This window comes from Nylanderia fulva, unplaced genomic scaffold (assembly GCF_048542155.1).
Source record: "Nylanderia fulva isolate GAGA-0341 unplaced genomic scaffold, ASM4854215v1 Scaffold20, whole genome shotgun sequence".
Classification (NCBI taxonomy): Eukaryota; Metazoa; Arthropoda; class Insecta; order Hymenoptera; family Formicidae; genus Nylanderia; species Nylanderia fulva.
The window spans coordinates 3,696,260-4,178,675 of record NW_028190264.1 but is presented as its reverse complement, the minus strand read 5'-3'; the positions used below and the strand labels follow the sequence as shown (position 1 = coordinate 4,178,675).

General features: G+C 33.7%; 17 protein-coding genes and 1 long non-coding RNA gene across 34 annotated transcripts; 9 read left to right on the top strand and 9 right to left on the bottom strand.

The window, feature by feature from the left end:
- Positions 1 to 3,973: 3,973 nt before the first annotated feature.
- Positions 3,974 to 12,902, bottom strand: LOC114928627 (sperm flagella and cilia-associated protein 2-like). Its single transcript, XM_085482411.1, has 10 exons — positions 12,422 to 12,902; positions 10,997 to 11,866; positions 9,616 to 10,558; positions 9,069 to 9,357; positions 8,036 to 8,810; positions 6,962 to 7,749; positions 5,987 to 6,706; positions 5,374 to 5,647; positions 4,603 to 4,923; positions 3,974 to 4,237 (listed from the first exon to the last, which is right to left on the bottom strand). The coding sequence occupies exons 1-10, from the start codon at positions 12,818 to 12,820 to the stop codon at positions 3,974 to 3,976; spliced, it is 5,643 nt and encodes a 1,880-aa protein (XP_085338537.1). The 5' UTR covers positions 12,821 to 12,902.
- A 6,066-nt stretch (positions 12,903 to 18,968) lies between these two features.
- Positions 18,969 to 167,922, bottom strand: bsk (mitogen-activated protein kinase dJNK). Of its 7 annotated transcripts, XM_085482295.1 has the most exons (13): positions 167,513 to 167,922; positions 167,234 to 167,423; positions 151,221 to 151,266; positions 94,221 to 94,258; positions 42,308 to 42,386; positions 35,077 to 35,457; positions 29,265 to 29,394; positions 28,552 to 28,749; positions 27,999 to 28,133; positions 27,780 to 27,909; positions 27,036 to 27,194; positions 26,766 to 26,890; positions 18,969 to 26,401 (listed from the first exon to the last, which is right to left on the bottom strand). In XM_085482295.1, the coding sequence occupies exons 6-13, from the start codon at positions 35,214 to 35,216 to the stop codon at positions 26,249 to 26,251; spliced, it is 1,170 nt and encodes a 389-aa protein (XP_085338421.1). In that variant the 5' UTR covers positions 35,217 to 35,457; positions 42,308 to 42,386; positions 94,221 to 94,258; positions 151,221 to 151,266; positions 167,234 to 167,423; positions 167,513 to 167,922; the 3' UTR covers positions 18,969 to 26,248. The 7 variants fall into 7 exon arrangements, with proteins under 7 accessions (XP_085338421.1, XP_085338420.1, XP_085338423.1 ...); XM_085482294.1 differs by having other exon boundaries at positions 167,234 to 167,922; XM_085482297.1 differs by lacking the exon at positions 42,308 to 42,386 and having other exon boundaries at positions 167,234 to 167,922.
- On the top strand, positions 111,438 to 113,073 carry LOC114928618 (uncharacterized). The gene is made up of 2 exons (XM_029299872.2): positions 111,438 to 111,467; positions 111,980 to 113,073. Exons 1-2 carry the CDS (start codon positions 111,453 to 111,455, stop codon positions 112,262 to 112,264), a joined length of 300 nt encoding a protein of 99 aa, XP_029155705.1. The 5' UTR covers positions 111,438 to 111,452; the 3' UTR covers positions 112,265 to 113,073.
- On the top strand, positions 167,272 to 201,367 carry Pex2 (peroxisomal biogenesis factor 2). Of its 2 annotated transcripts, XM_085482299.1 has the most exons (4): positions 167,272 to 168,286; positions 168,695 to 168,767; positions 168,861 to 169,795; positions 201,302 to 201,367. In XM_085482299.1, the coding sequence occupies exon 3, from the start codon at positions 168,880 to 168,882 to the stop codon at positions 169,786 to 169,788; it is 909 nt and encodes a 302-aa protein (XP_085338425.1). In that variant the 5' UTR covers positions 167,272 to 168,286; positions 168,695 to 168,767; positions 168,861 to 168,879; the 3' UTR covers positions 169,789 to 169,795; positions 201,302 to 201,367. The 2 variants fall into 2 exon arrangements, with proteins under 2 accessions (XP_085338425.1, XP_029155704.1); XM_029299871.2 differs by lacking the exon at positions 201,302 to 201,367 and having other exon boundaries at positions 168,861 to 170,359.
- BicC (protein bicaudal C) lies at positions 170,255 to 208,274 on the bottom strand. Of its 7 annotated transcripts, none has more exons than XM_085482293.1 (16): positions 208,199 to 208,274; positions 203,095 to 203,261; positions 201,283 to 201,554; positions 198,686 to 198,720; positions 189,231 to 189,300; positions 183,847 to 183,926; positions 180,429 to 180,644; positions 179,400 to 179,639; positions 178,881 to 179,099; positions 178,236 to 178,545; positions 177,569 to 177,940; positions 177,296 to 177,397; positions 176,961 to 177,211; positions 176,502 to 176,730; positions 176,257 to 176,376; positions 170,255 to 176,065 (listed from the first exon to the last, which is right to left on the bottom strand). In XM_085482293.1, exons 3-16 carry the CDS (start codon positions 201,509 to 201,511, stop codon positions 175,956 to 175,958), a joined length of 2,583 nt encoding a protein of 860 aa, XP_085338419.1. In that variant the 5' UTR covers positions 201,512 to 201,554; positions 203,095 to 203,261; positions 208,199 to 208,274; the 3' UTR covers positions 170,255 to 175,955. The 7 variants fall into 7 exon arrangements, with proteins under 7 accessions (XP_085338419.1, XP_029155695.1, XP_029155696.1 ...); XM_029299862.2 differs by having other exon boundaries at positions 203,095 to 203,250; XM_029299863.2 differs by lacking the exon at positions 203,095 to 203,261.
- Positions 208,275 to 210,727: 2,453 nt separating this feature from the next.
- On the top strand, positions 210,728 to 212,613 carry Mettl14 (methyltransferase like 14). Its single transcript, XM_029299868.2, has 5 exons — positions 210,728 to 210,794; positions 210,907 to 211,083; positions 211,166 to 211,483; positions 211,736 to 212,118; positions 212,295 to 212,613. Exons 1-5 carry the CDS (start codon positions 210,735 to 210,737, stop codon positions 212,530 to 212,532), a joined length of 1,176 nt encoding a protein of 391 aa, XP_029155701.1. The 5' UTR covers positions 210,728 to 210,734; the 3' UTR covers positions 212,533 to 212,613.
- Positions 212,614 to 213,083: 470 nt separating this feature from the next.
- On the bottom strand, positions 213,084 to 233,199 carry Pten (phosphatase and tensin-like protein). 3 transcript variants are annotated; one of them, XM_029299885.2, is made up of 10 exons: positions 231,369 to 233,198; positions 230,653 to 231,276; positions 230,343 to 230,550; positions 230,039 to 230,168; positions 229,674 to 229,958; positions 229,446 to 229,591; positions 229,069 to 229,229; positions 228,708 to 228,989; positions 227,857 to 228,034; positions 213,084 to 221,758 (listed from the first exon to the last, which is right to left on the bottom strand). In XM_029299885.2, the coding sequence occupies exons 2-10, from the start codon at positions 230,827 to 230,829 to the stop codon at positions 221,691 to 221,693; spliced, it is 1,635 nt and encodes a 544-aa protein (XP_029155718.1). In that variant the 5' UTR covers positions 230,830 to 231,276; positions 231,369 to 233,198; the 3' UTR covers positions 213,084 to 221,690. The 3 variants fall into 3 exon arrangements, with proteins under 3 accessions (XP_029155718.1, XP_029155719.1, XP_029155717.1); XM_029299886.2 differs by having other exon boundaries at positions 213,084 to 216,172; XM_029299884.2 differs by lacking the exon at positions 213,084 to 221,758 and having other exon boundaries at positions 223,337 to 228,034; positions 231,369 to 233,199.
- A 518-nt stretch (positions 233,200 to 233,717) lies between these two features.
- On the bottom strand, positions 233,718 to 237,436 carry LOC114928620 (outer mitochondrial transmembrane helix translocase). 2 transcript variants are annotated; one of them, XM_029299875.2, is made up of 7 exons: positions 237,278 to 237,436; positions 236,818 to 236,994; positions 236,493 to 236,735; positions 236,223 to 236,424; positions 235,770 to 235,966; positions 235,458 to 235,630; positions 233,718 to 235,263 (listed from the first exon to the last, which is right to left on the bottom strand). In XM_029299875.2, exons 2-7 carry the CDS (start codon positions 236,971 to 236,973, stop codon positions 235,098 to 235,100), a joined length of 1,137 nt encoding a protein of 378 aa, XP_029155708.2. In that variant the 5' UTR covers positions 236,974 to 236,994; positions 237,278 to 237,436; the 3' UTR covers positions 233,718 to 235,097. The 2 variants fall into 2 exon arrangements, with proteins under 2 accessions (XP_029155708.2, XP_029155709.2); XM_029299876.2 differs by lacking the exon at positions 237,278 to 237,436 and adding an exon at positions 237,159 to 237,271.
- Positions 237,437 to 241,147: 3,711 nt separating this feature from the next.
- On the top strand, positions 241,148 to 244,589 carry LOC114928619 (uncharacterized). The gene is made up of 4 exons (XM_029299874.2): positions 241,148 to 241,434; positions 241,531 to 241,644; positions 241,977 to 242,297; positions 243,173 to 244,589. Exons 2-4 carry the CDS (start codon positions 241,633 to 241,635, stop codon positions 244,481 to 244,483), a joined length of 1,644 nt encoding a protein of 547 aa, XP_029155707.2. The 5' UTR covers positions 241,148 to 241,434; positions 241,531 to 241,632; the 3' UTR covers positions 244,484 to 244,589.
- Positions 244,590 to 245,842: 1,253 nt separating this feature from the next.
- On the top strand, positions 245,843 to 249,162 carry LOC114928623 (uncharacterized). The gene is made up of 4 exons (XM_085482374.1): positions 245,843 to 246,076; positions 246,173 to 246,286; positions 246,619 to 246,939; positions 247,827 to 249,162. Exons 2-4 carry the CDS (start codon positions 246,275 to 246,277, stop codon positions 249,135 to 249,137), a joined length of 1,644 nt encoding a protein of 547 aa, XP_085338500.1. The 5' UTR covers positions 245,843 to 246,076; positions 246,173 to 246,274; the 3' UTR covers positions 249,138 to 249,162.
- A 2,190-nt stretch (positions 249,163 to 251,352) lies between these two features.
- Positions 251,353 to 254,555, bottom strand: LOC114928622 (UPAR/Ly6 domain-containing protein crok). The gene is made up of 3 exons (XM_029299879.2): positions 254,394 to 254,555; positions 253,594 to 253,779; positions 251,353 to 252,838 (listed from the first exon to the last, which is right to left on the bottom strand). Exons 1-3 carry the CDS (start codon positions 254,542 to 254,544, stop codon positions 252,621 to 252,623), a joined length of 555 nt encoding a protein of 184 aa, XP_029155712.1. The 5' UTR covers positions 254,545 to 254,555; the 3' UTR covers positions 251,353 to 252,620.
- Positions 254,556 to 261,694: 7,139 nt separating this feature from the next.
- LOC114928629 (uncharacterized) lies at positions 261,695 to 270,941 on the top strand. The gene is made up of 10 exons (XM_029299882.2): positions 261,695 to 261,819; positions 263,363 to 263,420; positions 263,527 to 263,562; positions 268,328 to 268,459; positions 268,607 to 268,814; positions 268,944 to 269,449; positions 269,569 to 269,755; positions 269,830 to 270,186; positions 270,305 to 270,543; positions 270,612 to 270,941. The coding sequence occupies exons 1-10, from the start codon at positions 261,695 to 261,697 to the stop codon at positions 270,753 to 270,755; spliced, it is 1,992 nt and encodes a 663-aa protein (XP_029155715.2). The 3' UTR covers positions 270,756 to 270,941.
- Positions 270,942 to 295,735: 24,794 nt separating this feature from the next.
- On the bottom strand, positions 295,736 to 379,310 carry LOC114928626 (uncharacterized). Its single transcript, XR_003819095.2, has 3 exons — positions 379,273 to 379,310; positions 347,462 to 347,578; positions 295,736 to 295,791 (listed from the first exon to the last, which is right to left on the bottom strand). It is a non-coding gene; the product is annotated as an uncharacterized LOC114928626 (long non-coding RNA).
- On the top strand, positions 315,612 to 356,922 carry LOC114928624 (uncharacterized). Its single transcript, XM_085482366.1, has 5 exons — positions 315,612 to 316,213; positions 322,170 to 322,720; positions 347,473 to 347,591; positions 352,238 to 352,331; positions 354,861 to 356,922. The coding sequence occupies exons 2-5, from the start codon at positions 322,502 to 322,504 to the stop codon at positions 355,026 to 355,028; spliced, it is 600 nt and encodes a 199-aa protein (XP_085338492.1). The 5' UTR covers positions 315,612 to 316,213; positions 322,170 to 322,501; the 3' UTR covers positions 355,029 to 356,922.
- Positions 379,311 to 393,611: 14,301 nt separating the features above from the next.
- Positions 393,612 to 401,735, top strand: LOC114928628 (uncharacterized). The gene is made up of 12 exons (XM_029299881.2): positions 393,612 to 393,932; positions 394,668 to 394,718; positions 394,827 to 394,988; positions 395,298 to 395,460; positions 395,826 to 395,947; positions 396,586 to 396,824; positions 398,003 to 398,169; positions 398,265 to 398,442; positions 399,090 to 399,207; positions 400,120 to 400,279; positions 400,595 to 400,722; positions 401,128 to 401,735. Exons 1-12 carry the CDS (start codon positions 393,887 to 393,889, stop codon positions 401,211 to 401,213), a joined length of 1,620 nt encoding a protein of 539 aa, XP_029155714.1. The 5' UTR covers positions 393,612 to 393,886; the 3' UTR covers positions 401,214 to 401,735.
- Positions 401,736 to 413,322: 11,587 nt separating this feature from the next.
- Ret (protein kinase receptor Ret oncogene) lies at positions 413,323 to 466,771 on the top strand. Its single transcript, XM_029319765.2, has 20 exons — positions 413,323 to 413,535; positions 414,170 to 414,381; positions 443,589 to 443,810; positions 443,919 to 444,034; positions 444,374 to 444,509; positions 445,717 to 445,967; positions 447,269 to 447,449; positions 447,566 to 447,663; positions 450,830 to 451,107; positions 452,721 to 452,909; positions 454,456 to 454,640; positions 455,087 to 455,290; positions 455,569 to 455,671; positions 457,340 to 457,508; positions 461,354 to 461,661; positions 462,537 to 462,735; positions 462,961 to 463,090; positions 463,540 to 463,741; positions 464,442 to 464,620; positions 464,848 to 466,771. The coding sequence occupies exons 2-20, from the start codon at positions 414,309 to 414,311 to the stop codon at positions 465,249 to 465,251; spliced, it is 3,627 nt and encodes a 1,208-aa protein (XP_029175598.1). The 5' UTR covers positions 413,323 to 413,535; positions 414,170 to 414,308; the 3' UTR covers positions 465,252 to 466,771.
- A 167-nt stretch (positions 466,772 to 466,938) lies between these two features.
- Positions 466,939 to 471,747, bottom strand: LOC114944172 (uncharacterized). Its single transcript, XM_029319960.2, has 9 exons — positions 471,289 to 471,747; positions 470,103 to 470,169; positions 469,872 to 470,027; positions 469,533 to 469,766; positions 469,147 to 469,458; positions 468,945 to 469,049; positions 468,688 to 468,845; positions 468,120 to 468,510; positions 466,939 to 467,731 (listed from the first exon to the last, which is right to left on the bottom strand). The coding sequence occupies exons 1-9, from the start codon at positions 471,403 to 471,405 to the stop codon at positions 467,493 to 467,495; spliced, it is 1,779 nt and encodes a 592-aa protein (XP_029175793.1). The 5' UTR covers positions 471,406 to 471,747; the 3' UTR covers positions 466,939 to 467,492.
- Positions 471,748 to 472,200: 453 nt separating this feature from the next.
- On the bottom strand, positions 472,201 to 479,211 carry hgo (homogentisate 1,2-dioxygenase). The gene is made up of 8 exons (XM_029319950.2): positions 479,111 to 479,211; positions 478,650 to 478,785; positions 478,016 to 478,161; positions 477,616 to 477,802; positions 477,344 to 477,523; positions 476,482 to 476,705; positions 476,039 to 476,165; positions 472,201 to 473,491 (listed from the first exon to the last, which is right to left on the bottom strand). The coding sequence occupies exons 1-8, from the start codon at positions 479,126 to 479,128 to the stop codon at positions 473,178 to 473,180; spliced, it is 1,332 nt and encodes a 443-aa protein (XP_029175783.1). The 5' UTR covers positions 479,129 to 479,211; the 3' UTR covers positions 472,201 to 473,177.
- Between the last annotated feature and the right edge of the window lie 3,205 nt (positions 479,212 to 482,416).

The window sequence follows — 482,416 nt, the reverse complement described above, 5'->3', positions numbered from 1 at the left end:
ACAGCAAACGATTTTAAATAATACTGAGCATATCAATTTGAAATATGTTAAAGTCTGTCACTTTTTAAATTTTGCTTTTCAAATTCGACGTCGATCTATCTTCGTTTAAAAAATTATGTGTAGAATTGCAAATGTCGTGTTTTTAGAATATTAATGTAAATGTGGTACCTGACTTTAAAGGATTAATTTTCATATACGGAAGACGATAGTATTTGGATCGTGCGCGTTGTCAATATGAAAATCAATAGTTTAAAATTATGACGAGCATCTAACTTTAAAATAACGCAAATCTAAGTAAGCAGTTTTATATAGAATTGTTTACAGTTGTTTAAAGTGATTTTCGTTTTGTTTTTATTTGCACAGTTTAGAAATTACAGTAGTTTAAGATAGTTGTCCAAACTGATATTCGTCAAATTTGAAGATTTTTTTAAAATCTGCTTTTTTGAATATAAATTTCGATTGCGATTGTTTCAAACAACTACAAACAAGTCGAAATCACATGGAAAAGGAAGATTTGAAAAATCTTCATTATTGACAAATTTGACTATTGACCATCTTTTTAAACATTTGCAAATTTTAATTTGTACAGCTGCAAACAAAATGAAAATTACTACTAACACAACTACAAACTCATTGTTCTGAGAAGTAAAACTTTTAGGAATTTTTTACATAATTATTTTGCCCGAAAAATATGCTTATATTTTAAATGAATGGCATTCAATTTTTAAGTTCTTATTTTAAAGCAATTATTTAGATCTCTGCAAATTGGCTTCCTGAAAAGTTTTGATAACTAAAAAAATTGAAAGATATTTTGCATAATTATTTTTTCCGAAAATGTTCCGTGATGGAATTAAGATATTGAACGTATTTCGATAATGCTATCGATTCGAAATTTTAATTTATTGTGTCACGGTTTTAGAAAAAATATAACTTTGGAAAGGTTAAAAACTATATGAAAATTGTTTTGAAAAAAATAGAACTTTTGAAAATCGACTGGTAGCACATCTTTAAATTCGGAAGAGTTAATTTTTCGAGCAAATTAATTGTTTAAAAAATTTTGTTCAAAAAGCATTGTTAAAAAAATAACTGTCTATAAATATCACATTATAATATAACAATCAAATTTTCATCTCGCTCCGATACTTTAAACTTTTACCTAACTTAATTTAAGTATTTTAAGTATGTATATAAATCACGCGATTTATTTAGATAAATGATTTCTCAGATACACTTACGATATGTTAACAATGAAAGTTAAATAATCACAAAAGCGAATTCGATTATTGGTGTTATCTCTGGTCTCTATCTTGAACACAGAGAACAATGACACGACGACACACGCAAGTGGAACAGCTTACAATTAGTTTAACAGTAAAAATAGTAATAATAAAAAATAAATTATTTACCATGTAGTACCTTTGCTGTTACCCGATGCCACTCCGGGCCTCCTCCTCCTCTCAGAAGAAACTTCGAAACACTTGCACTCGCGTTACTTGTTTTTTTCGATCGCGACGAGCGGCGACGTCCGGGTTTTTATTATCACATTTTCGGGAAAAGAGAATCGCGAGAGCTTATTCGCGCACGATGCTCCATTTTCGCGTCGCCACTTACTTCAAGAGCCACCTATCGGGGGGTCTCATCAAACAACGACAGCTAATTCCCTCGCGACGCACTAGGGGTCACTAGTAGTCCAAAATTGGCCACTGCACTTTATTATATATTTTATATCTCACTTATTCCAGATTTGGGCACTTCACTAAATTTTCGCTGATATTCCAAAATTGGCCACTGCACTTTATTATATCTCACTTATTCCAGATTTGGGCACTTCACTAAATTTTCGCTGATATTCCAAAATTGGCCACTGCACTTTATTATATCTCACTTATTCCAGATTTGGGCACTTCACTAAATTTTCGCTGATATTCCAAAATTGGCCGCTGCACTTTATTATATATTTTATATCTCACTTATTCCAGATTTGGGCACTTCACTAAATTTTTCCACTCACTATTTGACGACGAAGAAATCGCGGAAATCGCGCAGGAGCTTCCACGCGCGATAACTCCGAACAACGGAGCGTCGAAATGTCGCCGAAATTCGATAGATAAGAATCGAAATGACTACCGGCGAATGTCGGAAATCGTCCGAGCACCTTGCACACGACACCATTTCGCGAATGCATACGGCACCATTTCGCGATTGCACCATTTCAGCTCCTCGAGCGAGAATCCGGCGAAAGGAGCATTTCTCGAGCACTATATACACTCGCGGTCGTCGCGTATTTCGATAATGAACAATGAATATATGTATTTCTCGCTCTTTGCCGAGTATTTCCGACTCGACGGTTCACGGCAGAGGCCCAACGTACGATGCCGAGCAATATGGCGGCGCGTCGCTTCGTACTTGATTACGAGCTTTTCATGGCGCCCAACGACCTTCGACACGACGGCACGGAAATACGACCAGAGACGCGCGATCGGACTTATGCGACGATTAACCATATAAAGATACTCGACACTGTTAACATTCGCACTCGTATACTGTCGCGAACCGGACCGGCAAAAAAGCACGCAAGCATCAGTCCCAAACCGAAGCTTTGTTGCAGGAAGAAGCACTGTCGGGAAGAAGCAAGTCGGAGTGGTGGGGATGCGTGCGCATGCGCGGTGGCGCGGCGAACCAATGGTTAGCAACCTAGATTGTATCCGCAACTCTATTCTTGACTAGGATGAAGCTCGCCCGGCCAATCAGAATAGAGATCCTCGGGCTCCGATTGGTCGAAGCCCAATTGACTCTGGGTGAACATATTTTCGAGCGCGCTACACAGTCTAGAGTAAATAAAGTCAGAATTTTTAATTATTTATGAATTTTCACAAAATAAAATGCTAGTTTTAAACACACCGAAAAAAACTGAATATGAAAAAATTATTTTATAGTTATAAATATTTTTCGTAATGTTTCATAATATTCGTTTCGTACATTATTCCTTGAAATCTAATAACTTTTTAAGAATATAGTTAATTTATTCTATGATTCAAAATTTGTATAAAAAATATCAAAAAGTATAAAACGAATACAGTATTGTGTATGTGAATTAATTTGATGTATCTATTTGAACAATTTAAACCCGTTCTAACGTAATTTATACGATTAAATTAATTATTTTTTAGGCCAGTGGACTTACCTTTATTGGCCACAATCATTCTGGTTACATCTAGTCAGTGTAACTTTAATCTCTATCAGAGATATCAATGAAGGAGAGAGATTCCTTCCGTTTCCGGCTATAATTATCATTACCGCCAATACATGAGTGTAATTTTACACTCGGATATGATCGTAAGAAATCACGATTTGTCATACATCGTTAAATTTATATATATATATTGTTAGAAAAATATATAGAAAACCAATTTTGATCAATGACTCGACGTTATGTTAAAAAAAATTAGAACAATCAACGTTTGTTAAAAGAATAAATTATTTTTATATATAATACAGTTGTTATATAAATATGTACAATAAATAAAATCACAAGCGGTTTTTAAATAAAACAAATAAGTGAAATCTGAATTGAATTTTTTATATCGTTCTTTATATTGATAAAACTTTGGGAATTAAAATTATATACATAATAGAAATTCAGGTATTAAAATTATGTACATAATAGGAATTCGGCGAATTAAAATTATAAATCTATAATAGAAATTGAAGAATACAAATTATGTACATAATAGAAATTTGGTAAATCAAAATTTAAAACACAATGAAAATTCAATAATTAAAATTATGTATACAATGAAAATTCAGGAATAAAAAATAATCTGTAATTTGCGCGACAAAAATTTACGAAGTAAAATTTTACGAAGGAAAATGTTAGATTTATGATGAAGAGATAATGAAGAGAAGAACTATTCAACATTTTCACATACATTTAGCTTTCATTCGTACTTTATTTTTTAAATATAAACTTTTGTTATATTGTTATATGTTTTTCTTTTAGAATGTTTCGAACTAGATCTGTCATATTTTTTGAAACAAACTTGTCGGAAACACTTAATAATTCACGAATAAAACTATGATTTAATAAACGATGAACTAAAACAAGATTTTCATCATCATTTAATTCCTCATCTTTCAATTCATTGTATACGTGTGCTATTGCTTCGCAAAGACTCATAGAGGTTTGAAAAATATTCGCCTGTGATGCAATCCACGGTAAACATGTAGATAAAACAGTCTAAAAAAAATAATTCGAATAAAAATTACTTTTAAGCAAAATTATCACTCTGACTTACATTCGTTAAAAAAAAAAAATAAAAAATTATATTGTAAAAATGTATTTACATAACTTATATATGTATATATTTTTTTCAATACGACATTACATTTACATTTCTAATTGAAATTAAATTAGATTTCTAATTAAAAATTGCTTTTCTAAATAAATAAAATGTTGCTTCAAACTTCAAACTAAAATTTACTATAAATTTCGTTTTTTAAGTTTAAAATTCATTTTTCTGATTATAAAATGCAGTTTTTTTTGTTAGAGAATAAAAAGATTATTTAAAATTATTCACGAGAGTGATAAATGAATAAATTTACCAAGCAAACATCCCGTGGCAGCCAAAAGATCATTCTATTATCTCGCCGAATCATTTCGTAATCTTCAGGCTCTCCATCAGCTGATGGAATTGATGGCAAATACGTCTTTTGTTCGTCACTCGATACAGATAAATCTACAACTAAGTGCTCCGCCGTTACTTCCGGTGGCAAAAGTTGAGCTGGATCTATTTCGCCCAATCCATTTAACTGCTGTATCATTATTCGATGTTTCGGAAGTAGATCATGATCGTGAATTTTTTCAAATATAATGATAGTCTTTGTTACTCTATTCATTATGTGATTAATAATTTCTCGCACTATCTGAAACCGAATATATTTTTATTTAACAATTGCATTTTCTTCCTAGATTCCTAAGGATACTTATTTTTATATTTACGATATAATTACTGATGTATTATATATTTTTATCAATTTATTTCCAAAGATATATATCTGATTTAACATTCATATTAAATCAGATATGTATATAAGTTAACAACTTTATTTTTTTATGGAACAAATAATATTCTCAATCATTCATCTTGTTGTCTTATTAATTTTTGATTCAACAATATCTGTGATATTTAAATTATAATCTATGACAAAATCATATAAAGATTTTCGCATATGCAAATACATAATCATTATTTTCTATTTCTCTCTTATTTTCGTATTTATATTATTTCACATACTTTATATTATTTTTAATCGCAAAAGTAACAAAGTCAGCTTTAAATAATCGCATAAATTAACATAAATTTGATAAATTACCTCATTAGCTTTCTCACGAAGATAATCCTTACTTAATTCCAATTTCTTTGCACGGCGCTTCTCTTCAAGAAGCTCGTCAACATATCTTTCACCTTCTGCTGTATCAGTACAAATCCTGGTACCCATGGCAAGAGTGAATGCTTTTCCGAGACCTTCGCGAGGATCTTCGTCCTTGCAGAAGGCCAACAACATTGCGGTGTAATGGATTGCGTTTCGATTTACCAAGTACATCCGACAGAGAAGTTCCTTTGCCAGCATCAGCCTCAGTATTGCGCTGCCAGAATAATCAACCAATTTTTTGTGAATAATTATTCGCCAGGAAATGAGAGACGTGAGAATTTTATGAATTTATAAAAAAAATTAATTGGAAAATTGATCGAAAATATTTGGTATCGCATAAAATATCGATCAAAAGCAATTAAGTGAAAGAGCAATTAGTGAAAGTAATTAAGTAAAAAACCGCTTGAACGAAAAATCAAAACCAAACTTGAAATTAAATAAAAAACTAATGAAGTATGTTTCATTTAACACATTTTGTTTTTAAATTGCACGCGTAACAATTTTAATTTTTATTATTTTGTAAAGGACTTTTATTTCGTCATTTCGAACGCACCTAGAATTATCCTTATCCGTTTCTAAAAAATTGCTCTCTAAATTCGAAATACATTCGCTCAGTCGAGCTTCCTTGCGTAACATCATATCCATCTCGTTGTAATTGTTACGCTCGAGTTCTTCATCAAGGAATTTCTCGTGACGGGTGGAAATCTCGAGAAACCACAACGGCGTTAAATGAAACTGGTCTTGGGTGACCGTCTCTCTCAGATCATGATCCTGCATCCTAAAAGCCATTCGCGTCTTCAGGATATCTTCATGGGATGGTGCAGGAAGGTCCATCGCGTACACTACGAATTCTCGCCAGTCAATATACTCTGTAGTTCCAAACAGTCCTTCGATCAGTTTCTCGATATCCGGAGGTCGCAGTTGTTGCCAGGCGCATGGCACGAAGGACGGATAACAGTCCTCCTCGCCGCAGGACACCAGGTCCTGGAGAACGTAAATCAGAGCACGCTCGCTTATTGTTCCACGTGGAGCGATTCGTTCGAAAATGTCGATCAGTCGGCCGAGTTGAACCATTCGGAATCGCAGAGGCGAGTGAGCTTCTTCGGTCGGGATAGCGAACCGCTTGGGATCTTCAGGAAACATCGAAACGTTCGATTTCACGACAAACTGATCGCCGTCTAATAATAATTCCTGCTGAATCGGCCTTTCCTCTTCGATGGCAAAACAAAAGACGTTCGTCATTTCATTGATACTTTCGATCTCGCGTTTGTATCTTGAGGAAAAATGTGTCGCATATGTTAATTTCATTTCTAAATTGTGATTTATGTATATTGATAATCATTTTCTATTTTAAAATGTACGAAAAAAATTGATTAAATTACTCTGCAATTTTGTAATGGATACAAAGTACATAAAACTGTTATATTTTGTATGAACTGTTATACATATATATTTGTTTTGCAACTTTATAAAATCTCGTTCAAAATAAGAAATTCAACATGATAAATGATTTATGACTGGCACCAACCTTTCTATGATGTGATGGTAAACACTATGGAAAGTCTCTTTCATGGTGTCTAACAAGAAAATCATATCGAATCGAGCGGCCGCATTCAACACATTCAATCTCTGATTAATACGATCAATTTCGAACAAAACGGCATAACGCCATTCCTCAATCAAATCGCGGTTTCTTCTCGTTACTTTGGCAGCAACCGTCGAATCGGGCGACGCGTTGCCGATATTTTTGCTTTTAATATTTTTATTGGTCTTTGAAACCGTGGTTTTCTCCTCCTTCTTCAGCCTCTCTAAAGTCATGGATGCGATGGAATCCACGACATTCCGCACTTGTCGAATATTATCCTTGATAATGTTATAAATAATACTCTGATCAGGCTCGAAGCTCTTTAATACATCGATCAGCAAAGTTTCGATCTCAGTCTTGAAGTGGTCCATATTTATGTTTCTACGAGCGGAAACATTGATCGAATCAATCTTCGTCTTTGACAGCATTCGCTCTTTATCTTCGAGCAATGAAGCTTCTAAAACATCCAACAAAACGTGATCAAGGACGATTTTGGAGAATTGCGGTTCCCGCAGAGGTTTCTGCGACATGGAAGTGTAGTAATCTTGCAGAAGCTGCATGGTATCGACGAATCTGTCAATTTCCGCTTGCAAAATTCCAATGTACACGTTGACGAGGATTGCAGCTTCCATCGGAATCCACTCATTCCGTAGGATGCGTTTTCTTTCTTCTTCAGCTTCGTGTCTTCGCGCGTCACACAAGTTCCATAATTCCATCCGAAAGTCGTCGACCTATTATACAAGAACTTTTAGATTCGCAACGAAAAGATTAAGCATTGTTTTTAGTTTCTATCAACGCACTAACAATTTTATTATTGTGGCAAACATTTTTTATAAATGCTAAAATTAAATTGAGATAAAAATTGATTAAACAATTGAATTGAAAATGAACAATCATTTTTATTTAATAATGTTTAATTATATTCACCGCATCAAAATAAAAAAAAATTACTATCATTTATACGTACATAATTTTTATTGTATATACTATACTTTGATTTAAAATGTTTGTACTGACTCGGCAGTGCAATTCGCATTTCATGTCGGAGTCATCCCTGAGATCCTCATCGATTTCATTAAAGGCTCGATGAAAATCTTGCAGTAAGACTTGCCGCTTGTCGGGACGTTCGATGAACTTCATCAAATTCCGTAGGACGAGATTCTTATAGGGCATAATAGCTGACGTGTGCATTCTCTTCAAGGAGAGAATCTCCTTTAGATTCTCAATATAGGCCTCTTCAATATTCTCCCAGAATGTAGCCAATATTTCGAGTAAAGCTGGTGGTTGGAAAAAATTTATCCATTGCCAATTGTCTTCCCCAGGTCTGACATGACTGTTTGCTAGCTGTGTGTGAACTTCCGGTTGTAAATCGCTACTTTCAATTTCGATCTTTTCCTTCTTTTCGTACTTCAAGTTCTCCCACTTAGATTTCGGTATCAGGCGTTTAATAACGACTGCTTTTGGATCAACAGGAAATCTCTGCTTATCATGATATGTCTGTGAAATATTCTCAAAAAATTCCAATTGTTTTTCGGGAATCTGACCCGCGATAAATTCGGCCAATTGCTTCAAGGCTGAAAAATCAAGAACGTTGTAGAAAAATCCATATGCGATATTTTGATTAGCATAATATTCGTCCATCGACGTAGCATCGTCGGGTAAAGGTATATACGGCTGATCTTGATTGTCTATCGTCTTCGACTTTAACATTACCTTGATATAGATTGTCATAAATGTCGTCGAAGACCTATCTTCTGCTCTGGAAATTGGATTCGGCAGCAATCTAGATTGCCTATATTAACATTTATATTTTATTAATTATATGTATTTATTAATTCTTTAAAAACTCTCCGATACCAATTATTGAATTATTATTAATTATTAATAGATATTAATGTAATTTTAAAATAACAAATAAAACGAATTTAAAAATTAATAAGTAAATCTAAATATTAACAATAATATTTTGTTGCACAATTACATAATATTTTAATAAAACATAATATAAAACATCAAAATTTTTATTCTGATATTAAATGATTAAACGCGCCTGCATGTCATAAATGCGTCCTCATCACCCTCGAATATAATTCTAGCTGATAAAGGATCAATGTCCTCGATTTTGACATCCGCAAAATTAATAATTTTGCGATCGGGAAACAGCTCGCATCCGGTTAATGCTTTCTCCAACATTGCCATCTGTTCATATGTGTTGGGATAATTTATTAACGCCCAACCTTCGACATCTCCAATTCCTTTTAGGTATTCAATTAATATTTTTATATTTAATTCGTCGGAAATCGGTTCACCCAACGTGAGAAACTCATAAGTCCATTTACCTAAATATCGCAAATAGCAATCAGATCAGTCATTTTGCAATCAAATATAAATATTTTTTCAAATAATATTTCTTTATAAAGTCTAATGTTCAGATATTAATTATGTTTTATTTCTCATAAGTTTGTATGTATTAAATATATTTTATCTATAAAAAATGATATTGTATCGTAAATTACGATTTTAAAATTGATCTAATAATAAAATTATTTAATCTTTAATTAATTTTGTACCTTATTTTTATTTAAAAATGTGTCTACCTATATATGCGGTATCGCTCAGAATCGGGTCCATATCATCATAAGGAATTTGCCTAGGCGTCTGCGTTTGTTTCTCCTCAGCTGCGTTCTGCTGGGATGTTGCTATCCTCGTTGTCTTTTCAGTCTTTCTCAGGTGACGATCCTGCAAAATGTCCATCTTGGTCTCTAATTTTTTAATATCTCTTGTCGTCGCCGAAACGATGTTCAAATCAATGTACTTCACATCAGCCATTTCCCGTTTGTACCTCTCTAAACAATGATTAATTGCATCTTCCATTCTCAACAAATATATTCCATTCTTCTTCAGTAATTCCCGCAGCTGTTCGTGTAAAGTTGGATTTATTATCCCCAAGATAATCGCTGCAACCTTTACTCTTGGTACCGGACAATTCGCTGTTTCACTCGGATAAGGATACAAGATCTCCAACAAGCGATGAACGATATAACCAAGTACGATACGACCCAGTTTAACAACTTCTTCATCTTTTTCTTCTGCCTTCGACACAAATTGATCCCAGGGTGAGTCTAGATTATGATAATTCTCAAAGTCTGCATCAGCCAGAGATCGTTGACGTTTTAGCTGGACTAGCTCCCGTTTTTCTTCAGCTTTCAATTTTTTCTCGATCTTTATCTCTTTTTTGTTTCTTCTTTTCTCTTCATTTCTCGTATTTACTTTGTTCTTTATTATTCCTTTATTATTCCTCGTTTCTTCATTGTTTTTTATTTCTTCTACGTCTTCTATTTCTTCGAAGTTATCGAGCTGGTCTACGAGTTTGAATATCGGTTGGTTTCTCAGAAACGACGTTTTCCATTCGCTCCAAATGGAATAAGGAATATGATTATTATTCGCTTGACGATAATCGGCGATCTTTATCGCGATATCCGTGAGATCTTCTATGATTTTCAAACAGATGCCTCGATGCTTCTCCTTTATTCTGTGCATCTTAAAATCGATTAGATCCTTTGCATATTTTTTGTAGTAGATAGTATCATCATTTTTTAAATACATTCTCATTATTACAATTAAAAATTAAAATAGAAGAGTAAGTAAAAGATTTCTATGTTGATGACAATTCTAATTAATAAAACATGTATCTTTAAAAAATATACTATTATCCGCAAGTGTAAAACATTTAATCGATTTATAATATTATTAATTATAATGTCCTGTTTTTTCTATTAAAATGCTCCTCTTTTTTCTATTTTCGTTATACATACTATATTGTGTTATTTTTTATTCTACTTCATCTCGTTTAATTTGTATTCCTTGTCATCATTTTATAATTATTTCATGTGATTACTTGTATATATCTTTTTCATTCTTTTATAAAAAAAAATTATATTATGCAGCATAATAAAACTCACATACATGATCACTTACTTTCTCCTCACGAATTTTCCAACGAAGCTCACACATTCTGCGTTCCTCCATTTCTACATCCTTTATCTCCTCTTTCAGTGCCTCTCGATGACGATCCTCCTTCATTCGCAGCTCGTTCTCTCTAGCTGTCAGCAACATCATGTCAACGATCCTGCGATTCTCCACGATTCTATTCCTCAGATCTCGCACCTCGCACAGCTTCCTCATCATCTGTTTCTCGTAACGTGACTGATCTAGAACTCGCCTCCCGAGAGCTTCGTCGAAAGACCTGTCCTGTTTCCTCAGCAGTTGCTCCCAAGCCTCTGTCATCATTGTGGTTTGTATCTTCAGCTTGGACGCATGAGATTTGGCAGCCTTTTCACTGCGCTTCTTCAGCAAGTCGATATATCTCGCAGCGGCTACGGGATCCTCGATGCTAGGCATGGCTAACAATTTTTTTCGGGGACAACATTCGACCACGTGATATTTCTTCGTCTTTTGAGGTGGATGCTTGCGAGCAAACTCGTCCAGGGTCTTGCTCGCAATCTCCTTCTCGTCCGGTAACTCTTCCGGAACGATATCTTCAACAGACTCGACTACAGGATATTTCATGAGAGCTTCGAATCGTTGACGTTCTCGTCTGCAGGCTTGAGTAATCATCCAAAATTTACTTCTGTGCCAGAGAATGGTATCAGCCGATTCGATCAACGGTTGCGAAAGAGGATGCTCGGGTGGTTGATAAGAAGGCGGATCCTCTGATACTTTGGAGATGTCGAATCTACTCGGCATATATTTACGCTCTTTCTGAAGAGCGATGAAATGCAGCCGATCCTTACCTTCGAGACTCAGATGAACCTTGTAGTAAAGTTGAAGAGCTGCTGCACCTTTACCCTATCGTTTATATAAAATAAGTTCAGCTTACCTTTGAAATAGATAAATTAACAGAAATTTAGAGATATTTATTTCTCCAACTATTAGGAATAATATTTGAATTAATAAAAAAAGAATGATATAATGATTGATAATAGAAATAATTTAAAATCGATTACAGAATTAATCGAGAATATTTTGTATCTTTTCTTATATAGTAATTTTAATTTTTAACAAATTGATTTCTCTTCTACTCTTTATTTCTTTTCTATACAAATGATACACTGTTAAATTTAAACCAATTTCTTGAGTTAAATTTGTTTAATTACCATATGTATCAAATTTATTATTTTAACAGAAAATATATAGTTAAAACATTTTTTATTAAGTCAAAGAGTTGCATTAACTTATACATCTAGTAAATAATAAACTAAATTTTAGTCAAATTTAATACATTTTTTAAAATTAAGATAACTCCATTTTTTTAGTTAAATTAACAACATATTGAGTAGGAGCAGTGGCGACCTATAGGGATGGTTAAAAATAACTCAAATTGGGTGAAATTTAACAGTGTACTTTAGAGATCTCGTCGATACATTCGTCGCTCAGGGTAACGTTGATGAGCTTCAGCCAGATTCGTAGGATCTTCAGGTTCACCCTGGACAATGCCGGATCCTGCGTGCGCATGATGGTGCTTAGTTGACTGCTGCTGATGATGTCGTAGCTGTGCAGAATCTGGGCCAGCAAGGTGCCGTCTCTGGAGTAACGACCAAACATCTCAGGTGTGAGATCTACGATTACACCCAGCCTTGTATGCAGCCATGCTTTCAGCGTATCGGCCATAAGGAATTTCACTAGCTTCGTGAAATTTCGATATTTTTCAGGACCAGAAATCGCGAAACGCGCGCCCAAGAACGTTTGCGACGTGATCGAGACATTACGGCTTGACAATTGCGAACGATGCGAAATTAGCATCGTGTATACATTACGTTTGATCGATTATGATCGATTTAATTATTTTTAAAACTATTATTTCCGAAAGAATCTAAAAACTCAAATCACATGGAATGTAATAATACTTGCATATCTATATATCTTTAATTTATACTTTGAAATAATCTTTTCACATATTTAAACTTATTTGATTTTTTCAGTTTCTTATATAAAAGATTATTTAAAATTTTTATTAATAAATTAACGCTTTATTAAACTGATTCAAGCGTCAATTTGCTAATTAAATTTTGAAGTGATAATATATTAAAAATATTAAGATTGGAATATGTTTTAAATATTATGTTATTATTATATACATACCTTTAACACAATGATCAGAAAAATCACTAATATTCACGATGCTAATAAAATATGTATATAATATGATAATAAAGTATGTAAGAAAAAAATATATATAAGCTAATTATTAAAATATAAACAATGTGAATTTTAATTATCATTATTTTACAATTACATTTTTAAATTAATTATCTATAAATTAATGGCTGCTAAAGATATTGCAAAGATAAAACAAAAAACATTTACTACACTTAACTGATTATACTACTTAATTGATTAAAATTATTACAGATGTAATTAACACGATTAAAAAATATAATATACTCAACGTTTTTATTTTCAAATATCCTTATATAATCAAAAATGATTTGAAAACGGTTTAATAGCCAGCAGATAAATGGAAAATATGTATTATCATAAAAGAGATAACAAAAAGAGATAGATATATATTCTGTGAAGGTGGGGAAACAACTGCAGAAAAAATGAAAAACCCAGGTTTGATATTTAGAAACATCAATTTAAATAATCAATGATTTTCATTCACATACAACATGTGGTATATATATCTCCTTTAATATTAAAAATTAAAACTTATAAATCATGCATATAAAAAGTGTATATCTTTGTTACTTTGTTGTTGCTTCTTCTTTTTTTTATTATTCCCTTATACTCCGCTGCATATACATGTTACAGGCCTATAGGTACAGACGGGTAGAAGAAAATCGTGATTCATCAGCTTTCCTTTATTATCGATTTCAGACCAACAGCAGCGTCGCATTGAGCATTGGTTCGGCTCGCCAAGAAATAATATTTGGATCGATTCCTCTTGCGAATCGAGAAACGTGGAATCTCGAAATCGAGATTCATCGAGAGACAAGCATCTCGTCGTATCTCGCCTTTTGCAGGACGTAAAAGGACACGCACAGCTTCACCGTATTTTCTTCTTTGCGAAAAACAGGCGAATCGAAAGAAAGTCATCTCTATGACAGCTGTAAGTGATTTACGTTGAGTAAATTATTTCTAAAAGATTATTGAAAAACATTTGTATCATTTTCTAGAATATTGGCACAATTTGATTAATAAGATCGAATAGGATATTCCTTCTTCTTGATTACATGGGACAATATGATGTGTTTGCAATGCGATTAAATATTTATGTATACTTATACAGCTGTGATTTTTTAATCATTTTTCTGATAAATATGTGTAAAAGAGAACATCTTTCTGCCATTCTAGAAAATTTACTATAATCTTTTCTGTCTCTTCATCCCTCTTTTTAGGAAAGAGAATATGTTTATTTCTTAATTTCTTTTTTACTTAAATAAATTGATAAAAAAATTGTCGATTCTTTCCGATCAGCCCGCTTTTTGCAAAATCACTTTGTCATATGAATTTTGTGTGTATGTGTGTATAGAAAAAAGAAATAAAGAAACAAAGGGATGCTGTTCGATGTGACGCGACTTGATACATATTATTTGCAAATGATTAACGACGATGATTTTTGCGCTAACGAAAAAAATTGCGGTCCGATATATTATCAAAAACGCTTTAGATAATTTATATTGCAATTACACAACCGATAATCACAAAGTAAATATATCGAAAAATTTTTTGAAATACTATTTTTTTGTATCAGTCGTGTCGCGATCGAAAAATTAACACTAATGTTGAATAAATATTTTTATTATTTACCATTAAAAAAACGTCATAATTTTGCACATTTATGATCGTTCGCGAATTTTATTCATACGCTTGCAAAAATTTTTGTGCCGAATCGAAGTTTAATTATCTTCGAAAGTATAAGATTAAAAAAAGAAACAGAATGAAAAAGGATAAGGAAATTTTCCGAGGAAACTGCGCGATATTTTAACATGCGTTAAAAAAAAAGCACAATAAGCATTTTTGATAAGATTCGACAGTATACTCTGATTCATAATTAAATAATACAACTAAGTACAAATGACACGACGCGTATTGGATTTATATATCTTCATTATCGTTTACTCGACAATGTTGTACTTGCTCATGTTTTAATTGGACTCATTTCATTTTTATATCAGTGTATGTATATATATATGTATATATATACATACACTTCAGCACAATATATAATACAATCATAATGATCGTAATAATGATGATGATAATTAATAATTAATAATAATAATAATAATAATAATAGCAACAAAATAAAAATCATCATTGTCTCGACCATCGTCGTCATCATTATTATATAATGTATTTATAATATTTATATCGTGTGGTGTGTATGTATGCGTGGATCCCATACAATTACATCATCGTATCGCCGCGAGTATAAGTATATATAATTACAATTACAATCGTAGTTATTAATATTCACAACTTAATAATAATCGCGTTCGCTACCGCGTTTCGCCTTTTCTCTTTTTTTTTTTTTGCTAAAAACAATGCGCAATTATTGTGTGTTTGCCCCGTTCTGCCGTTCGTCCATCGTTCACGATCGTCAATTACTCATTATTATTGTTGTTGCTTAATTGTATGTACAGAAGAGGTATATATTCAATAATATTAATTAATTGTTAATATTTATAATAATTTAAGTTTACGTTCTCTCTCTTTCTCTCTCTTCTCACACACGCATGACTACTGTATATGTGTATAGGTGTGATTATCTACAAAAAAAGAAAAGATTCACGTCTGCCATTTTTTTTTCTTTCTTTCTCATTATTCTTTAGTATAAAATTCAAGTGTATTTTTAAGATATTTAATCCGAGCCGCTATCTTGAACAGAAAAAATTCGCCGATCAGCTGATGGGAGAGAGTTATTTTGTCATAAATAAGTCTGCAGAAAATTACATCGAGAAATGAATAATCTCGAACAGACTCTCAGTAGTATTTATTTTCGGCTTTCAAGTTTGCAGGGGAGTTTTAAAGAAATTGTGTCGAAAATCCAAATAAAACTATCACACTCGAATAAAACTCTCAAGAATACACTTAAGGCCCGATGAAAGTCTTCGTCGCCGTAAAAAGAGTTTGTATCTGCCGGATCGTTGGTGTTCCAATAAAAGATCGTCAGCGAAGAAGCGGATGAAATCCCAGCATCAGGATTTCTCGATCTACTTTCATATAGGCAATCCGTCAACGCTGGAACTTCGACGAGAATAAGACCGAAATTGAGAGAGGTTCCAAAACAGGATTATTATTATTAAATTGGAAGAATGTAAGATACATTATTGCTCTGGCGACTGGTACTTGCTCCAGAGAGGAGAAAATCACTGAGAACTTGTCGATAGTATTGATTGGCAGGCGTCTCCTGCGTAAATAGTTTAGGAATCAACGATGGATTAATTCTTATTTTGGAGTTCAATTTCCGATCGATGCTGGTAAAACGAAAATCGAGGTCCACGTCGATCGATTTCGATCTCTGCATTCCACACTTTCATTCGCATAAAATAAAAAAAAATAAAAAAAAAAAACATTTTTCAGAGAGAACGTTTCTTCTTTGTACATCACTTATGTCAATGATAGCTTAGAGATCTTGTGATTCGTGTCTGGTAGACACTACATATAGTTTATATGTATTTTTTGTGTATAGATGTATGTGTATTCGTGTTATTTCTTTCTCTCTCGTTCTCTCACTCTTGCTTGTGTACTATAAGGACTAATTGTAAGTGTCTTTAAACTAAGACGTCGCCTATACGCGATATCTATCTCACCCCTAAGATTAGCAACATGGACATTATTATTTTGTTTCTCTCTTCATTAGAATCTCTTTCTCTCCCCTTTTCCTCCCTCCCGTCTTATCATTCCAAGTCCCACTCGAATCGTTCAAAATATTCCATTTTTGTTACTCTTATCGCGCTAAAAAAAATTATCCTTTCTGTCACTCTCTTGCTCTCGTTTTTTTTAGCGATTATTTAATTAATTCTTATCATCATCCTTACAGTATTTTAGCCATTGTGTTTCTTTCAACCCGGATTATTTCTCTTTTATACCTAAGAGTTTTATGTATATGTATAACATAGGGTCGATTTTCCCTGGTTTCGGAAGCGATTGGCGGCTGCCAGGACGTCGCCGGGATCACTGTGAGCCGAGGACTCGATCCTGCTCGTGAACGCGCAATATGGTATTTCCGAATAAGAGTGAACGAACAAGGCCGAAATGCGAGAATCAATAAGAATCTAAATTCATACAAAGAATTAAAAAAAAAATAAATAAGAATCTTTTATAAGAGAGAATGAAGAGAAAGAGAAAATTCGAAGAATTATGAAGGATAAAACTAGAAAATTCTTACTGCTGTTATAGAGATTATATATATATATATATATATATATATATATATATATATATATATACATTTAATACATTAATTACATTTAATAACTATTAAGAACGGAGAGCTAACTCTTAACATTTTAATCAAAAAAATATTAATTGGTAATATCTTAATATTTGGTTCCTCGTTCTCGCATCGATAAATCATTTATTGCTATCGGATCGATTAATATTGAATTTTTGAAGATGATTTCAATTTAAAGCGATATCGGTAAAAGCTTCGCTTTTCGTTCGTTTCATCTTTAAATAAAGTAGGAAAAAAATAACATCCTCATCCATTCTTCATCTATCTTTATGTCTTTATTATTCCTTGTCAGTTTTCGATTTTCGAGTCATCTAATCAATGTGGCTTCTCCTTCAAAGGTGTCAAAGGCACATGACTGAAAGGTACCCCGCTAATTTCTACAGTCGTTTCTCCTTTGCCCGACTCTGACTCTGGTTTTTTTTTCCCTCATCATCACCGATATTGCGCGTTCCGAGCACGTTCGTTGGATTGTAACAATCGTCGTATACAATCATGTTCTACGTATTGAAGAGAGTGGGTATTTAAGACAAGTTTCGCCGATTTTGCGGTCGATCGAGATTACCTAAAAAGATGCGCCGGAGAGAATCGTCGCGTTACAAGATATATCATTAATATTATACCGGGCGCGGATTTCCTACCCCTTTTCCTCCATCTAACACGAATTCAGTGAAAAAATGGTTTCTTTATTTTTTTTTTTTTAAATTTTTCTTTTTTTTTATGTTAGTTTTTCGTTACTTCTCATTATATCGTTATCATACCTTATTTCCTTGCACTACTTTGTGCTTTAACTATGGAAACGAGAAGAATATACGGCGCCAAAACTACGGTATTGTTAGTTGTACTTTGTTGGTGTGTGTGCGTGTTTTTAATTTTATTGTTGGCGTTTTACGTGGTACACAACCACAAGGCTCATCGAGGGCGATGTCCCCTTTGGTGGTCCCGGGGTCCTCCCTTTCCTCGGTAAAGTATTCCCAAACCGGGCAAATTTTTAATTTTCAAAACGTTCTTTTTCTCTCTCTCTCATACGCTTGCAAAAATTTTTGTGCCGAATCGAAGTTTAATTATCTTCGAAAGTATAAGATTAAAAAAAGAAACAGAATGAAAAAGGATAAGGAAATTTTCCGAGGAAACTGCGCGATATTTTAACATGCGTTAAAAAAAAAGCACAATAAGCATTTTTGATAAGATTCGACAGTATACTCTGATTCATAATTAAATAATACAACTAAGTACAAATGACACGACGCGTATTGGATTTATATATCTTCATTATCGTTTACTCGACAATGTTGTACTTGCTCATGTTTTAATTGGACTCATTTCATTTTTATATCAGTGTATGTATATATATATGTATATATACATACACTTCAGCACAATATATAATACAATCATAATGATCGTAATAATGATGATGATAATTAATAACTAATAATAATAATAATAATAATAGCAACAAAATAAAAATCATCATTGTCTCGACCATCGTCGTCATCATTATTATATAATGTATTTATAATATTTATATCGTGTGGTGTGTATGTATGCGTGGATCCCATACAATTACATCATCGTATCGCCGCGAGTATAAGTATATATAATTACAATTACAATCGTAGTTATTAATATTCACAACTTAATAATAATCGCGTTCGCTACCGCGTTTCGCCTTTTCTCTTTTTTTTTTTTTGCTAAAAACAATGCGCAATTATTGTGTGTTTGCCCCGTTCTGCCGTTCGTCCATCGTTCACGATCGTCAATTACTCATTATTATTGTTGTTGCTTAATTGTATGTACAGAAGAGGTATATATTCAATAATATTAATTAATTGTTAATATTTATAATAATTTAAGTTTACGTTCTCTCTCTTTCTCTCTCTTCTCACACACGCATGACTACTGTATATGTGTATAGGTGTGATTATCTACAAAAAAAGAAAAGATTCACGTCTGCCATTTTTTTTTCTTTCTTTCTCATTATTCTTTAGTATAAAATTCAAGTGTATTTTTAAGATATTTAATCCGAGCCGCTATCTTGAACAGAAAAAATTCGCCGATCAGCTGATGGGAGAGAGTTATTTTGTCATAAATAAGTCTGCAGAAAATTACATCGAGAAATGAATAATCTCGAACAGACTCTCAGTAGTATTTATTTTCGGCTTTCAAGTTTGCAGGGGAGTTTTAAAGAAATTGTGTCGAAAATCCAAATAAAACTATCACACTCGAATAAAACTCTCAAGAATACACTTAAGGCCCGATGAAAGTCTTCGTCGCCGTAAAAAGAGTTTGTATCTGCCGGATCGTTGGTGTTCCAATAAAAGATCGTCAGCGAAGAAGCGGATGAAATCCCAGCATCAGGATTTCTCGATCTACTTTCATATAGGCAATCCGTCAACGCTGGAACTTCGACGAGAATAAGACCGAAATTGAGAGAGGTTCCAAAACAGGATTATTATTATTAAATTGGAAGAATGTAAGATACATTATTGCTCTGGCGACTGGTACTTGCTCCAGAGAGGAGAAAATCACTGAGAACTTGTCGATAGTATTGATTGGCAGGCGTCTCCTGCGTAAATAGTTTAGGAATCAACGATGGATTAATTCTTATTTTCGAGTTCAATTTCCGATCGATGCTGGTAAAACGAAAATCGAGGTCCACGTCGATCGATTTCGATCTCTGCATTCCACACTTTCATTCGCATAAAATAAAAAAAAATAAAAAAAAAAACATTTTTCAGAGAGAACGTTTCTTCTTTGTACATCACTTATGTCAATGATAGCTTAGAGATCTTGTGATTCGTGTCTGGTAGACACTACATATAGTTTATATGTATTTTTTGTGTATAGATGTATGTGTATTCGTGTTCTTTCTTTCTCTCTCGTTCTCTCACTCTTGCTTGTGTACTATAAGGACTAATTGTAAGTGTCTTTAAACTAAGACGTCGCCTATACGCGATATCTATCTCACCCCTAAGATTAGCAACATGGACATTATTATTTTGTTTCTCTCTTCATTAAAATCTCTTTCTCTCCCCTTTTCCTCCCTCCCGTCTTATCATTCCAAGTCCCACTCGAATCGTTCAAAATATTCCATTTTTGTTACTCTTATCGCGCTAAAAAAAAATTATCCTTTCTGTCACTCTCTTGCTCTCGTTTTTTTTAGCGATTATTTAATTAATTCTTATCATCATCCTTACAGTATTTTAGCCATTGTGTTTCTTTCAACCCGGATTATTTCTCTTTTATACCTAAGAGTTTTATGTATATGTATAACATAGGGTCGATTTTCCCTGGTTTCGGAAGCGATTGGCGGCTGCCAGGACGTCGCCGGGATCACTGTGAGCCGAGGACTCGATCCTGCTCGTGAACGCGCAATATGGTATTTCCGAATAAGAGTGAACGAACAAGGCCGAAATGCGAGAATCAATAAGAATCTAAATTCATACAAAGAATTAAAAAAAAAATAAATAAGAATCTTTTATAAGAGAGAATGAAGAGAAAGAGAAAATTCGAAGAATTATGAAGGATAAAACTAGAAAATTCTTACTGCTGTTATAGAGATTATATATATATATATATATATATATATATATATATATATATATATACATTTAATACATTAATTACATTTAATAACTATTAAGAACGGAGAGCTAACTCTTAACATTTTAATCAAAAAAATATTAATTGGTAATATCTTAATATTTGGTTCCTCGTTCTCGCATCGATAAATCGTTTATTGCTATCGGATCGATTAATATTGAATTTTTGAAGATGATTTCAATTTAAAGCGATATCGGTAAAAGCTTCGCTTTTCGTTCGTTTCATCTTTAAATAAAGTAGGAAAAAAATAACATCCTCATCCATTCTTCATCTATCTTTATGTCTTTATTATTCCTTGTCAGTTTTCGATTTTCGAGTCATCTAATCAATGTGGCTTCTCCTTCAAAGGTGTCAAAGGCACATGACTGAAAGGTACCCCGCTAATTTCTACAGTCGTTTCTCCTTTGCCCGACTCTGACTCTGGTTTTTTTTTCCCTCATCATCACCGATATTGCGCGTTCCGAGCACGTTCGTTGGATTGTAACAATCGTCGTATACAATCATGTTCTACGTATTGAAGAGAGTGGGTATTTAAGACAAGTTTCGCCGATTTTGCGGTCGATCGAGATTACCTAAAAAGATGCGCCGGAGAGAATCGTCGCGTTTACAAGATATATCATTAATATTATACCGGGCGCGGATTTCCTACCCTTTTCCTCCACTCTAACACGAATTCAGTGAATAATATCGCGTTTACTTCTTTATTATTTTTTTTTTTTAATTATTATCCTTTACTATTTATTATGTTATCGTTATCGTTACTTTACTCATTATATCGTTACTCACTACCGTTTATTATCCTTGCTACTACGTTTGCTGCTTTAACTATGGAAACGAGAAGAACGTAGTACGAGCTGCCACAAACTACGGTATTGTACGTACGTATGTATCTTTGTGTGTGTGTGTGTGCGTGTATGTGTATATTTTATATGTTGGCTGTTCTACGTGTGTACACACACACACAATGTGCTCATCGAGGACGATGTCCTTCGGTGTGATCCGGGCCTTCCTCCCTGTTCGCTTCGAGTAAAGTATTTCCGAAACCGGGCAAATTATATAATTGTCAATTCGTTCTCTCTTTCTCTCTCTCTCGCTCGTTCACTTTCACTCACTCACTCTCTCTCTCTCTCTCTCTCTTTCTTTCTTACGGCGTATATCCAAAAATCTTTAGAAATTCTGATTGTGATAAGAATAGGTACAAATATTGTGGGAAGATTATCGTAGCGAATATTACAAAATTTTCTCGGTTCTTTTTTTCTCTCTTATTTCTTTTTCTTGTTCTCCCATACTCTCTTGCAGACGGGAAAGAAATGTCGCAAGCGATTCAGCGATTCTCGAAAGTGATTTAAAAGATTGCTGGCTCACAGAAGGAGCTGGACGAAATTTCATCAGGAATCACGGTTTACCGAGTTTTCCTTCAAATGTGCGAAGAAAAAGGCTTTTTGGAGCTCGCAAATGGAAAAATAGTTGTATTTCTTGCTTCCTTTCTTTCTTTCTATTTCTCTCATCTCTCATTCTCACCTTCAACCGCGTTCATCCGCACTCTTCAAATAGTTACAACTTTTTTCTGGGGTTCTTTTTTTCTCTTGATTTTCGCTTAAGTTCAACGAGAGTTACCCTGTGAATGCACGCACGAAGGGTCGCAGAAATCACCCCTATGTGCAGGTGCAACACCCGAGAGATAGTATCTGGGTACGCTTTTAACTGCTAAGTATCGTCCGCTGATTTAAATATAATTGACATTACTTAATGTGTAGTGATGATGATTGCGAATATTGTAAATATAATTTAAAAGTGGAATTATGAAAAGAATTTAGTGGTCAATTATGCATTGAAATGAAATGACATTCTAAAAAATTATATTGGTAAATTAAAAAAGGCCAAATCTAATAAAGTAAATTATGTTTGAAATCTTGAAAAATAATTTTTAAAAATACCTCGCATGAAAGATTCGAGGCAAGTAATCTCCTTTTTTGGAATCTAAAAATTAAATTTGCTATTTAATTTTTGCGTCTAATATACAATTTTAAAAATTAGAGATAATTTCAGAATAATTCTTTCAATTAATTTATTATTAACAAATTTTTCTTAGAACGTTAAGAGGATGTCGCGTTCGCTTAATCTTAGTCATGTTTATTACTTTCGATAAAATGTTATTGCAAAATATACAATCTGTAAATATGTGACGAATTATGCGCGGAAGTTAAAAAATAGTGTGGCAAAAGGGTGCCAAAAACGTTTTAGTTTCATTTCTCTTTTTAATTTCATAATGCAAAAGGCTTGTTCATGATATGCGTATGGGACATGCGTACACAGTATAAATATGCGAAAGAAATGCATTTGGATGAAAGGGACGTTCGTCGCGAATCTACAGAGCGACGGTAACTAGGTGAATTTGTAAAGATTTTTGGGCGCACTAATCTTCGCTTCCGTACACGCGCAAAAACGAGACTGCTTATTTGTAGCTCATACTTTATAATTTTTATCGTGTGTGTGCGATACAATTACGTGTAATTAGCAATATCATTATTAGACTTTTTATTATAATTAGTGTTACAAAAGCTTGATTATATTTGGATCGGACTGTAGCAATATATTCACATAACTATCGTCGTGGAAAATAAAAATTTAACGTTTACATTATACAATTATTCTTCATCACCATTTCATCGATTCGGTATTTATTTGTAGATTCTCCTCAAGTCGCGTAATAAATACAGTTATTTCATATAGTAATCATCATAATCATCAGCATTATCGGCTCTCCCGACCCGGTTTCCCCTCATCCATTATTATACGACAGTCGTTTCGCGATACTCTTTTGCCAAATATTTCTCCCCTTTATACATACATACATATATATATATATATATATATATATATATATATATATATATTATTTTCCCTATAAAGTATGAACCACACCCACGATCTAATAAAAAGAATAAAAATTCAATAAACACTTTTTTTGCAAAGATTTACATCTTTGCAAAACAAACTAAGCGAAAATCATTTTTTTTCGCCGTTTCCAATGCGTGATCAATTCTATTTTTATTTTATTTAATTATTGCATTGATTTAACAATCAATTTCCCTCAATTCTTTTGTCGATTGCAAAGTAGTAAGCACCGTGGGTTCATCGCGCGACAATATTGTACGCGAGATTGCACGACAAGAGAGTAGTATTATTTAGTATCGCTACTACTCATCTAAAAAGTATAATCGGTAACTGCAGAATCGCAGAGTCCCTGATGCTATTACGAAAATCGATCGTTGTGAGACATTGCACACTATCTCTTGCAATTCTCTCTCCCTCTCTCTCTCCCTTTTTCCTTTTTTCTATCAACTCGATAAAATTAATCAGTGTTCTCAATCCCTTATGACTACAAAATTACAAATATGAAATATCATAAATCGCGTATCTACTGGCACTGATAACGACTGAGACGAAAGCACACAGAGCGGAGATGCGAAGTATCCGAACGAAAAGTACACGCTTACGAAAAATCAGTATCGCGCAAGATCGTGCGGACATTCTCGTTCAGCACTCTAATTCACAATAATTATTATTATGTACAAAATCCTACTGCTTTCTCTCTCTCTCTCTTTCTCTTTCTCTCTCTCACACACACCCACACACACACACATCGATCGCATCTTTTTCTTTAACGATCGGTTCGAAACTTTTTTCTAATGCATCGTTTCTTTTATTCCATTTGCGTTTCATACGCTTCATTGCATTGCGCTGCATGCATATTGTACGAAGAATAAATTCCGTACAAATAAAATTAACAAATATATCTAAACTTATATTTTTATCGCGACTATTCCGCAACTTAATAAAACAAAATCTCAGGGATTAGTTTCGTTCTGATGATCACCCGCTTATCCTGTGACAGAATGATCGAGCGACTATAAGCTCTGTATAAATTTTTCCTTATCTCCTTATGTGATATCCTCTCTGCGTTCCGTACATCGAAAGAGTATAGGATAGTTAAAGTTACAGTGATACATGATTCAGAATTGTGTGTTCCCATATGTACTTAACAATGGTAGGAAAAATATATATATAGTATATAGTTGTTCACGCGCAAATAATAAACGCGCTCGATCGATTCTTTTGGGAGTTGTAACGGGCAATCGATCAATCATTCGATCTTCCCTTTGTTTTTCTTTCGAAAGTTAAAAGAATGATTCAGCCTCCGACAATTATAAAACCTTACAAACTGTATCACACAGGAACGATATTTATACATCATTTTTTTTCTTCCGCGTCGATTTTATTGCTATGAAATGCACGATGAATGTCCAGGATTGCGGGACGACTATCAAAGTTCGAAACATCGGCGTCCGCTTGCGGAGCGGAGGAAAACTCTCTTGTACTAAAAGGAAAGTCAAGCGGACGCGGCATCGAACGGAGATAGAAATATCGTACCCTGGAACAAGGATTTTTCAGAATTTCTTGAGGAAGTGCTCGGAGAATTTGCGTCGATCGAAGAGACAAATGAACCGAGGAGAAGAAAGAAGAGGCTCATCTAACAAACCCAGGCTGGCAGTAGTTGAGAAGACGACAATGCGCAGACGCGGTAACTTCTTCGCCTAGGCAGTTTGATCGTTCCTTTTCTTGTCCTCTTCTCCACGAACCTTGTCTTCTGATCTTGACGCGTGTCCCACGATCCTTCCCGATTTTCATAGCTCTTGTAAAGTGCAACAGATGTGACGAGGATGGTTCGGATATTCGGCGCGTGTCTTTCGAAGATAGCGATCGCGAACCTCGCATTCTGGTTAGGGATACATATTCAGATCATTCCAGAGGAGAAAAGATCGAGCGGGGGAATCGTTAATGGATCATCTTCGAAACTGGCTTTATTACTTGATCACGAAGATTCCAATTTGCCGTTCTGCGTCGACTCGACAGAATAAGCAGCTTCTCCCTTTTCCACGTTTTACCCGTTCGCATTTCTTGTCTTCCTGAAGGAGAGGGAGATCGATTCGTGGACATCAATTCTTCTCTTTTTTTCTCTATTTCTTTCTTTCTCTCCAATTTTCTTTTTTTTTCTATCGCTAAGTCGCCCCGTCATCCACGCGATAAGTCAGACTATTTGGATGCTTTCTTGAAGGGTTCCGCGAAAACGGACCCGCGCATAAGTTGCTGTTCCGCGGTATCTACCGACTTCCGGCGCTCTCTGACGATTGGGCGACCGCCGCTGGATTGTGACTTGTTTCGTATTCCATCACTTCCTGATAGATCAGCTCCTTCCACTGGTCCACCGTATGTTCCCTTTCGTCCACGCTATGGTCATATGGACCTGGTGCGGGCTGTAACACGAAGAGTTTTCTCATAAATAATTGAAAGTTCGGTTCTTTGATAAGAATTTTCTCGAAAAATAAAAAGATGGCAAATGTCTTCTTAAAAAGGATCATCTTCAACGTGAAAAATCCGTTTCATAGTCATTTTTTTTTATTGTTACATAAAAAATAGAACTATTTTATTTTGTAGGAAACATATACATATTTTAATGCATTTACTTGTTTCGAAGGAAAGATTTCAATGTGCTTTCTTGAATTAAATGATGAATCGAATGATTTCTTATCCGATTTCTCGAATGATCCTTCTCGTGGAAGATGGTCCGATTAAAAGAGGCCAACTTATTTACGTGATCAATCGATAAAGTCTACTTACGGCATTGACTTCCCCCTCATCGTACCAGACGTTTATGTAATTGTGCAGCAACGCCTCGTCCACGGAAATGCGTCGTTCCGGATCGATCACGAGCATGCGCGACAATAGATCCCTGGCTTGGCTCGCTAGAAGAGGAAGTAAACATTGTAAAGGGAAGAACGAGGAAAGACAAGGCAGCGATAGCGAGAATCTTCCCGTCCGAGTGTCGAAAGTTCCGCGAGTTCCGCGATCGATTCCGCGATGCGGACGTCGACTTGCTGACCCACTCACCTTTTAATCTATTGTGCTCCGAGGAGTCCGAGGGAAACAGTACGTCCGGGAATAGCCTCTCGAAAGGATAGCCTGGATACCGCGGCCTGTTCTCCACGTAATTCCTGACAGTCGGCTGCAGCCGTTGCATGAACTCCTGCGCCGGAGTGCCAAGTTGCTCTGGAAATAAATCAGAAATAATTTATGGAAAAATAAAATGTATAATAATAATTTTTTTTATGGAAACATGAGACAAAAAATAGTTTATTAATAATAATTCATAATTCTACAAGATGCAATAATTATCTTCTTTTGAATAAAAAAATATTAGTCTGTAAAGCAACATCACTATTATCCTTATATAGCAAAAAAAATATTAGAAGGAATAATGTAATCATTTTTATGATAAAAATATAGAATAAATTTAAACAGATGCAGTTTTAATTTTTTTTGCCTACATTATTCATAAAATTATTCACTATTTTAATCTTTTATTTAATTCCAAAAGCACGCATATTTATACAATAAATTAATATTTCAAATATGGAATTATATTTTATTTTAAATTTCATTTTATTTCACATAATATCTTTAAAATTTTAAATTTATTATATTTCATAAATTTTAAGTTACTAGAAATTTATCGTTCAGTAATACGATTAATATTGTCAGATTAGTAATACAATTACATTATATATATATATATATATAAAATTTTAGATTAACAATATAATAACCGTTTCAACTAAAAAGTATAAATCTTACCGATTATTTTGTTCCACTGATCGATGTGATCCGTGCCCGGGAAGAGAACACCACCGCGAATCATTTCGCCCATGATACATCCCACCGACCAGATATCCACGTTCTCCTTGTAGCCCATTCCCAGAATCACCTGGGGAAAAGGACAGACATTCCGAGTGAGCGGAAGGATCCAACTGCTGTCGCGAAAAAATTACATCTCGTGAGAGAGATTCGGCTCACCTCTGGCGCCCGATAATACCGCGTTACGACATAGGGTGTCATCATGAATGTGGTGCCGGCGGTCCTCGCCAAGCCGAAGTCGAGGATCTTTAGCGTGCAGTCGGACTTCACGACGATGTTGCTTGGCTTTAGATCCTAAGGGTCGAAAGGCAAAATCTTAGAGATTTGTTTGTAATCAAAAAATTAATTAAAAAAAAAAAAAGATAATTAAATTTGTGAAATGAATATTAAACGCACAGACGAATAAAACCATCGCAAAATATTAGACGGCAAGTTAATCGCGTTATACGTGTAAATTTTAATTTTTACCGCGCAATTATACGCGCGCTAATTTCGCTTCATTTTTAATGAGGCGCGCGGCGCCGATTTTAGTTATTCTATTATACGAGCAGGAGTAGCGGAAAATTAATCAGAGCAACAACAGTTCATTCTTTCGCCGCGAAACAACAAGAGAGAACAACATGTAATATGCAGAAATGGCTGTCGCTAATGAATCTCGTTACGGTAAATTAAATGACTGTTATGCAATTTTCATCCCGAGGTGCAAACGTACCCTATGAATGATGCCGGCCGAATGCAAGTGCTTGATGCCGCACAGCATCTGGTAGAGAAGGTACGACATGCGTTCGTGATCCAGATCCATCTGGATCACCTGGCACAGATTCGCGTCCATGAGCTCCATCACCAGGTACACGTCTTGAAACTCGTCCAGCGATCGTTGAGGCGTGAACGCGTTCAGGAGACCGATTATCTGCGAGGTGACAAGTAAATTGAGAAGTCGGATGCAATAATAACGTGCGAGCCAATTTCGAAATCGTCGGATACTACACAGCGAATGTTGAATGACCAGCGAACAAAATTTATCCTCTCGTCCTCTCGTTAGTATATACTTCGATTTTTTTCATTATTATTTATCGCAATTTAACTCTTCTCGATTATATTCTGAGATCGAATTCAGAGAGACGATCGAAACTGGATCGACGCGAACAGTTGATTCGATTAGAAAATTTGATTAATGCCTGAATTTACTTTAAATTTCCAATTTCCGCAAATCTCGAGTTGTGTAATTTAATTAGCACACATCCCGCTCCCAGAAACTCAAGTGGATCGAAATTATGATCGCGAGTACGAGGAGAAAAGTAATATTGACTCTGAATATACTCGGCTAAAAATGTGTTAGATTGACGGTAAAGCTTGAAAAATATTGAACGTATAAATTTTATCGCGAACTCTTTATTGCACAAATGCAGCAACGATAAAACTTACATTTTTGTGATTGACCAGCTTCATGAGCTTGAACTCTCTGTAGGCCCTCTTCGCGTGTGTCACGTTTTGAAAGGGTCTAGACAGCTTCTTAATCGCCACATTTTGCGCAGTGACGGTGTCGTACGCCGCGCTGCAACAGAAAAATGCAAAAGATCAATTATGCGCTTAATCGATCTATCAATCTTTCGTCTCTCCCCAGGAAAAAATGTCAATTTTAATATAAATAATTTCTGAGCGCGATGAAAACTTGTTGGCATTTATCAATTATTTTATTTTCGATTTATTTAAATTATACCGCCTATCTACGTCCTGTTTGTCTCGCAAGATATTTTTATTTAAATAGAATGTAATATTAATCGCAGTATTAACAGAACGCCATATATTTTACAAAAAGTGCCATATGTTGAATGTGCAGAATATATTAATGAACACAAGAATAATCATGTTCGCACGTCTTTGCAAGATATCTGACAGATCTATATAGCATTTATTAATAAATAAAAAAAAATTGGCTACTATAAAATTTTAGCTCTATATTATAGCGAATATTTTTCAACTATAGAATTCCCTGTTAAACTGTAGCAAAAAAATGATTAATTATCATAGCTAAAATTTAAAAAAACTATGGTAGCTAATTTTTTCTCGCGTCTCGACAAAAATCTAATCAAGAAAACATAAGACGAGATGTCCGCGAAAAGTTTTACGTTAAAATTTTAGCTCTATATTATAGCTAATATTTTTCAACTATAGAATTCCCTGTTAAACTATAGCAAAAAAAAAAATGATTAATTATCATAGCTAAAATTTAGACAACTATAATATGGTAGCTAATTTTTTCTCGCGTTTCGACAAAAATCTAATCGAGAAAACATAAGACGAGATGTCCGCATCATATTTTCAGCAATGACAAACTTAATATCCATGCATGGATACGTGAAACGTATACTGTTTAATATGCAAACGAAAGTGACTGTCAAAGTGTCAACGAGAGACAGAAAAATGGGCACACCGACAGCGTCGTATGGACCATGGGAATTTTTTGTATTACTCACCAGACGATACCCTGGGCGCCAACGCCACGCGGTACGACGTCAACGTACCTCTCGGGTATGCAAAGCTCCGTGTCGCCAAAAACGTGACGACGATAGTTTTGAACGTTGCTCGATTCCGTCGCGTTCGTCGCCATCGCGTTACCTCATTAAAAACGACTCTCTTTCTCAGCTTCGTTAGATCTTTCTTTCTTTTTCTCGGACACTCTCTGCTTCTCTCCGGTTCTCGTGTCTTAACTAGGTAGTGTATATCGTCGCTCTCTAGCTACCAAACCAACGACACAAATACTACAAGGAACGAAAAACCATCAAGTGGCGACGGAGAAAATTTATCGTTGCCGGAGTTCTCGACGACGACGTTTGCGACCGGAAGACTTTCAGCGATTATATGACGTTAAACGCGATTACCAGCACGTAATGAAATCCATTTATCTTTTCGTTAATATCGCACGATTTATCTAAGGAGAGAAAGAAAAATGAATCTATCAGTTATTGACGCTGTTATTAACTCGAACGATTGCTCCGCTAAAAACTCGCGTGTATCTATTTTTCCTTTTCGTCGCGTCAATAATTCATTTTTCGAACCGATAAAAATATATCCCTTTATCTTTTTATAAGTTTATTTTGTCATAAATCAAACTTTGCGTAAATCAACGAGATTAAAATATATCTTCGGCGCTACTTCACGAATTTTATGATTTATTACGAGAATGCAAGCTTGTCAAGGAATAGTAAATTGCAGTCTGCGCCTCGCGCTGTAAAACGGGTCGCGTTTCGCGGAACGTAATTTTTCTCCGTCGATCGTCGCAACAATGTCACCGACAGTGGTCTCAAAGGACAAACGAGCGTGATGTGTAACTCTTGGAACGAACTCGAGTTTTAGTCTCGTCGTTCCACCTGGCAATCCTTCAAAGATCCTCTCGTTCTACCACGCGAAAGCTTTCCCTTTGAGAACCGTGTCGCACGAAATCATGCTTGATTGTTGGAACCATCCGTACAAAGGTTTAATGTGATTTTTTTTTTTTTTTTTTTTTTGAGAGCGAGAGCGATCCATTTTTGCGAATATTTTCCGCGAACCAATTTATTGTGCGAGAGAAAATTGGCGGATGGATCCAAGAACCATGCAAAAATAAATAAATAGCCGAAACTAAAAAATAAAAAATAAAATCATATAGCAAATGTGTAACTGCAATATAACTAAAATATTTGTGCAATAAATATTTATTCTACTCAAAATAAATATACCTTTTAAAAGAAAAAAATGGTGCGTATAAGAGGCATTAAGCGAATCGAAATACATAAATGTTTATCGAGCCACGAGTACATTTTTCTTATATCTTTCGTATGAGAAGTTGAAAAGATCCATTTTATGGTTCAAAAAAATATGGTTTTTGCAGTCGCAGCTTGTTAAACGAATTTGATTGAATGTGAACGGAATTGCAATCGTCAGTTAAACCGAAAAAATAATGAGCGGCGCAGAAAGTGCACTGCAGAAAAAGCAAAGCATGCAGTTCTTACGTCAGATGTGTAATCGTAAGCACAAATGACAGAACATTTCCCTTCACCCTACCTTTCATACTGTCGTCTTCGCTAACGAGATAGTTTCCTCGAGAGAGAAATCGTATTCGACGATCGATTATCGCAAACGAGCTAAGAGTTTCCTCCCGCTTTTCTTCAAACGTTTCTGTGTGTTTAGCTAAGATCCATCGGATATATATCCAAGGAGATTTAAAGAAATCATTAATCTTTCTCTCTCCACTAAATTCTATGAATTTATAACGTAATATATATACATCTGTGTCTTTTAAAATAAATTCAATACCACAAACTGTAAATACAGTAAAAACTGTAACGCTATAAATAAATAAATAAATTGGTACAATTTATTTTTAAAAGCATAATATAGAAAAAGTTTAGTTAAAATAAAAAGGAAAAGTCTAGTATAATAGTATTTTGACCTACTTTCGGTCTTAAGAAAATTAAAAAAAATAATCTCAATAGAAAGGTAAAATTTCAATTAATTTTCTCAAAAGTTCTTGAACACAAGTTGCCCCGAAATTTTCTTCAAGTATAAAAATTTATTATTAAAGCTATTAAAAATTTATAGAAAAAATCTTTGTGTATGTGAGATGTATCTATAAATATTTAAAAAATATACATATACTTTTTAACAGATTACAGGAAAACATACAAAAGTTTGCAAAACTTTCTTTTGAGTTCTCTATATAAAGTAACTTTAAAATGTGTTCTCACACAGCAGTAAAATCTTTTAAACTAAAGTGAATGAACCGAAAAATAGTACCAATTCAAAACACACTTCAGTGACACTTTACACAGTTTACCATTTCAAACCCTAGCAAAGAGAGAGTATCAAAAAAGACCTAGAGATCTTTTATACGACTGCAAAATTCAATATATACGATGTACCTCACAAGATATTTATAAGTATAAAATTCTTAACCACTGACATTTCGCGAACAAAAAATTTCTCTTTATACAATAGGTATATTCACGACAAGATAATGAAATTTTTAATATCAAGCAAGAAAATTTCTCCCTCGCGGAGCATCTTGATAACGTCAGTATAATGCATAGATTAATTCCGCCGTGGATAATATTCGTCGATTTCCTTGCGCATTCCGACCTATCTTCCGTATATGGACACCGGCTCTCTCGACCGGCCTTTCTCGAAAAGCCAGCTGCTTTTCGAGAGACTAGGCGAGGCGAAACGCCTCGCATGTTGCTCGTAATGGACCACGCCACGGTAGAGAATTTTATCGAAAACCAATATCCGCATTCCCTCCGACCATTCGTTCGTCCGTTCGTTCGACTTACCTGCACGGCCACAGTGCTATTGTTCGAGATTGCGCTTTCTCGGATAATGCAGTATTTCAGTTTCTACCGAGGGCGTCGAAAGGGGAGACACGTGCGAGAGGAGGAGAAGACCCAGGGAACCGATCATGTGGACCTTCTCGCTTACGATCGATACCGTTCGCCGTGAATTTCAACAATTTCCCCATTTTTCAGCCGACCGATCACGTCGCTAATTGCGACGAGTTAAAGCGAAGGATGGAAATAATTGGATCTATCTTCGATCGGCAAATTAAGGACTATTGTATCACAATAGTTTAGCATATTTTTGTAAAGATATTCGAGGGAAGCCATCGATCGACAAGCTAAACTGTCAAAAAATTTTCTCGAGTTCTTAGGGAAGAATAAATCGTGAAAGCTAACAATTATTGTATATTAATCAAAAATTAAGTACAGAATTTCTCTACTTTAAAGCTTTATCGTGAAAAAAAAACGGAGAAATGACAATTGCGTTCGATGTTATAGCAGTAACATCACGAAAAATAAATCACTCATATATTTAATATTTCAGGAAGGGAGAACTAAAATGATAATAAAAAAAGCCAGGAAAGAGACATCGTAATTATATATCCATCTAGTCACGAGTTAAAGCAAAGGATGGAAATAATTGGATCTATCTTCGATCGGCAAATTAAGGACTATTGTATCACAATAGTTTAGCATATTTTTGTAAAGATATTCGAGGGAAGCCATCGAAATCGACAAGCTAGACTGTCAAAAAATTCTCTCGAGTTCTTAGGGAAGAATAAATCGTGAAAGCTAACAATTATTGTATATTAATCAAAAATTAAGTACAGAATTTCTCTACTTTAAAGCTTTATCGTGAAAAAAAAACGGAGAAGAAATGACAATTGAGTTCGATGTTATAGCAGTAACATCACGAAAAATAAATCACTCATATATTTGATATTTCAGGAATAGAACTAAAATGATAATAAAAAAAGCAGGAAAGAGACATCGTAATTATATATCCATCTAGTCACGAGAAACAAGTATCATGGCTTTAACAATTCACTTCGAGATCGAGTTTCAATGGTAGACACAACAAGACGACGAATGACGAGGGATGTCGTCGAAGACGATTTTTCCAACATCGCGTCGCGAGCTTACAAGAAAAGGGCGTTCTGCCTCTCGTCATCATCGTGTGCGCACTTTTGCGAAATCCCGACATTCCCCTTCGTTCTAAATCGAATTGTCCGATTTACCTCGATTCCCTCGTTCATCTGTACGACGAATGATACCTTCTACGAGAGAAGAGCGGATGAGAAATCGCCAGTTAACCCTCTATTCTCGAGATATATATATCACCCGACTATAAGTTCGCCCGAATATTCACCTCGAAACTTGCGTCTGATGGATGCCGCTATTATTGTATCGGTTGTATAGCAACGTGAATAGAAGTGGATGAAGCTCGACGTTATTTTATCCGCAAAATGGATAACCCAAGATATATCGAAATAAAATGCAATGAGCGCTGCATATATCTCAATAATATAAATATTCAATATCGACGCACATTATGTAATATAAACGATAGTGAAACTCTGTCTTCGATTTCCTTCAACTATCAATTTTTTAATTATAAAAAATCAAATTATAAATTAATGTAAAATTATTATTATTATTATTACTATTTAAATTATAAATTAATGTAATCGTCTGTTAAATATTTTATCACACAATCGCTAATAAATTTTTAATTTTTATCATTATATATAAGAATCTTAATTCCATTCGAAACACGTCGTTAGAATCCCGAGGGAAAGAGAATGAATTTATCGCTTGATGCCTCGAATCTGCACGTGTCTCTCCTTAAGCTCTACATATATATATAAACGGACTGATGCAGAAAGACTGACGTCTGATGAAATGACAATTGATGAAACACCTACCAAACTATTCCCTGCGCGCCCGATCCGATAGGCTTGAGGTTCTGGTAGCGCTTCAGGATGGTGAACTTGGTGTCCCCGACCTCGACCGTGTAGAACATGGCGGATAGCCGGGTTGTCATGTCAGGCCCCAGATAAGGCATGCGCCTCGGTGTTCGTCTCTCCTGCTGCTGCTGCTGCTGATGCTGCTGCACCTGCTGCACTCCGTCCAGCCCGCTGGAGCACTCTTGGTGCGCTCGACGGGGACTTACGCTCTTAGCCACTTTGAACGCGGGATTATCAAGTGCACCCACGGAATAAATCAGAACGGCGAGAGTAATAACGCAGGGATACAGGATATCGCGCCTGCAAGTGTCGACGAGTCCTCACGCGACCCAGAATTGTCTGCAACAAAAAGCATCGAAGCGAGAGCTCGCATATAAATTCGAATTATGGACAGCTTATAGTTATTTTTAACCCTCAATTTCAGTGCCATCTCCTCCATTATTTATCGTAACTGCGTGTTATACGCGGAGATCATTTTCTCTTCTTTGAATTTATGCCCTGAAAATCATGGTAACGTTAATATTAATATTTACTATAATAAGGAATATTAATGTGTACCTAGAATATTTTACTATCTACGCAGTAAAATTATAATCGAACATATTTTATATCTTATTGTGATATTAATATTTTTTACTGTGGTAAATATTAATCAAAGCAATTCTTGTGAAATTCTCCCAATACCATATTGCCCCGTGATTACCATCACTTTTAGAGTAAATTCTAAAGAGAATATAATAATAAGAGAATTATTAATCGATATCGAGATGCAAGTTCATGCCAAGTGAGCTATCAAGACAGACAAAAATAACGCAGTTATCGTCTATTTTAATTTGGTTAAAATCTATTTTCATAATTTGTTGACATATCTCCATATAATAATGAAGCACTTTGAGAATCATATAATATAATATAAAAATGTGAAAGAAAGAAAGAGAAAGAAAATGCTCAGGATATGTGACATGTGACATTTCATGTGCAACAATCTAATAATAATTTCGCTCAAGGACTGCGGCTGCGAAATGCACGCGATATTTGTAGCGCGGATAATCGAAACCATATCATTTGCACGCGCTCATTCGACGTCACTTACGCGGACCCGCACGTGGCTGACTTATGCGTATACATATAAACAAGCATTCATCAATGTCAAAGAAAACACGCCGCGGGTGTCGCGAAAGTCAAATAATAGACGTTAAGCGGGTTCGTTATACTTCTTATCGCCGACCGGGAGAGAATTATCGAAAGAAGAAAAGAAATCGATTTAAATGGGATCGGTATTAGAATCTAAATTAGAATAGAGAGTACTTGTAAATGCATTCGACTCCAAATTGCATGTCCCGCCAGAGATTAGCGCCGAGATTCGAAAATGTAATTCGTAGCGGCGCACTCGTGCACCTGAATATTTAAGTAACCGTGGTTGGAACCATTTTAACGTCCATGTCTAAAGCTAGCTCGAATCCAGTTTGAGCTCCGTCTACATCGAGCACCAAATTGAACATACTCGTAAATTCACAATTAGCATTCTTTTAAATATTCAAATAAATTTAAAGAAGCAAATTTTTCATTTGTTATCATAATCTTATTATTTTCGTTTTTCCTATTTTATAATTTTATTTTAGAAAACTAGAAAAATCTCTGCACAAAAAAAAAAAAAAAAACGTATGCTTTTGTTCTAATCACGGAGAGAATTTTCTCTTAGAATTTACTCTGAAAATCATGAAAACTAGAAAAATCTCTGCACAAAAAAAAAAACGTATGCTTTTGTTCTAATCACGAAGAGAATTTTCTCTTAGAATTTACTCCGAAAATCATGGGAATCGTGGGACAATATGGTATTAGAAGAATCTTATAAAAATTTCTCTGATTAATATTTACAATGAAAAATATTAATATAAACATATTTTATATCTTATTGTGGTAGATATTAATATTTTTTATTGTGGTAATTATTAATTGGAGAAACTCTTATAAAATTGTCCCAATATCACATTGTTCCACAATTATTATTTTCAATTATATTTTTAATTATATTTTCAGAGTAAATTCTAAGAGAAAATTCTCTCTGTAACAACAACATCTTGTACAAATATATACACAACCGTTATAAATGGAGTTATTAATAATCAGCATATAATAGATTATTAATCATAATAATAAGTAATTTATTTGACCAGATCGGTTTAAACTCGTTCGACTCAAATAATGTGTTCACCGACGAGGATTAATGTTACACCTCCGCAAAGAGCTCGGCGTTGTTTGCGAATATTTTTCGCTCGAACTTGAATCTCGTTTATCACACGTTAGCGATACAACGGAGAGTGGAAACAAAAGCATCTGTTATCTCTCAAATTGGAAAGTCATCCAGTCGTCTATTATTTCTCGTTCTTGGTCGAGCGCGTACGCGATAGTTACAATCAGAGTGCGTGTTTGTTAGCAGAGAAATTGCACTATGAAAGATAAAACACAATGCAATTGCACAAATGGAATCGTTTCTTGTGTCGGCCTCCTATACCCTTTCGGACAGATAAAAAGAAAGGGATGAGAAGCAAAAGCCACTAAGGTGGCCGGTTTAATCAATTTCTTAGGATTACATTTTTTGTTTCCAAATTAAGTAACAGAGAATGAGAAATAGATAAATTAATAGATAAAATAATAAAAGATTGTCAATCAAATCAAGAAGACATAATTGCTCCGACTGCGCGTAGTTTTCGCATTATAATTTAACACTAATTTCTTTTGCTTCAAAAATATAGATATAATATGGTTCAGATTCGTTTAAAAAAATTCAAATTTAAACTTGATAGGACGCGATTTTATTTTATGATATATAATTATTTTCGTTCTAAATTATTATAATCATTTTCTTTCATAATTTTACTATAAAAATTCTAATTTTTATTACTTTTTTTATTACATTTACTGTAATTAATAATAAATTTATTAACCAATTTTTGCAAGAGTATTTAATCGAATTAATTTGAACAATTACTCCTATTAATTCTAATTTTTTATACCAATTTCTTGAATTAAAATTTTATACTTAACATATTAAATATTTAAAAATAAAATTGGAACGAAGTCATTAAATCATAAATTATGATTATCAAAGGATATTTAAAGATCTCTTCAAATATCTTCAAATTTTTTAAACACTGAATTTTATTTATAACTTCCAATCAATTAAATTTTAATAAAATTTTGATTATTAGATACAAATAATAATGTATTTTACTTTTTAATTATCATATTGGAATTTTAACTACTTCAAAAGATATAATTTATTCACACACACAAACTATATCATCCTTAGGTATTAAAATAGATTCAACTCCTGGGCTAAATTAAACTTTATTATTTATATATCGCCCAGGATTATATTTTGGGCAATGATCTGAGATTCGTTTTAAATTTTTCTTCCCAACTAAAAAAAAATTGTTTGAAAAAATTACATCATCGGACAAGAAATTAAAAAAGAGAAGGGATTAATAAAAAATATATAATTTATTTTGCAAATGTATGCAGAGAGAACGCCGATTAATTTAGCACTATAATGACATATTATTGTTACTTTCACATTCTTAACTTATATATTAATAACCAATAAATTAAACAATAAAAATAAATGGATTATTATAATATATAAAAATGTGTAAATTTGTATTTGTGGGATAAAACCAATCAATCCATTAGAATAAACCTAATCTTCAACAACTGTGAAAATAATTCCTAGATAAAATGCAGCAGATATAAGTAAACAAAGATTGAATAACTAGAATAACCAATAAATTAAACAATAAAAATAAATGGATTATTATAATATATAAAAATGTGTAAATTTGTATTTGTGGGATAAAACCAATCAATCCATTAGAATAAACCTAATCTTCAACAACTGTGAAAATAATTCCTAGATAAAATGCAGCAGATATAAGTAAACAAAGATTGAATAACTAGAACGCGAAAATAAACCAGAAGGATATACTACCGAATATAAAAACCAAACAAGAACTGGACTGAGACACTGAATAAAGATGAAGTATCAAAGAGAGAAAATTCCAAACTAAAGGAGAGCGGAACAAGCAAGGCCAGTTTTGCCGGATTGTAGAAGCTATTGTTTCATCAACGAAAACCACCGTGAAAAAGAGATGACGAGAGACGCGTGCGATCACTCGAGGAAATTCATCAACGAACACAGCGGCTGTAAATCGTTAAAGATAACAGTGTCTGTCGCTGAAACACGCGATAGGGAAAGTAGATTGACATAAGGGTGGACTATCTTTCTCAGCCGTCACTCGGAACGATCTGGGTCGTCTTGTCACTTCTTTATACATCGTCCTCAAAGAATACAAGTGGAAGAACCAGCGAGTCTATGCTATTCGTTATCGAACGAATATAAGCGGTCGAACTTTGTGCACGGCTAACCTAATTGCACTTCGATTCAGTGGTTGAATAATAAGGACTCGACATCGGGCCCTGTCAACTGTTGTGAGATATCGATCGGTATATATAGAGAGAGTTGCTGCGATATCGTACAATGGAAATCAATTAAGTCCACACCTTCAGAAAAATTAAATTAATTCAATTAAATAAAATTTATTAATTAATTTAATTTAATTAATTGTCCAACTGTGATATATAAAATTCATAAAATACGAATCTATCAAATTGTAATTTAGCCGATACAACATTATCATGACACAGTTTGTTCGTGATGTGATGTTGGTCGAAACACAAATCGCAGCGGCAAATACTTTTGCGAACGTACTCTCGCCGATATCTTCTGGCACCTCGGGATTTCCCCGATTATTTATAGCGACCGTTGCAGACGCCGACGACATTCAACGCAGTCGTGCTCTTCGCGGTTGTCTGCGTGAGCCAACCACCTTCCGTCGTTCGCCACCTGCTACTAATTACGTAAACCAAGCGGATGTTCGGAAGTGGCGGAGACGCTTCACGAAAACTTGATAACTATCATGATGTTCGATTGTGATTTGGAATTTGCAGAAACATTTAAACGAGAGATTAAGAAGTAGAGATCGAGATTCGAAAGTTGTTAGATTTTCCAGGATACTCAAGCAGAACGAGATTACGAAATAAAAACACTTGAGAATCTGAAAATATTCGACTGAAAATGGTCGAGATAACACCGATGCTATTTGATTAAGAGATGAAAGTAATGAATTGCAAAGTTTTTAATATTTTAGGTTTTATCGATGTCGGATTTCTCTGAATTGTAATGTCGTTTGAATCGTTAAAAGTTTCTTCCCCTCTTTTTTTTTGTACAAGTCAATGTTGAGGCAGAATCAATTTTGAAATGCAACATTTCATAAATATGAACATATTTCTCGATGTGAAAAATAAAACCATTATTTTTTTTATTTTCTTGTAATTAATTTGTCGTTCACTTTTTTCTCTCGTAGATAAACTTATCGTGTTGTGTGTATTTTTCTCTCAAAACAATAAAACTTAAAATATCGAGTCGAAACACAAGGTGAGTGAAAACACAACACAATTGAAAAAAATACAATTTTATTTGTGGATGTTCTGGTTCCAAAAATCACTTGAAGCGTTTTATGCAAATAGTCATGAACTCGCAAAAAAGAACAAAGGCCACAGAGAATTTTTGTACTTTTTTTCAGTTAGATTTCATTGAAATAAAACTTTGAAAAATGCATAAAAATATTGAATATATAAATTGTTGCATTTCTATCGGCTCAATAATTCAAAATAAGTTTTATATAATGATTTCGATGTCAATATTTTTTCTCAATAAAGATATTAAAAAAATTTTAAATAGCTGTAACTTCGTTTCGAAAAAATGATAATTTAAATTTAACAAAAGGATTTAAAGCTTAAAATGTGTGTGTGTGTCTATACTTTTGATAGGTCATAACTTTTTTCATTTTCTTCAACTCTAATATTTTTTACATACAGAAAACGGCGAACATAACGAATTGAAATTTTTCTTCTCACTTTTTAGATATGTCGCATACACAAGATTTGAAAAAAAATTTAACATATTCACGTTAAAGCCTGAAGCGTTAAAGCATGAATTTTCCCTGCAAAATCGTTTTTTAAAATTTAAATTATCATTTTTCGAAACAAAAGTTACAGTTATTTAAAATTTGCCTATTTTTCGAACAATTTTTTGATGCTTTAATTATATTTTGAGGAGTGTATTTTCTAACTTTTCGATTTTTAACATTAATTTTAACTTTATATAATTATAAGTTTTTTTGTATTAAAACCTTGTTAAAATAAAAAAAAAACATTAAAATAAAAAAATTAGGTTCCATTGTTTATTACCGTGTTTAAAGATTTATTTTTAAAAAATAAATTTTCGTAGCTCTTTGATATACCTAATGTTGTATCTAAAATAATCGTATTCGATAAAGAGTGTTCTTAACTGACCCGATAGAAGACACCCTGTATATCTGGTGATCTACGCTTAATTTTTTGACTCGATGGCTTTAGGTTCACAGTCGTCAAGTTAGATACGTTCCAGAGAGATTCATGCGACAACCATTGTCGGGCGACCATAATTCATCGGATAAGACGAATTTAAGAGAGTTAAGCTTCACGACGTTTCTTGTCGCCGGAGATGATTTACCACAGAAACCGGATAGCATCGCGACACTATTTTTCGTCTATCGCGTTTAGAATGTACAGGGTGTGCACAAAGCTGTCATCTCTCCAGTCGTGTAAAATTTGTATTTTGATTTCAAGAGATCTTTTCGAGATATTGATATCATGTTGACATCATTGTTTGTGTTTGACTAATATGAGAGATAAAATAAAACTCAATAAATAACTCTCAATTCAAAAAATAAATGTAAAGAACGTAAATGTTTAATCTCTATATACCACAAAAATGTTTCATATTTCAAATTTAGAATATACATATAATATTATATACAATTTATAAAAAATATAAAAATACATCGTTTTAAAGCATATTTTTCATCAATTTTGATGACTACTTTTTTTTACATCTAAATTACAAATAGAGTTATAAAAAGCCGCTTGTAAAGATGAAATTTCGGCAAACTTGCGTCGCGACCAGCGTAACGCAATTTCAATTTTAATTGTTCATTTTAAGGTTGAATATCTCGAGAATATGCGAGAATTGATCGTCCGTTAAGTCCGTAATGCAAATTAATACCATCATCATAACGAACACACTCACCATAAACAGGCGACCATTGTGGATGTGCGGCGAATACGGCTGGTTACGCTGGTAGGACGGGTACTGCGGAAGCAGGGATCTGCAAACAGACAGAACAGAGACGTTCCTCAGAGAGCGTGTCGGCAGGAATTTGCATGCATCCGTGGATGCGTTAATATTGCACACACCGCGAATCGGTGCATCGTACGTGATGCGCCGGATCATCGATTCGCGCTGCTCTACTACAAACGTCACAAACTCACTCACTCTCTCTCTCTCTCTCTCTCTCTTTCTCGTTCAATATCGTTTTGGCTCTCTCGTTGCACTGCTATGCAAGTCGATGGCGTACGCGACACGAGTCTCCGATAAAAACGTGTTAAGCGAGGATCAAACGATTAGTATCGCGAACCGATTTTGTTTCATTCCGCGGAAAGACACATAAGCGTTCAGAGAATGCTGACCATGACTGTTTTACCGACTTTCAAGAGCTTTTCTTTTTATTGCCCATACAGATTGAAAAATCCTTCTCTAGAATTAAAGTACTGGTAATAATGAACGGAGAGCGCTTAATTTCGTATAAAAAAACAATAAAAGTTGAAAAATTATAGTTTTTTTATTAGCCTCTTGCATCAGGTCATAATAATACTTATTTAATACAAAAGTTCTGCAGTTTATTTGTGCACAAAATATGGCGCTCCCAATAGAGATGACATGAAAGAATAATACAGAAGTAATAAAAGTGAGATTAAAAGCCGGTATCAAAGGATTCGTACTTGAATTAATTTATTATTATCAGTACTTTCATTGTGGAGGATTTTTCAATCTGTATATTCAATAAAAGGTGAACCAAACCTAACTTAAAGTTAGTAAAACAGAATAACAGCATTTCCTTAACGATCCCATAAAGCGCTTGAGAAAGAGTGAAATTGCAATCTTCAGAAAAAAAATAAAACTGCTTCTTTATCGATATAAATTAAGAATTGATTTTTTTTTATCGAGAATGTTTCGTCTAAGTTTTGCAAATATAGCGTACAGTAGAATTTTTGTACATTTTATGAAGATGAATTCTAAAATTTTATTTTTCTACATTTTTCCTTATATGTAATTTTAAGATATAATTTTTAAATTAATTATAGGGAGATCATATTAGATGAATAATTTCAAATTAAAGGACAGTATAAAAACGCTACAGTAACGTTCACTCAATCTGCACGATTCCCTTGTTCGTAGACTTAATTACTACGCGAATAATGGGGATTAATTGCCATTCTCTTGTAACTCTCCCATGCTCGTTTTCTGTTTTACGGAATATTTAATAAAATCCTTCGAGGACGATGCAAAAGCGCAAATTTTTCCGCTGCATAATTTAATCAAAATCGATCGCTTGAAAAATGCAACTTGGCTGCAACCGTGAAAACAAAATTGTCAATGTTAATCGATAATTCGCGTGATAATTATATTCCTTTCTTCAATTTTTCAATCTTTTACGTAGAGATATCCTACGCAAAACAATACAAAAATTAAATAAAAAAATAATATATGAATAATACATTGTATGCGAATATATTTGAATATATGTACATATATATTTTTTAAAAAATCGTGACAATTGCATTTCTCTTTGACAGGAAAGCCTTATTATTCGCGACTGCTAACATTCATCTCGCGAATTTCGGCGTCGAAAGCTCGAATCACTCGTTTCACGCAGGAATGCTGAAAAAGCAGCACGAAACGGGTGCGAACCAGCAAACGCGTACGTTATAATTCAAATATATACACGTCTAAAATTAATATAAATTAGCGGCGCCGTCGGCTTGTCGGAATGCGAACGTCGCGTTCCTGTAAATTGAGACAAGTTGCCACCACCGCGCAAGATGGTCCAACTATTCCCGAACTAAGGTGTCTTATAATAATGCATCACATTATAATTCGACAGATGTCACATGCAATATTGTTCACAAAAAATCAAAGTTTAAATTAATTATTTTTTAATGGTGTATATAATAAATATCTCATGTATAATTATTAAAAAAAAAAAAAAAAAAAAAAAAAAAAAAAAATTATTGATAGAATTGTGATACAAATATATTTTTATTGTAATGGAAAATTTATAATAATTACGTTAGAATAATTATTTGTACAAGATAAAATTACGTATTATTATTCTAGTCATCTGCGTGTGTGCTAGAAGTTTATGTGAGAACTTTGAGCGAACATGAATTCCGTGCTAACAACGTTATTCGCTCAAAAAAACATAATCCGCGAGCCGCAATTGCATTTCATGCCACGATCCACGTTTGTTCGCGTTACACAGAACAACGCTAATCCAGATTGTTTTTCCACCAAATTTTAACGCAAAGAATTGCTCTCTAGCTTCAACACACGAATCGATATACACGTTTGGTTTCGTCGCAAAAAAAGTCAGAGGAATAAAAGCATGATGATATGGGCAACGAGAATAACATGATTTTTGCAACCGGAATCGCTTTGTCGAGGAAGAGCAAAAGGTCGTGTGTTCGCTGAGTTACGGCAATTCGAGCAACAAAGTTCACAACGAATCGTTTCCGATTGCTTTTAATCTGCAACGAACGAGTCAGGAAACGGAGGCGACTCGTGGAAAAGCGCCCCTAAAGTGTCGTCGAGGGCTAACACGAGGAGAATCCGTTCTAAGAGCTCCCAAAAGGTTATTTCGGATCGACAGGGACACCTGCCGCCTCCGGCTCCTGGAAGAAGGATAAATAACAGCGGGAAGCTAGACGCTAGTCCTCTCAATTAATGACGATCGACGTGAATGGGGCACAAAGTGCTCTTCCCGATCGAGACACGATAAATATTTTCTCGGCGAAATTGCCGCGGGAGAAGATAGAATAGAGGATCCGCCATGCTTCTTTAATGTAAAATTGTAACGTTGATAATTAGCGAATTTTATGCGAAGCTGAAAATTATCTAAAGGGAGAAAGTCAGAGAGAGATTATTTTCAAAAACATATAAATTATGTGAAATATTATATAATTTAAAAGCTCATATTTTTCCGGGAAAAGTAATAACGGCAAAAGTATGGAGAGACATCATTTCTAATATTGCATATAACTAGATTAAGTGTCGAAAGTTATTTACAAACCGAGACACAATGCTACTTCCTATTTTCTTTATATCGACATTAAACTCGAAACTTTTAGAACACTGGCAAATTCAAGATGACACGTCAAAGTTCTATCTTGTCTCACAATCAGCAGTTTCCGAAAAGAAATATTATATTTCTGTAAAACTATTGTATCAAATCTATTCGAATCTACAAGGAACAGAAGTTTCTAGTTGTACGAAAAAGTATTTTGCATATATTTCTCTCATTTTATAGCATTATTTAGTTTGAATAGATTTATGTAAGATTGAAACTCTTAGTAAACATCTTAAAAAACCAAATCGTACGTTTTCTCTATTTTAATTTTAAATAATCAAATTATTTTATTCAACGAATGAATTCTGACTTTCAATTATTCACCGTACGTCATAAATCAAACGTTGTATCTTACGCAATTGTGTGAAATATTTTCGTTCTCCTACATTGCACCAATTTTGACACAGTGAAACGATATATAGCTTATTGATATCTCGGGAACGAACTGATAATACATAACGGTGCCAGCTGGTCAGTCGAATCAACGCGAACTGGCAGCTATAAGAAGGGGAGCATGTAAATGTCAATTCACATATTAAATTTCCTCGTGCTCGACGCTCTCCGTAGTATGCGGGATTCATCCCTATTTCCCACAGGACCCCGTCAATTTCCGTCAGGATGGCACATGCGTCTGTTCACCCCGTCCGCTTTTACCCGACCGCGTTACAGGATCCGTAATGGTCGACCTGTCTTCAGGATAGCGATGAGTCCAACTCCGACTACATCGTCGAAATAAAATGCTGCGTTTTCACTCCGATCGGAAAATCGATTCTTTGCACGTTCAAAAATATTTGCGTTAAAAATACTCAGTTAATACTATGTTAAATCATTTTTCAAAATGTATCGATTGAGTTTAATGGCTAATTAAGTTATCAATTATCGATTACTGAGATTCCAGTGAGATTAATTGTACTAAAAAAATTATATATGTATACTTAGTGTTTCCATAATTTAATTAATAATTTTAATATAAAAATTCTATAATGATTTTAATAAATTAGTATTATTTTCGTAATCCAATAAAAAATAATATTAAAAAATATGTGAGAAAGAATAGAGATAAAATCAGAATTTACGAAATGGCAATCGATTTTCATCCAGAAAAATTAGTTCACGAAACTTTCCTTTACGGTAGATCGGCCTGGTTAATTTTCCTGCCTGCTAACATTATCCGAGACGACTCCGCATTTCGAAATCTCGAGAAAATTAAATCTACTTCTTTAATAAAGCCCAGAAAAATAGAAGGATTCCAATATTCAACTTTAAAGCGTTCTTTCGAAGCATGCACTAATGTGGCTTTTCTTTTTCCCTCTTGATTCATTGGACACGCATCCCTCTGTTCTAAAAGAACTATATTTCCCACTCATTGAGACAGTCAAGAATGACCTTAGTAAAGGTTGAAAGACTCGCTATTTATATTGCTATTGACCCGTGAATAGTCACTGTGTTGTCATACACGCGTTCTGTGTGTATGAGTATCGCTATTAATAAAAAAATTATCAAAGTTGATGATATTTAATATTGTAAATAATTTCTTTACAAAAGAAAATTATACCGGAAAAATGAATTTAAAAGAATTCTTGCAATATAGAAGGCCAAAATAATTTAAATACGCCTTATAAATTAAAAATTTTTAATTATGTTAGTTTTAAAATAATAAATAATAAATAAAAAATATATATAATAGATTTATGTAATATTTATATATAATAAAATGTCTCCGAAAAAATTAAAAGAATAAAATAAAACGGAAGATTGAAGAAAATAAATTAAAGAAGGTACATCAAGTAACGTCGATAATTCCGCACGACGATGGTTTCGAAGAGAACAAACCCTCAGTCAAACTCCACCCCCGAGATTTGTCAAACAAAAAGTTGTCCGCAATAAATTTCACGTTTCTCCCCATTGCGTCTATTACTTTACCGCTTCTCCTTTTTTCTTTATCGCCTACGATTCGCTCCAAACCATTTCTCGTAACTCTTTAACTTCGTTCGACGCTGCGGAAGATAGTAGAAGATAAAAATAAAAGAATTAATGAAAAGTTGCGCTCCAAAGTTCTATATAATCCTTAACGCGAGGGATTAGTTTAAATCCCAGAGAATATTTGCATCCTTTTCTTGCTTCTAATACGTTTCTTTATAACATAAAAAATTGGATTAAGATATTTTAATTCGAGTTATTACGTTCAAATCATTAATATTTATTTCATAAAAGTAATAAAGAAAAAACCATCTATATTTTATTTACAGCTATATATGTTCACTCGTGAGAAACGAACGTAAAATACTTTCAAGCAAGAAAAAAAACAACGGAAACAATTATTATTAAACCAAGCCCCATCTTCGACAGATTAGAATGGATATTGTGATTAGATTTATAGAGATTCGATTTTACAGATCGAATTTCCATAAATTCCTTTTAGTCTCTCGCCCCGGGGAACTTTTAAAGGGCGTGCTGCCAGGTATACACGACGACATTCGGAAACGTCTTCTTGAAATACAAGTAAAAGGGACGACGCACTGTGACACTTTGCGTCCGATTTAACGGAGCAGCAAATCTACGCTGCACCCTTGTCTCGAATACAGTTACCGAGTTCCCAAGTGAATTCAGCCTTTGGTGAGTTTGATCTAACGCTCGCGCACTTGGAGCGCACAACTTTCAAACTCATTTATAAAGTTGACATTAACCCTTTATACAGAGTCTAATAATATCTTCTGAAAAAGACGAGCTATTTTATATGTCGTACGCGGAAAATTTCAAGATGCTGAAACTATTATACGGACTACAATGATAAGGATAAAAGCTTACGATGTTATAAAGAGTTGTCACATCATTTTTCTCAAGAGAGAATTCTCTCTAGAGCCCACTTTACGCGATCTAGAATTCGCGACAGAATTTTATTTATAATTTTATGTATCAAATTATGAATATAATTATTCATGAGAAAACATTTTTGTATTACACAAACCAGAATTTGATTTAAAATTATGTATAAAATATTCGATTGTAATTGATAGATTTTACTATATACTTATACGCATATTTCATGCGTCTTTTCTATTCATAAAAATAAAAATAGAGTATTCTAGTTACGTATTTTCTGTATTACACGATGCATAAAATTTATAAATAAAATTCTGTCGCGAATGATAGATCGTATGTAAGTTAATTGCTTTAAAACGCAAAAATGACGAAAGATACCGGATAGTAAGGTACGATCAAAGCGACCAGTTTCGATTGTGGACAGTTTCGAGGTCCGTTTACATGTTTGCCGTTAACAAAGGGAATAGCGGAGATTCAGGGGCTAATTGATGCGGTCCAATGAGATTGGCGGAGCGAGCCGTTCGCGAGCAAACCGCCTTCGCAAGCACGAATGACAAAAGCCGCTCAGTGATTTAATGGCATCGTATCGCCTCTTGGCGCAGTGTCTCCCCAGTAATTCGAAACCACTGTTTTGACGCCAGCGATCGGCCGACTTGTGTGTGATCGTAATAATGGCGCTAACGAGCTGACGCCATCGCGCTTTGCGGACCACGACGACGACAATGACGGCATCGAGGACCAGCGGTCATAAACTCCGCCATTTCGCCGGCGAGAGAAACCTCGCGAGTCAATTAACGTTAGAAAGAGAGCTCGAGTGAGACGATCCATTTAACCCCGTGTTAATGCGATTTAAATGCGTCAACTGCTCGTAAACGAGTCCATGTGCTTGCAAGCAATGGATGATCTTCTCGAAGTGCAACCAAGAATTACAGAATCAATTTGTAAACACAGTCTGGATATAAGACGTTTATGTACATATGCTCGAAACGTCAAATTTATGTAATTTTATTTTGAGAAAATAATTCACAATGGAGTTGCCGTAAGAAATAATCTTGATGCGATAGTATTGAGATTTGGATCAAACGAGAGGATAACGTTTTTTATTTAATTAGTTTTCTAAAGTTTGCATTTTTTCGTAAAATTAATTAAAATGTATATTATGCTATACATACATGTATGTATAATATATAAACTGTTTTAAAGAAAAATATGTTTTCCTCGTATCTCAATTTTTGAATATATTTAAATTAAAGTTTTATTTAATTATTTTTTACATACGTACACACAAATACACACTACGTAAGTTTGATTGTCATACTATCACAATAAAGTATTTTAAAGAGAAGCTTTCAGATAATCTAAAGCACGGTTAAAAAAAATTTCCTGCATAGATTTCAAAATTGAAATTTTTCTATCTATTTTTACGGTTATTCTAACGGTAGAGTGGTGTTAGGAAAAAATATTAGAGAAAAATGATCACCGAGAAAAGAGTTTAATAAAATTTATAAGCTGAGACTTGCAGCTTTATAATGCTTTTAGGAACATCGTTCTATCATCGTTTTTCACAAAGTTTATATACATTTGAATTTCAGAATTTTTTGACCGAAGTAACGTTTTAAAAAATTTTATTTGCAAAAGATACATACATATTTATATAGATAGAAATGGCACATGTACAGAGTGTCCCATGGGAAATTGCTGAAACTAATCAGAATTTTGTACAAATTCAAATGGTGCGCACTGTTTTTTGAAAATATTTATAATTAGTTTACATATGTGATTATCAGCACGTTTTTCATTACTTTTTTTCAATAAAATAAACTGGTGTACAAACATTTTATTTATATCCATTAAAAACTTTCCTCTGTTCAACACAATTTTCGTGTTCCCCGTAATTGCATGCATTAAAAAACAACAGCTGATTAATTTCATCAATTTCCCATGGGACAGCCTGTATTCTAAAAAAAAAAAACCACATTAAAAGATGTATCTTTCTTTCCCTCTCGTGTTTGTATTTCAGCTATACCACACACTAGATCGAGGTAATGCGCACGAGCGCTTCGTTATTGAATGTTAAATTCGTCGGCGCTCTCTCTACCGTCACGGTAATTACTCCCAATCAGTATTCCGCAGACGGCTGCCAGAGAGAAACGTCCCAGCTCTCGCCAGCCTCGTCTCTCCCGTAGGGTAATTACCCGACGATTCGCCGGTGCGAGAAGACGTATACGCAGGGATCAGTCGCGGGGTCGTCGACCGAATTTTTTTTTTTTTTAAGTGAAAAGAACCAGGCGAGAAAAGGCCGGCGGAGCGGAAGCGGCTGGGAAACCGAACCGCAAATAATTGCGGTCCCGGGATGGACAGGCTTAGGAGGTTCCTTGAATAAATCGCGACGATAATTGGCGGAGAACACACGAGGAGAAGCGAGACGTCGCCGCGGCTCGCCACGGTGGTTCGCCCGCGAGATATCCGGTTGAACCGGGAGAGGCCACCCAGGCGACGCGACGTCCAGAACGTCGCGCTGATCGACGTCGCGAAACGCCGCCGTGCCGCCTAATCGCTTAGCGGCTCCTTCGGCCTGAACGGACCGGGTGGTGTCAGGTATGTTGGCGTCGATCACTTACCTCGCTAACTCGGAACAGTGGACCGTTAGACAGTGGTCGAGAAAAGAGACACGCGTTTATACTATTTTGAGAGTATTATATTCTCAGCGAGAACTAACATTCATATTTTTATTTGTATCGGTTTTGTGATTGTTAATCAAATTCATTGAATATCCTTGATGTCCAAAAGCTCTGTTCAAATCAATTCAAATATATCTATTGTGTTTTTGTATACTTATATACAGAGAGAATTTTCTCTTGGAATTTACCCTGAAAATCATAGTAATCGGGAGACAATATATGGTATTGGAAGAATTTTATGAGCTTCTTTAATTAATATTTACTATAATAAAAAATAAAAAATAAATTCTAAGAGAAAATTCTCTCCGTGTAATTTTCGAAAAAGAGGTACAGACTAGAGTAGCAAAATTTATATCTTTTTGCGATATCAGTGATGATAATTTTTATTAGCAACGACGATGATCACTATATTCTTTAGTTTCTTTAATTAATATTTACTATAATAAAAAATAAAGAATAAATATAAAAAATAAATTCTAAGAAAAAATTCTCTCCGTGTAATTTTCGAAAAAGAGATACAGACTAGAGTAGCAAAATTTATATCTTTTTGCGATATCAGTGATGATAATTTTTATTAGCAACGACGATGATCACTATTAGGGGAGTAAACGTCTGCTATAGTCAATCGAGTAAAAGCAAGAATATATATAATGCTCGTAAAAGCCGCCTCTACAAGATCGTAAGCCTTCATTCAGCCATTACTCGCGTGCAAATAATTGTCGTCTCGGAAGAAAGACAGAGAGAGATAAAATTACTTAATTTCTGTAGCTTAAACGAGCGCGAAAGATAGCGAAAGAAGAAAGACGAGAAAAAAAGCTCGTTAGCAAATCGTTAGCCACACATTCACGCCAACCCACCGTTATCTGTCGGGAAAAGTCGAGAATATCTCGATCAGGGGGAATGTCAGGCATCAGGCGACGTGGAGACGACAGCTATTGCCCGTCTGGGACGTGCTTGGATAACTCACGAACTGATAAAAAATTTCCTAAGCAGGCACTCAAGCACTAAGCTGGATAGAATTTTGATCTTTTATATCTCCATATTATTATAATTTCTTCGATTATCTTCTCAGGATAACTCTGTAATAATGAATTTGATATTTGGACTCGTGCAGATTTTGAAAGAAATCATAATGAAATAAGATCAATTAATCATGAAAAATTATTGCAATAATAGACAAACTTTTGAAAAAAAAAATTCCAATTTCTTTACTTGATATATTTAACATATTTTTTATTGTATATATCAATTATTTTCTAGAGAGAGAATTTTCTCTTTGAATTTATCATGAAGAATAAGTTCTCTGATTAATAATCACCACAATAAAAAATATTAATATCTATATCATAATAAGATATAAAATATGTTCGATTAATATGTACATAATAAAATTAACTATTTACATAGTAAAATTAATCGAACATATTTTATATATTAATATTCTTTATTGTGGTAATTATTAATCAGAGAGCCTATTCTTCATGATTTTCAGGGTAAATTCTAAGAGAAAATTATATCTGTATATATTGCGAGTTTTCACAATTTCCCTGTGTCGAATTTTCATTGAAAGTTTGCGAAAGGGTAACAGAAAAAAGACACACGATGATGAGAAGAAGAAGACGGGTAAGAGCCAGACGAGGTAGCATTTCGTGAATTTCAAAAATGCCATCAATGTCAGCACGGCAGACAGTGTTGCACGCAGGGATCTATTTATAATGCGGTCGCCCACAGAAATTAGGCGAACGTCGCGAAAGAGAAGCCGACTACGAAGCGCGAGTTCGATCAAATCGAGCCGTTAAGAAAAAAAAAATGCCAAACTCTTTCGTAGAATTAATCTTCGACGCACCTGCATCGAGCTGATTTATCGAACTATGCCGTGTACAAATCACCGTCGAGAATTTGGCGCGAATTTTGCCGGGGAAGAAGAAGCGACAGAGAAGACGTATGTCTGCGAAATGATAATGAAATACCACTGGCGCGAGAGAATTGCGGCGCGGATCCAATCTCGCACCTTTACATAAGAACGAGTCCCGTTGCAAAGGGGGAAACATTAAAAAAAGATCTACAGGACTCTTGAAATTCGTATACAAATTCGCGCAGATCAGAATATACGACAGAAACCTTCGATTAATTATACTTATATTTTATATTTCATATATAAACGGATACTTTTTTTAAGATTTAATAATTTGTTGAGCTCTGAAAAATACTAATTGATTGCGCTAATTATTGTCTATATTATATGTTTATGTAGTATGCTTGAGAAGAATCAAAAATGGTCGAAACGTTGTTTGACGATTAATTAAATAAATCATTGTCAGTGTGATCGAATATAGAAAAAAACCTTTCTTTGATTTTTGTCTACTGGAGACTTCTAATTAAATTCAAATATTATTTAAATTTCATATTTTATTTATATTAAATGCGAATTTTTTTGGAGGCAAATTTTTTTATCCAAAAGTGGCTAAAAGTGCGGATTACGCGTGTTTCCACGCCGAGAAACCCAAACGGGACGAGAGTGGATGAGGAATAGGAAAGCAATCTCGTTACGCGAATGCGAATCCCCGTTCCGTCGCTTCTCCCCGGGACTTCGGATATAAATTAAAGACTATATATTTTACGACGGCGAACAGCCAACCAGTCGGCGGTAGGAATCCGTCTGGGCCCGTCCGCGCTTCCGTCCGATTCCGAAGTAGTAACCCAGTTCACCGGGAATACGAAACGAGATATACGAGCGACGCGGCGCTCAATTAAGATTACTGCTTTTTGTATGACTAAAACGACGCATTTTTTTATTCACTTTTATCCGATCAATGTTTATTTTTGACAGATAAAAATCCTTAAGGTTCGCCAGTAATAATTAATAAAAATCTTTCCTCAATGGTAAAAGTCGACCAAACTGGCAATCATTTATTGTAGATAATTAGTTAAAATACAACGTTTCGGCTGTCATTGCAGCCCTTTTCACAAGTAAATCTATAAAAAGTTACATAAAAATAATTATAATTTTAATACATTTATCGCAACAATTAATTATAAATTCATAAACAAAAAAATGTTACATACCAAAAGTAAATGCAAAATAAATTAATACAGTAAATCAAATTCACTGCATACCTCCGACAACATTTTTATGTAACTTTTTATAGATTTACTTGAAAAGGGCTGCAATGACAGCCAAAACGTTGTATTTTAACTAATTATCTACAATAAATGATTGCCAGTTTGGTCGACTTTTACCATTGAGAAAAGATTTTTATTTTTGACGATCAACAAGAAAATGATGAATTCAATCGGAAATGTGTTAAATAAAGTGTCTTGTAATTACTCAAATTAATCGAACGCTTCCAAATTTTCATGATCTTTTAATAAGAAAAGAAGGGAGAATCAATTTTCTTAGAGAAATATAAATATAGTTTTTTAAAAAATAATATATATGGATATAAATAATTTTCGGAATAATGTTAATTTTTAACAATCAAGAAGAAAATGATGAATTAAATCGGAAATGTGTTAAATAAGTGTCTTGTAATTACTCAAATTAATCGAACGCTTTCAAATTTTCATAATCTGTTAATAAGAAAAGAATAAGGGAAAATCAATTTTCTTAGAGAGAGATATATATATAAATATAGCTTTTTAAAATAATATACATACGTATAAATAATTTTTGGAACTTTCGAAACAGTCATTTTTGAGAATTGACTTGAACTCTGATATATCAAAATATGATGGGCTCATGTTAATCGCTCTGTAAATAAATCAAAAAAATAAATATATTAAAATATACAGAATTTTTAAGAAAAAATGCAAATATATTCTGTCAATGTATCTCGAACTATTTAAATATTCTTCGCACAAAGTTATCAATGCAACTATTAAAACATTCGCATTTTCTATTTTATTTCTGCTATCATTAACTGTTGAAGTAATCATTATCATTATTATAGCTGCGGAAATTATGCGTCTCATCTGTAAGAGTATATATTTCTCGTACAGAAAAAGTTAAACGTCAAATGTTCACGTTACCCAAGATAGCGTTCAAGTTTAAATCGAGGTCGCCCAAGATCAATTCGATTATCGCATTCTTCCAATGTTCTCGGTCATCGGTCAAAGACGTGGCGCAGAGAAGCCGCGATAAAAACGCGAGAAACTTTTCTGCGACGTCACGCGCAGCACGTCGTTTGAGAGAAGACGTGCAAAAGACAGACGTCGAGCCGAAGGGTGTCGCGTGCCGACATGTCTTCACTCGAGTCTTCCTCCCTTTTTTCCACTCCGTCTCTTCTTTATACTTCCAACTTTTTCTTTGGTCTCCTTTCTTTCCGCTCTTCTCATTCCCCGCCGGGTTATGCAACTCCGCGGGCAAACGATGGGGATATTTGCGTCGTGGAATGCCGCTAATTGGCCGAAAATAAATACCCACGTCGAAGAATGTTACCCTTTCTCTCTCTCTTATCCTTCTACCTCGCTTTGAATCGCTCTATTATCGTCGCTTTCTCGCACCGTCGGTTGTGATTGATCGATATTCAGCCAGGGAGACGTTTTCATTTAATGCATCTTCATATAAAAGTACACAGTATCCTTGAGAGAATGCAAATATGCCTTGATTCAAGTATATTTTATCCTTATAATAGCGCCAAATATAAATAATTTTGGATAAAGGATAATTTATCTTTAAAACAAAGTGCAAAATAATTCTTGGTTGAAGCTGAAATTTACTTATAAATATTGCAAGGACAAGTGACAAGTGTGCATCGGATATAAGCGGTACTTTCAAATATATATAATAATTCTTAGTTCAAATGTGACTAAGTTTGTTTTTACCATATATGCGATTTTTAAAACAAGAATATATCTTAAGGATAAAATATACTTTACACAAACTTATTTATTATTAAGGCAAATGAAAATTTGTGATTACAAAGAGCATTCTATGCTTAAATCAATCAAATAGCGTTCAAGAATAAAAATATATATGAATCAAGGATTCCTTTTTTTCTGTGTAATGTTTGAACCGAAACTATCTCTTGAAATGAATAACCCGCGAGAAATTTCTCATCTTTAACTACTATAAGAATGAATATATTTATATGTTGAAATATTCATGGAACATCATTTTTTCAGAGATGAATAACGCTCGTCTATTCTAATTTGAGAAACAAAATAACGCAAACAAAGGAGAGAGAGAGTGAAGTATTACTGCTTAACTGCTTAATGGATAACTGTTACCGTTCTGTTGAGAAAATTATGCGCGACGCAATGGGTCATTTAGAATCTGCAAAGTGCATCGGTGGATTAAGAGCGACTTCGTCGTTAATTCCGCCGAAATTATATCACCTCGTTCTTCCTCGTCCTTTTAAGCCGCGGATTATCCCGCTAAAATGTCCCGCGGAAGATCTACGGGCGAGAGACGCCTGCGAAAGACGCGGAGAGTTTCTATTTGTAACGCGTGGCCGGAAACCTGTCCGAAACAAGACGAATCTCAAGGGATGACACGCCCAGGCGATCTCGGAAAGTCGTTCGTAAATTTTCATCCGCGAAATGTCCTCTCCTATCTTACGCACCTAACACACACACATACACACACACGTGCAACGTTCGCTTTTCCACGCCGGAAAAATGTGCTGCTCCTTGTCGTGACAAGAATTACGAGATCGCCGCCCCGACTTGCGAAAAGTTGCGGAAGCTTTCGATCGTGACGGCGATCAATAAATCACGCGCCGGCGGTTTCGCCACCACCGTTTCTATAGATATCTTAAGTGCAAGTCTCAAAACTCCGGACGTTTCTCCCAACTCTAAATCGAAGAGAATTCTCGATATTTATACGGAAAAAAAAATTAGTCATCATAGCTGGATTTTAGCTATGATACAACCTGAAATTTAGGCATGATAATTCATGTGTAATAATATAGGAGCAGCTAAGATTGAGCTGATTTTTTTCTGTGTGAAAAATTTGACAGATTTCTTTTTCGAACGTTTTTAATTGCATATATAGACTGTCCCAGATTTAACGTGCCACCCGTTAATAGGAGATTCCTAAGGTTATTTAGAGATGATTTTCTTCAGAGAAAATGTCGAGGAAGGTCAATATTTTTTTAATGTTCTCAATTTTTGAAATTATGTATCTTTGTAACTAAGCCTTAAATTAAAATTTTATTAAAGTAAACTTTACATAAAATTAATAAAAGAATGTGATTTTGTTAATATTTTATTTCCACAAGGCTTAGTTTGCGAAAAACCCCTTATTTTCAATCGCTTGTAACTTGAAAATTATTGGTGCCTGGACATTTTCGCCGGGGATTAAAATTTTATTAAAGTAAACTTTACATAAAATTAATAAAAGAATGTGATTTTGTTAATATTTTATTTCCACAAGGCTTAGTTTGCGAAAAACCCCTTATTTTCAATCGCTTGTAACTTGAAATTTATTGATGCCTGAACATTTTCGCCGAGGAAAAATCGCGTCAAGAATCTCTTATTAACGAGTGGCACGTTAAGTCTGGGACACCCTGTATAAATATCAATAGGACTTTATTTACTCTTAAAAAATTATATTTCTGTTGTAAAAAAAAAAATGCTTAAATTACGATCAAATTGAACAGTTTACTGAGAAATACTAGCGCGAAGGCAACCTCTTACGAGGTAAGAATCGGACGAACGTTAACACGAAACGTGCGCCGACAGTGTAATCGTCTGAGCGCACTTTGTCTCCTCGCGTAATCCGCTCCGCGCTTATCCTTATCACTCTCGATCCTGCAGTCGGTTCTAAACCAAGACAAACGTCCGGTTCCTGATCCGCGAAATAAGGTGGAAATTCGACGGATCAAGGAAGAGAGGAAGGATTCAGTCGACGGAAACGGGAGGAATACACCTCGGTGTAACTGACATTTCCGTTTCCGAAAGGATCGCGCGAAAAAAAAAAGGAAAAGAGAGAGGATGGAAGGAAAAAGAGGATCTGCCGATGAGAGGACGAAAGACGTGCGAAGGGTTCCCGTGTCCTCGTGTCTGGGCAATCAGGAAAAAGGAGCGCATGACACGGCCGCACAAATTGACGTCCCGCCTGATTCACCTGAATTCTCCGGAGAATCGTTGACGTGATATCCTCGCGTACGCGCCCCCGATTGCAAGATATGCGAGGTAATGGTCCCTACGCGGCTACCCCATCCTGCCGTTCCTGCGGCATCTCGGGCGAAATCGAATCGTAAAGTTAAGAGCTTTCGCTCGTTCATCTCTTCCGCGATCCTTTAAGCACTTTAAACTTTGACTTTTCAGGCTCTTGACATTATTTCCAAGAATTATAATAGATACGTATTTTGCAACTTCTTTATACCTTGTCTATTAATATAGACTATTAGACTATTATATAGAATATTATATAAAAGTTAAACTTCTCTCCCAAAGGAAATGTCAACTTCTTCATCAAGTTCTAGAAAAAAAATAGAGATTTAATTATTTTATTCGTATTAATGTTGATACCTTTTAATAACATTAATATAGAAGAGTAATTTTATTTGCATAATTTTATTATATATATATTTTTCAGCGCTCAAGATTTCCTTCTATTTTAATAATAGATCTATAATTATATAGACTATTATTATTGTTATCATCGTCAATTATTTCTATTATTAAAATAGAAGGAAATCTTGAGCGCTGAAAAATATATATATAATAAAATTATGCAAATAAAATTACTCTTCTATATTAATGTTATTAAAAGGTATTAACATTAACACGAATAAAATAATTAAATCTCTATTTTTTTTTCTAGAACTTGATGAAGAAGTTGACATTTCCTTTGGGAGAGAAGTTTAACACGCGTCTAAAATACGAAGCTCTAATTGAAATTCCTAGACGACGACGACGTGCTCCTTCGCCGCGAACAATAACGTGCGTAACAGTTGCCGCGAATCTCCGAATGGCTTTCGCCAGATTCGCACGGAGCGCACACTTGTTACCGTGCGCTGAGAAACTGCGAACTGTACAAACGGCGGTACAACGAGCGAGTTTCGGCGCCGCGTTGTCGCTTTTCCGCCACCATTCGTCTTGCTCGCAAGTATATACGAGGAACGAACCACGTGCTCACGTCCCTCCTGTAATTGGTGAAGGAGAAACTGTCTACTTAATTTCGCCAAAATCGCGATAAGCTCTAGCATACGCCTGGAAAATCCTACAAGACTAGAAGTAGATTTTTCTTACAAAAATGGTCTACATTATATGTATCAAAACAATATTTATTATTGCGTAAAACCCACTTTACACGTTACATTTTCTATAATTCGCGACAGAATTTTATTTATAAATTTTATGCACGGTGTAATACAGAAAAGACGCATAAAATATGCGTAGGGGACCTACAAATATTCGTGATTGGTGAATTGTAAATGACATAAACTAAAACTTAACCTTTCGTATTTGATTAATAATTTAAAGCAGAAAAAGAAGAAAAATATACGTGACAATGTCTTGGGAGCAAGTTACATGTTTATTAAGTGAATAGAAGAATTATCCTTGCTTATATGACGTATTAAAATCTATCAATTACAATCGAATATTTTATACATAATTTTAAATCAAATTGTGGTTCGTGTAATACACAATTTTTTTCTCATGAATAATTATATTCATAATTTGATACATAAAATTATAAATAGAATTCTGTCCTGAATTTAATTATAAAAATGTGTGAAAAAAATGTAATTCTAATCGTGTGAACATATGTAGCGATTGGCGAATAAAAATAAAATGCCCATCTCTCCCGGAACCAGATTTCGTTTGATCGACGATAGAATCTGATCGTCGCGCAACAATCGCGAATGTCGAAGAAAATAGAAAATGTAGTTCGGAAAAGCGTATCGGAGGAGATAAATAAAGGGTGCAATCGTATTCGTATAACGATAATGTTCGCGAGAAAACGGCTCGTTAAAGGCACCTCGACTGAAATGGCACGAATGAGGCGAGAATGGTGAATGATCGGACAGGCAGCCTGTTATTTTACGTATTCACACACCTGCATAGCTTTATATTGCTCTTATTACATGTTCATTTATGAAGTCTAGCCTAGAAATGTCCCCGATTACTGGCCGTAAAATCTGTCAGAGCTGCCATGAATAACTTTCGTCGTGCGCGATGACATTCTTGGATCTAAATTATCTGGTTTATTCTACGTAGCATCAAAATAAATGCAGCATGTGAAGTTGTATATATGTATTCTATACCTGAGGGAAATTATTGAAACGTAGAGAAGCAGAATTATATTTGAGTTTCAATTTGAATTTCAATTTCAGAAAGATGCAATCGCTTAAAAATCATGCAAGAATAACTAGACGTTTACGAGCAGGGGTGCACTTATCATAAAATATCGATTTAAATTTTTTAAATTCTCGTATAACAAATTTATACGATACACTTTACTAAATGTCGATTAATCACGATTTCGGTATTTTTTTTCAAATCACGCGAACAGTGGTAAGAAAATTCCGCGCCAAGTAAAGGACGAGGGTTTCATCGCCTTTGGCACGTGGGTTGAAAATTGAGAAGAGAGAGCGAAAGAGAGACGGGATTATCGGAATCTAGTCGCGGACCGATAAAATATCTAATACAGATAATCGGCCGAGTGGAGCCAAAGTTGTAAAGAATGGCGGCGAGACAAAGTCCTCTCCGCGCAGTCTGATTTATTTCCGGGATTTATCCCTCAGTCGGCCGTTCTTTCCCCATCCGACCGATCCCGAAGCGGTGTTTCGTTCTTATTTTATTGTGTCGCTTTGCGGAACACATAAGCCGCGTTACGGACGACTCTCCGCCGCCGTAAAAATGGAGGACTCGCCATCGAACGAAAACGACCACCCAGTCTGTTTTCTCCTCGCTTCGGAGACTCTCTCGATTTTTCCTTTGTCTCTTTGATCCTTAAGCTTTCAAATTCCTTCGCATACTTCCTCGGAAAATTAACATTGCTCACCTTCGAAAGATGCAAGATGAAAGATAAAAATTTTTAAATGATCGTCTTGTATATACGAGAAGAAATATTGTACGATACAAGAATCTCAATTAAATCATGATGAATAACTATAAAATAAATAAAAGATTTACTATATTTTGATTTTATATAATATAAAAATATAAATATAAAATTGACCAAATCTTGTTGCAAAAATAAAATCATATTTCGAGATAAATGATCGATCTATAAAAGGTTAATAATATTTGCCTATTATAGAATTAATCTAATAATAATTTCTCTTCATTTTTATTTCTTAAACTACCTTCATTCCGAGTCTCTCATCCGTATCAAATTATCTAATAATAACTTTGGAAAATCCAATTTACGTGAATATCCACCAGCTTCAACCCCTCAGCTATAATCGCAACTAATGGTTTATTATATCCCGGAACGCATAGATTGGTCCTTCCAACGGTTCTCGCTCTTTGGTTTTCGATGGGGAAAACGTCGGGCGAGATAATGTTGCCCGGCGAAATGTAAATACCGCCGACGCAAATGCCCCGAGGAGGAGCTATCCAGGGTGGATTCAGAGAACAGCTTGTTTGTCGGATCGAACAAAGCATCCCTTTTGCCCGCGGGCTCCCCGCGGACTGTCACCCTTGTCCGCTTATTTGTACGCCATTGGTGGATCGCCTTTCCACCCCTCGTATTCGGCCATTGCATATAAGATGTTATGAAGTTAACTTTCTAACGTCATCGGGGACATGATATACCGTTATAAGTGTCGGTTTATCGATCGATTTCAATGATAGAGATACGTATTCGTACTTTATTTCTAGAGAATTTTAAGAAGAATCGATTGATCACATTTTAAATCGATGGTGAATCCTGATTTTGCAGATGAAAAATTATAATATATATATATACAAATTATAAAAATTATAATATATATATATATATATATATATATATATATATATATATATAATATTCCTTTATTTTAATGGTATATCTACTTTGATAATTTACATGGATTTAATTAAAAAAAATTCTCAATTTCTTTAATGCACAAGATAGATAGATCATAATTGCGCACCCCTATATTATTGTTTCGCGCTGCAGGGGATCAAAGTGCAATTGGCATTTGCTGCAGCATGTCGTAATCGTATCGCGAGACGTATAGTAACACATTTCAGTGTCTTCGACAATAAAATCATGCAGAGACGATACCACCGGTTGCACCGTCGATTAAGCTCAACGACCGACCGGTTCTCTCTCTCTCTCTCTCTCGCGCGAGCCATTTCGAGCTCAGCAGATCACTTCTGTATCAGAGGACCGCAGGATTTCCGGGCGAATTCGTGCAGACGCTCTCGGCAACGGAGAATCATCTCGGTATTGCTAGTGAATATTAATCCCCGTCCCAACGATCGGCATTAACTATTACGAGCGCAGCATATCCTCGTGGAACGGCGAATGGAGTCTGTCGTTAACACGTGGACATCGATTAATTGACGCAAATGAGATGAGACAGACGGTCGCTCGCGATGCTGCGCTGTAGTTCCGGTACAGTATCATCAAGAAGTCGCAAACATTTCCCGAGAGTCAAGAGAAAATATACTGGAGTTCGCGGAAGATGCTCAGGGTGTCCAGCAGACTCAATGAAAAAAATTCCCTGACTCTTTCGGATTTTCCGAGACCAGAAATTCATTTTTTCCCTGACTTTTCAGTATTTTTTTCCAAATATATAATTTGTATATATCTATATGATAAATCAATTAAATGCTGAATCATGAAATCCTTGTTGAGATATTTTTGTCAACAATGAAAAGGTTCGGAAATTTAAAAATCCAAAATTTTAATTGATTATGCAATCTGCATTATGTAGGATAATCGAAACAAACATGTTACTATAAACTATTTAAATTAATCACATATTAAACGTATTAAAATAAAATAACACGATGAAAATAGAAATTAACGAACGCGCTGTAGATGAATCGATTTTTAACAACACAGAAAATTAGCGTGCTGGGAGTTAAGGAAAAGTTTATACTCATTTAATAACAAATTTCAAATTATCGAGACAAATGTATAGAATAATGTGAAAAAATCCAGATAGATAGTAAAATTTCCCGACTTTTCCCTGACACCGCTAGACACCCTAATACCGAAGCAGAGAAAGAAAGAGTTTTGCTGGTCCTAGAAATTTTATCTCCGCGTACAAATCTTGAATTAGTACTTAAAGTTTAATTAAAGTCCGCGCAACATTGTTCCGAGTTATCATCAGGTTACCCACCGAAAATATCTCACGACCCTCCTGAGAGAAAACGGCTCGATTCCCTCGGTATATTTCTCGAATAATTACAAACGCATAAGCATGTCGTTGGTTTAACGCGTAGGAGCGACTGATGTTGAGAGTGCGAGCACTCCGACGTTATTTCAAGGAGTACTCTACGGGAGAAGAAAGGAAGAAACCGGGCACAAAACACACACACAAATGTCGCAGCCGGCAGAATATTCATTTTTATGCCCCGCCTTATGAAAACGTCGCGAGGGAGCATAGGGTGTCGACGGAGGGTGAGAGATAACAAAACGAGCACTTCGTGTCTCCGCGGCTGTTTTATATCCGACAGGGGAGTTCGAGAGAGAGAAGAGAGGGCTCTGCACCTACATTATGTTATCGGGCACGCTTCGTGATATGGTTTCGCGTCTTCCTTTACACGCCGTGGCGATAAATCAATGCGCCTCGCGTACGGAGTTGCGAGACGCAACCGATAGATAACTATAGTTACGAAGGGTATTAGATAGGACGAGTGAGTATAAGGGTAGGGACTGACTCTAGTCGAGCCTGAGGTTTCTTGGAAAGCGTCGAGACGTAAGCAACATATGCGAAGAAAAGAAAAGGGTAAAATAGAAGCGCACGCAAATGTAGCAAAGCGGCACAAGTGTGTATAAAAGAATGCATATATATAAAATATGTAGCAACTCTCTAGAAGAGAAATAAAAATGTTGGCATATACTACACAATCATGCATTTACATATAATCGATTATCGCTTGACGAATCAATCGCGATTATTTGCTAAACAAACTGTCACCGGTTGACATCTCTTGACTGATATCGTCATAAATTAAAATAATTAACGTAATTTGTATCTCTGGAGTCGTCATCTTATTATTTTTCGTAGATTTAAGACCGACAATGTTAGACACATGATGCAGAGAGGGTAATACGTCAGAAACGTCTCGTTAATAGGAACGTCCCGAATCGTACCTACTCGCTCTCCGCCACTTCGCGAGCGAGCGGCGAGCCAAGAATCTCCGGAGCCGACACGAATCATCGGACGCGATTCGATGCGTGGAAACGAGCTGCGGGCAGCGTCGCGATGATGCACGTAATCGTTACGTGCTGATTATACGACTACGGCTAAGAATACGACCGCTTTGACTAGCCTGCGAGATCGAGAACTTAAACTTGCGAACAGAAACCGTATATCACATTCGTCTATTTTAAACAGAGTTTAACAGTTCGCTAATTAAACATATTCAAATATGCATACATTAAAATAAAATACATTTTTTAAATTTTTATTTTTTAAATAAAATACTTAATATAATATATTTAAAATTATATATATATATATATATATATATATATATATATATATACAGGGTGTCCCAGACCGTATTACACATTAATGGGAGATTCTTGTTGAGGCGATTTGGAAACGATTTTTCCTCAGCGAAAATGTCCAGGCACCAATAATTTTCGAGTTATAAATAATTGAAAATAAAAGCTTTTAAACTCAGCCTTGTAAAAATAAATTATTAACAAAACTACATTTTTTAATTAATTTCGTGTAAAGTAAAGTTTACTTTAATAGAATTTTAATTTAAGGCTTAGTTACAAAGATATATGATATGATTTCAAAAATTGGGAACATTAAGAAAATGATGCCTTTCTCAACATTTTCGTTGAGGAAAAATCGTCTCCAGATCGCCTCAGGAATCTCTCATTAACGTGCGATACGGTAGATCTGGGACACCCTGTATATATTATTTATAAAAAGACACTTTGAATTAATAATCCAATAAGTTATAAAAATATATTAATTAACTGTTGCAAAGAAATCAAAGACGCGTATTTTTATTCAATGTTTGATTCTTGTTTTCTAGAACAATCGCCATTTTTTCCCAATCATACACATTCGTGCGTGCGCAAGGATTCATTCAGCGGATATATCAAGTGATCCACGGTTGCATTACGCATCCTCGCGATCCGATGCAGCTCCGTCGACAGGGTGCAACGACCATAATTCCGACGCATTCGTGCGTGCGGTGCATCAAGCCGGGAAGAGAGAGGATGGAATCGCGACCCGTTGCATAAATATCACCGGGCTCACCTACGAGAGCCGTCTCTCCCTTCGTGGACGAGGACGAACGCATTGATTTATCACAGCGACGTATAAAATACGCGGCCGCCGCCCTGCGGCAAAACGTTACTACGCGCGAAAAGCGAAGAGTATTTTTTTTGCAACGTTCTATTGGAATTTTTGCAGGTGCATTGATGACGCACAAGATTTTTCAGAATGCAATATTTATACATATATTCAAATAAAGTGCACGATCTCTGTGTTCGTGGAAAATAATTTTAGAAACTTGCGTCATTGGAATCACTTTGGGCTAGACGACAGAATTTTTTTTTATCTGCATTTAATGTAAATTAAGCTTGTAAATTTAATAATACAATTTGTTAATAATAAATTTTCTAATATTAATTAAAATATAAAAATCAAATTAATATATTATATAAAAAGTAATATGTGATATGAAAATTTTAGATTAATCTAAAAAATTTATAGAGACTTCGTGGCTTGATCAAATTATAATCATTAAAGTTTCACCTATAATTACAATTTGAGATAATTTTCTTGGTAGAAGGAAAGACCGATTTCAGACTCATCAAGAAGTCTATCATTCAAATCTAAACTAAGAAATCCTCTCCAGTCAGAGGACAACGACCGCATAATAAAGTTCACACGTATATAACGAGGTAATATTTCATCAGAGCTTTCCGATCGATTTCCGCCGGTTAGACGTTAAGTAAGATTTCGAAAATGAATCTTTGCGACTCTCGTGAAAATATTGTGAAATGAATTTCCCTTCATTAATTCAACGATTCATCGATTCTACGTAAAGCTGTCTGTCACCCAAGGCTGTTGAGAAATGAGAGAAACGAGAAATTTCCGATTTTATCAGCGCGCACGCACAGCTTTCAGTTATTCCATTAAGAAAATCTCGGTCTCTCTTTCAACGTTGCAGAGTGATCCATTCACGATATTTTTAAATGCGACAAGTTTTAATCTCGTGACATAAAATCCATTATCGAAAAAGTCATACTTTAACAATCGTAAAATCATATTATTTCTCGATATTACATAATTTTATCCGTTCATGTACATCGTTAGAAAAAAAATATAAAAAATTCATTCGTTCTGGAAAATTAAAACTGTAATGAAGGATAAAATCGAAGAGTGTGCTAAGACGTTAACGTAAAACTGATTGCACCGGAAAGGCAAAACCAGAAGCCGCTAAGTTTTGCATTGTGCGAAACTTTCTCGGGGCTAATTGGATCAAGGCAACGAGGAGTATTGTGTAACGCAAACAGGGGCTTGGCAATGTTTCGCTGTTCGTTGACAGGTTAATAAGTGTAGACGGCAAAATCGCGCGTGCAGTCACACGGGGTGGAAATTCTCTAATCCCGCGGAATTTCTCGCAACGAAAATGCAATTTATCTAAATAGCATTATTTAACACGGATAAATGTAATAATAGAGACGTGTTCTCCGATTGTCTTCATTCTATATAAGATCGTAACAACATGACTCTCTCAAACTAGTACGAAAAACTTATATAAACTTTTGCCGCTTTACTTTTAATTAATTAAGTTTTCAATACAGAACATGGTCTCGTTTACATTTATGTTGTTTATATGATAATAATTTCGTTTGTAATCAAAGCCATAACTATAGTTGGCAGCAGTCCGGAGCAAAGATATAACAGTTTGAAAAAAATAATTGTGCATTGTTTAAACTTTTTCTAATTATTTCGAAACTTATATACAATTATTAAAGATTTTGAAAAATATAATGTTAAAGAATTTATATTGCATAAATAATAACAAATTTAAAAATCCTTACTATTTCAATCCTTCAATCACTTTGTATTTCCTTTCAGTCACATACATATGTTTATATGTAATATAGATTATTATATTTATAAATTTATATTTTGAAAAACTTATTTTAAAATATCGTAATTCTCGACATTTTCTCATAATAATAAACTTTAATTAAAAATTCTTTACGATTCCATTCAATTGACATATCTGTGTTTACTACGTGCTTTTTATCCTTAACTGACGCAATATTACATTTTTTTATCTTTAATCTTGCAACAATCGTTCTTATTTCATTTAGATTTTTAATCTCACTCTTCGAAAAGACAAACACCCTGTACATATGCGTGCGTCAAAAATGGTCAGCAGACACGCGACGTTTATCCATCGATTTTCCACCAGACGACTTTCAAAGAAGTCCGACAAACACGCCCGCTTTTCTTTCGCACGCAAGACACTCTCCGCTTCCATAAACGTTCACAGCGTCAGCTGATCCGCAAGTTTTCACAAAAATCGATCGCTATATATACATACGTGACCCAATCTCCTTAAAGTTTGCGATTGACCATTTCCACATTTCTCGCGGCAGAAAGAAATTCTTTGTTGAATTTGTACGATTCTGAATGAGCAGCTAAAAATTGGAATCCAAATTCTAAACTTTTAAAAGAGATATTAAAATGTATAAGTAAACAAAGAGATAGATCGAACTTCAATTTCAACAAATTTCGTAACACGAATCCTGATTATTTGTGATAAGATTTTAAATATGTGAAATATATAGATGCAAGAATATATATGGTGGATAAAACAAAATAGATAAAATTGCTGTATACATTTTTTTCTCGATAAGTAAATAAAAGTTTGAAATTTTAAGAAAATGATAATATTAAGAATATTTAAAAAATTAAAGAAAATATTTCCCTTCGAATTTTAATTATAAATATCTACATTTCTGTTCTATTCTCTGTGCGCTTCTGTGTACTGTGCAAAAGATCAAGCCTTGCGATACTCGTGTGCGATCGATAGATCGTCGAGGCAAGATTTCACAAGCGCGATTCGAAAAGTCAGTAGAGACTCCGGAAAGGATAACGGATAGCTCGCTATTATCTCAGAAAACGTAAATTATGCTTGTAATTCATTAAACGCGAGCAAATGTGGGCTCTATTCAGATCACCGGATAGGAAATATCGTAAGATAAAAATAATAGAATGGAAAAAAGATTATGAGAAGATTTGCAGAGACGAGCAGCCGCATGTCGATAATTTCTCATTCTGTTATTTCGATCCTTCATCGAGCTTATAAAAATAAAGTAAGACGTTAAACGTTTATATTGTACGCGTCAGACATCGGAATGATTAAAATATGTATTTGAAAAGAAAATACCTGTCCATAAATACAAAATGTACTAAAGGCAAGTCTCCTAATGAAAATATAATTATTTTTCTCATTATTGCCCAGAAATTGTAATCTTTTATACCTTAAGATCAAATTATAATTTATTATTTTACTGCCCATATTTTTCCTGCCTCTAATATTTTTTTATTTTTGCTTTTATATTAAGATAATATTTTATCGTAAATATGACCTGCTAAAAATAGAAAGAAAAGAGCAGAACAGAGTTTATAAAAAGATCGAAACTCGCGCCGAGTTCTTATATTAATCATGACACACATATTCTACGGTGCTGTGAAACCGAAGAGAAAAACTTCCTAGAATTCCTTCATAAAAGAAAGAGAAAAATCTCTCTCGTGGCGATGATAGTATGTCGGTGGTTGAAGAGAGATAAGGTCGATGAAACGATCTCTCGCGGAAGCAAGCAGAATAAAACCGGTAAAATGATTTTAAGTAGTCTACTATACGAGCGCAGGTAGTTTTATCGCCAATCCTGATAAATGCATCTCTTTCTCACGTCCCCTTTAATTTCAAATGCAAATTTCTTTGCGAGAGCGCGCGACAGAAATACCGCTGCAAGATTCTCCGGGGCTGTTCTCGTTCGGGATTATTTTGCAAATAGCTTGCAACATCAATCGACAACCTTTTCCAACATCCTTCCAGCTTATCGAAACCTGATACCCTGGTTTTACTCGAATTAGAACGTACTATACAATTGCAAATTTTGATCAATCGTGTTATTTCTTATAATGTTCCATAATATTTTATTAATATATTTTTTAATCACAAATTAATTTCCAGCGCAAAAATAAATGCATCCATTCTTAAAATTTCTTTAGACTTGAGATATTTGCAAATTTATTGATTTAGTAAGCATTATAATTTAATCGTGCGAAAGACGAGCAAAAATCGCGCAACTCAATCTCTCGTTTTGCCATTTAGATTTGCATATCGAGAGTATTCCTGATCACGCGCGACAAATCCGCGATTAGGATGGGAAACGAAGAATTATTCGAAAAGGGAAATCGAACAGCCGATAAGCTCGCGAGATTCATGCGATAACGGCTTACCGAGAGGAATCTTGTTAGTAGAAAAAGCCGCAATATGGTCAGCCGCATCACGCGAGAGAGAAAGTTGCGTTTAATTGCGTGTGCACAAAAATATTCAACAATATAACTTATTATTAATTAGATCAAATGCAATAATTACAATTATTTTAGATATTTACTTCTACAATATATTTATATATAATATATATATTTTTAAATATATGTTTAAAAAAAATTTCGTTTGATAAAACGTAGATCACAAGTTTAGTGGAAATTATTCAAATAATAATCCATATGTCGATTAGCCTCTAATTATTATTATAATAGTTTGTATACTAAAGCACATATTCCCTTTTTGTATAATAATTACATAATTATAATTAAACGCTGGTCAAAGGTTGCAAAGGTTCGCGCTTATCGTTAAATTATATGATTCGAAATTTGCGAACCGGCGAGCGAAGGCGTTAAATGGCTGAAATTGAACACGATAGCAGAAGCTTTCGCGCTATATGGGCTGTACTTCCTGCGAGAGATCCGAGCACATTAGTACGCGACCGCGGGCCAACATATGCGGCAGAATTTCGCGTCTCTTGCCAGCCGCATACTCCGGAGGAGCCAAACTTCTGCCGCGCCGGTGAGTTAAAAGTCAACCCGATTAAACAGCTTCCTCTCTCTAATTCGCCACCTGGCGAACTCTCAATAGTTCGCCGGGAATTGCGATGAACCGTGTTCAAATTCCATCTTTTAACCACGCTAAATTTAATCGTATATATTTTCCTCGTGTAAAAAATATTAAATTATTCATCATTTTCTTTATGTATTCTACTCCTATCTTTGCTTTAATTATATTACCTGTCTATAAATAAGGAAAAATATTAATTATTTTTTATAATATTATCCGTGCATGAATAATTTCTATTAATTATGTAAACATATATTTTTAAATTATTACCTATTGCTAATTATGTATGCAAATTATATTTATGCTTTCTTTGTATAAATCTATTTTAGACAACTGTGTGCCGTGTAAACTTTTACTATTTAATTTATAATATTAAATAAGAAAGAAGAAGTTACTGCAAAAACGTGAACAGAAATAAGTGAGAATCCCATTCTCTCTCTTTTTTATTATTAATTAATCTGCAAGTAAAAAAATTTCGATACTGCGATTATTTTAATAAAAATACGAAGGAAAAATTTCATCGCAAAATGATATTTCTATGACATCTATGAGTGTAATTAAGCACAAGCCGTGGCGTAAAAGCGCCGTTGCTTCCGACAAGCCGCGATTATTGTTTCCATCGGGATTTAGTGCGTCTCGAATAAACGAAGCGCGATATATCGCACTTGAACGTTGCGACAACGACAAATTGACTAACCACCGGCCGGACTGCAATCGGCCGTTCTCGATTGATTTGCGCTGCGTTTCAGACAAACAGAAAAAGAAATGTGTCACACGCGGATCGCGCGACAAATATTTCACTCGGGCTGGAACGAGATCGATCCCGCTCGGCTCCTGACGCGTTTCCCCAGGAATGCGTATGAAATGCTCCGTGTCCAAGGCAACCGAATGACCTTAACGAACTGCTGTGAGTTAATGGTGCTTAATAATATAGATTGCATCGAGGAATCTCGAGCATTCGCCAGTAAGTTTACGATCAGAGTGCGTAGACTGCATTCTCGATATATTTCCTGCTCAACCACAAATAACTTTACACCTATTTAAAAATAGGCTGCTAACATTCAATTATATATATATATATAATCGAATTTTGTTTAGAATTTAATATTCGATTTAACGCTTTTCTCTTTCCTGATTAAATTAATTTTAAGGAAATATAAGAGTATTATTTATTATTTCATTTGATATAACACAATATAAAAATAAATATTTTTATATTATGTTATATCAAAAAAAAAATTATTAACATTTATAAAACTATTTATTTAAAAAATAGATTAAGGTTCAAAAGACATATTAATTTCCAAATTTAAGTTTAAAAGTAAATCTGAGTAAATCTGGATTTGCAAAAAGATGTGAATATTCTTGTGTATTGTATCTTCGAGATCTAGAAAGAGTCGTGCAAATTTCAACAACTCACACCACACAATAGGGGACGAGAACCACCGTGGTTCAATATATCAGTACTTTGTGCTAGCTAGCTTGCCGATTCGTGAAAAGGACGGACTACAATCGCTCCCAAGAGAGCCGTGACAGGATCTCTCCCATAATCATCTGACGTCTCCGGATCCTTCGTGGCGCACAATCACATATACACAGTATACATCTTAAAATTGACGTATTGTTCTCGGCGGATAATATCTCCTAATGTCTTGGACTGCATATTGCATTTCGAGGAAGCATAGTACTTGGATTTGTAATACAATAATACAATGAAGGCGAAATTTCTATCCAACGATAAAGGAATTGCAAAGCTCCTTATGTCGAGATTATGGCCTAACGAACTTTAAAATAAAATTGAATTTCTTGAATTTTTAACCTTGACTGCTAAATTCAAATTTTCTTAGATACAAAAGAAAATTAAATAAAAAATAATGTAAAAATTAACCTACAAATGATCATTCAAACGACTTTAGTACTTTTGTAAAAATTTGATAAACCATTAAAAATCGATTTTACGTTATGCGAATAAACAAGAATTTTATTTAGACGGAATTGAAATTGTTTATCCAAAGTTTTTTATTTGCGTAGAGCGTTTGCTGTATTGATCGATTTCAACGAATCCGTATATATTGTACGAGAATGGCGGTCAAAATGCAAACACCGCACAAGCCTTACGGTCGGCAAAGTTTTACGGCTGGACCACCCTCGAAGTAATTGGGGCTCTCATTAACTGTTCGGTCCAAACAGGCTCGGTGAGTATCCCCAACTTCTATCTAATATCGAGTTACGAGTTGCGTCCTAAAACCGGCCGCGCCAGCAAACGGCCGGCATAAAATGGAAGGCTGTTTCGCACGGAACGACAGTTGCGAAAGGAAACTATCTATGCGAGAAGAGAAGATGTTGGTACTCACATTAGTACTTAACGTTACTCAAACAAGAAGATATACACCAAAAAACAATTGTTCGAATTGAATATTTTTTCTTATAATTTTGTACAAAACTTTATTAGTTTTATATATATATATACTGTCTCTTTTTTAAAAATTTCTCTTTAAATATCATAATCAGCTTATGATCTTAAAGCACATTTAATATTTATCTGCGTAAAATGAATTAAAATTCTATGTGAATATTTTACTTTTATAACTATCGAATTTAAACAAAATTTTGTCGGATTAATTATAAATGTTTACTTAGAGAAATTAAATTTTTGATATATAAAATGAATTCGTAATTAAAAAAGGGAATATATTTCCTATCAGGAATCAATGTAAAAATCATAAAGCATACGCTCCTGAGATTTCCTCGCATGATTTATGAAAGCGTCTCGTACATCCAAGCACTACACTATATCGCAAAAGTTTGCATAACTACTTTATTTCCGAGATATATCGCACGCCTTCGGCGCTTTTTGCCTGGCACATCCCGCGGCTATATCTTTTTCGAATTTCCACCATCCGATTCTTCCGACGTTACCGTAGTCGTATGCGCGAAGTAAAGCGATAAATCTACTTGAAAGTCTAAAATTTCAACGAAAAGCGTCGATGTAAAATAATATAAGTCATCGTAAAAATATTTAAAAATTATAGACTCATAAAATATCTGACGGACTAAAGAATAATTTTATTTCTACTGCTGTCATTCTTCGCAATTTTATCAATCATTTGCATGTTTCTTATTCTCGCAAACTTGAATATTACAACGATCGCAAGAGAAGTCTGTGCGAGCATATAATTTTAATATTTAATTTATTTAAATTTAATTTATTCAATTTATTTAAATTAATGTTTGGATCTATATTTTTCTTTCGCATTTAATTCTTTAGGGGATCTGTGGAATAAAAATCTCAAGTAAAAGATTATTCCACATATATAAGTCTTAGTAGTAGACCAAGTAAAATACGTGCCTTGTGTACAATTATTTAATTCCACCGAAAAATTAATTTTCGTTGGAATGCACGCATTAACATCCGCGTTCGGCTCTTAAGACCTTTCTCACTTGTATTTATATTTAATATGTTTAATTAAAAAAGAAAATAATAAAATTGACGTTCTCCATGCTTTATTAATTTTATAATTTATCATTATAAAAATAAGAAATAAAATTTCTTCATCTCTTCGCAGACATAAGTAAAAAAAAAAAAAAAATTTCTCATGTTCTATCGCGCCAAAATGAACCGAATAACGATAAACTATTGTTTGAATTGCAATAAATTTGGCTTCGAGCGCGAAAAGACAATTTCCCGAGGTGAGGAAAGGACTGGGACTAATTTTGGTCGGCGCAGGAAGCGAGAATTATCCGTTGCAACCGTGATGCGCCGAGCTGCACAAGTCGCGGATTCGCCACATAAATCGCGCGTCACGCCAGCCAGTCGGTCAGCCGAGTGCAGCCGCGTGAGAAACACTTTCGAATTATATACGCGTCGGTACTACGACAACGCGAATGTGATACGCAAATGTGAGGCGACCGTAATCCACCGTTATAGTTCTCCCCACGTCCAAACGAACAAACGAAGTCGCGGCTTAAGCGCGATATCCGAGCTGGACGCGGATGCAACTATGTGCGAGATTTGCGAGACGGCCGTGGCATCCTAATTAAGATATTCGAGTCCGCAAACTTCGCTTTTAATGTATCTCGTGTGTAATTTGTCTTCCGTGGAAGCAGCCGTTAAGCTCGCGCCATGCTTATACGAGCGATATTTTTTTACAATATTCGAAGTCTCGAGAGCTCGGTTCATTATTGCAACAGAGCTCCCTTTTCTCGATATTAATTAAATCCGCGATATATATTACGCATATGTGAAAATAATCAATTAAGTACTGTATAAAAACGTGTTTCGTACAATTAATTAATTTATTAAAGACAATTCTACTTTCGAGGGAAAATTCGAGCACAGAAGATCGCAAAATAAAAAAAAATATAAAAGTTCATCGATGAATATAATTATCGCATATATTTTAAATTTAAATGCTTGCATACGATTAAAATGATCAATGTAGAAATAAATTCTCGAAAAATTGATAAAAGATTTTAGCGTGTCTACTTCCGCGCGATGCGCGGTAACTCTGCACGGAATATCTATGGATTTGTCAGAGCGCTTCCCGCACAAATCTCGCACGCGTTGCTCACGCGACACCGGTAATCAACGATATTTGTACGAATTACGCCTCTCTCTGTCTGCCTATCTCTCCGTTCGACAACGGATTACTGCTCGCGAGTAAGCGCGCGCGCGTGCACGATGATTTATCGGCGACGCCTGTGACGATAAATCAACATGTACGCAACGTGCGCTCGCCGCTCCCACGCAAAAAGGGAGAGAAGGAAAGAGAGAATGCACTCGCGAGGATCAGGATTTCGACTTCGAGCGAGAGCTGCCACTCGCCCGCGCGATTCGCGCAATTTAACCCCGGAATGCGTAACGCCGCTCGATTTGACCTGGCAACGTGTTTAAACGCGTATTCCAGATTGACTGCATTCCGTATGTGAAAATAGCTAGGAAAAGCGCGGCCAAAAATATAGAGATTCTTTATAGAAATCACGTCAGGTTCGACGAGTTTGATAACAAGAAATTCTGTTATTATTATTATCTATTTTATTCCTAGATATGGTCGTAATATCGATATGTCAATTTTTGTGATAAAAAGTGCAATACGTCTACTAAAAATACGAAAAACGATAAATCCAAATCGAATTAAGTAACTATTATCAGTATATTGCAATATTTCCTGATAGTTTTGTCTACGCTAAATTGACAGTAAAATCCAATATACATCTATTGTTATAAGAAAAAATGAAATTGATTACCGCAAATTTTAGATCTAAAGCGAATTGTTATGGTACGTAAATTTGATCAAAGCTCAATGTTCCTATACTATTCTATATTAGTTTGTTGTTCCAATGCTCTCTAAATTTATCTTGCATATTCGATAATATGACAAGTGCAACAGATTAAAGGTACAAAAAATGATCGACTAAACTTGTAAAAAATTATATATTTGAATAATGTAATCATAAATTGACGTACGGCGGATTCTCGCGATGGCACTCGACGATCGCGCGACACACCTGTCAAAAGTATCGGACCACTGTGCAACTCGGAGACGCGTGCCACCGTCGCGCGTGGGCGCGTGGCAACGCGGAAAGAGAGACGGATGAAGGAGAAAACGCGGACATTCTCGCGAGCGAATCTATGCGGAACGCAAGAGACGGAAACGCCGGCGAACGCCCTGTCGTCGTAAGCGTAAAGATTTTGCGCCGCTCGAGACTTCAAAGGGACGATAGAGCGCCGGCTCGCGTTTCTCGGAACCTACGTATATACGTCTGAGCGTGGTAAACCGGATTTAGAATGAATTATCGAGGTATTAACGTTGCATGCGACGGGATATCGCAGATATGTCCGTTGACACTGAGATTCGCGGCCGCCGAAGGCTTCTGTTCAACGAAGAATTATCGATCGTCTTCTTCCAAAAATACAATTTAATTATCGATTTAAAGGGAGGCGCTAGAAAAAAATGATTAATGTTTAGAAGAATATTATAAAAATTTTTATTTCGATAAAAAAATAATTCTGTCTGAAATAATGAAAAATCATCATTTTAAGTAGATAGTATAATACAGCAATTTTATTACTTTGTGACGAAAATTGGAATGTGTTAATTTTGATATAAAACATATTGATAACTTAATTAAAAGTTAAATATCTTTAACTTTGCGCCTTATAAATAATCCGCCGACTAGAACAAGTTGAAGTTAAATGCAGACGCGCGAAGTTAACGAGACTTATGGCAGCGATGAAATTATCATGAGATCGAGGCACATGTAATTTTCGTAATTTAAGAGTCTCTAGGAAGTGCAGGGATTCGTCTCTCAACAATACGATAATTATGGAGACGCGACAGGGCTCGTTATTCTATTTTAATCCGCGACTGCTACCTCTTAATCGGTCGACACACGCGATTATTTTTTTTCAGAGTCTTCACCGACATACAGAATATTTTTTATCACAAAACGAATAAAGAAAAAAATAATTCGCAATAAAAATAAGCTCATGGCACTTAAATTTCTCATTCAATTTCATTGCGAAGATGTAATTAATGCATCGTATTATCGTATCAAAACTCGATTTGCGCCAATTACAAAAGAGAACAATCATCCGAGCGAACAATTTACAGAAATAGACAGACGAGACAAATTGGCGAATCGAAGCCTCGGGCGCTATGGTTCTGCGAACATCATCCGAATCGTTCGACAAAGTATATACGACTCGGAGAAGATACGTGCGTATAAGAACACGGTGCACCTCAGGCTATAAATCGATTACTGCCACCTCGCTCTGTTATACGGAGGCATTAAAGCTTCGGCATTGAACCTAACCCGAGATACCCGCAGCGGAAGAAGTAATATTCCCCAGTCGTTCCTCCTTCAAGCTTTCGTTTCGATATAACGTCCGTATCGATAAGGACTTTCGAGAACATAAAAAATCACGACGACGATCACCCACACCCGAGATACATAACGAGTTTCGAGAAAACTTTGTAAAGCCGCGCACTTGTGAAGCATTACATTTTACGAGAAGAGACTCCTCCGCATGTTTCTTCTTTTTCTTCCACTCTCAGTCGACGCAGACTTTTTTATCGAGACACTCTAATTTTTTTCTACATGCACAGAGATGAGAAATATTCCAGAACTCGCTCCTCTCCACCCAGAAGAATCTGGCAATCCCGACTATCATCGGCCCTGCGGTCTCTCGGATCACACGGATTTCGAATTTTCCGGACGACTGAGTTCGAGTGCGGACGACATTGGTGGTCGAGTTGTCCCTTCGCGGTTATACTCTGTGCCTGCATAAAATTATTACAGCACCCCAACCACATCCCCCGACTGTCCGAAGTTTCCCTGGCGCCTGCCGGACTCCGTGCCGTTATTTATGCAACTCAATCAAACATAGTAGCCGCGCGGACCCTCCTCGGGCATGTACCCGGCCGGATTTGCTACGATAACACAGCCAACTCTACCTAATGCTTTACGAACCGTACGAAATCCATTAATCATACCTACGTGTTCTTTGCTGCCGCGAATAATCATTTGATTCTTACATTCCATTAGGCGCGTTGATATTTTAATATTCTGGCAGAGCAACAAATGTGATACGTTTTTTATTATTTTTTCCGACCAAACTGATCATCAATTTGAGAGAGATTAATTGAATAATTTGTAATATTATATGAAAATAATTTTGTGTGTTCTTTGCTGCCTGCGAATAATCATTTGATTCTTACATTCCATTAGGCGCGTTGATATTTTAATATTCTGGCAGAGCAACAAATATGATACGTTTTTTATTATTTTTTCGACCAAACTGATCATCAATTTGAGAGAGATTACAAGCTCCACAACATTAATTGAATATTTTGTAATATTATATGAAAATAATTTTGTGTGTTCTTTGCTGCCGCGAATAATCATTTGATTCTTACATTCCATTAGGCGCGTTGATATTTTAATATTCTGGCAGAGCAACAAATATGATACGTTTTTTATTATTTTTTCGACCAAACTGATCATCAATTTGAGAGAGATTACAAGCTCCACAACATTAATTGAATAATTTGTAATATTATATGAAAATAATTTTGTGTGTTCTTTGCTGCCGCGAATAATCATTTGATTCTTACATTCCATTAGGCGCGTTGATATTTTAATATTCTGGCAGAGCAACAAATGTGATACGTTTTTTATTATTTTTTCCGACCAAACTGATCATCAATTTGATTACAAGCTGCACAACATTAATTGAATAATTTGTAATATTATATGAAAATAATTTTGTATTTCAATTATAGCACTTGATAGAAACCAGAACTGATGGTCGAAACGTTGTGCAACTTGTAATCAAATTGATGGTCAGTTTGGTCGGAAAAATAATAAAACGTTTATTAATTTTACACTGACGACTTACTTCGACTTCATAAAAAAATATAAGTTAAAATAAATTTTTCTCTCGTAATCGTTTAAAATAATATATATTTATACTTTGAATGATAAATGTAGATTTGTATTAAATTACAAAATTAATATTTACGTATAGATTTATTTATAAGAAAGATTTTATTTTTTTAAATATTGTTTTTTAATTTCAAAATAAAATTGAATTATTTTATATTTATTATTATTAATCGAAGATAAAACATAGTCTAAATTGAACGTTGAAATTTAAATTTTATTGATAAAGATTTCCATCTCTAAGAAATTTTTGGGTTTTTAATTTCGTTAAAACATATACAAACCATCATTTTATGAATTGAAAAATTTATATAAAATTACATAAATAAGCTAATATATTTAATTTGTAATACAATGAGTTCTTTGAGAGTAAGCTGTCATCCGCGAAGTTAATTCTGACGTACAATTAGCATAAATCCAGATTTACAATTAAGCAGGAGACTGGTAAAGGGACAGTTAAACCCGTTTCGAAAATTCTGAGGAACGATCCGCGTTTGTGTTACATAACGTCGAGGGTTGCCTTAAGCGGATTGTAACATGTGTATAATATATAGTCGCAACGTAACATCGTTATAACGTAATCTGTCCGCGTAAAAACCGTGTATTTATGTAACAAAATATGATGTCGTTGTTAAACAATCCGTAGAGAATATCCTCTTACATTATATACATTTATCTCTAATTTAATCCGATTTTATATTTGTTATACTTAACGTTTTGATGAGTTAATGTCTTTAATTTTCCGGTAATTTCCACTTGAAGTAAATATATATATATATATTCCTTGGTAATATTACAAAATATAAAATAGCATAAAGAATAAAAAAATTTAGAGCATAAAGAATAAAAATCTTGAAATAACTTGAGCTCACTTTACACGATCTATAATTCGCGACAGAATTCTATTTATAATTTTATAATTTTATATATCAAATTATGAATATAATAATTCGTGAGAAAAAAATTTTTGTATTACACGAACCACAATTTGATTTAAAATTATGTATAAAATATTCGATTGTAATTGATAGATTTCACTACATCATATAAGCAAGGGTATTTCTTATATTCACTTAATAAACATGTAACTTGCTCCCGTGACCAAGACATGCACGTATATTTTTCTCTTTTTTCTGCTTTAAATTATTAATCAAATACGAAAGGTTAAGTTGTAATTTATATCATTCACAATTCACCAATCACGAATATTTGTACGCTACGCATATTTCATGTGTCTTTTTTATTAAAAATAAAAATAGAGCATTCTATTTATAATTCTAGTGATAATTTACCTGTCACGTGTTTTCTGTATTACACGATGCATAAAATTTATAAATAAAATTCTGTCTCGAATTACAGATCGTGTAAAGTGGGCTTTACAATTAATTTCTACGATTATCCTGAGCTCCATTTATGTGCTTCTCCAATAAATTCTAGGCAAGGAGGACGATATCCTTAGTGTCTAACGTATGCACGGGCATTTTACGTGCGAGTGAGACTAGACGGTGTCGTCGCGACGTAAATTGAATGGGAATCTTGTCTTGGTCTTTCTGCTCCCAGATGAGAGAACCGCCATCGTCGCCAAAACAACGCGAGTTGCAGCCGACCGCGTCGAGAGGCGGAAATTGTACTTTACGAGACAAAGTAAATGGCCGAGCCGGTAATCAACGATATACGAATATGTGCAACGGGGGTCGAATTAATTTATCCGCGCGTCACCGAATTAAGTCTCGGCCACTTCGTCACTCGCGCGCGAAAAACTGTCCTCTCGCGGTTCTAATTCCAGCGATTTGTAATGGAGTGAAATATGGATCTCTATTTCAGACGGAAACGCACGGGCATACAGATAATTCGCGGAAGAGCAGCAGAGCAATCCCGAAGAGATTAAACGGGCTAAAGAGATTTAAGTCGCAGAGAGCGGTAAAATAAGACAAGCCATACATCCCGTCAGTGACTAGTCGCTAACTGTCCTGTCAAATGCTATGGAAATATCAATATTTTCGCTTCCCTAAATTCGTAGCTTAAAATCATACGCTCGCGATTCAAATTTAAATAATTAAATGAAGAAAAATAATAAGAACACAGTGATTCGAAAATACATGATAATTATATTTATGGAAAGAACTGGTAATCCTGATATATGAATATATACTTTGAATTATACGAGTAATTCGAGAAGATGTACTATCGTGGCGAGAAAATATGTCAATTAAACCCCAAAATATTTCGTAAGATAAATTTTTGGTCAATAAGAGATAGGTATCAGAAAAAATTACGCACAAACATATAAAAATACTACAAAATATCGGAAAAAAAAGAATTAACTACCGTAGCTAAATTTTAGCTGTCGATATATTACAACCTGAAATGTAGGCATTAATAATAACTAAATTTCATGTGTAATATATTGACAGCTAAAAAGCTACGGTAGCTAATTTTTTCCGTAGCCAGTACCATGTAGTATTATACATCCGAGTATATTTACACTGTCAATACCACTTTGCTGGCAAAAAATGTAAACGCTATCGGCACCCTAAATTCCAGGTTGAGATCCCGCATCTGTTCCTGAAACATTTTAGTCCGCCTCCATTTCCGGCCGTCGCTACATTCCCGCGAAGATATCGTCGCGGAAAATACGCGCGCAACATCGTTATGTATCTAACCCAACCACACTCAAAAAACATATACAGATACACACGAATACCAATCCCGCGGCGAGCGCGCTCTTTAATGAGAACGGCACCGACGTACGCGAGTTTCCCGAGGGAAGAAGAGTTCGAGGGTGAAACCGACTGCCCCGCCTTAATAGGGGAGAACTGAGGGTATCGCAATATTAACCCGTGGCGGCAAGTGGGCCAATCGCGGTCGACGGTGCAATTTTTTTTTTTTTTGCAGAAGAAGAGAGAGAAAGAGAGCAGATCGGCTTGATGAAATTAACTCTTCTCCCTTTAAATTTCCTATTTTATTTTATTCCAACGAAAAAGCCCTGGCAAATCGTGAGCTAAAACGATCTCGCATGACTTTCTCGGCGGGCAATCGGCTGAAAAGCAAATTTTCCCTTTCCATATTTCTGATGAAAATTTAGAACAATGTGATTAGGACAATGGGCGTTTGGTGAAATAATAAAAAGAGACATTTGCAGAAATTGAAATCAGTTTCTGCAGAAAATGAATATATACTTGAAAATTTCGTTCTATTTTTCGGATTAAATTCAGTTATGATATATTACTCGATTTCAAGAAAAAAAGATACATATTAATAACTTTTTATTACACATATTTTTTCTCTCTTGTTAAAAATTAATTTCTTGATATAATGTAATGTGTCTAAATAGTTGCTCCAATTTTGTGAATTTTATTTTATCATGGACTATGTTACTCTGTCGCAGTATCGCCATACAATTTTTAGTACATAATTCATTAGGATTATTCGAACTTTACACGTACATTTTAATCGCCATGGATATCGGATCACCCACATTGCAGCAAATTAAATTTAATTTTCCGAAGCCCGTATAACAAGTGAGCGTATAACAGTATCAATGAACGTATGACGGCTTTTTCACATCAATCCTATTAACATTTGAAATAATGTTTGCGCGATTATTAATTACGTTTCATTGGATATGAACAATAAACAAGAATTTCGATCAAATAAGCTTATATAGGTATTAATCCCGAAATACAAATTGATTAGCAATTTACGGCTGCTCTTGCTCAGAAAGGAGAAATGCGCAAATCTGCCTTCCATCGATCGACCGTCTCCCCGTTCCTCGATTAGCCTGAGTGACAAAAACATAAGACACATGTGGCCTTATGAATGAGATGTTTCAGGCTGTCGGATGGGATGGCTAAAAACTTCCAGTCGCGACACGTGTTTCGCATGTACCTACAGCGTTTTTTACTCGCGCGAGGTTTGATTTGAGCAGCTAGAAGAAAGATGCAGTCTCATTTAAGATGACAACTGCTGTTATTTGTCATTAAGAATCATGCAGATTTTCAGTGTCTTAAAATTAGACCTCAGAGTCGCGCGAGAATATAAGTTTCGTTTAATCGTGTATCTTTTTTTTAATCTTAACTTTCTCGATAAAAGTGTAAATAAAAGCTTGATTTTCGAACTACAGATTCTCTGAAATAATTCTGAAAATTACAAGATAATGGAGATACAATTAAAAAGATAAATGACATTGTAACAATGCAATTATTCAATAATCAAAATTAAATATCAATTTAAATATTCGACAAATGTTATTTGTCATTAAGAATCATGCAAATTTTCAGTGTCTTAAAATTAGACCTCAGAGTTGCGCGAGAATATAAGTTTCGTTTAATCGTGTATCTTTCTTTTAATCTTAACTTTCTCGATAAAAGTGTAAATAAAAGCTTGATTTTCGAACTACTAGATTCTCTGAAATAATTCTGAAAATTACAAGATAATGGAGGATACAATTAAAAAGATAAATGACATTGTAACAATGCAATTATTCAATAATCAAAATTAAATATCAATTTAAATATTCGACAAATGTTATTTGTCATTAAGAATCATGCAAATTTTCAGTGTCTTAAAATTAGACCTCAGAGTTGCGCGAGAATATAAGTTTCGTTTAACCGTGTATCTTTTTTTTAATCTTAACTTTCTCGATAAAAGTGTAAATAAAAGCTTGATTTTCGAACTACAGATTCTCTGAAATAATTCTGAAAATTACAAAATAATGGAGGTACAATTAAAAAGATAAATGACATTGTAACAATGCAATTATTCAATAATCAAAATTAAATATCAATTTAAATATTCGACAAATATAATTAAAAAATTCAAAGAAATACAAATTTTCGTAGCAAATTATTTCTACATAGAGGGAAAAATTTGAAAAATTTTATACGTACCGAGATATATGTGAAAGGCTGTTTAGAATGTACTGTTATACATATTACGATCAACGCGCGCGGTAATCTCGGATAAAATTCATGATGCATGGGATAGGCGGAAAGCCTCACGTATACTTTGGACATTAAATTATTTCTCGCGCTTAACCGCATGTATATTTGCTGCGAGTGTGCAAATGCGGTTCGCGCAGGCAGGATTTGTATTTTACCTCGCGAGAGCATTACTGACGGGATCGATAAGGCCACAGCGTTTTTAGTTTGCATAAGTCGCATCAAACTCGATTTTCATCGACCGGTTCGTTCAAACAAAATCACTGGAGCAGTCAAAACGCGGTGATTTCGATCATTAACCGTGTTTATTGCCAAGAGATATACAGGGTGTCCCAGAATTACCGTATCACACGTTAATAGGAGATTTCTGAGGCGATTTGGAGACAATTTTTCCTCAACGAAAATGTCCAGGCACCAATAATTTTCGAGTTATAAATGATTGAAAATAAAAGCTATTTTGTAAACTAAGTCTTGTACAAATAAATGATTAACAAAACTGCATTTTTTAGTTAATTTCAGGTAAAGTTTACTTTAATAGAATTTTAATTTAAGGCTTAGTTACAAAGATACATGATTTCAAAAATTGGGAACATTAAAAAAATGGTGACCTTTCTCGACATTTTCGCTGAGGAAAAATCGTCTCCAAATCGCCTCAAGAATCTCCCATTAACGTGTGATACGGTAATTCTGGGACATCCTGTATATATAAATGAATACGTAAAACATCAATATTAATTGAAATAAAGAGAAACAAAAATATAAAAATTCGTGCTTGCTCGGAGAAGCAAAGAAAGACAAAAAACTCTTTTTGAATTTGACGAAAGCAAGATATGACTGTTTTCTCGGACATAAAACGTTAAATTTCTGAATATAAAATGAAATGATTATTTTTGTAAAATTCCATTTGTATTAACTCTGTCGCACGTAGTTGACAAGACGCATGATAGAAATGTTTCTTGCGAATAAAGCAATTTATTAAAAAGAAAGTCATTTAAGAAACGTCTTATCAACCACTAAGATAAATGACTGAATAAAGAGGACATATAAAATTGTTTCCACGAAAAAAAACGCATTAAAAGCGAATCAGCAGAGTAAAGGATTGCATAAAAGTTTCGCCGTATCTTTCGCCAAGTAGTTTCACCGTATCTTTATACCGACTAATAATGCCAGTCGGCACGACAGGCGTTTGATTATAAGAGATTATTACGGGTCTTTCATAAATCATAGTGCCTCTCTTCAAATCCCCGAGCATAAGCGATACAAATGAGAATGTAAATAAGTGTATTATTATGCGTATCCTCTCTTCACCCATAAGAGCTTAAAAGGAGGCCGCGATCCTTATAATACAGTCTTATATATAGTACGGCACTTTCGCACACACACACAAAGTTCTGCTCCTTTTCTACGTTCGTCGTTTTCCAATATTTTCCACGCACGTGCTGCGCGCGATCGACAAAACTTTTTCTTTCCCGCCGAGGGTACATATTAATTTAATGGAAGTTCCATACACTTATCACTTGTGGGTTTACTATATTCTTTTATGTAGAAATTTTTTTAAAATTTTATTTATTCTAGTTACACAAGTACTCGTTCTCTCGCGAGAGACTAAAAGTAGATTTACTCGAGAATTGTATTCTAAATTAGTTCTTAATTAAACCGAGAAACAAGCGTCGCAATCATTGTTATTGCGCGATTAAAAGAGAAAAATGGAGTTTTTAATTACTTCCCTAGCTCACACGCGTCGCAGCATCCCTTTTTTCATCCTCTCTTCCTTCCGATTGCACTTTCCGCAACTTTCCACCTTACCGTTCGATCGACACAAAACTTTTTCTCCCTTTCTCCGAATATCATGTTGAAGTTTCAAGTCTTCTTCTCAAGGGTTTCTGGATTTTCCTAACTAAAAATCGTACTTTGAATCGGTTCCTGCACGGGCACTGCGCATTAATATTTCTTTTCTGAAATGCTTTGCATTGTGAATCATTATAAATTGAAGTTATTAATACACATCCACAAGAAGCGCGGTCGAATAATTTAAGGGATCCTAGACGTCCTTGAGAAATCTGTTTTTTCCTGTTTTATTAAATTCTAAGCGTTTACAATTCTGTAATCAAGATATACGAAGCGCTCTAATTTCAGGTAAAAACGATCCGTATAAATATCGATAAATTTGGTCGATAAATCCGGAAAAAACAGACTTAATTTCCGCTATGCTATTTTCGAGTGTCTCATTAGCGATTGCGCGGCGTAATCTTTTTATCCGGGAAAAAAGTTGAGAAAATAACGAACGCGGATTTTCGTCCAGCTGATTTAATGCTTAATTAATTATCGCGCCTGAGGCTTTCTTTCTTCGGCGCGCATTGTCTAGGACGTTAAAAAGCCTTCCGATCCTTTGGAAAAGCCGGCATCAAAGACCGTCAAAGACGAGCCTCGCTTTCGAAAGGCGGCCAGTTCTCGTTATCGGGAACAAACGAGGGAGAAAAAATCCGACAATGTCGTCGCCCCATACAACACCGTAACTCGCACCTGCGTTCACACGGAAACAGCTAATTAGGCTTATATTATCGTTCGCAGTTGAGCCAAGCGAGGACGATACTGTCGATCGGTATTACTCATCGATCGCGCTCTTCTATTTCTGAACTACTGATAAACCGCGATAGATTATCGGAAGGCGCGTTAACTTCGTAAACTTATTGAAATGCGGGATACTTCGACGACGAGTCTGAGAGGAAAGTTTCAGCGCTCACATTACTCATTTTTATATCAAGAGCGCTTTGATATTTTATAGAAAGTTTTATTGGGAAAAGAAAATTATAAAATTCAAATAGAAGAGATGAAGAAGACGAGAGAATCTCTTTAGAGATATAACATAAAAAGAAAATGCAAAACGTAAACATGAAGCAAAGTTTCTACATTTTTACGAAGCATGAATATAAGAAGCGTCGATAAATTCTTATCAGTTTTGATTTTTCTAATTCTCTTTATAATTTTTATTAAAGTTATAATGCAAAATAAAAACAAAAAAAAAAGATATAATAGCAATCGCATTAATTTAATGTTAATTCTTGGTATCCCACTATCAAAATTTTCTAAGATCTTCAATGAAATATAATAAATTATTAAATCGTATCTCTCAATCGTAACATTTTTACGAGGCATGAATGTAAGAAGCATCGATAAATTCTTATCAGTTTTGATTTTTCTCATTTTCTTTATAATTTTTATTAAAGTTATAATGCAAAATAAAAACAAAAAAATAGCAATCGCATTAATTTAATATTAATTCTTGGTATCTCACTATCAAAATTTTCTAAGATCTTCAATAAAATATAATAAATTATTAAATCGTATCTCTCAATCGTGGATTTCATAGAATTTGTCTGGATCTTCGATATCGGATTATTTTACAACGAAAGGTATTTCAAAAACGTAAAAGACGAATTACAGACTGATACGAGCAAGTTAAGCCGTTCGTATGAGAAGTAAAGATGCGAAATGACGATGGTGAAAGACCGGAAGCGCGACATTTACGGCAACCTAGACTATTTATGCGAATCTGACCGTCGTAAAGCTGTCTTATACACTTTCATCGAGAACGTAAAGACGGATTAAGAAACGAGTGTCTGTTTCTGTCTCTTTCTCTCTCTCTCCCTCTCTTCTCGGAATTGTTTTCATAGCGGTCACGTATTTGTTTCGAATGGCCTGGTAAAACTGCGAGCATCGAGACAGATCGATTTTAAGACGTCTCGAGAGCACAACGAATGACAGAAAAGTGAAAAGTGGAGGCATAAAACGGAACATGACATTTTGCGATATTGTCACCTTCATCTAACGCCAAGTATCGTCTAATTTAAGTTTTATGCGACTATCTGAGAGTATTTTGGATTAAATTATCTAAAAATCATAGACACACACAGATTTCAATTAAATTTAAAAATAGAAGAGGATGTGATAAAGAAGAAAATTGAATTAAAATAATTTTATCATAATTTAAAAAATAATTTATATTTATATGTATATATAATCTCTTTTACTTTTTCAATTCAACTTGAATATTGAAGTTTGGCTCGTCTTTTTTTCAAATGAAAATTTTATTTTCATAAATTTTAATCCAACTTCTAATTGAATTTGATTTAGGAGATATAAAGAGAAAATTAAATTTATCCACTCATAATTGTACGATTAATACAATTCTATGCAATTAAGTTATCGAGAAATAATCCGAAGCGGCGAATCGGATGACTCTGTCGAGCATTACACCGTAGATTTCGCGATTTGCATCTCGCGTCGTGATTTATAATTATTCGATTGCCTCCGTAGTTTCGGTTGAGAAAATAGCAGCTCGAACGTGGAGAGAGAAACAATGCGGTGGATATTCTCCGTGGGAAGGATACAGAATGAGTAGGAGAATATATGAACGTACGAACGACCCATCGAAATTACCTACGGGCCCTTTTGTCTTTCCCTCTTGTATTTAGTTCTCTTTTTCCCTTTATCTACTCGACAAGGGTAGAACTCCAAGTGGGATACTATGTCATTCCAGTCGCAAATTCTTTTGCCTCGTAAAGTGGAATAATCGAAAGTCATTAATAATGATTGTTATGAGGAGGAAATAAACTATAAAAAGAAGAGATACAGCAGGATCTTTAGAGAGTTAGTTTTCTTTGGAGAAAATTTGACAGAAACTCATCCGTACGTGAGACATAAATTATTTACTTTTAATAAACAATTGTCTCATTGATTTAATATAGTTAATTTTTTCTGATAAAAAAATTGCCATTATTGAAAAAAAAATGCAATAATTTTTTATCTAATGTACAATGAATATTTCATGTTTAAATATAATTGAGTTTGAGAATTTCGATGTTTTGCCTTAAATCTCATACACTTTTTGCTTCTTCCATATCTCTTAAATAACGTCTTAAGTATGTAAGTACCCATTTTGGTTATCACCGTTTCTGTTGGCTCCGTTTTCTCGAGAAATCGTCGTCGTGGAAAGCTGCTCGCAATGAAACCCGGAAATGAAACCATCGCGAGTCTCCTTTCCTCTCTTTAACCTTCTCGAAAAAGCACGTTCCACGGTCGTTTTGCCGTTTTTTTTTTCTTCTCTTTACATGTTTTATTTCGTCCAATATTTACTTCGCGTCCTCCCAGTACACCCACAATTTTATCGACAAGTCAGGCGCGAAGTCGTTCCAATAAAACCGGCGTGAAATATCGATTATACAATGGCATTATTATTACTCGACTGAAGGCTCGGCTAGATGAAGTGTATCGAGAAGAGCGAGGGTGAGAGAACATATAAATTCCATGTCACGAAATTAAAGAAGAGGCAATTTAAAGAAAAAAACCAATATATCAATATTTTAAGATAATCCATTGAGAGAATTTTGTAAATAATTTTGCAGAGAAAGTATAAAAAAGTATTTTTCTCTATATTATCAAAATTAAAAAGTCTCATTAAAAATATATGAAGTATATTGTAAGAAGAAATTATATATTACTTCTATATTTATACAGATTGAGAGAAACATATGTATGTGTGATTAATTTTATATATGTACAGAGTTCGATATATTTTGTGAATTTCTCATTAAAATGCTGACGTGTGGTTGTTACGTGGTAAAATCGTGTACGTGGATCGTGCACGCATATTGGACATATGTCTATTATACAATGCATAACAAGCCGAGAGAAGAGAGGGAAGAGGCCGGCAAAAGCAGGACGGGAAACAGTGGATGGATATTGATTTGCCGCGGCTTCCAGAGGAGCAAAGAGAGTGATCAGTCGTGAAAAGTCGATGAACCGTGCGAGCCGCGTGCGGGCGATGCCTAACAGCTTTTTATGGTCAGAACTTTCATAATTTATATTATGTTTGAAAAATATTTGAAGACTGTTACGAAGTTAAACGGATCATTCGGAAGAGAGTTTTCAATTTTCCGTCACCTCGAGCCAGAGGTTCTATCCGTAATTTTCTTATTGTAAATTTAGGTCAAATTCAGGCCTCAGAATTTGACATCTTACTATATTTCGACAGCTTTTTAATAAAATATAAATTCATATCGAATTTCATTTATTTCGATCAAATTGAAGATATGGACGTATATCTCGATGTTCTCTGTCACAATATATATTTTTACAGAAAACTTGGTGTATCTCATATAAATATAAATTTAAAGTGTCAAACAGGTAATAAGAACAGGTTCTATCCGTAATTTTCTTATTGTAAATTTAAGTCAAATTCAGGCCTCAGAATTTTACATCTTATTTTATATTTCGACAGCTTTTTAATAAAATATAAATTCATATCGAAAGAAAATTATATCCATTAATATTTCCTAAATTTCGAATTTCATTTATTTCGGTCAAATTGAAGATATGGACGTATATCTCGATGTTCTCTGTAGCAATATATATTTTTACAGAAAACTTGGTGTATCTCATATAAATATAAATTTAAAGTGTCAAACAGGCAATAAGAACAGGTTCTATCCGTAATTTTCTTATTGTAAATTTAGGTCAAATTCAGGCCTCAGAATTTTACATCTTACTTTATATTTCGACAGCTTTTTAATAAAATATAAATTCATATCGAAAGAAAATTATATCCATTAATATTTCCTAAATTTCGAATTTCATTTATTTCGGTCAAATTGAAGATATGGACGTATATCTCGATGTTCTCTGTCACAATATATATTTTTACAGAAAACTTGGTGTATCTCATATAAATATAAATTTAAAGTGTCAAACAGGCAATAAGAACAGGTTCTATCCGTAATTTTTTTATTGTAAATTTAGATCAAATTCAGGCCTCAGAATTTTACATCTTACTTTATATTTCGACAGCTTTTTAATCAAATATAAATTCATATCGAAAGAAAATTATATCCATTAATATTTCCTAAATTTCAAATTTCATTTATTTAGATCAAATTGAAGATATGGACGTATATCTCGATGTTCTCTGTCACAATATATATTTTTACAGAAAACTTGGTGTACCTCAATCGCGCACGTCATCCCATTTTTATACAAGCCACTATTCTTTTGCATGTTTTCCTTTTATGCGAAAAGATCACCATCATTTCCCGAGATGGAATCGATATAATAAGCGCGATACCCATCGTCTCTCGCAATATCGACAGTTTCATTGTGCATCGACAAATCGCGCCGCAGGATCAAAGCGCGAGAAGTTTCGAAAGAGAGAGGAAAAGCGAAGCGGGAATTTCTCAAGAAAATTGCGGCGAACGTCCGACAATGGTGGCAGAGAGAAGAGAAAGACGACATTCGGAGAAAAGGTCAGCGATTTACGGGCATCCATCGATGTCGAGGGTTACGATAGAGAGAGAAAGAGGGTTCCCACTGTACACGGCTCGAAGGGTCGCTTCTGTACGTATCGGCCAGCAACGCAGGATGCTGGTCCCTCGTGACCCTTTCCATGCCTCCTATTTTACCTCTTCTTCTTCTTCCGGATTCTGGCTCCCATTTTGACAACGACGGTGAAATTCATCGCGGTCGTTCGCCACCAAGTATCAGAAAGCTCTTTCTCTTCTCTTTCTTTTTGCTTTCTCTTTCTCATCCCCTTTCTTGCTCCGTGTTCTCCCAGTCCTTAATCTCGTTCCTGCAAAATGCGTCTCCATTTCCGCGGGATGAATGGAGATTCTTGGGACGAGGAAGGCAGACGATAAAACAATTCCCGGCGGCCCGCGGCTCGATTTATCGAACTGTTACGGCGAACGAGGAAAATCCGTCGACGATAAAATGATCGCCCGACTAGAGTATTTTATAGGTGAGAAAGGAATATCGCGTAAGGTCTCGCAAATGTATCTCGATTATTAATTCGACACGTCGCCAAGTCGATTGAATCGATCGACATTATTTTACTCTTCGAATAAAGCAACCTTCCACGAATTTTTATATTTCAATTAAAGAGACAGATGTAAAATATACTTACGCATATTTCTCTTTATCTTCTTCTTAAAATCTCGTACAGATGGCATCTTAATGAAAGTTTGCAGAAACTTAAATAGCGGGAAAAAATAATTTGCAGAAATTTAAAAATTGGTATACATAACTTTAAAGGAGAAACTTGAGAATTACATAGAGCAGGAAAAGAAATTTCGTTAAAAAAAACTAATTACCCCGAAGTTGCAGAGATTAAAATCAACGTATCTTTAATAATAGCAAAAAGCAACATTCCTTTAAAGCTTTGCGAGACTGTTAATCCTCGAGAGGGCTATTGCTTATAATTACGCCTCGCCGAGAGGCATTATCCTCTTGCGCAACGCTCGCTCTTTCTACCCTTTCCGGAGGAGCTGCTGCTGCTGCGCCTTAACGAAGGATAATGTCAGCCGGCGCTGGCCAACCAGCTCCTAAACATTAGTAATTACCCGGTCTACGCAAACCCATCATTTACCTGCGCGCCATATTAACCCTTTCAGAACGATCATTTTCACGGCTTAAACCTCACGGCCAGTCATTTGTCTCGCTCTCTTTGTCATCGATAGGTGTGTCATTAATTACAATAAATTTTCACTAAGTCATATTAATTTGACTTAATTTGCGCATATAGGGATATTACAAATGCCACTGCACATTGTGCGTATAAACCGCATAAATATGTGAATATTGCGTAATTAATTTAATGACCAACTGCAATCAACTAACCGGAAATTGATTAGAAAATTTAATTAATTGGGAATTACAATATTAATTCATTAAATTGTTACACAACGCAGTGTAAAATTGTTATTAAATATTTTTCAGACGTTTCCTTGCAATCTTTGAGAACTTAATGTCACACTTTGATTAATATCATATTATAGAATGATTGGATAGAATAATGAATAGCTATAAATCATAAATGCATATATGACATAAGCGCGCTCGATTGATCATGTCGATGGCCTACTTTAATAATCGCTCCGTTGCTTATGAGACATGCAAAGTTGCAATTCAAATCCCAACGCACTTCGTACTTCGTACAACCATGAACTAACTCGTATCTAAGTCATCAATTTTTTCTCAAAGAATTCTCTTTCGTCATATATTCGTTCAAAAGTCACACTGTTTATAATTAATTTATGACAAAGAAATAAATATTTTGCATTGTCGTAAAAATATCCAGTTTTGATGTTTTATATAAATTAATTTTCTTCATATTTATTTTTAATCTAAATTTTAATTATCTTTTTCAAATTAAAATCGGTAAAGAATAATTGTAAAAATGCAAATGCAATAAGTGATATGTATATATGTATACTGTATGTGTACATCTGCTTATTGGTATTCCGCCAATATTCTCCCTGATATTCAAAAGTGCCCGATCATTTTAGAAAGATTAAGAAATCGGGATAAAAACCAAAATGTAATGTAATGCGTCTAAAAATTTTGGCAACAACGTCGTACATTTCCTGCGCTTGGCAATTAATCAAATCGTAAGGCAAACAGCCTAATGAACTGTATGTGCGTGATTAAACTGTCAGATTGCCGAGGGTCAGAAAAAAATACTTTAGCGTTTGCTATCTAATGCATTGCAAAAAAACTACCCCAACTAATGACGTTCTTGTAATCTATCAAGTGAGAAGACAAAATCATATTTCTCTTTCTCTTTCGTTATTATCACGTTTATCCACTTGAACTAAACTGTGAAAATATTTTTGGCATCCTAAAATGCTTTTCTATCCTTTTTGTATTAGAAAATTGCATTAAGAAAAATGTAGAGATGTATTAGAATATTTTCAAATATACACGTAAATTATATTTTTTTTTATTTCCTCGTCAAATTAGTATATTTTTTTATTTAACGATTCTAATATACTTCCGGAAATTTTTTTCTTAAAATATTATTGAAATAAATATTTTCTGTAAATATACTTAATGTTAACACTATGTATGTTTAATCTTACTGTTACTTCCGAACATCGATCGATGCCTTAAAAATGCGGGTGAATGAATTGTCGCCGCAATGTGGAATCGCGAAATCCTGCGGCCGATCGATCTGTCACTTGAGGCTGATGCGAGCAAACCGGTCGGTTCTTTCATCGCTCGTCCTGCGAGAGAAGCCGTCAAGGAGCATCTCGACCAACCCGCAATACGCGATCGATAAGTGATTGCGTATGCACCCACGCACGCACGCCTCGTTCATCACGTTCTGACAGATATAGATTCGTGCTTATTAATTTTAGTTATTGCCGCTTGCGAACGTGCAGCTCATCACAAATCGGAGCGCGTACGCGCACGCGGAAAAGAACACAACATATAAAAACTACGATGAAATCTGCGAGAGAATTTTCCCACGGGATACGTGAAATTAGGCTTTTATTTCATACATTGATTAAAATTATATTCAATAAAAAAAAATTAAAATCCGTTAGTAATAAATAAAATTATATGTTAAATGGTTTCTCTACGAAATACTTGATATTTTTTTGTTTAAATGTTAGAAAAAAATCGTATCTCTCGAAATATTTCTTAGAGCGCAGTCTTTGTACGCTTGTATATATTGCAAGCCTGTAATTTTATAAAAAGAGGCCGGAGGCATTTCTGAGATCAGCCTGGTCTACAAAAAGGCGAAGTAATTCGGAACGAGAATTGACTCTCGGGAATAAAAATGTTTGGGGACTTACCCGATGAAGAAGAAAGCCTCGCCGTAGGTCACAGATCCCTGCAACAAAAGAAAACGAAATTAGAGAAGTTTGTAGGACGCGCAGCGTTACTAATCGCGTAATATTACGGTATTCCCGTTCAGACTGTTCTTAATTCTTAAATGCGCAAGTTTCTTTACTAGTGATTTAAACTGCTTCAAAGTTACGCAGTAAACTTCTACAAGAAAAGTGGCAGAAAAAAAATGCCGTGCTGGGAGTAAGAAATAATTTAGCTTCGGACATTTTGAAAAAGATAAAGGCTTATTTCCTCGAAACGTCTTAAAGCCATGTTTTATGAAAAATAATTGTATTTCTTTCCTCCCTTTTTTATATCTATAAATTACTCCTTTTTAAATACAATTAGAAAAAAATTCGAAAAATATAAAATCACACTTCAGTTCTTTAAATTAAAACTATCTTTGTGAATTTGAAAGGATGTATTTTCCAAAATAATATAAATAAAAATTTCAAAAGCGAATATTAAGAAATTAAATAAGAAATAAATTGTATTATCTATATTTGTAGTTATATATGTTCTGCAATTGAAATCATATTACGGGAAAGTCAAATCAGAATTAATAAAGAAGATTCATATGGTTAACTAGTTCGAAACACTCCGCGTTAATATCTAAATGTTTCACGGACGATTCGCTAGCGATGTCATACTAACGCGTCTTTCACTCGGTATATTCCGAATGCTTTCCTTTGACGACACTCGTATTATAATTAAGTTCACTCAGTGTTGCAACTGATGAAACTACGATGGTAAGCGACAGAAAGGCCGCGCCAGTTTAGCGACGTATCCTAACTGCGGAAATGTTTCGTCGACTTCGTGGGACGCGCAAATTTCCTGTGAACTTTCCCCGACTTTGATGTACAACCATTCACATTATAGCCCGTCATAATGAATCCCTAACGAAGCCGGTCAATTAGGAACGCAGATTCGTCTCACGAAGATATTTTATTTCTTTCGAGAATATTAATTAAATTTTCCAATTTTATACGTGTTATCCAAACTTATTAGCATTGTTGAAAGTTTTACTCGTACTAATCGAATTTATTCGCAAGATGCTTGAATTTATTCCTATTACAAAAGCGATTTCTGAAATGTTTGCACATAGGTTTTACAACGTCACGTTGTCGTAAAATCTGAAAACCGACGATATTCCGCGGAAACTTTGAAAACAGTTCACGCATTTTCCCCAAGCACTTTTAAACGGCTATCAAAAGTCCAAGAGCCATTTTCCAATGAAACTTCTAAAGGAGATTTTTCTTCAACATCCGAAAAATCTCATTTAAGTCAAGTATCTATTTTTAAAAATTCACATAGTTTGGAAAAAGGTCACGAGAGATTTCACAATCTTCTAGTACAACTAAAATTTAAATAGGTTTTTTTAATTAAATATTCAATAGAGTCTTCAGAGTCTTCAACTTTGTGTTTTAATATGAAAGATTTATAATAAAAAGTGTACACACATTTTTCCCTTAAATTAAATATAACTATTAAAAATATAATATAAATTCGCGGTTAAATTAGTATTCGATGCAATAAAAAAATATAATTAAAAATTATAAAATTTAATTTATATTTAAAAATAACTATAAATAAAAATTCCATGAATATCGAGTTTCACTTAAAAAAAAAAAGAAATAATAAATAAAATTAATTAATTTCCATAAAATTAATAGTTAGGATAATAAGACAATTTTGTCGACAAAAGAGAGCTTTTCCTCGTAAATCCAAACAATTTGCAAAACACTGCTTTACATTCCTCCGAAAATTTCGCCACCTTCACTTCGAGAAATGCATATAAACGTCAGTTGCTACTTATATAAGTCATCTCGCGCGCATTAGGAAATCGAGATATCGGTGGCGGTGTGATGTTAACGGCGCCATTCGACGATGCAATCCCGGTCATTAGCGTATGCATTGCGCGATGCATCATCGCGAACGGCGCGATAAAGCAGCGGACAGACGCGGGTGCAGTAAAAGCCGGTGCATTAAGGCCGGCAAAAAGCGCGAGCTCGTCAACACGCCCGGTTACTCTGCACGCGTCGCGTCGTAACATAAATATCCCCGACCGGCCACGTGGTCGTTGGGTGGTCGAGTTCTCCGCGGACACGAGTGAACTACCCTGCGCCGTCGAGTTCTCCGTCCCGTCTTTTTGCGGCGATAACGATTAGAGATTAATGGCTACGAGAACGTAGGCGTCGTAAAATCCGCAAATAGGCCGGTCTATATGATTCCTATTTTCGGAACGTCGTTAAGCTCTGATTGCTTCTACGTATAAGTTATATCGTAGAATATTCATCGTTCCGCCAACGCTTTTCTTTTGACAACTTATTGACAATGTCATTTTCCCACGTTTTATTATTTTTAAATATTTTATTTAAAAACAATCAAGCTAAGTTATTTCGCCACCTAAATCTGAAATTTCTTCTTAAAATAATAAAATTTCGAATTGCGATTAATATTTGCGCGCATTCATCGCGCAATCAGAGTAAAAATATTGTGGATTTGCATTTTTGAAATTTTAATAAATTGTCAGGCACATATGCAAATTTATAAAAATATATATGTAAAGGTAAAAATTTATTTATTCAGATCAATTTTAAAAAATTAATCTTTAAAAGTAATGAGAAATTCTAGTAAAAATGCAAACATTATACTACTTACGGTTTTAATAAATAAATTTTTCTAATTAATAAGAAAACTTTTACTAATGGAGAGTACATTTTAAAAAGTGCTTCGAAAGTACACGCATAGTAACGAGATAATCGTCGTCCTGGCAATTTCGACACAGTCGTTAAACTAACGTATACTCATTATTGTTTGATCGCTCTTTAAACGTTCCTTTCAAAATTAAAAAGAAAATGAGTTAAGTACGTGAAAATGTTTTCCTTAAATACTGTGTAAAATGTAAAGTGTTATTAAAAATATCACAATAAAAATGTAACATTCTATTATTTTACATAGAAATCGATGTGCGACTTTATATACACATAAATGAGAGATTCATCTCATCATTATTTATTTAAAATATCGATAATAGAATAGGATTCTCTCGTAGACTTTTTTTTTTACTGATACTGATAGAGTACAAAATTTTATAAATTTTTTTATCTCCTGATCCTATCCATCTTGAGAGATATATGTACATTTACATATACACATTTTCCGTTGACAAATTTCATATCCCTCAAATGCTGACACAGCAAAATTTCCAATTGTATATATGTGCAACAACACACAGACACACTATTGTATGGATCTTTCTTTTTCATATTTCTGAAGAAATCTCGTAAAGAGTCGAGTTAAATCCTCCAAGCTTTCGCGTTTGAATTAAACTTCTCTTTCTGAAATCTTTCCAAATCTTTGCACACAAAATAATCGCTTATAAACTTTTTTGTAATTTGGAACCCATTTTCTCTTAACACAAATGAATCATTTTTATTGTAAATTTTAAGAATGCAAAATAATAATACTCTTCTTCTTTAATTTAAAATTCCAGAATCATTAAAATATTAAATATTAAAAATTATAGTGACAAAGAAAGATGAAATTTAATTCAAGTTTTGTGTCAAATTGTTTAGATAAAAAATCAACAGATAAAATTTTGTTCAAAAACATCGCTTTGTATATGTCATTCATAGTAAAAGAATTTGAAATTTTATAAGATTCTTCAAACTCCTTCAGTAGACTTCATCGCGTATATTCGTACGAGAACGTTTTCCATTGACGAATCTCATATTTCCCAACCGCCGACATAGCAATATTCCGTCTACATGTACGGAAATGCGCCCTGACTTTTTCCATCGAAGAAACCTTACATCCTACCAGCATCCTACCAGATATCGTGCAACGGAGAAATTCCCTCGAACTCTTTAACGCGTTTCTCTTTCCGAGCACTTTTCGCACTTCGATAATCGTGTAAAAGTCGCGTCGCATCGGACGAGAAAGCAGAACGAGATATCTAGTCGATTTTCCTTTGCTCGAGCCGAACTTCTCGCATTATTGACACACGGCGTCGCCGTCTTCGTTGCTGGGAGTTTACTTCAGTTTCGTCGCAATTTCGTTTTTCCGAAGAAGTTACATTCTGCAAGATATAAAGAACAAAAACTTCCCTGTCCTAAAATCCTAATCTAAATTTGGCACTTGCCAATTTAACTTTATTCGACCAACATGAGACTGCGACAGAACAGAAACGACTTTCGGACTCTATAACCAGTGTATGCTATTTTCCTAAAAGCTCTTCTTCCGGTGACAGGTACTGTTTTTATTTTCCTCGCATACGTCTATCCTTAATCGAAAGGCATTAAATATCTATATGATATGGTGGGAGTGTGATTAGTAGACTACGTTAATGCTAAAAATTAATTACTGCCTCTAATGATTAAAAATTGTATGTTAAATTTTTTATGTAATATAATATGATAAGATAATAAATTTGGGAAAAGAGATTTTGTAAAGTTTTGTAACCAACCATTATTTGGTTCGTTAATATTTATCATTGATATCGTACTTATCATTGATACTTGACTTCCTTTCACTGATATCTCAACGAAATGTAACAGATTTTTTCGGCTTTAATCGCGCAGATGTTTCCTTAATTTCTCGGATAAGCAATATCTCACTTATTCCAAGAATGTTAAATCAATCATAAATAACATCAAGATACTGCCTGCAAATATACGTGTCTGATTACGAAATTCCAAGTCGACTGTGAGATAAGATAAAGTGACGGAGTCAGTGCGTTATTAATACAATTATTTATTATATCATTAAGATGATGAGTATCTCTTGTAGCGTTATATTTTTTTCTCTTTTTATCGCGAATGTTTGTTATTTTATTGTCGGATCTCTCTCGATTCGGGAAAAATGAGAGATCTCTCGTCCAATTATCGAGACGTCGTCGACTTTGACTTCGCCGCACTACCGCGATTTTCCCATTGGCTGATAATACGGTTAATGCATAGAATGATACGCATTTACCGCGTTATCGAGTAGCCTCGAGGTGTCTCGGAAGTCACGCAGTTTTGTAAAGCTAGAGATAACGGAACTGAGAAAGATTACGAATACATTTCGACGCGAAGATAATTCAATAGTATTTGCATAGTAATTACTATAATATTTCAATGTTCAAGTATTATAATAATTTAAGCATCAATAATTATAATATTTAATTAAAAATTTAGAGGTTTATTGGGAAAAACAAAATATTAATTTAACGTTTATAATTATCGGTTGAAAAAGTAAGAAGTTGAATAAATGGCACAAAATGAAACTTTTGTTAAAAAAGTAGATATCAGTTTTGCTGAGGAATTTGTAGCCGATATAGTAAAACTTTCGTGATTCGTATACAAATTCTAGATTCGAGAAATACTTTTAGGGATGTACCCTCCGCTGCTCATTTTATATATCGTATCGTTATCTATCGTTTTGTACAGAGCTCAGCTTTATCTGTCATGAAAATCGGATGCGTCTCGCTCTCGTAGGTACAACTCCGACGACAACAGTAATCGATCTATCAATGTCTCTCGTCTCGCCAGAGAGTCTCGACGAATTGAGTCGCTCTCTGAGTCTTGTCTAAACGAACTTCAGTATCGCTCCACTCAACTCTGTCTCAAACGTACAAATTTCAGGTCTGAGAAAAATTGCACCTTTCTCTTAATCCCGCGCTTTTTGCATTTCATTATTATTATTATTATCCTTTATTAAAGGACCAACGCGAAGGTTACTGATATACCAATTAGTGCGAACTTTCTTAAAACTGATTTATTGATCCTTGAAAAAATCAACCTGGTTAGCAAAATTGTTGATGCGATTTATCGAGCCAGATTTCCCATAATCGGTACAATATAATCCTTTATAAAAGATTTTAGTTCCATATCAAATTCCGTCTGGACTCGAATACGGTTAATGACGTCTGCGAATCTTAAGAGACGAGAAAGAAGAAGCGTAAACGCGAAAGGGGGAAAATTTAGGCTGGTGCGTAAGGAGTCAAGAGGGCGAGGGATCAAAAGAGGAAGAGAAATCGGGACGACGAGTCGGCGGCGCCAGAGGTATTTATACCGTGGCGACCTTAGACGGCCGCGCCGACATCGACGTCGACGTTGACGACGACGACGACGACGACGGCGGCGGCGAAGACGACGCTCAATGAAGAACCGTCTATCGAGTCAAACGTGGGCAAAGAGCGGGAACGCGTTCTCGACGCCGCGACGCCACTCTAAATGTCATCCGAACGTCGGCGTCGCCGCGATCAGCCGATGATAGAACTAAGCTGTTGGATCTTGTCGAGGATATCAGTGTTTAAGATACGCTTAAAGAATTCTTGCGAAAATTCTTGAGCAAAAATATATATATATTTTTTTTTTATCACGACATTACTCGAATATTATACCTCTCTAAGATAATTTGATTTTTTTTATATTTAATAAGAGATATTAAATATAAAAAAAATCAAATTATCTTAATAGGTATAATATTCGAGTAATGTCGTGATAAAAAAAATATATATATATTTTTGCTCAAGAATTTTAAGATAATAAGAACTTATTGTAAGATAGCTGAAAGTTTCTACTTTCTTATTAATATATTATAATTAATCCCTTAGCTTTTGGCTTCCATTAAAAAAACTAACAACGTCATTCTCGGCGCCGGAAATGTGCCCGCTATGAAACTTTCATAACCAGCTTTCGTCCGCTTTATATAGCATCGTAATATTCGACTTAGCTCATTATGTCTTTATCTCGACGAAAACTCGTCTAGGTGAGAAATTGTTTACAGTTCGTCGAGAATATTAGTAATTATCGTCTTTAACTTGTCGCCACTTTTGGAGCAGTTACTCCAATATTTCAAATTAAATACAAAAAGCATATTTCCAGTTATTCAAAGTCTTAATAATTAGAAATGTAACTGTTATAAATTTTGCAAAACTATGTAACTAATTGCGATATTACAAATAATACCATAATGATGATACTTGATAATGTGATATGATAATTATATACTATCGTTTTATTATATTAAATATTATATATTTTGATGTTATTAATTAATTTTAGATTTTATACGATCTTCATAATTTACACAAATAATAAGATTATTATTTGTGAAAATTTTATCACTGGCGATCAACAATTAATTGTGAAGATTCTTCATAATTTACTTCATATTTTCAAGCAACCAATCCAACTCAATAATTATTCAATAATAAAATTGTTTCGTAAAGACATGATGTCTAGCACTTGTAATAAATTGCTGTCTGACAATCTTTCGACAGCGTTAAATTAATTTCGATCGTTGTCAATCATCCCGATGTCGACGAAATCCCCTTTTGTGTCAATCTTAATTAGCAACTTCTCCGTAAAGCTTGCGACATTTTGACTCATCCTCCTCTTTCTCTAAATCTCACAGATAAGCAGCTGGCTTGATTCCGTATAGAAACGACGAATGAGGGAAGAACGGTTGAGTATGGCATAAGGGAGAGCGAGATTGCGTGCTTCGCCGGCGAAAGCTTCGATGCTTAATTGAAAGTGCCGAGTAAGCAGAGTTCATATAGCTTTCTGTTTTCGATACCGTAACCCTGCCTAACCGCGATTTCCGGCGATAACTATACTCTCGAGACGCGAACAAGAATGTCCCCATGGGATTTTTCTTCACGTCAAATAGATACGGAAAAAATCGACTTATTTTTATAAATAATTACATTTTTCGTCATAGAAACAGTGATACCTCTTTGACATATACATCATTTGTGTTTCCCTCTCTTTCAACCAATTCTTAAATAACTTTATAATATTTATAGAAATTTTTAATTCAAAAATTCCAATCGCAAAAATATATTTTAAATATTTCATCAAAAACAAATTAATCAAAGAGATGGTCGAAAACAGTAACCCTATTTTTGAAACATCCTACATAATATATTATTGACTGCTTCATGCTGAGTAATACAAAAATACTCGATTCCCTTTGCGATTGATTTCTAACTTACGAAATCCCCTAAGCTCCGCCGTGACGAAAGCAAATGGTGTTGGAGCGAAACTGCAAAAGTTATTGACGCTTTACGAAAACATCGACTGTATCGTGCGCGGAGAGAAGTTTACGATGACTAGCGTTTCCAACACGATGTAGCAGGTGCTTCGGACGATGATGCTAACGAGCGTCTGCATCTGTTTTGTCAATGCGCGCTTAACTTGTATCTGCCAACTTCGAGTCGATCGAATAAATAAAATATTTAACCAGAACGCAGTTTATATATATGTATAATCTTTTATCGCATTATTGATCTATAATTTGCTAAAATGTGTCTCGAAATAACGGTAAAAAAGATAAAGCTTCAAATTAAAAAATAAAACAGCAAAATGCTCTTAATATATGGCAAAAGCTAATCTAATATTTTATATTTTCATTCGTTATTAAGTTATTTTTTTTGTTATTAAATTTCTCCTTTAAATATTTTAGCTTTTTAATATTTAATATTTCAAAATATATATAATTTACATTTATTTTTATTTTACGTTTATTATTGAACAAATTTACAATTAATTACTTTATAATGAATTTATATTCAAAATGTTTCGATATTCTCCTATTTTGATTTAATATTTTTTATCAATTTTAAATATTTGACAATATATATTTAGTGATTTTTGTACAATATTATTATTGCCTTTTTCTATTTTAATTTCTTCTATTTTAATTTTAATCAAAACTTAATGCGATGCGAAAAAGACACAAGATAATGAAACTTCAATCACGTGGAACAGATTAAATTCCAAATTGTTTAGACATTTTTCTTCAAACTTAGGTAGAGAATAATTATTGGAAAAAGCTATTTTCGATATATACCGATAATACTATCGACAGTCTCTGCTGCCAATCTTGTACATTTCAACCGTGCTGCATAACGGAGCTCATAAATTTTCAAACATTTCCCAGTTCGCGACTGCTGCTGGACAAATGATATTATATTCTGCCAGCCAAAAGTGCTGTGTCTATTTGTAGAACGAATCTGGCGGAAATGATGATGATCGATCGTCCGTATTATATACACATATAAATCATACAATTAAAAAATACCGAAATTCTCTGTAGAGGATCTATTCTGTTAAACCTGATATATAGCTAATTTTATTATTGCACGTTCGCGTAAATTATTTAAATTAGAATTAATAAATATAGATACAAATTTTCAAATAATCCAAAATAATTAATGACCTAAAATTTAAAGATTCTCGCTTTTAAAAAAGCTATTAATTCTCATTTATTTTTTAATTGTTTTTTCTACTAATTTTTCTGCTTTTTAAAAATAAGTCAGAATATTCTGAGAGCAACAATTTTGAAACTAGAATAATATAATGATATTTTGAGGATAATAATCATTTTTAAGTTTTTGATCTATAGAATGTATCTAGATATATCTAAATTTCAAGAATTTCAAGCTACTCGTGATTAATTTTGCTACATTAGCTTTTTCTGTTATTCCGTTTCGTTCCTTCGGTCATAACGTTAGTGAAATCGCGAGGAATTTCTCGAATGATACGTTTTTCTACCGTGCAAACACGAATGGAAGCTTCACAGTGGTCCAGGGGGAGAACCCTCTGTAAGAAGGCCCTATCATCCCCAGGGACGTTGCCGCTCTCGGATTTCAAAAGAGCTTTCTTCGAAGCTCTCAGCGCGCGAGAAGCCGAAGGAAAGGCGTTTTATAAGAAATAACCATTCTCTCTCTTTGTCTCACTATGTCGCCTCTTCTCTCTCTCTCTCTCTCTTTTACACGATTGGTAACGCGATGTCGAGTATGACGTGTATACATCCGAAGAGTCGCACTTCCGGCGAATCGCGGATCTCCGACCTCTCAAAGTATTTTTGAACACGTTGAATCAATATATTTCGCGGGCCATTAAAAATCCCGATGCTGCCTCCGAAGAAGATGAAACATGTCCGATACGTCACGTCAGTACGTAATAATACATCTTTTTCATTTTTTATACTTCCAATACGATTCCATCAGAGGATTTTCCTGAGTTCGCTAATGCGAATCTATTATTCACAATTAGTTGAAATTATAGCATGTCTATATAAGCACTTCTTTCCATTTTTATCATAAAAATATGAGTCATGATATATGTATAGAACCGAAAAAAATGTACTTTATTCAATTTTTTATTCTCTAGCTTAACAATCCCTTTAATGTCATTCGCATACGAAAATTCTCAGCTATTATACATATATGTAATATAAAATTTAAAAATGCTAATATTAATATTGTTAAAAATTTTTAATAAATCTATATAGGTATGAATCTCTCAAAGAAATATTCTACCATTTAAAAAATAAAATTTGATTCATTAAAGCTTCAAGCGAATAACACAAACAAACTCATGAAATAATAATTATTCTTGATCTAAAATTTCGACACAAGTAACAGAACTCTCTACAGTAATCAGAGCTTAATAGCAGCTGCAACGAATCACGGATCACAACGAGTTTGCGTGGTACAACAAGCCGTGCTTTTAATACGGCTTATCAAGCCGTATGTTGACCGGATGATTTATCTGCCGTAACAGAATCTCTCTCACCGAGCGCTTATCTCATTTCATGTCGCGTTCGCCATCTCCCTCGGGATAACATTCGGGACGGCAAGGACACGAGCAACGGTAGGAAACCGTCGGTTAGAAGAGAAAGGGTGGGATTAGATGCGGTGCATTGTTCCCTTACTGGAATCCGGAGGTGCGCGCAATTATTCTCGAGCGACGAACGGAAATTCACTCCGTCGTATGGTGAAACAAAGTCCTCTCTCTCTCTCTCTCTCTTTCGAAGAGAGAACGAAGGGAGGACACACGTGAGAGAGGACCCTCTCGAAAGCACGCAGTTTCTAGTGTTATCGATCTCGTCCACCGCTTTCTCGACCTCTGTTCTGTGCACGCACGCAGACGGGCATCCTCTCATCCCTTCGAGAAAGGAAGAGATAGGGTTTCGCTTCTCTGTGGCGAAACCTTAAGCCACCGTTATTACGACTTTCACTTAACGCCGCGCAATTTTCGACCCCCGTCTTTTACCATTGCGGAAACCGGATATATTCTCCTTTATCTCTTTCGTGATCGGAGCTACTCCACTTTCTGCTCTAAAAAGCGACACTTTTGATTTGTCTCTCTTTCACTGTAAACTACCCGTAAGATATTGCCAGATAACTCGCTATTTCGCAATAATAATTATTTCGGCAATTTTATTTTAACGGAATAAAATATTCACTATTTATCTCTTGATTCCTTGATTAGATGTAACAAAAATTAAGAATCTCTGTCGAGATAAAATATAACTCGAAACAAATTAAAAATAAAAACTTGTCCTTTCCTATAATTGAAGATTTTATTTTTTTAAAGTGTCTAAAAATTACATACTTATTTCGACTTATGTATATAATTTATTTTTCAAATCATTCTAATCTGCAATTAAATTGAAATAATTAATAAAGTACTTTCTGTTATTTAATTTTCGCCAAACAAGAATCAACTCCGAATTGACCAAGGAAAGTCTTTGGATAATGGTGACATCTCGTATAGTCAATTGTCTTTTATCCTACCGTTTACTCGAGACAATGAAATATCGATGTTCTCATTCCGAGACATTCGTTCGGCGCTTATCTATAATGAATTTAACGTTAGCTCCCTAGTTCACGGCGAAAATCGATTCGGCTCGTGGCGATCTGGTTTGCGATTCCGATTTCAGAGCCTGATATCGATAGCGGTATTCGACTAATCAAGGAATCGACGCCAATCGACTTTCCCGTTTGATCGGGAATCCGGATTCCGGCAGCGCAAATATGCACGGAAATCAAATATCGGCCGCCACCGCTGTCGTCGCTCACAATAAAAAAAGAGTCGACTCTTGACATTTATTTAAAAAAAAAACTCTAAACCCGGTTTATATACAGAGACACCGAATCGATCCCGTGAATCGATTCGTTCCAAACAACTATGTAGATTATTCACATCATCACTTTTCATCCAGAATAATTCCCGAACATCGCAAACTTTCAAATTCGATCATCCAGTAAAGAGAGAGATAGAGAGAGAAAAGTCAATTTATACATTTTTCCAATAAAACTGCAAATTTGTAAAGAGAAATATCAATTGTTGTCAACATTTATCAAACAAGAGAGAAGTATCAATATAATACAATATTATCCACATTTATCTCAATTCTCATTAATTGCTTCCTTTTGACAGCGAATTAGTTCATATTGTATATTCGATATTTTTACAATTTATTAATGTTATAGTAATCACACATATTAGAATATATTAATATTATATTGACAGATATACTATTTTTATATAAAGTATAAAAATATTCTTTTCCTGAAATAATTACACTGCGCTTTAAAACATTTATTCTAGAATGAAAAATCTATTTTCACTTAAGACCTCTATTTATCAAATAGATATTTTTTATATAAGCCGTCCGTATATCACTCGGTTTCCAGGAAAAAAGCTATCACAATTTCTTTTCTTACATATAAAAAGGAATGCACGCGTGAGGAAATTGAGATATAAGGTAACAAGTATCAAAATGTGTTCCCTTTCAGGCTCTTACATTTTCTGCTCGGCCGCTCGTCTGAAAGTACAACACGAAGCGCAACTACGACTTTATAAAAACGATGGCGACAAAGAAAAACAGCCATTCGTGAAGAATCGGTATATGTCGACTGTTGTTAGTTGAAAGAGAAAACAGAATAAAAGAGAAAGAAAGAGAAGATACAGCAACAGAAAAAAGACGAACATGCGATGGAAAAAGAGAGAAGTAATACAGCGTAATTTGCGACAATGATGCCGAGAGAATCTCGAAACAAAGTACGAAACAATGCCGCTATTTTGCCCGTTTATTTTGTATAGCATAATTTTAAATTCCCATTAATGATGATATACCACGCAGTTTGTGTCAAATATTATATCAATTTTCTCTTTCGTTTTTTGACGTTTCATACACTGAGAAACGTCAAAAAACGAAAAAGAAAATTAATAAAATTCCAATATTATCATAATTTGTTATTTTATCATATTTTATTATTAAAAACTTTATACATACGTAAAAAATTAAAATATATTTTTATAATATTGTATCATTATATATTTTAATTTTTCATAAATCTTTAATTTTAATAAATTTAAATATTTATGAAAATACTTTAATAAAATTATTTTCTACGTCTTTTAAGATTTAAAAATATTGTAATAATAAATCAGCATGATTCCACGTCTGCAACATTATATGTACATTCGACCGCGAAATGCATATGTGTGCTTGCATCGAGAACTTAACACGGGTCAGTCATGTAACGAGTATGACATCGCAAACAGCGCGTGCAGCAGCGACATTACGTGTGCGGATTACATCAGGGACACCGAGCTGCTTATGAGATTGTGAGTCGCTACTAGAATTTAAAATGAAAAAGAGCTACTGCAGAACGGAGTAGCGATGTAGTCGTCACACGTCAATTACTAGAATTCACAAGAAAAAAAGGGGCAAATTTAATCCCTATTCATATAAATGTCTTTTTGTGTTTTTATGAAAATGAAAAATCAGAGAAAAGAATAAATGCTAAGAAAAATGCATACATGCATTTAATCTTACTAATCTCTGTTGTTTCTTTTAGAAAGATTATTTCAAAATCCTTAATTTGCGAAAAACATAAAAAAGCTTTTCGCTGCATTTTTAAAAAACTTGATAACTTTTTCTTTCCTTAAATTCACTGATTCGATTGTGTGACAAAACAATTATGTATAGCATCATTCGTTATTGAAAGAAATTTAAATCAACACTTCAGATGTGCACAGAAGTCTTTTAGTCGCGTCAAGAAAAATAAACAACAAGAGAGTTTGCTCTCGTACGAAATGGCGTAGCTTTACGCCTGCTTTAGAGTTCTTTTTATCTTCAGTTTACGGCACGAGTTCGTCAAATAGCCAATCATGAGGGTCTCTCTCTCTCTCTCGGGACGCAGAAAACTAGATGGAAGCGAAAAAATCAGCAAATGAGTGACAACCTTTCTAATAAATATCATTCTCGCAGCTGCGTAAATAACTATGTCATTTTTATCATATATATTTTTGTATGTGTGTGTATAATATATATTGTCATTAATAATATTAATATATGCATATATATCAAATCTAATTTCATATATTATATATATATATATTATTCATCATTTTTTTATCATTTCAATTTCGTGAATAAAGAGTTCACAAAGATTACAGAAATCTGCAAGCTTTAACTTTATTTGCAAGTTATAAATAAGCGCTTCTTTTTTTTATTTCTTACAATTTTCTTGGACACGTAATAAATAAATAAATAAATATATATATATATATATATATATATATGAAGCGCTTATTTATAACTTGCAAATAAAGTTAAAACTTGCAGATTTCTGTAATCTTCGTGAACTCTTTATTCACGAAATTAAAATGATAAAAAAATGATGAATCCACAACGTTTTAGGAAGACATTTGCATTCGTATCTCGTTCTATTAGGATTAGTTCACCTAGCAAATATTTTCTCCGTCCGCTATTCTTTTCCCATTTCATAAAAGAAGCGTAAGCCGGAAGCATAAACTCCGTGCGGCAGCAAATATAAATGAAATCGCGATAATCTCGTCGTCGCCGCGGCGGCGAGCGTTCCAGCGAGAATTATATTCCTCGCAGCATCCGCGGAGCAACGAAGTGACTCGGTATGCTAATAGCGACGCGAGGCGGGTAAAAATGCGGCTCGCAATCAGCGTTTATATGAAAAACACTCCGGCGTCTCTACCTCCGACGCACAAACCGTCCCGACCTACGTTGTCAACGCTCGAGCGGCGTCGCGATATTACTCAAGTCTTGCCTTCGCGAGCGAAATCGAGCCTTTCCCTCTCTGCTTTCGTCCTCCTTTAGCTTTCGTCTCGACGACTCGGGAGCGGAAAATAGCTCGTATTTCGGACGGATAATGCACGACGCACCCTCCGCCACCCTCTCCTGTCACGTCCCCGTTTATGCGACTTTTCCGCGGATTCTCGTCGCAAATCTTCTTCGCTCGTTCGCTCGCCCGAGGGCGGCAGCTTTTTCAAATTTAGCAACGTAACAGAAGTAATAATCTCTATTAAAATATACTACCATATATGTATAATATTTCATCTCGTATTCTCTCTCATTCGTTAAACTGCTGACTTTTTTTGTCAGAAATTACATAAAATCGTATTTTATGAAGCTTTCGTCGTTAAAAATATATCTTCATTCCTCCGTTAAATATTAATATTAAATATTATTAATGCTTGATGTATATTATACTGTAATATTATGTAATGTGCATACTGTCCTCAAATAATTAAAATTGAATACATCTCATTATTTCCTTCGAAATTATAATCTATGATTTTTTTAGCGCGAGAAACGGTCAGTGATAATTTTTCAAATAAAAATAGTTCCAGAACTTGACAAAACATAATGTTAAATATATGATTGCACAATTTTTAGGATGCATTATCGATGTCTTTATACCATGACAGAATATTCTTACAGAGTTTTAAAAAAGCAATTATCGACAATGATGTGCAATTTCGATGATGCCACGGTTTTTATCTTTTGAAGACAAACTGTGTCCGCGTCTGCAACGACAGGCGCTCGTGAAAAATTGACCATCGTCACTGAAAAGAGTGTAATGTTGTGTTTTCAACGCGACGAGTGAAAACTTGAATAAAATATGATTAACGACCCGGATCGTTACTCCTGTGCCAAGTTACCGTAACTACTGTGTCGAGAAGCACATCGCATGTGTGCCTTTCGTCTCCCGCTTTAACATTGTCGCCATACAAAACAATTTCTGACGGTAAATCATGCCAAGAATTCTACAGAATTCCTGCATCCGCAATCACACCGAGATGTATTCTCATGACAAATTCTTTGAGGCGCTCGAATTTTGTACTCCTACAAATTTTAATAAGCAACTTATTACAATAATTACTCTTTTTACATTAGACGCATTTTTATATTTAGCATTAAACACCCTAGCGATCGAATTGTAAATGCTGAAATTAATTGATAAGCATGACTTTGTTATCTACACATACATTTATAATAAAGTATAAATATTAATATTTAAACACGTTATTTTTTAGCTATGACTTTTGCTATAAAACTCTTAAATTTTCGGCAGAAAGAAATCTTATTTAGCTCATACTGTTCCATGAAAAAATCTTTCTAATCGTGTACGGATAATCCATAGAGAATTTCTCTTTCGACAAACGAGGTAGGTTAAAGACGATTAATTCGCAGTGAGGACGGATCCGTAAAAGCCGACCTGGCAAATTGAATTCGGGATTTTCAGGCACCATTAGCGGCTCTGCGGGAATCTGAATTCGGTCTGAATCCAATTCATACGACAAACGAAGAGGGAACATTTGGGCTCTGTGACCGCGAACCGCGGGGTCCGATCGGATACAAGGCCAGAATAGTTAAATCGTAGTCGTGTCATGAAAATTGCTGCATGCGAGCGCGACAATCGCGCGGAATATCAATGAGAATCGGGGAATGTCATTTTTAACCGCGCATAAACAGAGTATCGATATCTGACGTTCTAAAATTAAATCATTGTTATTATTATTACATAAATCTCTGTTTCTAAACATATATTATTTGTATCACTCATTGCATACTCCATACTTGTGTTATAATATGATAAAATATCGACTTTAATTGTGTGAAACTTCGCTATGCATATTTTTCATTTAAGGAAAGACAAGAAAAATGTCAGACGAGTCATATTTATACATCTTTAGATACGTCAATTCTATTTTATTCTTGCGTTAACACGTCGAGACTACAAAAACTACAGATTCGATACTAAATGCGACAATCGACCGGCGACGCAACGAAAGGTTCTTGCGCTTCTCTGTTTTGGACGGTGGCCAAGGACGGGTTGCTCAACTCCGACTACTTGCGTTTATATTCCCGATGATGTCTCCCTCTCTCCCTATACATTCGATGGACAATGCCACGAGGACAATAATTGCTATGCACGATTACGTGGATCGAAAACGATAATCGCCAATCAATGCACGTACGATTGAACGCGTATAAAAGTGCGCCACCCCGAGAGCATAAGCATCAATCGATCTTCGATCTTCGAGCTATCCAAAGCTTCCAATTTCCTTTCAACTCAGCTAGCAGACATGAAGTGCTTCGCCGTGAGTAAAAACCACTATAATCTTTCTTCGTGATATTAGTGCTAATATAGTTTAGCAAATAATAAGATTTAACGAAATTATAAAAGTTCAACATTTTCTTTCTCTCTTATTGTTAGTTAAAAAAATTAAAAGAGTGTTTTATTTTTCTCTATTTTCTTAACACCCCTCACAAGTAAGAAAACTGAAAATTTAATATAAAATTCGATTTTTTGCTTCTCTTAAGAGGACTTTAAGTTAAGTTCGGTTCACTTTTTATTGAATATACAGATTGAAAAATCCTCCGCTTTGCTGTTTTATACCTCGACATGCAGAACTTTGGTATTAAATAAGTATTGTTATAAACTCATGCAAAAGAGGCTGATAAAAAAACTGTCATTTTTTAACTTTTATTCTTTGTTTTATACGAAATTACTGTATAGCCAAAAAAAAATTCAAAGTCGATAAAACAGACATGCGTCCCCCTAACTTACTTCTAATAAACCTGTACTTATACGTTTCTCTGCCACTCTCAGGTTATCGCTCTCCTCGCCCTGGTGGCCGCTGCGGCTCTCGTGGAGGCGAAACCCACCGAAGTAGAGTCCATCGAACCGGCACAGGCCGAGCCCACCTCGCCGGAAGCGGCTAGGGACAAGCGAGGGTTGCTACTGAGCGCGGCTTACACGGCCCCGATCGCATACAGTGCATACACTGCTCCGGCTCTCGCTTACTCCGCATACAGATACCCCTACGCGTACGCGGCCTATTCCAGCTACCCCTATTACGCCGCGGCCTACAGCGCGCCCTATTACTTGGCCTAGATTCGCCGAGCAACCGCACAGACCCGAGGGAACACGCGAAACTATTCGACCGACCAGTCAGCCTCTGATTTCACGAGCCGGATACACGACTACATCAGTCGCAACGCGTTATCACGTAAGATCATTCAGTTGAAGGACCATGTCGAGTGAAATTCTCTGCATTTCTTTTCAAAGCGTTTATTATTAATATCACTGTCCTCAACAAAACCGCGAAATGAATTAACTGTTATTTATCTCATTACCGAAAAATAAGAGAGATTGTTATTTTATGACGCACGGTTGGCTCTTGAGTATGATCTGTCAAAATCTTGGAAATATTATCGACCACCTTTTTGTAAAATTGTTCAAGAGTTACGTAGTGTGTTTAAGCGTGCGCGGAAAAAAATATCGTGATGATTCGATTAGACATTTATATGCATGATAGAACTTTTGAATGGATCGCGCACGAATGAACAGGAAGCGAACCATATTAAGATAACTGCATCTTAATATGGTTAACTCCGAATAGAGTATCTCACTTCGTAAAAAAGGTTGTTAGTAATATTTCTTGCAACTGTGTATCTATATTTTCTCAATCTAGAAAAAACTTTAAATTTATATATACCATATATCTGAAATACACTTATTACATTATTACACGCACACATATATGCAACATCTCTTTTTATAAATAGTCGACAATTTACGTGAAAACGAAACGGACCATCCACCATCTGGACTTGTATGAGCCGAACATTCGCAACGTGATATTATTATATAATACTCTATTCTCTAAAATGTTAAAAAAAAAAAGACATTGACGAAGCGTTGTCGAGAATGTTTCTTTGTATATATTGCATTTATGAATCATAATCTCACTAAAAATACCTCAATTACATTATCATATACAATACATTCTACTATTTCGTCTAAATGTCTGTGTAAATCTGAATTTTTACGAAGAGAATATATTTGCAGCGTTATGTTAACAAAAATTGATGTAACGTTACTAATTTTTCTTCATATATCTTAAGTAAGATATTATTCGATGTATTTATGAACTTCATATGTAATCTACTCTAGAAAAAATATAATCCAATGCAATGATATTCAAAATATTTTTCTTTCTTTCCTCTCTTTCCATCATCTTGCAAGATTCAATTGTAAAACTGATATTTTTCAATTTTTCTCCCTCATGAAGATAAATAAATAAAATTAACATTTTATATTATAAAGAATATTAATGTTGCGACGAAACTTTGTTTTCTAGTTAATTCCAAGCGAACTATACAAGCAAAATTTAATCAAGATGTACTTATCGTCGGAATATTTAATGTTAAATAGTTATTAAACTTAGGTAAAAGACTTCGAAGTTGTACAAGCTGTGGAAGTTTGATGTAAGCTTCGCAAAAATATCTCGCTTAGCCTACAACATGTCGCGGCATGTTACTCTCGTAGATAGAATTGTACCCTTGACGACGACGTCAAATGCATTTTTAAGCACACACCTTTAGTAAAAGTTTAGAGGCACTCGCGGGAAAATACTGACGCAATGTATTGCGCGGAGAATTGCAAAGAAAGTTCTCGCGAGAGATCTCGCGTCTCCGAAGTAGTACTTAATGCCACTTTAAAAATAGAAAAATATCGAGTTTAGCTATTACTTTCATTATGTGTAGATACAAAAGCTCTGTCTTTTTTTTACTTTCTATAGCTTTATTATTTCGTCTATTTTCTTCGCAATTCTTGAAATCAATTTCTTTACATTAAAAAATGTTGTATGATATTCCACAGATTTTATTACATTTTACTATATTCGAATTTTATTGGGTTTCTCTATATGTGGGATAAGTAATTTAATAATTCTATATATAATATCGAATGGAGGAGAAAGAGAAAAGAAAGATAATTAACCGTTTTTGTCATTAAAATTTTATTAAAAAAGGATTCTAAAAATTACATTTTTAATAAAATAATAATATTTTAAAATACAGATTTTTCTATCGATTAAATAATGCACGCTTAATCTTAAAATTTATTCATCTAAAAAAGACTGACGTTTTCCTAAAGCTATAATTTATTCAACGATGCGAGTATATCGATTGTTTCAACACGGCAAATCAATGATAATAATAAGAATCAAAAAGCTAAAGGATTGCGACAAAATCGGCGTTACATATCAAATAAAGTATCCGGCGAAAAGTGCATCTCGTCAAGTGTCGGAAAAACATAGGGAAGAGTTTTACGGTCGCAGTCTGGCTCTAACTTTGGTATGGAAAAACTTTTAATTGCTTCGTTTAATTGCCGTCGTTAACCGTGATAATTAAGCTGAATCGCGCGACACATCCATCATAATCTCGGCACGGTAAATTATGTCGAGATTATTTCGGGCTATGAAAAATGAAAGATTTCGTGATTTCTTCATTTAATCGAAAAGAAATAAACATAAGATACTACTTTCCATTTCAAAAGATTGAATTTTCATTTTATTTGAATCTGTTTTCAAGTTAAATTAATACAATGAAAAGTAGCAATAAAAGGAAATATAATATTAAAATGAATTCTACATATATTGTAAAATAAAGAATAAAAAGAAAAGAAATTATTTGTTACATTATATAATATTTATTTCTTCCCTCCAAAATCTAACAAAAATTTTTAAAAATTCAGAAATAAAAAATTGTCATTATTTATTCAATCTTTTAATCTCGTGATACTACCTATATTTATTAAATCATTAACTTAATCAGCCGCATTCGCACCTGGGAATTTGAAGTCTGAGAAATAAAACAAATAACCACTGGAATAATTTTATCGGCGAATCTCGTTAAAATCCCAGTAACTGCATTCGTAAATACACTCACTGTATTCAAAGCGAAATGCATTTTACATGCAACGCGTCGCACATGTCAATGAAAATGCCAAAAAGTTTGCGTGTGTTTCGGATGAGCGAGTTTTGCGACGACTGCCCGTTGACCCTTTTTTGACTACGCTAATCCTATACATACAGAGTGTTACGAAGTATTCGCTAACAAACATTTGGCGAATAACGTGATATTTGATGAAAAATAAATAAATAAATAAATGAAAACTATTTTTTGATTAAAATTTATTTGATAGTTATATGTCTTTCTGCAATTTTTAAAATTTTAATAAAGTAGTTCTCTCAGTGGAAATGCACGATATCTCTCAGTATTTATTTTTTTTCATATTTGAATTTTTTGACACAGTATAGTCCAATTAGCTAGCTTTTTTGTGCAACGGTTATGCGCACTACACGAGTGCATAACATTTTTGGAGTTTTGTGTGAAACATGGAGACCCAAAAGAAACTCTTGATGCAATCAAATCGCATCAAAATTGAATCGTTTCGAATAGTTTTTTAAAAATAAAATCTAATACAAATAAATCTAGATTCAGTTAGAGTGAAATTTATCTGAAATTAATTGCGGAAATGCTATTATCTTGCATTTTTAAAATACGATTTATCAAACCTTTATCTTTTTAATCGATCAAAGTTAAAATGTTATTTCTGCCTTAATATTCTTGTTAAAGGAAAATTATTTCAGGATTCGCCAGGGAATACTGCCACGTGTAGCGAGCGCGGCTATTTTATCGAACGCCTCGTATAGGTCAACGCAGGCAGCAAACGCGAGCGCGTAATCCCAGGATTTGAAGCCTCGAACCAGCGCGGTTACCGAACCGAAACAACTGGCGCATACTAATGGTCCCTTTCCCGAAACGCCAGGCACACGTTTTACGTTGTCTGGTACGACCGTAGTTTCTGATAGCGGTATTAACTCTAGCAACATCGAGAATGCAAAAATTAGTCGGGAGTTTTTAATAGCCGATGCAACGCGCTGCATTTTCTAGTAGCTTTGTCTCGCGAAAACAGTTGAGTCTTTTTTTATTTAGCGTTACATAATTATTATATATAACTATGAACGTAACATAAAATGTGAAGAAATAATTTATACTATATATAATAATATATATATATATATAATAATTTATATTAATAATAGCAATATATGTATATATATATATCTGATATATTATAAAAAATCCAAACGTTTCGAATATTGCGCATTTTGAATTTAAAAAAGTTTGCAGCTAAAATATATTTTTTATGCATTTCAAGAATTTATGTAAATTCTGAAAGAGCAATAAAAATCTAAAATTGTCCGCAGTAAAAATGTGTGGAATTTTTTGATATTAATTTTCTTTTGACGTTTTTGACATATAACCCAATCAACTAGCTTCGTGTGCAATTGCTACGCACAATATACAAGTGCGTCGCATTTTTTTGAATTGTGAAAGCGTTTGTGGAATGTGTGAAATATGAACACCTAAAAAAATCTCTTGATATATCGAAGCATTTTGAATATATAACCGTTGTATTTTTTTCGGATGCGTAAATCTTCCTTTTGTAACATACTAAATTTTCTCTCGAAACGCGTTAATCTCGTTATTTATTTCCCAGCTCTTTATCCTTCTTATTTTTCTGTTCTGCTTTACCATATTTTCGTGTAAAATATACATAAATGCAAACGATTAAAGGCGACGCAGTTTTTCGGTATCTCTGCGAGAGACGAGATTCATGCAGGGAACATACGCAATATTTCGTAGCCCGTATAAGCACCGCAGTGACAACATAAATATACAGGGTGTCCTTGATCGCACTTTCTTTCGAAAAGATGTCATATTGATTATAACATTATGGCAGCAAATTCTCCAATTAAGAACAAGCAAATACGAAGTATCAGGGTCATTTTCACCGACACCGGTTAACTGCAATTTCCGAATAAACTATAGCTTTCTCTTTTTAAGAACGTATCTGAAAAGAGACAAAGATATTGTTTAATTAGAAATTGAAGTTAACCGAGAGACGTTGGTGAAACTGACCCTCAGCAAATTAAATTCAAGCATATGTGCGAGCAAATAAAAATTCTGCTTTTCTTTCATTTTTCATAAAGTGACAATAAAATGTTAGTTCAAATTAAAAATAGAAAAAATAGAAAGTAAAGAGAAAAATGTGAAATTTTTACTTAGTAAAAACACGAAAGATATTTTCGAATAATTTTTAATTGTAAGAAAATGTGCGATATCTGAGCCACCCTATATGTAGAGGCAATATTACTAGCTTGGTCACTCTAGCGAAGGCCACACAGGCGACATACCAATGTCCGCACACACATTTCCCGAATTAATTTTCCAGAAAATACATGCAGAATGCCATTCTGGTCCATAGGCCATTAATTAAACGTATAACGTAAAATGGTGCACTCTTAATGTCTATTCAACACCCGGCGTTCCAAAAATGGAGCTTATTATCTTTTATGAATTTACTTTTTGACAAATTCAAATTATTCATAATTCATGCACAGTACCATATATTATTTATTTTATAAATTGAAAATAGTTTTGTTTAACGAGAATTGATAAAACCGTTATATATTGTCCACATTTTATTATTTAATGAATAATTATATGCCAAGCTTTTTGACTTATTTCTTTTAAATCAATAAATGCTCTCTATTTAACTCAAGTATTTACATAGTTTGCCGCGATATTAATAGTTTCCCAAAATGATTCTCATAATAGATATACATTTGTATCGATCGGTTTGCACAGGAGAAGATAGTTCTAGAATAACTAATTAAATAACTAATTTTATGCAAGGATAGTCAGCCAATAACAAAGCTTGGTACCTAATTATAGAATAATAACAATGTGTTAAATATCCCAGTAAGACTTTAATGTAAATTTGAAATCGTTCTTACAAAATACTGGTGGACTCGCGGGACGCGAGCTTTTCTTAATTAAATACGAGTTCGCGTCGACGAACAATTTCCTTCGACTATACCGGCTTTGCATTGCAAATCGCGGCCTCCGACAAATCTCGAGATTTGCATAAGTATAAAAATAACGAGCGGCAATGGCGCCCAGACTCAGACCGGTGAATCCCGGACAAGCTGCGAAAAAGGGTCGACGATACTCATTCCAAAATACTATATATTCCGCGAGATAAACTCTATGTTTCCGACCCTCTTCAGGCCTTCGGCGTTAATTAAACCCCAATAGAAATAGAGTGCTGTTGATATTTAGAACGGTTTCATTTACTATTTGCGATGATTAATGTTCTGCGAAGTAATGTCCCTTTACAATTTTACGATTATTCTCATATCGTGCGAAATGTATTCAAAAGAGAGAAAGATATAACACATAAAAGATAACAATACTCTATTCATGTCAAATATTTCAATGATGAGAATTGAATTTTCAAATATTCCACAAAATATTTCGGTTTAATAATTTTGTGTAAAATTTAGAAATCATATATATTTTAAATATATATTTAAATATATTTTAAATATATTTTAAAATATATATTAAAATATATATATTCTATAAAATATATTTTCTCTTTTCTACGCGATGTCCCTTTTCGGTTATCATCTCAATTCTACGTTGATGCACCCATACAGCATCCGATATTTACGGAGAAGGTTATCGACATGGTCTAAACAGTTGTAAAGGGATAATTCGCGTTGGGGAAATGAAGCTCGCGGATATAACGAAACGCGAACGCAATTATTTCTCGGTCATGGAGAGAGCTATGGTTACAAACGGCGCGCTGCATATTGCCGGAGGGGTAGAAAAGAGTGAGCAAGTCGGCGAAAATACGTTCCAAAAGGGGAGACAAACGGTGATCGCATCTCACCCGGCATTCGGTCGGAAACCCGTTTAATTCCCACGTAATAGAAGGCAATTAATTTTCTTCCTCGAAATAAAAATCTACCGCGCGTTGCATGCAAATTCTACGCGCAATACTGAAAAACACATTAATGAAATATCGATATTTTCACCTACTTGTTACATTATAAAATAAATGCAAATCAAATTGTCAATTAAATTAAGTATGTATGTGTGTGTGTGTATAAAAATATTAAAAATTATAAATAATGTCTACATACACTCATTTATGTATGGGCATTATAAAGTTTTTTATTTATCTCATCCAACATTTCTTCAGCAATATCGATTCTACGACCAAACTTTTCTTTCAAAGTATCATTCGACCCTTATCGAGGGACTCTTCGATCACGTATAAATCACGCAAATTTACCCTCAAGTTAAAACTCTCGAAGTTATACATCACCGAATTTTCCGTTTACGGAGGGAGTCTCGACACGATATAAAAAATGCATGAAATTTTGATGTACTTATTATAAGTCGATTATCAAGATAGAACGCTGCGCGTTTAACGTTAAATTGACAGCTGTCAATGTAGTTGCGCGATAATAGAATGTTTGTCTCATTCTCTCTCTTTTTCGTCGTGATTTTTGTTCGATCTCTTGGAACGACACGTGTCCTACGATTCTCGTTGCGATGAAAAAAAATTCGCGCGAGGCAACCAGCTGATCGATTTTGCGACCGAAATAAACGACGGCACTGCATGGCTCGATACCGACGACGATTTAGCACGAATTTATTCTTGTACGGGGACACAACACACACCAGTCGAATCAATAAGGAAACTCAATGCGCCTCGAGAGAGCTCCTCGACCTATTCCAAATCAACGTGAACCAATTCCTATGGGAAGCGCGAACGCGAACAGAAGTAGAAAAATAAAGAAAACTGTTTAGTCGATTTGTATCGCAAAACTCGATGGAAAGAGATAATTTTTTCAAAGGAGAACTTAATGGAAAGAAATAATTTATCATACTTAAAATTATTCCTTAATATATTAATTAATAGTATACCAAAGATGCCACACCTATACAAAATATGTACGTTTAATTTTAGTGGGTGTGTAATCAATCAAAGAGTCAATTTTATCTCCAATAAAAATTAAAAATATAATTATGTTATTTATTGGCATATTGAAGCTTTTTCAAAAATCTTTTTCATTGAAGTTTATAAATTACAAGACTTTGATAGTTTAATTTTTTGTTAAAAAAAAAATATTGCAGAAATGACATGAAAAATAAGGCCAATCAATGGAGGGCTTATATATAGTATATGGATTATTTGAACACAGAGTGTATCATAATCAATTAAAAAGCGCGTATTATTATTTATCTCATTTATGCAAAAGTTAAAGGAACTGAATGTGATATCTTTATCCAAAATATTTTTAAAACATCTCTATCATAAAAATATCCATCTAAATAAAGTGTAATAATCTTATAATTATAATTCTTATAACTCTTAATTCCATAAATAGTTTGTAGAATCGCGTTTTTGAAATATAATGACACAGATACAGGAAACAGAAGAAAAACTCTTTTTAATTATAAGAGGTTTAAAATAACATTTTCACGCTAATCAAGAACGTGATAATTTCAAAGTAATCATGGATAATTCACACTATACTGATCAAGCACATTAATTATACAGCATGCGAATTATTTAAAGGGATTATTAGAAGGCAGATATACTGTACCTCGCACAACAAAATTTCACAATAATATTTTATTAAAAAATTATATTAGCACATCTGATATAATCTCTAAATTAACTCGTATCATTAATTTATATTTGACCAATGTAAATATAGCGCTATAAATAAAAAAATATTAATTGCTAATAATAAAAGGTCAAGAAAAAATAATATTGCATTTAAAATTTTTCATTTTGTAAAATATATCTCAGTTATCTCATTATTTTTCTCCAATAATGAAACACACTTGGGAAAATTAAAACACTTCTCAAATGAGTACTAAATTACTTTAAAAAAAAAAATTAATGATACCTCCTATAAAATTAAAAAAAATATTTTCTGTCGCGCAACTTAGACTATTTTAAAACATGTTTAATTTCCCCTTCCCAATGCTTACAATTAATACTTAATGTTTCATCACTATCATTAGTACATTCGATAAAATAATTCTCAAATCTGAAAGGCACGGTCAAAGAAAGAAGATCGACTGTCGATCAAAACGCGAATCCGCCTACGATTTCTCACTCCGGGAAGATGGACCGAAGAGTTGAGGTTGTTGGGAAAAAAAGAGGAAGAGGAAAACGAAACGCAAAAAGGGGTCGAGAAAAGGGCGAGCAGCAGCTTTACGAAATTCGGCAGAGGAGAGCGGCGACGAGGAACTTCCGTCATAAATCAAACGACCCTCCTGCGAATTTCACGGGGTTGGCCGTTTTCTCTCGAAAGCGAGACAAGGAGGGAACGAGAAAAAGAGAGAGAGAGCAGAGAAGGAGAAAGAGGAGAACGTTTCCCGCTTTTTCCCAGGCGCCCAAATCGGAGCATTACGAGCTTGCAAGAACGGATCGATAAAGGCCCACGCTAGACATTGCTCGAATTCCGCAAATATCGCGTTTTCAGGCGCGAAATTCAGAGTCAATTAAATGGAACACCCAGTACGTAACTCAACCGTGTCGAGCGACGCAAGGATGAATGTTCAGCCACATAAAAGAATTTCATCATAAATTTTTGCACGATCGAAGTTTGCGCGCAAACGCGATATATGTGATGGCGAAAATATTTCATAATTAAAAGTTATAGCTCGAGAATTGTGCGTTAATAAAAAAGAAATTAGCTTCACCCTGTGTTTTTAACAACTCGCAAAATTCTAAAATCAATCAACTCGTATGAGCGCATCAGCATATAAATTACGGTCGTAATGTGAAGCGAATGTTTATCCGCGAAATTACGTGAATGCAAAATGAAATTTCGCGAGCGTAGGTGGAAATGTCATGATTATGAAACTTTACGTATCCCGCGTGAAAGAAATATTCATGAAGCGTGTTGTGCGAGCTCTTGCTAAAACCATAGTTTAATCAAGACGTAAGGCAAACCAAAAGCGATAAAGAAAATATGTTGATCCTAGTGGTAACAACAGCGTAAAGCCATAAAGCTCGATTCTGTCTGCGATCCGGCACGCATCTAGCTGTGTCCGTACTAATGGCCATACAACACACACACACACCCACGTACACGTAAACAAACACACGTTTCGAGCGCCATAACGGTACGCTCAACTATGAAGATATCTTAATACCAATCTACCGAGTGTTTGTGGAGAATGAGGAAAATTAATGTAATAATATGGGGCAACGGTGCGAGAGATCGACCCCCGGGTCGTTTATGTCCCTATTGCACGTAATCCTGCGCTGAGAATCGGGCTATTCAGCCACGTCTTTATGACTTCAGGGTGCCTTGACCATCCAAATTGTATTCGGGGCTCTGCTGTATTAACTAATTTCAAGATTTATGATATTTGAAGATATATTATGTTTGCGTTTACGTGCGCACGTGTAAAGAATATATAAAAAAAATATATAATATACTATAAAGGTACCATTTCATGTGCAACATACTGTCGCAGCAGTCTATTGCTATTGGTGAAGTTCAATTGAACGAACTGCAAAGGCAGCGAAGCAGAAGAACACGCAACTAGCTGATTCTAATTATTATTATGTTAGTGATTTTAAGAATAAAAGAGATTGATATGAGAATATAAAAACAAAAATCGTATAACTTTAACTCTGAAATAATAAGAGAACAAAAAAATATACTCTAATAAATTTTGATCACGTGACTGCGATTTACTGTTGCAGCGTGCTGCGCATAAGGCACCTTTATGATAACGAATAATTACATTAAATGTTACAAATATTACGGATAAAAACCAAACTTATCATACAATTCGATGACAAATTTTTTGAATTATTAAAAAATCGCTCATTATTTATCGACTATTTGTGATCAATAAAGAGAAAAAAATATTATAATATTGTAGCCATGAAATTTCGAATTACACTACACAAATCCCGTTATGTAATCTAATTTTTTTATCGTAAATAACTCATTATTTATCGTCTTCTCACATTATTCCGACAAATGAAAATAAAGATTTCTACAATGTTTGTAAATTTAAGATATTTATCCCATATTTTATCGGAGTCTCGTCAGTGAATAAAGCATCCACTTATCTCGCGATTTTCGCACAACAGCCACCGTTAGGACTCATTAAATTATCTCGTTAACCTCTGTCACTATGAAAACGCTCTCTGTATAAAGCGCGTTGCGATCTCAAGAATTAATCTCAAATTAAACGCAACCTCGCCCGCGCCTGCCCGACAAGAGATACCGTTTCGCTCGGACGTTGGCCATCGGCGAGAGAGAGAGAGAGAGAGCTCTTGTAATCCGCTTGCATTGTGAAACTAATGTCGCGCAAGGGTAGTTTCCACACTGATATTATTAACTCCCTTGCGCGCGCGATGGATAAGTCGAAACGATCCTCCCTTCGCGCGTGGCGTATAATTTTCTCGTCACACGTACCGACTTTAGAGATGTTGACTGGATGTTGGAGAGGCTCAGATTACTGTGGCTTTGTCAAATTACATTACACGAGAGACGTACGATTTAGTTATCTCTCTGTGAGTTATACAGTACATTGTAAACAATAGATACGTGAAACGTAATTTAAAATTAATCTAGATTAGAGTTCGTATTTATCAGAGATTTACACGGCAGCTTATTTTTATTCAGATTAGGTACGTTATTTGTATAATTTTTTTCATGAAATATCAAAATGGAATAACCTATTAATAATTTAATTTTAGTATGATATGATGATAAATTGATACATTTTTTCAATAATTTAATTAAAAAGTTATTAAATTAAAATTGCTTAATTAAGAAAAAAATTGTGTAACTATCTCAATGTTTCCATTAAAAAAAATTGATTGCAGCTTCGTTAAAGAAGAGAATTTTCCATAATAGATACGTCTATATTTAGAGAAAGAGCGAGAGAGAATATATTATAAAAATTATTTTTATCCTCTATATATTGCTATATATACATTTATATTTTATGTAATATAATTTCACAAGAAATTATACGTAATATAGAAGAGATTAGAGAGATATAAATCTCAGCATGCAAAAAACATTCGCTTATATTGCCGAGAACTGACAAAGATGTTCGCGTTGGAAAACACGAAGACGCGAGAGATAAAATGCTCGACGTAGCCAAAACAATTTTATTTTTGCGCTCGACGGTTGTCATTTAATTAAGCAAATGGGCCGAGACTTTTCTGCGACGGTGTGATACTCGAGGCGTTATCTTGAGTGCGCAAATTAATTAACTGTCCGTTTCTCTGTGTTCTAATCACCGTAACGCGAACAGAGAGATACGCGACGTTGTTCCGGCCGAGAGAACGAATTCTCTCTATGAAAAGAAGAAGCCATGCGGAGAATCGGTGTTTTAATCGGCTATGCTGGCAGAAGACAAAAATTTTCATCTCGCGGCTTTCAAAACGAAATTAATAATAATCGATCGATACGTCTGGACGAGTGCATTTATAATAACGACCGCAAAATTTCAACCGCTAATGCAACTCTATCTCTCATCGATATATAGTTGTCATGTGCGCAGCTATTATTATATTATATAAATATACTATTACTTGTGCTACTTTATTCATCACCTATTTTAAAAATTACTAACATCTGATATTGATTGGTATTTCTTATTTAAATATATTTTCTCTCTCTTTAAATTATCTATATTTTGTGGAAGATTCGAAACTATCAGTTCGAAATAATCAATTATAGTATTATCATAATTTATTATTGAAATACAATTTCAATATCTGTAAAATATTTCAATTCTTTATAATATTAATTTTTCTGGCAATTTTCATTTTTCTTGAAGAAAATCAGAATTTTTTATGATATCTATATATTGTAAGATAAATTATGGTAATCTTTTTTTATATCTTCATGCTTATTCATTGATTATAATTTATATTTAAAAATTTATATTATGTATATCTGAAAAATGTCCATGTGAAGAGAAGTTAATCGTTAAAGATTAATCGATTAGCATTAATCAATGTCGGAACGTAACCATGTTTCGAAATCCTCTCCGTGAAACTGAAAGTGACGCGGAATAATATACTCGAAAGTAAATGCGTCGACTGGATGTGCGGGCATAATTTTCGATCGTGTTACACAGCCGGTACGTAACTGCGCGTGTCCACGCTCGTAGAGGCGAAAATCACGCGCAATTAGGCGCGAGCTATTGCAGGAGCGATACGCAGGACGCGACGTGCGCGATTTAACATTTCTGTACAAACAGTTTGCTGCACCGTCGGTATTAATCAACATCAGATACGGCGACCGATTGCGACACGCCCTCGATATGAATCGCAAATACCCTCCTCTGTCTCTCCTCCGTGGCGAATCTGTGCACTGTTTCTATGTTGCACGCGTTGCTTAATATCGATGGACTTTTTGGAATATCTATCCTGGATCGCGGCCAACCATTCTTTTCCGGAGTTTTGTACGCGATGTCATACGCGATGCTTTATTAATTAAATTTATTTTCCGGCGTGAAAAGATTCTACGATTGCCCTAAGATAAATATCCTATATGATTGTCGCGAATTTTGTGACTATTTATATTCTCTGTGTGATATGATACGATACGTTTAATTAAAAAAAAAAAATAAAAATTCTGGAATGCTATACAGAGATTATTCGCGAATGAGTGCAGCATTTTTTAACGAGATGTGATCGTGCCTTCGTTAAATATATATCCCTGCGTACTCTGTGTATATTCTTTTTATCCCTTTTTCCGACGCATTTAATTAATTATATTTCCGCGTGAAAAATTTCAATATGACAAATAATGGCTTCGCGTGCATTTACATCATTTAAATCAGAATAGAGAGCATATATAGACAGTATATCCTTTTAAAAAGGATTCGCGTATAATCCCTCTTAAGCTTCTCCGAAATTTTGCTGTCGTCTAGTCGTCGTCGCTCGAGATATGAGGGTAGATTTTCAATCGCTCACCGTGAAATATTCTCGCTTGTATACTCGGAATATCGCGCGGCCTGCCTAACCGATTACCAGAACGCGAACTAGGAAGTGGTTAGGCTCGGTCAGCGTGCGGATTATTAAATTTAATACGGCCAATTACTCGAGGAGAGCGACGAGAGCTAATAGCCGTGGACGATGGAGTCGCGGTCCTTAAGGTTTCCGCCGAAGAAATCCGCGGCTCGGCGACATAGAGGGTAGGCGCGGCCCCTAATGACGCCGTTAAATCAAACGGTCGTGCCATTATTAACTGCGGACAGATCTAACGGCGGACGAGCGCGAGAAATGCCAGGTCTCGACTCTCTGCTGGCCGAGAATAAGCGCTCTCTCGCGCGACGCTTAGACTGGCAGTTGCGAAATTATTCGGACGCCGCACGAAGAAGGTGGCCGCTTTTGCCTGGTACACACACTGTGCGAGTTATGCGAAATTTCGCGAAGGCATTCGTAATTGCCAGAGACGATGGACATAGTGACTGAAACGTAGCGTATATGCGCGAGAAAGTGGCGATTCCTTCCGTATGTCAGTATGCGATATATGTTTGTACGTGAAATCAGTAACGAATAGTCGTAATATAATGTCAGCTGAGAAACAAATTGCTCTTATACAGAATATATTACTCGCACAGCCGTGCTTGCGCGCAATTTTTTTCTTCTTCACTCAGATTAATGTATTTTATAAATGCAAATTTGGAACTAGGTTATTTCAAGAGAGTAATTATTGCAGAGAATATATTTTAATATTAACATAATCATTTCTAACTTTTTATTTTCGACTACTTCACTCTCTTACTATGTAATATGGTATTCCATTGTGTAGTCAGAATCTTTCTTTCTCTCTCTCTCTTTCTCTCTCACTCAAAACAATTAAAGAGTAATTAATTCTTTTATGCTTTTAATATGTATTTAATGTGTTTTTCGAAAACGTATTAGAGTGTAATGGCAAATAAACATCACAATTTCGATTATAATTTTCCATCGATAAAAACAAAAAAGTCGTAAATAAAGCAGAAAGTTAACAATTAATTAGTACTCAATAATGTTATAATCAAAACCTGCTTTCTAATATCAAAAATGTTAAATTTACAAAATATCAAGCCGGTAACATACTATATCGAGATTATAATTCGTGCTCATCCCTTTCGACCGCGAAACTCTAGATAAGCGAGACCCGTTCCTAGACACCCCTTTTCCCCGCCAATCACCCTCAATGGCGCCAAGAGCGCCGCTGACATTTCGGTCACGTGACATTTCGTCGGGAGGCAGGGTTGGAACGTTGACAAACTTTTGGGATGTACATAGTCGTGGGGAAAAGTTACTATGTAAGCGAGGGAGGGAAAATGTCAAGGGTGCATTAGTTTTAGATATTATAGAATGAATTAAAGAATCTTGATGTAATATATAAAAATTAACATATAACAATTCTGTTTACAATAGCATTTGTTTCATAATTATTCAGTGTTGATGATACAATAGATTTTCTTGGGGTGAAACATTTCTCGTTATTATTTTTTAAACAATGTTTCAAAGTTTCTGAATAAACTTTAATTATTTGATATAAAAATATCCAGTTATATAAAAAAAAGTTTGAAGGGTGTTGGATTGAAAACCGCTGATTTAGAAGTAATTTTCATTTCCATGCATTTTAGCTCGCAAACGAATAGATGGCTATAATGGCCTATAATGTTATGCAAAGAAAGAGAAAAACAGAAAGTGAGCGAGAAAGAAAGAAAATACGAGTTTCTACCTGCTTTCAAAGTAAACACATTAACGATTGTTTTTTTCGCGCACGCGTTGTTTGTCCCGAAAGTCGCACATTTTCTTTCAAAACGAGTCTAATTAAAAAGAATAACGATTACTTTCACGTAAAAACATCAAAACGGTCCGAAGTTAGAGTCATATTTATAGCCAGTTTTCTTAGAAAACAAGGATTCCTTATTTGAAATCTTTTGTACACAATGGAGATAAGAAATTCTCTCACTTTTCGAAGAACGACTATAAATACGATCTTCATTTGAAGTGCATAAGACTTGTCTGCGAGAAATTTGAGAAAAGGAAAATATGGTGGATTTTAAGATTTCAAGAGAAACGTCGGCAAGAGCTAAATCTCGACGGATCGAGACGGATCAGTCGACGTTTCTCGCACGACAAGACGTATGTATACGTTATATTACCGTGCGTGCACACGTTGCATACTGACGTTGGAATGCCGGGAATGCAACTAACGACCCAAGCTGGTGCACTCCCTGGTCAAGTAATTACCTGCATTACGCCCCATGAAATGGTAGAGACTATGCTCGTTACTGATCCGAGAATCGCTAATAACTCGACTCGATTAGATTCCAAATGCGTCTGGGAAAAGGTGCGGGAGATATATTAAGTAATTCTCAATATACTTGAGATTAAAGCTTATCTCTCTTCGATAATTAACCGAACCGTTTCGAATTAACAGATATTGCTTAAGCCCCGCGCATGGATTAATTAACGGATTAATTAATTCAAAGATAATTTTTTAATCAACAATTTTCTTTTTAATTTCCAAGTTATCGATTTAAAAAATTCTTACCAAGATATGCGTGTAAATAGAAATATATTTCGCAAGTATTATTACTATATAAAATTATTATTCATTTCAAAGGTTTGTGTCACAATAATTTAATCTGTTTCTCTTCTTCCTAAAAAGTAATATTCTCTTTCGAGTCTATCTACGAATCTAAGTATGATTTCCTCAACTTGAAAAATTAATTTTTTCCACTTCTTAAAAAGGCAAATTTGAAATCGTTATTGACTGAATTATCACATCAACTTAATGGTGCAATATAATATTATTAACGATTATTAATGCTCCAGTCTTAAGTAGTCTTAAGTGTGTATATCCGTACAGTATTAATCCCGAATTTCCCCTTTCATCAATAAAACGAGTAATTTAATCTCTTGATACGCGCAGCTTCCATTACCGAGAGAAATTGGATTCGCGGGCGGATTCATTGGCTCGGCACGCGGATATCTTGTTCGCAGTCGGCGGTTTCTGGTCAGATTCTAGAATTGTTTATGCGTCTTTACGATCAAATACGTAAACCCCACGTAAACCGCTGCCAAAAGAGCATGGTTACTAGATGCGCGTGCGTGCGTTCTTTCGCATCGATACGCTTTTGCATTAGTAAGTATATTTATCGCACGAACGTATTCCCGAGAGAACCGACTTCGCTCGCGAGAGAACACGATGAAATTACGTAACATTCTTTATTTACGTATCTGCATTTTCAGGCAGTGCCACCTCTTTGTAATCAAACGAGTTCTTCGCACGTGCCACTGTTCGAAGCGACGTGGATCGCGAAGATTTAAAACTTAAAATAGAAAATAGACGATAAAATTATTATAAGAAATATATAAAGAACAAAGATATATATATATATATATATATATATAAAATAAGAATAGTGTTTAATACCTATATATTTTAGTAAAGATAATCTTTAATTGATAATATTAACGCTTTTCATATTTAAAATACATTTTGCGGTTGTATATCTGTCAATTATTAAATCTGATTTCGTGTATACAATTATTTCATTTGATTTTGTATATTGATTAATTATTTGAATTAATTTCAAATATCTGTTAATTATTTACATTCGCGTATTATTCATTTCTACTGAATTCATCATTACATTATTTATTATGAAATTTGAAAAGCAGACGGTTGTTGCATATATAATTTTGAAATAAATACAGAACAATAAGGCAATAAATTTTTGAATTATAAATAGATAAAATATTTTCATCTTTTAGTGTCGTTTAATATATTATTGGTCGAAAATATCTTTCTTGAATATATATACTGATAATCAAAAAAGTTTTCGTAGGACTAAAAGTGGAATAAACAAATAAATTTCAGTCGCCACAATCAGTTCTTATGAATATCTATTATTAGAAAAAAATAAGCGAAAGATTATTCGAATTTCGAAGCGCTTGTTTATGCGATAGACCTATCCTCGCTGCATATTTAAGTCTTCACATATGTATACGTATACAGAGAAATAGAATTAAATTAAATGGTAAACAATCACTCTTTTTCTTCGTCGTTATAAGGGAAAAAATGTACCTACTAGTATAAAAGATTCAAAAAGAAATCAAACAAATATGTGATCTAAAAACACACCTGAAAAGTTATCAAAAAATGCTTGAACACACTTCACGCCTAATATTTTATTTATAATACAGCATATTTTTTCTGAATAAATAAAAATCTTCACAACAATTTTTATATTCAAATTCAGCGTAAAACATGCGATTCGACTCATATCGTTTACCTAAAAATTCCAATTTACGCGAAATGCACTACATCGACACGGTCAAATAATTGCAATTTAATGCGAAAGCAATTAAATTACCGCCGATGAAAAAACTCCCTGTAGAATACCGTTTTAAAAATCCTGACCACGAAAAATATGAACTGGAAATCTCACGATGACAGCGACCGAAAATCGCATATAGCAGAGAGCAAGAGAGAGAGAGAGAGAGAGACGACGAGCCATCTTACCTCGTAAATATCGATCCCGCGTCGGCCTCTCGCGGGGGAGGGAGAGGAGGCGAATGGGACGGGGTGGCGGCACGAGTTGGCAGGGGTTGCAGGACGGTCGAGCACGGACGGGCAACGCAGGTATGATGAAGCCGAACGGCGAACGTGGTCCACAGCGCAGTAGTAGAGGGCTTGCACTCGTCGGGCCTCGCGCGCGAAGTAGAAACAGACGGGGCCGCGGACGTTTGACAGCTGACGCGAGAAAGGGATGGAGAGTGCGCGCGATAGGGAAACCGCGAAATTTTTTTTCTCGTGCGAATGTTCTCTTCCCGAATATTGAATTCGTATGATTTCACTGATTCGATCACACCCACATACACGTATACACACATGCACTAATGCAATCTAATAACGTTACGCGAGTCTTGTATCGTATATCGGGCATCAATCACTGCCACTTTAATTTATACACTGTGCACATTCCGTACTTTAACTCGATTATTCGGCGGATATCAAAGAATCGAGACGCGACGTGAATTAATTCGAGTTTGACGCGCAGCGAACTCGACTCGAGATAATCTCGAAAGTGTCATGGAATTTATGTGTATATCTCCTTGCTAACCCAGTGACCTTGTCGCGTAAGATATATATATATATATATTCCGCGAGGAGACTAAGGATTCTCTCCAAGGATTCTAAAGATTGTCAAACACCGTGCGCGCGAATTCTCGCGTAAATAATGCACCGCGCGCACTTCCCTCTCGTGGAAAACTGAAGTTCGCGCCGACTTATACTTGGCGAGGAAGTTGGTCGCGTTGAGGAAGCGCGCGAAAAACTCGGTCGTTCCGGCGAGATGCATACCACGTGGTCCGACAGGTTCACCGCTCACTTCACTGCCTGTTTTATGTTTCACGCTCCCGTCGTTTTTCCGGAAAACCCCGGGGATTTCAGGACGGACACGTGTATCCGGCGTTCGCGAGAGACGGTATATACGAAAGGACGAGCGTGTGAACTGGCGCGAGATGAAACCCGACTCTCTTGCGCGTCGGAGGGAGGACGACGCGACGTCGGCGAACGGTGGTGCGAGACTGAACGGATCGGGAAAATCGGAGCGCTAGAGGTAAAAGGTTGACGCGTGCGCGAACGCGGCCGGCTTCTTTCTCTCCCTGCCACTCCTACGTGGGCGACGGCTCCGACGCAACTCCGATCACACCCCACTACTATCACTACCACCACCGCTGCCTGCTATCACTACCCCAGCAGCAGCATCCGTCCGACTCTCCTTGTCTCTTCTCGCCACGAGAAAACTAACCTCGGAAACAAGCCGCGATAATTCCGTTTTCCGCGATTTCCACTTCCGCCCTGACTTTTAGACCCGAATTTCATTATTTGGCTTACGTTTGCTCTCGACAATTGCTATAAGCTATTTTATAACATCAGTATCAGGGCGTCCAGCAGATTCAACGACAAAAATTCTTTTCTGGCTTTTTTAGATTTTCCAAGACCAGAAATTCATTTTTTCCCTGACTTATTTTTTCCAAATATTTAATTTGCATATATCTAGATGATAAATCAATTAAATGTTAAATCATGAAATCCTTGAAAAACTTCGGAAGTTAAAGAAACAAAAATTTATTGTCATTATAAACTCTATTTAAATAATTTAAATATTAGAAAATACTATTTTTATTCGGATCAGCTGATATACTAGTATATCATACCAGATAACACATTCCGTTATTATCCAAAATTATCGCAAAAATGTTCTATTTATGTCTGCATTTATCAACCTTTTTCGTTTTATGTAACAAGTAAATTTCTTCGTTGTGAGTTGTCGCCCCTTTGTGTATCTTTATTTTTTATAACAAACAACGTACATATTATCCTAGGTACTGTGTATACATTTTCGATAACGAATGAGTACTCGATATTCCTGTTGTTCGTCGTCGTAGTCGATGGAGCACGAATGGAAAATGACAATAGAATGCGGCCGCGTCAGATCACTAAAAATAAACATGCGTTGCGTTATCACATCGCATCGTCGTCCGATACGCAATTCCAGATTTTCGACGGTCGCATTCCTGCCGAATTACAGCTTGATATAAAAATATCACAAGGGACACCGCGACACAACGCAATACACATCGGCACTATTTATTTATCTCGTTGACGTACGTTCTACACAGATCTCGCGATCGAGACTCTAAATATTTTAGATAAATATTTACGCATGCCTCTGCAAAGAATAAAAATCAACTTTCGAATCTTTCGACACGGCCTTATCGAATTTATCGGAAAAGTTTGCGGGGAAATTGCGCGCACAGCTTCTCCTCGCATCGCGGGGCACGTGTTTTGCGTCGTAATATAAGGTGGTTCTGAAGTACCGATATATTTTTATGATAGGTTCCTCGGCAAACCAATTTTTCGAGAAATATTTCATTATATTGTATTAATAATTCCGGAATTTTGACACTTAATTTATGACACTGATTCAATTAGAAATTGACTCGCTTTAAACCGGTCTTGGATAGTTCTGGATGGTTCTCGAGAAACATGTGAGAGAGAAGTTTAACTGTCAAATTATATATATGCTAACAGACAAGAAAAGAACCTAATATATGCCAGAAAGAATTTTTTATCAAATATTTATGTAAAGCGATGTCTCTATATTACGCAAACATTCCATATGTGGTTCTGAAATACCGATATATTTTTATGATAGGTTCCTCGGCGAACCAATTTTTCGAGAAATATTTCATTATATTGTATTAATAATTCCGGAATTTTGACACTTAATTTATGACACTGATTCAATTAGAAATTGACTCGCTTTAAACCGGTCTTGGATAGTTGATGTTCTCGAGAAACATGTGAGAGAGAAGTTTAACTGTCAAATTATATATATGCTAACAGACAAGAAAAGAACCTAATATATGCCAGAAAGAATTTTTTATCAAATATTTATGTAAAGCGATGTCTCTATATTACGCAAACATTCCATATGTGGTTCTGAAATACCGATATATTTTTATGATAGGTTCCTCGGCGAACCAATTTTTCGAGAAATATTTCATTATATTGTATTAATAATTCCGGAATTTTGACACTTAATTTATGACACTGATTCAATTAGAAATTGACTCGCTTTAAACCGGTCTTGGATATGTTCTCGAGAAACATGTGAGAGAGAAGTTTAACTGTCAAATTATATATATGCTAACAGACAAGAAAAGAACCTAATATATGCCAGAAAGAATTTTTTATCAAATATTTATGTAAAGCGATGTCTCTATATTACGCAAACATTCCATATATACACGTATATATAAGAAAAAGAGAAACGTTTTATTTTTTTCCAGCACTTTTTAATAAATTTGTAAAACAAAACATCAAATATGAATCGTAATCTCCTTTCAAAAACCATATTCGAAAATATATATTTTCAAAATGATAAAATACTAAAATAAGATCAGATACATTAAAAATAACGCTTTCTCTAAATTTTTCTGAATTTTTGAAAAGTATGAAAAGAGAAGGCTTCATTTCTTTCTCTCATGCTTACATTATTCTATTTCCAATGCTTCAACTTAACGAATATTAGATATACGTATAAATATCATGTATATAATCTTTTTCTTCAATATCTAAAATATAAATAAAAACCAGCTAAGAGATTCAACTTTTTGAAAAATTAGTCGAGTAAAATTTGATTCTAAAATCTCAAAATAGAAATATTTTCCGACACCATGTACAGAGTATGTAGCAGGTTCCCGTGTATTACAAAGTTTTCGCACGATCACACATAGATATGACATACGCAAGACTTCAGATTCTCCGATTGCAACAAGATAAAAATAACGATTTGAATACGTTTCCCTTTCTCTCGGTTTTTTTCGTCAGATCGTTCCCTTTTCGTCGGCGTGTTGCAAGTCTGGCATTTGATTTTTCCACCCCTTTCACGCTCGGCAGTTCTCGCACGTGCAAATAAAACAGATGTATAATATTTGCAGCATACCGCGCCGCGCCGAGCCATGTGTTTGATTTACATCCGACAAACGTTTTTTTGTAGTAATTTTTATTTTGGTTTTATTAAAAAAAAATGTAATAAGTTTGTACATCAATATTATACATACATTTAATAATTATGCAGCACTTCGTTTCTCAAAAACTCTAGAAAACTCATCTCGTGAAAACATAATTAAAATGAGAGATGAAATAAGAGAATTGTGACGCAGTTTTGTTTGTCTCAATTGAGATATCTTTATAAAAAATATTTAATGAGAAAAATGTAAACAATCATGTCTTTTATTTCGACAATCCATAAGTTGCCGCAAGGCCACGAGACTTACACGTGCAATTCTCGCGTAAATTGGAGCATGTTCTACATCTGCACAATCGATTGCCGCAACTCGTTGCACGTGCGATTTGCACTTTACATCAAGCATGCCTGGCGGCAATATCCCTTGCGGCTTAAATGCACTGAGAGAATGCTCCTCCATTTAGACGAAATTTTCATTCCAGAATGTCAAAATTCAACTCCGAACTCTTTTGCGCGAACATACATTCGTAATACCAATCTTTTCTATAGTTATTTTTTAAATATACATATATATATATATATATATATATATATATATATTTCAGGCTTAAATTTGCATATAGAATATTTACAAATCATTGGACTGTAATTAAATATTTTGAGATCTTAAAAAAATGTGTGTGTATTTTGGGAGGGAGTCCAAATATATAATTGAATTTAAAGTTAAATATTCTTAATTATTATTTTTAGACAATGAGAAAAGAACTTCGCGTCATAGTTTTGGATCACGGCGAGATTAAAACGCTCACTCAATCTATCGATTTTCCGCTATCGCTTGTTAGTAATTTCTGCGCGACCGTATTTTCAGAAGGGGATTTTCAACGAAGCGGCAAATGAAGAAGAGATCGACGCGAACGACGAGCTTGTAAGACGACCGGTTTAGTCGAGAGGAAAAGGTACCAGTCGACCCAGAAAATCGACCCGCGGCTTTAACGGTGTATCCTCGCAATCAGTTTATTGAAATCTGTCGAAGTGATATGATACGTAGTCTTATTATACACACACACATGTTTGCGCGAACGCATATGATACGTGAAATCACGAACGACGATCGAGTCATTTGACTAACTACGCTTTAATTAGATCGAATCTGTGATTAAAAATATAAAATATTTTCAAAGATTATTTTAAGCTTCTTTTAAACGATATAATAAAAAAATATAAGAAAAGAATGTGCAGAAACCAAGACTCAATAAAAATTTAAAGTCACGTTTCTATCTTAGCAAAAAAGTGGCTTTATAAAAATATTTAAATATTTGAAAAATCCTTATCCTTTTAATCGCAATTTTTATTAATATATTTAAATTGCAGGAATTTTCTGGCAATATCGATAAAATCAATATTGATATACAGCAATTAAATTTTATAATATATTTCACTGATATTATATCAATATTTTTATAATCTGTTTAAACACGTTTTCGGAAAACTAGTTCCTGAAGCATAAATTTTACCTAACATATACACGTATAGGATAGCCGAGTTGCCGGTATGTTAATTTTGCTACTCTTAATCTTGGCGAGACACGAAATCCCCGGGCGGCGTAAATTAATTGAAGTTAATTAAGCATAGCAGAGAAACGTGATGCGTTTCGCAGAGATCATCTCAGAAAAGCCGTCGTTGTCGCCTTTGAACTTGCCGAGAGCACGCGCTTTTCCAGAAAAAATGTCAATTTACCGCGACAGATGAAGGCGGGGGAGAAAGAGAGAAGGATGAAATTAATCTCCAAGACATTTCGTCCCTCCTCTGCCTGTGTAGTTAATCTGTGCGTGTGCTGGCAGGCGAAACTTCCAGCAACGACGCGTTTGGAGATATCCCCGACGAATCAGAAACGCAATTTCGGTTATCGTTCTTCACGGAAATTCCTTCGCGTGCACGAACGGATGCGAACTTTATGAAATTTCCTCGGTGGAAAAGCGATGATGCTTACACAGAATTATAGCTGTCGGCTTGCTCGAGCAAGTATAAGAGTAAATAGGCGATCGATACCTCTTTACTCGAAAATATTGAAATTCGATGGAAAGAACATGTTATATATTATATATTGCACGTTATCTCGTTACAAGTAAAGATTTAAGAAATATCTTCTCATTAATATCTACTTTCTACTTTCGTTATTCAATTCTCCTAAATTTCTTGCAGAGAGAGAGAGAGAGAAGAGTTAAAGAACCCCATTAGAAACACATCTTTTCTAAAAATGTAACTCTTTTCTAGCTGAAATGTCAATTTGTGTTATTCTATGAGATTATTTAATCAGATATCGCCGACATAAATCGAATTTAAAATAATAACAAAATTTACTAAATATTGAGAATATATGGCAAAAGTTTATAATTTAGATTACTATTAACTTTTAACATTTTTTTTACTCAGTCTCTATGCTTTCTCTTTTTCCTTTTTTTTTTAATATATTTTTATTTTATTAAATATTCCCACTACTCTTAAATTATATCTTTAAGTTTTAATTTTCACATATTCTATATATTATATATTTTTACATGCTGTTCTATTTTTTATCTACTCTTTCTTTCTATCCATCTATCAATTTCAATACCTATATCAATCATATTAATAATTTATAATAAAAAATAAAAGTTGTAAAAAATGGAGAAATGTCAGTAACAAGAATTTTCAATGGTTGTCAAAGAATAGAAAAGGTAAATAGATTTGCGAAACTGGCGCAAAAAATGCAGCATATTTATGTGAGAGTATAAAATATAAAATCAATGATTCACAACGCTCGATTGTACTTGCCAACGCTTTTGACCTGCATTTTCTTCAATACTCGCACATGTATACCTATATTCACTGTCTCTGAGCTATGTCACAGATAAAGTTTATGAGGACTCGTTTATGAAACCATAGCGAATCTCCAGACATGAAGCTTTATCACTGTCCTCGCTTGTGTGAGCACTAAGAATTCTTACGCAAGCTTCGTTCAATATATGTATGAACATGAAACAATATGATTCGCTTACGCGTTTCTCGCTCGTTTTTTCGATCTGTTTCTTTTCTTTTCAGATTTTACGATTCGCGAAAATATATTTCCGAAAAATTCAGCGCAACATCCGACTCTTCAGCATTTCATCGCTATATATTATTCATCTTTACGGTGTAGCAAAAAAACTAAATTATTCCCACAGAAATACAATTTGAATAATTAATTTTTGTATTACATTTTGGAAAGAAAAATTTGTTATGTGATCTCATTAGAACAGTTCATTACATTTTTCTAAATCTTTTACTAAAATCTAATTTATTTATCACGCAAATTGCGTTTTAGATCTCCGCGAAGCCAATTGTCAAATTTTAAATTACAATTCGATAAAGTAAAATATCGTTTTACGTTTATCGTACTAGTGACATCCGTAAATATAGCGGCGGAAATGTCAACGCGAGAAATGAAAACGGGTCGTCAAGAGAGAGGACATTCCATCGGACGGCCACCTTCCTGCTCCTAAAATAACTCCTTTGAGCCTCGCTTTCACCCTTTCCAGCCCAAGTAGCTGTACCGCGTTACCGAGGGGATGGTAATAGTGATGCCCCAGTGATAGTGGCGATGGAGCGACCCGTGCACAATTACACGTAATTGAGTTAAATATTATGAATGCCCTCGAATGAGGTCGTGCCAGCAGAACAAAGCGATCGCTGAGTAAATTTCGAAAAAAAAGAAAAAAACTGTTATCTCGCTCTCTGATTATTTTAAGCAATCTGCAGAAAAAAAAGAGCAATTTTCTGGAGATAAGAAAGAAAGATAATCATGTTACAATCTCTTTATCGTAAGATGAAATTTTTCAAGTTAGACGATACTATAAAAAACAATGGCTACTATTACGTCATTTACGATGCGAGAAAGATACAGTTAGGTGCACATTATTTTCTTTTAAATATAAATAAAAATGATGGGAGAAATTTATCTCTCGAGATTTTTATTTTTACCACTTGAAATCTTTCCTTTTTTTATATCAAATCTTAGGGAATATTTTTGCAGAATCATCGCATCTCATAATACGACCGCAATATGCCGAATATTTATCATCATCCTAACACTCGGATCGAGATGCTACCACGGCATGTTTTCCCGGTGTATTCCGCGGTCATCGTCCGTCCGTGAAACAGGCCACTCGCTCGCTGGGAATCCCAGCTGCGCGAGGAACCAATTACACGTTGTACGGATAGGGCTCGTAGAATTTACGGGATTAACGTCGATTGGAAACTCTACCGCGCGATACATCACCTACGACTGTTTCGCATGCTTTGCCATAATGCTTCACGAATTTTTAATATACCTTTGATTCAGAAGCGATGTCAATAGCGGAATAAAGCATCTAAGTTAAAAGGAAGATAGTATTATCGTTAAATGTATAAATAATTTTCAGTATTATACTTTTCATTTATATCCTTGCACGCAACGCATGTTATTTTTACTTTATAATCAATAATTAATTGATGAAATTTATTTCATTCATTGGAAGTGAGTTTAATAATTTGTTATTTAAATTTATATTTATAAAAAAAATATTAAAATTTTATGCAAAAAAGTTTGATGAAATTTCACTGAGTTATATAATATTTTTTTACATAATAAAAGTAATTTAAATGTAATTCATAAAATATTAATAATGTATACTAACATTTATAAAATTCATGCTAATATGACAAATGAGATACCTATTGTAAAATAATTTCCTACAGGCTTGTCGACGTGAAGAAAATTTTTTGGAGGCGATAGCGACGTTCCGCGCTATTAACAGATTACATCTAATCGGAGGTTCCGTATCATTAGACAAGTGAATTAACGAGACACGCTCGGGCCTACGAGAAACGCCTACAAACCGTTCTCACGACTATGTTGGACCGCACGAGATTTCCTACTTTAACGAAAGGAAACGATCCTCTACTCCACCCACCTTGTTATTCCATGCTCGACCGATGTGTCTCACGGGTAAATATGGAATGAGATATAACGAGAGATTAGAATTCTGATTCTTAAAATTCTGCACCGAGAAAAGGAGATATCAACTTTAGAAAACTGCTCCAAGAGACGAAAGGTTCTTTTTCTTAGAAAAATTCGAATTTTTTCTGAAACTATCTATTGGATTTCTGTTAATAATAGGTACTAATATAAATAACCATGTTAAATAATAATAAATAATGTCCTTTAATTTAAAAAAAAAAAGATAAAATAACCATTACTCTACTCTTCAATAAAAAATATAAATTTCATATTTTTTATATAAAAACAATTATTAATTGTAATTTATGTATCAGTTTTACATTCTATAAATAAAAAAGCGATTAAAATTACAGAGAGAATAAATTTTCTTCATTTTATTCTTTTTTTCTGTGTTGTTTCTGTTTTTTATTTTGTCCGAATGTGTCAAATCGTAAAAACCACGACAGCTAGGAATATCTTCATCGATTGCCTATCGCATACAACATCTGCTTTAATTCTTTAAACGTAGCGCCGGCAACTCTTCGCGCTTCGCTGAGCGTGCGTCAGGGATGTGTGACGTCAAGTCGCGCACGTGTATGTGTATGTGTGCGTTTGTGTGTATGTGTGCGTTTGTGTGTATTTGTATGTGTTCGATGTAAAGTGAGTCGAGAGAGAGAAAAAGAGAGAGAGAGAGAGAGAAAGAGAGAATCGAAGCTGACCAGCGAGAAATGCCGTGGGCAGAACGGCGACACGGTTCGCACAACTGACGAGTGTGAGCATACAAACGAGATTACGAGGAATACAATAGACTCTTCGAGCGGCTAGAGAAATTCTTCTCGAGTGCATGGTTGTTTTTATGGAGGTTCCTTTGCAATAGAAGTGGCCATTTCGAAACCCTTCCAGAGTACCATTGAACTCTCTACCTCCGAAATCCGAAAATATAGCACAATACAAAAATTCCTTTATGTGAAATCCATACGTATGGAAAACTTACTGATATACATTTTTATTTTCTTGTCATATAACAATACCATTTTTTTGTTAGAAAAATGTTTTAACGAGATTTGATTACAGTGTTATTTAATAATAAAAAAGGTTTGATCGATCGCTAAGAATAGGATTTGTGTATAAGAATTTCAACTTTGATATTTAATGTAAGTATATCGAACTTCCTTTAAACCAACGTCTTTAGCAAATTGTCCCTCATCTGCCAAATTAGCAGATTAAACATACGTCACGGTGAAAATTATACTTGACAGTTATGACGTATATGTTACCTTCCTAAGTTTGCGACTGGAGTGAATGAAATATTTGAATATCTCGTAATTAGATTTTGAAATCCGTAGTAACAATCTGTGCCACGATATTAGAAATAAAATTAGTGTCATAAAGTCGGAGTCACAAAGTATAATTGTATTTAAAAAATTGTGTTGACATAAAATTGGTAAGAAATTTTGCAGTAATTTTTACGTAAAAAGTGCAGCAGATCAACTTATTTTCAGAGTGACAAAAAAATTGCGAATAACTTTTAACCAGTATAAATAAATTAAAATTAGCGGTTCGTTAAAAATTCTTCACTTTATAATATATTCACAACGTGATTAATAGCATCATTACTATAATTAATTTTAGTTCACATTTAATTTTAATTTAGTGATACGTTTAAAGCATTATTTCTCATTAACTTTTCATTTTTTAATAAACACACTTTTCTAATAGCATTCTTCTCAAAAATAATAACAGGATATTTAGCGTTAAAGACAAATTTGTCAAGAGTATCCTCTGTGGCATTTGTTACAACGAACAGGTAGTTTCGCAAGTAATCCGATCAACAGCGAAGCTGCGGCCGGATGAACGTGAGGTGTCCCAAATTAGCTCGATTTCGATTATACGAGAAGCGACTATTACGTTAATCGGTTTCTACCCGTTTTCCCAATCAAATACTCTCTGTGGGAAACATTAGGATTCACAGATCAAAGAATCAGGCCCTCATAGATTATCACATACACGTGCAGGAAGACTTATTAAAATTCTATGTACCTCTTTTCCTAAATACTGCAAATAGTATATAAATCATTTATAAATTCTATTTCTCCAACTTGACGACTACATTAAATTATAAATAAGATCTGTGTTATATATTATTTTTATCGGCTCTATTTTTTAAAGATTAAATTAAATTGACCTAAATTTTCCTGTCCATTATTATTAAATTCGATAAGGAATAGTTATTTAATTAAACGACGCTTCTATATAAGGTTGGAATAAAAACAGCAATCAATATCGAGTCATTCCTGAAAATTGCCTTGAAACCGCAGAAGATTAATACACATCCAATTTCTCTCGAATATGAAATTTCATTATCACGCTGTTATTACCAATTTCTGCGAGTCTCAGTTATTTCTCGATCATGGAGAGCGAATGTCGCGATTACACGGACTACCTGTCACTTATTATATGGCAATCAGTGATGGGTAAGATACATTTAAAATATATCGCGATACAGATATAGATACGTGTAAAAAATATATCTAAATTAAAAATATAGATATAGGTATTCAGATACTTTAAAAGTATCTCAGATATATATCAGATACTTTTAAATTATATTTTATCATAATTACTAATAATGATAAGATGCACAAAATGTACTGAATAATTCTTTTACTTTTATTAATATTTTTGTTTATATTACGACTTTATTCGTTAGTCTTAACACGTGAAAAATGCCTCAAAGATATCGTCACTCAAACTATTTCGCCATAGTACTAAAATTTGACCAATGCTTAATGATTACTCAACCGGTGTTGATGACGATATGTTGATACCTTGCAGCCTTGATCTTTTAAAAATTTAAAGAATTGGATTATTAAAAAAAATATGTGAAAATGTATCTGCAAATGTATCTGAAACATTTATTACATATTTATATATATACATTTTCACATATTTTTTTTTTGAATAGCCCAATTCTTTAAATTTTTAAATACAGACTCAGATACACAAAATGTATCTAGGATACATTAAAAATTCTTTAAAAATTTAAAGAATTGGACTATGTATCTAGATACATTTTGTGTATCTGAGATATATTCGAATTGCAGTATCTATATCTGTATCTAGATACAAAACATGGTATCTAGATACTACCCAACACTGATGGCAACTGACGTTCGGACACTGACAGACTGCTGTTTATTATCTGTCTGACATACTGCGGCTAACGATCTCCCTATCGCGTCGACACGCGTTTGACCGTGAGATGTAGCGGATGCCACCGCAGATTCCTTAACGCAGGGCTCTCTTCCTCCTTCCTTCCTGCTTACCCTGTCTGTTAGACTACCTTGGCATTCTCCCTCTTGATAGTCCTTGGGGAACTACAATTTGATCGGTCTACATCACGGTAAGCGAGTTCTCACTCGACAGAGAGGCCCGAAATTTAACGGAGCTACGCCCGGCGAAAACGATCGTGTCGGACATCGCTATTATAGATGATCCTTGGCATTAAACCCTTCAAGTTCCGTGATATCAATCGAGGAGATTGGATATCGCAGAGTCTCTCTATACGAAAGTGTTATTTTCGGAGAAATATAATGCGACAAAATTTCGTCGTTAATGTTATTAATTATGAGCCCACATTTATAATTTTATTATTATTGTTATTTTAATATAATAAATTAATATGGAATAGTTTGCTGCAATGTACGGCATGTAAATTGATTAATTTAGCAGAAACATACAACTTTTCGAGCTTATTACTTTTGTGCAACAAAATCCAATGAAGCGATTCAGAATCAAAGCTAAAAAGTAAATTCAAAATAATAATAATAATACAATAAAAGATAAAACTTTTTATTAAATTTGAAATATTGCAATCCATTTAGCGAGATACCATTTTGAAATGCAAAATATTTTTATATAATAAAAGAGCTCTTTTCATTTCTCTAATAGCGCATATATATTCAACATTTGGTTCTCAATGTTAATCAAATACCGAACAACTGAAAACTACTTTCAAATAGAAAATATCAATATTATGAGAGCATCTCTATGCCCGGACGTCTTGAATGAGGTGCAGAACCCAGACCAAAACAGACTAGAACCAAACTCAAGCGTAGGATCGAACGTTGAACGTTGACAATAAGAAGCTTATAGAGTTACACGGACAAAGCTCGGTCCTCTCGGTCGAGCTTTCCATTACATTTATCGAGTATAAACTGTGTTCATGTGTTTTTTCCCGATTTTTCCGAATAACTATTTCCTCGAAACCATACCGATACGTTTGGCTCATCTTTTTTTGATAAAAAAAAATAAAACTCGCATAGAATTATCACTTAAAAAAAATTAATCCTATGTAACATATACAAATTTGTATATTGCGAGAAAGCTAAAAAATGTAATAATAATTATAAACGTATATATTGTATTATTCGAATTATGTATAAAATAATTTAATTCAATTACGCTATTTTCTCTATAGCTGATTTCTCTGCCGAATGAGATAATACGTGAGACTAATAATGTATTATATTTGATACTCTCTTTATATATGGAGTAGATTTACCAATTAGGTATTGTTCATCGCTCACTATTACAGAACCTAGGATTCGCCCTAGGCAATTTGTATCGAGCTTCGGGCTCGTAAATGCTCACGTAATTACGCGTCCGTTCCCAACGTATGCTAGTCGTTATCGCATTAATAATAGTAACTAGTCATCGTTATTATGTTGGTCCGCGATCACGCGAGCGGCCCTCAAGGGTTCTGCCACCTCCTAAAATCATTTTCATCCATTTCCACCCCTAAAGGAAATTCATCCATTTTGACGGAAAACATTTATCACCTTGTAATTATTATCGCCACATATGCGTAAATCATATAAAACGTTGTTATAATAATATTTAATTGTATTAAGAATATCAATAAAAAAATAAAGTTGAATATAGAATAATTAAATATTTCATTTACTAATTTAAAATTCTATATCGCATTATAATCTCGTCCGTATACTTTTGAAAGAGACTATCTTTCCGCAGTTACGAGTTTCGCGCGAATTTGCCTGATTAGCGGCTTGTTCCGGTTGCGTTTTCTCAACAAGAATTATGTGACCCATCGCGAGACTTTATTATTAATTCACGTTCGTCTTGCGGTGCACCGCGATGACAATTAATTACAAACGAGTGCACACGAGAGGGTATCGTCAACCGAGTAGCTCTTCCGGGCTGCGTTTTGCGCTGACGAGGGGATGTTTATTAATTAATGAAGCGCGCGCGATGTGCATGACTTGAATCGCGAACGGCATCCTTCCGCTGGAAAGACGCGCGCCAAGGGGTTCGAACGTTGTTCGCGTTTTATGAAAGCTAGATGGAATACTAATGAAGAAAGAACTAAGTGAAATAATCTGAAATTAAATATAAGAATTAAGAAAAAGTTTTTTTTTAATATGTTAACAATTTTTAACGAACTGAATTTGAAGAACGTAAGTAATAAAATTTAAAAATTAAACATACACACACACTTCCAAAATTTTAACATAAACTTTAACTTTTGATACTACAAAACAGATATTTAATATTGAAATCTAAAAAGTTGCTTTTCTTCAGTGTAAAAAATAAATATGTTTCCCGGATAATATGTTCATTGTTAGACAGACATTGTAATACGTTGAATTTTTCCGGACGAGAATTTGATAAAAATATGATGCAGCTAAAGATGTTAATGATGCTCATACATACGCATTAGCGAGGACAAAAATCCGGCGGAACAAAAGCGGAAGAGAAGCATGCGCGGGGTCGAACGAGCATATATAGAGAAGGAAAAGCAGAAAAGAAAGAGGATTGCGCGACGAGAAGGTTGGGAAGGAGAGTGAACGAACAACGAGGGTGGTTGAAGAGGACGAGGACGAAGGGTAGGCAACAAGATCGATAAAGCAAGATGGCGACGCGCATTGCCGCAGAGTACCGCAGCCTGGTTTTCAACCGCCGGATCATCCTCGGCGTGTAGCTTTCACGTACAGACGCACACAAGTATCATTAAACGGATACAGCATCGTCGTAATCGCGATACCAGAACACTTCCTATCGTTGTGTATTCGCAATATCGCGTGAACCTTTGCTCGGCAAGTCCTCGGTTTCTGTCATGTGATCTACTAAATCATGAAACTCGTTTGACAGTGAAAAAAGACCATTATATGAGCCGACTTGACATATCAGTGATCGAAACATATTTATGGCCGGACATTGAATTTTTCGTTTCTCGTTTTACTTGATTCTTATCAGATACATATATAAATTGTTATACACAATTTTTGCTTTTATAAAAAAATATATTGTATAAGGAAATTTTGTGAATAATTCAAGAATTAATTTTTAATAAAATTGCAGCGTTTCATTATTTTTGGTCTGTTCCAATTAATTTTTGTTTTTTGCTTTTTGCCTTATTCTGATTATAAAAATTATAAATATTTTATCTATTTATTTCAAATTACATTTAAAATATTTAGTAAAAATTTCTCAAGTATTTTAGTGTTTAAATAAATATATTTTTTATCGTCTCTTTTCCAATATAATATAAAAATAAGCAATATATATATATGTGTATATATATATATATATATTGCTTATTTTTATATTATATTTGAAGAGAGACGATAAAAAATTTATTTATTTAAACACTCAAACTGTATATATATATAAACATATAACATTGTTTAATTGGATTATTTAACAGAACTATCAGCTATCATTTGTTTAATATATTAAATGACTATTATGATCCGCATAGAATATTTTAATAAACAGTCGATTCAATAAATTAATTAAAAAATTTCAATTTCAATAAACATTGAAATGTGCGCGTTGGTAGTAAAGCTTACGTTTTAATGTTGATAAAAAAATATTTTAATATCGCACCTTCTATAAAATAATAATTTTTTTGTATAAACATAAACTAACGTTCCACGCATCTGTACCTTAACAAATCAAATATTTCCAAATTAGATTTCTTAGCTGAATTCGATCTACTTCAGATTGGATAGCGAAGACTGATTGCAACAATTCCTACGAAATGCACTCTTGCATACTTTACAACAGTTCCCTTCAGGCTAAGCCCGATGAATCGCGATTGTACGCGATCGAGGCGAGACGAGACTCGCTAAGGGCGAAACATGGGGTGAAAGCCGCGCGCATACACGGGATATGTATGTTGCCACTCGCGGAAAATTGAAACGCTGATACGAGTCGCGCGAGATAATTCCGCTTCTCTTCTCCCATCTCGCTCTGTACCAGCCATCAACCACCGAATACATTCGCGAATGTATTCGCAGACACCTTCGATCCACACGCTCGACTGCTTCCGTGCTCGTGAGAAAAATTTCCGACATCTCGCCAGATGCGACTTCATGTTTTTGCTCCAAGCGAGAGAAAGAGAGAAAATAGAAATGATAGATAGTGAGATGAAATGCGGGGTTGTTGGATATTTAACTCTGTAGCAGTTATATATACTTCCGCGAAATACGAATGCATTACATATATTGTTGAGTGTTTTTGATCGATTGTGAAAATGATTAGAGACGCCATATCTAACAATGTAAAAATCGAACGTGTAACGAAATATGTATTTCCAATCAACAATGAGATTCAAAATATTTATTACTTTGATATTTTTACGGTAGTATTTAATTATTAACCGGTGTGTTTGGAAGAAAAAAAAGATAATCTGTGTAATTAACAAAACATGATTTTCTGACGTCCGTGAAACGCGATTGATTTATGTCCTATTTTGCAACGATAAATCGTGATAACGACTCGATTTAAAGATTGATTAGAATAACACCACATCGTTACAAGTGTCGATTCTCAATAAACGAATATCATCCAACGGGCATTTTTTTCACGCCATCCTCTCATCCTTAGTAATTTTTTTATTAATCACTTCTCCGCATTCATATTCACCCTCTTTGTATTACATTTTCAACAAATAATCCCGAAAGAAGACAACGACGAAATTCGTCTCTCTCGTTATCGATATCACCTTTGATTTCGACATATCGCAAACCAAGCGAGTTCCCTTCAGAAACATCCTTGAGAGATAGAGAGAGGAAGCCGATTCTCATCGATGTCGTGCGAGCAAAGTCATTACAAGACTCCGAAGTTCATGAGACTCCGAGTGAAGCAGCCCCAGAGGGTATTTACGGGTGATAGCTGTTCCAGAAGTGCTCGGTCCGTTTATAAAGTCCTATCAAATTCTCCGGAGAGAAAACCACTCGACCACATGTCAATCATACCGGAATCGCAAGAACGTATCTACAGTATTAGCACTGTACAACTTCCGCGACGAAATGCAAAGTATATATTGGATATTCATAATGCACTATATTGCTTTCTCGGGAAAACCAATATCGATTTTTTTTCCGCGAAAATTTAATTAAAACGTAAATTTCTCCCGCAATACTTTGGAAATTTCAACTTTAAATCTTTTGATATCTTAAAATGGAGTTTCTGATTTTTATTATATTCTTTCAGATTCCTTACGAGTCATCATTTATTTTGAGTAACAAGATTCATTTAACAAAAATCAGAGCTCATTTGATTAAAATAAAATTAAACGTTGAAATTAAAGTTCGAAAATAAAGCACTTTTTATATCTCTTTGCTATAAATATATAAAATATTCATTAACGATAGATCTTTGAATATTAATATGCGCGTCTCTTTAAATAAAAATGTTAACACATTGAAAAGCCAAAACTTTTTACTCATTTATATTTTTGTAATGAATAAAAAAATAACCGCAAAGTTATGAGAACTTACTAAAAGGATAATAAACGAAAAACAAGCTTCCCCCTACGCTTCTTGAAACTTTCCGAAACAACCGTGTTAGGGGTTGTGTCAGATTTACCCCTAGTAGTTACTTAATATAATACTCCCCAACTTTTCTCCACTGCAATTTCGTCATTTGTCTACGTTATCGTACTAGACTTCGTCTTTCTGCGAAATGGCTACGAGTCATCAATAATACGATACTGTGAGCAAATAAAATGTTCAGTATAAAAGGGAATAACATGTTGCAATGAAAGCAGATCAAACATTGGATCGCAAAGGAAAGCAAAGGGCGACCAAGCGAGGCGTGTTAGGATGGTGTAAACCGCAAGTAAACACGTTTCCTGGCATCATTCGGGCTGTTCAAAATATTCGATATATGTATATATATATACATATATACACTTACACATTTGCGCACCCATGTATTAATATATTTATAATATAATAATAAACTCATTATTATTTCAATAAATTTTCAGCTTAAAAATATACAATATTTTAATTATAATTAAACTGCTTGATTTCTGAAATTTAGTTATTGAGAAGCTTTTCCTTTTCAACCGCTTTATAACTAGAAACCTATCGATCCTTTTATAGACTTGAAATTTGATCCTAAGATGTAATTAAACATTCATGACAAAATGATACAAGATTTATTATTACGAAAACAGTTATTATTGCGGTGCATAAAATTGGTCCGATCAATGGTGAAATAGATCCGAGAATAGCCCGTACGATTGGCTGAACCGGCGAGCGAAAGAGACCGCTCATCCGAGCGGAAGCACCGGGGGTTTTTCGCGAGGTGGTGTGCTCCGGCGTTTCGAGCAACGCCAGTGACAATATGCAGAGCGCGAGGAGAAGCGTGTGGGTCGACACGCGAAGGTCGCGGAGCCCGAAAATCCATAACCATTCCCATTACGGGCACGGGTTTGCGCTTGCGCGAGAACTCTTCTTCTCGGCCCTGAAGAAACGCAGGCTAATGGCCCATCCGTGTCGCGCGCTGAATTTTTCAATAATTAGAAAAAGGCATGCCTCGACACGATTTTTAAGAAAGCGCAAAATTCGCTTTATTTAATAAATAAAGATCTTTTTTATGCTACTAATTGAAAATCAATGAAATAATTGGGGGATCTAAATTGAATATGAAATAATATTTCTCATCATTTAAAGAATTGGCACCAGAGCAATTTTCAGATAAAAATGTAAAACCAATAAAGATAATTATTGTATTATATATTATATTTTTTTAATTACCAGTCTTCAATAATAAATATACGATTATTGAAATTTTGGCAAAAAGCAAACGTTCTAATTATTATTAAAAAATGTATCACATTACAAATTAAATGTTGAAAATTCTGGTATCAATAAAATGCAATTATAAAAGTAAAATAAACATAATAGTTGTAATATACAATTATAATTATCTTTAATGATTCAAATAATTTCTCATTTCAAAATATTTCTCCACAGTTCTTAATACTTAATTAAAGAAAGATATTATTTAAATACTTACGTGATTTAGAATTAATTGAAATAATCCTGACATCACAATACTATGCATATATTTTTTTTTAATTATAATTTTTCACCTAATAATCAAATAATTATTAAATTAATAATCATTAATCATTTCTAATTATCCCGATTAATTCTGATATTTAATAACCAATGCACTTTTCAGTAATACAACAGTACAAAACACAAAGTTATAATAGAACTTCTTTTCGATATAAAGTAAGAGCGACAGAAAAATAAACGTCACTGTCGCTGATTCGATCAATGCGATTGTGCTAGCTAATTAGGAATGGTAGCATGTGATAAAGGCCAAGCTCCACTTTAAAAAAGAAACGAAAAGTGGGATATAAAAGAGGAATAATCCAATTTAAAGGTAGACGCGCGAATACGTTGTTTTATGAAACTCTGGAGCTTTTTCGCAAGCGTTTGATTAGTTCTATTAATTAAGAGACGAATCGAGAGATGCCTCGATCTTATGGAACGGTTTCGTTAATTAATTAATCCAATGTACGAAACTAATTCATTATACGAATTTTACAATCGTAAATTATTGAGCGTCGAAAAAATGCTTCAATCGAGATAATACAATATATAAAATTATTTTATAAAAAATTAAGAATTAATTAACTTTTATTCTTACTTTCTTATTATATTCGTGAATTTACTTGCATATATCATCGGCTCAGAAAATATTGTAAAATTAGAGACCAAGGTAAAAATTAAAAAAGAATTGAGCAAAGTGCAAGCTTACACATTATGCCGTACGTATTTTTTTTTTATAATATCGACAAAATTAGTAATTGTACAATAAAAAATTAAAAAAAATAAATCTAAGAAAATTATAAAATTCAAGAAAAATTATATAATAAATAAAAAATATGAGGCGAAAAGTCGATTCTGGTGTTTCAAAAGCTCTTTCTTTGAAAAGCATGTGCTCGCGCGATAACGATCAACGACGTCAAGATGCATGTCCCGTTGTTCATTACGGGGATGCAAGCCCGGACTTTAATTACAAGCTCGATGAGCACGTCCAAAGTGTCGCCGTGAGATCTTTCACGCGTCGCTTCTATAATAATCCCTGCCAGTCGACAATTAATTACTCGCAAAATGATAACGTTATTCCGCATTACGTCACGTTCGGAGTATCGGTCAGTAATGATTTACTGATGTGTTCGAGAGCAGGTTTTTATATAAAGAGATTATTCTCTTTATAACTCATAAAATACGACAAAAAGAGGACTCACCAATTCAGGATGTCACGAAGAATTCCATATTTCTCTTGCTTGATTCCTGCAACAGAGATTCGGATATCAGTCATAGAAATTAACGAGAAATATACTCTAAAATCAAATAATTACAACAGCTCTGAAAAGAGAAAACAAGGGCTTGTTCCTTTGTATTCTGGATTGAGAGGATTGTGATCAAACGAGAAGACGAAAGAGGAAAAGGTCTAACGAGGATCATTCGCGAATCTAAAGGGCATGCCCTTTTCGAGGACAACTCGACCCTTTTAAAGGGCCGAACCTATATATTTACAATTTGAAATAGCCTTTTATTTCAAAAGTTATATAATATATAAAAATATATAAATATATGTATATCTTCTTTTATATAATAATCTTTATTAATAATATTAAAATTCTTACGATATTAAGAAATTTAAAATTACATTTTTGCAAAGTAAAATTCAATGCAAATGATTATAGAATAAAATATTTAATAATTTCACGACGTGATAATTCCTCGTGATTTTTACTTCACAATAGAAAAGTGCGAAAAAGATTTGCAAACTTAGAATTATACCACTCATATTCATTTGGTAATTTAATTAATGCTAAGATGTTGAATTCTACTTTTGTCGCATAAAAATCACGTGCGCGTTTTCGAGTTGAAAATAAAAAAATCAGATATTCGACTAAAGAGACTTGCGGAATCCGACCCTGCTGCCCTATATGGCTTTTCGTAAATCCGAGGGCACGCGGTTGTTTTCGCGGAACGCGGTTTCCCCGACGTTTCCGATTCCACGAGCGAACGAACGAGTCCATCGGGAGAAGAGGAGTGGTCCCGAAGAGCCCTTCTCGTCCTACAGCCGTGGCCCTCGACCGTTCGCGATGCATCGTCTAATTGAAAGCGACGTCCAGGGAAAGCGCGGGAACGAGGACGAAGGCGCGGACGCGCGAGGAATGCCGAGGTCCTGCTGAAAGGACGAGAGGCTCCGAATAAAAAAGGGCGTATCTCGTTCAACGAAACACGAGCATATATCAAACAAATTGAGTTCGACGCTACTCGTATTCTTTTTTTCACCCTCATCGTATCGCCGCTTCCCTTGTTTGATATTTGATCAATTATGAAAATCGAACGAACACACCTGTTAGTTTTCAGCAATTTGAGAAAAGTTAGCTTCGTTAATAAAATAAGAGACGGCGACTTTCTCGCCAGCTGATTAATATAATAATAATTATCATGCAATAACAACGCTTTCGTTCAAATGGGTTTTGTTTGTGCGAAACATCTGTCATTACAAAAATAATCTAAAGACAATTACTTTCGTAGTGTTATAATTATGAAAAATTACAAGGAGAATGCTTCTCAATTTCAAACATAAGTTATTCAAATTTTTATAATTATATATGTTAATATCAGCATAATAGAAAAATAAAGAAACAAATTATATATTTAAAACCGTTTAAATATATTAACTTCAAATTCATATTTCTCTCTAAAGTGTAAAATGCGGCCATCGACTCTGGCAGGTAGTACGTATAAATTAACTTCGCAAGACATTTTGATAAGACGACGGAGCAGAGGTAATTAATCGCAAGCTGCGGCGAGAACGTGATTCGCACGCTTGCTAATTGCCATTTAGGATCTTATATGTGATAGAGATAACAGTCACCAATCGATAGTTTCCCGAATTCCAACCCATTCGCTAACTATTATCAAATACATAGAAAATACGTGCTGCATTCACTTCTTAATCAAAAAGTAACAAGTACAAAATTCTAAGGTTCATCACATAAATTGTGTTTTCAATTTTCCTAACACACATATATATATATATATATATATATATATATACTTAAATATTTCTCGCATACTACAAATAAAATACTATCAATATTAAAAACTTGTTTGTTAAAAGCAAAATAAATTCACATAGTTCACGTTAAGTTAGATTATCTCCCTCTCTCTGGACAATTATAACCCTGGAATTGTGTAATTATGCGTATTCGTATTTATCGTTGTCGACATGCGAACGGCGACGCATGTCAGTGACGGATCGGCGCAATTTGCTGCCACAGCAAAACAGCTATTGTCCAACTTAACCGCGAACAAGAACGGATTTCGGAAGAATAAGACTCCTTTCATATGCATAAGTAGATATGTATATGTAGGGCAACAATTATCCGCGTAAAATGCTTTCTCGTTATACATCCCCGAAGACAATTTGTAAGAAGTGCAATTTAGTTTAAATAATAATATTATATTTATACATAATAAATCATAAAACTATATAATGTATCAAATATAGTGTTGCAGGATTTTATTAAAATTAATTTTTTTCTTTAAAATTATAATCAAATCTTTCTTTAAAAAAATTTGTAAATAAAGAAGAGCTCATTGTAAATTTTGAATTTTTGAGATCAAAAAGAGAATTAAACTTTTGAGAAATAGAGGTTTCATTGGCTGTAAACATTAATTTAAGTTTCAGTTAATTTATGCTCTACAAGTTGATAAAATATTTAATGACAAAACTTTCAAGTGATCGTTGCTTATTGCTTGCTCCCATTCTTACTCTCGTTATTGTGTATGCGTTATAATGAAAAACGACTGGTAAATTAACAAACTTTAGTTAACAACTGCGATAACCGACGCATGGTACGATGTGTTTTTCACATAAAAGTTCACCACTAATTAACTCGATTGGATCAAATTAACGAATTTTTAGAAAGTAAAGCTCAAAACAATTATATTTTTTTAAATTAAAATATGAAATTCTTTTAATTTCGGCATTACAAGAGCGCTCAAAATAAAGAAAAAATATCGAATTATTTTATTATCAAAATAATCTGCAACTAAAAAATAAAAGATAAATGAAATTAGACGTTACACGTTAATAAAAAAATTTACATTACTTTGTACATGCACGTGTAAATAAGGCTGAAAAAACGATAACAATGATAATAAAAAAAACAGCAGAGAAGTGAAAGAGAAGCTGAATTGACGGTTCTGGTAAAAATATTAGAAGCGATCATGTGCAAGAGATGATGTTGACAGAACGCTCGATCGGATGCTACCTCAAGAAGGTGAAAGACTATCTCGATAATCTCGACCAAAAAAAAATTCATTTGCTATTCATTGAAGACCAAATAAAACATTCACAAGAATTGATACATAATCATGATATAAATAATGGATTTTATATTAAATTAAATAAAAATAATAATGTAACTAATATTTTAATATATTACATTTAATTATTATATTAAATATTAGTTATTTATTATTGTGATATTATTTCTACTAAAAAATTATTTGGTTCTTTTTTAAATATTTATTTTAATATAAAAAATATCTATATATAATGTTATAAATAATGATAGATCTCAAGTTTGGAAAGATTATGGAATTAGACTATATATCGACGTATATTATTGATGTTTCGAGAATTTTAAGAATTTGAGAAAAATATCGGATTTATTATTATAACTTCTCCGAATCCTCCTGATCAATAATCATAATATAAAGTTTCGTATCAATAGCTTATCGTATCTAGATAGAATATAGAATAACCACTGCATGTGAAATGGAACAGGATGCGACAGATCCTATAAAATCCCAGAATTGCGATTATTCGCTGGAAAAGCTCAGCGAAATGATACGAGTGAAGGGGCGAAAGATATTTAAATATGGATAAAGTGAGTCTGTGAGTTCAACCCTTTCGTGGTCGGGGGAGGCAGATCCGTAAATAGAGTGTAGACCCGTGAAAGATATTCGTCATATGGCTTTAAAAATATGCTTTGGGAAATTGGAAAAAAACATGAGATAAAAAATTATTCTCATTGATCAGATATTTATGATAAAATTTCTCTCTAAAAAAAATAATATATAAAGAATTAAATAATTTTCGTACCAATCAATAACGTAATATAAAATCCTTGAACAAAGTAAACGATAATGATCCGAGAAAAATATTATTTTTCAATTAATGTATAAGCCTCGATTTAAAAAATTTAATTGAAACATTAATACTTCGAATTAAAAAAAGTTAATTAAAAGATCAAAATACTTTTACTCGTATCTTAAGATATTTTAGTATTTAAAATTGAAAGATTGTGAAAAAATGACAGATATGTCATCGTAGTTTTTTCTTAAAAAGAAACAACATTTTCGCGAAATATCTTGAAGATTGAGGTTAGTACATATATTCGAAATATTCCAGTAATATTTTTGAATGCAATTCTAAATGCACGGAAAAATCAGCAAAAATACATTTTTTCGAAATATTAAGCATTTCCCATCGGAATCTCTCTGAGAGAAATAAATCTTTATATCACATAATGCAATAATTCTCAACTTTATTTCTTTCGTAATATCAAGTAGAAATTTGTTGATTTAATTATTAAAAATTAATATTAATAATTTGGATTAAAACAATATATTTTTATTTATTTTTCTACAAAATATTTATACAAATTAAAAATTTGATATTAACTTTTAATAATTAACGGCGCGTAAAGATATTAATGTAGAGAGACATAGAATGTGAAAAAAATCAAGAAAGAAATATTGATCTAAGGATTTTTAATTTATCACATTCATTGAATTAAATGCATGACACGACTCATTCATTTCTGGCTTGTTTTACGACTGTTTCGAGAGATTTCAAGAAGATGATTTACTCGCGTCTGACGTCTCAGGATTTTAATAAAATGGCACGAGAATCTTGTCTCCCTTGTTTTGAAACAGAGTCGCCATTATTTTAATCCATTTCGTGAAGAGGAAGACGTTAAATAAAAGCGTAATAAATAACAAGACAGCGAGTTTTTTTCAGGAATACAATATACTTTAACTTTAAAAAGAAATCAGAGAATGCAGCTGACATATTAAAGATAACAAAAATAATATATATATAAAAGAAGAGAAAGAAACAAAAGAATATGACTAAAATATTTAAAATTATATATATGCGTGTTCAGATTTTGTTAATCAGTTAATTTTCACAATTCTTAGTGTTTTTGAGACATTTAAAATATAAATATACTAAATATAAATGCTTTATCCTTTCATTAGAAATATTTATGTACGTAAGATATGTGCAGATAAATAATGTTTCATATTTTTTAGCATAATTATAATATTTAAATATGCATAAACAATATTTTTAATATAATTCTTATGCATAAGACATTCTATAAAACAACATCAAATGTTGAACAACGCGCCTTATAGAAAGATCTCGAGAAAGTTTCAACGAAATGGCGTAGAAGATCTTGCAGGAGAGACGGCAGAGAAGTTCCATCGAGTTATTTTACCACGAAACTCAAAAGCACGTGCAAAGTTCGGCACGATGTAACATCTCACCGCTTTTGCATAGTTCGAGCCTTATTCGCCAGCTCGCCTAGCGAACAAATCGCGAGCTTATATTCGCTAACAGAAAAGTTAATCAATAAAGTTAGAAGATTTCATTATTTTGAATAGCCCTTAGCACACTCAAAAATATTCGAGATGAAATATAAGACACTACAACTTTCACGAGTTATTTTGCAAAGATGTTTAAAAGATAGACTCCTATAAGTTTTATTTTAATTTATTAGAAGGCAAACAATTTAATAAAAATATAAAATTATATTTTATACAATTGTTATCGAAATTTTAAATTGATTATTGTTCGGTGGAATAAATAATAGGGGTATATAATTGAAAAAAAAAATAAATAAAACATTATTCTCAAACTCTCAATTAAGACCATTAAATCTAAAAAATCATCAATTTTAAAAATGTATAATTAAATTCTATATATATTATTTTTTATTCATTAATAATCTTCAAAGCTCAAATAACCTTTAAAGAATTATTTTCCATTTTTTCGATACACACTTTCCAATTTCAAAGAAGTTGTCAGTCGAATTATCAGCAACGTAAAACCGACATCTGCGATCGATCTGTTCCAAATCCATGACAGTTGTCTACGCTGTTGTCGACAGATCCGCAACGATCGACAAGAGTTTCTCTCTCTCTCTCACACACACACACTTTCTCTCTCTTTGCAACGTCTATACCAATCTAAAATTGAACTGCCAACTGCCAGTAATGCAATGCGCCTATCGCTGCCATCTTCCGCCTTTTTTCTACGCTCGCCGACTTATCTGCGGTCACGTGCCTACCCCTGTTTATCCAATCTTTGATGCATCATACCCCCGGGAACTACCAACGTCCGGACTATCCGTTGTTTTATGTCCCGCTTTGTCTCTCGCAACGACATACCCATTATATGTACATCTGCCTCTATTCGTACAATCTTGAACAAAATCGAAATGCTCTCTTGCGCATTGCAAAACAAAAATATGCACTTTGACTCTAAAAAATTTTTATTTTATATATAATAGTTCTTGAATTTCTCAATATTATACATGAAATTAATTAAAATTAAAATCGATTCGGAATCTCTCATAAACATCTAACGTTTTATTCAAGAGCGTCACGGCAGCTTAGAAAGCAATAAAGGACTTTGCTTTCAACTGTTCTTAGAACACAATCACAAGTCTTTAGATTGATGTCATTTCGACTTGACATCGTTCGAATACTACAAATTTGTTTCCCTATAAAGGCTTTGACTTAAAGCAGCAGGAGTATAGATCAACGTAAAGAGCGACCAACTGAAGGAATGCAACTAAACAACCACTTAATCGATGCGGTTAAGCTGACAACTGCTTAGATATTATTTAGGTATTTTAAAGGATTCTATTATTCGATATTCCGAAAGCTTATGTTAATATTTTTTTGAGTTAAGAATATTATATTCTTAATACTTTACAAATATAATAATATTGTTTAATAATCTGAAAATATGCAGATATTCTAAAAATTTCTAAGTGTCAAAAAATTTCTTTTCGAATTTCTGGCTTTTTGATTGGAACTCTAGATAGCATCTCGAGTTTTAAAAATATAATTATTTATCCTAGAAATACTATAAAATCAATATTTTATAAGAGAAATCTTGAAATTTAACAAAAAATGATAAAAAAATCTTACAAAACAAAGTGAGATGCTGCGTGAATTTGATCTCATTGTCAATTTTTCCTGAAATATTTTTTTTTTATATATTTAAACTCTTAAGAACTATAATATTAAAAAAAAACACAAATTTAGTTAATCATTTATAAGTTTCTACACAATTATATATCAGCTTCATACATACAATAGAGCTTTAAGAACAAATATTTATTTACAAGCTTACCTAATCTATCGGATGTTTGAACGTAATTAACCGCATCGATCGCAACGTCAAATATGAAAAGCATATATTCAAATGCAGAGGATGCAATTACTCGATCCCACACGCGGAATCAGAATTTCTCCAAGTATAAGACGACGTATATATCTTCTTCGAAAGATTCTTCGCATTGCGCGATCTAGTCAAATAAAGACTTTTTATCGGAAGAATGAAAAAAAAATGAAAACAAGAGAAGGAGGAGATGGAGACTGTGAAGATAAAAAAAGCCGCGAAATCTCTCGGAGGCAGCGAGCGTGAAATTCTTATGGGAGCTTCCGCTTCGTTCGTGGGAGGAATCTTTAAGTAGCAATGCGCGAAGATGTCCGCGGAGCGCAAATTTAATAGGCGAAACCTGACAGAAGGTGTCCTGGTCCGCGAGGATAAAACCAGACGAAAGCAAAGAACTGAATAGGGGAGGATGAGAGAGTGCACCCCTGGGAGAAATTTATAAACCAAGGAGGCATAAGCTATGGAGCGAGGCACGACAAAAAGCGGCGTCACGTCTCCGCGTTCGCTCAGCTCTCGTCTTCTTCGCCCTTCGTTATCCGTCGCGAAATTTACAGAAATAGATTCGCCGCCGGTGGCGGTCACGACCGCGACATTGGATTATCGCGACACGCGGTATATGCGCGTCCGAAAAGTTTCGAGGATGGAATAAAAAAGCCGTAGCGCGCGCCGCAGTAATATCAATAATAAAACGACGCATACTCAATTTAATACCAGCAATATGAGAACGCCCCATGAAGAATATTCAATTTCTCCCTTAATATTTCTTTTATTTCACATATACAATAATTTTTCGACTTTTATATTTGACGATACTGATTAACATAACTTCATCAGATGTTAATACATGCATATAAAATTATGTAAAAAATTATATGTATGTTAAATAAATATTGATGTGCATTATTTATTATGTATTATAATAAACACATATAATAAATTCTTAATATTATATACAATAATAAAGTATTAATATATCAGAGATATACACTGAAAAAAAACTTATTGAATTCGAATAAGTATATTTATTTCAATACTGCCCAATAAATTATTTATTTGAAATTAATAATATGGATTTGATATGAAAAATATTTATTTAATATAAGAAAATCTTTTTCCAAACAAATAAAATAATTATTTATTTCAAATAAATGATTCATTTGGGAGTATTAAAATAAATAATTTTTAATTTAGCCATTTTTTCAGTGTATATATAGCATATTTGATAAATTATTTATTATAATACATACTGCAAAAGCAAGACTGCAAGAATGTAATAAAGTGGGCAATTAATTAGTAGTATTATTAATGATTTCAGATTTGTCACCATTGTCCTGCTTAGTCTTTATCTCATATAATACTCCTACTGAATTACAATTCTTGAGCGAAACAAAGATGCCGTGAGTCGCGTGATGAAAATCTCCGAGTTTCTCAGAGAAACTCGGAGCTTTTCGTCGCGTGACCTTTCTATCTTGAGATGTGATTAGGAGCACGGTATCAAGGCGAAGATTAATACGATTGCATGTCATATAAGAATCTTGGAGAAGAATCGCAACAACTTTTATGCAGCGTAACTTCGTTGCGAATATGTGAGTAATTAGACAATTTTATCTATCGACAATATGTAAAAATTTATAATTTATAAGAATAAATAAAATTTGATCAAATTATATATACGTAGATATATTAATAAATTGCAAATTATATACTTATATCTTCTTAATTATTTTTATGCTTGTCTAGTTCGCGCAACACGATAATAATTGTGATAATTCTTTATGAGATGTACGCGGAAATAATGTTTGTATATATCGTACGTAAGCAAAAACAACAGGATCTTAATAATAAATATAGCTACATCGCGTAGCTATTATTGATCCATAGTTCCAATTAAGTATTTGAACGTTTTTGGGACCGATAGCTTTTGGCGTCGAGCCGGTTAGAGTTAATCTCAAAATGACGTTTCTCCTTATTCATGAAACAAGATTTTGGTTGTTGGCTAATTTTGATATAATATCATTACAAGCCACTTTGTAACTAATTTAACGATAGCTCCTTGGCAAATGTTTACATACTTCGTCGCTCATATGTTTACGTTATATAATTATATTGCACATTACGTTATAATTATATTGCACATTACGTAAGGAGTTTTAGTAGCATGAAAAATATTTATTCTATTCTCGTTATCATTAGAAAAAGTCATTATGAAATTAATTAATCTTTAAATAGATTCATATTTTTTTATTTATATTTAAATGATATAACGCACAATAATGAATTTAGTATCTGCTTTTAAACTAACAAATTTTCAATATAGAAAATAACAGTATTTCGTTTAAAATAATTTGTAATAATTTCCTTTATAGTCAAGACTATTAAAAAATGTAACATTTTAAAAAAGATAGCTATATATCATCGCGCGTTTCGCAACTCGAGTTTTTAAGAATTGTTTTTAGTTGTTTATAATTTTTCTTTTATCTTTTTTTGTAATTACGTTATTTAAAAAAAATTAAAAACATAAATGTAGTGACTTTTAAACAGCTACAAACAATTTTGAAAAACATAGTGCAATTTTAGATATTTTAATACTAATTGGAGTTAGCATTATTCAATTTCAAGATTTTTTTTAAGTAAGAAAACAAAGATAATAGAATAAAAACCAATCATAACATTTTATAGAAAAATATTGTTTCATTTCCTATTGTATACAATTTTATTCTTCATAAATAGAAAATATATATTTTCTTTTTAAATTGTTATTTATAAATACTCAAATAAATCTTAAGATTCCAATTTACTCCAAAAATACAAATAACAAAAATCTAGATATTAATAAAAAATATAATGCTACAAAGAAAAATATTTGAAGTAAATCATCTTCTGCGGAGATGCTTGCGATCAATATTACACATCCATCACAAAAATTTTTCAAGTCTTTACAATCGAGCACAAACAACTCGTTTGCAACGCGAGATTGCTCTTTCAATAAATAAAAATTGTCGAAAGGGTTAAAGTACCGACGTGCGTGATCATCCAGCCGGTAACGTTCGTTTCGTCATTCCGACATCGAATGCCGTCGACGGTGAAGATGAAGAAAATGTATAGATACGAGAAGGGGAAAAAGACAGAGATAGAAAGGATTTGGTGGGGGATGGCGGCGTCGAGGGACGAGCAGGTGGGGTAGTCGGGGGTGGCGAGGGGTTTAAACGGCGGATGACGTCGGTCGGTCGGTCGGGGGTTGCAAAGAGGAACCAGGGGGAAATCGCGCCACGCTCGTGGTGGCGATCAATACTTCGCCACCACGCCTCGACTTCGCCATCACCTATCTCTCGCGCTGCGTTGCGAGAGAGCAAAACTTGACTCTTTCTCTCTCTCTCCCTACGTCACGAGCCAGAAGGTGGAATCATCAACCCGGAGAATACCGATCACCTTGGACTTGGACGGATCCAAGCTTTAACCCCTTACCCTTGTAAAAATAAATATATATGATATGTATCATCAAAAATGCGTTATCGATGCTCTTGTCGGTGTTTCATTTTATTATGTTAATAAAAACGAATATAATTTAGTAATTAGAAAGAGAGAGAGAGAGAGAAAGTAGAATTTTAAAAAAATTTTATTTAAGATAGAACATCTTTTAATAATGTCTATGACTATATTTAGGTGATTTTTACATCAAGGTTTTCTCTTTCAATTATTTTGAATAATTTTATTTATGCAGGAATTATTCTGCGTCAACAAAAAAAAATATAGATTATTTTAATTTATATTTGTGTAAAAAATATAAAAAATATATCATTTTATTAAAATTTTATTAGTATGAATGATATACGAAAACAATGCAAAAATTAATTAACTCAGTAAGATAATTGATCTCAAGTATCTAGCCGTGTAAGTTTATTAATTTTTCTCACTTCTATATGCATAAATTATTTGCATAATATTTTATTTAACATACACATAAATTATAAATGAAATTTGATTTCTATTTTATTATTAGCCTATTTCTTCATTATTTAACAACTATTTATAAAACTAAAGCAAACATTAAATACAGAAAAATTAATCTCAAAAAATTGTAGAAAAATTGAATATGGAAAAAATAACGATTGTTGTTTTTAAAAAATCAAGGCTGTTAGAACCCGGGATGGTTAGAGATTTTTTTCATAAATAAAGTTATGACAACTTAACTTAAGAGAGTTTTCTAATAGAAGAGGATGAAACCTCTCGACTTGTACAATGCAAAAGAAGAACTCATTTGTGAAGTATTTCTTTGACGAGCGAATGCCCGAACACGCGTGGCCCCGTTCGATGGGGTCACGATATGGGGTGGAAAATGCGGAAAACACGAGATGGCAGCACATTGTAACCGGACAAAATTTTTGGCACATTGCTTCAAATCGTGTTTTCATCCCCCCCAAAAATGCAAGATACAAAAATACATATAATATGCATTGTAAAATAATTAAAAATATGTGTCACATGTTAAATATACATATACTTATAAATTGTTAATATAAATTTAATTGCAAGTATATCATTAATTTATTTCAGCATTATTTTATAAAAAAAATAACATTCCACTAATTCTTTATCTATAATTTATTTGATTATTTTTCAATAAATAATATAAGCATAAGAAATTCGATTGTATATAGTACCTATATATCAACGACCAAACCTTATAATTTTATTATTTAATACAATACCGGTCATTAAATAAAAGAAGACAGCCTTAAAGCAAATAAAGCATGATGCGATCTATGAGTGAATGGTGGCGAATAATCGATGAGCGGTAAAACGTGCGAGGTAAAACACACATTATCGTGGCGGTAAACACGGGGAGTAAACTACTAACTAGTCCGACTAATGCAATGGTCGTTCAACCATTGGTAGACATCCCTTGTTTCGCAGAAATGAGCGCGCGTTTATAATCGCCAAACATAATTTTAATAAAATGACGATATCTCTTGTGCGCGGATTTCCTACGCTGATATGCTAATATACCACGATAATGAGAATTTCACATGTTCATTCACAACTTTAACTACGATCTGATAACAATTAGTCGATTTTTTTACTGTTAATTATTAAGACTCGAATCCTCATATATGAATAAATTTTATCAAACGAGCTTAAAATATTTATAAGTAATTTAATTTCTCAAAAAAATCTAGTAAAAAAATAATCATTAATTGAAACAATTTCCAATTTACTTATTGTTAGCTTGACTTATAGCTAAACATGACATCGCGTATATATTCCAACTTTTCCATTTATCTTATTTTTAATTCAAATATCAGATGTTCTTGTAAAACTTTTGACTTTATATTAAGAACCTTTAAATTAAATAAAGTTTCAATCGTATTGATTTAGGTGAGATCGCTCGGATGTATCGAAAATTGAGTTGGGACGTTTTCTCACTCCGTAATTAATTTTGTTTTCATTGGACAAATCGGTTATTAATGCATGTTTCAATCGTATTGAAATATTGGAATGATTGAAATAAAAATGTACATTTGTATATTTTATTATTTTTTTTTGTATTATCGTTTTCTCATGCAAGTATGATAATCGTGAGTAGTAGATCGATATCACGATTCGCTCGGATATACGCGACCGAATAAATTATTCCTTCGTCAAATAAAGCAAAGTTGTGCTGTTCATAAAATTATTATTCTACCGCGCATAATATCTATGCGATATTTATGAACTTTAGCTCATGTAAACTATATGTATATGCAAAAAACAAATGTACGCAATCGAATAAATTATTTCTTCATCAAATAAAGCAAAACTGCATACTGTATATAAATATATTTATATGTATATGTATACTTAATGTCTTATCGTTACATATTCAATAGAATGTATATAATTAACCTTAATAAATATTCCTTAATAAAATATTTCTTTATCTTCAATCAAATATTTATATGTAAGAAATCAAACGTTATAATTAACATCACTTATATGTGATCACAAAAATTGTGATCTGTCCTATTTATATTTCAAAAATTCAGCACACATTTCCATTTTTAAGATTAAAAAATATCTGAAATTAAAAATTATTAAGTACTAAATATCGGTATATTTACCCATCATTAAGTATATCTTTCAAAATATATAAAATATAAAATAAGATTTAGAAATATCGATTCTTCACATAAAGGAATCTTATAGAACAGATACATTAATAAAAGAACATTGATTGAGTTATGGCCAGGCCGTATATATTCTCTATATTTTCCCAAATATATCGTTTTCACGAAAATAGAAGCCCCAAATATAAAACATCGCGGCCGATCTGATTTATCAATGATATCGACGAACCGTCGCGCTATAGCTGCAACAGTAACGATAATATCGAATATGTGCACGATAGATCGACGTGTACACGCGACGGTACACGTCGACGTACATCCGTCGTTTCGACACGACGGATTTAGGTGCGTCGATAAATAACGCCGACAGGTGTGCGAGCACATCGAAAAGCTCGCTCGCTCGCTCCTTTTGATGCGAATGAGCCTTCCACGTCGGAGGCTACGGACCGTAAATTAAGGTCAGAGCCAAGAGCGATGTAAGCGACAAACCGCGAAAAAGAGAGAGAGAAGAAGAACGAGGAAGAGAAACGCGAACAGATATGCAAATCACGCTCGGCTGTTTACGTTTGTCGATCTGCTGTCAAAGTAGCATGCCGACGAAATAACATAGATAGCCCATTCGGTAGAATATGAGTGAGAATAGATAAACCTATCTTGCGAGTAAACTGCAGTTTAATGAAATTTTAATCTCTTAATATAACACGTCGCCTCCCAAAGAGGGACACTTAATTTTTTTGTTCTTTAAAATAAATTGATCTGACCTAATAACATATGGCGTTAAAAAGTGGCCAGATGTTGGGAACTATAATTTTGTACAGTTTCAAAAATCATTAACAGATGGTGTCGATTGACAGATAATTTCGTGCGTATAGTAGGACGAATTAGCATTCCGTATTAAATTTAAAAAATAATTAAATAGAAGTTATATGTATATTGAAAATTGTAAATGAAGTGTACAAAATTATAAAAGCAAAGAGAAAATAAGGACATTCTCTATACATATATGTTAAAATATGAAAAACAAGTTTGTTTGCCAATTTACTAAATCAACGATGACATATCTCTTATTATTCAATAATTAAATATTAATTTAATTACTTCATTTTGGTATACTGGTATCTCATTAATGGCAACGTACACATGCACGGACAGAATTTTCTCTTAGAATTTATCTCTGAAAATCATAGTAATCGTGAAACAATATGGTATTGAAAAAATTTTAAAAAGTTTCTCTGATTAAATATTTACCACAATAAAAAATATTATATAATATATATACATAATCAATTTTACTATGCACATAGTAAAATTAATCAATCATATTTTACATTTTATTGTGTAATAGATATTAATATTTTTTATTGTGGTAAATATTTAATCAGAGAAACTCTAATAAAATTTTTTCAATAGTGTCCCATAATTATCATAATTTTCAGGATACATTCTAAGAGACAATTCTTTCTGTGTACTTTCATAATTTGTTAATTATTTCCTTAATTATGATTTTTTGTCTTTTTATCATGTAAGAATAAAATTTGATGTACAAGAAAAATAATGTGCAAAGCATTTCCCCAGCAACGATATAAAAAAATTGTACACAATAATATAAACAATAAGTGTGATTTTACATATTTTTTTATAGTGTATATTCTGCATCAATGTGCAGCGCGCTTTAAATATGATTACATTGCAGTTTCCCTTTAACATTTCAAATCTGCTTTGTGTATATAGAAGGTTAATCCACTTCTGACTTTTTTTTGCATTTTCTGATTAAAAAGTATTTATTCCGGCATATTTCCAGACATTCCTCTCATTGCAATATAATGAAAAAATCGAAAAATGAGGACAAAATATTTCCTTTTTTAACGAACAGGAATAAAATAATAATAGCTATACTCTCTCTCTCATTTTTCTTTGTCTTGTAATTAAAAATATAATTGTGATAATAATGAAAAGTGCTCTGAAGTTACATAATAACATTACGACACAGTATCATATTTTTATATTGTAATAATAATGGCAACAATAATTAACAATTGATGATAATTGTAATATAATAATACTATATGAGAATATTATAAAAATTAGTATGTCAAAGATTCACGATCTAAATTCTCCCGGCGAACAGCTCGTATTTCCAAGTATCGATCTCGATATTTCGAAAAATTCGAGAATATTTCGAGATAAATCGAGAAACTGAGTGAAGGTAGCTACGAACAAGTGGTCGAGCCGGCTAACGTGTAACCACGCCATATGTTTCAAAAGGACATGATCATATAATACACATATTTTTAGACATATCCATTTACTTTAACTTATTCTTCCCTTTAATCCATGCATTGCTGGGATCAAAAATCTATTCTGAACCACTCCTTCGAGAGAAAAAGAGCATTTGGGGGATAAAAAATGCGATAGAATTTCGGGTGAAAAGTGGAGTACGACGTGTAAAATGTTGCGGACAAAAGCGACAACGAACCGGCGACGAGAGAAACGACTCTCCCTCGCGGTGACCGAGTTGGAGGTTAACCTGTCACTCGATGGCAGATCGATTTTACGGCGCGCAAGAAGGGAGAAGGAGGAGTCGCAGACCGCCCGTTCGTCGCACGATTACGAGGAAGCACGGTATTATATAATTTCTGGCACTCACCTTGCTCGCCAGCCGTCCGGTGCGACGTGCGCGGAACTCGTTGCGATGTGCAGTGTCCGCGATGCAGGTGTCCCGGGTTGTTCGTCCGCACGATCGGGAACAAGAGAGGATGAGCCCAGTGATTTTTTACGGAGAGGAACGTGTCCGCAGAAACGACGAGGTCACACACTGATTCGGCGGCGGTTGCACACTTCACGATAAGAAAATATATAAGGATGCGAGAGAAAAAAAGAGAGAGAAAGAGAGAGAGAGAGAGAGAGAGAAAGAGAAATGTCAAACTTTATCACGAGTACAGCATGATGCGTGACGGATCGCGTACGAGAGACAAGAGAGAAAGAGAGAGAGAGAAACAATAACAAGAACAACGACTACACTCGCGCGACACCACCGACACCGACACTACTCGATGACGTCATACCACCGGCGGCAACATGGAGCCCGCCGCCGACGACGTACGCGCGACGACGACGCGACACGACACCGAAAACACCACGATTTAACTTACGACGAATAGCACGCGCCGCGTTTCTACCGTTCTCTATTCGGCTACGGCCGTCTGGTTTAACCTCAAAACGTTTTAGCGTTCGTTTATCAGCCGGAGGATGCGCGTTAAACGTGAGAAACGGCAGCGGACGCGCCCGTGCGCAACAGCGACGAGACACGGACCCGAACTGAGACGAGATGTCAGCCGAGCGGCGCCGAACCCAGCCGAACGCGTCGCCGCTCGCCGCCGTGCGCCGCGCGCTCCCATTGGTCGAGCGCTCGCCCCCACCTCCTCGGCTCGTGTACGCTCGGCTGCTCTCGTCCCTCGTCGTGACCGAGGAAAACGGTAGTCATTCCAATGAACGGCGCGGCGTAAAACGTAAAATCGCGATTTGACGTCCGGAGAATGACATTGTGTTATAACCTCTTCACTCGCCCGCGAATCGTATATCAATTTATCTCCTTCAATCGCGCGTGAAGCAACGACTGTCGTTGCAGGATCGTAAGCTCCAGGACTCTACTTTCGACGGACATAGTTTTGCGTGATCGCTCAATTGCGCCCAACTTCAGGTAAGTCAAATCGAAAGTGCATAAAGGTTACGTGTATTCATGGTGTCTGGTGTCGCTCGTCGCTCACATATAATTAAATGTATACTTTATATATTTTATTTTAATTATATATTATATTATTATTCGTATTTAATCTAAATAAGTATATAAGAAATCTGTATATATATATGCTTTTATTTATTTATTTATTTATTGTACTTACATCTTGCAATTCCATGTTTACGCACTTATTTACACAATTTATTGTGACAGCGATGTCGCTAAAAATTGGGTTCAATTCAACTTTTTAACAATAAAATCAATCACGTGACCATCCATCGCTTCGACAAGCGACACCGCATGAAGTTGTACCTTAACTTCCGCAGTGTCTTCGGAGTTTTTAACAATTTTCGTGTCTCTTCTCGATAGCTCGATTCGTCTAATCCTTCTTGTCGACGCGAGGAAGAATCGAGGAAGATCGAAGAGCAGCCTCATCAACTAGGTATGTGATACAGGAAATGATAAGCGATAATTTAAATGGCGTGAATCGTTTGGCGGAGCGAGAGTGACAATAAGATAACCCCTTTACTTTCAGAATCCGTGGAGAAAAAAAGATGACACCGTCTCCGTACGTCTCTCGAATAAATCAGATCGACGCCGCACAGTTGGACACGGAGATCTACAAAGTGCTGAAGACTCAGACCAGAGAGATCGCGAGATACAGCGCGCCCGGGAAGATCGACAAGTGGCAGGCGGAAGTGGACGTCCTCTTGAAACTTCTCATCTGGAAATTCTCGCTGCAACGAGGCTCCTCCACATTCGGCCAGCGACTCCTCAATCTGCACTACGCCAATATTAATCAGAGGAAAGCCGTCCTCTACTTAATCCTCAGCGTTCTGCCTCAATATCTGAAAGACAAGCTGGCTAATAGGAATCTATCAGATCGCGGCATGCTCGTCCAAGGTCTAAAGTCGCTCGTCGATTGGACATCGAACGCCGTCAGCACCCTGGAGCTGATCAATCTGCTGTATTTTCTTCACCGGGGCGTGCAACCGCGTGCGATAGAGTTTCTGCTGAATCTGTCGAGTCAGTCGATCACGACGCATCGACCAAGAACGATCGGATACTCGTACATGACGAGGGAGCTGCTCTGGCACGGCTTGATGGAGCTCTTCACTATTGGCATACCCATGATCAATTTCCATTATCTGAAGCACGCGATAACGCGACTCTGGCGTCGAGCGGAACCGGCGACGATGACGCGATCGTTTCCGGTGATGGACGCCGAGACCAAGTGCGCCTACTGCGACGAGAATCCGATCCTGCCGTCACACGCCGGCTGCACACACGTCTTCTGTTACTACTGTCTGCAGGCGCATTTCACCGCGATGAGTGTGTTTCACTGTCCCGGCTGCGGCACCGAGCTCCACGTCGAAGACATGAAGAGTTACACGGTTGCGAGTGCGTCATCGAGCGACGACGAAGAGTCGGACGATAGTTTTGAGAGAGTGGACACTGGATAACGTGAACGTATGTATCTATATTTTTTAATTCTATTAATAACAGTGAATCGATGATCGCGGAGTGACGTGATGGTGATGGTTACACATATAAATTGTTGGTGCCTTTATTCTTCTAGTCTATAAACTCGGTGACTGCCACTATCTTAAAATAAATTGAAAAATTAAAATTAAAATTAAAATTAATTTTAAACATTTTTTATTCTGTGGGAAGAGGGAGAAAGGAGAGTTGTGGAATTAAACTAGTTTTGTGGAAAAAGATTCTTCGCAAAATATATAGTGATTAGAATAAGTACAAATAATTTTATTATTATAATATCAAAGATAACTATAAATTTTGAAAAAAATAAAATATAAAAGAAAAACGAAAAAAAATTCACCTCTCTCTCTAATCATCGATTTATCGTGAAACACGGCAAAGGGCTGTGTATATATGATATCAACATTTTTTTTATTAAAAATAGCAATATACAAAATCTTTATTTTTTATTTTAATACAACGAATCCTGATTTTTTTCCAACGTTTTTCTTCCTTTTTTTCGAAACAAATAATAATAGATCGGTATGTATATTCTCTTGCTTATCAAAAATTACATTTTATTATATAAAAAAATATGCTGCGCTGTATATTATAAAACGCTTCATCTGCCGCCGCGCAGGTCGATGGATCGATCATTTACATGCGATAATGATACGATTCATCGATTAATTTAACACATTCAACTGTTGCACCTGCGCTCGATGGGCGGGTACGTCCCCGGATTTATTACATGAGAAACATATACTTTAAGCACTGGAGAAAGAAAGAAAACGCGAAACACATACACATAAATTAACATTTTTCATTCGCCTCTCCTATACGACTATTACAAATATTTGACTCGAGTTTAAACTCTTATCATCTTCTTTTGGAATGTGTGATTTATAATACAATTGTGTATATATATATATATATATATAAATATATATATATATATAACGCGGATTTTTCTTCGTTTTTTGCGGGAAATTTTTTCTCGCAATGGAAATCTAATTTGTATTTGTGTTTGTTGAAAATATCCGCAGCTACATTAGCGCGAGTCTACCCTAATCTAATACTAATCTTATACATCGCGACAGAGTTTGCCCGAAAAAATAATAAGGCACTTGGGAAATATACCACACATTTTAATTGCGAGATTTTATTTTCTTTTTTTTTACTTTTTATATGGCGTTCCTTTTTTTAATAGCGTAATTTGTAATAATAAAAAAATTTCAGCCACTAAATCTACTTTTTCTTCAAGATTTGCCATTATTTTGTTATTTTTGTATACTCTTTTTTCGGGCAAATTCCTTAATTATTCTCCGCATTCCCTTATCAACATTTTGATAACAATACTAAAATATTTTATGTGTCCTTTTTATATATCGAGGAGTTTGCGATTTTATAATCTTGCTAGGCAAAAAAAAACAAAATTCTCGATGTTTAAGCATGAAAGAGAGAACATAATGGTGCGAGGCATTCAGTTTATCGATATGTAGGAATGATTGGCGCATTATAGCTGCTGAATTAAGGCAACATTAAGTCTAAAGGGCGAGATCGTTTGATATTAATATCGAAGTGCTTGAGTTTCATAATTTCCCAAACTTATTCTTTAGATTTATTAATAAGTTCATGTGATGCACTCTGAATTGAATAAAGGATTTGATGCAATAATCTCTTAACTTTTTAAAGATTCGGAAAAATTTATCTTAAAATTGTTAAAATTTAATTAAAATAAAAGTTACAATTAATTGGAATAAAAAAAATTTAATTCCAATAAATTGATGTAATTTCAGCAAATTTAATTTTATTTTAGCAATTTTGAAATTAATTTTCATACATTTTTAAAAAGTATATCAAAACCATTAAATTTTGTAATCAGAAAATACTTTTGAACTATATAAACATTCGCAAATCTATCGTTTAGAAATTATGAAGATAAGTCGTTACTCAACGATACGACTGTGTGGACTTGAAATCCTTCCAAAATTCTCAGGGAAAGTTTTTTTTTAAATCCGTACATACGTATCATTTTTCATAGAAGTTTAGTAATCAAGAAAATAGAAGTCATTGAAGATATTAAAAGCTAGAATGGATTACGTCTATAATTCGTAAGGTTTACTTCAATTACCAAGTCGTATTTAAAAGATGAATCCCACAAATTATAAGCTCAATTCATTTCTAGCTTCGAACGATTCGTAAGCTGATTAAATTGTACGTATAAAGTTCTATATAAAGTTCTATAAGTTAGGTAGGAAAGAATGAGTCCACAGTTTTGCTATGATGAAACAATATTAATAATTCGTAATATTATCTCTACCCCGTTCTCGACGCAAAAACATAAAAAAATATACTCACAAAAAAATATACTCACGATATATATGTTACACACACAGTAGATACACAATTTGAGAAAGATTTACGGCGCATTCTCATAAACGCAACGGAATTCAGGTCGCGTAATTTCGCGAGCGAGGATTTTGATCGCAATTAATTATATGCGTTAACATTCTAATTTCGCTTGTTTTCGAGAGAGAAAGAGAAGTCTGTCATGTTATTTGCTGGGGATGCAAAATGTGTCAGGTGAGTAGGGACTAGAAGAAATTGTTGTTATATTTTTGGAAGCCTTTAGGCAGTTTTTTTGGGATGTATGTGTGTCTGTCTTCTCTCTTCCCAACTTAATTGATTCTCATTATTAATTGAAACGCTTAAGTGCTAGTTCATAATCGTCGTTTCTCCTCGCACGCGGGTTTCCTTCATTTCTTTTAATGCTAATTTTCGCGACTATATATCTATATATATTACCCGTACATCCTAAATCTTGCACATAATTAGTACACATTTACATAGGAACATTGACGGCTTTCTTCTCAGGACTAAGGAAAGAAATTGATTGCTGGTCGGCAAAGGGATCTCGTTATATTTTATGTACAGATTTATGAATTGTATACTTTCGCGAAAACAGTAAATATATGTTGGGAAAAGGCTAGAATTTAGAAAAAATATTTTCGATATTCGTCTTCCGCTCCGAAATTTCTGTCTCTGCTATATATTAAAAAAAAAAAAGAAAAAAAAAAGAAAAAGAAATCTGATTTAATTTTAATCGCGTTTTTTATCACACTTTAGGGAGATTATTTTTCTTTCAAATTCTTATAACTCGAAAGTGACGGAGTGCGAACGACTTTCGAAGTACTTTTTAAGCTTGCGCTGCTTCGTTGATTCACGATTATGCGTACGCGTACATTTTATCCACAGCGACAGTGAATATATCACATGATTATCATCGTTCGATCGTGCACTTTATACTTACAAAATGTTTTATCTTCCATTATCATTTTTACGAGATACCCTTCACCGAACACAAAATTTTTTAGAACAACGATCGATATCGCAATTTGTTCCTGCCGCAAAAATATTATGTCTTGTCTCCCAGGACGAAAACGATTAGAGCATATAGAGCGGCATAATTGCAAATGCAATTGGATGAAGGTGATATGCAGCATTTAGATAGCTAAAAATAAAAATTCAAAAAAATTATCAAAAAGATAATTCGGGAAACATTCCAAACTTTTCAAATGCTCTTCAGAGATGTTCTAAACGTCTTTTAAATTTGTATATTCTTATTATTTATATTCAATTAAGATTGAATTAATGGTCGTTAGTGATGAAATAATTAAATCCATTAAAAGTTATGTTGTCACTAATATAATATAAATATATAGTATATCCTGAAGTTATATCAGTAATCAGAGTAATCTTTGCATCTCAAAAGAATTTAAAATAAAGATTTCAAATTTTTTCTATATTAAAGATAAGATTTATAAGTTAATTTTTCTAGACACACCATAAGAATTATTATTTTGCATTATTTTATTCATACTAAATAATTCAATTTATATTAGAATGCAATATATCAGCTTCATCCACGTGTTCTTGCAATTATTATTACCTCGTAACGATCGAATTATATGATCGTTTTCGAACGAAACTTTCTATCTTAGACCATCATCGTTATCATTATTGCCATTGAACAAAAAAAACGAGAAACAATAGAATCGGACAGTCTAATATTATATCACACATATTGCGCGATTAATTCTTATTAACTTATTCTTCTTAATGTTCCGATCTAACTCGCGAGCGCACAAATAATTTACGCTTAAAAAGATTTCGCAAAAGACTTAGTCAAGAACTCTTCGCAGTAAAATCGTTCGTTAGGCATGTTCAATCGGATCGATCGTGTGATCCTGCCTTTCTATTCCGACTTTTCGATTCAAAGATTTCACGAGAGAACCGGGCGATTTTCCCTTCCTCTGCAAAAAACAAGTAATAAACATACTTTTTTCGTTCGATTTGGAATATCAGCTCGATGTAGATAACGCGTTATATTGAATAATGCGCTTATAATTGAAGAACTTATTTACCTAACGCTTTCATTCCTTTGTTCAAAAAAAATTAACAAAAATGACGCTTAAAAATTCTAATAAATTATACCGAGAACAAGATATATCTTATGTCTATAAAACGATCATTTTGCGAAATCGACTGCAATCAACAGTTTTCTGCGTGCGAGGATAATCGGAAAAAATCTAAACTTGGCAATCATTTTTAAATTCTCTATGAATCGTAATACGTACATATTTTGTCTAAATATTATTATTGTTATTAAATTTTATGTCATAAATATCATAGAAAAAAATTATAGAGAATATTTTACATTTCTTGATATCATCATATTTTCAATATATTTTTATATATTATATATAGTTTTTATGTATTATATATATATAATTTGTTTACATTTTTTATTATCATATAATGTACCATTATGCCAAGTTTAGAGCTAGTTTTACAACGATTCCCTAATTAATATTTGTCGTCGCCAATTGACTTAGCTATCGATATTTTTTTCAATTTAGATCCTCGAAAAGTATCATTTGTGGCACGCGGAGAGTAACTCGCGGAATATTTTTCGCTATATAGAATGTATTTTATATTATTCTATTTTCAATATTCTATTTCACACGCGCTTTACACGAAAAGTTCTTGCGATCTCTTGTTTGACGTGCGTCCAGCGTCTTTCGCGAAATAATTAATAAATATTTTGTAACTTATATATATATATATACTTGCTTCGTGTAAAACTCGAAATTGCAACCGCGTGCGGAATTTGTATTCTAAATCGCATTTAATTATTGTCGGATTTAATTACTGTCGGATCGTTATTTAGTTATTGGTCGTTTAATTTCGACGTTTACAAATGAAAGCATTTTGGCCAACTCGCAGTCGCACATTCGAGCTTAGTCTGAATTAAAGATATGTGAATTTTTGCTAGGACGAAAGGCCACTGAACACACGGGACATCCCTCGCCCATCGCATTTCATTCTAAATTCCTGACAATTGTGAAAATCTTTTCTAATTTTTGTAGATATCATTCGAAACATTTGTGTCCATTCTTACACACTTATATACACGCATTCACTCGCAGTTACGGATCATCCTAATTATCAAGCGAACTATTACACGATATAACGAATGGGACACGCGCTTCGTTTCGCGAACGTTATAAGCGTAATTTATCTGATGCATTCTTCGCCAATAATTGGCGAACGCTTGTTTAGAAGCGTTCATTGAAATCGCGAAATCGATATAAGATTCGAAAAATTTATCAGCAAGATGAAACAAAAACGACGCGTCCATCGTTTTTTTGGACAATTGTGTAACAAACGAAGACAGCGAAAATAATAACGACTATCCTAGATCCTAAGGCACCTTTTTTGGGCGCGCGCCGAGAACGGCGAAAAAAAATGAGGAAAAAAAAAGAATACAGCCAGTTCCCGGCCACAAAAATAACTTTCTCCTTCTTAATTCTTTTCCCGATTAAGCAATCAAATCAATCAAGCATGCAAACTATTTTGGCTATCCATTTCGCGTCACTCTGCAGATATAGATAGTTCCAAATAGTTATTTTTCCATCAATCTCGTGAATTCGCGTTCGTTCCGCCCGAACATCCGCAAATTACGGATGCGCGATCGGGATTATTAAGTACTTATTACTTTGCGTAATTTGGGCGGTATCGCCGATCGAATTCGAAAGCGTTGATACGCCGTCACGTTTGGAACGAATAGCGAGCGATCAGTTTTCTTTTACCATTTGGTGTCCAGGCATTTGTCTGTCGAAGCCGACAACGAGGAGGCCTTCCGTTCGGCACCGGGCGCGGCGCTTCCGGAAAACGGGCTCGTTCGTTTGTTCATATCTGGGAAACGAGAACAAAATTATTATTAACAAAAGAGAGAGACTCTGTAATCTTAATTACGCGGCTACGAAAATACCTTCACATTTGTTAATTATTTTTTTTATAAATAATTTTAAAAATAAAATTAAATAAAATAAAAAGAAAGAGAGAAAGAGAGCAAATTGCCCAGAACGTGTCCACAATTAACATACCAGATATTAATAACAATATTTTGCGCCTCGCACCCCAAGCGGTAATCCCGATTTCGCAGAGGTCCTTCTCTGTCAGGGAATGAAATGTAGACATGTCTACTTCATGAGACGTGAACAGGCCTGGCGAATGAGAAAAAAAAGCTGTTTCGATTTTTTCATAAAAAAGCAGAAAGCAGTGCAAGCGAAGCAATAGCAGTGCTCGATAAGCAATTTTACGATGATTATGTGACTTGCGTAATACTCACGTATATATTTCTCCAAGCCGATGCTGGCTAGCATACTAGCCAAGTCACTGAAACGATGCGAGGACGTGATTTTATTTAAATGGGAGGTCGGTGTGTGGTCTATATAATTCGAGGCCATCCCTATTTGTCCAACGCGATCCTTGCTCGGAATAATATTACCGAAATCCATCTCGGTACTGAACATCGGCGTGGTCGGTTCCTTCCACAAATCTGAAGGATGTGTCAGTTCCTGTAAGAAATATTTCGTAATTATCAAAATAAATATTTCAATACTTCTCGTCACTAAATGATTACAAGCTTTATTAATTATTTTCAAAAAGGTAGAACTTTCTAAATAAATTTTTAATATTTAATATCGATAAAATTTATCGACATAAATGTTAATAAATTTACATTCTCATAAATCCTTATTAATATTGTTCTAATTACTTGGAGCACATCAAGGGAATTTATAATCACCTTGCTTAAGTCACTCGTAGATATATGCGGAATACTCTGGCTGAGGCCGTAACCAGACCACGCGGACGTCGGCACGCGGAAATCGCTGTTACTCGGCTTGTTTTGCACTGCTTTCGTGGCTAGTAACTTCTTCTGTTCGTAATCGAAGGGCGTGAGATGTTGCTGCGCAGCTAACTCCAGGGTCTTTTTCTCGCAGCCAGGCGCACGTCGATCGGTGACCGGTAATTCGGATAGCATGCTAGATAAATCCGCTGGAAAACAAATTGAGACTTATTATCCCCGTAAGTGAGATTGTTATGAGCACTAGAGATTGGTTTCTCGAATATTTGACTTACATAAATTAGCACTTGTATCTGTAGGATTGACTGGCGAAACGTTGCGAGGACTGATAGCAGGACTAGATAGAGAGCTAGAGACGCTGCTTAGCGAAGAATAAGCTGAAAATAAAAAATAAAATTTTAATATTTAATTATATAAACCATGTTGTAAAGAATTTTCATAAAAATACTTTCCAGAAAAAAATATTTAGAAAAATTGGAGTTTACTGAATATTCGAAAAAAAAATTGAAATTCGTAAATGTAGAATAAATCGGAGGCTGATTACTTACCACTGCTACCCTCTTTGTTATCTGTTAGGTTGGCGTTGAGACCATGAATATTAGAAAAATTGGTCGATACACCATTAGAGTGGTAAGCTCTCACAGCGGGAGATATCATATGATTTGTTAATCCATGGGCGCCGTGGGAAGTCCCCATTATGTTGTTGTGTAACATGTGCTGTGCCGTCAGCAGATGATTCAAATGAGGATAGGGATACGGACACATAGGCATATAATGGGAAGCAATGTTCCAATGCGATAATCCTGCCATGGAATTTGGCGAGTGCGGAATCGGTGACATACAATACGACGGATTCTGCGCGTTTACATTCAACATACTCGAAAAGTTATCGGTCACGTCAGCCATCAGATTGTTAGAGCCTAATTGCAAGAAAAAAAATTAAGATAATAACATTGATAACTTTTCTAATTTTTTCTAATTTTTTTCAATTATCAATTAATTCGAGATACGAGCAAAATTACATTTTCTTCAAACTACGGAAATTGTATGGAATTATAAAAGCAAGATAATTTCACTGAAATACTGAAATAAATTATTGAGATTTTGATTGCATTGAACTGAAACCTCTCACATTTTAAAGTCTGTGTCAGGTAGACGAAAGATCGTCATTATCTGTTGTCACTATTTTGATTCCGATTGACAGAGAACACTTACCGATATCATTATTATTATTGGCATTGCCATGGAAAACATTGTCGGCATGCGGAACATGATATGTAGCCGGTATCTCAGCAAGAACTCTGGGTTCGTCCAATCCCAACAGCAGTTTCCGTGCTTCGTAAATATTAGTGGCGTTCCTCTCGATTCCCTTGATAATCACGGAAAGCGTGCTTTGTTTCGGCTTATGCCGAACGTTGATAAACACATCCAAGGTTTGCATGAGTTGAGAGATCTTTTCAGTGTCCACGGTAGCGGACATAGAATCCTCCGGTAGATCGAACATGAGCACTAACGGTAGTGAGCCCTATAAAAATACGTCGTCATATTATTTATTTAAATTATTCGCAGAGAGACTCGAATCGTGAAAATTACATATATAAACAATTATTTTGCGTCAAGTATATTTATTTGGAATTTTAAATCAATAATTCTATGAAATCTAAAAAAGAATAATTTGAAATTGTAATATAAAATTTAAAACTATGAAAATTATATAAATTGGAAGAGTGGAGAAAAACAATAAGTCTAAAAAAATCTTAGAAAAAATAAACTCGCTAATAAATGTTTTTAATATTGAGGAAAAAATATAAAAGTTGGTATAAATTATAGAGTCTTTAATAAATTTATAGATTTGCTTACCACTAACTGTTGTCGAGCCAAGTAAACATTATGCATAGCGCCAGTAATCGTGACGTTGCTTTTTTTGAGATTTGGTATATTCGGATCGCCAGCATCGGGAAACATAATTTGCGTGGCGGTACGCTGCATTATTGCCTTCAGATTGCTGCTCTGTTTTCCTAGCACAATGCTATGATGTTGAGGTGAGATCTCCATTGACATTTGTACTTGGATTTGACTCTACGAAAAAAATGAGATTTTTCGAAAATTTAACAAGAGAAAATATTTCCAATTTTTTTCATAACGATTTATCGACGTAAAAAGAAAAAGAAACATTTTGGAAGGAATAACAAATTGACGTAAATAAATTATAAGAAAATATTTAAAGAGAGCTAAATATGCAAAACAATGATGATTCAAAATGCTTCTATCTTTTTATAGAAAGTTGAAAAAATAATTTAATTTTTTCAAATTTTTTAAGATTGATTTTCAAGTTCTCAAGAAAAAATGAAATCTTTTGATTTTATTCTTGCTACTCACAGCTAGATTTTTACACAAATAACGGATTAGCTGAACCGTCGCCTCCTTGACTTGTGAAACCTCCCATTCACATCCTTTGACGATCACTAGGGTGGCGTGTAGCTTCGGTCTCGTGCGATACATCACTTGTACATTGTACTTCTCTTGTATCTTTACGATGGGGGGTGAGTTCTGGTCTGGCACGGGTTGCGACGCGCTCATTATAGGCATTTCGAATGTAAACATCAAAGGTGTTAGAGTCTAAAATACGAAAGTGGAAATAATAAGTCGATGTTTTATTATTACGTATATTCTTTTTTAAGGTGGGTGTACATTGGAAGCACGAACGAACAGCGAATGAATTTTTGTTGTCAAAATTCAGGAATATTTCATGTCTGCCAAACAAGAACGTATTATTCATTAAGCCCGCTATAAATTCAATTTATAATTCGCTGCAAAATTCGAGATAGAATTTTGTTTATAATTTTATTCGTCCTCTGATGCAGAAAACATGTAAAATACAACGAAACGTACAAAATATCAGAATACATACATATATTAAATATATGACACGTAAAATTATAAATAAAATTCTATCTTGCATTTTGTTGCAAATTATAAGTAATTTAAAGTGAATTTTACAGAGTATTCGCTCGTTCGTTCGTTCTTAACCCACCTTTATACAAGAGTTCTTCCAAAACTCGTCTATTCTTTTATCCTCAGAGATTTATTTTTTATTACACAACACATATAATATTTAATGTAACATTAAATGTCTGATATTAATACACAAACACACGCCTGAAATGAAAGTTTTCAATTAATGTAACGTACAATTAACTGAGAAAAAAATCAGATTCTTTTGGATTTTAAATATTATCAAGACATTTATACGTCAAAAGATTTTCCACTTTCAATCGCGCAGAATATAAATGTTATTGTCAAAAAAAATCATTTCTAATCTCATCAGAATTTGCAATCGGCGTTCACATAAAGTACACTTTCTGAGACATCCCAGACATATGTATACGTCGTAGTAAGAAAACTCACCCTAACACGTGCGCGGGCGCGTTCGACGCTCTCCATCTCACCAGCTATAGATACTTGATTACTCTTCTCCTGGTGATTGCTGCGGTTACTGTCTGGGAAATGGATGTGACAGCCAGTTTCCTCCATCACTCGCTTAATTGTCAAACCGCCCTTGCCGATGATATGCGAATGGTCGGTGTAGCTAACGTCCAGCTTCATGGTCACTCTGTTACTTTGCTGAAATTGCAATAGTAATCGTCTATCTTTAAACTATATATTATACATATTTATAATTCTATATCTCTAGCATTAATTATAGTCTGTGATTTCAATTTGCTAGTTTGATTGATTATTAAATTCTTGGGATTTTGGGACATTATAAACAGATATTGTTTTAATAAGTTGAAATTTCGGATTCTTTAATATTAATTAATGAAAAAATTAAATTCAAATTATTATGTTCCTAATTTAATATATTTTAACAAAATGCAAAAATTATTATAGCGCTGTGAAGAAATGTGATTTAAAATTTAATATTATATTAATTAATATTGAAAATTAAAGGTTCCATCGTCAATGATCTCTGCCGAAATTTTCATCTCCGCTGAAAGCAATATCGATAAAATTTTCAATGATAAATTTACAATGAAAATTAATATAATTTTATGTGTGTGATGAAGTTGAAATAAAATTCGCCGGGAAAAAAATGAATTTTCCACAGAGTAAAATATCGAAAGAAAGTGCGCATTTCCCGGTAGCCTCCTTCCACGCTGTATTTATTTATGCGGTTGTATTTACTTAGCCATTTATATTCGCATTACGCTTCATATTTTCGCCAATTTCGAGATCGTTGACTTTACATGCGTGAGAGTCTCGAAGCGTATCGTACATCGGAGATTTGTGTGCGCGTACGATTTTAAATATCACGTGGCCGAGCATTACATAAAGTCACGCGATTACGTTGCGCGTTCCGCCGTCGTGCAATTTCAGAAACTTCTTCCTGATCGTATAATGCTTCTTCTGCGAAATACTTAGAATGTCTCAAAATACCCAATGTTTGCAATGATAAAATTATAAGAATTCTATATTCCAGAAAATATTATATTAAAATTTATTATTATTTTTTTTACAATTATATCAACAACCAATTAACTTTCTCTTTGCGAAAAAATAATAAGATAATGTTAACACCATCTGATAAAAATTTGCAACTTTCACGTTTGACAAAATTCTGCTGATTAAAATTTAAATATAATTTAATAATACAAGACTCATGAAATTGTTCTCAAAAATTGTACATGTGTATATGCAAACAGCGGGATATATTAATTAATAAAATATTATTTAAACGGCTTTGATATAGCAATGTTAAAATATAGTAGTAAAAATCCACACAATGTTCCGCCTATATGCTCTCTTATTCTACGTATGACATTTCATATACTCAGCATGATTTTTGACGACGTAATTGGATGATGCGATTGCAGAATTCAGGACATCGGCATCCTGCATCAAGTCAAAAGACATTGGATGTGCATGCACGTGTCCGAGCTCTATAAATAACAGAGTGCTATTTACGCGCCATTCGCGATCCGTAATTAGCTCTATGTATACAGTGTCACTGTCTCACCGTTTCTGCACGCTTGACGCAAAGCTTGGCGTCTATTTTAAAATAGAACCGCGTGCGTGCGATGCACGAGAAAAGCGAATCAAACGAATCGCGAAGAAGAAAGAGGAGGATCCTCGTGCTCCGAAAATCGAGCGTGCGGAATTTTTATCTTCATTTCTCAGCAGAGAGTTATACGCATTCCTTTCCTCGCGTCGTTTCGGTGTCTCTGTATATTCGCGTCCCGGGAACGCGCGCATGTCGGAATGCACGTTAAATGCGCTTGCAGGAATGCAAAGTAACAGGAATTGATCGGTAGGCCAACGAAAAACGACAAGTTCGTCGATTTAACGGTAACAGAACGACGTCTCATCGCATTGCTTCATAGTTTCTTTAACTGGGTTAGAGAGGGGGAATACGTGGATGTGACGATGACAAATGACACAGAAAAAGCAGTGATGCAAATCAAACTTTAGAAAATCAATTTTAAAATTGTAAAATTTAATTTTAATAATTAAATTTTGCTGAAAATTGATTTAATCTAAATATATAATATTAATGTGAATCACACATTTTTTTCCACCCAATTTAATCTAAATTTGAATACCATTTTTTCGCTTTAAGGTTTTCCTCGAGTTCTTAAGAAAGCAGACATTAAATATCTGATCAAGATGTTTACTCTCTCGTATCATTTTGCAATGGTCTTTAATCTCTCTCGCTCTCTTTCTCTGACATTTGCTTAAACGATTCGCTTTCTCGCCTGAAAATTAGTGACCGCGAACAACGACGTATAAATATAGAAAACTTTTTTGTGTGCCTGCATGGTCTCTTTCCTTTTCGCGACACGCGTTTAATAATTAAGCAAAAACGTGTATGAAAAAACGCGGAGAAAAAAATTGAAAAAAGCAATCGAGAGCGAAAGAAGCCGGTCTGAAAGTCTAATGACCAGACACGACGAGAACCTATCGAGTTAAACATTGACAGCTACCGATTCTACTCGTAATCAGATGAATAGAGTTGAAGACTGATTAATTATTATCATTATTTACGTGCGTCAAACACGTATATATTCTATAAAAAAAATGTTGCCTGTTTTTTGTCGTCTTGACCTACATTTCTTTTGATAGATATAAATGTATATTTATATTCATAAAACTTTACAGAAATTACACAATACTTAGGTAACTTCTCTGATTTGCTATCATAAATATTTCCTGTTTTATGAATAATTATGATTAAACTACATTAATTATAACTATATATTTTTTAATTTTCCTAATTTTTCGCAATATTTAAATCATATTCTGATTCTTTTCAAAGCGTATCATATTGATAGAGTTTAATTGAAAAAATTTATATTTTTGTTGTTCTCGTGGATGACATACGTGGAAATAATTGAAAAGAAAAAGATATGGCCCTTCTTCTATGTCATGTGCAATCGAATTCGATCGTGCACATTTGCTGCATTCTTTAGTCACTGACTTATGATATTAATGATATTAGTCATTTTGCATGCGATCGTATAAATAGTAAGTTTCGCGTGCGAAATGTCATTTCCTGTATTGCAAGGAGATTACATCAACTAAAGCAATGTTGCGTTAGAAGTAATTCTAGAATATCGTGTCTGATATTCACAATTGTATTCGAAGAATTTCCGTTGACCAAATTTTTTTAATAGTAGGGATTCTGTCAACAAGAGGAAATCCGTTCGGCCACGTTATGCATTTTGCTTAGCGATTGCATTATCATGCATAACATTATGCATAGATAATATAATCTAATAAATGAATATTAAATCTTATCGATATATACACGAAAGAAGATAAGACTTACCCGTGTGTCCAAAACTTCCATTATCTTCTCTTTCGCTGTCCGTACGTCATCTAGTCGTCCTGCGACTTTTATGTGCGGATCTGCGAAGAAGAGACAGAAAATTTAATTGCAGTAATGTTCGCGTGGGAGTAAGAAGTGACAGATCGCGCCTCTATTACACTGAGCAATCAATTATAATTCTCTTCGTTAATTATACGCTAAATTCTATTTCGTCACTAGAAAAATAACTGATAACCGAAAAATAATTCACTCTTTTACATAGCAAATCTCCGACTCTTAGAATACAAAGTAAATTCTTCAAAAAATTATTTTATAATCCATTCATTTTTATATAATTTCGCGTAATTTTTTACTTATAATATATTTTTTCGATTAACTAAATTTTATAAGCAAAGGAAACCTCGAATAATTTTAAATTTTGAAAAATTGAAATTTTCGGTAAGATTTTATTGACACTGTTTCAACTACTTATACCAAGTTTAATCAACAACCATCGAAAATGTTAGTTTGTTACGAGTTGAACAATTTTTCTTAGAACGTGTAGAATCATTCCCTCGTAAAGACGACGAACTCATTACTTGCCTGATTAGATGTGCAGCGATGACGTCATTGACATATACGAAAATAACGCTAATAATACTAATATTGATTCAATAAAAATATGGTCGGTGTCGACACATTGTTGTTGACATACAAAAAACGGTGAATATTTATGTTGATGAATATGTCAATGCGGAAAAATACGCATTGTCGGTCAAACTTGATGACGGTGAAATTATGTCGTCACGAGACCTTTTTCTCGTTGATTAAATTGCGAAACTTCCGAAAAATGATAATGCGTAGAACCGTGAAAATAATAAGACGTCGCTAAAGAGACAGAAGAGGTTTCGAAGTCAATTTTAGTATTCGCGAAGCGCAGGCGCGCTTCTTCCTGAATGCAAGGCCTTCGACTGTACAACGTGTTCCAAAGTCGAGTGCGATGATGCGTCATGGACGCTGCATAATAATCGTGCTCGTTCATACACGTCTTACTCGCTCTTTGTTTCTTATCTCTCATGTATATGATTTAATAATTAATCTATTTACGATGATTGAAAGATATTAATCATTAAACGCGAATAAACTATATGTGCACACAAGTGTAAATAATTCCCTACGTATGCTTACGAGTGCATGACTGTGCACTAATTATATTGTGAAATCGATTTTTGTTTGACGAATTTTCGACTGATCATTTTGCAGTTATTTAATAATAAACATTAGATTAGTTTCACAAAATAATAAAATGTAAATTGTTGAACGTTTAATTATTAATTAATTAAGCTATCATATTATTTTTATGAAATCTAAAATTAGCAACTATTTTGAATTAGAAATTATTTCGATCGGAATCTATTCGTCAACAGAAAAAATCTCCCTCGTGAAGAAACAAAAATACATTCTAGAGACTTTGCAATCAAAACAACGATATCATATCGTCTCATTAATATTCTCATGTCACAAAATTTGCTTTTAATCGTTCGTTTTTTATCTCTCTCTCGCTCTTTCTCTTTTTCTTGAATAATAATTATGTAACAAGCATCGCGCGGAAAACAACACGTATTATCATCATGGAAACATCTCGCATTGCTCTCTCGAAAATTAAAATGTGATTGAATTCTCTTTTCGATTAAAAGTGCTTAGGTGGCTCTCGAAAACGCTGCGTAAATGCAATCATCTATCACTTCTCTCTCGCGGCAATTTGAATTATTTTTAGAATCGACGCGACGGTAGCGAATTCTTCGACGCAAGACTTTAAGGCCTGACCTGACCTCTTTAGCTGCGTCGCGCATAGAAAGTCGACAAGTCGTCCTGTTTGAACAAAGCGATAAGGAGTTACCGTTGCAATAATAAGAGCGAAACAGGTGTAGGAGACTCATCTGATATGATACAGAGTGCATCTTAAATAGAACGCACATCGTTAAATTTTGATAAATTTACGGAAGAGAAAACTCTATGGAATACATATGAGAAAAAATAATGATAATATTGTGAAACAAAGCAAAGAAAAATTGTAATGACAAATATAAGGGTGAACTAACAATTATTTAAAAATACAACACATTTGTATCTGAGAGTCACGAAAATCATGTTGTCTATAAAACAAGAATGCAAAAATTATATATATAAATTACAAAAATGAATATTAATTGAGACATTTAATATTGATATTTTTTTAGAAAAAGATCGCGTATTTAAAAAAAATTAATTTTTATCAAAAAATGTCTTCTTTATCAATTTGTTTTATTGGCTATTCTATATGCAGATTTTCAAGAAGAATCCATTGCTAAAGTCAAAGTGAATTTGATTAAGTGGAATCGAGTATTTCCCTTCACGACACTTCCCCTTACTGATAATTCCATTTTATACGATCTCGGTCGAGAATGAAATTAATCGGACAATGTGATGAAACGGTAATACTACGAAGTCACGCGATATCTAGTTTTCAAGTTCTTTTGTGCACTTTGTAAATAAGAGAAACAAGCATTTCTCGAGATATCTATGGACTAACAATAAGTACAACTGCGACGTTCGAATAGAAAACTTATTCATTTATTTTAAAATCAGCTTCGATTTAAACGTAAGCTTCTTATCTTTCCAGCTTGTTTCTTGGTTTTAGACTTTCTAAATGTAAATTATGAAGATAAAACATACCAAATAGTTTATTTAAATTATTTTTTTTTAATTAAAAGTCTATTTAAAGTAGTTTTAATTTTCATTTCTTTTTTCTTTTGATAGCACAATGAATCATATCTGTCTAGTCTTCGAATTAAAATAATAAATATTATAAGTCCTAAGACTATAGTTTTATCACCTAAAAACAGCATGGCTTACGTGACTCGAGGCACATCTGCAGAAAAAAATTAGAGCGATGATACTGATTGACTTAATTCAATTGCAAGCAATTATTTGGCTGATTTGTGACTCGACTGGAATCTTGATCTTGCTGCGTAAAATTTGTGTTGACGGTTTCGAGAGCGGGTCAAATCTCGAGGAGATATCCTATCGCGGTATAGGGGAGATAACTCGATATATATCTATTAACCTTGAAAGCACATGTTGTGAATCAATTTGACCTAGTCGCTGCTTGAAATACAAAATCTATTTCGATTATATCTGTTGATCAAATTACAACATCGTTTATACTAAATTAATACGTGAAATTTTCAGTATTGTTCAACATTTCTTAAATTAAAAATCATTATATTTATGATAAATAATTCATAATTCATTGATTAAACTGCAATCAAATCTTTCAAAACTGTTTGATTTTTTCTTTCTTTTAGAATGTATTTTCTTGATTATATATCTTATTAATAATATCATTTCTTAAAATTGTATTTGAGAAAACATTGTACATTTTAATGATTTAATTAATCAACTTAATTCAGTACTGGTATACTAAGAACATTTAATCCAATTTCGCTAAATATTTTATATAATTGAGCGAAGTTTAAACCTGAGTAGTATTCTAATCAATTCTGCTTGCGAAGTTTATCGACACGCAAATTGCTGCCAGTCATTGATTGTTTTGCAATTACATTTGAGAAATTATTAAAACGATCATAATGAAACTTATGAATGGCTTATTAATAATCAGTATCATGTATCTACAATATATCGTATGCATATTTGTAGAATAACTCTGACGATAATCTGGAATCATGAGCAACAAGATATGCGAGTTTATTTATATTAGATTACATAAATTGCTACGTGTACATTTAAAAAAAAGAAAAAGCAAGCGAGAAATAACGAGAGAGAGAGAGAGGAAGGAGAGAAATGCAACAGCTGTTCGCGAAGGAGGGATAAATCACCGAAAAATTTCCACGAAGTCCGATCGAACGTTCCTTTGAGCAAGCGAGTGAACGGTGGATCGATTCATGCGTCGTGTAATTTATTTGTCGAGAGATAAGTGACGAAATAATATCTCACAATTGACCTGAAGAACGCTCGGACGATCGACTAATCAATCGTGCCACAAGATCTGTTTGGAATTCTTGAATATTTATCGCGTCCTTTCGAAATTAAATACGGAAATTGTCGTTTTTCTTATCCGAAAACTTTTTATTTTGGTGACGTAATTAGTTTTAACGAATCGTCACAAGTCAGCAGGTTGTAAAATGATTCATGACTAAAATTATATTATGTAACATGAAATTCACGGCTCTCTCTCTTTTATTAAATTATCTTTTTTTTTCTACTGAGAATCTATACGTATCACAGAATTTCACAATTGAATACTTTAGTAAAATTTTGGGAAAAAAATTAATCTCTCTTCTAACTTTAATTAAATAAAAAATTTAATTTCTATCAAAGAAAGTTTTTGTTTTGGTTTTGATTAGATGGAATTAATTTAAAAATTATCTGTAGTGTACAGATTTTTTTACGACAATATACGATTACACAGCATCGACGATAAAACTTTAAATGGCGATTGTAAACGTGCGCAACTTGTCAGCTGACGAAGAGGCGCGACCCATTCGATTGACGTAATCCACGAACAATGACGCGTACTCGACTCCGAATGTGACGAATTTGACAAGGTAAAAGATGATTTTTGTGTTTTTTTGCGGCAATCTTTTAAGGATGAGTGATGCACCGAATCTTAATATCGTTTTATCATTGTTAATCAAATCGTTTTCGAATTCCCAATTTGTTAGCATCACATTTCTCGATTTGTTATGTAGAAGATTATTATTTTTTTACAATTTGTTAGTAATTTTAGGAATAATCCGATTATTAAATTAAAAATTATAGAACTTAAAATTTCTAGTAATTTTTTAAATTAAGTAAAAAATAATATTGTGTATCTGATTATATATATTTTTGCACGCGTTTGCATTCGTCGATGGATTTTGTCTATGACGATGAGGATAATATTGTGCTAAATGAAGTAGAAACGAATCAGTCATTTTAGAAAGGACATTGCGCCCAAGTTCTTATTTATCAGAGAAAACATGAAAAAAACATTCATTGATATTAAGACAACAAATGACATCTTATTACCATATGATCGTATAATGACTGTAATTAGTAGACTAATGGCTAAGACAGTATATATAATATCTTCTTTACACACAAAGTAAGTGAAGATCTTACTTTTCGGCTATTAATGTAATTACAGTAATTATATGGATATACGAGAGAGAAAGTTACGCTATAAACTGCCGTCTCTAGAAGTTTGAATATTTTTGAAACGCTACATAAAACAACAACATGATGCGGTAAAAATCTAAACTTTTTTTTCAATGAAATTTTTCCTCGCAATGTGTAATCGATAGATAACACATCAATTATTATTGAATTACATCAGACGATCACATGTTTGATAACTTTCATACCTTTCTTCGACTTTGCTCCAATCTTCAATCGCGATGGCCACGTAACAATAGTATTTGTTCTTTCCATAACCTGTAACAATGTGAAATTAATTATAGGATTAATAACTATCCATCAGATGGTCTATTTTCACATGAAAATTGTTTTTTCCCACGGTAAAGAAAGGTATGCGCATCTAATCTTTAAGATAAGATTAGATATCATAAAAAGCTTCGGAAAGATTCGAAGCATTTTCTATTCTTCTTTCCTTTGTAGATAAATTTGAACATTATTTTTTATTTTAATTTTTTATTTTGATAGACTAATGATGGATTACATATTTCATTATTCTTTTTAATATTTTTGAAAGTTTTTTATATAATACTTAAATAATGAAAATGACAATAATTCATCACTTAATAAGATCTTATCAATCTTTTGAATTATCTCATTTTTTCTGCATAACTTTCACGAGTATTTAATCTTTTCAACACGTAGCTTTTAATTATCAAGAAAAACACACTGAATGTTCGGTTTTGTATACGAGAGAGAACAATTACTTTTATACTTTCGAGATTTTAAAAAATTTTCTAGTTATTTCATTTTTTATATAACTTTTTATATATAGCCTCCAATTCTAGATGAACAAATTTATTTTTAACTGCAAATTATTCCGTCATGGAATATTATTGAACAGTTTCCATACGTGTTACTAAAATATAAAATATAATATATTCTTTAATTAATCGATTGACGCGATGAAAATTATTTAAAAGGTCTACAGAGATTTAAATGAAAAAAATTTAGATAATTGAAACTCGGAATATGAAATAAAAAATAATTTTTCTCATCTATTAATTTCAATCTTCATCTTTATTTCGATCTAATTTTACGCGAAACTTAATTACCATAATATTTAATATTTTCGATTTTCAAAGATTATAAAATAACGATAGGCGATTAAATTTGTATTTAAGAAAAATGTACTTTGAAATCTTCAAAGATTTTATTGTGTAGCTAAGAATATCGTTCTACATGTAGTTTCTATCTTTAGACAAGTCTTCACCTCTTTAAATTATTAAGCTCCGACATCTTCTTCTAACTTTAGACAAAAGATAACTATATTTTTAGACCTGAATACGTGTGTATATGTGTGTGTTTGTGCACGCACATGTACGTACACATGCGCGTTTACTCGTAATTTCAAAGAAAATTCGAATCAGCAATTATATTAACTATGAATCACTAGACACACAAAAGCATAGAATTTATAATCATGAATTATCTTGAGTTTATTTAAAATTAATACTCGGAGAGAATAATATTATTACATATTATTTCTATAAATCTTCGGAAAACTTTCTAAAATTATTTCTAAAACTTTCCAAATAAATATATTTATATACCATACTGAGTTTTAAATGCAAGTGCTTAATTTACAATACAAAATAACGATATGCACTATTTTTCACGTGAAAGGAATAAAGCTCAAATTCGAACTAGTACGTAGCTAAACGCAAACTAGAATTCTCAACTGCCGACTGTAGACTGACCATGAACTTATTTTGTTTTCTACAACTACAATAATTTTTACCACTGTCATTTTCGTCGCAGCAAGTCGATGGTAGATGACTTTTTCATTCAGGCCTTTTCGAAGAATCGTTGTGAAAGTAGAAAAAATGAAGGCATTGTTAAACTGATAAAAGAAGAGGACAAGCAGGTCATCGATTATTCTTAAGCCCTAAAGAGAAAACGGCATTCTCGAATTCTAAAAAGAAACGTCACTTTTATGATACGAATACGATAACTTGGACCTTCGGCTAGTTTTTAACAAACACTAAGACGATTAATCACGAATCTAGATAAAAATTTACTTTCACTGTATAGTCACTGTTAATCGCGATAAAGTAAAAGATCCCGGAAGGTCACGTATGCGGTCGTTAATTTGACTAATTAATTTCTATTCGAGGTTCCACTTTGCGACGAAGATAATTTTATCTATGAGTTTGTCGACCTCACAATCGGTCTTTAACGACGAACGAGAAAAGAGAATAATTTCCAGTCATAATTTTTGTACCGGATCGCTGCGGCATTCTGCGTCGAAGGTCATCGATTGATTCTCAATCTTGATCGTGATTTTCATTTGTGCAACTTTCTGCTTATCACTGTACTTCTTAGCTATCACTCGATGCACTTAGATATCACTTTGTGAACGTCGCGATAAATAAACCTGTTGTGCGAAGTGATTCTTTCACCTGTCCCGATTTTTCCAATTTGTCTGCAATTGGATTCGGGATCGCACGTGAGTAATCAAGGTTTTGAGTGCAATTTTCCAAAGTTAAACTTTTGGAGATTTACCAGGAGATCACCGACGCGAAGGAAAACAGACTGACTAACTGACTAAACGCGGAGATATAATATAATGGTCGGTCTGGTCGATTCCCTCTCCAACTACTTGGCGTTTCTCCCGCCACCAGTCACGACTCCACACTATGTTGCTTGCTCGTCTGGTCATCGTAATCCTGCCCTTCCTCCTCTTCCTTCCATCACATTTTTCCTTCTTCCTCTTCAACTTCCTCTATCTTTCCGAGCCCACGCGTTGTGGCAAAGAAATATGCCACTTGATGACCTTAAAGGACGTGTGCGCATCCGTATCACTTTAATCTGACAAGCATAATTTTAAAGTTTCTCATCGTTTCGAGATATTGCGAATTTTCGAATTTTTGTCTGCCCGCTTTCAAGATTTACATAAATTAATTTAATTATTTAAAATTTCTCGTTAATATTTATTAGTAACTATATGCTATTAAATAGTATAGACTAATAAATATTTATTAGTAATTATATACTATTACTAATAAATATTATGTAGACCAAAATGTTGCAATATTTTTTGTATAATAAATTTTTTATTGCTTAGAAATTGTAAGAACTGTAAGAAAAATAGTAGTCTTTTTTTGAAATTCAAAAATTTCAAAAAGATAACTGCAATATTTTCCCCTACGCAACTATATAAATTATATAAGCACATTAGCATAGTAAACATGTCGACCACTAAATACTCATAAATTCTGTGGAATAACAGTGAATCATACCGATCGTGTCGTTAGTTGACACTCGCAATGCTATTCGTGTGTTTATATCAATTGGTACGCGATAACTTTTAGAATTTATTGCGACGAGAATATGAAATCATTAAAATATTTTGCATTTTTATTTTTCTGTTTTTTTGCTTTAAACATTTAGATTTAAATGTTTAAATTTAAAAATATTAAATTAATAAAATAAAAATTGACCTTTTTACAGAAAAATCTTAATAAAGAAACAAAAATGTCCGTGCAATAATATAGTATTTACAATATTGCAAATAAATGGAATAGCAAAAGATTAATGTACATATGCTTTGTATAAACACAAAATCGGAAAATAACGATTAGACATTATGATTAATTATATTTTTATTGTGAGTCAGTATGAATAGAAAATGAAAATTGAACGAGCATTTTTAAGGCCATAACCATTAGACGAAAAGTATTCATTCAGACAAAGCATTGTTTAAGGAAATATCAATACATCATTCACACAATTCTCTACAAAAAAAAGACAATGTTAAGTTTTTGATTTTCAAAAGAAATATTTTTCCTTTCTAATTCTTTCTAAAACTTTCTATTTTCCAGGTAAAAATTTTACATTAGGAACTTAAGAAAATATTTTCTTAGGTATGTACATCAATAGTTCTGCACAAAGATAAATTTATCTTTTTCTATAAATAGTACAATGTCTAAATATATACTGTCATAAATTCACGATTTGCACGTACTATCGTTTTAAATCGAAAATTTTCTTTTGAATCACATATTTTTGTGTTAAATAATACCTAAGATACTTTTGTTCGAATTCTTTTTGCCTCACAAATTATCCCAAGTTGTCAATTATATTTCTTTTTTATGAAATCCACAACCAATTTCATCCTACAATGGAAACTAAAATTCTATATATTTCCATGATTTTTGTAAGTTATAAAATTAAATATATCAAATAAATAAAAATAGAAATTAAATATGAATATATAAGAAGATCTCATATGTTGAACATTTTAAAAATATAATCTCTATTTACGTTTAAATTAGTAATAATAATTATATTATGTTGAAACTCGTCTAATCTCCAATGCCATTTAAGGCAGAATATCAATGTAATTATCAATCTTAATTGATTTATAATGTTTTTAGTTTTTGAAGTTTTAATTTTTATATTTCTTTTTTACTTTTATTTGTGATTTGATTTATCTCTGTAAATGATTTGCAAAATTTTTTTGCGAACGAACACCGGAAAGAATTTTGATGTTGAAAAAGTAATGTTATGTTAAAAATATGTAGATGTTATTTGTTAGCTGTCATCCGTCATCTACATTGCTATAGTTTCGCGAACGAGCGTCTTATTCTCGAAACAAAGTAACAAAGATTGAAATTACGCGAGTATAAGAGTGTTTCTTGCAATAAAACTGCGGAGACTGTGCATCGTTGCGATAAACGAAATTATCGTGAAGACATGCGGTACTTTATCTTCAGCTTGCACGAGTCACTGATTAGAGAATAAATATGCATGAGAGGCGAGTCGATATAAAAATACCATTTAATCATATGTGTATCGATTGCACAACAAAGTTAACGAATGAAAGAAAATTGACGAAGACATTTAAACTGATTGATTCACTCTTTATATAACTTATATTCTATTTCATTAATCATGCATTAGTGATACTTGATGATAGTCTTAATTAGAAATTTATATATGTATAGTATTTAACTGAATGATTCTGAAAAATTAAGCTGTAGACTCACAGAATTTTTTTTTCTTAAATTATCAAACTGGCTTTATAACTTTTAGAACGCTATTGATCGATGTAATCTACCCTAACTTGTAAGTATATTTAAAATCTATTTGATATAAGTTTGTAACAAACAGTTTAAAGAAAGGTTGCTGATCTTATAATACTTAACTAATAAAGATTGAATCTATCAGCGCGATACGCGGTCAGAGTATGTTATTGCTGCACAAAGTATTGACTTAGTTTACACCACATTTCAAAAACTTACACACGTATAAAAGGCTCCATATATCACAAACTTTCACCGATTTAATCGTTCAAAAAAATACCAGATTAGATTAAAGTGTACATACATACATTTATTTGCGCAATAAGATATCTTGTTTTAAAACGAGATATTTATTGCATCTGTAATTACACATAAACTAATTAAGAAAAACTGTATTGAGAGAAGACTAAAATTATCGAAACTGTTTTTTTCTTTCCTCTGTTAAATATGAAATGTAATTTGCAGAGATGATCTCTCAATTTATTGATTGAATCGAAATGTCGATTCTCTTGATGCAATTTAATATTAATAAATTAATCTCCGGGTTGAAATATTTCGAGCCGCTTTCACGTGTTATCATTGCATATATTATTATCGCCATTTTCGGCGCGTATGTCGCGACACATTGCGCATATGATTTCAAATTGTAAATCTGATTCGAGCGAATCAACATCGAATGTGTATCGAGGACTGTTCGAATGAAGATTACGAATTGCGTAATTATATTTTCCATACGAGCGTGTGTTCGTGCACGTGTATACTAGATTAAACTTTGCGAAAACATAGATAAAGCGCACGCTTAAATTGTTATTCAATCGATAGAACGAGTGAACGGATATCAAATTGATAAACAAATCGCGAGCTACGATTGTGCATTGATCAAAAATATTCCGCGAATTTTGCATATGGAAAAATATGCAGAATGCTTGAGTTTTCTTATACGTTTATTTTTATCCGTAGTAATTCTCGATGTTTTCAATTGTCTCTTATCTGAAACAGATACCAGTTGAAAATTGACACCTTAATTGATTATGACGAAAATCTCTAGTAGTACTATTGCACTATATCCGTGAATATTTAAAAGTTTCGAGCATCTATATCTACAAAGCGTATCACAAAATCAATATTGCCTATCTGGAGAAGTCACATATATGCAACAGATATTAATTGGCGAAACTGTGACTAGCAGTATGCGCGATATCTCGGTTATTGTTATCGAGAGCCAACAGCGGTCAAAGATTATACGGCGCTATAATTAAAATGACAGTTTCGTCATCGAAAAAGAGAGACGGTAAAACGAGCAACGTAATCGTCGAATTTAAAATGCGTCATTCTATATAACGCGTGTTCGAAAAGATTGTCGCATTACACATCGACGACAATATCGGTATATATATATATATATATATGTCGCCGATATATGTAATTGCTTAAAAGCGGTGGAACGACGGTGCCGTTAATATTAAAGCCGTTCTATAAATAATCAACCGGTGTATTTCCAGCCCCTCCCCCCTTACGCAACTTGCACTGCCGATAACGATAAGCGTGAACATTGCCTTCGAACTCCGCTCGGTGAATGCTATAAAGCACTGCGGGCCGCGAGCGGAACGCTCGCGGCTTTTTCCTAACGCGCGCGATCTTCTCTCTTATTTCATTTTCATTCATTTCTTTGTTTAATCTCTCCAACAATACACCGGAATTCCTCATCTGATGAATAATTTCGTAAATATATATTTCTGTTTTTTTTTTATAATTAGTAGCAGAAAAAAAAAGATTATTCATAATTAAATTAAGCAAACGCAAAAAAAATATATTGTGTAAAATTTGAAATATAAGAAATGTGTAAATATAATATAATATTAATATTATATAATAAATATAATATTAATATTACAAATTTTTCTTTTCGTAACACGCGCGATCTTCTATTTAAGTTTCATTCATTTCTTGGTTTAATCTCTCCAACAATACACCGGAATACCTCATCTGATGAATTTTCATAAATATATATATGTATATCTTTTTTCTTATAATTAGTAGCAAAAAAAAAAGATAGATCAACAGGATTACTCATGAATAAATTAAGGAAATTCAAAAAAATATATTATGTAAAATTTGAAATATAAGAAATGTAAATATAATATCAATATTACATAATATTAAATAATGCATAAAAAATTATGCATCGTTGGTGTATATATTTCACAATTTTATCCAAATTATTCCATCTAGCAACTTCGAACGCATACATGTATTATATTCTTCTTTGTCGTATTTAATTCGAATTTAATTAGATAAAAATGTATTATTCAGTCGGCACTTCCTGCCGTTATCGCGATTATGTAATTCCTCAATCATACCCTCATTCGTGCGGGAATGAAGCGCGATCGGTTTTCTCTATTGAGTTATCGGATGAACGAGGAGAGTAGAAGGAGAAAGTTTATATAGTGTTACGTCCAAGATCCGTAAGCTTCCTGCTGCAGGCTCATTTCGCTATACGATTGTAATTTCGCGTTATGTTATCACATATGACGAGGAGGAAAACGAACGAGTTTTTGTTGCTCGTTCGAATTTCTCCTTTCGTCGTAATCCAAATTTTTCATGCGTCTTGTCATCGCGGAAAATCGATTGCTCTACCGGTTCTTCCGCAAAAAGGGATCTCTAATTTCTATTTCTATGGTCACTTTGTTTTAACTCCTACTAAATGATTGAGCATTTTAGTCGATTTAATATAGGAACTTGATTTGTAATTTTCTAAATATTTGTCAAAAATATATACATAGGATATTTTTTTATATATTTGAAATTTCTTATATTTCTATTAAATTTATAAAACTTTTTTCCCGTCTGCAATTTATCGTCATAATAATAATAATTGTCTTCTATTCTATCATAGAAACTTGATTTGTAATTTTCTAAATATTTGTCAAAAATATATACATAGGATATTTTTTTTATATATTTGAAATTTCTTATATTTCTATTGAATTTATAAAACTTTTTTCCCCTCTGCAATTTATCGTCATAATAATAATTGTCTTCTATTCTATCATAAACAGAAATGAGATAAATCCTAAAGCAGTAAATGGAAAACAAATCAAATGATTAATTGGCAAGCAATATATTTTATCTCGAGACAACCTTGTGCAAAAATTGCATTCGATGATTCGATTTTCGAAGTATCGAAAATTAAAAGGGAAGCTTATTACTGCTATCAGCGAAGGAATCGTAGCTCGCGCAACGTAACGCGAGTTATCGCGAGTTGCGACGCAAGGCGAAGATACGTAAAAATAGCCTCTTTCACTTTCGCATAATCGCAAGGTCAGTGCGACGCTGCTTCGATAAGAAGACGCTTCGCTTACGTTGACATAACTCTAAGCACGATTAGCGAAATCGCGCAAATTAATTATGATATTTTCATTAACCCTTTCGTGCCACAAAACACCCAAAGTATCCATCCTTGACAGAAATTGTAGAATTCTCTTTCTCTCTCACACACACACACACACACACAGACGCGAAAAGGGAGAAACTTAATTTTGTTGTCTGTTAACCAGCACGAAACCCGACTTCGTGTCGGAAGTAATTCCTACGTGGCAATTAAATGAAGAATCACTTATCATAATCGTGCATTTCTACATTTGCTTCCTACAGAGTGAAAGTTACAGAAATTATATGTATTATTTGTAATTCCTTTGGTGCCCATATAATTCAAATATGATAATGAAAAACAATGTTTCCTTCCTTCAAGTCGCGTAATGCACCAGTGATTTACTACAGTGATGTACAATGAGTAAAAAAGATAACATATAATACATAAAAATATAGATAATTGTGTGAAAGAAATTGTTCTAAATAAATATCCCCTCGACATGGAGTATAAAAATCAGGTTTTTTATACATTTATTTTATAATTAATTTATTATCCAGACAATATATTTCGTTTCTTTTTAATTAACCTTTATCTGCTTTAAAAAATAAGCTTATTAGCTTATCAATATGCCACATCTTGGTGAAATATTTTAAAATTTATACAATTAAATCAGCATGAAAGACAAGGAACTTATACCGAACTTACATCAAGAAAGATCTTTTATAGACGAGAGAAAGGAGTTGCATCATCTACTATCACGATTTATCTTACGTGTCGCTTGTCAGCAGTAGTTGGATAGAAAGTTCTCACTAATCGATCAATGAAATCTTCGCGATGAGACTTCTTCGTGTCGAGGGTTAAGCAAGCAAATACAAAATCAACGAAATGTCAGCAATCGCATCTCTGATACTTCTCTTAATGCATGGTTATTATTGAACATACAATGATAATAAATATTATTATATTTTCATCTTATATCTTTTTTTATAATCAAGTATTATATAAATTACGCTAATTATAGAACTTGCAGAAGAATCAGCAATTTTAAACGATTAAGTCTAATTGTAAGAAATATACATATATATGTATATATAGAAAGAGAGGTGGAGGAAAAGAGAGAGAGAGAGAGAGAATTCTATGAGATATATTAATTTGAAAAATTGATTTAACTACTTTTGAACAGAAACATTTGGCACAGCTAAAAAATGAAAATAAAAAAACTTACACCATGGAAGAAAGTATCCGCCGGTTTGACATCACCTGAAAATGCAAAGATAAAATTAAAATAATTTTCAAGCTCGGAGATTATTTTTTTTATTTATGTATATCTTTATTTATTTCCATTTTATTATATTGTCATATAAAAAATTCTAGCCTCAAGAATTCTGGATAATTTAAATAATCGCATATTTTCGTCCTGTGTTTGTATATAAAATCATTCACCTGAAATTTGCTCTAAATATGTGTATTCGATAAGTAAAATAGATTTATACGCCATCACGATCGATCGAGCGATATTATAAGACACAAAACAAGAGGCTTGACAGCTGCTATGTAATCCCGTTTACAAACAAGCTGTCTATTTAAATCGTGATTCCAAATATATTTTGCATATGCAAATAAGAGCAATAAAACGAACGATCAGCAAAAATCGCCCCTTCCTCGATCTGAATAATCTAAGTTGATCAGGATTAATATTTCAATAAAAATCAACTATTACGTTAAAAATAAGAACTCGTTGCGATTAAAAATACAAATTTCCCAAGCTTGATATAAGAGTCGATGTATAAGAAAAACATCGTAAGAAAAAATGTTTTACTTTTCTAAATTTCTTTTAGACCTTCGTATTGTGATTAGACAATAATATTATATAAAAACAATTATCCCACAAATATTTAAATTTTATTTTTCATTATTTTCATTGCTCTTAATATTTAATATTTCGAATCAAATAGACGCTAAAACCGTTGACAACGAATTTTTTAGCCTTTCTCAATAATTTTGAGATCGCGGGTGATTTTTGTTATACTTGGTTGGTCGGAAAATTTGTCGCTTTCGCCGGCGCGAAAAGGTGACGAAAAGGAATCGAGTTCGACGGGAAAGCGAAAGTAGATATCGCGATACTCGTTCCGCTTCTCGAGTGTTATGGACACTCCAGAGGCAATAAAGCGATAAAGGACACTGGAGTGTCGAATGTATATCGAGAACGAGGAAAGGTTAAGCGCGAAATACATAACGACCAAGTTATTGTCAGGACCGTGGCCCGTATAAGACGCATGATTTAACGCTGAATGACGGTAGCGATCGTGCAAGGCCGAGATTAAATCGTAGAAAACTGAAGAATCGTAATAAAAATAAGTGCCAAATTGGAGCACGTATACGAATTTATCAATCTAAAATTTGCTCGAAAAAAAAGTAATACATAATATCTAACTCGTCGAGATTTTCAACTGGTTGTAGTTGAAAAGGCAAGTCGTTCTAGTTGACTACTTAATTGTGTCTATCTTCATAATATCTCTACTTTCTTTAATAACCCTCTCGCCCCTCCTTTCGTCCTCTCCACGACTTGTCTCGTAATCTGATATTAATACTCAGGAGAAAGCGCGATAGTCTTGGGACACTTTATATACTCCACGTCACGATAAATAGATTGGATTGATATCCTTAATATTTTCTGTAGCGTATTTAAGTCAGTCAAATTCTCTTTATGTGATCATCTCTTCAATCTGTTCGCCATCAATGTCATTTGCTATTTCGTATATAATCGTATTATGATACAATCGTGTTTTATGTTTTCTCAGCAAACACAATTTATATATACTTCAAGATTTATTTGTAATTTATAAGATGGAATATTTCTTCTTCTCACGACTAATTCAACTCTGATATTAAATTCGCCGCTAAAGACCGGTTTATTTCTATATATTTTTTCGCTATTTTTATATATATATTTAGATACATTTTTCCGATTATTTTTATATAATTTTTTGGTACACCATAAAATCCTATAAAATTCGTTGCTAAGACTGGTTTATTTTTATATATTTTTCCGATTATTTTTATATAATTTTTTTGTACACTATAAAATCCTATAAAATTCGCTGCTAAGATTGGTTTATTTTTATATATTTTTCCGATTATTTTTATATAATTTTTTTGTACACCATAAAATACTATAAAATTCGCTGCTAAGACTGATTTATTTTTATATATTTTTCCGATTATTTTTATATAATTTTTTTGTACACCATAAAATCCTATAAAATTCGCTGCTAAGACTAGTTTACTTTTATATATTTTTCCGATTATTTTTATATAATTTTTTTGTACACCATAAAATCCTATAAAATTTGCTGCTAAGACTGGTTTATTTTTATATATTTTTCCGATTATTTTTATATAATTTTTTTGTACACCATAAAATCCTATAAAATTCGCTGCTAAGACTGGTTTATTTTTATATATTTTTCCGATTATTTTTATATAATTTTTTTGTACACCATAAAATCCTATAAAATTCGCTGCTAAGACTGATTTATTTTTATATATTTTTCCGATTATTTTTATATAATTTTTTTGTACACCATAAAATCCTATAAAATTCGCTGCTAAGACTGGTTTATTTTTATATATTTTTCCGATTATTTTTATATAATTTTTTTGTACACCATCAAATACTATAAAATTCGCTGCTAAGACTGATTTATTTTTATATATTTTTCCGATTATTTATATATATATATTTTTTTTCGTACGCCACAAAATCCTCTAAAATCTCGATACTGTCGACGATTTTCGCGAAATAATGCTTTCGATACTCACCGAGAAGCATCTGTTCCAGCTTACGACGATCCACCCGGAAGCGCTCCTGGTGCAGGTCCTCAGGGTCGCCGATGCCCAGCAGGACCGCGAGATCGCGAAGCTCCTCGCGGCTCTCGAGGCCGGACTTCCCGGACACGCTGGTGGTCGCGGTGCCCTCCGACGTCTCCGACATCGTCTCCGCCGCCCTGCGTTGCTCGCCGTTATTCACCACCATCTCGTCGGGCCTCATCCTGCCGACGAGAGACGAGTCCGCCGCGACCTACGTCGGGACGCTGCCGAAACACAGCAAAGGTAATCGAAATCAAATTTCCTTCATTTTCGATCAAAGGGATCAATTTTTCGCGCATTTTGTTCGATATATTTGCCGCGTTATTCGTCTGAAAAGAAATAAAATCCGACCGGCAAGAGTGGTCTGGCTAAATCGGATATGGTATTCTGGAGGAATGTTTTGGGGTGGAGTGTCTCATATACACATCCTGACATGTAATATATTTCATATCGCTATTAAATAATATCTCTAAATGATATCGCGATCTGATGGATCGCGTGCGGAAGATTTCGAAATTTCGTTCTCGCGCGTCCTCGAGATTGCTTCTTCCACGTGTGCGTCATTGTTGAGGTGGAAAGGCGATTTTCGTCACGTTTCACGAAAAGATGCGATCACGTTGTTGTCCGTGCTCCACGTGCATCCCACGGAGGATTTAATCAGAATCACGCGGATCACGTGAACTGTCCTTTCGGCGCATAATTTACGCAGCAGCATTTCTCATGGTGCCTATGATGCTCGTCCTAAATAAATCTGCCTGAGTAAAAGTGCCGTTTCGGAGAAAACGAGCTCTGAATTGCGCTATTATTTATTAATTTTTCCCTCGTTTTTGTATATATAAAATTGAACGTTTCCTTCCGCATGCAGCAAATTCGCCGAAATTCCTTCATAATTCCGAGCAAAGGACGATTTGTTTGCTCCTGCATGGTTCATAGGGTATGCGGAAAAAAGGTAAACATCACGTAGGCAATACCAATCACGACGAGTCACGTAGACGTAATTTTATATTCTATTCGAAGAGACGCAAATTAAATCTGGCGAGTTCGATTATTAACTATGATTAATTATGAGAAATAGATAATTATTGAATAATAATTTAATAAATAATGTCGCACGTGTTATTATTTTATTTTTCGAATTTGGAAGTTCGGGAAAAAAGGGAGAAAAATATCGGCAAAGTTATTCGAATAATCGAAAAATCATTACTTCGTCTTCGGGAATCTTAAGTTTCGAAAAATAATTAGGAAGAGAAAAATATTGTTTCTTTTTTACCTACTAGAAAAAAAATATCATGGTCTCGATTAAAAATGCACCTTCAAAGATGATGTGGAAGATATATTTTATTTTTAGATACTTGTATTCTTTATTTTCGTATATAATTTCAAAATATACGTATAGACATCGGTAACATCGTATATTATTAAGTACGAACTAACGGCATCAGGTCAAACGTACAAACTGTGGGAAGCGTTGCGTTTAGAAAGAATAACATCACGTCACACGCGAAACTGTCGATTTCAAATAGAGAAATTAACAACCTTAATAAACAATACAAAAACACCTAGAGAGGGAAACCTAGAGAGGACACAGGATTTGCTCCAAAAAAAAAAAAAAAAAAAAAAAAAAAAAGTAGCGGAGACGTTCGCGCTCTCTCGTTACAGGAAACAATCGGACACAGAGGACCAGAGCTAGGTACGGAACGAGGGTGTACTTGGTGGAGAAACACTTGACACATCTCACTGCCGCCCAGGAATCCGCGAACTGACCTGCACGACGACGATGACGCACTGTTGTCGAATCTATCAGGACGGGCCAGTCGCGGGGCCTGCGGTTCTGGTCCCGCCGGTGGGTCTCTGTCTCTTCGTCCCGGGTCTGGTCCTCGTCCTCGCCGCTGCTGCCGTCCAACTCGATCGGCGGCAGCGCTGTAACCCGCCTGTGTAATCGGCGCGAGCGAGCGAGCGAGCGAACGAACGAACGAGCGACAGCGGCGCGGTGTGAGGTGTAAACAAAGTAATGGCAGTGGTAAAAGGGGAGTTACCTGGGTTAGCGGGGTGCAAGGGGTCCGACAATCGGTTTCTCGGAATTCGGCCCGAATTTCGGGGTAAGCGCCCGGCCGCGGAGCCGGCGACCAATCGCGACGCGAATACCGAGAACGATTCACCCGGTTTTTGTCATCCCTTTGCTCAGGAGGGCTCCTCGCATCGGCGCCTCGCTACCGGACCTCGTATCGGTGTTGTAATACACGTATATATGTGTGTGTGTGTGAATATCTGTGTGTATACATGTATACGTATACGTGTACACATATTCGTATAGTCGAGACCTTCGTCGGAGAACGCCGGCAAAAAATTGTTTTCCTGGCCACGTGTCGGCGAACGGCGTGTATTACACGTCCGACGTGCCGAATTCATTTTCGAACGATTTCGCGCTTATGACGACGAAGAATCAGGAGCGGAATCGCGCAGGAAGTCCGGGGTCCTTCATTTTCCAGGGACAGTATCTATCGATTTATTTGCGCGCAGAAAGAATTTTCTCTTAGGATTTATCTTGAAAGTTATGGTAATCATGGGACAATATTGTAGGAAGAATTTTATGAAAGTTTCTCTGATTGATATTTACCACGATACAAAATACTAACATGTACATGGTGAATTTTAGTAGTAAAATTAACCAAACACTTATTGTGATATTTTAAATCGATTTATTTGCGCGCAGAAAGAATTTTCTCTTAGGATTTACCTTGAAAATCATGGTAATCATGGGACAATATTGTAGGAAGAATTTTATGAAAGTTTCTCTGATTGATATTTACCACGATACAAAATACTAACATGTACATGGTGAATTTTAGTAGTAAAATTAACCAAACACTTATTGTGATATTTTAAATCGATTTATTTGCGCGCAGAAAGAATTTTCTCTTAGGATTTACCTTGAAAATCATGGTAATCATGGGACAATATTGTAGGAAGAATTTTATGAAAGTTTCTCTGATTGATATTTACCACGATAAAAAATACTAACATGTACATGGTGAATTTTAGTAGTAAAATTAACCAAACACTTATTGTGATATTTTAAATCGATTTATTTGCGCGCAGAAAGAATTTTCTCTTAGGATTTACCTTGAAAATCATGGTAATCATGGGACAATATTGTAGGAAGAATTTTATGAAAGTTTCTCTGATTGATATTTACCACGATACAAAATACTAACATGTACATGGTGAATTTTAGTAGTAAAATTAACCAAACACTTATTGTGATATTTTAAATCGATTTATTTGCGCGCAGAAAGAATTTTCTCTTAGGATTTACCTTGAAAATCATGGTAATCATGGGACAATATTGTAGGAAGAATTTTATGAAAGTTTCTCTGATTGATATTTACCACGATAAAAAATACTAACATGTACATGGTGAATTTTAGTAGTAAAATTAACCAAACACTTATTGTGATATTTTAAATCGATTTATTTGCGCGCAGAAAGAATTTTCTCTTAGGATTTACCTTGAAAATCATGGTAATCATGGGACAATATTGTAGGAAGAATTTTATGAAAGTTTCTCTGATTGATATTTACCACGATACAAAATACTAACATGTACATGGTGAATTTTAGTAGTAAAATCAACCAAACACTTATTGTGATATTTTTAATCGATTTATTTGCGCGCAGAAAGAATTTTCTCTTAGGATTTACCTTGAAAATCATGGTAATCATGGGACAATATTGTAGGAAGAATTTTATGAAAGTTTCTCTGATTGATATTTACCACGATACAAAATACTAACATGTACATGGTGAATTTTAGTAGTAAAATCAACCAAACACTTATTGTGATATTTTAAATCGATTTATTTGCGCGCAGAAAGAATTTTCTCTTAGGATTTACCTTGAAAATCATGGTAATCATGGGACAATATTGTAGGAAGAATTTTATGAAAGTTTCTCTGATTGATATTTACCACGATACAAAATACTAACATGTACATGGTGAATTTTAGTAGTAAAATTAACCAAACACTTATTGTGATATTTTAAATCGATTTATTTGCGCGCAGAAAGAATTTTCTCTTAGGATTTACCTTGAAAATCATGGTAATCATGGGACAATATTGTAGGAAGAATTTTATGAAAGTTTCTCTGATTGATATTTACCACGATAAAAAATACTAACATGTACATGGTGAATTTTAGTAGTAAAATTAACCAAACACTTATTGTGATATTTTAAATCGATTTATTTGCGCGCAGAAAGAATTTTCTCTTAGGATTTACCTTGAAAATCATGGTAATCATGGGACAATATTGTAGGAAGAATTTTATGAAAGTTTCTCTGATTGATATTTACCACGATACAAAATACTAACATGTACATGGTGAATTTTAGTAGTAAAATTAACCAAACACTTATTGTGATATTTTAAATCGATTTATTTGCGCGCAGAAAGAATTTTCTCTTAGGATTTACCTTGAAAATCATGGTAATCATGGGACAATATTGTAGGAAGAATTTTATGAAAGTTTCTCTGATTGATATTTACCACGATACAAAATACTAACATGTACATGGTGAATTTTAGTAGTAAAATCAACCAAACACTTATTGTGATATTTTAAATCGATTTATTTGCGCACAGAAAGAATTTTCTCTTAGGATTTACCTTGAAAATCATGGTAATCATGGGACAATATTGTAGGAAGAATTTTATGAAAGTTTCTCTGATTGATATTTACCACGATAAAAAATACTAATATGTACATGGTGAATTTTAGTAGTAAAATTAACCAAACACTTATTGTGATATTTTAAATATTTAATCAGAGAAACTCTTATAAAATTCTTCCAATAAGGAAAATTCTAAGAGAAAATTCTTTTCGTGTAGAACACAAGATTGACGACAAAAATTTTTCATCGATATATGAAAGATAATTTTTAATAATGAGACAGTGTAAGCGGTATTGCAAAATATATTCAGAAGTATGTAAATTTTTGTTCGAAGGAAAATAATTAATTTTTCTTTCACAGAAATATTCTAACATGCGTGAAATATTCTAACATGCGTGAAATATTCTTCTTTCCTTCTAATCTTAAATTTAGTATAGAGTTTTATTCGCGACAATCTTATACGTTGTTTGATTATAATTTTAATAGAAGGGAGCAATTTAAAATTATCTGGTAACTGTTCGACAATCCACTTTATTTTACAAATGCTTATTTAATTGATTAATCAACATACGGGAAAAAATGAGCTATTATAGCTAAATTTTAGCTGTTCATATATTAAACATGAAATTTAGTTATCATGTCTAAAAGCTATGATAACTAATATATTTAGGCATGATAAATAAAATTTAGATTGTAATATTTAATAGGGACAACTAAAAGCTATGGCAGCTACGTTTTTATGGAAAAGAAAGTTGCAAATTTGAAAAGAGAGGTGTCGATTTTTCTTAACTAATCAGTTAAATTTTCAAAACTTCGTAATTAAGCTAATTGTAAGTGTAATGCATCTTACAATTATTCATACATTAATATAATCATTTTTTGTGTTAAGGTTTAAAATAATTAAATCTTTTTTTTTCGAAATATATAACGTAGAAGTTTAAATTTATTTAGACTTCAAAAATAAAATTTGTAATTTCAGCAGAATTAACCCTCTATCAGCAATCATTTTTTTTACTAACGTCGCATCAGCAAATTAAATCTTTTAGTTCACCTTATATTATTTTCATATTTTAGACTTTCAAAAAATAGAAAAAATTTTGGATTGTTTGATAATATCCAATAGACTTTAATGCCAAATATTAAACCTAATTGTTTATACAAAAAGCGAAATGTGAACAGCAATTTGAAAAATAGAAAATATTCCGCATGTTATGTAAAAATGGAATATTCCGCTAATGTTATGTAAAAATGGATTTCGATTAAATCAGCTGGTTTCTCATATTATAGCTTATTTGCTAAACAAAAGATCAGTAATGATCTATCATTTAGTTTTGAATCTATTACATTTTTGTTCAGTAGATAAAAAACTACAACATATGAAAAAACCAGCAGATTTTACTAAGATATACAATTTTATATAGGATTAATGCGGAATTTTTTAAATATGACATGCCAGAGAAATTAAATCTCGGTAAAATTAGCTGATTTTCTCATATATTGTAGCTTATGATCTACTAAACAAAAAATTAAAAATGTAATAGGCTAAATAACAGACAGTTATACTGATTTATAACCAGATGAGTCAAATGTGAAAAACTCAGATTTTACGAATTGTTTAACCGGCTGTAACTCAGTAATTGTCCATTATTTATCTTTGCAGCTATTACATCTTTTATTCAGCAGGTCATAAACTACAATATATGAAAAAACCCAACTACATTTTCACATGAGATTAGTGCGGGATCTTGCTTAGTCTTGCTGGGTCTTAAAAGGCCCAGATTGATGAAGGGTTAAATTACAGGGAGGAAATGTGTTCGAACCTGTATGTATGGTATCAGAAATGCGTGTTTTGTACTATGTAAACTACAACATACGAAAAAACCAGCTACATTTTACATGAGATTATAGTGCGAGGTACTTTGCTTTGTTAAAAGGCCCGGATTGATGGAGGGTTAAATTACAGAAGGAAATGTGTTCGAACCTGTATGTATGATATCAGAAATGCGTGTTTTGTACTATGTAAACTACAACATACGAAAAAACCAGCTACATTTTTACATGAGATTATAGTACGAGGTACTTTGCTTTGTGTGTTAAAAGGCCCGGATTGATGGAGGGTTAAATTACAGGGAGGAAATGTGTTTGAACCTGTATATATATGGTATCGGAAATGCGAAATGCGTGTTTTGCACTTACCACTCTGGCGTAATCCATGCGCGCCGATCAACGCCGATGGAAGAGCCGCGTGTACCGATCACATGCCAATTTGAAAGCCGACTGACGCATGCACGCGAGAACGGAAAGTCAGCTGCAATCGCGACGACCGCGTCACCGGACCCTCCTTCGTTTTTCTAGCGAACGTCAACTCGTCGTCGCTGGTTCCTTCGCCCGATTACATCTCGCTCTTTCACCAGGCGCTGATGATTCTCGAACACGCGTTTCCTTTTTTGATACACGTCGCTGGTTCTTCGACTTTCTTTCTCCTTCTTTTCCTCGACAGATATTATCAGTCATTAGTCTTCATTGGGAGATTTGCTCTGGTATCGCTCTTTTATCTTTCTACACAAACGATAGGAAATTCTCTTTTCAAATTCTTTATCTAGTTGTATGGATACTTTCTTCCCAATTACACGTCCGCAGTTCCTTTTTGTGGATTCCTTTGCTTGAGTACACATTTTCCGCACAATTGACGTTCCTATGTCTGATTTTGCCTTTTTGATGCCTGATTCTCCTTTTTTATTGAGTGATTGTTTCAGCATTTCTTTCTATTTTGTTTGAAAATGAGCTTTTCTCTATATTATTTTTGATTAAATGCGATGTAGCAAAGAATTAAGAAGAAGTGTTTTGCTCCACAAGTATTTTTCAAGCTACATGTCGTACAACGCGATATCTAGCATACATGATAATGTTGCAAGTTGCAATTTTATTATGTAATGATGTAATAAAAGTTTCCTAGAAATTAAATTAAACGACTAAAAAAAAGATAATATACATATTTAATGATCAAATTGATTGATGAAGTTGCTAGAATTTTTTAAATTACGAATTGAATAATGGATAGAATGAATAAATTTCTAATAATAAGATAATATATAAATAGAACGATTCTCTCTTACATAACAGCTTTTTCCAAATCGTAATTTACAGATAACAAATAGATCTAGAAAGAGAATTTTCTATATACACAGAGGGAATTTTCTTTTAGAATTTATCCTTAAAAAATCATGGTAATCGTGGGACAAGGTATTGGATGAATTTTATAAGAGTTTCTCTAATTAATATTTACCACAATAAAAAATATTAGTATGCACATAGTAAAATTAATCAAACATTTTATATCTTATTGTAGTATTAATATTTTTTATTGTAGTAAATATTAATTGGGGAAACTTTTATAAAATTCTTCTAATATCATATTGTCACACGATTATGCCATGATTTTCAGGGTAAATTCTAAGAAAACATTCTCTCTGTGTATAATATTTATATGTAATAGTTATGTTTCATCTTTCTCTTTCGTCACATTATTGTATATAATAAGAGATATAAATAGAACACAAAATAAAATACATAATTCGAAGAAAATTTAAACCGACACTTGTTTTCTTTTCTTTTTATTTTATTTTTATTTTTATTTTTTATTTTTATCTTTTGTTTATCTGTTTGTATGTATACATAATATGTCAAATTTTTTATATACACAGATCTTTCCATTAATTTTAAATTAATTCTTTTACAACGCAAGAGGATAATAAAAAAAACAGATTTACCATCTTTCATAAATATTTATATATTTATTTTTAATATTAATGATTAATTTTTAATGTTAAAAATTAATTAATATTAAAACTGTCAGAACTTTATATCATTATTGATATTTAGCATCGTATTGAATAAAATGTAAATTGTAAATAGTAAATAATTCTTTGACAGACCATGCAATATATATATATATATATAACAACTGTTTATTATACCTATATATAGTATTTAGTATTATATAATAAAATGCCTATATATAGAGATTATCTAGAATTCTGCAGACTATAAGATAAAAAATATTGAATGATTTCTTTATATTTATACGGGAATGCAAAAATACATAATAATTTTATATTTATGCATTCGTATAAATCACTTGATATTTTTTATTCTAATCTGCATAATCCTAGATAATCAATATATCTATATAGATAATTTTATTCACGTCTCGCAAACGACATATACATATATGTAGCACATTAATGCGGCGTGGTAAATGCAGCGATCGTCATTATCGATGCGACTAATCGATGTAACTCGATTGTTCCAGCTGGCGTTTTGGCGACTTTACTGTAATCAGCTGATTAATCCGATGAGAAGTTAAACGATGCGTTCCAAACGTCGACGATTTCTCAAAGTGAAGTGAAAACTGAAATGGAAAATTGAATAAAAGGAAGAGGAGAAGAAAGCGTGCTATTGTGTCTCAAAAAGGACGAACAAAATAAAAGGAATATGTCGGAGAGGAAGCTTCTCTCTGGTCGGACTTGACTGTACACTCTGCGTGTATAAATAATAATCCGAATTCACAATCGAAAATAATCTCTTCGTAAGAAGAATTACGTTTCGAGCATTTATTAAGTATTCAGCTTTATTTCTGTCACATGAGAGTGATGTGATTCTCTGCAGAACGAGTCGAAGTGAGGACCTGCCGGATATGTTTACATTTACAATATTGCAAATAAGGCTGTAAATGATGCTGCAAGCTCGCTGGGAACGTTCTCAGAAACGTAAGAAACTTTTAGCCCAAACGGTGAGTGTCAAAATTTGCTTGGGAAAAGTAACAAGTAATTGGTTGCATTTTTAGGTTAAATATGCATGTGTAGAGCAGATGATATATCCTGATGATTTATATCTTTTTGCAGCTGGGAGTTTCCAGTGTGGACGAATTACGTCAAATTTTGGGAACAGATGTCGAGGATACTCAAAAAAAGAGGAACAGACTGTCCAGTGACAAATCTGATAACGCAGTCAAGGATTTGAAAGACGATGCTGCGCCAGCAGATGAGATTGTATATAAGGATTCTTCGACATTCTTAAAGGTATTTGTTTTCCATATTATCAAGTTGCGAGTATGTATTATTATAGTAATGTGCATTTCACATCTCATATGTATATTTGAAGGGAACGCAATCATCAAATCCACACAATGATTACTGTCAACACTTCATTGACACTGGCCAACGGCCACAGAACTTTATCAGGGACGTGGGTCTGGCGGATAGATTCGAGGAATATCCAAAGTTGCGTGAGCTGATCAAACTGAAGGACGATTTAATAGCGGAAACCGCGACCCCACCAATGTACCTAAAAACAGACCTGCTGTCGTATAACTTGAAAGAGCTCAATTGTAAATTTGATGTCATTCTTATAGAGCCACCTCTGGAAGAATATCAGAGAACATGCGGCGCGACCAATGTACAGCTTTGGAATTGGGACCAAGTTAGTCTCGCAATATTACATTCTCTTAATCGCATGCATTTTATTTTCTTGCAATATAATAAAAAATATAATACCACTCGATTTTTTCGGCATTCACAACAGAAAGTAAATAATTTCATAATAACAAACAAATCATAATATGCTAAAAATATTTTAATTTCCATTTTAAATCATCTGTTATTTCAGTTATCGAGTCACATTGGAAAATTAATAATTTTATCATTATCGATTTATTCCCGTTTGTACATGCAGATAATGGAGCTAGATATTGGTGAAGTGGCCGCCAATCGTAGCTTCGTGTTTTTATGGTGCGGTAGCAGCGATGGCTTAGACATGGGACGGTTTTGCCTGCGCAAGTGGGGTTTCCGACGTTGCGAGGATATCTGCTGGATCCGTACAAACATCAATAATCCAGGACACAGCAAAAATCTGGACAGCAAGGCGGTGCTGCAAAGGACGAAGGAACACTGCCTGATGGGTATCAAAGGTACAGTGCGACGTTCCACTGACGGTGACTTTATCCACGCAAACGTCGACATCGATCTCATCATATCGGAGGAGCCTGACTACGGATCCATCGAGAAACCTGTGGAGATCTTTCACATCATCGAACACTTTTGTCTCGGCCGAAGAAGGTATGCAGATGCATGTGAAATTTAGAGAGTAAATTTTGAATCTCAGAACTTATCTCTATAATATTGGAAATTAGAAAATTGAACATTTAAATCCAGAAAAAAATTTTTGAATCCTTTTTTTTTCTTTTATATATTTCTGATTTTCATGAAAATATTACATCCATCGTTCTGTTCAGGTTACACCTCTTCGGTCGCGACAGCACCATCAGGCCTGGTTGGCTCACCGTCGGCCCAGAACTGACAAATACGAACTTCAATGCGGATCTTTATCAGAGTTACTTTACCAATGGTCAGATCACCACGGGTTGCACCGAGAGGATAGAGGCGCTTAGGCCAAAATCGCCACCACCCAAGGGAAAGGTATCTGGTCGAGGTAGAGGAGGCTTTAATCGTGGCAGAGGTAGAGGGAGATAAATTAATAATTTCAGAATTCTACATTATGTCTTTCGACCATTATTGTAATAGACGAAAAAAAATACAAAATTCTTATGAAGACACGTGTGAGATGTCTCTCGTTCGTTCCGTAAAATATTCTCCGAATACCTTATCTAAATTTAATACATTTTTAAAATCAACCTCTGTTCACGAAGAAGTTGACGAAATAATTATCTGTTTAATTATTGATATTATCTCGTTAATTTCTCGCATCTAAAATGAAATTTTCATAAAATCTATTTCACATTTTTCTCATTTGTTGTGTATATTTAAATTTGACTCGTTTAATTTGAAAAATTTAATTTCTTAATTTCCAAGATTAATTTTTTGGAGATTTTACATAAAATTTATTTTAAAATTTAAATTAAAAAAAAATTAAGTCCATATTTTTCCAAGAATCAATTGTTTTAATTAAAATAGTCCAAAGTTGGAAACGCTATTATAAATACTAGCAGAATATTTTATCGGAATAAGGTGCAAAAGAATGTTGCTAGAGGAGCAGGATGAAAAAGAAATAAAGGTAAGTCATATTTTAATATCAAACTTATTGTTATTGCAAGGTACATTGTAAAGAACGCAATTTGTCATTTGAACGCATTATTACATGTAACTTAACTATCTGCAGATAGTATATAGTATTGCCTCTCTATCTTTAAATCATTAACAATATAAATTAAATTGTCAGAATCGCAGTTTAAAGGGGAATCGAAATCAAACGATAAAAGGATCGCGGAAAATCCAAATGTGACGAATTTTCAAGTAAACAACATCTAACTGCGCATTAGAGAAACAAACGAATATACAAATAAAAAAATAAAACAGATATATTTCGTTGTTGCATCGTCGAAACAAAAAATCGTAAAGAACCTTACGAGTAGGATAGTTTAATTAATTAAATAGCGATGCATCGTCCTCGAGAGAATAAAGAAACGCGTCAGTCATTCGAAATATATATCACCGAATTATAAAAGTAGAAAAAGAAATCGAATGTTATTATACATTCGTAATTATTATACTTTTGAATTCTTCTTTTTTCATATATTTGAATTATTTTGTTTAATTATAAATGCGGATAATATAAATGCTTTCAAATAGTTGAGAATTAATTCGATGAGAAACTAAACATGATTATAAATATATCGATTTGCTAGAAATAATTTTACACTTTTTTCACGTGTATCACGTAATAAATCTGTCCTTTCGTAACATGATTCCTTAAACAAATAACTCAATGACATTGTTCAAAAGATTACGCCGCGCTCTTTCGGAGACACAAAAGTAATTAATTTTCTATTTAAATCTGAGATCAAGTCACGTATTTTGTACTCTATAGGCTGAGTCGTTAATTCATAATATATATCATAAATATAAAGTTCTTAAGATTAAGATCGTCAGCAAAGAAAAAAAAATACGCAGACTTACAAGATAGTTTTATTGGTCCCAGTAAAGCTTCCGGTGCGAGTGAAATGAATCTATTTGAGAAGGCAAAGTTCCTCGTTCTCTATTCCTTTCCAATGCATTTTTTGCGTAAACGCACATATATATAGTAACAATTATATATATATAATATATATATTTTGTTTCTACTTTATAAAAAGCAAAGACTGTATTGATGAGGTCACAAAAACGTATCTAGACGTTTCGGGGATAGGATGTATTCTCGTTAACAACAAACTTAAATTTCTACTGCGAAAAATATATGCGACATATCGGTTTATTCTACTACAGCAGAAGATATTCTTTTTTCCTCCTTTCGATTAGATACTAAACGTATAGAAATAAATCAAACGACATTTATTTATTTATTGCTACCATCTTATCAATCTAACGTAAAAATTGTCTATTGTAATTTCAACTCTATGATGGATCTTACGTATCTATTCTCTCGCAATGCGCTTTTGAACGCATACAACGCAATATTTCTATCTTTCTCGTTGTTAATCATCTTAAATAATGGCATAATAATACAAAAAAAAAACAAAGATTGGGCTAGAGTATTAAAAACCCTGATACAACATAGTCATAAATAAAAAATACATAAACGATCCAATTAATAATAATAATAATAGATAACAAAATTCTTTTTCGCAGAAACAATTGTATTTCGATGCTAAACACCAATTGCGTAAATCAACAATCAGTCATCGTACTTTCTTTTTTCATTTTCTTATCACTTTAATATGATTAAATTGAAAACAGATGATCTATAGACAATTATATTGTACAAATTAATCGTAGTATGTGTACTTTTATCAAACAATTATTATTGAGGGTGAGCATCCTGCATAACAAAAAACGGAAATATTGTACAAATTTGACGACGACTTTCGTTGATAACAAAGAAATAGACAAACTTAAAATAATAATAATATCAGCGCGTGAATACATAATGCATGTGTGATAAATGTCTACGTCGTTGAAATGAATCGTTCATCATGTCGAAGAGACTCCAAAAAAAAACGCGTACGTATATATTATACGAATAAAACACATTGGAGGAAAAGTAAATAAATAAATAATTTGCGCAAAACGCGAATATTATTATTGTTCCCTCTAGAGGAATAAATAAATAGAAAAAAAAAACGAAAAAGATAAACTCGATTTATATCTCATTTATGCGGATTATTTCGCTACGCGAAATCGATAGCGCGTCAATTTTATTCTTTTCAACAAAATTAGTGAAAATTCACTGATTAACAGTAATGATTTCTGCTTGTAATACTATTTATCAGTGCAATACACTATAATTTTATTTAAAAAGAATAGGTTCTAGAATAAACTTTATGCTCCGAGACTCGCTCGACAATAAGACGCATTTATTGCGCGAAATTGAACAAAAAATATTGCCAAATATTCATTATTATAAAAAGATTTCTAACTAGTATTAATCGTGATAGCCTTTGCACAGAAGAAATCAAGCGCCTTTTCTCGTGTAAAAAAAAAAAATATGAAATAAGTTTTCAAAGTTTTCTCTTTAAAACTTTTCATACAATATAAAAAATTTGTTAAAATAATTGCTATAATTTCTATAATTTGGATAAATTATACATCGACATAATTAATATAGTAATAAATCTATTTCTTCAAAGAATGACTCTACTTATTGCAACGATTGCAGTTTCAATAATATTAATTTACAAATATGTTTGTCTTCGTATATACAAAAATTTATTTATTTATAATCGCTACTAATAGACATTTTTTCATCTATAAATCTTTCCAGGAAGAAGAACAGGAAATTAATTAAAACCGGCGCTTCATTTCTTTTATACAAAAGCCATACTGATCGCGCACAATGCGATACACATGACATAATGTTGTTAAATTAATTAATCCTAATGATAACGGAATTCTTTCTCGTGAAGCATATCAGCGTGTGTGTACCAAGAAGAATTTTGCGAGGATAGGCGGGCAGGGTGTATTATATGCATGCGTGGTGTGGCAGGCACGAGGATGGCGATGGTGGTTGTCTCATCTATTCGCACACGACAATCGACTCGGTAATCAAGCGGTGCGAGGTTTCAGAGGTTGATCGTCACAGTGAAGAAGTGTTTAGCCCCGCGATCGGCCCCATCATCATCTCAGTCAAGTCTCAACAGTCACAAATATGTCGATTCCCCTGCAAGCAGACCTATCGTCAGTCGTGAAAAAAAAGGCGCGAAGTCGAGAAGAGAACACAATTTTTTTTTTTTGGCCAATCAACAGAAGCTTGGACGAGGGTTTGGACAACATGGTATAACATATAGAAACTAATGCCGTTTATGAAGAAGCGGGGACAAGCTTAAAAGAAAATATAAGAATTGTTTTTAAACGCACACTTAGTATGACAGGGATGAAGAAAATCAAGCTCGCACACACACACACACACACATTGTGCATCTCTCCAAATTCTCTTCAGATTTCAACGCAACTTCTCGTTTAAATTGCAATACATTTATCATTAAATAAAAATATTCATATTGGTCAAAAAAATTTATATATTTTTTTTTAATATATAAAAACTGCCAAGAATTATATAATTAATAGGACAATTCTATCTTTGACCAGGGTGGTATTTAGAGAGAGAGAGAGAGAAAAAGTGCGTTGAATTCTAGAAAAATCACAAAATAAGTAAATAAATTTCATTATGTTATATATTTGATTTGCACGAAACATAAAGTTTCTGTGGAAATTTCTTTATTCTTGAACTTACCCTGATATGAAATGCAACGAACCTGATTGTGAGAAGAAAATATAGCAAAATCAGACATACGTATATATTGCTGAAGCTTAAATATAAAAGTTCGAAAAATTACTCTCTGAAACTGATTATACACAATTATTTTATTCGCAATAATAATAAGAGGTTTAATCATATGTCTTTATTACATTCATTGCAGTGTTCGATCCGACAACTAATAGATATTAGTGTCAAAGCTTGCGATAGCAACGGGGTTGTTAAGGCAGCGATATTACAGATATTATATCGAACATGTTTTGTCGGATAAAGGACAGGCTTATATAAACGCAGACAAATATCCGTAAATATGATAAAATATAGCTCTAAGTTGCTCGCTTTAATCTCTTCATAAATTCTGGAAATGATCAACGGTAAATTTGCAGCTTTTGTTAATACAGTTATTCTTTCATAATGTACAATCTACTTATAACGGAGAAAATAAATCGGAGGAGAGATGCGGCTCGTTCGGAAGAACACCAGGGATATTCTTACACAAACTGCATCGTGTAACATTTATTTGTCAGTAATTAACGTGTATCTGTGAATAAATATATATATATATATATATATATATATATATATTTATTGTATATATATATGTATTCATAATTTGATGACAAAATCTTACTCTCGTCGACACCGACAGGTACGATATAAAAAATCGGCGAAGTAAATGTATTTTATTATCGGATCGCCCCGCGCGTCTAAATCGATTTCTAATCGATATCGTTTTGTTCTAAATGAGAAATGGCGGATAATTCGCGCGTAAGCGTTAATTAATACTCGTGTATAATATATAATATGAGATATATGTATATATGTATATATATTTATATATATATATGTATACATATATGCATCAAGAGATACGGCATACATACGACATACTTGTATTCAATTTAACAATAAGGAGAAAGTACAAAAATACATTTATCGTGTAAATGTAAAACGGCCGTTGTAAAACGGAGTAGACGCGTTCGTGTAACGAAATATACAAGAAGGGTTTTGTCCGTTGCGTTCGTGAAGTCTTATACGAGATGGTCCAGAAAGTTGGGGATAAAAAAAAAAAAAAAAAGAAAATTAATTCTCTGAAAGAGACTATTCTTTTATTTGAATGTAAAACAAACGAGAAGTTATGCTTTACAAAAATCAAGTAATATGAGGAAGAAACGTAAATAATATTAAACATATTTAAAATATATCATTTTTTATGTATATGTATAATATTTTTATACGTTACTGAAGATTAGATAGTTTGATCAATTGAAAATTTAGATTAAATTTTCTCCTTGATAAATTTTAATTAAATATGTGTTTATGTAATATAAATTACGATAAAAACATGTTCTCGAAACAAATTTATTTTTCAGCAAGAAACAACTTCAAACCTTCTCAAAAATACATCTCTATCATATCGTTCTTTTTCTGGATCATCTGACATAAGCGTCTTAATGTAAGTCGAGAACTAACAATGGTATTATAAAGTTTTACGCGCGAGAGTAAATAGGAATAATATAGAAATCAATCGTTATCAACGATTGCGTATAAAATTCATATGCATACCGTTCAAAATCGGCTTTTAAATCGTCCACTACTAAAAAATAAGCTTCTCATGCAACTTTTATCTCACAACTGACACGTAGATCAATATGCATATAGATTATCAAGGAAAAATTCGGCATTTCCCTCGCTTTTCGCGAATATCGCGAGTTCGCTTCTTATTAGACTCACTTAAATAATAATCGCTGATTATACAGGCATATAGCAAATTAATCGAAACATCCGTCTTCCTTGACATCTTTCTCGAAATCTCGTCGCGTAATGATATTTATTTATATATTTTATTAATCGAAAAAGTCTACCATTTCGTCGAGCAAAACGTAAACCGCGAAGCGGAACAGATGTTTCATTGCCAGAAAAAATTTATTAAAGTCAACATTTGCAAAGATAGTAATTTTTTTTCTGCACAAAGAGAATGTTCTTAGAATTTACCCTGAAAATCATGATAATCGTGGAATAATATGATATTAAAAGAACTTTATAAGAATTTCTCTAATTAATATTTACCACAAAAAACATTAATATGTACATAGTAAATTTTACTGTGTACGTAGTAAAATTAATCGAACATATTTTATATCTTATTGCGGTAGATATTAATTAAAGAAACTCTTATAAAATTTTTCTAATTGTTCCACGATTACCACGATTTTCAGGGTAAAATTCTAAAAGAAAATTCTCTTTCCGTGCAAAATAGTTTTTATAGAATGTATATGTATTCCAAATGATATATTTTCGAGTACTCTATTAATGCAACACAAGACAACGCAACGGATAAAGATAATAGATCGCACCGGAAAGAAAAGTTTGGATTGTGTCGAGTCGGCGTAAACGTATAAACTTTTTATTCGCAAAAGGATGGAGATCCTTGTGCGCGCGATGTATCTACATATTTATTAAGCATTTCGTATGCTGAAATAGTGCTAAATATTAAGTGGAAAGAGTAAATATTTTTTGTACACTTTCACACACGGTTCGTGTTGTAAATTTATGTCATAAAGATATCGCAATGAGAGATGAAGAATTTAAGACTTGATCGCTTTTAAAATCTGTATAATAATCAAAAAGTATCGAACAAAAGAATTTTTTTGCGTACGGAATAATATCTTCAATCATTTTGAAATACTAAATATATTAGGATGTCTCTCGAAAATATCGCAATTTCTTTTAGTTGCAAACTCCTTGACAAACTTAGAAAAAAATTCAAATAAAATATTATAATTACTAATATACCAAAAATATACAGAATCATTAAAAATGTTTGAATGAATTAATTAAAAAAATTCTGACTTGATAATTTGACTTTTTACTTAATAATTTAATTTACTAAATTTGACATTTCACTCAATTTTACATTTATAATATTCATGACATCTTTGCTGACAAAAGTTCGAAAGTTTGCAATATCTAAAAGGAAGTGCGAGGAATTTGAAATATCCTGTAATTTAATGAGAAGAAAAATCTCGATTTCTTAAACCCGTATCGCCAGTCAATATTGAGCTCTATCAGCATAACAAATCCTCTGCAAATCTTGTTCAAATTGTTACCAATGTACGAACCGTGAGAGAGACTCGCAAGGATACGGTGAGAATCGATTCTTTCAGCGAAGAAATTGATGGCGGTTGTTCCAATACAATATTCTCTCTAGAACGTTATTATTATTGACTTATGATATTTATTCTTATGAAAATATTCATTTTTTTACAGCATTATTTTCTTTTCTTTTTCATTTCACGGCCTATATATAGTTCATATAAATATGCACTTCCGCTACGCCATATATATTTATATGGACCGTTCATTTGTTTTTCGATTATTTCTTCTACCTAACAGACACAATGTTTCTATATTTGTCGTCGTTTTGAAGTTTGGCTGTATACTTGTTTTTTTTTTTTTAATTAAAAAAATTACTATAAATCACAGGTTTGCAAGCGGAAAAAATAAAGTGTCATAATTTCATAATCATATATTATATTATTATTTTATGAAATATTCAGTTTGGAAATTTTCTATCTCGCATTTTGCTTCATTAGATAATTAGTATACAATATATAGGATAGCTTCACGAAATATTCTTTCAATGCTCGAAAAAACTCAAGTAACCCTTTCTCATTGCATTCAGATAATAACATTATAAATATGCGTCCGTCATGAGAACTCAAAATTATTATAGAATTTATAAGCTCACTCGCGACATAAGATGTATGTTCAGCGTTAAAATTCTACTTATAGAAATTTTGACAATATCTCAAGCACCTGCGTATACACATAGACAATTTTCGGTATATCAATATTAGGGAATATCATTGGATTAAATCATACGAATCAGCCATATAAATCTATCTGCTGCATAATTTATTAATTGAAAGTTATATTTAGATTATTTAGATTTAAAAAAATAAATTATCATGAAAAATAAATTAATAAAATTCATTAAAAATATATGTATGTATTAGGAAGTTATTATGATACGTTTTTTTCACACAGCGAAACTAAAATATAGCAAATATATAAAATATCTCGCTATATATTTTTTCATATGCAAAACGTTTAATAATTTTCGAATAAGAATAATTTGTCTTTCTGAGTAATTTTTTTATTTAAGAATATCTAATATAAATCGAAAGGTTTGTGATACTTGATCGGATGTAACAAAAATTGTCTACGTGTTAAATTGCCATGTGAGTGAAAAAAATGTGCCATGCAAAATGGAGTGAGCTCAATGTTGTTCACATAGACGTTATCGTTTATAAAGGAAAACGAAAGAGAGTTGAAGTAAAGAGTGCTTAATATAAATAGTGTTAGTAAACCTGTGAGTATATTAATTTTGATTAGATTCTTACGGATAATGAATACTTTCATCTCAATCATTCGTCTCTCAAACTCCCTTTCTCTCTTACTTCTTCCTCTTTCTTTCTCTAATCGTCTCCCCATAGCATTCATTTACAATCACTCGCAAACTTAATCTCTACGTTTCTCTGCTCGCGTGTGTAAATTATGTAAATTATGTAAAATCATCAACGTGTATCATCACGATGGATCGTAACGGCAAGAAAGCGATTAGTCTCTATATCTTTTTTTTATTTTTTTTCTGTTTATATAGAAAAAAATCACATTGGCTTCTTCTCTCTCGTAGCGTAAATAAGATATTAACTCAAGTACAAAAGCTTAAACGTAAACCTGAACGCGTAGAACATAGTTCTTTCGACGCAATGATAAATGTTTCATGCAGCGCGCTGCACAAATGTCTTTATATATGTATATATATGCATGTGTTTGTGTATATGTGTGTGTATGTCTAGAAACTTATTAAATGTCAATGAAGTCGAAGGATGATTAGGAGTGATTGGCGATGGGCTCACAAAAGATCTATCATCCCTCCATCTGATAGAAGACGGTACCGGCCGACACGCTGGTCCAAGTCCACTAAGGGTGAACAGATACAGAGAGACACAATCGGTCAGTCAGTGTGATGAGACTTATTTCGACAATTTTTTAATTTTTATTTTTTTAATACGTAAAGAACGACGGGTCGAGGGCAAAGTGCTTCTTCCATGCATATTCTCATCTTCTGATTTTCTCTCGCTCGGATTGAAAGTCTCGCGAGATTCATATTAAATTTTATTTTCATATGATTGACAATTGTACGATATTTATGTGCTTCGCAAGAGTATCACACTGAAAAAAAAATTTATTGAATTCGAATTATTGAATACTTATTTCAATACTGCCTAATGAATTATTTATTTGAAGCTAATAATATTGATTTGATATGAAAAATATTTATTTATTTCAAATAAATGATTCATTTAGGAGTATTCAAATAAATATTGATTAATTTAGTCATTTTTTTCAGTGCAGAAACCTGAATTTATTTCTTGAACTTTTTACGTGCGGAAACCCACGTTTGTCAAGTTAATTCGTCACTCCTACCCTCACCCTCACTTTGAGAAACATTATCATCCTACGAAAGTCGAGAACGAACGACACGATACTGATAATACGTGACAAAAATTAATGATAGTGACTTGCGAAAATATACATTCTGACGGCATGCAGTGAACATATAATAACAGTGAGATAACGATGCACCAAACCGACAAGAGTGCAATGTTGAGCTGGAAATTATTTCCTGTTTTACGAAATGATATTGTTTGTAACGTGATTATGATCGTGTTCTATAATAACTAATGTAGCATGTAAATGTAATGTGAAAATAATGTAATATGAAAGTAATGAGTATACTAAGAGAAAGAGCAACTGAAGAAAGACTGCTCCAGTTTTTATATTATAGTTAAATTATTTATTTTAAAGAAAATTTTTATTTGCGAATACATTATTTTAATATTATATATTTGCCATATTAAATTTTGCAATCCAGTTTTTTTTTCAATTAGAGATATTGATACAAATATTATTATATATCAGAAATTTAAAAAATATAAAATCTCTTGAAACTATAATACTCTTTAAGAAATAAAAATTGTGTATACAAGCATAAAAGAAATTAAAGAGTAATCTTCGACAGTCTTTTTTCAGCACTGCGATCTAAATCGGCATATGTAATATTTCTACGTGAAAAAGCAGGTGTTATGACACTCATTGCAATAGATAAAATGCAAGCTTTTAGCGGAATTAATCTATTCAACGTATTCAACTTCGAACGTGAATTACTTCGATCTTTCCAACAGGCACCAGGAATTGTCAAGCATTGAATGTATTTGCTATTATGGACGTTTATAAATGCTATATAATATCTTCGGAAAAAGAGAAAGAGAGAAGAGAGTGGGTGAGAATATAAAGAAAAGACATTGTTCGAAGATAGGATTGAAAAAAGTAACATGTATGTTTTCTCTACAGAAATAGACGCTGCAAATAGAAAATGTTACAAAATGTATAGTACCATGTACTCGTAATGTATGTGTATATATATATATATATATATATATATATATATATATATATGCATATATATGTATATATACACATACATATACATATATATGTATAATCTTATTCTTAAAAATATCGAATTACAGAAAAATACATTCGTAACATATATAGATATATTACATTGAAAAATCGTTAACATGTCAATTAGACTAAGTAATAAGTAATAAGTCGTAAAGAACGTTCTCGCGAAATATGGTGATTGGAAAATAGCGATAGTGTGTAACAGTAATAGCGTTCTGATATATTAAATGACACATTGATAGTACTAATAATAATAATAATAATAATAATAATAATGATAATAATAATAATAATAATAATAATAATAATAATAATAATAATATTAATAATAATAATAATAATAATAATATAACAATGATAATGATAATAAGTATATACGAATAGTATCACAAAACAATTATTATACATTTAAAACAGACGTTTCTTTTTGCTTATACAGATCTTACACATGTTTCAAACATTGTCCTCAAATAAATCGCGATTACATAAATTATTTACATGCAACATAAGAAATAAGGAAAAATAGCATTAAAATAAAAAAAAAGAAAAAAAAGAAAAAAAAAAGAGAGAGTGGTGGGAAAAACGTAACAGGATTCGACATCCGTTTATTCGTTCTAAGCATCGTCGAAAAAAATGAAAGAATGAAACTGAATTACTTCTTCATTAAAAAAATACATTCGACATCCATGCTTTCCAAAAAATCCAGTACAACCTCTCAATGCTACGACAAAAGTACTGAGACAATTCAAAGAAGGACTATGTTACGGATGTTCCGAGTTTCTATAAATCCCATAATTCATGTTCCAGATCTAGTGTGAAACTACTTTTTCTACAAATTTTTCGACTTAGGATCAATTTTTCCTTAATCAAAATTACGAGAAAAATCTCATTATTTGTCCAATTTTTAATATTATTATAAATATCTTTGCAACTGGTCCCTAAATTACAAATTCGCGTTAAAGTAAAATCTACTTAAAAATAAATAACAAATAAGGCATTTTATTATTTGTATTTTTGAAGTTTGGTTCCCGAAAGGATCTCCATTTTTGTTAAAGAAAAATTGATGCCGCGTTGCTCGAAGAATCTACAGATAAAAACCATGAACCATCAAGTCTGGTACATCATTATACATCTTATACACTCTATAGAATTAATCTGTCGAAATTACTTCTTACGAGAATAGAATACATGGACAAAATTAATCGCTATATATATTTACAAATCGTGCGATAAACACTTAATTCTAGCTTCGGGTGATTCAGTTTAACGAGAGTTTTAATCGAAATTACTACGCGAATTCCGTCGTTCGTTTGACAAATTAATTCGAGCATTTATTACGATTGAAAACATTCTTTTTTTCTGTGCCCACAAAACCTGACGTGTATATCGTTTTTATTTAAATTAAAACGATTTTACACATACAATATTTTATACAATAAGTGTGATTATTATATACGTTCAGAAAAATGTAGTTTTTTAAAGTTGTCAATAAGAATCGCTTTATTACTAATAAAATAACGACAAAAAATGTTTCAGAATCTTCTCGCTCTTTTTTCGTTCTTATTTTTCATCTTTGACTTATGTGATAAAAATCAGATTCATCGTTGCGAGAAGGAAAAATTTACTTTGTCACGAGTCTAGTCTTGTATAAAAAAAATTGTTCCATAATTTGCTATATTTCGTATTAAATCGAATAACAATTATCGATATTTAATAATTTCATGTGATCGATTTAACGCGAGTAAAAAATCGTAGATCTCGATAGTCAATTAGATAATAACTATACGTTCGACCCCGAAGCCAGTATATGTGTGCGCGTATGTGTTTATTACTCAATATATATATATATATATATATATATATATATATATATATAACTTGTGTGTGTTTCCTTATATTACATATATATTCGCTACGTAACGAGTCACGTACGTCTCTAAATCTAAGGTATCGCGTAATTCTCTCTGTGTATACATTAAAAAGCAAGTTATAGAAAGACAATCGGTTTTAAATCTATACTCAGATATATTTTCCTCATCTTTTTTCTTTTCTTATACGCTGTGCTTGGCAAGTCTGAGTTCCATTTTATATCCAAGTTATTATTACGATCTGATTACACACAAAAATCGTTATCTATAATATAATCAGCAACACCCGCGACTTATTAATCCCAACGTACAAGGTATATAAAAGCTGATTTCTATACGTATTTGTACTTCCTCGTCGTCGAATGAACGATAAACAAAAAGTTTTTCTTGCGCGCGTATGCCTGAATCTATTTAAAAAATCCAGGATCACATTCCAGTAAAATAGCAGTTTTAACACCGCTTCTTAAAACTGTATTTTACCATCGATCTCTGTTTTTTTTTGCAGTCCCTTAATGATGAATAAAATTGTTCATGAGTGATACTATGATTTTTTTTACTTTGATGGAGCAAGTATCTTTCAGAATGTATAAAACCGTGCGATTTTACATCAATCGAATGTAATACGTTTGTAAATTCTTTTATACACTCAGCATCTCTCGAACGTCTATATGTACGCTATATGTATACATGTGTATCACGTAGTTATAATCACAAGACATCTGGTCAACGAGCAACGTTATTCTTATGAAATAGAGTGCTACGACGCGAATGAGATGTACACGAGAACGCGAGCTCGGAATTATCGTGTTTAAAAAAAAAAAATTTTTTTTAGATATTGGACAGCCTAATAATCGCGTATATTCTATGTCCTTTTGTTTGTCTTCTATATATATCGACGCGATTCGCAAATTTCCAAAAAGTTTTAGCACAAATCACCTATTGTTCTCTATTCGTCTTTACACAGTAATTTTGAGTCTTTTTTTTCTACATGATTATTTACGAAAAAAATATGAATAAAATCTAGTTTTATTTAAACTGATATAGAAACACCGTCGCGAATTAAATCCCCTAAATATTACGCCGATACTTCCGCTCTTATTAAAAAAAAGGCAAACGTAAATAAATTGTAAGAAAAAGATAAAAAGAAAACGAATTTTCGCGCAATCTCGATGATTATAATCAATGTAAAATATCGTACTGCTTTGTGTAATATTTCATGTGTTAAAATTATTATTTTCAAAAGAACACGTTATGTAGATTTTAATACTGTGCTTTCTGCGATATCACTAGTTTATTCAAAAATGATATCGAAACATGAAAATCAATTATATTAAAAAAAATTGATTATTTGAAATGGATTTTAAAAAAATTTTTGTTTGAATGGCATAAATTTTACAGTTAATTGTACAATTAAATTTTATCGAAATTTAATGTATAACTTTATATTATTTTTTTCCAGTTTTCAAAATAATACTAATCTTAGAGTAATTTATTCTTTATTTTTTAAAAATGCAGAAAAAATATGGAAAAAAAATTTGCTAATGAACTTCCGGTACAAAAATTTTTTTTATTGTATTAAATTACTCTTGTTGGTATTTGAATTACAAATTATTGATACTGATTTACTTTGTGTGCACTTATAGTAATTGCGTCCTATGTAATTTTAAAAGTATGCTTCAAAAGTCTATTCATTGTGGTAAATGCCCATGCTATTTGCAGTCGTTTGCAAAGCGCGTGAAAAACATGATCTGAATCATAATTGAAGCAAAAAATATGCATCCTCCTGTGTGTAAGGTGCGTTAGAATTTTTCATCAGAAATAACGAAAGTCGGAGAGACTGCTATTACATACAAATTACTAAATTTGAAAAAAGGGAGTATCTCCTACCACTTGTTAAAAATCACATTACAATTAACGCTGCTACTTATCGATCTTTACATCAAATTCTACCATGGCAAACTAATCATCAATTTACTAACTAATTTACTTTTGATGCATACACATTATCGATAATTAACTACTATCGAGCATTACGCGAAGAATCGATTAACAATTAATAATATGCTAGTCGGTAAGACACAAATCGTCAATGCGAAAAATGAAGTTTATGGTCCCACGACGTAATAACGAAAAAATGAAAAAGAAAAAAAGAAATAAAGAATAGGAGGAAAAGAGAGAAAGAGAAAGAAAGAAAGGAGAGAGAACGAAAAAACGAAAATAACCGTATAAAGAAAGAGCGGCGTAACGAGCGGCAATTACCGCAAAATCCGTCGTGTGTACGATGGATCTCTCCGGTTTCTAATCATCACTTTACGCGCTAACACGATTTCGCAAAGAGGAAATGAGAAAAATGAAGAAAAAAAAAAAAAAACGTCACAACTCCGCGAAAATGCGAAGAACAGGAGACCGCGGTTTTATTTTATTATTATTTTTTTTTTTTAAGTACCGAGAGCGTTCGTTTTTTAAACTACTACGTGTCGAGAAGCGGAGCGGAGGAACGTTTCGCGCTCGCACCGGCGACGCTCTGCCTGTTACTGTTCCTACTCTTGTCGCCACGTGATAGAAAACCCTTGGCGGTCTCCTTCATACGCGAATGGAGACCGCTAACGTGTGTACGGCTATCGCTGTGTGTAATAGAATGATGTTGGTGGTGGTTCACCACCAAGGATGCAGAGGACTCACCGGATTCCCAACCGTCCTCGTCGCCGGTGGTGTCGCACTCGCTGCTGTCCGCCTCGCTCGACTCGCTCGGCGTCTCCTGCCCACCCATCCCCAGCTGCACACCGTCCCCGCTCCTGTTCGTCGTCGCTGGCACAGCCGGCGATGCACTTCCGCCCACGCAATGCATAAATAGACTCACCTGCAATTAAAAAGAAATGATTAGAAAATCATTTGAGTCCTATATACACCTCGAGTCTCTGTAACGCTTGCAACTGAGGATTCTTCTGGATTCTCGACGTCATCACATTAGATTGTGACGTCAGAGCCGAGAAAGCACACGCTGAACATTCTTAGATGTCACTAGTATATTTTTAAAATACTTTGAAAACTATTCTTTTCCTTTGACAGTCAATCAACAACCGTGAAATGATCATGATATCAGACTTTGTCATGCGGAATGACTGCGCTTGTGCAAAGACCAGATGGACTGGGCCCTTATATTACAGTCATTTTACAGCTGTTGAATGATTATAAAGGGAAAACAATAGTTTTTAAAATATTTTAAAAGTGTGCTAAAACTATCTGAAGTGCTGTTTCACTGAAATATATTTTCATTTCAAAATGGCATCTAAGAATTTTTAGCGTGTATTCTCGCCTCTAACGTCACAATTCCAACATAATCGGCGAGAAACCAGTAACCTGAATAAAATTCTATCAAATCTGATTCTACTATGTGTTGAAGTGGATTGTAATTATGTGTATAATTGACAAAATGTGAAAAATGCTGATTATTTGAGGCTAAGATTATTATAACTGTATAAGACGACCGACATCTATATACATACTATCATCATCACGTGAATGCAACTTACTTTAAAATCTTCACTGTACAACTTGTTATTTGTATCCTTGTGTGCTTTGTCTAAGTCGGACTTGCCTATCCGTAAAACGAGAGTAGGCGGCATAGAACCGAGACTCGCCAACGAGCCCGTTCTAGATTTCACGTGCGACGCGACCATCGGACACTCCATGGCTGTACCGTCGCAACTCAATGCTCTCGTTGCTCTTTCAACAAGTAACTCGCCATTGTCATACTCGGAAGTTACTTTTTCACGCACAAAGAAGGTGTTGAACCAAAAATGAAACATTTTCTCCTGGAAAACATAATAAAAAAAAAAAAGTTTTATTAATCTTTCATACTAAAAAAAAAAATACTAAAGCACAAGTACATACCTTTGGTTTCATTTTCGGTCTGTTGAAGAACTCCACTCGTATATCACCCGTCAAAGCTACACTGTGTTGTAACGAAATGGATATAGAAGGCATACCTTTCCGAACCTCGTAAATACCCGAAAATATTCTTTTGTTTGATTCCGAGATTATATAACGCAAACCTAAAGACACAAAATGTATTTTGTAAATTATATAATAAGAGCAATCACTAAACTATTATACTAGTCTATTGAGTCATAAAGGAAAATATTATGTAGTTAAAGAGAAAGAAAGATAAAAGTTTTTACTTTTTGCATAAATATAAACTAATAATTAAAAGAAAGATATCAATTGTCAACAATAATGTAAATTGTAAAACTTTTATATAAATTATTTACAGCCTTGACCGCCATTGAAAATGGGAGCTGGGTCCAGTTGTATTTTGCGCAATATTAATGTCACTGGTTGATAATTGAGACCCTCTCTGACAATGGTGGCATAATAATCCACGTATCTTATTTGCGACGGTATAGTTACGCCTTTCCTGTATTAAAATAAAATTCAATAAGTAAAAAATTCGTCCATCGAGATATGCCGTTCGAAAGTTCAATGAACGCCATACTTACTTGTCGTGGGTGCGTATATTTCCATAATAATTAAGAGCATCGGTGGCGTTGAGAAACTGTTTGCTGTGCAGTAGGTAGCAGGATACCATTACGCCTGTTCGACCTTTGCCTGCCTTACAATGAACTACGGCCACATTCTCCTTGTGTTTAGATAACCATTCGTGCACGTCCTCGCAGAAGGGTTTGATCTGCTCCAGCTTTGGTGGGTTGTGATCATCAAATGCATAAATGCCAGTGGCTACTCTTTGTTTGAACTTACTGCAATCGTATGATCTTTCGGAACACCTGAAACATTTTTACATTATGCTAAGACCCTTTTGTTACGAGAGAAATGACATTACTTATTTTTCGAACAAAAAACTTACAAATTATAAATCTTGTAGTGATCTTTGTGTCTGGATTCTAGTAGTTTAACAACATCATCAATATGATTTCTGTACACTCCTTCTAGTTTCTCGGCTGGGAAACCCATTGCTATTAAATTTTCTTTTATATCTAAATCAAAATTTTTATTAAGGAATCTATTCAATAGTATTTATCAACTATGTTTATTTATATTTATTCAAAGCATATTTAGTTTACCCATAAATGTCTAGTGTTTCATTATTTCTATTATTTAGCTATACTAGAGAGAGAAACAATAAAAAGATAATTTTAATAAAAGGATACATGTGAGATCAAGATTAAAACCACCCTCTGTGTAACGTTTACGGTGTTTGCTGACAAGCCCCTTTATGGGGTTGGTCATCTTCATGTTGCTGATAGTGTTGGCCATACTCTGTCTTAACTCTCCTGTCTCAATCTCGATCGAACTACCCTCTGCCACCTCCTCGGGAATTTCTTCTTCTGCTTTTTGATTCTTAAAGGTCCTTTTAACCTATTACAAAAGGTATAAACAAAAGAAAGTTACATAAATTCGATTGCAATTGATTGCAATAATTAATTGTAACATCTCTTCATGTTTATCGATTAAACTCACCTGAGGCCTGTGAGCTTGCGAGGCGTCACATGAGCCCAGTTCTGGTCCTCTTTGTTCTTCCAGACAAACATGGAGAGGGGTTACTGATGCTGAGATGTGTTCAGAGATTTTACTGTTCAACCTGCCACTGGTTGGTCTCCTGCAGGAAAAGCATATACCCATCAATTCCCAGAACATGTGTTCTTCTACATAGGCATTATTTCTTCATCGAGTATGTCCTATTTCTCCATTGTGAAGCTCGGTGTTGGCTCTTGACCGCACACAAGTCACTTTACGATGACATGTCATCACCGTCACTAGTCTGATGCAATTGGACAGAGCACACAACAGTGAAACAGTAGTGCAGCTCTAAAGAAGAGACTGTTCTCTCACAGCTGTAGCGGCAGGCAGAACATCAAATACTAAGAGAACACACCGTACACCATCACACGCATGTTCCGTAACTGTACAACTCCCACGAAAGACACTAACTCCTCCAGAGACGCTGTATTGTCCACCACAAGCTTCCTTATCCCTACAGAGTTCCGTTCAATCAACAAACCAGTTCCAGAAAATCACAGAGATCACAGTCGTTGTCGTCGGTTGGCCAGGTCATCAATAGCGACAACGTTAAGAAGAGAGAGTCTATAGCAGAAAGAGGAAGAGTTCCATTTTAGAGAGATTGAAACCGAGGGAGAGGTGCTCTTCGACGAGAAACAGTAGAGAGAGAAACTCACCCAAGTGACACCGTATGCAACCGTATTCGGGTACCCGGAGGTGAGAGCACCAGTTCCTACCACCCGCTGTTCGCGAACAAAACCCGAACGGGAAAGCACTCCGGGTGGAGATGGCAGTTTAGCATCGCCTGGGTAGTCGAGAGTCTCTCCGTCTCGGTCTGTCGCGTTCGGCGATCGAGCTTGAACGCGGCGTCGAAGGAGGATCGAAAAGTCTCCGCGATCGATCTCGGACGCTCTCGCGTCCCTGTCCCTGCTTAGCCACGCTTGTCCCTTATCGAGGATACGCGGCGCACCGGGACAACGGGATCCCCGTACGCGGAGAGACGAGACGGGTGACGGAACGACACCGATAACGACCAGACGTACCGAGAGAGGAGGATTTTAGGTTAAGCGTGCTCGCACTCTCTATGAAGGAGCGAAAGAGGCGAGGAGAGAAGCGGCCGTCTCGCTCCCTCCTGCGCGCGCTCGCGAGCGACACAACGGCGGCGCCGACGAAGACGAAGCCGCGTTCGTTTCTCGCGATCGACGTCGACGGAGGATGATGCTGCATAGCATGTCCCCGTCTCCGATCTAGCGCGAATCTTCGAAGGCCGATGATGATGATGATGATGATGATGATGATGATTATAATGATGATGATGATTATGATGATGATGACGATGACGATGATGATGATGATGATGATGATGATGATGATGATGATGGATGATGATGATGATGATGATGATGATGTTGAGAGCGCAGGGTCGGACCACGACGAGATTCGGAGCAGAGCGACTGACAATGCTGCTCCTCACACACTCTCGCACGTGCACACATACATATGTATATATATATATATATATATATATGTATATAATATATATATATATATATATATATATTTCTTCTTTTTTTCTTCCTTTCTCTCCGGACGGACGGACGACGACGACGTCGCCGTCGCTTTTCCTATCTGTCACCCGGCTCTCCGACTGGCTCTATGTATTACCGGCACTTCGCTTCGCGACAGCGACAGCACGTAGTACGCTCGACACGCGTCGTTAACGTTAACGCCATGACGGTGTGTGTGTGTGTGTGTGTGTGTGCGTGTGCGTACAGATGCCTCGGTGTGTCTTTTTCCGCTTTCTCGCCTCTCGCCCCCGCGGACAACCACGGGTACGTATGCACGCTCTCTCTCTCCGTTCCGGGACGCACGCACGCACGAGTCGGCGCGTTTCTCCCGTTCAGCGCGCGTGCTCCGAGCCTCCAATCGTGAAAGAACCGCGGTGTCTTCGGGAGTGGAGGTGGACGCAGGAGAAGAGAAGCCCGAACGCGTCGCTCGTGCGTCCTCGGTTCTCTTGGTTCTCCTGCTGCTGCGCGAGCATTCGGGTCCATTCTCTTTATCCGTGTAATATTGGAATATTATTTTTGACATTTGAATCTTGACGTTTCTCGATAAAATGCAAACTTGATTTTTTTACATCCTTATTTCTATGAATTGTTAGTTAGTAGAGAGAGAGATCTTCCGTATTCTAGATTCCCAGAGAGATATTTGATATCGGGATAATCAGAAAGCGAGAGATATCGTTTGCGATAATTATAGAGCGGGAGATTGTGTGATATACGCTATAACGCGATTCCATATACTTGAAGAGATAATTGGGAACCATATAATGCAGCTTCCTCTCAATTTGCCGCAATCTTTTCTACGTTTTCTAAATAAGACACTAACAGCAGATGTATTAACACAGTTATTCGCACTTGTCTTTAAGTAAAATTTCCACAGCGAATGTTCTCTCTCTAAACAATAATCCGGGTAATTGGCCTCTTTCGGAATACAATATCCTTTCTTTTGCTGTTTTTTTTTTTTTTTTTTTTTTTTTTTTTATCCGAATCTATAAGGGTCTTTATCGTGTAATATTTTTTTCGAGATAGAATAAATCGTACTCCGCTTCCTGTCCTTTTTTTTCTCGAGCCGCGCCCGTGTTCTCTCAGATTTTTTTACGACACGCGCAATTAAGCAAATGGAAATCGACGCTCTTCATTACGATCAGATAGTAGATGGACGGTTTCTCGCTGGACCGCTACCGTTTTTTCTCTCTTTCTATTTTTTTCTCGCCTCGATATACTATAGAGATCATCACGCAATTCTTCGCGAAAAAACAGGTTTCAGGTGCTCTCCTCTATCCTTTCCTCATTATATTCTCTTGATCTGGCTTCGACAAAATTTTTTGAAAATTTTCTATTAAGTTAAGACTGGAGGAATGGAAGTCCTGGAAAAAAGTGATATATATGTGAGGTGAAAAGGATTTAGATTTTTAGATCATGACGAGGGAGTTTAACAAAATTCCGAAACAAAAATACTAAAAGTTTAATAGTTTCATATGGTTTTTTTTAATCAAATTTAATTCTTAATATAATATTCTTTTCCCCTATTTACAATAGTTTCGAAAGATTTTCGCTGAAATGTTTTTGTTTCGAATTTATGTTGCAGAAACAATATATAAATAGAGAAAATTATAAAGCAAATGTTTCTATTTGCTTTATAATATTTAGTTGCTATTTTGTTTTCAATGTTGGTTTATAAAATCTTCTTTCTAAAACGGACAATTTGCATTTTATATTGAAGTAATAACACTAACGATGAGATTATCGAGCTAAGATCGAGAAGATATTCGTCTTATTATAAGTAACATTTATAGTACATAAATATGTGTATCGTATTCTTTCTTTGGAAAACTGTGGTAATTAATTTGAATTTAGTATCAATATTTTTTCAGAAAAAAATCATGATATTTTTTACATAGTATTTTCTATAGTGTCTTTTTAAAAAACAGCGTGACTTAAAAATAAATATCTTTCTTATATATAATAAAGTGCACAGAAATGCATATATTTTGTGCTAGTTTGAGCTCATATGTACATAATGAAATGTAAAAAGGCGTATTATAGGTAAAAATATTTTATAACAGAAAGATATATTAATGCATTATGGGTTTTCGCGAAATTCTCAAATTTAGGAAAGCAATAATAAGATACACATTTACGTCGCTCTTAACAATTAACGATCGCAATTTTTATCGCGTATCTCACTCTATTCTTATACAACTTAGTACTATTATACATTTCATCACATATGCAACTGATTTTGAACATGTATGTTTACTAAAGCTGTAGGTGTGTGCATATATATAATCACATTTATATTAAACATTTTTTGATTATATGATAAAAAGAAAAATTATATTTACCTTGTACTTTTGAATTATTAATATATTAGATTATTATAAAATTCTTTTATTATTAGGTACGTTTTAACATGTTAAACCATATTTAATATATATCACAATGAAGAGAATTTTTTATCATAAAGATATTAACTAAAATAAGTTAAAATTTTGAAATAAGTAAATTAAGTGAAATGTTTTTTTATCATATACCGTCGCGATGCACGCTTCAACACTATGATATTGAGAGAAATTTCAATTCATCTCGTTATAAAATTTCTTTCTACAATATCTTTCTTTTACTATGGAATTATAAACACTTTTCAATGATTCTATTTTAACCTCCATAAAAATTTTTCAATGTTTACGACAAGAAAATCATTCTTCTGATAATATTGAAGAATACAGTTTCATGATGAAAGAAGATTTCAGTTTCATCGTTGTCGTAATATTTATGCAACAAATGAACGACTGTTGAGACAACAGTCACATAGATAAACTAATAAAAAATTAATTTCTTACTTTAATCTAATTCTAGCTGCCGTGTACTGAGCGTACCCGTATGCAGTTTCGATGTTCTCATCTTTCTGAAAGACTTGAGCAAGTCTTCCATCGTAATGGGTCGCACAGTGTCATGAAACTCTTCGTCATATTCCTCGTATTCACTGTTCTCGTACTTGACAGAATCCCTATGAATTAAATGACAGAAATTATTACCATGCAGTTTTTAAAATTGTTAATTTCAATTTTAAATTACATAAGATTCTTTATAAATCCACGTAGACTACATAATATAGAATTGAGAATTGATATAAGATTTATTGATTAAATAATTTTAATTAGTAAATGAAGTTTGCTTTCTATAAAGAATTTTGATACGTACTGCGAATATAAATAATCTCTAATACGATAGATGGACGCGTTTCGACAGAGTTCTTGCAAATCCGATCCGGAAAAACCTTCTGTATGTTTCGCTATCGTCGCAATTTCAACATTGTCCGCAGTTGGCTCGTTTTTCAGAATCAATTGCAAGACTTTTAACCGTTGTTCTTCATTCTGAAGCAGATAATCATATGAGCAATTTGTCATATATAACCAATATAGCACATAAGTGATAGATAAGTATTTGTTATAGACTAATATCTTACTACTGAAAATAATATACAGAAATTTAATATTGTATAAATATATTTACCGGCAAACCAACATGGAAAGTGGCCGGCATACGTCGTAGAATAGCCTTATCTAAATCCTGTGGTCTATTGGTGGCACCCATTATAATTACAGTACAATCAGGATCGGTTATCAAGCCATCCCATAGTGACATAAATTGGGCCTTCATCATCGCGGTAGCCTCATGATCTTGTGAATTGCGTGCTCTCAAAAATGAATCTATTACAATCAAATTATATTAAAACAAGAATTTTTACCCATTTACTAAATAATTATATTTAACATATGTATATTAATAGTGAGTAGTTGTGCAATATGACAAACTATATTAACTGAATTACAAACATTCTTTTCAATAAAAAAAAGATAGAGAACACGAGGATGATAAGATTCATTCTATTGAAATAATTAAATGAATAATAATTAAATTAATTCTATTTTTTGATTTTATAAGATCCTATTCTTGCCAACGTACCTATTTCATCAATAAAGATTATGCAAGGCTGTAGTTTTACAGCTAACGAAAATACAGCAGCAGCCAGCTTCTGACTTTCTCCATACCATTTATCAGTTAGGATGCTCACATCAAGATTTATAAAGCGCGTTTTTGCCTCCCGAGCGGTGGCCTTGGCAATCATGGTCTTGCCACAACCTGGCGGACCATACAACAATACTCCCTGAAAGTGACAAGCACGAGACACATCTAAACTATCGATTCTTCTTGGATAATAAACACGATTAGTACCTTGGGCGCTTGTGTCAGCTGCGAGTCCTCAAACAATTCCTTCCTCTGTATAGGTAGTATGACAGTCTCCTTGAGCTCTTGAATAACGTTGTCCAGACCAGCAATATTGTTCCACGATATCTTAATGTCATTTGGATCCACCAGATGATTAGCTATTATCATCTCGTAATCTGTCAGCTGATCCATGTCAAAAGTTCGCGCGTATCTGTCACTTTCTGCTAGCTTACGTAACTGCTCTCGAGCCTGCAATTAGATACGAAATACAATGCAAGCAATTGATCAAAATGAATTGATCTTTCTTCGAGAAAACGTGACAATCACGAACCTTCTTTTTCGCCCTCTGTTTAGTGCTCCTGGTGGGATCGAGCTGACTGATGAGCCACCTCACACTGAAGAAACCGATGGCCGCGACGCATGTCAACCTTGCCACGAGCATCAGCATATCCTGTCGAGTGAGACCTGCACTCGCAGCCATGTTCATCGTTCACCTGGAGTATCCAGTCTGTAAAATTGAACGAAACGTTACTTTAAATAAAATATTCAGCATCCAGTACATGAAGAAAACAATCAATGTTTAACTAGTTATCAAACCGAGTTATAATTGTGCGATAACTGAGAAATTTACGCAATAAATGGCAAAAATTTAACTTATAAAAGCCGTGTAACTTGAAAAGATGATGAAATTGTAGGTCATTTGTAAGATCCTGGTTTTGCCATTGTAAGGAGAAGTTAAATAAATAATTTGACTTGGAATTTAATTATGTGAGAAGAATAGGCCTATTTACAAGTTGACGTTAATTGACAATGCGCGAAATACTGCTTCGCCCGTGTAAATCTGTCGTCGACAAATTTAATCTCTCCGTTATTCCCGATTTCGCTGAACGACGATGAGGATGAGAATGAAGGTGGACTTTTGTAGGTTAGAAGAGATCATGAAGAGAGAGGGAAATCATGCGCGGCGCGAGCGAGAAGTTAATTTCAACTATAGTATACTCTAAGTGAAATTTGCTTTTATGTCAAACAATTAAAAAACGCGGTACAAAAGCAGAATAAAAATAACCCGATAATGTATACCTAATGCAATAATATATTTAATAAAAGTGATAAATCACGCTGCACAAGCGAGAGCGTTTCCCTACGATGCATTATTGGAGTCATTTTTAAAAAATTGAAAAATGAAAATTTTTTTAAATAAAAAAAATTAATATGAAAATTTTGCAGATGATTTAATAGGAGGCAACAGACTCGAGATCATCAAAATCAGTCATTTACCTATTAATTTTTTTGATTCGAGCAATAATAAAAAAAGTTTTTTAATTTAAAAAACAAAAAAATTAAAAAAATTTAATATAAAAATTTTGCAGATGATTTACCGAGAATATGAATGGGAGCAACAGATCATCAAAATCAATTATTTAATTTTTTAGATTCGAGTAATGACAAAAGTATATAATCGTATACATATAGCAAATCAATTTCGAATTTACAGCGCATGTCACGATAATATTTTATTTATTATGACCGATAATACTAATAAATAATATCGAATCCTATATATATTAGTCAGATAAAATATCATTATTAAGATCAGACACGTTGATGTTTAAACGTTGTCCTTTTCTCGATTTTCGTGTCATTGACCTGTTGATTCGAGTGGTCATTTGAGTGATCAGATCGCTCATTTTATAATTTGGTAAATATAAAATGCAATCGAATTTATTAAATTTGACTCTCCAATTATATAATTGGATATAATAAAGACTTGTATATTAGCGACAACAATATCATAGATATCTTATTTGTTAATTATTAAAAATTATCTTATTATCAAAAATATATAAAAAACACCATTTATCGTTATAAATACTTCAATTTCATAGTTTTTTAACTTTTTTCATATATATCATTAAAAACCTTATTAGAAAACATATTTCAATCTTAACTATTATAATTTAATATATTTTATTATCTAATAAAAAGAGCTTGTAACATGACATATACTCTTTTAATTATCGTTTATAGTCGTTTAATTATCAAGTAATGCACAATGCATTTAATGAAATTTTTTAAAAGAGAAAATATATTTTCTAAACAATTTGAAAATTGCATAATTATGAAATAATTTATTGGGTATTTTGCGAATATAAATCAGATATACATATTATAAATTTTTATATCTCTCTATTTATCGTCTATTTTATATTGTTTTTTGATATTTTTTTGCGTTCGTATTATGCAACATTATTAAAAAAAAAAATATATATATATATATAATGATTAGTTTCATGAGATACAGAAAGAGATGAGAGATATGATAAATAATAATAATATAATAATATAATAATTTATAAAAAGTTTTATAACTGATATATAAAATATAATTAAATAAAATTTGTAATATAATAATTAAAATGGTTATTTACAGGTTATTGGTTACAGAATACGATTGAATATAATTGGAAAATTATTGATTTTAGAAGCTTTATAAATTAGTTTTTGTTTCTGTGCCGTTTCCAGAAAATACAGAATATAAAATTCGATTGATATGAGAATTGTTTCCTCGTCGGAAGTATATTCGGAAAATGTAATAAGATTTTATATATTAACTAATATAGGATTTGCAAGTTGTTATAATATTTTTCAAATTGGTCCAAAGGGAAATGAGATAATTCAAATGAATAGTACTTTTCTAAACGATATGATGTTATTATACGAAACTCAATTGAACACATTAATAGATAACTCGTATATAGATCTTAAAATAAATTTCAAATTTAATATTTTTCCTGGTCCTTTAAATACAACAATATATACAAATTCGCCATCATTTTCTGCAGTAAAAGATTTAAAGTCTGAAAAATCAATCTTTGATAATGATTCAAAGTTTGATAATAAAGACTTGATTATATTTAATATAAATGACAAAGATTTCAGTATATCTAAAAATTTATTATGCGCTATTAACAGTAATTATTTTAAGTTCTTATGTACTACAAAAGATGAGGCAAGACATTTTTAAAGAAATGTAGTTTATTTGATATATTTTATAAATTTTTATCTGTTTAGCAATGTAATATGTTTCCTATGTATTTAAACTTGGTTTGAAATATAATTTAATTTAGCATTTTAAAGCATTTAATTCAATTTTTATTTATTAAAAATATACACATGAATAATCCTTGTCGTCTATAAATGAAAAGAAATGTCTCGCAACAATAGCGAAATCAGCTATAAAAATATAATATTAAGTCCAGTCTTTGCGAATAAATAATTATAACTGGAGTCATTTTATTGTGGAAACTAACTCTTCTTCCCGAAATCTTAATGTGACAGAGTTCATTTCTAATACAATATTAATGAGTAAAAATGCATAAATGAATCTAGTCCTTTCTTATGTTTCATTTAATATAAACTTGATAACTCGAGTTCGTTGTATTGAAAAAAATACATTGCGCCGATTTTAAATCAATTATAAAAATAGAAGCGACATTTTTATAATTGTTATTTCAATTTCGGTATATGTTATTTAAAAATAAAAGTTTTCGATTACATTCATTAATTATATTTTTTAAATTAAATCTAAAATAAAATTTCATATATTGATGCTTTAAAGAAAAATAACAGTTCTACAATTCGAAAATAGAAAATAAAGCAATGCATGAAAAACAATAAAGACGTAATTAAAAAAAAACATTACCCCCTTTATCCCCAAAACAATAACACTGTATACTGTACACTATTTAATTAAATTCCAGAGATTCTTATATTTTGTTATATTTTCTTTTATTCGTATAAAATAGCAAAATAGCAGATGAGTTATGCGCAGAAAATTAAGAGACAACCAAGATTGTGCATTTTCTGCCCTTCCGGTGGCTAATTAAGCACGCTGTAATGATAATAACGATTAAAATATAAAGCCACCGAGTTACTCTGATGTGAAAAATAAAGCATTCGACTAGAAAAATCTAATATAATATGATATAACATATTCTTAAAATTTCAAGTAATATAATATTTATTTAAATTTCTAATGATATTAATGTGCAGAAATATAAAATGTAATCGTTTTATATGATGAAATACGATATATTTCTCATAATTTTCATAAGAGCTTTGTCGCATTAAATGTTATTAAATGTTCTGATAAATTGCATCTTATAGTAATAATTATTAATTGTGTAGTTTAAACGTATTTCACATTGTATGATAAAAAATTGCAAATTAAAGATTTTTGTTTGACACACAATAGGCACTCAGTGAGTGAAAAGACGAATTATTGTTATAGCAATATTATCTTTGGATAATATTGATCCAGAACGATCTATACATCTAATTATTTTAAGTAGATACACAAAAAATATGTAATTTGTGATTATATCGGTTAAACTATTTGTATCTATAGCCACGACTTTTCTTCGATAAGTAAAAATCTAATTTTTATTCAAATTTAATAGTAAAGATTTTTATTTAATATTAATCATATATTATATAATTTTAAATATTACGATTAATTCGAGAATTACGTCAATTTAATTAAAAAAATTAATAGATTGTATATTTTTATAATACATTTAAATTGTAGCATTTTCAAAATGTTGACATAAATTTAAAATTCCCATTTGGTTATATTCTCATTTATTCAACACAAAGTAACACTTTATACCAATGGTTCAAGCTAGGTCAAAAAATGAAACAAAACATAGAAGGTGAAAGCTATAGTCCAACAAATAGATTGCTAAAATAATAACATTATTTTAGCATCGTCGACATTGGAAATTTGGGAGATCTCTGGAACGATACAATTGAGGCAAATCGATTAAAAAGATGAAATTAGATTATATAAGTAAGTGTCATCAGTTGAGAACAGGAAAAAGATTTTCGTCTTAAAAGAGAATACAAGGCGTAACAAATAAAAATTCCGGATTATTTTTCGGACAAACAGGTAAGAGATTTCTATATGCTTTATAATATAAGGAGAAATATATCAATCACGCAATATAATCATATTTATATTTATACATATGTATTATTTTAATAGCACCAAAGTCGACATTAAAACATATAACAGAAATACAGTTTAAGCTAACGATAAGCCTTGAAACTTGCACTCAAGCGTTTGACAGGAGAATAACAAAGCACAATGGAAAAAAATGTAAGTTCTCAACACTTCCTTCTTGTGTTCGCTTCTTTTTTAGCACGTAATTAAGTTAAGACATCAATATTTTAAATAAGTCAATTTATTTGTAATATTTAAAAAAAGTGAGAATTTAATTTATTTTATTATATACTTAATAGAAAGCCTATAAATATATGTATACCACTCATGAAATCGGTACGCCTTTTACCACGATGCATGAGATTTTTTATTTAAGTTACACAATTAATTAAGTTATCAGAAAATGTTATTTTGCTAAAATAAAATCTACTACAAATGCTAATCGTTTTTGTTCAGACTTAGTAAATATGTAACTTGATCATTTCCAGATTTCTTCCAAAATAAAACCAGAGGATGTCTACACCGGAAAAGCAGACGCATATTATGGAAAACTTAGCGCGCAAATGACGAGAGTTGCTGAAAGGATATCCCGTTATCAAATAGAAGAAGATATCCCCAGCAAATCTTGTTTCGAAAAAGAAGACATCTCCAACAAATCTTATTCCAAAATAGAAACAGAATGTACTTCTAATATCTTAAATAAATCAGATATATCAGAATCAGGGAGTGATGTCTTTAACACAGCATCGAAAGTTCAGCTGAATCCACCTTCATATAATAAGTCATATTGCCGCACAATGGAAAAAAATGTAAGTTCTCAACACTTCCTTCTTGTGTTCGCTTCTTTTTTAGTACGTAATTAAAATGTTAAGACAGCAATATTTTAAACAAATGCAATTTATTTGTAATATTTAAAAGAAGTGTAAATTTAATTTATTTTATTATATACTTAATAGAAAGCTTATAACATATATGTATATCACTCATGAAATTGGTATGCCTTTTACCACGATGCATGAGATTTTTTATTTAAGCTACACAATTAATTAAAAGTGTAAGACAGGCAATAAGAGCCAATCGCGGAAGACAGTGCGTTATCCCAACAAAGCTAAATTTTTTCGTTGGAATTAAATATCTGTGCACAAGGCACCAAATTTTACTTGGTCACGGCCAAGATTTTAAAATATGAAATAATCTTATATTTGAGATTTAATTTCAATAATCGTTTAACCCTTACGGCAAGCGAAAGGTCTCGGATTCGATTCCCGATTCAGCGACTTTCGGATCTATATTTTTCTCTTGCATTTATTTATTTATTTCCGTAGGGGGTTAAAGGATTATTGAATTTAAATCTCAAATATATGAGATTATTTCATATTTTAAAATCTTGGCCGTGACCAAGTAAAAATTTGGTGCCTTGTGTACAGATATTTAATTCCAACGAAAAAATTTAGCTTCGTTGAGATAACGCACTGTCTTCCGCAATTGGCTCTTATTGCCTGTCTTACACTTTAAATTTATATTTATATTACAGAGCCTTGTAATATAAACTCTTAACTATTAATTAAGTTAAGAAAACGTTATTTTCTAAATCAGAAAATGTTATTTTGTTAAAATAAAATCTACTACAAATGCTAATCGTTTTTGTTCAGACTTAGTAAATATGTAACTTGATCATTTCCAGATTTCTTCCAAAATAAAACCAGAGGATGTCTACACCGGAAAAGCAGACGCATATTATGAAAAACTTCGCGTGGAAATAGCGAGAGATGCTGAAAGGATATCCCGTTACCAAATAGAAGAAGATATCCCCAGCAAATCTTGTTTCGAAAAAGAAGACATCTCCAACAAATCTTATTCCAAAATAAAAACAGAAAGTACTTCTAATATCTTAAATCAATCAGATATATCAGAATCAGGGAGTGATGTCTTTAATACAGCATCGGAAGTTCAGCTGAATCCACCTTCATATAATAAGTCATATTGCCGCTCATACTTTAACTCGAGCACAGTTGAATATACCTGGGACATAGATCGTGTCATTACTCATCTTCAAATTGCAAAACAATTATTTTCTGAAGAGTTCCCGGAAACAGCTCTATATAGAATTAAACTAAGTATTGATATTGATACACATGATAAGTTAAACAACAAAGTAAAATTTTATTTACTTACTAAAGAAAAATTTATGGGTATATGCCAGATTTCCCTTATCTCTAATTATGCGGTAAATTCTAACAAGGTATATCATTGTTATTCGTATAAAGGTTCAATGACAGATATGACATTATTATGTGAACTTCCAATTAAATTGCTTGACACAGAAATACTCTCTGAAGAAAAGATCGTAATCAATTTCAAGTTCGAAATTCTTCATCAATTTCAAAATCAAAGTATACACATGAATTTAACGACAATAGATACAATAGTTCGCAAAAATTTTAATTTTAATGATAAAGAATCGATTACTTTTATAGTAAATAAATCACGCTATACTTTATCCAAGAATCGATTACGTTGTATCAGTAGTACGTATTTTAACGAACTATGCGATCAGCTTGAAAAAAATAAAACTAACGAATTTGAGATAAAAATAAACGATAAAAAGTTGTCATTGGCTTATGAAGAAATGTTATTATTCATTTTAACTGGTTCATTACCGACGTCGCTTGATTACCATAAGCTCAAATATATACTAATAACAGCTGATAAATATAAAGTAAACAATCTTAAATTAACATGTGAACGCTACTTGTTACGTATAATTAATATTCAAAATTCTGTCAAACTTATAATGCTTGCGTTTTCATGTAATGCAAAACTCTTAGAAAAAAAGGCAGCAACTTTTATTAAATTATATTTAAAGGAAATGACGCGTTATAACAACTTTTCTCATTTATCACAAAAAGATAGAAACAAAATATTTGAATCAATTAATAAAATTAATATACCTTGTAGATCTCAACTTGTCAAGTTTGATCATCTTGAACTGTAATCTAATATGCAATTTCTTAACAATTTCCTGCTCATTATTATTATATAAATTATATATACACATATAATTATATAAATTATATATTTATATAATTATATAAATATTTATACACATATGTATCTAAGTATATATATATATATATATATATATATATATATATATTTATGTATGTATATATATATATTTGCATATATAAACTTGGTGTATAACATAATTTTAATAATATATATAATTTTATATTTATTATACAAGTTTATTTATTATTATATAAATTTATTATTTATATATCAGTTAGTTATAAATTAGCTATTAGTATTTATATGTTATGATTATATTATACAAAAATTTGTATACAATTGACGTAAGTAAAATATAACTTAGGATTTCTTACTTAAATCGAACTATAGAGATTTTGTTTGATAGCTTATAACAAAATCAATACCTTGATAAATATTAAGAAAAAATATATTTTATAATTGTCACATAATTTAATTATTTTCAACATATAAGAAAAAATTCAATTATGATATGAAAAAGTATCAAGAAATGTTTGGTTTACTATAAATTTGATATTTTTAATAATAAATATTTTAATAATGAAATTTGTGTGTATAAAAATGTATTTTAATTAGAAATCACTAATAAATCAATTCAAATACAATAAAGCATTGCTTAAAAAACGCTATTTCTAAAGTATCGCAAAAATATCATGATTGTCAAGTGATTTTTTCCTTCGGTTTCTCATAATTTTCGTAAGAACTTTGTCGCATTAAATGTTATTAAATGTTCTGATAAATTGCATCTTATAATAATGATTATTAATTGTGTAGTTCAAACATTATTTCACATTGTATGATAAAAAATTGCAAATTAAAGATTTTTGTTTGACACACAATAAGCACTCAGTGAGTGAAAAGACGAATGATTGTTATAGCAATATTATCTTTGGATAATATTGATCTAGAACGATCTATACATCTAATTATTTTAAGTAGATACACAAAAAATATGTAATTTGTGATTATATCGGTTAAACTATTTGTATCTATATAGCCACGACATTTCTTCGATAAGTAAAAATCTAATTTTTATTCAAATTTAATAGTAAAGATTTTTATTTAATATTAATCATATATTATATAATTTTAAATATTACGATTAATTCGAGAATTACGTCAATTTAATTAAGAAAATTAATAGATTGTATACTTTTATAATACATTTAAATTGTAGCATTTTCAAAATGTTGACATAAACTTAAAATTTCCATTTGATTATATTCTCATTTATTCAACACAAAGTAACACTTTATACCAATGATTCAAGCTAGGTCAAAAAATGAAACAAAACATAGAAGATGAAAGCTATAGTTCAACAAATAGATTGCTAAAATAATAACATTATTTTAGCATCGTCGACATTAGAAATTTGGGAGATCTCTGGAACGATACAATTGAGGCGAATAGATTAAAAAGATGAAATTAGATTATATAAGTAAGTGTCATCAGTTGAGAACAGGAAAAAGATTTTCGTCTTAAAAGAGAATACGAGGCGTAACAAATAAAAATTCCGGATTAATTTTCGGACAAACAGGTAAGAGATTTCTATATGCTTTATAATAAAAGGAGAAAGATATCAATCACGCAATATAATCATATTTATATTTATATATATGTATTATTTTAATAGCACCAAAGTCGATATTAAAACATATAACAGAAATACAGTTTAAGCTAACGATAAGCCTTGAAACTTGCACTCAAGCGTTTGACAGGAGAATAACAAAGCATAATGGAAAAAAATGTAAGTTCTCAACACTTCCTTCTTGTGTTCGCTTCTTTTTTAGCACGTAATTAAGTTAAGACATCAATATTTTAAATAAGTCAATTTATTTGTAATATTTAAAAAAAGTGTAAATTTAATTTATTTTATTATATACTTAATAGAAAGCCTATAAATATATGTATACCACTCATGAAATCGGTACGCCTTTTACCACGATGCATGAGATTTTTTATTTAAGTTACACAATTAATTAAGTTATCAGAAAATGTTATTTTGCTAAAATAAAATCTACTACAAATGCTAATCGTTTTTGTTCAGACTTAGTAAATATGTAACTTGATCATTTCCAGATTTCTTCCAAAATAAAACCAGAGGATGTCTACACCGGAAAAGCAGACGCATATTATGAAAAACTTCGCGTGGAAATAGCGAGAGATGCTGAAAGGATATCCCGTTACCAAATAGAAGAAGATATCCCCAGCAAATCTTGTTTCGAAAAAGAAGACATCTCCAACAAATCTTATTCCAAAATAAAAACAGAAAGTACTTCTAATATCTTAAATAAATCAGATATATCAGAATCAGGGAGTGATGTCTTTAATACAGCATCGGAAGTTCAGCTGAATCCACCTTCATATAATAAGTCATATTGCCGCACAATGGAAAAAAATGTAAGTTCTCAACACTTCCTTCTTGTGTTCGCTTCTTTTTTAGCACGTAATTAAAATGTTAAAACAGCAATATTTTAAACAAATGCAATTTATTTGTAATATTTAAAAAAAGTGTAATTTTAATTTATTTTATTATATACTTAATAGAAAGCTTATAACATATATGTATATCACTCATGAAATCGGTATGCCTTTTACCACGATGCATGAGATTTTTTATTTAAGCTACACAATTAATTAAAAGTGTAAGACAGGCAATAAGAGCCAATCGCGGAAGATTGGCTCTTATTGCCTGTCGTTATCCCAACAAAGCTTAATTTTTTCGTTGGAATTAAATATCTGTGCACAATACACCAAATTTTACTTGGTCACGGCCAAGATTTTAAAATATGAAATAATCTTATATTTGAGATTTAATTTCAATAATCCTTTAACCCCTACGGCAAGCGAAAGGTCTCGGATTCGATTCCCGATTCAGCGACTGTCGGATCTATATTTTTCTCTTGCATTTATTTATTTATTTCCGTAGGGGGTTAAATGATTATTGAATTTAAATCTCAAATATATGAGATTATTTCATATTTTAAAATCTTGGCCGTGACCAAGTAAAATTTGGTGCCTTGTGTACAGATATTTAATTCCAACGAAAAAATTTAGCTTCGTTGAGATAACGCACTGTCTTCCGCAATTGGCTCTTATTGCCTGTCTTACACTTTAAATTTATATTTATATTACAGAGCCTTGTAATATAAACTCTTAACTATTAATTAAGTTAAGAAAACGTTATTTTCTAAATCAGAAAATGTTATTTTGTTAAAATAAAATCTACTACAAATGCTAATCGTTTTTGTTCAGACTTAGTAAATATGTAACTTGATCATTTCCAGATTTCTTCCAAAATAAAACCAGAGGATGTCTACACCGGAAAAGCAGACGCATATTATGAAAAACTTCGCGTGGAAATAGCGAGAGATGCTGAAAGGATATCCCGTTACCAAATAGAAGAAGATATCCCCAGCAAATCTTGTTTCGAAAAAGAAGACATCTCCAACAAATCTTATTCCAAAATAAAAACAGAAAGTACTTCTAATATCTTAAATAAATCAGATATATCAGAATCAGGGAGTGATGTCTTTAATACAGCATCGGAAGTTCAGCTGAATCCACCTTCATATAATAAGTCATATTGCCGCTCATACTTTAACTCGAGCACAGTTGAATATACCTGGGACATGGATCGTGTCATTACTCATCTTCAAATTGCAAAACAATTATTTTCTGAAGAGTTTCCGGAAACAGCTCTATATAGAATTAAACTAAGTATTGATATTGATACACATGATAAGTTAAACAACAAAGTAAAATTTTATTTACTTACTAAAGAAAAATTTATGGGTATATGCCAGATTTCCCTTATCTCTAATTATGCGGTAAATTCTAACAAGGTATATCATTGTTATTCGTATAAAGGTTCAATGACAGATATGACATTATTATGTGAACTTCCAATTAAATTGCTTGACACAGAAATACTCTCTGAAGAAAAGATCGTAATCAATTTCAAGTTCGAAATTCTTCATCAATTTCAAAATCAAAGTATACACATGAATTTAACGACAATAGATACAATAGTTCGCAAAAATTTTAATTTTAATGATAAAGAATCGATTACTTTTATAGTAAATAAATCACGCTATACTTTATCCAAGAATCGATTACGTTGTATCAGTAGTACGTATTTTAACGAACTATGCGATAAGCTTGAAAAAAATAAAACTAACGAATTTGAGATAAAAATAAACGACAAAAAGTTTTCATTGGCTTATGAAGGAATGTTATTATTCATTTTAACTGATTCATTACCGACGTCGCTTGATTACGATAAGCTCAAATATATACTAATAACAGCTGATAAATATAAAGTAAACCAACTTAAATTAACATGTGAACGCTACTTGTTACGTATAATTAATATTCAAAATTCTGTCAAACTTATAATGCTTGCGTTTTCATGTAATGCAAAACTCTTAGAAGAAAAGGTAGCAACTTTTATTAAGTTATATTTAAAGGAAGTAGCGCTTTATAACAACTTTTCTCATTTATCACAAAAAGATAGAAACAAAATATTTGAATCAATTAATAAAATTAATATACCTTGTAGATCTCAACTTGTCAAGTTTGATCATCTTGAACTGTAAACTAATATGCAATTTCTTAACAATTTCCAGCTCGTTATAATTATATAAATTATATATACATATAATTATATAAATTATATATTTATATAATTATATAAATATTTATACACATATGTATCTAAGTATATATATATTTATATATATATATTGATGTATGTATATATATATATTTACATATATAAACTTGATATATAACATAATTTTAATAATATATATAATTTTATATTTATTATACAAGTTTATTTATTATTATGTAAGTTTATTATTCATATATCAGTTAGTTATAAATTAGTTATTAGTACTTATATGTTATGATTATATTATACAAAAATTTGTATACAATTGACGTAAGTAAAATATAACTTAAGATTTCTTAAATCGAACTAAAGAGATTTTGTTTGATAGCTTATAACAAAATCAATACCTTGATATATATTAAGAAAAAATATATTTTATAATTGTCACATAATTGATTTATTTTCAATATATAAGAAAAAATTCAATTATGATATAAAAAAGTATCAAGGAATGTTTGATTTACTATAAATTTGATATTTTTAATAATAAATATTTTAATAATGAAATTTGTGTGTATAAAAAATGTATTTTAATTAGAATTCACTTATTATAAAGCATTGCTTAAAAAACGCTATTTCTAAAGTATCGCAAAAATATCATGATTGTCGAGTGATTTTTTCCTTTGGTTTCTTAACATTTTTTTTTCAATTTTCGTCTTATTTGTCATAATAAATCAAGAAGTCCGATATTCTAATGTTTGCCCATTATAATTAGGAGACACGCCTAATATAATTTTAGCCCATCTTGAAAGGCATTTATCATTCTCCGGTTTACCTGCGGAAACCTTTCGATGTTATATTGCGGGGAGGATTGTGGGACATGATAAGACCTTTCCGAAGTATTATCAGCCGCCGCTGTTGCTGCCGCTGGAACGCTCGGGCCACGACGATCTTAATTATCGCACGGCGCCCCAAGTAACGAGGGTTGGCACGTGGTGACGTAATGTACGAGAAGGGCCTAAATAGCCGAGACCATTGTTGTACGTACAACGCGCACGTCGGATCTGTTAAGGCATTAATAGTCTCGCGTGACGTAATTAACTCACGGCCGACGAATTTCCGGCATTACGGCGTGACGTACGCTCAGGAGGGTGTCCTCGGCTTTGGGCTTGATACCGGAAGCGAGTTCGCGACAGCAACCCCTGAGAGTCTGAGGGTGCGCAAAAGTCCGGATCGCGAGAATCGTCATTTAGGAATTTCGCACAATGCGCGTTTAGCACGCGTATGCCACTGACGTGTGATAAATGAGACGCGCAATGCATAGGATGACCTCGATGTGTTTCGTTCCGTAGAAGGAAGCTAATTTAAGTACTGCGACTGCATGCTTCACCGAATGATGATTTTATCGCTTACAGCTATATTAAGTGTCCCCGACAAACGAAACTTTCGTTTAAGAAATCATAGATACAATAGTTCAAGAGAGACCATAATTAATAAATATTCCAAGTTTTAATTTTTAATACTTATCAATTTATTAATTTAGCTTTACCATTGTAGAATGGAAAAATTATCTCTACATTTTGTAAATAATTGTCTGGTTTCTGTATATAAATTTTCTTAAATAGTCTCTAGATTTTTAAAGAGAAATACGCTTACAAAGTCATTAATTTGGCGACCATAAATCGTGTAAAATAAAAGCGTATAAAAATATAAGCATGAGATTAGCAGGTATCATAAATTTAGATAAGAAAGGATGGTGTAATCTAGTCGCGACGTTAAACGCGGCTGAAATAACGTAAGTTGCACTTAAGCAGGCGTAAACAGCCAGCAAATGAGAATTTCGCGCAGATGCGATCAGCAGCGCCACGGAAAACATTAATCTCCCGGCTTGCGAGGTGCGTTTTCTCTCGCGGAGCCACCGCAAAAAGTCAGTCAAGTCGAGAGACAAAAGTAGCTTTCATTTTCGCCGCGTTTTTCCACTCCGTTAATGCTACCGTGGGACGTGCGCGAACGCGTCTAATGGCTTCTCAAAGATTCACGACCAATAAAAAAAACTGTGAAAAAAACTAAAAAAAAAAAAAAAAAAAAAACGAAATAAATCGTTAAGCTTATAAAGCCACATATTCAACCGTGAAATATTCAATGGAAAAAATAATTTTTATTTTACGAGAGTTTTATTTGAATAAATAATATGCATGTTATGTGTTATATTTACGTACATTTTTTTATTAATATATAATAATAAAGAGATAAAAAATTTAATTATACAATAATTTGCTTCTTTTACTTAGACACTATACCTACGTGTGTTTATAGAAAAGTATAAAACTTCAAAATTTCAAGAATTGTAGTATAACAAATATATGTTGATATGATTCAATTCAAATTCAGATACAATTCGGAATAACTTGCTGAATAGTATAAAAAATTATATGAGATTCTTAATTTGCGATGCGTGGTTATCTATTAAGTTTAATAAATTAATTAAACTACAGTAAAAAATACGATAACCTGTTTTTATATTGTAATCAATAAAATCGTATACCATTTAAAAATTTTAAATTTAACAAAGATAGTTTGCTTTAATGATCATATATGTATTTTATAATATATACGATTTAATTCGTCATTACTCTAAAGCCAACATTTTAATCGACGTATTACGCTAAACAGCTTAAAAGCAATTGAACACTACTTTTGCGTAAAAAAGGCACTTTTAAGTTAATTTTCTTCGATAATAGATATATATTATTGCACTAAACGACAGAAAATCAACAAGTTTATCTTATGCTGATTATTGTTCTTTTACTCTTTTGTACTAATTTCGCGTGAAATTTTCTCTCAAGATGCAATAATAAATATATCTATTTTATTCTCTGAATTAACCCTTTCTTAGTTATCTGTAGTAAAATTTAATTAATTAGTCATCTTAACTTAATTATATTATAAGCAGTGAATAACATCTCGTGGCATTTCTCAACAATGCCAAATATGGACGGATGGATATAAATCACTTAAATTATTTACATAAACGAGAATTCGAGAGATCTATTAACATATCGCATATGGACGGATATATTATTTAAAGTATCTACAAACTGACTCTCTCTTATAATCAAACTGAGACCAGAAACAATATGCTTTTTGGTAATCAGAGTCGATTTTTATCTGACGATAAAATTTGACATTCATTTGTATAAAAAATTGCGCATTAAAAATTCAAGAAATTAAAAAGTGTTCAAAGAAGAAAAATTGAAAGAGGAAAGAGAAATATAATAATGAAAATGGTTTCTAATCAAAATTCGGTTGGCAAACCAAATTCGTCGAGAATACATCTCCGTTAAGATTTTACGACTCATCTTATTAGAATTATATAAAACTTAACTTCTCACTTATTGCAACAAAGGCTTAGATTTTGTTACTGCCTGTATTCTTGAAAAATGTGAGAAAAGCCTAAAAACTTGTTTTACTTAAAATAAGTAAGCGTAAGAACGGCGCTGCACGCCACGAGGAGCAACGTGACGAAGGACACCGGACCGGATGCTGCGTTGCACGCGTCCTCGGAGCAGTAACACTCCTGCCAGTAAACACCATTCTCGCGAACACCCCAGTTACAGACCCCTGTAACTCCTGTACTGGCGACGGAGGCGCATCGTCGGATCACCTGTCGCCACCTACCATCCCCTTCAAAATTGTCGATTAATTAATTAATTGGCTGATTAACGTACCTGATTATCGAACATATATTTATCGTGCATTGTTCGCTACTGCGGATACTGAAAATCATCTTATAAGATCATAATAAATGCAAAGTATGTCTCTCTATTTATATAAATATAAATCACGCTATTTATTCATAATCAAGTCTTAGTCAATTTGTGAAGATCTTCCTTTAATTACATATTTTATTGTATTTAATTTGAAACCGAAAACAATTTTCACATCAAACATAATTTCCATATCTATAAATAAAATTTAAAAGAAAGATTTTAATTGATTTAAATCATTTTGAATCTTTGATGACATACATGATAAAGAGAATGAAAAGAGTTCTCTTCTTCATAATTGCTAAATTATTAACAAATATAAATATAAAAATAGACATAATATAATTACACCAAAAAATGCTTTAAACTTTCTATAATTTTAGCACAGAAAATTAAATCGGAAGCTGCGCCAAGGTTTTTCTGGGTCTGGAATTTTTATGAAAGAGTAATTACATTCGATTTCTGGATGCATCAACGAAAGAATGATGCATCCAAACTTATCTTCGCATTGCGTCCCTAAGTTGCAGTTGCATTTTGTTATTTAATTCTGTACACCCTGAAGAACGTTCTTCAAACGTGTTACAGTTTCTGTCTATGTTGTCTACTTTGTTTTAGTTTACATTTGATTTTGTATTGCTTATAAATACCTCATTTTTGCAAAAATATACTTACAGATGAAGCCACGTGGGCTCTGTTCAGTGTACTTGACGCAAAATGTACCAGGCATATGCGATTCCTCGCTATTGCATTCTATAGGTACGTTCCTCTCTTTATCGAAATATGAGTAAGCCCCACAAAGGTCCTCGCCCTTTGAGTCCATATCGGAGCTGCATTGATAACAGCGTATCGCTTCAATACCTATTTCGAAATGACATAATAACGTTAATCTTTGCGTCAATCAGCAGCGCTAAAGCATATTTTGAAACTCCTGAGCTAGAAAGTACTAATTCGCAGTGAATTAATCGCATCTTCAAATGAAAGTATCTAATTGGTACAGTTGAAGTAATTGATGAGAACCTCAATTCCTAACCTACAAAAATTATCAACGAAATATTTTCATATTCCCTTTCCCATTTTTAAGCACTCCCCTATTTTTATTAAAAAATGTTAGACTTTTCGTTAGTCATTTCGTTTCTGCTCTTAATAATAATTGAAATAAATGCGTTCCTGCATATTCAAGTAGCAGTATATATATATATATACTTATTACTCATTTAATTTTCCCAAGTATTATTCATTATATTGTACATTTTGCTAAAAACACTTAACATTTATTCTTATTTTCAGGCATATCGGATCAAATGGGAGCAAAATAATTGAAAAATGATCAAACATCGAACTATCACGCCCATCCGTAAACAATCAAGGCTGAACCATAAGGTTCGTTTTCAAAATGGCCGTGAATGTGCCTGCATGTACTGAAGTGCCTATCTTTTGATTTGTTTTGGAGATTCTTGAGCGGAAAATCTCACCTGTCGTGGCGAAAAACAGCAACACGCAACACAACACAACCGCGATGTTGTTCCGCATCATCGTTACGTCGCTCTCCAGGATTTTCCTTTCGGAGCGAGCTACACGCGTGCTCTCCCGCACAACATAGAACGCGCACCTGACGTCATTCATTGGGTGTAACTGTTACGTAGCGAGCCGATCCCATTCCCATCGTTTCCCGCTCTTGCCAGCGGCGGATCGAGACGCACAAAGAACCCCGGGTACATCATTTTCGCGGAGTTCTCTATATAATTCCTCTTCCCGAAGTTTCAAGCCTGATTCACCTGATTAGCTTTTAAAGGGATGTTTAACTTTTAAGGAGATGTTTAACTTTAATTAATTAATGTAAAATTTGATATCGAGTTAGCGTTTTAACAGCAAACAAAGATTAACAAACCTGTTTAATGGAAGATTATATTTATGAGAAAGATTGAAAAGAAAATATATTCGCAAAAATCACATGACATAAATAATAGAAGTTTTTTTTTGTATAATTATATTTTGACTATATAATAATTTAGCAATTATGAAGAAGAACATCTCTTTATCACATATGTCATCGAAGATTTAAAATTATTTAAATCGATTATTAAAATCTGCTTTTTAAATTTTATCCATAGATGTGGAAATTACGTTTGATATGAACATTGTTTTCGGTTTCAAATTAATTGCAATAAAATATGTAATTAAAGGAAGACCTTCACAAATTGACAAAGGCTTTATTATGAATAAATAGTGTGATTTATATTTCTATTTATATAAATAGAGAGACACTTTATACAAGATTACAACTAACAAAGTCGACGAGTTGGTGAATCAGCTTGATGTCGCTATTTGCCGAGTCAAAGTTTTCGAATTAAGATAAGAGTGCAGAGAGCTTTACGATGTCGCATCCTTCAAATAGAAACGAGCACTTGTATACTATATTTTCCGACGCGAAAACGCATCTCGGAAGCTTACTTACGTCACGAAGTGTCACGCAACAGTACTTTGATGCGAATCGAGAAGCGATCTATCTCTATTAAAACGAACTAGATATACGATGGATAAAAAAAATATCTAAACATTTATTTTTCTCAAGAGGATTTTACTCGCAAGAAAAAAATGTATGTAGTTATAAAATACTTTGTTCAGTATAAAATATATTCTGTGACAGAAGCACTTTACACAGTAATATTTTTCCTTTTTGTGTAAATTTATTCTGAATAAGATAGAGTATGCAAATGTATTTTTTAAATTGAATATAGACACTGTTTTCTCTATTTTTTGTTATTTGATATTACACTTTTGAAGTTGAATAGAATATATGGGAAATATGTACAGAGTGCCATTAATAAATTACGATCTACGTATTATAATCACAAATTCAATATATATATATATATATATATATATATATGATATTAAATGAATGTGCCAAATATTATAAATATTTAAATTCAATTAGTAATCAAAATATTCGCCAAAATTTTGGCATTCATTAAAAATTAAAAGTTTAATTTCAGAGATTTCATTATTTCCCATTGTCAGATACCTTATACTCGCGATTTTTATACCTTCACAAGCTTATACAATTTTTTAAACAGATTTTTAATTTTTCGGGGGATAATGCTACAATAAATTCTACTCCAAAAGTAAATTGATTTTTTTCGCCTTCAAGCTGGATTACACATCTTCTCTCAAGTCCCGATGTATCTTTAATCAGAGAGCCCTAGATCTCTTCTCAATCCCGCAACCAATCTGCACCAACCCCTATTGCAAAAAGATGCGTTCGGAGCCGCTGATCGGAACTTCCCCGTGATTGGGAGTAAACTCGATATCCCATCGCAACCTTGACACCCTCTTTGGCTCCCCGTGTGAAACAGATAGCCCCGGTAAATTATTCAAAATGTACCCTCTATGATCTATAGAGGCGTCCCTAAGCCTGGCACCAGCAATCCATCCTCTCTCCTCATCTAACCTACTGGTCTGTCCGTTCCTACCGCAAAATTCACCTCCTCGCCTTAATCTACCGTCTCTCTTTCACTTTCTCCTTCTGGCTCCTGCCTGGTTCGCCTCATCACCCTGTTTCCTCGGTTTCCTCTACATCTGCCCGCTCCAACCCCGACTTGTTCTTCTCTCATCCGGCGCAGCCGGATTCCCGAGGGAATTCCGACTTTTCTGACAGCCACGCCACCGCATTTATCCCATCCAACATCTACGGCGAGCTTACAAAGGAGACTCGGAATCCAATAAGTCCGATAACGCGCGCGACTTCGCGAGTGTACACAAGCCACCGATAATCGCCTACCTATTGATTTCGCCGGACAAACACATTTCGTCGCTGCCGATTGATCGACAGTTATGCGATGCCTTCGATTTCCAATAAACAGGGTATCCCAAACTTACTGTACCATCGCTCGTTAATGGGGGATTCTTGTGGCAATTTAAAGACGATTTTTCCTCAGTGAAAATGGCTAGGTACCAATCATTTTCGAGTTACAATGAATTGAAAATAAAAGCTTTTTTTGAAAACTAAGCCTTGTCAAAATAAATGATTAACAAAACTATATTTTTCAGTTAATTTCAGGTAAAGTTTATTTTAATAAAATTTTAATTTAAGGCTCAGTTACAAAGATACATGATTTTCAAAATTCGCTGGAGAAAAATCGTCTCCAAATTTTAGGATTCTCCCATAAACGAATGAATGTGATGAAGAAAATAGTGAAGTATTTAAAATTAAAGCAAGAATTCAGAAATTGATATTCTGATATTATTTCGATAATAAAATATTATTAGTATAATAATATACAATGTTATATAGTGTTTCACGAAAATTGCATATATTAAATACGTATATTTATTTATTTTTTTTAAATTTTATCTAACAGGACTTTCGAATTATATTTTCTTTTGTTTCGAGATACTCCTGAACAATCGCTATCACCGAATAAACCAGCGTGACTTGTTTACCTTCCCAGCTAAAAATTGTCCATAAATCTTCCTGGCGATTCATCGGGAGTGAAAGCGAGATGACAACAGTAACAGGAGCAAGTGAGAGAGAAGACGAGAGAACAATTGTCGGCATCGAAACTAGAGAGCTGCCAGATGTCGGCCAGGTAAAACTCGAAACTCGTTCGCCCGAGAAATGTTGCGGATATCCTACATGTAACTATCCTACATATATAAAATAAAACGAAATATCTCTCATAAAACGAGAAAATATTATACGTTATCAAATATGAAACAATGTTACAATAATAATAGAGCCGGGCAAAAGAGAGTATCTCTGTATCACATATTACGATAATAAAAAGAGCACTAATATAATTATCAGATATTGTTTCATTCGCAGGAGATTGACAGAGGTCTGACGGCGTTCTTTCATCAGCTTGAGAAAACTTGCGAGATGCTTTTACGGAAATGTCTATATTGGGGAAAATTGGCGAGGAAAGGACGGAGAGTTCGATAATATCGTGTCGTGTGTATTCGCATCACGGATGATTCCGGAGCATCTCCCTCGTGCTTTCTCTCGTAGATTGGAAAGCATTTCCGTGTGTTAACCCCTTTTCCGCGGCAAACTGTCGCGTCGCACGTTCGAGCGTTTACGCGGATAATATTCTGTCGTGCGGAGCACATCGCGATATACCTACATGAGAGTCAGATGGTGAAAAGTATCGAGGAATCTCTGGCTTTTCCTCGCATGTGTGTCTCTGGCTTCCCCGATTTGCTCGAGTGTATATTCGAGTGTTGTGCTCCTGCGCGGAATGCAAAAGCAGACGCAAGAATATATATATATATGTTAGTACATTTCCGCAAGAGTATCTCTTATATTTTAATTGCCAATTACAGATAGCAGGAAATTAGATAATAAACGATATCCAACAGTTTTCAGATAATTTTCTAAAATACGGAGATTATTTCGAGGAAGAGCTCGGAACATAAATTCAAAGTGTCATTTCCCACATATATTCTTAAGAGATGAAGAGTTATATAATACAAAAAAATTGGCTTGAATAATAATAATAATAATAATAATATATATATATATAATCGAAATAATTGAACAAAGGCCTTTTTTCGAGCAAATTTTTTGACAATTAATTTATTGAAATATCATACACGCTGCGGAACGTTTCGAACACTTACTTATGTCATCTTCAGCCGCTAATCCTTACGAAATACTACTTTTTTTTGCAAAGTAATGTATCGTCGAAATTATAACAATAATTGTTCATAATTAAATTTGTAGTATTTCGTAAGGATTAGCAGCTGAAGATGACATAAGTAAATGTTCGAAACGTTCCGCAGCGTATGATATTTCAATAATAGATTAATTGTCAAAAAATTTGCTCGAAAAAAAGGCCTTTGTTCAATTATTTCGATTATATATAAAATCTATTTTAGGATTTATACAGGGTGTCCCAGAATTATCGTATCACACGCTAATGGGAGATTTTTGAGGCGATTTGGAGACAATTTTTCCTCAACGAAAAAGTCCAGGCACCAATAATTTTCGAGTTATAAATGATTGAAAATAAAAGTTATTTTGTAAACTAAGCCTTGTAAAAATAAATTATTAATAAAACTGCATTTTTTTAGTTAATTTCAGGTAAAGTTTACTTTAATAGAATTTTAATTTAAGGCTTAGTTACAAAGATACATGATTTCAAAAATTGGGAACATTAAAAAAATGGTGACCTTTCTCGACATTTTCGCTGAGGAAAAATCGTCTCCAAATCGCCTCAAAAATCTCCCATTAACATATATGTATTTAACGTCAAAAATTGTATAAAGCATAATCTTTGTCAGGACGAATTTCCAGACAAAGTAAATCTAAAATCCGCGATTTGAAATATTTTATCTTGCCGATTTGATCTCGCTTACGACGTCGGTCCGTCTGCGCAGCATCCACTTATCCCGCGAATATGACGGAACGCGACATTGCGTTTACGCGAGGGACGCATCGATCCGCGTTGTCGCCAAATACGATTCCATCGGAAAACGATAAAGAGGTGCCCCCTACCTCTTTTGCCTCCGTCCCCGCCCGGAAAGCTGCAAATCGATGGGGTGCGTATTTTATTTAAATTCCCGGGAAAGAGAGCGAGAAAGAGAGACGGGACGCGCGACGCAAATTTGCAATTTCAAAATATTCCAGCGAGTCTACGAGCGCAAAAGGGAATCCCGGGGAAAAGGGGGGGGGAGGAGGAAAAGCTGGAGGGGATTTAAAACCCCTCGCGTACTCTCGTCCCGACGCAATTGTTATTTTAATTCGACTTTTTGTCATTAGCCGGCCGCTAATTCGGCCGAACTCGCCGCGCTTCCATAATGCTTCCTTATTATTGCTGTCTTCTTTTTCCGACTGGCTTCCTCTCTTTCTCTTCCTCTTTAGTCGCAGCCTCATTAAAAACGATGTCCGATCGACGACCGAGTGCTCAGACGTCTGAAGTACATACAGCTTCCACCGGTTCGAGAGCGAAAAAACTACTTCGTGCCTCACTAGACCAAGGAGATTTTTCTCTTATTTCTCGCTCGCTTTACCGGAAAATGTGCATTTCTCCGATTTGGCAAATTAATTCGCGGCGCAAGGAAACTCTTCAGCATCACCATTGAAAGTCTTGTGCGAAGAAAAATTGTTTCGAAAGCATGCAATTTATTTCAACGTGTTGCTGGTGTCACTCTTAATTATAGAAAGCAGAAAGTATATTTATAAGAGATAAGGTGAAGCGAGGGAGAAGCGTGATTTGTAACAAATTTCTATATAATTATAGAATAATTAAAAAGTGAAGAGTAAGTGGTGACGTTCATAACTTGCAATTATAGAATGTATTCCAATCGATAATATACCATCTCTAATATAAAATATTTTTCATGCTTTAATTAATATATATTGAATAATTATAGAACCGTATCAATGTTTATGCCCGAATTCGTTAATTTAATTAAAATTATTATTTCTCTCCTGTGTAATTATTTATTTTGCTTCTAGAATTTTTCCTAAATTCTTAACAGATCTCCATAAAATTATATTTAATTAAATGTCACATTTTAATAAAAAGACATAAATAAAGAAAGCGATTTGTGATATTTTGGACCTTCCATTTATTCAACTCCAAGGGTTCTTTTTTCAATAAGTTTCAGAACGCGGAAAAAATTCTTTCGTGCGTTCCTTGTGCGTTCCCAAACTCATCGCAGGTGTCCGACACGTTTTCATCAACTTGACACTTTTGTGCGTATAATACGCCTGTTCGGATGCAAATTCGAGTGAAGATTAACAAGCAAGTACGAATCGAAGATCGTGGTGCTTACACACATTATATATACTTTCTGCTTTCTATAATTATTTCTCTCCTGTGTAATTATTTATTTTGCTTCTAGAATTTTTCCTAAATTCTTAATAGATCTCCATAAATTTATATTTAATTAAATGTCACATTTTAATAAAAAGACATAAATAAAGAAAGCGATTTGTGATATTTTGGACCTTCCATTTATCCAACTCCAAGGTTCCTTTTTCAATAAGTTTCAGAACGCGGAAAAAATCCTTTTGTGCGTTCCTTATGCGTTCCCAAACTCATCGTGGGTGTTATGACACGTTTTCATCAACTTGACACTTTTGTGCTTATAGTACGCCTGATCGGATGCAAATTCGAGTGAAGATTAACAAGCAAGTGCGAATCGAAGATCGTGGTGCTTACACACATTATATATACTTTCTGCTTTCTATAATTATTTCTCTCCTGTGTAATTATTTATTTTGCTTCTAGAATTTTTCCTAAATTCTTAATAGATCTCCATAAATTTATATTTAATTAAATGTCACATTTTAATAAAAAGACATAAATAAAGAAAGCGATTTGTGATATTTTGGACCTTCCATTTATCCAACTCCAAGGTTCCTTTTTCAATAAGTTTCAGAACGCGGAAAAAATCCTTTTGTGCGTTCCTTATGCGTTCCCAAACTCATCGTGGGTGTTATGACACGTTTTCATCAACTTGACACTTTTGTGCGTATAGTACGCCTGATCGATTGCAAATTCGAGTGAAAATTAACAAGCAAGTGCGAATCGAAGATCGTGGTGCTTACACACATAAATAGTGTCTCGACGTATCGTAAATACACGCGGGAGAGAGCCGGCTTGATCGCCCGGAGGAATGAAGGAAGATAATGCAGCCAGTCGACGGACACCGACGTGTCGTCGCGACGAATGGGATGGCGATGTTGGCGGCGGTGGTTACGTTCCTACAAAAGCAATGACGGCGTGCCCCGCGGGCGTGTTGAATATTTCATGGAGTAGCCTCCATGAGAATCGCGGTATTCGACCCGTTTCCCTATAAGCACTCGCCGTTACCTTTCACCCTTAAGCCTGTGGCGCACGGTAAAAAAGATAGCTTCCATAATGATGAGTCCCCGAAGGAGTTGTCTTCGTCAGATAACTAAATACGTATAGTATAATTATGTGCCCGAGAAATTTTGATAAGGCTTTTTCATGGGAACGAGATAAATTTATTGCACTTTTTAAGCAGATGTTGACCATGACTGTTTCACTGACTTTGAGTTCAAGGGCTTTTCTTTTTATTGGCTATACAGATTGAAAAATCCTCCTCCGCAATTAAAATACTGATAATAATGAACAAGGAGCGCTGTAATTTCATATAAAAAAAACAAGAAGAAACATTTAAAAATTAAAGTTTTTTTATCGATCTCTTGCATCAGCTCATAACAATATTTATTTCATATAAAAATTCTGCGGTTTATTTGTGCACAAAATATGGCGCTCCCAATAGAGATGACATGAAAGAATAATACGGAGGTAATAAAAATGAGATTAAAAGACTGTATCAAAAGATTCGTACTTGAATTAATAATTATGTATGTATATTTGCGTGCGCGGAATCGATGTTGAGGCATAAAACAGCAAAAATTAATTGCCGGACAGCGCTCGCCATTTATTATTGTCAGTATTTTTATTGTAGAGGATTTTTCAAACTGTATATTCAATAAAAAGTTAATCTAGCCTGACTTAAAATCAGTAAAACAGGACAACGGCAGCATTCCCTTAAGTGTAAGATGTGAAGGAATGAATCGTATAATAAAATGATATTTTGTATAATAATGGGCAGTGTTACGCGCACTTTTTTGTTGCTCGATAAAGAATTAATATTGTCGAATTATTTATAGTGATAAAAATTATTTATGTGTTTTTTAATGCACATATTAATGCATATAAGTTTTGTGTGATCATTAGTAGGTAAATAATGATTTTTGTCACGTTTCCATAATACGAGTAGAGCTAGGGCGCCGTAGTCTGCGATAGATCGATATTTATTCGAATCGATATCGAGCAGCGCGAACGATTTGTTATAAATACTTTTTATAAAGACTATAGTGTGCACAAGTCCTCGACTAAATAATTTAGTCGATTTAGTTAACAAATAGTCGATCTTCATAATATCTCTAAGCTCTTCAATGTTTGATGAAACTATCGATTGACAAAAATCTATATTTATTCGAATCGATATCGAGCGCGAATGATTTGTTATAAATACTTTTTATAAAAACTGTAGTGTGCACAAGTCCTCGACTAAATAATTTAGTTGACAAATAGTCGATCATCATAATATCTCTAAGCTCTTCAATGTTTAACGAAACTATCGATTGACAAAAATCGATATTTATTCGAATCGATATCGAGCAGCGCGAACGATTTGTTATAAATACTTTTTATAAAGACTATAGTGTGCACAAGTCCTCGACTAAATAATTTAGTCGATTTAGTCAACAAATAGTCGATCTTCATAATATTTTTAAGCTCTTCAATGTTCGACGAAACTATTGATCGACAAAAATTGATATGCACTTGAATGCATAGTTCCTAATTTGAGGTACAGGTGCAAATTGTTACGCCAATCGCCATATAACGCCAGTAGAACACGAAAGAACATGATTCTCGAACTATTTTAACCGTAGAACAGTAGAACGTGTTCACGTTGTTCATCTTCCACGTGCACGAAACAGTGTTCTTTTTGTAAGTGTTTATAATAATTTTAAACTTTTCGATAATTTTAAATACTAAACACATTCAATGAATTATTTAGATAATGTTAAATAATATTATAATTATTTAATTTTAGGCATCTGTTACAAAGAAACGTTGGATAAAAAATCTAGTGAGTATACGTAATCTTGGATTATTGGAAAAGTGTGCATGTGCATCTTTTCGTAGATACGTGACTAATCAAATAGATCCTTATGATAAATTGTTCATAGTAATGAAATATTTTTTATCTGTTCTTTTTTTCCAAAAATATATTAATCTAGATTTACTAGGTTAGGCTACTAGATTTTCTTGTAAAAAAAAAAAAAATAAATCTAAATCGTAAGAAGGTTGGTTTGATCGCAACATCCGCGTTTTTAGCTCTTCACGCCTTCTTACGATTTAGATCTATATATTTATATTACAAAGCCTGTTATTGAAACTTAGTTAAAAAAAGAAATTCTCAAATTTGCGATATATTATATACCATAATAAAGCATTTCATTTAAATATATTTTCAAATTTCCTTGTAAGAAATATCTAAAAAAATTTTTAAAACGTGATTGCTATTATTTCTTTGCATATAATTGCAATTTTGCAAAAAGGGTGTTGTTATTTTAGTAAAACATTCGAGGTATTGCATAATAATTTGAAATCCTTGTTCTCACGCATTTTTATGCAAATTGTTCGAACATATTTTGTCTTTATAAAAAATTATTATTAATAATAAAAAATTCACAATAAAAATAATATAATCAGAAAGAAATATTTTTATCGGCTCTCAATATTAAGAATATAAATATGATATTTTTTAAATCGGCCAACAGAGCCAAAGCACGAAAAATTAATTATTCGGATACTAACATCTACTAAAAGGCAAATGAAAAATATAGGATCGAAAGGGTCTGAATGGATTAATAAGAGCAGTCGCCCGGAAAGTGAAAGACGTGGGTTCGATTGCCGCCACTTTTTGGACCTTTTATATTTCGCGCCTATTTCTCCACATGTAAATTTCAAGATGCCGGATGATGTTTTTACCGACCGAATGCGAGAATATTTAGTTTTTTTATATAACTTTTTATTGACTAAACTAATCAATAAATCCTTTTCCACGATTAAAGTACTTATAAAAACGGACCGCGCTAGCTATGTTTGCATATATAAATCATATAAAAATCAAAAATTATAGTTTTGTTATCGGCTTCTTTGTGTCAGTTCGTAATAATACTTATTTAGTAAAAAGGTTCTGCAGTTTGTCTGTGCATGAAGTATACGCGGTAAGGATAATATGAAGAATTATTAGTAAACGATTAAAAGTGAGATTGCAAGTCTAAAAAAATTATATATTAAAAACATTTTTACGCTTATATGTTGTATACGTGCATATGTTTAGATATGTGTGGTGCTAACTTATCGGAGTTCGGCCATCGCTCCGGCATCCCCTTAATTTATATATGGAACTTAGTGATCTCAAACCAAGAGATACAGTTCCGAATAATTAATTTTTCGTGCTTTGGCTCTGTTGGCCGATTTAAAAAAACATCATATTTATAAAAATAATATAAATAATTTATAACTTAAATTTTTCACACACAACAAGCAAACTAAATTTATGTAAAAAATTACTTGTACCATGTGGGCTTTATTTTGCTTCTCACCCTCGAGCCATGTGTATATGTACATACACCAATATGCACATACGAGGGTAACGCATACAGAACGTATACGAACGGAAACGCCCGCTCGTAACGGTACCGAAGTAGTTGGAGAATTTGCAATTCCCATCGGATATTCGGCCGTTCTCGAATTTTGGAAAATTCCATCGCTAAATCCCCGGCGGGCTGGTTAAATCGCGCCACTTACAACGATCGATCACGTAACGAAGTAGATAACTTTCAGCGTTTAAGATGCTATTGCAATTTAAATTTAAACAATCCGGAACGAAATTAATTCATATATTAGTACATAATGTAAGATAAAAGAATGAAGAAATCAAAAGATAGTCTTGCAAATAGATAAAGAGTGTAACAAAAATATGGACTCATAATTCAACTGAATATTCTACTCAAAATGAACAAAAAAATTCATATAAACATGTGTCCAAAAATGCATCCAAAATGCGTTTTAATGTTAATCATGTTTGGGTTGAAATTTAAAATAATTACGAAGCGTATTATTTTATTTCCAACAGTACAAAACAATAAAAGATAAAAGAGAAAAAAAAAATTTCAAAATTCTTTTAATTTCACTAAATAAACACTAGTTAAACAATATGTATATTTACACCAAATTAACTTTAAGCTACTGATAATTTAATTGTTTGTTTGTTTATCGAAAAGACACTTGATAATTTTTTAATTTCTTTAAATTATAACTAACAATAAGTACAGTCATGGACTTAGAATTTTTATTACTGTTTTGTATTATGTTGAAAATAAAATATAATATATTTTTTTAATTATTTTAAGTTTCAATTCATGACTGTAACGTAAAAACAATTTTGGATATATAAAATTATCTCGAGATATAATATAATTCGAATAAGATATAAAAATTAAATCAAACAAATATGTTTTAGTTTTGTAGTATCATTAGACAAATATTGCTTGGCAAATATTTTTCTATTTTTAAATATTTCTTCATTTTATTCTTATTCTTCTCTGTCTAGTTATTTGTTATATTATTTAGCCGTATTTTGCTGAGACGACAGATTTGATCAATCTTGAAATACAATTTTATCTAGAATTGTAACACTTTGGATTTTACCCCCCCGTGTGCGTCCTTCGAAAGCACAATATAATTCCCGTGACGCACATAAAATGAATTTCTTTGAGAAAATGAGAAAGAGTAAGAGAAGAAAATTTCTACAGACAATGTTTTTGTTCGCCGGGACAAAAGCAGTGGCAATAGTTGGTTTAGAAGTTGTATCATATTTCAAGAAACGATTCGCACAATGCTAGCGTTGCATTCTCCCTTTCTTCCAACAGAATATTTTAAGCTCCATTATCCCTCTCTCGCATAATGTCGATATTTTTTTCTCTTATATTTTAATTTTCTTCGCGCGACACGTCAACGCTAATAAAGCGATGAATAGCAAAAAACGGGATAATTGATGTATGATTTGTGCAAGTACCTATTCGTATTTCTAACATCAGGTCAACTCGCGATCATCAGTACGATAGTCTTTAGACTTTCTCTCACGGTTTCTTCGATGAAGATGAAAAGATTAACAAAAAAAAAATAATAAAAAATTGATATAGCGTAACGATATTTCATATATGTATATCATAAATAAATGCAAAAAATATTATCAAAATAATTTAAAAAAATTTTCATTTCTTTCACAGAAAAAAAGGAATCCTTGATTCAAGTATATTTTTATTCTTGAACGCTATATAAAAAATGTAACAGTCGGAAAATTAATTTTATTTAAAAATCTATATCAATCTTATTAATCTACAATCACACTTTAATAATGTCTAATCACATAGATAAAAATACATCAACACATATTTAAATATACAATTATATCATTTATATTCAATTAAAATAACAAAATATTCATAAGCGTTTTTCTTTAACGATATATATGTATATATCACTTCGGCGTATCGCAATCAAAAATCCATTTTTCGAACACAATGCATTAATTCCATAAACGTGTTCAAAGCTTAAGACGTATCGACATTTCGGACATATCGCTGGTGGAAAAACGAGAGAAAGGTCGATCATCGCGAGCTGTGTTCCTGGTTATGGAATATCAGATGCACACGGAAGCGTATAGCATAATTCATCCTGCATTTCGACGCATGATTTGTTATCCGTACCTACATGGTACACAATTCGCGCGGATATATACGCGAAACGAATCATCGCTACCGAAATAAATTTTCCTCAATCAAACGTCAATCGGTTTTGTTACGTTAAGGAGGTGCAATCAATCCAGATTGCTATGTATATCGATATAATATGTATATTGATATCGAAAGCAAGATACAATTTTTCTTCCGATATATATATATATATATATATATATAAAATTTAATATAAGAATTTTATATTTATGTTGAATATTTTTTCTTGCATTCAATTTGACGCTCGTCCAAATTGCACCTGCTTTTTACTATATATAATATATATATATATATATATATATATATATATATAAATATTATATATAGTAATAATCGAAATATTCAACATAAATATAAAAATATAAAATTTGTTACACGTTTTGAAGCCTGCACGTTCAGTCGCCTGAGCAAAATATTTTCAATTTGTGACCCCTTTTAAAGTCAATACACATCATAATTACAAACAATCATCTATTGTGGAACTAACAATAATCGTCTTCACATTAATCGTAACATTCTCATCTCATCTACACAGATAACACAATCCCTGATCGCTAGTTTTTAACGTTCATCTGACTGAAGAAATGCCTCGATACCAGCAAACTAACAAGCAAAAACTGGTAAAAAATATACAGGGTGTTTAAATTTAAGCGGATTCTCTGGTTAATTTGGAGACGATTTGTCCTTAGCAAAAATGTTGAGAAATCAACAATTTTTGAGTTATAAGCGATTGAAAAAAATGGATTTCTTGAAAACTAAACGTTGTGAAGTTAAAAATGTAACATAATTACATTCTTCAGTTAATTTCAGGTGGAGTTTACTTTAATAAAATTTTAATTTGAGGCTGAATTACAAAGATACATAATGACAAATATGGGAAAGTTGTAAAAAATGATTACCTCTCTTGATATTTTTGCTAAGAAAAAATCGTCTCCAAACACCCTGTATATTAAAATTAAAATCCATAAAATTTCATAAGATTATAAATAAGGTAAATAGATGTATTATTAATGAAGAAATATTACTAATAAAGTTTATTTTTAGAAATACATCAACGAAGTTCTATTCAAAAAGAAGAACAATATCTTATTTGGCCCATACGAGTCATTTGATTATGTACCTCTCGGAAATTCGATTTTGAGTTCATTTATTGACACGCCGAATTTTATTGGCCAGGTAACACATTTTAATATAAAGATTTATTAAACAATAACATATGATAGCGAATCAACAGGAGTAGAGAGGAGACATTCGTTATTATTAAGAAAATAAAATCATGATGTTCTACCATTTAATGAAAATGCAATTAACATATTTTTGCAGATAAACGCAGAAACTGGAGAAAAAGTCACATTCAAGGAGATGAAAGACAAAAGCGTGAGATTGGCATTAGGTCTACAGAAATTAGACGTTACAAAAGACAGCGTATTAACGATATGCACCCGTAATCACATGTTAGCCTACGTGCCGCTTTTGGCGGGCATATTTCTTGACATTCTTGTGAATATGTGGGATTTCAAATATTTAGGGGGTAAATATATATATATATATATATATCCGATCTATCTTCGTGAAAAAAAAATTGAGAAATAATTTATTTTTTATCACATATTTCTATATATGCGTCTCTTCCATTTACTTAATAACAAATACTTTTTAGATTCGATAAGAATTATTTATTTTCTACTGGAAACTAATCCGGACATTATCTTTGTCGACGAGGAAAACTTTCTAAAAATCCAAAACTCTATTATGACCGTAAAGTTTTTTAGAAGAGAATTTTCACCGAAAGTAATAATACTCGATAAGCAACATGAAGAATACCCAACTCTATACTCAATTTCGGACAACGAATCTGATGACTCCACTATCAATAAGTTTAAGTGCACCGGTAATAAAGGAATAGAGGCTGCGATACTAATGTATTCTTCCAATGCGTCAGGTTTTCCTGGCCACGTGCGGATTCCTTATCAAGCTTTTCAGTCTCCTTCGAACAATGGAACACCGGTTATGAGATATGGCGACGTAGGTCTTTGGTACGGATCTATAAATTGGTCTCACAATCTACTGTTAACTATTCGTGCTATACTTTCGAATGTGACAGTGGTCAAATCATCGAGAGACTACAGCGAGGAAAATTTATGCCAAATAGTACAGAAGTATAAGGTAACTTGAAAAAATTTGCGACTCAAAAAAAAATATAATATCTCCTCCTTTCTTTTTTTATTTAATAAATTTACTTAAGAAAAAATAGCATTAACAGTTGACTTGATCGTTATTTTCAGGTAAAGTGGGTGTTTCTTGAAAGCAACATGTATAATAAATTATCTAAGATTCATCATTTTAAAGTTTTTAAGAAATATGATGTCTCTTCCTTGAGAACAATGCTATTCGGCGATGCAGAAATTAGAAAAAATATTCATGAAAATCTCATCCAATTTTTGCCAAATGTGTCCATCATTAAAGTATACGGTGTGTATGCTTATTAGAATTGTTGTAATCAATATTTAACGATATATCTAAAATCAACAATCTTTGGGTTTCAGCTCTTTCGGAAACAGGAGTCATCGCTTATGAGCGAAACTTTAGTACTACTAGCAATATTAGCAATATTAACAAAATTATCATCAATATAAAGGACATTGAAAGGATTGCACCTACTGTTTGCAGTACTAGTAGCAACTCTAATAGCAGTATTAGCAGTACTAGCAGCAATACTAGCAACAAATCTAGTGGTTACGTCAGTAAAAATGTTCAATTGATGATTGTTAATTTAGAAACGAGAAAACAGGTGGGAGAAAACAGTGTTGGCGAGATTTGGTGCAAAACTCCGTGCATAATACAAACCTCAAATTCAGCAAAACATTTAGCAAGTAAAGACGATGAGAAACGTATAAACGAAGGTCCGTTTGAGTTCTCTTTAATTTATCTTATAATCATTATTTCTAAAATGGTTTACAAAATTCTGAAATTGTACAGATGATTAATGGAGATAAAAATGATATAATGTATATTTCTTAGGATGGTATTATACCGAAGATATAGGCTACTTTAATGAATATGGCAAAGTTCATGTCATTGGTAATTCGAGAGATGTTATTGAATATAAACAAAATATTTTTCTTTCACTGACAAAAATCGAGGAAACATTAGTACTTCATCCGTATGTGTCCGAAGCCGCCGCAGCAGGTATGAGTACTGACGAGAGACCAGTCAAAAATTACCCGATAGCATTTGTTGTACTAAAACCAGGCACAAAGGTTGTTTTTTGTTCTCATAAAATCGAGCGAATCTGTTTACCGAAAATTTACATTATAGTATCTTATAGATAAAGAGGAAAAAGCTGAGGAGATTTGTGAAACGTAATCTTATGGACTATAATTATAAGATTAAAGTAATAGAGTTCGTTAAAAAAATACCATACCTTCCCAATGGAAAAGTCGATCGAGTGAGAGTTGTAAATATGCCGTGATAATCAGGAAGTGTTATATTTCACGATTATCAAAATTATGTCATATTAATAAACAGACTGAGATATATAGACAAGATGTTTCAAAGAGCCATCAATGATCCTTTTAATTATAATTTTTTTAATCGATTTGAAATGTCTTTTTCATGACAAAAATGTCAAGCAAAATAATTATAAATATACACACATATACATATACATACATATATATATATATATATATATAGTATATTATATTATATATATATATATATATATATATATATATATATATATATATATAATATATATATATATATACATATATAATATATATTATATATGTATATAATTATTAATACATATATATTTATAAGTATTATTTTCTTTGATATTAAAATATTGTATAAATATACAAAAATTTATGTCATTACGTTACCAAATATCTAAATTTCGAATTAACACTAAATTTTTAACATTTTATTAAATTCTATTCAATTAACTTCAATAAAATTAACCAAGAAACGTATTGGTATTTGTATTCTCCAATTAATAAAAAAACAATCTTTTTTTTTTTCAAATTGTAAATCGAAATTTATTGATATTGTGATATTTTCGTTCACTGAAAATCAGAAATAGGCTAATTTTATTGTTTAAAAGAATATACATATATATGTACACGTATTTTAAAATGTATGATACTAGCCTATGTATAATAATGAATAATACTCTAACCTAATACTAACTTCCAAATTTATAATACTAACCTTGCATAATATTAGAATACATAATATTGACAATAAAAATTATTTGCATTTTAATACATAATTTTATACGTAAATAAAAAGACTATATAAAAAATTAAAAAGATACATTTGTCGTTAAGTTTTATTTTATTGGCACATAATATTTTATATTATAAATATATTTAGTAATAAATATTTTTAAGGCTTTGTAAAGAAGACTTGAATAACGCAGAATATTATATGTAATTTACGTTAACATAAAACTCATTCTGTTAATTAATTCATAAAATGTGGTAATAAAGTTCGTATATTATTAACTTAAGAATTATTTTACAATTTTAACAAATAGGAACGTTGAAGTTTAATTAGTTAATATAATGTTGCTAAATTAATTAAATGAAAGAATAAGTAATAATCTTAAAGTTTTACGAATTAAGCGGTTAATAAAAAACAAATACAGAAAATAAATAATATAGAATAAAAAGAAAATTATCAAAATAGATGATAGGTTGGTCAAAACCATAACAATTGATATATAACTAAAACATAATTAAAATATAATTTCCATTACTTTTAATTCTAAAGTTTCTAAATATTTCATGTCATAAATATAAATAATATTCTAAAAAAGTAATGGCTATTATGATATAAGTAGTTATAATTTATAAATTTTGTATAGAAAGGAATTCAATATTATTAAATGCATAAAAAACATAATAAAAAATATCGGATAACCAGCGAAGTGTGCTGACAATCATGATGACATATGAAATTAAAACTGAAGATAAGAGTGGCAAGAAGATAATGTATATACCTATATTTGAAAGCATTTCAATCTAAATCAGACTTTGTTAGTCAGGTAATATCTTCTAATAATGAAAATTATTTTATACATGATTATGTAAATCGCGAATACGCGCATGATCACGTTAGTTCGAATAATTATGAACAAAATCTTTGTCAGCGGAAAAATCAAAAGTTCAAGTTTTTCCCAAAATTTAAAATAACGCAAATCCAAATCAGCAGTCTTATTAAGAATCGTTTACAGATGTGTGAAGTGAATTTCGTTTCGCTTTAAGTTACACACTTTAAAAAATACAGCAGTTTAAACAAAACTGTCAAAAATGAATTTTTTCAAATTTCAAGATTTTTAAATTCTGCTTTCTACATCGATGTAACATTCGAAGGCGAATGTCCCGAACCACAAGAAACAATTCTAAACACGACTGAGCATGTATATTTGACATATCTTAAAGCTTCGATTCTGCCCTATTAGCTCATAAGATGGTACATCAAAGAGAGTTCGTGTTCAGTATATATAAATGCGAAAATAAAGGAGCAGCTGAGGAACACCAATGCAAATGTTTTAAAATGTTCGTTCGCTTAATCCATCCCTCATAATAAGTCCATGCCATGTCTGCTCGTTCGGCGAACTTTTCCTATAATACGACTTGTAAAATGCAGAGATGGTGCCATTTAAAGTTTAACGCTGTCGCAAGTTTTCCGCGAGCGGATCTAGCGAGCAGACTCACTATTATCCGCCAAGTTTCGGCTCGGTCGGATGTCTTCCTGCGGATTTACATCCCACGTGCAATTCGTTCGCGTGCATCCAAAAACAACAGTCGACTTTGCATAGGTTTCAGGGTGGATCGCAGAGGGATGGAAGGAGGAGATGATAGCGATGGTCACAAAGCCGGACGAGAGCTTTGGTGTAAACGCGCGAGTTTCGCACGAAACGAAGGCAACTTTCGCGACCGGCCGGCCGTTCGGGGCCGGACCAGTCATAAATATTCTCGGACAAGATTAAGGCGATAAATTCGCAAACTTTCTCGATCGCTAGCGTTTTAACGGCCGCGACGAGTCTTGAACGGTGTCGGGTCGCCGCGAATTGCATGCGGCGACTTTTGATCGAAGGCTGCGGCAAAAGTATAGCGATTCTATGGAAAGCGCATTCGCACACGCTGCTCAATTCTGCACCTTTAATCTTTACAATAAATTGCCTGGTATATTTAATTCAGAGACTTTCGATTAAGACAAATTTCCAACACAATTGTTAATTATCGTCATTTTTTTATACTTTTTAAATTTTATCAATATTATGATAACTAAATTTCATAGAAAAAAATTAATTAGATTTTTTAGCGGTCGCTTTTTACTCTTAATCTTGATTTAGAAATGATTATCATTTCGATACTTCAAATAAGATTTTATTTTTTATTTTATCTTTTATTATTTTTAAAATTTATAAATCATAACTCAGAAATTATTACTCATTTTAATAAAAAAAAAACAATCTATTTTAAATTCGTCAAACTTATTAGAATTAAGAGCAGCTACTGTTAGATCTCGCACGTGCACTTGTGCTTAATTATTATAGTTAATATTATATATGTATATTACCTGTCACTGTGAACTACTAAAGTATGCTATATATATGTATATATCCAAGAATTACATCCTCGGGGTGTGAATACGTAGAACACGTACACTAGATATAATTGTATTTAGATAGCACCCTCTTTCTCTCCCTTTTGCCCTCAAGCGCAAACCATCGTTACTACTAAAAGAAGAATCCGTCCTGAGAATATCCTTCGTGGATAACAGATCTTGACAATGTTAAAACACGAAAAGGCTTTTCCGGGAACAAGCGAATAAGATTTTCGACATGTGGCGAGAAGTAGTTGGATCGTCGATTCGAGAAGGGGATCTCGACTAAATCGTCGAGAAAGCGCGCGATTTCCGCGCTTATCGATTGCGAGGCGCAATTTCGGCGCAATTCCGATACTCCAATCGCGAACACTTTGATATGGAGTATTGCGAATCGATAGGTCACGAGCCGCTGATAGTCGATGTTGCTCACAAGGGATTCAACTATCAGGAGTCTTCTTCCGGTCGACAGCTTGTGCTCTCGCGTCGTCTTTACGAAAGGATAAATTGAACGACTTTTATAGACGAAAACAGACAAAAACCAGAGTTTCTCTTCGAGTTAAAAGTGCTTCGAGAATTCTGAGATGTCTTGAAAATACTTGTAGAATAACGGACAAAGTGCTATATTTTGTATCGATCAGTTATTTTATTTGTATAATTTTTAAAAATATGATTAATAATAAAATGAAAAATATAAAATTGGAAAATAAATATGTGAAACAAAAAAATACATAAAAATTAAAATTAAAATTTTAAAAACAATTAAGAGTATGATGGAATCTATAATTAAATTAATTTTCTCAATCTCTTTAATATGCAAGAAGCTCTTTATTTTCAATCATTAATAATAATTTAGAAATTTTTGATATTGTAATCGAGAAAAATCTACTTCTAAAGTTTTATTTCTGATAATTTCAAAATATCTCATATGTAAAATTTAGCAGAAATTAATTAGTAGTTCACAGTGATAGGTAAGCGAAAAAGCATCAGGGAATATCGAGCGTTTGTGATATCAATTTCAATTAATAAGTATGTTAATAATAAATAGCGTAAAAGCCGGAGCGGAAGGAATTTCAACCCTGTGCTATAGCGACAAGAACATGAGAATGTATAGTCGGTGGTATAACGTGGCACAAGCGAGATAGTTTCGACTGACCGGCTGATAGTCCTCGGAAATGCCGATCCAATTAAGCAGTGCATCGCGTTCATTCATCGTCAATTTCCGCGAGTTAAACTACAAGCCCCTACACAATAGCTCGCGTTTCGCGATCATTCTAACACAACTCTCTCTTGAACTCTGATGCCATAAATCAACACTTCTCCTAAAGAGAACGCATGTAATATTTAAAAGAATTCGTTTTGCAAAAATAAAGCAAGGGACAATAAAAATTTTTAAATTTATTACATTTTGTGTACATGTATATTAAAAACAAGCTGAAAAATAAAACAAAATAAAAGATTGCTAAATTAAAATAGAAATTGAAATAAATGTAATATAGGACACTCCTGCAAATAAAATTGTCCAAAAATTATGTAAATAAAACATAACAAAAAATAATTAAAATATTAAAATTTATTTTATTCAATATGACAACCTTTGCGCGTTAGTATATTATCATTAATAGAATTTTAAATTAATTCTATTATGAAGATATTTAACATCGACAATAAAAAATTCTATCAGATAATGTTTTTCCATTAAATATTCGTGAATGGGAAATTTGTTTCACAATTCTTCGCAAACTACAAGATTTTTGGTCAGATAAACAGTCGCAGCTTGCAGATACCTAGTATAAACACAACGCTGCTGCACTTCGCGAGCGCATTCTCAGCATTAATAATTCTTATCTTTTTATCCGATACCGGCCAAGAGAGAAACTCTCTCGAGTTGCAAGGACGACGATGTTCAAGAATATTTCGCAGTTCTTCCCGTCAAGAATTACACCCTCTTTCGAGCTCTCCTTTCTCGGAATACATTCCAGAGTGCAGCGTGACTTCTGGCGCGTGCAAACAAAAGTTACGGAGAAAACAGAGTGGAATATTTAAGACGGTGAAATTTCTCAAGGTTGAAGCGCGAGGGTGAGAAAAGGGAAGAAAACGCGAGAGAGTTGCATTGGGAGGGAAGAAAGTCATCGGTAGATCGAAAGAAAAGACTCCGATATAGTCGACAGACAAAGAAAAGGGCTCTTCCTTTCTGCTCTCTCCCGCACAAGATGGCCCCATTTTTTGCCGGCGAAACAAGACCCACACCTCGTTAGAGAATCATCACGTTTACATTGCCACTTCCGACCGATAAAACTCGCCATTTTCTTTGCGGCTATTTCTTCATTTCCCGTCATTCCCGTTACGATTGACATAAACTCTCAGATCTTTACTTTTATACAGAATAAAATTGTTATAATAAAAGTAAATGACTTTAACATCGCGTTCTCAACAACTCTATTAAAAATAAAGAAAATATCAATATTATTATCCAAAAATTGATCTTTAAGTAAAAACGTATATTTATCACACTTTTTCTAGAAAATACGAACGATTTTTATAAATAATAAAATGATAGATCTTGACAGTTGCACATTCCTTAAGCAAAGAACTTTCTTATATGTTCGATTAATTTTATTATGTACATTTTATTATTTCTGCTCTCCAAGATTTTCCATTTTTTCTCCTGTTTCTCCGACGAACAGCTTCTTTCAAAATTTTCTCATGTTCCTATCATATTTTGGTGCGCAATGCGACCTAGACAAATGTATTACCTACGTGGTTCTATTCGCTGATTTGTCCGTTTAATCGCTACGACACAATATATGACGGTGATACGTTTGCAAGCGCGAGTCTCGCCTAATTACGGTCTAGGCAAATTTCTCGTTGTATTCAGGTCTCTCTCTCTCTCTCTCTATCTTGATATCTCACGTAACTCGCTCGTGACGATGGCGAAGAGATATGTACACGACGCATCACGTAATTCCAATTGCGAAAGCAGCCGACAAGCTTATTGCTCCAAAACGCTAAGCTTGAACGCAAAGCTTGATCACTGCGAAGTGAAGCATATTCAGACCAACTTTGACTTTCGATCATGATTATACACATACATCCGCAGCCTTAAATTTATCAGTATGTATAGGAAGATTTAAATAATTACGTGCCTCTTTCTCAATCATTATTATTTATACTCAATAATTATTTCTCAATCAAAGTTTAGAAAACATGCAAATCCATCTGTCAAAGGGTGAAAAACACTCGGACTTAAATAAAAAAAAATATATAAATATTAAATTCATCCGTAAGTTTTTAATAAGAAATTTCTCTTTAAAAAACTTCCAAAAGTAGATAATAAAAAAAAAATATATATATATATTGAAGATAAAAAAACATTTTGATCGTGTTAACGAGACATTAAACTGATCTTCGCAACTTCAAATGCCGGTTAGAAAACCTCGACAAACGTTCCTTTTCATCTCGCACGCCGGGATTTGTGTTTCGAGCTCTCGTTATCGGACGTCTCTCGCGGATTTAACGGCACCGGCTCTTGTTCGGTGTAGTGCTCAGTGTCTCGTAAAGTATTTTCTCGGATCTCCTTTACCCGGGCGAGAGAAACTTAGCGCAGGGAGGATAGTAAGTGAGTAAGTCTTATCAGCTGCGCCGGACAGCGTCACAATGACGGTGTTGAATCGCCTTTCTCGGTTCACCGTCGAAAGATTTACCCGAGTATCAGCAGCCCTGGCGCATTGTGACGGAATCTTCCCGTCCTCACTTTCTCGGGGACCGAGAATTACTCGGTTCCTTTCATCTCTACTTCTCGGTGGTTTTACTTCTACACGTTGGTTAGTTGCTCGTCTGGATTCTCAGCTCCTGTTCTTGCAAGAGAACTCTTTCGCAAGATGCGAAGTAACTTAACGATCATCTCGATAGAGATAGACAATTTTTATCGTTCTTGCAGTTGTCATGGTCGAATCAAAAATTGTCGATAGTTTAAGAAAAAGAATTTTTTACGCGGCGATTATATTTTATATATATATATATATATATATATTTTTTTTTTTTCAAGAGAAATTATTATATATTCTATTTATCTATTTATCTTTACGTCAAATTCGTTGTAATATATAAATTATAAATGCATAATTAAATGTAGAAATATATGCAAATGTCAACCATTTAATTTATTTTAATGTGCAGCATTTTTTCTTCGCAAATATTGTACCAAGCGACAACTATTATTTTAGGATAACATTACTAATGCGATTCGTCTCACGTTGGAACGCGTCCGATACGCGAGCTAGTTTGCGGAACTTGGCGAAGTAGATACGCGACGACAGGGAAAGAGAACAAGACAGAAGACAAATAGAGAGAGAGAGAGAGAGAGAAAAGAGAAATCCTCCGACGGAACTTGCTAATAAAACTTTATACGTCGCTGCCACGTAAGTAGCGCCATTTCGGACGTTGACGCTCGCATGAAATATTCCAACGAATTTACTCTTCTTCCTTTTCGCTCTTTCTCTTGTCATCTGTTGTGCACCGACAAAATTCGAGCGACATACAATACTTTGCAATTATTCTAACTTCCCAAGATATTCTTCGAATAAAAACTTAATTTTAATACATACCACCATCAAAAAGTAATTATTAAAGAATTTCCTGGTATTCGTCAGTTCGTTCGAAGACCATAAAAGTCAGAATTTAATCCTAGATATACAGTCAAGACAGTTAAACATGGTGGAGGAAACATTGCCTTTATTTTTTCAAGATGCTATCATTTTGCACACAACTGTATTTCAAATTACACACACCTGAAATTCCTTCAACACTAGCGTATCCACTTCGATAAAGACGCGTAAGCTCTTCGCAAATAGATTCTGATTTCCGGTCGCCGCAATCGTATGAGCGATTATTTCGCCGCAGTTAGGCGAAATATCGATCGCTGGAAGTCATTTACAAGCGAGCGACTGCCGAGTCGCGTGAGGTAAGGAGCGAGAGCAAATAGAATTTACGGAGCTGCCGGCATTAGGGCGAAACGAGCGAGCGCGACTTCGACTTCGCATAATGCGATGCGCGCCTTCCTCTCTCGCGAGGAACTTCGAGAGAGGATCGAGCGAAATTTGAATAAAAATACCGTCTCGCGACCGGCCGTCCGAGGGATCCCCTGGGAGGCAAAATAAAACTTGACGTTAGGAAGGAGCCCGTGGTGGAAAGAGGAACAGACTATACCGAGAACGACGGGAATACGCGTCGAGCAATAGCTAGATTTTCCGATACACGATACTAGATTCCGGATCACGTATTTTCTACCTACTTGACTATTCCCTCTCCGAACATCTCGGCCCGATACTCTTCGACCCTCCTCGAGCGAGAGACTCCCGTGCGAATTTCTCGCCGTTGCCCCGTCGCGTGTTTAGATCGCTAAATTGCGACTGGCGGGATCTTACTGCGCGAGGCGAGGTCGTAAATTCCGCGGCAGCGGAAACCTCAAATGCAAATGTGAAACGCATAATTGGATAACATTAGCTTTTATGGAATTTTATGGCCGCGATGCGCTCTCTGCTTTTAGAATTATTTTACAGATTTGGAGAACAGGAAAGTTTATATTAATTCCAGCACAGTAAATTTTAATTCAGTTTTTTATAATGAGAGTGACAAAAAAAAAACATCTTATAAACATGATGCTTAAAAAAATTATGAAATGTAAAAATCTACGTTGACAGATGTCTTTGTTCTTATTTACTCGATTTTTTTTTCTAAAGAGAAAAAATTCAAATCATATCAAATTGTAAAAAACTTTACGAGATTTGACGTTCAATATTTTCTTATTAAATTCTGTCAAATTTAAATTACTATTGTCGCAAAATACAAATTATAGCAGATATCCAAAACGATATCCTGAATGAATTGCATTTACTTCTCGTCAGGGTTGACGTGATATCAGTAAAATTGAACAGTACGATACAGAAGTTTAAAACAAATTAAGTAAAACCATATCAAATTATAAAAAACCACGAGATTTGACGTTCAATATTTCCTTATTAAATTCTGTCAAATTTAAATTACTATTGTCGCAAAATACAAATTATAGCAGATATCCAAAACGATATCCTGAATGAATTGCATTTACTTCTCGTCAGGGTTGACGTGATATCAGTGGAACTTAACAATATCATACAAAAGTTTAGGAGAAATTAAATAAAATCATATAAAATTATAAAAACTACGATATTCGACATTCAATATTTCCTTATTAAATTCTGTCAAATTAAAATTACTATTGTCGCAAAATTATAGCAGATATCCAAAACGATATCCTGAATGAATTGCATTTACTTCTCGTCAGGGTTGACGTGATATCAGTGGAACTGAACAGTACGATACAGAAGTTTCGGAGGAATTCTGGAATACCCAGCCGGCCGACATTGTCTGCGACTAGCGACAGTAGTATCTCGTCGATAATGGTCGGCGGCTGCGAGTATCGAGAGCTTTATTAGACGTCGAGACTTCGCGCGCGAATGTCCAATTTCGGATGTCATCGCGATGTCGCTCCATTTTAGCCCGGCGCCGTATTACAGCCTTAACAATACGGCGTTCCGTTTGCGGCGCCGCGTTTCTCGCATCCCGATGTTACGTCTCGTAAATAACGGGGAGAGAGAGAGAGAGAGAGAGAGAGAGAGAGAATGTATCTTTATACTAAATTACAGCTATTTAGTCGCAGCATTCGCCCATTCTGTAACTTGCTTCGCAGCAAGATTAAGATATGTAATTAAAAAGAATTAATTTTTGCGTTTCTTTGTGTTTAAAGTTCAATTTTGCATAAAGTCTAATTCGACAAATTTCGATGAAAATAATAAATGAGTAAAAAACAAAACTCTGCTTAAATAAAAATTTCATATTAAAAAAGTATGAAAATAATAAAATAATAAGTCTAAACGGTGCAAAATAATTTTATTAAAAGATTTAACTTATAATAAATTTGAAGTAGACTGTGATCTTTAATAAAGATTTAATCTCTCTGAATTATAATTATTATAGAGATTTAATAAAATCCATAAATCAATTTTCACTTAAGTTGTGCATTTCTCTTCCAACAATAAAATTCAAACTTTATAAAACTTTCTCTACACCCGAATGTTATAAAATAAAAAAAGAACAAAGTTAAAAAATTGTGCAACTGTCAAATTCTCTTATCGAGAAAAATCCAGCTTGAGATTAAAACAAATCCACGTACTAATCCCCACGTTTTCGCTTATTCTATCTAAAAAGAAACTCATTCCAGTTAATATTCGAAACATCTTTCTCGCATGTTGCTCCAACTCCGAACGAGATTGCTAGGGGCTGATGCGATAGCTTAAGGATACCCTCTCGAGCTCGGCATCGTTGTCGGTAATCGTTGTCTTTCGGTTCGGAATTTCCCGGCCGTTCACAGGAGGACGCGAACAACGTTTTATCGCGCGCCGGAGTTTATATCCCGATCGCGTCGGGGGCGAGAGATCCACGTAGCGTACATATAACGATATTACGAGGGGTCCGAGAGAGAGAAGTAACACACACCTGCGGGAGAGAAAAGCCTCCTCTTTCTCTCTCTCTCTTATACCGCATGCCGCGCGAGAAAACGAAACGACCCGGCTAGAGGAGAAACGGCCGTTCGCGCAGCCTTATCACGTGCGAAATCCCTCTACTGGACTCATCTCACGTGTCTGATCGTACAGCTGCCTGCTCTACTTGCGCCGTCCCCTTGGCGCGCAGCGCCGATGGTTTATCTCCGGACTGACGTAAATCCGAATTTCGCGAATGTTCGTGTAACGCGATAATGTGAGACCCATCCTGGGAAAAGGGACTGTCCTAAATAAAGCACTCATCGAAATTCGTTAACCTTAGTTTGAGAGAAAAACATTTACGTTGGAATTATTACAGTTTAATGATACCAATAAGATAATATTCGATTATCAAAATTATTATGAAAAAATTATTAAAGATTACTATTATTATTAATAAAATATATATATATATATATATATATATATAATAAAATATATAAAAAATATATATATTATTATGTTAATATGTTAATTTGCTTTTAGAGCTTGGTGAGAAATGAAAATCGATGCAGACAAGTTATTATAAAAAATAATGAAAGATTATTATTATTATTAAAATAAAATATATATTATTATTTTAATAGTTAATTTGTTTTTACAGCTGTTGGCACTTATCGAATATCACATCTAGATTGCGTGAGAAATGAAAATTGCACGGGACACTTTACATCTCGTTGCGACAATTAGCGCGATTGCGACGAATTTGCGCTAATTACGGGGCTGCGATATCAGTTTAGCGACAAGATATCGAATGGGCTGTTTGATACATGTGTATTATCGACACGCACGAAAGAGAGATGTACGAGCGTGGGCGGTAAAATTGCGCGGGTAAACAACGACGCGTTTTTACGCGACCTAATTCCGCGACTAAATTTCGCCGACGTAGTCGCTGCAAACGCAATCGCAACGCGATTCGCGTGTCGATAAACAAAATTAATGACGCAATAAATCGGACCCCTTTATCGGTCGACTTATATCTCTCTTTCTCCAGCTTCTCTCCCACTCTCGACACAACCAATTTGGTGATAATAAAAAAAAATCACTGATCGCTCGTGTAAAAAATGGCACGACAACGTTTACGTTTCTTCTCTCCTACATCGACAAGTCGTAGACGTCGAGAAACATAAATATTGAAACAAATAATAAGATGCAATTTAATTCGACCAAAAACTGGCTATTCATTTATTGAAAATAAGTACACACTTTTACGTTTCGACCCACATTGTGGTCCTTTTCAAGTGCTAGAATACAAAAATACATAATTTGGCAAGCGAAATTAACATTATATGACAGAATATGACAAACTTTCATGTTACTATTTTTAATTAATGTAATTGCTGAATAAGAACAAGTATGTATTACAGATCAAATTTAGTGTTAATGTATTCTAGCACTTGAAAAGGACCACAATGTGGGTCGAAACGTAGTGTGTACTTATTTTCAATAAACGAATAGCCAGTTTTTGGTCGAATTAAATTGCATCTTATTATTTGTGAAAATTTATCACTGGCGATCAACAATTAATCGTGAAGATAACAAATATTGAAACAAATAAATAAATTCTCTGAGAGTAGATACACATTCAGATATTTTCAAGACGATGACACTTCCGAAGGAAACGTTAATTTGTCTCACAATTTACATATTTATAACAAAATTCTCCGGAATGTAAAAAGATATAATTAAAATGTATAAAAAAAATATATAAATCTGAAATTAACATTAAATGAAATTTCGACGTGAAAAATCTCCCTTTTATTACTTCCGCGCTTTAAAACGCGAGCCTACATTATGATGAAAATCCATCCCCGAGACGGAACCAGATTTAGTGCTCGCAATCTCTTATCGGGAGCCAGGCGATCGATTAATATGCCGCGATTGCGATCGTCCCTATCGTGTTCCGCTCGAGCTGACTTCGCGAAGCGTTTCTTTTGTCCGCTTTCTCGTGTAAAAAGGAAGAAAAGAAAAATTTTCAGCTATTACGCGAGAGACACACAGCGATATTCATGAGGAGGGAAAACGCGGGCCGGATGAGAAAGGGATGATGACGAAGGGGAAATTGGTTTTGCATTACAAAGCCGGTGGTCCGTGACAATGAGAGGCGCTCCGTAAGCGCTCATTTGCTCTATGAATTATCCAATTACATTATTATCCAGCCCTCGATCGACGACGCAACGGGCGGCTCGTTAAATTCGATAACCCGCCGATTTTCGCGCGAAACGAAATTTCCTTCGCGCCAACGCGATCCCTTTCCGCGAAGCGTGCCGCGATAAAATCCGCGAGAACAATGGGTGTGTGTATTTGAAAATATGATCTTACAAAAGGGCGATATCGCGCTTCTCTCGTTTTCTCTCCTGTAAGCAAATATGCATATATGAGCGCGTAAAATAAAAGCTCGCGCTACGGGAATATGGAACATCCGACAATGAAGAATTGGATTATTCAGCTGGCAATTTGCGGATGCATGATTAAGGAGACGATAATAATTCTGTGTGCGATTGAGAATTACTCACGTAGATAATGTTTTATGCGAGTAGGAGCTTCTCTACTTGTTTTAATTGCATTATCATATATTACGAGAGTACATGTTTCTCTTATTTCTATTACTAGCTTTCGTGTGTGTTATTATTATGAATTTTTGGCACACAAAGAGAATTTTCTCTTAGAATTGTATCCTGAAAAAAATCACTTTTCTCTCTCTGATTAATGTTTACTTTAATAAAATGTAAAATTTATTCGATTAATTTTACTATGTACATATTTTAATTTTTTTATTGCAATAAATATTTAGAGACTCTTATAAAATTCGTCCAATATCATATTGTCCCGTGACTTTTATAATTAAAAGATAACGCATTTTATTTCCAAAAAATGGCAAAAATGATAAGATCTTAATTCAAGAATTTCTTGAGGGCACACTGCCTTATTTTTCAGTGAATGCATATGCGATTTACGAACGCTATTCCTCGCACATATATCTCGATATTTTCTTGCAAATTCGAGCCATCACACAAAAGAGTCTTCGCCGCGAGCTACGAGATTTCCCTTTGCTCGCATAATCCATTTCGTTTCTCCCTCCGCACGATCGGAAAACGCAACACGCTACGCGGCCCTAGATTTCGATATGTCCTATAAAACGCGGATCGCCCCGAGAAGATCCTGAGAAGGTGAAACGAACAGCGGAAGCGTACAGCGCAGACGGGAAGTGAAAAGAAGCGATCCAGACTTTTCAATATCGGGCCAAGACGCGTGCTTGCCGGACCGTGACAAGCATCGGCGACATAATAAAGTCTGGATAAACGAGCAGACCATCTCGTCGCGACGATAGAGTTTCCAAAGTTTTGCCTCGTGCCCGAGCTTCTTCGCCTATATCTGCGCCGGTAAGTATTTTCAAATATAGATTGAGGCGACTCGATACCGAAGACATTATTGAGATGTAGGAATAGTTGAAGGTAGCAGCGAGATCACGCAGTCTATACGAATTATTTTTTTGTAAATGGATTTTATTCTGATAGAAAATCTCGATTTAAAATAATAGTATATATATATCATTTCTAAAATAATAAAATGCAATTTAATTCGACCAAAAACTGGCAAAAAAAAAAATACTTGAAAAGGACCACAATGTGGGTCGAAACGTAGTGTGTACGTATTTTCAATAAATGAATAGCCAGTTTTTGGTCAAATTAAATTGCATCTTATTATTTGTGAAAATTTTATCACTGGCGATCAACAATTAATTGTGAAGATTTCTAAAATATATATTATTTGAATCTGTTGAAATGTATCATATAAATAAAATATTCTTAAATTCAGAGCATATAATAGAGAAATTTAAAGAGAAAAAAGGATAAGAGAGACGCGCGATCAATTCCATTGGCCGTCTTTTGAAAAATCATAGTCTATATACATATATATGTATATATGCATATACCGTCGTCCTTTCCGCGGAATATTTGCCGCTTCGTTGGTTCCGTTTGATGAACGGATTCTCCGGTGGATGTCGGCGGAGGATATATGGAGAGGAAAAATAATAAAAATAGAGCGGCCTCGGGCTTTCGAGGTGAACTCGTCTGGAATCTCGTCCAAACTGCCGATATTCTCCATGTCGACGCTCGAACGCGGAAACGACGAACGAATGAGCTGCTCGAATATGCGTGGTATCGTTATCGTATGCCTGTCATTACGTGACGTCACGTGATATATGAAAAATATTCGCAGGATATTGTTAAGACTCCAAAATATGAAGAAAAATCGTTGTAATAGTATAATGGCTTTTTCTAAACATTAAAAATAAAATTGACTGCAATGTGCAATTAATTAATATGAAAATAATATAATATTATTATTATAATTGTATTATAATTTAGCTACTTATTTTATAAATAACTGATTGAATGTAAAATACGACTGTAATATTAATCCATGAATTCATGTCCTTTGGTTATGACTATTTCAATTAGTTTCCGAATAATGTGAATCCGTATATCTCTCGTGATCCTCTCTCGCGCATCATATGACACTCTGTGTACATCTGCTGTCCCGACGTTTGTTATACAACGGCTCTTTACGATGTAACGTTATTCCGGTGGTGGCAGCCGGTTATGCATAAGGCAGGTCGGAACGATACTACTAACGTGCGATTCGAAGCGCGGTGTGCAACATGCATCAAAATGCATGTTGCACACGAGTCGCGCATCGATTTTGATTCATATTTGATACGTGTTGCGTCTCAAATCGCGCCACGGATTTCCGCGCTTACTTTGACGTTTGCGAATCTCATCTGCGCGTTGCATAAACTGCATTTCAATTATCGGACGATGTATCGTTTCGATAAGCGATATTCGAATCTTTCACCAAAAAGTGCCATCGTTTTTTTTCTCGTCGCGAATTATTAATTGGAAAATGATTGCGCTGACAAAATCGAATTTTTATCTCACGATTAGTTCAAGTTTCAAGAGAGAAGTCATAGTTTTAATATTTTTTTTCTCGTCGCGAATTATTAATTGGAAAATGATTGCGCTAACAGAATCGAATTTTTATCTCACGATTAGTTCAAGTTTCAAGAGAGAAGTCATAGTTTTTAATAATTACCTAATTCATAATTTCGAATAATTCGGATAATTATTTATAACCGCGCGAGGAAGAGATTTCTCTTTTTATTCTATCAAGATGCTGAATTACGGATTCACAATTGAATCATCCCTATTAAGGACGATAACACGTTTATGATGCTCGCTTTCAACGGTAACAATTTTTGGTCGGTTGTTAAACGCGATATTCGAATCTTTCATCAAAAAGTGCCATTGTTTTTTTCTCGTCGCAAATAATTAATTAAAAAATGATTGCGCTGACAGAATCGAATTTTTATCTCACGATTAGTTCAAGTTTCAAGAGAGAAGTCATAGTTTTTAATAATTACCTAATTCATAATTTCGAATAATTCGGATAATTATTTATAACCGCGCGAGAAGAGATTTCTCTTTTTATTCTATCAAGATGCGGGATTATGGATTCACAATTGAATCATCCCTATTAAGGACGATAACATGTTTATGATGCTCGCTTTCAACGGTAACAATTTTTAGTCGGTTGTTAAACGCGATATTCGAATCTTTCATCAAAAAGTGCCATTGTTTTTTTCTCGTCGCAAATAATTAATTAAAAAATGATTGCGCTGACAGAATCGAATTTTTATCTCACGATTAGTTCAAGTTTCAAGAGAGAAGTCATAGTTTTTAATAATTACCTAATTTCGAATAATTCGGATAATTATTTATAACCGCGCGAGGAGAGATTTCTCTTTTTATTCTATCAAGATGCTGAATTACGGATTCACAATTGAATCATCCCTATTAAGGACGATAACACGTTTATGATGCTCGTTTTCAACGGTAACGATTTTTGGTCGGTCGTTAAACGCGAATAGCTATATTTACGAGGTGTGGGAACCAAGTGCGTGCAACCGAGGCAAACACGTATTATTCCACGATAGCGTACGACAAGTCGGACGATCCCCCGGAGTAACCACTTGAGTGTCGGGCCATGTTCTCACGACAAGATCTGTCCTAACACCGCCGCCAACGGTCTTAGCATAAATATCGCTATCTCATCCTGAGAGCTTTCGATCGAGAGAGCGATTCGAACACGATATTTCGCTTTTTTTTTCATTCCATTTGGATATTTATCTTCCAGTATTGGTAAAGCTATTATTTTAAGTCCATTTTATTTTTGAAAGTAAAGCTGAAAAGAATTTACTTAACGGAATAAATAAATATAACAGAGAATTATTTCTCTCATTTTTCTTCTCTCAAAGTTTTTCAGAGATTTAAAGCTTTTCTTGCTACAAAGCTTTTCTTAAAAATTAAACAAGATATATATATAATTTTTATTATACATATATACAGTGTAGATTGCGTTGTGTAAATTTTTTTCCGAAGAAAATTGATTTCCTTAAAAATATAAATTGACTTAATGTCGCTTAATCCCAATATATTAATTTATTTCGAAAGGCGCGTATACGAAGAATGCGCTATTGTTTTCGCGCAATCGCAATTACTCGTCGGAGGTATGTACGACAGTGTTATTACCACGCTATGTCTAAATTAGGAAAGTGTTAAGAAAACGGCATATTTGCCGTTTGCGAATGCCGCGCGCGGAACGTAAGTCAAGGAGGAAAGAATCGTCGCTCCGCGAATACGCGGCGATAAATAAATTAGCGCGACGCTAATTGACAAATTGCTAATCCTCCGGGCCATTACGGACGCGCCCGCAATGGTAACAAATGCGAGCAATAACGTCGGCCGACCGACATTGTGCACGAAATACGGAGATCCCGCGCCGCATTATTATACCCTACGAAAATTCAGCGGGAAAATCGAATCGACTAATTAAAGTAATAATTTAATCAAGGGTGCAAAGATGATAGAAGAGCTTGTCATTTTACGATTCGATTTAGTTATTAAATAATTTTATACTTTGTCGATTTTTTTTCTACAAGCTTTATGGTTTTTTAGTTTACGTACCTATATAATAAAAAAAATTATTTATTATGTTTTTAAATTTTTCCTTTTAATCTGCACGCTAATAAATAAGGCATACAGTTGCAACGTAGTTATCCATTCGATTGCAAATGCACATCGCGATGAAAAAGTCTAATAAAGTAAAGCAAATTATTCTTTTCCGTGAACTTTGTTATACAGAATAAGCAGAATACTCGCGAAACTTTGCCGGCAATGTTCCCTTTCCCTTCTCTCTTATCGCGAACGAAATTGTTCAATAAGTCGACTGTTTTCTTACTCGGAACTTCGTTTTTCCGACTGCAAGCCAGCAGTTTATTGGCCTTTCCTCGAGGAAAAGCTAATGTAGCACCGCTGACAAATCAGCCTGCCAAGGACCCTAAGCAAGAACAATACTCTCTTTCTCTCTCTGTCTCTTTTTTCCCATCCATCGAAAGTATGTTTATAGACACCCCTCTGTGATGGCGCCATTCCTTCCGCCAAAAGAGACGGAACTTACGTCGATTTCCAAAATCAGTAAAAAATGATGTATGCGCAACGCGAATAAATAACAGCTATTTTTATAATTTATTGTTGAGCTTATTAGAATTAATTTTTTAATCGAAAATTAATATGACAAATAATTATATAAAAAATATTCTGCAAATTCAGGATGTCCAGCAGATTAAATGAAAAAAAATTGACTTTTTCAGATTTTCCAAGACCAATTCCAAGAGAAATTCATTTTTTCTCTGACTTATTATTTTTTCCAAATATATAATTTGCATATCTATATGATAAATCAATTAAATGTTAAATCATGAAATACTTGAGATATTTTTTCAACAATAAAAAGGTTCGGAAGTTAAAAAAAACAAAAATTTAAATCAATTATACAATCTGCATTATGCACGATAATCGAAACAAACATGTCACTATAAACTATTTAAATAATCACCTTTTTTATTTATATTTTATCAAATTTTTTAGTTTTGTCTTTATCGAACACATAAATAAAATAACACGATGAAAATATAAATTAACGAACACGCTGTAGAGAAATCGATTTTTAACAACACAAAAAATTAGCGTCGAGGAAAAGTTTATATTCGTGAAAAAATCCAGATAAATAGTAAAAATTTCCTGATTTTTCTCTGACAATTCCAGATTTATAAAATTCCCTGGCAATGTCCGGTTTTCCAGATTTCCCTGAACGCTAGACACCCTGAAATTCCGTTGAGTTTTTTTTTCAGTTCACAAAAAATTGCAATATCTATATTTAATTAAAAAATGTGAATCGAGTTAATCCTAGATTGTTATATTACTTATTTTCAATAAATGAATAGCCAGTTTTTGGTCGAATTTTTAAATTGCATCTTATTATTTGTTTCAATATTTATGTTCCTCGACGTCTACGACTTGTCGATGTAGGAGAGAAGAAACGTAAACGTTGTCGTGCCATTTTTTACACGATGCGTGATTTTGGTATACACTTCGTGTCATGCATCTTACCACGTTTTGCTTGTTTCTACTTTCTGCATTGCATATGACTGCGCTATTTTCGCCCGTATTTCACTGACTCGCCACGATCCCAAGTGTATATCGCAGAAATGCGCGGCGCAGGCAGTTCATCGACACGATCTTGCGAGGAAAGCAGAAAGGAATCGCGATTCGCGCGGAGAATCGTAAAACGCGCATCTTGCACGCTCCCGGCATCGATACCTTTCCTCGCCGATCCGAAGAAATGAGGATGAGTCTGACATCGAAATTCGATTGGCAAAAGGCTCTCGCGCGAAATTGAACTTCGTAGACAGGGACGAATCCTGAGAAGGTAACCCGTCCCTTTGAAGATTTCATTATTTTTAAAAGTACTCGAACTCCATCGGCACTTAATCGCAAGTTCGCGAATATTTTATTTAAATGTACAAACGCAGAAAAGCAAAGGAGAGAAATGTGATTTGGCTATTTTAAATATTAAAGATGTTGTTGGATTGTGCATCTAAAAAAAAGATATTTTCAAAGATAGATTTATAATTAAATCAATGATTTATTTTGATTAATTTTATAATTCGACGAAAAAAAGAGTATGAAAAAAAGGAAGAGGTTGAGTCCTTATCTGCCAAAATATAATTGCACTCGTTAATGTGAAATTAATAACATTATCATTATGGAAGTCCTCCTTTTTTTCTGAGTCTCAAGAGTCGTAAAGTTAGAATAATATTTTCATTTGGCATGTAGATTAGAATCTGGGAAAGAGAAGATTAATTCTGAAAATCGTTCTCCCCGGAGATCTTTCGGGGTCTGTCCCTCTCTGTGTTCGGAGAGAGCTGGTGAACTTTCTGTTCGCGATGCTCCTGGGAGGAGTGCCGGACAGCTGATAACGATAAGGAAACCGCGGACCGCGTTTACAATCGTATTCATAAGAGACACGTGGGTCTGGCATAAAAACGTGACTGAATCCACGAGGTTGCCCACGGCATTGTGCGATTTAATCTATTTCATTTGAAACCCGCACGTCTCTCTTTCTCTTAAATAAGTATCTGCGACGTCAAATAAATTAACGTGGCATCAGTTTCATATTTTTAGTTATATCATAATTGTAAAAAAATTCCATCAATATCTAATTTCTTAATTGTCTGATAATATTGCGATAAAAAATGGTGTTATATTTTACATGCGAGGTATGAATTGTAAATATAACTTAAATCTATTTAATTTGTACTGCAAATATTTTATTTTGCGTGTTAAATAAGAAATATTGATATAAACTTTTATATATATATTTGTTATGTATATCTATTTATCTTTCAAAATTTATTTTAGTTATTTATTCACAATTAATTTTTTTTTGTAGAATAATTTATGCTTCCTTGTTAATTAAATCGAAACTCTTGTGCATTGTATTATTTGCATTTCACTACCCTTCATTTATGTCAATTAATTTCATTTTTACATTGTATCTGTAATAGATTTGAGTGCAAACTTGTTATACATATATATTATATATAATTTTTGCAACAGAACTTGATTTACAATTCTGATGAACAATTCGATGGTTAATAACGCGAAATAAAAAGATCTATTTACTATGCACTATGTATTTGATTACATACCGTTGCTTTTTCACTGCGCGAGATTTTGCCGCGATATTTTCCGCGTTATTTTCGTTGGATTCATCGATGAAGTTGTCGTGCAGCACGATTGCTATTCCGTCGCACTTCTCCCTCTCGGAAAAACGGGAAAATTTACAGAAGCGTATTTTTTTTATTCCATTTTAATAATTCCTGCCTATCGTTTTTTCACCTTTTTATTTTTTATTTTTTAATTATCATATTTTTCAAATCGCGAAATGTCAAAACAGTTTAGATTCACGCATTTTAAATTACTTTTGCGGAAAGAAGCGAAATTCAGAGTCGTGTTATTTTTTTCTAACTTTGTAATCCAAAAGTTACAATCTCAGAGAAACGGAACGTTAATCTTTGTCCCCTCTTTTTATCCTTCGAAATTTTAATCGGCGAAAGGCGCTTAACAACCAAGTCCCTTCGCGTACGTTTTCGCGAATGTGGCTTTAATCGGTAACTCTATCTCACGAGTCGCACGACGGAGAGGAAACTTTTCGATCCTGCGGAATATACAGGAACGTCAACGGGGCGCGACCCTGTGATCCTTCGGGATCTACCGAGGTATACTGAGTTTCGGAGGATTACTAAAGCTGCAAAGGATTACCCCAGCATCTGGAGAAATGGCTGATGTGACTTAACGCGACACCGAGACCTTCCACCTAGCTTTCAGATGTTGAGACAGATTTCAATATTTAATTATCGAGCTCTTCTTTCTAAACTACTTTTTCCCTCCATCTTTCTCTTATTTCTAATACATAAAAAATTATGTATACGTGAAATAAGAATTCACCGAAAGTTTACTCTATGATTTTAAAAATCACTACTTTAAAGCCCCATCATATTTTATATGTCAAATATATATAAATGTGATATAAATAAATGACTAAAGAAAAGATCTTTTATAAATGTTAACACAAAACAAACTGTCAAAACCTAATGTAGATATATTGAAATTAAATCTAATATTATATTAACGTGATAAATAAATGATTTTAAATCTCTGATTAATTTTCTCTTAACATTCACAGCATATAGTATATTAAAAAAAATATATGCATTAAATATACGCGATATTGATCGCAAAATACAATCGAATTGCACGATATACGCTCGTGAATTCTCCACGACGAGACTGCAACTTGTGACCGTTTTTCCCCAACACGCGTCACGTAATCCAACAACTTGACAGGGCAGCGCGTTCGACCGCTTTTCGAAATCGGAAAAAGAGACCATGAGAATCGAAATCGACAAATATTGTCGTCACGTACCGCGCCGGCGATAAGTCGCGCTCGTTCGGGCCGTCCCTTTCTCGCTCTCTCAGGAGAGACGTCCACGAAAATGCGGGGTCCGCGAGAACGATGGGATTTTGCCGAGGTACGGGCTTCAATGAGCCTCGCGTGTTCTCCCGGTCATTCGTCGGGAACGTGAGTAAATATTGATGCGCGGGATCCGATCCTGCGTTCAGGATGAACTGAAGCTGTGGATGCCAATTGCGTTCGCCGTATATACACAAACCAATACTGTACACGGTTTTATGACTCTATACAGCGTGGCCAAGATATCTCGCATTTTTTAAAACATCATTTGGAAGCGACTTCACGTGCTCGTTGATGAAAATGTCAACATTTAAATGAAATTGACTATCCAAAAATTCTTTATTGGATCGCAGATCTTATTGAATTGAAATTAGATGTCAATTTAAAGATTTTTTGTAGAATTAAGTTTTACATTTAATAATTAATAGATATGCTTTGCAGCGGTGAAAAAACTTGTTTAAAGGAAATCGAATCAAACTATGAAAAAGTATTTTTATTATAAAAATTAAAAATTTTATTTAATGGCAGAGATAATTATATTTGATTTATTAATTAAATATATTGTATTCTATTATCTTAGATAATGTAATGTTTATGCATAATGGAACGGATTTTGACAATTTAAGAATCATTCATGACTAGTTTTTCGTATCTAGTATGAGAACGACATATTTTGCATTCTTAAAGAATTCCAAAAATATACTGGAAATTTTTGAGTACATAGCATAGAATATTTAAATTATTCAAATTTCTCCCCCAAGGATGGATATTTTCCGCGTCGCTTGGGGCAAAAACCGATGGCAATGACGGCTGACTGATGGAATGCGAAAGCTGACTCTTCCTTTCTCTCTCATCCCCCTCTCTCTCTCTTTCATTCTCTCTCTTTCTCTTGTTCAACCTGAATATTGGATATCAATAACAACAGCCGAGGCTGACATCGAGAGCTTTTGTTCATTCACTTCATTCGCGAATGGGGTATGGTCACAGTGGTGCTGTTCCTTGCTGGAGGACAATACGGGGTGTGTCAGGCAGCACGAACTTTTTCTGGATCGCAAATATTAAACCAAGAGAAATGTATTTTGTATGTGACGCATCGATAATTCTTGATTTACCAATTTTTAAAAATGTCCTGACATGTTATAAATAGAAAAAAAGTTTAAATCACCTATGCATAATTTTCCTTGTGTGATATAATTTTAATTTAAAGTTTTAATTATTTCAGTAAAGATTAAAAAGTCGGGGAAAATCATTATTTGACAGAATTTAATTTCATAAAATTGCTAACGAGAAAAATCCATGTCGAACAAACTTTTATGACATAATTCACATTTTTTGTAAGATGTATTTTTTATTAATGCATCTTTGATTAATTTGTTAGATCAATAATTTCGATAATCTTTTTATCGTATGACAAACGCGGAATAACTAAGACACTCTATAGATTCGAATAAAGTAACTTGCTTACGGAAGTAGAAGACGAACAGTTGTCGGAAGAGAGCAATCGAAGGAAACTGGGCAATTCTGAGCGTCTGTTGAGAGAAGACTATGGTGTAAGACCCGAGTAAGTTTGTAATAACCATGTCAAATAATTGAACGGCCGAGATGAAGGAGGTATGCAGCATTTATAGTGTTTCGAAGTTATCACCTTCCAAGTAGAATTGCTGCTCGCAGAGAAACGCAACTCGATTCGTTTAATGTTGCACCCCGTAGAAGTAAACTCAATTAAATACTATCATCTAACTCGTTTGATGGTGCGCGAGATTTTCAAGAGAGGAATCCATCTTTGAGAATATGTAATTCGTGCGATTTTAAGTGGATGATAAATGGATAATAAATCCGGTTACACAAAATTACGGCGATCTTGATAAAACAGACGCCATGAAGAAATTTTAGAAGTTAAATGAAGGAGCAGATATATTAATTATTATTATTACTGTTACTTTTATCATATCATTAAATAAAATATTGTAACAGTATAAGAATTCCAATTTGTTTATTTTTTATTTTATCTGAATAATTTGTCAAACTTTCATAATTTTTTATCAAAAAATATGAAACGGAACAAATATTTACGTACCTTGTTTTTCTTCAAATCTCTACACTATTGTATTTTTAAAATCCAAGTTTCCCTGTTTTGTGTGTATGTGTGTCGAATAATACGCAAGCAATAAATAATAATCGATCCAAGAATAAATAATTTCGCAAAAATGCAGTACGCTTCGCTCGTCCGTGCGCGGACATCCGGCTAGATCTCGCGCAATGTGGCAAAAGGCGAGCCCGGGCGATAAACTCCCATGACAAACAAGTACCGGCATTCGAGCGATATATCATGCGGCGGCGAGTCATAAACGCGAAACTTTCGCAAAAACGGTGAGCGTTCGCAAAATGTCTCGGTGCAGCTAACTACGACGGCTGCGTTGCGGCGGCCGAGGGTCACTGTACTATATATTATACGTAATATCATCGAAGTTGGTAATGAATCACGGTGGATGGGCGGACGAAACCATCCAGCGCGGCCGACATTAGCTCGCGCGAGTTAACTCAGTTAACCAGCAACTTTGATCTGCGATTCCGAATGAACTATCTAGTCTCCGCCGCTCCATCCGGCGCTCCGATTTGCAAGGCCGGGCACTCGGAGATTCCATTACAAACAACGACAGCCGGATCAATATTTAAATTCCTAATGGCTCCCGATGGACGTGATCGCGAAACGCAGATCGCTTGATAAAATGTGTCAAGTTGCCGAATCCATTTTCATCAAGAGTGCAAGTTTCGCCAGGAAGTGGATGAGAAGCAGACAATGTACTTACCAAAACACACGTAGAAGTACGTCACGAAATTGTACTTAGAGCCCAATCAAGAGTCCACCTAAAAAGAAAAAAGACACTTATTGTAACGAAAAATTACAAAAATACAAAAAAAAAAAGATAAATTAAGAAATAAGACATGATATAAAAAAGTAAAAAAAAATAAATTTTTTCAACCTAATAAAATTTATCGATAAGCGAAGATCAAGAGTTGGAGTGCACTTAAATTCGAAAAAAAAGAGGTGCAATACGTTTGAATGAGAATCGATAGATTTTTTTTCGATATTTTTTCCCCATCGAGTGAAAAATCACCCTCTCTCGGATGAACAAAAATGTTAGATTAGAGGCGGAAACATGCTGTGGTGAACTCGGGGATGATGTTGCAACGACAAAGGCCGTCGCGTCGGCTCGGTAATAAAGACGGCGAATTAAGGATCCCGGCATGTAAATTGTCGTTGATATGATTTACCGGCAATTTGAATGAAGAGCGTGCACGGGCCATGATGTCGGTTAGCATAGATTTGAATAAATTGTGAGTTACTACGACGTCATTAAGCTCAGCGAATCTTTTTGCAAGCTACTTGTACGAGTGAATACCCCGTAGTTATTATCGAGCTGTTCTCTCCCATTTTCCTCTTTATTTTTTTTTATGCCAAAATTTTGATTCTCTTTCTAAAAAAGGCACGTTATTTATTCTCGAACGTATCGAAGAATTGTTGCCTTTAATCCGCGATGCCGATTGGTGCCGTCATAGCGTTTAATTCGTGAGCGGCCGTCATTGCGTATTTTGACAGTTGTATGTAAAAAAGTAATTTTTTCTAGATTTTTTTCCCTAGAAGTAATTTCTATTATGTTTTAAACTTTGATTCGCCGAGTTTTTACCATGTACAATACATAAGTATTCTTGAATCTCTATTATGCGTTATAATTTCAATTCGTCAAATTTCTATTGTGTGCATAAATTCAATTGGCTGAATTTCTATTAGGTACAATTTCAGTTATTTACATAATAGAAATACGGCGAATCTGAGTTATGTGCATAATAGAAATTCAAGAAATTCGGGAATTAGAGTTATGAACATAATTGAAATTCGGCGAATTAAAATTATGTACACTCGCGGAGTAAAAATTTGTTTAGCGCGCGCTTGTGTTATGTAGTAAAATAAAAATCACATCCCAAATAAATGTACCGTGTTTTATTATTATTATTATTGGTTTTAATGTTTTGTTTCGATGAATCAATATAGAAGCGATTATAAATTCGATAAAATCTATTGATTATCACATAAATTATGTGTAATGTGTTTCCTATTTACATTACGTAAACGTGTTTATATTGCACGTATTTAAATCTGGAAAATAATAATAATCGACACATAATATCATTCCACATGTCAAAAAAATATATTTTGAGATAAATAAAATTATCACAAGTTTGCTATTTTAATTATCTTGGTTGAAATATGTATATATTAATAAATTCTAAGGATGTAATAATTATTACATCCTATAGATTAATCTATATATTTTTCTATTTCGTAGTTTTTCATACATAGATATAATTCTATATATAATTATATAATTTTATATATGTATAGTCTACATTTTTATTTCATAGCTCGTTTTTACTCCAGCATCAACGACGTACGTTTTTTTTTTTTTAATTTGCAAAGAGAGGTTAAGAATCCGCTAGCGATAGTCTATATATAATTCTTATATATTCAAGCTTTTAATTTCGTAGCAAAATAAGTATTTTTTTCTCTTTCTTTTTACGAGACACGTTGCTTAAATAAAAATGAAATAATTCGAGTCTCGTTATCTAAAAGTGTGATAAAATCACACATTTGCGGGCTTTTAAAACTCCACTGCTGTATCGCTAGAGAGCTTAAATGCCATCACGGTTACGTGGCACGCGTTGCTCTCGACGAAGGATTGGACTAGACAGACGGATGAAGGCTGGAGTTAGCCATCGTTCCGAGGTGGAATTGTGCGTGGATCAATAAATCGCGCGGACGGGAACGTTCGAATACGGCGAATAAAGAGAATCGGCCAGAAACGACAGCGCGATTTCGTCGGCCAAGACGCGGGACCAGCGATGATTCGCGATTTGCGCAATGACCTATTTAAATTCGAAGCCCAGTTTAATCCTTCTTACGAATCGTTCCGTAAATCGATTAACTCGCGAACGCCATTATGAGACTCCGGATTGGAATTCTTCCATGGTAATACCAATTATCGTTCGATCAGCTCTCTCTCTTTCGCGTAACAATCGGATTAAATTAAGGGTCGATCGATGGAATATCGAAGCGAGAAATAAGAATTTTATTCACGCCGAGATCTATCATATAGGTTAAATTAAAAAGGGAGGAATAAAAAGGTTTGAAAAAAAAATTGTCGATTTTTATTTCTATATAAAAGCTCAATATGGTTAACAGTGAAAGAACGTGACACGATTGCGTATGGAGAAAATTACTTTGTTGCATCAGTAGTAATCAAGGACTTGTTAGGACGCGGGAAATTAAATTGTGTATAAAAAAAGAGCGCAACGCGCAAGTCAAATATTTATAGTGAAAAAATTGGCTTTAAATTTTGGTAACTGAAATTTACATCTCTCTATTACGGCGATGTTTTGATAATTTTATGCAAATAACTTCTCGAATATCTGCGAGGCGGCAATTTTCCTACAGAAACGGAGCGCGCTTTGAAGGAGAGGAGAAAGGTCGCTGTAATTTTCATACGCTCGTGCGTTACACGTTACACGATCGTTACATTGTGAGACACGCCGCAAACCATCTCACCCATATGATTGTTCCATGATAAATTGCAACGAGAGTGCTCGCTCGATCATTTTACGAAGCTTAGAAACCAATTAGCTGTGATCCTGGTATTTTCGCGACAACTCGGCGCCGCATAAAGGCTCCCTTTAATAAGAGAACTATATACGTAATCGTGCTCTCGGAAACCCGGTGCGGTTGTTTCGGGAATATCATATATACGTAACATATCGCTGCATCATTGAAAATTGCATCCTGAAAAATGCGAACCTACTTCGTCGGCAAAAAATGTCATTTCAAAAAATGAAATAAAATATTCGAAGAGTCTTAAAATATTTTTTGTATAAATTATCTATCTTTCTTTTTTGCTCTTTTTTTATTCAATATATAAAAGCACGAGAGAGAGAGAGAAAAGGGGAATTTTTACGGGACACTTATTTATACAGTTGAGGGTGATGAATAAATATAATCCGTACACTTTCTATGCGACAAATGTGTGAAAGCTGCGCGTACGTGTGTACGCGTTATATTTACTGTACATCATCTTTCAGGTGAACTCCCCTCTATTGCGGTTTCCGCTTGTATCCTCGACGGATCCCCGCGGAACAGTGTGTGCGAAATTGCACCGCGTTGCATTATTACGCGGATTCGCTTTTGCAGTCAACAGTCGCCTCCCTTCTCTACTCGGCTTCGTTAGATTCAACTTCGCCGACGTACGGCGTGTCCCGACCCTCATCAGAAACGTTATGTACTCGTGTCTGTATTCCGATGGGAAGCTGTAACTCTTGCTTCGACGAATTTACAGCGACACGACAATATATACACAGAGCGAGACGTATAAACTTGATGTATGTACTACATTTAACTCTTGGCGGTATATCATAAAATCATGCAAAAACACTGCTATTTTAACAATAAAGCTTGATACACGAGCGATGATAAAATGTCAGTTAAATAGACACAGCGGGTGTAATATTTCGTACTCGACGTAATCGAGAAGAATAATATTGCTTTTATACGAACAAAAACTTGTATTTCTTATATATATAGTTCTACAGTGTAATATAATTCAGAATATAAACTGTTTCGAATTAAATGAAATTAAATTTAAATACGACTCGACGTAGAATATCTATTAAATTAAATTTGAGTTTTATCGTAATTTTTGGCTTGGATCGTGTCGCATTTAAATTTAATTTCATGTTTATAGAAGGTACACAGGTAGAGATCTATGAGGTGGATAGATCGGGATTAATCCAACGAGAGGACGCGGCGAGAATAGGTCGTGGATCAACGAGATGTTACAGTCGATGCGAATAATAACAAGATGATGAGAAAACGAGCCGAGACGAGAATATAGAGGAACAGGAGCTTCATTTGCATGGGAAAGGAGAAGGACTACGTATCTCTTCCTCGCCTGACCCAATAATACGCAACTGGCCAACCAAACGGTCCAAATTCAATTCAATTACGTGAATGTAGTCGAACGCGATCGCTAATTCAAGCCCGGGGACAAGCGAAACATAATAACTAAATAGGAGCTTCTCTATATCTAGTTGTTCTCTAAGATCTTGATAAATATATATATATGTTTCTATTATAGATTCACACCTTAATGTAATATTTTATATATTAATCATTTATTTTAAACTTGAGATTTTTATAATATTTTATAAAATATATTTATAATATAATTATAATAAATTTATATAATATATAAGATATTATCTTTTCATAATACCATGAAATCGTATAAATTTATTTTAAACTTGATTTTTATAATATTCTATAGAATATATTATAATATAATTATAATAAATTTATATAATATATAAGATATTATTTTTTCATAATACCATGAAATCGTATAAATTTATTTTAAACTTGAGATTTTTATAATATTCTATAGAATATATCTATAATATAATTATAATAAATTTATATAATATATAAGATATTATCTTTTCATAATACCATGAAATCGTATAAATTTATTTTAAACTCGAGATTTTTATAATATTCTATAGAATATATTTATAATATATAATATATAAGATGTTACATTAAATGTGAATCTATAATAGAAACGCATTGAGGATAGAACATTATCCTAATTATTTCCTATATATTCCTAAACTTCCCTCTATTCTCTATCTATCTTTTCGTAAATAAGAATAAAAATAATAAGAATTGATTCTCCGAATCGCATTCTTCTGTATTTCGCGCAAGATTAACGCAACACAGAGCTAGGAAATCTCACGAATGAAGTTCAAATCCAGACCTCGGAGCTATTTCAACCGCGACTATAGACGAGCCACGAACGAATGGAAGTACTCAATTAATCCGACGTAGGCATTGCAAACTGGCCTGGGCTATTATGGAGAAGCATAGAAGGAGGAAGGGAGTTAAATTGCTTTCGTACGCGGCGCGCTTATGTGGGAAATTGAAACAAAGTTCGAAATTGCGCGGCCCGCCATTATGGTGTCCGCTTAACTATTAACGCGCTCTGATGAACTAAGCGTTCGCGAAAAATCCGAATGTAAAGGGAAGAAAAATGGCGAAACAGAGAGGAAGAGAAAAAGAAGAAGAGAAAAAACCAGCATTGAGAGCGAGTACGCTTCAATTATCGCGCGTAGGGGAAAAAAATGTATTTTTTATCCTCTAGAAAATCGAGTATGGACCATCGCGTTACACCGATGACTCCATATATATACAGACATCGCGGCCGATCCCGTGGGGATTTTCGGAAAATCTGGAACACAGCCAATGGCGCAGCTTAACGCTGTCGTTGCGCCTACATATATACAAGGGAGAAACGGACAGAGTAGTATTTCGCCGAGCTATTGCGAGTTTATACGCTCCACAAGGCGAATTTTTCCATCCAGCTTTTTTCTCTGCGAAAAAAATTAACCGCGATGGCTGTCTGTTGAGGATTACCGCCGTATTGCGAATGTAACAGGTTAATCCGTCCATCAGAAAATTGCAACGTTAAAGTATATTCGATATTTCGTGATATATACGTATATACGATTTTTCATATTTTAGAAAATAATATTTGCAAAAAGTAATTCATTTTTTTTTTAATTGAAAAATATCGAATAAAAAGAGAAGAAATATTGATAAATAATACATTTTATTAATAATCTTCGAATTAGAGGAAATGATGGATTTTTCTAAAAAAATTTACACTTTGAACTATTTGAAGAACAAAATATCATATTAAATTCGTTTATACATATACAAATTCTTATTATTTTGTCATATTTAATAACCATGCATATTACACAATGTGTGTACATATGTCACGTATCTACCAGCGATATTTTTCTGTACACGGTAGTTCAATCGTTATATTTTGCTATCATAAGTCGTGAGCGATGTTTTTCTTGCGATATGAATGTTATTTCGTCAGTGAGAGGGTAGCGGTCGCGGAAAATTGAAAATATCTGGGAAATGCGAGTTATATTATTCGGAAAAAATATCATAGAAAGAGAGTGGACCGTGGGATGCTGGAAGCGGCTATATCGAATTCGCCCTACTTTCGAACGAATCGCGGCAACGAATCCGATAAACGCGAGTTTCGGTCCGAGCGACGTTTACATTACAGCGGTGTTATCGGATTTTCGCCGCCGATGTAATCATCGTTGTAATCTCTGTCTCATACTCCCCCGCATCTGCATACGGCTTAAGATATGTGCACAATATATGTACATTTATTTTACATCGATACGCTTAACGAATATTTTTCTATCGAATTAAATTTTCATCATACATCTACATAGATCGGATTACAGATAAAAACTTGTGTACTCCCTGTTTATAATTGTCGATAATATTGTAAGACAAAAAAAATATAACAGGGGTCACAATATATAAAGTAAAACTTTGAAAATATTAAAATATAATTTTCAGTTGTTTAATTTTTCAAACAATTAAATAGAATATCAAAAATTTATTTGGATAAAATACGTATTATTTTTTTATATTAAAAGTAACGTAAATTTAAAATTTATCAAATATCTATATTATATTAATTTACTATCAAGTATCGGAAATAGAATGTAATATTTCTACTTTTTTTCATTACCCTTTTTTCATTACTGAGAATTTTTATTTCAATCGTTAGCTCTGCCGTTACCGAGAAATTGTATTTTATTTCTCTGGGATTTTTCAATCAAATCAATTAATATTTTTATAGAAATATTTTAAAAAAATAAGCTCCGAACAAATTGCGTTAAAAAAGATGAAATTAATTTGCGTTTAGTTTCGCGATGTGAAAAACAGCCGGTCGTGAATCATCCGCCGTAAGACAAAGACGAGCCGTCGCGGTATTAAAGTTGTATTATTAATGAGAGGGTGGATAGAAGCGAAGCCCTTTGGTGCGAATACGCACGGTCGGTCGTTCGTTTCATTATTGAATGCAAATAGGTTCGTTAGGGCCGGCCGTTTTTAAGTGCTCGTTGAGCCTCGACCCTCTATCTAGCCGAGCCTCCAGAAACAATACTCTATTCCCACCCCCGAGAGAGAGAGAGCGAGCGAGGAAAATTACTCTGCGGAAAGTTTAGCGTGTCGTGCCATGACAGCCGACTGTCGGGATCGGCGAAAACCCCTTAAATATATACAGAGTGTCCTAGATCTAGCAAATTACATTATACACACTCTGTGAGATCCCCTATATAACATCCTAGAAACCGGATTTGAACGATAAATTACGTAGAGGTACGAATTGATAAATACCATTATAAGTTTAAATTAAATGTATATAGTAAATATAAAATCGTTTTCTGTCAAAATATAGAATTTTCATTATTTAAAATGTGTGATATTTTTAAATATTTTTATACTCATGATTTATGATAATATTTTTAATACCCTCAAATAAAGTTTCTCCGCCTAGAATCGCATAGTCGAAAATTAAAAAATATACAAGATGTTTTAAAAAAATATTGTATAATAAAAATAATTATTTAATATGTGTGCGTTTTTATGAAGTAAAAATTTTAAATAGATATAAGATATAAGGTAAGGTCGATTAAAGTCTGGGAACGTTTGGCTTTCGCAGAAATTGCGACGGCAAAATCGATGCGCATTATATTCTGGTGGCGTTAGAATTTAGGGATGTCGAATGCATCGTCCGCGTTATCCGAATTACGATTAGAAACGTGCTAGTCGCGTCCGAAACAATTGTCCCGTAACACCTCGATCGTGGCACAAATGGGATCTCCATTGGCGTTTCTCGTCCCTTGCTATCAATACACGACACCGAAATGCTGCTGGTTGACCAATTGAACGTGGAAACGTGAACGTGATCGGCGAAAGCAGAAATCGAATATGCAGAATGCATACAGCAAAAATGATTAGGGAAAACTGAATACAAAGGTAGCTTTGAGTGTAAAAAATTAAATCTCGAAGATCTTGATAGAATAAGAAAAAATATTTTTTCATTGGAGGTAAAAGGATTAAAGCTAAACTAAAAATTGAGAACTGAAAAAAGAAACAATAAATATTAAAAAAATATCGAATAAGATGTGGACAATTAAATTAAATTGTAAAAAATTGAAATATATAATTGTTTGCAGATTTGCAGTTTAGGATCCGGAAATGACAGATTCAACACTGATAGTATAATAATCGGTACTCATCTCGGGTGCCAGACATTAAATTAGTACCAATTAAAATCACGAATAACTGGAATAACGAGCGTCTCGAAAAATCGCCGACGTCGTGACGAATTTGATGGCTTGACGCCATTCGCTGTCGTCGCGCGACTTGTTCGTATGTATAATTGTAATTGATAGAGCGCGGCAACAGGTGATTTACGATGATAATTTGGTAAATATGACGACCATTCGTTGCGTTATTTGCCAATATCGTGATAAATACGTTACATTATCGACGCTAATAAATTTAGTTATAAATATCGACTATACGATTCTAGGCGGAGAAACTTCATTTGGTATTAAAAATAGTCTCATAAATCACATGAATAAAAATATTTAAAAATATTACAGATTTTAAATAATTATAGAATTATACATATATTTTGATATAGAAAATAATTGTACATTTACTACATTTAAAGCGCGCGTTACATGTTTATCGCCAAATATAAGAATGCGAGAAACACTATCGATATTTTTTTCGAAGAATTTTCCTGACATTTCTCCTATTCATTAGCTTCATTCTCGAAGAACGCGACGTAAATGCAAGATAAACGGTAATCGAAACAGGCGACAATAGCGCGACGAGTTAGTAGGTTCATTTCAATTAGGAACAAGAGCGACAATGGATAGACGGATAGTGACAGCTTTGGCGATAGAACAATGGGGAGGCCGGCTATTTGTCATTGACAATCGGATCGGATTGTTGCGGGGCGAAATTCAATCGAGCATGGTGAATGTACAACGCTTGCAATAACGCATTTAGAGAGTTTGAGATTTCCACTATTCAATCATTAAGCTGTGCTAAATTCCCTTTATAAATGTGTACTAAAATTATTAAACCCAATTGTAAATTAAGAACAAAGAAATGAATATAAGCAATAGCGTTGCGAGAATATATATCTCTCGTGTAATTTAATTTAATATAATCTCTCCGACAGAACAAAATCGTAACATATCGAGATAGAAGATTATTATTTCGCTCATTCGAAAATTTCATAAATTTATTAATCGAATCAATCAATTTTTGAATAGCGAGAAATAAAATCGAACGCTTTGCAGTACCTGGCTGGTGTAACTGATTTGTAAGAGGGGAAAACCGCAGAAATCTCTATCGAGATGCGTTACTGACCGTTCAACGATCCCATCGAGCGTTGCACGGTATGTCGTTTCAAATAATCAAGGGAGAGCATATATCCGAGGCACCCTCCTTCCTGTACGTACCGCCGGACGATCGAGATGATAGCAATTTGCACTGTTCGGCCGTGCAAGGAGCCCGGGATAGCGTCGGAAGGCCCACATGAATGGACGATGGACGCGCCCGAGCTCGTATTTGCGTGCCAAAGAGGGGAGAGAATGACTCCCTCCATCCTAATGTCCCTTACACCGGCGGCATAGTCCGCCGTTAATGGTTACGAAAGCATGGTTCGTAGTGCGGTCCCGCGTTTACGAGGCTCATTGGTTGCGAGAAGCTCGAAAGTTCGCCGGGATAGAGAGATGTGGTATGCATATCTCTCTGTCGAAACCGAGAACGTATCATCCGAAATAATTAAGAACGGCCCGACAGAAATTGGAATGGTTTCATTATATCGCTAAATAATCATTTAAATAGATGCCACGTGTGTACGGATTATGTAATAATTTAAATAGATAATAATTTAAATAGCTGTCATGTGTATACGGATTATATGTGTATAATTTAATATGATTAATTTAATGCATAATTTGATCGTTTATACAGTTGTAATGTACGTATTTTATTAATAATAAATTATTATAGTGGAAGTAATTTTTAGTTGAGAAGAGAAATCAAGATAAAAACGAATTTACGCCTTACATCATAGATAAATTGTAAAGAATGCAAAAATACTTCGTAAGAAGTACAGAGTTTAATTATGTATATACATATATATATAGATCTAATTAGCTAATAAATAATCTCGCCATAATGCAAGTATAAATTTCAATGTACTATAAATCAAGAAAGTCTTAAGAAAGTTCAGATCCCGTAATGTAATCCGTGAAATAACGTAATTACGCCAAGATTAATGATGGTTTCAGCAAGTCTGACATAGTTTCCGGAAGTTAATGCTATCGGTGATCTGACAGATACATTATTATATGCGACGAAATGTTCATTATATATCATCCGCGTGTTTGATATTCGAAATCGAAACGCATAAGTCGACGCTGATGTCGCGTACTTATACGCGAAAGCGCACTTCTGTCGCGAAACGTGCATTTTACAGAACACATATTTTTCCCTCTTTGGAGCAAAAATCTCGAGCACGGTGCTATAGGAGCGAAAACGTTGAGATAAACAAGCTTTTGCGCGTCGACATCGCGTTGTGTTCGACGTATTGTATGAAAGCCATCTGGTTTCCCGGTTTCGACGGGTGATCTTTCAACGTAAGCAGGGTAAGAGCACCCCTTAAAGGAACTATCCTAAGCGAGTCTGCAAGAGAAAATAATAGCTCGGTTGGGAGACGTCCGCGATCATAAATAACGTACACTGTATACACAGTCGTAAACATAAATGGCTTATTTACAACCATCTTGTACTTATGCGTATATGTAAATATATATAAGCAGATGTCAGGAGAAAAGAAACTGCAGACGACATAAAGAGAAAAGCGCGAGAAATCTTGCTGCTTTCGATAACTCGAGAACTCTCCTCATTTCTCGTGTCCTTCTTTTTTTCTTTCTTTTTCACAGTAACTTCTTTATCAGTTCTGAGAGAGGTGTACTTTCAATCACCTACGACCAATCCTGGAATTGACTATTTCTCGCATTACCACGAGGTTCTGAATTTACTTTCAGTTGCAATCTCTTAAATTAAACGCCGCCCAAAATCAATAAAGCGAGATAAAAAATTAATCACATAATTGTCGCTCGAAGAGAACTAAAGAAACTCTTCGCAACTTTGTCTTTTAAGTATTTTTATATATTTTTAATTTTGATTTTCCGATGTTTTACAAGTATAATAAGTCATTTCAATTGAACGAAGAATTAGTCACAAAATATGCGGCTGTATCTACATTTTTCTAATATTTCTAATATAAATATTATCTAATATTTCGAATATAATATTTTCTAATATAAAATTACTATGATAATTTTCATTCCAACAAACTATTATTGATGAAAATAAAATAATTAATTCGATTATTGTGAGATGAACTCGATTCACTCATCAAACATAACTGACATTCCTTTTATAAAAAAAAAAAAAGAGAGAAATTTTTCAAATTATTGCTAATAATAGTGTCGATATTGTCACGTCCATCACCCTGCGTCAAAGTTTTCCATGAAACTGTAAATGGACGAGTCGTGTCGACAGCGATGCGTTAGCGATTTCGACACGGGTGTATCGAGAAAAATATCGGATGTCTGGGGACGCACATGATCGGACATGCGGAAATCGGGAGTGCGCGAGAGACGTGTGCTTTTATATCAAGATATTTCGCGCGAAAACTGAAGAGGCGGACTACGAGAAGACCAACGACGACTGGGACAAGGAAGAACGTTAGACTCTACTGTACCGTGAGAAATATCGTGAGAGCTGCTACATGCAGCATCGAGTTCGCATCGATCAAACGCGACAACTTTCGCTCCGTGGTCGTCAAAGTTTGCGATTAGGATGGTTAAGATGAGCCTTTCCCTTCCCACTCCGACTTTAATCCATAAAGCGCACGCTAATGGAAGCTCCAATTAAACTGATCAATGCGCGAAACAGAGTGGATAGAGTGTCGAGCCAATCGGAACTCATTATGCGACGAGAACTCGATTCTCGTCTCGAAAAATATATGTTTCTTTTTTCAATCATCATTGAATTTTTGCAAAATTAAAATATAAATATATAAGGTGTATCTAAATAAGCGCGAAACTAAGAGATGATTTTTTGAAGAAAATTAGGGAGGGTTTTAAGTATATACTCTAAAAATAAGAAAAATTTAAAAAAAAATTAAATATTAAATAATAAAAAATTAGAAATATATCGAGATAAACGTAGAAAAAAATACAGTTCTTACGAAATGTCAAAAAATAGTTTATTTTATTTTATAAAGATATATTCTCTTTTTAAAATAAAATGTATAGATAAGTTGTGATAAAGTGGTCTTCTTTCATTTCGAACTAATCTCAAAGTTCGATATAATCTCTATTGCAAGTTGCCCGAAGCTAGTTAGACATTAAACAGTTCTTTGTTATGCGCAACGGGCTTCGATTGAACCGTAATCATCTGATAAGACTCGTAAATTGATTGCACGAAATTGCTAAAAGAAGGGAAGGAAACTTCGAAAGGAAACTTAAAAATACTTGCAGATGGTTTCGAGTCGTGCGCGTTCGATAAAAAGTCCGACGTTTGTGTAGCGTTCGTGTAACAAGTCGTCGAAACTTTGCAACAGTACATTTTTTAAAATCAGCGTCCGAGTTAAAGGAAATAAGAGATTGAGAACTCGTTCGCTAGTTTCGTTTGAGAATAAATTAACCGAAGAGGGAGAAAAGAGAGAGAGAGAGCAGCAGCAGCAGCGCTGGTCGACAAATTCGAGCGAGTCGGCTAAAGTGCACGAAATCACTTTCATAAATCAAAGGGAGCAATGTTGATCTCTCCATCGAGAGAGGCTTCACGAGCGTTGCAAAACATCTTGCTTTGAGAGCGTGAGGCTCGTCGCAATTAACCTTCTGATGGTCGCGCGAATCGTTTGGCGCACAAAGTACATCGAGATGAATCTTTTGAAAAAAAAAAAAAAAAATTTGCTCGTCTTCTTAATTCTCATGTAATTAAAACTCTCTCGCTTTTTTAACGCTTTTCAAACACTTTAACACTTTCCCAAATAAAATTTAAAGCCGGATAAAATTTTTAAAAATTCTTCGTAAATAAAGATTACAAATCGATACGTCTTTTTTTTTATCAAAATTCGGGTACATATAGATTACTTTCGCCCCTTCTGATACCCTTCAAACGAACGACTGACGTTTAACCGATTTAACGTGAGAAGGCTTGCGCGACGTTGATATGTTTTTTTCGTTCATAATGAAAGCAACGCAACTACGTATCCACTTAAAGCAAGTGGCATCGCGTATTATGTATTCATGGCACGATGCAACGTGTGTTGCACGAATCACTTTGATTCTTGTTTTCGTGCAGTGACGCGTGCCTGTTTTCACGAGAATAACCGCGTTTATGTGTCTTTTTATTGCGATTTTATTTTTTACAGAAAACCAGTTTAAATAGACACAAACGTAATTTAATAATAAAAAAATTTTTTTTTTAAATATTAAAGAACAATAAGCATTCCTTATTGATTTTAGTTATAATATATAAATAACAATCTCACATATTAAGATAATAATTTAATTTTTTTGATTCTCGTAAAGAGTATCATCTTTACCTGCTAATTAATACAGTTACTTAATTTTTTGTACCTGTTAATTAATACAGTTACTTAACTCTTTTCAAGGAGAATACTAAATAAAGATATAATCTGCGTCGAAGAAAATATTCTTATTTTGTCAAAGTCGCGATCAAGGCTCGCTTCTTGAAAGCTTCTTCCAAGAGCTTCTTTACTTTTAAGAGGGGACTCTGGTTCTCCGAATGTACCCGGGCATAAACGAATCTTCTCGTTGGCGAATGAGATTGAAGAAGGCGCAAGTATGCGACGTCGTTAATCGCGAGCATGCGACACATTCGTATGCAAACGTGGCTTTGTGCACGCGCGGGTCCGATGTCCCCCTGAAGATTCTAAAGTTAGAAACGTGCGACGAGAATATACACTCGCTCGCGCAGAGCCGTCTAAACCCTTAGATCGCGGATGGTGTAATTCCGCTTATTCTATGCTAATTTCAACACGCAACCGCGCTGTATAAGTATCACTTTAAGAGCGATATATTCTAATCGAACAAACTTTGTTCAGGAGAATATGCATACACACACGGCGAGATAGATTATACTCGATGCTCTCAAAATTGTCTAGTAGATACAAGACTTTAATAAAGTACAAAGATTACCTACATCGTAATTTTTGACTACAATAATTAAAATAGAAGAGAGAAAATTATTGATTAATTTTGAAAGAAGACAAATATATAGATGTAAATTTTTAAATCATTAATAATTGTATTCGCGAAATATGTTTTGCGAAATAGCAAAAAAAAAGTGTGAGTATTTGAATAAAATGAATTTTACTTTTTGTAAGAATTTTTTGCGAGAGCTTCCCTTTTTCAAAAAGTCGATGTCGAATGGCTTCAGGCCATTTAGTTTCAAATGGTTGAAGCCAGCCATGTGTGTATGTGTGTGTGTGTGTGTGTGTGTGTGTGTGTTCGCTCGGCCGTTGTACCTCACGAACTCGAAACGCGCTAATAACGTTAACGGAAAAAAGAGTCTTGCGTACGACAGGAGCGGAACTTCGCTCGCAGGCGTCGCAAAAAAGTCGAACACTCTTTGTGTCTGGTGAATACAGACATAAGTAGAAGAGGGTATATGCCAGAGTACTAAAAATGACGGACGATACATTCGGTGTATACGTGCGAACTGAGTCGAGTGCATAAGAACGACAAACATCCCGGGAATATATTGCTGCTGGTATATATATATATAATTTTTTATTTATTGCTCGCTGTCAGCAAATAATTTACGAATTTTTGTAAAACGAGAAAGTCTGCATATATAGCGAACATGCTTTCAGATGAAAATTAAAATATTAATTAATCGTCTGGTTTAATTGATGACTAAATTAATTAAATTTATTAAAATTAATTAAACATGTATGAATATGCATTCGTAAATGCATTTCGATAAAAATAATATATATATAATTTACGCGTATCGTTGACTTTATTTATATAAATTTTCTCTTTTATAAATTATAACTCTTTCCTACGCTGAGAGTTTTTTTTATAATAAAATAATATGTAGATATATTATTACAAGCAAATATATTTGTAAACAATTAATGTAATTAATTATCAATTGAGTTTAGATATGATATATTGTTGATATACATCCTTTCAATATTGCGTTATGCACCCCTGCATTATTCATTAAAATTATCAGGTGCTAGTAATTCCGAGCTAGAGTGTTACTCTTTTGTATTATAGATGTAATAATAGAAGCCATTGTAAATAACGTTTACACCAATAACTAACGATCAATATTACATTCTGCTCTATTTGCTTCTGCGCACTCGCTGTATTTCCACCTGATTATTACACGTATATAAAATCATATCAATATTAACTGACAAACAAATCGCATTGACCGAATTATAACGAGCGTTTGTTAACTTACATCGCATTTTTATTCACGTCTTTTCCCTTCAAAAAGAAAAAAGCCGTCTATAGATATAAAAAAAAGATTAAGATTTCTATTCGCTCTTAATTGAAGGACAGAAATTATATGGGGAATAACGCGTGTTGAAATTCAATTATCTACAGTTTATTGCGGAAAAAGTAATCAGATTCGACGGTAAAAAGTTAAATTTCAAGGAAACTAGTTGTTGCGCCACAAAGTGCATCAGCTGGCTGAACGAGACAACAGATTGTGTGTCACCGAGAGATATGTCATCTTCTCTAACACGATATATACTATTCTTCGGTTTACTTTCTCAACCGCACACAGATCGACGACGATAACTTTTGGAGCAGCGACGATAACGGGGTCACGCGATATTGCTGGAAATACAATTCGACCACACTTGGATACTCTAATCCATATCACGAAAGGGAAAAGAAGAAGGAAAATAAAGGCCGACAAAGAGAGAAGACGAAAGGCACGAGGTCTACGTGTGTATATAAAGGGTGTCCGAACCTTATCAATTTATGGGAGACTCCTAAGGTTATTTGGGGACGATTTTTCCTCAACGAAAATGTCGAGAAAAATCATCATTTCTTTAATGTTTCCAATTTTTGAAATCATATATCTTTGTAACTATAGTGATGAGTAAGATACCTTTAAAATGTATCTCGATACAGATACTTTAAAAGTATCTCAGATACATATCAGATACTTTTAAATTATATTGTATCATAATAATGATAATATGCACAAAATGTACTAAATAATTCTTTTATCTTTATTAATATTTTTGTTTATATTACGACTTTATTCGCGTTAGTCTTAATACATGAAAAATATCAGATACAGATATAGATACTTCAATTCGAATATATCTCATTGTCAGATACAGACTCAGATACACAAAATGTATCTAGATACTACCCAACACTGTTTGTAACTGAGCCTTAAATTAAAATTCTATTAAAGTAAACGCCTGAAATTAACTAAAAAATGTAGTTTCGTTAATAATTTACTTTTACAACGCTTAGTTTACAAAAAAGCTTTAATTTTTAATCGTTCATACCTCAAAAATGATCGGTGTCTGGACATTTTCGCTGAAGAAAAATTGCCTCGAGAATCTCCTATTAACGAGTACAGTAAGTCTGGGACACCTTGTATACGATATGTGTACATGTATATACAATGATCCCGCTACAGAGAACTCTATATCCGGTCCAGCTTCCGCCTCTCTGTCGGCTCCCGACGTTATCGTCCCTTCGATCTTTTCAAAGTTCGCCCTAATCCGGTTCACGAACTCTCGTAACTACGTAAAAGGGATACGCACACGTGCCAGAATCGCGAGCGCGCGCTCTCGATTTTCTCTCATCGTAACTCGGAGAATACAAATGGAATGTTATTTCGGAGAAAGAGAGAACGTGTACAAATTCTCTGCATTTGGTATATCAAGGAAAGGAGCGAAAAAAACCTATCCTATTTCACCGTAGCGTCCACTTGTCGCGGGAATCCTCCTCGAAAATGTCGATAGCCGCCGCGCGGGATGATCAATTCTTAAAACAAATAGCCCCGATCGTCCTAGTTCGTGTCTCGCGGAAAAATGAGATACTCGCGCGCTTCAAGACTCCCGTCTCCTGAAATATTCATTCTTCCGGTTACTCCGAAATGCCTCTTGGCATTTCCACACGACTCACGTATCGCGTTTGCGTGCATAAAAGATGTGCGTATATCCAGTGGTCGAAACGGTCGATCTGCTCGAAACGTATTCATGTCGTGGACAATAATTGTCATCGGCCAAGATTTCTCGCGATCAATCGTCCCGATTATTATTTAATTCGAAAAAAATAACAAGATGACAATTTTCGTCCTATATATATATATATATATATCACATATATGATAAAATATTTTATCTTCGGTTTGATTTTTATTGTCATCTATCGCGATTTATACGATTTGACAAGCAGAAGCGGAGGAAGGATTTTTCCGACATTATCGAAATTTCCTCGACTTTTTATCCCTCTGCTCTTTATTTAAAATTTTTGCGGCCCACAAAAAGATATAAAGCGACGATCATCTTCGAACACGTGTGATCGTTTCGAGCGGGTGCAAACGGGTTACGAGATATCGCGACGGGTGTAAAAATGGTCGAACGTGTTTTCCGATGTTCGCGGCCACTCGAAGTTAGATGTGGGTCCGTTTTAGCGTCGAGTATCCAGTAGCAAAATATATAAGAGAGAAGCCGCGCGATGCTGATGGGCGGTGATGAGCGGGAAAGGTGAAATAAAGACGAACAAACGACAGATAGATATCAAAGAAGAAGACTCGTAGAGAGACGATGCTCGCAGACACGGAGTGTCCAACTCTCGCGCACGTTTTCCTTTTCCAGAAAATAAGAGAAGCCGGAGAGAGAATTGTGGAAGCGAGAGGAATGGTGATATTCTGGCTGCTGGAGATGTACCGCTGAAAAGACGTACATACACACGTACATACGCGTACGTGTATGCGTATATGTACACATAGAGGGATGCTCACCAAAGGACGAACGAAGAAAAAGCGGTGGCGAGATAGGAGTACAAAGGGTGAAAAGGAGACGTTGCTTCCTGTTCTGTGTACTATGTTTATTAATATTCCTTCGAGTCGCGCGAATTGCGGCTAGAAATGCCTTCGCAATTGAGGGTTTCTACAGGATTTCATAAATTGTCATTCTTGTGGTGCAATGTATGTTACATCATTTATACGATATGACGTTAGAACGACGGCGGAATTTTAAATTAGAGGAAGCTCGTATTTATTCTTCGCGACACTCCTTGCCTCTCTTATTCCAGTCATTTTTCTAATTATTCAATCAATTCATATTAAAGATCGCATAGAAAAGAAAATTTAGATTCCAAATATTAAAAAATTGAGAAAAAAGTTTCATTCGTTAAAAAAATCCCTGCGGTATATGTTCACGTTTCTAAAGAAAATTTGCACTTTTCTATTTGAAAAGTAACAGCTGGATTAAACAATATCAAATAGATATTGAGAGAAACACAATGTATTAACAAATTAAGAGAATTAAGAGCGTATAAATTACACACATTATGTGCAATAATTAATTAAAAACTCATACAAAGCAATAATAAATATTCTCTTTGAAATTGACAGCTCGATTCTTTCCCTTATACGGTAAGCGTATAAAAATACCAGTTCAAATCTTTTAATCAGTGCAAAAATTAATTAAAAAAATGCAAAAAAATAATAAATATTCCCTTCGAAATTTTTCGACAAAGCACCGAATACTTTCCATTCCAGAATCCATGACAGCTCGATTCTTTCCCTTATACGGTAAGCGTATAAAAAATACCAGTTCAAATCTTTTAATCAGTGCAAAAATTAATTAAAAAAATGCAAAAAAATAATAAATATTCCCTTCGAAATTTTTCGACAAAGCACCGAATACTTTCCATTCCAGAATCCATGACAGCTCGATTCTTTCCCTTATACGGTAAGCGTATAAAAAATACCAGTTAAAATCTCTTAATCATGTGCAAAAATTAATTAAAAAAATGCAAAAAAATAATAAATATTCTCTTCGAAATTTTTCGACAGAGCACCGAATACTTTCCATTCCCGAATCAATGACAGCTCGATTCTTTCCCTTATACGGTAAGCGTACAAAAAATACCAGTTAAAATCTTTTAATCAGTGCAAAAATTAATTAAAAAAAATGCAAAAGAATAATAAATATTCTCTTCGAAATTTTTCGACGGAGCACCGAATACTTTCCATTCCCGAATCAATGACAGCTCGCGATTCTTTCCCTTATACGGTAAGCGTACAAAAAATACCAGTTAAAATCTTTTAATCAGTGCAAAAATTAATTTAAAAAAATGCAAAAGAATAATAAATATTCTTTTCGAAATTTTTCGACAGGAGCACCGAATACTTTCCATTCCCGAATCAATGACAGCTCGCGATTCTTTCCCCAAGTAAGCGATTTGTCCCAAACGGACAAAACTTCTCCGGCGAAGGGTTTCCGAGTGATCGGCGCGCAACTCGGACACACACGGGGCGAAACGCAGGCCCGAAGGGTCGCTTCGGCGCGACGCGGCGCGGCGTCGCGACGCTCGGCGCCGCTGCCTCTCTCAGTCAGCCCTGCGCCGTACGGGCGAGGACCACGAGGGAAGAGGAAGCGCCGCCGCCGCCGCTTCTCGTCGTCGCGCGAGTCGACGCGACGCGACGACGAGCGAGACCCGTCCGTCCGTCGAGGGGCTTTAGTCCGCGTCCGTACGTCGACCGAAACACGCGATCCCCCAACGTCACTCTCCCGACCCGGTGTTAGTAGTGCGCGCGGCTCCCTTTTCCTTCCGGCTCCTGTCGCTCAATCATCACGTCCTTTGCCAAGGGAGGACCTTATCGCTTAGTTCTACCGCGTCGAATAATAGAGTTCTCTTTCGCTCTCTTTTACTCTTTTTACCCTCTCGTCTCTCATCCTCTCTCGAGCCGGTTATTGGAGAAAACTCTTTGTTCGGCCTTCTTCGAGAGATGCTTCGCGATCCTTTCTGAGATAGACGGAAGAGAGGATGTCCCGTGCGCGCGGGAGGAGGATTAAGAACGCCGGAAATTCGGGATGTAATATCCGGCGGCCCTAGTTACACGTACGGTGTGTGCGCGGCTTTCCTGCCTTCGAAGTCGGAGCAGCTCCGATATAAGTCAAAGTGAAGGAGGAGATCTCGCAGGATTTTCAATCGTTCGGGAGCCTACTCAACGGAGGTGTGTGTTTTTTAAATTCTTCTTATCACATTTTATTTTATTATTTAAGAGACCGAATGGATCGAACGATATGTATAATACTATAATTTGGAAATGTTTTTATTTTCCGAAGTAGATATGTAAATAATTTTATCATTATCTTTGTGAAAATAGTTATGTAAGAAACTCATCTTATTTCTTTTTACATTTTAAAATTCATGTCTTTGGTTCTCTTCATGCCTTAAAGATGCTCAAGGATGAAAATTACATTACAATTGAATACGAGTTACTTCAAAGAATAAGAGTAATCATAAATAATGACCCTTCTAAAGATTTATGTCTCCCTTTTATATATTTTATACAGAAAAATTTGTATACTTGTATCTTTACCATATTTTTTTATCATATTTCTATCTTGCAATGCATATACATGAAGAGGGAAGAAGCTTATTATTCATGATATTATTTAGAACCGCAAGTTCATATACTTGCCATTGCAAAGAATTATTTCAAGATGATACTTTTGAATGAATTATTACCAATTCAAGAATTTTAAATTTAATAGAAAGGGAAGGTGATCTCTCTCTCTCTCTCTCTCTCCCATTCATGTTATAACTCAACAAGTTTAAATTCACCTCAGTCCTGTTGAAGATATCGCAGGAAGTTATCTTCGACAATGGCTACAAGACTATTCTCCCATTCTCTCCTCCTGTACTCGCAATTTCCACGGGCCGTAGACTCCCGTATACATATATATATAAGTCTGAGGATGAATCTCCATCCACCCGCGACGCGGCGCAGAGCCTTCCCTCAAACTTTTCCGTAATGAGATTTCTCGGGGAACGAAGAGGGATTACGCGGAGAGAGACTTTTTGCTCGTGTTGTGCTCGCGCGCGTCGCCGCGGTCCCATACATCAAACTGTCGGTCGCGGATGTTGCAGGTGCATATGATACGTTCGGCTTGGTTTAAGCGCCTTTATTTCTCCCGCGGCGAGATATCGCGCTTCGTCGACAATTCTCGATAATTCGCGAGCTCCCATCGAGAATTGTCGCGCGTTGGACAAAAATTCCGCCGATCGATCGATATCATTAATTCTCAATCTAATCATTATATTCATTCTAGAGAGATTATATATAATTTAATTTAATGAATATCAATGACGTTTGTATATATATATATATATCTAAAATTAATAGACTAATTATAATAATTAGATTCACATAATTATAATAATATATAATAAAATGTCAATGTGTGATATCGATCAATTTTTTCAGAAATTCTAATTTTAAGTATATATGCATTTCCTTCCGCTTCTGCGGGACTCTCCTTGAAAAAGGCTCTCAGGCGCTTGTTGAACTTCTCGGAGCGCTTGAGCGCACGTGCTCGCTGCTTCACGCGCGTGTTATACGTCACGTGTGCAATCGTCTCTCGTAAGTTTACATTAGCCTCCCGCGCGTCAGAGGGTGCGCCGACTCGCGGCGCTGTTTATTTGTCGTGATAACTATTGCGGGCGCTTTATAAAGTCCGGAAACGAGCTCGCGCATATACTACACGCGTGTGTGGGGCTGCTTGTTACAAAACTACGGGGTCGCGAACTTATAAAAGGGAACGCGGCGACAGATTTAACGAGCGCGTTCTCTATACCGTGTAAAACGCGTGAAAAAGAACACACATATATACCCGTAACAACAAGCTACATGCACTTGCGAAATATTCCGGCAAACTTTTTCGCGGACACTCGTAGAACTCCCATGCACGAACGTCACATTTCGTTCTCATCCTTTTTTCGCGTTTTATTTCTCGCGCGACGACGCGACGTGTCGTTGTCGTTTTAATCCCTTAATTATATGGAAAAATTTACTCCGTTGGTCAACGATTTATTGAATTATTCGTGCAATCAAAAATGTGATGCGCGCTTCGTCATTTTCGAGATTCACATCATTTTAATTTGATGCAATTTTTCAAGCTCTCTCTCTATATATTTCTAAGATATTTTTTTATATAAATATCTTCGTTTAATCTTCGACTTGTTAAAAATTGCGAAATTTTATTCAAGTATTCGCGTCGAATCTAATTTTTAACACGGCTACGTGTGGCAAATTGTCCCCGTGAATATTCGGAACATTCGTTATACACGATAATAACGAATCCTACGGACTTTTTTTTTGCCAGAACCACACATCGATTTGTATGTTACGTCGCGAGTTGGTGCCGAAGGGGTTAATCTACGTTTTTATGGGTTTTACGTCTGTTCGACGCGGTCGCTCCTCGTCCGCAAGTTCCGCGCCGCGATTTAATTAAACTTCGACCTGCCGTCGAAAAATCGATGTCGCGTCGCCGTTGATTTTACTAGCGGTTCCGCGAGTCTCGGGACGAAGCAATTCCGGCGAGACCGGTCGAGTCGATTTAGCTCGTTCGTGCAGAAATCCGCGCCCGAACTAGTCAGCCGGTTCCGAAAAGTTGCAGACTGTAGGGAAAATTCGCAGAGTGACAGCAACGACAAGTGGCAAGGAATTGCCTCGAACTTATTCAATCGAACTAGTTTACGATCGAGTACAGAGCTCTCGTCTAGCCGCGATCGATCACTTAGAAATATTTGAATAAATATCAAAAGTGCAATTTTAAATACACACATATTTTTTTATTTAATATATGTATTTTTTCATCTTTAATATATATATATTTTTAATCTCTTATGTATGTATATATATATATGCGTAGATGTAATATCAGAGATTAAAAAATTAACAATTAAAAAAAGGCAGCTGAAAAAGATTTAGATACGTACATATTATACAGACGTGATATTACGTTTGTCGCAATATTTCATTATATTCATTTTTCGTACTTGTCGCGTGAAACATATTTAAAGAGTAATTTTTGACTCAGTAATTTTTTAAAGTTCTTAGTAATTATTATAAACTAAAAGTTGAAAACTCGTAATTTTTATGTTCATAAAAACTAAATTAAGAGATATATTCCAAATGTGTAATTCGCGCTGCTAATTTCCCATGTTATATGACGCTCTTACATTTTACGTACGTTATGTTGGCATAACGAAGACTTGGGATTACGCTCTGCTTTAGTAAGTAATCTATGACCACGCGGCCGGGAACGAAACGAGAGCAGGTTGAATTCTCGAGGGACAGCTCTAAGCCGGAAATGTCACGGTGAAAAATTGTTACATCAACGGACGAATGGGTCCTGTGAGAGAGAGAGAAACCGGTTCAAAAGTTACAAAGAAACGCACTCGCGTACATTCGTCGAATTAAATTCTTCATAAACCCACTTTTCTTACAAATTCTATGAAAATTCTCTTTCTCTATAGTCTCCTCTTTCTTTTTCTCCTCGTTTTCTTCATAAAAGCTTATATTATATATACATATATTTACGCGATAAAAACATTTGTTTAATAGATTTAAATTTTATACGACGCGAGATGCAGATTACCATGAATATAAAAGCTTGCTCCCATACACCCGGGAATCATAAAGTGTTCATCACCTGGAGTTTCCCACACTCTCCAATTGATACTGGTTAACAATTCAACGTTTCCTCGGATTCGAGGAATCCAATGATCGATCCATCGGCAATCTTTCATTCGCCTCAATGATATAACGATTTGTCGAAAAAAATATATGGATCCAACGTGCGTTCATTTATTTTAGTGTAATATTAATTATCTTTTTTCAACATATAATATATACACGAGAAAAAACAATATCAAATCAGGTATTTTTTTCAAGATTAAACTCGATCGCGTTACGATCATCGCGCACATTTTGACATATCGTACGCATCTTTAAATCTTTACGATATGCATCGAGCGAGCCGAAAGTCTGCGGAAGGCAGATTCTCCACACTCACGCGGTTTCTGCTTTATTAAATGGCACGACGTCATCTGGCGCAACCGTAAAGCAAACTTATCGCGCGTCCTCTCAGTACCTCGGCGACCCGTATTACGAGGTCGTACAAGAATCAGATTCGAAACGAGGGAACTACGGAAACACCCCGGGCGCTTCTGCGAAGTGCAATCGGCTTTGTCTTGGAGAACGCGAAAGGGGCGTCTTTGCTCCTTCGCCGAAAATATATACGTATAAATCATGCTCTAATTAATCTTTCCAGCTAATGCGACTGCGTGTACTATACAGGATGACTCGGAAATGTCGCCGTTTTTCTGCATTTTCTCAGATTTCTCTTCGTCGACGTTATTTTTTTTTATACTTCTTTCTTTTTATAACTCTTTCTTTCTTTCTTTCTTATCTATTTTCTTATGACAATCTTATCTATTTCCAAGTCAAGCTTACGTATTTGCAAGCTTAAAAATGTATAAATTTAGCATTTTGTATATAATGTAGAGATAAAGCGATATAAATAAAATTTGCATCGAGATTCCATTAAAATAATGTAAAAGTTCTTTGATGAAAACTTGAGTCGATCTTTTACTGAAGAAACGGAAGGTGGAATTTCCTCTCTATTTTCTGTAAGTCGAATGATGTTTGTGCGGTATGCGACGCGTTTATTACCCAAGAGTAGGGGAGACACGGCGCAAATTTTCCATTCTTAAATTAGGTCGCGCATTCTGTGACTAACGCACAGCCGACGACGTTTCTCATGAATTGCAAATTCCTGTGTTGTTTTTCTCATTTTTATGGCTTCACCATCCCATCCCCTTCTGCCATCCCTTCGCCGAGTCAGTTTGCGTTGCATCTTGTTTTGTTAAGAAATAAAACATACGTGTCTACTGATAATCTTCAGTAATTTCGCAATATAATCAAATCATTTGTATATCATTGTGTATGCAAAAAAATTGTTTTTTTTTTTTACTAATCTTTATATTAATTCTTTATAATTTCAAATAATGATTGATCGAAATTCTTGACATATATATTACAAACTTTTGTATGCGATAAAAATATACTATATTTGAACGTAATGTTTATATTAATAATATATTAATTTAACATTAATAAATGTATTAAATGAATTAATATTATTATATTTTTATTTTATAGAAAAATATTTCTCACTATATTACTATTTTTTTTTTTAACATCGTGTCATATTTAAATACATATATAGAGATATATAAAAAATATATAGCTTTAATTAATTAATATTTGTGTTGGATCCTATCGTCAATCTTAAATATCGTTAGTTTCTTTCCCCGATATCTATCTCTTTCTATTTCGCTCTTTACGATCTCTCTCTAAATAAATTATATCTATTTATCTCTCAGGGCGTCCTTAGGGAATCTATAGCGAGAGAGAATTCATCCATCCATTTGCGGCGTCTATCCATCTATCTACCAATTTATCAACCTGCCGCTTTTTGCAGCAGCCGTTAATTTAAGTCGCGAGATCGAACGGCAAATCTAACGGCCCTTGATTTACGGGAGCAGAGCATGTTTTTTTGGTGCGGTAATGGATCCGACCGAAATTCGATGCGACGCGCACACGGATTTAATCAAACAGGCTTCTTAGAAAATCTTGAAAGCACGATATTCACTAGTAAAAGGAGTGGCAATTTCGCGCAGAGATCCTGACGGGATTCGCTCTCTCTCTCTCTCTCTCTTTCTTTCTCCTTATACTTGACGTTTCCTAATGTTCGCGAGAAGAGAACTCGGTTTAAATTGACCCGCCTCGGAATTAATCCCTATCGCATTCTTCTCTATTGTAATAAAATTAAAGGAGATCGACCAGTATCGACTTATCAAGAGATCAAGCTCAGCTTCAACTTAAAAATATATTTTTTTTTTTTTTTGAAAAAATAGAATAGGGTAGCATAAATACAAAGAGTCTTTTCAATTGTCAAAATTCATAACTAATGATCAATATCCCTCTTCTATTTATCTATATTTTATATACAGTTAAAGTATCAAGATAAATGTGTGTGAAAAAAGTGCAGCTAAAAAATTTGCTCGCATATATTTCTAGCACAGCCATCTATAATCCTGTCTGTTTCTTTTTTCAGAGTGATTGTCGCCCGAGAAAAGCACAGGGAATCGTTGCCAAATTCGTCACCCACCAGCATCACTTCGCGGAATCGTCTCTCTTGTAAACGCTCTCTTGAAACATGCGTTAAGGAAACTTGAGGACACTCTCGCCGGCGAGAAACTATTCGAATTTTTGACGGGGATCTCGCGAGTTTAGAGAAACGAAGTTGGCGACAGGGAGGAGACGTCATGAAGAGACTCGCCTTCGTTCGCGGCAGGAAGTGATCTTCGGAGAAAACGAGGAAGCGAAGGGATATTCTCGGCGCGTTGGGCCAGACGAGTCGGGCCGGCGACGGGCCCGATCGGTGTGATGGTCTCAGGGTGGTGCCCTTGCGTGCCACTAGGGCGTCGGCAATCGTCGGCCCAGCAACAACAGCAGCAGCAGCAGCAGCCGCCGTCGTCGTCATCCAGGACGCCGTTCACCGTCAGCGGCGCGACCGATCGCGCGGACATGGTGCAGATGTTCTACTACGAGAACCGCGGCAAGTGTTGCAAGAAACTGCTGAGATACAACGGATACCCGAATAAGGTCAGACAACTTGCCATCGCAACCCCATTTCGCGATATGCTTATAGTTTACCTACCATCTATCTTTCTTTAGAAGAGATCTTTACTTGCAATTGAATCTTATTTTTTATAAGATATTGTGGAAAACAAATAATTATTTGGAAACTTCTTCTTCAATTATTTTAATTTTTTTGTCTAAAAAAAAATTTATTTTAAAACCTTAAATATTTTTTTAATGATATCTAATCTCATTTCGCGATATGCTTAGTTTACCTACCATCTTTCTTCAGAAGAGATCTTCCGAAGGTGGAATTTACTTGCAATTGAATCTTATCTTTTATAAGATATTGTTGAAAACATATTATTTGGAAACTTCTTCTTCAATTATTTTTATTTTTTTATTTGTCTAAAAAAATTCATTTTAAAACCTTAAATATTTTTTTGATGATATTTAACCTCATTTCGCGATATGCTTAGTTTATCTATACCATCTTTTTTCAGAAGAGATCTTCTGAAGATGCTGGAATTTATTTGCAATTGAATCTTATCTTTCACCAACTTTTTATAAGATACTGTTGAAAATATATAATTATTGGGAAACTTGTTTAATTATTTTAATTTTTTTGTTTCAAAAATTAATTTTAAAATCTTAAATATTTTTTAATGATATTTAATATGAGCGTTAAGATTCGATAACTTTTATCGACGAAATTCTTTTGAAAATATTGACGTCACGGGGAAGATTTATTTCTCGCAGGAAGGAGTATAAGTCAAAGTATAAATCATGAAGTGTACTCTTTTCGGCAGGAGTATTAATTATTTGATGAGTGCCGCTTCTTGACGAACTTCATCTAGAAAGACCGTTAAACTATTCTCTCGAGTAAGTTCCTCGCGAAGACTTAATGTGCGCGTTTTAGTATCGCTCATGTTGCCGTGTGTATATACGTGAGTTTAGATAAGTACGGTTATCAAGTTTCGCCTCTCTCTCGATCGAACTTTAGCCATGTTTCGAAAGGATGCAACTGATGCACAAGAAACCAAACAAACACGTTCGTCAGGTTCAACTAAAATATTACATTTCAAACATGCTAATTATGTTTTAAGTTGTGTCATTCTAGTAATTTAATAGTTTAAATAACATTAAAATTATAATATTTACAAATTATCGACGCGGTAGGATCTTCGATTCGACTCTTGCGATTGTGTATCATTAAAAAAATAATTCAGCTATGGAGATGCACTCATGAAAATGTGATATCTTCCACTGAACCGCTTGGTTCTTTCCATTAACAGTTATCGATTTTCCCGTCCGCCTTTCTTAATTGAATGTGATTTTAATCACATTTGTAGAGAAGCAATCGTCCTCATCGTATTATACTGAAATCTTCCCGATAATGGACCTAACTAGATATAAATCTATCCACATATCTATTTATCTATCTAATGAAACTCTCCATCCATCCATCCATTTATCCGTGTAATTAAATCGACTATCCACAGTATCCATCGTTCGATTACATTGAATTTTCCGACTGAAAAATGCCTCTTAAACGTCTGATAGCTCTGTTCGAACTGACTTTTCCGATGGCTTGACGTAATATTAATCATGAACAATACCTTATATCTTGTATCATTGAAAATAAACGACATTAACATAATTATCTATAAGATACATTAACAGGGTGTCCAGCAGATTAAATGAAAAAAATTTCCTGACTTTTTCAGATTTTCCAAGACCAGAAATTCATTTTTTTCCTGACTTTTTAATATAATTTTTTTTCAAATATATCATTTGCATATATCTATATTATAAATCAATTAAATATTAAATCATGAAATTCTCGAGATATTTTTGTCAACAATGAAAAAGTTCGGAAGTTAAAGAAACAAAAATTTAAATCAATTATACAATTTGCATTATGTACGATAATTGAAACAAACATGTCACTATAAACTATTTAAATAATCACCTTTCTTATTTATATTATATCAAATTTTTTAGTTTTATTTCTATTAAACACATTGGAATAAAATAACACGACGGTGAAAATATAAACTAACTAACACGCTGTAGATGAATCGATTTTTAACAACACAGAAAATCAGCGTGCTGGGAGTCAAGGAAAAGTTTATATTTATTTAATAAACAATTTTACATTATTGAGACAAATGTGGAATAATGTAAAAAAATCCAGATAAATAGTCAAAATTCCTGACTTTTCTCTGAAACAATTCCAGATTTATAAAATCCCCTGACAATGACCGGTTTTCCAATTTTCCTGACCGCTAGACACCCTGATCAATCTAGAGTTCACGTAACCAAGAGAAAGTAATTTACAAAGAACAAAAGTCAACGTTTTTTCACGAAAAGAAATACGTGTAATCGTATAAATAAATTGAATTCGCAGAACTGTAGGCGTATAAATTGCAACTTATCTCGTTTTCGTTACACTCGATTTAGAAGCGCGCGACAAAACGCGGCGCGGCGATAAAAGTTTCGCGAAACGAATGTGACCCAATGAACATTTCACGCTCCACGGTAAGTCCGGGTGGTCTCGGTCATTCGAAATGCACCGCGAGAAAAGCGAGACAGGTAGAAGAAAGAGAGAGAGAGAGAGAGAGAGGGAAGATAACCATTCCAAGTTCACCGCGAGAGGATGGGCAAAGTTTTCGAAAGCCCCTCGGGAAATAAATCGATTCGATATCTGAATAGCCATTATGCGGACGTGGCTTCGCGGAATAAAGAGAGCATAGCGAATCGCGAAAGGAAGAAGAGAGGTTGAGAGGAAAGAAGACGGCGAGCCTCGAAAGAGAGGGTCGAAGGAGCGAGCCTTATCCGAGAACTAGGCTAATGCTCCGGAGTTGGAAAACTCTCTGGCCCCGGTATCGGCCAGAATTTTCTTTCAATAACCGAGTTATTATTCATCGCGGTCATTTATTACTCCGAGTCGTTTCGCTCGTGTCATCTTTCCGCTTCCGTCCGTATCTCGATGTCATTTCTCCGTGAACTCCTCTCTTTGTATAAAGTACAGCGTAGATCAATCTCTCTCGCGAGAGTCTCTTTCTCTCTTCCTGTCTCGGAGAGGGAAAAATGGCAGGCGATTTAAAGGGAATTTTAATGTATGCGACTTTGTCGATTGCGATCTGATCGATTACGGAAAGCAGGTCGCGCGCTTATCTCTTCCGCGGAATTTTCAATTGTCTGATAGCGGTGCCCCAGCATCTTCTGCCCTCGGACAGATTTCCTATTTTCCCGCTCGCTCGCTCGCTCGCTCCTTGCGAAATATGTTTCCGCCTCCGGTATATCTTGCGCATCAATCTTAGACATTACGCGGATGCTCGAATCCGGAGAATCTATGAGTTATCCCGGAGTAGAAATATGAGCGCGGTAAGTTCCCATTTCGCGAAGATATTCTTCCCAAATTCCGAATGCCATGTTTGAAAAGACGAAGCGTAAAAATGAATTCTCTGAGATATCATTCGGCGCTTTATTACGTTGTACGCGCGATCATTTTCATCGAACGACATGATGATTTACACACAGAAAAAACAGTATCCTTAAGAGAATGCAAATATGCCTTGATTCAAGTATATTTTATCCTTATAATAGCACCAAATATAAATAATTTTGGATAAAGGATAATTTATCCTTAAAACAAAGTGCAAAATATTCTTGGTTGAAGCTGAAATTTACTTATAAATATTGCAAGGACAAGTGACAAGTGTGCATCGGATATAAGCGGTACTTTCAAATAAATATAATAATTCCTAGTTCAAATGTGACTAAGTTTGTTTTTACCATATACGATTTTTAAAACAAGAATATATCTTAAGGATAAAATATACTTTACACAAACTTATTTATTATTAAGGCAAATGAAAATTTGTGATTACAAAGAGCATTCTATGCTTAAATCAATCAAATAGCGTTCAAGAATAAAAATATACTTGAATCAAGGATTCCTTTTTTTCTGTGCAGTATTGTGTTAAAAGCTGTGGACAACGTGTATGATTTATATCGTCTATGAAGTATCTGATTAAATAATTAACCATCTCTCGTGCATAAGAATAACAGACTAAACGTTATATATATATATATATATATATATATACTTTTTGACTCACGCAAATATTATTTTATATCTCGACAATTGATTCGATAACTTTCACGTCGCTATTCTCGGTCGTCACGCTATCATAACGTAAAAGCAATGTAATTCTAACAATAGTCGTTGGAGCTAATAATAATTCCAGACTAGATAGATACTCATGACCGACATCGTGTACTTTTCTTCGTTAATATGTCAATGCCGATAATGCCGTGGTTATTTTTACACGCCCTTCGAAACTTTAATACGAGCTAAACGCTAGACATGAGACTTTATAATCAACGACAAGAAAAATGTGTTAGAGTCGTTTAAGAATGAAAAAAAAATAATAATTTTAAAAGTTTAGAAAATTCCTAAAAGTATCCTTCTTTTCTAAAGTAGTAACAAAGATAAAAAAAGATTATATATTCATAATATACATTTAAAACATATTATTATAATTGGAAATTTTAGTCTTACTAAATTTTGTATAAAACTTTCAACATTATTTCCGAAATTTGACATCACCAATTTTTTTGCTTTGGGCAGCAAGATATCTACATTATTTAAGAAAATCTTTGGAAATACTATCTCTTTATTAATCCCTTTTTTATTAATCAATAATAAATAAATAAATTCGACGATAAATAATTGTTTTATGAAAAGTGTAAAAACATATAAAAGAAATGGATAATATTGAAAGACAGCTTCGTTCTTTCCAATTTGCCGAAACTTTACAATAATTAAAATCCAGATCCCTGGGTTTTAATCGGGGATGCGAAAACTTTTTTCCTTGAAAATGATAATTTTAATTTACAGATCGGTGTCTTACTCACAAAAATATAATACATATTAATGCTGTTGAAATTTCAAGAAAATTGGAGAGGACGGTGAGCTCTCCTTCGGTATCATTAAATCTTTGTAATATCTTAAATCTTGTATATATCCACAGAAAAAAAGGAATCCTTGATTCAAGTATATTTTTATTCTTGATTGATTTAAGCATAGAATGCTCTTTGTAATTACAAATTTTCATTTGCCTTAATAATAAATAAGTTTGTGTAAAGTACATTTTATCCTTAAGATATATTCTTGTTTTAAAAATCGCATATGGTAAAAACAAACTTAGTCACATTTGAACTATGAATTATTATATATATTTGAAAGTACCGCTTATATCCGATGCACACTTGTCACTTGTCCTCGCAATATTTATAAGTAAATTTCAGCTTCAACCAAGAATATTTTGCACTTTGTTTTAAGGATAAATTATCCTTTATCCAAAATTATTTATATTTGGCGCTATTATAAGGATCAAATATACTTGAATCAAGGCATATTTGCATTCTCTCAATACTGTTTTTTCTGTGTCAAGAAAAGAAAGGTCTCTCTCGGGACCTAACCGGCTCTAATGACTTTCATACAACTTGTCGGTGCAAAAACTTGAAGTTTGGGAAAAAGATACGCGCGAAGAAGGAAACGATTCGCGAAGGAGGAAAGAAAGTGGCGTGCGAGAAAGATGCGCCCGGTCGTTGATTTTAATCCATCACGCTCACGATCTGCCGGTGATTAACGGGATCTACGAGTTAACGTGCGCGCTGACACGTGTTTCGTTAACGGCAATGGCCAGCGCGGCATCGACTTGGCCGAGAAGGTTCGCCTCGCGACGTCTATCGCACGTTGATTAATCGCCTTTCCGTTTCGCGAATGATCAATGTACATTTCACCGCCAATGGGACGAAAGTCAAAACCTTTTCCTTCGCATTGTCCAAGATTCGAAAAACGGTAATTAACGACCCTTTGCGGCTGTCACTCTCGTCCTTTCGGCCGGGAAAGGGTTGAACTTGGAATATGTCTCTTTTGTGTATATTCGAGGGGAAAAAAACGAGAAGAAATATTTGCAAAATAGTTGGAACAAGCATCAAAAATGCGACTCTTTTATAAAATATATTTTTGTATTCCTCGTATGATTTTTCTAGAAATAGAAAAATAATATGCGCGATTTCCAGGGTGGGTGGGAGAAGATGCAAGAAACAAGTTCGTTTAGTTTATAACTCGACTGCGTCATCTATTTGTTCCCGTTAAAAGTTAATTAGCAAGACCGGGGAAACTGCCCCGGGGGATCCAGCGAGAAAAACAGCGGGGGATCCGGGAACATACATCTTTCCGCGAGAAATCTCCACGAAATTGAATGCAACGCTATTAAAAGCGCGCTCGCACTTATAAAATTATTTGAAAATCCCGAGGAGAAAAAAATATTTACATGATTAAGCTAGGTTTTTTTCCGACCCAGCATAATCATGATTGCATGATACTTACATGGAAGATTACAGATTATATGTAATTTCATACGAAATATATTCTTAAATATTTTCAAGATTAAAAATATTTCACTGAACATGTAATTACACATAGGAAATGTTAGGAATAGTATAAAATAGTGTTATAAATAAAATAGATAAATACTTATAAAATAAAATTCTAATAAAGCGAAAATAGTAAATTTAAAATTACATATAATTTTTGCATAAAAATAATAATTTTACCTATATTTTACATGTATTTTCACTTTAAAACAAATGGAAAAAAAATTACAGTGATAAGCAAGTAACTTTTCCAGACCTAGTAATTTCTATGTAAAAGTACATGGTTTTTTTTTCAGTGAAGGACTCGACTTTATACACGCGGTTGATATTTAAAGAATCCAAAATAGTCTCGTTTCTTCGCATGCGCGTGTATACGCACGGAAAGAGGAAGGACCGGAAGATGCACTTTGTCACATTTGCAGTTGTAATCATGCACTCGAAAAGAAATGGCGCGGTCACAATTTACTCTCGCGGTCGTCGTCGTATATCTTACCGCAGAGTCGTTTTCTCTTTCTTCTTCGTTTCCCTCTTTCTCTCATATCCGGAAAATTCCCGCGTGGCGGGAATAAACGCGAATCGCGCGCGACAAACGAGTTTCCCGCAGTCTTTGAGAGTCGGTCGAGCGGCAACGAGTAATTCAAATTAGCGAGAGCACAAAACCGGCGATTTTCAAGCAAAGTAGTCTCCTCGCGAGCGGCTTTTCGCACGAAAGGAGTAATTGCTTTTTAACAAGCGTCCGGGATTCCGGCACGCTCATTATGATCAGTATGTCTTTTACGATTTTTTGTCTTCTTGTATGTATACCTATAACGACCTAACCGATATTTGTTGACACCGTTTATTGGTTATTGATTGAACAAAAAGGATTCTTTGACCGCGATAAAAAAAAGAAAGGTTTTTAGATTCTAAACATACGACGTCGGGAAATATAAATTGAAAATTGCAGCTTTATACAGAAAAATATTACTCTAGGTACATTTTTTATTTATTTTTGCACGATGAATTATTTTTCTTTCGGTTATATTACGTTTTTCCAATCTATCTTGTATTTGTAATTTATTAAATAAACTTTTTTTTAATTATATAAATATATATATATATATAATTTATTTTATTAAATACATATATATATATATATATACATATTTAATATTAATAATATAATTAATAAAGTTAATAAAATAAATTATATATATATATATATATATTTATTTATATAATTAAAAAAATTAATTATATATAAATATATATATATATATATATAATTTATTTTATTAAATACATATGTATATATGTTAATATTAAATAACCTATTTCTTACATACATCTCTTAATAAGAACATACACAGAAATAAATATCGAAACTTGTTAAAAACCAATATCGACAATGAACTACAACTATCTTCGAATATCATCGAAAAAATTCTTTGGATTCCTTCCACGATTATATAATACATTCGCGGTTACATTAACGAGGCCGCTTGTTTAAACTTGTGAATCGTGCGATTAGCGCGATCCGCGATAGACACGTCGAATCTCCGCGAAATTTCGTTGGCGCGATGGTCACGTTTCCGCGGACCGTTATTACACGCTATCGATCGTTATCGCGAAACAATACCGCGAGGGAGAAGCGACGTGTACATATAACGCGCAGCAGCGGAATTAAACTCACCGTGACGAAATAAAATCGCGGGGTGGACGATGCGCGATTAGATGTCCAGAAAGAAAGGAGAAAAGAAGAGAGAGAGAGATCAGGCATAGCCACCGTTGTGTGCCTCTATTGGAGAAGTCAGCCTGGGAACAAAAGAAGCGAAAGGGCCGGCAAGGACGGAGAAAAAGGGTGAGGGCAGCCGAGTGAATACGTATGTATATACGGGGGAGAAAAACGCGAAGGGCGGCAGAGCAGCGAAAGAGGGAGAAACGTGGAGAGAGAGAGAGAGAGAGGGAAGGAAATCGCGGAAAAGAGGCAAGAGGGTGGATATTCCAGGCTGCACCCCCGTAGTAGCGGTGCCAGCTCGTATCGCCATGGCAACCGACCCTGAAACACCCTCCGGCCGTCGCGCGCTACCATCGCATATCGGAGAGAGCTTCGCTTTCCGATGGCAGTAATAATGTATCCTCGCTCTCTCGCTGTACTCGCGCCCGTTGTTGATGTAGGTCGCAAAACGCGGTACGCGGCGACTGCACGCCGCCAGATAGATGCTGCGAGAGGGAGGGAGGAAGGAGGAGGAGGAGGAGGCTTTTCGTTCTGTGTTCCTGGACCGTTCCCGATATCGCACGCGGGCCACTAGATAAAAGCGCGCGCGCGTTGTATCTTCGTATCTTTCCACGGCGAGAAATGTGTTCTCTCCGTGTAGGATGATATCTATACCGGGTATCCCGAGTTCAAACTACATTTTTCGCCTCTTCTTCGTTTTATCTATTTAAAACCAAATTAATGTAATTTTGTGAAATTCAAACCTTGTATTCTTTATCATTTTGATATCACTTTCGAAACGGCTTTAAATTCGATATGACACCCTGTGGATGTTTTTCTTCGTTGAAAGATAATTTTGTGTTACACGTGCAGGCAAAGTGGCACTTTGTGTGCGTGTTTTCTGTGCGGTGAATAAGCCGCATTCAAAGCCATTGCCTACGGCTGAGCCGCGTTTAAAGTCATTGTCCACGGTTGAAGCCGTGGGCAATACATTACCCACGGCTTTAGCCGTGGACAATGACTTTGAACGCGGCTATTCCCGCACCGTGCCGTGCGATCGGCCACCTCGCGCACAGAAAACGGGCACAAAGCCACTTTGTCTGCACTTGTAATACAAAATAGTATATGTGTATCACGTGCGAATTGACAATTGTTCACTCGTTTGATGTCAACTTTCCGCACTTGATACACAATATACTATTAATGAATGAAAATAATGAAGGCAATTCTCTTCTTTGAAGTAAATCAGCTGATTTGATAAAACTTTTGTCACTCCCTCGCGTTCCGCTCTAAGCGCGTGTAATAGACACTCGGTAATGTAACGGTTGTGTTTGCGGTATCACGCGGCCACCGGCGATCTTTTCGCGTTCCGCCATATGGAACATAGAATTCCGAAGAGGGAAGATATACGAGCGTTGCACTGCCATTAAGGTAATACGGACAAACTGTCGCGCGCGTCGTTGTAATAATAACGTAATGGCTCGTGACGATACGATCTCGTGTGAATTTACCGCGTGCTGCCTATATACCCTAAACCCCGGTAATCGTAGGATCCGCCATTGTCTTCGCGAGAGAACAACAATAAGCTTTCATGCTGATTGCTTGCGCTCCGGAACGCACGTTCTTCGTCATATCGAATTATCGAAGTTCTTCGTTTGCACCCTCTCAGCATCCCTTCTCTTATCTCTCTCTCTCTCTCTCACTTGTGGAATTCTGTATTATCTCGTATGATTATGGGAGAAGCTTCCATTATTTAATTAACAAGAGCTACACGTGTATCCCTTTTCCTTAAATAAAATTTTATAGAGTTCGATCGGTATAAGACATTTATATGTATAGTGTGTCGGTATTTTTCTTGTTAAAGAAATAGCGCACGCACTTTTTTCAACGGTAACGAAACGATCCGTCCTATAATTCTTTCGATATGCAACAATAACCTTTTATTGCGATTGCGCCATTGATCGATCCCCGGGGATGGATTTATCGCCGGTAGCTCTATAGGTCGGAATTTTTACGCCGAGTAACCGCGAATGGAGTTGCTGGTCTCGGAAGGTTGCAGCTTACTATGGTTATTATATTTCGACGAGAGAGAAATCTGAACCACAATATGATAATCATCTCGAGTAGTTGTAAGAATTATGTAGCAATTTCTTTAGAACTGTTTAATGTAATATCTCATCACTTACATCTCTCTTTGTTTAAAAATTATATAGAATATTTGTTACAATTTTATATAACTTGAAGAATTTGTGTTGTTGTAATTTTAGGAGAACATTCGCGTACTGAGAATACTTTTCAAGAAGTGCATCATGAGAAAAAAATTAGTATATTTAATAGAAGAAGGTTGATATAATTTACTGCGTGGATGTATTATTAATAAGAAAAAATAAGCCAGCTAAAAGAGCAAGGAAATTTTAGATGTCAATTAATTTTTATTTTAGTATATTATAAAATTGAAAGGTATTTTGATATTATTGTATATTAAAGAAGACTGAGTACAGTTTACCTTTCAATTATAATATACTAAAATAAAAATTGACATCTAAAATTTCCTTGCTCGTTTAGTTGGCTCATTTTTTCTTGTTAATTTTTGAATTTCCACGAGCCCTAATGATTAAATCCTTAATATTGTCGCAATCGAGAGAGGCTTGTACGAGTGCGAGGTCCATCGCACCCCGTGTCGTTTCCGAATGCGAGATGCCATGCAATTTCGCACGATATACTCGTTTTCACTTCAATATTATTACATATTACGTTATTATGTGCCGCAACTGGCGGACGTATCGTTAGCCTTAATCAGAACGCTCTATATGCCGCGACGCTTTTCTGGCACGCTGCGGATTCCATTTCTCCACTCGAATTATGCAAAACGCATCGGGGGGGAAAGTACTTCACTTCGTCGCACGCGCGAGTAACCGTGCAATATTACCAGATATTACTAGGCAACGAGGAAAACCCGCGCGAGCAATTTGGAATAAGTTGGCACGTCGTAAGACATCATCTTTATAGCTTTAGGGGTCACAAAATCAAAATTATTTGACGCGGGAGAAAGAGAATATATTCTCGGTTATGTATATATAAATTAAGTATGTACGGCAGATAGGAATAAATACGAATAAAACTTATTTCTTGTCCAGAGAGAAGGAAGAGAGAGAGAGAAAGAGAAAGAAATAATATTTCTCTTGGTATATTTTAAAATTAAATTTCAATAATAAAAATATTTTAAATTCCTTGGATTAATAGACCAAATTTCATTATCTTCTGTCATTATTTTCAGGCTTCTTTAACTACAAATTATTTCGTGAAATTTAACAAAATAACTCAAAAGAATCTCTTTTATGATATCCATAAAGTTTGAGCGTTTTGCTGTGAAAGCATCGCACAGATAAGGAAAAAGTGATAAAAAAGAATTTAAGAAACAAGGAAGAATAAAAGGGAAGAAAAAATGCAACTCGGAGAAAAGCAGCATCGCGCTTTCACCAATGTATCATAGTGAAAGTAGAGTCAGTGTTTTTAATCGGCGCCACTTGCTTCTAACGAGCCTCCCTTGCTTAAGCTTCTTAGCTGCGCTCGAATCCTTTCTTCGCGAACGCACCGTAGATTCAAATGGGCTAAGCGGATTCTTTTTAGACAACATTGTGCATAACAAATTAAAAATAATTAAAAAATAAATTATTCCCTTTAGAGAACTTTAGATTATTTATACTTAATATGTATCAATTTTTACTTTATATATATGTATATATTTTATGCATTATATTTTTTATATTCCTTTATATGACGCACTTCTACGTATATATTTATTATATTATATTTTATGCATAATAAAATATTATACTATATTAATATTATATTATATATATTTATATATTATATTATATATATTATATTATGTATATATTATACATAATATATATATATATATATATATATATATATATATCAAAAGTTAAGGCTAAATATTAATTATCTTCGTGCAGAAGCTGTTACACAAATACCGATTTATCTTCCTTTGTTTTCCGCCACCTCTCACCGGTTATCCTTTCGATCATTCTCATGTTTTATTCTCAGGTTACCAGTATGAAAAGGGGCCGCATGACATTTCTACGTCGGCCATTGTGCCCTTTAATTTACGAGGCGCCATCGAGAGTTTACCTCGTATGCAGAAACTAACACGTGAAGGCGTCGCATGACAGCCTGCGCGTGTTAGCCTGACAATTTATGTCTGTTACCTTACGAAGGCTCGTTTGAAAAGTAGGGAGCGAATCCTCCCAGAAAATCTAACCATCATGCAAACGTCGATCTTTTCACAACCGTTCCAACCAAGTCCACGATTGCGCAGAAATCAGATATTATAACGTGACTTTTTTTTTGTACAAAATCAGAGATAATAGCGAGAAATAATTTTCCCAATTTTTCTTCCCTTTTTTCGCGTACAAGGAAAGCAAGGATATTGCCGTCCGACATGGTCAATTTGGTTCGGAGACGGTAGATCCGGCAAAACTCGAGTGCTACGGTTTTAATAGGTCATTAAACTCGACCGAGCCAAAGTGCGAATTTCACGTATAATGACTGGATGTAGCACACTACGTCCAGCGCTTAATTGCTCCGCGACGTGCTTTTTCCCCGATTAACGGGCGTGCTCTGCCGTTTTCACGAAAAAAAAGTGCGTCGCGCCGACAACCGGGGGAGAAAAAAAAAATAGCCGCGAGAGCATCATTTTCGTTTTGCGAAATTTCCCCCTGATTACGCACTCCGAAATTATTCTCAGATTTAGCAGAGAGAAATAGTACATTAAATCTCATTTATAATTACACGCGCGAGAGCAACACGAACGAATATTACAAACGGTCTGATCTCTCAGAATAATAAAGGAGCCGCATTAATATCGCGGCTGTCCAATTAACGAAGATTCCTACAAAGCATTTCATTAACGGAACGCTATTGTCGATTTCATATAGCAATGCGCGTTAGCCGTATCCGTGATAAGCAACCAGCGGGAGAGTAGATTCGCTCGGTGCAGCGTCCGGGAAACGGTAATTTCTCAAGACGTAAATGAGAAACTTCTGCCAGAAGGTTGGAAAAGGAAAAGAGAGACGAGGCGGGGTGGCGACAGAGGCATTGATTGAAATCGACGCCATAGAAATCTTCGGATTTCTGTCAGGAAGCTATTCTCGATTGCGAGTGAGAGAGAGAGAGAGAATTGCTCAGCAAAGTAGCTTGCTGGGTTGTCTATAGTTCGGAAAGTGCATTAAATCGAGGAAAAGCTGATAAAGCGTATTTCGACGAAATATAAGCTGCGCGTTTTACTGTCATTCGGATGAGCTATAGTGACAAGAAGTTAATTTAAGTGTCAGCAATTTGAAAACGTGCGGGTTGAATGTTCACATTTTGCAAAATTCAAGATTTGCGGTTACACACACACCATTACGTTGTCAAAACGCAATTTGTTAACGTTACAGCTCTTCTCAATATATAATATTTCATAAAAATCGACACTTATAAATTTCCAAGACAAATTAGCGACATTTTTCTCAAGCGCTTGTACCTGTCGGGCAATCTCGCTGTATCTAATTAGACGTTCGCTAAGACGAGTGTAAGATACGAGATCGACGTAGCACGATTTCTGGGATTTCCGCGGAAAGCCGGATTTAATCTTGATATATATTTATCGGTCGGAACCGCGCTCGTCGTTCGTCCGTATACCGTGTCGTTTCGCTGACCTTTTTCCGAACCGAGGCTAACCCGGAAAATTCCCTCGGCACTTTGTCTTCGAGGCGCGAGTCACCTGCCCGTGCAAAGAACAAAACGAAGCGCGGCCGATAAAACCCGGAAAAGCGCACCGGATAACGCCGGAGCAACGTAATCCTCACTGAGACCGCCATAAGAAACACGGAAACTGTAAAAAAGTTTCCTTTTATATACGTCGATCTATTTGTCATTTTTTATTTTCAACTACTTTACATTTTGCCGATCGACTAGCCAACTCGCGACAACTTAACTTCATTTCCCGCATAATTATTAATTATTTCTATTATATTATAATATTAATATAGTTATATTAAAAATCTCTGATAAAAAGAAATAAATGTTTATCTATATAAAAAAGATATTATATTTTCTTCTCGCATATTAAAAGTTTCCTATATAAAATTTCATAATTACACTTTATATTAAGAGCAACGGTAGCAATATATTTTTTATTAACTCGCATATTTCTCGGGAATGATTTTAACGTCGCCCAACAAGTTCCTAAGATCCGTCGACAATGGATACATAAACTTGTACATAATGTACTGGAGTTTCTATTGTTGCTTCGCACTTTGGCTAATTCCTTGGCCAAACTCGAATCACAATGCCACCGAGTACGTGCAGGTTTCGAGAGGCAGCTCGATACAGGTGGTACCGAGAGCTTAGGTGGCACGGGCGTAATATCATATTCTCCTTTGTCGTGGAGAAGCGCGCATCGACGTTATTTGCATGCATTCGACGGCGCCGCTCGACCCGGCACGTCCTCGACGAAACTTGCCGGAGTCGTCGTCGCGTGATCTCGCTAAATGACGCGACGATCTTCGCATGCTGTCGCGAGACACCGGTGTAATTCGGACCGCAGACCGCGCACACACACACACACATACACACACCCGCAATACAAATTCAACTTGACATTGGTAATCATGGCGGTGTAACGTCTCTCTGTCTCGGTTATCTTGCGGATTATTCCGCTCTCTGGAGACTGTGTTCCTTCGACAAATGGAGCCCGAGTTGGTCCATTGCGCGATATCGACGTCCGCGAATGATCGAAGGAAGGATTAGAAATATGGCCCGAGAGGTTACTCTCTTCGGGATTCAAACCGATATTAGTAATATCGCGAATTATTGCATCAAGCGTTTGTGTATTACAATTCAACTGTAAGATGCAACTTCTCAAGTCGAGTTTTACACAGTTGGAAAATTTGTTTTCTTGTTCAAAATGTTCATTCATATTTAACATATTCATGTGTTAATTTAACATGTAAAAATATAATACAATGTGGATCTATTTTTAATTTTTAATTTTACACAATACATTTATTCTGTTTTATGACAAGACTTATCTGTTAAAATTTACAGGAAAAAATGTTAATTTTTTATTTTATAATATAAATAGGGATGATAAAATCTAAAATATTTTTAATTAATTTTTACATTAAAGCTATGTTAATTTTACACAAATTTGTAGTTACACAAGACAGTATTTGTATCTTCGTTTGACATATTCATATTATGTTAAATTAATACAAAAATTTCTATTAAATATCTGTTAAATTTAACTCCAATTTTTCAACTGTGTAAATATTTTAGATCTAATTTTTTATTTTCCATTTAAAAAATAAATTGATACTTATCAAGAATTTTTATATTTAAATTAATATCATCATAGAGAGAGATGACATGTCAATATCACATCTATGTATATACGTCAAATACAAATGAACTGAGATATCATTAGAGATATACCTATCAATACGTATACCATTTTACATTTTACTATAAAGACAATTCCTACTAATTCACGCATTAATGTGTGCTCCTATTCGATACGCTTCCCATTTACACACTTCGCATGCTTCATTCGATCGCGGTCGTTTGTAACGTTCAGAAGGAAACGTGCGCCTCTCGAATTGCGAAACGGGTGAATCACGGCAAGTGCGATATCGGGTGTCGTACGGATGCTTGGACATTGTACGAGCGATATATCGATGCGAGGTTTCACCGGATCCTGGCATCCACAGTCACGATTCGAGATCGTTGCATTCACGTGAAGGTTTTAGGAGCGCGCGCCAAGAGTTTCTCACGGTTCGCTTCGTCGTCGCACGATTCGTTAATCCCTTTTCTAGTTTAATCCGACTTTAAACATGTACTTTATCCTTTTAATACTATTACATAAAATTGTAACGTCACTTTCGGAAAATGTTGGATTCCTTTTAATCTCTTTTTCTGAAAACTATTCTTTGAAAGTTTGCTTAATTTTAGATTCTTAATACGAAAGTAATTTCCACTAATTTCGTTAAAATGGATTAAAGCTTATTGATTTAATTTGGCGACGGATAAAAATGTATCATTACGTAACGAGATAAATTGTGTCCCAGTCTCTCTAAATTCAATCCTTTTCAAGTTTATTTTTTACATTTATTCAATCATATTCAATTAGTATTTTTTTCCATATATTCAATTGGTAACAGATAAAAACACATCATTAAGTAACAAGATAACTTTTGTCCCAATCTCTCTAAATTCCAATCCTTTCCAATTATTTATTTTTACTTTTATTAAATTATATGCAACTAGTATTTTTTCCATTCATTCAATTAACAGCAGATTAAATATATGATTAAATAACAAGATAAATTTTGTCCCAATCTCTAAATTTAATTCTTTTCAAATTTATTTTTACTTTTATTAATAGTAATGGTTCTTTGAATATTTAACAACATGTTGCGATGTAAAAAATGCAAATTTAATAGCAAGTTCCGGTCACTCTGGGCATTGTCGAAAATGATTCTGTGAGTGCTATAATAATGGAAATGAATATATAATATAGATATACGTACGGCATACGTAATAACTTGCTAATACACGTCGGACGAATTTCGACGAGATCGCAGAAATAGGTTGAACAAATTTGGCGACGCGCACGTTGATGCGTATATAGCGATGTAACGAACCGAGTAATTGCGTTAATACGTTAATCGTGCCCCCTAATTAATGGGACTCGATGCAAAAGCGACATGTCGTTTGCAAAATATACACTATTCTCTACCGCGGGATTAAACAATTCGCTGGAATCACTGCGAAATTGTAAAGTTTTATCAGCGAAATCATTCTCTCCGATAATAATAGAAAATTAATAAATAAATAACATACTATTGAAGAGTCATAATTGAAAAATAATATATCAAAGTCATGTTTTTGCAACTGTTGTAGAAATTTCAAATGACTTGTTCGAATGTTACATTCGACAAAATTTTTGCAATACAGAGAGACAGATATAGAAAAACACGAAAAAAATGCGTTCAATACGTTTCAATTAGGACACAATGCAGAAAATTACGTAAAGAAAAAATTGTAAATATACGTTTTCGCAATTTGACTGATTTTAGTTGAATCTCGTCATTAGGTGCCCAGTCATTTGGACGACTTGATGCGGATATGTACGAGCATAGTGACGCGTCCCGCAGTCGCAATTCGCAATCAACTAATTCCAAACAGAATTTAGGTGCCGGCGAGAGATTCGCCAGGTTAACGGAGAAAGCTGTCCGATACTTCATTCTGACAAGCAGATGGACCGAATCGGCGCGCGGCACGGCGCATTGCGTCACTATATATCGAACAACGATGCCACCCTGTCGAATCGCTCCTCGAAGGACAATAACGTTTATCGTCAGCTTATCGATTTTACGTCCGCAGTCCATTACCTCGGTATTGGACGCAATCACTACGCGTTCACTCCCTCGATAACTACAATCAGCGCGAAAACTTCTTGCCTGCGTTATATATTCTTGTAGCTAATAAATATTGGAGAACGCCCTATATAATAAAAGAGAGCGCGCTGTTAATTGCACGATAAATAAAATACTTTCTCTCTCTCTCTCCTTTCTCTCGTGAAGATTAAAATATTTTTTTTCCTACTAAATAAAATAGCCCAATCTTTCTCGCTCTCTCTCTTTCTCTGTTTTCGAATTATTTATCGCGGTTCGAGAGACACTGTAAAGAAATACCCGGCACAGAGCTATTGTCGCGAGAGCGAAGGGAGCATAGCATGGAACGAAGGGATGGCACGAAGCGAAGCGGGACGGGATTATGGCGGAGCAATGGACCGAACTACCCGATTATCGGGTGAACCGGCATCCCCTATACGCGCAACGCGCAACCAACACGGTGGCACGAATAGCGAAACGCGAGCTATCGTTCACGGACGGTGATACCCTCGCCTCACTTGCGAAATTGCTGCCACGCTCTAGCGATCGTACCGCCAAACCGGATTTTCTGAAATTAAGGCGAGCGTGACACGATGGCAGCGAGCCGTGCACGATAAAGCTGCCGTAGTTGTGCGATACCTTTGACACTTGACAGCTCTCTCCTCTCTCTCTCTCTCTCTCTCTCTCTCTCTCTCTCTCTCTGTCTCAAATTGATATTAGGTCGATAATATCTCGTAGGAATAATAAACATCAGGTCGATAATATCTAACATCAATTAGGAAACTCTTATGTCGAGCGCTTGAGAAAAATGATCAATGTAATAAAAAATATATATTACTTAATATGTATATAATATAAGTTTAGTATATAATATAGGTTAATCTAAAATTAATTTCATATTCAGTTCATCAATATTTCGCCTCTAACCATATTATATCTGAAAATTGTATAATATTTTAACGTTTTTTTTTTTTTTTTTTTATAATAATGCATATATGTATATACCAAAAGTTTGAAATTTTACATTTTTTTGTTTTAAATTTATGACATACAATTAATAATAAATTTTTAAAATTTTTCATCGCGCTTTTCCCTTGAAAATGAATAAACCCTTGTGTTAACTGAAACATTGTACTTCATTACAATTATCGCTTGTTATTAATTTATTGCTTGTCTTCTTGCCTACCTGATTTTCTCGCTAATGAAACGCTCGATTATAATAGCACTCCAGGTACGATCCAATTACGTAAAATATTTCTTCAATTGATTCGTGTATTAACACTCTTTCAAACTTTTTCAGAATCGTTTTATAAACCGCGCGGAAAATTTATTCGCGCAAAATTTTGACGAACGTTTATAACGTTTTATCGATGGCATGTAATTAAACCTGTCTCGTGACGCGCGGAAATGGAGAAGAGGAAAATAGTCGAGCAGAGGCAAAGCAACTATTGTAAAATTTTGTTGCTCTCAGCGGTTCGCGAGAGGGTAAATTACTGAAAAGAGAACACTCGAGAGGAAAAGAGAGAGAGAGAAAGAGGAAGAGGAAGCTGTGGTGACGATGGCAGCCGCGCGTGAGATCTACTTATTCAATCTGACTTATTCAGCGTCATTCAGGCTGATATAAACGCGAATCGCGCGCATGATATCGAAATCGACGCGTTTGTCGGCGGTTCCGTTTCTCGTTATCGCGACGAGAGCGACGAAAATTTCGAGAACGAGATTAATCAAACGATTCGCGAATACAACAGCGGGTTAACCCACTTTTTCCATGGCTTAGCGAAATTAATCCTAGAGAGAACTGGAAAAATTAAATTTGTAAAACTTAATTCTCTCTCAACTTAATTACGTGGAAAATTAGAGTACTGCGACGTCTTAAACAAAGAAGTTTTTTTTTTTTTAATATTATCCCGGTGTGCGAATAAATAAATGTAATGTCAGAGTCAGATCTACCCATTTTATTTTTATGCCCCGCGATTGATAATTAATTTCCTTTTAATAATTCTGCCAAATTTATTCCTTGCATAATTTCACGCGTTAAATGTAATTATCGCGCTACAGTTGGCTTTCCAATAAAAGCGATGCGACACGAGATGCGCAAACAACAGGAAAAAAATTCTATTTTCGCAGCGAAACTATAACCATGACGGGCAATTGAAATCGTTACTGGACAAATTGTCCGCTTCGGGGCAGTTTGGTGTTTAAAACACACAAATTTGCATGTTCAGCAGGAAAATATAGCCATTACACAAGTTCGCGATTATTTTCTAATTATTTTTAAGCCCCGAAAATGGATGTTTATTTAATTTCTTCTCTACATATATTTACGAAGATAAAAAGAATGTCACACTCGTGCGAGATATTTCACTCACAGAGTATAAATTATTATATATTCGTATAATTTCTAGATGCGAATTAAATTTAATTAAGTTTTGTTTAATTATCTCCGTTATCGAGCCGAAACTCTTATTTATTTCTATTTAACGTCTAATTTATTAACTCGTGCGAAAAAGACAAGTTTTCTAAACAGTCTTGGCAATTTTAAGAGCTAAATACACGTCGCTGGAATTACAAAATATACGGGCGAGAATTACGCGGAAAACGGCAGGGAAAAAAAGGGAGCCCGAAAGAAAAATAGACGGGAGAAAAGAGAGAACGCGCGGAAACTTCTGCCGAAATTCTGCCCTACGTCCCTTCGGCTGTTTATATTCCGCCCTTACTCTCTCGCAACCCTTAGCAGTCGCGGCGGTCTTCTCTTCTTTGCTCCACTTCGTGCGCGGTCGTTCGCTTTTATTTTATTTTATTTTATTTTACCCGGACTTTGCGTTTTCTTACGAGCCGGTCCGCGCTCAAGCGAATTGAAAGCGGAAATTGCGAGATCCGCACGTGATCCCCGCTTATTAAAAGCGACGAAAAGACGGATATTGGCGCGTCAAAACTCGCTTCGATATTCTGCACAGCAATACACGTAATTACTGGGGGCTTTAGACATTCCCAGTCAAAGTCGGAACCGGGCTTCGATCAGTTTTCGCTCGATATCTCGATACTGATCCGACTCGAGAGCGGCAGCTTCGAGGTTTCGTAATCTCCGTCGATTTTACACTTTTTCTAACTTTAAGATTGTATTTTTGAGATTACGCTATTTAACTACTTGGAAGAGTTATCGTGAAATTAATTATGAGCTGTTTACTTCGAAAGCGGCGTTAAGTCAATTCAGAAGCGCGCTGTAAAACGCGTAAGCCATCCCCTTGTTTGCATTTTGATAATGACCACGAACGGGAAGAATTATAATTAAAATAATTAAATAATTATACTCAGATAAATGGAATTAAAAAAATTATGCGTACGTAAAGTAGCAGCAGAATTACACTGCGAACCGTATATAATACGTTGCAAGAGTATACAAATAAAAAATTGCGTTGTAATTAGATTAGAACGAAATATCAGCATTATCATAGTACAGCGTCAGCTGTGCGTGCGCTATAATCAGTGATGGGTAAGATACATTTAAAATGTATCTCGATATATAACAAAATATATAGATACAAATACACAAATTAAAATGTATATAGATACAGATACTCAGATACTTTAAATTATTTCAGATACTTTTAAATTATATTTTGTCATAATAATGGTAATATGCACAAAATGTGCTGAATCTCTCTTATCTTTATTAATATTTTTGTTTATATTACGACTTTATTAAAATTTGACCAATGTTTAATAATCGTTCAACCGGCGTTGATAACTTGCAGTCTTGACCTTTTAAAAATTTAAAGAACTGGGCTATTCAAAAAAATATGTGAAAATGTATCTGAAGAAAGCAACTCGGATACCATATGTTTTAGATATAGATACTTCAATTCGAACATATCTCAGATACATAAAATGTATTCAGATACTACCCATAACACTGGCTATAAAAAATGCACCGCGACGATAAAATACTAAATAACATCTATATTTCGCGGATCGAACCGCGGTTCTCGCTACTATACTATACCGTAATGCAATTCGATGATTCGCGAAACATTATTAAAGGCCAGTAAACTCGGTGCCACGTTCGATTGGTCATCGCGGTAACGAGTAGTCGACGTAGAGAGGAAAGAGAGAGAACCGCGAACGTAATCATGCGAGTCCGATCGGCGCGAATAATCGCGCCAATCGCGGCGCAGCTCCGTGTCCTGTCGCGAATTGTATTTCCATAACTCTTTTATATTACATACTTTATAGCCGCGGGGATAGATTTTCCGCGTTAAAAAGCCGCGTTCGATTTCGCCGCCCAGTCGGAGTAATAGACTCGCGCACAGAAAAAACAGTATCCTCGAGAGAATGCAAATATGCCTTGATTCAAGTATATTTGATCCTTATAATAGCGCCAAATATAAATAATTTTGGATAAAGGATAATTTATCCTTAAAACAAAGTGCAAAATATTCTTGGTTGAAGCTGAAATTTACTTATAAATATTGCGAGGACAAGTGACAAGTGTGCATCGGATATAAGCGGTACTTTCAAATATATATAATAATTCATAGTTCAAATGTGACTAAGTTTGTTTTTACCATATGCGATTTTTAAAACAAGATTATATCTTAAGGATAAAATATATTTTACACAAACTTATTTATTATTAAGGCAAATGAAAATTTGTGATTACAAAGAGCATTCTATGCTTAAATCAATCAAGAATAAAAATATACTTGAATCAAGGATTCCTTTTTTTCTGTGCGCGATACACATGCAAAAATTAATTAACGCAGGAAAACTTCGGGAAAAGGAGGAGGAGAGATACGGCCGAACTCGATAAAGTAAAACTGTATTTTTAATATGTTATGAAAACCGGTAAAAAGCAACATGTATCGCGCGCGTATTACTTTCATTTAAGTAAGTCGGGATATAGCACTGAAAATACGTAGATACTTTCGAGCTGGCAATTATACCGGAGAAAACAATTACGAAGTTTCGCGAGTTAATCCGAAAAAAATGTGAAGAACGAGTTGCACAATGTATTACGCCGGGATCGATAAAACAGAAAAACTCAGCGTTTTAATCTGTTAAAAGCTATTCTATGATGTATCGTAAGGATTGCACGGACATTCGTTTAAATTATACTGTTTATCGAATTAAATTAACTTAAACACATAGAGACTTTCTCTGTGCGTATGCTCTACTTTTAAAATTAAACTGAAAGAAACTAATTTAACAGATTAAATTTACATTTCTTCTCTCCGACTATACGCGAAAGATTAACATTTTCATTGTTATAGTAGATCGGCGGATATTCGGCGATCGAAACGTAATATAGTTTCAAACACATCGGATTATATTGCAGCACGACTTTGCTCTATTATTGGAAGGGACGATGGAGATAAAAAAGATGGAAAAAAGAGACATTAATCGCGAATTTGTTGCATCACTCTCGACTCGTAACGGAACCAAGGATGAAAGGACGAGGTTCGTCTGAATCTCGATATTCTCGTTTACGTGGCTGGAATGCAATTCCGCGGGATTCGATAAAATCGCGCTTCCCTATCTCTCTCTCTCTCTCTTCTTTTGCTCGAAGGGTGAATTGTCTCTGCCGACTGTTCCGTTGTTCCGGAACGGCGAATCAAGAAGTTTTGGCAACGAGCTATCTCGTGGTAACTCTAGGGAGAGAAAGGAAGAAGTCGATTGTAAAGAGCAGCTCTCTTCCAACTCTTCGATTTAGTTGTGCGTTCTTCTCACATCTTCACTACTCTTCCCTTCGTAGCTCGATGGGGGAAGAAAATGTATTCCTGCTGACAGACGACAATTTGCGACATATCGTAATTTTGATGGAAATGTACGGTTATCGTGGAATATCTGGGATGCCAGCGAAACCGTTGCCAGAGGAACTTCGCAGACGTCGACAAGTAATAATGAAGAAGCAAAACGGTTTTGTGTTTATAAAGCGAAATATTTGCTTCGGTACGTGATTCTGTTGGATTTGTAGCGAAATAGCGAAATTTCGCGTGGCTTTCCGAGATATTTACTATTTTAGAAGAATTTTCCGCAAAGCTATTATTAAACCCAAAATGGCAAACGATGCCAGAATAATGTGTAACATTTACGGCATCTATATAATTTTCGAGTAAAGTGAAAGAGAACTTGTGTAAAAAAAAAAAAAATAATAAAATGTGAAAATTAAAAAAAACTAATAATAATTTACGACTCGAAAGATAGATTCGTCTATCTGTCAAAAGTACTTTTCCATGTTCCTAATTTTTTCGACTACCAAACATTTGTCATTCGAGTAACGAAATTGAAAGATTCGACAATTATCAATCGAATCGATATAAATCTGAACAAGTCAAACTTCTCGCAAACTCACTCGTTGCATTTCTGCCAAACTGTCAAAAGAGGAAAGAGCAACAATTTTACACATTTCCCGTGAGATATGTGCACCGATTAAAGAGCGATTTATCCACGTTCGCGATATAGAAAATCCTCAGGATGACGGATGCTTACATCGCGTGCGAGGGATCCGAAGGAACAGAACGAGAAGAGGAAGACGTACTTCTTCCTTCTTCGTCGCGCACGCGAGGGAAGAAACTCGTGCTTTCTCGGTGCCGTTTCAATATTTCGGTCACATAGCCGAGAAGGAGAGGTTTTTGGGAAAAGCCGCGCGAAGGACGGAAACCAGATCACGAGGATGGGACGCGAGCGATGGAAGGAGATAGAGTCCTTTTTTTACGTCCTTCTTCCTCCGCAAAGAATCTCGCCCCAACAAATCTTCTCGAGGAACCTCGAACTCGTCGAAGGCGCTGCGAAAAAGTCCCGACGAAGCCTTTTCCCGATCCCGTCTACTTTACTTGAGAACGCGCTATAGCGAGCTTACGCTCTCTTTATCGACATTCCGTATTTTATTATCTTATACCTACCGAGAAAAAGAAGCCGCTCTCATGGGGGAAAATAAAATACGTTCCATCGCAAATATTATCATACAATAAATCACATAATTAATGTGATATTTTTGAGATAATTAAAACACTATTAACTGTTCAATGTTATATTTCCTACTGTTTAATTTAATTCGATATTTTATTTGAAAGGAAAACAATTTTTTTTACTCGATGTATTTAAAACGAATTTTTGAGAAAGAGCAAGTGAGATATTCAAGGGTCGACTCACCGTTGTCGCAGGTCCTTTTGTTCCCCGAGGAAGGCTGGGCGAGAAGCGCGAGTAGTTCCTACTGGACCTTGACGCCATTCTGGTGGAGTCGGAGTCGGTGCAAGGTCGTCGAAGTCGCTGGAACAAGAAGGTAAGAGCGAGCTGTTAAAGAAACTTACGTTTCGCATTGTAAAATTAAATATTAATTCGTTCGAAAAAAAAGATCAAGTTAAATCTCGCCGCGTTTAATTTCATAATGTCGCTTAGCATTGTCGCAATATAGTCCTATCTATTTCTTATTGATTCATTCACAGAGGGTAGACAAAATAACGCCAACATCTTGTTAATAATCTACAAATAAAAAGGCAATAAGAGCTACATAAGTTCTATACTAGAAATATATTTGTGAAAAGATTTATAACATAAATTATTAAATATTATACAAAAGTAAGTTCGATTCGTCGTACGTTTCGGTTGTCTTTTCCAACCTTCTTCAGCGCATCAATTAATAATTAAAATATTAGTATAAATTAAAAATAAATTAAAAATAAAAATCTTGTTAATAAACAAATATAAATATTTGTTTTCACAAGTGTTCACATTATTTTGTCTATCCGGTGATTATCGTGCGATACCCTGCGTTTACGACGCGTCCCGAATCCTGACGGTCCATGAATGCGCTTCGCGTTATCCTTGCCGAGATAACGAGCTCGAGAACAGACCGAGTATACGTAAAGTGGATAGAGGCGAAACGGAGACGGAATACCGTATAACGGGGTAAAACGGGATTTCCTTCCTTCGTCATACCCACTTTGGGAAACTGGGGCTCGTCTAACTTTCCGGCGTCCATAGATTTCGGCGCCGTTAAGGTCGCGGCGGTCGAAGCCGATAAGAAGCTCACGATTTATAGCGATCCCGTTCGATCGCTCGCACAGGAGAAAAGAGGCCCCCATTGTCTTCCCGCGAATACCGAGAGCCATGATAAATTTCGAGACGAGTCGGCAAGCAGGCTTCAGACCGCGCGATAAAATCGTACGTTTTACGACGGGATCGAATGTTGTATCTTGTGTATACCCCGTGGGAATTGTCCCACATTTTCTCCCCGGCGAAAAAAATCGCGCGATATCTCTCTACTAATTTTTTATTTGCGTGCTATTTCATTATAACAAGAGAATAAAAAAAATATTTAGATATCTCTATTCTAGATTGTTAATAATAAAATATATAATGCGGAAAATATTTCTTGGAAAAAAATGAAGTATTAAAAAAAAGAACTTTATTAATTAATTAATATTAACAAGAGAATAAAAAAAATATTTAGATATCTCTATTCTAGATTGTTAATAATAAAATATATAATGCGGAAAATATTTCTTGGAAAAAAATGAAGTATTAAAAAAAAGAACTTTATTAATTAATTAATATTAACAAGAGAATAAACAAATATTTAGATATCTCAATTCTAGATTATTAATAATAAAATATATAATGCGGAAAATAATTCTTGGAAATATGAAGTATTAAAAAAAAGAACTTTATTTATTAATTAATTAATATTAACAAGAGAATAAACAAATATTTAGATATATTTCAATTCTAGATTATTAATAATAAAATATATAATGCGGAAAATAATTCTTGGAAATATGAAGTATTAAAAAAAAGAACTTTATAACTTTTTGTCGAAGCTCGAGTCTTTCCTAAGATGGAATATTTGGAGAATTCGTGCCGAAAGCTCAACTATAACCGTACACCAAGTCGTATGTCCATTAATGCATGGTCAGATTTGGCTTCGGGGTATCCTTAGCACGGCGTACCGAGCATATACGTCTCCGCAGGATCGAACGGAGTTTACGAAGACGACCGAACTTGCCTAAATATCCCTCGGCTACTACGGAGTCTGTATTTCCATCTTCCTATACCGAAGCGGAGTTACTAGAGAGACTGCAATCTCGACAAACACGCGATGTACAAAGGCAGTACAAATCAATTTCCACACCCAGATGTCCCTGAACACGTGTATAAACGTTATCCTCTCTCTCTCTCTCTCTATCTATATATAACGAAAATGTCGAATACCAACTATATATTTATTCCTCCTTCACATATCTCCTTTGACAGACCGGTTCGGTTACTCTCGGTTCGATTCTCAAAAAGCGACACTATTTCGAACCCCAGGATAGTCGTTCGGCTAACACAATTCTCTCTTCACAATTGGAATTCCAGGATAGTTTACATCATGGTCGACCGATATCTCAAAGATCGTTACTCGAATTTTCAATCGTTGCTTGGTCAACAGAAATCTTCATGGTTAAAGTATCAAGATATCTATATCTAAGTCGATTCGAACCCCGAAGATCGCTACTTTATTCCAAACTCCAATCTCCTACTTGGTCAACAAAAGTTTTGCCGAACTCAATGTTGGAACATCGGGGCTTAGTTACACTGGGGATCGATTCGATTCCCGAAGATCGCTATTTTATACCGATCCTCGTCGTTGCTTGGTCAACAAAAGCTTTTACGACAGCTTGAAATGCGACGACAATACGAACCAGTCGGTTGGCCGGGAAAATCTCGCCCATTTATCTTCATCGGGGACTCCGACCTACGATGCAATCGATTGCAACCAAATCCAAACCGATCGAGAATACTTGACAGATATGTCGCGGTGAGTTTCATCGATAATGAACCAATGCATACTCCGGAAGTAAATAATATCTCGAGAGTATCGCTACTACAATGCACACTAATTATCTATGCAATTAATGTCGCTAATTGATATTCGTGATATCACTAATTGGCATTCAATCTCATCTCAGTTCATTTTTCATCCTAATAAATTATTGAGTATTTATGAGTACATGTCAAAACGCTCTTATATCATAATTTATCTAATTTCTGTTTTAATTAGTAGACATTTATTATATATTAGTAACCTAAATATTCACATTAAATATAACACACGTTTTCGCCATATAAGTTATACAATTTTTCAAATTATATGATAATATTTATTTTATTATACGTATGTATAAATGCATGTATATTCATCTCTAATTTTCAGTTTAGTATTTTGTTCTCAGTTTTGTTACATTACACTCGATATATATTCGAGATATCCTCGAGCGTTGCAACAGCTGAGAGGTCAAAGGTCGTGAAACATGGTTGCAAGCACACGTAGTCGATTAGTTACTATGCCCGCATAAAGCGACTGTCTACGCGTCTTCCTTCGGTGGTTCGCCTTTCCCTTTGCGCGCCCTTTCCTTTCCCTCGGCGAAGGAAGTCAAAGCGAACTCGGCGCGGATTTTGAGCCGAGTGTCGGATTCGCCGCCGTTCACTTCAATAGGGGCCGTTTAAACTTTTAATGATCGTCGCCGGTCCTCGAGCAGCATCTTCGCCGGAATAAGCCCCTCGAGTCGACCGTGCGGATGTTGGCGAGCTCTGCTGCTTCTCTCTTTCTCTCTTTTGCGCTCCTATCTTTCGCGTTTCTCTTTTTCTTTCTTTGCGGAAAAAGACCGTCTCTACTCGGACGCTCTTATAGAGTCTCTCTTTCTTTACCAACAGCTTTTATAACTCGATGCTTATTATTTTTATTTTTGCGACTTGATTCAAGAGTGCATATAATCTTATTTAATTTATATTTATGCGAAAGAGTACGTCTTTTAAAATGAAAAATGTGACATGTATAATAAATGGAATGTATTTTTGCGAATATAAATAAATTCCTCAAAAATGAGAAAAGCAGAACTTTCGAATATATCAAGTTATATAGAATACCTACTATTTTTGTCGAAGAAAAATAATATATTTTGTCTAAAAAAATATATTCTCACTCTATTAACGTTATTAATTTAATATAAGTATATATTATATAAACCTTAAAGTCTTCGTATTAAAATGATTAAAATTATAGAAAAAAATATTTCCATCTTTTGGTGAAAATTTGACGAAAAAATAAAATGTACTTTTTATTCCATATACTATCTCTATATCATTAAAGGGGACACCCCAACATCTTTCCTCACTAGTCAAGCGGAATTTCCCCTAGTTTTCCCTATTCTCTCCCTCTGCAATTTCCCCCTCATTCATCGCTTCGATGAAGATCGTAGTAGTCTAAGGACACGTAGCTAACGACGATCGTCAATTAACTTAACAATGCGCATTCGAGATGGTCCTCAAAAGTCTCAAATCGACATTGAAGGTTCAATCACATCAAAAGTCTCCTGCCATCTCTGAATTTGTAATTTCGTACGCGTTTCGACCGAAACCATATTTTTTTCGATCATTATAATAATGTACGACGTATAAGGACCTCACGAGAAAAGAATAATAAAATGCCAAAAAGTTTCCTTTACAAAAAGCGAGATGATACGAACAGCTTTCGCGAACTAGCTTTTACAAGAAGATTGCGACCGGTATAAGATCGCTTCCTTATACGAGCGCTTTTTGTACGCATACACAAGGTCTCACCACTTTTGTTCGAGACAGAGAGTAAGAATATCGAGGGTCTGTGCTCGAGGGTCGATTTTCTCGAAAAGGGTAACGTCGCTTAAGACGCTAAAACGAAAAGTGGGCGAGCTGAAGACGACGAATTGATAGCTCTTCGCTTGTACTCAGCGTATCAAAATCGATTGTTCTTTTTCTTCGACGTTTTCTTTTCTATTCTTTTCTATACATATACAGAATGTCCCGGATTCCTACAGCGTTTCTTTTATCTGAATTTTTGTACCAATTTAAAGTCGAAAATTTCATCGTTATTGTTACAAGATTTTAATCCGCAATGTAATTGTGTTTCAGGTACAGTACTCAAGCGAAGATGGTAGATACGGGCACGGGCACGCTTTATATTATCGGCTCATTCAAGAGGATGACAACCGACCCAGATTTTAAGGTACACAATTTCGTATACATATGGTGTATGTAATTAGAGAGATTTAGCTTAAATATAAATTTTATACTCGAATTGTTAAGTTTCGATTTTTTATCTTCAATCTGCTTATTGAAACATAAATCTGTAAAAAAAAGGAACCAACATCTTTTCTAATTCATAAAACTTGAGGAATGCTGTATCTTGTAATGATATATATCTAACACATTGTGAGGAGATCCGTCCGTAAATTGGACCACGGTTTATTCATCGACTCTCCTTAATTATTAACAAACTCTCAGGCTTGTCGTACAACCAGAGAAATAATCGTTTCAAAAAAATTACGCTCTATATATACCTTCATTATCTAATCTAAAATTAATCAGAAAGTAATCATATAAAAGGTTTCCTTCCATTAAAAATTCAATCTTTTAATTCTTATCACAATTCAAAATTCCATTCTTTCATTCAATTTTATCCTTTTAACATACCTTTGTTTTTACTCTTATACTTTCACACCTATATATAAAATGAGAAATATATAATTCTTTTAAACAAAAAACAAATTTCAATTCTCTTTCATAAATTTTTTCCGTGTACTTTATTTCACAATACTTATTGTTTCGAAAGAACAATGCTCGCATTATTCTTTCAAAAGATACGATAGATATTTTATCAGAAGCTCGCAGTCTGCCCCGACTAATCCGCAGATTGTCGGATTACAAGGAACTTTGTCTCTGTGTAATATTTATGCTTGCGTGCGACGCAAGAGTTTACAGTGTCACGATCAACGTATCGTTATCACGGCCTCTGCATAAAAATCGCAGTGAAACGTATACGAGTGCAATTTTTTTTCAACGCTTCTATCGCGAAGCTCGGAAGCGAGAAGCTCGACAATAATTAAATAAATATACCGCAACGTGGCGAGAACTTTATATTGTAATGCGCGAGCGCGTTTCCGCAATTATAAAAACAGTTCGCGCGTTTTCTGCGAGCAAACAAATTAAAGAATTGCATTTTCCCTTCGCGGCGGATGTCCATCCCGCTGGAACGCGTGCGAATCAACAAGATCGCTTGTAAAAAAGAAATAAAACATACACACACACTCTAATGGTTGTCAAAACGCGCGAAACCGCCGCGTGACGCTGCGGTATTTTCCCGACAATAAATTTCATGTTCGTCAAAAACACGCAAAATAACGGTTATCGAATTTATCACTGGGAATTATTATGTCACGTTAATATCATCCGTCATAATCGATGCGTCCTGTCGATAACATACGTACGTTTAAAAAATACGATTCCAGGGCGTCGCGCGGTCGTTAATCTTTTTATTGGAAAATACGTCGTGTCCACTCTCGCCGTTACAATTGCATCGATTGACTCTTACGCGTTGAAAACATAATATTAATTTATAGCTTTTGACCCTTTCAATTTCCGCTCTCCGAAGAGAGTCGAGAGTACACGGGGAATCTGGGAATGGAGCACCTCTCGGAGGATAACTATCGGCCGACAAAAGGCGTCGAGGCGTTTTTCGCGTGTGTTCGTGGCACGCCTCGGGGACCCGTTCTCGCGACGTTTATTGAGCCAGCGGGAGAAAAGTCACGTCGGGAACAGACTTTTTTCCGCGCGCGCGAGAGAGAGAAGGAGATCCCGCTGTACCAAATGTTAAAGTGGATGCTATCGCGCGCGCGCCGACAACCGGGAGGAGTCGTATAGAGAGAGAGAGAGAGTTGCCGCGGGATTTTACGAGCGTACTAAAACCCGAAAGCTGTAACGTGTACATACATACGTGTTGCCGAATGTACCGGCATACAGAAAATGTGTATCAGTAGGTTGCTCGCCGCGTCGGTCGGACAATAACGCGTATCCGCGCAGCCATAGCTGTCGCGCGTGCAATTTTGATGGAGAGATACAAAGCCCGCATATAAAAAAAAAAAAAAAAAAAAAAAAAAAGCATCGACCGTGTTAGAAATCGGTGGACGCGAACTCGGGCTTTTGCCTCTGTATTCTGATAACTATCTATCGAAATGCATCAGATGCTGTGTTTGTGTGATGTCACAAATATTATTATTATTATTTAATTATTTCTAGAACACGACGCGAGCATGCAGAATTTTTGAATGTGAATTATCAAAGGAGTTTTCCAGAATGTTTTAATTAACACGTTTTATGGCTATTTTTTTGCCCACCACTCGTTAACTTTTAATTACAAATAGTCGGACTAAGAGATCTATGCGAATGTTTTTAGTCGCGCTTTCCTGCGCATAAAAGGGAACGGGTATAAATTTGTGTTTTGGAGAGTCTCTCCGAGAAATGAAATAGCGCAATGTGAAAAACATTTTTCTTTTTATTATTATTCTCGTTTCGCAGTACTCTATTATATATCTTAAAAATATATCTATTATATTTTTACATTATCTTTAAATGTTAAGAGCTGTTAAATGTGCGGAGCAGAAATAGGGAAAAAAATCATGCAAATTCCTTTCCCTCTCTTCTCCAGTTTTGTACAGAGATCACTGAATATCGATATCGATCTGCCGCCCTGTTACAGCTGTACCTGACATCGAACGTCTCGTCGAGCGACTTCAACATGGGTTACAGTATGACAGGCACGCTGGAACGCGGCTGCAAGAAGACCAATTCTTTCCAGATGACCCACTTCGCGGTGATACGGCGACGGGACTACGAGAAGGCGTACGAGGACCCGAATCCCACCTAGTGTCCGTCCACACCCACGCTTTCCGAGTGTGGGGACTGCGAGCATTACACATAGTTGGGAAGGCAAGGGGCCGTCGAGAGAAGGAGGACAAGATGCACTTCCGCATGTATGTGTATCGCGCCAACCCATAAATGCTGGGCAAGAAGTTGCTCTTCGGCGCGAGATCGATCGCGAATTTCCCAGAAATCCCGAAACTCCTGGCGGGTCGGTAAACGGCCTCCACGATATATGACGGAAATCTTTCTCCACTTGCGCAGAAATACTCGTGTAACATTAGATCGCTAAATAATTGTCTGTGCGTTGAGAAATATTTTTTATCATTATTTCTTATTTTTGCTTCGAAAGGAAACGTAGTAGAGAAATAAGGCGTGGACAGAAAAATTGCAGACATAGAAACAAGCAAGATGAAGAAAAGAATTAAGAGAGTAAAAAAGTAAACACTGCAATTAGAACGGAATCTATATTTCTCTTGTGTGAGACATCATGAGGATGGAAGATAATCAAAATAAGGTGTAAAAGGGGGAAGCTTTAATTCGCGCAAAATCAACATTAGCTCGTGGTAATAAGAGATTACAGAGATGAAAGGTGAAAGAAAAATATCAAGATAGAGTAGATTGTAAGGGGAGAAGGATATCAAGAGCTTTAATTTACGCAAAATAAAAATATTCCTCTTTCACGCAAGATTTCTCTTCTACGAAAAATAAACCCTTCATAAAAAAATCTCTCGGCAAACAAATTCTCGAACAAAATGTTCCGCTTATGCATTATGCATTAGACTTTTATAACTTTTATTTGTTTACCGAAGCTTACGTCAAGATTCAATTAGCGGTCTAATGGATTACACTGGTATCTCTGTTATCTCGAATTCTCAAGGCACGTCATTTTTGCACGTCAACGAGTCCGAGAATTAAACGAGACCTGACAGCGACCTGGAAACGAAACAGCGGCATCACGTTTTGAGAAGGTAAGAAGAAAGATCAAGGAAGATCGGATCGTTATATTATTATCCGCGGAGAAACGAAATACTACCAAAGCCGAGCGTGTGACGGCCCTGCGCGACAGAGCCAAACGTCCAAAAAAATAGTCCTTAATTTAGATCGAATTAATTATAGCTCTTAATGAAAATCGGCGAACGATTGCGTATACCTGTATAAGCGAGATGAAGAGTATTACAAAGAGGGGCGAGACGACGTTGATCGGGAAAATGCGGGAACCGTTTTACCAAAGTACTAGCACGTAAGTCACTTGCAACTTTCCGCCACGCGATAACCCGAGATAACGTGGCAATGCAATCTCCTTCAATCTAACAAGGTACACTGCTTCTCATCGATTGACGCCATCGATGCCGCCGCCGCCGCCGCCGCCGCTTCGTCGCGATTAATAAGTGATTAGCGATTAAGGCTTTTTCTCGGTGAATTTTCACGGCGACTCAGCTGTTTAGGGTAGAATTATATGTGCCAATACAAAGCCATCGTTGACGAGCACTGTACCTGACAATTGCTACGAGTCAGAGCGCAAGAACGCGCAATATTGAAAGCCTGAACCGGACAAGAAACGATATTTCCAGCCTCATTTCACGATTAGACTCGTAGACATATGTGGAGTCCAAAAGACGTTTAAACGAAATCGAGAGAAAAAAGAATTAAAATGTCAATTTTTTTGCGATTTTTTACGATATTGTCAATTGACTTTCTGAAATGACAAATTGCCCAATTTTTATAACAATTTAATTTTTCGTTATATAATATATAAATTCCCATAAATAAAAACAAGAATTAATCAGAATATTTTATTAACGATATATTTGTCCTGCCTCTTCGATATTTATAAAATATATAAAAAAAAATTGGTCTCTCAAATTTTTGAATATATATATATACAGATTAATTCCTCCGAATAGATTAAGAATTCACTTGATTTATATAGCTTTAGTTACATCAATTGCTATAAAATATATAAAAAAAATTGGTCTCTCAAATTTTTGAATATATATATACAGATTAATTCCTTCGAATAGATTAAGAATTCACTTGATTTATATAGCTTTAGTTACATCAATTGCTTTATTCGATCGTATCTCTGCCCATGGACAGTTATTGCATGTCGAGTTTGATGGTTCGCCGGGGTGGAAAATTTCATATGCCGGGCCCCCGTGTCAGAACGCCGGTTATAAATATCGTTTCCCCGGCCCAGGCTTTATAAGCAGTATATAGCTATATAGCGTGTAGCCGGCTTACAAGGTATTTCAAAGCTTGTTACGCGCCCCTTTCTTTGAGCCATCGCCGACGGACGTCGCTCAAGGAAGGAAGAATGAGAGAATGAGAGCTTCGCTGCACTGACCCCGGACACACAAAGCGCGAGAGATATCTCTCTCTTATCTTACGTTACCTTACATACGGGATCGTCGTGAGCCGGTGATGTAACGCATAACACGATACTTATTTTTGCTAAAGAGTAGAAAGTCGCTCACACCAGTCGCACGATGCATCCCGATGAGATCGAAGTCAGTGCTCGCCGATCGTTCGTTCGGGAGAAAAAAAGAAGTGGCGAGTCGAGAAAAAAAGGCGGGAAGAAGAGCTCGTCATTGATCAAATGTGACAAATTAGAGATTCGCGCAAAACGAGAGTCTTTCCATATTATATACGAGATTGATTTGTATATTAGCGAGTAGAGATGAATTTATGTCGCGTTTAAACAATGTGATTATTGTTACTTTTACTGTAGCCCTTTTCGTGAATATTCGGCAATATTGTCAATGTTATCGATGTCACATCATATAATTCGAATCGCTCTTCTATATGATACATAAACGTTATCTAACAGCAGAAACATTTCAAACATAAATTATTGAATATAAGTATATTTATATGTTGAAATAGAAATCAATTTTATTTAAAACGAGAAATATAGATTTGAAATATTTATATCTTCATTTGCAAAATTAAATATTGTATACAGAATTTTATTTAACGCATAAATGAATTGCATTTATGGTAATTTTATAATTCATGTGCTTACACAAATATTTTAATTTTCTATTTTAAATATCCTTTTTTTGTTCATCTGTGTACTTTATTGGACGCACAATGAATGGCGAACGAGCGGTCGAAAATTTTACTATAATGAACTCATGCGTAACTTCCTTTTATAGTCTTCGATGAGAATCTAGTACCTTCCGCTTTTGCTCAAGGAATTATCTAATGCCAAAAAATACTATGTGCAATAGAGCGCAAAGAAGTTAAGTCGTTTGCATTTTGATATTATAATATATGTTGTGTTGAGAGTTTCCTTGTTTACTAAGTTTTCAAGGAATAAAGTAAAATGGATTTTTTAGCGTTAAGAGCAAAATTGTAGAGAGCGCTATTCTAGATTATTTATCTCGAGAACGCACTTCATGAACGATTATTAACGTGAGAAACTCGTCCAATTAATCCTTTCAGTATCAAATTCGAAATAAATGTCTTTAAAATTTATTTTCATTAATTCTATACATTTTAAAACTTTTTAAAATTTTAACAAATTTTTACATGAATATTTTGATATTATATCTGAAATGCAAGTAATAATCATCGAAATACAAAGAGAAATAATACTTAAAAAATGAACCAATTTAGGATTTAATAAATCGTTATTAATCTTTAAAAAAATTTTAAGTTGTATAGTTTTAAAAATTATTAGACACTTTATTTTCAAGGTATGACAAATAATGAAAATCGACGTGCAATATACTGAAAGATCGTTGCGATTCGTTGTTTTAGTTTTTCGTTGCTTTAATATTGCCGATACGTTGATGCTTTTTTTGAATTAGCGTAAAGAAAGGCAATCGAATTTCTCGGGCCTCTCGTTCGAATGAAATTAAATGTTACAGGGTTTATAGCGTTGTTTCGCAATTCAAAATGTTGGGAAGAAGTGTTTCTCTTTCAATAATTTTTATACGCGATACTAATCATTCTAATCAACGCTCCGATAAAAATTTCAATTGCTAGAAAAAGAGTAATTTTGTAAATTGATGTTGCTCATAATATAGTAAACTCTCGTTAGCCTAAATCCTCCGCCACTTTGGATCCTTCTCTATTACGAGCCACTACTAGTTTCGAGTTCCTCCGAATTCGCTCTAACGAGAGTTTATTACACTCGTGCTTATACCACTATATGTATATGTAGGGATTACGTTCCTTATTATACTACCCGCATTACTTGGATTGCGAAAGTTAAACAGAAAATCGATAAAATAAATGTACCGCTGCATGTACATATGGTATATATATGGTATATATATGGTGTGTATAAAAACCCGTACACATATATACGCTCACATACACATACACGCATACAATGACAAGCTTCATAAGTAGATGAAATTTTGCAAGATCCTCGTTGATGTTGTAGAACATTAGATTAGCACGCGTCAGACGCTTCTTTTAGCCGATCTAGTCCTTAGATTTAGCACGGACCGCCCGTTATAGCTAGATTGTTTTCGGTAGGCAGTTTACACCGAAGGAATTACACCGAGAACACTCGCGCGAGCTCGAAGAGTAAAATACAGATTTGACGATTTCTTATAAAACAGCATTTCCTTGCTCCGAAGGATATTGCTCTAGAATAATCTAGGATTTCATTCGATCTATCTTTCATCTTATATAATACTTGGCGAGAAACCTCATCGTTTCTATTCTGCAGTGGCTCCTAAATTCAACAACGGAATTTCCGGCGTCAAAGTTCAAAGGAAACGTCGACGTCTCGCTTAGCTTCTTTTTAAGATTCATGACCGTCAGTTTATGACCGCTCCCGGTCGATTTCGACAAGAAACTGATATATGAGCGCAGAACTTGTTAAGAACCCCGGATAAATGTCGCAGTTATTCAATGTTCTATATACTATTTGTGTCGTTTACGACCGGAAATTTCCGCTGGTCTTTAAATACTCGCAAAACGCGACAAATATTTCTAATTGTCGCAGCAAAGCGCAATGAAATGTTATCAAAAATTTATTTTATTTTATTAAATTGTAAGTCACTCGAACAATTCTGTATAATTAATATATATTTTGCATATTATCGATTTATTTAGATAAGCTGTGTATTATTCATGTTTGATGCGAGAGTTCTCGGTTTCTCCTTCGGCGGAATATTATTTTTTCGCCTAAAATGTTAGTGATCGTGTTTTCACTTTTCGGGATAGTCTTCTATAGCCTTCTAGGATGATTTAAGTAAACACATACGTCCGATATCACGGTCCCTCCTAACTACTTAGCCGTAGCTAGACCCACTGATGCACGCTTCCTTCGAATCTAAAGAGGAATCACCTATCTTCGTCTTCGAGCTGCACAACGGGTCTCTAGTCTATCTTATCGTGTCACGCTACTTAATTGCATTCGAATCGTCTAAGATGTATTTAAATGTGTTCATTTAATTTTTAGACGTATATTTTTAGATAGTTACATTTATTTATCATTCTGTAAATATATAAATATCTTCTCAAGAATTTTCAAGATATCTTATACTTACGCCAAGGTATAAAATATTTCTTGGAGAGAACTAATTTTTTTTATTAAGGAATTTAATTTGATATCAAATCACATTTTTAATACTAAAACTTGATTAATAAATAAATATTAAAAAAATTAATAGTAAAGATTAATGATACAAATATTTGATGGCGCCTTTAATCCTTGTTGAACATGATATGCATATATAAAAATATTGCGTCTCCTTTTCCAGGACTTGTATTTTACTAACAAAGTGGAACCTCTTAAAATCGATCTCGGCGATTCGAATGCGGAATAGGAAGCGTACCGTGTCCTATCTTCGAGATGTAGCGAAAGTATAAAACGTAGAGAACGCCAAGAGTAGTAATCGTATAGCGAAGTCGATGGTCGCCGTCTTTCGTCGTGTTTCATCGCCGGGCGTCGCGACGCCGTCGACGGTTCTGCTTATGTCATTCCTCTCCGAGAATCGATCTCGATATGTATTTATTTCGCGCGTTCACCTCTTTCTCTTTGTCCTACTCCCGCTCTTCTCCCGTTAGGACGTCAGTCTCGAGTCTTTACCGCTCACGTAATGTCGATCGGCAAATTTTATTTTTTCTAGGCGGCAAAGATCCGCGACTCACGATCTCACGGCCTTTCAATAAATAGCGCACCGTAAAAGCGTCGCGATGGATCGGTGATGATTTTTGTTGGGATGCGACAGTCGGATCTTTTATATGGTATCGAGAGATGAGATTGAAATTAGCGGATGATCAACAAATTTAATGTTTCGCGAGCAAAAATATGTATAATTCAAAATTGATAATTTATTTTGCTGTATTTTAAATACGATAAACTCGCAAGCAGGTAATGATAATTAAGCAATTTCAATCTAAAATAAAAAATATTACCATATATAATTCGAAGCGCATGCACATGAAAATAGCTTCATAATTTATTGCATATCTAAATATTATGCTAAAATTATTTTGAGATAATGAAATCCATATGTATATAATATCACAATATTATTTGTGGCTTTCTGATTTTCATAGTGTGCTTACATCGAATACGATCTTTACATTAGATGAATAATGTGCAAATTAAGTAGTTATTGTACATTTTGCATCAGTAAAAATACGAATAAATATCTTCGTTTATTCATTTAACAAATATTCTGTTAGCATATTATGTAAATATGGTTAATCACAAAAATACCTAAAATTGGATTTCATTAAGTTTAGGCTGTTACGAATGATCGAGCGACTGTTGCATCCGTGTCTCGTCGTGTAATCGATGTGTAGTCATAGTAAATAGGAAGAATTAAAAAAGAATGTATCCTTGTAAACTTCTAAGCGGATTATGATACTATATATCTATCTTAAAAGAAAATGAAAGAAAGAAGAAAAATACGAACGAAAATATTCGTATTCAAAGCAATGGCTGTGATTCTCATTAATTAATCAATAAAAATCGGTTCATATTACATTCGACACATTATATATATAAAATATATATATAGATATTATATATTATATATACATATATATAGGTTACGGCGATATATTTAGTGATAAAAGACATGATATTTTGCACTGTTGCGTTTTGCGTTTTCTTTCTTTTCTATATATCTTTCCTTTTTTTTTTTTTTTTGATAATCGAAATTTATGGTCGCGCGCCTCTTCGCGACGACGGCGGCGGCTTTATTTTTTTATCTGGTGCTAAATCCTAGAGAGTACCAGCGCATGCGATTTCGTTGATCGAGACATCGATCAGTCCCTAGGCGTCGAATATCGAAGCCGGTAGAATTTCAACAGCGTAGACACGCAAAAATGATCTGTAAAACGCTAGTCTGAAATACGAGGTGATATTTTACGCGTGATTCATGAATGAAAGCAGAGCAAAAATCCGCTACAAATGGTGGTTTCTAAAACATAGTTTTTTTTTTTTTCATTGTTACGCGAATGCGACAATTTAGTTTGTACAATTGTAAATATAAAAATTTTATAATAATCATTTAAAAAGTTACTAGCATAATTTTATAGAATCAATTTTTATAATATATTACTCTGCTTTCAGAATTAGAAAATTAAAATCGTTGTATAACATAGAAGCTAGAATTTTCACAATCGTTGAAAGCATGAAGCTCTATTTTTATTCTCCATGTGCGTGTGTGTGTGTGCATATACACCGATATACATCACGTTGTTAAAATATCGTCGTCTATTTCAAACTCTGTTCTGGATTTTTATTTATTTTTTTTTTTTTTATTTTGCGAACCGCAAAAAATACGAAACGTTTTCTCGTGTTTACAGCGCGCGAAATTGAACCTGGCGAAATTATATTGGTTTTAATCCTAGTATCGGGAATGCTGTGGTTACTAGAATAACCGACGTTCGCGTGTCAGCGAACGATTGCTCACTGCTTTCGCGTTTGATTGAGAATCAAATCTCGGAATCAAAGCCGTTAGCGCGATAGCTCCTAAGGTCTCTCTCTCTGCGAAGCCCACCGTCAATGCGTAACGCACACACGATTCGTTTAACAACGTATGTCTAATTAATCGATTAGGCCGTAGGCTTAACGAGCGCGGTAACGCCGTGCGAAATTGTAGGTACGCGAGATGAAAGGGCGTTCAACAGTGGCTCTTTGACTAACGAATGTACACATTGATTACGCTACAAACACTACCAGATGAATAAAGGGACTTTATAACAGATTAATAATGATGTAAAATGAAAAAGAAAAAAAAAAGTAAATACAAACTGTTTTCTACAATAATCGTACAATTATCATTTAAAAAATAATTCTTAATATGAAGTTTATTTTATTCGATAAATTAATTAAAAGTTACATTATTATATGAATTTGTAATGTAAATGATTGCTACTAATCTTTACTTTTTAATTCGTAGATAGATATTTAATGGATACTTTTCTAAAAACTGTTTGAATATTTTTCTGTATAACCATAACGTGAATATTTTATGCATATTATTTTAAACAAGTATAATTGAAATTTTATGAATTTTATATGCTGACATTGATTGCATATTATGTCTATTTTTGCATTTACTTTTGCAATACTGGTTGTATAAGGTCCTTTTATTCGCATACTTATATAATATCGTATATAATTAATATCAAAACGAACTGATAGCCGAAAATGTCGCTCATAAAAAGTATATTTTTACGAACTGCGTTAAAAAATAGACATACAATCGCACATTGTATTTTATTCTGGCCACTGTTGTCAGCACCGTTAATCGCGCGATACCACGCGCCCGAGAAGACGATCGAAGTTCCTTCGATTCTCCTCTGCGCACTTGCATTTGTAAAACGAGCGACAGAGATAATCAGTTAAACGCGATTTCTTCGTTCCTCCGCTTGAGAGCGTCGTGAGTGAAAAATGCAGCAAAATCAAAAGAGATTTATGTATAATAGGACATTGTGTTTTCATCGTTTCTCTTTACATGCTGTAGTCTAAAAAAATTATATCATCAATTAAGAAGTACTTAATGTCAACGAAATTTGTGATATTTCTTTTTAATTCTCGAGTGATTAAAGATTTAGTTCGTTGTGTTTCCCTTGTTTTCAGTAAGTAATAATGATAATAATGTCTCAAAATGTACAAGCAAAGTGGTACAATTAGAAAGTTTATTTTGAAAAAATATAAAAAAATAATATATGTATAATATATAGAGCTGGAACGGATAAATATTTTGCTGTCGGAAACGGAACGAAGAAAGCGCGAGTATTGGATGTATTTTCACTACAGTCCTGTCTACAGTCAATTCATTTTGTATCTATACTTAATCTATGTATCTATCGTCATAATTTATGCCGAATAAATGTTACATTTACGCATATCGGGACGTCTTTTTTATTCCCTCTCGCGATGTCCCTCTGAAAGAGCGAAATCTACATGTCGGAAAAAAAATCGGAAGTAGATATATATATAACTCGAGCGATATAAAGATAATAATTAGGATAGCGTGGCGAAATTATGTACACAGTGAGAAATGGAAATTGCGAGCTGAGAAGTTCGATGAAATTCGTTTAAGTTTAATTGACTACTGTTTCAAAACACTCACGAATAATGAAGGATAACTTCCCAGTTCCGATAGCAAGTTTGCCGGCGCGATAAGTAACTCTCCGTTGGAGAACTTTCCAAACGTAACCAACTTTAGCTGTCAGAATTCACGGATCCTCCAGATCTCAGCGAATTAACACACACACACACACACACACAGCTTTGACCCATCTTTTCCTTCGATAAAATATAAATCCATTCATTTCATATATTATGCCTCATTATTCTAAATAATATTATAAAGTTATAATTAAAAATTATATCAATGCAATACGATTCCAGCAGCGACGAGCACATTTTATTTTATGCAGATACTGTTGAAAATTATTTTAAATGAAGTTTCATTTCAATTAAATATTTAAACATTTATGTTTCGCATAAAATTTCCGTTCTGACGAGTCAATCTTTAAACTTCAATCATTAATATAAACTGTGTGACGAAAGCATTTAGTTACGAAAAAATGAAGTATTTCTAGAATAATATCTGAGAAAGGATATCTCGGAAGAGAATTAGAGAGATAGTGTATAACAGGATTAGAGGTTAATCAATTATGAATTAACACTTTACAAGATTACAAAATAATATCGGTATCCATCATTGTGAACGGATGAGCTGTCGCGGCGACGATGCGAAACTGCTTCCGGTGTTGAGAAGTTTCGTAAGTATTTCTGAAGCGTTTCGCTAACGGGTAACACATTTTCGATAGTAACGTCGCATCGGAGTTACTGAACTCGCCGAACTTCTCGATCGGTCGCGATGCAGTCGGCGCCCGACAACGACATAAAATTCTCCAAAAGTTAGCAAGAGTGTGAGGAAATTTGCCGAGAGGAGAGAAACTTATGATCGAGGCTAGAGAACTAGCTTTATCCGGCAAAAATCCAATATTAACTTAATGAGAAGAAACGCGTAACGTTGCTATCACAGTGTCCTTATTTTCGCGTTCTCTTTCTCTTGCAAAGCAGATTGAAATTTATTTGGACGTCAAAGGATTTGGTATTTAGTTCGTTATTGATATGCTAAAAATATATAAATACGAAGAGAGACATGAGAGCGCGTATTAGAGAGAGAAAAAGAAATCAATCAATCGTTCGTTCTCATTAGAACGAATATATATTTCAATGTAAAATTACGCGAGTATATTCCCGGGCAAAATGATATGACATAAATATGAATAAATGCATGATTATATAATTCCGTAATGACTAATTGGAAAAATATTGATTTTATCTTATAAATCAATTTGCGTATTACGTTAATCATAACATATATATATATATATATACGACGTCGCTTCGAAGCGACGAAATTGATGAGCGAGCCGGCGTTTGAAAAACGCGTATAAAATATATGAAGAGAATGTATTCCGGTCACGTGCGTTCGCGCGCCTCTAATCGTTCGGACGTTTCCGTAGCGGTGACGAAAAGCAAATTGGATTATAGATTAAACGTACGTACGGTGCCGGTATACGTCGTAAATCAGCGATTCAGCACGCAATACCAAAAACATAAATCCGCCCGGGAACTCCGCCGATGGTGGGAGAGGGTGAGAAGAATGGATCGCGAAATCTACATAACGGCCCCCGAATTTCATCCGGGAGAAAACTTTGCATACGCGAAGCCGTCGCGCGCCTTTCGCGAATCCATCGCGATAATGGGAAACGTTCCGCGTTCGTTCCGAAAAAAAAAGTCGAGCGTACGAGCGTGTCTAATGTCACAGCCGCCGACCATTCTTTCGGATTTACGTAGACGAATAGCAGCGGTTACGACTCACGTCGGCGATAATGGATTACGATTCCGCGCGCAAACGCTGGCGAGAGAATCGGGAAAGACATAGAAGAATGTCCGTTTCGAAAAAGTATAAATGTTATATCGGTCTCGCGTCGTGTTTCCTCTGAATGAGAGATATTAATGTGCGGAGCAAGATTTTTTCAACCTTGAAGCCGTGTTTCAAAGCTTCTGGCGGAATATTCAAAATGTAGACGGAATAATTCTGCTTACAGTCGTCAAAGTATATCATTAAAAATCGTATTAAATAAGCAACTTTATATTTGAGAAGTATATATAATGAATATTGTAGAAAAATAAGCTTGAGAAATTCTCAATCAAAATTAATATTGGACGCTAGTGGTGAAAATAAACTTGGCAAAATTGATTTCTTTAGTAACTAGCAATTTTATTCAATACTTTCACGTTTCGACCATTTGGTTGTGGTCCTTATATCAAGTGAGAATTCCATCAATTAAAATGAGATTAACGCAACATAAAACGTGTTCCTCTTTTAACTATTAATTTTAAATAAGATCGGTTTTATGTTGCGTTAATCTCATTTTAATTGATGGAATTCTCACTTGATAAGGACCACAACCAAAAATGGTCGAAACGTCGTGAAAGTATTGAATAAAATTGCTAGTTACTAAAGAAATCAATTTTGTCAAGTTTAAAAAATATACTATTCAGACATTTGCGCCTAATGATTTTCCGTGATCTCAGAGATGTTGCGAACGAAAATCGTAATCGACTCGGCGAGGCAAGATTTGCGGTTAAATTTCCTACCGCGTCGTCTGGTATACGATGCCGATAAGATCGTCGTTAAATCCGTAATGGGATCTTAACGTGGGTCCTATCGGCGTGAATTATAATTATTACGATGCAATCGTTTCGAGATAAGCTACAATTTAAGACATGGAAAACAGTACTCATGCTTTGTTATAAAAAGATATATATATATATAGATTATTATATAGATTCCATTATATGACAACATTCATGTCGTCGTTAATTATTTTTTAAGAGACGATCTTAATCTAAATTTACACATACCTATAATAAATATGATCACAAAATGATTTATCCAAATTTATTTAAAGAAAAGTCGACTAAAACTTGCAAGAATCCATATACGAGAAACTACATAAATAAGCCGGGAGCAAAAATACGATATATTTACTATTGATATCTGTACATCTCGAGACGAACGGAACGTGCGATTACCTAGTGCAAATCTTTTTCGTATAGTCAGTAGTATGAGGAAAATGTTCTCCGCGCGCGAGAGTGGAAAAGAGCGAGGGATGGGTTGTACAGCATCCAACTCGGTAATTGAACTGTCCAAGTACGAGATGGAAGCGCTTGGCAACACGGTTGCACGATAGGGATCAGTTAGTGAGATATTACGAAATTGCCCGCAGTATTGCAATACTTATCGGCGTGTTGCGCGCGCAAAGTCGTCCCGCGCCCGATAAATCACGTTCAATCTCTTTTGTGAACCGGGGGTTCACACACGAATGGAGAGACTCTTTCGATCAGGAGGGTGGAATCTCCGTTTTGCAATTTAGATCGGCGACACGGTACGCGAACCTTATTTCGCCTGTACACGGGTCGTCAGACAAGAGAGGATGGGGCAAGAGGATTATTCAATACCGACGTGTTTTTAGGCCGTTTTTCAGAAGAGTTCATACATTCGGGAACCCTTCGAGCAATATCCATCGATTTGAAAAAAGTACCAAATCGACAGAAACGTTTCATATACATATAATATTATACAATGTATTTTTTGTGAATTTATTCACACGGTTCCTTTCATGTATAATTTATTAATTCAAAGGAGAACATTAAAAATCAGAGTCAAACTTTTCACAAAATTAACTAGATCTATATAAGTTTAATCAACACTCTTCTTCGTAGCGACTCGCACGCTTCTATCTATATATCTGTCAAAAAAATACGATGAGAAGAAGATTCAATGTTAAGTCGAGATATCGATCCAGAACTTGGTGTCTCTAAGTCTTTTCATTTATAATTTATTAATTCAAAGGAGAACATTAAAAATCAGAGTCAAACTTTTCACAAAATTAACTAGATCTGTATAAGTTTAATCAACACTCATCTTCGTAGCGACTCGCACGCTTCTATCTATATATCTGTCAAAAAAATACGATGAGAAGAAGATTCAATGTTAAGTCGAGATATCGATCCAGAACTTGGTGTCTCTAAGTCTTTTCATTTATAATTTATTAATTCAAAGGAGAACATTAAAAATCAGAGTCAAACTTTTCACAAAATTAACTAGATCTATATAAGTTTAATCAACACTCTTCTTCGTAGCGACTCGCACGCTTCTATCTATATATCTGTCAAAAAAATACGATGAGAAGAAGATTCAATGTTAAGTCGAGATATCGATCCAGAACTTAGTGTCTCTAAGTCCTTTCATTTATAATTTATTAATTCAAAGTAGAACATTAAAAATCAGAGTCAAACTTTTCACAAAATTAACTAGATCTGTATAAGTTTAATCAACACTCTTCTTCGTAGCGACTCGCACGCTTCTATCTATATATCTGTCAAAAAAATACGATGAGAAGAAGATTCAATGTTAAGTCGAGATATCGATCCAGAACTTAGTGTCTCTAAGTCCTTTCATTTATAATTTATTAATTCAAAGGAGAACATTAAAAATTAGAGTCAAACTTTTCACAAAATTAACTAGATCTGTATAAGTTTAATCAACACTCTTCTTCGTAGCGACTCGCACGCTTCTATCTATATATCTGTCAAAAAAATATGATGAAAAGAAGATTCAATGTTAAGTCGAGATATCGATCCAAAACTTAGTGTCTCTAAGTCCTTTCATTTATAATTTATTAATTCAAAGAAGAACATTAAAAATCAGAGTCAAACTTTTCACAAAATTAACTAGATCTGTATAAGTTTAATCAACACTCATCTTCGTAGCGACTCGCACGCTTCTATCTATATATCTGTCAAAAAAATACGATGAGAAGAAGATTCAATGTTAAGTCAAGATATCGATCCAGAACTTAGTGTCTCTAAGTGTCCCATTTGAGGGAGGTGCGACTGGATACTGAGCAATTTGAATAAACAGTATGCAGGGCCGAGACATCTCCATTAGACGTCGATATTCGGGAAGGTGGGAGTATTAGAGAGGGTGAGTTGTCGGGGGAGAAGTGAGGAGAGAAAATGGCCGTGAAACGTAAATTGTGGAAGACGAGCTGTAAAACAAAAGCCCAGAAAGCGAACGAGATTTTCTTGGACCTTCACATTACATTTTATCATATTTGACGACCAATCGCAATAAGTGTCCCGAAAAAGATGGGAATCAATATAAGAAATTTCAACAATAAATTGTAAAAGAATCTTTCATTCCCGCTGATTTAATCACGGAATATAGTGGAGGAAATATTTGCTTCACAAATAAAAATTTTTTTATTAATTTTCAAAATTTCTGTTATATCATAAATTAACAGATTATACGAATCTTCAAGAGAATAAACGGTGTATAAAATTTCTTTTACTAAATATAATGTAACATATGCATCCGCGTACGTAAATAAATAGATGTAAGTAATTAAGCTGATTGAATTTTTTTAGTATAAAACGATTTCGGCGCCATTCGGGCGAATCCGCTTAAGCCTTCCAGAGATTCTAGCTTCTCTCTCCATAGAAGGACGCGCCTGTGCGTTTCATTACGCCGCTCGAACGCTCGGATAATGCAAATAAGTCGAAAGCGGTATTACCAGGCGGCTCCAGGCGTTGTCCGAAGCAACAAATTAAAACAACGAGGCAGAGCGCGTGATGCAGAAAAGCCAGAAATGTGCGCGAGATTTAAGGCAGTTGCGACATCCAACTCTCGCTTCGCCCGGCATGCGATAGCCCAACCACCGTACTTAATATTCCCTTAAATTTCGTTCCATTCTTTTACATTTCGCATCGTACCGCGACATTTTTGCAGATTTAACGGAATGAAACGTATCATATCGCTGTTACATATGAGCTGTATGAAAGAAAATAATAGGAAAGATTATATTAAACATTTGAGAAATTAAGCCGCGGAAGACATGTCAGTATTTTTTTGCATTTTTGTTGAAAAAATTGCATATTAGATGCGTTCTCTAAAGCATTTTTTTTAAAAACAATTTTCTTGAATTGTTAGAAATTTTTTTTGCGTATTTTTTATCTCCTTTTTCTATTCATAATCATTATGTAGAATTAATACGGCAGTTTTTTTTATTAGAGTCTCTAATGAGATCTTACAAATTTGAATAATCATTAAACAGAATTAAGTATGCGATACCGAGTGCTTAGGAGAAAATAATAAATTAGGCAGGGAAAAAAACGACGAAACGATCGAGAAACGTAAAGAGGAAATTTCACGAGCCATAAAAATTAACGTTTTACACCGTGTGCTTATAATGGAATTTGCCGGCCGCAAGGAAAATTTCTCGTTAGAATTACGACTCTCATTGAGTATTCGACATTGGCTTCATTGTACATAAAATTACCGCGAAACGATTAATTGACAAACGATTCGTGCGGTTCTTTTTGACCATGGAATTGCGAAATATAAATGAGTATATATACGTAATTAATTAATCGATTTTCGAATTTTCGAAAATTAAGCTTTCGTGCGAAATTGCATTGAAATACAGAACAGTTTTCTTTCGAGCGATTGAGATAACAATGTTGGCGCCATTTAGCGTCGATTATCCGGCATAATCGATTCTGCGCGCGTTTCGCCCAACACCCGAAATTTCTAGCGCGCGCGGTTGCTCCAGATATACGAGTTATCGACTTCATAATTAACGGCGTCCCCGACAACCGCGCGTTTCGAGACGCAACACACAGGCAAAATTGCGTCGTGCGCGGAATCGGTGAAGGAAACTTTGGCACGGAGAAGTTCCTCCACTCAAGCCGCAACTAAGTCAGGCCGATAATACAGCGGCACGGTGCGTAGAATACGAACAACGTGATAACAATGGCGGACCGAGATATCTTCGCAGCCTCTAAGAGAAGCCGTAAATTGAGCATAAATTGAGCGTATAAGATGAGCGAAATATCCGAATTAAATACAAACCTAAATCTCAAATTATCAAAAAGAAACAGTAGCACGGAATTATAATTATATTATAATAAATTTATATTGTATTTTTCTAATCCATTCTCTTTATTTTTTTTTTATTAGAGGACAGGGTGTCCAGCAGACTCATTGAAAAAAATTTCCTGATTTTTTAGTATTATTTTTTCCAAATATATAATTGGTATATATCTATATGATAAATCAATTAAATGTTAAATCCTTGAGATATTTTTGCCAAGAATGAAAAGGTTCGGAAGTTAAAACAAAAATTTAAATCAATTAACAACAAACATGTATACTATAAACTATGTCACTATAAACTATTTAAATAATCACCTTTTTTATTTATATTACATCAAATTTTTTAGTGTTATTTCTATTAAACACATTGAAATAAAATAACACGACGATGAAAATATAAATTAACGAACACGCTGTAGATGAATCGATTTTTAACGCAGAAAATTATCGTACTGGGAGTCAAGGAAAAGTTTATATTGATTTAATAAAAAATTTCAAATTATTGAGACAAATGTGAAAAAATCCAGATAAATCGTAAAATTTCCTTATTTTTTTCACTGACAATTCCAGATTCATAAAATTCCCTGACAATGCCCGATTTTCCAGATTTCCCTGAAATCGCTAGACACCCTGGAGGATTTCTTAAACGATTAATTCGCTGTCAAAAAATATCAATAAAGTCGCGAAATTGTTAACGGATGGTTAGAGAGTATTCGCGAAGGAAATGCACAAAAGAACCGAGAGAGATCCAAGTGCGAAGTGGACAAAATGAGAAAAGGAAGGGTGGGAAACGGAGAGAAGAGACCCTCGCGAGAAGGTAGACGGTGAACTGTCAGCAAACTGCATTTACCATTGTTGCTTCAAAGACACGCGCCGGCATTGTGCCTTCCACTCACAGTCTAACTTTCCTTAACGATCCTGCGGGCCCGCGCCCGTGTTTTCCCTAAATACGACGAAACTCGGAGATAAGCTGAAACCAGTTAAGGCATCACGTGAATCCCCTTCAACCTGTCCACCAGCCCTCTCTACTTCACCGGGCCAGGAATCGTTTAATCTCGGCGAAAGGAGGCAGTAACGCGCACGAAGAGTTTGTTAACTCCTCGACCCGTCCGAGATATCCAATTCGCACTCCTTGGTTAATGATCGTTGAGTACTTTATCGTCTAAAGCAACGCATGCACTTGACCTACTGGTTTTAACCGGAAACTCTTGGAAAATGTGCCACAATGCGCGATTATTAAGTTCTCGAATAGATTATTATTCAGTGGAGTCGAAACGTTGTAAGAAAAATTTAATTTAAGTTTTATAAGTATTTTTTAAGATTGAATACAACTTTCGCATCGTTTGTAATCAACAACCAAGTAGTTGAAGATAATATTATATATATTTAAAACTATTCCTATAGTCCAAGAAAAAAGATATTGTTTAAATAAAAACTTACATTGATTCTATCGATTATTATATTAATGATGTATAAAAAATAATATGATCTTCAAGATATTTTTTTCAAGATCAAACGTAAAAGAAATGTATTAGAAATTCAATGATTCGTATGCTTCTTTTTGTTCATAAAATAGATATAGCATTTGTTGTCAATTTATTTGAATATCGATAGAATAATGACGTTCCGGTTGAACTCACGCAACTTTGACAGTAAACGAATTAAATGCGAAAGTAAATGCAAGTTCCACGGAAATTAGCGGAATCGCGGAGGGATTACGCCACCGTACCGTTTATTTCCGGTCGTAACTTCCGATGCGAAAGTTCCGCGGCAAGAACATTGTTAAATTAAACGTTCGTTACAATCGGTACACGCATAATAGCGAGCGTTCGATGGAAATCGACTGTGAGATAACTTTTGCGTTCTACATCCCGACTATTCGCAACTTTATTTTATTTTTAACGAAAACTGAGAATTTATACTGTCTTGTTAGAAGAATCGTGTATTATAAAAAATATTAATAAGTAACGAGGGAAAAAAATTTTTCTTGAAAAAAAAATAACCGCTTTTTATTCCGCATTTCTTTCTACTTTCGCATTCACCTGCATTTGCGGCGTGATATACATTCAGCACAAGGAGATTGGCACTGAATTCCTTTCGCGAGATTTTTCCAGAATATACAGCAAACTTCATTATGCTTTGCACTACCGTCGCTATCCCGTTTCCCTTTGCCCTTTTTCGTGACCACGCGCTACCCTTTCATGTGTATGGCCGTACTTTGATGCTATTTCCCTGATTTACAGTGGGAAACGGACCTCTTCTCCGTGGACCTTCGTTTCGCGTCGTTTTAAGCGAAAAGAAAAAGTACTTTTCCGAAACGGCTAAATATCATTTTGCCGACGATTGTAAAGATTACTTCGACGATATTTTTGTATAATATTCGCAAATCTGTTATTATACTCAAACAATATAATTATACGAATAAAAAGAGAACTAGACAGTTATATTTTCAGACTCTTGATATTTTAATTCTAAATGAAAAATATATTAATATCTTTGCCGCGCAAAAATTTATGTCGAAGGATTAATCTTACGGCGCTTAAGAAAATTAAAAAAAAAAAAAAATCGAATGACCCGTTGAGAGAGCCGCGAACGTGTCGTGATGGCGCGAGATTACAGTCGGATGACGTTGTAATGGCGTTACATTATGCGTCGCCATTTGCGTCCCTCGCCACGCTGCGCGTTTAGAATTCGGCGCGTGGCGCGGCGTGATATCATCCGAGAGAGACAATTAAATTAGTCATTGAAATTGAATTATTTCGAGCCCCGGCGATGTAGAGCCGTGCGTTCTCGCGGCTCGGCCGACCGCATACAAAGTGGCGAGATTTCGGAGATGGCGCCGACGCGCCGACCGACGTTCGCGTTAATTAGATAAGCGACGCTACGACGATCGATAATTATGTGATGCTCATTTAATGAGATCGGAGTCGTTCAAGCGCCCTTTTGCCTCGTGTGTATCGCGCACATCCGAGAGAGATCTGGTTTTCATAGGAAATTATATTAGCATGAAACGCGACTTGCTTTTGTCAGACTATTATAAAAAACGGAGTGAAAGATTCACACTGTATTAATAGAGATAAAATAGAGAACGATATAAATTAAATTAAATATAATTCTTATTTTAGAAATTGAATTTTAACAATGGAAAAAAATTGTTTTAAATAAAAATAGCAAAAATTCTAATTATATAATTTACATATGTGATTTATTCAAAATATACTTGGAATTCGAGTGTTAGAATTAAAATTATTTTTCCGTGATACATTTAACTTTACATTACTATTGCCAAACGGAAGAAAATGAAGAACAGATATACCTATTGTATGTATACTTTGAGAAATAATATAGAAATATATAATATTAAATAAAATATAGATAGAAGTATTAGATAAAATTGTAAACTGCGTGTGTATATTAAATGTTTCCAACGCTGATATGAAAAATAGGCTATTCTGGTTCTTGCATCTAAGTTTTTCTTCAATATCCTCTTTCGATGTGGCAATAAAATTCCAAGTATCCATCAACTATAAATTCAACTCTCTCACCATCGTAACGCAAACATAATTTTTTATCGTTCAGACAATATTTATTCTTTTTCCCTTTCAGAAAATTTGAAATCGAGCAAACTATCTTCCCATTTTAAGAAATAAAAGCGTTTATAAAAAAATATTGAATAAAATCCAGCTAGATGTTAAAAAGAAAAAAAAACAGAAAAAATTAAATTTGCTTTTATATGCTAACGCAAATGAATATTAATCATATTTAATCATACTTGAATTAAGTATTGAATTTTCTAAAAGTGTTTAAGAGAAAATTACGTGAAGAATTGAATAATTCGATTGTGAAAATCGGTTAGCATAATTCACACAGCGAATGTTCAATAATCTTTGATCCGGTTTTATCGATAAGCCCACGGGAATAGTTGACCTCTCTCTTGCGGGGAATGATGTGGGGCGCTGTTTATTCAGCTTCCACGGATCTCACTGATCAGAACCATGGATACCGCGAGTGAGAACGATCGAGTGTGTCCCGCCACGCTCGAGAATCTACAGTGTGTACACAGAGACGATACGCGCATTTATACAGAGTTGTAGATCAGCTGTGGCGTCTCCATTCGGCTGATCCAAATACATTGTAAAAACTACATTGTTGGCAGATTCGTCAAAAAGAACATCGATACTAGCCTAGAATAATTTTATTTAACGCGTGAGATACTGAAGATATATAATGTATATAAGAACATCAGTTATGATAATATTGGCATAAAATCTACTGATATGATGATGTGCATGCGAGCATATTTTAAATGCAAATGAATGAAAACAATATTTTAAGTATTTTACGTTATTATTTAACAAAAATATTATTTAATAAAAATAAATATTAATTTTATATAAACGCATTTTTTTAATTATTTTCTTGAGTTAATTAATATATACTATAATCTATTATCAATTAATTTTTTTAAATATTCGCGATTTTAATTACTGAAGAGTAGCCAAATGTTGTAATGCGAACACGTGAAAAATTTTCGCATGAGCGAGGATGAGAAATTTAGCATTTTTTTTTTACTTTCGCCGCAGGACACGCGAGAAATAGAATTCGCACAGAAGAGAGGAAGACGATTGCTCAGGCAAAAAAGGTAATGGGAAATCTGCACGATATTACGATACTATTCTTACATCTTTCCGGAAAAGGAAGACTAGCGCGATAGCAAGGAGAGAAGAACGAACTTCATTCTTTCGCTCGGCATTCAGCGAATCATACGCACCGAACGATACTTTAATGCTCCAGAAGTATCGGTGCTTCGGATATAAAGCGTCTCGCGAAATGAGTTTCTCCTACGTGAGATTTGCAGAAAGCTTTAACCACGATTTGTTATTTGTTCAAAACTTTAAATTATCAAAGAAATTATATATTTTCTCTCGTAGTTTTATTTATGCATTTTGAACAATCGTTCCTATTTTATTGCACATTTATGGAAAATAAATTGGCTAGAAAATATATATAAGGGCTCTTATTTCTTTTCAATAATTTTTATCCTTAGGAAATATTGTAAAAAAAAGTTTACTCTATGCTCTAGACATATGCTTTACAATCTAATATTTACCGGTTGTTAAACAAAGAGAAATGTAGCATGAAGCGGAGTCGAAATAAATTCCACCGTATCCGAGAAAATCCGCCGAAACGCATGGCCCAGAAAAAACTAAATATATGTATGAAAGTGCACACAGCGTTTTAGTTTCAATTTTTAGAATATTTAGATAATGAAAATCTCAAAATATTCAAAATAATTGAAAGTAACATAGATATTTAATAAAAAAAATTGTGACAATAGAAAATAGAAAAATAAAAAAATTATTTCCGCAGTATTCTTTTTTCGTATTCTCTCTTTTTAAACTAAAATTGTTAAAAAATTAAAGTTAATTAGCAATAGTACCTAAAAATTTATTATAAGATAATGTCTAATCGTTTCATTATTATAAATAATCAGATTGTCATTTTATATTGATGTAGAAAATTTTTAAAAATCAACTTTTTTAATATTACAATATTATTTAGAACTTTTCAATCTAAAATAATACTTATATTTATAATAATATTTTATTAAAAAAATAATTTTTTATCCGAAAGAAAATTTAAGAAACATTAAATCTTAATCTTAAATTTTAAGACTTAAATCGGACAAAGAAGCGTGATTATATATATATATATATATAAAACGATATGTATGCTAGATCTTGTTACAGTCGGTTCTTGAACCGGTGAATCTAAAGCGAATAAACGACGAAGCTTTTCAAAAGCAATTGGCACTCGAGCGAAATAGATACTTAAGACGTCTGAAGGATCTTTCCTCGTTCCGCAACGTAGAGCAGAAAACATTCTAGGTAGCACCTTCTCTAAGCACAGAAACTCGCGAAACCGTAGAAATGCTGCCAAATTAAATTCACAATCACTGGTCGGCCGAGAACCAGTAATTGTGAAGTTGTTACTGTAATTTGAAAGGAGGATAATGATTTGCCGAAACGAGGTACGAGTGAGCCGTCATTTAACCAGATATACGCTGCAATTACTACAGTGCTCAAATTATAAGCTCGAATTATAATAATTGTAGAGATTCACGATATAATTCTAATTTATCATTATTTCATATCATTGTTAATATTGTATTATATTAAATTGTATCTCATTATACGTTTATTATGGTATAAATTATAAATTATATTATATTAATAGAACTTAAACTCTAAATTAAATTATAACAAAGTTACTTTAAAAACTAAAATGTAAAATTTCAAATGTATGCACTTAGAAGGCTACATTCAGCGGTCTCTATGCTAGTCGAATGCGCTGGAAAAGCAACATATCGAGGGGCAATATAGTAGCTGAGGTAGTCATACACAGAATAACAGCTCCCCTAAAGTGTAATACAGCGTCGTCGTTTTCGCCTGTGCATACTCGCCCCATTTCACACGAGTTTTATGCAACCGTACGTAAAATGTTCGTCCGTCACGAGCAGAAACAATCCGATGACCTGCTTAATTCCGCCAGTTTAAACACGTTGTCGTATAACTTTGAATATGTTGCTCGCAAGCGAGTTATAAAGAGCTCGCAAGCCTCCGTTTATTTCGCCTGCCAAAGTAAATATATGACTCAATTTTTCAAGCATAAAATATGACATAAAGTTAAGCCAGTAATAAAGTGTGTTATTGATTTTTTTTAATCGCATTAAATTTTAATATTTTTAATTTTAGATCAATTTTTATAGATAACACGTAAGGAAATATTTAAAAAAGTTTATAGACTAAGAAAATTAAAAATAAAATAAAAAAATTAGTTAGATAGAATTTTAAAAATTGTAGTTACGAATATGAAGAAAATATATTTATATATCAATAGGATAATATAAAAAATATTATTCTATTGATATATACCTAAATATTATAATATTTTACAAAACAGATGTTTAATTAAATAATTCCTTATCGCGCTTCTGTTATTATTACGAAAATGTCTAGCGAAACGCAACTAACTTTCAAGACAGAATTGTGACAAATGCGAATGCAACGGCATGCAATATTCGCGTCAGTGTATACTCAAAGCAAGACATACTTCAAGGAAGAGTCTAGGAGCCTACCTCGCGGAATATTCAGGAATCGCATGATTTCCACGAGAATTTCCATTCTCTTAGGGAGTTCCCGTTCAGAGAGACAAGGTCTCTCTCTCTCTCGTCGAAAGGTGCCTGGAATTCATTACCGCGTTCGCTCGTTCGCTCGCTCGTCTGTTTCGTCCTCGAACTAGCTAGCGCGACCCTTTCAATTTCACGCTGCTGCTTTCTTAAGTTAAAGCCCGTCTCGTTCGCATTCCATCGTGACTTACAGCTGCGATCGGCCGAAAAGGCCGACGTGGCGATATCCCGGATTGATGAAAAAAAAAGAGCGAAGTCCGAGACTTCGTTTGTGGCTTGTACACACGCTTCGTTTCACGAAATGACTCACCGGGAGGAAAACCGATCTCCGATAGATTTTATGAAAACTCGTCCGAGCCAATTCAGCTCTTCAAACGAAATATTCGGCCGAGATAAGCGAAAAATATATTCTGACAATTTTATGCGCGTGACATATTTATGAGCAGAGTGTAAGATAATTCTGACAATGTAGATTACTTTGCTTGAACGAACAAAATATTGTATCGACGAAAATTATACATATACGTATGTATGTAACATTATACATCGAAATTCATTACTTATTGGAAATGAAGATTAAAAAATAATTTATATGTAACACTCACCAGTACGATGTCAGCGGTGGAGTTAGAGGATGTTAATCTGTAAAATAAAAGTATATTCAAATTATATAAAACAATGACTAAAGTAATTATTATTTTAAGAATTAATTATTACATACAGCTGAAATTTTTAATAAAATTCATCCTAAATATTACCGTCTTTAAAATAAATTATTATAAATTAAATTATAACCTGTAAAATATTATCGTACCAAAAAATTAACATGATTTTAGAACTCCAAATTAATATATTTAGATAAATTTATATTCAATATATTGGTATGCCTAGTATTTTTCAATAAAATCGAAAAGAACTTGGTAATTAAAATTAAGATTAAAAATTCTGAAATATTCCGCATATTCTACACTTTTGCACCATTTTTAATATACTAGTTCGAACAATCTCTCTTTTTTCTTTAGTAATAATAATTCTTTATATGCGTATATAAATTTTGATATTATTATTTCTATTTTATAATACATGATAATCTTGCAAAATAATTTTTGCAAAATGCAAACATATAACTAGATAATTCGAATCATATGCCTTTATGCTTGGTTTAAATTTACATAAGGACACAATCATTAATTTTTACGATCTAAAATTAAAATCAGCATCATACAGCTGCCGCAAATAATCAAGGCATAAGCTGAAGGGATCTAAATTGATTCGATAAAGTGCAGTTTTACCAACGAGCCGAAACAGAATTAGAAAGAGACATAACGCATCTCGCGAAACTGTCTCGCGTGCACGCGAATTAATTCCGCGCCGTTGAACACGCACGCGTTTGCCAAACTGACGATGACTCAAAGAGAAACATGAGAACAAGTCATCGAAGCGGATCAAGGTGTACCCACAGAGTCGCGACGACGAGTGTCTAATCAAATTAGTGATTATTAACGGGGCATAACTTCGTGAATCAGTGAATTTGAAGAAAAAAATCGGTAATGTGTATTTAATGTCACATTAAATATTTTTATAATATATATATATATAAAAGTAAATTTGATTTCTTCCAGTGCTGTAAGATTTTCTGGTTCAATCAAAATAAATACTGCATGTAATTAAAAATATTTGTGTGCGTATTATTTATAACATTATTAATAAAGATATTTCATACAATCATTACTTATTATATTAATCTTCATTAAAATATTGTACGATATTTTTATTGTATATTTTTTAGTATAAAGTAATTATCATAATATGAAATTTATTCTTTCTTATTGCGCATGATTATTATTATTATCATAATAAATTAGTAAAAATTATAACGCTCTTATATATTGAAATAAATTGTAAAATTAATGTAAGTATACCTTTTAAAGTTCCACCTTTTAAATCATCATTGGAAACAATCCGCATTAACATCTTGAAATGATTCAAGAACAATATAGTGATGTATTCAGCCTCAAAATCGTACATGCTACACATCATCAAAAGTTATAATCGTTCGTATCACCCAAGTTATTTTACATATGATGATAATTAACAGTAGGAATTGCAATCGTTAGCATTGTCGAAATGTTTTTTAAATTTTGTGATTTAATAAATTTAACGTTTGTGATTTAATTGTATTAATATGTTTTAATGTTTTTTTATATGGTATAATTGGGAAACAATAAAAATTTATAATATTCATTAACATCCTAATTATTTATGCTCTTAAGTTGGCCTGTACTTACATTAATTTTACAATTTATTATTATTATCGTTTCGCAATTATATTCGAACAAGATTGACTGACATTTCAACCGCTGATTAATTTTACTTTGTCAAGACATTGAACGCCGAGCGAGAAACGCCGAACAAGAACCTGACAAAGTTTGCAAACGTAGACGAAATAAATTTCGGGTTCATCTACGACGTAGCGAATAACGATTCCTTCCCTTTAAGGGGCACATTAGCCTCGCGTATCCCGAGGGCAATAGCAAACGGCGCGAATGTCGGTTCTCAAGGGAGCGGTGCATCGCCATCGAATTCTAGAGGGAACTGTTCTAGATTCTACGGCTCGGTCTGGGAAAAAAAGGGCTCCTGCGAGTCTTGGATCGAGGGAGAATAGACGGTGAGTCGCCGGTAGATAAAGAGAGTTACGGTAATTGCCGAGTAAAGACATAAAGGACCTATGGAAAAAGAAGGAATCCCGACGCGAAACGGGTTCGCCGAGGTATAGCAGGCAAGATGTTTCACGAAAGTCGTCCGCTTTTGCTAAAGAGTACGGGAGATACCCTATAGAAGTTGAACCAAAAAACAACGGGTAAGTTCTTTTAACGTTGGAGAGTATCGATGGCATTTAAATTATACGGGATAAAGATTGAGAGCGGGATTTAAAGTTTAAATTTAAATTAATAAAAATGAAATTAATTCCAGGAAATATGAAACTTCACGAATGTAGATAGACAGCAAAACTATTAACTTACGAAATTTTACCAGGAATTGGAGATTATATTAAATTCTCGAAGATTTTATTAAATTCACAGTTCGAGAGTAAAATACACTGGAAATAATAAATGAAGCTTTATTTAATCAAAATTTAAATAAGTTATATTTTATCTGATTTAAGTAAATATGAATATTCGATTATACACATAGTACGAATAATGTATTTATCAAAATTGAAGAAACCACGAAGAGAAACTACCTACAGATTTCAATTGCAAAAAAATATAAAAAATTCCCCGCAGAACAAATTTATTGCCGGAAAAATTCTGCAACGCTCTTACTACATTGTGTATATCCCGATAATATTTTCGCAAGACTTTGTGCGAGCATCTACTAGGTACGCGACTCGTTTTCGATGTACCTGGCGCGCAGTCATAAATTATGAACCAAAAATAACGACGCGGCGTAAGAGGATAGAGGAGAGAAACATTCAGATAGACAAGCCGGTTGCTCACCTATATAAAGTATGAAACTATTTTCCCGTCACGTTCGAAAACGGCGATACACTCGGGAAGACGCTACGTGCTCATCGATGATGCCGTGCAACCTCCGATCGTACGCGCGAAAAATTCTCTTTAGCGGAGATACTTGCATCTCGTCGTCGACGCTGGGGTCCGAAACGTCTCGAGTTCTAAATTATTGAAGGGCTTCGGAAAAATTTCAACTTCTTAATTTAGGCATCTCACCTTCTTCCTTACCGGGGGGAATTGATTCCGACATCAAACGCGGAACGAGTCCCTTTAGTTTTTCGCGAAGCGACCCTTTCGCTTTTCCTACGAGGACGTAATTTAATTAACGCTTACGGCGCGTTTGCGGAAAACAAAGTGAGAGAAAGAGTTTTCTCTCTGTTCCTACGCTTTTCTCATTTTCCTCCTTGTCCCATTCCACGGCATTGACTCAGCCACCGTCTTTCTCGTAGTTCATCACGAAAGAGCGAAAAGGAATTGAAAGCGGAAAGATAAGAGACCGAAGAACTGTTGCTGCAAAAACGTAAATAGGAATTCTTTCAAAGATTTGCGCATACCCGAAAAATAAATACTTGACGCTAAGCATTTTTAGATATTATTGAAATCATTTTATCAATCATTTTATCAATTGAAATCATTTTCAAAATATTCTGTCTCTCGAGATTATAATTTTATGAAATAATAAAATTATTAAGAAATGGTGAGAATTATTTTTGTAGCTGAAAAAATCAGCGGAATATCGAGAATGATATTCATCCAATTGATTTGCGAATTATAATAATTTCAATTAATTTGTGTATGTAGAATTAAATATATATCGTTTCTGATAAGGGGAATATTATCATCTATTGCATCGAACAAGTTAATTTGCTTTGTAAAAGTAATATTTCGTATGGATCAACTCGCGAGATAACTCACTTAACAATTTTTCAACTTTCTCGCTGCGAATACTATAGTAAAGTACTTGACGAAAGGCGGCCGACATCATTGAAATAACTCTTACACGGTTCGAACGCGACGGAGCGCAAAGTAGAGCCCGTATGTAAATTCGCGAACGAAAGTCGAGGACTGAAACTCGGAGAGGAAAAGAAAGATCGCACCTTTCCGTAAGGGCTTCTCAGATCTCCTTCGGCTTCGTCACCGTCTCAGACGCTGCCTCATCTCTCGCATAATGTCCTATTGAAGTTTTAGTCTTCATCAGAATAACGGTATTACCATGTCGATAGACTGTAAATTGCTATATCATTTTAAAAATTATGCTATACAGTATAAACGGCGTAGCAAACTTATCGTATATGATCGTTTAACTTTAAACAGGAGAATTATTTCATCATTTTTAATAATTTTACATTTAATATTCGTTATTTTTTATTTTATATTTTTAAAAACTTGAAAAATTAATCAATATTTCTCTATACAGAATATTTTGCTGTCTCTTTTATTAATAATAGAAATATCTAAGTTTTTGACATGATATAATGTTAGAAAGAAAATATCTCACAATAATCGTCTTCCATTTTCTAATAAGTAATAAAAATCCGAAATTTTTAAATCACCAAGCACCTTATTGTCTTATCGAAAATACTGTCGATTGATAAAATTCTGTCCTTATCGAAGGAAAAGGAGGGAAAGTTGAACGAGTACTATTATACGAGAGATGCCTCTCTAAGGCGTGGCGGCGTCCGTAGGACGTCAGGACGACATACCCCAGCCGAGGGAAGTTCTTTGAAAAATCAGCCGGGAAAATAAATTGGCTACCTCGAATTTCTCTCGCTCCAACGAGTGCCCGTGTAACGTTGTAAGCGTAAAGCGCGTGCTTCCTGCGCGTATCTCCTACACGTCGTGTATATGTACACGTCGGTGCAAACAAACGGAAGAATTCGAGGAACGAGAGGAAGGAAGTGAAGGAGATAGCTGCTACGAGGCGACTGGTAAAATGGGTTACTGCGGCGGCATCGCTTTCGAGGGGCATCTTTCGAGAATTTCTTCCGCCGAACCCTTCTTATTCACCCGCCTTTCCGGCCTTTGCCACGAATAATCGCTCGCTCGTCAAAGCTGTCGGTCGCAACGATTTATGAGATTTTACGGAAGAAGGCGATACTAGTCATCGGTCTATTAATTCAACCAGAAAATCTGATGGAAATTTATTTCCCCTTAAAAAAGTTCGGATACTTTTCTCAGTTTCAATATTAAAAATATATTGAAGTATTCATCAACAATAATTTATGAAATAAATTAAGAAATTATAAGAAATTTATAAGAAATTATTGTTACCTCGAGTGTATAGTTTAAAAGATTATACTTTTTCGAACACAACTTCAAGAAGAAATTCGAGAAGATAATTTGAAGAAAAAGATATGTAGCTGTTATTTAAAAGGCAATGAAGCAGAAACAGAATAATAAAAAAATAAAAATACAAATATTAAATGGCTCGCTCGTCAAAACTGTCGGTCGCAACGATTTATGAGATTTTACGGAAGAAGGCGATACTAGTCATCGGTCTATTAATTCAACCAGAAAATCTGATGGAAATTTATTTCCCCTTAAAAAAGTTCGGATACTTTTCTCAGTTTCAATATTAAAAATATATTGAAGTATTCATCAACAATAATTTATGAAATAAATTAAGAAATTATAAGAAATTTATAAGAAATTATTGTTACCTCGAGTGTATAGTTTAAAAGATTATACTTTTTCGAACACAACTTCAAGAAGAAATTCGAGAAGATAATTTGAAGAAAAAGATATGTAGCTGTTATTTAAAAGACAATGAAGCAGAAACAGAATAATAAAAAAATAAAAATACAAATATTAAATGGCTCGCTCGTCAAAGTTGTCGGTCGCAACGATTTATGAGATTTTACGGAAGAAGGCGAAACTAGTCATCGGTCTATTAATTCAACCAGAAAATCTGATGGAAATTTATTTCCCGTTAAAAAAGTTCGGATACTTTTCTCAGTTTCAATATTAAAAATATATTGAAGTATTCATCAACAATAATTTATGAAATAAATTAAGAAATAAATTAAGAAATTATAAGAAATTTATAAGAAATTATTGTTACCTCGAGTGTATAGTTTAAAAAATTATACTTTTTCGAACACAACTTCAAGAAGAAATTCGAGAAGATAATTTGAAGAAAAAGATATGTAGCTGTTATTTAAAAGACAATGAAGCAGAAACAGAGTAGTAAAAAAATAAAAATACAAATATTAAATGTGAAGTACGCGTATAATAGAAAGTGAAAATAAGATTTCCGAGACCTGTTTCTGAAAGTAAAGCATCTTCAATAAAGTAGACAATAACAAATTCCATTAAAAGAGATCCACGAACAAACAAGCGGAATATTGCATTGTAAGAGCTTCCCTCTTTAGACACTGAATAGTAAAGATTGAAGATGAAAGTACAGAGCAAAATGAAAGAGAAGATTGAGAAAGACTTAGAAAAGATGCAATCGTAAAAGGAACATACGCGTCGCTTTTCTGTTTCATCAAAAATAAATAAAATTTGCTAAATTATTTCTATGCAAAAAAAAAAAATCAATAGTAATGTCAAATATAATATATTTATACCATAAATTTTTTCAAGTAATATTCGTTGTATATATATAATCGTTATTTCCGTAAATGTATCCGAAATTGCGTTACAGTCAAAGGAAGAACGTCGAATAGCATCCTGCAGAGATCCTTCTGGTTTGTGTGAATTACTGCGAGATCTGCTTTGGGAATCACGAAGGGAAGCGGAAGCGCGGATTAACGTGCAACACTAGTTTGTCTTTGTATCATTAGCTTTTGATGTTACCATGCACCAAAACTGACATGTTTCCAATATTTGCTTATATCAATAGAATCTGTGGATTTGCCAACGCAATGTTACACGCACCTGACATGTCGCAATACATACAAACTATTCGCCAAACTTTATAAATACTGAGGATAATGAATCTACGCATACGCTCTATACCTCAAAAGTTGCAATTAATTCTCCCTATACAGAAAAATTCTTCTTTATAATTTTATAAAATAAATTTAAAAAGCATCCTCTCTTTATGAGATATGATTACGTATAATAATTAAGTTACGTTACGTTAACGAAATAAAAATATTAGTTTCTATTATTATATCTCTGTGATTGTATCGTAACTTTTTCCCATTTGATTTCAAAAATATTGTTTTATACATGCAGCCGCCGCGTATAAATTATGACTATTGTAAAAGCAGTATAAATATAGTATAAAAATAGATATTTATATCTAACAATAAGTAAAGCAAAAATAAAAGAGGAGAAATCAACAGAGTGTATAAATATTTTTGCAATAAATACTCCGATGTTTGAAATAAATAATACCGATACTCCGACTGTATACATGATTCAAAGACACTTCACTGTCGCAATTAGCGCGGAGAATTTATTATTTCGCACGCAACCGATTTGAACACGCGAAGTGGTTACGAAGCGGGACGCGTTGTATACCGAACAATTATCTCTCGGGAGAATCCCGTGGGAGTCATGACCAAACCTGGATCTCGAAAAGCGAAAATTCTGCTCGCGAAATTTCCGCTGATTGCTTTTCCCTCCCTCTCTCTCTCTCTCTGCTTGTCTTCTCATCCCGTGTTCCGATACGAACGTTTTACGCCACATTCGTCCGGTAACGTTGGACAATTAAGGCGCTTCACCACTGATTCGGACAGCTCGACAGGGAGAATAAGCAAAATTCAGACGTGACATTGTCCAAGGTTTGTATTATACCGGGTGTTCGCGCAAACTACCGGTACAAAGATGATCAACCTGGACGCGATTTTGTTTGAGTGAAAATTTAATGGAAACTTTTGTAAAGTTTTTTCAATTTTCGAAGCTAAACATACTTGGCAGGTGAACTCTAAATTAAGATTTCAGTTTGCTTCACTGAAAATTTGATGAGAATCTTCCTTTATACTTTGTATCTTTGTGTACAAGATTAAATAATTTTTTCTCTCTCTCTCTCTCTCTTTTGTTGTATTAAAATCTAAAGTTGAAACTTTATTTACGATTTTTTAATTTTATTTCAACATAGACTGGCAGTGAGATTTTAAAACTGCTCGGCAAGTTCGACAAAAGAGAGTTTCAATTTTTTTTTAAATTAAAAAGACAAGATAAAATTCTAAGAAATAAATCTAAAAGATATCGTTCAAGAAACAACATTCATGAAAGAACATTACATCTGTGAAAATAAACATATCGGCCACTATATATACGTCTCTCTAAAACAGTCGAAGATGTTCCATAACTATATTTATCGCTGAATACAGTCGCGTTCCGTAACAGTCGTGGGTGGCGATGAAACGCATTTACTACTGGCGTAAACCAATTTCATCCGTAGATCCTCCCGAAGATCTTTTCTATGTTGTTTCTTTTCCTCCTTGCCATAATTCGATGTCTGCCGGTTCGTTAGCTTCATGAACTCGCCCCCGAGCGGAATCGAATTTTCCGTGGCTCAACTTGAGATAACAGTCAACGACAGAGAGCGCGAGTAATCGGATATACCTCGCTCCTTTATACCTTAATCCTTCTCTTCATGCCTTTATATCTTAATCGCCTTAACCATTATTCTCGGTAAATTCTTGCGCGCCATGCGTGACACATTGTTTTCAAATAATTTTTTGCGAAAATGTTTTCAATCTCATTTATTTCGGATTATTAAAAGACACACATGTGCAATTTGCAGAAGTATCTTTTTTTAACTCTTATCAATTAAAGTGACAACTAATAAATATAATTTTAAAAAATAGTAAGAGATTAAGCACTATTTTGGTAAATATTATTAAGTTATATTATAAGCGAAATTTAAAAAAGATTAAATTTTTCTTTATTTAATTTTTAATATATGCATATACACGCGATATTCTTCGTTTTTAAATAATTTTTTTTCAAACTTGTTTAAAAAAAAAAATGATAAAATTCTGCGTAACTCCAATACTAAGTAAATATTGTACACAGATATAAGATCGCCGTCGCGCAGTGATAAACTTCCACGATAGTAACCGCGATAGACGACTTTGTGTAAGGACGTTACTTCGTACTGTCACCTCGATGTACTTTTCGAGAGTACCGAGTAACTGAAATGTACGCGAGCTACACCCACGAATTTCGTGGACGATCGCGAGATAAGGTTGTGGAGGATGTATATCGTCGTCCTCTCAAAAGCACGTACGTGGCCTCTTTCGAACGTTTCAGCGTTTTACGAGCGCGTGCAGTCAGGAAGCACGTGGGCCTCTGACTTTTTCATCGTCGCGTCATACCTTTTTCACACGCCTGTGGCTTATACCTTATATATATATATATATATATGTTCGCGGCAAACTGCGATGTCTTAGTCGCGAGATGTTGACGAAGAAATTATGACGCGATCGGCATAAGCAGTCTTTTACGTGACAGAGTAATTTATTAATTTTTAAATAGATAAACCTGACACAGAGTTAAAATCGCTCTTTCGCATTTTGACTGTATTAACGTTAATCGCTAATCAGCCCACAATTATAGGCACCGGTCGGTGCCGTGTGTTACACAATAATGCAACGTCGATGCATGCGGGCACACAGAAATTACAAACGGCACATGGCGACGCCGTATGGTCCAGGGCTCCATTAAGTCGTCGGTTAGCGCACATGCCGCAAGGATCGAGAGGGACCTCACGCAGCGCACGCGGATATTGGACGGGATCCGTTGTGCCCTCTGTGTACCAAAGGCCGTCATTTAACGGAATTGATGGATTAAGCGGAAGACCGCGTCCAGCGACCGTGAGGGTGCATATTATTGTACGAGGCGAATCGAGAGATTTCGGACCAAAAAATGACGTGAGTAAACTGTGATGTAAGATATTAATTTAACATAATAAAATAGTGGATTTTTTACATGTATATATTGTACTTTTTTTCGAGGTAAATCTATATCAAAGTGATATTTTGACAGTTTTGAGAAAGATTAATTATTTTTTAATTTGTTGTTAAATTAATTTCTTTCTTAATCTTTATATATTTTATACATAATTATTGATTTATGATTACTTACTTATTATTATTATTTATTTTACTGTATATTTATTTATAAAACTTGTTATTATATATATATAGCCGACATCATTATGAGGAAAACAGAAAATCTCGTCTACCAAGAGATGTAGATATTAATTATGTAATATCGAATTTTCTTCCTCTCTTTCTCTCGCGTGCATCGTATGATGTATGAGCCGTAAATCTCTTGGGAAATCGTTGAAAAATTCTGCGATCTCGTCCAATATGATCCTAGTAATCGTATTATCTCGTCGCGCGCTAGAAGAAAAAAATAGATCGCTTCGAACGTTATATAGATTCTACTCGCGCGCGTGCAATGTTATCAAAGGACATTGTGTGTCCTCGTATAATCCATTCGGAAATAAGTTTCCGGTACGACGGATTTCCCGAGTTCCATTCCATTCGCGAGGTCTCAAGCACGCCAGCAAACTTTCCCTTTCCTTTCCTTTCCCTTCGTTCTGCCTTCAACGCGAATGCAAAAGAGGATCGGCGTAAATTCGCTCGCAAACAGGGGATCACACAAGAGCTCGGTCCTCTAACTCAACGATCTAAGAAGAGACAGCTCATTGGTAAGGATAAAAATAAAATTCATCTTTCGAGATTTCCCAAGTCAAATAAGAATCTCTTTTTATCTTTTTTCAATTATCGAACTTCTTTCGTTATTTAAAAAATGTCTTCAGAATTTAAGCACCAGAATTTAACCAGATAATAATTACCAATGCGTTCGCTTTTAACTTTATACAATTTCCTGGGCGTTGAAACATCTAAAAAGACATCAGAGTTTCGTGTACACCGAAATAGAAATTAAGTGAATTCGGCAATATGAGTTACGGAGTCGAAAGAGTTAAGTAGATGCTAGAGAAATAAGATATCGTTATCGCGCTCCCTCGAATGCAGTGCCAAGAAATCCGAGAACGGGGCGTTACGAAAGCCGAACAAGTTTGAATAGAGCCCGCATTCCGCATCGAATACCTCGAGAAACTCATTAAGTGAGTTGCCCCATCAAGCGAACGAGCGTACAGAGGGTTTTGGGATACAGGATTGAGGGAGAGAGAAACGAAGACTGACGAGGTGTGGGTGGTGTGGCGACGGCTGTTTGCTCGACTTCAGACGGTTTGCAGGAAAAGTATCTGACTAGTTACGAGTCGGGTCTGTTTACGTCGCCCACCTCGCGATGTAAACAATAAATGTGATACGCCTGTCTCCGGCTAAACTGCGCTTGGCTTCGAAATTGCCCGAATTAGCATCGAACTTCAATCGTCGAGATAAATTTGTTACTTCTCATATCGTCTCTGCTTCGGGATTATTCTGTTTCATCTAGAGTTCTAATGTTATTTACGATTTGAATGTTATATGTTTGATAGAAATAATATGTGAAATTATTTTTATCGAATAAATTAACAGGTATATTTGAGGAAAACGAATATAATAAAAAAAAAAGAGTATGAGAAAAATATGTGAAAATGATTTAGCATTAAATCAGATTTTATATCATATAATGGAATATGTGAATTTAACTCGTATTAATTTTAGCTTTGATATAGGTATAGTTTATTGAATAAAAATTACCGAATGGAAATTGATGATTCAAATGCTTCAAAGGCGATCAAAGCAAATGAAACTACAATGGCTAACAATAATAGCATGCTTTGTTTTCACCGATTGTCGATACCAATACTAATTATGATTTATCTGCAGTATTATATGTAGAATTTATTATACATATTTTACGATTTTTCTCATGCAGTTAAATAAATGTTCTAATATGTATACCGAGATGAGATGTTCCAAGAATATCTAGAGAAGATTCTAAAGAAAGAGAGGAGAGATTATTTCTGGAATACCTTTTGGAATAACAATTTCTTCTCACCGTGCGTATTAAGGTTAAAAGTGAGAAGGTATAATATTCTTGCTCGATAATCTTCCACGAACGAGAAAAAATTACTATTGCCTGTCGCCCGCTATTGTTATTAATACGCTGCATGCGATGCGAGTGTCTGCTTTCCCATCATCATGCATGTGCATATCCGGTGATTTCGGAAACCGAATCTGTGACACTGAATGCACACAAGCGATATGCTTGCTGATGCAGATTTTGCGATGTATTAACCGCATCCATCGAAAGACTACAATATTTTAAATTATCAGCTGTCCGAACTTAGCGGTGTTTGTTATCAAAATCTTTTTTTTTGTTCCTATTTTTAACACATTTGTCGAATAACACAAACTTTTTCCAATAAAAACATTGTCCTCGTAAAAATGTTTAAAGTTATTAATAGTAATCTCTGTATAAAATCTAATTTATTTCATTTATCTTAATTTCAATAACAAAGAAAATAAAAGCGAAAAATGTAATCCTTTCAAAAATGATTACGTAAAATATATTAAATTTATATTTCTCTCAAAAGAGTAGGAAACTATTATAAATAATTTTATCTGATTATTATTTTTCTCTAAATTGACGTATATAAATAATGAAGTATTATACAAAGAAAACTCTGTGTATGTGTGAGAAATAAAATAAATTAAACTCAAATTCAGTTTATATAATAAAATAAAACTAAAATAATTAATCGCGATTTTCTGAACACTTGCAAAAACAAATCAAAATTCAACGTATAAAATACGATGACAGCGTGAAGCTGAGATTGCCTTAAACAAGAACTTTTGCCACGTGTCAGCAATTTGTATATATAGTTCGCTTGCCAGTAAACGAAAATCACCGGTCGAGAATCAAGGAGAGGAACTATACACTGAATGCGGCGTAGTTTGAACCCGGTGCAACACTCTCGTGTTCCTGTCAACTGAGTCGGACACAACTGAGAGAGAACTAGGTAGCGACCAAAGGCCAGTGCAACATTGCCGGATCAAATATCCATTTCCGTTTCTGCCGACGTGAAGCGTATGTCTCTGCATGACTCGCGACTCGCGGAAATGACGCGATGTCCTTTGCGATGGAAAAAGAAGAAATACAGAGAAAAAGTTTTTCCCCGTGCTAGTTTTTTTTTCTAAATTAATAACATTGGATCGTCCTCCTATCATGTCTCATAAAGTAATATATGGAATACTATACTTCAAAGACCATTCTATACGAGATAAATTTCTCTTTAATTTGAGATAGCCTATAAGGGTAAAATAGATTCATATAAAATAAAGGTTTTTAGTTTCATATTCAATTAGTATTTTTATACTACTTATTATTAATGTTCTATTCTCTCTCTTTCACTATTGCTTCGTACTGTGAAGAAATTTAAATATGTTAAGGAATATAATAATAAATATTAACGCGACTTGAAAAGATTGTTTAATATAATAGTATAATTAACTCACACAGACATATATACATATATAAATGTGACGTTTATCAATTTTTTCACGATCTAGACTTTCACACATGAATGAATACGCGTAACGATCGAAGCTATTTTTTTCATATTATATTCGTGTCTCGATAAATTAAAAATAATTGAAGTTACATCACAAGAGAGAACATGAGAACGTTAACACGCGCACGTGCATCAATTCACAGCAGCAGTAACGAGTATATTTGTACAATGACTATGACATGTGATATGTTAATCGCGATAAGGAACGCGATGTTTAAAGTTTACTTTTCTGAGAAATGATGAAAAATCAAACGTTAAAATCGTTAGAATTATGACGCCCAGACAATCGTCAATTGATTATTTTTTTCTCAACGGATTTTGCTAAATTATTATTTTTATTTCAGTAATAGTTTTATTTATTTTAATCTATTTCACTTTTAATAACATAAAAATGTTTAATAGTTTATATATGCATATTCGTTATTGATTACAAAAATTTTCTCTCCTCCTTTTCTATAGGTATAAAATAAAAGTGAATATCATCATTTAAAAATTGTCCAAATCAAATAAACATAAGTATATTATTTATTTTTCTAATATCTATTATGAGAAAAATGAAAACTTGTTATACTATCTTATCTCACAACAGATATTCATTTTGTCTCGAAATCCGTGAAAATAAAATTATATATTCAATAATAATTTCAAACAGATGTGCACAACTGTTTTTTATCCCCTTCAATCAATATTTCAATTTCGAATATCAATGTTAATAAATTATCAAAAATTGCGAATATAAAGAAGAAATCGTTTCTAATTTTTTTCTAATTGTAATACGTATGAGACACTTTTAGTACACATATGATTTTTCGGAGTCGCTGACAACGGCCTTAACAGGTGTAACAAAACAAATATCATATGCGTAAAGATAATGTGGCTCCAAAGAAACTCGACTCCACTAATGAGAAACAGCTGAGAGGCATCTAACAATTGGATCGTTTGACCTGTTTTTATTGGCAGATTGCGCAAGCGAGAAGCTCACCAGAACGCTATTGTGTTTTACAGTTCGACCGCACGCGTAGAGTCGTTTACCGACACCGCTGGTAGCATACCGATAAAAAAAATGAATATCTGATCCGCTCTCGAGAAGCACATCTGCCGCTTTTCTGTTTAAGGCAAATAACGCACGGCGCAGTTGATTTTGTTGCGCATCTGCGTGGAACGAGATAGCTGCCTAAATCTGCCGACTTAGGCTTCTATTTTCGTCTTCAAGAAGTGGGACTGACTCTACCGCATTGAGCGCAGTCGCCTCTTCAGCTAGTTACGTCGGATATGCTCGCGAGTGACCGTGAAAATGACAAGATCGCTACGATAACCGGTGAGAAAAAGCCTTCTTGCGTAACGTAGTGTGTTTAACCCTTCCTTCAATTCGAATTGATTACAGTACAGTGAGAGTGTAATTTAGTGGTGTCATGCAGATAAAAATTTTCGATAACAGTTTTCGGATTCTTAGTCATGTGTAGTGCCAAGAGAAAGAGATATAAAAAAAAGTTTAAACGAGCAGAAAACATTTTTATAAACATGTACTTTATGAGACTCGTTAGTTTTGTTAGAGAAGAGTTCTCTAATAGAGATCTTATTTATAAATTATTTATGTATTATTTTTTATTTTTTTTATAATTATTACGCCATAGAAACGCGTAATATATACATATTTAATTATTTTATTAGTTTAGATAACTTTATACATATATATATATAGGTATATGTTTAAGAAATTAAATTATTTATATGTATAAGCAAATGCATATTTAAGTAAATATTTTATTTAAATATGCAATATTTATCTTTCAACATATGTAACGTAGGTAACATACATAAATCGCGTTCACTGACAACTCTAAAGCTGCATTAAACTAGTCGCTTTTAAAGAAACTGTTTGATACTAAAATGTAAAATGTTTTCTTCTCTCTCTCTTTCCATAGTAGATCTTTATATCTGAATTCTGTCTATCTCTTCTATATTATGAAACTTTAATAACACTGTTTATTATATGTATAATCCACAACGTAAACACAAAGCTTTGTAAAATTATTGATTTTCAATTTTTTAGACATCGTTAACGACGAATCGGCTGATTTCAATAAAGCCATTTCAACAACCGGTAAACATTTTTAATCACATGCGAAATATTTTTTATTATTTTTTTATTTGATCTATTATTGTCTCTCTCTCTCTCTCTCTCTTTTTTATCTATCAATCTATCTTTTAGGCTATGGAGTATTTAATGTGCTTCTGCTACTGGCAACATTACCAATCGCATGGACCGCTATTTTCGATACTACTTCCGGCGCATTTATCTTGGCATCAGCTGAATGCGATTTGGAGCTCACATATTTTCGCAAAGGGGTGCTCGTCGCATTTCCTTATATAGGTACGAATTTTAAATAAAATCGATTAAGATTACTATAATATTCGTATAAATCTGATGCTGTAACTGAGAAACAATCTCTCTCTAAAATATGGTCACAACTTGTCATTAAAAAATTCTAGAAATCTAGAATCTTAAAAAAAACTATCTTAAAAAATCAAGTATTAATCTATCATTATTATCACATAAACATTATGACATCATAATTAATCTATTATTGCAAATTCGATTAATTTAATATTATAAAATTCAATATCTGCAATTTATATTAAATATCCTTGATTTTTTAAAATTTTTGTTAATCTTTTATAGCTATGACAACAACTGCCTTCATATGGGACTACATAACTCCCTACGTAAGCATGAAAATATTGTTCATGCTCGCATTATTAACTGATTCGATTTTGAACATCGTGAGCAGTGGCATACGATCTTATTATATATTTATATTAGTCAAGTTTCTCAGTGGAATCCTGTGAGTATTCGTAATTCTTCTAAAGAAACCGCTAAGAGAACTTTTTAGAGATCTCTTAAGATCCAATTAAGCTTTGCTTATTAAAAAAATATTTTAAATGTATTCATATTCAATATTGATAAAAAGAAATTATTAATATCCTCAAATTTTATTATTTAATAAAATTCTAATTAATAAGACATTCTCAATATTAAATTTCTGTAATTAATAACCCAGTAGTATTTTCTGCAATATAATTTTTTCTTAAATATCTCAAAGGGTGCAAGTGCATGCTTTTCCGATCTCTCAAAGTTTATCGCAACCTTCTACCCTCGTAATCTTATTCGCCCGATAAGATGTAACGCGCGCGCATCTATGATTTACAGTGCAGGCGGCCCGTTAGCGATGGTGATGACGTACCTGACGGAATTCCATTCGGCGAGGTACAAGCCGCGTTTCACCACATGGGCGGGATTTCTCTTCGCCGTAGCGAACATCGTGCCAGCAGGTAAACACGCGATCGCGCGATAAATCGTTTAATGCATCGCACTTATCAACAACAACACGTTACTCGCGAAAGCAAATAAATAATGCACGTAAAAATACATTAAAAGAGCTAAAATTCGACTAGAAAAATTATGGGGAGAAAATATATATTATAATTATACACGAACACGTACGCATATATAGGCCTATATTAATATCATATGATAATGTCTTTATAGTTTTCTTTCTTTCAATTTATATAAACTATGATAGTCTGAGAGTGGCTCACGTGTAAAAAAGATGCAGATCTCATGCGGCATGAGAGGTTGGCGAAACTAGTTCGAAATTAGATTACGTGTCACACACTATCGCGGCGACCTGTGTGCAATGACCGGTGAACTTTATCTAGGGTGAATCGCACTAACACCGAATAGTTTCAGTTGGACGCGCGAGATATCGAAATTACGAGGACTTCAAGAAATGAATCAGCTAATTTAGACTGAGAGATAAATTTTATCTATAATTAAGAGTTCTCTTTACCGCAAGGAAAGTAATGTAAAAAAATCCTTGAGAGATTTATTTGACTCTTTTCGGAAACGAGAGTTTAATAAAGAGGAAGCCATAGATCTATCTCAATAATTAAAGTGTTCGGATCATCAGTTCTAGGCTTCACGATATTGCCATTGGATTGGCACATCGATATCTTCGGTCAAGACTACAACTCCTGGCGTATATACCTGCTAATCTGTTCAATACCACCTGTCGTCGGCCTCGTGACGGCGACCATGTTGCCGGAAAGCCCTAAGTATCTCATGGCAATTGGCAGGTCGGATGCTGCCTTGAAATTGCTCAGGAGAATGTATTGTATGAACACTAGACAACCTTCAGAAACGTTTCCGGTAAGTCAAAAAACATGGTTCCGTTTTTATTTCAAGTCTCTTTCGGATCTAGCTATTTAATTTTTTTGTAATAGATACATATGAATATTTAAATAGAATACCTAAATCTCTAAAGCTTTCCGAGATATAATCTTAAAATAATGAGTATGAAAATAATTTTACTAATTTTTTTATTTATAATTCTATGTATAGATTATTTATTATTTTATCTTTAATATGTCCATATTTAAAAAGAAAAATATAAAGATATACAAAATACATATATTTGCATGATGCATGCATAAACTATGCAGTACAAAATAATATAAATATTTTGTTAAATTTAAATTTTATTATGAATTATAGATTTCCTAAATTTTAATCTATAAAGATAAAAAAAAACATATATTTATTATAAAATTTAGAAAAATACGATTGAGAATTTATTAAGATTGGGTTTGAGAGATTAAACGATTATCGACTTAAGGTGTGATATATCAAACAGAGTAGAAATCTAAACTCATTATTTTAGCCGTTTTTTTGACAGAACACTCTCAAGTAAGATTCATTTTCTGACACGGGCAACGACGATATTGCATTATTCGGGCGTTATTATCTTTTTACCGGCTTATCGAGCAAAACTCGTTGTTTCGGGCTCTAACAAATGGCTGCGAGATATCCTCCGCGACTTCGTAGCGCTTCTGCTAGATACAAACGACACGTTTTATTTACGACACGTCTGCAAGCGAAGAGAAAAAGAGCGAGAGAACGAAGTAAAACGGAAACGGAAGTAGAGAAAGACGCAAATCGCATTTTCTAGGTGGATGAAAGCAGAATGTTGGCACCGGGTGTCGTATATATTGCATCCCCAAATTTAAATGTTGCATTTCTTCTTGTAAAAATCTTAGACAATAAATCCTCCGTTATACGCAATAATTATCTCTTGAATTTGATAATAAGTACTTTAATGAAAACACTGATAAATTCAAATCGTTCCTCTTTATGTATTATTATATACATGTATATATATCACATATTTTTCTTCCTTATCTCTCTTATATACATTGAATAGCGTCTGCTTTCGTACTTTATACCGCTGCCGGCATTGAATTTAGATAGCAGTGCACAAATCGGACGCATAATTCACTCGGTGAGCCGAGAAAAGGGCGCCTTTCATCGTCGCCTTTTCCTCGTTGCAGATAAAAGCGCTCGTTCGGCAAAAGACGCAATTGACGCGTCCCGTGCTCGAGGCGAGCCTCGAGAGAATGCGCGTTTCCTTGTACAACACGAAGCTCCTACTGGCGACGACGGCTTACCTGCCCGCCTTCTGCTTCGTAAGTTTCCTCCAATTTGGAAGTATGCTCGGGTAAGTTTGGGTATAAAGTCGCGGCGCTTTTGTCGACGCGACGACAATCGGCGCGACAGTAATCGACGCGCTTTCCTGTTGACTCGATCGCGTAGATTTAACACGATGAGACTGTGGGTGCCGCATCTCTTCATCATCCTCAACAACTTCGACGCGGCGAATTGGGCATCGAAGGACAGGCAACCGACCATATGCGAGATGTTGGATCCGCGCGTGACTCTACCCGCTAGACAATACTTGAACTGCACGAACTTCGACGACGCGTGCTTCAAGGTCGGTGAAATCGCCGCGAAATCGGGAGAGACACTTCATCGCGATGATTCAATTAATATATTAGACTATCGATTCGATCTTGTCGAGATTTAACCCTTAGTCCGGACTCATGGGTCGTTTGCGACCCAAACGAAAGGTGTTCCTCACCTTTAATTTCTTTTTTTTATTTTTGTCGATAATCTTCATTTGGCTTAAAGTTATGATATTTTAAGTGAACAAGTGATTTTTCCTTAGGTACCTCCATTTCTTAATAACAAACTATATAAAAAAATAATTTTTATCGAAATATTATGATTGGGACTTCAAGTTGAAGGTTGCAAGAAGCTCCATGAATTTCTTCAGATTTTTTAAAGCGTTTTTACTGATCCAAGTCGGGATTAAAGGTGCCGAAAAGAACCGTCGGGACTAAGGGTTAATAGTGAAACACACGTGTGTCTGTTTAATAGTTCGTGGATCGCATCGATAATTTTATTTTGAAACAAAGATCTTTCTGTACTGTTATTTATTAAATATTCATTTATAAAACCGCAACATTTTTAATTAGCGATAACTCAAACAATTATTGATCGACGATAAACGACGGACTTTATAAAGATTCTTCTATAGTTTGATTTTTTTTTCCTAATAATTATAATGTTATGTTCCAGTGGACAATTAATCCCGTGATTTATCAAAATTCCACCGTTATTGCATCGTCAGCCGTCATATTCTCATTTCTCGCCGGATTCATAACAACCACGAAGCTTCGAAAACAGATTATAATGCGTAAGATATATTACACTGTTACATATATATATATCGAGGGGGTAACCACTAGCTAAAATGTTGTCCCACAGATTACATGATTTCATTTGATTTCATGATTTCATCTAATTACAAACGATTTCATCTGATTATAAATGATTTCATCTGATTGCAAATGGATTTTTTTCATTACATATGAAATCATTTCATAAAAGTAATGATTTCATCTGATTACACAATGCATTTTCGTGATTGCACATGTAATCATTTAGGATTTGATGTGACACATAAAATTATAAATAGCATATTATCTTGAATTTGATCGCAATTTACTACGGAAAGTGCTCGTGCCACACATAATTTCATCACAGATTTCATAATGATTACACATGATTCCAATGATTACACGAAAATTCAAAATGATTTCTGCTGACTACATATGATTTCATTATAATTTCTAATGATTCCGCATGATTTCATTTGACTTTATCAATTACATCTGATTGCAAACGATTACACGGGATTTCATAAAGATTTCATAATGATTTCGGGGACACTGTCCCACGATTACATTAAGTGGTTACCCCCTCGATATATATATTTATGCAAGATATAAAAAAATTGCCGTCTTTCTCTATATCAAGCAAGACTTGCAAGAAAATATTTATCAATTAATTCACATTAACAGAGCACGCGCAATAAATAAATAATATTATAGAAACGTATTCTATATTATTCAACGCGTACTTTGTAACGACAAAATAGAAAATGTCTTTCCTTTCTCTCCTAAATGCCATTAAGTTTTGTCGCATAATTTTTCACGCGGTGTATATAGAAGTGGTTAAACGTTGTCTACGGGACACACAATTATTCGTGTACCACCCTTGCACGGAAATAATCCGTAAATTAACGGATACAACACCATTGTTGCAGTCATGGCCTTCCTGATATCGGTGGCAAGCAGTTTCGGAATAAATTGGGCGCAGTCTCCGCCGTACATGCTGACGCTGGCGGCGGCGGTTATCGTGACGACAAGAATAGCGGGTAATATCGTTACCGCGGTGAATGTCGACGTTATTCCCGTCCCATTAAGGTAATGTAAGCGCGTCTCTTTGACGCGCGCGCGACCGTATCCTCTCGGCTCTTCTCGCTCGCGCAACCCCACGCGTAACCCTGGAGATTAATTGCGACCGCGTGGCAGACGCGCGAATGAGTGAACGGAAGGAGGGGGTGGAGAGGGGGGGAAGGGAGGGAGGGAGGGGAGGCCGCGCCTCGAGATTTTATCGGATGCAATTCTCCATTCGTCGCTTTATCATCGTCGTGCGTTAACGCGAGAAAAAGAGGGATACGCGCCGCCGCGCGAGATAAATATAATTTCGGTCGGCGGAAATGAATCTTTCGTTTTCAGAGCCACAAGCACCAGCGTCCTCACCGTCATTGGAAATATCGCCGCCGTTGTGGGAAATTTGATTTTCTCCGCGCTTCTGGGCACCGAGTGCATCCTCGCTTTCATGGGATTGGGATGCCTCTTCTCCGGTACGATTAACGCCCGACGATTTAATCCTCTTCGTATATAACGGATCGTATCACACCTCGCGGATAAAAAGACTTTTATACCGAATCACTGTTTCGCGCGATGATAAATTTCAATTGAATCTTTAATGCGAAATTTCTTTTGTTAGTCTCAATTTAATGTTAAATTGAGGGTTGAAAAAAAAGTTAACCGAGTGATAAAAATTATAAAGATTCAACGAACCTCGCATCATTTTAAGACTGATAAATTTGATTTCTCAATCAAGTTATATCACAAATACTCTTTAAAGGTGATATTCTACAATGCATCTAAAATTTTGAATTATAATTGATTCAACCTAATTTTTTTAGAGATGAAATAATTTGTTAAATATATAATCATTTAATATATATTTCTCTTTTTTACAGTCTGTTTCTGCATATCTTTATTTTTCCCGCAACCCGTAAGAGAATCGTCGAAGAAACTTGCTGAAGCTAGTACATCGAAAATGTGAAGACAACAAAAATTTTGCAATCATTCATGTATCACTCATTTAGAATTATAAAATTTAGATTAAATGTGTAGCTGTTTGAAAAGGCTCACAATTGAGCTGTGATATTTTTCTAAAGCAATTTATCGAAAAAAATTGAAGAAAATGTAGCAAGAAATTTAACATTAAATAAATATGTCTCCGGTTATCTTCTTTCTAGGATAAGTAGGTGCAATATATTTTTTAATAAAATTTTTGAGTTATTCTTTTTTATCCTTTTCATATTAACATCGTTGTCATTAATAATTCACGACAAAACAAGTGCTTCCGACTTTCTTTTTTATGAAAACGTTTTCTATTTACAGAAACCTGACACGACATACAATGGAAATTTTCCTTCGTATAAAAGTTTATAGCGTCAGAAACGAAGGTGCGAATGTAATGTTATTTCCTACGATTATGAAAATGTCGTTTCGCCGAATAGCGTCTTTAATTTCAACAATCATTTGGAACAACTACCTTCTATAATATAATAATGAAATGTCTGTATTTTCTTGGCTATAGAGAATTTTTAATACAAGTAAAACTTTTTTTCCAGATCTTTATATCTTCAAATTTTTTTTTGCTCAACTATATAATTACATTATAGGTCCTAGAAATTAGACAAAAAATAATTCTATATTTTATATCTTTCTACATGCAGATTTTACACCCTTTTGATTAAACCTGCTTTTAGTTTCGTCCGCGGGATTGAGGGAACCGCATTTGAATTGGAAAACATTTTGCGTTTTCAATTCGTTCGAAATTATTCAAAATTCCTCGTCGTCGCCTAGTAACCAGGGACTTACGTCAACTTGCGTGCTTGGATCCCGCGTTGCAGATAAGCGGCGACAGGTTGATTACGCGTAACATGTGAGAGAACTGCGCGCAATCGCGGGTTATCGAAAATTATCCGACGTGATAGTTAATTAGTTAGTTGCGAGCGCGAGACTAGCCGACGGGCAAATTCGTCGTAAACTTTGCCTATGCCGAATATGCATGAGGGAGCCATATAAGCGCATGCTTATTGCCGTAGTAAGGCGGCGAGGCAAGAGTTACCCCGTTAGAGGTTGCACTCCTCCTGGTTTTGCCCGAAGCATAAACATCCGAACTTGTGCGTGGTTTCCCCTGCTTCGGCGCAATTGTGCGATATATAGGGCAGGCGAGGAATTAACGTAAGCCGTACAGTTATTCGTCACTTAACCCTTTCGGGACTCCAGGGATAACGCGGGCCCAAAGAATGGTTTAATGCTACCCCAGGATTAAAGGCTTTCCGTAGGTTTCCAGCTTACATGAATGTCGGGTGCTGCCTCAAGGCACCAAAATTCAGACAATTGTAATATCTCGAAAGAGCAACGTGTGTATTAACTATGAAAGCCTTTCTGTAAAGTCCGCTTTAGATGATCTATACTTTGCAATAAAATTCGAGGTAGAATTTATAATTTTATGTATATTTCTGTATATTTAATGTATGTATGTATTCTGTGACATATATTTTATATATGCGTGCATAATTTTACTTCTTCCAATGTTTTCTGCATATAATAATATAAATGAAAAGCAGTTTTGAATTTTGTGATGACATCTACATCGTTTAAAACGAATTTAATATTTAAATTATAAAATAATATCTTATATAACTTATATAATTATATAAAAGTTTTAGTGATCAAGAGTTCAGTAATTACTTTATGTAAATACCATCTTTATGACTTTATGTCGTTATTATGTAATTATATCGGCTGCTTCTGAAAATTTTTCATGTGCGAACAATCAATTTTGTGTAAAAAAAATTAATGAATAAATATGCAAATTTTTATGAAATTGATATAAGCATAAGAATTTCACGCAATTGATTTGGTAATTTGTATGCCAAATAACTGTATGGTAGGTAATAATTATATGATTTATTTTGTAGAATTATATACCGTGTGTGCGGCATGACTCAAACATCAACATCATTATTTAAACGAGACCACGCATCGTCGATCACTTCGGCAATTTTATCTCCGATTTAATCTCTGTCGCGTTTAATATGTTATTCATTTTGGAATCATGTAATAGTCATAGTATCTCATTAATATTTTATCGCAATAAATATCGCGGTTGCTTTATTAAATGCGTTAATTAAAGGTAAATACATCGCAAATGAAGATGTTTGTACGTGCACCAATCTCAACTACGATACAAATTAATTAGCATGTAGTATCATTGTTTTGCTTTTCACTAAATACACGTATCCATAATTCGCAAATCGTTCTACACATTCAGTAATTACCATACGTCTGACAAACTAATTTTATAAATTTTAAATTTAAATAATTTTTATTAATTTTCATCTTGTTGTACGAGTGAGATTAGATGATATCAGAAAATGAATACTCTTGATGCCCTCTCTGATATGGACCGGATAGAGATATGCTGAAATTTTATCGACACTTATAGACTCTATAGATAATATAACATATAACTTAGACTACATCTTGAGTACCGCTGCTTTCAAGTATTCACGTTTCAGGTATTAGCTCGATGCGTTTATATCATCGGTCGAGTGAAGAAGTATCGAATACAGATACTTTATCCACACCTAGCTATTTTATCGGCCGCCCTGTACAATACACTCAGGTTTACTGACTGCGAGTGTATATTTCTTTGGATACATTTTCTTGCGAACCAGTTTCCCTCAGATGCACATACAGAATTAATTTTATCTCACTGATCAATATTATGAATATAGATAACTAAAGAATTAATATACATATTTCAAGAGCAATATTAAACAATCGACGAAACTTGTCAATTTCGAGTATCATATTTTATAATAATTATATAGAAAAAATAAATACAATCGATATGTGATCATTATATTTTTTATATAAATACTCCGTTTCTAGATGTGCAAAATGTAATTACATATATGCAGAAAAAGTAATTAATGTAATTTATTAGAGTATCTATAGAATAAGAGCTTTCGTTTTGCCATAAAAAGTGCTGCATTTGTTGCGGTAAAAGCGGAATGGTGAGTGGAAATTCCTCGGTGATGGAATGAGGGTAAAATACACGCAGAAATTACTGCTGTAGAGAAGTGCGCGCATGCGCAAACTACGTTTTAATTTTCGCTGAAACATTCTTCAGGGTAGGATGAACGTACAGCTATTTCATTCTGATCTTTTTTCATTTCGCCTTGGCATTTTCTTCCACGGAGGAAAGAAAGTGAGAAAAGAAAGTTGTAATATAATTTTCAAAGATAAAATGCTGTTTAGCAGTTGCATCAAGTGCCAAGTCGAGTGTCAACCCTTTCGCGTATATATCAAACCGCGAGTACCAGATGAAAAATAACCCGCCGGTGACGCGACGATTTATTTCGACAAGAAATTTTTCGCGAAGAAAAAAGTTATTATAGAAAGGGCAACTTTTTATCCTCACGATCGAGCTTTCCGCAACTTGTCCAAGAAGCATTGAAGAGTGAGAAAACTCCAAAACTAGTTACGTATAAATTCTTATTCAATGTATCATCTCGTCGATCTTCTTAGAAACCAACTTACTCAATTCATAAAAATCGCATTTTTATAACGCAATAAGTTCGAAAATTTTTTTAAATGTTTAACAAATTTTTTTACATATTAATCTTCTCATATAATTTTTAATTAACTAACGGAATTTTCAAAAATTTCCCAGAATAATCAGGTTATCAAAACTTTTGTCTTTAAAACGCGATGACATATAACATATATTTTAAGATATACTTTTAAAATATTCAAATAATTTCAGGTTTCATTATATTTCTATTTTTATCTAATTGCTTCAATTTTCTATGTTTTCATTTACTATACTGATTTGCTATATATGTACAGTACTTTTATCGGGAAATTGAGAGAAGAAATAAGCTAACTGAAACGACGAAACTAACAATTTTTCTTTTATCTTACAAAAACATTTCGAACACGCTTTAAAGAACGCCAGACAAATATATCACGCAAATAAATTCTTAAAGTTCGTGGTTACAACCCTCTCAGCCGTGAAATGAAGTATGCACTCTTATCCATGATAGAATCAGCCGCATTAAGTTTAGCGCCCCTGCGTTATTTCGCCATGAATAATTCATCGCGCTTGTCCGAAACAATGCACGCGGATGCCATCGGCAAACCCGATCAGCTGATTTCGAGAGAAATGAGCATTTTTTTTATTCTACGACTCGTAATGCTCCCGATTCTATCTGCGTAAACCGATCGATTTGTCGTCTCTCTAAACGCAAATTTAGTAAAACTCTCTTATGACACGAGGGATTCATCAGGGATCATTTCCTGACGATGTGACGTTCTAACGCGTTTGCTGACAGTTTGCGTTGGTTATCGCTGATCAATTCTATACGAGCCGACGATTTCATCCCGTATCGTAGCGCGGGTTCTCTTAAGCCCGAATTACATTCGATCCCATCCTGTCGTCGGTGGTTATGCTCGAGTGACACGCGTCACGTTATTATCGAAAGGATATAGAGGTTAAACTCGCGATACTTTAATCATCAGTGATCCACGAGATAGGATTTAAATAATGAAGGGGATTGTTACACAGAAGGTACGATAAAAAAATTAATAATTAATAATTTTTGATAATACGCTGATAGAGCTAATTTTCAAAGAGACGTAATACCGAGTTAATCATTTTTATTTCTAAAAAAAGCAGCAAATTAATTAACTAAGATGATTGATTGATTTTCTATAGAGAACTATCTTATAAAAGATAACATATTGCCTTGAAGTGGAATGTAATAAAAGCCTGATAATAATATTGGAGAATCATCCCGACTGTGAGCGTTTCCCGGCACATTTGCAAAATTCGGGGAATGTCCGAGTGGTATGAAAAATTATAATACCGAGGTCCGAGGTTCGCAACCCACACGCATTTCCGATTATTTCGATACTGCTGACATCTAATTTCACGAATTATATCTGCTAACAAATGGGTGTATAAAGCTAACATGTTATTTCGTGGAGAATCATAAATTGTCCTTAGACATTTCTTTGATTTAATCGCCAGAGCTACTTGTTTAAACTATGAAAAACTCTAGAATTATATTGAAAATAAAGGCCAGATCTTAATTATTTATGAATTTCCATGAAATGAGACACTTTACATACCCCTATTGTCGCTATAAAAATGTTGTTACACAATTTTTCACTCACCGATAATGTATATACATGTGTGTGCGTGTGTATACATTTTCTTTAATTTAGGGCTGGTTGTTCGAATCTCTTGGTAAATTTAATCTGACAGATAGAATATCTTTTTTCAAATAAGTTTAAAAAAAAGACGAATATGTGCTATCTGTCAGGTAAAATTTACCAAGAAGTTGGAATAACCGGCCCTTATATATATAATCACCAGAACTCTCAATTATTTATATTTATAATTTGCCATTAAGTTATATGCTTCACACATCTAACAAATTGAACGATATTTCTTTGCAGATATTGTCGATTAATGTCGAATATTCGAAAATTCCCCTTGGTACTAGAACAACAATCGCAAAATTGGATCGAGAGTTCAATCCATGTTAGTATCACAGAGTGACATTATCGTAAACGTGTTCAACATTACAAATCATAAATTAAATTCACGACACTTAAACCGCGAAAGGTTAAAGGTGCAATATCTTTAGCTCGTGAACGGCGATATAGTGAGAACGGAGCAGCTGGCAATTGATCCTGCTCGCGATAAAGTAAATAAGTCGATATATAAAAGATATTTTGAAAGTATCTCGACAAAAAGTGGATCGATTTATCAAGAGCACGATGTTTAGAAACATAACAGCTTACAAGTGATATGCATTATTTTTCGAAATGCCGAAGAGGATATATAAAGTATTAAAGAATCACGATACTCAAATCAAAAGAATGGAACATGAAAATACACTATCCGAAAATTTCATCTGAATGATATATATATATATATATATCTTCTTAACTTTATTCATTTTCGAGATATAGTGCTATTTCTCTGAACGTGAGATTGTCCTTTTTCATCATTTTTCATGTCTGGCAGAAATGATTTTTACAAGCGACGACAAATATATGAATTCTCAGTATATTTTATCCCATATATGTATATCATAATTTCGCAATTATATTTCTTTTCGCAGAGTTTTACATCAAGCTGATTTTACAGGCAAATCTCTTGATGCTCGATGAAAGAAGCTTAAGCTTTAATTCAACTTTAATTTAATTCACTTTGAGAAGCTTAAACTGCGATTAGTGTTTGAGATAGTTAGATTTGACAATTAGAATTTGATAATATATAATAATTTCCAAACATATATTTTATATTTAATTAATTTAAATATAAATATATTTTTTATATTTATATAATTATTTTACACATTTAAAAATTCAGTTAATATATATTAATTTAATAATTAATAAAATGAGCAATTAAGTTAATATTAAAAAATTGTACTAAAATAATGTAAATAAAATAGTTGTATAAAATAAAGAAGATTAAGCAAAATAAATCTTAGCTTTTCTAAATAGCAGGATATCCTCTTTACGTCAAGCATCAAAGGATTAATTTTCTTACTGAGATGGTTGTGAAAAGGATGTGGCAAACTACTTTTCTCGAGGGATGATTCCACCATTCTGACTCATCGGGATTTCCCGGTCCAAACAACATCTTCCGCTGAGACATTGTGTCGTATACAGCGAAGTAATAACATGTGACAGTATCCTTATAGCCACATCGATAAATCACGGGCTGCCAGTCACACTCGCAATGCACAAGCGTTATTCATCTCATTTGCGTAATGATGCTTGAATCGAATTTCGGCCAATAAACATAATCATTCATGTATACAATATCGGTAAATTAAATATTCCACGAAATATAAATACTCTGAAATCCTGCGAAAACGAAAAGAAAATTTTTCCAAGCAAGGTAAAATTGCATATTTGCAACAATAATGCAAACAAAATATTGCAAATTAAATAAAAACAAAATAAAATAGAAAACAAAAATAGATTTTCTATGTTTGTCCGTCATAAAATAAATGATAGTAATTTTTGTCGAAAGTACAATTGAACAAAGTTCGTAGAAGAATTAAAGAATTAAATACATCGAAAAGTGTCCTGTTTATCAAGCTCTTAGCAAAGAATTGCATAAAACACAGTAATTCTACCGTGGTAATTAACGTTCCTTGACAATAATTTACATTTAACCCATATATCTACAGCAACTGAGATTAGCGAGACTAACGATCTCCTGGGTGCTTTTAACGACGCTCAAAAAAATTTACTTGCCTGCGATATATATATTTTCGTTCTACTGGATCGATTTAATAATCACTATTTAATCAATCTTTCTTGTTCATAAAGTAAAAGAAATTCAAAAATATTATAATATAAAAACAAAAGGCTAAGACAATTCTACTCTCATCAGAAATATTGTTCAATGCTACGAATAAAGATATCGTTGATATCATTGAAAAGAGTGCTTATGGTAAAAGTGCACAGTAAAGAGAAAGAAACTATTTCTTGGATATCGATTTTTCTAAAGACAATCGTGGAGTCGAATGCATTTGCCGAATGACTCGTGAAAATACATAGCAACTCTTAACGAGCAACCCTTCAGAAATTTCAGATTCGACCATTAAATACGAGAAACTTTTGCTTCGAGACAAAAGACTGATGCTATAAAGAGTATATATGTATGTTCCATTAGCTGATTTAATAATATATATATAAGTTGTCCCGCAAAATATATGTACCGTATGTCACGCATTTTCTTCGAATTGTTGCCAGAATCGTAAAAACCAAACTATTATACAAATTTAATATTATAATTTAATACTAAGAAACTAAAAATTCATGCCAATCAGTATTCTTAATGTATTATTATTACTCTATAATTTTTCAATTAATTTTTAAATAAAATTTAATCAATCATAATTTACATTTGTGAAATAATTCTAAATTTAGAAAAAAAAATAACATTTAAACTTTTGCTAAATAAACCTGCGTTTATATATATATTGCGTATATGGTATATGCATTATTTTTTATCCATTATAAGATTTGTATCCAAGATTTAATCGGAAGAAACATTAATTTCTTTTTGTTTAATTGCGCCCATTAATTATAATCAAGCATATCCACATATTAGAAAACTAATAACGTTGGTGACCCTAATGGGGAAGCGATTGCTCTTCAAGGACATCCGAAGCAAGCGCGCATCGAGACTTCGCGTGCGCCTCGTTATATACGATAATGTTGGTCAACGAACCCTTCTCGCGATAGTGGTGGATCAATTGAAATGCACCCCTCGCGCGCGCTATTCCAGACCAGCCATTACTACGATGCAAGGGGCACTCCATTTTCTTGCTCGAAACGTCCTTTACGAATGCAGGACTTCTACGAGTTAAAGCATTCGCGAGTTTATGCACTTTACACGACGCGCAACGCAATCCGAAATGACGTAAACGGGAAAATTTTATATCCCGACCATTATGAAGATAACCGAGGAACTTTCCATAATTCTCTTAAAAAAAGCTATAGTTTTTTAAAAGATAAAAAAGATTAAGCTGGGATTTATTAAGGATTAAGATCTTAATCATTTTTTTGTTGGAAAATTATTAATTTTAAGTATCGATTTCATCGATTTTCTAATAGATGATATTTTCAATAGATTCTGCGTAGAGGTAAATTGGAATCCTGACGAGCGATATAACGAAGAATTGTTTGTGACTTGACCAGCCGTAATACCAGACGGCAAACATTATGTTACCATGCTACAATCTATACGTTTATTTCATGGGGTGAATTTTATCGACAGTGCAGTGCGCGTATAGATAAAATATTTCATGCTGGGATCGCGTACCACTCGTGAGAAGATAAAAATACGATAGAGTGTATATCGTTCGCACTTTTATCGATGTCGCAACAAATAAAGTATTACGGTCGCTATATCGATTAATGCAACAAGCTTACGTACAACTTCGGTCGCTAATTGTAAAACATTGCGCTAACAGAGCGATCAACAAAAAGAAAGCAGATTTCTAGAATAATGCTCGCGATTTAAGTACTGAACATATTAAAATTTTTGAAGTATAATGAAAATATAATAAAAAAAGAAGAGAGAGGAATTTATAATTATTTTCGAAAGATTGGAAGATTTTATTTAAAATTTTAGTTTTTAATTATAAAGTTTATATGTATACATATATTATTATACTTATATATCTCTCTCATACATCTATATTTATATATTTTCAATTATGATGTACACAAATATAAATATTAATGTTATAATAAAAAAATATATAAGAAATTTTTAACTTAATGATATAAAAAATATAATAATCTTATATCAAGACTGATTTTTATTAATAATTTGTCATAAACCAGCATCTTTTTACTGAGGAATAAAGTAATCTGCGTTTTGATTATATTTTATTTTGCTATATACATATATATATATATATATATATATTAGTATATATGTATATATAATGACACAATACGGTCAAATACACGTAGAAAATAGATGCATAGCAGAAATCATATTATACCTACATAAATGCACGAATTACGCGATCTGAAAATCCTAATTTCTATTTTGCTCTAACGAGGGTCTCGTATATAACACTGATTTTACAGAATTACCATCTATTTGATCATTAATATCATGTTTTCGTGTATATGAAGTTGGCATCTCATTTTATGAAAACTCATAAATAATTGAGAGACCTCATTTACAATAGTTTTAATAAAGTTCCTGATCTATAAGAGAAATGTTTTGAAAAAAGTAAAACTTAAAAATCAATTGGCATATCACCTTTAAACTCGAAAATATGCATTTCTTGAGAAAAATAATTATTTTTAAAAATTCTAAGTGTTTTAATTATCAGAACTATTTAAAAAGGCATCGTACATGCCAAAAACTATAGAACTATTTTGAAAAAAATTAACTCTTGAAAATCGACTGACACCTTTAATCTCGAAAAAATGTTTTTTGAGCAAAATATTTAAAAAATTCTAAATGTTTTAATTATCAGAATTCTTTGAAAAGGCATTGTACATGTTAAAAACTATATGAGAACTAAATTTTTCTATTTATTGGCTTAAAGTTTTATGTAATAATCAGTTTTAATAAAGAACAAATCGAATGATTTAATAAATTAATAAAGAATATAAAGATTTTTTAATATAATTAAAAAATCGTTAGGATAAATTGTCCATTAGCATTTTCATTAAAAAAAAATCAATTTCTCTTTCTTTCTTATTTTATTTGAAAACTAAATATTTCGATAAATTATATTAAATTTTTCATAAGTTTTTATACTTTCTTCGATTATATATATTCATCAATATTCATAGTAAAATATATATCGCATATATCATATTATTCAAAAGTCACTATTGATAACTTTGTTGCATAAACTGTAAATCATATGTTCAACATTAGTTTCTTATACGCTGCGATCGATTTAACTTTTTTCGCAAACTTCGCGAGACCAAAGTGCATACAATCTTTGCTAAAACCTGCATCTCGTAGAGAAAACTGCAGTGACGTAAGCGTAAGAAAACTAGAGATAAATATTCCAAGCCTTGTGAATGTGACATAAAGAAAAAGCTTATATAACCAATATTCAAAAATATTTAATAAATTTTAATATTAATTCTTGAAAAATTCGTCGCTTATCACGCAATATTTTATACGAAAATATTATTTATTATTTTTTTAAATGTTTCTAAAATAAATAAATTGTCAATAATTATGTTTAATATATATATGATAAAGATCCTAATAACAAAAAAAGCAATACATGATAGCTTATGTAACAGGAATTATAAATTACTCGAATACGAGCGGGTTCTCAAAAGTATAAGGACGATAGTGAAAAGAAAAAGCATTTAGTTAAGTGTAGACGAAAGAGACGTTAAATCATAAAGATTCTTTCCATCGCGAATGAAATGTCCGCGAAGCTGAAAAAACGCCGGCGTCTAAACGTCGTGCTCTAAATCAAACGTATGTCGCGCGGCTAAGCTTAGAAAAATAAGGGAAAAACATGGCAGTATTCCCCTAACTGCAGACTCGGCATTAAGGACGCACTATCTTCTACGATATCACAAGTCCTTGAGTTTCGGAAAAGAGCGAGTGAGAAACGAAGTGAACCGAACGTCGAATCAATGTTCTAATTAAATTAGGAGAAACAGCGAATAATGTAACCTATCACAAGCATAAAACGTAATCGATGCCGAACTAAATCTGCTTCGCCCCAGCTGTGCTTTAAAAAAAAATATTAAAAATAAAAATAATATAAAGAATTGGCTCTCAAATGCAGCAAATTCAATAAAGAATTGCGGTAATTTATAAATTGATAAAACAATTTATTTGAAAAATGACAAGACATTATTCTTTCACAGAACATTTAAATATTCCACATATTTTTTAACACCTAAATTAATGGTAAATTGTTTGTATTATAATATTTCAACTTAAAAATATAATTACAGAATTGACATGTAACCTTTAAAATAAATGTAAAATAGAATAATATCCATATTTTTCTATACAAGAAAAGATTAAATAATCAAATACAAAAATATCTATATCATAAGTATATTTTTATATTCTATATTACATTGCCTATGTGAAAGTGTTTTATCATTTTATAAAGTAGCTTTTTTTGTAAATATTATCTATATAATACAATATAATTTATTATTATTTTTATTTTAATTATTACTTAATTTATTTAATGAATCTAATTTGACTTTATTGCAGCGATTATGCTTCTACTCTAAATCGAAACGATCCAAACTCGATCACTCACACTTCGTGAGATCGTAGAATGAAGTCATTATCGTATATCGAAATGATAATACTCGGAGTACGAGTAGTTCTGTGTCTATGAACGACGTGCAAAAGAGGAGTCGCGCCTATTCCCAGTGCGACCATAGGGGATTCCCTTGACGTTGTTGCCCCACGTCGCCCCACACTGCTTCAGCCCCCCTGTGTATCTTGGGGGCGTATGCGCACGCGTGGAAAATTGTGTCTGATAACGGCGGGCGTCTCGACGTCGTTTTAGTATCGGCCGTAACGCCGTAACGTCGCGACGTTTGGATACGGTTTCTTTTCTCTGCGATATTTACGCGTCTGTGAAGAAAACTGTTAAAACGCGAAATCGGAAGATGAGATACCGATTTCCCATAGTAAAGAGTCGTCCTAGGCGTCTAAGATCGGCGTCATTACTTCATGTTACTCCGATTGTCGTTCGGCCACGATCGAAAGTATAGCGGATTTCGCAAAGAAAAAGGTACGATCGTGTTGATTCGACAATTAATTGGGGTTGTTTTTATTATCGACACGTCCCATAATATTGCATTAAAAAATATTTCTTGTTCTTGCAACCGAAAATAAATGATATACTTGCAGAATATAAAAAAATTATATTCTAAAATAGGATTGCCTGAAGTAAAAAATATTTTTACGATATGTATGAATAAAAGAGAAAGAAACTCTAAAAGCTACTTTATAACTTTATAATTTATAATGTGAGAAGAGAAATAATTGTGTTTAATTTCAAAAGCATAATATAGATTAAATATTTATATAACAAAGCAATAACATTCTATTAATTCAACAGTAATAAATAAAAATAAAAATTGAATACAAATTTAAACGAATTCGTCCGATATGATCACAGTTATATTCTCAAAATATTATTCGATGGAACATCGTGTTTATTATTGCTTATATTTTATATTATTGTTTATATTTTATATTAAAATAAAGAAAATGTTTCTTTCAATTTTCGCAAAGGTCGTGATCAATCGCGATCGCTTTATTTTAGTGAGCTTCAAAAATCACGTTTTGCTATGTAAAAAAAAAATAATTATTAGACGCAAATTATATATTAATTATAATTGTGACATTATTTTACTTGACAGAAAAACGTATGTAAGGGACGCGACGGTGCGTTTTCGCGGGAGGAAATCTTTGCCGAATTGGTGCACTTTCAAGTCGCAGTGACTACAATGTTAAAGTGATTTTTGCTATTGATCGAGCAACGAACATACATTATCCATCATGCAGGTCCCTGGATTGCAATTCATGGCTTTGCTATTATGCTCATTGATGATAAGGATATCAGTAGTCTCAGGTGTGTATACAAAAATTTTAATAATATAATTAACATTTCTCACTTCTGTGCATTTTCTACAACGTAAATATAATTTTTAATTATCATATAAAGCCTACGTCCGCGAAAGTAACTTCACATCGTACACAAAAAATATTAACGTTATTTATAAAATATGTTTATAAAATACTAAAGCCGCATCGATAATTTTCCCTCATTCTTGCTATAAATATTTTCATTGATTATTAATTTTTGATTTTAGAAAATATATCTCTTGTTTCGTTCATAATTTATCAAACAATGGAAAATAAAATCATAATTTATATATTCAGTGTGCAATTTATGAGGACGTCAGAAACGCGCTTACAATTTATGGTTTAATATCGTAACCAATAAATTCGACTAAAACAGAAGTGTTTTAACTGTTGACCGCCGCGTAGCTATCTTTGAAATAATTTTTATAATATGACGCGCGGCGAATATAATTTTTTGAACAATATTAAATAATATAAAAAACAATAATAAATGACGAGTACTAAATGACGACCGATCTTTATGCTACAACGTAGTAACCAAAGTGTCTAAGACGCGCCACAGATCCATGATTAATTAATTAACTCCCGCCATTGTATGTTAAAGTGTCGTGTCAAAAGTCATTTGCAATCCTATATATGTTATGAAACACTGTCATGTAATATTTCTTAATTGTTGGACGACTAACCAAATATCGCATCGTAAATAATACGCAAACTTATAGCAGCGTATCCATTAAGCATTAATTACGGATACAACGAAACTTTCCGCGATGAACTTTTTATGGAAACTATATCCAATCGATATCTCATCGATATAATGCGAATACAATTTCGCCTGACAAAAATATTTTTCAGCATAAATACAGCTAACAATTTATTCAACCATATCATGATTTCTCAAAATAATATTGAGAAAAATCAGAATTTTGAAAAGTTAATGGCAATTATACATATTGCACGAATGGATGACTCTAGATGACAGCCAAGTTGACTTAAGATCACCCTACATTAAACCAATCCCTAATTGGTAGAGAACGGGAATTGAGAGAGGGTGGCTATAGAATTAACCTTTGCACTAGGAACGTAATTCTCCCTGTGGCAGATGCGACGCGTTTTCCTAATGCATCGATGATGCTCATCCAATTATTTCCGGCTCGCGCCGCTGGTAAATGTCGGTGGTGCAAGCAAAAGGATCCATTTTGCAATTAACTATGTGCGGTTATAATCTTATAGCCTTAAAGCATATCTAGTAACTTTATTAATTATTTTGTAACACGTTACGTTATATAATGTTCTTATGTTATCAAGTTATAATTATAACACTGTAATAATACGACGCGTATAATGTGATAATAATAATCTTATAATTACAACGTATAAGTTTCAAGATTATATAATATTGTACTGACGTTTTCAACGACGCGCGAAGATTCATATTTAGTTACACGCTTAACAAGTCGACGTTAAATTGTCTTTTAGCGCAACACCGAGAGAACACATTTCTCGGTCTAATTCAATTCTTATCCCGTATGCTTACGGAATATATGTAATTCCCGGAAAGCACATATGTCATACTAGACAATGCAAGTTTTGTTAACACGGTAGGCGGTAGGCGCTGTAAACGCCGCAAGTTACAGACAGGCACCGTTCGTCGGTCTTTGCTCGACTTATTCTCACACACGCCTACAGGACTATCGATTTCGTGCATGGTGAACATAATCGCGAAAAAGGGTCTCGGGCAAGGGTGCATTGATAGGGGATGGCGATAACGCGTTCGCGGAACGCAGCTCCAGGTACACTAGCAGGATTGTTTTGCCCTGCGGATACTACAAATCGCATCAAGGTACAATATTCAGAATCTATGAGACTGTTCAAGATCTTACAAAAATTATTAAGACTGATAAAAATAAATTTATATTTACAATAAAGTTAAAAATATAATACATCTTAATAATTAATCAATTAATTATTATCAAACAATTACAAAAACAAAAATTATTAATTTCTCTTACAATTCTATGTTATTAACATAATAATATATCTCCTTTAAATTTCAATATTATAAATAAAATATTCAATTATTCAACAATAATTTCGAAAGCAATATAAGAGCATCTTAAAATATTTTCTCTATGATTTAATGTAGTTTGATTTTTGGATATGAAACATGTGATGCTTTAGAAAAATTAGTGATTATCGAAATTTTAAATCCAGCTTATGAATATCAAGGCAAATGATTTGCATATCGTTTGCGAGAGATTTCATAATAACGCCACGCGTAGGTTGACATTTGCGCTTGACCATGTAACGACCGAGGTAACGACGATCGCAATGTCGCGTGCCGACCGGCCCATGCACCCTTTCACGTGCACGACGACTTCGATGAACTGTGAGAATCGATAGCGGCCTTCCGCATACGACCGTATTTTTCTACCATCATTCGAACCGATACATCACGTGTGACAAGATTAAGCCGTATGACAGTTCTCAGTATAGCCTATTCCGATTATAACCCCTGAAGGACGAGCATTTTTCAAGAATAGACTTGAAATAATTCCGAAAATAAATGATAGCATTATACGAAAAAAGTGAAAGCAAGATTAAATATGATCGAATATTTTAATTCTATAAAGTTTATTTTGAAACTTTGAAAAATTGTCAGGAAGCAATTAGAAACAAGTATTTTCTACATATAGAATTAAAAAAAAATTAAATAATTTTAAAATTAATTTTTTAAATTATATGTATTAAAATATTTACAAATTATTGACTAGTGACTGAGTGAGAAATTGTCGTTACAGTTTAACAATCAAAGCAATTAAATACCTCACAATATATTATCCATTAAATTCATTGTAAACAAACAATCTCGACTGCGGGAGACGCGAGATGAAACGAGCATTTTTCTTTTGATCAAGTTCAATTTCAAAGCGATAAGCTTGCTGTTCGATGCTATTACAGTATCAATAGTATCTTTCGGTTTTGGTATCGACGGTTTCCACTAACGATTTTTTTTACTTCTTTTCTTGCCGCGATCCCGACGCATTAACGCAAAGAAAGGATAACGGAGGGTGAACTAGGCGGGTTGGTCCCACCCTCCCACGCAGTTCGCGACGCTGTGCAGAACTCCAGCATGGCAAGACTGCGCCGGTTTTATTGCTCGCGTCACGCTACCGCGTTTGCCAGCCGGCTGGTCAACGAAATTCGGCATCGATTTCGCCGTAGATAGCCGCGTCCGCGTTCTTCATTGACATTGAATGCACCATTCAATAGCAAAACGCGACCTTGGCTGCATTTCTGCGGCCACATCGAAGTCGCACAATTACAATCCAACCCTTTCTAAGCCGCCGACGACGACGTTTGTCATCGTTATTCTCAACAATGTTTAAAAATAATTAAAATTTCATATACGTCAAAATTCTCGACGGATTAACCGTCGACAGGCATCGCCGTCATTTTAAGAAATTAATTACGAGATTGCCGAGGCCCATGCAAACATGTAATTTAGCAGCGCGAGCACACGCGATCGAAGTGTGCCGGACGACAGGAAGTTAAATGTGCGAAAGCTAATAAAGTTTCGCGAGATAGGGAAACAAAGGTGTATTTTTTAACGCCGGATGCACGAGATAGTGTATCGAGAACTATTGTGCATTTTGTAACGATGATGAACTTACAATGTACTAACAATGAGAAGGTAAAATTTATAAATGCTCGAAATGGCAAGAAATATGAAACTTTAGCATGATACGATACAGAATCACGAAATACAGAAGATGCAGATATAACTGAACAAGTATAAAAGTTTGCGACGTAAAAAAAGATGGGCGTAGATTTGTTTAATCGCGATAAGTTATCGCCCCCGAGGGAATAACGCGTCTCATGACGAGGGAAATATTAGCATTTCGCATCGTCTTCCAAAATAAATAAAGAAAAAGAAATAAGAGCAAAAATAGAGGAGGGTATAATTTCGCGTGACATATTCTTCGGTGATCTTGAATTCCGCGAATTCTTAGGTAAAACGACACGCGATACTCGAACCGAAACTAGGACGTTAGATCGCAACCACGGTCCATCGCACAATAGCGTCCACTGTCGACAGAAACCCCTGAAAGAGACCCTTCATGATATTATCGATAAAACCCCGAGCGAAAGGACGATAAGTACAAGTCGTCGGGCGAAACCTTTTGAAACGCGCGCGCGTCACTACTCGTGACATTTATTACTTCGTCGCAATACTTTTTTTTATTTGCAAATCGAACTACAGCTTGTCGTATACTGCTACCGATAATCGAAACTCTGCTGTGTCGATGATAAAGCGTCGCGAATGAATATTAATCCGATACCCACCCGCGCACACTCGGTATTTATGCGAGTATTTAATGAATGTTATCGTACGCGGCGATGGGCGATTTTGTGGAATAAAAAGGGTATCATGTGCGTCGAAAATAATAACAGCGTGAATTGCAAAATATGGGGGAATATTCGTAAGTTTTTTTTTCAAAAGAGAGCAATATCGGCGAAAATGTCAACTACATAAAATGAGATTTGAGTATTATAAATCATAATATTCCACGAGAATATAATCTGTTTTTATTAATTAATTTATTATTCATTTATTATTGACACTTGTGATATAATTTAGAATGATATATCTGAGTTATAAAATGATAATTTTTTGCATATTTTCAATTGGTGTAGATAATATTAATGTGGCGACAGGTTTTCATGTTTTCAAAATATAAATAATAAAATATTAATTATGCAAATTTTAAGAACAGCTATATCACGTTTGCCATATCCATAAGGTACTTACAACGTTTCGCATTCGTGCGTCAAGTCATCGTATACCATGAATAATAATGAGAATGACAAGACTCCTTATTAATGACGCGGCAGAGCACACAAAACGTCTGGCGCGAGTCTTCTACAAAGTTACGGACTACCTTGTCGGCAGTACATTTTACGATGGCATTATAGTTGCCAGATGCGAGATGAAAAGAAAAGTTATTGTTATTTTTGTGGGTAAATTAACTTTCCAAAATGTGTGATAATTAGATGATAAATAGACCAATTTCTTTATAGCTAAGAGAGTAATATTGTAATTATAATATTATTATTTATAGTAAGTTATAAGTTTTAATATATGTTTAATATTAATATATTTGATACTTTAAAATATACTATTTAATATTAATATATTTATAATATTATTTTAAAGACTATAAATATATTAATATTATTTAATCGTTTTATTAAAAATTCATTATCATATATAATAATATATATATATATATATTTATATATACATATAATATTTGATATAAAATATATTAACAAAAATATATAAAAGTTACACATTCTTCTCATCTCCTTTTATTGTCGCTTTGCGTAATATTGATTCATCAATACAATATGCTTCAAAGAGAGTTAACAGTAATCCTTTCTACCACGCTTGAATTTTGAAATGTAAATTCGAGCGTATGGTTTGCCAGACAATGCAATCGAAAATTAATGTATGTCACAATTCACAGGTCGAAATAGAAAATCAAATATCGCGTGCTGCACTGAAATCGTTAATCAAAGACCGGTTCTAAAAGCAGCCCTCACCCTCGTTGCAACCTAATCAAAAAGCACGTGTGCATTTGCGCACGAACGGATCGATTTCCAATGTAAGGAAATACATTAACAGTGACTACAAAGACTCAATTTTTACGTACTGATCCGTGATGTAACTTTATATCGAAAGATAAAGCAATGACCAAAGTTTTTATTATTTTAAAAATTAATTATTATATACAGCTAAAATTTTAAAGTGCCTAAAGAATTATATATAAATCTTCAAAAAACAATGTTGAAGTATTATATACAATTCTAATCTTTTTAATAAAATCATTAATTATAAATATTTTATATTTTTTATTTCAAAATAAGATTAAAATCTGAATATTTTATACGTATTATATATATTACATCTTAATAAATAATGAATTTTTATCGCGAATACAATCAAGCAATTAAACAAATAAAAAATAAATTAAAAAATTATGAATACTTCAACCACTACCTCGCCATCGTCTGATACCTCCACGGATCTAATCCTCCTCTCTCGTTTTTTCATGACATTTTACACGACATTTACCAAATATGATTATAATCGTGTATCATTGATCATTAACATTTGACGATCGCGCGATACTTTACATATTCCCGACATTAATCGCAAACGACTCATACTTCATTTTGTATTGCGATGAAAGAACGTGAAAAACAGAATTACTACGATCTGACACTGGAAAATTGCGCATTCGAATTCCCACAATGCTATCTCTGTTCGTAACAAATAGCATATAATACCACGCATTTTACGATAATTTAATATCTCTGTTTTAAAACACACTGAATAAATGCGTTTCGAGAAATAATATAATACATAAGCAAATCGTTCAATCATAGAGAGGAATTATCGTAACATGGTAAGAACGTTTGATTGTAGACAATTTGCTTACAGCTTTACGATTACAACTAAAATTTGTTTACGTGCAATGGCCTCTACGTACAGTGTGATGTGATTTTATTGTCATTCTTATGGCAAAACTCGATCGAGAAGAAATATCAGTATACGTGTGTCGTATTTCACGAAATTATTTTACGCGATTATTCATTTTATATTGAAATGAGTGTTTTATAATGATAAGTATTTTATAATGAGATATTAAATTATCGTAAAATGCGTTTGTATTGTATATTATTTGCGTTGCGATCAGAGACAACATTGTGTGAATTCGGAGCAATTTTTGTTCCAAATCATAATAATCTAAAATCATTTTCGCAAACAGCAAAGAAAAGATAAGAAAGAAGTTTGGAAGAACATCAGACAATGGCAAAATAACTATAAGATTAGCATTCTGTAATTTTGTTAATTTATTATTTGTTAAATTAATTACTCCCTTATACTTGCATACTTGATACTTTATATTATTAATATGTAATATGTGATATGCGTCAAAATATCTCGAAATATCTTACTCTTATATTTTGAAATATAAAATAAAAAATTTTTAATGTTATTATAAAATATTTTTAATTAATAATTTGACATAGATTTATACAATAAAATACTTCAACATTTTTAACATAATCAAGAATTATAAAGAAAAAACATTTTTTATTTATACAAGATTATTTATAAAAAAAATAAATGTTTATATATATCAACTAACATATCTGATACACATGATTAGATTGACACAATTTTTTTGTTAATTTTGTAATTTTAATTAAATATTTGTTTGGGCAAAAAAATTTAACTATACAATAAGTAAATTAAAATATGAGCAATTTTGTCATCACTTATTACTTTGATCATTAATTTAGGTGTAGGTATTTGTATTTTATAATAAACAACATAAATAAAACAAGAGCAAATAACATTTTTGCAAGTACGAATTTTTTCTAATCGCGCGATATTTTATGTCTCAATTGTTCTCTATGAGTTATTGCATGGCAATTGTTCTCTCTCAGTGAACTAATGGCCAGCAAGACCAAAAAGGTTTGAATCCTAAAAGTGCAAAATATCGTGGATATACAAAATGTTCTCAATTGTTTCTTTTCTTTCTGCAACACATATTTATTGTATCTCAATGTGTTCTGTTTGCGCAAATAAATTACCACAAAAATATTTAGATGCTGTTGACATATGCGATTATTCAACATCGCTGTTACATTTTGCAAAACACGCACAAAGACTGTGCAATATGTAATGCAAAAGTTACACAGTAATTTAATTAAATCCACTAACAATAAGTAAAAACTATAGTACAATTCCGATGGGCGAGATTTGTGTACACATGTGTGAAATTTAATCAAATTAATAACTTTATCATGAAATGTTTAAAAAACATCTCACAAATTAATTTTTGAACAAAAGTAGGCTAAACTTATTCATTTTGAACAATATTATAACACAGTTTCAACAAATAAAAGTTGTTTATTTCTTATTATTACTTAAAAATGATTTAAATATTTCGTCACATTTTCTCATTAAGTATTAAAGAAAATATAAGATCGACAAAAATGTAATAAATAAATATAAAAAATTGAATGCATTAGAATTAAAATGTTATTTGAAATATAAAGAAATAAAGCGATATTCATATTGAAAATATCGTAATAAGAACAATAAAAAGCTATAAAAGAAGAATCCCCTCTTAAAGAGGATAGTATCATATAAACCATGTGAACCTAGCACTCGACATTTAAAAAATTAATTTTTTAATATATACGGAAAATGATAGCATTTCGTTTGGAATTGTTTGTAGTAAGAATAATTTCGTTTAAAGTTTTATTAATTAAATAATAAAAAAGCTTGTTAAATAAATTCCCCGACTATAAGATATCTCAAATCCTCTTGTGCAGTCTTTTTTAAAATCTTTTGTGATTGTTCGTACTGATTTTCGTGTCGTTTGTAGTTGCACGGTTTAAAAATTACAGTAGTTTGAAAAAATTGTCAAAAGTAATTTTCGTCGATTTTAAAGATTTTTCAAATCTGCTTTTCGTTTTTTAATGCTACAAACAACTACAAACGAGTCTAAATTACCTGGCAAAAGCAGATTTAAAAAATCTTTAAGATTAACAATATTGATCATTTTTTAGACAATTGCAAATTCTAAATCATATAACAAACGATACGACAATCACTACAAACAACAACAAACGATTCTAAATGAGACTGCACAAATCAATTTGAAATATCTTAAAGTTGGGTGCTGGTCACTAAAAAAGTTTTCGCTTTAAGATTGATGTGTCGATCTATCTCAGGTTAAAGATTTACTCGAACTTAGAAATTCGAGCATTCAGTTATGTTAATCTAGCACCTGACTTTGAAAGATTAATTTTTAATACCGAAAATAATAGTATTTCGTTTGTGTAGTCAATGTAAAAATAAAATTATTAAAATTATGACCAACACCCAACTTTGAGATAACTCAAATTCGCAGTCTTTTTTAGAATCGTTTGTAGTTATTTGTAATAATTTTCGTTTGTAGTTGCACGATTTAGAAATTACAGTAAGTAGTTTGAAAAAATTGTCAAATGTTATTTTTGTCAATTTTAAAGATTTTTTAAATATGCTTTTTCCATCGATATGCATTTTTAAATTCTTTAAGTAACAAAACTATAAACAAAATTATTGTTTCTATAAACAACTACAAACGAAATGCTATCATCTTCCATATTAAAAAATTAATTTTTTAAAAGTCGGGTGCTATAGATTCACATAACTATGATACGAGTCGGAAAATAACTTGATTAATATCTTAGAAAAAAATTTATAATTTAAGTAAATTATTTTATAAATAATATAATTTTGTTACTATATGTATAATACAAACATATTCATCGATCAATGTAATCTTCTGTATTCGCTACACATATATAATACATACATATATGTATATACATACCACAAAATATAGTAAAACATAAAGCTCGATCTATTGTTTCGAAGCATGCAAGTCTGCCTGGCCTTAACCTCGACCGATTTGTCCTTTACTTTTCCGCGTACTTCTAATCTTTTTTCATCAAATTCTCATTGAAAAAGTCTGACGGGATTATTATAATTTAGTAGTACTCCGAATTAACAATACAGCCATTTCAATCGTGCACAATCACGGATAGAACATCGAGTATTTGTATAGATCAACGCGGTATAAAATAATAGTTTCGAAGATTCCATCGCGTATATAAAAAACCTTGGCCTTCTCGTGGCATTTTACGAAACATAAAACTGTGCCACCCAACGACCACGTTTGTCCATTAAATATAATCGCGAATACATGTCGCTCGTGTGACATACGTCATAAAATTAAAATATCCCTCGCATTACGGACATGACGATTGTATAATTTTGATCGCTATCTCTTCTACAAGGACTTTATCTCTCAAAGCTCTCGTCACTATACTATTCGAAGAATATTAATGCACGTTACGAGACTGATGACACAAAGACAACGCATTCATTAATTTGATGAAGCTTCGCGACTAACGAGCAAAGACGAAATATGTTTGATAATAGCATCGGCATCAAAGTACCGAAAAGATTCATGAATAATCGATACGTGCACCTTGCAACGTAATTTTGCAGTTACGCATCCAGATGCAATTCTTATGTATTTTAATTATCGAATAGTCTTCTGACTTTATTATTGCATTAGTCAATATTTATATATACGTTTAATTACGCACGTACAATTATTATATATAGTTATATATAATATTAAAAAAATGAAAAGTGTAATTTACATTCCATACACAAAATAATTTTAATATGTTATAGAAATAATTTATAATTATTATAAAATTAAATAATTATTGAAAAATATAGCGCGAGAACATTTAATATTTAACATAAAACATCTAATAAGTCTCTAATTATGAGATAATAATCAGAATAATAATAGTCGAAAGAAAATATTAATTTTAAAATTATAAGTATGATTAATTGTTTTGTTTGTCCTTTTGCGTCTAACTTTGTGGTAACACATGAATTCATTATTACTCGTGTGTCAGTATAATCTGATAAGTAAAACGACATGAAACCATCAGTAATTTGATATATCTAGAATTGTATCAGCGATAACAAAGTTACACGCGGCATAATTTTTACACAGATCTCTTTGATCTTTAAAGTGCATCAAAAGGAGTTGATACTCTATATCCTCGGCTATTAATCGCTCTTTTCGATATCGACATAGCGTGAACATCGCAATAAGCGAGCAGTTTCGGGACATTATAGACACGCGTAAAGTTTTATACGGTATCCCTATCGTTCGCTTCATCGCAAAACGGTGCGATCGCCTAACTATAAAATTGGGGAATACATTTTACGAGATTATTATCACGAACGTTGCTCTGTCAGAGGTGCGCGTCTGAATAGAACGTTTTGCGGAAAATTACGCCTTTTATGGCTTTATATCGAAACACGGCCAGCAGGTATAACGACGATTACGTGACTCCAAGTGAGCATTGTTTGCGTCCCGATGCTCATAATGAATATGATATTATTAACGTGATGTAATGGGACCGCGCGATAATGTAATCGAGGGACTCGCCTCCTCGACACGAACGCCATGCCCGTTACAACGCGCGTCGTTGTAATTTAATCTGACTATCGCCGCCCCGCGAAAAAGAGCCAAAGGCATATATGTATGTAGGTAAAAATCCATCCTGTGTGTTGGTCCCACAAGAAGGGTGGCCACACCCCGTAACCCACATACCGAAAACGCACGTGTGACACACACGGTATGTGCTGTGACATCGGCGACCGTTGACATTTGTTATTAATTAACTGTGTAAAGTAGAAGATGAATTCGTATTAAATTCCCTTCTTCCCCATCTTCAACCGTAATACGGAAAATTATAATATTAATGTCATCGTTATTACGTTTTTTTTTTGTACAGATTAGAAATAAGCTGCTGCAGTTTCAAGAATAAATATTTCTTGTTCATTTCTTTTGTCAGAATACCACAAATGAGAAAAAAATAATTTTTAATATTTGTTATTTTAAATAATATTTATAGGAATATTTTTTTTAATAATATAGTGTTATTTGTAAATAACATTTAGCAAACGCATTGTATAAATATTTGTAATTCAAAAGAATTTTTATAACTGAACTCTTTTGCATTAATATATTTTAGATGTATATAATTTTATGCATAATGTTTAAATTTAAAAAAAATATATATGTTTTTTAATATGAATAGCTCGTGACTATGATGCATTGCTCATCTGATACGTAATGTATTATTTTGCTTTATAGCATAATGTTAATCTATCTTATAAATTTTTTTCCTTGAAATAAAATATTTTTTCTTAAAATTATTCAAATAATTTACATAAATATTTGCACAATGCGAGCTTTATATTTTCTGATATATTTAAAGTTTGTAAACTCGTGATATTTATATGTTTACATATCAAATGTGTATGCACGATTACGATAAACGGTGTATCTTCTGTTGAGATAAAATTCGGGTGTGGGTCTGATAAATATATATCGCGAAACAGATAAATATACCACCATAAAGTTTCTCTCTGCGAAAAATAATCGAGTCACGTACAACTAGAAGTATCTATTTAAATTTTTTTCCACTCGGAATTTCAGTCAAGCGAAAGTAGACATTGTAAATGGGTGCAGATATCGCACGCGATATATCTTGACTAAAACATCGGTAGAAAATACGGTAACCTTTATAGTCTGGTAACATCTGACCTTTAGCCGAGCAGAATCGGACGTCTCTACTTTAAATGGAACGTCGCGGAAATAAGTAGGCAAGTTAAGACGCGACGAGACCACGAAATGAGCAATTGAGTTCTCGCAGACAATCGATAGTCTATATACGAACAATATTTAAATCAGCAGTTAATAAACAACGACAATAGACAAATAACCGAAAATGGTTATTCGTTTGCGTGTCTCTCTTTGAAATATACATCAAATAAATATATATAATGAAAGTATAATTAAATTATTAATTAAATAATTAAATTAACCTATAACAGTTAATAATTGCAATAATATTCTTGATAAATAGAATACGTTGAACTTTAAAAAACATGAACGGATTGATTGATAACAATGCAATGATTTTAAAAAAAACCATTTTAATCCAAAAATCTGATACGAGTCGAGTTTATAATAACAGAACGAGAAAGTATAAAAATGTATTCGCGACTGTATTTTTTATGTGTTGACATTTATGCAAATGCTGAGTCGACCTAAGAGGTCAACAAAATTCTCTCGCCGAATGTTCCACCTGTCGTTTCTATACAGAGTGTTCAAAAGAAAATCCGCATTTAAATAGCGACATTCTATTATTTTTTTAATTAAAACTTATTTTGATTTAAATTTTTTAAAAATTATATTGCAAATAATTATATATATATATATATATATATATATATATTTAAAATTCAAAATTATTATTGTTCCATATATTATTTAAATAAGTTTTGGAAAAACTGAATTTACTTTTATTTTTTGATCGCCCTGTCTTACTCGCGAGTTTTATCTTCGAGAATTTCTACGCTAAATCCGCTTATAAGCCTCGAATGTTTATGATTGCCGAGTGCTTCATAATAGACCATTAATTTCTTCGTTAGGCTTCTTCAGCGTTTCGCTGTTGTGTTCATAACACGCTTATTGCATGGTTTTCCCAGCGGAAATCATCCATTTTCGCGAGATATGCGACACGGCTCGAGTCGTGTATCTCAGCAGACACACACACGAACGCAGAATGATTAAAAAAGACACTTCAGTGACCTGATACAAGCCGAACAAAGTTTCGCACAATCTGGGTTACCACCAACTACACGTAACATTGCAGCAGTATAATAATAGAATATTAATATTGAATAATATAATATTATTGATAATATTGAGAATTGATGTTATTGATATTATTGAGAATAATAATATTGAATAATATAATATTATTGATATACAAATACAATAAAAACAAAAAAATTCATTTTAAAAATTATTCGAATTTAAATATAAAAATAAACATAAAATTCAAACTTTTATCAATTCAATATTATTAATAAAATTAGTTAATCAAATCAATTGTTTAATGAATCAACAAAAAATAATTTAAAAAACATTATTTGATTAAATTTAAAATTCTAATAGATTTTTTCCCTCTTTTGTTTACATTGAATAATTTATTTTTCCATAAATTAATAATGCATACAATCATAATAGAAATGCTCATAATAAAATTACGATAAAACGCGATAATAATAAAAATTATTAAATCTCTCTTCTATAAAAGAAGGATTTAGTATGCTGACAGAATATTTTCAATGGCAATGTAGCAACCGGTTCAGAAGAAAGAATCATCTCCGAAGTGTTAAATCTCATTCCTTTCAATGGGAGGATTTAGTGTGCTGGAAGAATCCGCGATAAGCCGCATATATATAGTCGATGCTCTGTATATTCGCATCTTTCTAATATTTACGCAGGCAATATCGGAGACGAGAATGTACGTCCGATCGAAGATCTATTCGTACCACTGACGGCGAAGGGATATTAATCTCGCAATGGGCAAACGAGAGAATTAATCTCATTTATAAACGCAAAAACCGCGAAGAGACGAATAGGCATCAATCACGAAACGTGCAAAAATGTTGACAGTTTTGAAAGCTGTGCGAAATATACGTATATATGCTTCGAAAAAAATACACATCGCGTTTGCATTTTAATAAAATACATGTGGGATAGAGTAAATATAAAGCCGGCCGTGATTTGTGAAACGTTTCGTACGGAATATTTAATTTCTGAATCTTGCAATTTAAACACTGTATGTGGAAAACTCAGTATATATAATAGAAATTATAATTCTAAAGTTGTATAAAATTATTTATTTAAAAAAATCTTTATAAAAGCTTTTTTTTCTTTTTCACAAAACTTCTAAAATATTGCAGCTTTTGCGCACATACCGTTTAATAATTTCAATTGTAAAATGCGTAATAGTAAAAAGCGGGAATATTAAATTTATCACGTTGTATACTATTAAATTACGAAGACATCTCGTAATTAAAAAATATTGCCAATTTCGATCGTTGATATATAATGGTTGACAGTTACACTATCAGCTATACAATCGCTCTTAATTATTGACGCAAAAACCATTAAATTATCGTTTTTATCAATAAGTTATTATTTATGACTTGATCGTAAAAGAGATCTCTCAAAATAAAACGAATAAAACGAGTACTTTTATTAAAAATCTAAAAAGATATATAGAGACGTTGTGCGACATAGTAATTAAAATTGCAAGATTAAAATTATAAAATTTTATTATATAAATATTGATTTTCAGTTTGTATTATTTACGACCAAGTTTTTACAGAATATCTTTCATCTAAAATATTTCGCGGTAATCTTAGAATAAAATAAAAAAAGGAATAAATTTTTTATTGGCGTTGATTAACGCTAACATTTTTGCTGCAGTTATTCGCGTTGAAAGAACTTAATTAAGTTCGATCCAGGCCGATCGTTGTGTTTGCGAGCATAATACCGGCGAAATTAGCATTGTCGTTGTTGACCGTATCATTTTCGCGGCGCATCCGCAACATTATCGTGCAAAACATATATACACTCGAGCAAACAGAAAACTGTCAGGCGCATACGTTACTCTTCCCCATCTCCCTATCTGTCAACATCACTCTGCGACCGTATCCGTCCGTCTCGATATAACCACGAAGAGAACAAACGCGTGCACTCCGGAAACTAAATTCCCCGAACCGACACCGAGCTACACACTGGTCCACATTGAAGAATATTCCGGAACGTAAAGTTTTACATCCCGAAGTGGCTTTTCCTCGCAGATTAATGCGTCTCGGAGTCGCGATCGTCCTAATTAAGAGCGAAATTTCGCATTCCTCTACCAGTTTCTCAATAGAAAAAAAGAAATGTTGAACATTTTCCTCTTTTCTTTTCATTTTCTTTCGGCTTAATTAAATTAGTCTAATTAAATTGTTAATTGAAAAAAAAGAGAAGTCACTGCAGTAATTCCCTCCCAACATAAAAAAAATTTTAATGCTTTGCATTAAATAATTATAAACATACAGATTGATTATATTATTCAAATATTGTATTCAAAGACAATCGCGATTGCAGAAAACAAAACTTCATTAATTTGCCTTTTTTCAATTTCTGTCGAATTTGTGTACATACATAATTTATTCTGTAAATATAGTAAATTTTAATTTTTAATAACGCAGCATTCGAGCAACGACTCTAACGAGTGTCGAAAAATTCAAACGACGTCAATTCTCTTCATCTGATATTCTGAGAACGAACATTTTCATTCGCGACGCCTACACAGTGTCTTGAACAAATAAGAATGAAATGCGAATGAGAATGATAGAAATGTTACATTACGTAAATAATTATTGGAGAAAACTGTATGTACAGAAGTCTCTCTTTCTCTTTCTCCTTTATTTTTTTAGAGTATTACAAAAATATATTTTAAATATAAAATTTTCTTTGAAAAAAAACGTTTTATACTTAATATGTACTTTTCTAATTTTATTTTTTATTTTTTATTTTTTAAATAGATAGAATAAATAATTTTTCTATTTTATAATGTATAAATAATTTTGAAAATTAAATTCAGATTATAAAATAATGAGTAATATTTTCTAATTTAAATATTCTTGTAGCAACAATGATGTACATTTTATATATCAAATATTATTTACTTTTGATTACCTGTAATCTGCATCAATAAATTATTTTAGGAAGCTCAATAAGAGATATGATACATAATTATAAAGAGACAAAAAACATTTTAATAGCCACATCAAGTGCACCGGTAAAATAAATATTGTTAAGCACGCGAATCAAATTTAAAACACTTATTTCCATTCGCTCTTTAAATGAAAGCTGCATATAAATGTATCGTATAAATTCGACAGAGACATGAAAAGAGACATTAATCAAATTTTAGACATAGGCAAAACTTAATTAAAAGTGATGTTAACTTGATTGTTCGGAAAATAATGAACAAAATTAATTTGTTGTCAGTTGCTAAAATTTTATCATGTATCATAAGCGTTAAATTTGTAAATTAATATTATGTACTGATTAATATATTTATGTACTGATTAAACTTTTATACATTATTATAAAATTTGTTAAATTAACAAATATTTAGTTTAATACTGTCAAATTAATCGTTTATTTGAAACAAATAAATATTTATTTGTTTTGGAAAGGATTTTCTTATATCAAATAAATATTTTTCATATCAAATAAATATTATTAGTTTCAAATAAATAATTTATTTGACAGTATTGAAATAAATACTTATAAGAATTAACTAAATTTTTTCTTCGTAATTAAGTCTTAAATTAAAATTCTATTAAAGTAAACTCTACATGAAATTAATAAAAGAATGTGATTTTGTTAATATTTTATTTCCATAAAGCTTAGTTTGCGAGAAACTCCTTATTTTTAATCGCAGATAACTCGAAAATTATTGATGTCTCGACATTTTCGTTGAGAAAAAATTGTCTCCAAATGGTCCCAGGAACCTGCCACTAAAAGGTTTGCTATTAATTTAAGGACATCCTGCATATTCAATTAACAAAATAATATTTGAGTAAAAGATTTAGTCAAGTTAACAAATTGTTTTTCAGTGTACAAATAAATAAATATATTAAAATAATAATACTACTAATATAATATAAAAAGTAATAGTGAAATTAAAATAACAATTTAATAATTAATAAATTAAAATAACGCATTATGTGCGTGTATAATGATAACACGATTAAATTTAGACACATACGTACACACATACACATTAGAAGAAATTCGTCCGATTCAGGGATGTGTGCGTCGTCGGCGAGACGTAAAGTATTTTCACGAGAAAACGAGAAAAAACCTTTTTTTCATTTGGGGGCAATCAATTTCACTATTTCAACACAATCGGTGGGATACGCACGTGGCTGAGAGCATCCTGCGCGTTATCTGATTTCCAAGAAAAACCGTACACAGAAAACGCCGCGCTTTAATCACACGTTCTCTGAGGTGATTGTTTCGGGGTTTCAGATGTCGAAATCGCATTTTGTCGGCGCATTTTTATCGTATGTCATACAGGTATTATTTACGTCCCAATATTCTCTGTGTGCCCGTATTTTTCTATCTATGAATAAAATATATTTTGATATCGTGTTGACATGTGCTTCAATATGTCACACGTATAATATATTTGCTGATGCTTTTTGCAGTTTATTATTATGCATTAAATTATTTTAGTCTTCAAATTACTTTCTAATTTGCAAGCGATTCTATAGATATATTAAAACATATCTCTAACATATATCTATTAAAGTTTACTGAACAAATATTTATATAATATCATATATATATTCTTTTAATTGACATTTATAATGTTTTGAAGAGAAACTATAATTCGGTAAAATTTTGTTTTTCTATAGGCGATATTTTATAACTCACTATTATTCATTTTCATCTTATATGATTTTATCTTCAACTTTACATTATATAGATACAGATTACATAAAAGTAACTAACAGAAAATTAATTACGATTATAAATGTGTCTCTATCTTTACGAAAGAAATAAATTAACAAAAGTTAGCATTGTTTTCTTTCACAGAAAAAATATGTATCTCACTCAAGTTTGTTTTATTTTATTCTTTACTTAACACACACATAAATATGAGAAATAAAATTACAATAACAATTGAATAAAAAATATATAGGATTTATAAAATATATATATATATATATATATATATATATAATTAATCTTTCTTCTCAAAAGACGGTTGAGTAAAATAATAAGTAAAACTAATTATAATATAATTAAAAATATAATTAAGTATGAAAAACTGAAATTATTAGCAAGGGTATATGTATATGTATAAAAACATATACGCAGACTTTGCGTGTGTTTCGAAATTAACATAAAAACCAAATAATATATAAACATTAATTAACTGGCGTCCAATGAATTCAGCGGATAGTAACAAAATTAAGGAAGCAGTCGTGTGTTGATCGCGATATGAAAACCGGGCCATGTTTACCAAGACTTTGATTAAGCCCTCAGCACCTTATTGCCGGTAAAAGCGCGTCGGTGTGCGGTCGATCTCTGGGTAAACTTTGACCTGACTGCGAGACCACGAATGGAACATAAAAGTCGAGTTAAAAGCAATTATATCCCGACCATCAAATAGAGGGACGAGCAAGAAAAAGAAATTGATGGTTGTCCGAACTATCTGCGTTCCTGAATTCTCATTACGAAAATTAACGCGATGTACCGCAATCCGATCGATCCAATTTGAATTGACGCATTCCGCGAGAACAATTGTCGTTGTTCATAATTTATTCGGCTAATTTATTTGATCCGGAATGAGAAAGGGACGCCGCGCACAAATTAGTTCCACCGCTGGGCGTGCAGAAATTACGTCCTCTGCGTCGGTTTGCGTATTTAACGAAGACCGAGACTTGGCTGACATGCAAGTTTAATCACAAGTTCCTAAAGCTGGTGTAATCATCTTTATTATTGTTAGAAAATAAGGCGATTTAGATCTGGGAGCTAGAAATTTTTGCCTTAAATAATTCATTTTTTTTTTAAATTGTTTCTTCTAAATTTCTACTACTTTTCGCGTTTTCAATTAAAGTAGTATCAAGTACGATAAAAATTATTTTTGCGTTGGCTGGGATCGAATCAACAAGTTAATATTTATTACTTCGGTATATCTAGAAATGATTTTGTTTCATTTTCATCAATTCTCTTTTTTTATAATCCTGAAAATACTTTTAACACAAGCATTTAGTTTTATTCGCCAACAGTGCAAAAAAAAATATAATGGACAACAATATATCACGAAATATATGTTGTAATTTAACTTTTGGGTTGCTTCTCTGTGATTTTATCTCGTCGGCTAAAAATAAATGTCACGAGAAATGAAAGTCGTTTTGCAAAGGATGATAAAGGACAAATGAGACTAGAGTGAGATTACAAGGGTGAGATGAAAAGGGACAAATTTTCCTTTAATAAGTAAAACTAACTCGGAACGAACGCAAAATTGCACGACGCGTTGGGGAAAAAAGAAATTGTGTAATCATCGCATGTTCATACTTTTTCAAAAGAGTTTTCGGAGTGGCAGAAAACTTCTCCAATTTCTTGTTTATTTTGGAGTAATGAGTTTATTATATTCCGCAGTACATGGAAATTAGGTTCTTAGAGAAGTTTGTTACCGCGAAATGCAGTTGAGCGCGTTGTCCCACTGTTATACATATATATATATATATATATATATATATATACCATGATTTCTCGTACCGTAAAACTTAATGCACATCACGATAAGCGAATTACTTAGTAAGTTCGGCATTATGATATTACTTATAATATAATTCATTGGGCATGAAAAGCTTGATTAACCGAGCAATGTGAATTAATTAATAGCATCCTCCGAGACTTAATTATACCCGGGAGATGGTTGTACGTCAGTAGTTATGGCCAATCGATGGAAAATTGATGATAAGACCATAATTTCAATTATGTTTTTATAGTAATTTTTTAAATCAAATAATAATTTTGCATATTATATATTGCATGCGAATTTATTAACTCTGAAATGTGTATATGAACTATGTGCTCTTCTGTAAGCTCTTATATAGTTATTTCTTAATTATTATAAATATCTTTATAAAGACAAATATTTTTACAGTGTGTGTACGAAATGAATATTTTATAAGTATGTAATTTAATGCTGTTATGTAGAAAAATGGCATTAATTATAATATTATTTGTTATTAAAACTTTAAAGCAATCATAAAATATTGAAAAATACCAATTATTGATGTAATATCATAAAAATGCGCCGCGTAATTTATTATTTTTCACAATAAATATCATGAATAAATAATAGAAAAAAATTAATTAGAATCACAAAACGATTCGTCGCAATTTTTGGAATCGCTCTCTGTCTCTATTAATGTTATTGAAATTTTATGTACAAACGAATTTTTAGAAATCTGAAAGATTTTCATATATATTTACAGATTACAACATCTTTTTAACATTCTTTTCGATATAAATTCACATTCGCGACCAAACCATCGCCCTAATGTAATATCCAGTCGAGAGTGTGTGTTTACAGCTTGATTTTTTGCCACATATGTTACGAACGCGTTAACACGCCAGGGTATTAACACGTCGATGCTAACGAGGTCGTAAGTTCGTCTCCTAAAAGGTGCGGATGCTCGACGAGCGTGAAGTTTTCCATACAATCGTGTCGAAGTGTCCTAAATATAGTTAGGCTATTTCGGAGTTCGAGACGGAGAGGTCGACCATCGGGATAAAAGCGGGAAAATGAGGGAAAAGGCGGGATAACAAGCGACTCTTGTTATTTATTGACGTCGCATACACGCAGGTGTCTCCGTTTGGAGATCTATAGTATTCATATCCGTCTACAGTGTACATACATATATCAGACACGTGCAACACGTCAGGACATCTCCTTACCAAGTGTCACGATAATAGTATACACAGTGCAGTTTACTTTTTTCCTCGAAACTTGTCGACACACGTGTGCACATTAATGTCCATTGACTTTAACGCAGATTGTCAATATTAAATATCGAGATATTTGAAGCGTGTGTCGTTTCTGTGATGGCATATTTTATGACGCAAATTAGAGCAGTCTAAAAATATTTAACCTAAAATTCTTCGTTAAAATATGCAAAACTCTCTTTCTTTCAGTTATTCTTTAATTTATATTTTCTATATTTATTTTTATAAATTAAAGAAAAATATATTTTTTATTTAACAAGAATTTAGCAAGAATGATAAATTAAAGAAAAATATATTTCTCATTTACAACGAAAACATGCATTTACTGATAACAAAAAAAAAAGAATGTTATTTAGTGATACTGGAATCGTGAGTGCATCAGAATGCCAATCAGCATGACTGCATGAATGCAACACGAGGATTCAAGAGGTGGATACGTTGTTCGAGATACTAGAGCCGAAAAAGAGGCTCTCGAAATCGAAAAACGAGGGTCACGTTGTATGGCTGCTCATATCGCGTTCACGGTCTCTGTTTTCGGGAATTGTAACTCGATGTGCAAATACAGGGTTTCCACGTATACGTACGATCGTGACGCTCCTACGTACACATGCTTACGTGCATGCGTACGTATCGCCCGCATGAAATACACGTTATATCGATTAGCTAAGACAGATTCTCGTGCTCGTTTCTCTATACTTCTCGTGCATTATGCGCAAGGTTTAAGCCGGCTACATCGATTCGATATCCAGCTTCGACATGCCGTAATTACTACTTGCAGTGATCAAACTTTGCAAAGTCGGCTCGTACCAGTCATTAGTCAGATATTACCCGATAACCTGCCGTCGAAATTCGTGTACAGAAACTTATGTAACACTCCTGTCAGTTCTAAGTTTCATTATAACATCAATTAACACTTTGGCGCTGAGCAATTTAATTTTCCTTGTTTGTATTATGATTGATTAGAAGACTAACATTTCTTCAATCATTTAGTATCAATTTATTAGTCTGAGTATTTATCTGAAAAATTATTTTTTTTTTATCAAATATTTATTCGAGATAACGAGATTTATTCTCTATTATATTAATATTATTCTAATTAATAAATTAAATTATATATTCTTATTATAATATTATAATGAAAGATAGAGTAAAACTAGCAAAAACATTTTTATATTTAAAGCTTAAATTATGATACATCGTCTTTAAATACATATTTGTATCTCGCATTAAAATTAAGATGAAGATGATGCATCTTTAGAAGCGCTCCCTAGCTTTATTGTTGTAATATTTATTGTGGCATCTTTATAGCGATACTGTGTGAAACCTGATAAGAGTAGTAAGACAGTAAAGAAGACGTAGTGCGAGAACGTTAAGATGTCTCTCACGGGATATACACAATAGAGCGAGATGCTTGAGTGAGGTGCAAGAGGTGTTTGTATCCTGCTGTGTTTTCATACGAGAATAAAAAGATTTATTTCAAAAACATTATCTGTTGAATAAAATCTCTCGTGTGAAATATATTAATATTAAATTATATTACTACACGTATTTTATTCTTACAATAAATGAGATGAAGGAGATGTATATTGTGTTCTTACAATAAATGTTATAAGAAATTCAATATTTTAAGATAAATAAAGAGAAGAGTTTTTTTTCAATCTTTTCTTTTTTTTCAATTAGAAAACTTGAATTTTCAAATTTCCACACATTTTTTATATATTTACAAAAATATATATCATGAAATTAGGACCTACGGATTTTGAGATTTTCATATATTAATAATATAAATTTATAAAATAGATTTTCGAAAATAACTGCGTCAATCATACTAAACAACCGAAAAAAGCGAAAAATTCTTTTGCCAAATCAATAAGAATGAATGTTTGCGTTGCAAACGTCAACGCATAGTATACATTTCATTGGTCTATCGAAAGTCGGTAAAAATCATATAAACAACTTGACGTTTAACATATATCTTTTCTATGATATGATGATAAAATGTCGTAGTGAAGAAAATCCTATAAGCAGTATAAGCCTAGCTTATCCGCTGCTTTCAACGCTCGGTGTCGAAAGCCTTAAACGCTTCCGTCTCGTGAGTCATATCGACAGCCCAGCACTTAAGAAATGAGTGCCGCTGTTCTTTTCTGAGCGCGAAAACTCTTTTAAGAGTAAAAAGTCTTCCTTGGATATGATCAGTTTTTCTTATGCTACGATGACATATCATCGTAGACACGCTTAAAGCCAGTAGTTTAAGACACATGTATCACGAGACGTTATTAACGCGCAAAGTTTTATAATATAACTTGGATATCGCAAAACTTTGATAATACATTTGCTCTCGAATCTCGTTGTAATAATCCTTAAAGAAAAAAAATGTATCATATTTCATTGGTAGATGTACAAAAATATATGGAATAAGAAAGTGTACATTTAGTTTGAAAAATTCATATTAATCTGTGCAAAATGGTTAATATAATATATAAATCATGCTACACCGTGTATTTCTGTCTTCGAAGTATTACATTTTTTGCGAGTCTTTAAATTTTCAATTGCTCCAATTCAAAGACTATATATTATAGATATCTCGCCATCTCTCTTACTTAAAGTTTCTTGCTCCACCGTCTGTAGGATAGAATGAAATTGCGAGCATTCTAGGAGGATGACTTGCGTAGCGATATACGTAATTCATTTCTAATCCCCGAGAAAAGTCAGGTGGATCCTTCCGGAACGAGGACGAACATACGACGAGAGACAGACGGCGCCATGGACACGTCGGATAAAATGGGTTAATAAACGACCCGTGGCATCGTTTATGTCGGGACAGGCTCGAAAACGCGGAATAAACAATTCCAGACATTTTCGTCGAGAATCCCCAAGATTAACGTTCCGACGCCGCACTAATAAAGCGGGGTTACAGAAAGGTCATTAGACAGGCGGCGGAAATACCGCGTACCTACTTTTCACCTACTAGACACGAGGGACTTTTATTTTCATTACTACCACGAAAAATTATGCCGCTGTCAATGCTATTTTTACGACCCCTCCCTCGAAACTATGTATATTCGCTTTACCTAAAAAGCGCGGGGCCATTAAATTTGTTCTGACTAAATTTAAACATTCCTGAATATTGCAAGCAAGTAATAATACTTAGATGAAATTGTCGTTACATCAAATTAACTGGAAAAAATAGAAAGCATGACAGAAAAATTGATAAAATTTGAAAAGAAATTGTAATTATACAATGCTATAATATTTATCGTAGAACTTGAAAATAAAATAATATTTGTAATAAAGTCTCTTTTTCGAGCAATATCCTGAATAGATTGAATAGATTTGAACAACCGCATTGAAATGCAAATTATCGCTCTTAGTTCGCCCAATATTATCAGAATGTGTTAGATCGATCGATTGGACAGGGAGAAATGTAGTATCCAAAGTTCATTAAATTCTGTTCCACAATTATAGAAGAAACCTGTCACGAAATGGCCAGAGCGATTAAGGTTAAATGCGATGTACCGCACGACATTATACTTATACGTGCGATAACATCTAGTTATTAATAACCATTCATCAAGAAAGCTTATTTCGTACAACTGATTTCTCAAGATCAGTTGATTTACGACTCGCATAAGCACAAATCGAATCCATCCATCGCGTAAATGACCTTACACGGAATTTCAACCGTATTCTCGGTAGGAACCGCTTTACTCAAACTTGTACGTATATACAAGACCTGCATTTTTAACGGGCTTGTAAAATGTCAAGCAAAATCGATATTATCAATATAATAAATCTCTTTTATTTTCATGAAATGAAAAATTGTCTTTTTATTGTGATATTTTATACAACTTATGTGTATTTTATTATATCTTATTTTATTAACTTATATATTTCTACACAGAGCAATATTAATTTGATTGAATAAAAAATTATTATTATTTTATTATGATGTAAGTATCCTCGAATACACATATAATATATGGCCCATTTCCAATGAAGCGGCATGACATTCGGTATCATGAATATAATTATACGAAGAGACACAAAAGGAAGAAGACGTCTAGCGTCTGTGAGACGTATCTGCCTTGGCGGCGTTATCTATTCCTGAATATGCAAAACGCAGAGTTTCGGAGGATTGACCCCTGCATGATACTCATCTCGATCTCACCTCGGATACCATACCTGCACTGGATGTATCTAAATGTATGTGCGATGTTAGAAGTTGTTTCGCGATGCAGTGAGATTTATCGGGCAATAAAATACTGCAATTCAGTATCCATGATGCACGAACATCTTGAAATTAAAACTTGAAGAACTTTCATTTACAGTATTTTATTTTTTAAGGATTCTGGAATTTTGTTATTCTTTTACATTATCTTATTTTATTTTTTTCGAAATTTATGATGATTTTACTGATTGTGACAGATACATGCAGGAAATATATATTTAATATTTATCTTAGTGAGATCGAAAATTCAGTTAGATATTAATAATACATTCACACATGTATAAAATTACATAGAGTTTCTTCTCATTATTGGTTTCATAAAATATTTATCTGTATCTTAAAAAAAGAATAGCTCGAAAAAGTGTAACGAGAGAAATGTTCTACATGAGAATATAGAACATTTGTTCATTCATATTCAATATGAATTAGATCCCCTCCCTGAACCTTCGATTTATGGTGACCTAAACGCGTTGCTTATACGTCAAATTTACATTTGAATAGACACATTAAACACGAGCACGTGTAAAGAAATCAACTATTGCTTCTTTAAAAAGAAGTGCTTTTTGAACGTGGCCATTATTTTTTTGCTTTGACATTTAATATTACATTAAATATGATATTAAATATTTTGAAAATAAAAATGTGTCTAAAAACTTTAAGAAATTTTAATATACATTTTAATATAAATTTATAATATATATTATAATTTACAATTTATAAATATATATTAAAAAAATTTTAATATAAATTTCAATATACATTTTAAAGAATATTATATTACTAAAAAAATTTAAAGATAAAAAATTGAGTATATAATTTAAAATAATCTAAAATTTTAAATAATATCCGTATGAATTTTAAAGTAATATAAGATCTAGATATTTTATATTACTTCGCAGTATAGCTTGCTTTACGAGACTATTTATTTTTAATGAATTCTGGCTTGAAAATTATTGATTATCTCAACCTTCTAATTGCAAAAAACTTTTCCTCAAAATGTCAATGGATCAGTATTAAACTGAAGCTACTGTTCTAGTGCATTGTCGGTATGCATCGAAGAGACACTTTTCGAAGGCAGTATATGTCAAGGAACTTGCGTGGGTGGAAGGGTGGATTGTAAAAGTGCTCGTAATCGTTTCGTCTGTATCAGACCGTACACGCGATCTGCGGATTAAAATTAACAGCCGCTCGGCATATATTGATTGCACGCTCACCTTGACACCAAGCGGGAGGTTTGTTTCTCCACCGACGACGTTGGCCGCACGCGAAGGTTCCGGGAGAGAAAACCTCGCGATAACACCCTCCCTTTCTCAACGTTGAATCTCTTCGTACATATCGAAATTAAATGCCGTCTTCCATCGAATAATCCGATCGGTATCTTAGCATTTAAACGTGACCCCACGGCGAGCACTTTGCGGGAATTAAGCTGAAATTTAAAACCCACGACTTAGCTTCGGATTGCGCGACAGTTCTTTCAGTAATTCTTTAATTAACCTCTATTTATGGAAAAAACGAATGTTCAAAATTATACCAAGAAATGTGACTAAAAAATATGATAGAATTTAAGAGCTTATTGAACAAAATCCTAATTTTTAATTTTTTAATATAATGTTTTAAAGGTAGATTTATATGATCATAGATAATTATGTAATATAAAATAACACATTTACATGTATTAAAAAGAAAATTTAAATGTATATATACATTTAATAAATTCATTGAAATTAATGATAAAACTTTTGCAAAAGATTTCAAATCGGAATATCAAATAAAAATGATATTTTGCAAAATATTTTATTCATTTTTTATATTCTTATCCTATTTTATAGAATTTTGTTAATACAAAGTCGCTGTAAAAAATGTAAAGGCGATCTTATTTCTCAAATCCCTTAAGTTTCCTCCGATAGTTGCACTTAGGAGAGTAATATAATTATTCCGTAGGGATGACAGAATATCTCAGACCGTTCTTAACCCGATCAAATCGATATAAACTCTATCGAATATTTGGACTATCGACGAATGTCTGTTACACTCGAAATTGGAAACGTTCATTGAATGAGAAGGAGATTGTTCAACCATAAGAAACCACAATCAGAACAATTCTTGTAGTTTCTCGTGTAAACACCATTGATCAAATACTATTTTTTATTACAACGATTATGTCCGTCGTTTTAAAATTATTAATCTGTTTCAATATCTTTTGTATAATATAGTTAAACATTTTGAATTTTATAAAAAATAAAAATATATATTTTGATATTTCTTTTATATTCTCTTCTATCCATTCTATAGATAACTTTGAACAGTTTTAATTTGTCATGAGCTACATGAATTTTTTTACATCCATATTACTTGAAAATTGATACGCTTTAAGATTTTAAACTTGCGGATCGCTGTTTCGAAACAAATGGCTTCCATTCATATTGTTATATTTTTCTGTATCTCTGAAATTGCACGTAAAAAGAATGTTTCTTGTCTCGCGACTCTTATCATTCTATATAATTTATAACGCGTGACAGAAAGAGCACGAGAGGAAAAGTCCCGTGACATAATTTATTCGTCGGACGTGGCGATCTCAAGAGCGCATTCGAAATAAGTTGAAACGTGGAAGCCGTCAGACGATCGGCTTCGACGTATATGCTCGTATGCCTCGCGCCAGACGGCCTTTAAATCGTCTCGATATATTTTATTCAACGAAGCACATTTTTGCGGCTGAACACGCTCCAGCCTTTCGAAAACGCAGTACTTGCATGCGCATACTGGAGTCCTTATCCCGAGAAAGCTTGCAGAAAGAATCCTTGCGGCATCACGAATGAACGAAGATATGCGATATCGCATTTGCTTCTTCCGAGAAATTGGTTTCGTAATATTTCAGTTGAGAAAAGAAGAATGGTGGGGGAAATGTGTGAAAAACTGTTGTTTGAATATTCGCGTTTCGGCAAAAATGCAATTTTTCATGCAGTCGTGAAATATGCATCAAGAAGATAGACTTTTCTGCGCGATACAATTTATATCCCTGCACACAAAACGACAAAATTAGAATCAGATTCTGAGAGAGAGAGAGAGAGAGAAAGAGAATGGCTTTCGTTTATTTAAACATTAAGCAAGGTTTCGCAGCACAATTGAATTTCCATTTGGCCACGGATTTTATTTTCATGCTTTTTACACTTTATGCAACATCAACCGAACTTGGCCGGGCACGCAAGAAATTCATAATGCAAATAATATTATAATGAAGTTATTTGTAAAAAGAACATATCTTTTCCGTGCAATATTTTATAACACTATTCCTTCTGTGACAAAGAAAATGCATATTGCAGACGTCGTTTTCAAAGTTGGAAAAAATATTTAATAAAACCAATAATTGTGTATTAATTAATACTTTAATAAATGTCATCATTTTTAATGTTTTCACTGTTCCGCTGTCATGATGTTTCTGCTCTACACCTGTTAACTTTTAACCCGGTAACGACGGAAAACAGCTGCGAGTTGTACGTGACATTCCTCTACAAATACCAAGAAACCACGACACATGCTCGCAAAATCGTTAGCAAAATCGGTGAAACTAGAGTTATTGCATCGCTATATATATATACGTGCCATTACTATCACTTGCAATTTCCCGAAATTCGGCCGAACCCTCCTACGTTTCCGGCGAGCCATTGAGTTCGTTTCGAGGAGGATTTATGAACGTAGAACCATTGTTCTTGAGCGCGACAACTCTCGGGAAACGATATCCGATTGTCAGCCTAAGGCGCAATCCGAAAATCCTGTTCGGAAAAATTGCAGAAGAAGAGACCAGCGGTAAGAGAAACTGACAAATGTATTTTTCTCTTTGTATTTCAGGACTCTATTACCCGCAATCGAATCTCACTCTAAGATTTCCGTATTTAACTCGACATGGCACGAGGATTTTACCGGAGGTCAAATTAATTGACCTTAGGACCCTTCGGGACGATTCTACTGTACCGCAAGATGTCGAGTATCGAATCATCAATAGGTTGCAAGAGAAGTTTGCCTATAAGAAAAATACAAGCGAGATCGTGTTGCGGAATCTTCCGCAAGATGGTAGGTGCATCTCAAGAAAATTTTATTAAAATGTGATATCGCAAAATATATATATATATATATATATATATATGAACTTACTTAAAATAGTGTCTTTTTAATTAAAAGAGAGTACTATCATCGTCGAAGCGAGCGAAAGAGGTTCCAGCAAAGCGTACCTCGAGATGAAAGTAAAGCCAGTTCCAGTAATGGGAGAAAATATCAATTGTATGCACTACTTACAGGTAAATTATCGCAATAAGTTATTTTATTTTATTTTTTCGGAATATTTTCACGAGTACGATCCATTTAACTCATCCATTTAACCGTCGCAATTATTTAAAATTCATATCAGGCGCATAAGTAATTAAAGCCGATCTATACATAATGATAACATTGCATAATAATATATTTCGCGATAATCCGTGAATATAAAAACGTTATAAATAGTCGTCGAAATTTGCTCAATTTATTCGATTTAATTATATTACGTAAAACATTAAAATAATTTTTCATCGATGGGTTAACGCGTCGAAGTATATTTCATCGAAGCGCGTCGATCCACATAGTTTCGAGTGTTACAGGACATGTGCTTCTGGAACACATCAAACTACAAGATTTATGAGAATCAACCAATTACAATGATTGGCACGTTCGGCCCGGAGGCTTACAGCTATATGTGTCCCGAATTCAACGTCAGCAGATATGAATTGTCAAATGGCAAGTATCTCCCGTGACAGCTCAATCCTTTTTAAGCCACGCAGTTCATTTATTTGCTATCAACCGATTTATCTATAAATTCTAAACAAATTTCCAAAGTGTGTCTAGCGTGGTGATGTAAAATCGATTTGCGAAGAACTGAGGTTTATTTTTCTCGTGCTTAAGATCTTCATTTTTTGTTAGTTGAAATGGTCTTGATGAATCGTCCCTTTAGTGACATACGTCAAATCGAGTTCCTATTTGCAAGAGATAAATCCTTCGTCAAGGATCGAGCATTTTTCACTGACAGAGCCGAAAAAACAACGAAACGGTGATTGATTGGAATCATCCGAAGATAATACGTTTATATAAAAAATGAATAAATCCTGCCGGGTGTGGTTAAAGCTGCCATTAGAGCGGCACAAACTGTTGTCATTAAAATTCGCTGAAGACGTCGTTACCGTCAGTGATGTAATATGTAGCAACGCGAACTTGCAATCCTCTTTGTGTGCGACGAGTCATACATCAAAGACCCAAATCTCTTCAGTGATGGTTTAAATTTTATTTTTCCGCTGTTGAATACAATAGAAGCTGCCGAAAAAATGTAGCAAGCGCCATATTTCAAATGTGGCGTTTTCGCAAAAAAAATTTAATCTAGCAGAAAAAGAGAGAAAGAAAGAGAGAAATATTACTACAAAATTTCTATATAAAAGCAAACATAATAGCTTAGATTATATTGCCTTTATAACCATTATATAACTAACTTTTTATTAACAACAAGATCATACATTACATGTCGTTATTTGTGTGTTTGCATTACTATTGTATAACATTAATAATATTAATTAATATCTAGATAATATTTATATTATAAAAATCATCTTTTTTAATATATAATTTTTTAACATATATTATGAGACACATAATTTTAATTATATGTACATGAAAGTTGTATGTTATGAAAGCGTTATTGTACTATGACATTATTTTCCATTATACATATTTGATAAATCTAATAATCTGATAAATGTTGCTCTTTTGTTCTCTCTCTTTCCCGGAATTACTTCGATTATGTAAATTTATGCTAATGAGTAACATTATGTGAATTGTATACATCCAGCTATTATAATCTATTTTTATGAAGAATGTAACTGCTTTAATGACATTTAATGTTGACCTGAAAGCATGCCACAGAAATAATGAAATAAAATTTGTTTTTATTTTTTAGGAACCGATTATTTTCACATAGATAACGGTAAGTTATTTGCGAACGCGTCGTTGGACCGAGATACTATCAGTTCTCCAGGACCCGGACCTCGTGTTCAGATCGAGGTGAAATGTGTCGTTTGGGAGGAAAAGACTGGGACGCAGCATGTGCAGTCGGATATTCTTACTATCGATATCCTGGATCAAGATGACAATCCTCCCACAGTGCAAGGCAACACTTCCATCTCTATAACGCTTCCGGACTTTACCGAGGTAAGTTTGCAGTATCAAAGAGCAAGATCGACGGTGTTTAAATGAATGTTCGCTATAACAATTTCGAGTAACTTCCTGATACTAAAGAACTTGCAGATTTATCGTTACCAAGCATAAGGACACTATTTCTCTATATCCTATCCGGTTGATTTTAGTTTTAAAATGCGTGGATTCCGTTAATATTTATTTCATTTTTTCTGAAAAATATTGTGATTAAATTAAACTTTGAATAATTTTTATAAAAAAATAAACAACGATTAAGAAATCAAAAAAGATATTCTCTCTATATTTTGAAATCTTTTATTAAAATATTATAAACAAAAAAAATATCAGCAAAAAAATCTTTAAATAAAAAAAATCTTGATTCAAAAAAATATTTCCTCTTGTTTAATTATTAATATAAAAACAAAGGTTGTCATATTATTGTATCTCAACATTTCGCGCAGATAATTCCAAATGTTCTTATTTTTTTGCATAACATATCCAACGTTTTGTGGTATTATGTTTGGCGAATTTCAGTGTTTGCTATGAATGAATCTCATTTTTTAACTGCAATGTCGCCGCGTCGGAAACGAGACTTAATCAAGCTCTCATTGTTCGCGTAATTACCGCGTTGCTTTGCGAGTGACGCGCATAATAAAAAGGAAACGCCAAGTGCAATGGATGCCACAAAAGACATGCGAGGATGATGAGATATACGAGGGAGAAACAGCCTCTGGGACTGATCTTGATTAAACCCCCCGGGGTGTCCTATTCTTCAATGCTCGTCAAATTGTCTTTCCCTTTTCTCGCTTTTTTTAGTTCTTTACCAAACATCTCCTTTTTACCCTCTTGCAGCTGTTACTTTTCGTTCATTTCCTCGTTTCTATGAAGAAATGGTTGTTAGGTCTGGATGCCGAAACACCTGAGGAGTTTCAAACGTAATTGGACACTTTAATGGACGAAGTTCGATCGGTTAATCGAAATCCTGCATTGTTTCACTAAGTGCAGTGAAAATACTTAAAACTTACTGAAAGCGTCTGGCGTTGTAAAAAAATTGTAAAAAGTAATTACGTTAAAAGATTTTTTCACGTATCTTTTTGCGAAATTTTAAATCTGTAAAAATATAATAAAACTAAAGTCGTACGTTTTTCTGAGATAATAGCGAGAAAATAAATAAGAATTTTAAAAACCTATAAAAAAAGAAAATCACTAAGACGGTAAAGCTAATAATAAGAAAATAATAAGGTAGACATTAAAAATATATATAAAGATATCAATTATAATAAATATCGTTTTAACGAGGAATAATTATTTTTCAGGGCTACAAATTGATAGACGATAACCACATGATCTTTAGCGACGCGGACGCGGTGACTACTAATAAGTACAGCGTTCGCCTAATTGGCGATACTTCCCAAGCGTTGAACGTCACTTACGAGTCTTTACCAATCGAACATCATAGACACCCGAATAAGGTGCCCTATACCGCCATTTTTCCTAGTGAGTATCAAATATTCATTCGACGGTGTCTCCATTTCGCACTTTAATTCATTTCTTATGGATGTTAACGCGTATATATCTTTCGCACTTATGAAAATTTATCACACCTTTTTTAGAAATCTACTCCAAAAAGACACTGCTACCGGAGTCGCCGTATCACGTAGTTCTTCAAGTTACGGACGAATCTCTTCTCAAAGGACACGGGACAAATTCGGTGAGTCAGTATTGATTCTACGTCGCCGACACTCGTTGGCAAACTGCTTGAGACATTCGCTCCATTTGCAAAAGTGTCAAAGGACAGTGGCCAAGTGTCTTAAGTCAAGTTAAGTGCCGATTCTGGGTAAAATGGCACAGTAGAGCACTGGCAATTTCCCTTTCCACTTTAAACATCAAAGAGTTTTAAATACCTCTACTTACAATTTTTTAATCGCGAACATTTTGGATTGACCATTTGCTTCGCTCCTTTGTGCTAAATTAATTTAAAGATTAGGAAATTGGATTTTTATTAATAAGTGACAATAAGTCAAATTAATCCTAATATTTTAGGAAAATCAAATATTTATTGTTTGATAAAATATTATGATTTGTTAAAAATTGACATCAGAGAAAAATCAAATCAGTACTCTTCGTAATACACTAGTGATTCATTGAAATGAACAAACACAATACGGGCTGTATGCTGCGCTGGAAATCTGTTGTCCGATTAAAAAAGTTCACCCCGGTCGCGATAAATCTCATAATATCGGCAGAGTCCGCCGATATCTCACCGCCGTATGTCATTTACGAACTGCGCGAGTAAAACTCGGGGCAAAAGTGCGCCATGCTGATCCCATAACTCGCGAAGAGTCCTTGGCCAAATATACAAAAAGACACCAGTTAAATTACTACAGGGCTTCATTTCTCTGAGAAGCTTTCACCCCTATGAACAATTATTTTTATTCTCATACCCAAGAAATATAAGTATTTTTAATAACCACGATTATTAGATTAATTATTATTGCAAGGTAAAATTTAGCCAGTGACAGATTTAAACAATTTATTCTTCTCTTGTTAAAAATGATTATCGAAAGTACCTCACTTCTTATTAATTAAATAGAGAGCACTCTCAAAGTACTATTACAATATTTCGCTAATGTAAGCGGTCTCTTAACTTCAAATTTCCTCCCATTTACGTTCGGCTCATCTTCCATTCGCACGAAACGAAATCGACCTAGACTTGTATCGAGGAAGTCAAAAGATAAGCGACTCATTAGTCGTCATTAGTCGTGTGCCATGCATCCGTAATCCCTGCGCGCTTCGCGGTATAATCGGAGGTCATTAAACAATTAGGTGAAATCTCGCCTTGTTAGAGGTTCCTTGGGCGCGGCATTGATTTCGTGGAGGCGGTTAATCGTAGATTAAATAGCACCATCTGAGAGTGGCGCGTGGGTGAAGTCACTTATTATCGAGCTTTGTTTCGAATAATGTAATCGTCATTAAAACGCAACTTTCAAATGTTTTTCCTAACTATCGAAACAACGATTCTTCTCCGGAAAGAAGATCAGATATATTATTCCGGATACCGGATATTGTCTCTCGAAAAAACAATCGGTCATTCGTTCACGCGAACTAATTTGATTGAATCGCTCGATGAATTATGAGAGGAACGAAAATTGCAAACTACAAAACATGTTATAATATGCATGAATAAACGTATTGTTTCGCATTAAAATTGCAGAATATCATTTCCAAATACTTTGTTCATTGGCTACGTGATAGAAATGTGTATCACAGTAAAATTTATAGATAATATTTATACAAGATATGATTACATATATTTTTCTTTCAAACGAAAAAAGCTTTTTATATATCTTTAGTGAAGTTTGAAATCACAAAATATAATGTCAAAAATTATTTTTTTCTCCAATAATTTAATGGCAAGATTATTCAATTACAAAGAAAGTGTTACACATTCTTCTTTCATTTTATTTGGCGTGCTTATAAAATACAATTCTATTCTTCAAATTTATGCGAAAAGTAAACTTTGATTGCAATCATTTGCCATAGAAATATTTAACGTAATCAAATATTGAAGAATCGCATTTAATTTTCGTTAAAATAAATCAATACATTTATTGGTAGGAAATCTTTTCTATTTAATTTGAAATTACCAAACACTCTGTAAACGTGTTATTACTATTTAGCGTGTTATTATATACTGTTTGACGATATTAAATGCCGCAAGTTTTGCGCATAGCGGTTTCATTGCGTACATCATCCTGAATATTTAATCGGAAAGAGGATAATGATTGTAGAGCGTAATCCGCGAACACGCGGATAATAATCGGGTGCAATTCATTCTAATTCGAGCCGCGCATGTCGTGCACCTTTAATGGATACCCTACATCATCCGCGTAACATACGACTAGGTGTTTAAATTGAAACCACATGAGAAAATAAATCTTGACATCGATATTTCCAACTAGCCGGGCAACCTGCTTCTGATTTATGTATGTCCTGTAAATCAGGTCGCGATATCTTAGATATACGATGATCCTCATCTTGTCTTTCCTCGCGAAACGTGATATTCTCTTACAGTTAAATGATGATCTTTAACCATGATCTTGTTCACCTCTTGATCTTATTGCCTCCTTTAAGGTCATGTTGAGATCTATTGAATATTCTATGAACTTGAATTATGTCCGTCATATCTTGCTTTAATTGTGCGAAACGTATAGATATATTTGTTTTCGAAATTAATTTCCAAATAATTTAATATTACAAATATATTCTACAAGAAAAGAGTTGCACACAACAAAATAACAAAGTTAAACGATGGATTTATTCGCAGTTCCTACGCGCGCGTTTAAGAAAAGATTAGTTTAAGTGCCTTTTCCCGCTATAGGCGTTCCATGAGTGCACGAAGAACGAACGATAAATTCTAATAAAAACCGTCACGTGGCAATTGCATCTGCAGCGGTCGCGGTCTTTAATATCGATTTTCCGTGATAAAATATTGTTTGAGAGCCTTCCTAGTCTTAGCAAATCTTCTAAGTTTCTTCTCACGTGACAATCTACCACTCCTTTAAGAATGATAAAAAATTCTTTTAATGATATTTAAAAAATAATTATATTTTACGATATTATAAAGAATGACGACTTAATCAGAATGTAATAACAGCGTTGTAAGAATTCCTTTAAAATATAAAATTATATTGTACATGAAATCAGTTTAATAAAAAAATATAAGAATTAATAAAAGGAAAATAATTATATACACATATATAAATAAAAATAAAGTAGTAGTAAATATATTATTTTTCCTTTACTTAAAATATCACTTAAAATAAATTTGTGAGCAGAAGAGATTGGTTATATAATTCGCATTTTTTTCTCCTTAGGTGAACATTAATTTAACTTTCACGGGTCCGGTACACCGAGCTTCGACTATCGCGACACCATCATCCATCGCAAAACGAGAATCAGTCTCGTATCCCTCGAATGTGAAAATAGCCCGGATTTCGTCCAGATACATGCGCGTGGCGAAACCCACGGCAAAACCCCATCCCTCGATAACTTTCAACCTACAGGGTTCCGACGCATTCAACGTCACCCCACAGGAGGGTATCGTTTACGTGTCCAACGAAACTAAGCTGCGATCCGAGCCCAACAGCGTTCAGTAAGTTCATCCGTCTACTATACATATATCTGTTCTAAATAGCTCAATGTCATGCGAGAGCGAAGCATTTCCGATAATTCCTGTATGAGAAACAGCGAGGCGCTATTACGTTCAGATATTTCCCGGGATATGCCCTGATGCAAGATTCAAACCATAGATAAAATATCTTGTATCAATTTTATGTAAAAAAAATTATAAAATGATAATTATGCACTTGAATGTACCTTAAAAAAGCAAAATCAGATATTTCAAGACCTAGTTCGATATATATTAAATATTCAAAAATATATTACATATTTAAATATCGAGCATAAATATAGCCCGAACGATTTCCTTCAGTACAACATACATGAATACTCGTATTCATAGTACCATAACTAGGGCGGTGCCGTCAAGATAAATTTACATTAACAAAAAAAATACGATAAATTTTTTAAAAAGTTTGAAAAAATATATTCAAGCCCAAATGTTCACCGTGACAGCGTATGGAATCGTTTTCCTGCGCGCCATTTATAGAGTTTAAATTCATGAACGAGGAACATGGGTAAAGAGTTATATCTAAGAGAATAAAATAACAAATATATATATATATATATATATCTGTATCTCATTTTATAACTGTTTTCTTGAGAGCGCGTACGTAGACAAACGTAGCACAAACAGCATCTATAGTTTCAGTGCATAGACTCGCAAAATTATCTTATAATATAATTGATATTTTGTAATGCTTATTGTTTCTTTTTTAATGTTCCCTTCTTAATGTTTTATTGTTCGTTTTGTACTAAAGAATCTTTATTTACAGTTAAGGATCTTTTAGTTTAAGTTATGAATATCGATTATTTATGTGCATGTGCTAAAACGTTTATATTTTTAAAAAATTATTTAAGTTATGGTTTTGGTATTTTTTAATTTATAAATATAATAAATATATAATGAATATGTTAAGAATGATAAATATGACATATATGTATACATATAATAAAAATAAAATAATTTAAAAAACTAAAAAAATATATATACATATAAAAAAATAAATAAGAGTATATTTATTTGCAACAAATAAACGTTCTTAATGCAATTTTTTATTATAAATATTTGGGGGGAGGGGACGCAAAATGTTGAGCTCGCACCGGACGCAATTCTCTAAATTTTTTGGAGTGAAAACTGAATCTCACTCTTTTGAAGTAAAATTCCATTCTTTTGGAATGAGATTGTTCGGTTTTCACTCTATGAAATTTATAAATAATAAAGGCTACTTACGGCACTGCTCGTATTATATTTATAGAGAGCATTTAGAAGGTCTGAATTATATATACATATGCTTATGTATATTTTAAATATTTTTACTAAAATAAAGTCGTTAAAATTTAGATACTGTACGATTTATATAGTGAATTTAAATTTTAATAAGTGTTTATTTTCAAAACTTTTACGATTTTACGAACAAAATTGCGAAACTGAAATAAGCGTGAAAGATTAATTATTAATATGAGAAAATCTCTATTTTAATTAAGTTGATGCTATTTTCAATGGATAATCTAACCCACAGTTGACTCGTCCAGGGCAACTTTTCTTGTTACGCGATTATGATGCGATATTGGATTGTTTACCAGGCTGAAATTAAAATGGATCGGAGAGAATGGCAACATGTCCAGGATTTTACGAGTAAATCTGGTCAACGTGTCGTCTTCAAAGATTAACACGTGCAAACAATTGGTTCAGGAAGAAATGCATTCATGCGCGATTGCAAAATCGCGCGAAGATTGCGAAAAGTCCTGCGGATTCGCCAGCGGGATCTTCAGGTATGTCTAACTATTCGTTCACAAAAATTTTCAAACATATAACTGCATAAATCTTTGTTAATAATAGATGCTAAAAGTAAAAATGCTTTATCTTAAATTTTTGTAAGAACTTTGATAGGATTTTTAATAGAAACTTTATTTAAAAAATAAATTTATTTTGATTAAATATATATAATGTTTATTAAAAAAATAATATCAAAATATCCGGTCTCAGAGTAATTAAATTACGATTATAATTACGAAGCAACAGTTGGTAAGCTCAATAATATTTAAAGTTTAATTTAAAGTTGTAATTACATACTTTTAATTGTTTCGTCATCGAAAAATTATTATAATATTTCCGAATCTTTCTTCAAAATATTTTCTTCTTTTGCGCAAGGAAAGCATTCCATTTAATTTTCATGCGATATAAATCCACTACTAGTAAATTTTAACAACAGAAACGCATTTCGCAGTGCTTTCTATCCAGCGAACAAATGTTGCATGTTACTTTATAATCACGCCACTGAAAATAGCGTGGAATGCCACTTCATTTTTATCAAGAATTTTCTGAAAGTCTTTACACTAACCTTTTTCTTCCGAAAAATGTGAAGGAAGTCTTATATAAGAAAAAGTGAAAAATATATTTATGAACTAATGAATTTTCAAGTATATCAGTTAAGATTAAGAATGGTGGTTGATAGTAACGTTTCCATATAAAGGAAATCTCTCTTTTTTGATATGGAGCATTGTGCTTGCGCAAATTGATCTTGAAAGTAACGGTGATTTTCCAGAATGGGCTGAAGGGAGAGGCTGTCATTACTTTCGTTCTCTTTTCCGGAAAAGCGTCACGTCCCCACGAGGCTCAATTTCATCGTAACGACTATTTCGGACGCTAGTCCAAGTTTATGGATTCTCTTTCATTTCACTTGACTCGTTTTCGCTGTTCTTTCCGACAACTATCGCTTTCTGATATGATAAAGTAAAAGGCAGTAATTGACAGTTCGTTTTTTATCCTTCCTCTTTTTCCTTTTACTGTTGTTATAAAAAAAATAGTTATTATTTTCTGTTCACATTTTACTGTTCTCGTTCTCCGTTTCTTGAATATGCCAATGTAATTTGATATTTCAATTTCCAGACATCGTTTATTATTGAAATTTCTTTATCTAAGAGACACTCATAAAACATTTCTTATCGTCATTTTTATGATGCACTTTTTTATTACTTATTTAATTTCTTCCCTTTTCTCTTTTTATTATTTGTATTATTTTTAATAAATACATTTATTAATTTTAATAAATCAAGCATTTATATTTCTCTTTTTTAATAATGCCTTAATGAAATTTAATGTAGTCAGTGAAAAAGTTTAAAGCTTAATTATAATAATAAAATAATGTATAATATAACATTAAAAGATAAAATGTGCATAAATTTGTGACAATTATTTTCTCATCGATATAAAGTGGTCCGTAAAAGTTACGTCTAATCATTTTCGAGGAAACAATTTTACGTAAATTACCCGGCGTCACGCGCAATCATAATTAGACTTTAATGAATTTGTGCGTAGCAAGGACAGTTTTGTCGGGCAATGCGTTTGGAGAGGCAATAAGAACAATCGAACCAATGACATCTATCAAATGTCGGAGTCTTATCACACCTGTTCGCCGGACCTGACGTACTGCCCGGACAACGAATGTGACGAGCTGGAGAACATGCATCCGCATATATGTCCGCAAGACTGCGTCGACAAAGGTGAGTCACATATGCGTTAATTCGTCGATCACATAATGCAGTAAAGCCGGGACTGTCAAAACATCACAATATCACCGTTACGTTACATCGCGCTAGTATCGTAAAAAAAATATAGTAAAAAATTCGTAACAATAACTGAAATGCTTTTAAAAGACAAAAAGATTTGTATTTTATAAATTTTAAAATATTTCTATATATATTTCTAATAAATAGTATATTAGAGAATTCGAAATATATATATGAGAAGATTCTCCTAAACAATATAATCATGTTTGGATCCTTAGATTTAAGGACAAAAGCTTTCGATTTAAAGGGATTTCGCGTTATCGTCGTCACAGTCGCGTCTAATCGAAAGAGATTTAAGGATCATTGAAGAAGGATTACTATGTTTGCCTCCGAGAGGCACTCGATCGATCTGTGCGAGTGATCGTGTTCGCGTTTTTTAGAAGACATTCACTTTGGCGATGCAAACCAGAGCGGCCGTGGCATGAAGAACGGTTTAAGAACTTGTGCCTGTGACGACAACCTGAAATGCACTTGCAATATACCTGCTTTTCCACAAGGAAATAACGTGCCCGGTGCTAAGGAAGAACGACCCAGAAAATCACGGGATCGGAAAGACGAGATTCTCGTGTCGGGCGCGCGTAAAGGTTTGTCGCGTGTTTAAGCAGTATTGAATCATAATAATAAGAGAGAAGAGCAATCAGTGATAAGCATATGTACAGTTAATTATTTGTAGTGATTGTAGATATTGAAATTGAAAGGTTTAAATTATGTTTAAAACATTTAAAGTCCATTTCAAACTATTTTTAATGACTAGAGGAAAAGCTTGAAATAATAATCTTTTATTATTTGTGATTTTATATGAAAGAGCCTGCTTTTTCACTTCATTGAGCATTATTAATCTTTGTCCTTTACGTTTTTATAGCGTCTAGCGGGCCATGCGGTCCAACCTGCATGATAGGCGTCATTGGAGCTAGTCTGTTTGTTCTGATCGTGATTGTGGGCTCATTCATTACATGGAGATACAGGTAAGAAGTCAGAAAAAATCAATAAGATAGGATAACAAAGTTATCTTTTTAATACGACTTCAAAGTATTACGCAACATCATCAAAAATCAGATAATCACATTTTTAAGTCATCTAATTAGAAAATTATTTAAATATACCTTTTTTTCATATTTTTATTCTTTTTTACAAAACTAAATAACACATGTTTTTCTTTATTTAGAAATATATTCTTAATTATTAAATTCTAATTGTGACAATATTTTGTTAGAAATATTTTTAGTCCACATGTGGATCTTAGAAAGATTTAGTGAACTATCGTTTCTGGACCAGTGGCTTATACGGAGCTTATCAACTCGAGTCTCATGTTTACAAGGAATTAAGGACATTACAAATTTCGCGGTTAACTAGGATTTTGAGCATGATTTACTTAATTCAACTTTACGAAATATAGAAAATACATAGAATTTTGTGCAATTTAAACATGAATAGATTAATATATATTTATTATTTTCGTTATAAAAAGAATATTAAAATGTCATGCAAATATCAGATGCGCTGATAACATAAATCGATAGTTCATAAAATTTCGATTGTTGTCTGTGAGATAAACTTATCGTACCTTTTACACCTTGCTATAAATTCTATTTGAAAATTTGCATCGCTTTCACGAAGTATTTGATATATTTTCTAACTTTATAACTTTCTGACAGACAGATAATTTATTGCAGAAATATAGATTGAAAGAATTTTTCACAAGAGAAAAGAATATATTTGCTTAACTTATCAGAAAGTAGAGCCGAACCTGTTGGCGGAAATTCTTGCATAGAACAAAATTGCGGAAGTTTCGACTGATATGCATATTACACCTGCACGTAACTTTACACATGTTTTCACAGCTTGCAAATCAGCTATCTTTATCTTTTATTTTTTTATAAAATTTAAATATGTGTATTTTATGTAGTTATTTTTTATAGCGTAACATTTATCATTTAACTTTAGATATAAAGCAAATTTGAATATGTGAAAATTGATGCATATTTATTAATATCAGAATAAAAGGCATTAAAACGTCATCCAAGCTCCGATAGAGAGAGAATATATATAACATACAACAATTTAAAATTAGAGATAACTAACTGTGAAGGGAAGAGATATATATCCATATATCTAAAAAATTAACACATTCCATTTGTCCAAATAAATTCCTATATCGAATTAATGTTAGCAATTACGGACGCTACTCTCATCTTGTGTAGGCGATATAAATTCGCTAGCCGTAGTAAGCTCGAAACTTTTGAATTTGGGTCAATGTCTATTAGAATTTCTCTCCTAAAGTAAGTAGTGACCACAATAGTCCAACTTCTGCTGACCTGCATTAATACATTTTGAAATAACTTAATCGACACGCGAGAGGAGGAGAGAACACGGTATATTTTATCCTGCGATATTTTAAAATATATGCAATCATTTTTTTGCATTCTTTTCACTGAAATATTTATTAATAAAAAATAATTATTCTTCTGTAATGTGCCTATAATTATTTCCTAGAGAATTCTGAATTAATTTACGCTTCTATATTGATAATGGCACAATTAACTTAAGGCCAAGTTACCTCATTTCACACCATAAACCAAAATGTGGTGAGCCAACATACCTCATCTTCCGCATCGCAATGGTCTGAATTCCAGGATGGCGACGAAGGGCGCTCGACGAGAATGCAAACACAGAGTGGACGATGCGGCAAATGGTATTGGTATTTTGCCATCCGACTACATCGATCGTGGCGATGGTCTTCTAATCGGTCTGGACACCTTCACCGCGACGAATCGTCATCTATTACTACCCAAGACGTGCCCGGTAAAATATTTATCTTATCGATTATTTGCAATCATATCGATCAAAAATTTGTAAAAACTTAAATGCAAGAAAAAGGTAAAAGCATATATGTGAACTTATTTTATTTTTGTTTTAAATCAATTTTTGATTAAAAGTTATACATATATTCCCAAAAGTTTGAGAAATTTCTATGGTATAAAATCACTATTTATTGTACATGCTTTAAATTTGTACGAAACATATACGAAAATGTTTATTCGTGATAATAGAAGCATGCTAATCGGCAATATGTATACTTTAGTACTTTCGTGTTTATAGAAGTGAAAATTGAGCTTGCTGAAATTATTGCGGTTCAACGCCGCTATATTATTCTTTCGATCGATGTTATCTACAAAGTTGCAGAAACTTTCTTATTACTTTAACGTCGACGTTAATCTAGTCGCGGCAGAGAGTTGAAACTTTTCATTGGATGATGCGGGACAAAAAGAATGTTACGTTCTTAATAGCTCTTTAATATAGTAATAAAATTATTTGGCAGATCAATTATATCTATGCGCGATATGCCTTAAACAAGTGGATTATTGTTAATCTCGCAATTTGAAAGTTTTCCATCTTACTTTATTAAATATTCAAAAGATAAATTATTATTTTAACACCCCTTAGAAACGAAAAGATTTTCTACAAGATGACCTTTTCTTTTTCAAAGCCATATTATATATATGTATACACTTGAAATAAAAAAAAATAGGAAATGAACAAAGAGGAGAGACTTTATAATTCTTTTAACATATTAATTCAAGAAATAAATTTTTTATTATAATTTTTTAATAAAGCCACTCTAAATTTTATATCAACTAAGATAATTCTTAACTCATTAATAAATTTTTTTGTGAAAGAATTTTAGGGAGGAATAAAAATCCTTACTATTATATATGTTTTTAATATAAATTCTCTTTTCGTAAAGAAGAATCGTAAAAGTTCGCCTGTTTTGTGCACCTGTGTCTAATTGCGCAACACGATTTGCGGTCGCCTACGTGATATATCATATGTGCGTGCAGCTGCATAATCCCGCATAAGCAACGACATACTAAAGCGCGTAAGCTCCCTCAGCTTTCCGCACGAAGAAACACGAAACTATAAAGAGGTTGCCTCCTACAGTCTAAACGCAAACTCGGAAACTCGGTCGAGCTACGTGCTCAAGTTCATCCGGAATATTTGTCTCCTAATCCCATTGATCATCTGATCGCATCTCTAAGAAACATGGAAGACGAGCGTTTTGCAAAGCCACCCATCGTATCTTCTCAAAAGGATCGCTCTTAGATATCGCGAGACATCGTGAGAATATATCCGTGCAGATTGCCGAGAGAAAAGGAAATTTAAGATTGTTGGAGTCTAAAGCTTAATCCAAAGGTCTTCTTTGAAAATCTTGGAAATGTTGAAAAATTCGGAGTCTCATAAATCTTGAGAATTTGGAAATTCGTGGACATTATTTTGAAGTGAATGTGACTCTACGGATTCTTCGGAACTGTGTCAATAGTGATACGAAAGAAGTCGCCGTTTTACTACTTTTCGAAAGCTGAAAAGCGAATGGTTTCCCATTTCGTCGTTTCTCGCTTCGCTGATGATTTTCGTTATCTCGAACAATCGCTCGTTTTATTGCGTGCCTCTCGCGACGAATAACAACCCTGACACGTAGAGACCGGTAAATTAGGTTGAACGAAATATGCAAAAGAGCCTCAACAGCTGCGCTCACTATTAGTGAAAACTTTTTAGCATCGCTCGTATTTGCTTCGGAAATTACTTCGAAATTAAAGTACAATTCGTCGCATCTCTCCCACATCTCGGAACAATTCTCGAAATTTTTGGTATAATTATACGATTATTTTTGGTTAATTAACGATGTTTGAAATTATTAGAGTCGCTGCAAATTTTTCTCAGAGAATTAAAATCCTCTTAAAATCTAAATCTTTATATACTATACTAATTTTTGCTTATTCTGTGAAGACTTACTTAGTTAATAAAAATTTCATTCAAAGAGAATTTTTCTTTTTTTCTTTAAAGTCAGAAGATATTGCAAGTTTCATTGCAACTTCTTCAAAAATCGCAAAAAAAAAACAAATATTAAACAAAGAAGAATTATAAACTACAAGATATAGTTTAAATAAAATTAATATATCAAATTTATTTTATATATATTTATTATTTATAATTTAATTTAGCTAATAATATTTAAAGTTTTTGAATTCATGAGATATTTCTTACAAAAAGAGAGAGGGAAAGAAAGAAAACTTTTTTCTCATGTCTTGAGTCAACAAAGAGGTGTGAGCGCATTCCTTTGCCCGGAGGCATCTACAATCGAATGAAAGAGCGACAAAAATGTCGATGAAGAAGATAGAAAAGCAGTGAAATGTCGGTTGAGAGAATTCGCGATATTTCTATTCTTTGTGGGATGTGCGTTCTCCTTGAAGCGACACCAACGAGATAAAGTCGTCGCTTTTATTCGATGAAGTCGGAACTAAGGTGACTTTAACATGGCATGAGCGATTCAGTGAACAGTGGGTTTGTGAGGCACGTAAAGTCTTTTGTGATGTACACCTAAATCCATCTAGCTTCTATACGTAATATTAATTTCATTATCAAACTTTAGGGGAGAATTATTTTATTACTAATAGAATCTGATCGAGTCAATATTAATCTACTTCAATTAAGAATTAATTTTTATTGTTATAAAATTGTTCTACGCGTTTAGTCTTGATTAATTGTTTACTTTCACTATAACTTGATTATATTATCTTCTTGTTTACATACATCAAGCGTGATATACTAAATATACTAAATCCTTCTCGAAATCATTGAATCGTAAAAGTCCAAATTACCTTATAAAGTTGCGCTATTTTTCAACGATCTTATGCTTATTTAAAAATTATATCAAAAAAACCATATAATAAGCACAATACTAATCGTAAAAAAAATTTTATTATCATTTTACAGCGAGAGGAAATATGAAAATATCAAAAATAACGCTAGTTTCGTAAGAGGCTTATAAAATTTATGTATCAAAAATACATCGAAAGATATCCTGTAAGAAGTTTGATCGTATTGACGCAAGCGAAAATCTTCCGATATCGGTTTCTTGTGCAAGAGATGTGAAGCGGAATACGAGAAATATCCATCCTTGCGTCATATTTTCTGTTAAATATGACCTTTTAGCAATTTACGCATCGTTTATTGACATAAAATCAAATCCCCGTGAAATAATGAATATGGATTAAGAATGTTTAATTACGAGATCTTGTAATGAAATTCTCAGTAAATCTTGTAGCGCATTAATTCGTGGTAGCTATGCTAATTCGGAGCGGTATCTCCTATTAACCACGTGATCCTATTATCATTACCGAAACATCGTTTAATTGGATATCCACGTCCTTTGCAGAGCAGCTCAAGCGAAGTAAATACGCAGATATCGTTTGACACGAACGTGGAAACATGTTTCAGCGAGGCGGAACGTCGGATTAGAGAGAGCAGAGCTTTTATCGTAACTGGCACGAAAGGATTTATTAATGCTTACACCCGCTATCTTTATTCAAGATTCTTTAGAATTGTGCACCGTGTTGTAGAAAGCCATGCAAAAGTCAGAACAGACAAACAATATAATCAATGAATGTAACGAAATATAAATAAATGAAAGTTGCACATTAGATTATACGTGTCACGTTAACGTTAAGCTATCAATGTTTGATAATTTGTCTAATGGGACAAAATTAAATCAAATAAAATCAAAATTGTTAATTAATAAACTTGTATATGTAAAAAAAATGTAACTGAATTATAGAAATATTCGATTTGGGAAATGTGTGAAATTTCAGCCGGATCCGAAATGGGAATTTTCCCGATCGCTTCTGAAGATCGAGCAAGTCTTGGGCGAGGGTGAGTTCGGACGCGTTTTGCGCGCCAAAGCCATGAACATCGGCGGAATGCCCGGCCCCACGACCGTCGCGGTGAAAACGCTAAAGGAGGACGCGTGTGCCTCCGAGTTGGCGGATCTGCTGTCGGAATACCAGCTGCTGAAGGAAGCGCAGCATCCGAACGTGATCCGACTGCTGGGCGCCTGCACGACGCCACCAGGCGCGCCTGTCTACCTCATCATCGAATTCGCCGAATTCGGCTCCTTGCGGTAAGTACGCGCCGTGATATATTCGCCGATTGTTCTGACATTATGCATGACCCTTCCGTTTCACGAACTTCTGGTCTTATCGATAAGAGACCTACTAATCGACTGGAAGCGATTCGACGCGATTCATACCAAAATTGGCTTAGCTTCATCTCTCGTAATTGTAATAATTATGTAATTATTTGTAAGTGTCTTAAAGAATTTTTTATAGAGAGAAAAATTAATTAATGAAATTTAAGAAATTAATTAAATTGGCTTAGCTTTATCTCTCGTAATTGTAATAATTATGTAATTATTTGTGTCTTAAAGAATTTTTCATAGAGAGAGAAATTAATTAATGGAATTTAAGAAATTAATTAAATATGTATTATTAAAGTATAAAAAATTAGCAGAAAATATTTCTCTGTTGTAATTTAAAAGAAAAATTCTTTCTTACATTACGAAAGAGAAATATGTAATTCACGAATAATTAAATAGTATATGGATATTAAAACTTATCATTTGTTGCAATTCAGCAATTATTGTATAAATGATAATTGCACAATTTTATTTCGTTTCGTTTCTCAACGTTGTCTAGAAATGCCCATATATACATCCAAATGAATGATGTATAACGAAGAAGTGACCGACTTATAAACGCAGAAATAATTTCGAGAATTTACCGCGTTACGGAATTTCATCGTACGTGGAATTCGCCACCATTGCGGGACAATAACCTTTAGGAAACCAGTTGCACTCGGTAATTAAATTTTTCCGCGGATGCAGCACGTGCCAAGACTCACCGCTATTGCAATCCAATCTCTCAGGAATGGACAGATTATTGGACAAGTTTTCCGGATATTGTTTGCGGTTTATAGGATAAATTTATAAAATTTCAGGAATTATCTGAGGCGCAGTCGGCACTTAGAGTCGGAAAACAGAATTTGTGGTTCGACGTTTCTGCTTTCGTCGATTAACACCGGCGAAGAATCACAATGCAGCGAAAATAATACATCGAATTGTATTATAACACCACGGGATATTCTCTCGTTTGCGTGGCAAATAAGCAAAGGAATGGCATATCTCGCCGATATTAAGGTACGAGAAAATATTTCTCTTTAAGATATTTAATATTTCAAATTATTTAACTTATTATTTCAAAAAATATTTAAAAGTCTTGAAATTATACATAATTATTAATTATATATAAACGTCAATAATGTTTGAAATTTCTGTATAGAAAGAAAATGAAAGAAGTCACGAAATGTTTCTCAACTTGATCAAGTAATTAGCAATTGATCAAAATTTTCTCTTTTATTGCAGTTAGTGCATCGGGACCTTGCAGCAAGGAATGTATTGCTCGCAACTGGTAAAGTCTGTAAGATTTCGGATTTCGGTCTAACTCGCGATGTATACGAGGACGATGCGTACTTGAAACGGAGCAAAGGAAGAGGTAAGATCATTTATTAATTAATACTTGTCAAAATTTGCAAACTTTCCTTTACATTTCATCACTAAAATAGCATTTTGAAGCAACGCTAGCAATGTCTTAACTATAGTTTCATTAATATTTATTCTAAAAAAAATAACAAATGTATATGAAATTAACTTATCAATATAATATACACAAATAATACAATGATAGATTTTTGTAACTCGTTAAAAAAATGCATATAGATAAAATGCAAAAATGTGTTATAAATCAGCATTGGAAAGAGTCAGTGCAATAGTGCAAAAGCCGCAAGTAATACCAGTTTAACCTGATACTAACGACGCTAATTCAACCGCGACCGAGCGTAATCCGCTCGTAATTCACTCGGCGGATTCGCGAGAAAAACACCTTTAATGACTCGCCGGACTCGTACTTCGCATTATCCAAGGTTTTACGATTGGTGCTCGCAGTTCCCGTAAAATGGATGGCGCCGGAATCCCTGGCCGACCACGTGTATACCAGCAAATCGGACGTTTGGAGCTTCGGTGTGCTCCTGTGGGAGTTGGTCACGTTAGGAAGTTCGCCGTATCCCGGAGTGGACGTACATAATCTCTACAATTTGCTGAAGGCCGGCTACCGTATGGAAAAGCCGCCTAACTGCTCGCAACAATTGTAAGTGTTTAATAACGATCGCGTCATTTTTTTTCAATTTGTCATAGCATTCTTATAAAAGAAAAATAAAATGAAGGAGAAAACCACTGTTTTTAATTATTTTAAAAGTTTAATTCTCTTTGAATATTATATTTAACTAAAACTAATTTCTATAATCGTTTACTGTAGAATTTTTGCTACAAAACTTATTTAATATTTTCCGAGTAAACTTGACATAATTAACTTAGCCATTTCACGTTGATGAAATGAAATCTAGAACTACATGCGACAATCATTTATATTCATAACTGAAGGGAATTCGTTTGTAATTATTCTCAAAGAACGTTCACAATTATATTAGCGTGACTTTATTTCATATGTGAAATATTCATCATTTTCATGAAGATTAGATCAAGGTTGCAAAGAGTCAACCTCAGTGCATACCGAGGTGTTATTAAATTAGTAAAGTGATAATCATCGCGCACGCTTATAGAGATGATTCGTCCTCGAGTGTGATGCGTGCATGATATATTTTCAATTATCGCTGCTAAAGCTACATTTCTGGAAAAATGCCAACATAAAATAAAGTAGGTTAACTTCCTCACAGTTCGTCGTAAAAATATATTCTCTTTATCCAGGCGGAACATTAATTTCCTTTTTTATAACTTCTAAAGGGACATATTTCTTCGTTGTTCGATTGACGTAAGAGATTTTTTTTCAGATATAAGCTAATGGTATCCTGTTGGCATCAAGAACCTAGCATGCGACCATCGTTCAAGGAACTAACTAGCCATTGGGAGCGTATGCTAGAAGATGGTGTTGAGTATCTCGATCTTAATCCGAGAACCGTCCATAATCAGGCGTACTTTGCATCCCTCCAAGCCTTGGATAACGCGAATGGTAAGTGAAATTAATCAAACGAAATACTACGAACAATTTGTTTATTATAAAGATTAATCATGTTTAAATTATATTTAATTTATATAAATTATGTTTAACAATTTAATTGTAAAAAATTGTCATTTATAATCATATATTCTGACAATTACAAATATCATTTTAATTTTCGCTAATAATTTTATCATTGCTAATAATTATTAATAATATTTTTCTTTTTTTCTTTTTAGGTTCCAATAATGATCAGATGGCCAACGGGACTGGCACTATTTTGAAAACAAATACTGTCAACTATCTTGGTCGAATGCCTTCCGAAGCGGTTACTAAATGTGATAAGATAGATAAATTGCAGGCGCTTTGGCATCCGTCCGTAGCGTCTTTTCCCGAGGAAACCATGAAGTCGCCGTACGTAAATGATCAACCAGCAAACATGAACGCCAATCATTACGAGAGCCCGATAAAGCTGCGGAACATTAGTATGGCGAGCAACAGCGAAAACGACCTGACAATACCTTCGAACGAACGTCCTCAATCTTATATCGATATGCAAGGAAAGAAATCGTCAGAGACAGAGGACCTCTTGGTATTTAATAGTATAGATGATGACAAAAGCGATAATAACGTGACGAACTGATAGGCATAATCTCGTTTTGGATATTTGAAACAAATACGACACAAATGAGAAAATTATAAAATGGGGAACACGCCAGTCTTCAATGAGTCTCGAAATTTCCATTAATTTGAGACTACAATATGACGAATGAAAATAAGGGAAGATAGCTAGAAGGATGAAATAATTGACGATTTCGAGTCATGCGAAGGAGGAGAATATTTATTTAATGAAGGAGCAGAAGAGAAAATTATGTACGAACGATGAATGGAGGAAGGTAATTGTGATTCGCGTGGGATGAGAAACGCTATTTTCGAAGATGATGCATTGTGGATAAGGATGATGAGGGTACGATAAGTATGAAAATGTGCTGAATAAATGAAAATTCGCTGAAGTCGCATTTACAACAACGAGTATCAACTTTACAAAGTTGAAGAAATTGCGAGAGCAGAAATGCCGCAGAAGAAATTTCGAAAACGACTGAACGAAACGCTCTATTAAAAATGAAGAGCAAATTATATCGCGCAGAGAGTGGTAATTATATCATATATAAATTAATAATTAATTTCATCTATTTTTATGTACTTAAAATCATACGCGACTATCCATATATTGTCATTGATAATGAAGCTTTTATTATTATTAATAATAATAGTTACGCATTATAATTATTCGTGCAATTTGTCAAAAAAATCGTCAGGTTTTCCAATTTTCAGCGTTTAAGAATCTTTTGCATATCGCACTACGCAAGTGTGATGAGATTTGAAAATAGTTGCTCATTAAGAACTTATGAAGCTTTTTTGCGATTTAAGAATGCTACAGGGTGTCTTAAACTAAATATGAATTGTTTCTCAACTATTACTAACAGTTCTCATTTTTTATTATTAATTCACTGTTATTCAATTTTAAATGGTCTACACTTCAGCAGAAATTTCATTCGTGGTATAATTGCGCGAGATATTAATGTTATAAAAAATTAAAGATGATCTTCCATCTTTCTTAATAATAATATCTATGGTTGTAAAATTGTGCGACAGGACACCCTATTAATGGCGCTAACTTAATTATCTAACTTGAAACTTTTAATCGTCACGCTTCCTTTGAAACGAAATTTTTTATTCTCGCACTAGCTTTTATGGCTTTTGTGTGTCCAACACAAAGCAACAGATCGCATGACGAAGTGATACGATCGAAGAATAGAATTTTTACGAGATGTATATTCGAACTCCGATTGACGCCCAACCGTATTCATAAGATGAAGATTGTGCTTCGACGTTAAACGACGTTACCTCAATGTAAACGAGAAATCGTCCTTTTTGTATTTATGTATAAAACGCAACATTCCACACAATTAGCATAGTTATATTTATCGTTTTGCGGATTCGACGACGATTGCGCATAATTTCGATTTGTACCGATTTTTTTTATTTACTGTCCGATGCGTTAAAAGTGACTACGATATCGAATACGCGCCTTACTGGTTAACATTGTGCCATATGATTTTCTTGTGATTAATATAACGAAATGTATAAAAGATGCTTCCAGATGGAGTTAATCTTTATATCATCCTTACCTAATTGACAGCAGCACTTGTTTTCCCAATAATTATTTCTTTTTAAGTAAGAAAAATCTGAAAAAGTAAAAAATAAAACAAGAAGAGGAAAAAGAATAAGGATTAGAGAGGAGAAAGAGAAAAAGAGAAAAAAAAAAGTTATTTTCTATATTATTATTATTTAAAAAAAATTTCTTTTAAGAATATTTATGTGGCTATAAAAGATAATATATGTGTAGTATAGATATAAATTTTAATATTACTATTAAAAATACATATATCAATTTTTTTACTTTGCAATATAATTATGTATAAAAACATAAAAATATATGATTTAAATTTCATAAAACGAAATAAAAAATTTTAATTTCCACGAGTTACAATAGAATTTTTCATAGAAAATTATTTTTTATTTGAATCAATCATTGTCACAAATTGTAAAAAATTGATCGCGGCATATAAAATGAATATCTTACGAGCTATTCTTATGCAGTGACGGCAATTTGGGAAAAATATCAAAGGTATGTCTGAAATCGCAACATGAGGCCTACCTAAGCATAATGAGCGTTTTTCATCTTAAACATTATTTTTCCTCGTTCAAAAGAGAGGGAGTGCTACACCCCAATAATTTTATTGAGAGGCAAATAGTGCTCTGCTCCTCCCAAAGTTGTTACTGTTACCACTATTCTTATGTGTATAAAATGTAAGAAAAATCACAAATTCAACTTATCAATGCGAAATTCACAGTCGTTCTTTGTAGAATTGAACTCGGGAATCTTCTTTTCGTCAATTTCACCGAGTAAATTCAATTCATCGATATTTGTCGTAAAAGAATGAGGTATAACACTACCATCCACCATGTCGGACTTATGAACCTCGTCAGATTCATCGATTTTACGATATTTTATACTGGCAGTTTCTTGTATAACAATCGGTGGTGACAATAAACCGTCTAAAAAATATTGAAACTGATTGTAAAAGTATCGACATAATAACATCATGATGATAATTTTATTAAGTACAAGTAAAAAAAATAGAAAAAAATTTTTAGCAATATAAAAATCTAAAAATCGAGAAAATGTGCACAAAACGGAGTAAGACGACAGCAAAAAGAATTACAATAAGATTATAATAAAATCATCATGTCATAATAATAAAATCGCTTATTGACCGCGATTTACAAGTAAAAAAAATAGAAAAAAATTTTTAGCAATATAAAAATCTAAAAATCGAGAAAATGTGCACAAAACGGAGTAAGACGACAGCAAAAAGAATTACAATAAAATTATAATAAAATCATCATTTCATAATAATAAAATCGCTTATTGACCGCGACTTACCGCTCTCATCCGTACTGCCTTCATCCTCAGATACCGTCATCATAGCGCACTTAATGCTTTCCAATAGCTCGTTATCCGACGACGTGATGAATTGCAAGCAACCGATACCATGGATCGTCTTCACAAGCCTCTTTAAGTCCTTAGGTAAATGGAATTTCTTGAAGAGTCGCGCCTCCTCTGGTATGCGATTTGGCTTGCAATACGGCAATTGAATCGTGTAATATCTCTTGTTTCTTTGCGGATAATTCTCCTTCAGCAGACGCAGCAGGTGATTATCCACGTTCCGATAAACAATTGTTGTGTTGGTTTTTGCGGACGACACCAACGGAGATGTCACGACGAGCACAATGTCGGCAGCTTGAAATGCAGTGTTGCACCAGAGTCCCGGATCCTGCAATGTTACAAAGTTATCTTCTCTTCCATTAATTAATTTATTTTATTTGAATCAAGCTCTCATTACAAATTAATTTATTAGTTAATTATGATTTGTTTTGAAAGCAATTTAAATTATATTGTATAAACCTATCCTAAGTTATATAATTATATATAGATTTATTTCGTTACTCACTTTGTTGGCAGTTTCTGCGATATCAAACATATCTATCATGGCATTGATGTTACAACTTTTCAAATATTTTGCCAATTCCGCCATTACATTCACGTGCAGAGGATGTGACGGGGTATAAATCAGCAAGCAATTTGGCCTCATTGCTATTCTCTTTAAAACTATTTAATAAATCCGTTTTAAATCAATTCTATTTAATAAATAAACAAGAAAAAAAGAATATCTTATTACTACAAATGTAAAAGAAAATAAATTCTTACCTCTCTTTCTGTAAAGCTTAAACACATGATACAGCGCGTATAACAAAACAGGTGGTATCCATATCAAACTGATTATCATAATCAACAATTTATGGGATGGATGTTCTAAGAAATGCGAAATGTAACAATGTTAAAAGAGCCATTAGAGTCATTAGAGTGGCGAGATGAAAAAAAAAAGTATGACACGTTAAATCATCTTTACTTGTGTTTATAAACGGTGTCGTGCTGTTCACGCATCCATGTTCGCCGCAGTTTAGATGTAACGCTGCGACTTTGATGTAATATACGCTATCATCCGGTACAGAGAAGTCATACCGCAAATGTTCATTATTTTCGTTCGCGGGTAAAATCACGATGTTGAGCGCCGATTGCGTGTCGTTATTGATTAACCATATTTTGTATTTCGCTACGTTGTAGCTCTTCGGGAGCGGTTGTATGTACAACGCTAATTGTGACAAATCCGACACGTCTATGTATGTAAAAGGTGTAAACATTTCGACTTTAATGTCGTCCTCTGAAAGATACGCACAGATATAGTTGGAATTTATGAACAATGTCGTTAAAGAGCTGTGGAAAAAGAGGACCCACCGATCAATTTGTGATCCGGCACGAAGAAGATGTACTTTTTGCTGTATGTGTGATTTTTCTGAATGGCGGCATACTCCAAACGATACGGAGATCCCTCGTGTGAACCAGAGGAAAATGGACACGACACGAACAAGTCTTTGGGTATTTCGGGATGAGTGGCATTTCCGTACAATTGTATGTATCTACACGCATGCTCATTCTCGTCGGCGATATTTTGATAACGCGTAATTAATCCTATTTTACAAATAAATTTTTAATGCGCAACGCAGCACGAAAAATATTTAATTAAATATTTTAATATTATTAATTTAATAGAGTTTAATTGCGGCATCTCCTTACTATGGAAATTGATATCTGAGATCGACAAATTAAATGAGGTCGCTTTATGGTTGTCCTTCTGGAAAGTATGGACAAACGCATGTAATACGAAGTTTCCGACATTATCTTGTTTAGATGATTTCTTATCGAATTCGTCAAATTTTAACTTTGCACAACCTAAAAAATAATCTCGCAATAGTGATTGAATTTAATTCATTGAAAAAATTTTCGTTTTAATTTATCATTTCCTACCTTCGCCCCTTTGTACCTTCGTCAATACACATCGGAAACCTGGTATTGGTTTCAAGTCCAGGTTAGTCTAAAAAATTATTATAAAGAAAAATATAAAGAAATAATAAAAATCATACAAATTTATTGAAATTTCGACCTAACTGGCCAGTATAATTTAATTAGAAACAAAGGTGTTTCTAATTAAATTATACTGGCCAGTTAGGTCGAAATTTCAATAAATTTGTATGGTTTACTCTTCACTGGCGACTTCATTAATTTTATCGTGAAATAATAAAAACATAAAGAAATAATGTGACGCTTAGTTATATTTCTTTTCGGTTAGGTTTATTATTGTTATTTATTATTATTGTGTGCTTTCTGAGAGAGCATCTTCTTTTTGTCGACTAATTATATATTTTAAAAGTAGCAAAAGATCGTCTCTTAAAAACGGACAATGGCAGAAAAAAAGAGTAATTTGCGAGTTTAGAGGTCGATTGTGTGGTCGACAAATACACTCGCTATCGCTCGCAAAGATACTTTCTTTTAAATTTAAATAAATCTAAATGGGTGAAAAATAAAGGAACAGAGTGATTTTAATTAAACTGGAAACCTATATATCCTATGTAGATATAAAGTATTTGTCTGTATACATATATATATATATATATATATATATATATATATATAATGTTGATAATTAATCAATTCAAGGTAGAAAAAGATTATACTGATTGAATAAGAGTCAAAGAGATAAACTTTTATTTTTTAATCTAATTATCAGTTGCTTATATAATGCAAAAATAGTGTTCGTTATTATCTTTGTGCAATCACATAAATGCCTATACCATAAACAATTTAATTCAGTATTAATCGTATCTATATAAATACCCAGACGTAAGCTAATCATCTGTATAATTTACATATTTTTTCAAGGATAATACCTTAACAGCATTAGAAGTTACATTAAAAAATAATGTTAAGTTATAAAATGATGAAAAAATTGTATTTACGTCTAATTTTCACTTCTGGATGAATATTTCATAGACAAATAGATATGTAAAAAAAAGCGCGCAATTCCCTGAAATACTCTGTATGTATGCCATGTGACACTGCTGGTGATTTAAAATCTATACATGTATTGTGTGTGTGTATGAGTGCGCTTTAAATGTGCGCTGTGCTTGTGATTAGAAGAAGATATAATACTCACCACATTTTGACAATAGTGCGGATAACAATACGAGGCCGAAGCGCGTTCAGTCAAAAAACACAGGGCAATCACGAAGAAAAAGTTACGGATTGTTACGTGCATTTTTAGGTTACCCATTATTTGACAATACACTACATTTGGTCGACACAGCACGTGTCATCGATCTCAACATGACAACTGCTTTGAAGTTTGTCAAAAACTCCGATTTTTACGACATCAATGTCATCTCATGCTCCGATTTACATGCTCCGCCTGGGCTTTATAAACAACGCAAAATATTCTAATATATCCTGTACACTACGGAATCAACTTTCTATCAGACGTGAGGTCAAACTGCGTATTGATGAGAGAAAACTCTGCTGGGAATAGCAGGTACTGCTTATATAGTCTGGAGTCGACAAAGACGATCTCTACAAGGTGAATCACTAACGATTCAAGGCATTTAAAATAATCAGACAGTGAAGAAAAAATTATTACATGTACTAGGTAAATTACAAAAAAAAACAAGAGAGAAAAACTGTATGTCATTAGATTTTTTTCTCACTGTTATATTTTTCAATTATAATGCAACTGTAACACGTATTTGCTTGTAACACGTATTAACTGTTAAGTACAAATGTGAAAGTTTGATCGATGACAGAAAGAAGATAAATTTTCCGAGATTTTGATAAGATAAAAGATAAAGGTATTGCATTAAAACAGTATTGATCATTTTAAAACTACAAGAAATTAAATATAAGATATTATTTAAAATTAAAAAGAATAAAAAAGCATTATTTTTAATTTTATAACTAACTCTTATTTTGTAATTTTTGTAGAAAATAAGATACATATTAAAAATACGATACATGTTAAAAAACGCTTGATACATGTTAAGTAGAAGGATCATTTAAATAACAAAATTATTACATGTTGAGAAGAAAAATCATTTAAATTTTTTATTACATGTCTGGAGACATAAAAACAATATAATTTATGTTTTTTTGTTACAATTGGTTGACTTCATAAACGTCAGATTTTAGATAAGATACAATTTATTGTAAACTGTATCACTAGAAATAAGAATTATTTATAATTATAACATATGTTGCAATCTTATTTTATGTTGCAATACTATTTTTAAACTGTTACAAAAAATGTTTCATTGTCAGTTTTCCAATGAATTTTAGATTAATCATATTTCAAAATTCTGCTGTTATCTTATCTTCGACATTAATACCTGGAATTATTTTAATCAAAATTATGTTTTTTTTTTCAAAATGCGCTTTTCTTTTTAACTTTAAGCACTCTCCATTTAAAGTATAGTTACGCTGATTTTTTCGTAATTAGAAATATGCTTAGAATTCTCAATAAATTTGCGTTTGCTCCAAAACGCTTTGTCAATTAAAAAGTTTCGGGACACCGTATATGTACGCTGCATCTTTAACATACTTTCGTCAAATCGCATTGATCATGAATGCCAACGTCTTGGTAGGAGGTAAATAATTAAAAGTTCTTTGCACTCTTCGTGCGGACACGATATATTGTCGATGTAGCGAATTCATTATCAATTTGCAACTGCACGCACTAGATAACTTCGTAGATTTGCACGATATCTTTTGGACACAACACGCTATGAAAAAAAAATTTCTTAGAGGAGAGAAAGATTATAACGGGACTCAACAAAATAGATAGAACTGTGTAAAAGATATTTAAAAAGCTCTTGAGATGATGCAGTCATTAGTGAAAGGGAAAATACGCTCTGTTGAAGAGAGAAAGGCTTTCTTTCTCATCAAAATAAATCATAAAATCAAATAAAGAGCGTAAACACAGGTTATTTAAAAATTATGGTCTTAACATAAACATGTTGTTGACGCACTGATCGCCGCATTTAAGTGATTCTGACCGACTTAATTGGCGACGGGCTCAAAGTGCTTCCGTAGACCCTGCCAGCATTCGTAGTAGCTGTCATCTAGCTTGTTGCAGAGCTTACTGGCCCATTCCGTCACGGCCATGCTATACGAGGTCTCGAACATAAACGCCTGCGTACCGTCGGCAATCTTCTCCGGTACCAGCTCGTTTTTGGTCGCGGCCTCGAAGCACTGTTCATCAGGACCATGCGGAGTCATGATAGAGTGTAAGGACGCACCACCGGCGGAGAAACCATCCTCCTTCGCTTCGTAACGACCCTTTATCAGCCCCATAAATTCGCTCATGCAATTTCCTAAGAATTAAAAAACAGCAAGGTTTTGTCAAGACAGTGTATTTTTCTTAATATTATTATTTATCTATACAAGTATTCAGATTAATTAACTTGTGGAAGAATCCGATAAAATAATAATACAATTTTGGTAGTTTTAAAAGTTTCATCATGTGTATATAAATAGAGTGATAATAGTTTGTTGAAGAAAAACACAATATTATAGCAAATAAACTACTCTGTTCAATTACAGTGCTGATATATACATAAGTGACACTACCGTTTGATAATGTAAGCAGTAAACATAGCATGTATTAACATAAATTATTATAAAGCTATAGACTAAGGAAAAAACAAAGTATAGTAAAAAGCAAATACATACATTATCTATTTTAAATGTGAATTATTTTAACTAATAAGGTTTGAAAAAAGCGTCTATCGAATCAATTAACCATATGTAAATTAATTCGAGAAATATAGCGGAATCCAATCCAAACTCTTGGTCACTAATAACATTTTCCCTCGTTAAACATAATGATTTAATTTTCTTTAATATCTGATATTTGACAGAAATTCTCGCGAAATCCGACATGTCTGTTGACAGATGTCGAATAAATCATTTAAATAATGAATCGAGCCCTCCTCCGTTGATTTTCATCATTGACTGGTATCACTGAAAAAAACCGACATACGAAACGAGCGCATATATAGCGCGTCATTCGCGATCGCGCAACGAAACGCACCGGTAGGATTTGCAATGGAAATTCCGCGCATTTTGCATATTATCGCTCTCCACGCGCTGCCGACTTATTCATTAACGTGGGGAATGGCCCGCATTGAAAACACACTGCTATACTGGTTATCAAATCTCGGAGAAAGCAGCGAGCGGCTACTCTTACTGACGCTCGCCAGTATTTTGAGATGCGTATTATATATACGTTTCATATTGCATAGTTTCGTATTTGCAAAGTAAAAAAATCGCATTGATATATTTCAATGTGATGTGTAGACATTTCATAGAAAAATATTTCATAAATTTCACTATTTCAGGAAAAAAATTAAGTTATTTCAGAGAAGCAAGGAAATTAATATTATTCAAATGTCATCGAAATATTTCACAAAATTATTTTAACGGATAATTGGTTTTCGATTTGATTATGTGATTAATTTTATGTTACTAAATAATTTCTACACCAATTTTTTTCTTATTGATATTTTTATTCTTTTACTTGCTCTTAAAATAACTTCTTTCTTTTTTTTTCTTAAAATAATGTATTTATGAAATCTTTTTGATAGAATGTATATATAATGACAAATAATTAATTGAAAAAATATTACTATTTCACAAAGATGTAATTTGCCCAATCATCTTTTCATAATAATTTTTTAAGATAATTATTTATTAAATAAATATATATAAATATTTCTACTTTATATAAGTATACATTTATACTTTTAATATTCAGACGACAAAAATAATAATTGCTTTCTCCATAGCAAGCAAAAAATTCGTTGTCCAAGGGTAGTAATAATATCCTTGATAATAATCAATATTAATTTTACGATCGGAAAATACCATAACGCGTTTAGTTGATGATGATAGTTATTCCAATTTCAATCCTATAATTTTACGTGTAATTTCTATGCAGCGGAACGAACGCTCTCGAGACTCTGATAATGAGACGCTTCTTGTAGTTTTCAATTACTCAATCCGTAAGGATGCGTTCTCATCAATAAGCATTATGCCTATGTGTCTTTCTCTTTGCACGCAACTTTCTCAATAAGAGCGCAATAATACAGCAAGATACAACAACAATCATGACGACAAGGACGACTGCGACATCAAACGAAAGTGGTCCGTTCCGTCTTGTAATCGATCGGATCGTGATAGAAAATCGGTGAAACGACACATCGAAGAAAAAGATATTGTACGATCGGTCGCCGGGAAAAATTTCGAGTTTTCTCTGTGCTAACTCGGTTGCACAATTTTCAGGAGCGCTCTTCCGGAACGAAGACGCTCCGAGTCGAGTTCGGCGAAATACTCGCTTGAACTCTTCCCGTATGTATTCGACCCCGAGAAATCGGAACAGAAAATCTCGCAATTTTCATATACCGTATTCAGTATATCAAACATGTTACAGACTGATGAATTCATAGTTTAAATATATATATATATATATATATATATATATATATAGTATAAATTAAAAATAATTATCAAATAACATCAAAATTCAAAGAATGTGATTAAAAAAGGAATTTAAAAACGACGAGTAGGTTTAAGACATTTCTTGATGTCTTCTATATTTTATATTATATATATTTGTTTAACTACTTTCGCCACTACTTTTTCAAATTTATACTTTTTGTTTAAATGAAAGTTTAAATGCGCGATATTAGAAATTGTGACACAAATAATATTTTAATAATCTTGTCAGGCATGATTTCTTTTATATAATAATTTGTATAAAAAGATATTATAATACGCATATGCCAAGCCTCGTTCTTATTTCGTCGGCACGTGTATGAAACGCAAAAGGAATATTTATAAGGAATATAATTTCTACTTACGATGATAGTAAGGAGGTCGGAAAGTGTGCTCCTGCACAGACCATCGGGGTGGAAAGATCACGAAGTCAGCAGCAGCGGTTCCAGGCTTGTTAGTAGGACACGTCAGCACAGTGAAGATGGACGGATCCTGTGGAATTGATTAAATTATTCATTCCGATAGTGTGTCGAATTTGAAGGACATTTAAAAGGCTTATTTGCTATGCATATTTATATTATAAAGATTAAACGCAAAAATTGGAATTTTATATTTTAAAAGAATGAAAGAAAAAATAGAAATAAGAAATTTAACGCATCGGCGAAGATAATATCCAATTACTGGTACTCTTCCTGCATTGTATACATAGAAATGTATAACTAACAAATATATGAGAATCTTTACACATGTAGAAATTTCTTTTTAGATCTCAGAACTTTCTTGAATATCCATGAAGAGATCTACTCACGCAGTGATCAAAGGAGACCGAGTTGATGACCATAAATCTATCGAGATCATATTTGTAAGGTACGTAATTGCCATGCCACGCAACAACGTCGAAGGGACTGTGATCTTGATCAGCCGTAAACAGCTTTCCCTGATATTTGCATACGATCTCGTAATCGATCTCGCGATCCTCGTACCAAGCCACCGGTGTCTGAAAGTCTCTTGGACTCGCCAGGCCATTCGCACCTACACGTTAACCCCGCTAATTAGCTCACTCATTAAAGAAACATTCATTTATTTCGAGTTTTCAATCAAAGAAATTTAATTCTTCAAAATCTTCACAATTAATTGTTGATCGCCAGTGATAAAATTTTCACAAATAATAAGATGCAATTTAATTCGACCAAAAACTGGCTATTCATTTATTGCAAATAAGTACACATTACGTTTCGACCCACATTGTGGTCCTTTTCAAGTGTTGTTCTTATTCAGCAATTACATTAATTAAAAATAGAAACATGAAAGTTGTCCTGTCATATCGACAATCTGTTAGCTACTGTAATTAATGTAATTGCTGAATAAGAACAACACTTGAAAAGGACCACAATGTGGGTCGAAACGTAAAGTGTGTACTTATTTTCAATAAATGAATAGCCAGTTTTTGGTCGAATTAAATTACATCTTATTAATTCTTCAACAATGAGATAGAGAGAAGAAATCGAGTGTCATATTATTTTTCACGGATTTTTCATCTCGAAAATAAAATACAAATTCTTCAGCGGTCTGATATTTCGAGAATCATAAATGCGGATTAATTTTTTCAAAGGATTTAAAAAAAATATAGACCGAAACTTCTACGCGCGATCGTGCGAACAGATGATTACCTATCGGTCCTAATTCCGGCAGCTGAAAGTGATTGTCGAAGACCTCGAGAATGTAACCTCTGGATGGACCGAAAACGGTCACGGAGAATCGCATTCCCTGCTGAATGACGCATATCTCATTCGGCTCGCATCGCATCTTACCGAACTCGGTGGTGATTTGCAGAGCGCCCAATTGCGGCACTGCAATCACAATCAGAATTTCGTTTTATAATAATGTATGTTTTTTTTTCTCTTAAGAAAAATTGTATATGTAACATCGTCTTCCTGCCTACCGATGAGAAAATCACCATCGGCGTTATAGAAAGCTCTGTCTTTCATAGAAGCATTGCACAAATACACATGTATCGCGATGCCCTGACGCATTTTAGGATCGCCCGCACCGCACAAAGTGTGAAGACCCTCGAAAAAATCGACTTCAGGATCTCGTCGATTCGGGACATCGAAAGGCTTCCATCTTAGCTGAAACCCGAGCGATTAGCTTCAAAAAAACTGATCTTTTAAATTTCAATGCTTAAATCGAAGATTTCAAATAGTAACAGACACATCTACTTTATTTCTTTCATATATAAAAAAATTCAATCTCAAAGTTAAAAATATTTGATTTAGAATTCAATTATTTAAATAGTTAAGTCATTACAATAAATCCTTGAATTCGATGTCATGGAAATTTACCTGATTGGGATTGGGATATGTCTTGTTCCAATCGTCCATTATGTAAGATTCAATACCACATGCTCGAGTAAAGGGCTTGAACGGTTTATGAACGACAGACGGTTTTATCCGATAGAGCCACGATCTTTTATTTTGATTTCGTGGAACTAAGAAATAAAAATAATAGCGCTTCCAAAAAATAATACATAATAAACGTGCATAACATAATATTATATTAGCGACGAGTGAAAAATTATTTAAACAACTAATTCAAAATTACATTGCTGTAAAATAGTGTTACAGTTTTAACTTATCAGTCTGATAAGAGTGGCACGCAAATTAAAGAATTATGATAGAGCTCTAATCATACCAAGCTAAATTTATCTTTCTCAAACCGAGACAAAATTTTCCATTTATTTCACCATTTAAAATAAAAACGACAATTTTTTTATCTCAGTTAAATTTTGAATTTAAGACACACTAATTTTCTAAATTTTAATTTCAGACTTTATGACAGTCATATGATAAGATAAAAACATATGGAGGATATTGAATTCGAAGTATATAATCAAAGTATGAAATATTCTTTAAAAAAGACACGTTGCTCCAAAAATGTCGAGAGAATTACACAAACAAAACGCGCGATTTTACTCACCAGTGAATGCTGTTCCCGATAATTGTTCAGCATAAAGATTGTATGGACACTTCTGCGGATTATTCTGTCCAATGGGCAGTGCCCCTGGACAGCGCGCGTCCTCGCTGGAAAACTCGCAGCCGAAACCCGTAAGATACTAAAAGATGCAGTATCACTTTTGATTGAAAAATATTTTCTCAACTGTATCAAGCTTTCTTTTTCAAAATTTTCGCAAATTTTTCTACATCAAAATTGTGTTCTAGTAATTGTATGAGTAATTTTCGCATTTCTATTTAAAATAAAATAATGCTATTTTAAATTTGTTAAATATCATATTATACGAAAAATTTTTATAGACTATTTCCAAATTATTCTTTTTATTAAAGAAAAATAATAACTTTAGCACGACAAGGATAAAAATCACAAATTGAATTTTTTCGAAACAATTGCAGGATCGATATCGAAATCAACAGCTTCGCTACCTTTAGCTCGTCCTTCATGATCGCCAGCAGCAAAATTCTTTTCTCGGGGGGGCAACGGCGCCTCTTTCGTTAGCGCGAAATACGGAGGTTTCCACGACACTCCTCCGTTTTATATAAACGCAGTTGTCCTTAAGCGACGCAATGACGATGAGATCAATGCTATGGAAAAAACATGTTTATCTACTTGTGGACCAATCAGGCGCAACTATTCACGTAGGCACGACTACGTTTTAACAGGCTCGGCTGCCTCTGATAACCAGTCAAAGAGCCAGAAATTCCACATCATGCTACAGAATTTATGGTCGAGCCTAGACGAGCCTCTCGCAACCGCGGATCACCAATTAAATCGATTTACCAATCGTCGTGTAATTTTTTTATTAACCTGTATTCAAATTAGTCTCTAACATCGACAGATATTCTCCATAAAATCGTGACAAATATATAAATCTTTAAATCTTATTTCGTTATAACACTCAAAATTGAATCTATTTAAATCAGAATTTATTTAAACAAAATTCAACGGTTTTCACAGTTTTAAGATAGCACTAACGGCATAAAAATGTTCTAACTATGTATATTGCATATTGATCAAATGCCTAATTAGCATCGTGTTTATTGAAATATTCTCATATCTTCTAAGAAGATTTACGAGCAAAATAGGCGTGTACGACTTGGAAAAGTATCACACTCCCATGTTGATTGCTTAACGTCATTTTAAAATTTACAAACTCGTCTTGTTTACTATGATTAATATCGCATCAGAGTGCGCATGCTTGCACTTTAGTTATCATATCATATTCCTTTATCAATAATTGTATTGCATGAGTTATTTGCCACAACATTTTTTTCAAATTATTAATTACTCAGAATTACTTTAAGACAGCAAACAAATATTTTTCTATACAATTTATAATTCATAATTAATGTAATATAATACAACGAGTTACATCAATTAAATATATAAATATTTTAAAAATAAGAAATAATTTGTATTACATATAGAGTATTGAAAAATATATATTTACAGTCACTCCGAATTGCTTCTTTTACCATAATATGACACATGACTTATCACAAATTCATATATATAGATATAAATAGATTATAGATTATAATGCAGGAATTAATAAGTATCTCAGAAATAATCATATCTTCATCCTGATAAAAATAACAACGCTACAGTAACAGGAATTCATTTTGTTTTATCGAATTTGATTAATCATCTTGTAATCCCGGAAGTATTTAAATCCGCAACATTGCGCATGCTTCCATAGAAACGTGATGAGAAAATTTTATTAATTTATCTAATTATTTTCATCTTGATAATTACTTATCGGTTTTCGCGAAAAGTTTATTGACCGCGAGAAAGTTTCACGTCACGCCGAACGAGTACGCCTCCTCGCATCTTTAACGTAATTACACGCGAGTTTCCATCAATCATGATTGCAACAAAGACGTTTATTTTACTGTAATTCAGATAAAGTCTAAGAAACGACGGCGAAAGAGATCGTTTTAATTTCAGAATTCTGATGATAAATGATGTTATTGACAATCTTATAAATTTTTCAAACTGTTTAGAAAAAGAGGTAATGATATGTTATAGTAATTATTATTATATATAAATAATATTTATGTTTTTTTATAAATATTGTATTACATTTTATACGCATTACATTATAAAATAAATTATATTTATGCGCGATAATCAAATAATTTTCTACCATTTTATGTAAAATTATATTTGCATTACTTAATAATTAATCGACACAAACATTCGTATTAGTTTGAGATTTAAGCTAATTCGAGTAGCAACGATTGCAATGCAGAAAATAACGCTCGCCATAAACAAGGCATTTGCTATAATTGTGCTCTATATTTTCAAACTTTCACCGCGAGAAGGATCAGTTATTTACTGATGACACATAATGACAAGCCAATCACGTTCACTTGCAAAAGTTTTTAGTTTTTCCAACACACACATGAACAGGATCGTACCAACAAAACGTTTTTTAAATATCGGTCACGATATAAGCGAGTGACTGCTACGGATTTAATTAAGATGCGCATAGCAAATTTGCATACGATCACGTGTTGTTTTCGTGCACGACGGTCACGTAGAAAAAGAGGAATTTATAATAATTACAGCATTTGCAGCTGCAGACAGCTTTATGAGCCGCGGTTACATCGAGAATAAATCGACAGAGGCGACAGAGCGTGACAATCTCACGACACGATAATCATGACAGGACAAATAGAGTAATTCGCGAAAGTGCAACATTGTGGCAGTGGGATAGTTTCCTACGTCACCACATCAGGAATCGTCTATTTTAATATATTTATGATAATAAATAAGCGTTTAATATATATATTTCAGAAAACAAATTTTTGAATTTTTTATAAAAATTAAATTTATTGCAACTTATGTTCGTATTTATCACAAAATTACTAGTCGCGGTTCTTCTGAAATAAATATCTATTTATATCCATATATATATTTATATGAATCAATTTGACTATCAAGTGTTACTCTATGTTGTAAAAATGAATTTTAGTTGTACTGGGAAAATGACAAGAAACTTTAATGCACTTTACACATTACATAATATCTAACTGAGTTTTAAACCGATAAAGTGATAGTGCAGAATTTATAAAACATTGATTGTACATATTGGAAAGACCCAAATTTTTGAAGCGTTGAATCGGAAACTGTGCTAAACTAATTTCTGATTGCAAAAACTGCCAAGTTGCTTAAAAGCTTAAGTATAAAAATTCAACCTTATAGATAATTAAACAAACGTCTTTAGCGATTGTGAGTTTTATTCTTTAATTTCATTAAATCAATAATCACACATGACATTTCGTCATTTCAATAACAAAATTACGCAATCACTGTAACAAATTTAAAATTTTAATTAACAATAACTTTGTAATTAAAAAATGTGTTACAATTGTTAGTAAATCAATTTCTTATAATTGCTAAACGCATTGAAAAAAAATCTAAATTGTCTTTAGTATATTTTTATATATTAATTTTTATGCATTAATATATATTTTATATAAATTATAATGCAATGACTGTCAAATTTCTTTTTTATACTAATTGTAAGACTAGCCTCGTTTAATTAATTAGTCACAAGAAGGAAACAATACTAAAGTAACTATTATCGCAATCATAAAATGAATGGAAAAAAAGAAGCGGTCCATGCTGAAAAGATCAGCTTTCTTCATGTAAAATTTAGAATTGCTCAATCTTATAAATTACTAATATTCGCAAGGAAACTGTGCGATAATCCTATGAATTATGAG

Excerpts from the sequence above, each read along its gene's own strand:
- LOC114928627 (XM_085482411.1), bottom strand. The coding sequence starts at position 12,820 with ATGCTAATTTCGCATCGTTCGCAATTGTCAAGCCGTAATGTCTCGATC. Across the intron at positions 7,750-8,035 it reads AATGCGAATTGCACTGCCGA|GTCGACGACTTTCGGATGGA; the intron begins GTCAGTACAAAC and ends CTTGTATAATAG. Across the intron at positions 4,924-5,373 it reads TTCGTGAGAAAGCTAATGAG|ATAGTGCGAGAAATTATTAA; the intron begins GTAATTTATCAA and ends ATTCGGTTTCAG.
- bsk (XM_085482294.1), bottom strand. The coding sequence starts at position 35,216 with ATGCCTTATCTGGGGCCTGACATGACAACCCGGCTATCCGCCATGTTC. Across the intron at positions 28,134-28,551 it reads CGGCCGGCATCATTCATAGG|GATCTAAAGCCAAGCAACAT; the intron begins GTACGTTTGCAC and ends TTCGACCCTTAG. Across the intron at positions 27,910-27,998 it reads GGTATTATCGGGCGCCAGAG|GTGATTCTGGGAATGGGCTA; the intron begins GTGAGCCGAATC and ends CCTTTTCCCCAG.
- Pex2 (XM_085482299.1), top strand. The coding sequence starts at position 168,880 with ATGACACCGTCTCCGTACGTCTCTCGAATAAATCAGATCGACGCCGCA.
- BicC (XM_085482293.1), bottom strand. The coding sequence starts at position 201,511 with ATGAGGCCCGACGAGATGGTGGTGAATAACGGCGAGCAACGCAGGGCG. Across the intron at positions 179,640-180,428 it reads GCGCCCGCGCACGTGTTAGG|ACTCTAACACCTTTGATGTT; the intron begins GTGAGTTTTCTT and ends TTCGTATTTTAG. Across the intron at positions 176,377-176,501 it reads CGGCTTGGAGAAATATATAC|GCCTGTTCACGTCTCATGAA; the intron begins GTGAGTATTACG and ends CTCATTCGCCAG.
- Mettl14 (XM_029299868.2), top strand. The coding sequence starts at position 210,735 with ATGATGCTGCAAGCTCGCTGGGAACGTTCTCAGAAACGTAAGAAACTT. Across the intron at positions 210,795-210,906 it reads AGAAACTTTTAGCCCAAACG|CTGGGAGTTTCCAGTGTGGA; the intron begins GTGAGTGTCAAA and ends ATCTTTTTGCAG. Across the intron at positions 211,484-211,735 it reads AGCTTTGGAATTGGGACCAA|ATAATGGAGCTAGATATTGG; the intron begins GTTAGTCTCGCA and ends TTGTACATGCAG.
- Pten (XM_029299884.2), bottom strand. The coding sequence starts at position 230,829 with ATGTTCTGGGAATTGATGGGTATATGCTTTTCCTGCAGGAGACCAACC. Across the intron at positions 228,990-229,068 it reads GACCGAAAATGAAACCAAAG|GAGAAAATGTTTCATTTTTG; the intron begins GTATGTACTTGT and ends TATGTTTTCCAG. Across the intron at positions 228,035-228,707 it reads TGTACAGTGAAGATTTTAAA|GTGAGTCTATTTATGCATTG; the intron begins GTAAGTTGCATT and ends TTTTAATTGCAG.
- LOC114928620 (XM_029299875.2), bottom strand. The coding sequence starts at position 236,973 with ATGAACATGGCTGCGAGTGCAGGTCTCACTCGACAGGATATGCTGATG. Across the intron at positions 235,631-235,769 it reads CTTTCCATGTTGGTTTGCCG|AATGAAGAACAACGGTTAAA; the intron begins GTAAATATATTT and ends TATCTGCTTCAG. Across the intron at positions 235,264-235,457 it reads AGAGATTATTTATATTCGCA|GGATTCTGTCAAGTACGAGA; the intron begins GTACGTATCAAA and ends TTTAATTCATAG.
- LOC114928619 (XM_029299874.2), top strand. Across the intron at positions 242,298-243,172 it reads GCCGCACAATGGAAAAAAAT|ATTTCTTCCAAAATAAAACC; the intron begins GTAAGTTCTCAA and ends GATCATTTCCAG.
- LOC114928623 (XM_085482374.1), top strand. Across the intron at positions 246,940-247,826 it reads GCCGCACAATGGAAAAAAAT|ATTTCTTCCAAAATAAAACC; the intron begins GTAAGTTCTCAA and ends GATCATTTCCAG.
- LOC114928622 (XM_029299879.2), bottom strand. The coding sequence starts at position 254,544 with ATGAATGACGTCAGGTGCGCGTTCTATGTTGTGCGGGAGAGCACGCGT. Across the intron at positions 253,780-254,393 it reads GCTGTTTTTCGCCACGACAG|GTATTGAAGCGATACGCTGT; the intron begins GTGAGATTTTCC and ends ATTTCGAAATAG. Across the intron at positions 252,839-253,593 it reads GAGCCCACGTGGCTTCATCT|GGGATGGTAGGTGGCGACAG; the intron begins GTAAGTATATTT and ends ACAATTTTGAAG.
- LOC114928629 (XM_029299882.2), top strand. The coding sequence starts at position 261,695 with ATGAGAATCGCGGTATTCGACCCGTTTCCCTATAAGCACTCGCCGTTA. Across the intron at positions 270,187-270,304 it reads TGAGAAACGTATAAACGAAG|GATGGTATTATACCGAAGAT; the intron begins GTCCGTTTGAGT and ends TATATTTCTTAG. Across the intron at positions 270,544-270,611 it reads TACTAAAACCAGGCACAAAG|ATAAAGAGGAAAAAGCTGAG; the intron begins GTTGTTTTTTGT and ends AGTATCTTATAG.
- LOC114928624 (XM_085482366.1), top strand. The coding sequence starts at position 322,502 with ATGGTCTCAGGGTGGTGCCCTTGCGTGCCACTAGGGCGTCGGCAATCG. Across the intron at positions 347,592-352,237 it reads GAAGTCGCTGGAACAAGAAG|GTACAGTACTCAAGCGAAGA; the intron begins GTAAGAGCGAGC and ends ATTGTGTTTCAG. Across the intron at positions 352,332-354,860 it reads CAACCGACCCAGATTTTAAG|CTGTACCTGACATCGAACGT; the intron begins GTACACAATTTC and ends GCCCTGTTACAG.
- LOC114928628 (XM_029299881.2), top strand. The coding sequence starts at position 393,887 with ATGCTCGCGAGTGACCGTGAAAATGACAAGATCGCTACGATAACCG. Across the intron at positions 395,461-395,825 it reads AAGTTTCTCAGTGGAATCCT|TGCAGGCGGCCCGTTAGCGA; the intron begins GTGAGTATTCGT and ends TATGATTTACAG. Across the intron at positions 396,825-398,002 it reads AACCTTCAGAAACGTTTCCG|ATAAAAGCGCTCGTTCGGCA; the intron begins GTAAGTCAAAAA and ends TCCTCGTTGCAG.
- Ret (XM_029319765.2), top strand. The coding sequence starts at position 414,309 with ATGCAGGTCCCTGGATTGCAATTCATGGCTTTGCTATTATGCTCATTG. Across the intron at positions 444,510-445,716 it reads CAGATATGAATTGTCAAATG|GAACCGATTATTTTCACATA; the intron begins GCAAGTATCTCC and ends TTTATTTTTTAG. Across the intron at positions 455,291-455,568 it reads CGTGTCGGGCGCGCGTAAAG|CGTCTAGCGGGCCATGCGGT; the intron begins GTTTGTCGCGTG and ends ACGTTTTTATAG.
- LOC114944172 (XM_029319960.2), bottom strand. The coding sequence starts at position 471,405 with ATGGGTAACCTAAAAATGCACGTAACAATCCGTAACTTTTTCTTCGTG. Across the intron at positions 469,050-469,146 it reads GACACCGTTTATAAACACAA|AACATCCATCCCATAAATTG; the intron begins GTAAAGATGATT and ends CGCATTTCTTAG. Across the intron at positions 468,511-468,687 it reads TCGCAGAAACTGCCAACAAA|GATCCGGGACTCTGGTGCAA; the intron begins GTGAGTAACGAA and ends GTAACATTGCAG.
- hgo (XM_029319950.2), bottom strand. Across the intron at positions 477,803-478,015 it reads CATATCCCAATCCCAATCAG|CTAAGATGGAAGCCTTTCGA; the intron begins GTAAATTTCCAT and ends CTCGGGTTTCAG. Across the intron at positions 476,706-477,343 it reads GCCGGAATTAGGACCGATAG|GTGCGAATGGCCTGGCGAGT; the intron begins GTAATCATCTGT and ends GTTAACGTGTAG.